The 576,716-nt window shown below is 32.6% G+C and overlaps 1 protein-coding gene and 2 non-coding genes across 3 annotated transcripts; all 3 read left to right on the forward strand.

Annotated features, from left to right (window-relative positions):
* The first annotated feature begins 87,065 nt into the window (after nt 1-87,065).
* On the forward strand, nt 87,066-342,975 carry LOC118203297 (uncharacterized). Its single transcript, XM_085827410.1, has 2 exons — nt 87,066-89,503; nt 341,530-342,975. Exon 1 carries the CDS (start codon nt 87,718-87,720, stop codon nt 89,446-89,448), a length of 1,731 nt encoding a protein of 576 aa, XP_085683536.1. The 5' UTR covers nt 87,066-87,717; the 3' UTR covers nt 89,449-89,503; nt 341,530-342,975.
* Nucleotides 342,976-561,156: 218,181 nt separating this feature from the next.
* Nucleotides 561,157-561,230, forward strand: TRNAI-AAU (transfer RNA isoleucine (anticodon AAU)). The gene has a single exon. It is a non-coding gene; the product is annotated as a tRNA-Ile (tRNA).
* A 1,308-nt stretch (nt 561,231-562,538) lies between these two features.
* Nucleotides 562,539-562,612, forward strand: TRNAI-AAU (transfer RNA isoleucine (anticodon AAU)). Its single transcript has one exon. It is a non-coding gene; the product is annotated as a tRNA-Ile (tRNA).
* The last annotated feature ends 14,104 nt before the right edge of the window (nt 562,613-576,716 follow it).

Below are 576,716 nucleotides of genomic sequence, written 5' to 3' on the forward strand. Positions count from 1 at the left end.
TTCTTTCTTGATGAAATTATATATTGTGTTCTGAAGAAAATTAGCTTATCAGGTTCCTTTGCTGAAGGATTGTCTAAAAGTGATATATAGTATGCATCTGCGAGCTGAGAAAGTTTGTATTCTAATTCGAGAGGTTTACACAATTTATTCGTTTAACATGTTTTGCTTTTCAGAGCAGTTGTATAAGAAGTTGCATAAGAATGAAATTTAATTTAAAATAAACCAAATTTTAACTATATTTTATTTACCTGTGTTATGTGAAATGCAAAGAGCGCTTTCTGAGAGCGCTTTTAAATCGTTGAATTTCTTAATCAAAAACTCATAAATGCTTTGCAAACTATGAAATAGATAGTAAAACAGATTCCAAATTAGGGCTTCCAGATGCTCATATTTGGGTGGAGACGAATGTTATTCAAAATTGGATGGCTCTTTTTAAGTTCTTTAAATATGAAGAAGGGTTGTAATATTTGGTGGCAATAATTTGAAAAGCAAAACGCCCTTTGATAGTGGACGGCGCGAAATGTCGTAACGAATTTAATAGCCCTTCTGGGCAAATTGCCCTTTTGGGATAAGAAATTCCTCTTCTTGTGAATTTTTTTATAATCTAAACTACCGTTATAGAATGCATTTCAGTTATTTTCACTGGGAAACATGCTTATGGAACATACTTTTACCAATTTTTATATAAATATAACTAAAAATCGCACAATTTCTCTACCGTATTTCCTTTCAGAGTTATTCATCATTCCTGAACTGAAGCAATCTGAGCAAAAGTACCAATCACATTTGTGATGTGGCGTAACAAATGCTTTCCGACTAGTCTAATCAGCGACAAAAAGTCATAACTCTTAACAGAAGCGACAAACTTTCTCTTAAGTTTTCAAGAGACGAGGGATGGATTGCGGCAGGGGATGATCTTCTCTTCCGACTTCCAATTTGCTCCGCCTGTGTTCCGCGACTTGACGTCGATTCATCACACTGATAAAAGGGCACCGGTACCACGTGGCGAACCGGTGGGGCCCCCATGAAAGGGAGAGGGGTAGGCCGAAAAGAGCCTAACGCCTTGGAGAATGCGTTAACATCTGCGAAGAGCTTCACAAATCGCGACAAGATGAGGGAGGGGATGAAGTTAATTCTGATTGTAGCGGCATCTCAAGCTTTAGAAGAAAATTGGAACACTTCCCCCTCCATCCCATTTCATGAAGTTCCTCGTTAAGGGAATATCTTTCGGGGAGAGTTTAGAATACTCAGTAGGCGGCAAGCGTTTTGAAGGTTATGTCATGTGATGTTGGGGAAATGAGTGTGGGTGCAGAAGAAGCATAAAGTTACATATATATTGCAGAGCATTGAAACTAGGGCATAATTGGAATTGGGAGCAGCAGCTTTTAATGACAGCATTAGGAAGAAGGGATAAAGACTTTATAAGCAGTTAGATAAGTCTTCCCATATTCTTTTTGTTTTAAAATTCTGAGATATAAATGACCATGGAAAAAAGATTACTGGTAAACAATATTTAATTTTGATATATTTAGAGGAATTATGGAAGAAAAATAAAATTCTTAAGGATTTTTAAGGACTGCGAAAATGCCGGAATATCTGAATCACTGCACATACTTTGGAATTATCTAGCAAATAAGGAATTTTAAAAGTATTACTTTTAGAATTCGTTAAAATGTTAGCTATTTCTACTTGCTAAAAAATAAATTGTTAGGTGCATGAAGTTAAATCTAATTATCTAATTGCTTTTATTTAACTCTTCTTGTTTCAACGCATTGTCATCTTCGTAACTAGCTCTTGCTTTTATCTGTATTATTGAATTTTAACTGAACTACAGACCCAAGAAGTAAACCTGAGCTGAAAGAATTATCAAAACTGTATCTTGTATTACAGCTTATGATTAACAATTGCTATTTATTGTTATTTGCGAAGTTACAAGAACTCGAGTATTTAAAGCAATAAAAGACAAAATCTTACGTATTAAACTCGAATCCGGCACTGTGAATTAAAATCCTAGGCTCTGACGGATGCAAAGTCGCTAACTAATCCAAAAATCTGGATTAGTTAGTCTAAACTTAAAATGCTAGTCCAGCATTTTTTTTTAGCCTTGAATTTATTGTGCAACGATTCTTAAGTTCCACCGCAAGTTGTCGCTGTGAATGTCAAGGAAGAAGTACGTGCCTTTCTATTCACAGTTGATAATAATAAAGGCTTATTTTTACCCTTCTTCTGTATTGGTATCATTAAAGCCAGTGCAAGAAGTCGCCAGGTTCCTTAGTTGGATCTCGTAAAGTTTATGTGGCCAAAGAGAGTACGATCCTATAAATAGCGCCCAACAAAACCCGAACTCATGGCTGAAAACGATGCTGCAGTTAAGCTAGCCCCATCTAGATTGCAAATTCCACTCTGGGTAATATAATGGAAGATTTGGGCTACCTCGTTGAAACAATGCGCGCCTCCATGAAACCCGCAGTGACATTCGACGGAAGGACGTCGGTCACTAGCTTCCTAGAACAATTGGAAAACCATTTTCTACTGTACCCGTCCCTGAAGTTCAAAAGATAACTATAGTGACGACCGCTTTGGGAGGCACTAAGTTGGTTTAAAGGCATCGGGAGCCACCCAACCGTCATAGCGGTTAGCGTAGCTGACTGCCGTGCCGCAGGGCTCTGTTTCGAATCCTGGAGAAGGCATGGATGTTTGTAGATGTATAGTGTCGGTGCGGTAAGGCGGCACTCTAAAATGCAGCGAGCTGAAAGTCCTCACGTGTGGTTTGATGGGAAGAGAGAGGGGGGAGACTCTCGGACCGCCCGCTCCGGGGTGCTCTTCATTAAAATTGGGGGTGGAACTGAGCTAAATCGCACTGTCACCTGAACGTTGCTAAGGCTGTCGCCAACGGCAGGCGCATTCTAGCGCTCCTTGCCACGAGGAATTTCGTGAGCTTGGGCTGACAACGTTAGACAAGTTAGCATAAGCAACAAAAACTACAACGGCACCAGGAAATTTCTTCTGGGTGAAATAGGCAGCCTTACATATAAGTTGGAAAATTTCAAAAATGCGCTCGTAAAAGCGTTCCCCGTGCTCAAAGATAGAGCGAAACTCAAAAATCAGAATAGTAAAGTAAGACCAGTTATTCCAGCGAAGTTGTGACTTAGCATTTACAAGAATTACATGATACACCTGCGACCGGTCATCTAGGCATTCGAAAAACGGTGCAAAGAGTCCCGATTTTCGGTTTGTATTGAATTGTCGTGTGTCGAAATACTATCAGAGCGCTGTCAAGGGAACTTCTGAATGTAAACAAAATAACACCCAATCTGGAGACCGAAGCCTCAGAGCAGTGCTTCACTCGTAGTGCAGGGTTGGTGCAAAGAATATCTAAGGAGAAGAAGTAAAGGTTCCCCGGGGCAAATGTGGCTCCGTCAGACCGAAGAGACACATTATGTATATGCCTGAAGCTTATTTTAAAGGGGCAATCCATCCACCCTCCGTACCTCACTGCGCATGTGCGAAATAACATCCAACATGCATGCCGTCGGCCATATTAGCAATCTTTTACCGCGTTGTTCGAAAAGGTTCTTTGTTGTAGTCAGAGGTACTTGGTTCTACTAGTTATGTGAAATTCTTTAGAAGACTTTTTAAATGTAATGCTGTAAGTGAAATGGTTTTGGCTATTGGGTGCAAACTTAGCTCTTGGTTTTCATAATGGTCATTCCAAATAATTCTTTAAACGTTTTCATGGTAATTTTTTTTAAAGTTATTGTCGGATAATTATAATGTATTTCAGTGTTTTCAATTTATTTTGGGGTGCTTTTGATTGTCTTTAATTATTTTTTCTGTTTAAGTTAGTTATATGCAAATTTTGCTTTTAAAATTTCACTGTAAAATTTTAACTATGGATTCCTAAAAATTTATTACGTATTGTATGGCATGTGTTTTCCCCCCTTTTTAAGTTTACACAATTAAATGTTAAGGGAAAGGAAGGTGAAGGGGGAAAAATAAGGCATATAAAAATATAAAATTTATTCATTTTTTTAATTCATTTTAAAATTGAACTTTAGGATTTCCATGCGAAATAATTAAAGAAAAGAACATAAAAGATCAACTTCACAATTTATTTCATTTAAATTTTGTCTTCGTATGGCTCGCTGTTTAAATTGAAAGTAAAAATTGGATAGGATTCCTATAATTGGCCCAAAATTCCAACTAACAGCATTTTGCTCATAAAACTCAGATATGTATGAAAATAAAACATTTTGAGTTATTTCGAAGTAAAAAATGTACCATCTCCTCGGACGGCGCTATCTAAATTTCACCCTGCGCTGGTGTTTCACTGCATAGCTGTGGCTCTTCGGTATAGCGGCGCAGAGGCGAAACAGGTTTACATTGCGTCTATGGAAGCTTTCATTCTTCTCCTTAGAGATTCTTTGGTTGGTCCCTCCTTTTTTCTGACCTCCATGGGTAAAACCGACTGTGAGAAAATTTTTGGTGTTCCCTTGGGATGTTTCTTGCCTTGAGGCCCTAGGCAACATGCTTATATTGCTTAATGGTTAATACAGCAATGGACTCATTCTGTTTGGTGCTCCGGATGAATTAAAATTTCATGCAAAAGCTGAGAATTACAGAAGCAGAAATAAGCCCTGAAACATTCTAAGAAACCATAAGAAGAAACACGTAAGGAGACTTAGGAAATCATTCTAAGAAAGATTCTAGTTCAGCGGTTCTCAGCCTTTTGACTAGCGCGGACCATCTAAACAAAAACTGAAAAACTTTAGTACCATCACTACATTTTACAATGATTATTTTTTCCTTTTCTCGACAGAAATATTAAAAAAATGTTTTGCCATTTGCGCAACCTATTGGCTATTTGTATTAAATATGCACACGTAAAAGGTTATTAGATTTAAAATTGGTTACCATTTTAATTATCAAAATTTAAATTATAATATTTAAATTCTACAATTTAGTGCGAAATTTGGGCCTGCTTAAGAGAGATCAATTCTTTATTTATGTCTGGTCATATTTCGCTTAGTTTCGAACGGAAATTCGTATTCGCTCTTAATTTTGCTTTGTATTTATGTAGCGAAGCGGTATCTTAACTAAACGAAGCGGTAAATTAATAAATCTAAGAATACATCACTGCGAGTGGACTGTAAAATTTAACCTTTATTCGCGGTTTGAACTTTCGAACACAACACAGCACAAAGTAAAGCGACAGAGTTACAATGATCGGTTTTAAGAATGCAAGAACAAAAATGCGAGCTACGCATACAATCTGCGCATTGAGAAATAATATCTCACAGACAGGCAGAGAGCTCTGGTGGCCGAAACATTCCGCCCGGCGTTGAAACATCGTTTCAAACTAAATAGCTTTTACAAAATGAAATTATCATAACAATATTAAATTATGCAAAAATGTATCATTAAAATATTCACAAGAAAACATAATATGAAATTATGCAATGAAACTAAATTGTTCTCAAAACAGATGCACAGAAGCCTTGATACAATTCAGGAACTTAATTATAGCTAAAGCAAAGTACAAAGTTATAATGCTTTAGGAAAAAAACTTAATCATTGATAGGCAAAACACTAAGTTTGTGAATTGGTCTTTTGAAAACTCCGTTAGCGGTTTTGATCTTCACGATACGCACAATATTATCTGAGCTAGGAAAAACTTCCAGCACTCTTCCTAATTTCCATCGTAGCGGGGGTAAATTGTCTTCCTTTATGATAACTAAATCATTAACCTTTAAATTAGGTTGCACTTTCAACCATTTTGAACGTCGTTGCAAATTAGAAATGTATTCATTGGACCATCTTTTCCAAAAGCTTTGAAACATTTTCTCAACAAGCTTCCAACGTTGCAATATAGGAATTTTTTGATCGTGTAAACTTTCTTCTGGTAAGGCAGTTAGCGGGGTACCAATTAAAAAATGGCCTGGCGTAAGTGCAGAAAATTCTGATGGATCTTCAGACAGCGGACACAAAGGTCGCGAATTTAAACAAGCTTCAATTTGAGCTAGCAATGTCATAAATTCTTCTTGCGTTAGAAGCTGTTCACCTATGGTTCGCTTGAGATGTAACTTTGTAGATTTGACTGCAGCTTCCCATAATCCTCCAAAATGTGGCGCTTCGGGAGGATTAAATATCCACTTAATACCTTCAGTAGAGCAATATTTATTAACCAATTCATTTTCCTTCAAAGAGTTTATTACTCTTTTCAATTCCTTATCTGCAGCAATAAAATTTGTGCCACAATCGCTATGCACTTCTGTTGGTTTTCCTCTTCGAGATACAAAGCGCTTCAAAGCGGCAATAAATGATTCTGATGTAAGATTACCTACTAATTCAATATGTATAGCTCTTGTAGTAAAACACACGAATACACAAATGTAGCATTTCATTGGTTTTACTCCTCGACCTTGCCTGGGCTTCACTTGAAATGGCCCGGCGTAGTCAATTCCAACTTTGGAGAAAACCTTTGACGGAACGACTCTAGACGATGGTAAATCAGACATTATCTGGGTAGATGTTTTAGCTCGTACACGATGACATTTCACACATTTCCAAATCTGTTGTCTTACAACTGACCTAGCGTGAATTATCCAATATTCTCTTCTAATTACTGATAGCAATAGCAGGGGGCCTGCATGAAGATGGGATTCATGAAAATGATTCACTATAATCTGTGCTATGTGATGTTTCTTGGGCAACAAAATAGGATATTTTCTGTCCTGCGCAATGTTGGATTGTCTTAATCTTCCTCCAACGCGTATAAGTCCATTCTTATCGATAAACGGGTTCAAAGAAAGGATCTTACTATTTGAGTTTAACGGTTGATTCTTTTTCAGAAGATTATATTCATCAAAAAACTCATCCATTTGAACTACTCTAACAATTGCATTTCTAGCGTATTGCAATTCTTCGGTTTTAAGGCAACCCTTAATCCTTTTTGCGGTAGATTTAGCTGAATTATTCGCAAACCGAAAACACCATGCGATGATTCTTTTAAGTTTCAAAAATGATGAAACTTCATTAAGGACTGGAATTTGCGAAGCGACTGTTCCAATTGAACAAGAAATATTTTTCCGTTGTTCCCTTAAAGACTCTTCTGAAAATGGTAAGTTGATAGAGAACGGAATATTATTTGAATTAAGCCACTGAGAACTTGTCCACCACAAGTCATGAGTAGAAAGCTCTGAAGGCAAAAGACCTCTTGATGCGCAATCAGCTGGATTTTCCTTTCCTTTTATGTGATTCCAATGCGATGAAGGTAAGACTGATTGAATTTCTGAAACGCGGTTGGCTACAAATGTTTGCCAGCGTGTTGGTTCTGATTGTATCCAGGACAAAACTATCATTGAATCACTCCATGCGTAAATACTGTCAACATGAATTTGCAATGAATTCTGCACAGCTTGAACCAAATGCACTAATAGAACTGCAGAGCAGAGTTCTAAACGAGGAATAGAGATTACTTTCAAGGGAGCTACGCGAGTTTTTGATGTTAGTAGCTGCACCGAAATTGAAGAATGATTTGAAGACTTTAAATAAATCACTGCGGCGTAAGCTTTCTCTGATGCGTCACAGAAACAATGAAGTTCTACATTCGTAGATTTGGGCAATATTACTCTCCTAGGAATATGAATGCATTCAAGATTTGCGATATCTTCACAATAGATTTTCCATCTTTGATTGATTTCATCTGGCAAGGGATCATCCCACGAGATTTGTAATTTCCATATGTCTTGAAGCAAGATTTTTGCTGCAACTATAAAAGGTGCTAACCAACCAAGTGGATCAAAGATTTTCGAAATAGAAGATAAAATTATTCTTTTAGTAGAACACTCTCTGTTTTCGAGATTTCCAAAGTGGCAAGTAAACTCGTCTTGCGTTGGATACCACTCCAAACCCAATAATTTTATTGATTTAGTATCAACTACTGTACATGAAGAATTTGAGTTCCGAGCACTCAAAGCAGTTTCCAAAATCGAGCGATCATTTGTACACCATTTATGCAATTGAAAGCCACCTTTTTGTAAAAGTTCACTCAGTTGTGAAATTAACTCTACTGCGTCTGAACCAAATACGACGTCATCAATATAACAATTGTGTAATATTACTTCAGCTGCCTTTGAGAATTTAGTTCCTTCGTCAATTGTTAGTTGTTTGAGTATGCGAGTAGCCAGATATGAAGCGGAAGTAGTGCCATACATTAACTGTGCACAACCTGTAAGTTTTAATTGGCTTCGATGGATCATCTCTCCAAAATATTTTTTGGAAATCGCGATCTTCATCATGAATTTGAACTTGTCGATACATTTTCAATAAGTCGCTAGTAATGGCTATAGGATAGCATCTAAACCTCAAAAGAATAGTAAATAAGTCGTCTTGTACCTTGGGACCATTCATTAGCGTGTCAATAAGCGATATCCCTGATGTAGTTTTGGCACTAGTATTGAAAACGACGCGTAATTTTGTGGTAAGACTGGATTCTTTTAGCACGTGATGATGAGGTATATAATAAAGAAAATTTACTTTATCTGGATTATCATCGGATAATTCTTCCATGTGTCCAAGTGATAAGTATTCGGACATGAAGTCTTTATACTGTTGATGTACTTCAGGAGTTTTTATTAATTTTTGTTCTAGACTAAGAAAGTTGCGAAAGGCTGATAGTCTGGAATTACCCAACTCATTTCTTTTAGGCTTGAATGGCAGTTTTACTGAGTAACGACCCTTTTCACTACGCACGTGATTTTCCACGAAATGATTTTCACACAATCTTTCCTCTTTAGTTAAAGGTTTCGATGTGGGAATTTGTTCCAAATCCCAAAATGATTTAACTAATTCCTCCGTGTTTACGTTTAGCGTATTGACTGAAACCTGCTTACGGTTTGGGAATTCAAAATGTGTAGTTCCAGCAATTATCCATCCTAACTTAGAACAACATGCAAATGGAAGATTTTTGCCCCTTTTAATTACCTCGCCATTTATTAAAGTAAGGAATACATTAACTCCAAGTAAAATATCAATTTCTCCCGATTCATGAAATGTAGGATCTGCTAAAGTTAAATCCTGGAAATTTTCATATAAATTCAAAGGTAATGTTACACTTGGAATGTTTCCTGTAATTTTGTCTATTATGTAAGCGGGCGTTGAAATTCTGTAATTAGTATTAAAATGAGGTGTAAACAACAAGTCAACTTCTCCAGTAGTAGTTGTATTGAAAGTACCTAAGCATGACACTAATATCTTCGAATCCTTTATGCTCAATCCTAAATTGATAGCTGTTTTCCGACGAATGAATGATTTTTCACTACCTGAATCTAGTAAACATCTACAATTTATGAATTCATTTTTTGAGTTTTGAACCTTAATTAAAGCAGTACACAAGAGTACATGACTACGTTTACCATTAGCATGAGCACCAAAATGTTTATTTTCATAGTTGTTTGCACAAACAGTTGGAGAAACCTCATTCAAATTGTTTTCTGGTTTAATTTGCGATTTCGGAACAAACACTTGTGCTTCCGGTGTAGGGAATCTAGATGCATTTTTTGGTTTGAAATTATTTTCTAAATGCAAAATGCTATGATGATGCTTAAAACAATGCTTGCAGGTGTTTGCACTCTTACACATTTTAACTTTATGGACATTAGACAAGCAATTAAAACAAAGTTTATTAGTCTTAACAAACTCTATTCGCTTTTGCACTGGTAAATTTAAAAAATTAGAACATCTGTATAAAAAATGATCTTCTTTACAAAATAAGCAGGTAGAATTAGAAATCAGAGAAGTAACCCTATTATACACTGGTTTATCTGATTTATGCGTTTTACTAACTAAAGGTTTACTGTTCTGTAATGTTCTAGCGTAATTCTTCAAAAATTCTATCAAGTCATTCAACTTTGGTATTATATCTTTTTTTAATTGACGCTCCCACCACAAGTTTGTCGAAACGTCAAGTTTTTGCAAAATAATATACAACAACAAAGTATCACTAAAATTATCTATCCTTTGATCTAATATTTCCAATGAGCGAGTTATTTCGTTTACGTTATCTACTAAACTTAATATCGAGGATGCAGATTCCGTTTGTAATTGTGAAACGTTAAGAATTCTTTTAATAAAAGCAAATATCTGTTCTCTCTTATTAGAAAATCTCTCTTCTAGTAAATTCCAAGCAATACTGAAATTTTGATCAGCTATGGGAATTGACTGAATAATGCGATAAGCATCATTTTTCAAAGAACTCTTTAAATATTGTAATTTTTGAGCTCCAGAAAGATTTGGATTGTTGCGAACACTAGCGTTAAATAAATCTTTAAATGTTATCCATTCAGTTAAATTTCCGCTAAATGTGGGTAAAGATAATTTTGGTAACTTTAAACTTTCAGAGGTTGATTCAGGTACGACAGGTTTGTCACCATTTGCATTTACTACCTTGTAAATCTTTAACTTACGAATAATTTTTAAGTGAACCTCCTCAATTTTCTCTAAAATCGACTGTTCTTCCTCAACGAAAGTGTCTATTTTTTCATCATCACAATTTGTATAAATTTCTCTAAATAGAGATTTAAAATCTTCCTTAAAGATTTTACATTTTTCTAAGATTAATTCAGCTTCAGCATTATCTAAGTTATCATAATCTATTCTCTCGATGAATTTAGTTAACTGTGTTTTCAAAATTTTCTTTCGCTTTTTTTCTATATCTGACATTTTGAAAATATTCTAAATTCACGATTTTACTAATACTTTAAACACAACAATATTAGCAATAAGGAAATCTCAAATGCAATTAAAATGCGTTAACTATTTCACTCACCTCGAACACTGTATCCATTCCGTAAGTCTTGAGAATTCTAAACCGAAATTGCATTATCAACTCCATTACGGACACGTAGAATTCTTATTCACAAGCGCGGGTTTTTCTCGAAGCTCCGGCTCGACGGACCAAATAATGTAGCGAAGCGGTATCTTAACTTTAAATTAATAAATCTAAGAATACATCACTGCGAGTGGACTGTAAAATTTAACCTTTATTCGCGGTTTGAACTTTCGAACACAACACAGCACAAAGTAAAGCGACAGAGTTACAATGATCGGTTTTAAGAATGCAAGAACAAAAATGCGAGCTACGCATACAATCTGCGCATTGAGAAATAATATCTCACAGACAGGCAGAGAGCTCTGGTGGCCGAAACAATTTATTTTTCAAATATAACATGGGAGAAAATCCTTGTTCACACAAATAGGCTGTGCAAAAAAGGCAAGTAAAATTTAACAGCTTTATTTGAAATGCCTTTAAATTCTTTTTTTCGGTTCAGCCAAAAGTTAAAATGTCTGTTATTTTTGAAATCTTCAGTTAGAGTTCGACCACAGGAAATTTCTATCAGTTGTTCTTTTTCTTCATGAGACAAAATTTTAGCTACATTTGAACAAAATATATTTCTAATCCAATTTTCTATTTCATAATCCTCGAGAAAATACATGCTGAAATTATTTATCAATGAATAACAATGATTTTTTATGTCGAACTCTCAATTCTTCTTTTATGTTCAAAATATTTTCGGTTAGAAAACTTTCTAAAAGTGGTAAAAAGCTTAAAATATTATTATCCAATTCTCTTATTATTAGCTCGAATTTTTTTACCATTGTATTTATTTTAACTTTCCCGATTACAAATTAACACTTTGTCCTAATAATCCTAAATTTAAATCATTTAACTTTCCAAAAAAATCAGCTATAATAGCCAAACACGCCAACCATAATTCACTAAACAAACATTTTTGTAGTTCAAATTTTGAATCACAGAGGAAAATCTGAATTTCTGTTTGAAGTTCACAAAAACGTTCTAAAAATTTTGCCTCTGGATTATCTTACTTCGGAACGTAACAAATGCATTTCATGTTCGTTGCCCATCTTTTGGCGTAAAACCGTAAATGTTCTTGAATTTAAAACTCAGCTTTTATTGAAATTAGCAATTTTCGAAGCTTGATTCGAAACGATTTTCAGGTTTTCGGGAATTGTTTTGACTATCAAAGTTTCACGATAAATGGAACAGTGACTAAATTTAGTTTCAGATGTGATTTTCTTTATTTGAAAAATAATACCGAAATGTTTTCCTGTTAAAGCCCGAGCTCTGTAACTGTATGCGTTAATGCACTTATTCCAAGGAATATCATTCTCAGACATAAAATTGTCAATTACATTGAAATTTTCATTGGCAGTTGCTTTGTTATGAAGAGATTCACAAAATAAATAATCTTCGGCAATTTATTTATCTTATTCTTAAAGTATGTAAATCAATAATTGAAGAAAGTTCGTTATATTAGTACTTTCATCCAATTGCAATGCGAATTACTCACTATGTCTTAGTTTTTTAATAAGTTGCTCTTTTATGGAATTTGCCATTTCATGAATTCGTCCACTTACCGTAACATTTGATAACGAAATATTATTAAGTTTATTAGCCGCTTGCTTGTTCAGTAATGTTAAAACGGTATTTTTAGCTGCTGGTAATATTAAGTATTCTCCAGTAGTGTGAAGTTTAAATAAAGTGCAGGAAAAAATGCGCATAATTTAATATTCCGTGCAAGGAAGTCATGTGGTGTACACATCAGATTTTTTACTTCCTTGTACGAAGTAAAAAGGAAGTATAGTAATCGCGAAAAGTTTCAGGCATCATATTTCAACGCAAATATCCATTTTCACGATTTTTTTATCGAATGCAATTTAACGATGTTTTGCTTGACATTTGTACGTAAGGACAGAATAAAGGACTCTTCTTCCCCAAACGAATTATAAAACTGATTTAAAATGGATCCAGAAGAGATTTTTTTTCGTTACGTTTCATTACGTATGAGGGCCATCGGTTGGGTGCGGTTCTTCCGAATTTCTCTGGACAGCACTCGTCGGTCTCTTTCTCACAGTTTTGTTGGTCTGCCGACTCGCGGCACATTCCGACAATCACCGCTCACCTTCCACTTCTTAATCACATAGGCCACTGTCGATTTTGGGTACTTCAGATCGCTAGATATGTCCCTTAAAGATCGTCCACATTTGTGATACCCGATAATTATACCTTTCTCGAAATCACAGAGCTCCGAACTGCGAGGCATCTTGCATGCGACTAAAGCCGATGATGTTTCCTACACGATATATACCGGCGGAGTCCGTGACGTACCTTAGGACCGCAGATATCGTCATTTGCATAGGTGTCCAAGTACTTATTCGTAGTCAGTGTATAACATGTAGTTGTGCACCTCCTTTTTTGGTTGCAATCTGTGGTGCCAAAATTACATATATATATGTGATGTACCAGCTTTTGTCCGAAATAATTAGTTTGGTGAAGAATCATAAATGCAGTCGTAGCTTAAATTATCAGACGATAAATTTAAAAAACAGGATCCATTTATTATTGGTCAGGAGAAATAGCAGTTACAAAATCAGATATCCGGAGTAAATAAAAAAGAACTACTAATAACATTTTGTATGAAGTTTACTGCAACGTTACATTAAAGAAAAAGCCCCGATATTCTTTTTCGAGTCCTTTTATAGCCTCTGGAAAGGTGTAGCTTTCAAGAAATGACGTCAGCCTCGTCAGCCAATCCAGTTCGCTTTAAATATTTCCAGAACATTCTATAACTGTACGTGTAGAAAATGCGGGAAAAACAACTTGGCTACGGGGCTGTGGATTTAATTCCACGTACTTTCAAATAAGAGAACATCGCCATTAAAAATGAAAAGAACATACAGTTAGAATTTTAAGTGTATTCTTGATTATGGAATTTTATTATTACATATATATACCCACTCTGTTACTCGGCTGATTGAGTTCATCATTTTTTATTCTTATATGCTTGTAAATTGTGCATTTTTTGCTTTAAAAAAGATTGAATTATGTTGTTCTTATTGACCGGTTAAGGCTTTTTATTGCCTTGCCGCGAAGTGAGAACTGAATTAATTGAATGAGAAATATATTTCTTATGAAACTCGAGGAAATAAGTGTTTCGTATTAGAATGGAAATATTCTCGCCAGTGCATCTCGGACAGAGAAGAATGTTTACGAGTAGCGCATGCGCATTAGGTAAGCGGCGCTGAATCGTCTGTGAAAAACTGTTTCTTTTTTATTTCTTTAACTTCTTTTATACATCATTTTAGGTTTATTATAGTATTTGAATAGAACATGTGCAACGATTAAACAATTAATTCTTCAGATGATATAATTTTTGTGCATTCTAAGTTATAAAATGAGTGAGATGTAAAGCAGTTAAGTAAATCTAGCGCCAGAGTGTCGCTATGGTTAATAAATATAGTGGATTTTAAAGAGCGCATTTATTCTGTTGCGGTTTATGTGCTCTCGACGAAGCAGATTTGATTCAATCCAATTAGTTTAAATGAAATGCAGGAAAAAGTGCGTTTAATTTAATATTCTGTACATTGAAGTCATGTGGTGTACACATCAGATTTTTGATCTTATTTTTAATAAATTGTAATTTTCTGTATCTTAAGTTAAATTAAGGTTTTAAGTTTCACTCAGGTTAAATTCTTTTTAAAACCGACTTTCTCGAAGACTGAAAAACTGCATTTAAAAAAAAATATTTTACCATTTCTTTAAAAAAAAGTGACAATTAGTGAGGCTAATGCTTCTAGCAATCCATGCATAAATTCATGCATCCTGAAATATATTATATTAATTTTATGGCATCGAAAATGAAGCCTTTTAATATGTTGCAAATTTAGAAACTTACACCTTTAGGTATCATTATGCATTCTATTTAAGTACACAGAATCGATTTCAGCATACCTTTTCATTAGTTTAAGCATGTTTTTCTGCTAGCGTACCATATATGATGAACTTGAGGTTCTTTTTATGGGGCCCAATATATCAAATGTGATAGGAGAGCGACGTTTCGCTGGTGGTTTGGTGCATCATATTTGATACTCTGAAATGGAATATTTTATTTAAAATTTTAAATGCGATAAATGATGTCAGAATAGAATGAAACTTAAAAAAAACTGAATGGAAAAGCTTGAGTTTCAGCCTTGTTGGTGTGAGTGTTGTTTGTTATTTTATTTTACGAATGTAAAACGTTTTAGACTGCGTCCAGAGTTTAAAAGTGTTTCCCATAAAACAAGCGACTTAAAAATTCGTATTTGGGTACGACAAATGGACATAACAGATACATATTTAAATTCTCAAGTTTACTATTTAATTAACGAATCGAAATAATTTAAATCTGTAAATAGGGTCATCATTATAATTCCATTTATTTTTAATTGTGTGTAACTCATTTTTAATTGTAAATACTAGGTTGGTTGGTACATTTCCTGGCGCATAATCTGAAAGTTTATGATGCGCTATGTATATGGTTACTTCACTCCCTTCTGTTCAAAGTAAGAAAATTGTAAAAACTACTACAAATTACACCGAGGAAAATTAATTAATTTTATGATAAATAATTAAAAAAAATAAATCTCTAAAATCAACTAATGTCACATATTGATTCATACTGAAATGATGCTATGAACTAATGTATAAGATACACAAGATAAATTTAAGTATAAAATTTAGTAAAATTTCAACAAATATAAAATATTAAAATATGTTAATCTACTTTGAAACTTGTATTGTTCCTCACTTTGTAAATGCTATGTTACCGATGACGTGAAGAATCTTAAGAACTAGTTAGCGAATAATCGCTTGAGTCCGTGTACAGGAAACAACAAATACGAAGGGTTAACTATCCCTTTATTATTTCAACTAAGATTTAACAACTCCGTCTTGGAGAAATACAGTGAAGCCGCCACTTGGGCTTGAACTTAAGAGACTAAGAATTAAACTCAAACTAATCTAAACTAAAGAGATATAGCCGAAGCTATCAAGATTCTAAAACAGAGTTGGCCCCTTAACGTTTTATATCCTTAATAAGCCATTAAGGGCCTAAAGTACGGCCGGGCGAAATAAGAGCTTGAGAGAGAGTAGCCTAAAAAGGCGGACGCGTGCTATCTAGAAATCTGGTATCTCTCTCTCTCAGACCTAGTTCCTAGCCGAAATTATCATGCGAACTTGCATGACGTGATCCGGCTCTCTGAACCGAAGAACTTCTCAGTTAAAATACCGCTCTTCCTCATTACTCTAATCAGAGTGATTCTAAAATTACGTTCTGGCCGGAAGTAGTAAGTTGAAGTCAAGAGTTTGATAGGAAAGGAGTTTAAATTAAAATTTTAACTGTTAATAAAATTAACATCATTCTTACAAACTACTTGATATTAACTAATAAGGTTCAGTTTCCTTACATATTAAAATAAATCAAAATTCGCCTAGTTTCCTAGTAAACTATCAGCAGGCAAGTCATTAAAAATACTTTAATGAAATATCTTAAAATATGGATATGAGAAGCACCGATAAATAAAGGAATATTCTAGATTCTGGTACCTACGGCTTCTTAAACTGAAATTTAGACTTAATATTTCAAATGCAATTGAGTTCTGGGTATTTGAAAACATTTCTAGAGCTTGAGTGCACTAAACTACTAGTTAGCGTAAATTATAAGCTTTCTCTTTCAGGTGAAAACATAGCGGAGAAAATAACGCGGGGAGAAAACATCATCCTACGTACACTGTGGTAGAAAAAAAAGTGAATAGAAAAATTCATAGTTCTAAAACATCACAGTAAAAAGATCGTCATAGAAAAAAAGTGGTGACAAAATTTCGCAGTTTGGAAACAGCATCGTACAATAAATAAAAGTTGGTAAAAAAATCCTGCAGCTATAAAATATCAAATGACAAAAACATCGCAAAATATGCATTTATGGCGGCTAATGTTATAAGCTATTTTCTCCCTCTTTTCTGCATACCTTCGTGGTGTAACGGTAGCACACTCGACGTGTATTCGAGAGTGCCCATCTTTTGACAAAGGCTTAAAAGATGGAAGCTCCAAAAGGAACATATTATATATGATAATTCTACTTTTGAGGAAATCATTCTGATGAAAAGACACAACGTTATTCTTTTCCAAGTAATATATTAGGCGGCGGTTTACTATTGTTTCCACCAGCCTGGAGACACAACTCGTAAATACTACAGGCCGATAATTGGAGGGATTCTTTTGATCTTTCCCTGGTTTAGCTATGTGAATGACTGTAGATTTCAGCTCTCTTCAATACACTGCGAAAGGTGTCACGTTTTTTGTGTGCCTAAACTATTTTATACTGTGCTGATTTTTACTTTACAATAGTTTTTAATTGCGTATTTAAATTTTCACGGAACATTTTAAGGCGATTCATGGTGCACTAGTGTTCCGCAGACCGCAAATTAAGAACCACTGGTTTAAACAATAAAGTTTGCTTGCAAAACATTATATTTTACAGAATTATGTAAATAATAATACAAACGTTTGTTCTTTAAATACGTTTATGATTATAGTGTCGCCTTTTAAAATCTAAAGAGTTTCATTTAGCCTCAAAAAAACGATTTTGCTCCGTTAGTTTCAGAGACACTATTGTAGAATTATCTGGTAATGAGAAACTGTTCAGAAGTAATGACTTTGTGTGCTACCTTTTTTTTCCCAAAGTATTTTTTATTTGATGCAGGAAACCGAAGAAATCTGCAATGCCCTCGTCGGGTTTCAAACTCCGGTCCTACCGAATACCCATCGACCATGTTCCTAGTTACATCACGAAGGCATACGGAAAAGAGAGAGAAAATACCTTACATACCCCTCGACTTAAAGTGCGACTGGGGATTAGGGGACCCAGTCGCCATATTCTGGTAGCGGCGAATTATGGTCCAAAACGTTTTAGTTCGGACGACACTTGCAGAGTCATGGTAGAATTTTTCGAAGAAAGAAACTGAAGAAATCCGCAATGCTCTTCCCGGGATTCGAACTCCAGACCTCCTGAGTACGCGGCGAGCGTACTTGCAGTTACACCACGAAGGTATGTGGGAAAGAGTGAGAACATTCCTTATATATCCTTTCTACCTTGCATCTTCTTTTCATGAAACATTACGTAATTTCAAGTACAAAAGGGTCTACCTATTTTAAATGTGGGAAGCTGAAAAACATAGGCGAAGAATTTTCCCATATTTATATGTATTAATATACTTCAATTAAAATAGTCTTCAACAAATTTTTTAATTCGAAAAAAAATGGGTGTTTGTAGAGGAATACAAGCACGCGCGTTTGTAGTTGTTGCGCAAAATACTTATTTTATAACATCTGATCTTCGTCTAAAATTATAATATTGTACAAAGTACCAACGAACAGATATATTATAATATTGTTTGCGATGGCGATTAGAAACAATCTAATTGATTTTGCTGCCGCGGTATAGGTTTGGTGCATGAACGACGTTGAAACTAAAAGCAGTTTATAGCTGAACATCTATAATCCTGGTCGTTAAATGGAAAACTGGCTGTCTTAAAGCCTTTTATTACGAACGAATTATCAATATAAAACAGATGGCAAAATTTATTTCTCCGAAATGTTAGTAATAGTGGGATTAACAAAAGCAAAGTGTTAAGAGTCTTCTGCTGTAATCCATTGATAGGTGTATTAGGGACCGTAAGAGTATGGCGTCTCCCTCGCAGAACTGATGACTGGTGTTGACATTGATTATTCAAGCAAGTACATATTGCCAGAATACACCCCAGATCACACGCGTATTCAGTATCAGACCCCATGAGAAAAAAGATGGCAGACAGCATTGCGAAATCCGTAGACTTCTCGTCACAGGAGATGACTTATTATTTATTGTTCTGATTGCTCAATTACTACACTAGGTTGGATATCATCAGCATCAAAAATATGCTTTTGAAGAGGGCCACAGAATTTTTTATGTGTCAGATAAACCGTATTTTGTACTGCTTCTAGCTGATGAAGTGGACTGTTAGGGTACTGCTTAATGTAGCGGTAGAAATTTTATGATGGACAAGTTTTTGTTAGAGAAGGCATTAAGATGCTTAGTGTGTAAGGAGAGGTCTCTATACTGCGCTCTATCAAATGCCATCAATAATCTAGTTTACCAAAGCTTCTGATGAAATATGTGATTTTTCGGGCCACATCTCTTAGAAATCTTTTTACTCTACAACTTAGAGTCTACATTTCTAGCAAATCCCATATACTAGATGAAAGTCCAGCCTCCTCAGTATTCGTAAAAAGGTTTGAGATCAAAGTTACATAAGTTAACGCATAAAATTAGCTTTCTAATTCACTATCTTCCATTAAAATCTGAAGACAGCGTTTTACGTCGCTTAGAAATTTTATATTGTTCCATAAAGATGTACGGCATAGTGCTAAAGAATGAGAGGATTATAAATATCAAGCAATTATTTTACTGCATGAAAGCAATTTGCTTTCATGCAGTAAAATAATACCATCTACTTTGCTTTTAATTGCTGCAATTCAGTTGACAGCACAATTTGATCTGTTGTATTTTGAGACAAAGTTTTCAAACTGCCAGTTTAAATGTACGTAATTTATTTATTACATTCTTATATTAAATTAATTTAAGAGCACTGATTTTTTTTTAAAGTTTTCATATTAAGACTAAGTTAAAGTTCTTTTAAAAGTTTTCATATAAGAGTTTTTCGTCAAAATTTCAAGAGACAAAAAAAGGAAATTTTATTTCTGTAATATTTCTGTTATGAATTGCTATAAAATGCCGAAGTATAAGTTCTTATATCGGAAAATTCAATTCATGTTTATTTCTTGTAAGCATGCGAAAATTTTAAATACGAAGAAAAAATTCGGTTATCCAAGATTTCTGAACTTTTCATTTGCAGACAAATATTTAAAAAAATATACAAATAAATTTGCCACTGAATAGACATTACTTATTGCGTTCATATTTGGTTTACAAAACGAACTTCATATTCTTGAGAATCAGCTTTCATCAATTCAGATGAGTGCAAAGACTGCAAACTGATGGTTAGTAGACATAATTATAATGGTAAATTTAGATAGAATTTTTTTTTTATTTCAGTAGCAATAATCTAAATCGTTTTCTTGAATAATTCCAATTTGTCTTGCCATTCTTTTCTCAAAGGCTTGAAGAACTGCATTCTGCGCAACGATTTCTGCTAAAGTTCTGAACCTGCTCTTGTTTATAAGCGTGGATTTTCATCGCCTCTTGGCAAAGAAGAAAGAAAAACTACTATATTCCATCTCATCTTTAGCTTCACTGTCACTTTGCAGGGCAAAGTAAAGTAATAGGCACCATTCCTAATGATGTAGTTGAGGACAACTAGCATGATTGATGCTAGACACTTCTCCACCCCCTCTTTCCTTCATAGTGCCGTTCTGCCTCACCCACCCTTAGTTCCACTTTTCTTTCCCTCCTGTACTTTCTTCTTACAATTTTTTCCCCTTCCTTTAAAGCTTGGTGTCAAAATCTTGGGTTAAAAAGGCAGCTGACGCAATGAGGAGGAGTGAGGAGGTAAGACCTTGAAAATGGGTGTTTTGGCGGATTTAAAAGAAGAAAAAAGTTAACTTCATAGGATGCTTGTTATTTGGCATCTTTTAAATGAGGTTTTTTAGAAGTTTTTTCGCGAGATGTTAAATGGGTTAGGGACCTTCTTTAAGTCAACGCAACGAGCCGTATCATTCGGAAACGAATAGATTGATAGTTATCTTAAGACCTGCAGCCTTACTAGTTAAACATGATTTCCAAAGAACGGAAAAACAGTTTTTTTTGGAAGAGAGAAGAGAGGATAAATTAATTTTCAAGAAAAAAATTGAAATTGTGAAGTACAGCATTATATGACCTTTTTGACGATATCTATACAGAGGAGACAGACGATCTTTAAATGTAATCAAGAAAATGTAAATAGAATCCAGGACTAGGATCATACGGCATATCAGGCTTTTGCTGGAAAATATAAATTGCAGTTGGGATCTCCTGTGCGCAGGAGTTAAGAGCGCCCAAATCCCGAGCAGTTACAAATCCATGTGCGATTTTTGCCTTACATTCGATGAAAATGATGGGACTATTAAGCCCACATTGTTAGATCGAGTGCCAAGAGAATATGGGTAATATCATTAGGCCTTTTCAGAAACAATAAAGACAAGATTAAAACAAGAAAGCTGTAGCGTCTTTATTGTTTGAAGCGCAAAGAGTCGTTATAAAAAGTGTTGCCATTATAAGCAAGCAATGTAAAAAAAAAAAAAAAATTAGAACAGAAAATCTTAAAGAAAAATACATCTGTAATACAACAATGTTCATTGACAGTATGTGTTTAGAGAGTTTGTTTACAAGATAAAAAGTCGTGTGCCTGCCATTATCTGTACTAACATTGTTTCATAGGATAAAACCATGTGGATGTTGAAAATATTATTAATACTAGAAACCAAAAATGGAAAAGTAATATGAAAGAAAATTAATTTTTATTTACAGATGTAAGAGTGAATAAACACTGAAAAATGGCAGCTGCAATATGATTGTTTTATAATAACAAGGTAAATGCAATCGATGTGTTTACTTCGAGATTGCATCTCCTATGCAGATTTACTAATCGTCATAATTCGAATATGGCAAAGCCGCTAAAGCTTTTATGACGAGAGTTACCTTCGTGTAGGACTTTCTGAGGAAAACTAGCTCATATTCACGGTACGCATGTTAAGAAAAAAAAAACAAAAAAACATGCAGCCAGCCCTGTCGCCTGTGCTCGAACCCATATTAAGTCAAATTACCAGTCTTAACTACTTAGAAACTGGTGAACCAATCGTCATAATCATGAATTCTTATGGTACAGTAGCATTCATAAAAGAGAATATTGTCAAATTTTAAAATAACCTGCAGACCATATCAAGAGACTTCGTTTTTTTTCGTCTTTCATTTTGTTGTTAGGAGCAGAAATAAAAGGAAAAATATAAAATAACCCAGAGGCATACCGTACAGGATTCATTGTGTTAGTTACATTTTGCTATATTTGCTAAACATGATAAAAATTAATGGGCAATCGCGGAGATACATTTATTGCAATTAATTAAAATTCATGGGGAACATGACCAGCATCATACGGCATTTTAAGCAGATGCTTGCAAAACATGAGCTTACAAAAGTACAAGCAAAAGTAGGTGGTAGCAACTAATGGGCGGTACAATCTATACTACAATTAATTTTATGTTATCATTTATTTTTACGCTTATCTGAATTTCTGTTAAAGGCTCCATGAAGTCAGCAAATATTTGTGTGATAACATCTTGGCAAATTTTGATTTCTTATGAACGATTGGAGCTTTTTTATTGTACTAGGTGATGAAATATTATAATACCTAAACACATTTTATGCGTACAATTACAAATACATTTAATACTCTCATAATACTTTTTTAGGCATCATGAAAACCCACCGGCGCAACTGGAATCCGTTTAAAGAGCCAGCTGAAATTCCAGCTGTGGTTCTCACCGCAAGGTGAAAAAATAGGAAGGTGATTCTAATAATCATATATGATCTGCTAGTATGCTCACAGTATTTGTAATTACTGCAATATAAATTTTTAGCCTTTTGACCGATTACCATGTAAAGTTTTATTTCCACTGTGAGACAATTAATAAAAGTTCCTATATGTATAGCTCTAACAAAAAATAAAAACAACGTCTCATTTAAAAATTAGCAAGACGGACCGCAGAATAGCGTTAGTTGTATAGATGAAATAAACGGGCCCCCCCGAAACAGCTACTAAACACTGTACAGTCATTAAGTTTTTTTGAAGCAGGTGACATGAAAAGTATGCAGCGCCCTCGCCGCCTGGACCTCTTGAATACACGCCGAGTGTACTACCGTTACACCACGAAGGCATGCTGGAAGAAAGGAAAAAATAGCATCAATGTTCAGAAATTCATTTTTAGGATGATCAGCTAACTAAAAATCCAAAATAACATCGAAACTTACTGGTCGTTCAGAAAAAAGTTTACTATAAATGCATTTACAAAGCCCTTCTTCATCCTAGGCAAACAGTTCTTAGAAAAAGATCCAACTGAGAAAGAGCCAAGAGATTCATTGTTGTTTTTTTAGCTTAGTATAAAGCAATTACAATTACTTTTCTTAATACTGCTAAAAATATAAAAAAAATCATTTAATATTTTTAATAAAAGACAAGTTTTGTATATGCTTCCAATAAATGACTGCTTTTGTAACTTTCTGTCTTTCTGACATATATTTGTTAAGAGGATATGAAATATAAAATACAATTTTTTCATATAATTTATTAGCTTTTAATAAAATTATGAGATAACTATGATTTTAATATTCGTATTAGAAGAAGAATTATTGTCCTTTATCAGAAAAATAGGTTGTATATGATGAATTTCAAAGGCGAATCTTCTTCCAGAGTGAGGTCATACATTTTGTTTCACCTATGGGTGCACCTATAAATTACGCTGAATACTGCGAGCTGACCTCTGAACCTAAGAGTCATGCTTCACTTTTACGTACGCAGAAAGCAAAAAATAAGCAAGCAAGAAAGATCTTTTATGCCGTTGAATTTCATTAACTAAGACCACCTATTTCATTTTAAGATTAAATTCATTATTTTGCATTAAAAAAAAACTTTCTTTTCCACGTTTTTTATTTCGCTGCAAGTATGAGCTTATTTATCCGAAAAGTATGGCAACAAAAATAGTCGTTATTTTTAGAATTAATGCTAATACGTAGGAAATTGGGGGAAAAAAACTGCAGAAAGCTGGTGAGCTTTTCCCAATTTCCTATGCAAAGTCTCAATTTTCCTACGTAAAGTCATAAATGTAACACATTAAGTATTATGCTTCCTGCTTAAATTTCTAAAAGTCAAGCTAAACTGCATACGAATCTGTTTATGAAACCTATTCATTAAGGATAATGCCGAAGATAAAAAAAGAAACAGTGAACAAGAAATAAATATATGCAGAATCAAAATTCGCTGTTTATGTGACTGTGCAAAGGGTAGATGATATACTATACGAGTTGCTTGCAGGTTAAAAAATCGTTTATGAATAAAGTGAAACACTTAAGGTTATTTACTTGTGAAAAGAACATTTATTTCAGATTTAAATTAATTCCGTTACTTCTTATGCGGAATTATTTCTCCTGGAAACGTGAAAATATCCACACGACTCGTTAGCCGTTGCAACTAACAACTAACTAAAATCTACGTCTCATTAATACTGTGATTTTACACTTTCGTTTACAGAAACAGTTTTGAATTATAATAAATCATTATTATTTTATAGCCGAAAGGGGCAATTTGCGAGGAAGGGCTATTAACTTCATTTTGACATTTTGCGTTGCTTCACTATAAATGCGACTCACTTTTTAAGTTGTTGCCACCAAATATTAGATGGTGTATTGAGAATACGGCAAAGGATATTCTCAATACACCATCTAATATTTGGTGGCAACAGCTTAAAAAGTGACGCTAGAGCTATCTGCCTAAGGGGAGGGATGCCTTCATGGAGGACTTTCTAAGGGAAACTGGCTCGTATACACGTTACACATGGGGAAAACCACGAAAACGCCCATGCAGTCAGCCCGTTCGCAGGATTCGAACCTCGGATGAACTACCGTGGGCCCAAATATTAGAGCCTTGAATTGTATTTAAAGAAATTAAATAATGAAGAAGCTGCACAAATGTATGTATGTTTTTCGCACTGTGATAAAACAACGGTTTTGAATAACGTACGTCTCCACCCGAATAGGGACATCTAGAAGCCCAAATTTGGAATTTGGAATTAATTTTATTATCTATTTCGTATTTTATAAAGCATTTATGTGTTTTTGATTAAGAAACGCAGCGACTTCAAAGCGAGCAATGGCAACACTGTAGGAAAAAAAAAAAAAAAAAAACTTTTCATCTTCAACGCGCGAGACAGTGTATCGGAAATTCCTGAGATATGTCTTTTAAATATTTTTAAAAGTAATGCTTTATCCAACTCATCCGCAAGAGTTGCGCTAATTTATTACTTTTAGTACTTTCTTCTTACATCGTTGACTGCTTCTTTTCTCTTTTAAATATTTTGTGATATTGCTGTTGAATTGAATTTTATGGTTTAAGTGCGAAGAACATAATATTTCATAAATAAAGGTAACACATAAAACGTTAAAGAAAAGCTCCTTTCGGCGTAAATTAAATCTGAAAGCTTTCAGATATTGTTTCTTTTCCTATTCTATTTTCATCCCATACTGAGCGAAATTTAAATATTATTCACAAATTCCTTTATATACATTATACTGTATAGATTAAGATATTAGGTATCAGTAGATTATATTATATAGAATATGGGCATTTGGAAGGCCAAATTTGAAATTTAGACTTTGTTTTATGGTGGTCCTCTCCCCTTCCACCAAACCATACGAGAGAACTTTCGGCTTGCTGCATATTTAGAGTGCCCCCATGCTGCACAGGCACTATACATTTACAAACATTCATGGCTTCTCCGGGATTCGAAGCCGGGCGCTTAGGTACCGCAGTAGGCTTCCCTAACCACTTAACCAATTCTGCATGGATTTATATCTGTACCTGGGTCGAAAGCCAACTCAGCGGTTTACTCCCCTAACCACTATACCGTCTGGACGACATATTTTGTCCTTAATGGCAAAGATTAAAATACGTTCTATCGCAACCGCTTTTAGAAAACTCTTATGATGTATTTCTATGCTGTTCCGAAATTTCTGAAGAAGTATATTTTCAATACTTTAATCATGGTTCGCAGTCAATTATAAATATGCTAATCATTTAACTAATTGTTATTCATAAAGAATAAACTTCAAAAATCTCACCACAAACTCTACCAGTGTTGATTGAGGTAGATTGCAAAACTAATTTATAGTTACATGCACTCGATAAAACTAATTTCATCTTGGCATATCTCCTCACAAGGAGCGTTTTTGTGTACGCGTGATTAAAAAACTCTTAAATATTATGCCACTTCCTTACAGATTCCAAAACTGAGCAACTAAAATTTTATTATTGTCCCTTCAGCTTATCCTACCATCAATGTTATGTAAAGCCTTGCGTTCAACTTCGACGCCACGTGAATGGTAGCTAGACTGAGCAACACTTTCAATTATTATCTTCAGGCCATCAAAATAGTTAAGTGTCCACACTACAAATTATTCTCACTGAATGAATGTGGTTAAATCTTAACCCCTATCTGCACACGTTTATTTTATTGAGGATGTGGTTTAAATCAATGAAAAGAACTGCCAGCAAAACCATTCACAGCTGTCACTGTTAATAATTTTTTCGGGAAACCGGTTGTAAAGACGTCCATCTCGGTTGAAAATGAATGGTCTCGCTCAGAGGACATTATTTTAAATCTCGACTCGTTCTGTAGCCTCTTTGTCATGAGCGCTGCGTCCATTGGCTGCTACTAATCAATCAAGCGGTTTCGTCGGATTGCGTTGCTATAGCGACGGGAACTGGGTGTGGTTGGGCGAATATGGAATAATGAATCCTCAGTCAGGATGAAATGAATTCCTTTTATTGTAGTAGTTTCAAGTGCCGAGTGACGGCTGAGGAATTAATATTTGTAGTACTCGCGCTCTTTGTCATGTATTTGTTTTATTTCTTTTCGATATAAAGAAAATGACTTGATGCTGGATTATTAATAAAATGACGCCTCCTTTTAAATATTTCCAATTGTTAAACTTTATATCACGTTTCACAGATATTTAAACTAATGAAGTTCAAATTCCATCATTTCACCAGAATTTAGACTGCTATATAATCATGCCATTTCTCTTATGCAAGCCGATTCCAGCTAATGGCATGCAATGAAAGACTAGGGCATGCGAACAACTTTGGAAATGCTTGCAAAATAGAAGTAACTATAATCGTAATAATAACAAGAATGCAAGTTGATCTTCATATTCAAATTCCAGTTTAATATTTGCAGCAACTTTAAGCTAAATAATTATAATTCGCCTAGTAGCTGGAAAAATAATTCCCGTGAATTCAAAATATAGAGCATAATATTATGCATAAGTAATCCTCTCTAGGACGACCACAATCGATTTGGGTTTGCTGCAGAGATAATAAATAACCTTAAGGAGGACATATTCAGTGCGATGTTTATATATATTCATGCACACCGGTGGCGAAATAGATAAGACCTATGAACAATAATAGTTAGTTCTAAGTTAAAATTTCAGCAAATGGATTGGCTCCATGTCATATTCATGTTTTTCTGTGTCTAACATGAAGCGAGGAGTTTCCCTTCAGAAGTCCTCCACGAAGCTATTACTTCCTATAGGCAGATAGCCCAAGTGTGTTCGTTTTCCCATGATCCAATAAATCTAATTCAGTTTATAGTCTCAGCAAAATAATGGTCGCTTTTGTGTTGCTCACTTCTAGAGGTCTCAAGCTGTTCAAAGTAGCAATGTTAAACGGCAGGAAAAACAGTTACTGCGATGTTATTTTAGTATAAATTAACGGTATATGGAGACTTTTGTACTTATTTAACGGGGGAGGGGGAGGGAGATTTAACTATTAAAATTTAACTCTGCACATTTTTTCGCTAAACGGCTTGTACACGGTCTTGTATCAAGTATGTCCTTGAAAGGACAGCAATTTCTATTTTTTCAAGGCGCGAAATTTGTGAGGGGAAAATAATAATATTTAAAGTTCAAGTATTAATTATTAAAAAAATGCATATAAATACATTTTTTGTGTATGTGGTTTATATGTACATTATGGAAAGTAGGCGTAGTAAATGTACATGTAACTTAAGATCTTTAAGCAATTTAAAAAGAAATAATTCAAAAGTTCAAGAAAAGACTAAAACTTTTAGAAAAAGTGTATTAAATTAAAAACAATTAAAAAATCTGAAAGCTTTCATATATTGTATTATAAGGTATTTCTCCCACCTTCTTAGCATACCTTCGTAGAGTAATGGCCAGCACACTCGGCGCGTTATTGGAGAGGTCCGATGTTCGAATCCCATCGACAGCATTGCTCCTTTTTTATGTGTCCCGCATCAAAATAACCTAATGTCTCTACAATATTATGTCCAAAGGGGAGTTTTTTAACGTTTTGTGTGTTACCTTTATTTATTAAATATCATGTTGTTCGCATCTAATACACAAAATTCAGTTCAACAGCAATATCGCAAAATAATTTTAAAATGGGCATATGTTTAGAATTTCCGATACAGAGTCTCGCGCGCTGGAGATAAAAAATTTATCCCCCCCCCCGTACAGTGTTGCTATTGCTTGCTTTGAAATCATTCAGTTTTTTTTTTTTTTTTAAATTTTTTTTTTTATCAAAAACTCATGTTACTCATGTCACTAAATGTTTTACAAAATATGAAATAGATAATAAAACAAATTCCAGATGGCCATATTGGGGTGAGGACGTACGTTATTCAAAATTTGATGGTTCTATGTACCGTTGTTTAAACCAACTTAGCTCTCGATCGTACTACGATCGTTACAAAACGTCGTCAAGGTACTCGCGAGCAATCAGAGTACCTCGCAGCACGACTAATGGTGAAAGGTTGTTCCAGCAGATCGCTCCCCAGACTGTTGCATCAGTTCTCGCTGTGGTGCCGCCCGATAACAAATGGTACATTGGAACACTCACTTCTCCATCTACAGACAAGTAAGCGGCGGTTATTAGCATTGAGTCAAAAGAATGATTCGTCGCTGAAGATCACATTTCTTTAATCGGACTCTGTCCAGCTTCAGCTAACCGTGCAAGACGCGACTATAAGTGCCAACCAGACATGCCACCATAAGCGACACTATTTATGGTGGAAGGCCAATGGCAAGTATCTTAATGGACGTCGAGATCTGAGCTCAGAATCACCTAGTTTTCCTCGAATCGTATTCCTGGACGTCCTGGAATCCCTGTTAGTTGGCAAATAGCGTTGAAATGAATGTTGGCAAGGACGTGGCAGCTATTCTAATTACGCGATCATTTTATGCATTAGTGTCCCGGAGACGTCCCAAGCCACTACGGCGGCTGCTTATGTCTTCGCTAAGCCACTGGTTCCAACAACGAACAATGACCTTATAGCTTCCATCAACATGACGGCCTATCCGTCCGTTCGACCAACCAGACTCTTTAAGCCCTATGATCGACCACTTTGACAGTATGACAACTGTTCATAACGCTGTTGAGTTCATCTTAAAAGCATATTTCGTTATAATGTCGTGTATCCAAACAGTCAGCGTGGTTGTAAATGCTTGTCACTCACCACTCCAGCCCTTTTACATTCTACCAGGTGCGCACATCAGACGTACATTGTATCGCTCCACAATGCTGATTGGTGCTGCAAATTAATTCATGTACACAACTCGCCAAACCATATTTACATGTCAAATTTTGTAATTGTGGCTCAATGTTTTCTCGATTCATATATTTCTTTTGCAACAGAGTGTATTTTTTAACATATCATCATCCAAAATTCTATCACATATCAAATTCTATGTGAACGGGTTTCAACTGATCAGTATATTTTCTGCTAGTGTCTGTGTAATGAAGTCCCTCTTGGCGGCTATTTTCCAAAATGAATAAGGTATTTCTGAGAGCATACAAAAACATTGGTATTAAAAACCATTTCTCTAAGACGATCACTTCCGCTGAAGACCATATATTTTCTCCCTCCTTTCTGCGTGCTTTCGTGGTGTAACGGTTAGCACACTCGGCGCGTATTCGAGAAGTCCAGATTCGAGTCTCGGCGAGGGCTTTGCTCATTTTTCATGTCTCCTGCTTCAAAAACTCCTAATGACTCTACAACCAAACTTGTCTGGAATTACGACTGATCGTCTTGGTAGGGGTTTTCTGTATAAAGTTATTTGAATATCTAAGATTCTATCACGTGCCACAATCTGTGTGAACGATTTGTACTAATCAGTATATTTTCTGATACTAGTATCTCAAATCATTCATTTATATAATTTATATAGCAATCAGCATCATATCTTTCAATTTATCTAGTTATTACCAGTGTCTGTTTGTCTCATTTTTCATAAAGCCGTAAAAGTAAATTTTATAGCGATTTAGCTTTGCATTTTCTGGTAGAATATAATATCCAATTTTTGCTTGAAAACGAGCATTTCCTCGTAAGGACCATGTTACAATATCCAACGAGCTTTTAGAAGTATAATCTCGCTTATATAAACAATTTTATGTGTTTTGGTTAAGACACTCTATATTTTCTTATGCGTGCGCTCACAAAACATAGAAGTTTGTGTAGAATTTAAAAGTGGGTTTAAATGTAGAATATGTAAGAACAAAATCATGCATACGATATTTTAATTTTACTGCAAGTATTTAGAAGACCATCATTTTTATAAAAGTTGTGCGATTATTGAGTTCACGAATCCATTAAAAAACGTGTTAACTGAGGAAACACATGGGTTGTTACGATTGAATAAGCTGAATGATTTCAAGGTTTGTCTGACTTAGTCTGCACATCTTCGCGATACAAAACAACACTACGTCACAAACGCCAACTAGTCTGAGATCATTTCCTGATGGAGTGCGAAGCCACCGCCCCTCAGACAAAATGAATGGACGTCACTTTTCTTTGTTAAATTATTTGTTAGACAATGGCAACAGCAACAACAACTGAATAAATGAAAAGAAAAGATGGGAAAAACTTCTGAACTCGTTATTTATTTTTACAAAAAATAAGATTATGTAGTAAACAGAAATTCAGAAATTTCTTTGCTTGAAAGCAAAACCTAGATTATAGAGACGAGACGTCACGGAATGCACAGGACAATTCCGCATTTCGATGTAATTATTTTGCTTCAGGGTGTATCTTGATAAATTTCTCGTATTTTGTAAATGTTCTCGGATATTTTTTTTATATATACAGCTGACATTAATTTTAATGTTTACGAAGATCATTTTGTAGTATAGTTCGTACTTCCTCAATATGCATTTTAGGAAATTCTGGAGGTCCACAAAAGAGATAGATTTCTGATTGAACTGCAAAAGCATATTTGGAAAGTGAACAGTGAAATTAAATCACTTAACAGTGAAATTTAATCACCAAGTTTAATTCAATCACCTTGAAAATCACAGAGAAATTTAATCACCAAGTTTAAACGGATCACCTTTTCAAAAGGTAATATTTTGCTGAAGAATATTTACCTAATAATAAATTATTAAATAAAATATTTCATTTAGAAAGCTTCCAAACTTTATTTCACAGCTTTCTAAACTAAACAATTATCCAAACTATAAACCTAAAATTGAGTGAAATGAGCAAGAAATTCGAATAATCAGAACAATCATGTTTATTTCAAATTTCCTTTAGAAATAACTGCAGCTAAGCAGTGGATATTTCATTAATAAATGTAATGAAACTTCTCACGGCCGACCGTTTCCGAAAAAGGAGCAACGTTTTTAGAAACGCAGTAAACACTTGTATTTGGTATTACCGGTTGTCATATTCTTTTAAGAGACCACTTTCACAGAAACTATGAAATTCTGTAAGTTCGTAAAACTCACAAAGCTTTGGAACTGTGCGACCTGAGCTGGGTGGTTTCAGTTTAACACATGGACAGTTGGAGGGGGGGGGAGCTCAACTAATTCTTTGTAATAGTAAGACTGTGTTTAAAAAACGTGGCGTTTATTTTTAAACGCCTCAAAGGAAATCTCTTGGAAGTAAAAACTATCTTTCGTTTGCAGATTTCCTGTCCTGCCGAAAGTATTGATGTTAGGCAAGTATTTGCTGCAAGCCTTTTGCGCGAGCGATCCACTCAGATAAACACATCGCTAGTCTTAAATAAATAAGATTTTTCTTTATTAAATAACTATTAAATCTCTTCGTGGCGTTAATTTACGCTGAAATAATATCACAGGAATATTTCCTCCTTTTTATCTCTTTCTTCTCTCCTCCCCCCCTTTTGGTTTTGCAAATTTGAGAAGCTCATTTTGAGTATAAAGTGTGATCTTCTATACCTTTAATATTTGCAGGACTAACTTTTAAACAATAGTAACTAATTAGCTTTATAATTATTTCAGGTGTTAAATGTGAAATTTGCGTATCAATAAAATTTCTTTTTGATCTTATGATTTATAAACTTTTCAGATATGCACATTTTTAACGTTTTGAAACTTGATAATAAATTTTTCGAGAGGCTCGATTGTAATCTGAAGTTTTCAGATAGCATTTTTTTTTTCTTGTCTAGCGTTGCTTTCGGTAAACTCTGATACACTAATTATTCCTTTGCATGAAGTAACATCAATCGTGCGATAATAGTTAAAGAAAACAATAATAGTAAAAGTAAAAAAGATTTTAAAGAATTATTTATGCTTTAAGAAAGCGCCTTTAAAACGGATGTACTCCAATTGCGCGAATGAAAATCCCCCCCCCCCGCTTCCTGCTACAGTCTAACTGCGCGAATCAAAATTTCTTTCCCTCGTTGCCTACAGGGTTACAATTTAACTTTTCGAAGTCAATTGTAGCCAAGAGGAAAATAAAAATAAAGAAATATAATTACATATCACAACCGCAAGAACAACTAAAGAATATCTAACAAGCAAGGCTAATTACTTGAATAACAGTAATAAATGCCAGAGTTAACAAAGAAAATAAAATATATTAGTAAACATACATATTTAGCATTACAAACATCTTTCATTAATTACAATTTTAGAGCGAGTGTTATAATAATGTTATAAATGAAATAGTTATAAAACATACAAATTACGTTTTTTTTTATAAATTACATCACTAATAGTCATGATGTCTGAACTAGATTGGAAAATTTAATATACTTCACTGGAGTGCAAAAGATTATTCCATATTAAAGTGTGTTAAAAATATTTTTATTTTTTGTTAATTAATGTAATCATGTAAATTTACAGAAATTAATAGTTAAATTAAAAAAAAAACTTAGCATGAAATCTATTATAACAACATTACTATGCTTTTGGAACACTGACGTATAAATTTTAAAAAAATTTAAATTATTATGCTAAAATATTTTTCTAAAATTTATCTAAAAGAAAAGAATTAGATAAACAATACTGCAAATTAATATAATCAGTCAGGCCTCTCAATAAATAAAAGCTTATTTTTTAACCAAAAATTAAAAACTGGGATGCAAAAGTTTGTACTATACACTTGGAAATATCTGAATATATAATTAATTAGAAATGTATAATTAAATTAATAACAAGTTAACTAACAGCAGCATTAAGCTTAATTTCATTCAATCTAAAATAAACAATCGATCAGGAGCTCCGCATAACTGAAGTTTGATTGATATTTTACGTAGATTTGCGTATAAAATAAAAGTTCCACTTGTGAAACAAGTGAATAATGTACTGATAGTCAACAGGAATTAAAACACAGTGCTTAAAAATATGGCTACTTGTCAGAAGGTATGCATAGCTGCCATAGCTAGAGAAATTGAAGGATTATAGAAAACTCATAAAGTTAAGCGCTACAGTGTGAAAAGAAAATTCTGGAATAAACATGTTAAGAAAATTAGATGGAGAAATAATCCTTAATTTACTGATATCCATATAAACTCTATGCTTTTGGAAAGCATTACATATAATTTGCACCGAGGTATCAATCACAGAAATCGAGTAAATTTCTTTCCTTATTTTTTCTTATTAAAGGGATTTGTAAAGAGATGTGTTAAGGTAAAGGTGAACATTTTTGCAGTATTTATAAAGAATAAATTAAAAAAGTATTTTTACTTCATGAACCGAAATGTTTAAGATACATTTCTACACAGTAAATAAGTACAAAAAAAGAAAGAGCTGGGTGTTCTCTAGTATTAGAAACTCGGGTCGAGTGACTTTTACGCTTGATCGTAAGACCTTTTGAAATTAGGCTGAGCAATATATTAAAGAAAATAGAAAATACAGCACACGTAAGAACAAAGGTGGGCTGAATTACAGATTTACATGTTTGGTGAATGATTTAAACTTATCTGTATGCCATTATGAAACATTAGGAATGTAGTATAAACCATTAATGGAGAAGGCAATGGCAATCTAAATGTATAACATTATTAGTATCTGCTATTAATTTCAATACTGCTACAAAATTATAAATGAATTATATTATAAATCACATGAAGTCGTTGCATTATAAATTTCAACAGTTAGAAATATTATTAGCGTGATTTAGCAACCATCTTTGTTAACAAATAATTTCAAATAATTAATTTTACAAATACTTCAGCCTGAAACAAGGTTGGAAGATAAGCGACATGCTGAAGATTAAGCTTTACCAAGGTGTTAGAAACATCTTCTGTTAACTAGAGTTATGTTGCAAGAATTTGTAAAAATTATCATTTAAATATAAATTAGCGTAAATACAATACGAAATATATAAATTCTACATACATGAAAACTTGAATACAGTGCAACAATATGTGAAAAAGGATTGGATTAAAAGGGAACTGAAAATCCCAAGATATTAATATAAGGGAGTTACAATTTTTTTTGTTAATTATGAAAATTCTGCAGATGTTTATTTTATCAATTTATTAATTAAATGTGTATTAGAAATTAAACGTATGCTAAAGTACATCAGGTAGAGTAACTGGAAAACAGAATAAATATTTAAACGTTTCTAGTATTAAAATATGGAATTTGTAAAAAAGTTAAATAACCTTAAAATAACTTCTATGACTAAAAATTGAAAGCTTGATACGACATACAATAATATATAATTCACACAATAATATTAGTGTGAATTTAGAACCACTTAGGAAAACCAATTTTTAGATTTAATAAAGAGAATTTTTTAAATTGTATTAGAACTGTTTACCTAAACTGGTAAATTTGAAAGTTAAAAACCATTCTGCTATGTAAGAAGATTTTTTAATATTTATATAGACAAGAAAATTTATTTAAGTTGAGCTACAAATTCGATATTTGATAGATTGATTATGTATCCGTTTTATATATGTCATTAATTTATCAATTTTTTTTATTCAAAACTGATATATATCAGCAGCTAAAATCTACAACTTGAAAAGTTTTGAAGAATAAAAAAGATCTGGCTCATTATTCTTTTAAGTATGATAAAACTTTAAAATGAGTGTAAAAGAAATTCATTTTTACTTTAGCAAACGCCAGATTTTAAATTAGTATTTGTTTTGTATGCACAATTTTTAAAATATTGATAAAATTATATAAGAGCAGGAATATCTTCGATCAAATTTCGCGAAGTTCTTATCCTACCCTTTAAAACAATATGCTTAAAATTAAAAAAAAAAAAAAAAAAAAAAAAAATCTCCTGATACTGATAGTAATAAATAAACTCAATGCTGCAAAAGCGAATTTTGTGTTAGCAAACCAAAGAATGAAAAATAAACGAATAATTTTTTAATTTTAAACTTGTGTTATTAAAACACTTTCCAGGCTAATTTCTAATTATTTTCTTGAAGTTAATACATTTTGACATAATTAAAGAAATTTTTAAAATTATGGAAAAAAAAAATCTGAAAATTTGCATTTAAAATGCAATTTTAATAAATTTGAATCCTATTTTATTGTTCTTAATTTATTGTTATTAAAAGTTTTCCAAGATTTGCTTTACGGGTATCACAACAACAAAAAGACTGAATAAAATGTAGGAAAAATAGTGTCATTTTACGTTTGGTATTTTCAAATTTCTTTGGTAATCCGTAATTTTGGCTAAAAATACCTAAAAACAGCATGCCTTTAGAATTTCCGATAGATAGTCTCGCGCGCTGGAAATAAAGATGTTTTATTCCCTACAGTGTTGCCACTGCTGGCTTTGAAATTGCTAAGTTTTTTAATCAAAAATTTGTTAAAATTTTACAAAATATGAAATCGGCAATAAAACAAATTCTAAATTCTCAATTCGAGCTTCCAGGTGCCCATGTTCGTGTGGCGGACTACGTTATTCAAAATTTGATGACTCTAAGTATCGTTGATGTTTTACAATAAGAGAAACATACATACATTCGTGCAGATTCTTCGTTATTTAATTTCTTAAATATAATACAGGGTCTTAATGTTTGGGGGCAATAGTTTGAAAAGTGATACATCGCATTTAAGTGATTCAACGCAAAATGCCGTTTCCAGACTAATAGCCCTTAACGGCCCTTAGGGCTAAAAGAAAGAACTATTGTTTGAAATTTGCGGTGACGAACCATAAATTAAGCTCAATACAATTTATTTGGAGACTGGTGAGCAGTTGATTAATAATAACCGACTATTTTTTCAAGAACCAGTTCAAATATTGATACTATTTTGTATTAATTTAAAAATAACGAAGATCCTTGAGCGACGGTAAAACATGGATCACATCCAGCCCATCCTCTCATGTTTACGACATTCCCTTTGCATGCCCCTGCAATCAATGAAATTCTGTCTTCCCAAATTCTTCTGGATTTCCAGCGATCTTCGAGATTTCTCGAAAACAAAACAAAATCAATCGAATATAATATATAGCGTGGGAGCATCGCTTAGATGCTCGAAACTGATGACCCTGGATTACTGATTTATTGCCACCTGGTGAAGAGTAAGTGTAAATATTTCGAGACAGCTCACACTGCGAACCAGTAGGGGGTGCGGTAATACACGTAGTCGTCGTGTCCGCCTTTTACCTGCCTTTGACACGCAAGTATTTCTTGCGAGGGTATTTCTTTTCTCTGTCTGTCTTTTCTGTTTCCTGCTCATAATCCAAAGGCGAGAATTGTCTGTAATTTACGGGATATGTAAATTGCATGTGAATGCTTTGCTGGAACATATGAAAGTTCCTTGTCCAGTGTGTTATACTTTTTATTTTTTGTTTTGGAGTCATGTGTTATACTTGATGGGTTTAACATTTTGTTTTCCCTTTTAGCATCGTCACTGTTATAGCCGACCTGTTTAATGATGTTAGATTAATAATTTCGGAGTAAGATTGTTTCTTGACCTCTGTTTTGAAATATGTCTTCCTTTTGTTAATATATATAATCAAATGTCAAAACGATTTTATGCATCTTATTGCTTTATATTTAAATGAAGTCCTACGATGATGTAGATTTTTTACCTCTTTTCTTGAATTTAAATTCTAAAATTTTATCATCAGATGTCACGTTTCAAATTTATTTAAAATAAATTGATTCAATTAAATGTTTATGCTTTTTTTTCTTTTTTTTTTGATCAGTAAAACTGGATGTTATGGCAATAATGTTTAATAATATAAACAACAAAGATCGTTGGATGGTTAATTTATTTTCAGCTAATTTTTTATGACTTTTAAAAAATGGAGCTAGTAATGTATTAAATAATCCAGAATTATTACAGCTAAGTACTACTTAATTTTGAGGTTCTGACGTGTTTTTGGTAAATTACCTACCATTATAGCTCATAACTTAGCTCATAATCCATTATAGCTCATAACTGGAGACAAAAAGAGATAAAAATTATCCATAATTTATAATGAAAGCATTCAAAACATGGATTTATAACTATATTCGATTCCTCTGTTTTTCTATATCGCTATTTTCTATATATTTTCTTCTTTCGCTCATTATACGTAGGATAACAGGCGAAAAACCTTCTTTTCAGTCGCTGAGAATCAAACAATTACTAGCGAGCTAGGTCTGTTTATCTCCTTAATAGTGCGCCTGAAATTCCAATATTTTTAAACTTATTTATTTAAAAGCGTATGTTAAAAAAAAATAGAAAATGGAATTAAGTGTGAATTTTACTTCTTTGTAAAACAATATAATAAAGGTCTTGAAAAGTATAGCCTACATTTAATTACCTTATGCTTTCATTGGATCTAAATATATATTTTTGTTCATCCATGTAGCGATCTGCACTATTTATAATTTACTTTTAGCACATTATGTAATATTACAATTTAAAACTATTTTGAACATTTATGCAGCTGTTATATTTCAAGGTAACTAATTAATATGAAAGTAATTTTTTAAATATAAATTTACAAAAATATGTTTTCTGTAAGCTTTATCAACGATTACACAGGATTTCTTTTCTTTTTAAATTGTCATAATTGAGAAAAACTAATTCTTACATATTCAGTATTTTTAATCATAATATGATAAGCGAAATGATATTTAATGCACTTTTCACAGTTACCTGCGATTTCAAACAACTTGTAAATAAAAAAGTCTTTCTTAAGAGTTTAGGAGCTCCAGGAAGGTTTTAATTCTCATCCCTTGTACTTGTCTCCAAAATTTTCCTTTTAAAAATTTTTCAATTTTTCAATTTTTAAAAATTTTTAAATCCTTTTAAAAATTTGCTCAAAGAATAAAAGTAATCAATTGAATATGGAAGATGAAGAAATATTCAATAGTAAGCTCGTTGCGCAAATAATATCGCATCATCCTTTGAGCAAAACCCCGTTTTTTATTCTTCCTATATAACACGGAAGATATTCCATAGGAATGTGCAAAATTACATGCTCTTTTACTAAATTTATACACGTATTCCTCAGAGAACCTCCATCAATCCTAACAAATGACCGCTATTCAGACTTGAGGCCGTCAGCCCCGCGGGGTGTCTTCAAGGTTCATATCCTCGTATCTATTCTACAAACTATTCTTGCATTCTTCGTTATTTAGGTTCATCTTCACTAAAAGCTCTAGAGCTACCTTTGCAGTCCAATCTCCAAAATACACGCGAAAGCTGGATGTTGAAATAGCGCGTTTGCCATTTTTAAACAAGCGCGTTAAATCGTCCGTTTGGGAAGAATGAACTTATATCTCTGTTATAGACTAACGCAATAAAATATAGAATAGTAATAAAAATATAAAATGCAATATAAAAATACAAAAAAAAAAAAAAATATAGAATTTGAATAGTAGCACGAAATTGTAGAATATGAAGTGTTTCAGAAATTAAACATTTGTTTAAAGTCCCAGAACATTCTATTTACATTTTATCATGGTATAAAACATTCTATTGTTACGAATTTTGCATTTAGTTAGATATTTTTAGTAGAATTACAATTAAAATTATTTTATATTCACGTGCAATGCAGCGCATGACATATTTTAAGAGAAAGCTACGCCGGAAAAGTAAAAATACAAAAAGTATGTGCATTTAACACTGAATAAAAGTTTATCTCTGTAACTGATATTTAATTTGAATAAATGTAATTAACTACTATGTTAGCCGTAACCGTAATTCTACTCTTTTTGATTTAAAAAGCTATAAAAGCCGGAGAGAAACATCTCTGTTCAGTTGCTGTTTTAGTAAGCTGTTGCTGTTGATTGTAGCAAATTCGCATTAAGATCGGATTAGCTTTCTCTGCGCTTTGGATTGCTTTCTATTTAACGTTTTATTAGTTTAAAATATAACTACTGCGTGATATTGTACGAATATCTTTGAGGAAAAATCCAGCGTTTTGTTATATTTCTTGCGATAAGAATACATTTTATTAATATATCAAACTTGTGCATTCAATCTATTACGAACCCGTACGCATGCAACACTATTTACATTACGTATTGAATATCCCTTTCAGCAGAAGAAATTGTTTAAAATTTATACTAATATCTTAAAACAAAGTTTAGGTAAGATTTAAAATGTATTTTACCGATTATACAATACAAGCAATGGAATAACACAATGTTTGTACTTAAAATGCAATGGTTACTATAATCTTACAATGAATTACTTAAGATTCCAAATAACCTCTTAAAAGACTAATTCCTTAGTCTTTTAAGATTTATTAAAAAGATTTAAGCATATGTCCTTTTGCAGCTGTTGATCTTAGACGTTCACCTTATTATCATCAATATTCATGTAATAATATTTAAAAAAAATTCTTAAATTAAAAAATTACTACAGCTAAATTATTTTACTGCCTCCTTGTAGATATATTTAGTGAAAGTTTATATAATTTCTAAAAAATTAAATACAAACGTTTGACTCATGCGTGATAATAATTGATCGAGATATTTAATTTTAAAATGTAGAATATTTATAGATATTTCAGTGCCGGAAAACCGAAAAGTCGACAAAAAAATAAATCAAGAAAATTTCGAAGTGATTTTGTTTTTCTATTTAACGCCATTCAGTGATACCCATTTCTAATTTACTAGCGTGTGATATTCTTTAATTTGTAATTTTGTTACATGTGGTATGCTGAAAATACTTTTACACAATTTACGAATTTTGGAATGCTAAAATATGTTAATAATACATACACGCAGCTTTATTATTTTAAAATTATAATTTGTTACGAAGTGGTTATGAACTAATACTTAACCTGCACCTATTTTCTAGAATACCAGTTCTATGAGTGGTTCTGTGAAAAAGAATTTTTTTTTTTTTTTGAAAAAAATTACATTGATCAAAATTTTCACGAAGATCTCCATATTAATTATGGAGATCTGTTCCATTTAATCTGTTCTTTTTTCTTTGGTATTTCGTTTTTAGTTGCATATAAATTTAATTAGTTCGCTTTTTAATTTGCGTACGACCCCTGAATTTCCACACAACATGATCTCAAACTGTATTAAATTAAGTATTTCGGTCAATATTTGTTGTACGGGCTTCAAAATTTTTGTGTATAATTTCTTAGAATAAGTTTAATTTTTTAATAAATATAATTACTAAATACAAATAAATTTCAAAATTTTCATAAACTGATTTTTTTTTTAATTTAAAAATCCCGGAATATGAAATTAAAACATTTTTGTAAACGAAAATACATGTGCCACGACCAAAAGTTCAAAGTTCGAAAATAAATTCCGCGTAGGTATAGACACTGATGGCCATTAAAATTGTTAGATTATGAAGGAAAGTACATCACAATAATAGCAGTTTCATAAAGCTTGGTACAGAGTTGAACAGATAGGCTGGTAGTTATGAGTGTTAGCTATTTTATAGCTACACTGTTTTCTTAGTAGTATTAATCATCGCAAATAATAATTTTCTAGTAACCAGCATGCGAAACCAAAACTGCTACGAATATGCATTTGTGAATAAATAAAGATATGTTTTTGTCGTTAAAAGCAGCTTTTCTTGCCACTCTTAAATGTAATCGACTTAGCGTTAGCATTATTCTTTTTAGCTATCTCCAACATTTGGTTCAAATGACGGGATATTTGTAAACTTAAAATAACTTAAATCAGACCAATTTTTAATGCATCAGGCAAAGGATTCCGAAAGCTCTTTGATGGAATGATTGTTTAGGAGCTATAATAAATCTAAATAAAATAAATACCTATACTATATGGTAAAATAGGCGTAATATTAGACATAAGAAGAGCATTTTTTGCAGATTTGTGTGAACGAAGGAGAGAATGATACCTCCATTTCCTGTAGTTTGACGCTGAAGGAAAGTTTTAAAGTTCATTATAATCAAGTAGATTATGGCGAATTAGTTCGTTATTTGCAGTAACTTTTCATTATTTTCAGGTCGGCTTGGTCTATTTAATTATGGTAAAGCACGCAAGGGCTAAATGCTTAAGGGGAGTATACCTAAAATCAGACCAATGTTATTTAGACGTGAAGGACTTTCTAAGGCAAAATGGTTCGTATCTAAGGGGAAATCCAGGAAAACGCCTATACAGCCAGCCCGTTCGCCGAGATTTGAACCGGGTCGAACAACCAGTGTTCAGTGACTTTACGGCTCCCCTTTTTTATTAGAAGTCCCTTTTGACTGAGAGCAGTTACTAACCATCAGTTAGAGAAGTAATTTATGCTTATTAAATGTGAAAAATATTTGTCGCATTCTATTTCAGAAGAACCGAAAGACATCATTTTTATGTTGATAATTGCATTACTAATGTGGAAGACAAACTAGAACTTAAAGAAAAAGCAGTATATATACTAAAAGAAGCCCATTTCACTCAAGAAATTCGGAACACAGTTATGTGAATGCTTGTTTACTTACAAGCATTTTAGGATTACAATGGGACAGAATAGCTGATTCTCTGGAGATGAATCAGTATTTAAGGAAGATGAAGAGGAAAATGCTGTAGACTCTCTATCAAATATTAAATCTCGCAGGATTTACATGCTCTCTAACACTACGTTCAAACCATTTATTGCAGTCTACCTGAAAGACAAAGAAAACGAAATATTGAAATGAATAATGATGTAAAAAATATTGTTGCAAAATGCACAGCTGCAGTGACATATCTTTCCCGCAAAGAGGGGTTAGGGTTGGCAGAAAATGGCAGGGAAAGGAAGGGTTGGTGCGAAATCACCCTTTGGAGACAAAACTGACGATATGCCATAGACGGAGCGAGAACTTTCTAAAACGCATTCTTAGCGGTTTTCTTGGGAATACCCTCGAAGGTAGGTTAAATCTATATATACCCTGCCTGTCCTGGGAGAAAGGAGTATCTTGAGTTCAGAGATTAGCTTGAGATCGATCGACCCAGTCGGGAACTGTACTTTAGAACTTTGCCGTGAAGCTCTATTCACCGTTACAGCCTTAAGGTTTTGCTGCTGATTGTTTCAGCGTGTTTATTACAGTTTTTCGACTACTGTAAACGTGTCTTTGGAACTGTCCTGTATAGTACTGGCGAATGAATTGTGTTTTGATTCTTCATGAACTGTTATCATCAATTACTCCAAATCCACGAACCCGTAGAGCGCAACGATATTTTAAATAAATGAAAGACTTACCATACTCGACCAGTGTAAGGATACCTAAATTTTTTGGTGGAAGTGAAATAAACTAAATTTGCATAATTTCTGCAGCACACGTAGATTAGCGTATGCTGCGACAACGCTCGTAAGGTGTGAATCGAAGAACGGAATATCAGCACAATCAGTAGAATCAATGATGCCCCTCTAGGAAGATTACCATATCAAGGTTACCACTGCTCATAACTAAAATTAGAACTAGATTGAATCAGTCAGTAATAGAAGTCCTTAAATTAGAAGACGTGGAATCTTTATTTCGGACTAATTTAATCCGCTTGGATCTGTCGTAATGAATATTGGTCAGTTTTTATCGTTAACAGAATAGCCGAAATAAGACACCTAACTTCTTCGGAGCGGTAGAAACACATACCATGTGATCAGAATCCTGCTGATTTATCATCTCGAGGATACTTAATTCCCGATGGTGGAAAGGTTCACAGCGGTTAAAAGAATGCAAGGAGTCTTGGCCAAAATCTAACAGTCAAACACATAAATAAGAAATATTATAAGAAAAGATAAAATGCATCAAGTTCGCATTGATGAATATTCAACGAAGATGGTGTTTTGCGATTATGAACGAAGATTTCTCATCGAAAGATGCAAAAGTTTTTCGGCATTCAGCAGTTTTGCTGAATCATAACCATTTTGTTGTTTTCGGATTGATTTTCGATACGCATTTCAAATCAAATGATGAGAATGATTTTAAGTGGCTCTTACACTATCTGAGTTCTTCTTAACCAATGTTAAGGTGTAAACGGTACAAAGTATAAATATGGAGGCTTTATCAACTGTCTTGCTTGATGATTGTGTACGTAACGCATTTTTTAAGTAACAGGCGTAGACTCTGCTGATCTTTCATACTTCACAAGTCAAGCAAAAAAACAACTCAGAGAAATGTATGGATATATCTGTGGAGTATACAGAGCGATACATCTTGAACTGATTACTATCACTAATTGCTGTCTTCAAGGATTGCGAAGATTTACTATTCGTACTGGATGGCTTTCTGTAATTTATTAGTGACAATAGGAGTAAATCTGTAGAAGCAGCTGGTGCTTTGGATAGGATTGATTAGATGGAAAATGAAATTTGCAGCACTATAAAAAAAATCTGTCGGTATTTCATTATTCCTTCTGGCATTACAATGGAGCAGATGGTGGGAGAGAATGATAGCTGTTTTGAAGCAGTTGCTAAGAAAAGTTCATGACAAAGCATTGCTGGACTTAAAGAATTCCAAATAATTATTTGTGGGAAGGAGTTATTAACTCACCGAGTAATCTCTTTCCGTTGATTTCTAATGTGTTTCTGCATGGTACTGATGAAGTTAGAGTGCCTGTTCTAGATCCAGTAGAAGCTTAGGATCTCACTAAATGATTCAGGTGCAAAATAAAATTGGAAGAAGTGATATAACAAAGATTTAGAAGCGAGTACTGAAGAATTGCAGTTCAGAGGGGCTTAAATTCTAATAAAGAGTTTCTGTCATACTGGCTGGCAAATATTGTCGTGCCAGTCTCTCTGTAACCACTGACCAAAGGTTTTCAGTTGGTGAGTTCTCTAGAGAACGCAATGGTCAAGGAATCGAGTACTCAGTTTATTGAGAAAATGAAGCGTTAATCAGTGTGAACAGCACACAGGGCCGGCCCAGTGAAATATTTGCAGGTCCTAAATTGTACTGTCCAGTGCTTCCATAAATTTTAAGCATTTCGTCGCCTCTAAACTCTGCTGGCCAGTGCATGCCCTAAATTCAAAAACTTTTGTAATTCCTAAATTTTGTTGCTTAATGCTACCCTTAATTCTAAAATTTTTGCCAGTCCTTTATTCTGACGCTCGGTGCAGTTCACCGTTTGCACCGTTTGCCTGGCAAACATGATCTCGCATTGTCCTTTTTTTTTTTTTGCCCTTTTCAAACTTTTGATTGTCTTTAGCGATGGATGCCCCGAAGACATGGAAAAGCTATTGGCATTAAAACCTCATTGATGTAAGGGTGGCTGGTCAGATATACAGACTAGAGGTGAATGGGAAGAGTACCCAGTGGCACCCCTTAACATGAAAACAGGTGCTTAACCGCATGACGATGAAGAATATAAATTTCCTACATTTGTTCTACTCATACCTTTACACATGATACGGTCTTCATGATGCTGTAAGTAATGGTTGAATTCGGTTTTAAAGATGATATCATGGCACTCATGCGTTGGTGCATGAAGCTGAAAACATCAGTGTAGCACTGACATTTGTGCTGTAGTGTTAAAGGAAGCCAAAGCAATGATCAACTTGCATACAGTCCGTATTGCAGACATCACTGCACTCTTCATGGAGATACTTGGTGCTGAAACATACCCAGCTTCCTTACCTAAGTTACGTGATGTGTCTGTACGATTCCTAAATGCGATGTGGACAAAGTGTTTGCTGTCTTCACTTTTGTTGTGTTAGAAACGTTGAGATCACACATCTATCTCTGTGTGGCTTTCCTAAACCCATCGACTGAAAATTCCCACAACTGTCATTAGATCTCGATGAATGAAACGAGCAACTGCGTGATGTGATAAGTCGCCTGCACCGATAGGCTATGGTCAAATTCTGAGACATGTTGGCATGAGATAATTCTTCTTACACGAGTCTTCTTGTCCCTAAAGAAAAGTCATCATTTTGTCTTGTCAGTTTGTCTTGTCACTACGGCCTAGAATATTTTTTGTAATGTCTTTAAGAAAATATATAAATATCTTGAAATCTGTTCAAGAAATTAAAGCTTGAAAGTACATAAATACATAAATACTTGATAAATCCAGGTATAAAGTACCAGGGCCATTTTGGTATTAAAACCAAGAAATTACCTGTATCTCATGGCAGTTTTGGGAAATTTAAGTTTTCTTAGCTGAACTCTTTACCGACTGGAGAGTTAATGATCATCAGAGTTTAAAGTTTTAAATATTAATAAATAATAACGTGATTTTACTGTTTAAAATGCTGTTCTAATTGAATATCCTCGTTCTTTGACATATTCCTTATACTCCATATAATAAATGAAAATTATAAAAGCATAACAACGCTTAAAATAACAAATTACTTAATATAAATTGCAATTATCCTATTACCACTTATTTGTACATTATTGAGTTTAAAAAGACTGATTATTCATCAATTCAACTTTTAAGAAGGTCTGTCAGTTCAAGACCAGATTACAGCTGAAGTCATGGCCAGCACAGTTCAAACTTTTTCTAGACTGATAGCCATATACTACCGTTAACATTTGTGGAAACTATTTCGGAAGTATTTTTAATGCAATGTGTATTACACTCGGAAATTTTGCAATAACATTTAACTAACATTGCGCATGCTGTTACATGCAGTTTATAAGCAACGGAAGCAATGTCATAGAGTCGAAGCCTTGGAATTTTTTTCTAAAACATAAGCGAATCATCTGACTGATTTTTTTCTCAGTAGACGTTTTATTATGAGGGAAAAAGGAAACATTTTTCTAGCTGTTTTTTTTTCTCAGTAGCCTTTTATATTAGAGTGAAAAAAAAATTTTAGCTTCTATCTTTTTCATAATAATACTCTCCCTTGAAAAGCATTAAAGATAGAAAAACTTTTCTTTTTCCTTCACACTGAGAGAATTACTGAAGTAAGTGGAAATATAATTATGCATATAACTTTAGAACAGCATTCACTGGCAAATTTCTTTATCAGCTCTCTTTAATCATTATAGGAAAACTCCTACACGAATAAAGAATAACGTGATCTTGGGAAGTATTAATGCTTAATATTTTCCTGGCTAGGAATAAAATTATTTTACCTATAAAAGTATACTTATGCTCTAATGCATATATTATCTCTACTCCCACAAATTATCAGTTTAGTGATGATTAAATCAACTATAGTACTTGCATTTCTCTAAACATCAAACGCATTAAATTGTCATAAATTTCTAAGACTAAAGAACGATATGAATTTCGGCATCATTTAAAATTTAAAATTTATTCAAAAATTCAGACCGTTGCATGATGCATTGAGTTGCAAACGGACAAGTAAATATCTTCAGTGAACGCCAGTGGAATTCGATATCCGAGGTAATTAATGTGTATAAAGTGCTGGTTTGTATACATGTTAGGAGTTTTTGTAATCTGTAAAGCAAGATAATTTCCTTAATAAGTTCTCCTCAAACTCACCCATTCTTAAATGGCTGTAATGCTTTATTCATTAATATATTTTACACCCTGGAATGCTGAAAATGATACTGCCAGTATTACAGCTCCAAGACTGATGATAATGAATGGATTACTCCACCTAAATTTGCCAAAACGACACCGTCTTGTCCTGCTATACTTGTGCCGGATAAAATTACTGAAAAGACTTCATTTCCTCGAATATAATATCAAATATTTCGATTAAGAATAGTTTTGAGGCTTCAGTAACAGATACCGTTCCTGAGAACTCTATGGATACAAACGAATTACCCTCTGCTGCAGAGGAAAATCAGCCAGATGTTAGTGTCACCGCCATTTCAGATGTTGTCGTCGCTTCACCTGAGAAATGCAGAGAACGCCTACCTCCAACCGTCTGTCCTCGACCGGAGGTATCCTGGAAGGAAATTAGAAACCAATTTACCAAGCACGGAGTAAATGGATCACAGGAATCCTGACTAAAGACGGAATTTCCATTCTTTTCGATAACTCTGCTTGTCGTGATCTCGCTCTTGAAAGTTTTCTCAAAAATGAGTTTCAGTTTAGTACTTTTCGCCAGAAAAAAGATTCATCTCTTATCTGCGGATTACCTGAAGACTCGGATATTGAAGATATCTGCAAGGAACTGATAAATGATGGTTTCCCGGTTCTTAAGATTACACAATTTGTCCGGAAGTCTAGTGGAACAGAAATGAAGCTGCCTGTATTTTTTGCGTCTCTGACCAGAAATAATACTGGCAGAAGTATCTACAAGAAGAAAACTATCCTGGGTCTCCCTTTTAAATTTCGACGACTCAGGTTGAATAGAAATACAATGATATGCTTCCGATGCCAAAGATTTGGCTACGGACAGCTTTTCTGCAACAATGCACCGAGGTGGTTGAAGTGCGGCTCTAATCACCTAACCTACACTTGTGCTCAGAGAAAAGAAGAAAACCCCACCTGTGTCAGGTGTAAAAAATCGCACATTGCGACTTAAGGTTGCAAATTTTTTCCAAAATTTCGTAATACTAGAAAAGATGATAAGACTGCTCCTGAGCCGCCCAGTGAATTTAAAAAGAAAGCTGAAAAGCCTAGAAAATTGACTCCTGACGTTACTGCTGCTTCAAAAACTGCAGATTCTAAATTAATGACTTCGGACATTACCTTAAAATCTGATTCGCAAGTCACTAATTTATTAAGCAAATTTACTGGATTCTTCTGCAAAAGTTTAGAAATTGCCAAGATTGTTAAAGATTTAAACTCATAGAATGAAAAACTACAGCTTGCCCTTTAGTTTTGGGACTTATGCACCAGACCTCAAATAGCGCCAACTTTAATGCACGACTTTTTTTCACTTTTCATCCTATGCCAGTCATGTTTTTGACCTTTTCCTTTATATTTATGACTGTGTATTTCTAGATTATGTATTTCTTATATTTGCATGTTAATTTTACTCGAATTGAGCCGGAACATAGCTAGTTAATTACACTAGCTGCTTTCGGCATAATAAAGTCATGCCATGCCATCTCAGCTCAGTTGTTTACTTAGCTGCTGTAAATTTTATTGATCGGATTAGCTTTCTCTGCGCTGTGGATTGCGTTCTATTTAGCGTTTTAGTAGTTTAGTATAGCTACTGATTACATTGCGTGATATTGTACGAATATCTTTGAGGAAAAACCAGCGTTTTGCTATTTTTCTTGTGGTAAGAATACATTTTATTAATATTTTATGGGACTTAGCATTCAATCTATTACGAACTCGTACGCACGCAACAGCATTAAAATTTTTAGTTTTAAAAACCGAAATGATTATTCTTTACTTTGTAATCAGGTAAAAATGTTTTTGCTATAATTTATTTTCGATTTATTTTTTTTATGTATTCTTCAAGTGTTCGTTTCATGTCTATGTATTATAATTTATTTTTGCATATTATATTTTATGTTCGGAACTCAAGTGGATCACTTGAAATTATGAAATGGGTCACTCGGCGACCCGCGGGTCATAGGTTATCAAGACCTGATACAGATGCTTATTTATATTGCAAGAAATACTGGTCACTTTCAGAAGCAGGTAGTCGTTTTTAAAGTGGTAGTAGCGATGCGATAATTTACTGTAACTTATCTGTAAATATAATCTGCTTAATCTACGAAGTGCATTTTTATTTCCGAATAATGTATATTTCATAAATGGTAAGCAATTTAATAAGTACACGCTTTTACGATGGTTCATTGTCCTAAATGTCACTTTGTCGCTTTTGTAACACTTTCTTTACTTTATCACTTTGTTACATTCCTTAAATTTCGATTTCAAGCATTTCTTGAATTGGGGTATAGGTCGATCAGCAGAAGAATGTGAATGTCTTTCGATTTCAGCACAGGATCAGAAAACAATAGCATTTTCTACTTCATATTCCTCCCACGGCCATACCCCACGCTTTCCGTCTATTTCGTTAGACACTGCACGCCCTTTTCTTTAACGTAATCTTTGCTGGCAGTGAGAGCTGTTGTAGGAGTTCATCTGCACTCTGGCTTGTTCGCAAGCTACCGTTGGACCCGTCAACAGAGAGGTTAAGAACTGAACATCTCAGTTAAAAGGATTGGAGGATAATAAGTGTTAGTCAGTCTGGATAGCGCTTATTTGAAATAAAATACATAGTTTGGATCATAAAATTATCACAGAGCATTGCTGAATTTGTTCCATGAGTTTCTGTGCCCTGTTATGGGTTTCATTCTTTTATTTCATAAGTAGGTTTTTCATCAAATATGCTAAAGTGAGATCAAATGAAGAATTAAAAAATAATTAGTTGAAATCTTTCTTAAAGATTATAAATTTCCAGTTTCTTGCTAATGGTAGAATCCAGGACATTTAATAGGCAAAAAGTGTATAATACCTTTAGAGGAATTCTTACGATTTAAACATTTGTGGATTATTATTAATAGTCATGTTAACAGCTATGAAATTAAATGTGTCCTCTTTATAAAAAATCATCTCAAAGAAGCGTTTAATGTTTCTAGTAAATGACTTCATGCCCTGGCAAAATAAAAAGTATAGCTCCTTGAGCAGAAATATCTGTCGCAAGCCTCGTGCGCATGCGACCCAGAGAAATAAAAGCACAACTATATCTTTGAGGAAGTGAGATTTTATTTCATTAAATAAATGCGCATTTCTTCGCGTCGTATTATTTTCCACCATTTTGGCCTTGACATTATGAATCAGCTTAATTTAAATACGAGATTTAATAGTCTATACCATTAAGTTCTGGGATACTAATACTTAAGCTAATATGCTTATGATAACTACTTAGCTACTTAGCTGTTCTTTATTTTATTAGTCCAAAGGGGCAATTTGCCCAGAAGGACTATCAATTTCGGTTTGATATTTTGCGTCGATTCACGATAAGCGTTGTTTCATTTTTCAAATTGTTGCCACCAAATGTTACCGCCCTATATTATATTTAAAGAAATTAAATAATGAAGAATCTGCTTAAATGTATATATGTTTCTCGCATTGTGATAAAACAACGGTACCTAGAGAAATCCAATTTGAATAACGCACGTCTCCACCCGAATATGGGCATATGGAGGCCCAAATATGGAATTTGGATTTTTTTTTATTATCTATTTCATATTTTGTAGAACATTAACGAATTTTTGATTAACAAACTCAACAATTTTAATGCTAGCAATGGCAACACTGTATAGGAAAAAAAAAAAACATTTCTATCTCCAGCGCGCGAGACTGTGTATTGAAAATTCTAAAGAGGTGCTCTTTTAAAATTATTTTGTGATATTAGTACTGTTAAACTGAAATTTATGGTTTAAATGCGAAGAACATGATATTTAATAAAGGTAACACACAAAATGTTAAATAAACGCCCCTTTGGACATAATTTAAAATCTGAAACCTTTCTGATATTTTTATATATTTTTTTTTATTTTAATCAATTTTTATATATGTTTATTTATTTTACTTATTTATTATTTAATTATTTTTTTAAATTGTTAGTCAAAAGGGGCATTAGCCCAAAAGAGACAATTAGTCTCAAAATGGCATTTTTCATCGGCGGTATCATTTTTTAAATTATTGTCACCAAATATTATCGCCTTGAACTATATTTAAAGAAATTAAATAATGAAGAATTTGCATGAATGTATGTATGTTTCTCGCATTGTGAAAACAATGATATTTAGAACTATTAATTAAGTAGAATCAAGAATTAAGTAGTCCTCCATTCAAATCCACCAAAGTCCCGCCACACCTGAAAGCTCGAATCTTGAATTTCGAATTTGTTTTATTATCTATTTCATATTTTTTAAATTTTGACTAATTGTTGATTAAAAAACTCAGCGATTTGAAAGCGAGTAGTGCCAACACATTGAACGGAATAAATACACTCATATCCATAAATTAAGGATAATGCAAAATCAGGCAAAGGAAGAGTTAGAAGCAAAACAAATTTGACTTATTTGTAAAGCTTATTTATTAAACAAAAGGTAAAGAGCAAAAAAAAGATGCTATATGTTTGATATTATTAAAAAAATTAGCGATTTTTCTCCCTGGAACAAATTACCAAAAAAATACCTATTTACAAAAAACCAATATTACATGGTTGGAATGATTGTTATTACATTGTATGTCTCCCAGATGATGCAATACAGTCCGTACAACGAGTAGGCATGCTGAGTATCAAATTATCGATCTGATCTTGGGGGATATTACACCACTCATAAAAGCAATGCTCTCCGAAGTTCCGGTAGACATGTAGGAGGAGGTTGACGGGCTGCAAATCGTCAGCGAAGAATGTCCCACACGTGCTCTACTGGATTCAAGTCCGGTGAGAATGCTGGTCAGTCCATACGGGTGATATCCTCCGATTGAAGGCATTCGCTTACGATGTTTGCACGGTAAGGACGGGCGTTGTCATCCATAAACACAAATTGCGCGCAGATTTTGCTTGTCATGGTTCCAATTTCAACATGCAGGACAGTTCTGGAACCCAGAATAATTCCACCCCAAACGAGCACTCCTGCACCACCGTAACGGTGTCGTTCAATGATGTTTTCTTGGTGGTAACGGGTACCTGGAGCTCTCCATATGAAAGTCCGACGAGAATCAGACTACAAGCTAAACCTGGACTCGTCACAAAACATTACACAAGCCCACTGTTGCGGTGTCCACAATGCATGCTCTCTACTCCAGGCTAACCGCAGGCGACAGTGAGTTGCAGTAAGTGGAATGCATCTGACAGGTCTACGAGCATATAGACCAATCTGCCCCAAGCGTCTGTACACGGTCTGTCTTGAAATTGTCGTACCAGTGGCTGAAGAGAGCTGACGAGACAGGTCTGAGGCTGTGCTCCGCCTGTTTCTTTTGGCAGTAACTGCCAAATACTGGTCCTCATTCGGCGTTGTAACTCTGGAGTGACCTGTGCTGTAACGTCTACTCACATTACCATCATCTTGGAATAGTTGCTAAAACCTGGAGATGACACTCTGGGCAATTCCAAGTTCGTCTGATGCTTCCAGTTTGGTACGCCCACATTCCAGACGGACGATAATTCTACCACGTAAAAAATCATCCAAATGCGTCCTTTGTGTCATAACTATTCGGTTATTGCACTGAAATGCTTATAAAGCGCCTGCGGACAATTTTACTTCTTTGCCTGTATTCCTTATATATCACTCTCTTGCACTCTCGTCATTGTGACGTACCATCGGTGTCATCTGGTTACTTCCTGAAATTTGCATATGATTCTTGAAGATGTGTGTAGTGATGTTACAGGTGATATATTTATTTTAGAGTTCGATTTCCCCGTGACTCCGAATTATCCTTAATTTATGGACATGAGTGTATTTTTTATCTGCAGCGCGAAATTGTCTATCGGAAATTTTAAAGGTATGCCGTTTTTAAACATTTTTAGCCCAAACGGGCGTTAACCCAAATGCTCTGGAAAAATATATGTATGTGTGAATAAAAAATATAGCCCTTTGGGCCCAAGATAAAATATGGAAGCTTTTAGATTTTTTTAGTATAAATATTTTTGTTATTATTATTATTATTATTTTATTCCTAAGACGACATCTCTGAAAGCGATTGATGTTCCTGGAACGTTAATATACTTCTATGCTGAATTTCATCTCTTTAAGACGATCACTTCAATGAAAGGCCAAATCATCCGAAATTGTTTGTTATCGTCTTAGAAGAAATTTAATGAGTTTACTTGAAATTATCAATTAAATTGCAATTGTTAATTCGTTTTTCATAGTTACGTATTTTATTATATCATTACTAGAGAGCCCGGCGGTCATACGAAATGACCGCTGTTCTAGATATTATAAATTGTAATTAAAATGATTTGTGCAAAGGTGTCTGCTAATTCAAAATGAATTGCCCACGGCAGGCGGCGAGGATGCTCCTTTGCTTACTGCCCCACGGGGTTTCCCCCTTCTAGTTGCTTAATTGCTTAAAGTAGAGTGCAATGAAGGAAACCACTGGCGGAAGATTTCTTAAGAGCCTCTGCTAGCTCAATAAATAAAGGTGATTTAAATAATGAAATGCTAATTCACATGTCAAAGATCTCCTAGTACGCAACTTGTGTAGATCTTTCCATCATTTTTAAGCTCGCTTTGCAGAGGACCATTAATTATTTTTAATTTTACGTCCGTTCTTTCACAAACTCTTGAACAGGCAACATAAAGTTGACTGTGTCCAAATGCAGGCTCAGGTAAAAAATGCCAACACGCTTAAGCTTTTGGCCCTGAGACTTATTGATCTTCCTAGCAAAGGCAAGTTTTACAATAAATTGTCTACGTCTCAACTGAAACGGCAACCATGTGCCGTGGCAACTTCACCCCATTGGCTAGTACAGTTAGGAAAGCAACCAATAAACTATCGGCGACAAACAGACACTTAACCCACATATATATATATGGGAAGTAACATCATCTCCTCCGAAACGGCTGGCTCCCGGGCTTAGCGAAGCACATCGCTGGATTCTGCAGGTCCGTGGCATGCCATTTTGACCATTCGCGTCTTCTTGGGACTTTAATTAGCCGAGATATTAATTAAAAACTAATTTTCCCTAGGTTTTCCCTACATTTTCCACTTTCTTTCTTGGGTTTTCCCTATTAGAGGGATTTGGCTACGTGCCAAATTCTTTTTTCTCGAATATCTACAGAACGGCATCGAGTTATTTTTCAATTCAACTTAATAAAATCTGTAAATATATTTTCAATGATTGTAACACTAATCATAACTATTGCTGGATCATTCATAATAACACTCCTGTCATTAATACCATTCATACCATTAACATCCAAAACATTAACTGCTATGATTTTGAAAACTTATATACCTCACTTCCTCTAGAAGAAATCTATACCAGTCTACTTGATCTACCAAAACTTTTCCCTAATATACTCAATATCATGACTCTTAACAAATGGAAAACCTACCTAAAATGCACACTTTTTCATAACTACATCAAGTTTCAAAATCAACTTTTTAAACAAGTCAGAGGATTGCCAATGGGCTTACATTCCAGCACCTCGATCTGTAATATCTTTTTATTTGTCAAAGAATTTAACTTCCAAAAAAATCTACAACCACAAGAGTTAAATTACTACAAACACACCTACAGATTTATTGATGACCTTATTACAATTAATAATTTTGGTAAAATTGAAAACTCCGACATTTATCCGAATTGTCTTAAACTTAATAAAACTAATAATTCACAAAATAGCATAGACTTTCTAGATCTTCAAATCATTAACTACAAAAAAATTTTACTTTTTGACAAAACAAGAAACTTCAATTTCAATACTAACAAATTAATAAATTGGAACTCCAACATATCCAAAAAAGTAATTAACAATACTATAATTAATCAAATACAACGAATTAAAACTATATGCACAGATACAATAGATTTACAACGCGAAATTTTGATCCTTATCAAAATTCTCAAAAATAATCTAATTCCCTTTCAATTTATCAACCATTGCCTTAAAAGAGCAGGCGTTAAATACTCACTCTAAATCATTTAACTGATAGGGATATGATAATTTATTCCTAAACCTGAGAAGGCGGTATAAGTTGGATGACTGTCAGTTGAAAGATTTGTATATAGTGTAATTACTCAATAGTATATATTGTAAAAAGCTAATTGTCTTCAGACATATACTGTTACTAAAAAAATGGGCCTATTTCCTGCCTTTAGACTGTCTACTAGCTTTTGGATAGCGAAAATGCCTTTTTCCTTTCTTAAATTCTCATCATTGCGACACGACAATTAGCCAGAAATTAATTAATTTCCATTCACTAGTATTTTTAAAAAAATCTTAACAGACGGTCTCTCTCAGATAAGAACTCCACAAAATACATCCCTCAAGAATTCAAAGTCCCACCCACTACCATAAATTTCTTCAACCAAATCTTACCGACTGATATAATTCAAAGCCCCTACTGCCGCTAAGAATTTTCGGACACCCTACACTTCTGACTCAGACACGAAGAGAACACACTGCCAACTCCCCCACTAGAAAGAATGTAAGTTACTTAATACCTTTCTGGCCTTTATATCTTCATGTACATTCACTGATCTTATTTATATTATTTTCTATTTTATTTTTATATTATTTTTATATTATTTTTATGTTCTCTTTGATTTGTTTTTGCAAAGTTTGCATTATTTATCTTTTTTATAATCTTCTATGTTTATTTCAACTTTACTTTGATTTCGATTTCATAATGACAATTTCCAATGTTTAATTTCTACAAATAATATAGTACTCAAATACATAAAGATGATAGTGTCGGGGACGATTACTCGAGTTTTACAAGATTTCTCTACAGTAATTGATTTTTACTCCAAATTGAATTGACTAAAATGCTTCATGAGAATCAGTTCTTTGAGTAACAACTATTCGCGGAAATATTTGGCCTGACTAGAATTGCCGGTTTGGCTTTAACTTATAACTCGAGTAAAGACGAAACACTTTCATATTTACGTATTTTTATCAATTATTGATCATTGAACGGGAGTTGGTTTGTTCCCCTTGAAAAGTCAACTAATTTCCGATCAATGACAATAATTACATGTTTTAATTTTTACTTTTACAATTGTAATATTATTCCTCGTGATGATTTAACTCCAGTCCCCGTTAAAACATTATTAACATTTTGCTTTCAAATTACTTCAAAACATCTTTCAAAATATAACTTACCAGTATGGATGCACACTTTTAAAATAATTCTACTTTAATTAAACTTAGGAGATAATATAATCAATTAATCAATACTGTTTAGGAAATAAATTATTATATATATATATATATATATAAAGATTTTCTCCTAGGAATCTCCTCCTTTAACAGAGTCTGAGTCGCTATAAATACGAGAGAGTCGCTCAAGGCTACTCGATTAAAACAGGGGTTCTCAACTACGGGAAAATAGTTTCAGGGGGGGATGCAGTCAATCTTTTATTTACCTGTTAAGTATTTAGTTTAGTTTATATATATATATATATATAAACTACTTTTATGTACATTTTGATATTTTTCACCGTTTTCTACTCTTTTCCTTTTTAATATATGAAATATATTAAAAATATTTATTTAAATTTATATTATTTTTAATATATGAAATATATTAAAAATAATATAAATTTAAATAAATGTATATGTATATTTCAAGTTTGGAAGTAAGAAGGTGGAATGATTGTCTAATAATGGAGAAAGGGTTCATGGGGCAAAAAAAAGTTGAAAAGCACTGCTCTTAAAAGCCACTGTTGAAAACTACTGTTCTGACCTGTTCTAAAGATAATATTGGTGATCTAAAAATCACTAATATTTCTGAGAACATAACCGTTCGCTATTGAGCATCACCTCTAGGATGGCCATAGAAAGCCATAATTATACGGTATTCGTCTTAGAGACAGTTTAGCGTATATGGCTAAGCTAAAATATTTGGGAAATAGTGGTTTCAGTTGCTATATTGTTAAGACTGTTTTTCTTGCATTAAGATTTTTCTTATATGTCTTTTAATATTCTTCTAGATTAAATACAATAATTCTTAGATACATAATTCTATATCTTAGTACATGAAAATATCCCTACCTACATATAATTCATTATTGGAAATTTAAGATTTAGATTATTGATTCTTCAAACAAAGATGAATTATTGGTAGAAAAAATTTAAAATGAACGCTACCCAGGTACTGAAACTAAACTCAAAAGATCATTATATGCATTTATATACTTACTAATATATAAATGTAGTAAGACGACATGAATTAGAGAGACCTTACTGGTCAAGTTGCGCATTGAACTGCAAATTGTTTTTTAAATTTTAGAAGTAAGAGGGACATTTAAAAGCTTATGTTAAAAAATACATTTGACTCTATAGTTCCTTAGCAAAAATGTAAAATCATTCAACAACTAGAAACAATAATAAAGTAGTAAAAGCAATCTCGTAAAAACTAAATGTTAAAATTACAAGTCGAGATGACTTCAAAATCAAAAAGAGGTGAGAAAAAATTAATAAATTTTAACGCACGAATAATTTTGAAAGGACTCTTGTAAAAATGAAACATATTTAAAAAATACATAATATGTACAAAAAATTGCAACAAATGGTAAATAGCTCAACTCGAGGTTTGAGCAGGATTTATCAAGGAAAAAGCAGCTCAAAACTCGATCAAGTTAATACCTATAGCGCGTTTCGTCAAACGATAATAATTGAGACTATAAACGCAATTTCACTAATAGAAAATTCCAACTTAATGTATGTACGTAAAATAAAATTAAAAAAATTTAAAAAAAAAGTAAATCAAAATTCTAACTTAAGCTTGCAATAGTCCATCAACTCTTCATTTTAATTTAGGTGTTTCCCCGTTCTGTTTTAAAAATAGTAGTTTGCTTTAAATTTAAATATCCCTGGACTGCGCCATTTATAGATCAGTTTGTGTCATATAACTTTTACATAACGCTGTGACGAAAAGAACTTACATAAGTTTTCAGCCAATAATAATTTTAGAGAGCAATTAATCACCCAATCAGTGTGCCGATATCGATACTAACCCACTGTGTGTGTTAAGATTTCATCCTGAACACAACTCATTTCGCCTTTACTTCTCAACATATCTAGACTGCTGCTTGTTGCTTTTGTTCTTACCGCAAGGATACGAAAAATGGTTTGGACTAGGCGCGATTAGCATGCCTAGTTATTAGTGGTCGCAAATGTTAATTAAAATAAAAATGAATATTCATATCTGCCACGACTGCTTTTTATTAAATCTGCCTCGGCTGCCAATTTTGCTCTCTATTATGCATCAACATCACCGAAATCAACTTTTATACATCATCACATATACACATATATATACACACACTTATGTATAAGTCAAAACTAGAGGAGCAGACTTCTAAGACGGGTACGATACACCTAGACGACTCGGAATCACATCGATATAGAATGCAGGGTCGTAAATGCAATACTAACGAGATAAGGGGTGAATGGTCGGACCTTTGAGCACTTGTTGTGAAACTGAAAGTGTACATGTATTGTAAATCATCACTAAATAAGGAGTTTTTCCACCCATTATTGGCTTGTCATCCCTGTATCTTTGTTTATCCTCCCGCTGATCAGAAGTAGTAGGGAAAAATTTGTTAAAATTCATCGTGATTACAAACTGGTATTTAAAGACCCTAAAAATAAGTCCTGACTTTCTTGATGATGAAGGTCCCCCATATTTCACAACGTGGCGTGAGGCGTGAAATCTCGGACATTTTGAAGCGGCACTGGACGTTTGGAAATGGCACATCTTGGTTACCGCGAACGTCCGACGAAAGTTTGGCGTACGTCTAAAAAGCCGTGATTCTATGCGGTGGCCACGTTCCGAAATTTTGGGCAACTTTTCATTATCAGGAAGGTCATGACGTATTTTAGCTTATGGTATTTAAATGTCAATTTGCGATATTTTCAATCCTAACACCTCTGCGAATGGCTGTCGATGATTTTCCTAATATCCCCCCTGTCTTTGTAGGACTGCATTGCTATACGGTTCGGAGTGTCATCTTCGTGTACCTTAGCTTTTCTAGAAATTTGTTCATACAGTTTTGAATCACCTTGTGTATATGTTTATATAAAATACCTATGCATCAAAGAATTTTTTCATAATACAAGTAATTCTGCAATAAATCGTAAATAACATCCCCAAAATTGCAACATTTATTGCACAGCATTTCCACACATAACAGCCACAGTAATTCCTAGACGTATCATACATCATAGTGCGTACTTACCTATACAGAACTTCACCACCTATGCAGAACTCATTATTACAAAACTTTTTAGATTGAAGAATTAGAGATTGATTCTTCAAGGAAGGGCAAGTTACTGATGAAATTTTACAATCAGTATTACCCAGATATTGACTCCAAACTGAAAAAAGAAAAAGCTTAAATATTAAGTTTTTTAATGCCAAATGCAAGTATTTTTGACAACAAAAAAAGCAAAAGTCTCTCAAAATTATATTAATATTTGTATAGAATTTCCACCTTTAAAAATCATTAGCGATGTTCGTTTAATTTTTTAAAGCTGAAAACGATATGCATTAGATCGCATCATAAATTTTTAGATCTTTATTTTGACAAATTTTGCTTTCACTCACAGATCAGTCACATGATAACAAACCGCGCCTGGATCTTCTGGAGAAGAGAAAAGAAGTTAATTTCCTCCATCAAATACGACTGTCCCAGTTTTAGAGACAGAGATCCATCCTCACCATGTCCTCGCGGCAACCTTTCGTAGCTTCACTCTTCACTCTTCCCCCACCCTTAGAACACCCCCGGCCTTCACCCGTTCTGTGACGGATAGACCGACGGAATGTCGCGACAATCGCTTCGTAGTTTGGACAGATAGCGACGAAAGGTCTTCAGCAAGAAAGCGAATAAAAGCAAATAAAGAATAAAATAAAATGTCGTTTCCAATGAAATAAAAATTTGTAGGTTTCACCGCTGACAGAAGCTGATGCGTAAAAGTGGCACTCAAAACTCCTATGTTAAAATTTTTGAGTTGGAGTAAATATAGTTAGAGAAAACAGGGAATGTGTTTTCCTTCCAAAGTGGCGCTGAAATGATGTTGATGTGCTGAAGTGCTATTTTTGCTGATACCTATAAGCTACCGATCTTCCTTTTAAAATTGTGCCTCAGAATTAAACTCCATTTATCCAAATATTTAGAACTCCAGTTTCCCGGATCGCTTGTTCTTCTCTGTAGGCTTGATTTTTACTTTATTGATTTAACTAATATAACAAATAATGCAGTATAGTGCAATTATTGAGAAGTTATTAAATTATTTTAGGTAATTGTGTAACGACATGCAGATAAGTCTCTAGAATTCGAAAAAATATCAGCCTATAAAAGTTTATGCCAAATAAATTAGATATATTGTTGTAGATCAGAGCTTCTTAAGCTTTTCTCATTCATGACCCCTTTTCATTATCGAGATTTTTTCGCGACCCCAGATATTAAATGTAGAACAAAGATATAAAAATAAATGTTCTCCCAAAAATAATTTATTTCTTTGTATAATATATAAACAAGAAAAGAAGTATTTAGGATCTGTTTCAAGTCTACAAAAATGAACGGAAAAAGTCACGTTTTAATGAGGCAGATGTGCTTGTATTTTGCTGCATTAACAAATTAAATTTGGATGCAATATTTGGCAATGCTGGACGAAAAACATTCAACATTTTTTAGCACTGAAGATTCAGCATAGATATTTAGAGTTGATAAATGTGGTACTGAATGGCAGAAGAATATTTGATGCTATTTCAGAAATTCTAGGAAATTTAGTTCTAGCTTCAATCCAGAATTCCAGGGTGTTGGAACCCAAAATATCTTCAAAAAATTGGGATTTCGTATTTTTGCATTTCCAAATTCTCTACACTTTTATTTTTCTAAAAATACCATTCTTTAATCTCTGTGAAAATTAAAACTATAAAAAATCTAGTTTTAATTTGTCATCGACTGCTTTGATCAAGGATTTTTACATAAAAACGCGTTTTTCTCCAAACGTGATTTTTTTATACTCGATGCACCTTTTCTCAGGAACTACTGATCACAGGTACCTACACTTTTTATGGTTTATTTATTAGGTTTCCTAATATTTACTGAAATAAGCTTTTTGTGATAAACTATGAAATTTTTTTTAAAAATTTTTTTGTGTGAGAAAAGTGCTAAATTTTACTGTGCCTAACAAAATATTCTGTAAATTACTCTAAACTTCAAAGTGTTTCAAAAGCTCATTTCCATATAATCAAATAGATATACTTTAATTACATAAAAAATTCAAGCATGTATCTACAGCAGATTTTGAGAAAAGGTATATCGAAAATTGCCAATTTAACATTGTCAGTATAGGGGTTGCTGATACTCCTTACGGATTTTTTGAGAAACTCAACTTTTAAGTTTCCGTCATTCGATAGCTCAATAGATTCCACCTGGGCTTTATGAAGGATTTATCTCATTAATATCAGGCGAAAATGTTTTTTGAATCTAAGATAACTTTTTAAAATCAAAATTTGGTATAAAGTCCTTGTGAAACTGGGTTTCCACGGTTCTTAAGTGATCTAAAGTAATATATTTTCAGTGAAAATTTTGCAACGTGTTATTTAATTATAAAATTGTCAGATGTCGAAAACATTTCAAATAAATGAATTTCCTGTCTCTCCTTTCAAATATTAATTTCTTTAATAAAACATTTAATTTTATCATTTGAAACAAATATATTGCTATTTTTTTCTTTGAAAAGAGAAGGTAAATCGTTTAATTTCTAAAAAATATCTGACAAACAGCACAACTTTGATAGCCGTAACTCATTTTGAAAAAGAGCAGCAAGATCAAATTTTTGCTGGGTTCAAATTAATAATTAAATTAATTAATAATTTTTTTTCAATGATAGTAATCTTCTTAAACTTCGTTCTCTTGACATTCATCTTACTTCTGTGCGTAATAATAATTTTTGTGTTCGGATTCCGTGTCATTACAGTGATATGAAAATAAATGGCTGTTAAGATCATAACTTTTCATAAAGTGCATAATTTTACAGCATCCTGAAACACATCGTTCGATTTCATTGCTAATGTTTTTGCTGCAAGGGCCTCTCGATTAATTACTTACATGTTCATGTTACAAGTTACCTATTTATTACCAGAACCTTTAACGAATGATTTAACCAATATTTTCGCCCGCCATCGCTTTTGTATTACCTGTTCATACTCCAATGTAATTAATTGATTTTAAACATTCAGTTTTTAAAAAATTCATCAACTTAACTGTATGTGTTTTTTCGTCAAATATGTTCTCGTAAAATTCGACAAAATATAATTTCTTCATCCATGTTTTCTTTATAAATGTATCTGACATATACTAACAATTGAGCTATTTTTGAAGTATTAGTTGTTTCATCCAAATGTAATGTAAATTAAGGCTCTCTTTAAGTTTAGTAATAAGTTATTTGAATTGGTCTTTGCTGATTCCAGAAACACTATCGGCGATAGGGGTCTTCTAACAAGGGAATTTTTCAAATTTCGTTGTATGTTTAGCCTTTCAATAGCAGCAGTAATATTTCGTATGAAGCGAGTAAATAAATGTTTTTCTTAAAATGTTGGTTTCCTTATCTGAAAATTTTCGAACAGTCGTTCGAAATATTCTTCTGGTATATTGATGTACGAACCATGCATGGATTCAAGATGCCTTTCTAATTTTGATGCTATTATACTCTCCAGAGCCAAAATTTTATCGCAAATGAAACAAAGAGGGTTTCCATTGCCATTATATTTGCTGAAAGTAAAGAAAAATTACAGAAATGTCTCATCAGATTTTCTTTTTTGCATATTAGATGCCACTTTCTAGTTACTAGGTATTGCTTGAAAAGACTTAGCAGTATCTAGCAGTAGCTTTGCTATCATTGACTTAGCACTCCATCTGATGCATCATTGCTTTTGTTACTCAAGTTTAACCAGATATTTATCTTTGGGCAAAAATATTTTATCCTTAAATATAAGAAAAATATGTAATATGATTTGTAACATTTATTCAAATAAATACCAACTTTAATCGAATCAAACAGTAAAATACAATAATGTGTTGTTAATTTTGATGGAAACAGGAATGTTGTTGAGGTGAAACAGAAATAAAAGACTATACTAAACACATTATTACCATATTACACGCGCCGATCTTATTCTCGGCACACCTGCGTGGCGCAGGACGTTATGTACTACATGTTTCTGTCGTATTTTGATTCTGAAATAACTCTTATGCCTAAATTGCAAGACCGACTACATAGCTGACAGATAGCGTAACCCAGAAGAAGTATGAATTTATTACAGATGGCTCGGAAGCTTGACAGCCATTTGGGGTGCAGCTTCATCGCCAAGATAACCTCACAGCATGGAGAGGGAACCTGAAAGGAAACAACTCCGTGTCACAGGCAGGAGCAACAGGCCTGAAAGAAGCACTGTCTTATGAAGCCACTAACAGCCAAACTTCTTAACACATTTACCAACATCCAATCGACCATCTATGCAATAAGGAATTTTTATCATTCCAGTCCTCTCATTGCAGAAATCCAAACACTCCCTGAGAGCCAGATCGTCGACATCTTCACTCCACATCTCCTGGATTAAAGCTCATTTTGGGCACCAAGAAAATAGGCAGGCGGACTTACTTGCAAAGGAGGCGGCTCAAAAACTAGACGCTCAGCAAGTAGAAGTCCTGCTCTCCAAAAGCAGCATTAAAAGGACAACGTGGAAATATACTCTAATCCACTGGCAAGAGGACTGGGATCAGACGCACATACTAGGTCTTCCAAACAGACAGGTTAATATCAGACCCGCATATAACGCGCTTCGTAACTGGACACGGGCCATTTCCCAGTTATTTTTATGATAGGCACCTAATAACTACCAACGTCTGTGTATGTGGAGATATGGGCGAGCTTGACCATTATCTGCCATCATGCCCACTTACACGAGACTTCCACCACGTTCTGCCAACTAGAAGTACAGCCACCTACGAAAGATTTATGGTCAAGCAGCCCTTAATGCAGAAGAAAATATGTCTAATGATGCTAAAACTCGAAGCACTAGGTAATGAACTCTGCAATTCAGAACACGATCCAATTTAGCCATAGAGGAGACCTAACTCATACATACATATTAATCTCTTTATACCAGTTAATGCATAAGTTCAACGCTCAATGTAATCGAATAAGAGAATGCACTTTTTATGTTATGTATGTATTAATATAATGTATGTATGCATGTATTATTAATGTATAATGTATAACGAAGTATATAATTATAAGCTGCATAATGTGCACTGGTATAGCTCTGCAATATGTTTGTAGAGTTTAGGAACTTTTATTACTTATTATATGTATTCATATATCGAGTACACTATTAATGCATAATGTATAACGATGTATTACTACTGTCTTAATTCAGCATAGTATTACCTTGACGTAAATATCTTTATATTGTCATATACTGTATAGTAAGCATTGGTATTGTAAGAATCTACAATACGTCTGTCTTTCAGCATCAGCCCCTGTTTCGCAATGTGGTTTTCTGAACAGTTGCGGGATCCGGACGATACCCGAACAGTCAGTGAAAGCCGTCCGGTTGTCCAGACCCTGCTCTTACCTGTTACCTGCCTAAACTGCAAAGCAACATTGTTATTATGATGTGCGGTTGGTGGTATTTTTCAGTATGTAAATATAATTTACAGCTCAGCTTAATCACTATTACAGTATTATACAGAAAATACATGCAGAAAATTTAAGCTAGTGAAACTACCGATTAATGTTATTTTAAATTCATGTAACTCAATTAAATTTTCACAACCCCAACATTTCGCTTTGCGACCTCATTTGGTGTCGCGACGCACAACGCTATCAAAACAGGAAACGTGAAAAATGTGCAATGCTCTCCCTGTGACTCGAATTCTTGATGCTTGTTGGACGGGCTTCCAAGTCCATTATGAAAGCACGGGGTAAGGCGAGAGAAAATACTTTCCATCCTTCCCCACAAAAAGCGACTAGGAAGAGGAGACCCAGTTACTGAACCCTGGTGAATTATTCTCTACCATATTTTATTTTGATGCTGTAAAATTATTAGTTTTTATTTTTTTATTGGAGCAGGAATTGGGAAAAAATGAGCATTGTCCTGGCCGAGACTCATATTCCAAACCTCCCAACTATTAGCCAGACGTACCTCCAATTGCATCATGGCATGGGGTAAGGAGGGAGAAAAATAACTTTCAACATATTATTTACATAGTGTTCTATTTGCTTCCAATTTTCAATACCCACGGAACCACATCTCTCGATTAAGAATACATTATGTATCACTTTGATACTAAAGCATTTTACAGTTTAAAGCATAAACATTTTCACCTATTCTATGAAATGATGAAAATGGGAATTAAAAAAGATTAGACAGAACTTATTTTCAGATGGAATTTCTTTTCTTTTAGAGACATCAGTTCAAAAATTCTTTCATCTTGTAAATTGTTCTGTTACGACAGCTGTCAAGAAAATTAGTTGTAAAATATCGCGTTAGCAGCGTACGGCTGGCGAAAAAAATGAAAAAACTGCCAATACGTCCCCGCGCGGAAGTACCAAAAAGAATATAAGACGCCTTTTCTCCACCCTTTCCGCCAATAAATAGTTCTCTCCGCCAGATTTAGTTTTCCTCATCTCACAAGCCTAAATATAGATTTCATTCAGATTCACGTGCCTGGCACATGAAAACAGTTTCTACAAGCATTCTTAAGTTTATTACTAAGATCCATATTCTTATCGTTTACGATCTACAACCGGAATATTGTAAAAACTGTGATATGACGTGCTGCGCATGTCAAATAAAAAACACTAAACCGACTAAAAAAGATGATTTTTTTTTTTTGTATAAAATCTGTAACACAGCATTATGATTCATATTGAATATATGAAAATTGTGAACGTAATACACGATTTTGTCTCGCAGGATACAATTAACATTAATATTGATAACAAATTGTTATATATGATGTTCTTTCAACGAAAGTTGGTCAAAAAAATAAATCGAGGAAAAAATTTAAAAAAAATCTGAAAGGTTTCAGATTTTAACGGTCGCACAAAAGGATTTGTTAAGGTTTTTTAGTTTCTCGCTGATCTCGCAATCTACCGGTCTGATATTGCATTCACTTTTGCTAACCCCCCTTTTTGTCTTTTTAGCTTTATTAGTAAACATAATTTTCTTCGCACTTACGATATATACAAATCGAGAACAAAAATCCCAAAATGTTTAAAAGCTGCATAGCAATATATGTTTAGAATTCCAAATGCACAGTTAAGTGTTGGCATATCGTTTTATATTTTCTTCTGTCTTTTCTCAGTTTATCATATCAGTATTCAGTTTTCTTAACAGCTAGGAAATTTTTTTTTTGTCTTTTTATTATTCAATTTTTATGTGTTTGGTTTATTTATTAAGTATCATCTTCTACTCACTTACACCCCATAAAATTCAGTTCAGCAGCAAAACTACAAAGTACATAAAAGTAACATATCTTTAGTAATTCCAACAAACTGTTAGAGTTTTCGATACATATTTTTATATTCGCTGTATTATTTCTTTAAAAACTAGCATCTTGCACGACCAGCTGCCTAAAATATTTATGATAAAAAAGATAAAAAATCAGAAACGTCAAGCAGGTTAAAAAGCAAAACAGTAATATTCTTAATTTCAGGACTTTAAATAGCTCAGTTTGTTAATCAGTGTCAAAGAGATTAAATCTGAAAGATAAATATCCTACATTTTGCCTTATACGAGGGAAGTCTGAATTCATTTCTGCATCAGATACTTATGGACTATGAAAAGACTGATAAAGACATTCAGGAAGAGATTGATTAAAAATATTGCGCAATAAATATTCAGATGCCAAATATTAAATTCAAATGGTAATAGAAGCTTTATCAAAAGTAAATTCAACAATGTAAATGTAAACGTAAGGGTATTAAGTGTTTCCTTTTAAACGCTTCGGTTTTCTAAGGTTAATATTATGCACACCTATGAGACATAAATCATAAGGAGCATTCCATCCAAAGCTGAAGCAATAATCGTCAAAGTGGGTCTTACATTTGACGGATTTTTAGATTGGAAGAAATGTGGTAATTATTCTAACATAGCATGCTTATATATTGTATGTATTATAAGAGCACTGTACAATACATACAATAATTACGCGATCTGAATAGGCACATCAAAAAGGGAAAAATTTTATATAAGTATTTTCTCTTTCCTTTCAGCATGCCTTCGGGGCGAGAGAGGTCTAGTTCGAGTCTCGAACAAAGCAATGCACATTTTTCACGTCTTCTGCTTCAACATAACTTAATGACTTTACAGTGGCGCTCGAAGTAAAAGATGGTGAATAATAATTCGTCACCTCCAGGATTTGGAGATAGGATCCCTGTTCCTCACTCGCCCTTTAAAGGAGAGTATATAAGTTATTTTCTTCCTTCTTCCAGCATGTCTTCGTGGTGTAACGGTAGAACACTCGGCGCGTATTCGGAAGGTCCAAGTTCCTGGCGAGGGCGTTCCTAATTTTTCCTGTACTCAAAAAAGCCTAATGACACTAGAAAGTATAATTTATTAATTTATTAAACCATATTTAAAATATATGTGCTATATTCAACTGCAGAGACCTTAGTTTTTTCATGCTGGAGAGCGAAAAATGTGCGATGCCTTCGCCGGGACTCGAACCTGGACCTCTCGAATACCCGCCGAGTGTGCTACCATTACACCACGAATACTTATACTTTGAAGGTATGCTGGAACGAGAGAGAAAATACTTTATAACTTACTTTATCATGATCTGATTGATTTATAACTCTAAGAAAATTATTTTTATGCTTTTAATAAGCTATTGTTAGATATGGATTAGAAAATTTTAATTTAACTTATTAATTACATTTCTGAAGGTAAAATTAAAAAAAAAATCCTGGCATTTAAAAGATTCCAAACATTATAATCCGGGATCTAATTATCGATTCTTTGCTCTTAATAGTACGGTAACAGCAAATTCAGGCATTACGCGAATATTATCCTTTTAATTATGTCATCATATGATCAAAATGTCAGGCATTTAATTAAAAAATTGTATTCTGCTTTCAAAACAAAGTGAGGAAGGGTTACAAACTAAATACACTGATGCAATCTTGCTCCATGGGCCAATAAATAAAAAGCTGAAAAATTCGATTGCCGTACCTGTGGAAAAGAAAACATGTCTTTAAATATTCAAATAATAGCAAAGTAAAATTGAGTGTCAAAATGGACTTTTAGAACTTAAATCCAGCGCTATCGCATCTGAGATTGTGAATCAAAGTAATTAAATAAATAAATTAAAACTTTCCAAGATTACTTTGAGAACATATGTTAAAAATTCTATAAAAGTTAGTATTTTTGTGAGAAAACTAGAAATGATAACTGCTGAAAGTCTATTGCTAAAATTACGCTTGGTAATGGTTTAAAAGGAAACACGTGAAAATGAAAATTATAAAATTTAAAAAAAAATTAAACAGGTTTGGACGTACCCAATTGGACAAATTCAGATTAGACTGATCAGGGCGTGTTCATGTGACATTAACTAACATTAAAGAATCATCCATAAAGCGGTTCTGTCCTTCCGGATAACCAGAAGTCACTCTCTTTCTATTATAATACGTGTGCTTTTCAAAAATGAGAAATTACACACCTGGGGTTTTTAGAAAACCTTATACTTGCAAATATCAAACTGGAAAAAAAAATTAAACTGTTTTCAGAACGAAAGCTAGAGATATAAACTATGTGGGGATTTATTTAAATTATTTAACGGTTATTTTAATTTGAAGCCACCCTTCATATCGCTCTTGCTTTCAACTCACACTTTCTTGCCAGAATGTAAACGAGTTAGCGCGCGTATATTCAAAGGCGGTAGAAAGAAGTTAGTTTTTAACGGAAGATTTTGGAATGGGAATTTACAGCGTGTTCTGCCTGCCTGAAGGTCACCTTGTTATTTTTGATTTACTGGAGATCAGACCTCGGTGGTATCGAGCGCTTCTTGCTATCAGGCTTGTTTATCCCGGCTTTCGAGTCGGAGCCAACCTGCACGATATGTAACCGTTAGGATAAACTTAACTCCATCTGATTTTAAGTTAATCGTTACCTTTTTAAGTTAAGCCGAAAGTGTTGACTTTTATAAGCACGAGTCGGTGTCATCTGTGAACTTTAAATGAGTTAAAAGGTTCTTTACACCCTGCTTGTGACTCTGTCTTACTTAGGGATAATTCTCTCCATAGTCTTCTAACATCGAGCTTAGTTTATGCTAACAAAGTATACGAGAATGTAGTTAGAAAAATTCAAAAGACACGACTATGGTTAAAAAACACGTGAAAATCGTTTGGTAAAAAACGATTTTTACTGATCTTTTACTGTTATCTATGCAGTGATCAAACAGTCTGCAAAATATCCAACGATACTAAAGATTTATGATTTATAAGAACGTTTTAAAATAACTAATCTATAAAGAAAAATTTTCAAAAGTGGAAAGTAAAAGTATGAAATACATAACGGTAAATAAGATTTCCCCTCCATGAAAAGGAGAAGATAAATGCAGAGACCTAGGATAATGGAAAAAAAATTCCCAGAACGATAAAAATAAAAATATATTCGAATTTTAGATGACAAAGTAAGGATAAAATCTTCATTACCAATGTAGAAACAAACTAACTTCAGAATTCCAGTACTAATATTTCAGAATTTCAGTACTAATAAAACATTTATGTAAGACAACTGAAAACTAAACTTGAGCTCGTGAAAACCTTTGTAAATATATAACGACAAAGGAATTCTTGGAATGAGGTTGTAGAGACATTAGGATTTTTTTTCGAAGCCAGAGAGATGAAAAATTAGCAAAGCCTTCGCCGGGACTCGAACCGCGAACCTCTGGAATACGCGCCCAGCATGCAGACCACCACACCAAGAAGGCATGCCAAGAAGGCGGAAGGAATACCTTATAAGTAACCAACATTGTTTCTAAAACATGTAGCATAATTTTTATCCAAATAATGCTATAATAATTAAAAACTGTTCTAAGTGATGAAACGTAACTACTAAGTAGCTTTACAGAAATATACTTTGAAGTATATAAGTTATAGAGGTTAGCCTATTCCAATACAAACTTAAACTAAAACTAAACTACTTATTTGTTTTTACAATTTGTAGATTTACAAACTAAGAAAAGCACGTCATAAGGTTTATTGTGATTTGTTTGGCTACCTTAAGGGTAGCTTACAATGTAGATAGCTTAAGCAGGAATTTAACACTCGAGTAATATTAGCATGTGCTTAAATACACAATAAAATTTCAACTTTCTTATCAGTAGACCTTTAAATTTGACTTATCAAAATGTGACGCAAATGTTCTTCATCAGTTTGGTACCAGAATGCATATCACAGAGGAACTATCATGGTTAGGTGCATTCTGTAAAATCTAACCTCATCTAAACTTATTGAAAAATACGTCAAAGATACAGGAGTAAAACTTTCCCTAAAAATTATCTTGACCCATTCAGCAGTAACAAAAATTTCTGTTAAACATAAATGGTGTGAATAATAAAAATGATAATACTTTTGGAAACGTAGATGGAATGTTTGTTAATGATTAACAATGTATGTATCTAAACAAAGCCCTAAATAAATAAATAATACTATATATACAGCTGAATATTTTAAGTATAACAGTTAGAAGCTCTACTTGGTTATTACCTATCACTTACATGTGTTATCGAAAGGCAAACTATCTTACTGCTCTATAGCATTTAACTAATTAAGTTTTGGCGCAATTTTGCAATCATCTTGCCTTATTTGGTTTTTGTTTCAAAAAATATACTTTTCGGACAAAAAAACAATATTTTAAAATTTAAAAGTGTGTATATGCGCTAATTAAGTATAATGAATAAGCTAATTAAGTATATGCCTAAATGCGCTAATTAAGTATAAATAAGAAAAAAAAATTAAATAAAAAGAGATTTACTAAAAAGTTTTTTTTTATATAAAATTTATCAGTTTAAGAGGGAATATTAAATAGCTTTCCTTAAAGATGCTTAATGTCGTCCAATTTCACTTAGAAGCAGCACATTTAGCAAAATATTTGTGATTTCAGTTAAATTAAAAAGGACGTAAATTTTTGTACTTACAGGAGATTAAAAAAAGAAACAAACATGCGTTATTTCGCATTTTCGGATTGATGGAAATTGAATTATTCCACTGTAGTTTAATTCTACCGCACGCTTACAAACCATGCAGAAAAACTAACATAACACACATTACCTGCTGGTCACTACCTTCGTCTATGCTGTCTTTCTGCCACTTTTAAGTAGAACTAATATTAGAGGTAGAAAGAATTCCAGTTGAAGCTTCCACAGAAGTATAAATGAGCTTAACTTTAGATTATTGCTTTAGAATGGGTATGATCTGCAAAATGCTGGAAGAATCAAAAACCAGAGTTTTGACATAATCATAATTAAATATTATTTTTTAAATTTGTTAAACAAGAAGTAATATAAATGTAACATTGGAATTCGTATATCATTCCAAGTTCTTATGTCTTTATTTTGCTGTCTGAAAATGTTGTATTTGTGGTGACTTATTTCCTCTGCCATTTAAATCTGATGTAAATTGTATTAAACTCATAAAGTAATTTTACTATAAAAATACATACATTAATTAATCATACATATTTACGACGAAGAGCAACATAACAATGAACCTTCTTAAGGCCACCACCTTTCTACTGGGTCTGATTAAGCTAGTCTGGGATCTTAGAAAGGCGCATTTTCAGGGGCCCCTATCGCCCATTTTTCTTGCTTCTGTATGGAAAAACAGGATTTTAGGATCTTCAAACACATGACACTCTAGGCTTTGTGAAATTAGAGATAATCAGGTCTTAATTCTCAACGACGACCATCTCTGAAAGAGACCTATTTGAAAATAATAGAATAAATATCGGTGTTAAACATTACCTCTAATACACGACCATGTTCACAGAACACCAGAATCGTCCGGAACAATCTTTTAATTCAGTAACCTTCCACAGCTGTGCAGGGAAAGAAAGCACTTAAAAAAAAAAGAATTTTTTTTTTGAATTGATAATACAAAAAAAGTTTCATGCATCAATTTCAAAGCAAGAATTTCTATATTCTGCTTAGAAGGAAAAAATATTTCAGGTGTTTGAGAAATAAAATTTCGAATTTTGGTAGATATCCTAAACATAAAGCTACTTACATTTTCAGTTTCTAGCGCACATGCTAATTTGCGCAAAATACGCATTATGAACTCGTTTCTTCAAATAAAGCATTTTTAAAGGGCGGCATGAATGTTAAAAATTTCTTTGAATTGTAGGTTTTAATTAATACGCGTTTTTAAGAAATATATTCTAAGCATGGAAATTATAGAGCTGTGTACTGATCCAATTCGAATTTTTGTAACAAACTTGCGATTGTTATTACTACTGGCAAGATTTTGCCAGTGAGGTGAACATTCTGATTCAAAAAGTACATATCGAAGTAAAATATAAGCTAAATATTTTATTTTGTTCTTTAACTTTGTTAAGTTACAAACTAAGAGTAGTTGCGCAGATTGACCTATTGCAGTAAAACTGAAATTTCGGCATCTATAGAAAAACAAAGAATTCTTTTTTCCTCTTCTTTGCTAAAGTAAAGTGTTATCCCATATTTCTGGAATAGCACTTTCTTCAGTTTTAAAAGATTTTGTTTCAAGCTTCTGGAATTTTGCATTTAATATATTGTTACGAAGTCTGTACATAGATAGAAGATTCCAGTGCAATTATTACGTGTATTTTTCTGTGTAATGTAACACGAAAAATCTAAAGAGAGAAGTTATGCCAGAAAAATAAGAATACAAGGGCAAGTCCATTTAACATTGAGTAAATGGGTATTTCGGTAATTTGGGGAGATATCGCCTAGATGACAGTGGTTTTGGCGTCTTATTTTGTAGGCAAATTTGGTAAGAAAATGCCAAAAGTTACTCAATTTGACGATCATTTTGGTCCGTAATAGTATTGTAATTGAATAAATGTAATTAATCACTATATTAGCTGAAATCGAAATTCGACCCTCATAGTGCTTTCCATTAATTTCGAGAAGCAAAAAGTACTAGAAATATCTCAGCGACCGGTTAAAAAACCATATAAGGCCGGAGAGAGAGCATCTGCGCTCCGTTGTTTAGTTATTATTGTTGGAGTTAATAGTTCAACGTGAGATCGGAGATATTTCCGCGCTAGCTTTTTCTTTTAGATGCGCTTTGCATTGCCTTACGTTAAACGTTCTTAGTAGTTTGAAGCGGAACTACTGATTGCACTGTGTGGTCCTGTGAACACTACGAGTATTTCTGTGAAAAATTCTAGAACCTAGAAGGGTTTCTGTTAATAAGATAAATTTTATTAACCTATCATCAGACTTGTGTGCTTTCAATCTATTACGAACCCCTACACGCGCAACAATACCAAGACACATTAAAACTTCGTGTCGCGATCACACATTTAAGATGAGCGTGTTTGAAAGCGATCAATATTTTTTAAGATAAAATTTGAATTTAAACATCATCTCTCTGAAACAATTGTCTTCATAGTAAATCAAAATCAACTGAAACCATGGATGATTTATCTTAGAGAGTTTCACTGTATTTTTTAAGAATGGCAGGATTAAATAAGTCTTGCACCGTTAGCCGAAGATCCACGATTCAGTGTTAAAAATGAACTGCATAAAATAGTCTTTTCAATTAAAATTTTGAACATGTGACAGCTTTTAATATAAATTTACGAAAAATATACACTCAATACAAACTTTTAAAAGTATCTTTCCCCACATTACACTTTTTTGACATAAGTTTTTCCTTAACCTATTGAAGAAATTTTTACTTAAAAAGAATTCTAATAGGCAAAAGTAATTCTGGAAACAAAGGATTACCAAAATCACACAATTTAAACACTTTGACATGATGGAAAAAATGGCGGAAATAATGTTGTTTAAAAACTGTATCATGTTAGATTAAAAATTTTTAATTATTTCTTAAATAGGAAATCAAAATTTAGGCTTCTTTCATTTTGTTTTGCTGACGTATTCTAAACTTTAGAATACGCCAGCCTACTGTAGAGATCTTATGAATTAGTTTACATCCATAATTCTTTTTAGCAGTATTTGTTCATATTTCTAAAAGGTTATAATTGTTTTGAATAATTTTGACTGTAAGAGAATAACATTTTTTCCACTTTTTTGGCTGTAAAGACTGCTTTTCTAGAAAATAATCTTTTCTATTTGACTTTTATGTCTTTCTTATTTGATGCTAATAAATTTTAGATACTCCTTTTTTCTATAAGGATCTTACAAAGCTTTATCTGTTTTTACAAAAAGATATTATTCGACAAAATTATTACTATTTGAAAGTCTTATATCATTTGATTAGCTTTTTAGTGTTCAGACACAGTGAAGCACGCAAGAAATTTAACTGAACCTGCATTCTGAAACTCTCTGCGCGTAGATACGGCCGCCCAGCCGCCATGGCGTTTATTGACACTGTCTGCTGTGCCAATGGATCCGGGCTCGAATCCTGGAAAAGGAATGGATGTTTGTAAGCGCATAGTCTCTGTGTGGCATGGGAACACTCAAAAAACGCGGAGATACTCAGACCGTCCCCCCCAGGGTGTTATGCCTTAAACCTGGAGAGAAAGTGCACAGTTAAGGCGGTGGAACTGTCGGGACCAATGGTGAAATTCTGGTGTTCCAATGTATGAGACATTAGGTTATTTTTAGGAAGGAAACATGAAAAATGAGCAATGCCCTAGCCGGGACCTGAACCTCGGACCTGTCGAATACGCGCCGAGTGCGCTGACCATTACACCCCGAAGGCACGCTAAGAAAGCATGAGAAATATCTTGTATACTCCCCATTCTAAAGGGCCACTGGGGATCAGGAGACCCGGTCGCCAAATCCTGGTGGTGGTGAATCATCGTCCACCACCTTTTTTAGTTCAGGCGCCACTGTACGGACATTAGGTTATTTCGAAGCAGGAGAGATGAAAAATGAGCAATGTCCTCGCCGGGACTCAAACCACGGACCTCTAGATACGCGCCGAGTGTGCTGGCCATTACACCAGGAAGACATGCCAAGAAGTCGGGAGAAATGTCCTATATACTACCCCTCCCAAAGGGCGAATGGGGAATAAAGGGACCCAATCGCCAAATCGTGGTGGTGGAGAATCATCATCCACCACATTTTTTTAGTTCAGGCGCCACTATAGAATCTATTTCTTTTTTTAAAAAAGCAGGAGACGTGAAATATGTGCCACGAAGGCATGCTAAGAAGGCGGGAGAAATACCTTATACCATCACCTTGTACTTATACATCCAGATACAAATTTAAGGGAAGTTTCTCGGTTAAATGGTTATCAAGTATTATTAATTTTTCCAGATAGAGACTAGGAAATATTTTTTGAAATTTCTCTCATTTGTACTGTGCAGTATTTCGGAGTCTTAATATAAAGCTCACATACGTTTTTAAGGCGCGATTTTGTGGTAAAACATTCAACGTTTTTCGGAGAGAGTTTTCAAGCGCTTATACTTGGAGCTCATTAGTTATAATGCACATGTGGGAACAAGAAGTGCATAATTAGTCCAAAGGAGAAATTGGTCCAGAAGTACTATTAATTTCGTTTTGGCATTTTGCGTTGATTCACTATAAATGTTAATTTATTTTTAAAATTTGCCCACCAAATATTATCGCTCTGTGTTATATTTCAAGAAATTAAACAATGAAGAATCTCCATGAATGTATGTATGTTTCTCGCATTGTGATAAAACGACGGTACTTAGAGCCATCCAGTTTTGAATAACGTGGTCTTCCACCGAATATGGGCATTTGGAAACCCTAATTTGAAATTTGTTTTATTATCGATTTCATATTTTGTAGCACTTTAACACGAACTTTGATTAACAAACTCAACGATTACAAAGCGAGCAATGGCAACACTGCATGGGGGAAAAAACATTTTTATCTCCAGCGCGCGAGACTGTGTATCGGAAATTCTAAAGAAATGCTGATTTAATAATTATTTTGCGAGATTGCTGTTGAATTGAATGTTATGGTTTAAGTTCAAAGAATGTGATATTTAATAATTATTAAGGTAACACACAAAACAATAATAATAAAAAAAAAAGCCCCCTCATGCGTAATGTAAAATTTGAAGGTCTTCAGAACATTTTTTTTTTTTTTTTAATTTTTATTTTACAGATGATTTTCTTGCGGTATCTAAAACAATGCTGCATCTATCTGCTACTACTTCAAAAGGCTCATAGATTGTATATTTGCTTAAAAAATCCATCTCTTTCGCTACCACAGGAGAATTGATTCAAAGAATCATATATTAGTCATCAAAAAATACCCATTTATAATTATGCATTTATATTCAATGTGGAAAATTTAATTAGTTCAATATTTCTTAAAATTTAATAATTTGCAATTAATGATCTTTAAAAGAAAGATTGGCTGATATATTTCATCGCTAAGATGCAAAATATAAAAAACACGATTATTGCTCTATGCGAACAAGCAACCTCTAATTAACTTTCCGCAATTTCAGGATTTTCCCCCTAGACTAGTACTTTCGAGAACATTCGAGCGTATTACGTAACCGCTCCTATAAATAGAGAATTCGCGCCAATTTGCAGGAGAAACCGCTTCCTCCTTCAGCTGTTAAGACCTATGCTGCTGCTCTTCTCATCTGCCTCCCTTTGTTCGAATAATATGAAGCAGTAAACTTAAAGTTAATTTTATCTTGTAAAGTTAATGCATATAATGTAAAGAATAATGATTTGCCATTCGAACTGAATAAACATGTGGAATCAAAACATGTAACTTCTTCTGTGTCATTATTTCATGCCAAGCTTCATTCATGTGCCCGACTGCCAAAATATTACATATATGCATCTACCCTCATCCATAGACCGTGAACTTCTCTACAATATGAATGTCATTTAAATAATAATAAAGTTATAGATATACTTTATTTATACTTGTAAATTAAGGTTTTGTTTTATTTATTTTATTTAACATTATTATTGGTTAAAAGTTTTTTTTTGGGGGGGGGAATTACATAAATACTACATGCCTCATTAGCATTGTATAAAAATCATATGACAAAGATAGATTTTGAATTGTCGTAGTTCAAAAAGATTTATTCTTAGCATATTTATTATTTTTAAGATACAAAAGAAAATAATCAAACTAAAAATGAAATTTAAAGAGCTAGAGCAAATTAAAGCTAGAAATTTATCTTACACATACTTTACCTTACATACATGTATCTTTTTTACTAGGATGCCTTAAATCTTGACTAGGGTGTCCTTCATAGTGAATGGTGAACTTAAAAGTTACGTACTGCTATTTCAAACAGAATGTCATATTTGAATAAACAGTGCTTAATTTTGTTTAAGCATTGGAAAGTAGTAAATGAAGGGTTTGCTTAAAGTTATTTATTTCTTGGTTTTTAACATTTTTTTTAAGAAACACATAAAGATATTGTTTTGCTTAGTCAGAAATCTGAAAGTTCGATTAACTTTATGAAATCTTAACATTAGTTTCATTATAATAGCCGATAGAAAAGCTGATACCAGATCACAGAGGGCAAAACAAAACATTTCGTAGAATGGTGCACTTTAGAAGTTCCTAATAGTGTGTCGTATGAGTTTAGAAAATGAGTTGTCGAAAAGATTAACTGTTTTGTTTAAACGATAGTTGGTGCAATGAGTAAAATGAACCAGAAGAAACAGAAAAAAAGGCAAGAAAAAGGCAATTTTCTCCTCATGTAAATCGATTTTTATTCTACTTTGTATCAAACAAGCAGTGAACGAGCAGTAAAACCGCTAGATACTCGTAGTTCGACTCGGTTTCAAAACCATCAGATTGATGGGCTAGCTGCATGGAAATTTTTGTGCTTTAACATTTGTGCAATGTAAATTTTTGTGCAATGTAAATACGAGCCTTATACTGAGAAATTCCTCCACTAAGACATTAATCCTGTTAGGCAGATAGCTTTTACGGGCTGTGCGAAAATCTAAATAATCCAATCGATTTTCTTTTACCCAGGTTTCGAGCTTGGTATCTTTTCATCCATTCAAGTTTTATCTTTTGCGCCAAACTGCGTTGTTTCATCCTATGGCATCCCTCCTTAACAATAATTCCTACTGTTAATTTCCAGTACCAGACCCTCTTTTTTTTGGGGGGGGGTATCTTTCTCATCTTAATCAAAGTGTTACTACCTCAGTCAAGGAACACTAGCTTTTTATTAGAAAATTCCTAAAATAATTTTAAAATTTATTTTGCATTTATCAAAGCAGGTAAAAACATTGAAGAACCATTCCGCATAATTCTTTAATTTACAACATTAGCAGCTAAGACAAGTAATCATACAAAAGTATTTTTATCTAGTTACTTTTCTGTAACACTTACTCCAGTATCTGACAGACCAACTTCGGAAAAGTTATTTTTAACAAAATTAATGAAACCTGCACATTCTGTTTCTCTTGTTTTGTTTGGTAACAAAGTTTAAAATGGCAGAGCAAACTTACTTCTCCTTCTAGAACAATACGTATTGTGCACAGTAATAGGAACTATAGGAAATGAATATTCTGCTTCCGAAACATAAAGTTCATTTTTCCTAGAGAACTGCTGCTAACTTCATATATATGATAACTGTAATTTGTTGAGAAGTATCATCATCAGTCGGAAAATAAAAGTTATCTGTATTTTCTCAGAAATAAAAGTATATAGTTTTCCTTTTTTCAGATTATACAAGAAAAAATAGATTTATTAGGTTGTTGGTTATAAAAGATTTCATTAGAATTTCTAGAATTTCAACAGCATAATCTCATATCGCTTGCTGAGGAGAAAGTAACCTTATTAATTTTTTGAATTAGAATAAGTTTGCCAAGAAATGTTTCTTTGCAGTTTTGATGTATGAAAAGAAAAGGAGATGTATCACAGTGTTTCAGTTGTACCAGAATTTTTAGTATTAAAACTTATGTAAAATATTTCAAACAAGTGAATGCGGAAAAATTTTTAATTCTTTATAAGTTTTCACATATCGAAATTCAATAAAATATTTACTTTACAAAATTATTAATGAAATTTGTTGACGGTAAAAGCTTTTCCTCTCAAGCAAGGAATTTTGAGTGGATAATGGAATAAAAGATCTCTTCCATAGAAATTACTCATTGGAGGAAAGGGTAGGATGAAATGGCTTTGAGCCGAGGACGATCTGATTGGATGTAGGTAGTGAATGAATAGGGACATCACTAAATTTCAATTGGTAAGAAATAGGAGAGCACACGAATACGATACTAAATGGGGGAAGTATAGAATACGAGAAATCCAAGCAGAGATAGTCAACTTCCTTAAGACCCGTTTAAGATCTGCATTGGTATTGTAGGCTGTTAAATGTTTTGTTTTACCGATAATATGGAAAATGCCGTGATTAGTTTAGGTTAACTGAATACGGAAAAGCTCATGAGGTTTAAGGGATGAGATGACTTCGTGGAGAACTTTCTCAGGAAAACCTCTTGTAATCACGCTACATATGGGGAAAACTACGAAATCTAATCGTGCAACCAGCCTGTTTCCCTGGGATTGTACTCGGCTCCGAACTATCAGTACTCAGGGATCTCAACACCTCAACCATTAGTCGGGCAGCTTGTTCTGGAATGATAAACATTGATTATTTAAAATCAAATCTGTTAATAATTTATATTGTTGCATTCTACGAGTTCGTGGATTTGGAGTAATTGATGATAACACTTGATAAGAATCAAAACACAATTTATTCGCCAGTATTAGGCAGTTCCAAAGATACGTTTATAGTCGTCGAAAACTCCGACAAACACGCTGAAACAATCAGCCACACAGTCTTCAGGCTATAGCTGTGAAGACAGCTTCACGGCAAAGCACTAAAGTACAGCTTCCCATTCGGTCGATCGCTCTGAATTAAAGATACTCCTACTCCGCGTACAGGCAGGGTATATACAGCTTTAGTCTACCTTCGAGAATATTCTCGGGAAAACCGCTAAGAATGTGTTTCAGAATGTTCTCACTCCGTCTATGGCATATCATCAATTTTGCAGTCAAATGTCGACAAATGGGCGATTTCGTGCCAAATCTGGCAACCTCGTCTTTCCTGCCACTTTCTGGAAACTATAACCCCGGTTAATAATTCTGCATATGCAACCACAATCCAATAGATACACCTGACTTTGAAGGTGTATTAAGGAAGCAGATAGAGCAACAGAGAGCAACAAATTTTGAGAATATAAATATGAATATAAATATGAATTTGAGAATATGGTTATAAAAGTCAAAATGCTTTTCAGAATAATTTTTGAATAAAATATCTGTACCAGGGATTCTCAACCGGTGGTACGCAAGAGAAAAATACGTGGTACGCAAAGTATTTTTAACTACTAAATTCAGAAATCTCGTGAAAAAAAAGAATAATTGATAGACATTTCCTAAGATCGAATTCTGACTGAAGATTTCAAAAATAGCATACTTGTTAACTTTTGGCTGAACCGAAAAATAGAACTTAAAAGCATTTCAAATAAAGCTATTCAATTTTTATTGCCTTTTTGCATAACCTATTTGTGTGAACAAGGATTTTCTTCCATGTGATATTTGAAAAATAAATACAGAATAAAATTGAAAGTGGATCCTAATTTACGGTTAAAACTAAATGAAATAAGACTAGACAGACATAAAGAAATTCATCTCTTTAAACAAGCCCGAGTTTCAGACTAAATTTTAGAATTCAATTATTTTAACTTAAATTTTGATAGTAAAAATGGTAATGAATTTTTAATCTAATATTTTTATCTGTTCAAATTTAATATAAATAGCTAATAGCTAATTTTGCAAATGGCAAAATATTTTTTTAATATTTCTATTGAGAAATTAAAAAACAATCATTGTAAAATATAGTGCTGATACTAAAGTTTTTCAATTTTTGTGTAGGTGGTACGTGTTAGTCAAAAGGTTGAGAACCGCTGATCTATACCATTAAATTTTATTGCTTAATATGCAGCAAAGGTGTATGAGAATACTACAAGAGTCTAGATAAAGCAACATATCAATTTGTTCTCAGTTTTAGTATTTTCAACAAGTTCTGGTGCTAAGATGGCCAAAAATATCGAAATATGTAAAAATCAAGAAATTCGTTTATAATAATAACAATATTTCGTTAAATTTTCTTTAGACATTTAGGTTTTTAATTTTTTATTATTATTGCTATCATTATCATCATCTGTTATTTTTAATTATGATTATTAGAATAATTGTCATCTACTAATCTATGCTTGAAACAATCCAGTGAAGAGTTTTTCAGAATAACTTTACAATTCATAGACAAACAGGGAAACCTTCTTCAAGGCCCAGTAGTCTCTTTCTCTGATCTCAGTACTGAAGATGATAATTCAAATTTTTGAAGCAATCAAACAATTTACTCTACCGTATTATTTACTGTAGCCACCAAACATTAAGAAGTTGTTTCATCAAAGCTTGTTTGCAAAGTAAACATTTATTTTTTTGCTGTTATTATATGATTGGGCTGTTGATTTAGATTCTGAGCAAATTGATTTTCAAACCTTCGTTTTATCACAAAAGGAAAAAATAAACTACAGATCATTTATCCATCGCTGAGATGGATAAGAGAAAAATGAAAACGATAGGTGAGGAAATGAAAAGATGGATGCAAGAAATTCCTTCTACTACGACTTATCACCAGGAGCAGGCAGCTGGACAACGAAGATCCATTTTTAGCATAATGCACTCTATAAAAAGAATAAAATTCAAGACTAGAGTATAAAAGTGATCACATTTTGATCTTAAACTAAGTGATTATTATTTAGACAGTAAACGAATAAAATTTAGAATATCTCTAAAACAGAGTCTACCCAATATTAATAAAGTCGATTAACATGAAATTCAAGAATTTCCGAACATGAAGCAAATTTTTTGTTGAAGTTTTTTATGTGCTGGTCAAAGAAGATTTACAAACTGTTGGAAAAATTAAAGAATATGATTTCCTGTAAAAATGCATATATATATATATATATATATATATATATATTGTAATTTTACCTAATAACGCAGTAAAGAGTCTTCAAAACGCTTCGCTCTTTTATTAAATAGAAAAATAAAACAATTATAGTTTATAGTATAATATAGTATATAGATAACATACTGCATTTTTTAATTAAATTTTCAGCCCAAAGAGGCGTTGAATTGAAAGAAAGGCTATTGGTATTGAAATGGCATTTAACGGCCGTTCACTATAAATGTTCCATTTCACTTTTCAGAATGTCGCCACCAATTATCATCGCCCCGTGTTACATTTAAGGAAATTAAATAATGAAGAATCTACATGAATAATGAAATGTGTATGTTTCTCGCATTGTGAAAAAACAAGGGTACCTAGAGCCATCAAATTTTGAATAAAGTAGTCCTCTATCCGAGTATGGACACATGGAAGCTCGAATGTGGAATTTCGAATTTCTTTTACTGTCTATTTCTTATTTAGTAAAACTTTAGAGAACTTTTGATTAAAAAAGTTTTAAGATATTTCTACCGCCTTCTTAGCATGTCTTCGTGGTGTAGTAGTCAGCACACTTGACGTGTATTCGAAAGGTCCGTGGTTCGAGTCCTAGCGATGATATTGTTCATTTTTCTCATCTCCTGCTTCAAAATAACCTAATAGTCTCTACAGTGACGCCCGAACTAAAGAGGTGGTGGATGATGATTCTCCACCACCAGGATTTAGCGATTGGGTCCCCTAATCCCCAGTCGCCCTTTAAAAAGTTTAGTATATAAGGTATTTTTCCTGCCTTCTTAGCCATAGTGGTCAGCAAACTCCGCGCGTATTCGAGAGGTCCGTAGTTCGAGTCCCGGCGAGAGTATTGCTCATTTTTCACATCTCCTGCTTCAAAATAACCTAATATCTCTACAGTGTAAACGATTTCAAAGCAAGCAATTTCAATACTGTACGAAAAAAAAAAAAAAAAAAAAAAAAAAAAACATTTTTATCTTCAGCGCTCTAGACTGTCTATCGGAAATTCTAAAGATAAACTGTTTTTAAATATTTTTATCCCAAAGGGCCTTTAGCTCAAATGCTCTCAAAACGTGTATCTCTGTGTAAAAGGGGTAAAAAACACCCTTTGTGGCGTAATATAAAATCTGAAAATTTCAGACATTTTTAGCCCTAAGGAGCAATTTGCCCGGAAGGGCTGTTAATTTCGTTTTGCATTTTGCGTTGATTCACTATATACGGTGAATGACTTTTCAAAATGTTGCCAGCAACTATTAGAGCCCTGTATTATATTTAAAGAAATTAAATAATGAAGAATCTGCATAAATGTATGCATATTTCGCGCATTGTGATAAAACAACGGTACCTAGAGCCATCAAATTTTGAATAACGTAATCCTCCATTGAAAATGGGCATCTGGAAGCCCAAATTTAGTATTTGGAATTTGTTTTATTATCTATTTCATATTCTGTAAAGCATTTATAAGAAACTCAAGGATTTCAAAGCGAGCAATGGCAACAGTTCTAAAGATACGCTCTTTTAAATATTTTGGGATATTCCTGTTGAATTGAATTTTATGGTTTAAATGCGAAGAATATGATATTTAATACATAAAGGTAATACACAAAAGGTTAAAACAACGCCTTTGGGCGTGAAATAAAATCTGAAAACATTTTTTTTTTTCTTATTTTTCTTTTTCTATCGATGTATCTTTTATATTAATCTTTTTTTCTGAGCAGCTGGCGGATAATAATAATTAACACTTAAAAATAGATACTGATAATAAAGTTTCTACCTTAGATGATTAGCAATACTACATGTGTTAACCTCTAAAATCACTTCATTTATTAGCAATCTGAAAGAGTAAAATAAACGGTGCTTACAAAATGCATTAATGACTCTATGGCAAGTATACAGTAGAGTTTTGTTCAGAGTGTTTCTGAATGACAAAACATAAATTTATAGATATATTTGCATACAAAAATTTCATTTGATATAAAAAAAAAATTAAAATCATGGGCAGTGGCGTAGCTAGGATTCCAGCGCCCGGAGACAACTGCAGATTTTGCGCCCCTTTCTGTGTGCCAAGAATGGAAAACATTTAATTAAAAAATTCCGTAGCATCAAATTGGCGCCGCCTGGATGCTGCGCCCAGGGACATAAGTCCCCCCTTGTCCCACCCTAGCTACACCACTGATCATGGGCAAAGAATTATATGACATTCAATTAATGATGCTGAGTTTGTTTCCCTTATTTGAGGCCCATCAGTAAGTAGAATGAAAATTATGATTGAGTTCCAGTAATTTTATCTATGGCTGTATTTCATAACTATAAACGAGTGCGATTATAAAATTTATCCTCAAAACATCCTCTCTGATGGTGACTTCTTACCAACCACCTGTGAAAATTTTTAAATTGTGAAATTATTTCAGAGATAATTTCAAAAAAGCTTAATATAGCTCTGGTAAAAAAAAAAAAAAAAAAAAAGTGCTATCACATACATCAAAATCATCTGGAACTGTAGATGATCGTCTTAGAGACAGTTCTCTCTAATTTTCTGGTATTTGTGATAATCAAGTAGTTCATCATCACAGCCGGGAATTGCCAGTGATTGTGCAGATAAGATAAGATGATTGTAGTTTGTCTGGTGAAAGGGAGAGGGCGATTTCTACAAACTATGAACAGGAAGGAGACATAGGGTTAGTACTATATTCGTCATTTGCATTCCAAGTAGAGTCAGGTTTGCTTATGAATAAACTTAATGCCTGTATCCTTATTTACATAATTATGTTTTACCAATGATAAAAGAATTTGAAATAACAGTCGTCAGTTATAGTCGTCAGTTTCCTTTTAGCTACTGTTTACAATGGTTTCCTCTAAAATCCGTTAGTGCAAAAGTTTTGATAAATCCTGCCTTTTCTTCTTAACAGATCTGCACAACTAATAAATAATAGCTTCGGAATTTACTTAATGAGGCGCTCAAAGTTTACCGTCACAAGGTAATCTTATAATTACAAGTTTAAATTCAGGTTAAGTTTCAAATTCTTTAAGGCTTGGAGCTTTAAGTTTTATTCTAAATTTCAGCAGATAAAAATTATTTTCAAAATATATTCTAACGTTGTTTTTTGAAAATGCTGTTAAGGTTCAGATCGCAAGAAAAGGAAAGTAGAAAAGCAAAGAATCTAAATGTTTTTACTTACAAAGATGGCAAAGATCGAATTTGAGAAAATTTAACTTATATTAATAATGAAAACTGACCGTAGACACTCGTCAAATCGGAGTAAATTAAGATATTAAAGAAACTCATGAAATAAAATTATAGCAATTTAGAAGAGGAAGTCAGAAAAAATGAAATAAATAAATAAATAAATAAATAAATAAACTCTCTTTTCCCATAACGGAGATATTTCGATTAATTCCTTAATAAGTCGAAAAGAACTGGAATCTAAATATGTGTGTCATAAATCAAGCTTTAATTTAAATTTTATTGAACAATAATGTTTTAAGAAGTTTTCGTCTTCCTTATTGTGTACCTTCATGGTGTAACCGGTAGTATATCCGGCTAGCAGTTAGAAGATCTGGAGCTCGAATCTTGGTCAGAGTACAACAAATTTAGCATGTTAAATACTGTTCTTAATTGCCATGTATAACTCAGTTTCTACTTGTCTGATGGAATTTATTCTGATTACAGTGTCTTACAACTCCTAAAAAATGTATGAATAAAAAACATTTCATACCCAATAACAAGTTAAATATCATGACACATATCCTATCAATATACAGAAGTACCACTTCTTACGAAATGCAACTCTGGGATTTGTATCAGTGTTTCTCATTGTCTGCATTGAGACATATATGTAAATCATAAAACCTTATGAGATGGTACACAAAATTTTAATATTTAAATAAAAATTTAAAAATTTTGTTTTCTCTTCAATATTTTCTTGTATTAAAATCAGTCGACCAAAAAACAAAAACTTGGTCTGGAAAAATTCTGTTAATCTGTCCAAACGTCTAGCAGAGGCCTTAAATTAAAACCTGGAATAGAGAAGTTGGCACAGAGGGTTATCTACCCAAGGCTGAATCCCAGTTTTGACCGAGAACCCACATGAGAATAGATTATGAGGATGTTTTACCCCATTTGTTTCTTCCACCAATCATTCGAAAGAATTTTCGGTGCGAGAGACTTTTAAGTCTCCACATTCCAGGGAGGGGGGGGGATATTGCATTAATAGGGACAACCTTATAAAGGATATTATTAGTATACAACCTTATGATACAAACATTATTACAGATTCTAACAGTCAGTTGGCAGGTCATCAAATTTCTCTAACCACTATATTATTCAGAGCAATTAAATTAATAAGTGCTGTAACTTGTAACTGTAAGTAGTTTGTTGTATTATTAATACAACAAAACTAACCGCTAAAATATTATAAAATGATAGATCAAGTAAAAAGTTTTATAATAGTTTTGTGTTATAGTTTTAATTTGCTACCCATCAAATGATGATCTGGAGAGTGGAAACTCACAATAAAATATAAAATTAGATGAAATTAATTAATTTGCAGAAATTTAAGGACAATTAACTGGCTTTTTAGTCAAAGTCTGAATTACTGTATACTATGAACGAAGACTCACTCAAGCAGGTTGTAAATAATTACATTTTGAAATAATTAGTAATAATCATTTTTAGAAAAGAACTTAAGATGAAATAATGATTAAAAAAATTTAAAAAAAAACTGGTGCGATTATTCTGAATCCGTAACTACTACACTCTTTAACACACCTGTAAGAAAGTAAACGAAACGGATAAAAACGGAACAAACAACACAAACTAGCGAAGAAAAAACAAAATTCGGAAACCGTAGAAAAGAGCAAGTGAGTGAAAGAGAGAGCTTCCATAATCTTCCAGATTGAATTACTGGCTCGAATGTCGGTCTTGGATCTACCTCCTTATCTGCCTCATCCAGCACAGAGGAGGAGAGTCCGGGGGGTCGCCAAACATAGAGGAAAAGGTGCCCCCCATCATCCTCTTCTACCGTCAATTAAATTTCGTGGCTCGTCGCGGAGAAGCCAGAGGGGAAGACAGCGTGTGAAGTGCGTTCGCATCAGGAAACCCCGTACGACTTCTCCGCCCGTGTGAGTTCTCATTGGTCGACCGTGACTGAGGGGGAGGGGTCGGCGAATAACGGCAGCGATGAACACATCGGTATACCGTAAAATTCTAAGCCGGCGAGTAGAGAGCTTTTCCGGAGCTAGGCCTAAAAAGCCGGTCAGGATTTTTCAATTTTGCCAGGGGTTCAAGGAACCCCCACCCCTTTCTCCCCTTTAGGCTTTATGATCTCGAAGAGCGGCGGCTGCTTTCTCTCTCCAACCTCCCCCACCCTGGCAGCCTTCATCCCTCTGGCCGCTACCACTTCCTTTTCTCCGAGGCCCACACTCGTTTTCTGCTAGCATCAACGAGAAGCCGTCAGTCGCGTAGCAAAGCAACGCATGAACGGGCACACATGCGGCGTGCAGTCGAATTCGATTTTGGTTTCGTGCCAACTCGCTTTTCTTCGCCGGCTTTCGGAGAGAAAAAGTTTTTACTCTGAGTTTAACTCATCTCTCTGCACTCGGAGATCTTCCTAGGGAGAGAAAGTTTTTTTTTTTGTAAAAAAGGGATAGAGCGCAGAGCGGAAGAAAAAGTTGCAACTTTTTTATTTTCTTTCATTTCGTGCCTAGCAGCGGGATTTGTTTTTTATCTGCCAGAAGCTATGCACCCACTATACGGAGAGCATCACGCCTATTACCGTTACGACGGATACCCCACCATGGGCATGAATGCAGCGGCCGCAGGGAATGGAGTCATGCCGGCGTATGCGACAGCTCAGCATCAGCAGCAAGCTGTAGAACGGTACGGTGCGACGGCAGTAGTGAGACCATCCCCTTATGCTGCTCCCTATGCTCCCGCAGGAGGCATGCATCAAGCCTCCACGCAGCCATCGAAGGATATGGTGAAGCCACCTTATTCGTATATAGCCCTGATCACAATGGCAATCCAGAATTCACCAGAAAAAAAGATAACTCTAAACGGTATCTATCAGTTTATCATCGACCGATTTCCGTTTTATAGAGAGAATAAGCAAGGATGGCAGAACTCCATACGACATAACCTCAGCTTGAACGATTGCTTTGTCAAAGTGCCGCGAGACGACAAGAAACCTGGAAAAGGAAGTTATTGGACGTTAGATCCGGACAGTGCGAATATGTTCGACAACGGCAGCTACTTGCGGAGGCGACGACGCTTCAAAAAGAAAGATGCCCTCCGAGAAAAGGAAGAGAATCTCTTGAAAAAACAACAGTCTTCCAAGCGAGAGGAACAGGGTAAAGAGAGCGTTCAGGCGGAACAGACCGGCGGTAATCTCGCAATGAAAACAAACTCCGCCGCTGCCGTCCCTAACAACAACATGGAGGCATCATCCGCCGGATCGACTCGGAGTGATCGTCATTCCGTTTCTCCTCCGCAACAACGCAGCAACCACCACTTGCACCTACCATGCACGTTGACCCCTAAAGTTGAACCTATGGACGACGATCTAGTGGACCATCGCCATAATAATTCTCTGTTTAACTCTTCCTGTATGCAGAGGATAGTGATGGCTGGTGATTGCAAGTTTGATAGGATGAAAAGCAGCCCTTCACTTCCAAATAACAATATCAGTCCGGTGACATCTGCTTCGTTTGTGGACGCATCAATGGTAGACGGGACATCCATATCGAGCTTCTCGGTTGACTTACTTGTAAGAGATCCAAGAGTTCACTCCCCTGGGAGTCATATGTCGGACGCTATAAACAGTAGTTTATCTTCCCGTTCTGGAATTAATTCCAGTCTTAGATCTTGTGCAAGCACCAATGGACTCAGTACTTTGTCTTACGGTACAAGAACAGGAGGTTTTACTTGTTCAGCACTGTCATTACCTCAATGTTCTGCTTCTCCAACTTCATCTACACTCAACTATAACTGTTCTGTGTCTCCTAGTTGCGGATATGAACGAGATACAAGTGGCCGAAATAGTGTAGTCTCGCGTTCAGGAGTGCGTGCTAGCTCAAATAACAGCAACAGCAGTAACCTCACTATTGGCATGGCTTCTGGTATAGAAGAAACAGGACAGTACAGTGTAACAGCTGGACATAGTGGTTTGCCTATGCCCGGATCTCCCCAACAAGCGGCCTACATGAATCGTACTGCTACAGCAACTTCCAGTTCAACAAATGCCGCTTGGAATTATCCATTGCAGAATAGCTCATCAGACTGCTCACTGTATGCAGATTCCAATGGGAACTTTGTCGTAAGAGATATGTTTGATGGTCAACGCCTTGTGTCCTCCGCTTCTTCCGGAGTGGTCAATCCAAGTTGTCAGATGAATTTCGGCGTTGGTGCATCATCTGGTTACAGCCACAGGACAGCTTCAACTGTGTATGGTTATGACTACTCAAGGTTTTAACCTGAACTTGTAAAGAAATATTGTTCATACAGAGGCAGAGTGGCATCTTTTATCGGTAAGACATACAATTCCTTTTAAATGAGTATCTTAATTAGAAAACCTGCTTTGTTACGAGACTAAAAATTGACGTTTACATTGAAAGTAAATGTTTCAAGTATTATTTGCGTTATCATAGTAAAATGAACTCTAAATTCTAAGTGAGCAGGTGAAACACACTTTGCTTACGGTATAATTCTTCATTAATTCGTTTCATATTTTTTATGGTTACTCTGTGTATAATTTTAGATTTTTAAATTTCAGCAAGTAACATATTGAAGTGAAAAGAAAGTAATAGAAACTTAAGTGTTTGATTTGAATGTTATGACCCTTCCGTAAAGAATTGTATTTATATTGAAATTTGGATATCTTTCCATACTGATAAAAAACTAAATTGTTTTAACTCTTTATTTATATAACATGTCTTGCAATGAAATTCGTTTATTTAAATGAAAGATACTGTTAAATTAACCCCAAGGTGTATATATGTAAATAAACAGAGCTTAAACTCACAGGTTTTTAAAAATCTGAAAATGTGATAGAATCATATATATTGATTTCGTGTAAATTTTGTAATTTTAACACTCGGTTGCAATAAAATTTTTTGTTTATAGTTGAACACTGGTTATTTTATATATTTTTTTAAAATTTTCTTTACTTTGATTAAGTTACGTGATTTAATAAAAAACGAATGATGATGCAATTGAATTGAAAGCATATGCAAACTTTTGCAATAAAAAAAGAGCAAAAAAATTGATAAGTGATATATATATAAATTCTTCGGTATAGCAGTGTTTTAACTATATTTTGTAGATTTTAATCTCAAATTTTATTTATTTTGTAAAAAGAAAATAATGAAATTTTTGCATACATTAATTAGTAGTGTTTATTAAAACTTAGTTGTTCTTGATAAGAATATTTCTGTATTTCTGCTGGATATAAATTCGTTTTAGCTTCATTTCAAATCATTTCAGCTTATTTTCTTTTAGCTTTTTTAAAAAAATTTTGAATGCGAAAATTTGCAAGAAATATATTTTTTTCTTATGCTGTTACAGAAACACAGAAACAAATCTGTAGTTTTAAAGTGTGAAAATATTCTAAATAGAATGAACTAACGCGAATTTAAATGAAGAACGGAAAAGAGAGAAAAGGGAAATAATAAAGAAAACTGATTTTTTGTTTAGTCAAAATAAAAGCAGGGTGTGTTATAAACAGGAGGATTTTTTAAGTCTGCGCTCTCTACTCGTTGTATATTTTTGAAGGATTGATTTTCCTTTCATTCCGAGTGAAAAAATAGTTGTAAAGTGCATCATTGTTCATCGAAAGATATGATTATCCTTAGTTTATTTATATCAGATCAATCTAAAAAAAATGTATTTTTTTTTTTAATAGATTGCATTTTAGAATAGAGAGGTTGTATGCACATTTTTTAGACGATTTTCATTGTATTTACAGAAATATTTTACCTAAATGTTTTGTGTTTAAAATGTTCCATTTAATAACCCTTATTCTTCACTATCTTTTTACACAGTGATTTCAAAAATAATAAAGCGTTTTTTAGTATCGGAAGAGGTTATTTTATAACATTCCTTTCGGAGATTGATCCATTCCTGCCATCAGTCTACTGATTTATGGCATCGTGGATAATGAGAAGGCGCAATTTTGCATGAAAGTAAAATTGTCTAGTAGCAGACGATAATTTACACTTCAAAAATATAGTTGCGTTAAAAACTTTTTCCAAGCATGCAATTTTTTATAGCAAAGGAAAGTCGTCTAAAATATATGAAAACAGCGTCTGTATAAATTTATGCTGTGTATTTTTTTTTATTTCTTGAATCAAATTATAATTACGAATTAATTAGCAAACATTAGCCCATAATTAGCAAACATTTTTAAAATAGGAAGCAAAAGAATTACATTGAAAGTGCAATGTGATAGAAAAATTAGAATGAAATAAATTTGGCTGCGAAGTGAATTCCTTTTTTTTATTGCATTTTGTGTTAGATTATATTTGCTAACTGCGTTAGTAAATACAATCACCCACACAATAAAGTAAAAAAGAAACTGAGAAAATTTCTTAACGAGTTTTTTTTAATTGCTGTATCAAAATTTTCAATTAAATAATTTTCAGTTAATTAAATTGATTTGCTGCACTATTTATCTGTGCATACAAACAAAATCCTACATTAACATAAAACTGCATGTAAATTGCTTACATGTTCTTTTATGTTAATGAAAGTCATTTCCTGAAAATTATTCCATTAGCTCTTAAAAATCATTTATTAGATCAGGTTAAAGGGTACTATGTATATTGCACAAATATTACATTTACAACCAACTGTTATAATGCCTAGTCTCCAGGACCGTATTTTTTCCTCTTTAAATTACCATGTTTAAATTACCATTTAAATTACCACTTTAGATACTATTGGAAGTAATTTCAAAAGAAAATTTTCTTTGTTATATGAAAGTATTGTCACACGGGACTCTTGCAAACATTGTCATCGACACTTTTTACGAATACAAATTAATAGTCTTAATATAAATTCTGAAAAATTGCGTAAATGCTTTTTTATATTTAAGTATGATGTACGTTAATCAATTCTTCTGTTATAATATCAGTTCAGAAGTGAATTTAAATTTATAAGGGGGCTGATAATTTAATATACTAAAATTTTAATTTATCGTTAGTAAGGTTATTTGTACGTTGTTTTCACCTATTCTATAACTATTTTGAACTCGGTGAATAGCCGATGTGCCGAGTAATCTTTCTTACGTTATCACGATTTCGTACAGTCGAAACTTTATTGCAGAATTGAAAGCTACAGTAATCATGAATTTTTGGGAGCTCTGTCAAGAACAAAGTAATTTTTGATTGTTTTACCCTTCCTGTGTTAGTGGAAGTATCTTTCTCAAGCAGCAGTCTAGCTATATTAAAATGAGTCTGTTTGTTTTAAATGCAGATTATTCAAGATATTTTAGATTTAAAATTAATTAAGGATACTAAGAAAATACTTACGTAGTTTGCTTTTAAATGAGTAGAATGTGATTTCGATACTTCATTGCAATGTTTTAACTGAAGTTGTTTTTATTCGCTAATTTAATTCGGTTGAAAACTTATTTTTATTTTTTACTGAAGTCGTTTTTATTCATTAATTTAATTCAGTTTAAATCTTTTTCCATTTTTATCCCAAAGGAGCGTTATCTCAGAAGGGCTATTAGTCTCAAAGGGGGATTTTCCCCTAATTCACTGTAAAAGTCTGAATCAATTATCAAATTGTTGCCAACAAATATTATCGACCTGTATTATATTTAAAGAAATTAAATAATGAAGAATTTGTATGAACGTATGCATGTTCTTCGTACTGTGAAAAAACGGTACCTAGAGCCATCAAATTTTGAATAACATAGTCCTCCACTCGAACATGGACAACTGGAAGCCCGAATTTGTTTTATTATGTATTTCATATTTTGTAAAACTTTTTGAATTTCGAATTTGTTTTATTGCATATTTTATATTTTATAACACTTTAATAAATTTTTTAATAACAAACTCAATGATTTCAAAGCGAACAACAGTACAGGAAAAACATTTTTATCTCCAGTGCGCAAGACTGTCTATCCGGAATTCTAAAGATATCCTATTTTTAAATATTTTTAACCCAAAGGAACATTAGCCGAAATGCTGTTGAAACGTGTATGTGTGTGCAAATGAAAAAAACGTACTATAAAATCAGAGAGCTTTTAGTTTATTTTTAGTAATGTATGCATTATATATAAAAAAAAATTCGCTTGAGGATTTCTAAGCCATATTTTAGCTGCTAATTTCACATTTCAAATTAAACAGTACCGTAAGTGAAAATACTAGAATACAATATGAATATTTTTGTGGTATTTGTTTATTTACCAGTATTTATTTGTAGAATTTAGAATCAGCAGAATGTTTTATGCAATGCAAATTATAATTGGTTTGTCCTGAAACGGAAATTCCGTAATCGTTGTAAATAGCAAATAGAAATCTTGAACAAATTTTCAGAATTATCTTTGAAACAGTTTTTTTGACTTATTCCATACCTTAATACAGCTTGATACAAATTTCAGTATAAACTCCATAATGCAGAGCTCATAGTTAAGTTCCTGAACGCTGGCAATTCGACCTGAGTTGGATACGAGCTGGCTGCATTTTGGTCGTGTCCCCGTGTGTGGCTTATGCGCGAGCCAAGTCTCCTTAGAAAGGCCTCTATGAAGGCATCCCTCCCTTTAGGCAGATAGCCCAAGCGTGTTTCCCATAATCAAATAAACCTAAATAAACTAAAATGCAGAATTAAATCAGACCATATACTTAAAATATAACAGAGGTAAATGACTCCTCAAGAATTTGGTAATGATCAAATGCAACTGGATTGAATACTGCATTAGGGAAGGTATGCCTTCACGCTTCACGAAGGACTTTCTAAAGAAAATTGGCTTGTATTTATGTTACGTATGGAGAAAACAACAGAAACGCCTGTTTAACCAACCCGTTTGCTGATATTTAATTAATTCAAACTATCACTTTTGAGCGGTTTTTATTTTTGTTGTCTCAATGACTAGAGGACAGCATGGGGGATATTATTAAAAGTGGTCGCTGTCTAATCTCTTAGCAATAACTTCTAATTGAATTTAAAATAGCATGCAAAGCATTGAAGAATCTTTGGTAATATTAACTCTGGAGCACATTTAAAACATTATTTTATCTGTATGAAGTAGCATTTTGTAATAAGCATTATCAGTGTTGATCCTAGATTGTCGGCCGCCCACATGTAAATTAAAATTGGTCGCCCTTTTTATACAAAAATATAATATGTTTGATAATTTATTTCGCCGCCCTTAAGTTTGGCCACTTGCATGCTGTGCACTGTATTGTGCCTTGCTAGGATCGTCACTGATCATTATTTTACACTATGAAGGTGGTGAATAAAATGCGTTTTTTATCCAGTGGTATCCAACCTTAGGCCTATCGCGAACACATTTCCAAAACATCGGCATTTTTGATAAACATATTTCCAATCTTATGTGATACATCTGAAATATTAATTTCAGCAAATGGGTTTGAGATGAATAATAATATTGGTTGAACTTTATGGAAATCAGAGAAGCAGAGTCAAAATTATTTTTCAGTGGATTTAGGTTTTCCGAGTATTTCTCTGTTTCAATTGCCTTGTGGTTATAGATATCGCTTGATAAATTCTGAAAATGGTTGAAATTTCTTTCTTTCATCTGATTTATCCACAAATTTAACTTATATGAAAAGCAGTTACAATCCCAGTTTTTTCTTTTCCCTGGAGATCTTCGTTCAGTTTAGCTGTTATATCCGTGAGAAAACACAGATCGGATAACCAATTATTATCGTCCAATTCTTAATAACTTTCGTTTCCGGATTCCAAAAACTACTTTATTGGTAGAAGTTCTACAAATCGTTGAAGTACTTTTTCCCTGCTGAGCCATCTAACATCGGAACGAAGCAATAAGATTCCATGTTCGCTATCAAGTTCATCAGTCAGCAATCAATTATTTTATAACGTCTTTATGACTATAAATGCTTACCATATTTTAACAACTAAGAAATATAAATGAATGGTTATTTAAAAAATATTTTAGTTAAATATTAAGTTAGACATTGGTTTTTTTAGTGCATTTGATTAAAATTTTAATTTAATAATATTTCTTTAAGGTTTCATTATATTTAGTAATTTGTGAGTTAAAAAATATCGTGTGAGTTTTACAAATTGTATTGGGACATAAATGATTTTCATGTCCCTCTAAATTTTATTTATGTCCCAGTACAAAAGAAATGTACTGGGACATAAATAAAATTTTAAGGAATAGTAGAAGTCATTGCATTGAAATGACGTAGTATGTAAGAAACGATTGCATTTTAATTCGCTGTCAAATTTCTCTTTAGCAATTTTTGATATAAAATTATTTAATTTAAGAGCGCCCAATTTTATTTTTATGTCAAATGCAGGGAAACACATCAGTGTAAAACATAAAACTGGGAAAACGATTCCACATGATTTCTAATTATTTTTATGTATTTTATTTTTGTAGTTTGTAGAAAGCAGAAATGGTGATAAAGAAAAGAAATCATTACCTCTGAAAGTAGGAAAATTATTTCCTTTAATCAGAAAATAAGTGAAATCACTTTTATTTCAATGTCTTCTGATCTAGCCGATGATGTAAGGTTACATTCTATTTATTGAAATTTCTCTTTGATAATTCTCATGCAGAAATTCGTTGATGTTAAAAATCACGACTGTTAGCAGTTGATCGATGTATTATGAAAAAATTCGCCAGTCGTCACTAAGTAACTTTAAAAATTCCAAAGAAACGTATTTTGAAAGATACACCCGACGTTGCAAAGATGAAATTTCTGTGTAAATTTATTTGGTAATTAAGCTAAGATGTATGGGAAAGGTCCATTAAAAATCCGTTCATCACTGGAGAAAAAAAAAAAAAAAAAAAAAAAAACTACAGTCCAAATAAATCACTTTAAAATTATGTATTGTGATCGCAAATATGCTGTCTGTTGCCCAAATTAAAAAAAAAAAAAGCATCCTGTAGCAGTGGGTTAAAAATTAATGCCATTTTTGTGCAGACAAGTAAGCTAACCTAAAAAGAACTGTGTAAAAATATGTTTTTAATACATGATCTTTAAGTGACAATTGACACAAGTAAACAAAATGATGCATATCTTTTTTGAAGGTGCTTCTCTAATGATTATACTGTAAATGTATTCAGAAGAAAGTAATGAGAAGTAAACTCCCCTAACACGCTTGTTTTTCGACATGATATACCATGAAATTTTTTATAAATACACCTTATCATTCGCCATTTTTAAAAAATAATTTCTGCTAGTATGTTTCCCATGTTTTGAAACTTGCATGGAAATAAAAGAATATTATATGGCTACATTTTTGATAGAAACTCAAGTTTTTGATTTGGAATGAAACATATAAAGAATATAGTGATAATGAAATGGTGGTAGTAATAAAAATAATAAATACATTGTAAAGACATTAGAATTTTAATTGGAAGCAGGAAAGATGAAAAATTAGCAACGCCTTCGCCGGGAATCGAACCGCGGACCTCTGAAATACGCGACTAGCGTGCAGACCACCACACCACGAAGACATGCCAAGAAGGTGGGAGAAATACCTTATATCATAAATAAAAATATGAAAGATTTCAGATTATGTAGTACTCCCAAAGGGGCTTTTTTTAACGTTTGGTGTGTTACCTTTATTTATTAAATATATTCTTCGCACTTAAGCCATAAAATTCAATTCAACAGCAATATCACAAAATATTTAAAAAGAGCATGTCTTTAGTATTTCCGATACACAGTCTTGTGTGCTGGAGATAAATTTCCCCCCCCCATACAGTGTTGCTATTGCTCGCTTCGAAATCGTTGAGTTTGTTAATCAAAAATTCTTTAATATTTGATAAAATATGAAATACTTGAAATTTCCGAATTTGAGCTTCCAGATGCCCATTGTCGAATGGTGGACTACATTATTCAAATTTTGAAATCTCTAGGTACCGTTGTTTTTTCACATTGCGAGAAACATACCTACATTCATGCAGATTCTTCATTATTTAATTTCTTTAAATATAATGCAGGACTCTTAATATTTGATGGCAACAATTTTAAAAGTGAAGCGCCGTTTTATAGTGGACAACGCAAAATGCCGAAACGAAATTAATAGCCCTGCTTGACAAATTGCTCCTTTGGGCAAATAAATAAATAGAAAACAGAGACGCAGTTGTTTTATTAAAATTATGGCATATGGAAGAAATGGTATTTTGATCCACCATGGAATACATTTCTCTAATTCAAAGAATCTTCTCCCCATGGAAACGACCTCCTATTAAGTGAGTTCTGCAAAGCTGACAGCTAGTTTCTCATAATTTCCATTTAATGACGTTTGACCTTGAATGATTGACATAACCAAGATCTATCTTTTGAATTTTAAACATATTTTGTGGGAAAGGGGTCACATTTACATTTGACAAGTAATTGAACAATTTCTTACTCTTGTGTTCCATATCAGTTTGAATAAATTAAGCTATATTAAAATTGAAAAACTTATGAATTGCACCGAAGTGTACGTTATCACCCGCGCTGCCAGTGACATGATTATCATTAACTGGTAATCAGCGATATGCGTTTTTACGTTCGCCAACGCAACCCCTGATATCAGAAGTTTTCTTTCCCTACAAATCAGCGTTACGCGTTGACATAACGGAGATTAGATACTTGACGTGTGTGTATATACTATATACCTCTGATGAATTCTGGTAGCATTTTTTTTAGATATGATATCTTTACACAGCTGTTCTTGAGAAAGAAAGATTTAAACGTAAGAAGTCGTAAGTTGAAGCAATCACTCGAACTGATAGTTGTAACTATATTTTTATTAAAATATTATGTTTTCTTTTGATTTCTTTCGCGTAAAATTATATATTAACTTTACCACAACGTAACAGTTATTTACTGTCAAAATATACTTCGCGCGTTCTATTATTATTTCAAAACTCTTCAAAAGCGGTTTTTATAGAAAATGTTTACTAAGCTAATCGATACTACTGCTGATAATATACCAGCAAAATAGTTTTACAAATGATCAATATTTATTGTCAAAATTAAGTACTACTGCTCGTGTTTGTTCCTGATCCTTATAACGCTAAAAGTGTTCGATAAAAAAAAATATATATATCAGTTGTGATAAGGTCACATAAAAGAAGAAGAGACTGAAGATTAATATAGACAAGGATGTCTCGTGAGAATAAGCTGAAAATTATTATTTTTTTTAACTTACAAACACGTTTCAATAGTTGTTAAAATAGTCTTTATTAAAATAACTAAATAGTTGGCAATGTTAAAAACGCAAGCTCGAGAGCCACGAATTGCTCTCGCACGTAAAATGTATAGAATTTGATTTTTGATAGAGATAGGTTTTTCTCTGCAGAATTGTATGTAGCCATTTTTTTTAGCATTCAATAAATTTTATTATGCTGTGTTTTGTTTTCAACCTGATGTCACAACCCAGGGTTTGCATAGCGGTTTCGGCCACTACACCACAGCAGTAAATATTAAAAGTTGGTGACGTGTTTGTAAGTTAAAAAAAATAATAATTTTCAGCTTATTCTCACGAGACATCCTTGTCCATATTAATCTTCAGTCTCTTCTTCTTTTATGTGACCTCTTCTTCTTTCTCTTCTTCTTCTTTTATGTGACTTTTATCTTCTCTTCTTCTTTTATGTGACAAGTTCGATAAATTTTACCCGAAAATTCTGTCCGTTTGGAAAGTGAAAGAAAATACATTTTTCATACTTTTTATAATATTTATTGGGCGATATAATTTCCGTCGTTACTTATGACCTCTTGTCAGTGTGATTTGTAGATACCATGTTTGAAAAATGTCTTGTCCTTAGAAGCGAAGAATCCAAGTAATGCTTGGCTGACATCTGCTTCAGTTTAAATTTTTTCCCTTCAAAAAATATTACAAAGAAAGAAACAAGTGATAATCAGTGGGTGCTAAGTTTGAGAAGTATGGTGGATGCGGTAGAATTCCCTAGCCTAGCTCTGCGATTTTCTGGCGAGTTACCAAAGCAGCATGTGGTTTGACATTACCATGATGCAGTATGATGTGCTTCCTATTGAACATCGTCGGTCTCTTTTCTTCGGTTGCTTTGTTCATATCGTTCATTTTTTGACAATATCTCTTCGAAATGAGCTGCTTTTTAGGTTTCAAAAGCTCGAGATGTATTCGTCCTTATACGTCCCACCATATACACAGCATTCTCTGATCCAAGCTGAAACTCTGTTGAAAGTTGGAGGGGGCAGGTTGTCCGGGCCCACAGTATGCATTTTTCGTAATGATGTCTTTGTAAGTAATCTTTTCTTCATCCCCCAGTTATCATCTGGTTCAAAAAGGGTTGGTTTTTGTTCCAGGCAAGCAGAGATGTGCATATGACAACTTGATCATGAAGCTTTCTTTTACTTGGCTCATGCACCCATCTGGAATATTTATAGATCTATCTTAGTTTCAGAATATGGTTCGAAATGGTTTGTTGAACTGAATTAAGCTTTTCCGCAACAAAAAAAGTATCTTACTTTAACATGGTCTTGACAAGATCTCCATTGATCAAAGATGGTCGCCCAGAGCGTGGCTTATGACTAAGATAGAAATCACCTATTTTCAATTTTTCGAATCATTTTCTGTACGCACTATCCGAAACTGCATCTCCACCAAAAACTGTCATTAAATTTCCACAGGCTTCTGTAGAATATTTTTCTTTGTTGGAATTCGTAAAAAATACAGTTTTGCAAATGAAATTTATCGGTAGCCATGTTTACATCATCGCGTCTCAGTTAATAATGACGTGAGAAGCTTTTATTTCAGTTAATTTAGAAGAGCAGATGTTTATAAATGCAGTGATAAAAAGAGTCATATATGTCATATAAGTCATATATGTCACAAATGAACACCTGCATGCGTGTTAAAACTTGAAATAACATTATTGGACGGAAATTTCCGGTAGACATTATACATATTTGTGTTGTGGTATAAGGCTTTTCGGATGCAATTTCAAAGATATTAATAGTACAGGGTTTTTTATGTCTTATAACAGAAAATCTGTAGCATGATAAAACGGATTAAAAGCCGAAAACATTTTGTACACAAGGATAATTTAATACTGTGTTTTTCTATCAATGAATGTTACACTCAGAAAACTTTTTGTGATACTTTCTACAATCTACAAGCTGTGCAGCTTGCTGGAAAGTAAGCTTTTATGCTTACTCATGTATGTCTTTGCTCTGAGCATTATCTTAGAAACCATGTTTGTGTATTTATTGCTGCTATATTTTATTTTAAGACAAAAATTTCTCAGTACTCACATCAGCTTCCTTTGCCGCTTGTACACAATCACCCGCTTCTCATTTTTTGAGACTTTTAGGCCAAGTGGGGGTGTTAGAGATTTCTTCGTTTATTTCATAAAGGTATTCAAAACAGTAATCATTGTTGAGCTGTGTAAAGCCTTTTCAGATTTTAGAAAAGTCAAACGCATGTTTCTAGATGGCAAATGTATGCAAACTACATCATTTTAGCTTGAAGAACCAAAAATTATTGCAGGAAAGAAATTTTTTCACCCCCTTAAACAGCGAAAATATTGACATGGGTTGACATTTCTTGGGTTGTAAAACTTCACCAAAATCACTGCTTAGTGCCCCAGATGGAAAACATTTCTTTAACACAAGCCAAACAAATCTTCACTACAATAAAAGCTGAAGGGAATCCGATTATTATTTCGGGGATAAAAATTTTTAAAATATACACTGTCGTCTGAACATAAACAAGAAATTATTTAATTTAACGACAAATTTTACAGACCTTATCAAATGATTAATGTCAGTAATAACGTAGTGATATTTCAGAACCGCGGATTTTTGGAAAATATGGACTAGCTAAAACGTAATGCACGAGAGAGGCTATTCCATTTTTGAGAGAAGCCAGAGTTCTGGCAGAGCAGTGCTCGGTGCTTAGGAAAGTGTTTCCCAGAGCTCTAAAATAAAAGGTTGGCTAGATGTGCGCATGTTCGAAAATGTGAGAAACAGGGAGTGCCTACTATGGGTATACATCGGAGGTACGCTAAGTGCGCACGGTCTAAATGTGAGAAACATGAAGTGCCCTTTATATGCGAAGTATACGTCACATATAGATTCATCCAGGTTATTAACAGAAAGATAAAAAAAATCATGACCGTCCACCTATTCCATATTTTAGGTAGCAACGAACTCCCAAATTCCTGTTTCAGTTTGATAACAATTTAAGAAGGTTATTTTTAAAATGTATACTCGTATATGAATGAATTGCATTTTTCTCTCATAAATATAAATTTAAGATTTGTGATTAACATTAAATTTTGCTGTTTCTTTCCGAACAGTAGTTAAAACTTCTCTGCATTTGTTGTTCAATGTGCTTTGATAGAATAAAGAAATTAAAAAAAAAAAAAAAAAAAAAATGAGAGCCTTGGCAGAAGTCTTTTTCTAATGCATTTATAATTTTTTGCTTCTTTTCGAAATTTATAGAAATTTCTCCGGTATTTTTCTTATAGAACTTTTGACTCTGCCAGATAATTATAATATAGAAATTTTTGAAATATTTTAACTAATTGTAACTTAGATATAGAAAAAATTGCATATTTAGCTAGAAAATGAGTCAAAATTTCTTTATTATTTTACAAAATTAATGAGAAATTTTTTAATTGTTTCATTTTCCTCTGAAAATGCTTTAAGATTTCGTATTTACATGAAAAGCATTTTGTGCAAAACTATTAAATTTACTAGATATTAGGTTATTTTGAAGTAGGAGACGTGAAAAATGAGCTATGTCTTGGCCGGGACACGAACCACGGACCTCTCGAATACGCATCGAGCATGCTGACCACTACACCACGAAGGCATGCTATGATGGCAGGAGAAATACCTTATATACTACCCCTTTTTAAAGGGCGACTGGGGTTTAGGGGACCCAATCGGCAAATTCTGGTGGTGAAGAATCATCATTCACTGTCTTTTAGTTCGGGTGCCACTGTAGAGACATTAGGTTATTTCGAAGTAGGAAACGTGAAAAATGAGCAATGACCTCGCCGTGACTCGAACTACGGACCTCTCGAATACGCGTTGAGCATGCTGATCACTGCACTACAAAGGCATACTAAGAAGGCGGGAGAAATACCTTATAAACCAACCAAGCTTATCAAATTTTGCTTTCGGAAACGAAATATGGGGAGAATAATCTCTCATGTTTTGAAGTTCGTTTCTTCAAGGCAACAGAATTTTGTTTCAAAACATTTTAATAAAATGTTTGAAATTAATTAGCATCTGTATTATTTTTCATTTAAGTCTGTTGCCATTCGTAAAAAGTACGATATTATTCTTTTACATGTAATATGTGTGTTTTTTTATTAACAAACTAAACTGTTTAAAAGTGCATATCTTAAAAATTTTATTTTTTTACTTTTTAATCTGATTAAGTAAAAATCCATTCATGATATTTAATTCATGATATATCTAATTAAAAACATTAAATATTTCCAGAAAATTACATTACATATATTTTTCCCTTTTTAAATGTACAGAAGATATATAACGTTCCCACGTTATTCTAAATATATATTCATCTAATATCCCATAATATTTATCTACTAAACCTTGGGCCATCCCTAACGATAACCCTACTGATAAACAATATTAAACTTTAAAAAAAGGCCCTTTTGGACGATCGTTACAATAGGAACTCTTTCAGATTTTATTTAGCAGGATTTCTTATTTATTTATTTCAACATACAAAAGCGGATTTTTTTTTTATATAACACTAAATTTTCATAGATTAAATATACAGAAATAGCATGAATTTGATTAAGACTTTTTTAATAGCAAATTTCGTATACTCTGTTTTTAATGTGCTTATTTTATTGAGTGGCGATGAAAATACGATATAAAAAATTATTAAAGAAGAAATGATAGGTTTAAAATTACATTAAAGTTTTCATTTTTATTTTATACTGTTTTTGCTATCAAACTATTAACTATTTTTGCTTTTCATTTGTACTTTCGGATTTAATATTTTCAACAAATTTCTGAGCATTTAAAAAAAAAAAACTATTTAGTATAAGATATAATACAGAGGGATTTCTTAAAATGTTTTACTTAGTCTGCTATTTCTGTTTGATTGTTCATTAAAAAACTTTGAAAGTATGAATTTGAAACTATAAATTATAAATCTGAAATTTTTGCCTCGTTGTACAGAGTGAGTTTTCTTGAAACTTTGCATCCACAGATTTTTGCGATGATTGCGCCGAGATTTGCATTTCAAAATTCATTATGGACTTTTTTCAGCCAAATTTTGCTCATAAATGCTTTTTAAAGAATCAAACTATCAATGCAAAATATTGATATTTGTACCTTTGGGACAGACTGAAAAATAATATTCTAAATGGAATTTTTCTGGAATTTCTGGAGCCCACCTGTGGCGGAGCGATAAAGTCACTGAACACTGGTAATTCGGTCCGGGGCTCAAATCCCAGCAAACTGGCTGGCTGCACGAGCGATTTTGAGACTTTCCCCCATGTGTTATATAAATACGAGTCTCTTAGAAAGTCCCCTTAAGCAGATAGCCTTCGAGTGCTTTGACATATTCAAATAAACCCTGAATTTCTAAATCTATTCCTCAAATTTTGGCAATTTCTCAGAATTCATTTCCTATTTTAGCTATCGCTTCTATTAACAGATTTTTAAATAAAAAATTTAATCCTGCTCTTCTATTAGGCTGACGATTAAAACGGTGGATTCCCAAATCAAACAGACCTTGGGGATAAAAATAAATAAATAAATAAATAAAACGAATCGAAAGACTTCAAATAATAAATAAATAAATAAAAATCTGAAAGCTTTCAGATTTTATATTACGCCCAAAGGGACTTTTTTAACGTTTTGTGTGTTACCTTTATTTATTTAATATCGTGTTCTTCGCACTTAAACCATAAAAAATTCAGTTCAGCAGCAATATCGCAAAATAATTTTAAAATTAGCATATCTATAGATTTTTCGATACACAGTCTGGAGAGAAAAATGTTTCGCACTCGTACAATGTTGCCATTAATCGCTTTGAAACCGTTGAGTTTGTTAATCAAAAATTCGTTAAAGTGTTACAAAACATGAAACCGATAATAAAACAAATTCCAAATTAAGGCTTCCAGATGCCCATATTCAATGGACGATTACTTTATTCAAAATTTGATGGCTCTAGGTACCGTTGTTTTATCACAATGCGAGAAACATATATACATTTCTGCAGATTCTTCATATTTAATTTCTTTAAATATAACACAGGGCGATAACATTTGGTGGCAACAATTTGGAAAGTGATTCGTCGTTTATAGTGAAACGACGCAAAATGCCAAAACAATATCATTGATTACTATTTTCACAGCTTTCACACAAAGTATATATATTATAGGTATTGCATAGTAACTGCTGAAACATTCAAGCCTTCAAGATAAATAATATAAATGATAAAATAAAATGCTGCCTGATAAAATAAAATAATATAAAATGAGCAAGTTCAGCATTCAGCACATAGGCTGTGTGCACAATAAATCTTACTTGAACTTCACTTAAATCTAAACCAAAAGTATGGGGAAAAAAAAAAGAAAAAAGAATTATTCATTCAGCGAGTTTGAAAAATCAGTTTTTTCCTCTTTGTCTAACACGAACTCGAACTGCCACTACCTCGCATTTATATTTTGAAAAAATATTGTATAATGCGAAAAAAAGAACTCAGTATACGGAAAGACTGCGTGGAAATCTAGGCGAACGGGAAGACTGCATGGGTATTTTCCTGTTTTTTCCTACGTGGAACATAAATACAAGCCAATACAATCTCCTTAAAAATTCCTTCACAAAGGCTTCCCTTAGGTAGACAGCCCTCTTGCATTTTGCCGTGTTCAAATAAAAAGTTATATAAAAAGAATTCTATCGTATTATGAGATTGTTAAAAGTTATTTAATTGCATATTGAATCTTCTTGCGATTTCAAAATTTTAAAAATTTTGCACTCTTAATTAATATCGTTTTTCATTCCCCAATTTTTTTTTCCCGCAGTTCTTACTATAATCTCCTTAAGATAATTTTTAAAAAGGGGCAACATGTGCATTATTTTTCAAAAGAATAACATAGCAAGAAGTTTGCGAAATATTCTTCGTTTTAGAAATATTATAAATCAGTCCAATTTAAACTCAACGTGAGGTCGAATTTTAAGTGGAAATAACAATTCCTGAAATTTGTTATTCGTAAACAAGAAATAGCGCGGTGGTGAAAAGAGACGACAAGCACCATTTCCCTGTCTGAATGATTAATGAGAGAAAAAAAACTTGCATGCACGCTTCCGTAACGTGTCAAATTCGGTAAACCACTTGAGATTAGTCTTGCATTTTCACGGATTCGAAAAAGATTGTGTCATTTAAGCTATCATTTGAAACCCAACATTTCTGTACCGAGAGGATCATTTAACCCGCAGTTTTTGAACGCCGAAATCTTTCTTTAAAAATATTTTACGTCAATATACTGTTCAAAACTAAAAGTAGTTGGAAGAATTGTTTTTCTGATTCCTGTTTTATTGCATTTCCGGACACGTTTTAGTTTAATCGGAATTTTGTGGTAATTGTGCATCAAGTCGGTTGACAGAATTTATTTTTTATTTTTACCAAACACGTTTCCTGGCTTCTATCTCTATATCTCATTCTGATAATTTATGCTAATATGTTTTAACGTTTCTGGTTTATTATGTGGTAGAATTAAAATTATCCGCCGTTTATAAGGTATTATAATTAACTGGCTCAGTTGTTTCTCTTTCTATAATTAACTGGCTAAGCAAAATTCAGCTTTTTGCTAATTTATTCACGCGTTTTTAATTTTTTCGCTGTTGAAATAGAATGTAAAAAAGGATGCATTATTTCATCATTTTCATATTATGAACCACCTGCGGTTCACACAATATTCTCTTCTATGAGTGTCTTAGAAAGGTGATGTTCAACAGCGATGTTTATATTTCTCTTGAGTCGTCTTTGGGAAGTGGTTGCGACTAGAGGGTTCATTATATTTTATTGTTATTATACATTATTTTATGTTGCTTACAGATTATTATTTTTATCAATAAAAAGTAATGTTTTATATTTATTTTAATTCAACACAAATAGATTATGCATTTTGCTTACTTAAACAAAAAATCTTTTTAATTAATTAGAAAAATAAAGACGGAAATAAGACTTTAGTGCTACGACTTTCATACATAAAGCAAATAATCATATGAATTAATTTAACTGAGACAGAAATACATAGTGTATTTAGGCAAATAAAAAGTAATTTTTTTTATTTTCGGCCACAAAAGAATTGTTTTTATATATTTTTTAAAGGAAGAAAAAAATTTTATTCCTTCTGCATTCGATAATCTTTGATAAAATTAAACATAATGAAAGAAAAACAAATTCACTCATTTGCATTACAGTAAATAAGTAATTGGTCACAGACAAATGACAACTCGCGTATCCGGATGCTCAGTTATCCCGTTTAGTCCGCTGCAATGCAGTTAAGTCAAAATTAATCATGCTACAGTTTGTATATGCTCTATGATTTGAGTTCATAAGTAGGAATTACTAAATGATCTGTGATTAAGTCTATTCAAGTAGTCATGTGACTATTATTGCATTATTTATATTAGTAAACGCCATTACCACGGTTTGCCTTTTTTCAAAATATTGTACTATTATTGTAAATTTCATAATTTATCTACTGTTGATGCAGAATAAATTATTACTAATACCTAGAAGTCTACATCTTTTGCGTTAAAGTTACGCGATAGTTAAAGTTACTTAAACAGTTAACCGAGTTATAAATGTATAGGAATTCCTTGGCGGAAATTAAAAGTCCTCCGCCACGAGAAAAAAAAATAATTATAAACTCAAAGAGACTTACTAAATCACAGATTGTGGAATATATAATATAAACTGAATTTATATGCGGCGAAAGAATTCATGTAACTTCTTTGCTTGCAATGTTTATTTTATTATGATGAACCAAACTTTGAGATGTTCTGGTATAACTTTATAACAGAAGCCGTTGACAACAACTCAAGAACTTAGCAGCAAAGAAATGCTTTTTTTTCTTATTGCGCTTTCCTGTACATCGAGTAAAACTACCAATTTAAAGCGATTTTTGCATCAAGATTTAAATAATTACAGATAAAGAAAAATTAGGAAAATTACTTTATAAGGTATTTCTCTCGCCTTCGTGGTGTAGTGGTCAGCATGCTCGAAGCGTATTCGAGAGGTCCGGCCAGAGCATAGCTCATTTTTCATGTGGTCCTACTTCAAAATAACCTAATGTGTCTACAGGTCTAGTAAATTTAATAGTTTTGCATAAAATGCTTTTCATGTAAATACGAAATCTTAAAGCATTCTCAGGGCAAAATGAAACAATTAAAATTTTCTTATTAATTTTGAAAAATAATAAAGAAATTTTGACTCAATTTCTGGCTAAATATGCAATTTTTTTTCCATATCTAACTTACAATTGATCAAAATATTTCAAAAATGTCTATATTATAATTATATGGCAGAGTCAAAAGTTCCATAAGAAAAATACCAGAGAAATTTCTATAAATTTCGAAAAGAAGCTAAAAATTAGAAATGCATTAAAAAAAAGACTTCTGCCAAGGTTCTCATTTTTTAAAATTTCTTTATTATATCAAAGCACATTGAACAAAAAGTGCAGAGAAGTTGTAACTACTGTTCGGAAAGAAACAGCAAAATTTAATGTCCGTGGTTCGAGTCCCATTGCTCATTGCTTGAAAAATGGTCTCCAGCTTCAAAATAACCTAATGTCTCTACAGTGGCGCCCGAACTAATAGGTGGTGAATAATGATTTTTTACCACCAGGATTTGGCGATTGGGTCCGTTAACACGGCAGTCGGCATTTAAAAGGGGGAGTATAAGGTATTTCTTTCACCTTCTTAGCATGCCTTCGTGGTGTAGAGGTCAGCACGCTTGACGCGTATTCCAGAGGTCTGTGGTGCGAGTCCCGTGCAGGGCATTGCTCATTTGTGATTTTTCCTGCTTCCAAAAAAATCCTAATGTCTCTACAACTTATTTAAAATACATATGAAAATCACACGGATGTAAATCGGTATATTTATGTGTTCCACTATCACGCGCTCTCTCGTATCGTTCTTAATGTTATTGCGGTCATTTATACTTAATCAGAACTGTTATACTATTTAGAAACTATAAAATTTCGTGTCTGGTGTAGAAAAACTGTAATGTACTGCATGTAGGAAGTAGCCACAAGGATTTTCGTCTGTAACTTGTCTGAAGTGCAGAAAACATATGAAAAACATGTGTCTAGCTAACTACTTAACTAAGGAAATAACGTCTGGAAAACGAATCTTGCCCTGTATCTTTTTACATAATAAACTGCTCAGGTTTATGGCGCTTAAATTTTAAAGTACGATTTATTTTTCATGCGGATAGAAATACCTTTCTGCTGTGGACAGATATAAGTGATGCATGCATTTCCTTGTTATACATCTCTACTTAAGTTGGAATAGTATGTTCTTTGACTGTAGGTGTTGTGATATGCTAACCTATGTTGTATAAACCGGCACACATTGGGATCTGATCTGATTTTCAAACTATTCCATACAAAACATTAACGACTAGCTATTAAAACGGAAAATTAGAAAATGTCGATAAATAATATGATATAGATAAAAATCTAGTAAGAAAATGATTTCATTTAGTGTATAAGTAACATAATTCTTGATTTTAACCCTTCAGAACCCTTTCTCGTTTTTGATTGGGAGATTTCGTCTTTTTTGCTTATACATTCCAACCTAACTTCGTGTTCATTCTTTACATACCTGATGCCTCTTTTAATTAGTGGCGCCAGTATCTGCCGGTTGATGTTAAACAGATGGCCCCTTGGTAACACGATGCTATGCCGCAAAATGCAAATGATTGAATTTTATCCTATTGAAAATAATATATTTTAACTGTTACTAATAAGGAAAGCTATAACGGAGGAAATTTTTAGAATTTTAACGGGAAGTTTATGAAATTATTATTTTCTTTTAGCTTTCTAAGCTCTTAAACTTGTTAACATACATGAACGTATAGCTACACTTTTGCTTCAATTTCGCTTAAATTCCATATGCATATGTACTATAACTATGTGTAAATAAATACCACAAGTCTGACGTAATGAATGCTAGCATGGTCTACTTTTAAAAGGCACTTAGCTCAACCATCTTGGAAGAGCAGTTTGGCAGATTTAACAGAGAAAAAGAATGCGAGACATACAATTCTAAAAAAAAAAAAAAAAAAAAAAAAAAAAAAATTATTACAATACAAACATATTATTACAGACATAGTTTACGTTCTAACTAGGTATTTATTCAAAAAAACTATTAATAAACCTATCTACACGCAAGTTTTCATTTCTTTTGTTGTGGTGAAAATTTCATGGCGATCACTTTCAGAAGAGACACGACGCAGTTTTTTCTTTTAACGATTTTGCAGCAAAATAATGTATTCTTGCAGAAATATTATTGGAATTCCTTTCAATATAAACAAATCCCATTTATTATAAAACTGAGTTTAAGAAGAATAAAATCCACGGTTTATATATATAAAATGTGACTCTATTGTTTCAAAAGAATAAATTGAATTTAAATAAATTTAATTTAAATACAAATTTAATTAATTCTTTGCGCCATTGCTGCAGGGAATGAAAATTAAATTTAAATAAATTTAAATTTTAACAAACATGTATATACGTAAAAAAGCAAATTTAAAGTTAAAATAATTAAAAAAAGTGCAAACATATAAAAGATTTAATTTTCGAACTAATCTACAGTATCATTTAAATTCAGATAGAGTTAGATTTGGAGGCAACTTCCCCTTAATAAGTCTGTCTCCTGCCTGCTCAACAGTCATTCACTTATGCATTTTTTTAAAAAAAATTAGATTAATTTTAATTTGCTAAATTGGTGAATTTATTTTCATGGTTTGGTTTTGCACTTGATTTACTTATGCTATCTGAATTTAAATGATATTGTAGATTAGTTCGAAAATTAAATCTTTTATATGTTTGCACTTTTTTAAATTATTTTAACTTTAAATTTGCTTTTTTACGTATATACATGTTTGTTAAAATTTAAATTTATCTAAATTAAAAGTGTGATTCTATTTATATATAAAATGTGGCAATGATTACAACCATTTTTTTAACTGAAACTTATTTTAAAGCTGAGTAAAAAATATTTTTAGTGTTTTATGCAATAATTAGAAGTAAATCTTTTCATTCTTAGAATTTTCTTTTGGTTCATTATTATTTTCGAAGGAAACAAAGAATGTATTTATGAATAAATACATTTTACTTCGTTGAAGATTGGACGTTTTGCTTATTTTATTTTTACGAATTGACGTCATGTCAACATATTAAAAATATCAATAAAAATCTTTTTCATTCCCATTCTAAAATTCTAGCTTTCCTTTTTAAACAACTTCGCAGCATATATATTTCATATATGCTCGTTAATATAATGCAGTAAATCCGAAGATTTCTGGAAAACCGATTAACATTACATTGTGTTAAGCAAAGCATGCTAGGCTGTACTCTGAACATTTTAAAAGATTGTTCTTACTGTAAGCCTTACATGAAGTAATAAATATTCTGCCAGTAGAAGCTGAGAAAATAAGCCTACCAGGAAATTGCTTATCTATTAATATTTACTTTGAAAATTCAAAATAGCCATTCAAAACTTTTGAAACTCCAGAATTTTTGACAGAAAAGAATTTGCAGTGTTACTCGTAAGATGAACCATTGTAACATGATCAGTATTAAAATGAGCAAGCTACAAAAGTTTTATGCTGTAATAAAATTAATTTCTTCTTACAGTTTTTACTTACCAGTTTAAAGATAAGAATTACTCCATGTTTTCGATTTAATAAACTGTTCAATATCTATTTCAGAAAATTTGAAGTAGCTTAAGATCAGAGAAGTAAGACAGGAATACAGTGATTTTACTTTGTATTTCATTCTCTGCTAACTGAATCATCTTAGTCAAATCAAAAATCCCATTTTTTAATTCCGACATCAAGCTAAAGGAAATCAGTATGTCTCAAATTAAGGTTTAATTAAACTGCTGAAAAGTCATCTGATAAGCTCAGCAATTTGTTCTGCGATTGATTTGTTTTTGTAAAAGTGAAAAGCTTGCATACAAACCTACTCTCTTGGGCTGTGCACTGACTTCCATGTATCAAATTTCTGCGTAATTTAAACTTTGCTTTGGTTTGTTGACTCAAATAGTTACATGGGTCGGATTTTCTTATCGGAGACTTTCTTTTGACCACTGGTCACTGCTGCCAGTGGTCTATGTACATTTTCCCACGCGAAATATTTCTTATATAAACATAACGGAAGTCTCAAAAGTGACAAGGGCGAAGCGAGGGTCAACCGCACCCTTGGATAAACGTCGGGAGCGTCCCTAATTCTGAATATCATTTTACATAGAGGGAGTATTCCCGTGAGAAAAAAAAAAAAAAAAAGGGTAAAATCCTTGTGTTTTAGAATTTGGTTTCTTTTCAGGACAAAAAGCAGGAAGAAGTTCATTAAGCTAATATTAATATCGAAATTATGAGTAAACTTGTAAAATCATCGATTTAACTCCTAAGCATTGCAATAAATAAATGTGTTTGCAATAGCACTTACTCAACAATATTTATGAGCTTCGGAATTTTTTCTGGGAAACTCGTTACCTTTGTTTTTCGAGTTAGTTAATTAATTTTTCTTAAATTTGATTAAACCTTCTGATTAAAAAATACTTAATGATCCTGAAAAGGTTATGCAAAATAACTGAGCTTAGGAAAGAGAACATGGCTGGCAATTATAAAAAAGTAATTCTTTAGTTGTAATCTGCAATGAGATTTAATACGGCTTATCTGTAGAACTAGGCGATTCGGTCGCCTTAAAATGCCCAATACCGTTTATTCATGTTGTCAGAATGGCTGGGCACTTCCAGGAGTGGCCATATTAAAGCGACGGCCACCACGACAGAATTCACTATATTTGGTAAATATTTAACAAATCACTATGTTTGGTGCAATAATGAAAGAACATGGGTTTTAATATGTCTGTATGATCACTATTGTTTATTTCTAGAAACTCAGATCGTTAATTTAATATGCTATTGTTCTGCCAAAAATAATTGCACTATTTATCATCATTCTGATATGTCAGCTGCGAATAATAGTTTCTAATAAATGATAGTTTGCTTTACGTAATTCAGCATGGATTTTTCAGTCCAAAGGGGCTTTGTCCCTGAAGGACTATTATTTTCGTTTTTTGATTTTGCGTTCAATCACTATAAATGTCCATTTCACTTTTCAAACTATTGCCACCAAATGTTAGAGTCCTGCATTATGTTTGAATTAAATTAAGTTAAATAATGAAAAATCCTCATAAATGTAGGTATATTTCTCGCATTGTGATAAAACAACGGTACATAGAGCCATCGAAGTTTGAATGACGTAATCCTGCTACGAATATGGGCATGCGGAAGACCAGATTTGAAATTTGGAATTTCTTTTATGATCGGATTCATATTTTGTAAAACTTTAACGAATTTTTTAGTAAGAAACTCAAGGATTTCAAAGCGAGCAATGGCAACACTCTACGGGGGAAAAAACCTTTTTATCTCCAGTGCGCGGAATTGTGTAATGGAAATTCTAAAGATATGCTTATTTAAAAATTATTTCGCGACATTGCTACTGAACTGAATTTTATGGTTTAAGTGCAAAGAACATGATATTTGATAAATAAAGGTAATACACAAAACGTTAAAAAAAAGTCCCTTTGAACGTAATTTAAAATATGAAACCTTTCAGATTTTTTTTGGGGGGGGAGGGCACTTGTATTTTATTTTTATATAATTTTGAATATTATTGAACAGTTTGAATATTATTGACATAAAAGCTACAATGTCAGCAAATAAATAAATAAATAAAATAATGACGTTTACGAATATTAGCCATTGATTTAAAGTACACTCATATCCATAAATTAAAGATAATGCAAAATCAGGCAAAGGAAGAGTTAGAAAAAAACAAATTTGACTTATTTGTAAAGCTTATTTATTAAACAAAAGGTAAAGAGCAAAAAGAGATGCTATATGTTTGATATTATTAAAAAAATTAGCGATTTTTCTCCCTGGAGCAAATTATATATATATATATATATATAAAAAAAAAAAAAAACTATTTACAAAAAAACAATATTACATGGTTGGTGTGATTGTTAATACATTGTATGTCTCCCAGACGATGCAATACATTCCGTACAACGCCTAGGCATGCTGAGTATCAAATTATCGATCTGATCTTGGGGGATATTACACCACTCATAAAAGCAATGCTCTCCGAAGTTCCGGTAGACATGTAGGAGGAGGTTGACGGGCTGCAAATCGTCAGCGAAGAATGTCCCACACGTGCTCTACTGGATTCAAGTCCGGTGAGAATGCTGGTCAGTCCATACGGGTGATATCCTCCGATTGAAGGCATTCGCTTACGATGTTTGCACGGTAAGGACGGGCGTTGTCATCCATAAACACAAATTGCGCGCAGATTTTGCTTGTCATGGTTCCAATTTCAACATGCAGGACAGTTCTGGAACCCAGAATAATTCCACCCCAAACGAGCACTCCTGCACCACCGTAACGGTGTCGTTCAATGATGTTTTCTTGGTGGTAACGGGTACCTGGAGCTCTCCATATGAAAGTCCGACGAGAATCAGACTACAAGCTAAACCTGGACTCGTCACAAAACATTACACAAGCCCACTGTTGCGGTGTCCACAATGCATGCTCTCTACTCCAGGCTAACCGCAGGCGACAGTGAGTTGCAGTAAGTGGAATGCATCTGACAGGTCTACGAGCATATAGACCAATCTGCCCCAAGCGTCTGTACACGGTCTGTCTTGAAATTGTCGTACCAGTGGCTGAAGAGAGCTGACGAGACAGGTCTGAGGCTGTGCTCCGCCTGTTTCTTTTGGCAGTAACTGCCAAATACTGGTCCTCATTCGGCGTTGTAACTCTGTGGCGACCTGTGCTGTAACGTCTACTCACATTACCATCATCTTGGAATCGTTGCCAAAGCCTGGAGATGACACTCTGGGCAATTCCAAGTTCGTCTGATACTTCCAGTTATGTACGCAGACATTCCAAACGGCCGATAATTCTACCACGTAAAAAATCATCCAAATGCGTCCTTTGTGTCATAACTATTCGGTTATTGCACTGAAATGCTTATAAAGCGCCTGTGAACAATTTTACTTCTTTGCCTGTATTCCTTATATACCACTCTCTTACACTCTCGTCATTGTGACGTACCATCGGTGTCATCTGGTTACTTCCTGAAATTTGCATATGAATCTTGAAGATGTGTGTAGTGATTTTACAGGTGATATATTTATTTTAGAGTTCGATTTCCGTGTGACTCCGAATTATCCTTAATTTATGGACATGTATGTATTTGAATGCTAATGATAAAAAAACTATTTCATCAACTTATAGTTTATGAAAGGATACAGTCTTTTTTTTTTTTTTTTTTCCAAAAGCTAAAGAAAACTTAATAGGCACTACTTTACATAGATAAATTAGGTAAGAATATGACATGTTTAACATATTGCATTTTAAATATTTTTCTGCCAATGTATGCCTATAGAAAGTATTTGTCAGTAGGGTAGGCAAATGGTTCATTACTTACAAGCTTTTGCCTGTTATGTATAATGTAATTAAGACACAATAACACGCCGAATAAATATTAATTCAGAAGTCAAACAACAAAAATCAGCGTTATATTTACTAAATTTTCACAGGACTAGTTTCGATGGTTTTACCGAATCACCATCCTCAGCTGCAAAACCGCAAATGAACAAGATAGGAAATAATGATTAGTTAAGATAAGAAAGCCTGGACAGGAATAAGCAAGTGGCGCCATCTGTTGGTGAAACCAGCACTAAAACATAATTTCTTTAAATGCCGAAGGCAAAGTTGGATTGGAATTAGGATCTGTTCTAGTTAACGATCCTATCATTTTCAAATTGTTAAATATCTAAAGAAACTAAATAATGAAGAATGTGCGTATTTCTCACATTGTGAAAAGTCCATGGTACCTAGAGTCATAAAATTTTAAATAACATAGTCTTCCACCCGAACATGGGTACCTGGAAGCCCGAATTTGGAATTTGCTTTTTTGTCTATTTCAAATTCTGTAAAACGTTAACAAATTTTTGATTTAAAAAACTCAACAATTTCGAAGCGAACAGTGTTAACACTGTAGAGAATAATAAGGAATTTTTATGTCTAGCTCACGAGACTGTCTGTCGGAAATTCTGAAGGTATGCTATTTTTAAATATTTTTGTCCAAAGTGGAGCTACACCCCACTGCTCTCGAAACATGTATGTGTCTGTTAATAATAACTTTAAAAAAAAAAAAAAAAAAAGGCACAAGGGCGTAATATAAAATCTGAAAGCTTTCAGATTTTGTTTTTTATTTGCTTGCTTTTGATTTACTTACGCTTCTCAATCACTTCTACTGACTTTTCATAACCGATCCGTGAATTTGATAAATGGATTGTTTATAGAATTAAAATAACCAGAACTTTAATGGCATTAAAAGAAAGGAATAAATCAACTGAATATCTTTTTTTTTTTTTTTCTTCCGAAGGGCAAAATTTTGTAAATAAATTTCTTTCTCCTGATGCTATGCGGAAAGGCAATTAAATAATAATAAAAAAAAATGTGACGCGCATAAATAATTCTGGGAGCTTAAAAATCTTGACCCATCATTTTATTGCTAGATGAATACAGAGACCAATTTAAGATAGCACGCTAAAATATTCATGATGAAAAGTATAGCATATTGGTTTTGAATAAAATGTCCCTTCTTTAATCGTTTGAATATAGATGAGAAGGGAAACTTCATTTACAAGAAATCGTGATTATTTGTAATGCTGTGTGAATAACCCAGCATTAAGAGTCATTAGTATTTTAATGTGTTAACTACATTAAGGAGAAGAAAAGTGTCACAAAGTAGACAACATTTAAATTTAGGTGCTCTACCTTTTTTTAATGTAAAAGCGATCTATCAGCCAGAGATGTAACTTTTAAAAGTGCTGGAATAAGTTATAAAACCTAGAAATGAAAACGAACACGCGCATTAATCATGTCGTTTAAAAAAATGTTCATTCTGAAAATCCTTTCAGGTAATACAGGTACAGTTCTGCATGGCAAATGATTTCTTTGACACTATTTCCATCTTCTCAATTTAACAAGTATTTAGTTAGGTTTTCGGTTTCAGTTCTTTATTCTTTGTATATAAGTAAAATTTCTTCTGCTGCAGTTTGTCCCAGTTGACATCCCTTATCTGCTGCAGGCCCTAAATTTCCTCCCACTTTTTGAAACAGTAACCCTTACAATAGCAATAAATTTCGTTGCCCTCTGTTCGAGACAACTGTTTTCTATTCTTACTTATCATCGAACATTGTTTTCGAATCCTTTTTAGTGTCGTGGCCATCTTCATCAGACGCGAAAACAACGGTCCCATCCCCAACAGCAGGTGTTCCAAATTGTCTCTTGCTTACTTAAAGCGGGGAAGATTTTATTTTGTCTTTCCTGTATCCCGCAGCTGTCATTGGCGAGAAGTTTGTAACTTACAGTTGTTGCGACTAAGTGGTAATCATACTGTAACGTTGCCAGCCACAATAAAAGACCACGCCTGCAGTTTTTCAACCCCAAGTTCTTGCACAGAAGACACACTGGTGGAAGAGAGAAAAAAATGTCAAAATGTAAATATTGTGTCTGCCATTTTGGGAGATATCAAAATAAATACAGCTTTTCTGTAGTCTTAGGAAGACGGGAAGTGAAAAGCGTTATTTTTTGTTAATGGATTTGGAAGGGCTTAACCTCTTCATTTGTCAAAGTAGTTCTTAAACACTGTCCGCACCTGCAAAGTAGCTGTCTCTTGTTTGAGGTGATGATTTTTAATTGTTAGGAAGCAATACTTCTGTGTTATTTCGCTATTAAGTACTTATAGTCTTAATATTGCCCATAGATTTCATTAATATTAATAATCGTATTGTTAATATTGCCCATAGATTTCAATCCCTGTAATGAAAAAGAAAGATGTTTATGTTATTAAAAAGTAAAAAGATTATTTCTTATATTTAAACAAATTAAATAATGAAGAATCTGCATGTATGTATCTATGTATTATCCTTGCACTGTGAAAAGACGACGGTACCTAGGGCCATCAAATTCTGAATAACGTAATCCTCCACCCGAACATGTGCACCTGGAAGCTCGAATTTTGAATTTCGAAGCTTATATTTAGTAATGTGTGAAACTTTGATGAATTTTTAGTCCAAAGGAGCTTTGTCCCTGAAGGACTGTCGTTTTACGATTTTGCGTTGAAAACTTTAAAAGGCTGTATCACTTTTCAAATCGTTGCCACCAAATACTATCGCTCTGTATTATATTTGAAGAAATTAAATAATGAAGAATCTGCATAAGTGCATGTATGTTTCACGCATTGTGAATAAACAACGGTACCTTGAGCCCTTCAATTTTGAATGACGTAATCCTACTGCGAATATGGGCATCTGAAAGCCCAAATTTGAAATTTGGAAATTGTTTTATTATCGATTTCATATTTTGTAAAGCTTTAACGAATTTTTGATTAACAAACTCAACGATTTAAAATCGAGCAATGGCAACACACTACACTAAACTGTGTATCGGAAATTCTAAAGATTGGCTCATTTTAAAATTATTTTGCGACATTGCTCTTGAATTGAATTTTATGGTTTAAGTGCAAAGAAGATGATATTTAATAAATAAAGGTAACACACAAAACGTTGAAAAAACGTTCCTTTGGACGTAATTTAAAATCTCAATACTATACGCAATAAAGTATTTTTATCTCTAGCGCGCGGGAATGTCTATCAGAAATTCTATGTTTTTAAAAAGATTTTGTGATTTTGCCGTTAAATTTAATTTTGTGTGGCATAAGTGCGAAGAACATGATATTTAATTAATAAATGTAACATACAAAGCATTAATAATAAAAAGACAATGCAAAGTGTTGCAAGCCGCCTTAGTAAGAAAACTGAATATTGGTATGATAAACTGAGAAAAGACTGAAATTATAGAAAATATATGTGCCAACAATTTAACACTGCATCATGCATTCTAAACATATACTGCTATGCTGCTTGTAAAAGTTTTGTAATTTTGCTGTTAATTTGTATATGGCGTAAGAAATTCACGCTTAATAACAAAGTTAAAAAGACAAAAAGTAAGATAACCAGTTTTGGGCGACCGTTAAAAATCTAAGCCCTTTCATATCTTTTCTATTTTCTCGATTTTTAATTTCTTATGTTATTATAATTCAAAACCGTAGTATCTGTATTGCTAAAGAATACAAATTTGTGCATACGGAAGTTATAGGTTCAGATTGAAAACAGCATTTTTATCTTTATGGTTGGGTTTAGGAAATCTTCTTGACGTATACAATTTAGGAAACATGAAGGAAAGTCAAGAAATTCATTGTATTTGCATTATTACTGTATTAAGAGCCATTATTTATTTTAAAAGATATCTCTTTCATTGTAATGTTAAATATAGCTTTAACGGTAATATTAAATAACTGTCATTATCATACGGAATTATTTATTAATATAAAGAGGTTAGAAATGCATTTTTAATTTCGTTAATGCCAGTTTATTGCTTGCGTGTCATTTAAAACGGTGCCTGCTGACTTCAATATGCTGTAAATAGTTAAAGAAACGTTACGTTCTGTGTTAGAGCACTCAAAGGAAGAATCTTATGCTGTGACGTTCTTAGGAAGGAATGAATCATAATTCAATGCACTGGAAACCTTAACCCCATAAAGAAGCAACAAAAAAAGGGTCAGATGATACTAAGAGATATGCGAGGAAAATTTTTAACGAACTGCAGTTAGTTATTAATGCCATACATTTTGGGTAAACGTTCCCTAACCACAAATTAGCAATTATTACATAAAAGAAATTTATCAAACTTGACGTTAGCGTCCAAGAATGCTGCCAATTAAAAAAGTACACTTCCGATTCTTTAACGAATCCAGTAAGTGAACGTGTGAAACTCGCTATGGTATGAATTCCACGTGAATGATAATTGGTAAGTAGAGAATAAATTTAACTTTAAAGTTGAATGTACATTTTGAGACCTGGCGATAGAATTAACCGAGATTAAATTATAAATAACAAATAAAAAAAATCTGAAAGCTTCCAGAATTTATATTACGCCCAAAGGAGAGCTTTTTTTAATGTTTTGTGTATTACCTTTGTTTGTTAAATATCATGTTCTTTGCACTTAAAACATAAAATTAAATTCAAGAGCAATATCCCAAGATAATTTTAAAATGAGCAAATCTTAAATGAATTTCCAATATACAGAATGAGAATTTCCGATACCTTCTGGGCTAACGCCCTTTGGGCTAATAAATAATATTAAAAATTAAACGCACATTTATTTTATTGTTTTACATAACTCAAAGTTGCAGTAACGTTAACGAAATGATTGAACTCTTAAAATTAATCAAAACTTTGCTGCACACAATGTTCGGTTTAAAATATTGTTAAACATTAATCTATATATGTATAATATTTTACTTCGAAACAGAAAACTCGCTTTTCCTTTAACTAAAATATAATGATAAATTGCTACACAATCAGTGCTAAACAACGGTTACTGCTGATAGGGAACAAATTGTCCATACTTTCACATAGCTGAAGTTTCTTCAAAAAAGGAGATTTCTTTTGAGCTTGATCGCTAATTGCGCCCATGGCACACACAAGCCTTTAATGTATCATGAAAAGACAAAGTAAACTCTTAATTATTAAAGAGGGTTAAGTTAAAAATATATAGTTAAAGATTGCATGGAAAGAGAGAATTAATAAATTAAAAAATCAAAAATGATTCTGGAACGTTATTATGTGCTGTCAAATTTAAGGACAAAGACTACAATGATGAAACAAATTGATTAAATTTGTTTAATATTCCTCAGTAAAGTGTTAGATTATTAATAAATTTTTTTAAATTTCGAAAGCTAAGAGGGTTTACTTAATAATAAAATATTAATATGCTTCCAAATACAAATGAAACAAAAGCGTTGAAATAAGCAAAAACAGTAAACATAAATTGATCTTTAACGACCTTAAATATTTATATTGTATTCCTTTATTGATCTATAATTTCATTTAAAAGATTTAGTTCTATTTATTTATTAATATATAAACATATACGTACGTAACTAGTGTACTGAGCATCACTTTCTTAAGACGACCAGTTCGAAAGAAGGTTAAATCATCTATATTAATACAGATATAGAAGGTAATTATAATTTCAAGTAAGATCATGAATTCTTTCTTGAAATCATTCTGTAGTTTACTTTGCAAACAGAAAGCTCTGAATTTAATTAGATCTAATTCTCTGGATTCGGCTTTGAAGTAATTAAATCTTTATTTATATATTTTAATGTTTTCGTTTTACATGTCCAGAGCCCATTCCTTTTAATTATAAATTAAATGTTTCCTTAGTCCATGTTTTGCATTCAACTTTGCTAAGTGATTCTACTCCTTTCCTTATTTGGCTTGTTTTATGGTGTTTTCTAGACAGCACAATGAATGGCTACCGGTGAAAAGATCGCGGGCAAAAATCAATGTGAGGGAAAACATTGTCATGCAAAACATTCTGTATAAAACAAAGACAGCAACATTGTTGTATAAAACGTTGTGGTAGAAAACTAGATGGTGTTACTTCTGTTAAAAAACTACTTACTGTTAAAAAACAAGGTTTGCAATTTTGAAGCAGTAGTAAAAAATTAAGTACCTTGTCAAAGACATCGTATGAGTATGACATCGCAGACAATGAATTTTCAAATTTGAAAAAAATGCAAATATATGTTACCTGTTGCAATATGCAATGATTTGCGAACGCGAGAATAAATGGGAAAGATATTTACCCATATTATTCTTATTTTTTAAATAGCTTTCGAATAATTTTGAATTGAAAATCAAAGAGGAAACTTAAACATGCAGAACTGTAAAATAGCAGAAATTAAAGCTATGTAAAGCAGTTTATGGAATTTATAACTTATGTAAATAGCTGTTAAGAGTAAATTTTTAATTAATTCCTTTTATAAAAAAGTATTTGTCATTTTCTTCAAAAATACACATTATTAGAAAAAGATTAGTGAAATAAGCTCCTAACGATTTTATGCATTGCAAAAACTCATAAAGTAGGGCCTTTCAGTTAATGGTTATGTGTTTCGTGGCTTTATATAACAGTATATATGTTTGTGTGTGTGTGCACGTAAATACAACAAACCCAATAAACGTAAGAAAATAGATTATAAAAAGTTAAGAAAAGACCCAAAAAATTTTCGAAAAGGTTTTTCAAAGAAATTAAGTAATATTTGTTAAAAATCTTAATGTAAAAACTAAATGGTTTTATTTTATTTCTGAAAAAATGTATGTTTAAATTTCTTGAAATTTGATTATTACGATTATTACTCGTATTTTTTACGATAGTTTCAAAATTCCCAAGATATGCCGCCACTTTGTATTATATCGGAATGTTTTTAAACAGTAATGTTTTTCATTTTTTTTTTGCCTTCTTTTGTTCTGTGATGACGTTAAGAGGCTGATTGTTTAACCATTCACGTTACTTCAATTTACTTATTGTAAACAATTTGGCAAACACGATTGCAACTGCAACTTTTATTTTATATCGTTATCCACGTTTTCTTGTGCTCACTTCTGTTCTGCTAATTTGTGTTTCAAATACATTTTACTTGGTCCATAAGTGTATGCTTGTAGCATGAAGACATGTTACGTGATGAGAGCTTTACTTGTGAATTTACTGATCAGTTTTGATAGCGTGCGAAGAGAAACCAACCAGTCTATGGTATTGGGAGATTAAATTAGGAGCTTTTAAAATACTTATAGCTTAATCGTTAGCGTTCAGTGATTTTGAAATGCGACCTAACTTGGGAAACGAAATTTTTCCGTCATCATAATATCCATAACCAGAATATGTTGCATGTGGAATTCCAACAAATCAAGTATACATAGGCTGTTCTACAAATTGGAATACCACTTGGCTTGCTTTGCATGTGCGAGAGCTTACTTGAAGGAAGGAAACTGCGCCATCTGTACCATCCTTACTGAGGAGATCATTCCTATAATTTCGACTTTTGTTTTCATATTAAAATATAATGGAAAAAGTGCATTATTTACATAGAACATTATGACATTACTGAATGAATTAAAAGCATTACAATCGTTTTTCAAATAATACAAGTCCATTAATTATTGAACTGCTAAGCTTAATATCAGTTTCAAGACTAAAGATTCATCTTTTCTGCTGGCTACCGGGTCTTTTTGGTACGCTCTAAATCGGTAGGAGGAAGCTAACACGTCTAAGAACTGCTCACTCAATGCTGACACATATTAATCCGTTAAAAAGAAAGTGAGTGTACCTATATGTGCTGAGTGCAATACTGCTTTAAATGTAAAATATAATTGAATTTGTTATTATACTTAGTGATTTAATTAAGCAGTTATCTTGATGTTGAACTCTATGGTAATATTTTCAACTTTATTTAAACACCATAATTTTTTAAAAATATATTAGTAAACTGATTTTATTTATATATATTTGTGTACATAAATATTAATAAAATATTACTAATATTTTTATATATAATAAAATATAAATATTATATATATATATACAGAAACTCCTTCTTAAAACGAGAATGTTGCTCGACATGGCATTTCTTGGTTGTATTGAAGAGAAGGAATTGCAGTTTTATGTCGAGAAGGAAAATGTCTTTTTTCATATTCCAGAAATCTAGGAAACTTTCGCTGCACAATGACTTGCCATATTGAATAGTAATTCAAAGTTCTGGTTTACATTAGGTTTAGAAAAACTTTCTGTATTTTTTCGTGTAAATTTTAATAAAGGCAAAGTTAAATTTATTTAAATGTGTATGAATAATTGTAAACAATTTGAAAACAGAGAGAAAAAGTGTGACATTCATAGATTTATTTGATGTTCGCATAGAAATTTAATGCTTGTGGAAGCACTAAATTTTAAAAACTGTATATGTACCCCGCAGATTTTAGAGTAATAATAAAAACTCTGTTATTACTCTAAAATTTGCTGGGGGTGGGGAACCTACGGAAATACTTGTCGCAACTAACTTTTCACCCCATTTATAATGTACTTTTTTAAATGTCTGGAAGCAGTTGTAGGTTATGTTGAAAAGTTATTCTTGTTATAATAAAATGGTGTGTGTGTTGGTGTATTTAATTATGGCAAAGCACACGAGGGCTATCTGCCTAAAGGGAGGGATGCCTTTCGTGGAGGACTTTCTAAGGGAAACTGGCTCGTATACACGTTACACATGGGGAAAACCACGAAAACGCCCATGCAGCCAGCCCGTTCGCGGGATTCGAACCTCAGACCGAACTACCAGTATAATAAAATGATTCTCCTTTTCTTGCGTCCTCATTATATTCTGTCTTACTGTTTATTCATTCAGTTATTTTGTAGCAGTAAATTCAGTGTACGCAAATTCATGATGTACATTCTCACTCATTGTTTGTACAAAATCACATTTATCCCTTTAAAAAAAAATTTCAAAGCAACATTAATCAAAAGTGCTTTTTCGTCCAATTTACTGCATCGAACTTTACGTAATAGCTGCTGATAAAATAACTGCGTGAAAGTGGCATTTGATCGACCATTCTTTAATCTGTATGGAGGGAGAAAGTTCTGATAAATTGGAAGTGAAAGCGAAATCTGCAACCTTGATGTAAATATCAAAAGTTAATATTTTTGTGGGCTTCAAGAAACGTCTAATTTTTCAGGAAGTGTAAAAACTAAGTTCAAGTTGCTTTAACTCTTGGAAATTTATTTGATAATGTCTAAAGAACGAAGTGATTCAAAACTTTTTACAAATAGTCGCTTGAAGTTCATTGGGGCTCCAGGGTGTTATTTATGGCTGTGTCTAGAACAAACTGCCTTACGATTAGAGGGGAGACGACTACTCAATTTTCTAAATCCGAATCCTAAAAGTGTTTTCGAATCCTTCCTACTCCTTCAGTGGAAGAAGAAATATATGAGAAGAAGCACTTTTACTTATCTTTGAAGTTATTAATATTTTAATGAAGACAAAATTTGATATCTGCGTTAAATTGAAACCAAACTGAAAAGTACAGTTTCTTACAAAACGTATACATTTATTAAAAAGTGCAGATGAAACTAATAAATAAAGTATAGAATTAAAACTTTTGACTTTTGGTATGTATTTTCTCAATATAATTTTATAAAAAGTATCTGAAAAAGAGTTTAAAATTTTTGCATTTTTCTATGATAGAATGCAAGTACAGAAGGAAAAGGGTAATTTTAAGAGGTAAAAACGTTAAATATAGTACTCCAAATGCTCATATGAAAATTAAGCGTGTGGTACTCAGGGCTAATATTAGTGACTGAATTGAAATAATCACGTTCGTCATATTTTGTCAATGGGTATGATAGTGAAGGATAATGTTTACACTGTGGACTGGGTCTGAATGCAAAGATAGAGAAACTGTTGTTTCACTGGATCTAGCATCTGACATAGAAGTGGATACCATTGGGTTTTCTGATTATCAATGGAAAGCTGGATTAGCTTTACATAGATTTACAAAACAGGGGCTTTACAGATATGGATGATGAGCACTTTATCTGTTTTACTAGACGTCAATGAAACTAATCTTTTCTAAGATTTAAATTATTTTTTTAATTCTAATTAAAACGTTCAATTTATTTATTGTTTTTTTGGTTAGTGATGTCATGCATTTAACACAGTTAAGGCGTTTGAGTACACTATCAAGCACAGTTTTATTAAATAATCAGAAGTTAAAACAACTATGAAATATTTATTTAACAAGTTAGAGAGTTTGCTTAACTAAGATAGAACACAAATAGAATACAAATCAAAGTTAACAGTCTTTGTAAACATTTCAATCGAATTATTGAAATAAAGAACGTACAAGAGATTTATTTATAAGTTTTAAATAGTTTCAGGCTTACCTATTAGGCAATATTATCAGGAGTATATAAGGTAACATGGCTGAAAGGAATAAAGCACAAATACAGTGCAAGTACAAAATCTGCTTCTAAAAAACATAGATATTTTTCTTTTTATAGGATCCTTTCTCTCCAATATATCATTTGGCCCTTGTTTGTTTTTGACGTTGCCGAGTTCCGTTATGCAGAAGTGACACTAATTTTTATTCTAACAGTTAGAATTTGAAAGGGGCGACTGAAGGGAAAAAATGCAAAGATTCCAATTTCGAATCTCGTATCTTAGATTTGAAATTCCAAGATACGAATGTGTCATCCCTGTTTGTAATCATAAAATAGAGAGGGTTTTCTTACATTACTTGGGTGGCATTTGGAATTAAACGATTCGAGGAAAATAAAAGGACTACAAAAATAAATATATCAGAGTACAAAGACACCCAAAGGTCTGACTAAACCCATAAACTTATTACTAATTTCATCAACATTTATATTTATCTTAAATTCTTTCAGAAAAGGTTTGTTAGTTCATCGCATAAAAATACCAGTGATCATTTAAAACTTTGCTTCTGTTCAATACCTTTACTTCTATTATCATTTCTACTATGAATTATTTACATAAAGAAATTTCACTGTAGTTTACTTCATATATTTCAGATTAATAAATAGAATGAAAATGAAAATTAATTAGAATAAATCATATTTATTATTAAAATGCCATGTGTTTTTGAAAAACTTCTCGTAAATTCAATTAAAATTAGAATCCAACTTTTCTAAATAAATCCTACATAAATCCAAAAACCCGGCATTATAATCAATTTAAAAAAGGGGAATATGTTAAGCTTAAGGAGATAAGTACCATTTACTGCGTAATTAGCTTATAAAAAAATCGAGTTACTGGTAAAGAATTCTTTCAGCTTCTATTCGGGTCTAACACGATCAAAATAATTAAATCTCTTCCGTTCTTCGCGTTGATGTTTTTTTTTATAATTTTTTGCTCTTTTGTGATTAAAAAATAAAAGAGAGGATTTTTTGCCGTTCTATTGTTCCGACTTCGAATTTTGTTGGAGAAAAAGTACACTTGTGTAATGACGTAAGTAATTAAAAAATCTTTTCGAGAGTATTTTGTTAAAAAACTTATCTTAATAATAAGAAAAGGCGGGTCATTATTTTTTCGCTGGCGATTAGTAAAAACCAATCTTTTTTTTCCTGCAAAACGTCTTTTTTATTTTCCTCCTATTAATTAATCCTATTATTCGCAAATCGAGGCGAAAACACGTGTTGAAAGAGTGTAATCTGTTTTTATTTTGTAAGTTTTCTTCATAGAATGGAAACATAAAATCGTTATAAAAAGGAGAACAGAACGTTTTCTAATCAGTTGACACAATAATTAAATTTTTCAATTCAATGGAACATTTTAAATTCATGAAATATGACTGATAAGTTTTATTTCTTGAAAAAACTTTCTACACCTTGATATTTATTCTCACAAAAGCATTTTCTATTGTCTGTAAGGTTATTTAATTTAACTTCATTTAAAACTTAAATGGTATTTTACGCAGAGAGAATAATTTTACTACCTTTGGATATGTTTGTAACATAAATTATACATGATCACAAAGTAATTTCTGATAAACATTGGAAATTAAAATATGTTTAACGTAAGATAATTACTTTTCTGAAAATGCTAGTTATTTAAGCATGGAACAAATATATCAGTGTGTAGAAAACTAAAATTGTGTTATAGTGTAGCGTTATTTTCATAAAATATTTATTTCTTCATAAAAAGAGAGAGAGAAAAAATGTAAAACTCTTTGTAGCTTAGGTTCTATAGCACTTTAAATTGCATGTTGCATATCTACATGCTTCATTGTTTCTTTTTTCTTACTCTCTGCATAAAATTTACTAAATATTCAGTATTTGCAGTTTAGATATTAGTAGCACTTTAAATTGCATGTTGCATATTCACATGCTTCATTGTTTCTTTATTTTGTACTTTTTGCATAAAATGACTAAATATTCATTGTCTTAAAAAACTCTTCTTTTTTTTTTCTTTTTGTCTCCTGTTCTCTTTTTTGATTTATTACACGTATTTGGACTCATACAAGTGGTCTAAAAATGTTGGACCACTTCGGGGATTAGAAACAACAATAATATTCATCGTCTTGCGCATGCACGAATTTTTCGAATCCTAACCTAAAAAACCGTAAGCATATAAACATTTCTATCGGACGTAAGCATTCACGTCCGATAGAAATGTTCATTAAAAAAGATTGCAGTTGTTCAGTTTTGGTGGATCACAATCCTCAGTGACACCTCCTAGCGGACGTGAGCGGTAGGTGCTGATTTTTTAGAGAGAAATTAACGTTTCATTTTTAATGTTCATTTTAAAGAACGAAATAATCTCTCACTTTGACTTAATGAGCGTGGAAAAATGAAAAAAAAAAACAGCAAATGATTAATGGAATATGTTTTGCAAATTATGTTGACAAAATAAACTTCAAGATGTTTTCATTTAAACAGCTTATAAGGTATTTCTCCCGCCTTCGTAGTGTAGTGGTCAGCTCGCTCGAAGTGTATTCGAGAGGTCCGTGATTCGAGTCCCGACGAGGGCACTGCTCATTTTTTACATCTCCTGCTTCGAAGTAACCTAATGACTCTACAAGCTTGGGAAAATTGACAAAAAAGGGAACTATTAATTGAATTTATTTTGCCAAATTATATCGGTAAAATAAATCTCAAGGTTTAAGAGTTTTAATCATGCATCTAATTTACTAAATTTCATTTATCTTCTTAATAAATGTTAACAGTTTTTAGAACTGTTTGATCTTTTAAATCTGTTTTTCTTTAAATGCAGATTCGAAATTTTGCTTGAATTTTAAACTTTTAATATTAAAGGTTTTTTTTCCTTTACTTGCTTATCCTTATATGAATGATTTGAGAGATTCATGATCTTTTTAGGATTCGCATTAGAGAAAATTCAGGATTAAAGATCCTGGATTATTTTTTAAGGGAAACAATATTTGAATGTATTTGTCAAATTATGTTGCAAAAGTAAAGCTCAAGATTCAAGAGTTTAAATTATACATTTCATTTATTATATCTTTTTAAAAACGTAATTCTAGCTTTCGAAAACTCTGTTCTTAATTTTTTTTCTTCAAATGCAGATTCGAAATTTTGCTTTAATTTAAAATTTTTAATGTTAAGCAAAAGTTTTTTTCCCCTTCTTTTCTTATTCGTAAATGAAGGATTCGAGAGATTCAAGAACATTTTAGGATTCACATTCGAGAAATTTAAGAGTCATCCCTCTTTTAATTGAATAAGGAAAAGTACAAAATCTATAAATGCAGACATTACTATTACAGATATCTGATAAGAAGATATATAATCTAGTAACTATTTAAGACAATTAGATTAGTAATTATTAAATTACTAATCTAATTGTCTAATTGTCTAATAACTTAAATCTAGTAATTATTTAAGACAGGATGGCAAAGTTTTGAGTTATGTTATTAGATTCTATGAGTGAAATTATTATCTTAATTTTTGCAAACACCGTACCAGCATAAACAAAAATTTTTCAGTTGGACCAGTTTCTCGGACTTACATTTTAAATTTGGAATTTAGATTCCTTTAAATATATATCCGGATAATAACTGTAATCAATTATGTTGGAAACATGCTCAAAGATACAGTTGGAAATTGAGCTATGCTACTTTCATTTTTACTGTTTACAAATTCTCTTGTTTTTTTTTTTAGCATTTTTTGAAAATTAAAACATTTTTTTTTGTAAAATAATCTTTTATTAATGCTAAAAAAGTCTCCGAGTACCTTGAGACGACTAAACTTTTAAAACGCATCTAATAATGTCTAACATTAAGTAATTTTCAGCCTTCTTGAAAGTACCCAGACCTTAGAATCGTTTAAAATTCCAGATCATAGTCTGGAAATCTGCTTAAATCATGTGCTATGCCGGCGAATTGACTTTAAAAGAAATCTCCGATTTTTACAATTTGCAAGAGAGAATTTGCTAACTCGAGTCGTAGTAGCTTGATATAAAATTATATGTATCAGAATTATTTTAAATATTTCGACCTCTTGATTGTATATGAGTCATCTTAGGCAATATTTGTGTTCTGTTTGCCTTACTGTAGCAGAACGGTCTTCAAAAGGGATCTGAAGCGGACTTGGTTTAACAAATATAGTTTAAATTATCGTGTTGGAAAAGCTTTTATAGTTTATTATAAATTATACACTTGAATTATTTGTAAAATTTTACTTCAAAATATATTTTGAATCCCTGAAATGGGATTTTAAATACATGTTAGACAAGAATCTTTGGATTGTTTTAAGCATATATTGCTTCCAGTCATCATAATTTCACCTGATATACCTACACAACCAACGCTTTAATTACGCTGTCTTCTTGATCCTGGACCATATATTCGCTCTTTTCGTCTATCGAGGTTAATATCTGTGATTTATATATCATATTTATAAGATATACTTTTTAAGAGCATGAGAAGGTTATATAATAAGAAAACTTCTTTTATATGATAAATATTGCAAGCATTTCAAAATTTATTATGGAATATATAGCTTTAATCAATTGAAAAAAAAAAACATTTCTGCAGGAAATATTACGAGGAATTTTAGGAGGAAGTTGTACTTTAATGTATGCATAAATATTTATACAACTATTCTGATTCGTGCAATACCGTTCATTGTACCTGAGAATTGTTTACTATCATGATTTATACTAAAACATTTTTTTCTTCCTCAAGACCTTGCAAACTGAGAAATGTATATGAGAATATTTCTAGAGCACTATTTAGATATTAAGGACTTATATATAAATTTACATGGTAAAATAATCTAGGAGGAATGCTCAATGTGTAGTGATGTGTTCTTCTGAAAAGATCTTATTCGCAGTAAAGAAAATTTCATTAAAATATTTCGGAGGTATATATATCTAATTATTGCTTAATACTATGAGAAAACTGTACACCGTACATCATATTTCATATACTTTTTGAGGATTAAGTTAAGGAAGTTGCTAAGCAGTTTAAGAGACGTAACTTAATCGACTTTGAAAAGTGCTGTTTGTGGTGAAGTAGTTCAGTCTTACTGAACTCCTTTTTATACATTCAACTTATATCAAGTAAATATATTAGTAAGTATCAATAAAAAACTTATATCAAGTGAAATTTTAAAAATATTTCCAAATATTTCCTACGTAATTGTTCTCAATAATAATTATGTAACGTTATAAAGGTTTTAATTCTAAAATTATTTATAAATGTCTGAGAATATGTATTATGTAAGTTTCGAATCGTGTTACTGGAATTAGTCAATCTCGATTATGAATAAACCTTTCCAAAAATTCCATTCACAATATAAACTGTTATTTTCTAGCTAATATTCAGTAATGGTACAAAACTTTAGTAATAACTATTTGCTAAAGGAATTTAAACAAACAGAAGGTTTTTATTGCACTTGAGAACAATTTAATTATTAAAGCAGATTATCTTCGCGCGATTCACGCCGTAAATTGAATTTCCAATAACTTTTCGAACTCAAAGATTTCTTTGGTATGCGATCAAAGTCTTCTGTTGAAAGCAAGTCATAAAAATAATAGAATGCATTGATTTCTAAATTTTTCTTAAAGAAAGCTGTGCTTACCTTCATAGAAAACGTCGTATCAGTAATCTTTTAACGGTTAGCAGGTCATTCTGTTTGATATCAGTTTATTTCTCTGCGTTTATTACTGCTAACTAATGTGAAGACTAGAGGTACTTCGCATTTCGGATTTGGAGATGTTCATATGTATTGGGTCCATATAAAAAAATTCCGTTTTCTTAAATGTCCTTTATTTTTCAAAATTAATATAAACAAGTTTCTTTTCTTAATCTAAAATGTGCTTTCCTTCATCCTCTGCTAGTTCGTAACAGATACGACAGGATTTTGTTCCACCAAGTTTGCAGGACGTCTTCGTCGAATTGTGGAGATCTTCAAGGAAGGGGTTCATCTTCTAGGTTGTAGTTTCCTGCTCGAAATTTCTGGAACCATTGCTCACTGTTTTACGCTTACCGCTTGATCCCTGTGCATTGAATTATTATGCCTATTAATAATTATTTAAATGAATTCATCTAGCAGAATGTGCCGAATATTTGCCTTTGTTACTTCCATTTAGCTTTGAATAAATAATAATTAAAATGAATAAATAATAATTCTTCAAACTTGCTTTAAGAATAAAAATAAGTTAAAATTACAGCTTGCTTTTACAGCAAGTTGATGCAGGTGGTTTATCTCGTCCCCCCTCCATAATCAAGTTCAAACGAAAAAAAAAAAATCACAGTATTTATTAGTGATGGGCAACTTCGGTACATTCTTGTACCCGGTACGAGAGTAACGGGTACAGACAAGTACCCGGTACAAAATACCCGTTACTCAAGTAACCGTTACTTTGAAAAGTACCGAAAACCGATTTCAAGTAACGAGTACCCAAGTAACGATTTGGAGTACCGAAGTAACGAAATACTGGAGTAACGGTTTGCTGTAGTGGAGTACCCTAGTAACGGTTTACTGTACTGGAGTACCTTAGTAACGATTTGGAGTACCAAAGTACCCTAGTAACGATTTGGAGTACCGAAGTGCCCTAGTAACGATTTTGAGTACCGAAATATGCAGCTAACGATTTTGCGCACTGAAGGAACTCTGCCACGTCACCACGTGTTTGATTTTATCTGTACGGAGTAAGATTTTGAATATCAGAAAACATGTCAACTACGGAAGTGTCTGAGGAGCAGACCATTCATGGACACAAGGAGCGCATATCACCATTTCGCAAATACAACCTAATACTACTGTCCTCGTACCAAAACCGAAGTGAGCTGAACCCTCATCGATCCTCCAGTAACGAATACCGAAATACCGAGAAGAGACGCATATTTTTGTTACAAAGTAACAAATACCGAAAAGCACCCGTTTCGGTACAGAAGTAACGAATACCGAAAAGTACCCGTTTCGGTACAGAAGTAACGAATACAGAAAAGTGCCCGTTTCGGTACAGAAGTAACGAATACCGAAAAGTACCCGTTTCCGGTACAGAAGTAACGAATACCGAAAAGTACCGATTTCGGTACTGAAGTAACGGGTACTTGGATGTACCGATTTTCAGTACCCGTTACAACTAAGTACCCGTTACAAAATACCCGGTTCGGTAGTACCGACTCATCACTAGTATTTATGGATTGAGCCGATACAGGCAGCTTGAAGATGAATATTAAATCTTAATTTTAAATTCTTCTGCACTTCATTCATAAAGTGGTAAAGCTTTTTGTTTATAAAATAAAGAAAGAAATGAATTACATTCCTACATATTTTAGTAACTGACCGTTTCTGTAATATATATCAGTGTTTAAAATAACATTATTTCTTGCATTGATCAGTAATAAATAATGTACTAAGGAGGTATTTTCAATAAAAATCCCTAAAAGAGAAATTTTTTATAGCTTATTTCGAGGGAAAAGGCTCTGATTTTTTACTAATTTCAGATTTCAAAATGGTAATAATAAAGTATTGATATTTTTTCAATATTTATTTTGAAAAATAGAAAAATACAGTAGTTTAAAGTCGCACACAGATTTAAATGTAAGTCTAAATTATGGTTGCTAGACGTATATGAAGAAAAATTCTTAAATGATTTGTTCATGTAATGATGAATGTCATCTCTTGCTTTCAAATTAGGATTTTCTAAAAAAAAGTACTTGTAGGAGAAAGAGGAAACTTGAATTTTCGCTCATTTTTTTTCCCAGATTTCGAAGGCTGGAAGAAGAATGTTTTTATTTTATTCCTAACAAATAATTTAAATGAAGAATCTACTGAGTTGCAATTGAAAAATATTGTTCTAGCAGTTTTCTAGATAGCATTGTCTCCAGTTCAAAAACATTATTTTGAGAACAACATGATTAAAGTAGGCTCGGACTTCACTGTAAATCAAATATTTTCACATTTCTTGATGTTTTGAAGAAATTCTTTTGTACACTACTTCTAGGTAGATTGCTCTGGAGATAAAGAAACAGAAAATCTAGAAGAATTATAGAGGACATAGGGAGAGAACTGTTTTTTTAAATCAGTGTAATGTTAAAATTGATTTAACATATTTGATATCAGAACATTTATTAAAATTAGAAGAAAAAGCAACCGTACCTTGGCTTAGATTGTGAATGAAATCAATGGATTTCGAGGCTAATCAGGCAGGTGCCCTTTCTTCAAGAGCAAAATTTTGAGACGATGAGTGACCTATGTCTGATAACTCTCGAAATCGAGGAAATTGTATCAAAATCTGCCCAAATTTAAAAATTACTTTTTGGCATCATTTTAAATTTTACATCACTTCAAATGTGATCATAACACGATTTATAATATCTGAACATTTAGTCATTTTACATATACATCTTTTAAACATGGCTTCAGGGTAATATAATGTAATGGTTTTAAGAATTCGCTCATATATAAGGATATTGAATCATGAGAGAAAAAAAAAAGTATTACCGTCTCTGTCACTAACTTAAGCAGTCTGTAGCTATTTGAAATGCCTAGTGATAACGGAACATATTGGGGTTCAGTGATACAGATCTAGAAATACTAGTATTATGGGACTAAATAACCCATCCCTCAAATACAGTAAAGCTGCGAGGCTAGGGCTCTTTTGCTTCCACGATTTCTGATTGGAAAGAAAGGATGCTTCCAGTCCAATTTATTAAATTGCGGTGCTTAACTATTAAACTCGTACGTTAAATATAAATGTTGTCAACGAGATCATCCTGTACAGACATCTGTAATCTTATCATCATCTGTAATGTTATTTTTTAATAAACATAATCACTTGGAGAAAAAAATTAGTGACATAGTTTTCGTGAAAAAGTAATTTCCACATTAATGATGCCAAACTTAGACATGAGAATATTTCCTTGAATATTATGTACACACTATGAAATCTCTCTGAAACGACTACCTAGCGATTGCAGATTATTTTAGTCTTAAATGCATAGCAGAATACAATATCGTGGCCACCACCTTTCGTTGGTAACCACCTTCGAAAGCGACCTGTGTTCTTGAAATCATAAACAAACATCAATGATAAACGTTACCTCTTTAAGGTGACCAGTTTCACAGAAGACAAAAAGCTCTGGCTGATGAATGCAATAAAAAATGGGAAAAAGTACTTAAAAAAGATTTACATAATTTTAGTTCAATATACTTCCAAGTAATTCCTTTGAAAAGTATCTTAATTTAAGCAGTTATGTTAACGATTTCAAATGAAAATAAGTGTGGAAAACTTCTTGAGATAACTACTAAACGTATACGAAGGCAAATAAACTTAGGTCATAAACGTAATTATAATGAATAAGCAATTCTTGACGCCAAATAATGTTCCATATAAATGTTATTTAAGTGAAAAATATGATGTTAATGATACTGCCAGCTTTTCTTGTTATTTTAAACATACAGTGAACCAACCCTCTCTAAAAACTACCGTGGTCGATTCCAGATGATTGCAGACCCGATGGAGATGATCCTCTGGAGAGGTATTTTCTGTTGTTTATCTGTGTTCTTTGAAATGTTGGTAATTGTCATAGAAGTTTAATTGAGAGAGCAATATTGATAACCTTTTCAGCACTGTTCATTCTAATCTCCCATTTTTGAATTGAATGAAAAGTCAGCCAAAAGCCTTAGCATCAAAGATCCATTACATCGTGTCCTAATTGATTTGATACCCATGTGCCAGACTAGAACTGCTGATAATCCACGAGGACTTCCTGTATAAATGTTTGAAGAAAGGGGAGAGGTCTGCATGAACAGGGTAGCTGTTTACTTTAGCTGGTGAACGTTTAAGTCTGGAGTAGCAGGGGGTGATGAGTATTGGTTCTCAACCACCTGTCAGGTTTGTTTTGTGTTTAATTGGTCTATAATACAATACTGCAGAAATCTATGACCCTTTCTTTTAGTTCAGAATTCTAAGAATTGTTTTATGTAGTTAAAAAAAAGACAGTTACTGAAGCATGGTAATACTGAGTAATTACATTCCAGATCTTTTACTTAAATGAATTGAATATTCTTCAGCTATCCAGCAATTTTATGGAAACGATCACTTCAATAGTTCTTGAAATAAAATGTTGAATAGTATTGAAAAATATAAAATACTGAAATGTAATTTTTAAGTGTTGGATTACATTAAAAATGTTGTGCCGTTAACGGCGGGTTGTATTTTCTTCGAATTTTTCTTTAGAATTAGTGTGAGTTTGTTAATGTAAGAATAAACTTAGTAAAAATTTCAAAATTTATCAGTATATGTTCCATAAAAAATTTTCTCATGACAAGAGAATTTAAATAAACGAAAGGTTGAAGTTTTACTAACTACTTACCATCGCAAAGAACAAATATTTTGCCGGTTCAGAATTTTTCATATTTTAAAGAATCGAATTTCAAATTAAATGCATCTCTCGGGTTTTTGACCAATATATAAAGTTTATTTAATTACTTAAACATCTCTGAACTTATAGTACGAATGGATTTCAGCTAATAAGAATTCTCTCAAAATTTTGCACGAATGGATTTCAGCTAATAAGAATTCTCTCAAAATTTTGCTTCGTAAAAAAATAATATACAAGAAATACCGGTCTTTGTCTCTGAAATTCATTTCATTTATCTGCTTTTATTAATTTATTTATTTGAATAGAGAAAGTAATACAAAATTGTGGGAGAACGAATATTTTTTTTTAAAGTTAGTTTAATTTCCATCTAGCAGCCCAGACTGGAAAGAGGTTAGTGACCCTGACCGCCATACCGAAGGGCCCGGGTTCGAACGACGGAGAAGGCATGCATGTAAATTTTCTGTCCCTTCATTGGAGGTAATGGTGACCGACTATTAGGTGCCTTCATAAAAAAATGGCTGCAGCTTCTGGCCTCAGTAGTGACAAAATGGCTAATTCTTGCCATTTAGAAAAAAATCGATCGATTTAATAATAGAAATGCTTTGTCTTTAAAAAGTACAAAAATGTACCTGTATAGCAATTTACTTCGTCGATTAATGAATGTTTTACGTAATGGAATTATATTCTATATAAATGCATACATGCTATTTTTATGTCTTATCCAGATTGATTTTAAATCATACAGACGATCAGGACCACCTTAGAGACCTTTGAGACTAATCGCTATTTCGGAGAGCATAAATATACATAAGTATGAAATATCATTTTCATAAGACAACCACTTCCACAGAAGACCAAAATCATGTGGAACCGCGTGTAGTCATCTTAGACATACTATCTTTTGTAAAGAATCTTAATTTAATTTAAACCATAATTGATCGTAAATAATCTTAAAATTTTGATCGTAAATAATCTTACATATTTTAAAATTTCAGAGTTTTGATGTATTACAAAATTGTCTGAAGTTAGAACAGAGACAATCATTACTAATACAGAGTTATATAATTTCAAAAGTACATTAAATTCAAAAGTACATTTAAATTTTTCTTCTATCCCATATATTGATGAATTCTTGAACAATTAATAGTGTAAATGCTGTAGAGAAGTTATAAGGTATTTTCTCACCCCCTTCGTGTTGTAATTGGAAGCATACTCGAAGCGCATTCGAGAGGTTCAGGGTTCGAGTCTTGGCGACAACACTGCACATTTTTCACGTCTCCTACTAAAAAAAAAAAAAAAAAAAAAAAAAAACCTAATGACCTTACAAAATAAACAGCATTTAAACTGCTAAATTATTTAAATTTCCCTCAACTTTAAAAAGTCTTTTTGTTTCGATGTCGCCTGTCTCTTCTGACTATAATAGCGATATTATTGGTTAATCAAAAATGCATGTACCTTTTCCTGAGACGATTACCTTTGAAACCAATCAGTGTTCCTAAACACATAATTAAACACTGGTACTGAAGATTCCTTCTTTAAAACGACCATCTCTATAAAAGGCAAATTATGTGGAACCATAAGTGGTAGTCTTAGAGATATTCTACTGTGTTTTTAAAGCTCGTGGAGTAGTGAATAATCATAACATCGTCCAGCATGCGTGAGAAATACAAGCTCTGATTTTGAAAAGTAAGGATATATACATATATTATATGTATTAATATGTATGAGCGTGGCTTTCTTTTTAAAAAATGCTTATATTTTCTTTTCTTTATCTGCTTAATATCTAACGTAAATATGTATTAATAAATAAAGATGCATCCAGTTTTTTACTAGAAAAGTAACAACTGAGCTTAAGTCGATTTATTACACAATCAGTTTAGAAATTGTTGTCTTCAATGGTTAAACAGTTCCATTTGGTAAGAGAACTCTTTTTTTGCTACGCATATTTATTGATATAATCGTATCAATATCTTTAAGTATTTAATTGATAATCCGATAATATATCGAAAAGCAAATGAGAAATGTAGTGGACTGAAATTAAAAAAAAGAATTTAGTAAAAATAATACAATTAACGCTCTTAATCCTGTATAGATAAAAAGTAATAAATTACCAAAAGTAAACAATATATTAAGTAAAGTAGAATATTTTGTTAGCATTTAATTTTTTTTTAAACTTTTCCTTATTCAAATAAAAAATATCAAAGTGATGAAATTGTGTTGGCAAGCGATAAATAAAAAGATATAAAATGGCAAAAGTTAAAACAAAAGCAGATTAATCAATAATATGTAATGTATTAATTAGACTACTTTAATTATTTTGTTGTGGGGTCTAAAATACAAAAGAAATCTAGTTTTTGCCTTTCTTATAATTACATCCTTTCACAACCGAAAATGACGAATATTTTTGAAAGTATTAATAAATGTCCAAGGCGACCACAACCACAAGAGATTAAAAAATGATGGCCACTTTATATTTCATGAAAAGACTAATGAGTACTGCTTTTTAATAATATCGAAACCAGAAATTTAAGTGTTAAAAATTTATAACTCGGAATATAGTTAGAATTCTTCAGCAACAGCTTTAAAGTTAAAAACGTTATGATTTAATTTCGTTTATTTTATTCTTACTAGGGAATAAATATACAACTAAAAGTAGGCCAAAGATATGGGAAAGTACCAAAAGCAAAAAATATTTTCTCTCTTTTTTTCTTTTAAAAGTTGTTAAAGATATCTTAAATAAGAAACATGTTTTATTCAAGCATTTTTAGTCCGTAACAATTAGTTGCTTGTTATTTCGTCAGCCGTTTGCCTCCTAAAATAGTTATTAACGCGACTTTTGCGTCTTTGTGTTTAATATTTATTGCTCTTTCCCCCGACGTGTAACAGAGCTAATCTACTTTACACACTATAATTTCGTATCGGTATATGAAAAGTATACTTATATTTTTGGCAAAAATCATAGGTAAAGCACAAAGCAAGTTGATGACGACGCAATTCTGTAAAAAGTGGCTTTTCGCCAGTTTTGAAATTTATTAGCTTTTTAAAATATACAGTGCCTTGACTCCTTTGTGCGTTTAATAGGAAGCGCAGTAACTGACGCTGTAGTATGTTTCAAAGAATGAGAAAATGTGCGTTATTATTATTATTATTACTTTAAGTTTCTGAGATTTGCGTCTGTATGAGAGGGTACAGGTTCTTGAATGAAGATAGACCAACGCAGATATATTACCTTCCTTCCAAAAATATCAAGCACATTTCTCTGCAAATTATATTTCTTCCCGAAAATGATGATATAAATTAAAAAAGTCGATAATCTACAATTCGATAATGTATAGAGAAAAAAAGAGGACGACCAGAATGCTGTTAACCTTTATTACAGTTACAAGAATTTATTTTTAAAAAAGAAAACAAATTTTATCATATTAGATATACATAGTATCTGTTACAGTTCTAATATTTTTAGGAAAAGAAAAACCTCCTTTCTTGGCAGGTATTGTCCATCTGATGTAATTATTCTTTGTACAAAGTAAGCGAAATCAGAGAAAAGAAAGCAAGGGAGAAAACATCCCAGTTCTAAAAAATCGTAGTAGAAACATCGCGGTTTTAAAATATCGCGGTAAAAAATACAGCAGCTACAAATCATCTCATAACGACGCATCGCAGAAATGTGTTTTTTACTCTTTAAAAGTTCTAAATGTATATTCGCATAAGATTTGTGATTGCGCAAGGCGAGAGGAATACTTTCACTTCTATATTTCATATTTTTGAAGCGTTAGTAATCTTTTTCTAAAGGAGCAAGAAGGAAATTTCAGCAACCAAAAACTGAAAACGAACTATTCAAATAATTTTAATATAGATGACCGTATACAGTTACTCATCTTCCCTTCTGTAATGTTTTTTAGATTATGTTTTTCATGAAAAACTACCTCTACAACTTTATAAAAAGAAATTAATTAAATAATGACTTTAACTACGTAAGTTTAAAATTCCACTGACTGCTATGCGTAGCATTAATTTCCTACTCATTTTCAGTTTTTGAATAAAAATGCTCTCACAAATCATTATGTGAATAATGATTGTGAGATTCTTCTTGCTCTCACAAATTATTGTACGAATATACATTTACAAATTTTAAAGCCTGGAAACAAATATTTAAAGCATCCGTTTTTGTATCGCATGTTAGATTATCATCAGGCGATGATTTGTAGGTGCTTTATTTTATACGACAACGTTTTAAAATCTTTAAAATTTTAAACCGCTTTATTTTCGACGTCAATGTTTTAGAACTCTGATGTTTTTGTCGTGCTTTCTTTTATACTGTGATGCTCTGAACGGCAATGTTTCCCCGCGATGTTTTCGTCGGATAGCCTTAATGCCATCGTCGTCAGTTCTTCAAATTTACAAATGCCAATTTGAATTACCGTATATACCCGCGTATAAGTCGATACCGCGTATAAGTCGACCCCCCCCCCACTTCGACATAAAAAATTCATAGAAAATAAGAAACCCGCATATAAGTCGACCCCCCCACTTCCGAAATCGATCGAGAAACTTCGAAAAAAATTTAAGTACTACATTGATTCAAAATTATCTGAGAAAAAAAAGTAAATATACGATAAAAATACCTTGGTAAATAAACAAAATCAAAATACTTCAACGTCCGATTCATGGTCAGATTCGCCAAACATTTCATAGAACTCTTCTGTCGTCATTGGCTCTGTATTGTTACAATCACTACTAGAGCCTTCGTCGTCATTTTCACTTTCAAAAACAGTATCATCTTCCGTGCCGTCTAGTTCGTTGCTAATACAACATTTTTTAAATGATTTTATAATCATTTCAGAGGGTATTTCGTTCCAAGCATCTTTAACCCACTGAACAATTAATGTAATATCGGGCTTTTTAATGTTGCCTCCCTTTGTAAATGTTGGTCGAGCGGAACTAATCCACTCTGCCCAATATTTTGTAACATTTACTTTGAAGGGCGTATTGAGGCAGACATCTAGGGCTTGAATGACGGATGTCAATCCTCCCGGAATTAATGCCACAGTCGTTTTTAGGTGTTTTGCCACTTCTTCAGAAAAGTGTCCACGAAAAGAATCGCATACTAAAAGAGAAGGTTTTTTGAAAGATGCTCCCGGTCTTTTATCCCACACATTTTTAAGCCAATCGACTGTTCCGTCAGCATCCATCCATCTCTTTTCATGGGCGCGAACCAGCACACCGAATGGAAACACAACGCTTTTCGGTAAAGTTTTTCTTTTAAAAATGATCAACGGACGAAGCTTACTGCTTATAAAGATTTATACGTACGCAAAAACTATCTGCATTTCTCTTTTCTTGGCGTGTTGGCGAAACGTTTTTATTGCTCGATATTGATCGGTTGTTCGGGGGCCGAAAATTCTTTGGTTTAATCGAAACTTACTCTAGTTAAAGTATGAAACTCTGTGATTAGTTCGTCACATAATTTAAATCATGAAATTACTTCAAGTAAGTGACTTATTTGACAAGCCGTCCAATTTGAGTGCGGGAAGAAAACAACTGCATTTATATAAAGAAATTTTGAACTTCCGATTCTTTTAATTTTTTATGGCTCCGCGTATAAGTCGACCCCCACTTTGAAGTCTTTTTTTTTTGTCCAAAATATCTCGACTTATACGCGGGTATATACGGTACTAATTGACTAGCTGTACAAAATCAAAACTTAAGTAGTTGTACAAAACAATTTTCTTCTACATTTGCTTTTAAAGTTTGAATTTTTTTTTCTCCTTTCCCTATGCCATTAAGAAGAAGATTTTTTCGCTTCATTCTCAAAATGTAAGATTATGTGTGTTTTGAAACTAGTGCTGGAAATTTATGAAAATATCGCTGATTCCAGTTACTTGAACTCTCTAATAATTTTATTATAATAATTTATCACTTAAATTGTACACTAAAAGAAATTGTAATTATATAGTTTACGTTTAATTATGATGCTCGGATGATTTAATGTATTTTTTCTAGAACTTTCTCAGTATATCAGATTTGCATTAGTATAGGAAATAAATTATTATTAACTTACTTTGCAGCAATTGCGCAAGTAGTAGTAATTTGTTTTCGCACTAAATTAATTTAAGATCATACAACATATATATATATATATATATATATATATATATATATGTTGTATGATCTTAAACCCATTTAGTGCGAAAACAAGTTATTACTACTTGCGCAATTGCTGCAAAGTTATATATATATATATATATCTGTTTATGTGTGATGAAACAAAACATATTAAAGGCCTGCCAAAAATATTAGAAAGAAATATCCCTACAGTGCCGGCTCATTATTCCCTAACCAGAGGCCCCCATGATATGAAATTATTCTAAAAACATGTTCTTTTATTCTTTTAGAATAATCCTGGCGGATTCGTACTCTATTTTATATTCTATTCATATTGTTTGTTATTCGCTTTTTATTCATGTTATATTTGCTGGATGCATTTTAATTTACCAAACTTACATCAAAAGTCCATGAACATCACCTAATACTAGTATTAATTTTTTTTAGCCGAAAGGGTGTTAGCCCAGAAAGGTAATTTCATTTTGGTATTTTGCGTTGGTTCACTCTAAATGTCGGTTCACTTTTCAAATTTTTTGCCACCAAATATTAAAGCCCAGCGTTATATTTAAAGAAATTAAATAATGAAGAATCTCCATTAATGTATGTATGTTTCTCGCATTGTGATAAAACAACGGTACCTAGAGCCATCCAATTTTGAATAACATAATCGTTCACTGAATACGTGCATCTGGAAGCCCGAATTTGGAATTTGAAAATTGTTTTACTATCGATTTTATATTTTGTAACACTTTAACGAATTTTTGATTAAGAAACTAAAAGATTTCATAGTGAGTACTGTACGGGAGGGGGGAAAAATTATCTCCAGCGCGTGAGACTGTGTATCGGAAATTCTAAAGATATCATTTAAAAATTATATTGTGATATTGCTGTCGAGTTGAATTTTATAGTTTAGGTGGGAAGAACATGATTAATAAAGGTAACACACAAAACGTTAAAAAAAATGACCCTTTGGACGTAATCTGCAAGCTTTCAGATTTTTTAGTTGACATCATATAATCTGGCGAGTTCATAACTCGAATGGTTTTTTTAGTTAACAACATATAAGGACACGAGAACATAACTCGAAATGTTATTATCATGTTAGGTGGCTTTTCAGTCACTGGCGAATGACACTGTAGTTTTCACTCGGACGACATCAGTCACCGGTGACTGATAGTATATTTTACGTTTAAACCGCATCAGTTACTGTTGACTGACTAGGTAATGTTTAAAAATTATTTTGTTGCATCAAATTCTACATAGATCTCAGGCCGCTTGCATATTTGTAAAACCGGATATTCCCGGCTAAACAGAAGGGAAGGAAAAAACTGGCTTGGCACTTAAAATATATTATTATTTTTCGTAACCAACATAAACTCTGATCAGTCAACATAATGTAACCCCCCCACCCCCAAAAAACAGAAAGCTTGAAATTACCTATTATAAATAATTTATATTCAAGATGAAGCTATTTTCCCTGATATTGTTGAACGTGCATAATTTTAGTATAATTGTATAATAATTTTCAGTAACATAGTTGTTGAAAGCGCTCTTGATTGAAAGCGCCACAAGGGCAGTAGTTACTTTTGAGCAGAGTCAGTGACGTCACACAAGAGCAAAACCTCGTTGCATAGTAGCTTTGGTCCTAGGCTTGATTTCCGATGGCATAGATGGCTGCTAATAGCAAATTTTTCCAGAAACCTTTCATATAACGGAAAAACCTCATATTACAATTATTACATAAAACTTAGCTATGAAGAAGCTGTCATAAATATTTAAGGATACCATAAAGAGTTAAAAGGTAAAAGATCACGATTTAAAACCCGACTGAGAACAGTTATCAATCAACCTTAATGAATTGTATGAGTTTTATTTTTCTCTTCGTTGTGTTGAAAGTCGTAAAAGTCCAGAAGTGGAAGTATTTCTTGTATCAAATAAACTGAGTTACATAATTGCGGAAGACACTTTATGAAGGAAACATTTATCGTATTATTTTATGCAATAATAATGAAAATGAATGTAAAATAACTTTACAGTTTTATAGTATTACTAATAACAATAAGGTGTGAAAATGCATAAAAATAAATGTTTTAAATGGTTACAAGTTTTATCTTATTTAATTTACAATTTTTTATGACTGAAGGCATTTTACGTAAACAAGATTAGGCTTGGATAATAATTCTGTGCATTAGATTCAAAAAATTTATAAAAATGTACTATTCTTCTTTTTTCTTCAGAGCTTTGGCATCTCAGATAACTTTCGCGCTACTCAAAAGTTGTTGGAGTTGTCATTGAAGCTTACCACTGGCGGAGTGAATAAGACCGCTGAATATTGGTTTTTCTGCCTGGGTTGCAATCCCGGAGGACGAGCTGGCTGTCTGGGTGTTTTCGTAATTGTCCCTATATATAACGTGAATATGAGTTACTTTCCATTAGAAAGCCCTTTACAAAGGTATCCCTTCCTTTAGATAGATAGCCCTTATGTGCTTTATAGTAATCTAGTAAATACTTATATCTTAAATATCGAGGGATGAAGAATATTTTATCTATGCTATTTATGAAAAAAAATGCATTCAAAATCTGTGCTCCTACTAGTGTCAAAATCTAATTTTATACATATATTGCCAAAATAACATGCAAATTATCCTAATAGGTGAGGCATGTGAATGATGAGTTGACTAGTTCGTATAAATAATGAGAAAAGATATTTTTAGCATTGGACTATTTTCTTCTAACATTTCTTCTGGGCTAAAGCCCAGAAGGGCTATTAATTTCGTTTTGGCATTTTGCATTGAAAACTTAAAATGCTGGTTCACTTTTTAAATTGTTGCCACCAAATATTATCGCCCTGTATTATATTTAAAGAAATTAAATAACGAAGAATCTGATAACTGTATATATGTTTCTCGCATTGTAATAAAACGACGGTACCTAGAGCCATCAAATTTTGAATAACATAAGTTTCCACCCAAGTATGGGCATCTGGAAACCCAAATTTGGAATTTCTTTAATTATCTATTTAATATTTTGTAAATCTTTAACGAAATTTTGATGAGCAAACTCAACGATTTCAAATGCGATTCAAAGCGAGCAATGGAAACACTGTACGGGAAGAAAACATTTTTATCTCCAGCGCGCGAGACTGTGTATCGGAAATTCTAAAGATATGCTCATTTTAAAATTATTTTGCGATATTACTGTTGACCTAAATTTTGTGGTTTAAGTGCGAAAAACATGATATTTAATAAATAAAGGTAACCCACAAAACGCCCCTTTGGGAGTAATGTAAAATCTGACAGCTTTAAGATTTTTTTAAAAAATTTTATTTTAAAAATATTTTTAAATATAATTCTACTATCTTGAAAGCGTATAAATCTTTTCTAACTGTATACTTTAACCTATATATCTGTAAAACTGGAAGTAACTATAATATTAATGACACTATTTTTTTCTCTCGGACACTCTATAAAGGGTATTTGTCTATGGAGTTGAATATATTTCATAAATCCTCAATATTAATTATTTTCTTATAAAATTATAAATATTTCAGGCTTTTCATGCATTTCTCTTTTCGAAACCAATACAATTGAAAATATCCTTTTTATAGAGCAAACCAGAAAATACAGGAAATAAGTGATTAAGTTTGGCTTATTCTCAGTTGCTTTAATCTGTTTTTCTTACCTATAGTAATCCCAAGGCGAGTGCAATTTTTTATTGAATGGAGAACTCTGGCTTGCCCGTTAAGACCCACCGAAAAATCTGTCTCTTATCAACGGCTTCCAGTGCTACCTAGCACGGCACCGTCAGATGCTGAAAGACCGGTAGAAACCTCGATGTCTCAGCGCGCTCCAAGAGAAAAAAAAAAATTATTTTTTTCCTATTACTTTTTCTTTTTTTTCCTTTTCCTAAATTAAAGTTTTTCAAGTTTTCGTTAGAGATAAAATCTTTTCTCTCAGAGCTTTAAGTTTATGAAACATAAACAAAGTTTCGCGATTTTTCGCGCTCTTCTTTGTTGTTATTTCTGGAGAAAAATGAGGGAAGAAGCTATAAAAGGGAAGGATGCAGTATCGAATTTGAGAGAGTACTTTTTTATTGTGCATTTTCTTAAATGGGATTAAAAAAAGGAATTTGAAATTTGGTGAACTTTTGAATGGGTAGTTTTTATCTACCTATAACTTTCGTGACCTTTTTTTATTCTTTGTTTGATTTTTGTTTTGCAAGGGAAAAAAAAAAAAAAAAAAAAAAAAGAAGAGTGATACTAGTCTTTGAAGAAAACTTCAAGCTGCCACTTTCGCTCAGGCTGTAATTAAAAACTTTTTTGAATTTATGAATGATAAGTTTAAAAAATTGTGACTCTTTTGTTCTCTTAGTGCTTCAGGCTATTTTTATTTTAATGTCACTCTTTCAACAGATAATGAAATTTAAACCGTCTGTAGACATTATGCATTTAATTTGGGATATGTTTGACGATGAAATACTGCCTCAAAAAGTACATTTGAAATCCGCATCTTAAATGTGTTTTTACTTGTATTTCTGTTTCAGTTATGGCATATCTAAATATTTAATTTAACGGATAAGTGTATATTTTTCATTTAACATTTGCAAAATGTTAACCCATTAAAATATTCTCTATAGTCATCAGTTTTTAAAACTTTTGCTTCTGTATCAGGACAGATAGATCGTCTTCTTTGAAACCATTGGTGATGATAAGTCGCTGAATACTGGTAGCTCGTTCCGAGGTTCGAATTCCAGCGAGCGGACTGACTGGATGAGCGCTTTCGTGGTTCTTCCCATGTGTAACGTGTGTACTAGCCAGTATTCCATAGATAATTCTGCCACGAAGGCATCCCTGCCCTTAGACAGATAGTTCTCGAATGCTTTGCCATAATTAAATAAGAAATTGCTATTATATTTATTTGCTTATTTTATATATTGTACGCACTATAATGTAGTCTCATCAATAATAATATGACATTTACGAAATTTTTCATGAGACAAAGATCACTATTTTATAAAAAGATTAACAGTACTGAAAAATTTATAATTTGTTCTTGTATAAATAGAAAAATATAAGAAAGTGCGACGAGAAATGCCAAATAATAAAAATTAATAATGTCTATAACTTTTGAACTGAAGTTATTTAACGTGTTCTTATAATATAAATATTAAAATTTAAAGCTTTTAGAATAATTTATTTTATCTGGCAAAAATAAAACATATTGAGAAATCGAGATGTATGTATACATTGATATTTGCTGCATAATTATGCTTCTGTAAATTTCAAAATAAAATTGCAGCGGCTTGTCTTTTTTTTAGATCCCTTATTGTTTGTTATCAGCGCTGAATTGCAGAAATTTTATTACATTTTTGTCAAGTACGAATATTTATTATCAAACACTGAAGGTTAAATTCTTAATCTTCAATTTCTTTTGTAAAATGTATCACAGAAAAATATATCGTGAGGATAGGAACACATGAGAAGCAATTATTTTAAGTTAAGAAGCTTGTAGTTAAAAAGAAAATACAGAGTAGTACTGTTGGTTTAAAATATTTTAATTTGATGCAACATTTCTGTTATAGTCATCAGTTTTTAATACTTTTGCTTCTGTATCAGTTAAACATGCAAGTTTTTGTTTTATTTGGACAAGTGTGTAAGTTAAAAAAAAAAGTGATAAAATGTGCTACAGCGTTAATTTTTTAAGAGATTTTCGCATTTCTCCATGCGTGCTGTCATGGTATGTATAGTTAATACATCTAGCTAGGAAGTGGAAGATTCGTGGCTCAAATCCTGGTAAATGCACAGTTAATTTTTCACATTTCCTGGCTTTGCACTGATTGCTATCTTGGTGTATATAATATATGTAACTAGGAACTGGAAGATTTATGCCTCAAATCCCGGTGAATGCACAGTTGCATTTCCACGTTTCCTGGCTGTGCACTGCGTAGGGTGTATATGATTAATACATGTAACTAGGAATTGGAAGATTCATGGCACAAACCCCAATAAATGCATAGTTGATTTTTCACATTTCCTGGCTTTGCACTGCGTGCTATCTCGGTGTAGGTAATTAATATATGTAACTAGGAAGTGGAAAATTCGTGGCTCAAATCCTGGTAAATGCACAGTTTATTTTTCACATTTCCTGGCTCTGCAGCGCATGTGGTGTATATAATTAATATGTCTTATAAGGTGTTTCTCCCGCCTTCTTAGCGTGCGTTCGTGGTGTGGTGGTCTGCACGCTGGGCGCGTATTCCAGAGGTCCGCGATTCCCGGCGAAGGCGTTGCTCATTTTTCATGTATCCTGCTTTCAGAAAATACCTAATGTCTCTACTATCTAACTGGAACTGTCTATGGAAATGTAAAAAGTTTATTTCGTAGAGTTTTTTTTATACCTCTCCTATGAATACGAAATTTCAAATATGTTTCGCATTATGTGTACGTTATTTTTGGCAAATCTAAGTACGTTATCTTTCGGAAAAATTCTTCGAAGTATACGATTCGTTTTATTCGTTTTTGCATTATGCATTTAATATCTTATACGTATTTCGCAGAAAATTTAAATGCCTCATTGACCAACATGAGATTAAGAGCAAGAAATTTTAATTTTGCTCCAGCAAATAACTAACAAAATTTAAAAAACATTGACATAATTATGCTTTTAATTTATTTTATCTTAATAAACCGGATAAAATTCATTAAAATTAAGAGTATACTATTCTAAGTATTCAATAAATGGACAAGAAACGGTACTTTATGTTTTTTGTTTTCAGAGGAAAATTAATACGAAAAAAATGCAGGGAACAGTTTTTTTAATATGTGTGCAAGTGTTCTGTTATTTAGGTTGTAAATAACAAAAAATAATTAAATATGAATTATAAAAACAGATTGGTGAGTTACTTCACTTTGTAACGATAATGGCAGAAATCATTAAGTATTCTATTTATTTTTCACAGCCTTATAAAGTATTCAGTTTTTGTCTGTCAGAGGCGTGTAAATTACACCAAACCCTTCGGAAATCTTAATACCATACAAGCACTCAAATGAAACCTCACGGACATTTGAGGAAACGCGCATAAATTCACGTAACTGCTCTTAATTTTCATGCCATGTTAGCTCATTTAGGAAGAACACAATGGAAATATCTTTCAACAACTGCGAACTTGCTCAAGAGTTGTCGGAACTTTGAACATTGAGAGGCCGCAGCCATTCACGAAACTCTTGAAAAGCTTCTTAGAGACTCCATTTTGGAAGCTCTTCAGAGAGTTACAAGAATTCAGATGTGAAGGTGTAGGTGTCCTTGTCCCGCTCTACTATTGGAAACTCTTGCTTAGCAATAGATTTTGTTTGCTAATTGAGTTAAGCTATGTTACTCTGTGTCCTTCATTTGGATGATTATGGTCGAAACTTTTATTTAGTCTTGTTTGCATAGGTCACTTCGCATTTGAAATTTGGGCCTTAGAGTCCTCGAACTTAAGATTATATTGTTTCTAAACTTTTGGGAAATAAATACTAATAATAATAAAAAGACTCTCACCCAATTCCCTATTTAAATCTTGTTTGCCATTAATTATCTGTTTGCTAATTTTTATTTCACCATCAAATGTTTTGTTTCTTGTTGCAAATGCCAAAAATACTGTTGCAATGCAAAGAGCAGATTTTAACAGAAGTAAATTTATGTAATCTTTAAGTGATATTTTAATACAGCGTTTCTTAAACTGGGGGTCATAAAAATGTTAGAAGTTTTGATATTTCTTTGACATATTATAATAATTTTACAATTATCAAATATTTTTACACAATGTATACATTTCGACGCATTTTTTTATAATATAAACGTTCATTTTCCTTGCTTTGGACGAGAAGCTGTCATTTCGTATGTTAGTTATTTAAAATTTTCACGTTGTTCTATGTCTTAAAATTAGAAATTAAAGACCTAAAACTGCAAGAGTATATTACAGTACAAGTGAAAAAATTGACAGTTTCACTTACGCACGTGTCGGATTTGCGCAATACTTATGGGGGTTTCACAGATTTTTTGTAAATGTTATGGGTCCCAGGGGTCGCGACTGAAAAATGTTTAAGAAACCCTGTTTTAATATATGAAGGAGGTTTCCTGTTTGCTTCATACGGATTGATATCTCTAGAAAAAGTTTTTATTTGCTTTCATCATTATAAATGTATTCAAAAATGGGTTAAAATTTAACATAAAATTTGGTTACAGAACTGTGCTTTAAACCTTCATAATATCTAGATCAGAACCTTGAATTTCGAAGCCATGTGAATTTGCCAACCACACACATATACATCCGTAAAAGTGTAAAGGAAAGGAATAAGAGAAAAAATTGATACACTGTGTGGAGTCATTAAGGGTTGAAGCAGAAAGAAATACCTTACAATTGTAACGAAAAGTAAGTAAGTATGTAAATAACATAGCCGCTTCTTTAAAATGGGATTTTTAGAAAAGTGAACATTAACGAAACAAGAAAAAAGGAATAAAGATTGATATATTTAAGGCTTGAATTAACAATCCTTATCGGAACATCTAATAAAAAGCGGCTAAAACAAATGAATCTTGAAATGTGTTTGATGTTCACAGTTTAAAAAGACAGAATTTTTTTTTTTTGCGTTCTTTGAAGTTTCTTAGTTAGTAATGTGCTGCACTGAGTTTCGATGAAAATGTTTATAGATTTATTAACAGCAATTTTCATTTATTAAAGTATTACCATGCCAACAGACCTTTAAAACACCTGAGGCAAATATGCAATCTATGGCCTCTAAGTAACTAAATTTCGAATATATTTATATTAACATTCAAGTTTTCATTTATTAAAGTATTACCATGTCAACAAACCTCTAAAACACCTGAAGCAAATATGCAAACTATGCCCTCTAAGTAACTGAATTTCGAATATTAACATTCAATGTCTAGTATTTTAACTAGAAATTTGGTTCGTTACACATTTGCCCATTACACGCACACACACACATAAACGCAATGTGGCCCATCATTACACAAAAAAATATATAGTGAGCTGTTGCAGAAATTTCGTTTATATTTTTATTTTGTTCTTTTATATAATATTCTTGTATATTATGTGCTGATATTTATTCTTATATTATAATAAGATATAAGCAAGGGTGTTTACGTGGTTTTCCTGTGTGATGTGAATATGAACCTCAAGATTTAATTTATAATATTTAAAACATAACTTCCATTTTGTTCTTTTTAACTCCATGATATCTATTAGTGTCTGATCGGATGAAATCACTGAACAGTGGGGATGAATCGACCCTCACAAAAGTCCCGGCGAATTAGATTATTTATATGATCATTTTAATTGTTTTTCTTATGCCTGACATAAATGCGATCCAACTTCGATCAGAAAATTTTTTACGAAGGCATCCCTTCCTCTTAGGTAGATAATTATTATGTGTTTTGCTATGATTTAAATAAATCAGAATCTAAAGTTACATGAAAACATAAATGAATAGCAATTTTAAAAACTCTACGAACGTATTTCTAATAGAACATAGTAGTAGTTCTGAAAAAATAAATAATCAAAAGATAAATTAGGCACACTGTTTATGATAACCAAACTTTCAATAACGATAGACATCGTTCTTAGAAAAATGTTATAAAAACTTCAAATTTGCATTTCAGATAGAGTACTTCGAAAACGTAATCATAAAATATGCATTCTCACCTTTTGTTGCACACTATAATAACAATTACTATGTGCTAGAAATTTTTATTAAAATAAAGTGGGGAAGAGGAGATTAAAATTACTTTTATGTCTAATTTAAAAGCTATTATTATTATTATAAATCTGAAGATAGGTTTTGTAAGAAAGAACAAATAATTCAACAATTCGCTGGATATGTTAATTTTTCTTAAGGAAAAATAAGATTTATTTTTTTGACAATATGAATTTTAAAATTGTGCGCCCTGAGGGTAACGGTTTGATTAGTTCGTCCTTTGCAGCGGCTCTGTAGTTATGCAATACTACGCAGTGACACATCTTGTAACACTACACCATAAAAATTATCTAAATTTTTCGGAAAACATTACTGTTACAGTTTCCTCATGAAACATTTAATTGTGCTGCATTATTTAATATATAGGACACCATTTTTCGTTTCATAATATCTTATCTGAAGTTTATAAAGACTCGTAGGTGTGTTAAAGACTCCCACCAAGAGATAAACATCTTAGAGTACTCATTGACCTCAGCCTGTTGCTGCAGAAAACGCAAAACTGATCCAAGAACCGGATGATATCCATAAAAAAAAGAGCTATTTATCAACTAAGTCTATGTAAGGCGATATCCTTGTCGGTATCACTCTTGCCTCATCTGTCCGTCCGTTTCGCCTTGTCTACTCGCTGTAGCAAACATAAGCGTCCACTTTTTTCCGCACGTGAGTGGAGATACTTCTCAAGAGACACCATTGTTGATTGGATATTCGGCGTGGTTCTAATTTATTAGGCACGATCAGTTAGTTAGAAGAGATTGGGTTTCGAAACATATGTTAAGTTTTTCGATTAGAGGCAGTAGAGAATATGGTACTTTGTGTTTTATTTACTGAACGAATTGTTGTGTTAATGAGACCTGAAAACTTAATTTTTTGAATTTGTTTATTCTTACTTCTCTCTTTATGTGTTTTTCTTCCTCTGCATTTTTTCACGTCTGATGGAATGCTTCATGCTATCTATTTAAAATGCAGAAACATTTTGAAGATGAATTCTTTTTATTACATAGCTGAATTTTTTTTAATGTTTTTAAAGACATGCAGTGTTTAAATTCATGGTTCTGTATCATATGATAAAGATGTCATATACTCCGCAAGGAAAATTTACTATATTTTAATTGAACTGTAGGTAAACGTGTCATGTTAGGAATATGCATTGTTTTTTTAAAGGATTTCTAAAACAAAATTATTTTTAAATTGAAAATTTTATTACGGAGCAATATGACAGTGAAATTAGTTCCATACATCTTGAAAATTTTTCTGAGAAAATTTACCAAGTGAATCTCTTTCTTGTTAAATTTATCTTCGACTCATAATTAAAAATGCATTAATTCCTATGTAAGTAACTATAATTTTCTGTATTTCTTATTAACAGCTTGGCACTTGATTGTGTTTTGATTCCAATAAAGTTTGCAACCTTGAAGAGAAATTATTAAAATATTCATCACTGATTTTAGATGTTCATCAGTTAGTCTGGTTCTTTTCTTATTAATTTTCAGCTGTGAAGAAAAGTTGTTCCCATATAAATGTATTTCCAAGCGAAGCGACTATACTTAGTGCAGAAGTTCATAATGGAGTTTATTTATTTTTTGACAGAAGTACCAATAAAAGTTGATAAAATCTGTATCTTCAAACCTTTGATTAAGATTTATATAACATTGTAAATTAACTAGCTCCATTTGGAGGTTTTTCTAGTGCGTTATCCATGTTAATTTCTGACGGAAATGATAATAATGCACACTCGGACTTCAAATCACAACTAAAATCTCGAAATCTTTACAACAGCATAACTGAAATGTCTTCTGCGGACGCATAAATTTGATCCAGGGGCCGCCAGTTTGGAACCAGTGTCTTATATTATGTATCAGTTTTCAATAATTATGAAAGACATAACTATATTGAATATAGTATTTTGAGCAAGATTTAATGGAAGAAGCAGCGTACTGTATTTTGCTTTTCTTTTAGCCTTTTATTAGCACTGTTCCAAATTTTTTATTTACTGTATTATTATATACAAAACATTTGATGTCGACACCACATGATTTCCTTGTACAGAATATTAAACTCGTTTTTATTCACATTTAATTTAAACTTTTTTCCTCGAATTTCATGAGATATATTTCTCATTCAATTAATTCAGTTCTCACTTTGCGGCAAGGCAAAAATACATAAAATCTCAAATGACCTTTAAAACATCAAATACAGTTAAAACAATTAAAAAAAATTATATACAACTAAAATTAGAGTTTCTACGCAAAAACAAGCGATTCGGCCAGGGAGCAAGAAGGCAGATTTTTCAGTGCACAAAACTGAAAGTTTACTTTTGGCCGCATTCGGCAAAAAGACACTGAAGGTGCAGAAACTGAATTCACTATTCTTGCTGAGTTTTAAGTGTAACTAATATGGCTGCTATGGTAATAAATAAATAAATTAGGCTTACCTGCACTTAAACAACTTTTAAGTTGAAAATTGTACAACTATTGCATGCAAATTAACTAAAAGCATAAAAACCTTAACCGGAAGATAAGAACGACGTAATCATTTTTTAAGCAAAAAATACCAACATATAAGAATAATAAAAAAAACCTGAGATCACGAAGCCGAGTAACAGAGTGGGTATATACTTTTGGTTCGGCTGATTGCAACTAAAAAGGGAGGGGCACAACTACATGTTATAGCAGCCCTATACACAAAATTTCAACATTCTGAGGCTACTCGTTTGTGAGAACTGTGAGATACATACCTACATATGTACGTCTGAATTCATTTTAATACCTTTCTGCAACCCGTTTTGGTAAAAAGAGTCCTTTATTCTGTCCTTGTATACAGATATCACGCGAAAACATCGTTAAATTGCATTCGATAGCGGTCAAAATGAATATTTTCTTTGAAATAGGATACCCGAAAATTTTCGCGATTTCCTTATTTCCATTACTTTGTACAAGAAGTAAAAATGGCAACTTTTGTTAAAGTGTTTGAAAACTAACTAATAATTTAAGTGAATAATATTTTGTAATTATATGTATCACATTCATATTTATTAAGAAAGAAATTTAATGAGTTATAAGTACTTTTATTAGACTATTTTATTACACACATTTTTAATTTTACTTGCCCATGCTGTTACGTTAAATTACTTGACCCTTATTGCAGCATTTCTTTGCACTTCTTATGAATATTTCATATTTTTTAAATGAACTAGTTTTTTTCCACGAAAGTTTTGGTTTCAACAATGTTAACTTCGACTAATTTAGGCAAGATACCTCTGCAGTTATTTTTCGTATTTTTTTAACTTGATAATATTCCGTCGTTTGTTCTCATCATAATGAAAATGATTTTTTAATGAAATTTCTGCTTAAAGTATTTTTGTTTAGCCTCTTAGAATCGTTACCGTTTCGTATCGTTAGTCTGTTTCTCAGGCTTTTTTATGGAATAGTTGTGGTCTGTTTTAGGCTATATTGATTCATGATTGGTAGTAATATTTTACTAAATATAGTTAGTTAAATATCAGTTAAACGCATTATATGGCTAAGTAGACTACTCATTATTTTCCGAAATTTTCATTCCGTCTGGAGTTTGTCAGGTAGATAGTTTCTTCCTTCTCGAGTTTGTCATCTAGATATTTTCTTCCTTCTGAGCCTGAAATTTCCGTTTATTGTGGGAAAAATCCGCTAGAGGATATAGAGAAGTGGGAGGAAGGGAAATTCCTTTGACATGAAAAAATTTTAGACGAAAATGTAAGTAACTTTGCAAACATTTTTTGCAACAAACACCGTATCAACAAAAACCGTCCTTACCCGGCCTTTATTTTCGCAGTCGTTAATTGTAGATGTATATTTACAGTTAAAAATTGTTTTAAATGGTGCAAATATTTGGGCTGCAAAATTTTTTAATTAAAATATTTATAAAAAAATTAACTTTTTGTGTGTTCTTCTGGTTTTTATACATAGAAAAATTTATACTTATTATAAAAACTAAAACTGACTTATTTGATATTAAAATACGAGATCATATTCAGGGGCTCTATAGAAATTAAAGAGCGAAATCCTGCATTTGTACGCAGCTAAAAATAAAATAACAGTTTAGAAGAAAGTTTCTAATTTTAAGGGAATAAATGATGAGCATTTTTGTGCACATTTGAAAAATATTGATCAGTAGATTTTTCCTGAAAAAAGAGATCACCTTCACATAATTGTAATGAAAAAGATTTGTACTTTAAAGAATTTTTTATGTAATTATAGATTATTATTCTATAAGAATAAAACCAAAAATTAATGAGCATATTAAAAAGGTATTTTTAGACTTTGAAGACATAAATATTTCTTGCGGAAAATTCCTTCAGCTTACCAAATGTAACTAAATTATAAAAACACTAATAAATCACAAAAGAATATTATTGAAGGCCATTTTAAGGGAGGAAAAAATCAAGTTCGAATTATTCTAATTTATTTACCTACCGACCCCTCAGTGCAAATTGAAAATGACACCAGGAATTTCAAATTTCGAAATTAAATATCTCGGTCAATTTTTGTGGTACAGAAGTTACTAAAAGTCTCTTTTTTTGGTGTTTTATTTTTTACTAGCCGTTACGAGGCCAGCCTTCGTCTGCCTTATAAATGTACCGAAAAATGCCTAAAAGGAACACCAAACAGAAATTTAAAAACTGCAGAGAATTTTACTCTGCAGAACAACTTTAACCAAGGGGGAAAATAAATTCAATAAAAATGTATTACATATTAAAAAATTACAATGAAATAAGTAATATCCCTTAATACAAATATTAATTATCCGAATAACTAAATTAACCAATTTGCCGTTGTCTTCTCTCTGCAAACGTCCAGTATCCAAGAAAAACATTAAATTTAAAAAATGCACAGAATTATCGCCCTCATTTTTCCGAGTGGCCACAGTGCTAATATCAGCAGCAATGGCAATAGTGATATATCAGCAATAGAGAGAGAATTCTCGATTTGATGCGATTTCATCAAAAAACATAAAATAAAAAAATCTCATTCGAATTTTGAAAAAATCGTTTCGAGGTGCACTGGCTCTTGTCTAAATGCACCTATGTACCAAATTTCGTAGCCCTGAGTCTATTAGCTTACGCGCAGCACGAACGAAAGACACACACAGACAAACTCTTCTTTTTATATATATAGATAACGAACAAAAAAATTTCCAAATATAAGGTATAGGAACCGGAAAGATGTGTAAAAGGTTAGATTTCATAATTTTTACGAAACTGATTTTTTTAATTTAAAAATGACCAATTATGAATTATTTAAAAATTTGCATCATTTAAAATATTTCTGTAAGTGAAAGTATAAGTCTACCACCACTGGTTGCGAAATTAAAGGCCTAACGACAATTTTTGTGGGCACGTTGTAAAGCTAAATTGGACAAAGTAATATTAGCTGTAAGGCAAATTCTACAAGTTTAAAATATTAAATATGGACAATTTCGAATGATTAACTCATTTAAAGAAATAATTTTGGGTTATTTACCAATTTTCATCTTCTCTCCCTTTTAAGCCTCTCTCTCAAAAAAGAGAGGATGCATACAGCATAAAATATATAATTTTAATTTATAACCCTTTAACCCTTTTTTAATTGGGAAGACTTCATCCTTTATGTTTATTTTCATATACCATGATCAGCTTATTTGCGCATATTTTTGTTGCCCTTTTCATTTTTAATTAGTGGCATCCTTCTTTTGAATATATACCGAATGATTTGGAATAATAAACTGTAGATTAAACATTTCATATAATAACATATTTCTTCTTGGATATGTGACATCTGTCTTGCTATTAAGCTGAATGAAGTCATACTTATGACCCCCAACAGAGGGAGGGGGGAGAAATTCTTGTGTATTGGTTTCTCATTAAAAGACACATGTGTAAAATATATCGGTTTGAAATTTAAATTGGCGCAATTTAAGCATCTTTGAGAATGATCACATTATTCGCATTGGGAGACCCTGTACAAGAGAATCATATAACTCTTTAGAAATTTAAGGACTTTAATAATATTTTTCGCATCTTTTTCTATGAACTCAGAGAGCGAACGCGCTGTTCTTAACTTTCCTAAATGAAGCTGACTAGAACCATTTCGAATGAGGACCCATCTTTGTGCAAAAATCCTCTATTGTTAAATATGCATTTGCTTAGAAATTTAAATGGTTATATCAAAACAGAAAAGAAAGCTTTCAGATTTTATATTACGTTCAAAAGAGAGTTTTTTAACGTTCCTTGTGTTACGTTTATTTATTAAATATCATGTTCTTAGCACTTAAATCACATAAAATTCGATTCAATAGCAATGTAAGAAAATATTTAAAAACAACATATCTTTAGAATTTCAGATAAACAATCTCGCGCGCTAGAGGTAAAAATGTTTTTTTAACGCACTGTGCTGCCATTGTTGAGTTTGTCTATCAAAAATTCGTTAAAGTTTTACAAAATATGAAACAGATAATAAAACAAATTGGAAATTCAAAATTCGGGCTTCCAGGTGCCCAAATTCGAGTGCAAGACTATGGTATTCAAAATTTGATATCTATATGTACCGTCGTTTTTTCACAATGCGAGAAACAAACATACATTCGTGCAGATTCTTCGTTATTTAATTTCTTTAAATATAAAACAGGGCGATAATATTTGGTGGCAACAATCTGAAAAGTGATTCAGATTTTCACAGTGATTCAACGCAAAATGCCGTTTTAAGATTAACAGCCCTTCTGGGCTAACGCCCATTTGGGCTAATAAAAATTTTGTTTGTATAGGTAATCTGCTCACTTTAAAAAGTAAATTTACTTTTAAATAGTAAGGCAACGAAAATATGTCATATAAAAAAAATGATTGCATCTGACTAGCTTTAGAGTAAGCCGCATTTCTTTTAACCGGGCTTGTAGTGTATAATGAGAAGGGTTTAAACCAGAGGCAGTAAATTATGGAGCAGATGGAAAAGAATCTTAAGTATTCTTGCAGATATCTGTAATTCTTTAATCGTAGTTCTTTGATTTGATGGAAAAGTTAGTGAACTTTATACTGTTTTAATATTGCAAAGTACTATTCCTCTTTTAAATCTTAACCTTTACGTTAATTTTAAGCCAGTCCCCTCTTAAATGAAGAGAGGGGGAGAATAAAGGCCAAGATGTGGATTTTAACATTTTTCCTGCGACTTTTCTAATTACTTTAAATAAAAATAATGTGTAATGTAGTCTTTCGTAGCGACCATTTCGTATAGATGATCGTTGCTGAAAGCGACTAGTATTTCTCAGAGCACAAATAAAAATCGGTATTCGTCTTTACTTCTACAAACCGCTGCTTCCAGTAAAGACCAAACTCGTCTGAAGTCATGAATGGCCGTCTTAGGGAGATTGAAGTGTGAGTGAATTTTGGTTTCGCAAGGGATATTCAATAATATCACTTAATTATCATTTCAGGAATACGTATCATTTTCAGTTGTGTTTTCTAATGAATTATTTTGAGTTGTTTCATTATATTTTTCAGTTATATTTACTAACAGCAGGAAGATGATATATGTTTTATCTGTAATTACATCTCCTTCCCTCCACATCTGATTTGGATAAAATTTTTCGTTTCATTATTTATTGAATTTCCCTAGTAAATATTATGAAGAATACTTAAATTTACTTTCTTAAAAGAAACACTTTACAGTTCTGGAACTTTTCACTAAATTACTCATGCAGCTGCTCTAAGTATGACAGAGCACAATCAGCAGTTGTCACTTTAAATTACTAAGAAAATTAAACATAAATGTAAAAACACCTCAAATGCGTAAGTTCGCATAGTGATCTCTCAATATTCCGAGCTAACCACTGAACTAAAAACTGAAGAATGCTGTCTATGTTCTTATATAGTTTTTCCCTGTCCACAGAGAAATTTCCAGAACCTTCGGTATCTCGAAATTACTGGAAGGCATACACAGTTACAGTTATATAAAACCGGATACATGGGATGGGGCCTGTTACAGTTGCATAGATATAGGACTAAAATGTCGCCAAACAGTTTGGCGATTTCTCGCCAATGTAGCGAGATAACCATTTATTTTAATGTTAAATAGATTTGTCCCTATAACCTTAACTTTCTGTCGAAGTTTCGCATTCTTGAGGCTTTTCATGTTACCTTATATTATTGTTAAGACTTATCTGTAGTTATGTTATTACATTTTATATACAACAGAATTAAAAACTACTGGATTAACTAGAACCAGAAGAGGTTCGGATATTAAAAAAATATGGATAACTGGGTTTGCTTTATACCCAGTTATCCGACGGCCAAATGCCTATTTGATATTAATATAATTTAAGTGAGGGAATTTTATTTTTTATTTATCTTGTTTTATTTAAACAAAGATTATGCAATTAACAAAGCACTCTCTTTTTTTCTTTTAAACAAAGCCAAAAAAATATCTTTCCTCGAAAAATTAATTAATGAATTTATTTTTTATTTGCCAAAACGCATAAACTCATTCGCATTTAAACGGATTAAAAATTCTAAGCAGATAATAACTTCTAAGTAGATAATCGAAAAATTAAATACATTACCTATTTTTAATCATATCATCGTAAAATTAAATACATCATTTTTTTAAATCATATCACCGTAAAATTAAATACATCACCTTTTTAAATTATATCATCGTATCGTTAAATACGTCACATATTTTTATTCATATCATCGCAAAATTAAATACATCACCTATTTTAATCATATTATCGCAAAATTAAATATATCACATGTTTTTAATCATATCATCGTAAAATACGTCACCTATTTTGAATGACATCATCGTAAAACTAAATATATCACCTGTTTTTAATCAAATCATCGCAATATTAAATACATCACCTATTTTTAAGCTCCAAATAAATTAAAATAAGTTTTCTTTGCATGAAACAAAAAGCATGATCTTAATTTATTCGACTAAAATTATTCTAAAGCGTTACATTTGTTGATGTAAAATAACGCAACTAACTACATAATATATATCATTACATTTTCACATTTTCAGTTCGTATTTGGCGTTTGACCTTACGTATTAAGAAAATCATGAGTTGTATATGAACTGAACAAATTTAACTAGAAAACGATTTAATTTAACTAGAAAACGATCAGCCAAAATCAATCGGTTTTGCTGTGGGAGTGCCTAATATTGCAGATGAAGGTACGTGCCGTACATACTTTAAAAGAATTTTCATATTCCTTTTTAAAAATTGTAGTGCATTGTATTATCTCTTTACACCATCCAGATGAACAAAAAAATTAAAAACACGTAAATAATTTATAATAGCTTACGTGTACTCAAAGAAGAACAAGCAATAATCTGGATAACTGGAATCCGTATAATTAGGACTTAAGTTATCCGAAAATTTGTAGCTGAGGAAAAATTAATTGGGATATTATATTTGCGAACTGCTGTAATAAGTTATTAATTAAAAATTAAAAAAAGAAGATGAATGCACTTTTAATACATATGGTATTGTAAAAATGTTTTAGGTTAGACATAATTCGGTTTTTTTTTCAGAACTTTTTAATTCCTACTGTGAATAAACCCTATTTTTAATATCTTCCAAATTCAAATCCTTTTCGCTGAAGGAAGCGTAAAATTCAGATCCGAACTTCATGAATGCTTGCGTCGATAATAGGAAATTTATTAAGATCTGAAAAAGAAATACAGACAAATGAATATTTTAAGAATAGCGTAGCATAAAAATTTTAGAAACTGCAAAAAGAAGACTCTGCATTTAATTCTGCTTAATAGTGAAGTAAGAGAAAGAAGTTAACGTGCTAATATGCTTAATTTATCATCGTTAGGTACGATTATATATATATATATGTATTTATAATATATAATCGAAACAGAAATTGAAAAGCTAACAAGTAATTAGACGTAAGACCTATTTGGTCTTAAATTTTTTGCGCAAAATGCTGCAAAATTATGAAATAATAAGTAGAAATATTGCAGCGAGCTTGCTAAAAAGTTACCAGGAGCTGTAGCTCCACGAAAAAGTTCAACGCAGCATTACTAAAATATTAACATAGAAGAAATTTTAAAAAAAAATTATTAACATGGAAAAAAGAAAAAACTGCTTATACGCGAAAAAAAACTGTTTAAAATCAATGTTGGAAAACATGTGAATCCACAAAAAAACTAATCTTACCGTTGTGATATGTGAAAAGTTAATACATATAAAAATAGATCGACGGAACAAGTTAAAATAAAATTAAAAAAATAATTAAAACATTATTTATAATATATATATATATATATATAAGTATTTTACTTTGTTTTATAATTTACATTTTATTTCGCATGTAGCCTAATATTTCACCTCATTCAATGTAATTTTTTTTTAAAAAACTGTGTTGAACTTTTTCTTGGAGCCACAGCTCCTGGTAACTTTTTGGCGAGCTAACTACAATTTCTCTTCTCATTTTCTTACTTTTGCAGCATATTGCGCAAAAGATTTTGACCAAAATTGGTCTTTTTAGAATTGTACTTACAACCTAATTTATAATATATATATATATTATAAATATAAAAATATATTTAATTTTTTGTTTGTTATTAAGGAATAAGCATAACGTGGAAAATTTGGAAACTTAACAAACATGTATTACAATTAGTATATTAGATTTTGTGTGTGTGTGAATCAAGATTTAATTTTATCTGCTGCTGTTGACACTAATTTTATCACAGTTTAAATATTACTATTTGCAGCCTTCCTAAGATAATATTTGACAAGATTTTGGATTTGACAATTCTTTGTCAATTAAAATCCGCTGGTGTCCAATAGGAGAGAAATCTCAAACCTCTTCTCTTCTTTCATAATCTGAATTACTGTAATCACTTAATATTTAGCTAAGGCTTGAAAAAATTTTTAGGTATCTCAGGAACTTCTTGATTTTTTTAAAGATTATAATACCATGTTGGAAGAAAAAGCGTAAAATAACGCAAATTAGCATTGAAAATTAAATTCATCACAAGCGCCATTGACTTAAAAAAAGATTACTTTCTAATGACAATTTTAGTTACTTTTTCCCTTTCTTCTTCATATATTATTTAGCATGTCCCATTATAATTGGATATGCTAAATAATATAATATAAGGAGAAAATGGTGGTTGACAGATTAAAAAAAGAATGGTGTTTGACAGATTATATCAAACAAAATTGTATGGTACACTATCCAATACATCAGACCAGGCATCGGCAAATTATGAACCGAGGCAAATTGTGACCCATTTTCATAATTTCAGGTGAGCGACTTCCGAAAATAAATTATAATATATAAAAAGTAAATTATAAAACATAAATATCAAACGAGCATTCAAGGAATACGTAAAACAAATCACCGGAAATAAATAATAACAGTTATATATTTGTTAGCCTACAAAGTTGTAGTAGAGAAAAATGTCTTTTTGACATTATGATGATTTAAAAAAAATTATTATTATTATTAAATGATTTTAAAAAAAATTATTATTATTATTTATTAAAATTATTTTATAAAAATAAAACTACAACACAATTTCAAGGAGAAATCGTCATGTTTGCCAACACCGATCCATAATCCATAATTCCAAAAAACTGGCTTTGGCATTTTTTGCACATTCGGTTCAACTTATAAAGGCAAAAAAAATTTTCACGCGTGAAATTTATGATAATTAAGAACAACAACAGCTTAACTACAGAAAATTGAGATGATTAAATTCGTATAAAGCAGCGATTCTTAACCCTGTGGTACGCAAAGAAACAAAGTATTTTTAGCTATTAAATTCAAAAATCTCGTGAAGAAAAAGAACAATTGATAGGAATTTGCTGTGCTCGAACTCTAACTGAAAATTTCAAAAATAACAGACTTATTAACTTTTGGCTGAACCGAAAAAAACAATTTAAAGGCATTTCAAATAAAGGTATTAAATTTTTCTTGCCTTTTTTGCAAAACCTATTTCTGTGAACAAGGGTTTTCTTCCATGCTGTATTTGAAGAATAAATAGAGAACAAAATTAAAAGTGGATCCTAATTTACGGTTAAAATCTAAGTGAAATAAGACCGGATATAAAGAAATTGATTTATCTTAAACAGGCCCAAATTTCGCACTAAATTTTAGAATTTAAGTTTTATAACTTAAACTTTGATAATTAAATAGGGAACCAATTTTTAATCGAATACATTTTATGTGTGCATATTTAATACAAATATCCAACAGGTTGTGCAAATGGCAATTTTTTTAATATTTGAGAAATTGAAAATAATCATTGTAAAATATTATGGTACTAAAGTTTTTCAACTTTCTTTAGATGGTACGCGGGAATCAAAAGGCTGAGAACCGCTGGTCTAAAGGCAACTAACTATAAGCCAAAACTTGATTAAACTGACGTCATAAGTTCAGCATCAGGGCAACCATTGAAACCGAGGAAAATTAAATTCACTCAATTACATTTGTTTTTATAATAATTAAAATTCAAAAATTAATTTTTATGTTTAAAGTTTAAAGAGTATAATAATTACTCATATTTTCTCAATAAAAATCTATCTTACCATTCACCAAGAAAGACTGTTCTAAAATGAAAATACCGCTAACACGAAACGTCGTCTTAATATACGCAATTTGGTTGATTTTGACTCACAGCCAAAAAAAGTTGCCGACGTCTGCGTTAGACCAATAATTAAACAAAAGTTTATTTTTTTAACCATAGCATTAAGCCACTCTGAGTATAGCGATGCCACTGCCGTATATCATTTCTACTTTCTTCTTCATGTATTTTTATCATTCACGAAATTTCAAATTTCATTTAAGTTTAAATTTTCCTTCCTCTGTTCATAATGCAATGAAAGCTCTAGGCCAGCGGTTCTCAACCTTTTGTCTAACGCGTACCATCTAAAACTGAAAAACCTCAGTACCACCAATACATTTTACAGTAATTATTTTTCAGTTTCTCAATAAAAATATTTAAACAAAATTTCCATTTGCACAACCTATTGGCTATTCGTATTAAATATGAACGCATAAAAATATTAGACTGAAAATTGGTTACCACTTTAATTATCAAAATTTAAGTTAAAATACTTTAATTCTAAAATTTAGTGCGAAATTTGAAACTGTTTAATTTCTAAATCTAAGTCAATTTCTAAATTAAGATGCAAATTAGGATCCACTTTTAATTTTCTTCTGTATTTATGTTTCGAATATAACGTGGAAGAAAATCGTTGTTCATACAAATAAGTTCCGCAAGAAAGTGATAAAAATTTAATATAATTTATTTGAAATGCCTTTAAATTCTTTTTTTTTTTTCGGTTCAGCCAAAAGTTAACAATTGTTATTTTTAAAATTTTCAATTAGAGTTCGATCACGCGAACTTTCTATCAACTGTATTTCCCCCCCCCCGCGAGATTTTTGAATTTAATAGTTAAAAGTAATCTGTTTCTTTGCGTACCACCTGTTTTGCACTTGCGTACCACCAGTGGTTAGTGTACCACCAGGCGACTACTTTCCATAAACAACCACCTCTGGAAGCGACGAGGACTTTTATAACCTAGATTAGCATCGCCATGGAACATCCCCTCTTTAAGGGAACCACCTCTACAGAAAACCAAAATCATGCAGAACCGTAGATAGTAGGAGTTTCACTGTATTTATATTCACTGTTATGCCTTTCAAATTTTTAAGCAAACTGTAAATATTTAATAACATTTTCTTATATATAAGAATTACGTGATAAAAATTCTTCCTTTCTCATCGATTTCTTGAAACATCTCAATATTTCCGTTACGTCTGGAAAAGGTTTGTTTTACATCTATATTATTTCTGGAGCTGTTTTATTCTATTTATAAGACAATGCAATAGAAGGAAGAACTTGAAAGTTTTCTTAGCTTTCTGTCTGGCTTGAAGCTATCAGTTTCTTTCGGTCTAACTCATATTTTTCTGTATAGGGAATATGAATACAGAAAAATACTGCCACACTTTCCTGTCAGCATTGTTACAGCTCTTACTCTTCACATTTTTACGGAAACTTATGATGGCTTTGTCATTTGAATAATACTCGAATAGGAGAAAACTATGGGATTAAACTATTTCCTATAACTACAGGTATTTTATAAGCAAAAATAATTGTCATTTGAATAACACTCGAATAGGAGAAAATTATGAGATTAAACTATTTCCTATACCTACACGTATTTTATAAGCAAAAATAAAATTATACAATGATACATTATTATACACGTAAGATAAAAAAATATGTAAAACAGAATTCTAACTTTAATTTTTAATAGTCACTTAAATTTGATGACATACACTAAGTCAAGATTCTAAGTAGATCTGAGCGACTTATCAGTATGTCTAGATAAGCAAACAGAGTATAAAAAGCATAAAGGCTATAAAAACCTTTTTGTTAAGAATTCAAACAAGGTGCTTACAAACTCTGCCAGAATTTATGGATAGAAATCAAAAGTAAGGAATTCAAATTTAAACTAAACTAAATTTAAATTAGCCAATAGTTAACGCGTAATTTGGCTCTAATCTATACCTGTGTGATAGCACTATTTGCAAGATAAAGCAACGCCGTAGACATACATGCTAATGCAGAATATCAACTAGCAACGTGGCTTGTAACAGGCGGAACACGCTCTGTCTAAAGCAATTTCAAACCCTCACTTAAACACGAGCTAAAATTTGTATTCTGGCAATGAAACAGAAAGGGAGAAGTGACAGTATAGATTCGAAGTGTAAAATAACTGGTTAACCAAAATAAATACCTGACATCTATTTAAATGATGATTTACTCTTTTTTATCCTAAAAACGAAACATGCTGATAATAAATCTCTCTAAACTCTTTTTGAGTTCAAAATTAGTCCTTGTCACATGATTCTTACACACTGTTAATGACGCAGGTATTTGCATAATGCTTCAGATAATGGTAATGTTAAAACTTTCAAACTGAACCTAAGCGAGTAGGAATGATGTCAAACCAAAATTTTATCATTCTTAACCAAACCTTCAGATCTTTGTTTTTCTGGCTTGTTTCTTGTTGCCACAGCTTTTCTTTTTTTACTTTAAAAATGTGAAAAAGTATAAAATTTGTTTAAAATAATAAATCGTCTATGACTGTTGCTACATTTCCAAGCATGAGCTCGATCACTATACTTTCACTTCGTACAATTCAAATTTATTATTGCCTACAAAAATTGTATTACACAATATAATGCTTCATGGTAGACCACAGGTGTTAAAGAAATTTGCTATGTAACATCATTCATGTATTTTCGTGATACAAGAGTGATACCTCACAAGAATACATGAGATATCACAATACATAAGCGATGTCTCATCAAGTGCGGAAAACTGGTGTATATCTTTAACATAAAATTGATAAACTGTAGGAAATAATTAAATTTTAAATTATCGCATGCTGTTTTTGACCTTAATAAGTCATCTTAACATTTAGAAATATTTGCTCCATCTCTTTACTTGATTTGAGTGTGTTTCACTGAAATTTGTTTGGGATCATTGAAAGCTCCAAAGCTAATGTTTTTCCAAATATCTTTATACATTAATGTATATAAATACATAAAGAAACTTAATAAGAGGCTAAAAATAAAAAACAAATTTTTTATATCCGTCCTGCGCTATAGCATAATCGGGGACCACCCAATTCTTGAGTGTTGTTTAAATGACAATTTGGCTTTTGCACTTTATTTGTATTTGCTTTCCTATTTAGGATTGGCATATAATGGTTTTAGACCAGTTTGGCTGTAAAGACATTAGTTTTTTTTTGAAAAGCAGGAAAGATAAAAAATGAGCAACACCTTCGTCGGGAATAGAACCACGGACCTCTGGAATAAGCACCGAGCGTGCAGACCACCACACCACAAAGGCATGCTAGGATGGCCAGAGAAATACCTCATATGGTTTTTATGAATGGTCATTGTACATAATGTAAAGTTTTATGGCTTTTTGAGTAGTTAATTTAGCACAATATTATGTTTTATTCTTTTTTCCAAGTGTTTCGAAAGCATAGGAAGAAATCTGGTACATTTGAGATTAGATTTTTTGGTTTTATATGAATTTGAATGTTTTAAATGAAACTTTAATTGACCTTTTTTCGGATTTTGATCTCAAATGAGCCAGGAGAACGAAACACGTTTTCGAAACATATTAATCGACTTTTATGGAGGTTTAATTCATTTTCGCCTGATGAGTTCTGAATTGGAGTTTTAGTAAAAAGAGATTAATTTTTATATTTTTATCTTGCGTATTTTTCTCCTTTTGCATTTTTATTTTTCGAGTTTGTACTACTATGAATTCTTATTTTAATTTGAATGTGTTTAGATATTTTGTTAAATCTCTTATACACGGCGGCAATTACCAGTATTGTTGGGAATTGCTTTGTTTTAACTCCAATTTACTTATAACTTTATATGCTTTAAGTTTAATATATGGCTATATGGTCGATATGTGCAAAAGAAATATAATATTCTATGAAGTGCATTCGTGATGTTTTTCTGTTGAGAAATAAATTTTGATCTCTATACCAGGATAATTACATCTTACTGCAAAAATAAATAAATAAAAGTGGGCATAAAAATTTTTTTCTTATAAATTAAGTTTAAAATGAAATAAACATTTAATCTGAATAGGAACTGACAAATTTAAGCAATATTATTATCATATCTGCAGGTGATTAATTTAATGCAATAATAAATAAATGAAAGTAGGCGTTTTACTGGAAAAAAAAACAAATGAAAGTAGGCATAAAAATGTTTTTCTTACATAAAATGAACAATTATTTAATTTGAATAGGAACTGACAGTTTTAAGCGATATTATTATCTTATCTGCCGATGATGAATTTATTGCAACAATAAATAAATAAAAGCAGGCATAAAATTTTGCTTCTTATAAATTAAGTTTAAAATAAAACAAATATTTAATCTGAGTAGGAACTGAAAGTTTTAAGATATAGTATTATCTTATCTGCCGTTCATGTATTTACTGAAAAAATAAATAAAATATGTCGGCATTTTATCGCTAAAGTAAATAAATAAAAGTAGGCATTTTACTGCAAAAATAAATAAAAATAGGCATAAGAATTTGTTTCATATAAATTAAGTTTAAAATGAAAAAAGAAAATTTAATCTGAATAGGAACTGATAATTTTAAGCGATATTATCTTATCTGCCGACGATAAATTTGCTGCAAAAATTCATAAATTAAGGTAAGCATAAAAAGTTTTGAATTTTTTTAAGAATTATATTTTTTGTATAGTTTTATAGACAGAAGGAATAATTTTAAAACTTTGATATCTAGGTTTGAGGCAATGAGAAATATTTTTATCATACTTCCACAATATTCCACATCAAGATTATACAGTGTCTACAATAAGTTTACGTCCTTCTCGTGATTAGGTGGAAGAGAATTGTTTAATTAAAGAGATCTAAAATTTTATGATAAAAATCAGTAATTCACCTAATTACTTGACAAATAAAAATTTGTTTGACAACACTCGAAACAGAAAGTTTCAATTTTTTTTCGGAAAACAAGGAAAGAGAGAGAGAGTGAGGAAACAGCTTTTAATTCTATCAATTATATTGTTAAATCTCCAAAAGATGGTTAGTGTTTATTCGCACCGCTTTAGAAAACTTTTATCAGTTAAGAATAAAATAGTACATGTTAATAAAAATTACGAGAGAAATAGTTAAGTATATAGAATTACATTAGAATCAGTTAAAAATAAAGAACTACATGAAAAATAAGAATTTGTTCAATATACGGTTAGTGTTTATCGGCACATTTTTTAAAAGCGTTATCAGTTAAGAATACAGTATTTTGAAAATTACTGTCTAAAATATGGAAAAAAAGAATATTCTGAAAATATCTTTTTCTTCGGGGACGTTTTAAAAATTCTTATAATTAAAGATCTACGATTTCAAATATTTAAATTTAAAATTTTGAATCTTTAAACAAGGAGAATTATTATTATTTAAAGTTGTTGTTAATTTAAGTGAGAAAAATCTTCTTTATTTCACAGCGGCCGAGCGGTAAAGACGCTGAACACTGGTAGTTCGGTCTGAGGTTCGAATCCCGCGAACGGGCTGGCTGCATGAGCGTTTTCGTGGTTTTCCCCATGTGTAACGTGTATACGAGCCAGTTTCCCTTAGAAAGTCCTCCACGAAAGGCATCCCTCCCTGTAGGCAGATAGCCCTCGTGTGCTTTGCCATAATTAAATACACCAAATACTTCTTTATTTCATCATTTTCATCACCTGTTCGTAAATGCGTTTAATGTTTTCAAAGTCAAAAAGTTAAAAAGAAATTTTATGATTTAGAAAAGCACTTTAATTTTAACTTTAAAAACAACAACCAGACACTGCTTTGAGGTTTATAGAAAATCTTCATGCATTTTGAAGGAGCTTGAAACCTTTTCTGCTGTTTAAAGAGAAACTAATATCATTTCATTTAAAAACTTCAGAATAAAATTCATATTGCATTTTTAGTTCTTGTTCTTGTCTTACATATTTGGGTTATTAAGCCATTAAAATTTATCTTAAATATTTATCTTCATTCATAAAAAAACTTCCTTTTCTGTGAAGCATATAATATTGACTCTGAAATCCACATTTTCAGCCCTGACACATCTAAAATATGAACTGTACCAATTTAATTTCATAAGAAATTCACTTCACAAAATCAGATAAAAAAAACCCTTTTATTGCTTTTCCGAAGTTTTTCCTTAATTTGCTAGTTTAAGTTAATGCGTAAAGAGAAATATAAGCTAAAAATAATTAGGGCAAATATAATAAAATGGTTTAATTAAAATGGATTTATGAGAAAAGTCCTATAAAACCTACTTCACTCTAAATCAAAGAGACAGTCAACAATCACAGACTGATAATCAATAAAAAACAGATATCAAACCATTTTTCTTGCATCTTTTTGGCATACTGATTTCTGTATCAGATTAATATACTGTATATAATATGTTTTACATTTTTATTATAAAATAAAAATATATTTAAACATTTAGAAAACAAATCAATATTTGCCCTAATGACTGAAATATGATTTATTTCAAAGCAACTTATTTTTCGCATTAGGTATTCACTCTCCAGTCTTTATTTTTTCATATGTACTGTACTTTTTCTGTATGTTTTTCTTTGCACAGCGTTTTCGGAAACTTACGTAATATAGAGAAACAGAACTGAATATATGCTATATATTCTAGCAGTTGACTGATTTTCACCTGTTTTTAAAATTTATCTTATACAATCCTCCCCCCCCCCTCCTAATAACATACAGTGGCAGTTTTCAACTGAAAAGTTTATGTTGTAGAAAAATATTTGAAACATTTATGTTCATTTAATTCATTTGCAAATATGCTGAATAGAACTTTAACGGTTTGCAACATCCGTTTGTTTGGAACCGTAACCAAGATGTGTATTAAAACTGATTTGAAAACCTTACTATATATAGCTTGTAATTAAAAAAAAGAAATGAATTATTGTAATCTGTCCAGCTGTACATTAAATAAGAAAAATATTAGCATTAAATAATATTATGAATTAAAAACAGTCTTTTACACACTGAAGTTCTCATCACTGATTCCATCCCTTCCAAGAATCGCAGCTGCGTATCGTCATATCAAACACCAAGCCCATCTTCTACTGCTGAAAGACATATTCCCTGAAATATTAAACATATTTAAAATAATTTGAGTTCCGCGAATTCATCTGAACGTTATTCATAACTGCTAAAATATATCTCATAGGAATTTGTTCGATTTTATGCAAATCCACACGCATGTGGTTTGTTTTAACTGAAACAGGTCACTGTATACATCAATCCATTTTAAATATTTGTGCCATGGTAAAGATTTAGTTTGAATATATGTATTCTAATTCCCAAACCTAGATTCACATTCTAATGCTAAGCACGACACACTTAACTAAGCATTTTTTTTAATTTTGCGGTGCAGTGGTGTAAAATTTTTGAATTATTATTATGACGATAATGAGTATTTAATTCAATTCCGATTTCTATATGCAAAGTCCGCGTTAGATGCCAAGTCCAAAGTACTATAGTGATAAACTTATGCAAAAAGTTGATATGAGGGACGTTTGCTGTTAAGTTCTTGAAGAACGATGTTTGTTTTTAAATTTGATTTCTTCATCTAAGGAATGGTATGATTCAGGTAAAACTTAAAAATTTTTGTAAAAAGCTAAAATTTATCTCCTTACACAGTTTTGTAATTTTCTAATGCGATTTTTAAAACTTTATTTTAAGCATAGGTTTTCCAATAAAAATAAATAGAAAGAAAAAAAGAAAGGAAGGAAGTAAGGAATAAATAGAAAGAAAGAAAGAAACTTCCTCAAAGTGGGAATCTTGTTGAAATACAATAATTTATGAAATGATATTATATGAAGGAATAAAAATTCATATTTTTGTTGAAGAATTTAAATTTTGTTAAAATAGCTTATAGTATAATGTATTGCTGTATGAGCCATCGTTTATACTTTCAAGAAGAAATGCAACCATTTAAATATAAAAAATTATATTTCAGCCACTAAAATATATGCGTTAAATATATGAGTCCATAAATCTACGACTATAAATTTTATTCTTTACTTTCGAAAACAGGCAGATGAGGAAATCGGTGGGTTGCCATATTATTAGCCCAAAGGAGCGTTGTCCCAGAAGGGCTATTAATCTCAAAACGGGATTTTGCATCGAATCACTAAAAAAGTCTCGGTCAATTTCCAGATTGTTGCCACCAAATGCTATCGCCCTGAATTATATTTAAAGAAATTGAATAATGAAGAATTTGCATGAATGAATGCATGTTTTTCGCGTTGTGAAAAAACAACGGTACCTAGAACTATCAAATTCTGAATAACCTAGTCCTCCACCCGAATATTGACATCTACAAGCCCGAATTTTGGATTTCGAATTTTTTTATTCAGTATTTCATATTTTGCAAAACTTTAACGTATTTTTGATTAATAAACTCAATGATTTCAAAGCGAGCAATGGCAACAGTGTACGGGAAAAAACATTTTTATCTCCACCAGCGCTCGAAACCGGCTATCGGAAAGTGTAAAGATATGCTGTTTTTAAATATTTAATTGTGATTTCAAATTTCGTAAAATTTTAACGAATTTTTGATTAACAAACTCAACGATTTCAAAACGAGCAAAGGCAACATTGTAAGGTGGTAGAGAAAAAAACATTTTTATCTCTAGCAAGTGAGACTATCTATTGGAAATTCTAAAGATAGGCTGTTTTAAAATATTTTTAGCCCCAAGAACATTAGCCTAAATGCTATCGAAACGAGTATGTGTATGTAAATGAAAAAGACGCCCTTTGGGCGTAATATAAATTCTGAAATCTTTCAAATTTTTTATTATATTTATTTTTAATTTCATTATATTGTCGATTAAATTTTTTCTGTTTAGTGAACGCACACAGTTCCATGAAAATCCCAAACACTGAATTAATCTAGTGAAAATTTACGTTATTTATTTATATTATTACGTTACATATGAAATTCCATAACACAAAGCATGTTTTTGTCTTAACAAAGGGAAAGCTGCTCTGTCTTTTAAAATGCATTTAACTCCTTTATCATTTATACGTTTTGAAAGTAAAATTAACTAAAAGAAACTAATTTTTCTTGTCCATTTTAGCATTCTGAAAGGTTTTAGCTTTTTATGGATTTGAATTAAATTTCCAACCATTTTTAAATAGTTCAACCATATAACATATTGTGAAATTGATTCGGTTTTGGAAGATGTGCAGCTGATGTTCTTTTAAATTCACTTTCAAATATGAAGAGAATTACTTTTTAATGCCTATTCATCATTTAGAGAATTAATAACTATTCATCATTCTGACACTTTATGTAAACCAGTGGGCACATTGTTTCCTTTTCAGTGAAGGCTGTTTTGTCTTTCACTATGATATTAAGCGACACTTTTTTTTTTACTTAATATTTCTGTAACACCTCGTTCTTTTGTTTTCGGCCCTAGAAACTGTTTTCTTTTTCTTAATTCGTTCACGGGGTACATTTGTGACTCATGTGTGTCATCGGAGGAAAAAAAAGTCACCCACGTCTCAAAAACTAAGCGCAGCTTATTTTTTACAAAGATTTTCCGATTTTTTATTATTTTTTTTTCCGCTGCGATATTGGCTACGCGAGCATCCGCCATTGTCACTGTAGATGGGGTACAGCCCTGCGTGGGCGGGCGTCTTCTAGGGGAAAATAGGGTGGGACTCAGTTTTTCTATTTTTTTTAAGTGAAATAATAGCCGTGAATTTCAGTATAGGATAATAAAGAATACATAGTTAGAACCGAAGTATTATGTTTCGAACATTACATCCAGAACGTAGAAGAGTAAGCTGAAAATTTTTAATATAACGGGTATTGTTTTATCCACGAAATATTCAAGTTCCTGGCTATACAATAATACCCCAACGAACATTTAGAACGCGTTCCTGGAGAGGAGAGGATAGCGCAGAATGAAAGAGTTTTAGATAACGTCATTTAAACATATATTAAATAAGATAAAAGCATATGTTACTACGAACAAAGTTGATTTACTTTGCGACGTTTATGTTTAAGTTTTACTAACGAAATGTTATTTAATTTACTTTTTTCTTTCTGCTTCTTTTCGCCACGAAGTTCACTCGTTTCAGAATTTTTGTAGATTTTGAGTGGCAAGCAGTTTTATTACTTAAAATGATACAGAAATTATAAATAGGTGTGTGAGAGTTTTGTCTGTTGTTCGCTGCCTTGCCGATTAAACCAATCTGTTGGCAACGTTAATGCTGGTCTTGTAGGGAATACTTTAGACTGAGGGTAGATCCATTTTTGGTAAGTGCGTGTATGAATTTTTCTTTTAGTCTAGTCAATTGTCTCAGTCAATTGAATTTCTGTAATCTCTGGCCAGGTTAGATCAGTATTGTTGAATTGATAAAAACTGTTTAAAAAAACAGCTTGTACTGAAGCGAGATCCAAGTTAATCTCAATGAACGGGCTGGCTGCATGAGCGTTTTCGTGGTTTTCCCCATGTGTAACGTGCGTACGAGCCAGTTTCCCGTAGAAAATCCTCCACGAATGCATCCCTTCCCTTAGACAGATAGCCCTCGATTGCTTTGCCATGTCGGCTAATAAATTTATGTTCATATATTTTAATTTAAGCACTCACAAGTAGTAAAATAAAATAAATTTGAAATTATTTTAAGGGGACTCATACACCTTAAAAACCTTAAGATCTTCGAATATGTGACTATTGCAAGAATTGGAATATTTTATTTATTTTAAAAGCAATTACTTCCAACTTTTGACAATTGACTACATAATACAGCTGCTTTGGGAACTAGTAACCAGAAAATTTGTGTTGCCACAAATATTTTTGTAATTTAATCTGCTTTGTGACAATTTTTTTTATGCGTTCACGTCATGTTTCCACCTTGCGCGCATGATATTTTAAAAGTGGCTAATGATACATACTTGAAATTTGTTGGAATTCTTTATATGGGCACTATCCTGTAACTGAACCAGAAATATGACTATTTTAATATTAAAAAAATTTATGCACGAAAACATTACGGATTTTTTTAATAAAATACATTTTATAAACTCAATTCCAAATAAAATAAAAATTTAACATGGAAGTTCTTAGGATTTTAGTTTCACAGTAGTTTTCAAATGTTTTAAAACCAATATATTAAATATGGAATTAAATTATGCAATAGAATGTTTTAAACTATGCGAGTGAGGTGGAAACATGACGTGAACGCATAAAAATGTTTGTCACAAAAGAAGATTGAATTATAAAAATATTTGTAGCAACACAAACTTTCTGGTTACTAGTTCAGAAAGCAGCTATATTATGTAATCAGCTGTAAAAAGTTGGAAGTAATTGCTTTTAAAATAAATAAGTTATCCCAATTCTTGCAACAGTAACATATTCGAAGATCTTGAGCGTTTTAAGGTTCAAAAACCCTCAAGATCCCTTAATTCAGTGTCTGTTTGTTTGATGTTTAGATGATCTAGTGGTGATAATTCACCATATAGAACAAACCTAATATCTTATTTTTTATGGTATTTGGCATAGTTAAGCTAGTTTAAAACTGTAACAGGTGTTACAACTTTATTGTTGCTATTTTTGTTTTTAAGTTGGATAATCATAGACGTACGTACTGTTGCGTGCGTACCGGTTTGTAATGAATTGAATGCAGAACCGACGATGATTTCATAAAATTAATTTTTCCAAAAGAAACACAGTTCTGGAACTTTTCACAAAGTATTCGTACAGCTGTTCTCAGTTCCGCAGTGCCCAGTCAGTAGTTACCACTTCAAACTACCAAGAACGTTAAACACAATGCAGTGCAAAGCGCATCTAAAGAGCGAACCTTGCACGGAGATCTCTCAATACTCCGAACTCAACTCTGAACTAAAACTGAGGACTGATGCTTTCTCCGGTCTAACACAGTTTTCCTCCATTCGCCGAGAAATTTCCAAAGCCTTTGATTTCTCGACATTCCTGAAAGACGTATACAGTTACAGTTACATACAGAGCTAGAAACAGTTACATATAGGGATCAGACCAATTAAAGTTATATATCTGTTCTAACTGATTGTACTCTGTGTTACTGTGAACACCTGCACAAGAATTTCTGTGAAAAGTTCAAGAACTCTTAAATGTTTCTCTTGACAAAATAAATTTTATCAACCTATTATCGGACCTGCGTGCATTCAATCTGTTACGAACCAGCACTTACCAATATGTATTTATTACACTAGTAAACGCCACACTGTGGAAAGTGATGATAATTCCTCAATTATATTTGTTAAAATAATGCAAACAAGCTCACCGCAATATGGCAAAAAATACATTTTCTACGTGTAAAGAAAATTATTTGCACATGAATATTTATTTCTCTGTAGCATTTTATTTTTAAAACCGTTTCGAATCATGTTTTGCGTTTTAAATACTCCTATCTTTTCTATACATATAAGAAAAGACACATTTCAAATGATTAAAAGTATGATGATTACAGTAGTTGAAAGTCACAAAACATTTTACGGAAATACAGTTTTCATTTTCTTTTATAATTGACAGATATCCGAATTGCTATCCCTTATATTTAGCCTGTGTAGAAAGAGAAAATTTTACAATTTTGCAAATGTAACAGAATTATTAATTGCAATTAAAATAATTGTGTAATTGTTGCAACTGCATATTAATGTTGCACATGAATGTCAACTGTGTAGTTACTTTTGCAGTGATAGTTACTCACCAACTATATGCATTCATGCAACTTCCTTTAAAATACAATCTGCTTAGCGATATGATTATATTTGGAAGCAGAGACTACTTTAAGTACTCTAAGTGAGATAAATTGTGGCTAAACAGCTTTGCATGTTATCATGTTGGCTGAGCATTATTTACACATTAATTAAAACACCCAGCTCTTATTATGGAAGAATATGCTTTCTTCATGTTGTTTGTGATGAAAATATTAAAATTCTCACCTCTATTCTTACTTATCTTCTTAAGAATTGCTTTAAGAAACTGTAGTCAGTTAGCTGATTGTTTTAAATCTGGCTCAAGATGTGGCCATCGTAGGAGCTGTAGAAAAACAATTGAAAGCCAGATGTTACTGCAATGCAGTTGGTGTCAGATATGAAATCGAGCCAAGAAGCTGTGAGGTCTAATAGCTGATTCGAAAGTCAGCTAAGACATAAATAACAATGGTTGTCTTCAACCCCTTCATAAAAGATATCAGAGCAGACTTAAAGAAAATATTTTTAAAAAAAATATTTATTGCTTAAAAGAAGTTAAAGAGCTTGTTGAAAATAGGGTAAATGTTTAAAAAATATTTTACCGCATGAAAGCAACTAAAGAAGAAGAAAACATTTTTCTTCTCAACAGCTTTTAGAAAGCTTTTTAAAATAATTCACGTTTAAAAGATAGAAATTGTATTCTTGAAATCAGATGGAAATATTATAGATAATTATGGAAGTTTATGTAGTATTCATGCATTGCTGGTTATAGCAGCATATGTCAAGAATTTAGTTAAAATCATTTTACATGTATTCATGTAAAATGGCATTCAGAAGGAATATTTAGTTAAGAAAATATGCTAAATGAACAAAGAGGGAATTTAAATTTTATTAATTCCTAATGATAAAGTACTGTAAAAATTTCAAGATTATATGTTAGTGATCCAGTTTTGTAGTTTGCTCTTTTTGTATGCTATTCTTCAAAAAAAATGTCCAAAGTAAACGTCATCTACGCATGCATAATGAAGCTTTCGCGTTTTGGCAAGGATAAATAAGTCAAAATTAACGGATAAAAATTACAGTTAAATTTCTTAGTAGTTCATCATTTCCCAACAGGTTCAAACAAAAGATGATTTTCCCAGTATGTTTAAATAAAAATGATACTTTATCGGACATTTTAACAAGTCTTTATTTATATTGAAATGAACTTTAATGTAAAGAAACAAGTCTGTAGATTTATTTAAAAATAAGAACCATCACCTATAGATTAAATAAAGTTTACGTTGACTGTCGAACGATGCTGAAATATTGAAAAACGTAGCCAGGAGCATAATGTAAGCAGTTTTGTAACTAACAAGGAAAACATAAATTCTTTCTACCGAAGAAACTTTTATCCAAAGATTTCAAGCAAAAGGGGTATTGTTGAAAAATTAAAAGTAAATTTAAAATTTTAAAAATATAATTTTAGGAAGGAAAAGAGAACATAATTTTAGGAAAAAAAAAAGAGTACAGGGAAATTTGAAGATTTACAAACACTCAGAATGGATCAATAAATTTCAGCATTGTCATTTCTATTCTAGGTATTTTTTTTTTAATTTTAACTTTCTAAATAGAAGTGCGTTAGAGAGTGAAAACGAATTTTTAATGATAACAAATTTATTTTTCATCTTTACTCTCTTTTAAACAAAACTAATGGCAATTTTTTGCCCTCAATCTCTTTTTAATAATGTCTTCGTTATCAAAATTATCAACTGAGCTGTTTAACTAAAATTAAGCCTATTAGGCGGAATAATTCAAGTAAAAAAGCTTCAGTTATTAAGGATTTCAAATTAGTTGAAATTCTCATTTTAGCACTTCCTTGTCGGCGATTTCTGCCACATAAAAAAAAAATTTAATCTTTAATAAAATTTATCATTGTTTTTCTCCGGAGTTTAAGGAGACTTCAGTGTGCATGGTCAACATTTAATACAGTGAATCCTCTCCTTTCAGCCACCTCTAAAAGTGACCACTATATCTGATTGTATCAAAAGACATTAATATTGAATATCATCTCTCTAAGAGAACAGCAAATCATGTAGAATTATTGGATGGTCATTTTAGAGAGGATTTTTTGCATTTGTATTGTTTAAAAATCATTTACTTTGCTTTTCCATTTCTTTTTGTCTATTTTTTCTTTCTATTTTTAGCCAAATTACATTTCTCGAGAACTTTTTCTTATTTGTGTTTTTCTGTCTTTTGTAAGATTCTGCTTTATTACTATTATATACTTTACACAAGTTTTTTTTTTTTTTTTTTTCATTTACAATTTTCTTGTTATGTTTTTCACGGAGATTTCTTCTCTCCTTGCATTATCTTCTGCAATTAAATAACTGATTCAACCTGAGTTATGTTCTCGAAAAAATTAAATGACTTGAAACACTCAAATAAAAGTGTAGGTCCTCGCTATGATCATTAAACTCCATTTTTTCGTTAATCATTCGGGCTATTGTTTTAGTTTTTTACTTCTTCAATTAAAACGAAATAAAAATATCGAATTCATAAAGAAGTTCTGCGATATTTCAAGAAGGCGCAAAGTCAATACATTCAGTGGTTTTAACTGCGGGAGAATTGAAAATAAGATTTAATTTCATTGAACTCTATCCAATACAACTATATCATATATTTAGTAGACAATGAATATTTAATTACGTTTTTACCTCTCGAGATGATTTCGGCTGGCGTGTGTTGAGTGTCCACTTGTTGCTCAGACACAAACATCCATACCTCTCCATGATTCGACCACGGGCCTTTCGGTACGGCAATCACTATCCCTCTGTAACGGGCGGTTGTAACAACAGGCAGGTATAGGTAGAAGCTGGGCCAGCGTCTCCTCTGTAGCACTACAGGTGATTGAGCCATATTGTTGAGCTTAGCTAACTGTTAAGCTTCGCTCCAATTTTGAGGTGGGGGGCTGCGGTCTGAGAGTATCAAATCTCCCCACCAACCTCTGGCGAGGATTTCCTGTTCGTCGTGTGTTTTGAGTGTCCCCTTGCTGCACAGACACTATATGTTTACAAACATACATGTCTTCTCCGGAATTCGAAGCTGTGCATGTACGGCAGTCAGCGGCACTAACCACTATACCGGCTGGGCGGCAGTAAATATTAAGTAAGGTCTCGTGGAAAAAAGCAAAATTTTCGAGGTGGTCGCGGGATATATAATAAAAAGTCACGAAATTTCAGCGGGCTGGGATTTATCTTAGAAATTTCGCAGTAGAGAATTTACATTCACAATTAGGAAGGGTATATCAGAAGGAAAGCATTAAAATAAATAAATAATATGTAATTAAATAAAAATTATGCATTTGATGAATGCAATTTATATTTATAAATCAATCGAATTCTAAAATTCACTACCGTTTCTTTTCAGTTTAAGACTAACATTTAATTGAATGGCGTTTTTATGTATTACATTGGTGCACGTCGGTAGATTTTCTTCATTAAACTAGTTCGTTCTTTAAGATGGCTCACGCGGCTTTTAAATTATCTTTCGGCATTAACGCAGATAAGAAGGCAACTTAGTAAAATTTTGAGAAACTCTTTTTCCGGTATTCTAAAAGTCCAGCAAAGCATAGGATAATTAAAAACCAATCTTTTAGTTTCAATTTTGGAAGAGGATTACTCTGCAGCGTACTTTTGCAAAAATTCGAAAATTGTAAAGGGAAATTATTTAAATATGAACTTAATTTAGAAGTTGTGATCGTAATTAAAAGTCCAAAAATTTCAGCTCGATATTCACGGGAAAGTCTGATATTCGTGAAATTTTATAAAATCCTCTAAAACTCGCAAAAATAATCGCGGATATTCACCTTTTGATGAAGTTACTATCCTAATCATAAAGGGATATCCATTATTTGTAATATATTTTATACTGGAAAACTGTTACTGTTTCTATTAGGATTTCATATGAATCTTTTGCATAAGTTTGATTTTATTGTTATTCGAGAAATTGGCTCTGCTACTAGGTTTAAATCAAATACCCCAACGCAAATTGAAAGAAAAGTACTTGAACAATATAAAGTTAAATCTCCAGATACTATTGTTAGACATTTATTAATACTTATGAGAAAAATAAAGTCATGCATGAAAAGATGACATGCAGTAATGCCAAAACAAACAAATGATCATATTTGTGAAGAGGGAAATGAGGTGGGTTTATGAAATCTTGCGGCCGATTATGTATTTCAAGAGGCAGACAAGGTGTGGTTCTGAAGTCCAAGAAGCTGAAACACTTTTCAAGAGGCTCTAAGGTGTGGTTGTTGAAACCATATATGTCGATGAAGATATATCAGTCTCTGAATTCATTAGCTTAGATCGGCATTGTGTTATCATCAAAGCTTAGATGTATGCAAGAATCTGATGCACTTTATCACCAAATGTCTTTGTTATGTAATATATACTTAGGAACTTTTTCCAAATTTATAAATCACTGAGAAGCTTTATAATTCATTCTTAAATTAACCTAATCTTATCGCATCAAGATCTGGTACCAATCTCATTTTTCACTCCCAAATTAATGACAGCCCACCAGCCATAGTCAGAAATTTACACAATTCATGTGTTCAAGATATATATGCATAGTGAAGATTCTCGTAACGATTATTTCTTATGATAACTTCTGAAAATGATCAGTGTTTTAGAAAGCATTTATAAACAGTGTTATTGAACGTGAGCTCACTATAAGCCTACTGCTGCCACAGGAGATGAAAGTATTAGGAATTATGAATGATGATCTTTATGACCATTCATAGCGACCATCTGCTATAGATGACTGCCTCTGAAATTGGTCAGTATTTTTCAAAAGATAAAACAGACATCGTTATCGAAACTCACCTCTCTAAAAACACCACCTCCGCAAGAAAAAATCGGCTGGAACCATGCTTGGTCATCTAAGAACCGATTTCGTTGTTGTTGTCTTGTCCATATTACATGGAACAATGCTTGCCAGAGCATACTCCAAAGAGAGGTTAGACTTCTATTTTCCAGCCCAATTTTGAGGAAAAGCATCACAGGGGGAGTGTCACCCCTCTCCTCTTCCACCAATCCACACGAGAGGACATTCGGCTCGCCGCATACTTAGAGTGCCACCATGCCGCATCGATACTTATACATTTATAAACATCTATGTTTTCTCCGGCATAACCTATCTGTACTATAATAGGTTCCCCTAACCACTATACCATCCGGATGACAGCTCCGATTCGTTATATATGTTAGGGTGGGCCGAAAAACACTTTTTTTAAAATTATTTTTCGATCACTATGCACAGGAAAATTTGCCTATTATCTACTTAAACAAAATTAAAAAGAAAAAAAAAATCCCATCCCCCCGCAATCAAATTATATTTTTCGCGTTCGCGAATCGCTTTCAACTTTTTTATTTTTATTTTTATTTTTATTTTTATTTATTTATTTTTTTTAAGATGGAGAAATTTTTATGTTTTGTCAATTTTTTGTAGTTACTACACGCTATAATTCCTAATGTGAATTTTGAGTATGAGGAACACGAAAAACGAAAAGAACCTTAAAACCAAATTTTACTGCAAATTACTTATTGTTTGTGGAAAAAGTTCAAAAACCACGATTTTCGTAAAAATGGAAATATTCTGCAATTTTCTCTATAAACCATTTTAGACGATGATTGTGTAATTATCAAAATTATATTGCAACTATATTGTGCAATGATAAATATTTTGTATATTCTAAATATTACGTTATTATGTATATAACTAATTCAGACAATTCTCATAAAACTCGCAATAACAGACATAATTAGCAGGAATGTTTTATTAAGGACTACGTGATTGCTACTTTGATGGAAGAAAAGAAGAATTATAAAATTTAATTCAAAGCGTTTTCGAAGAACTGAGAAAGAGGAGCATCATTCTCTCATACAAGAACCAGAATCAGAATATATCGGCCATGTTTCTTCATCTACAGGACTTGCTAATGATATGGCTTCTACCATAATTTCCCATTTGACTACACGTAAGATTTCCCTTAAAACCCTTGATGTGATAGGAACTGTAATTAATACTGGTTTGAAAAATGATGTTATCTACCAGATAGAATTGCAGGTTGGGAGACCACTGTAGTGGGTTCTATGTCTCTTACACTTCAGTGACCTGCAGTTTCATCACCTATTTCATCACTTAGATGATGTTCCCACAAGGCCCATATCCTTCAGTAGACCGATCGAAAAAAAGACTCTCTTCTGTGAAAATCTTCCACTGGCTAGCTTTGAAGTGTTGAATTCTTCAATCCTCAAGTTGACAGAAAGTGTTGAACAATGATCAGTTATATTTGTTTGATATTTTTGCTGCCATAAAGTCAGATACAAATTTAGACGACTTAGCTGCTCATGATCCTGCTCTGCTTTCACTCTCAAGACGACAGCGAATCGAGTTCTCAGACTTTATGCGAGCTTAGAAAAACGTACTGATGAAATCAGACACTTGTTCTTTTTTTTTTTTTTTTTTTTTTTTTGTATACATTTTACATTTACATTTGATATATTGATGCATTTTATTTTGATCATGCTTCTCTGGTTCAAAACCAAAACCTGCAAAAATTTCACAGATACCTTCTACAGACATTAGGTAATTTCTGGAAGCAGAAGAGATGAAAAATTAGCAATCGCCTTCGCCGGGAATCGAACCATGGACCTCTGTAATACCGACCCAGCGTGCAGAACCACTACACCACGAAGGCACGCTAGGAAGGAGGGAGAAATACCTTACAACCTTCCAAAGATAGTTTTCGAAGTCATATCAGAACATCACGCTACCTAACCCAAAATTTACTTGAATATATTAATTAACCCAGTAATTCAGAGGAATGTTTCCTTCACTCATCTTGAAAATTTTGTTCTTGTGGATGAAAGAAGACATATCAGAGGATTAGATCTGTGTTGATTGATGAATTCTCGATCACTTTCCAAAGGAAAGACTATTTAGAACTTCACCTCTCCAAAAACTCAATTTCGAAGCAATATACGACGTCAACATGATTTGGTGGTATAATTGCAATATCTCTCCTTCTCCACTATTAAAGAACATTACGGATGATGACATCAGAAATCTACTAAAGAAATGCACATCGCTGCAACCGTAAGCTTCTCTTGTCACACCAAGCTGTAAAGGTGTGTCAAACTTGTGACGAAAGTTTCTGAAAAGCTCTGCTGCGCTGAAGCAGAAGACAATTTGATTAAAACGACCCACCTATCAAGATGTATTATATTGTGCCAGAACTTTCAAAAACAAAAAACATTCTAAATGCACTCTTTTTTTTTAATTAAAAATAAATATATCCACTGTTTGTTTACTAGAAAAAAAAGTAAAATCATCAAAAATTACGAATTATTGTTATTTTGGTTAAAAAATTGTATTTTTGAGCTTTTTGCACAAACAAATAATTTGAAATTACAGGTTTTACAATTTTCACGTGCTCCTCATGCCCCAAATTCAAATTAGGAATAATTATATTTCGATAATAGTAAGTTTAGTAATTATAAAAAAATCGACGAAAAACATCAAAATTTGGGTTCCCCCCCCCAAAAAAAAAAAATGTTGAGCGCGATACGCCAACGGAAAATATACATTTTTATGAAAACTTTTTTTTTTTTTTTTTTTTTTCATTTTGCATAGCTAGGCAATAGGCAACTTTTTTGGATATATATAAGATACTAAAATAAAAAAAAGTGTCTTTTCAGCCCACTTTAATGCACAATCGATGTAATATATAATCGATTGGATAGGTTTATTGCATAGATAGAATAATGACACTTGCTGACAGACGTAGCCGTCGATTCAAAATAATTTATCACTGGATAACAGAATTCTTTAGACGCATAATTATACGTCCCACTGTTTCTGGAAGCTTACATCATAAGACATACAATGAATGATAGACACCAAAATGTATCGAAAGGACATTATTGGTAACTTAAACAAGACACAATAAGCAATGCTGGATTTCTTTAATCTAATTCCAATCCAACCGATGAAGAAAAGCTTCTACTTAACCCATTTTTAATACATAGGCTTTCTTCTCTTTAATTTAGGAAGAAAATTTGAATAGTTTGCACTACGATCTACTTGTATATTCAAATTTTTGCAGGTTGATTTTTTTCTTTGAAAGGCTGACTACTCTTACAGTGGCTTACTGCCATTGAGACCGTTTCATTTGATAACTAACAGTTTAATTGCCTTTTCAGTCTTAGGAGGAAGTAATTCTGTTCCGAATTCAAACCGTTCTGTAAATATCCCTTCATTTCATTTATGACCTGTCTACATTTCTGCATCCACTTTTTATAATTAAAGAAAGTAAAGGCAATGCTTTCAACAGCATAACACTTTTTGCCGTGGCTTATTTGGTTGGACAATTATTATATCCGAAAACAATGCTAGATAAATAATTCGGTTTTAATTTTATTTTGTATTATTTTTGGAGGCGTTTAACTGTAATCTATGCATTCGCTAAATATGCCACAAGTCAGCTTTTTATTTTCTCCCAAAAATCTTAGCCATTATTTATGTTTTGTTAAAGTTTTGATGGTAAAATTTGATTTATTTAATTTCATATTTTTCAAAATTAATTTTTTTTTTCAATGACGGGCACTTGCCTATAACGGCATTCAGTACTACTAAGGCCAGAAGTGGTCGCCATTTTATTGTGGAGGCACCTAATTAAAAAAACACTGCAGCCTGTTGTTTTAGAATTGGCGGCCAATGTTACGTCCGATGAAGGGACAGACAATTTTTCTTCTCCGGGATTCAAACCCGGGCCTTTGGTATCGCAGTCAGGCTGCCCTATACCGTCTAGGGAGCAAATTAAAATGTTAAGTTTTAAGAATATTTCCATAGTCTACATTAAGTTTGCTATAAAAGATCACTTAAAAAAACTTTAAATGGAGACACTTAAGAATGTGCTTATATTTTAAAAATAACTGACTACTGTGTATTCACCACAAAAACGGAAAAATCTCAAGTGAGCTATAATTAGGTTTAGAAAACATAAATGTATAATTTAATTTAATTAGCCATTCGTATTGAACTTCCTGTTACTCTTTTATTTTTAAGTATTGTTACGAATTTTGTAAATAGATAGATAATGTTAGTGAAATTGAATGTGAAATTGCTGTATTTTTCTGTATAATGTAACATGAAAAGCTTGAGAGAAACGATGCTGTGCCGGAAAAATAAGAATACAGGGTAAGAAGTAAAAATAATTCAATATTGTCTTAAAAATTCAACAAAATTAATTCTTTTCTAAGATTTATTATATTGAAGATGGTTATTAATTTACTAAAACTTACATAAAACAGTCTAATATCAAAACCCGTCTGTAATATTGAAGTTGATCATTTATATCTTTAAAATGTTATGACATAGCAACGTTTTCCTAATGTCTATTTTCAAGAGGCGAAGATAGGCTAATAAAATTCATGTGACTGTTTTGGTATTATCAACGGAGTATGAAGAGACCGTAAATTTACTTTACGGACTCAGTTCTTTTACGGTTTGTTCATACTCCGTTGATAATACCGTTGATGATACTTTACACTAAGTGTTAGAAAGCGAAGGCTGAAATAGGAACAATGGTTAAGGGATATTTCAGGTTTGGACTGAATTGGGAATAAAACCGTCACGGCTGTTTTGGAAAAGACCATTTAGGACATCAGTTCTCACAATATACTACAGCAAGAGAAGCAAGCAGTTCTTATTTCCATAATGTAACTTTCATTTGAAACAGTTTATCGAACTTTGTTTTATGAAGACTTTTTTATCTGTGACAAAAAAGGAGATATTCTCCATATTCACCAATGTGTTAATCATTATGAAATATAATATTAATATAAAAAATATTGTTAAATCCTGATAAAATCTCTTTACCTCCTTTTTTTAAGCTGGTGCTGATTTTTAGTGGCAATAGTTTCTGACGTGGACGGTTTCGTTAAGTCTGGGATGTAAAACAGTTTTCCAGCTTCGTCAACCCAAACCGTACGAAAAGGTGCTATTTCCTCCCTGTGTGTTTTGCGTAATAAAGACAAGAACTTATAGCGGTAGTGAACAGGGTCGTATTCTAAATCGGGCATCGTATAAACGCGCGAATTTAGGGGGTTTTGTTGTGTATTTAGATTTTGGGAGCACATCTGGTCACGATGGGAAGACTCAGTTCTTTTTTGCAAATGTTTTGCAGTGGCGCTGATGGAAGAAACCCGTATTGCCATTGGCTTGGCTATTGTTAATACCAGGTTGAGGATATAAAATTGCCTTGAGAGATAAGGTGTGGCTCAAAAAATCATTTTAAAAGCTCTCTTTTTATAGCTAGAATTAGTTTGCGCTCTATGGCTTGTCTTTATGAGCCTGAGAAAGAACGTAAAAGATGAAAATTATAAATATGAGTTTCTTGGCTGAGGAAACTGATTTTCGTCTGTTTGTATATGCTGTGTGAGGCAACAATACTCTAAATGTTAACTTAATAATAAAAACTCTAAATGTTTACTAACAATATTTTAAATGTTAACTAAGGGTAATTTCTGCCAATTTCGAAAATTAACTGATTATGATTTTGATATTATTAAGTCTAATAGGTGACTTTTAGACATTAGCTCCCCATCGGTCACCGATAACTGATAATAAAGTTCCTACTCTAGTCTTGTCGGTTATCAGTGATAACAGTATAAAAATAATAAAAAGTACTTTGATATTAAGTAATATAATTGCATTAATTTTAAATTTTAAAATCAAAGTTTAGTTAATTTCTAAGGCAAAGTGCACTAGATACATCTATCTAAAGAACGAATGCTTTCATGAAGGTATCTGTAGGGAACACGGCTCGCATCTATGTGAAATATGGAGAAAACCACTGCAGTCTGTTGTTTTAGAATAGTGCTTCACAGAAGATCAGATGATACTGATATTTTTATAGATGATACTGATAAATATATCAGATGATACTGATATATTTATAGGTATTTTCATCGTCCCTATCTTATGATGGTAACCTTTGTCGTCATCAATGGACAGCACTTATTTTCTGTACGTCATTTGGGAACTAAGTCAACGCTCATTCGTGGGCTTTTTACAAAGCGAAACATGCTAAGCGGAAATGAAGGGGAAAAAATAACAACTAGAAAACTCAATATATCCTGCAGCTGTCGTTACCATAGTTACGAGGCAAGTGGGCCGGCAGAAAATGACCCTGAATTGTGCATTTCAAAATAACAGACCATAAAACTCTAAGCAGGCAGCCCAGTCGCCAAAATTTGAACCTGCTAACATCTGATCTTCTGTAGAAGTGATTGTTTTATTCAGGAGATAGTAAATACGGATGTGTTTTCGTATTTTTAAAAATACTGATCATTTTCAGACGTACTCGTAGCTGTGGTTTAAGAAGTGATTAGAGAGTTCGAAATGAAAAAATGAAATTAAAATGTTAAATTTTAACATATGAAATCTTTCTTATCTTAGCTTCTTCTATTTAGTAAAATATCTGAAAAATAAATAACACTGGAGTCTTGCCTTCTGAAAAATTAGATATTTTTCTCAGCTAGAATTTCGATGAATGAAAGGAGACGGGAAATACATGCAGGATTAATATAATATCGAGTAACTTTTTACTTTAGTTTACAGCAAAGCTGGGAGAAAACAAGATCATAACTACATCAAGTTTCAAAATCAACTTTTTAAACAAGTCAGAGGATTGCCAATGGGCTTACATTCCAGCACCTCGATCTGTAATATCTTTTTATTTGTCAAAGAATTTAACTTCCAAAAAAATCTACAACCACAAGAGTTAAATTACTACAAACACACCTACAGATTTATTGATGACCTTATTACAATTAATAATTTTGGTAAAATTGAAAACTCCGACATTTATCCGAATTGTCTTAAACTTAATAAAACTAATAATTCACAAAATAGCATAGACTTTCTAGATCTTCAAATCATTAACTACAAAAAAATTTTACTTTTTGACAAAACAAGAAACTTCAATTTCAATACTAACAAATTAATAAATTGGAACTCCAACATATCCAAAAAAGTAATTAACAATACTATAATTAATCAAATACAACGAATTAAAACTATATGCACAGATACAATAGATTTACAACGCGAAATTTTGATCCTTACAGAAATTCTCAAAAATAATCTAATTCCCTTTCAATTTATCAACCATTGCCTTAAAAGAGCAGGCGTTAAATACTCACTCTAAATCATTTAACTGATAGGGATATGATAATTTATTCCTAAACCTGAGAAGGCGGTATAAGTTGGATGACTGTCAGTTGAAAGATTTGTATATAGTGTAATTACTCGAATGTATATATTGTAAAAAGCTAATTGTCTTCAGACATATACTGTTACTATACTGTTACTAAAAAAATGGGCCTATTTCCTGCCTTTAGACTGTCTACTAGCTCTTGGATAGCGAAAATGCCTTTTTCCTTTCTTAAATTTTTAATCATTGCGACACGACAATTAGCCAGAAATTAATTAATTTCCATTCACTAGTATTTTTAAAAAAATCTTAACAGACGGTCTCTCTCAGATAAGAACTCCACAAAATACATCCCTCAAGAATTCCAAGTCCCACCCACTACCATAAATTTCTTCACCCAAGTCTTGCCGACTGATATAATTCAAAGCCCCTACTGCCGCTAAGAATTTTCGGACACCCTACACTTCTGAGTCAGACACGAAGAGAACACACTGCCAACTCCCCCACTAGAAAGAATGTAAGTTACTTAATACCTTTCTGGCCTTTATATCTTCATGTACATTCACTGATCTTATTTATATTATTTTCTATTTTATTTTTATATTATTTTTATGTTCTCTTTGATTTGTTTTTGCAAAGTTTGCATTATTTATCTTTTTTATAATCTTCTATGTTTATTTCAACTTTACTTTGATTTCGATTTCATAATGACAATTTCCAATGTTTAATTTCTACAAATAATATAGTACTCAAATACATAAAGATGACAGTGTCGGGGACGATTACTCGAGTTTTACAAGATTTCTCTACAGTAATTGATTTTTACTCCAAATTGAATTGACTAAAATGCTTCATGAGAATCAGTTCTTTGAGTAACAACTATTCGCGGAAATATTTGGCCTGACTAGAATTGCCGGTTTGGCTTTAATTTATAACTCGAGTAAAGACGAAACACTTTCATATTTACGTATTTCTATCAATTATTGATCATTGAACGGGAGTTGGTTTGTTCCCCTTGAAAAGTCAACTAATTTCCGATCAATGACAATAATTACATGTTTTAATTTTTACTTTTACAATTGTAATATTATTCTTCGTGATGATTTAACTCCAGTCCCCGTTAAAACATTATTAACATTTTGCTTTCAAATTACTTCAAAACATCTTTCAAAATATAACTTACCAGTATGGATGCACACTTTTAAAATAATTCTACTTTAATTAAACTTAGGAGATAATATAATCAATTAATCAATACGGTTTAGGAAATAAATTATTATATATATATATATATATATATATATATTTAACTTTCAGTTTTCCCAGTGCATTTCAGTCGGCATAATAAAAACCGTAAAATCAAAAATTCCGATTGAAATATTTGTACTATAATGATTACAGGTTTTTTCTTAATTAATTAGAAGTTTTTCTTGCACTCGAGTAAAATTTTTGCAAACTTGTAACTAACTTTTCTGGAAATTGCGTCGCTTAAATCACTTTCTCCTGTGTATCTGCAGCAGAGATCTTCCCAGTTTTAAACAGCATCACCAAACTTTCAGCCTTTGGTATACCTCCAAAAAATCGTAATCCTCTTTGATGCCATTTCACTGCCCAGAGTAGAAGCAAAAAATTACCCCACTTTCTCAATCCGCCCTACGGTACTATCCCGAATCCCTCAGAAACAGCCGCGTCTTTCTACATTAGCACATCTCCGGGGCTAATTTACACATATGTAATCATATTTATGGATACGGTCCGTGACTTTATTTTCATCTCTCGCCTTTTAAAAAGCGGGCGAAAGCAGCGAAGAGCCCGACTTATAGATAAGAATAGATTTGAACACAGCTGCTTAATTTAGAAGGAAGCCCAAAACGCTCTTCGGAGCCGTCTTTTTAATGACGGAACCTTGTTAAGAGTTTTCTTCCTTCATGGGGTAGTAGAAGTTTTATTCATGTTCCTCTAGAGACCAAAACTCCGTGAATAAGCGTCTGGTAAACAAGTGTAAGTGTGCATTTTTAGACAGGAAATCTTACTGGGAAATGCTTTGACCTTGTTTGTATTTGGAAAGCTTGTCCATGTTTAAGAAACTGGAAAGAAAGAGAAAAAGGATCATATCTGAATTCTATTTCAGTTTTTTTTTTATGTGTCTTATTTGGAATAAAACATTAAGACTTGTCTTTTTATTTTCTTTTAAGCGCTTTAAATATTCGTAATGTTTTGCTATACATGTTGCCTTGTATTTTTAAATATTTAATATATACTTAATAGAAGTCAAATAACAAAAATTAGATGAGAAATACACAGATTTGACTAAATTAAAATACCTTTATTTGACTTTCATTTAAAATTTCGATACGTAATAACTTCTGTTCGACGTGTCTATTGTATTAGATGCTGAGAAAGTATTTTAAATCTAAAAACATTTTTAGTGAGAGATGCTTATATTTTAATCATGTAAATTTGAGAGAATTTGTATTTCCTCTTTTTGATTTAGAAACTTAGGTTAAATGCTGCCCGAGTTAATTTGATTAAAAAATTGATTATAAATATATATAGAGAGAGAGATTGCTCTTCTTTCATTGTTGTGAATCAAACATGCGCAAATAAAACCGTTTGACGTCGTTGGTGGAAGGGGGAGAAAAAGAATTAACCATTCTTGCATATCATGAAGCATTTGTTCGATATAGGCATGAAAGTATTTAATATAGTTACATGTAACTATTCCAGCCTGAATATTTTTTCTGATCCAAGAAACTTATTATTAGTTTTATAAAACGGAATCTTAAATTGGTTTCTTAAATTGAATTAAATTGAATTCTTAAATTGAAATTAAAAACAGAATCAAATGTGTCGTTAAATACCAATGCTTGGAAGAAAATGTTCAAAATGTAGAGAAAATGCGTAGAACTATAAACAGAAGTTTCAGTTATTAACTTCTCTTAGGTAAATACTGCACCTAATATGCAAAAGGAGGAATAAAAAATAAGGATTAATTAAAAAAATCACTTATCTTTCGTTACCCATGGATGTCATGCATGAGAATGTAACCGTGGTTTTGAATTTTATTGTAATTTAATTCATGCTTTGTCGCTTGCTTTAAGTTTGGAGAAATTTTAGAATAATGAAAAAGCAATAATTTATCATACAACGTGATAAGAAAAATTTTTTACGTGGGATTTTATTTTGAGTACACTTTTGTATTTATCGCAAACTGAAAGCAAAATTAGCTTCTACCCTAAACCGTTTTCAAATAATCGAGGGGAGGGGGGGGGAGGAGGAGAAGGAACGTAAAATCAGGTATATAGAAATACTAGTATACATTTATAAATTAAGAAAAAAATGAAAACCCCTCTCCACTCCAACCAATCTACACGAGAGAGCTTTCGGCTCGCAGTTTATTTAGAGTGCCGACATGCCGCACCGACACTCTACATTTACAAATATCCGTGCCTTCTCCGGGATTCGAATCCGAGCCCTTCGGTTGGCTCCCCTAACCACTGTACCGTCTGGCCGACCTTTTAAGAAGTGTCTAACACGTAGGCAGCAGAAACAGTTTTTCTGTAGAAGTAATTGATACATGCAATCCCATAGCAATCTTCACATTGTTATTGGGGCAGTATATTCTCCGTAATCTCATTTTAATAAGTCTAATAACTAAACAAATATGTGATTTCAGTTCTGGAGGTCTAGATAGCAATTCATACTGAAAGTGACTGCTTATTGCTTCATTTTCTCATAAAAAAAAGCATGAGAAAATAAGCATTATGGTTTGATGCCCAACCTGCAGGGCTATCACAAAATCTAATAGTATTTCTTTATTAAATTACAAGTAATATTGTTTCGTAATATTATATCACCATATTTTTGGCTTCCACACTCTACAGCTATATATTCAGAAGGAGGTGTGTGTGTGTGTGTGTATTTAATTATGGCAAAGCACACGAGGGCTATCTGTCTAAAGGGAGGGATGCCTTTCGTGGAGGACTTTCTAAGGGAAACTGGCTCGTATACACGTTACACATGGGGAAAACCACGAAAACGCCCATGCAGCCAGCCCGTTCGCGGGATTCGAACCTCAGACCGAACTACCAGTGTTCAGCGTCTTTACCGCTCGGCCGCTGGTGGGCCTATTCAGAAGGAGGTGCAAAAAGATTTCAAGGTACAAAGCCATCTGGGAGACATAATCTGCAATTAAAAAGATATATGTGATAAATTTTTCCCCTTGAAAGACTCTTTAATTTCATTATTTTTCTGTTAATTGCGTTACTATGTAAATTCTCGGAAATATTATTTTTTAAAATGTTTGATGTCTTTTGTACTATCATGTGTTTAAAATTAATTAGCCATATAAATTAAAATAGTCATTATTTTTATCTGAAACATTTTATTAATTCATTGTTGAAACATAATCAAAACACGATTTATTAAAGCATGCGAAGAATTTCAAAATTTTTCTGCTGTTAAAAAAATAGAAATTCACCTTAACAAACCATTTAGCAAAATTCTTAGTTAGGATATAGTGTGTGCTTTAGTATATGATAATTGATATTTTAAAGTATTTAAATGTTATTTTAAAGTATTATTATTATGCTTTAAATATAATATATAATATATACTTTAAATATAATATATAATATATACTTTAAATATAATATATAATATATACTTTAAATATAATATATAATATATAAAGTATTATTGTATATATAATTATTTTAAAGCATTAAAAGTACTTAATGTACTTCTAGGACATATCACCGATAAATTCAGGACCTCATTTGTTATAATCTTGAAAACAAATTGATGCATGCTTCTGGGACATTCATGACCTTATTTGTTCGTCAGTCTTATAAACAAATTAATAAAATTCATTGCCTGATGAATCAGGAAAAACTCAACAGCATTCAGAACTCGTATGTAAGATAATAGGTCTTCGTTAACAATTCGTTAACAATATTCCTCAGACTGAACGATGTAAACGAATTCAACGGTAGCAGCCGATTCGGCTGAGATAATAATAACAATGAATAAGCTACTTCTGAAAATGAAATAAGATAATTCTCCTCCTTATCATAACAAAATTCCTTTCTGTTTAAGAAGGAACGCTGATTCCAGTTCTGAGTTTATATTTCAATTAATAGCTTTTACAAATTACCTATTTCAAAATTTATATCCTTTTACCTATTTACAATGCTTGGGTTTACCCTTTGTAAATTTAAATGGGAATTAACAAATAGTCAGAGCTTATTTCAACTCTAGAAAAATGTATGGGCTGTTAGACTAAATACAAGCACCAAATTCCTTTATTTTTTAAAAATGTGCTGAAATCATCATGTAGAATCGCTGAAAATGAATCCATTTTCAATGAATTCCCTCCCACACCATCTTCGAGAGAATGACATTGCAGACACGTTCGCCAAGAAGAGCTCTTCTGGTGATTCGAATTCTTATAATCTGTTACTCCAGGAAGTGTTCACCAGAGTTAATATGTAATGATTCAAGACTCTTTCGATCATGATTGGTACTAGAAAGAATTCTTAAGTTTGCCTCAGATTTCAAGTGCGAGAGAAAAACTAAATTCTTTCTTGTCAAGACGGCCCTATTAAACAGCATAAATTCGCTAAATACAAAAGGTTTTTCCGCACTTCCCTTCAGTGCATCAACGTTAACTCAGCCTGGTCATTTACTTTCTCGTTCTGATCTTATATTTTCATAATCTAATACTTACGATGTCTTAAAGATTAGAGAGTTAAGATGTGGTTAAGTATTAGAAATTAGCAATACGGTGTTGGTGTGTGGTGTGGTGTATTTAATTATGGCAAAGCACACTAGGGCTATCTGCCTAAGAGGAGGGATGCCTTTCGTGGAGGACTTTCTAAGGGAAACTGGCTCGTATACACGTTACACATGGGGAAAACCACGAAAACACCCATGCAGCCAGCCCTGAAATTAGCAATACATTTAAGATTGGAGGATTATTGGTCTTAGATAAGTATAGGCTTGACTAGATGGAATTTCAAATAATTGCGTTAATTGTATAAATGTCAATAATATTATTCAAAAGAACAGTATATTCTTTTTATATCATTTAGATTTTGTGCGCGTAATGTTTTGTTATAATTTAAAAGGTTAATTAACTATTTTATGCAGTTAATTTAACTATTTAATAGATGACTGTTTGCTTTAGAATTTCGCAGCAGCGACTGGCGATTGACAATCGCTGCCGAAATTTCGCCAACGGTTGACGGGATAATACGTAAGTATCCCATTTGGTAACAAGATGCTTAATTTCTATATGTTTGGAATTCTACTGTGCTTATATAACATTTGGATGGATTTTTGGATTTGGATTATACAATTACGCCAAAGCACACGAGGGCTATCTGCCTAAAGGGAGGGATGCCTTCGTGGAGGACTTTCTAAGGGAAACTGGCTCGTATACACGTTACACATGGGGAAAACCACAAAACGCCCGTTCGCGGGATTCGAACCTCGGATCGAACTACCAGTGTTCAGCGTCTTTACCGCTCGGCCGCTGGTGGGCTATAACATTTGGATGAAACCTGGAAATAAGAGAAGGCAGTTACTTTGATATAGCTTTTATATAATATGAATAGCTTTTACCTCAGTATTTAGCTTTAAATTATTATAATAAGTATGTAAATAATAATGAAATGCTACGTGTCAGTGCCCTTAAAATACTATATCCAGTTCATTATGGGATAAAGCCGCAACAGCTGAGCATATACAAATAACTTGCGCGAATATTATTTTCTTACAATGCAAAAGGTTTGTATTCGTTACCTCTCACTAGCGTTTTTCCTGCATAAGAAGTTACTCAATGAACTTAGATTAAATGAACAAATGTGTTCCATATTTGAAATTGTTTCTGATGTCGTTTAGCTGGAAAAAAAGAAAAACCATCGCAGTCGTCAAATTACTATTTTGGTATAGCACAAGAAAACAATACTCTGATGGTTTCTAACAAGATGAAAAATATAATTTTCGGTTCATTCGTAAGTTAAATTCTGTAAGTATTACATTTAGGGATTTTTTACTATTTGAATTTTGATAGGTTATTGGTTTTGTTCTTATATGCAGAAATAAAGATGTAAATTCTCAGAAAGAAAAAAAATGAGAGTTCAAATTTAATATTCTTAACTACTTTTATCAAATTAATTTTTATTGTTACACTTATCAATTTCTTTCTCCATTTGAACCGATTTCTAATTCTTGACAGTTTAAGTTATTACATTACCCTAGATACAAGATATATGGAAAAAGCATATTAAAAGTGTGTAGAGACATTAGGTTGATCGGAAGCAAGAGAGGTGAAAAATGAGCACCGCCGCCGGGAATCCATCCGCGGACCTCTGGAATACACGACCAGTGTGCAGACCACTACACCACGAAGGCACGCTAAGAAGGAGGGAGAAATACCTAATAAGTAACTAAAAGTAAAACTTGGACACCTACTTTTTTTTTTACTCTGTATGAAATGATTTATGATAAAAGGAAAATAATTCAGAGAAATTATAAATCATTCTTATTTACCCTTTTAAATTACATATAAATTTAAAAAAAAAAAAAAAAAACAGTAAAATTTTTCCATTAAGTTTTAAAAAATAAAAGTACAACAATTACAAGTACTCTCAAAATTAAACTCAGACGTAATTAGTTGATTAATCTGAGTTATTGAAATGGAATTTAGCATGTGGTTTGTAAGCCTTTATTTGCTGTAACAGTGTTAATCTGTTCGGCAATAAACGAACTAATTTTTCACAATAATCAAAGGTAATTTTTCAGCATTCTTCTTTTAATGCCTTTTCTAAATCTTTTAAATTGGATATGACATAAATTTTTCAATTTTACTTGCCGTTAAGTCTTGAGATTGTGAAGGTGTATCTATAACTAAAAAGCGATCGCAGTCTAATATTTAAAGCTTTATATTTCGGATCGTTGTCTGGATAAAAGTGAAAAACAATCATCTGTACCCAAATTTGTAAACGTTCCTTTTAACATTTTTTCAAAATTTGTAAATATTTATTTTGATTCATTATTCAATAAATTATAAGAAAGTTTACATGGTCCCGTGGCTGAGATTGATCCTGTTATCATTATTTATCTTCCACCATGTTTCAAAAGTAGATCTTTTTATTTTTTCAATTATTATTATTTAGTACTTTTCATTTGCCCTTCTCCAAACTTGCATTTGCTTATCCGACCCAAAGATACTAAATTTGTTTTCGTCCATACTAAATTTGTTTTCGTCCATAAACAGAACTGGCTTTCAAAATGAAACATTTGAAAGAGGTTTTGCAAGTTTCAACCTTTTCAAACGATTGATCTCGCACATGAAGGGTTTTTTTGCGTAGCAGTTCATCCATTAAAATAATTTTTTCATAGAATAATTCTATTTTTCCTCGATTAGCCCTTTCCAAAACGCTCTTCTGCTTTCATAGTCAGTTTGGAAGCACTTAATTTTGATGTTCACTTCAGAATTTGCAAAAATCTTTCGTTTGCTTAATTTTGATTTATTTTCGATGGCATTTGTCTTAAGTCATATTTGTCTTAAGTCTTTTTGTTATGTTATATACTGTTGAATGACTTCGTTTACTATTTTGCAATATCTGTGACTGATAACCTATGTTTAGCAGGCTCTAATTAACACAATTTCCAAAGATGCTTGCCCATATTGCCTTCTGAGACTCAATCAGCTAGCAAAGAACATATTAAATTAATATCTTAATATTTAAAAGCGAAAACTCATCGAAAATCTGAAATTTTTGTATTTAAATAAGCAAAATCACAAAATTATAAAATGCCGACTTTTATTTTTAGACTAGTTTTTATTCTTTGTAAGCTTAAAAATGTTCTAAATTAGTGTGGTTAACTTTTCCTGTTGTTTGGGGTAAATGAAACTGCGATTTTGAGACAAATTTTCACTCTTTGGAAGCTTAAAAATGTTCTAATAGTTAGTGTGGCTAATTTTTCCTTTATGATAAATCATTACATATTGGAAACGTTGATTTATATAGGTTATTTTACGTTTTATTGAAATTATTTTTATATTGAAAATTGCTTTCTAAAATGCAAAAATATAAGTATAAATAAAACCTTTATTCTGAGCCACTGAGCCTGATAAGAACTCGGTAACATTGTTGCCAAACAAAGAATTGAAACAATGAATCTCTGCTATTATATGAAGGAAGTGAAATAAACTGAAGGATGAGAAAAAAGCAGAAGTTCCATGTGATAGTAATTTAAAACGCCGGGTCAAACATTTGTTAGAAAAACCTAATTTCAGAGAGCATTTTGTATTATATGTAAATGGGCCTTTTGCTGTATAGGCTAAAAGTTTTTATAAAAATATCCGGTGGAAAAGATTAATCGTTTCTGAATTTGTCGTTTACAAATGCTGAAATCTGACATCCATGCTATGAGTTCGCGTGCTTTACTTATATATTTTAGAGATACTTAGATGTATCTGTAAAATATATAAGTACACATCAGCACCCATCGAAATATTCAGCCATCATAAATTGACAAGATACACAAAATGCAGTTTGAGAAATATACGATCCAAGTAAAAAGGAATGGGCACCTTAGTCATTTCAGGCAAAACGTCATGCAGTAAGAACCTTTCTGGGATCGTCAGGAATCACAGAAATCTGTCGTGAAGATTCCTGTAAAATTGCTGTAACCATTGCTGTAAAATCTGATATTAGACTCCGCATTTGCTACTGAAATAACTTTGAAACTGAATCTGAAAACTGACAATTATTTTTCCCTAAACGATTATTCAGTAACGTAGCTAGAGTTTTTGCTGCCATGAGCGATCCTTGATTTTGCTGCCCCCTCTTAATATACAAACATATAACTAAAAAAAATGTCAAAATGAAATATAGGGAATAAATTTATTGTTCGCTATATTTCATTTGTCAGAGTGTTTATTTCTGAAGAAAAATTTCAGTTCCAACATTTTAAAATTATAATATCATTTTGTTATTTTTGTTTTGTTATTTTGTTTGCTTGTTGTAAAATCATCGATGACATCGTAGAGGTCTATTTTGATTACTCCAACTGCTGTAATGTAGACAGCATAGAATTATTTTTATTTAGAAAACTCTTCTCCCAAATAGCAGCGCTGAGAGCAATTCCGAAAAAATAGTATTAGAATATTTGGAAATTTGTTCAGAAGATTCTAATTTAGAATAAACTCCAAAAATTCTAGAGGATTGCCCTTCCATGTTCCTGCTTCGTTTTACTTAGCAATAATGGAAATCAAATTCTTGGAATACTTCTCTCTTATAAGGAATTATGTCAATAATTTAATTAGGAAAGTGTCAATGAGGAATTATGTCAATAATTAATAAGGAATAATGTCACTGTTAGTTGATATTCGTAATTCTCATTAAAAGCTTTCGACGGAATTGAAAGGGTATAATTAAAAAGGTAGCAGTTGAAATCTCGGCGTGATTTCTTGAAAATTTAACTTCAAGTGTAAAAACTACTTTTTCCTGAATTTAATTCGGTATACAGTTCACAGTATCTAAATATTGTTTACGTGCTATCACGATACAAGACTAACTTCTATAAAATAATGCTTCATGCGAAAAATGCCGCCCCAGAAACATGCCGCTTGAGGTAGACCGCCCGCTCCCCCCCCTTTAGCTATGCCACTGTGATCATTCCTAGCGTCCGATTAACCGAAATGTCATTAAATACAAAATATATGTAGTTCAAAAGTGCTAAATTCGTAGCTTTACATTCTTTATATCTTTTAAATGACCAGCTTTTCGAGAGTTTTTAATCGTCGTCTTCACTGAGGAGTAGGAGGTCAGAAGTTAGACGGACTGTGCTGATAGATGTTACAACTCTTAACGATTGCAAGAAACTGCGGCGCTTGGAGCTTGTGCAGGATTAATGATTTCGACGATGGCTGAGCGAATTGGAAGTCTTCTGGCAACAGTAGAGGTATGTTGGCAGCACGTCTGGAACGCATAGCGCGCGCGGTTCTTTTGCCTGTTCTCCCTCTTCTCAGCTGACGCATTTTGTCACGGTTGCTTTACAAATGATTTTGAGTTTACTTCCACCACCCTGCCTCGAACCCCCATTCCTATACCTCAGTTGATCTCTTGGCGGAAATAAAGTTCCGAGTCTATGAAGATGAGTGATGTAAAGTTACGAAAGTGACGAGTCACAGTTGCGGTAGCAGTTAATTAATGGATTACTTTCGTTTCTTTAAAAAAGAAAAAGTTGCGTTGAAAATTGAATTACGTAAGTTTACACATGACATTTGAATTTATAACTGCATTCATAAATCAAGTTTCCAAGCCTCGGATGCTGAAAGTTGCCTTATTTGACTAACAGATTTAGTTTCTTCCTATTGCATTGTAACCATCGAAATTTACCGCAATATATTTTATTATTTTTTATATAAAATGGTGATTGCCGCTATTGAAAATATCAAATTCTCGATTTGAATTCTAATTATTGTGTAATTCTCAGTTATTTTAATCGTTAACTTTTAGAATTTGAGTTTTATGATAATAAAACGTTATTAAAAATATGCTTCATAATATTATATCCAAAATCATACTAAGGTCATATTGTACACAATCATTGAAGTACGATTCAAACTCTTTCAATCGTTCTTTCGATGACCGCTAGTGTCATTAATTAACGAAACTGTAATTTTTTATTCAGTATGCTTAACATCTTAGTGTATGTTTGCAGTGCAGTGATCGGGATCTTTTACATAAAACACTAAACTAAATGCTTTCAGTTCGTCAGGGTTTTCTGGTGTTGATTTTTTTTTTTTATTCTTCGCATAAGGGCTTCTTATAAACAATTCCAAATTTGTTCCATATAAATAAATTTTTTTTTCAGTGTTTAAATAAATAAACCACGAGAATTTACATTCTGAAATTTTATTTTAAAGAATTCCCTCGTATATGAAGTTTATTATACGTTCCCCACACAGAAAATACTTTAAAAATAAATGAATTATAAAGTCATATCGATTAAATTCTGACAACACTTACTTTGACGCCTGTATTTACAATCTTATAAAGAAAGTTCTTTTTTAAATTCTTTCGTCTCTAAAATCGTCTGTTATCTCTTAACCAAATACACGGGTATAAAATGCATCTGGCTATATCTAAGTGCCACAAACACATACTTCTTTCTAATCACATCCGTACCACTCCCGCTTTATTATTTAGTAAACGCATATTTACTAAGAATTTTCAGTTCGTCGCCCAATTACCTACTAAACATCTGCTCCTCAAAATCAGCTCTGTTCGTTCAATGGATGCGAAACTGCCTAACAGAATGAACGAAGGGGGAGAAAAAAATGCTCAACAATAATAATGGTAAAAAGAAAGGAAAAAAGAATTTTCCTGAGACTCAGAATCCGATCTGTAGTAGGAACGTTTTAATGCTATGGAATAAAGAAAGAAAAATCATAATAATAAAGGGGGGAAAAGCGAGGGGAGGAAAAAAAAGCGCGGGCTTTAGTCAAAGCCCTGGAGGAACTCAACCAAACCAACCACTGAGCTGTTTTACAGTTTTGTTATCTTTACAGATCAGTAAAGAAAACATTGCTCAAAATACGGAGTTCTCTCTTTCTCTCTCTTTGAATCTGTACGGGGGTTGAGGTTTTGTTGGGGGGGAGGGCGGAAGAACTGCATAGTAAGAGTGTAGGAGATAAAAGATTGTGAGGTGGTGGAGTTTGGGGATAGTCCTGAAGAGTCGCCATGCTGTCTACCCAGATCGCACGTGTGCGGGGCTGAGTGGCTTAATTTTTCTCGCCTATTGTGAAACCTCCCCCCAGGGCAGCGAAAAGGACAAGCCCCGGTATATGACATTTTTATTTTGGTAAGGGAGTGGAGTGGATGATTTTAAATGAAGTGAGAGCAGGTTATGCCTCTAGGGTTGCATTTTTGTGGGGGTAAGATATTCTGGGGAGAGATGTGTGAAGTGGGTGCATGAGTGATTGGAAATTAAAAGAGACGCCTCTATTAGGTACTTCTCAACCCCTTCGATACTTTTATTTCTTTTTCTGACCATTCATGGTCTAAGCTAATAAATAGCATTCATATTAAAATTGTTGATTAAAATAGGCACTCACAAAATTTACTTTCTTCATGCATATTATAAAGTTCTGTATTTTGAATCAAGATGCTCAAGCTTAGTGTTGAAATTAGTTCCTCCTTTTCCAGCTGTAAAACCTAAATGTATGCTCGAATTATTTTAAGGCAGTTATCTGTAGCTGTGGCAAATGTAGAAACTACATGCTATTTCAAGGAATCTTGCAATGGCGTGAATTTGAGGTTTTTCAATAATATCTGCAGAATTGGAAAAGCAATATAGCATATGATATGCTTATAATAACCTATCTGTATAATATTTATACAGTTGGAAATAGATTAAAAAGTTAGGTTTTAGGATTAAAAAAAATTTTTAACCAATATAATTTTAACTAATTAATTATGTTTTCGTTTGTATGCTATTGCTTGTATTTTTTCATAGCAAATTTCTTCATCAAAAATTTTGATTGTTAATTACGTTAATACAAAATTTATTGTACGATTTTTTTTGTAATTTTATCTTAAAATAATCATAGCTTTCATTTCCGTTACCTTTACCTGACTGTTTGTAATAGAAATTATTTTTCTGCGGTGCCGTATTTCTTTCAGCAGATCCATTGTAAAATAAACTGCATCACAAAAACCGTGAAATCATATACACGTTTCAACGGAAATAATCAGTAGAGTTGATATCTGAGACTCCTTGAAAGAAAAATTTTGTTGAATTTTGGTTGGATTTTTATTTCGGTGCAGAGGAGGAATTAAAAATTTCCCTGGAAAAATTATGTAGCCATAATTTTTTTTAATACAGCGGAAGGCAATAATAACTGAGAAAAAAGAATTAAATTAATTACCGCAGTTTGTAACTATATAAGGAATTATCGTATTTCCCATCGCATGTTATCGTGGTGGAAGGGCTAGAATTCAAAGATCCGTGCTGTGAAAGTACAATTGATTTTCCATGTTTCCTAATTCAAAATGTCTACTGGTCTATACATTGGAACCAGAACTAAATTATTATCAAAATATGGTAATTCCTTATACTGAAACTGTGCCAACTCTGGCACAGTTAATTCATAATTCATTGACGAAGCGAAAAGTTATTCATTTGGACTGATCATCTAAACTCCATATAATAGTATTTTTTAAAAATGAAAATGCAGAGAATTTAAGCATGCAAAACATCTTTTCGTTGATTCATTTTTTATTTAAGCATTTTTACCCCCCCCCCGAAAAGACGTTTTTTCAATTAACATGTTGTTATTGTTAAGACTTACATCAATTGTCTTACACAACAGGTCATCCACGAATTTTATCGCACCGAAGAGCGCAGGTTTGTGGCTGACATTGGCATTGGGTCTTGGATACCTTATAGCTAACAATATGATTGTCCATTTCCGCCCCAATTTTGAAGGAGAATCTCCCCAGGTACTCGGGGACGTTTTATAAATAACCTTAGAATTTATCCTTTTTATTTAATGTTATTTATATACATTTATGTATTTTCAAGCAGATTTTTTTTTTCCATGTAAGAAACTTAAAAAGGATTGGGGGGGGGGGGAGCTTAAAGAATTTTTACTGAAATTACTATTAATTTTACTGTTATGGAGATATGGTAAATAAATGCAATTTCATTGTTTGTCAGTTCAGTAAACAAATATTTGAAAAAAAGGGTAGACTTAAAAAAATTAAATTTCTTTCAGCTGTGATAGAAATAATGTCTTTTTATGGGTGTTTCTTTGGTAATTATGTCTTGAGCCCTAAAATTAATTTTGAACTTGCTTAAAAAGATTATGTCATCTAGCTTATGATAAATCATAATCTATTTTATAATTATGTGAAATAATTATAATCCTTAATTTTAAATGAAAAATAGTGCAATTCTTATTTATACTTTATTTCTGTGTAATTAAATAATCATCTGTTCGGATAAAAATGTTTCGCTAAGTTTACTATTCGAATAGAAAAAATTCAATTGGTAAATTTAATTTAATAAATTTTTGACTAGCCTTCACTAAACAATATCCTCCTGTAGCAAGAAAATGAATTAAAGAACGAGGATCTGATTTTTAAGAGTCACAAATAAAAATTTGAAGCTTACCAGTTCATTCTTACTATTGATTTTCTATTTTTAAAAACGTTAAATTGTAAAAATAAATATATATATTTTTTTAACCAACGCCGGGCTCTTCCCTTTCCGGCATTGGCCACTCCTAAGGGAAGTGGTAGCCATTTTATTATGGAGGCACCTAATTAACGGCCACCGTTGCGTTCTGTGCCTTGTCCGGGATTCGAACCCCAGCCTTTCAGTATCGCTGTTAGCTCCGCTAACCACTATGCCATCTGGGCGGCAAAAAAAGAGCAAGCAATCAATCAATAAATAAAATATCACATACTTTAAATACTATAGAGAGAATCGATGGTCCCCTTGAAAGTAGATGCCGGGGCACATGCCCTGTTTGACCCTGTGTAAAGCAGATTCTGATCTTGAGCATTAAATTATCAACTTGGAACCTTTTTACTTCCTTGTACGAAGTAAAAAGGAAGTATTGTAATCGCGAGAAGTTTCAGGCAGCATATTTCAACGAAAATATCCATTTTGACCGCTTTCGAATGCAATTTAACGATGTTTTTGCGTCATATCTATACGTAAGGACAGAATAAAAGACTCTTTTCCTCCAAAAAAATTACAAAACTGCTTTAAAATGAATTCTGAAGAGAATTTTTCGTCTGTACGAACGTATGTACGAACGCATCTCGCATAACTCAAAAACGAGTAGCCTCAGAACGTTGAAATTTTGTATATATACTACTATAACATGTAGATGTGTATCTCGTATTTGGTTGCAATCGGCCGCGCCAAACGTATATAAATATATTTATATGTATATCCACTCTGTTACCCGGCTCAGTGATCTCAGTTTCTTTACTCTTATATGTTTGTCAATTGTACATTTTTTGCTTTAAAAATGATTGAATTATGTTGTTTTTATCTTCCGGTTAAGGTTTTTATCGCCTTTAGTAAATCTCTATGCAATATTTTTAGAATTATCGACAATTTTAAAATTGTTTAAGTGCCGCTAAACCTTATAATTTTCTTCATGGCGGCCATTGGTCTTGTTTACATTTGAAACAGCAGGATAGCGGATTTGTTGCCAATCTAGAGAAACTTAGCTTCGCAACAACAAAGATAACGCCTTCATTTATTATTGCGAATTAAATCATGCTTAATCCTTTCTGGAAATTTTTCAAGGAAATAAGTGTTTAAGATTTTCTTCGTAATTTTTAATACAGATATTTTGAGTTTTTATGTATTTTTGCCTTGTCGCGAAGTGAGAACTGAATTAATTGAATGAGAAATACTCAATCGTCTGTGAAAAACTATTAGTATGTATGTAAAATAAAGTGTAAGTTATATCATTACATATTAGATAAAATATAACAAAAATATCATATTAAAAATTATATATAATTAATTTATTTAGTAATGGATGACTGAGTATATTATCTCTTTTGAGAAATATAGAATTTTAGTTGGGTGAAGTAACTTAAGCATTGAAAAATTAACCTTGAAATTCTTTTTTAAAATGAAACATCAAATAAGAATCATGAATATATATATATATATATATAATATCAATAATAGTTTTTAAGAGAAGAATGAGATACTTGCAAACATGACTAGTAGAATATTTATTTTTTTAATTTCTTCAGAGAACATAAAAGTTTATTTTTGTGGTAGATGAACATTCTTGATCCATCCCTCATAAATTTTAAAAGTTGGCTTTCCTGTTTCTGAAAAAATCATATTTTTAAGATGTTGTAGTAAGAAAAGCACGGACAGCAATCTAACTAGCCTAAGAAGCAGAAAGTAAATGTGACTTGGTGGTTCAGAATAATTTTGCTTTCGTTTAGCTTTTATCCTTATTGGTTGTTAAAAGTTTCGATATCAGAATCTGAAATTATTAATTGGCTGACTATTAATATAAGTCTGTGCGACATTAGCTTTATATAAGAAACATATGATAGCGATTAATTTTGAAATAACGTATTTTAAAGTGATTTATGATAAGAAGTTACTATTATTAGGGAAATAACCAAATTGAAATGAAGAGCTAAGCTTCCTGTCCAAAGATTGTACTGCCCGGGACGTGCAGCCCTTGGGAAGGGGGGAGTGTTACGAATTTGGTATTTAAAAAGCTAATGTTAGTTCAATTATAAATTAAATGGTTTTATTTCCCGCGCAGTGCAGCGCGTGACGAATATTATAAGAAAGCTAAGCCGGAAAATTGAAAATACAAGAGCGCGTGCATTAAACATTTAATAAATATCTCTTTTTGATTTCGAGAAAGTACTGGAAAATTCTCGCACGCGATTTTAAAATCTTATAAAAGGAGGAAAACCTCTCAGTTCAGTGGTAGTTACTTAGTTTGTTGTTGTTTAGAAAACTTCTCTTGTTGACTGTAGCGAATTCGCGGATTAGCTTTCTTTAGCTGTTTTGAATTAAGTTCTTTTGAACGTTTGAGTAATTAGAAGATAACTACTGTGATATATTGTGACGATTATTTGAGGACATTTAATCATATTTGTTGTGATAATAATAAATTTTTGTTCATTTTTCATCGGACTTGTGCATTCATTTCGTAACGAACCCGTACGCTCGCAACAATATAAAAATAACATGTTACCTATTTTCTAAAGCAAAGGAAACTTGGCATTCCATTTTAAATTGCTTTACAAATCATTGCCATCCACGTCTTCAAATCAAAGAATAATTAAATTAAACATTTTGATATTTTCCAGTGTTTTGAGATACTGACTTAGTATTTTTGTGAGTTAAGAGTTCGTATAAACATTGGGAATAAATAGCAAGAAGAAGAAGAAAAAAAAAAAAAAAAAAAAAGCCTTTTTTACACCTACAAACATAACAGTTTTAACAGGTAATACCCGGTAATAATATAATACAGTAATAATACAATAATACTCGGGGAGTATTGTATGGATACTTTCATCAATTTACATCCCAAATAAGAATAGTAAGTATAATATTAAAAAATATATATATAATGTAATATATATGATATTAAAAAAAGTATAAGAATAGTTACCAGAGCTTAAATTGCGCTGGAACCCACCGTAACCCGGCTCCGGTATTTCTTAGTTTTGGGGATAAATCATAATTCTAGTCGGAGCTCACCGAAGCTACAAATCGGAAGGCTCCGGCGCTTCTTTTACGTAACTGAACAGCAATTTCAGTAGAAATTTGATCTCGAAAATTTTATTTTTTGCAATAAAATTATATTACAAATCGCTTATTAAATTTTAATTTATCTCTTTACATTTTATTTAATTTTAATTATTTAATTACTTTAATTCTTAATTATTTAACTATTTTAACAATAATTTATTTATTTTATTTAATTGAATAATAATCGTCTAATATTATTTATTAAAATTAATTAAATAGTAATTAATTTCGTAATAATTTAACTAGTTAATTAAAAAATTTCATTAATTTAAAAGTCAATTTTATTTATTTCTTTACTTTTGTTCCTCTTTGCTGACGGTCTTCCATAGGGCTCCGGCACTTCTAATTTTAGAAATTAAGCCCCGATTTGAACACTTTGTAAATGTGAACATTAATCAGCTGACTGCGTCTAACTCATACACATTTGCCTTTTCTAATATAAGTTATATTATGAAATCGCAGAATTTCTTTTTAATTATTTTTTACCTTAATAGATTATTTTTGATTATATGGACATCAGAATGGCAGTTCGCGCAAACTAAAGCTCCTTTTTATGTACTGAAGTCCATATGTGCAATGGAAGGCTAACTGCCAATTCCTGTCTTATCAGAATTTATCGTATGCTTTTAATCTGTTAGCCGAACAGATCATACTTCTCACCAGTCAGATCCCTAATTTTAGTAACGCACTTACTTTCTGTTAGCTTTGCGTTGATTATTTATTAATATCAGGCATATAAGTTGCTTTCAGGCTTTAAACTTTAAGGTTCAACTTTAAAAGTACAATGACAGATACTTTGCATCCATGTAAACAATGCTGGTTCCATTGAACAGCCAATAACAGTTCTGTAGAATTATATAAAATTATACTATTCTAGAATAGAATGGTTTTTCATGTGTCTTTAGATCTGAATTAGATCTGGTTCTTTTAATATAAAATGTAGAGCTTTTCGAGAAGTTTTAAATGTAGAAAACTCGATTACCTGAAACTCCATTAAAAAAAAAAAGCTTAAACACCTGGGGACAAGGGATATATAGCTTCATGTTCTTCATCATATTCGTTTACCAGTAAATCTGACTGCTTTTAAATAAACCATGATAAATTTTTAAAATTATATTTTCATTTATTTGTATGTGTTAAACACGAAGAAGTTGAAATAAAGGAGGGAAAACTAAGGAAGGAATTAAAAATGAGAATGAAATCAGCAACACTAAAAAGTCCTTTTGTTTGTTATTTTTCAATAAAAGTGGCACATATTTTAATTTTAGTTGCGAACTAACATCAGTTTCTTGCTGTAGAATAAGAATTTATTTATTGAGTAGAAGTAGTTTTAAAGAAAGAGCGTAGAGGCTTTTAAAAATTTTGAATGCATTATTGATACCTACGCATATATTTGATTATCATTGCTTGACTGCATACATGCAACACATAACAATCAAACCTGCTGAATAAGAAAAAAATAAATTGTCGGTAGAATAAATTTTATATTACTATTGCGGTAATTATCGAATTTTTCGTATCATAAAAATAGTGGTGATTTTTTAGCATAATTTTGTTCTGATTATATGAAACTGAAAGATTATCTCATGTTTTACAATGGAAGACTGATACGTATTTCGTGCATTTAACACAGTTAAGACATTTAAGTACACTGTCCTCTATTTAGCAGAGTTTTATAAAAGAATCATAATTTAGAATAAGTATGAAATCTATATCTATATTTAATTAAAGAGTTTGCTTAAGTAGAACACAGAATGAAATTAACAGTCTTCACATACATTTAAATAGAAGTGATGAAAAAAGAACTTACATGAGACTCATTTGTAAGTATTAAATATCTTCAGGCTTACCTATTACCTATTATTAGTAATATCAGGCTTATATTCGAAAAAAAGATGGTAACATGAAAAAGAATGAAGCTCAAGTACCACGCAAATACGAAATCTTTTTAAAACTCCTTTTTTATATAAAAAAACATATAGGTAGATTCCTCTCCTAACCAAGATATCGTTTGGCGCTCGTTTGTTTTTGCCGCTGCCGAGTTTCATTATGCAAACGTGGCACTAATTTGTCTTAACAAAGACATTAGGAAAATTGGTTTGGGTTCGTTGGAGAGAAGAACAACATGGTTTTCCATGCGGTACGTAATACCAGTGCGTCCTGGGACTTTCCTCAGAGCGTTAGGAAAATTAGTGTCATTTTGAGAGTTTTATAATCCAAAACTGATGATTTTTGAAGTATAGTTTTATATTTTTTATGAATTATTTTTTAATCTAATGGCCGGATACTTTCTGGTTAAGCGTTCGTTGGATTGTTGCTTAGCTATTGAGCTTATGACGGAGGAAATTTGCCGAGGGTGTACAGGAGGGGACGACCAATTCTACACTCGCGAAGAGAGAAAAGAGAAAATAACCCATCAACCACTGCCGTACGCTGGAGTCAAACCTACTTATTCTCTTGGGTTAAATTTCACTAATCACTTTTTTTTTTTTTTTTTTGTAAGAAATTAGAAATGTAACTAAATTTTTGCGGTAGAAGACGTAAAAATAGACAGTTCTTTACATTCTAGATGTCATTGTAATTTTTTTCTGTTTTAAAACATTCTTATTATTAGTTAAATATGATTGAAAAAATGTCCTTATTTTTACAGAATAAATATTGTGCAGTCTTTGAATTTTTCTATAAATAAATGGTTATTCTAAATAATGCTATTTATATTGGTGTAATAGTAGCATGGCCTTTTTACATTTTCAACGAAATGCGAGAAATTATTTTCAAGCATTCAGATATAATTTTACATGTAGCTAGTTTACTTTTGCCAAAAGAGCGATAAAATCACAATTCTGAATTCCTCCTATATCTTGACAATTTGTGGTATAGCTTTATAAGTGAATTTCTCATTCTGTGTAGCGATGAAAAGGAGCTTTTTGGAAACGATTATCCAGGAAAAAAGCAAACATGAGGGGTTCCAAATTTTACCATACCCTACCTCTTGACCCTACCCTTGCAGTGGGCTTACATAAAGAGAGGGGGGCTCGGTTATGTTATAATAGCCACAACTGTGCGATGGAAAATAAAAAATAAAAATTAAAAAAAAAAAAAAAACTATGCGTTGTTGGAGGAGATTAAGTGAAGTAGACCTTTTTTTAAAGGAGGCTGGTGGTTAGATTATACATCAAGTGGTGACATGGGAATATTAAACCGAATGATTCCCAAGTAATCATTGCTTCTACGAGCTCGGATAACTTAGGAATAGTCTCTTTAATTTTGAAACTATGCTGTGTTTAATATCATGATTTAAATACAAAATGAAGATTCAGACTTATATAACAATATTTTGCGTTCTTGGGTGATTTTATTACATTTCTCCATTTCTAATTCCTTTCTCAGGCATAGTTATTAAACATTATACTTTTTAATTAATTAAGACGTAGATAGTTTCATTGAGGTTCAAAAATTGTAATATTTAAAACTAACATTTTAGTTATATTTTTAACTAATATCTGTCGGAAAGATTATTCCTAATTTTTTTGAATTATCTTCTAGCATGAATAATGAGTGTCAGACGGTGTACATTTTAATATCTTCTAAAAACTTCTGTGAATGTATAAAACATTTCTATAGATGGGTCATATAGAACTAAGCTCAAAGTTTTTATTATGTGTCATGAATGAAGGGACTGTCGAGAATCTTCAGAAAGTTATCTTCTCTATCGAAATACGCGTACATTGTATCTTCTTCTGGAAGTAACCTCCACCCACAAAGAGGCTCATAATGATGCTGTGTTGCTTGTTTTTGCGATAGAAACATTTATAACTCCGAAGCTCCTTAAATTATGGTCCTAGGCTCAGGTTTGTTGCGATTCCAGATTTATATGAATTAATTCTTATTTCCTCGCATAAAATCATTCATACAGTGAACGCAGCCATAGCAACCACCTGACTAAGATGACCATGCCTCAATATGATCATTACTTTTCAAGAATATAAATTAAGACTGCTATTAAATGACATTTCTCTAATAAAATATCACCTAAATAGAAAACCAAATCATTTAAAATTATGGATAGTCATTTTAGAGAAGGTTCAGTGCAGTTTTAAATAAGACATAAATTTTTAAATAAGACACGCGAATTTAAAAAGCTTCCAAGTCTTACAGAACTTGCTAAAAAAAGAGAAGAGTTCTGAGCTCATGCATTTTTCAAAAACATTCCGCTATGAACAACAAGGCTTTCCGAAAATTTCACTTGTTTTTTTTAACTAAGTATATACTTTGGGTTATAAGTATATATCAATTTTTTTCACTAAATATATACTTTGGCTTTAACTAAGTAATATATTAAGTATAAGTTTTAATTTGTAATTTCAATAAAACTACGAGTGCACTAAACAAAAGTTTGGCTGGCAGAAATCACATTTTCATAAATAAATTCAAAATATTTTGCACCATTTGCACGAACTGATATATCTAGTCATCATAAATCTTTGCAAATACAAAATCGTAAATTCATTAACAACTCCTATTAATTCATATGATGATAAATTTTCATATCATCAAAATTTCTATTTCGTCATAATTATCAAATACAAAATCCAATGAAAAGAAAGCGTATGCATTTTGAAAAGCTCGCTGAGATTATGAGGGGAAACTTCTTACATATTCATCTTTTAAAAAGAAATTTCTTTAGATCAGATACCAAAGGTAAAATTTAGCTCCAAATGAAGTTTTCCCGAATAGGTGCTGTTAAAAAGTGTCATTATTGGTACTTCTGTAAATCTAACAAGGAAGCGAAATCATGTTTTTTTCGAGTTTTATACTGTAAAAAAGAGTTTTCTTTTTTTTCTTTCCCCATTTAATTATGCATTCTGACATCATTTATGCGAAGTGCTAGTGAATGCATTTCTAATTTGGTGACGCCATAAGCAAGTATTACTTTCTGTGAAGAACATGATTCTTGCATTCATGATTTAATTTAGAATATATTCACATAGTATATAGATATTTAAGCTTTACTACAAGTATATTTTCATGAAGTTTTAACACTAATTTAGCTTTTCAGCGTAAATTTAATCCTGACACGAAACTAATAATAGTCAGTGAATTTACTAAAAGGATTAGGCCTAGGACTTTATAACTTCTAAAGTTCATGATAAATACACTGTTTTTTAAAGTATCCGACTACGCTCTAATCTTCAGTTTAGACGAAAATTTTCAAAAAATTGGTATGACTGTATTTTGAAGCTTACATACATTAAGCTATCTCTTAATTTTTTGCTGCAGTCGCTAGAAGCAGAATTATGGCTGTTCTCCTTTTACGCCGTAAACCGGAAGTTTTTATTTAGGAACCCGGAAGTTAATGTCTAAAGATACACAGATTATTCTAAATAACTTTAAATTGAGAATTTTTCCATTTGCATACTTTGGGTGATGTTCATAAGATGATTTTGAAATTTTCTATTTGTCGCTAAGTGCTCGGGAACGAGATTAGTTTCGCATTTAATTTTTATACTTGCCAACATTACCTTTTGCTTCTGTTTGTGTTTGTATTACATTAAACCTACTTTTTGAAAAACTTGATTTTTTTTCAACTTTCTGTTAATAAAAAAACTGTTAAGTTAAAATAGTACTGTAGTTATTTTATGAAACTTCCCAAAAATATTCTGTAAAATACTATAAATTAAATGGACTAAAAATTTCGGTTTATGTACATATCTAAAATTTTCTTGGACAATTTTGTAAATAAAAAGAGAAAGAGAGAAGTTTCTGGAAAAATAGTATATTTAATAGGGGTTTTACTTTATCACTTAGATTTTAGTCGATTTAATTCGTTATAGTTTAATTCGTTATAGTATAGGTGACAAAAATAAAAGCAAAGTATTGAAAAATATTTTTGTTGCAACATATCTAGTAATCCTAAAATGTAACACATTTTTTACCCAAAATATAAGAATAAAACCAACAATTATACTTTGATAATATGTTTAACGTAGTCAGGAACCTTAAAGGTTCAATCCTATCTGCCACGTATTTATCGTAATCTATCTCACTGGCTGAGTGTCTGAAGTAGTGGAATATAGTGTCCACCGCTTATTAAAATTTCTTCCATTCCAAACATATGTCAGTTTAATAAGCGACTGAGTTTGATAGACCGCGATCTGTGTAATGCAGATCATGATATCAGTTTAAAACTTTTCAAGTAAAATAACGACTAACAATTAAATCAATAAATAATCTTAAAATAATAATGAAAAACTAATGCTAAAATTAAACTATTTACACAATTTTCAAGTTCTTTTTTTTTCACATTTTATAAAAATATTTTCATAATTGTGTTCTTGATTAAGTTTTATCTTTTACAAACAACTGTTCTAGCTGTATTTCTTTCATATTGCTCAAGAACAATACTTCTATTGCAATTTTTTGACTTTGTAAAATTTCGGGTAATTTGTTTGATCAGCACCTTATAGTTCAAGAGTTTTTTAAGAATTTACTCTGCGTTTCTAGATTCGATTGATGCTGGCATATCATCACTTTTTTTGTATCACTTCCGCTGTCAGTTTCTGTACGTCTTTCAACTATTTCAGTATTTACATACATTTCCTCAGTATTTTTGACACATTGCAAAAATGAATCTTCATAACTTCTCTCACTGACGCCTCAAACATTAGCTATAGCTTTCAATTCCTGTTAGACTTCTGACTTCTTTTACATTAAAACTGCATTTCCCAAAACAGCTTTTAACTAATTTTAAGAGATTAACTCCATGCATTGATTATAAGATACATGACCTTTAACAGACATATCGACTTATTCATCTCCTTCGAAATACATTTTCACAAAATTCAATTCTATTCATTATATTCTGAACATCTCTTTTGTAATGACATTTGAAATCTTTTATAATACCCTGGTCTAAAGGTTGAATGTTAGAAGTTGAATTTGCAAGGAGCGATTCTAATATTTTTCAGAAAGATATCAGTCAGAGGTGCACATGTTGCACAGTTATATAATTAGTAAAATTTTTTGAGTTTCAGTTCGCTGTTTAATTTCAAAAGAAAATTAGTAAAAACACTAATTTTCATCCATGAGTTGTTATTGTTGTCGTAAGTTAGAGGCAAAATCTTGAGTCCCTTCAAACATCGAAGTTTTCTGCGTTTGTCAAAAATCAACGCAATCTTCTTAATTGTCGAGTCTATACTGCACGTTAATAACATAGTAACTCATTTCTTCTTACTTAAAAAACTATGAACCGTGCAAATAATGTAAGTTACCTGGGGGTTATCGTTAACATAGGATCACATGCACTTGTCATATTAAGTATGTCATAGAAAAAAACCTCTGGCATCACCAACCAACTTTCTGTACTCATCGGAAACTACGCTCATCAAGAAAAGAAGGATTTACCTATCCATTATAAAGCCAATTCTATGCAGTGCACATAGCATATCCGGCTTGGACTTGAGCTTCAGATACGGATTTCTACAACTTTCAGGTAGTACACAATAAGATTCTGAAAAGAATTGTAAGTGCTTACTACCTAGTTAGAAACAAACTGATCTATGCTGATAGAAAATCGACTCTAATAGTGTGGCAGATTTCTGTATGAAATTAAAGAGAGTTTCTTTAACACTGGACTGTAAACTGGACTTTCTACATTAAAGATAATGTTTTTTATATGGGGTGAAAACTAAATCTTTCAATAGAAGCATGCTAGATTGAACGAAATACGTAAGTTCTGACCTAACACATAATTTATAACTGCTGCTGTGTTTTGGGGGCCGACTCAGAATCATTTATTCAAAAAATATAGTTTTTTTTTTCTTAAAACTGATTTGCAGCTTTTTAAATAACAGATTACAGAAGTATCTATAAAATTACATACCCCATCTTAAAGAGCTTTCTCATAACGGATACGTAAGTCATAGTCTTAACTTCCGATCATATACTGCCTATTTATACTAAAGTTGAGGAGTCACAAATGCTGCAGTTTGAAGTACCAGGATTTCCCGAATACCTAGGAGATTTGCGAATTCCAAAATAATATTGTTCGACAACAAGACGTCCATGATGTGATCTTCCACAATAGGAATTAGCCCACATGCTGTGTTCAGTTTCAGTCTCTCTTCTGTATTGAAATGTCTTGGATGTCAGAATATCAGAGGAGCAAGAAGATTCTGTAGCAAAATGATCCAGTTACCGATCGCAAGCTGAAATATCCAGGATACACCAGACTTAGACACCAGGAAACGTAAATCTGGAAATATTCATATTGATTATTAAGTTCCTGCCTGTATGGAAATGCTATGAAATGAAAATTTCAGTTGCATGATAATTTATACTTCTTTGTGAAATATTCTCAATCTATTAAGTATAACAAGTAATTTATACTAAAAAAATAGTCTTTGTTATACAGAAGTAAGCTTTATGGCAACATCATAATTTTGATATTGTTGCGTGCGTACGGGTTCGTTACGAAAAGAATGCACAAGTCCGATGAAAAATGAACAAAAATTTATTACTATCACAACAAAAATGCTTACATTTTCTCAAATTATCATGCAGTATTACAATATCTCACAGTAGTTATCTTTTAACTACTCAAATGTCCAATAGAACGTAATTCAAAACAGCTAAAGAAAGCTAATCCGCGAATTCGCTACAATCAACAAGAGCAGTTTTCTAAACAACAACAAACTAGGCAGCAACTACGAGCTGAGATGTTTTCCTCCGTTTATAAGATTTTAAAATCACGCGCTAGAATTTTCCAGTACTTTCTCGAAATCAAAAAGAGATATTTATTTATTTAATGCACGCGCTCTTGTATTTTCAATTTTCCGGCTTAGCTTTCTTTTAATATTCGTCACGCGCTGCACTGCGCGAGAAATAAAACCATTTAATTTATGATTGAACTAACATTAGCTTTTTAAATACCAAATTCTTAACACTGCCCCCTTCCCAAAGGACTGCACGTCCCGGGCAGTACAATCCCTGGACAGGAAGCCAAACTTACAAGAGGCATAAATGCAACTGAGGCATAAACATTACATTACAATATCAAACAACATAAACAATAAATGCAATAACTAACTTAAACAAATCAAATGCTATCAAATACTAAATACAAAACAAATACTAAATACAAATCAAATCAAATACACATTTAAAAACAAAAAGGACCATGGTCTTACATTATTTACAATTATTTACATTACGCACTATGGCCATAGTAATGAGCTAACCTGTCGTAATGAACGACTTTAGGTTTAGAGTTCGAAGACTTACGGATCCGAACCACGACGTCATTCAGCCGGTTTAGGACTGTGTACGGGCCATCCCAAGGTGACTGTAATTTCGGACAAAGTCCTTTCCGTCGAGTCGGATTCCACAACCACATATTGTCTCCTTCGTGGAATTGATGTTCAGTAGCTCTTGTGTCGTATCGGGTCTTCATCTTCTCCGTCGCCAAGTTGACTTGCTCTCGTGAAAAGTTGTGCATCACTTCAAACCGGGCCTGGAGATCTTGAATATATCCCTCAGACGATGAAGGAGCATCCGGAGGGCGGCCAAACAATAGATCACAAGGCAGACGAAGGTCACGACCGAAGAGCATCTGTGATGGAGAATAGCCGGTAGTCTCGTGGACAGCACTGCGGTAAGCCAGTAAAAAAAGTGGTAATTTCTTGTCCCAGTCCTGTTGGTTTCTGGAAACCACTAATGAGAGGTTATTAAGGATGATTCGATTGAACCTCTCTACCATGCCGTCCGACTGGGGATGCAATGGCGTCGTTTGGGTTTTGTCAATGCCGAGTAGTTTGCATAGTTCTTTGATTACTGCCGAGGCAAAATTCCTTCCCTGATCGGAATGTAACTGAAGAGGCACTCCGAACCTGGAAATCCAGTGCTGTATTATCACCTCAGCTACTGTAACAGCCTCTTGATCAGGAACAGGATACGCTTCAGGCCACTTGGTGAAGTAATCAATGACAACGAGTATGTATTTGTTGCCATCAGCAGTTCGTGGCAGAAGTCCCAAGATGTCAAAGGCGATACGTTCAAACGGCGCACCTACGTTGTAATGTTGCAGCTTGCCTTGGCTGCGTTTCCTCGGTCCTTTCCGACCTGCACAGGCATCGCAAGATCGGCACCACTTTTGCACGTCATCCTTTGCATTATTCCAGTAAAAGCGCTCACGAACTCTCTGTAAGGTCTTCATAATTCCAAAGTGACCTCCTGTAGGGCTGTTATTTAGTTCTTTAAGGACATCAGGAATCCGGTATCTTGGAAGTATCAGTTGCCATCGGAACGTTTTCCCATCATCCGATTCGAATTTTCGGTATAAGACGCCGTTTCGAATGTGAAGTGAATCCCAGAGTGCCCAGTATTATTTTGTTGTAGGACTACAGATAGAAATATCCTGCCATGTAGGTTTTCTGTTTGATGACTCCATTAAATCAATTTGCATTTAGCGGGACTCAGCTTCAGATTGGCTTCTTTCAGTTTCTGAAGCACCTTCCTAAGATTTTCTAAATGTTCTTCAAAACTCTTTCCGACGATGATGATGTCATCCAGGTATATCAGGCAGGCTTCGTAGGAAAGGCCTTTAAAAACAGTCTCCATAAGACGTTCGAATGTTGCCGGCGCATTACACAGTCCAAACGGCATCAAAGCCCTTGTCCCGTAGTAAATGCCGTCTTTTCTCGGTCATCAGGGTGTATTTCTACCTGCCAATACCCACTCTTTAAATCAAGTGTTGAGAACCACTTGCTTCCAGAAAGAGTGTCCAAAATGTCATCAATTCTAGGAAGAGGGTAACTGTCTTTCTTCGTAACCTCATTCAACCGGCGATAGTCGACGCAAAATCTTGTTGAGCCGTCTTTCTTTCTGACTAGGACGATGGGAGATGCCCATGGACTTGCTGATGGCTCGATGACATCGCCTTCTTCCATATCCTTTAAAAGTGTTCGTACCTCTTCCTGGTTAGCAAACGGTAGACGTCTTGGATGTTGCTTGATCGGGGGATGATCGCCGGTATCGATTCTATGTTGTGTTAAACTAGTTCGACCCACGTCAGAAAACGAGCTGGAGAAAACAACTTGAAGATCTTTAATGACGCGATCGGCAGTATTCTTCTCTTCATCGTTTAATTGCGCATTCTGGAGTAACTCTGATGTAATGCTTTCTGAAGACACGGATTCTTGGATGTTACTCTTTCTTTTAATGCTGGTTACTGGAGTACATGCTGCAACCACTTCACCTTTCTTAATAACTCTCGTCTTCTCTGTTACATTGGCGACTCTCACCGGGATAACCGTTCTGGATAGGTCGACGAGTGTTGAGGCTACTAGTACTCCTTTTGGGCTATTACAGTTATTTGGATATTCTATGATGCCGTAGCGGAAATTTCTGTTTTCAGCTATGGATCCAGGAAGTAAAATTTCTGTTCTTTCTGGTATTGTGATATTCTCTTGTGCTATAATTTTATGGACAGATTTAACTTCTTCATCATTAACTCCAAATAACGCTATGTCCTCAGATGCAGAATGCAATTCGTTATTTTTAAAGTCCAAGGAAAAATTGTATTTCCTTAGAAAGCCCAATCCGAGTATGCAAGAATCAGTGATCTCTGCTACATATGCCGTGTGATGGTAAGCGGCACTTCCAAACGTGATGTTAACATTTACTTTTCCGTCGATGTCGATCTTCTCACCGGACACAGTTTGGAGGGTAACGCTGGGTGGCGTCCAGATAAGTTTGCCTCCCAGTTGTTGAGCCAAATCTTTTCCGATGATAGTAACGTTGGCTCCTGTATCTATCGTCATATTGCAGGGAACTCCATTAATATGTCCTATTATGAAAAGACCATTACTGCCGCCTCTCACTGCAGATATCTGAAGCGCTTTAAACTGGGGCTTTTCATTATCTGGCAACCTCCGCCCCGCGAGATGGCCACTAATTAGTTTCCCTGCTGTTTGTTAGGAGCGGTCTTAACATCCGTACCCTGGGGTATTCTGCAGTTTCGTCGTATGTGTCCTTTAGCATCGCAGTTCCAGCATTTTAAGGTCGGTTTCTTCTCACCAATATAACGTCTCAAGGCGTTCAGTTGTCTAGTTAAATCGTCTAGACGAGCGGTGACTTGATCCCTTGGCTCCTGGACTTGAGCAGCTCTGACTAGATGGCGGTCTCGACGGGTGGCTTGCTGGGTTGCCTCAAATTTCATGGAGTACACTAAAGCGCTTTTCAGAGCTTTAACATCCGTCATTCGCAGTGCTTTCTGTATTTCAGGTTCCCGGATGCCATCGATGAAATATTGCAGGGACAGGATTTCCCTTGTTTCTTTCGGGCACTCAGAAAAGGCGTGATGTGACAGCCTTTCAACATCCGTGGCGAGCTTCTGAAGTGTTTCGGTGGGCTTCTGTTGAAGGGATTTTAATCGGAGCCTGCTGTAGTCTTTTAAACATTTCTCGCCAAAGCGCAGCTCCAAAGCGCCGGATAGAGCTTCGAAATCTAGCCTTTGATTTTCGGGAAGCGTCTGCAGGATATTCGCTGCGTCTGCTCTAAGAGAAGCGGCGAGATGACAGGCCTTAGTTTGAGAATCCCATCCATTCGCATCCGCAACGATAGAAAACTGGGTCTTATACACTTGCCAGGATGTCTTCCCATCATATGTGGATAGCTTCAGAGATGGACGAGCAGGCATCGGTAAGAATTTAAAACCATCACTATTGTTCCCTGCCGTCGCTACGAATTTCTATAAAATATCCACTTCTTTGGCTACTGCAGAAACCCTATCATCAATTTGTTGTTGGACGGCACAAACTCTTCCTTCAATTCGTTCCTCCACAGCAGAAACTCTCCCTTCTATATGCTCTTTTACAGAAGAAACTTTTTCTTCTATTTCTTCTTTCACTGAAGAAACTCTTTCTTCAATTTGATCTTTTACGGAAGAAACTTTTTCTTCAATTTGTCCAACTTTATTTTCAACTGTGTCAATTCTGCCTTCTATAGATTCAAATTTATTTTCTATTATGCATTATGCAGGTAATTTCTCTTTTCATTTCTTCTTGACGTGCTTCAATCTTTTCTTGACCAGCTTGAACGGGTTTCATTTCGTCCTTAACGGATTCCTGGCCCAATTTCATTTCTTCCTTAACGGAGTTGACGGCCCCTTTCATCTTTTCTTGGAAAGCAGCAAATGCAGTCATCATTTGCTTGAATTGTTCTTCCATCGCTCTTGTAATTGGCATTCAAAATCCCACTTCTGACACCAAAAATTGTTGCGTGCGTACGGGTTCGTTACGAAAAGAATGCACAAGTCCGATGAAAAATGAACAAAAATTTATTATTATCACAACAAAAATGCTTACATTTTCTCAAATTATCATGCAGTATTACAATATCTCACAGTAGTTATCTTTTAACTACTCAAATGTCCAATAGAACGTAATTCAAAACAGCTAAAGAAAGCTAATCCGCGAATTCGCTACAATCAACAAGAGCAGTTTTCTAAACAACAACAAATTAAGCAGCAACTACGAGCTGAGATGTTTTCCTCCTTTTATAAGATTTTAAAATCACGCGCTAGAATTTTCCAGTACTTTCTCGAAATCAAAAAGAGATATTTATTTATTTAATGCACGCGCTCTTGTATTTTCAATTTTCCGGCTTAGCTTTCTTTTAATATTCGTCACGCGCTGCACTGCGCGAGAAATAAAACCATTTAATTTATAATTGAACTAACATTAGCGTTTTAAATACCAAATTCTTAACAATATATTATATGTCTATTTTAAGACAGATTTAACATTAAAAATTTTGGAATAAGCATGAGAATTTATTCATTAAAATTTATAACCTTAAATCTAACGGATTAAGTATTTTCTTACATCTGTAACCAAATATGGACTTGTGTCACTGTATTGAACTTATTTACGTATCACTGAAATTTATTAATTATGCGAACATCTACGAATCCAGTCTTATTCCTATTCTGAGACAATAACCGCCGTGCATAATATATGATTATATATCCCAGATTATACGAATCATTTAAGGATTACAGTTTTGGAAGGGGGAATAACTTATAAGAAATGGTTTTAGCAAGTAATGATACATGCAACAGATATTTGAATAATATGGGTTCGAGTTACATGGTTAAATTTAAATATGTATTTTTCATGTTTAAATTTAACATGAAAATTAATATACAGTGAACAAACAGTATTAATAATATTCAATAAATATACAGTAAGCTCTCTTACAAAAACAGCTTTCCTAAGTTTATTTCTGACATAAATAAACATTGACATAAATAACCACCTCTTTTAAGGTCCTCATCATAGAAGGAGAAAAATCATATAAATGGTTGGGGGCGCAATCTTATAGAATGTTAACAACACTGAAATATTTTTATTGCAACAATCTAAAAACTCACAAGTGAACTAAAATGGCTAAACCATAAAAATTGGATGTGCTAAGTAAGGTATATCTGTTGCAAAATCTTTAATATATATTTTTAGATAGATATTTGTATATTTTATGTTATTATTGTGCATTTAACTACACAACAACTTAGTATTAAACTAAACAATACTGATATACATACTGGCAAGCACATATTTGACTTCTAGACAGAGGGCATAAATAATTTAGGTGCTAATTTACAAGATTGCCTATGAACAGTACTTCTCAAAAGGGTTTGAACAATAGACATTTTCCCGCTACTTCTTGCTGGCTACTTTTATTTTTGCTTCTTTATTTATAGGCCGAATATTTGCTGCATTTTTACTTCCTTGTACGAAGAAAGGAAGTACTGTAATCACGAAAAATTTCGGGTACCATATTTCAACGAAAATATCCATTTTGACCGCTATCGAATGCAATTTAACGATGTTTTTGCTTGACATCTGTAAGTAAGGACAGAATAAAGGACTCTTTTTCTCCAAACAAATTATAAAACTGATTTTAAATGGTTTCAGAAGAGATTTTTTCGTTACGTCTGTACGTACGTGCGTACGTATGTATGCATGTATGTATCTGGCATAACTCAAAAACGAATAGCCTCAAGAACGTTGAAATTTTCTATGTGAGACTGCTATAACATGTCGAGTAACTAAGCCGAGTAACAGAGTGGATATATATGCATATAACAGAGTGGATATATATTGCATAGTTAAAGTGCATGTTATAATTTTTTTTAGTACAGCAGCCATATTTGTTTACATCTGAAACTTAGCAAAGTAGTGGATTTGTTGCCAATCTAGAGAAACTAAGCTTTGAAACAACAAAGTGACGTCTTATTTCATTATTGCGAATTAAATTATCCTTAATCCATTCTGGAATTATCATTTAAGTTTAAAACTATCCCATATATTGATTCAGCATAGCGTCCCCAATAAATTAAGTCAGTTTATACGCATTCAGTATCTTTTGGCCGTGTGAGACCAAAAGTAAACTTTCAGTTTTGTGCACGAAAAATCTGCCTTTTTTCTTGCTGGCCGAATTACTTGTTTTTGCGTAGAAAATGTAATTTTAATTCTTAAAAAAAATTTTTTATTGTTTTAACTATATTTGGTGTTTTATGTTTTTCTATAGCTTTCAATTTTTAATATAGATATTGAGTTTTTATGTATTTTTGCCTTAATATATCCCAGATTATACGAATCATTTAAGGATTACAGTTTTGGAAGGGAGAATAACTTATAAGAAATGATTTTAGCAAGTAATGATACATGCAACAGATATTTGAATAATATGGGTTGAAGTGAGAACTGAATTAATTGAATGAGAAATATATCTGTAATGAAATTCGAGGAAATAAGTTTAAATGAAATCCAGGAAAATATGCGTATGATTTAATATTCCGTACAAGGAAGTCATGTAGTGTGTACATTAGATTTTTTTCTTAAGCATTTCCAATATCAAATGCACAAAAGTGAAAAAATAAATGTCTGATTTTTATTTTTCTGAGTTACAAATTTGTTATTTTTGCAAACTGTAGATGATTTTGCAGTTCATTTTACTAATAGCGTCGACATTTCATTCAGTTTTTCATTCACGTTTTGTGTTAAGATCAAAGAGACGTCATATTTATTAAATTTTTGCTTTGCCATGTTTTTGCAATAAGACAGATCATTTTTCTTTTCATATATTTTTTGCTAGATTTAAATTATTTGAAAGAATGCAAACAGTTCACCTTTTTTAATAAAAAAAAATTTGATACAGTCAGCTCCCTTGGAGGCTCCAATTTTGATACAGTCATTTGTCCACTGAGCAGAGAAGCATAATAAAAACTTTGATGGATGGTAGTTGGATAATTCCCAAGACTACAACAGATTCAAATTCTGTAAACTACACTCTTGGTAAAGAAAAAGAAAAGACAGTTTTCAGACAATAAAAAGAAGAGGAAACCGAGTTGGCTTATTACTACGGTGTTAGATTTCTTCGATTAAGAATATCAGAAACAGAAAGGGGGGAACCTTTTAAGTTAATGTAAGAGGTCATCAGATGTCTTCATCAGATGAATCTAGATTAGATTTTTAAATAACTGATGATTTTTGCTTGAGACAATGTCTGACGCAACTCATTCAGCGTTTCGCGGTAAGGAGTGCAAAGTTTTTCAATAACTCTCATAAAGTGTCTTTTTTTTTTTTTTTTTTTTTTTTTTTTTTTTTCAATTTGGGTCAAACTCCATTACAAAATCACACAGTTCGTGTAGTTTTTCAACAATTCCTGTAACTTCTTGTACATTAAAGGCGCTTTAGCTTCTTCATTATCGCTGCTTTCTTCATCGCCTGGTGTTATAAGATCATCCAATTCTTTATTTGTCTTTTCACGTTCATGATTCTCGACTCATTCTGTAATTTCTCCTTTTTCCACATCTGAAAATTCTTCACTGCCTATTGCTTTTGTAATTTGTACGATTTCTTTGGATTCATTTTCAATCGATAGGAATCCTTCAAAACTGTTGAAACTCCCGACGAGCGCTGATGACAGCAAGCATTCATTCTTGAATTCACCTGTTCGCATGCGATTTTTAGCATTTTTATGCAGTGTCTTATGTTGAATTATTTTCAAAATTCCATTAAAGTGTCGTGCTTTACTTTGTCTGCTGCTTTTGTACCGATTTAACTAGAACAGGCTTTGGATATTTTTATGATCAATTGGTTGGATTAAGGTAGTAGTGTTCTGTTGAAGGAATAAGACCTCTACATTTGGATGCAATGTTGTGAGGGTACCATCTCCTCGAGCGCCATCGAGATTGGAAGAACTTTAAATCTCAGGTTTTACTTTCCTAAGTAATATTGAATTTTCTAATGAATGAATTTTCAAACCAGTCATTAAAGGGAACTATTTCAATGCGGTCGACGCTCTGCAACATACAGCGTATATTTGAAATTCTCTTGTTAGACAAATTAAGTGGAGACAATAAACCACGTATACTCAAAATCGCGTTCCGCAAGTCCACTTTCGGCAAGGATCCTACTGTATATTTATTTGCTTTTAGCTGAGAAATCTTAATAAATTTCCTTCAATAGAGTAAGCACGTGCTTTTAAAAATCTGAGTTTCAGGAAAGGTATTACTGTTCCTTCTCCATTTTCTTGGTCTTTTTAATTTTGCCCTGGTGATAATTTCTTTTATTTACGCTTTTTTATTATTATTTTTGGTATAAAACAGTGTTTCTTAAACTGTAGGTAGCGACCTCCAGGGGGGTCGCGGGACCTGCAGTAGGGGGTAGCCAAAAATTTAGCAGTTTGAATATTTCTTTAACTTATTACAATAATTTTACAATTACCAAATATTTTTACACAATGTATCTGAAAATAGCTAAAGATAAGATAATACAGACAAAGAAAAAAGGAAAACGTTTCGACGCATTCTTTTCATAATAGAAACGTTCATTTTCCTTGCTTTACATGTGACGCTGTCATTTCGTCTGTTACTTATTTAACATTTTCACACTGTTGTATGCCTTAAAATTAGAAATTAAAGTTAATGACCTAAAGCTCCAATAGTATATTACAGCACAAGTGACAATACAAGTAAAAAAACTGACAGTTTCACACACGCGTGTGTCGGATTTGCGCAATGTTTATGGGGTCCCACAAAATTTTCGCAAATATTATGGGGTCGGTGAGTCGCGAAAGAATCTCAGTGATAAAAAGAGATCGCGACTGAAAAATGTTTAAGAAACCCTGCTCTAAATGGAAATGAAGTGGAAAAATATTATAACAATTACGGACTGAATCATACGCCTCACTTGTTACCATGATTACAAGGCAAGCAGAGCGGGTGGAAAATGGCCTTGAAGCGCTTATTCTAAAGCAGGGTTTCTTAAACTTGTTTCAGTCGCAACCTCCAGCACCCCATAATATTTATAAACATTTTGTGGGACCCCCATAAGTATTGCGCAAATCCGACACACACGTAAGTGAAGCTGTCAATTTTTTTACTTGTACTATAATACACTATTGCAGTTTTAGGTCATTAACTTTAATTTTTAATTTTAAGATATAGAACAATGTTAAAATTTTAAATAAGTAACAGAAGAAATGACAGCGTCACATGCCAAGCAAGGAAAATGAACGTTTATATTATAAAAAGAATGCGTCGAAACGTTTTCGTTTTTTTCTTTGTCTTTTAACTATTTTCAGGTATATTATGTAAAAATATTTGGTAATTGTAAAATTATTATAATAAGTTAAAGAAATATCAAAATTGCTAAAATTTTTGGTGACCCCCCTGCTGCAGGTTCCACTAACCCCTTGGAGGTTGCGACCCACAGTTTAAGAAACCCTGGTTTAGAGTGTTTCGTTTTGTGAAAAGCGCCCGAATGAACACTCATTTGAACGATAATTTCAAATGAGGGGGAGAAAATGAATGGTGAATGATGACATTTGTTACAATCGAAAGTTTTCAATAGCGAGGTTGGTTAATACCCTTAAAATCTACGCTTTTCAAAGACTAGCTGTATAATGTAGCTAAGCAAAAGCTTGCATTGTAATTTATTTACAAATTATAATAGTTCACCCGAAAAATCTGGTCCTTCCCCAAAAGGTTTTTCTAATTATTCTAATTAGAAATTGTTTTGTTTTTTCCTTGCTTTGGAGAAGAGCCAGAATTTCCGGTAAATATTATAATTAAAATACATTGAAATGGTTCATCGGCTAATTCTGGATACAGAAAAGCAAGGACTTTTTATAGAAGAGAGAATTCAGTTGATTTCAATGTCCCTCCCCGATGAAGAAGCATTGAAGTTAACTGAATTCTTCTTCTGGTTTTGTTCATTTTTTTTTTTTTTTTTTTTTAAGTTTCATTAATTTTTTTAAATGGGGGTTTTGCTTGTTTAAAGTGTTTTGGTTTTAACATTTTTAATTTCTTTGTTGCAATTATTTGAAATTTATTAATTATGAATTTCAATTTTTGGCCTTTGTGACATATTAGTTCTAAATTTCTTACTCTATGTCTTTAATAATAAGTATTTCTGCATCCTAATGCGCGAAAATACTAGGTATGTTTATATTTGGTTTTCAAAAGAATTTTGTAATTATATATATATATATCAAATGTTGTATGATCTTAAATTCACTTAGTTCGAAAACAAGTTATTCTAATACTTGCGCAATTGCTGCAAAGTAAGATAATAACAATTTATTTACTAAAGAAATATTGATTATATTATCTCCTAATGTTAATTTTAGTAGAAGCATCTAAAAAGAGTGAACTCATAGGCAGGAAGTTTAATTCCGAAAATTGTTTTAAAGTAACTTGAATGTAAATTGTTAAAAATGTTTTTCGGGGACTTGAAGTAAATCATGAATAACAAAATTTCAAACTTTGAAAAATAAATCAAATTAAAAGCAAGTAATTATTGCTATTGATCGGAAATTAGTTGACTTTTCAAGAGGAACAAACCAACTCCCGTTCAGTGAACAATAATTAATAAATACGAAAGTGTTTCGTCTTTTACTCAAGTAATAATGGTGATGCCAAACTGGCAAATTAAGTTAGGTCAAATAGTTCCGTGAAGTGAAGGTATTTAGAACCAAAGTAGAGTACCAAAGACTCATTCTGAATTAAGCATTTTCGCTGATACAAATTTTGAGTGAAAAGCAATTTATGTAGTAAAATTGATAAAATACTTGAGTAATTGTCCCCCGACACCCTCGCTTTTATGCATGTTAATTCAAAACTATTTGTATAAAAATTAAACATCTTAATTAAAGATTAAACATCTTTATAAAAATTAAACATCTTCATTGGAATTATGAAATAGAACTCAAAGTAATTGAAATAAACATTAGAAAATTAAGAATCATAATGCTATCTTTGCAAAAAGAAATCAAATAATAAAAATTGAAAAAATTATATATAATAAGAAAAAAGGGGAATGTACATGAAGATACAAAAGGCCAGAAAAATCATTAATTACCTTACGTTCTTTCTAGTCGGATGTGGGCAAAGTGTTCTCTTCGGTGTCTTACTCAGAAGGGTTGTGTGTCCGAAATTCCTTATCGGCAGCTGGGGCTTTGAATTATTTCAGGCGGCGAAACTTCTGAGAAGTAATTTATGGGACATGGCAGGGACTAGTAATGCTTGAGGGACGTTGTTGCGGAGTTCTTATGTGAGTGAAAACTTCTGTTAAAATTTTGAATATACTATTGAATGGAAATTAATTAATTTCTGGCTAATTGTCGTGTCGGAACGAGGAAGGAATTAAAAAAAAGAAAAAAGTAATTTTCATTGCCAAAGAGCTATTTGATAGACTAAAGATTATGAAAGAGGTTCATTTTTTTAAGTAACAGCATAAGAAAAGTCTGAAAACAATTAGCTATTTACATTATATACAACTTTGTAATAACACTATGTACAAATCCTCCAACTGATAGTCATCCAATTTATACCGCCTTCTCAGGTTTAGGAACAAATTATCATATCCCTATCAATTAAATGATTTAGAATGAGTATTTAACGCCTGCTCTTTTAGGACAATCGTTAATAAATTGATTAGGTATTAGATTATTTTTGAGAATTTTAATAAGGATTAAAATTTCGCGTTGTAGATTTATCGTATCTATGTGAATATTTTTAATACGTTGTATTTGATTTATTATTGTATTACTAATTACTCTTTTGGAGATGTTGGAAGTCCAGTTTATTAATTTGTTAGTATTGAAACTGAAGTTTCTTGTTTTGTCAAACAGTAAAATTTTTTTGTAGTTAATGATTTGAAGATCAAGATAGTCTATGTTATTTTGCGAATTACTAGTTTTATTAAGTGTAAGGCATTTTTGATAAATCTCGGAGTATTCAATCGTATTAAATTTATTAAATGTAATAAGATCATCTAAATATCTGTATGTGTGCTTGTAGTAATTTAATTCTTGCTGTTGTAAATTTTTTTTGGAAATTAAATTCTTTGATAAATGAAAAGAGATTACAGATCGAGGTACTGGAATGGGAGCCCATTGGCAATCCTCTGACATGTTTAAAAAGTTGATTTTGAAATTTAATGTAATGAAAAAGTGTGCATTTTAGGTAGGTTTTCCATTTACTAAGATTCATAATCGTGAGCATATCAGGGAAGAGTTTAAGCAGATCTAGCAGACTAGTATAAATTTCTTCTAAAGGAAGTGAGGTATATAAGTTTTCAAAGTCATAGCAGTTAATATTTTGTATGTCAATTGTTTGAATGGCATCAATGACAGGAGTGTTATTATGGATGGTCCAGCAATAGTTATGATTAGTGTTACAATCGTTGAAAATAAATTTACAAATTTTTTTAAGTTGAATTGAAAAATAATAGTCTACGTTTTTCTTGTAGTTATTAGTTCCATTTGCTATAATCTGAATTTTAATGGTGTTTTATGGAATTTGGGAAGTGCATAGAGGTTAGTAAATCTGTTGTAGCTTGGATTTAAAGTTATATTTAGTTTTTAATGAAAAGTTTTAATTCTGTTTATTATAGATGTTTCTGTAAGGTTTGCTAATTGATAAGTAGTTGCGTTGAAAAGTTCTTTATGAATAATTTCTGCGTAGAATTGTTTTCATATAATGCTAAAGTTATTATTTGCTTTATCTATTTTTGTAATAGTAAAAAGTTGTTTTAATTTTTTAATAGCTGATGTAAGTTGCGACCAATTCAATGTACTTTTAAACTTGAGGTGACTGATTTCGGTGGATATGCGTTGAAGAATTTTATCTTTCCATTTTAAAAAGGTATCTATGGGAAAATTCAGTTGATAGCTTGCTTTAACTATAAATTCGTTGATGTTGTTTTCGAAAGTCTTGTAACAGTAATTTGTAGTCATGTTTCTGACTGGTCTAAATTTTGTACCATAACTCATTAGTGTTTTTAGTTGATGGTTTTGTATGATATTCAGGTTGCCAGTAATTATGTGCTGGTGATGAGAATCTACGTAATTGCTGTAAATTGGTGTCTTACAATGTCATTCTGCAGTTTCATCTATTTCATGGTGGTTAGTAAGCAAGTTGCTTAACGTGTTTTGATATTTAAATGCAACTATTGGTATGGTGTCCACAGCTGGGAGGTGAATTTTACAATCGTTGAAGATTCTAGAGAATCGAATATTTTGTCAAACTGCGGATGCAGAAAATTGACTTTAAAATAAATTTTGCGTAGAGCCAGACAATTAAAAAATCGAGAACCATGTCTTTAATAATTTGTATTTCGTCGTAGCTTTCCTGAATGAATTTTTTTAGTTTTATAAAGAATTTATTAGTACAAGAGTGTAACATGTTGAGAAGTTTCTTGGGAAAGTTTTCAGAGTCAAAAAAATATTTCAATTGTTTTTTCAATGTAATCGTATCCAAAATGGGTAAAAATCTCGTATTATTTTTTAATTTGCTTCCTCTTTTGCCTCTTTACGTTTTGTTGTTGTAAAGCTTAAATTGGCTGAAAATGGATTTATTGGAAAGATCTCTGTGACTGTGTATATAAGTGTTAAGTCCATAGGGATAAAGTGAACGTTGTTTTAGTATATAGAGTGATTCCTGAAAAATTCGTTCTTTGTGTTTGGTTATTATGTCTAAGATCTGAAGTTGAATAGAGTTGAAGTCATGGTGTTTAAAGTGCTCTAATTCTACTGTATTGATCTGTGAAGGTGTACTTATTGTAGTGCTAGTCCTTTTCCTGTGCGTTGAATTTTTTAATGTGAGCTCTATGGTTATTGATTCGAAAGTTAAGATTTTTTTTAATCTGTCCTATATATTTAATATGTCAGGTGCCGCAGATAATCATCTAAATACAGTTAAATGTTTTTCATAGAAACTGTTGTTTGGTGTTGCCTGTAGTAGGTATGGCGTTAAATTTGCAAGTTTGTCATTTAGTGGAATGACATTTAATGATTTCAATTTGAGAGATACGAGCAAGACTTAAAAGTAAGGAGGCTTCTAACCTTCAATGCAATTTGAAATTCAAGAACATTTATGAGAATGTAACGAGTTTAAATATAGGCTACGTACACGTCGACTATTTATGACGATAAAATTCGATTTATTTCAGCAAAACCCGTTCAAAAGTAGCACACCAAATCTCAGTCATCACAGAACTGACCTTGCGGAATTCCTGGCCCGAATTTCCGTCTAGTAACTCATCTTCCGTAACAAAACAAGCGTAACTCTAAACCCTTCCGCCTCATTTGATAGTACCAACTAAGTTCAATTTCCCTGACTCATTCATTAAGACATTCCCCATACGAATTAATTAACTTCCATGAGATATTCGAGCACGTGTTGAGAGAGAGTGAAGAATCCTCCTGCAATTCGCATTATTGCCGTGGCGTGGTGGCCTTCTTATCAACAAAAAATTTATTAAAAAAAAAAAAAAAAAAAAGAAGACGTAAAATAAAATCCCGGTGTTTATGATTTACGCTCTGATTTCTTTGAATCGCTCGTTTCTTGGAATGGTTGCAGGCGTTATGAGAGAGATTAGATGCTCCAAGAGCAGGAGATTTGGTTCGTAAATATGTGTCACTCTGCGACTCTTGGGTGTTAACAGGGTGGTGATGATTACGTTATAAGCAACGAAAATGTTCTTTTTTTTTTCCCTCTTCTCCTTCCCTAGCTTCTAATTTAAGTGGCTTCCTAGCATTGAATTTTCATCATATTACAGGGAGGTTTTGTTGAATGAATGTTATACACTCAACTCAGCATTAACGATACCTATTTCTGTTGCTCATTTCTAAATTCGATGGCAAGTGCACATTTGAAGCTTAGGCATTTTTGAAGCCTTTTTATCGAATTTTTTTATTTCTATTTATTTATTTTTTAATTCGAGTCAGTTTTTAAATGCCTTTATATCAGCTGTATGTTACATATTGTTACATGTGTACGGGTTTGTAATAGATTAAATGCACACAGAACCGATGGTAACCAGATAAAGTTTATTTTAGCAAAAGAAACACTTTACAGGTCTGAAACTTTCAACAAAAGAACTCATGCAGCTCTTCTTGATATGACACATCACAATCAGTAGTTACCACTTCAGACTACTAGGAACGCCAAACACAACGCAATGCAAAGCGCATTTAAAGAGCGAAGCTCGCCCAGAGATCTCCCAGTATTCCGAAGTCCGCTCTGAACTAAAAGCTGAAAACTGATAATCTCTCCGGTCTCACATAGTTTTCCCCCGGCTGCCGAGAAATTTCCAGTACCTTCCATATACAGATACAGTTAGATCAATTACAGTACCAATTACAGTTTTACAGGGACCAAACCAAAATGACTCGTAAGTTTGGAGACTTCTGGCGAGCTGCCAAAACCATCGCTAGCTAGGCGATATCTTGCCAGTTTAGCGAGAAAGCCATTTACTTCAATGTTTAATTAAATTCCTCCTGTAACCTTATTTTTCCAATGGAGCTTATTCTCTTCAAACTTTCCATGTTACTCTATACAATTTTTGTAACAATATTTTTTTTAAAATTTCTAACGGTAGCTCTTAATACAAGATTATTCATTGGTGTGTAGAAGCACACAACACAAATTAAAACTATACAAAATGGAATTTAAAAGCACACAAAATTGATGCTGTGCCACTGTGTTGGATTTTGCATTATCCAGGGTGCACCACTACGATGCCTACCTCTTCGCACCAAAAATGTATTCAATAACGCACAAACTTAATTTATGATAAATTTGGTTAATTCGTGTTAATTGTCATAATGACAATATATAGCGTTGGAATGGCGTTGAACAACATGGACACACAAAGTTGGGCGTATATTTAAAGAATTCCGAACACTTCTAATTTCCAGGCTGTTTAATACTTGAATAATATTTATCATTTCTCGTTCTGGTGTGACATATTTTGTGGGCAGAAAGCATTTTACGTTTTTAAATCTAATTTAAGTTATTTTCATTACAAGGGCTAATATATTATCACAGCATGCTGATTTGCAAACTCATTATCTCAAAATAAATTTAGGAAAATCTCATTTTAGACAATTCTGGGCATTAATTCTTAAATGCATGTATTGCTAAGATTTATAAAAATAATTTTCGTATGGCAATTTAGGAGAAACTTGTCACGGTGATTAACTTTTTATGATAAGTGGTCTCACACTGAGACTCGATGCATACCGAATAATCTTTAAGCAGCTGACGGGCCAATTTTTTTTTTTTTTTTCAAAGTTCAAATTCGTACATTGTTTAAAGACGATTTCCATTGTATAGGGTAGACCAAATAAGACCTACTAAAGTTAAACACAGATAACTCTTGTAATAATCATTTATTTTGATTAATTTTATACATTAAATATATTTTATGGAAATTATGTAAGAAATATGACATCAGACAAATGTCCACATTTTTCTCGATACGGAGATTTGCTCTTTTTAACACGTTTTCCATTACACCATGTAATGTTTCTGGTTGAAGCCTCAGTATTTCAGCTTCAGCTAAAAGTCTCTGGTTTATTAACATACACTTTGTCTTTTAAATATCCCCATAAAAAACGGAATCTGCTCCGCCATTGGCCGCAAAAAGTTTTCAATCGTTGTATTGTAAGAAGCTCCGAAAATCGTTTCCGGCGTTCCATCCTCATTTTCGAAGAAATACGGGCCGATAACTCTATTGCCATAACACCGCACCAAACAGTACACCTGAATTAAAATATTGCCGATATTTACGCTATTAACAATTGATCGTTGACAAGAATAGAAAAATTCGATAATTTTAACGCGTTGTTTTGTACTGTATGGTTTCATAATAAATTTCTAAAAATTCAATTATAACCTACAGAAAGAAAAAAATAATTATAGCTCAAAATTAAAATGTTATTTGTGTTTAACATTGTTAGGTCTTATTTGGCCGATCCTGTATTTACAGAAATATTTTACATAAATTTTTGTGCTCTAAATGTTCCATTTCATAAACCTTATTCTTCACTATCTTTCTGCACCGCAATTTCTAAGACAATAAAGTTTTTTTTTAGTAGCGGGAAAGGTATGTTGCCCATTCCTCTTGAACGGCTTTCCAAAGTCCAAAGACGGTTGTGAGTCGACTTTTGGACAATCCGCTTTTTAAACACCCCAAAGCGCAAAAACCCATAGGTGGTAAATCAAGAGATTTAGTAGGGATATGAGTGAAGAGTATGGCCTTCATAAACGTTTCTTGTTCCATTTTTTTCCAGGAAACTGACTGTGGATTTTGACGTGCGGCTGCTTGCTTTGTCTTGATGCAGTTCTACTAATTGATGGCACTGTGGGTAAGAGAAGGTATTTCATATTTGAAAATTGGGTATAAAATATGTTTCTGATAATATGGAGTTGAATTTAAAAGTTTTCTGCAGTGTCTTTAATTTTCATTTGTCTTTATATCAAAAACCAGCAATATTCATAAATTCCTTCGGAAAACTTTCTTTAGATTCTTTGAACTACATTCTAAGGTTTTTTCTTATCTTTGATAATAGTAAATGGATCTCTTTTTATTGCGGTCATTTAAATATACCGAGATTCATCTATGATGACAACATTTTTCCATTTTTGCCCGAATAATTGTTTCCAATAGAGAATTCTGCAGCGCTTTCAGGTTTCGGCGATATATCGTGGAGAAAGACGATGCACATTACGTTTTTTTTTCCTTTTTAAAATTCAAATCAGCATTAATTACTTTGTTTACAATTAACACAGATAATTTTAACGACGATGCAACGGTCCTTTGATTTCGAAGGTTTTCTTTTAAGATGATAGTTTTTACCTTTGCAACATTCGAAACATTCCGTTTTCTACTTGGATGTGTTCTTTGAACAATTTTTCTCCTTGAAGCCAAATTTTGACTTTTTTTTTTTTTTCCCTTTCTTATTGACAATAAATATTATTTATCACTGCTTTAGATACCGAAAAGGCATGCCTTTCACAGCACTTTTAATAACTAAATACAAATAAATTTATTCGGAAAGAAGGCAAACATAGCCTTCCGTTCATTGTTTCTTCAAAAACGCCATTTTGTATGAAAACAAGATTCCCAAGTAGCAGACGATAATTTACACTTTCAAAAATATAGTTGCAACTAAAAAATATTTTCCAAGCGGCTGATTTTTTATAGCAAAGTAAAGTCGTCTAAAAAATGTGCAAACAGCCTCTGTACTTCTGACAACCATTAAAGGGCCGAACCAAACAGTATTCATTAAAAAACTATTTGAGAAGCAAAGAAGCTGCTGTTTATAAGCTTACTATTTTTTGTTTAGTTTCTGCACCTTCATGCATAATATTAATGCCACGGTTTTATTTCATTTGAAAAAGAAATGTGTTTTAATAATTTCAATGAATATCAGAAGCGAATATTACTATTTAAAAAGGCCCACTAGCGCCGAGCGGTAAAATAGCTGAACATCGGTAGTTCTGACCTGGGTCGAACTTGGTTCCACTGAAGGCGAACAGCCTGGCTGCATTGCCATTTTGTGGTGTTCCCTACAAGAAATGTGTATACGAGCCAGTTTCCTTTAGAAAGTCCTCCATGAAGGCATCCCTCCCCTTAAGCAGATAGACCGAGTGTGATCTGCCATAATCAGCTAAACCAAACAAACCATTACCTTGTAGATACATTAGGTTATTTGGAAGAAGGGGACATGGAAAATGAGCAATGTTCTTGCCGGGACTCGAATCTACGCATACGCACCGAGTGTGCTAACTGTTACACCAAGAAGGCATGCTGGAAGGAGGAAGAAAATACCTTATATACTTCCCCTTTTAAAGGGCGACTGGGATTACGAGACACAGTCGCAAAATCCTGGTTAAGAATTATCATCCACCACCTTTTTTAGCTTGGGCTCCACTCTAAAGACATTACGTTTTTTAAAGTAGGAAGCACAAAAAATGAGCAATGCCTTCGACAGGACTCGAACCTGGACCTCTCAAATATGCTCCGAGTGCGCTAACCGTTACACCACGAAGGTGTGCTGGAAGGAGGGAACAAAATAATCTTTTAAAGACGACTACATCCGCAGTAAATCATCCAAACTCAAATTCATTCAAAATCATGGATGGTCAACTTAGAAAAAGTTTACCGTATTTTACTCTTTATTTGACGGTGTAATCTTTGTTGAAATATCTGATGGAAAAAAAAAAAAAAAACTCCTGACTATCTCATGTTAAATATTCATTCTGTCAAAGAAAGACGATCATATCACTGAGAGTCTTCGAATACTCGGGTGGCCCGTGGTCCCAGTCAGTCAGGCTGTTTTGATTTCCGTTGTGTTTGAAGCTACAATCTTCTCTGTTGATGATAAAATAGAAACACGGAGAGATAAATCATAAATTAGCAACTTTAAAATTTATGATTATAAACTGCTACTACGAAACCATTTATGATAATAAAAATTGTACTGTGTAAATTTTAATCTTGTATCAAGGAAACTGAAACTTCACGAATTAGCTTATCAAAACATGAAAAGTTTAAACTAGATCTAGATTTCTTAAATGACAGTTTTCTTGGACAACAAATTATGTATTAGAATATATACGCATATACGTATATGTATGCGATAAAACTCTACCTTTATAAGGTATTTCTCCCGCCTTTTTAGCTTGCCTTCGTGGTGTAGTGGTCAGCACGTTCGACGCGAATTCGAGAGGTCCGTGGTTTGAGCCCGACTAGGGCATTGCTCGTTTTTCATCTCTCCTGCTTCCGAAAAGACCTAATGTCTCTACAGCCCGAGCTAAAAGATGGTGAATGGTGATTCTTCACCACCAGGATTTGGCGAATAGGTCCCCTAAAACCCCAGTCGCCCTTTAAAAGGGAGAGTATATAAGGTATTTCTCTCTCCTTCTTAGCATTCCTTCGTAGTGTAGTGGTCAGCACGCTCGACGCGTATTCACGAGATCTGTGATTCGATTCCCGACGAAGATGTTGCTCATTTTCATGTTCGCTGCTAGTAAAATAACCTAATGTCTCTACAACTTTAATTTATAATAGCCCTTAAATCACCCTTCAAGTTGGTTATTTCATCTCTCTGTCCGAAAACTAGTAATATGCTTATAATAAATATGCAAAAGAAGCTGCGTCATTTCAAAATTTTTTCAAGCTGCGTCATTTCAAAATTAGTACTTATCATACGATCTTATATAATGCTCATTTACATTTTCATAACGGAAAAAGCGGAATTTTATGGTAAATTGCAAAATGTGATCTCTTTGCGTTTAACCCATAAATAGAAACAAAACAGAAGCATAACTTTACTACTCTTAATGTACCGTCGATATCATAATCTTCACAATTTTTTCTCGTGCTTCTCTTTCATACTAATATGGTATATTCCACCATTTCTGTTTCACACTCTAATTATAATACTGTAAATATGTTCAAAGCACGCATTAATTACTGAAGAAAAAGGGCGCATCTAACACAAATTAAGCTGCGTGTATGACAGATATATGTATATAAATTCAGTTAATGGTGAGAAATCGTTCAACACTTTTGTTAATGCACTTTCTATAGCATCACAATACGTATGCATCACATTATGTACACGAATAATCACTCAGAACATAGGCTATCATTAACATTTCTAAATTTCTTGAATTATAATCAATAATAATAATCGTTAGGTGGATATCATTTTGTCATTAATATCTCTAACTCATCGGCTCTAAGTCTTTAAGAATTTTGTGATGCTTCAATAAAAATTCTTAACAAGGAAATGAATAAATAAATCCAATCTGAATATTAAATTATCTCGTTATGAAGATGGTGAATGTAATAACCATGAAACTGAAATTCTAATCGGATCAGATTATTTTTTTGAAATAGTTTCAGGTTAAACAAAATGGTTAAGTTCATCGGTGATGTTAATAGATACACCGATGGGATCATCTATTCAAAATCCAGTTGCATATTCCTCTTTTAATATCTAAGCATTATCAGCTAAAGATTTAAACGCTCTACTTATGAAAAGTTTTGATGATGAGCAGTTAACGTCGTCTCTTTTAAAGGCCTTTTGGGAGTTTAAAAGTCCGTCGTGCTTCTGGGAGTCCCAAGGTATCCATATTGATTCCTAAGAGTGTCCACTTCTGATGAAGAAGCTCTTCGAAATTTTGAATCAAGCTTAGCCTTTAAAGAAGACCGTTATGATGTGCAACTTCCTTCGAAGCGTAATTGTGATAATTTAGAAAATAATTACAATACTAAGAAAAGACTTGATATGTTACTTCGGAGATTTTATAAGGATTCATCCTTTTATGTAGACTACAAATCTGTGATAGAAGAATACCGTCAACTGGGAATCGTAGAAACAGCAACTGAATAAAACGATACAGCTCAGAATCTGACATATTATTTACTGTAATGTGAAAGAAGAAGAATACAGCGAAATTAAGGATTGTTTTTGATGCTTCTTTCTTCGCATCCTTTTCATGCTCCTTCATTAAATGAACTGTTGCATTTTAGACCAAACTTAAACCCAGATCTCTTAAACTTATACTTAACGTGTATTTAATTTCGAATCAGCCGAATCTCATTTATTGCTGATACTGAAAAAGCATTTCTTCAAATTAGTCTAATAGCTTGATCATGATGTTGTACGTTTTCTTTAAATAGATAATTTACCAGATAATGTATCTGATATTCAAACAAAAATTCTACCAATGATTAGAGTCTCCTGTTTGGTATTACCCCTAGCCCGTTTCTTTGAGCTGCTGTACTTAAATTCCACGTGAAACATTACTCCAGTGTGTATCTTGATACTTGTTTGATATTAAACGAATGGCTGTATGTCGATGATTTGTTATCAGGAGTTTGGAATGATGAATAAGTTTCAAAAGATCTAAAGAAGTAGACAATATAATCAAAGAAGTAGGTGTTAACTTCGAAAATGGAGAAGTAATTCTGTCTGAAAACCTGTGGGATAATTCTAATTTGGCATCCATGGCATCGACTTCATTGAACCCTTGTTTGCAAAAAAGAATAAACAAAAGCACTAAATTTTATTACGCAGTAACACGAGTCATTCATTTAGAAGTACTTCCTAATCTAAGCACAGAACCATTTTTATTTGCAAAAACTCTTTTGGATACCATCGGACGTGCTATCTCTACTTGTTTACCTCCTCTAGCTGGGTCTTCAAATAACTGAAAACAGTCTTTTTGGCGAAATGGTCATTGTTAGCATTTGAGTTGTTTGAACACCTCAATGAAAGCACGGACAATCACTGTAAAGTTTGCCCGAAGGTCAGGGGGTAATCATACACCTTGTCAAGGTAAGTTAAGTGTTATTTGTTTTTAGCTTTGAGCATCAATTTGCTAATGATCCAATTGGAACGCCATTGGATAATTTACGAAAATTAAATACTGTTTTCATAATACTTATTTTCATTGATACAGAATCGCATTTGCAACCTTCATGTGCACTTTGGTGGTAATCAAAGTTTTAATCTTTTCCATTTTTGTTGATTTTACCGTGGCTTTTGGAAGCCAGTATAAATATTATCTTGCCATAAAAAGCCAAAGCAATGATCCTTTTCAATAAAATTGCTCCCAATGAATGATTTTTTTCAATAAAAATTATGCCAACAATAGTATGATGCACTGACAAGGGTCTGTTTATCCTTGTGACGTTAGTAATATGTGATGTAATCGTCTCCATGGGATAGAAAGTGGGGGGGAGGACAAATCATCCAAATGACAAATTTCCTCGGATCAAACGTTCAAATCTAAGTAAAATACGTGAAATGTTTTGGTGTTAAGTTTGATTTTAATCTTAAATATTTACACAGCACTAAAATATTATTTTAAATTCCAACAGGTCCTCAAACCTGCGACCATTTTGTACCACATATCAACGTATGAGGTACCTTACAGGTATGTTGCCTGTAAGGGAGGTAATGTTTTCGATCTAAAATTTCTATAGTGCGTTTTCAGTGAGTAAGCATGAATTAGGATCCTCCAACATGTTTTTACAAATTTTACAATGATGTTCTGTGTGTCTGCATTTATGTGACTATTTCTTCTTCCACGCTAACTCGTATATGAAACTTCCAAAATTTCTATTTTCACTTTTAAGGCTTAAAATATATAAAGAGTTGACTAGATTTTGAGTAAAACTGCACGATCGGAAGTGATACTTCACAGGAAACTATAGTCTTTAATGGACAACCGGAAAGGGTACTTTACTTGAAGGTCAAAAATTTCAATTTCAGTATCTTAAGACTTATAGCAATGGGACCGACGGATCATATTTTGGCTAAAATTAATAAATTGAAAGTGATACTTTACTTGAAGCTCTGAACATAGAAAATATAGTATAAGATAATCCAAAATTTTTCAAATTTAGTATTTAATATAGGTATGTGATTAAAAACAATATGTTACATTTATAAGCATTAAATGCATTGTAAGGTTGTAATTGAAATGGTACTTGAATTTAAGTCCTAAAACCTTAGCAGACGAATAGCAAGATGTCGCTATGTACGAAATTAATTTGAAAAACACCTGCCAAGATTTTTTTTAAAGTAAACTGGACTTTTAGAAGAAAAAACATGACTTGTGCTACAAATAAACCACTACTTGTGGCGATGCAATTTAATCAATAACAGGTACTTAAATTTAAACTTTGGTAAAAGAAGTCTAAGATTACACAGTCAAATAATTGAATTATATGAATAGTTAGCTCAATTAACTTACTGACGCGTAAGTTTAAAGCTATCAGCTGCGAGGGAATACAAAAGTCGGTAATATCTTTTAGATACAGCTGGCAGAAGTCTAGAGAGCTACGCGAGTGCCAGAAGTTCTTTGAGATTCAAAAACCCTTAGCTTATATACACTAAAATCTAATTTGCATTCTGGTAAGGAATATGGAAAGAAGTATTGGTGTATTTAATTACGGCAAAGCAGACTAGGGATATCTGCTTAAGGGAAGGGATGCCTTCGTGGAGGACTTTCTAAGGGAAACTGGCTCGTATACATGGGGAAAACCACGGAAACGCCCATGCAGCCAGCCCGTTCGCGGGATTCGAACCTCGGACCGAACTACCAGTGTTCAGCGACTTTACCGCTCGGCCGCTGGTGGGCGAATATGGAAAGAAGAAATTAAAGTAAAGATCAAAATCATAATGCCAGGTTAATTAGCATAAGAACCTTTACTGTATTCTTGGAATTATGCAAAATGCAACAAGATTGAGCTCATTATGAAGACGAGCTCTCCTTACGAAGCAATTAAATGTATTAAACTCAATCCTCAATTTTGGGTTCATAAGAAATAGTATAGCAAATATAAAAGAAACTATATGGCAACAATTAACACTCTACCGGAAATTCTATACATAAACTGATTTTGTTGTAGAATTTTATGTGGCGTGAAGAAAAGTAACGCTTAAAAAATAAAGCTAAAATGACAAATAAAAAAGGTTGCACATTTTATTAAGAAACTACTATATACTGATATCATAAATGGAGAAAAGACTGAAAAAGAAATGTGTGATACCACTTACCCTATCGGAGAATTCTAAAGATACTTTAAAGGTTTTAAAATTTTTTGTGATTGGTAAGTCACTGATTTATGAATCCGAATTTCCTGTGTGACCAGAGGGTATACTACCATAGATGGAGTATTTTCAAATCAAAAGATTTGGAACTGGCGGAAATCAAGCGATAGCCACTTCAGATTTTATTCATATCCTTTAAGATCACTGGTGGCTAACTTTTCTACCTTCGAGAACTAAGTTTATTCTAGGTGCCGCGCGCAGCAAAATAAATGATGTTTAGAAATTTGTTACGAAATGTACAGGGGCGGTAAGATCGCTTTCCCACAAAGCAGTCTTAGGGTTGCCCTAAAAATAGCAAGGAGGGCAGGGTTGCCAAATTTGGTGAGAAATCGCCCGTTGTTAGATATACTATGGACGGTTGGAGAACCTTCTGGAACCAATTCTTACCGGTTTAGCACAGAATGTTCTCGAACACTGGCCGAAAGCTATATAAACCCTGATGGTCCGCAGTCACTTAAGATCGAGTGTGTGTGTGCCTCGTATAGCGAGCTGATAGTCAGTCATTGAGCGAGTGTCTCGAAGTCTAGCGCCGAGGTGGTCGTCGAGTGCATCGAGAGAGTCATTTAGTGCATCGCAAATTAGTGCATCGTCGAGTTTTGCTGAGTTGAGAGCTATACTCTTGTGTATCGTCGAGTGCTTCGTGTGGAGAGCCTCGAGAGTACGTGGAGTTCCGAGAACGACGGAGCAGAGTCGGAAGCTGTACTCGGGTGCTTTGCAGTGAAGCTGTCTCCACCGTGATAGCCTGATAACCTGAAGGCTGTGTCGCTGATTGTGTCAGCGTGTTTATAGTAGTTCTTCGACGACTGTAACGTGATTTTGGAGCTGTCCTGATTAGTACTGGCTAAATAAAGTGTGTTTTGATACTTCATAAAGTGTCGTCGTTATTCACTTCAAATCTACGAACCCCGTACGAACGTGCGGGAAGAAAATAACGTAACAACTGGTGTCAGAAGGAAGAGAGAAAAACGTAGCAATATCTTAAAATAATAAATACTGGTACTAGTTATATGGTTCTTGTGGTATTAATTTCAAATAATTCGATATCAGTTCTTGTGGTATTCATTTCAAATTTCTTTGTGTGAAGGTAGTACAGTACAACTCTAATTATCCGAATCGCTTTCAGAATTTAAGAAAAACGGAACGTACTGCGATTTGCAAAATAATGATTATGCAAAATAATTTTAAATGATGATGAACTTATTGAAAGTGTGAGAAAAAACGTTTCGAGAAAGATGACCCTAATGTCGAAGTGGAAGCAGACACTGGACCATAAATCAGCTAGTGGACGCGTTTGCCGGCCTTTTTGAAACTACGTTGAAGTGGATGGAGCGCCCGAATGCGACCACGTCTCATTCTCAAGCGGATGCGCGACTTGGCTGCCCCCAAACGAACGAAGACAGTCAAACAGCTTACTTTGACCAAGATGTTCAGCAAGCGATGACTTTCAGCATTTGTAAGTACTATACGGTACGCTACATAATATGTACGTAAAAGTGTTGCCTTTTCATTGTAATTAATAATTAAAACCTTTTTTTCTTTAAAAATAGTTTTCTTCTCCTTATTTTCAACATACGGTACATACAGTAAATATTTAGTACCTCTGTAACTGATCATTTACCTCAAAGAAAGTGTACGTAGACCCTTTCTTCGGAAAAAATCCAATTATCCGAATGGGGTCCGGTCCCAATTGCTTCGGATAATTAGAGTTTTAAAAATATGGATCAATTCAGAAATAAAGTCAATAATAATAAATTTTGAAAAATTAGACTTCATAGACCGTTATGTAGCCAGCAGGCCACCATTTGGATATCACTGGTTTAAATTAGTGTATTGCTTGAAAAATAAATATGCCATAAAGCCGTTATACACTATGTATTATAATAATAGGTCAGACTCGTTTAAATTTGACTCATTTAAATTTCATTGAGCTGAAGTAAAAACAGCTTCCGAGCCCACGAAAACAAAAGCGAAGTCAAAAGTTATGGAAATAAGCCTTCTAAAATTAAAATAATGAAAAAATACCAGTACTATCGGCAATAATAAAAAGTGCAGAATATTTTAACAACTTTTAAATTGACTGTAATGCAGTAGATAAGTATTCTAAAAAAGTTCGCGTGCCTTACGAGAGAAACGTCATTTCCTTTACGATTTATAAACACAGACATTTGCTGTTTACAAAATCATTATCGCTCTGCTAGGAATGAAACATCCGAAATCTTGGCGCGTCTGTAAACATTCAATCACGTTTTCTCCCTTCTTTTTTTTTTTTATTGACGGGAAAAAAACTTGGAAAAAGAAAGCGCGGAGGCTTTGATAAATGTTTACAATCGTCTGGCGGAAATTCCGCATAAGGGTTTAGAAATTTTTTAAATTGATTTGAAGCGCCTTTCTCAGTGTTATCGACGTTTCAATTATAGTGTGAACTTCCTAACCTTTGCAAAATTTAAATATGATTGCCATGATAATTGGATGCGCAAATAAGCAGGTATCTTTTAACATGCGGAAATTATGAGTAAGTCAAATCAGACTAAAATGTTTACATGAACGCCGGACTTTGATAAGTTGTGTCTTTTTTATCACCGATTCTTTTAGCGTCTGTATTTGGCATTTGATTTGACGGCTGGGAAAAAACAAAGGCCTAGGCATATTTTAGGCCTAGAAGCGCCGTAGTGTGTAATGAATGCATCACATTTAACTAACAAAGAAACACGCCAATGTAAAATTTTAAATTATGCAAAAAAACAACTTTAGAAGTATTTATGTATTAAATAAAAGTAAAATATTTATATGAATAGTGATTTGAAAATAGAATTTTATTCGGAATCTAATGTATTAAAATCTAAATTTGCGTTCTTGCGTAATTTTGAGCATTATTTGTACTGTATTACAAATTAGGGTTCCCAAGCTTTTCAAGGTGTTAACCTTTGTATTAACCTTTGAATTATATTTTTTTACGACTTTCATAACTAAACTGGCTATAAATAGGGGAAGAATTTTGGATTTTTCGTTAAGTAACTCTGGATATGTTGTTCTTCTGACTAAAATACTTGGATAATGCTTTGAAAATATGATGACTGAGAAAAGACTGAAAAAAAGAGAAAAATGTATATTAACGCTTAACACTGTATTGGGAATTCTCTTATATAGTGCTTTTTTTAACATGTTGTGATTTTTTTATTGAATTATATGCCGCTTTAAATGCATAAAAGATAGGGGGGATAAAAGGAAAAGGGAGCAGGAGTGAGTGTAAAAACAGACTGGTAGACTGCAAGCTCAGCGAGAGCGTAAAAAACTTTAGCAAACCCTTTTGGGCGACCCTTAAAATCAAAAATCTTTCAGATTATTTTTTTTTTTTAATTCAAGGATCTAAGTTTGTTGTTTCGCTTTAAAAAGACTCAATACTCTATGTCAGTACATACAAGTATCCTAACGTCTTAACACTTTACATTAATGCTTTCTTAATTTTTTATTTGCTTCTTTAATACTCTAAGGGGCTATTTATTACTTTCGTTTTGGCGTTTTGCATCCTTCACTATAAAACAGCGTTTTACATTTCAAATTGTTGCCGCCAAATATTAGAGCCCTGCATGATATTTAAAGAAATTAAATAATGAAGAATCTGCATGAATGTATGTATGTTTCTCGCATTGTAAAAAAAACAACGGTATCTACAGACATCCAATATTGAGTAACGCTGTCCTCCACTCGAATGTGGGCATCTGGAAGCCCAAATTTAGGATTTGGAATTTGTTTTATTATCTGTTTCATATTTTTTAAAACTTTAACAAATTTTTGATTAACAAACTCAACGATTTCAAAGCGAGCAATGGCAACACTGCACGGGAAAAAAAAATTGATCTCCAGGGCGCGAGACTGTGTATCAGAAATTCTAAAGATATGCTCTTTTCAAATATTTTGTGATATAGCTGTTGAATTGAATTTTATAGTTTAAGTGCGAAGAATATGATATTTAATAAATAAAAGTAACACACAAAATGTAATATTATTTATTTTTAGCCAGAAAGGCGTGTTAGTCTCGAAACACGATTTTGTATTAATTCACTTTATATGTCGTTCCCTGTAAATCACTTTAATGTCATCCCTGTTTTCACTTTTCGTTCCAGTCTGTTGCCATTCGGCGAAAATATAAGATATATATATATATTTTTTCAAATTGAATCTGCTTGTAATTGAACATTTTAAGCTAATTAAAATGCAACAGATGCAGTTCTTAAGAATATCGTTATTATTCTTTTTTTAGTTTTTAATGTGATTCATTTATTTAAAAATGCATTTGATTCATGATACATCTTATTAAAAACATTAAATCCTTTATAGAATTGCCGTATATATTTTTTCTCTTTCCAAAGATATATAACGTTCCCGTGTTACCCTAACTACATAAAGTATCCTATAAAATAGTACGAAACGTAATATAACGAAATGAAACGTATTTCGCTATTCTACTTGGGCTATCTCTATTGATAATCTCTTCTGATAGACCATTATTATTATTATTATTATTATTATTATTTTAAGGGCACAGCACCGATCTTCCTAGTCGTTACAAGTCAGCCGTATGATTAAAAAGTGAGACTCTAAAAGATGGCGACCGTTAAAATCTGAGCCCTTTCAGAATTTTTATTTTCATTTATTCATTTTTCTTTTTAAATAATCGGTATACCAGAATATGATATGAGAAAAAATGTTGACTTGTTTTGAAAATGAGGCGTAAAAGGTTACCAGCGAGGATATTCCTTTTGGCATCGGTTGTACCATTATTGGCGACTTTACCGCCTGCGTCGGCAAAACGGAAAAGTATCGAAAAAGTTTGTCCTTTTCACAAGCATGTCATTTTTATACGCTCTCAAAATAAGCGAAGTCTTTCTCTTTAAGCGCGTTAAATTTTAAAGACAATTATTTTGCGGTTGAACGAAATGAATATATTTTATGATTCGTATGTAATATTGCTAAACTGAGAAAAAATAGCTTTCAAATAAAATACATGACTTTTTAAGTCTAATAATTTCATTCCGTTAGCTAAATCCATTTCATGAAACTCTGTTACTGAATCGAAACTGTAAACTTACTTTGGTAAACATTACTGCTACATAACTGATGCACCTCTGAATAGAACAATAAATTATTGACTAATAAATTATTGACGGACTATTTGCCACCAAATGTTATCCAGGTATCCAAAACAATCAAGGAAAGTTTATGGAAAAGGAAATTAAATATAACATAGACATATCTTTATTTGCGATGAATATTACTGAACTTCAGTAACTGAATAAAATTCATCCCTTATCAAATCACCCAAATCTTTATCGATCCCTAAAACTTCATTGGTTCCATGAAAGCTTTCATCGATCTTGCTAGGAAACCACTATAAACAATAAGTTGCTTTTAAAAAATTTTTAATACCTAGGAGCTAATATAAGATTTAAGAGGGGTGTTATTGTTCCCTCTTAACAACTTCTAATCGACAGAAATAAGAATCAAGAGTTGTTGCCAATCGATAAATTTTAATATCTTTGATTTATCTTGTCCAGACATATTGCTCGTCAGCGTAACTAAGTGAATCATTGAAAATATAGCTTTATCTGCACTTATTAGCAGCATTTTGAAAACAGCGTTATCAGTACCAGCTCTAGCATTTCTGACGCCTTAAGGAAGCATTACATAGTAAAATTTAAATGTATTAATAATTCAAAATGAAATATACATTTATTTATCTATCTTATTGAGAACATACCTGGCACCCTCTGAAAACAGGCATCCTAGGTGGCTGCCTACGTCGCCTGTTCGGTTTAGGTTAGTTGATTATTAGCAAAGCACATTAGAGTTATATGCCTAAGAGAAGGGAAGCCTTCGTGGAAGACTTTCTAAGGAAAACCGGCTCGTATACACGTTACAAACGGGGAAAACCACGAAAATGCCCATGCAGCCTACCCGTTCGCCTGGAATCGAAGCCAGGTCGGAACTACCTGTTTTCAGCGATCACCGCTCGGCCGCTGGTTTATGCGTCGCCTATTCTGGAAGCAGGGAATAAGCGTTGTTTTGTATCATAAGTATATTAAATGCATCTAATATACTTACTGCAAAATTTTTGGCTATGATTTCCAGTTTGCATCAGAATTTAAATTTATGGTAATGATGATATTTTACAGTAACGTGTAGGCTATAAGTATAGAATGGAAGCCATACGTTATATACGAATGCATATATATTTTTATTTCCTTGTACGAAGTAAAAAGGAAGTATTGTAATCGCGAAAAGTTTCAGGCAGCATATTTCGACGAAAATATCCATTTTGACCGCTATCGAATGCAATTTAACGATGTTTTTATGCGATATCTGTACGTAAGAACAGAATAAAAGACTCGTTTCCTCCAAAAAAATTATAAAACTGCTTTAAAATTAATTCTGAAGATAATTTTTCGTGGCGTCTGTACGAACGTATGTACGTACGAACGTATCTCACATAACTCAAAAACGAGTAGCCTCAGAACGTTGAAATTTTGTATATAGGACTGCTATAACCTGTAGATGTGCACCTCCTATTTTGGTTGCAATCGACCTCCTATTTTGGTTGCAAACGTATATAAATATATTTATATATATATCCACTCTGTTACCCGGCTCAGTGATTTCAGTTTCTTTACTCTTATATGTTTGTAAATTGTACATTTTTTGCTTTAAAAATGATTGAATTATATTGTTTTTATCTTCCGGTTAAGGTTTTTATGCTTTTAGTAAATCTGTATGCAATATTTTTAGAATTATCAACAATTTTAAAGTTGTTTAAGTGCCACTAAGCCTTTTTTTATGGCGGCCATTGATTGTTTACATTTGAAACAGCAGACTAGAGGATTTGTTGTCAATCTAGAGAAACTTAGCTTCGCAACAAAAAAAATAACGCCTTCATTTATTATTGCGAATTAAATCATGCTTAATCCTTTCTGGAATTTTTTCGAGGAAATAAGTCTTTAAGATTTACTTCGTAATTTTTAATATAGATATTTTGATTTTTTATGTATTTTTGCCTTCTCGCGAAGTGAGAACTGAATTAATTGAATGAGAAATACTCAATCGTCTGTGAAAAACTGTTTCTGTTTTGTTTTGTTTGCTTAATTTCTTTTATACATCATTCTTGCTTTATTATAGTATTTGAATAGTACATGTGGCAACGATTAGCTAATTCTTTTCTTTAAATGATATAAATTTTGTGAGTTATAATTATGAGTTATAATAGGAACGAAATATAATACTGTTAAGTGAATCTAGCCCCACAGTGTCGCTATGGTAAACAAATACTAGAGTGAATTTTAAAGAATGCATTTATTCTATTGTGGTTTATGCGCTGTCGGCGAAGTAGATTTAATTCAATCCACTAAGTTTAAATGAAATGCAAGAAAAATGCGTATAATTTAATATTCCGTACAAGGAAGTCATGTGGTGTACACATCAGATTTTTTTAAATTATATTCAAACGATAATTTTCTTTTTCAAATGGTAATGTACTTTTTAACATTTTGATGCTTTCCAGTTATATTGATTTATATTCAAAAAAGAAATGCAGAGTCAAATTTGGATATTTTAAAAATTGATTCCCCTCTCCCAGTGCAGCTGAGTTTTCATTTTATTTATTAGTAAACTTTCAGTTTTATCAGGTGGCAGCAATAGATATTACTTTTATTTAATTTATGGTAAATTCCATTCTGAGGTATGACTGCAATATTAGGTTTTTAAGGTTCTTTTTGAGGTTCTTTTTTTTAAAAATAATTATTATTATTTACCTTCGCAAATAGTTTTTAAAAAAAGAACAATATGGTTTACATCTGGAAATCTGATAAAACTATAACATATTAGATTTTCTTACGGAATTTATTATTCCATTTCTCATTTTTCAACTGTGGCTGAAACCAATTCTTTTTAATTAAGACTGAGTCAAATTTTGTTACTAATTCTATAAGATCTAAGAAATAATCGTTGGTCAGCATTATTCTTCCCTTCTAAAAGCCAAACTATGCTTTGACAATTAAAGGTTTACTGCAACTGTTCATTTACACTCACTTTTTAAACACCGAGTTTCGTTTCTAATTTAGTTCTTTGTCAATAACAATTTTCGATTTCAGCCTCTCAGTGAGTTGGAATAATTTGTGCATGGCTTTATGAAAATGATCTGACTTGTTTGGAAAAGGTCATAAGCGTCTTTGGTTATTGAGGAGATTGGATTGTTGTTGATTTTCTTGGATAAGGATTTTCAGTAAAAAAAAAAACCTGCTGTTTGTATCTTTTTGATAAACAGTGGTTTTTTTTTTTTTTTTTTTTATTTGTGCCATGCCAATTTTCACGATTTCTTTATTTTCAGTTATAGTTCCAAGCCAAATACCAGGCTCATTGATAACAAAATTTTCTTCTGTCCTTTAGTTACTAAATAAAACTCATTACAGTTGATTCGTAATCTGCCAGAAACTGCAGTTCTTCAGACAACTTGCTATCTCCTTGCTTTTTATTTGAATAGAAGTTTTTTTTTTTTTTTTTTAACGCATTGATGTTAAGCTGTAATTTCTGTCTGTTATCTTCAAATAGGTAAAGTTCGAATTCATTTTCCATGGCTAGCTTTCGCAATCTTTTCCTCATTAATTAAATGAAAGCTAGATTTATTTAGGATCAGGTTAACTAATGTTGAATGGAATAATCTCATTGATTTCATCATTTATGATGCAGTTATTGTGAATTCTTGCACCATCTGGATTTGTTATAACTTTGCAAAGGTATTTCTGTACTTTTCTGCGCATTCCGTTTTTCTACCATCTCCTGGATGGCATGGTAAACAACACAAGGATCTGAAATGCGTAAGGAACGCTTTTCAGATCCTGGGTAGAATCGATGTTGCCAGACTGCGCGACTTTTTGCAAATTTGTTTCTTTTCTCAAATCTATGCTACTAGTATTTATGTATATGCGATTTTGCGAGTTTTCTGCTAATCCATCATTTCCTTGAGCAACTTTTTGTATCTTTATTTATTTATTTATTTATTTATTTTGTACATATCATAAAATCCTTATATGTATATATATATATATATCAGGACCAATTAAATTATATATATATATATATTTAATTATTGTTGCGAACTAATCTACAGTATCATTTAAATTCTGAGAGCATATGTAAATCAAGTGCAAGTATCAAAATCCATTAATAAATATAAAATTCCCAAAATTATTTAATCCTAAAAAATTATTTATAAAAATGCATGAGTGAATGATTCTTGAGCAGACTTATCAAGCGGAAGTTGCCTCCAAACCTAACTCTTCAATCATTCAATTCGTGTTTCGTCATCCGTCAAACCCAAAAGTAATACCAAATGTGGGGAATTACTAAAAAGAAATTTAAACAAGTGGAATTTTGAAAAATTAGCAATTAAAAGACCAGAATTAAAATAAAAAATAATAAATAAGAGTAGAAAACCAAAGTCATTTAGAAATTCTTGCCTACAGAAACTTCCCCGACACGAATTATGCATATAAATCAAAAAGAAATTAGACATTATCTATAAATAAGAATAAATTATACTTAAATAATACTAAAAAGGCAAGTAAATAGTAAGTTTTAATTTAACTTACCAACTATATTTGTTTTTGGGTAGCGGAGAAGCATTCCCAAACTAAGTGATGTTAAGTAGTGTGTTCTGCAAACTTTAAATAGAGGGCGCTAAAGTAAGGTTAAGTTGAGTGTAAAGCATATCTGTGATCAATTTTAAAAAACCTATTCTGTAAACTTTTAAGTGATGTAAAACGTGTGTGCTGTTGTAAAAATGTGGAAAAAAAATTTTTTAAATGCAAACTGTAACGTTATGTGAAAAAACTTGCAAACTATTAAGGAATGTAAAATATTAAGGATGTAAAAATTTAAAATGTTTTTGAAAAAGTGCGAATAAAATTATTTTGAAGTAAAATTTAATTTTAATTTAGATTTTGAAAAATTTTAAATGTTATATTTAAAGAAAGAAATATATTGTAATATTCTAAATTTATTAAAACTGGATTTCACCTGGTTTAATCAAAACTTTACTAAATACTGGCCGAAAGTAAGGAAAATTAGAAAAAGATAAAAATTACGAATAGAGAATTTATAATTTAATTTAATTTTACGAATTAATTTAGAGAATTTAATTTAATTTAACTTTGCGAATTTAATTTAGAGAATTTAATTTTACGAATAGAGAATGTTTGTTAAATTCAAATTTCTTTCCTTGCAGCAATGGCGCAAGAGAATTATTTAAAATTAAATTTAACTTTACTTTATTCTTTTGAAGCAATATATATATATATATATATATATATATATATATATATGTTGTATGAACTTAAATCCATTTAGTGCGAATACAAGTTATTATTACTTGCGCAATTGCTGCAAAGTTAGTTAATAATAATTTATTTCCTAAACCGTATTGATTAATTGATTATATTATCTCCTAAGTTTAATTAAAGTAGAATTATTTTAAAAGTGTGCATCCATACTGGTAAGTTATATTTTGAAAGATGTTTTGAAGTAATTTGAAAGCAAAATGTTAATAATGTTTTAACGGGGACTGGAGTTAAATCATCACGAAGAATAATATTACAATTGCAAAAGTAAAAATTAAAACATGTAATTATTGTCATTGATCGGAAATTAGTTGACTTTTCAAGGGGAACAAACCAACTCCCGTTCAATGATCAATAATTGATAGAAATACGTAAATATGAAAGTGTTTCGTCTTTACTCGAGTTATAAATTAAAGCCAAACCGGCAATTCTAGTCAGGCCAAATATTTCCGCGAATAGTTGTTACTCAAAGAACTGATTCTCATGAAGCATTTTAGTCAATTCAATTTGGAGTAAAAATCAATTACTGTAGAGAAATCTTGTAAAACTCGAGTAATCGTCCCCGACACTATCATCTTTATGTATTTGAGTACTATATTATTTGTAGAAATTAAACATTGGAAATTGTCATTATGAAATCGAAATCAAAGTAAAGTTGAAATAAACATAGAAGATTATAAAAAAGATAAATAATGCAAACTTTGCAAAAACAAATCAAAGAGAACATAAAAATAATATAAAAATAAAATAGAAAATAATATAAATAAGATCAGTGAATGTACATGAAGATATAAAGGCCAGAAAGGTATTAAGTAACTTACATTCTTTCTAGTGGGGGAGTTGGCAGTGTGTTCTCTTCGTGTCTGACTCAGAAGTGTAGGGTGTCCGAAAATTCTTAGCGGCAGTAGCGGCTTTGAATTATATCAGTCGGCAAGACTTGGGTGAAGAAATTTATGGTAGTGGGTGGGACTTGGAATTCTTGAGGGATGTATTTTGTGGAGTTCTTATCTGAGAGAGACCGTCTGTTAAGATTTTTTTAAAAATACTAGTGAATGGAAATTAATTAATTTCTGGCTAATTGTCGTGTCGCAATGATTAAGAATTTAAGAAAGGAAAAAGGCATTTTCGCTATCCAAGAGCTAGTAGACAGTCTAAAGGCAGGAAATAGGCCCATTTTTTTAGTAACAGTATAGTAACAGTATATGTCTGAAGACAATTAGCTTTTTACAATATATACAATTGAGTAATTACACTATATACAAATCTTTCAACTGACAGTCATCCAACTTATACCGCCTTCTCAGGTTTAGGAATAAATTATCATATCCCTATCAGTTAAATGATTTAGAGTGAGTATTTAACGCCTGCTCTTTTAAGGCAATGGTTGATAAATTGAAAGGGAATTAGATTATTTTTGAGAATTTTGATAAGGATCAAAATTTCGCGTTGTAAATCTATTGTATCTGTGCATATAGTTTTAATTCGTTTTGGCGACTGTAGCGCATGGGCGTATGTGCACTCAGTTTTCAGCTCTTTTCACTGGTCTTTTCGTGTGTTTGATTGATTGCTTTGTTTAATATCCCGTCTGTCAGTAGGCTTGCAGCTTTAAATTCAGATTATAGCTGCTATGCTAACTAAAATGGGAATTATGAGTAACTTGAAAGTAATTCAGGCCTTTTCAAAATGCTTGGCATAAAATACACATGTTTTGGAACTAGCTAGAAAGAATAAAAATGGACAAGACAAAAGCAAGAGCCATATAAAAAGACGTATAAAACTGATTTAATGAAATGCAATCCTTCTTTACAGCATAACCGAAATTCGCAACAAATCCTGCCTCAGAATTGTATAAAGAATGGATTTTAAAAAGTGAGCAGCCTAAATAAAATTTGAATAGAATTTTCTTTGTCCCTCGTGATCCACATGGCCCGTCGACCATCATTAATAATGTCCAAGGACCATTTCTCAAGAATTCCTAAAATAGTCATCATCGGAGATTTTATGTTTACACAGAGCAGCATTAATAAAGAAAATCATTTCACCTGAATTTCTCAAATTAGCTGAAATTAATAAATCCTTTTTTTCTCTAATATTGGATTGAGTCTACAGATGTTTTATGTTGTAAGCATCTATGTTTATGTGTACATTATAATGAAAATGAAAAGGAAATATTAACACAGTTTTTAAGATTGATTGAAGATGTGTAGAGATATTAGGTTATTTCGAAGCAAGAGAAATGAAAAACGAGCAATGCGCTCGCCGGGACTCGAATTACGGACCTCTCGAATACGCGCCGAGCGTGCTGACCACTACACCACGAAGGCATGCTAAGAAGGAGGAGGAAATACCTTAAATAATCCCCTTTTAAAGGGCGACTGGGGATTAGGGGACCCAATCGCCAAATCCTGGTGGTGGAGAATCATCATCCAAGGTTCGGGATGATGATTCTCCACCACCAGAATTCTTCTTTTAGTTCGACCGTCACTGTAGAGACATTAGGTCATTTCCAAGCAGGACACATGAAAAATGAGCAATGCCCTCGCCGGGACTCGGACCTCTCGAAATACGCGCCGAGTGTGCTGACCACTACATCAGGAAGCATGCTAAGAAGGCGGGAGAAATAGTTTACAGATGCAAAGACTTAAAAATTAGTGTAAATCCAGATTTCTAAATAACAATGCAAACAAATTTAACAATGGATGATCTTAGTTTTCATTATTAATCAGAATTTGTTGAAATATGACAGGTATTTATTTTTGTCTGTGTATTATCTGTGCCGCATACGTGAACCTTTTCGTGGCGACCTTTTCCCTGAGATAAGCATCTTTTAAAGTGACCAGTATTTCTAAGAGCATAAATTAGCAGAGTGTATGAACACAATAAGGTGACCACCTCCACGAAAAAATCAAAATTGACTTAAACGAAAAAAGATTATATTATGAAGGGTTCATTTTATTCGTAAGTATTGTTTATGTTTACATTATTATATAATTATTTAACTGGTAATTTTAAACAATTCCTTTCATAAGTTAAATCAATGAAAATCGCTTTAAAACCGTATATTGTGAATTCTAGTTATAAAATAATCACTCCATTAAAATAATGACTGGCTTAGTTTTTGCATGGAAAAGCTTAATTTTACGCAACCAGTGTTATATAGGATACTTTACTGAGAGAATATTATTAAAAAAATCATGAAAATATTTGCTATGTTAAAGGCAATTTTTTAATAACGAATTTGAAATTTAATTTAATTTGTTAGTGAAAACATTAATTTGCAAGATGATAAAAAAATTATAAAAAGATTGCTGATTTTTTCCTTGCTGCGTAATGTTGCATATTTTTATGCCTGATTTTCAAATTCGCTACTCATAGGTTTAATAATTGCTGCATTTGAATACCTACTACTTGAGATCTCGGGCGTTTTTAGCTCCTAACCCTTTGCATCAATGCCAAAGATTAATTACAACAGTAGGTCATTGCAAAACAAGACAGCAGTTTTCTGTGTGTATACAGACATTATCTGTCTGTCTATATTATGCATTTTATCTGTCTGTCTATATTATGCATTTTATCTGTCTGTCTATATTATGCATTTTATCTGTCTGTATATATGTTTTGTACTGTCAACAGTATCTGGTACTGAAAAGCAACGCATTTTATGACAGTGAACACATTTTATAGCACACAGTGAAATATTTTATGACAGTGAATACATTTACAGTTATTTAATATTTTATTTTATAACAGTTAGTTAACAGCTTTTGAATAGTGACAAATCTTCTTAGTATTAGTTAGGAACTTAAGATTTAGGAAATAGGAACTTTTGGGAGGCTACATAATTTCACCAGCTAGTTAGCACTTCCATTGAAAAATTCTTCAGATATATGGAAGAAAAGTATGATGCACAGAACTTTGAATTGCAAGTAATTACAAAATAAAGAGAATATAAAATAATAAATAGAAGACTAAGTAGTAAAATTAAATATTTCGTAGCTAGAAAAATATGCTGCCTAGAGCATGCGAAATTAATTTTCCATTTCAGTTAGAAAGCATAAACTCCAAAAAACTTACTCTCATACGAAATGTATATAATGATTGTATTTATATCATCCATAGAATTTTATTTCAAATTTTCTGATAACAGATGCCACCCCTCTATATTTGTAAGAAAGTTATAAAACTGTGAAATTTTGCAAACTACACAACAAATAAATTGTATTTCAGTAATTTTCGATGCAACCCCTTTCTGAGAATATTAGAAGGACATTCTCTCGATTGTACTTGAGAGAGCATACGAATATTTGAAATTATTTTGCGAAATATTACATTCGTTTAAACTGCCTCGTATTCGTATTTGTATTGCTTTGGATTAAGTCTGGAAATCCATTTTCGGAACACTTTTGCGATTTTTTTTCAGAACTACATATTTGAAATGACAATACAACATTTTGCAGCGAAAATATTTTGGAATTCCGTGTAGCTTTTAATTTTTATGCGATTTTTTACGGATATTTTTGTACCTATCTTTGGTTAGCAATCAAACAATAGTTGCCAAATTTTAATCTTGCCATCATCGACTATACTGGGAAATAAATTTAAACTAAACTTGGAATCAATGGCACGCAGATTATAGAATTTTGGGCAATCTCTTTGAAAATCAATCGGTTGCGAATAGTGACCGAGTTTCAAAAGGAAACTTTTGGTTTATTTGAATTTCAAAATAAACCAAATGTAATCTTACACCATTGGATAGATCAAAAACCATTAAACTATGTTTTTATTATATTCTCCACTATGTTAATACAGCAGAAATATTTGTAAGGAATGAAAAACGCGACCGGATTCTCTGAAAGATTTCGAAGTTTCAGCATGCGCCTTTTATTATATATATTGTGATATAATTACTGAAAAAAAAAATATTTAAGCATTGCAAACTAATATTAATTATAATTCAAATACTTTTTTCCTTGATCTATCGTTCTAGTTACAAACCTGGATTCAAAATCGCAACGTTAAAAATGGTAAATTAAATCTTTTAGAAATGCTATCGTAACGATAAAAAAAGTTCTTAAAGAAATTATAATAACTGTAAAAATTATAGTTTTTTGCAAGACACACACATTATGGTAAATGGTGTGGAAATTTCTTTCTTTCTGGCTCTATCCCTCTCAAATAAATTTCTTTCTTAGCTAATGAAAATTTAATTAGAGATTGTAATTCGAATAAAGATTTTTTTTTTTTTTTGTGTGTGTGTGTGTGTGGCATTACCTTTTCTAAACGAAAAGAATGGGAAAAAAAGAGGACCTTAAGTAAAAGTTTGAGTTTTTTTCTAGAATAAATTGGAAAATAAAACATATAAGAGAATGACTGACATATAATAGCTTTATTATTATCCAGACAAAATATAATCAAACTGATTTTATTTTTAGTGTTGTGCTTGCTGTATATAGTTCTTTAAATAATATACCCAACCAACTAATATTTTACACAAATTACAATATAGAAGATTATCATCAACTCTTAGCCTGCGAAATTTGTTATGAAAATGATAAAAGAGGGCGCTATGCATAGTTATTCGACATGTACAAAAATAATTGATCATTTAGCTTAAAGTGAATGGCAACCATAAAGATTTCAGAGTGATGTGTAACAGAATGCTTAAAAGATCTCTTTTGCCCTTCGCGAAGGAAAAATGAATAACTGATTGTCTTTAGGCACAAAAGAAGTAATGTCTCTCACAAATTCTATGAATTTTTCTGATTCGTTTTTCCTCTATAAATAAAATTCGATTTGTTTTTCAAGTGTAAAATTTTCTGACTGTGACAGAAAAGAAAGATACTTGATAGATAATAATGATTAACCGTTTTTAGACCCATATAAGACATAACCACTCCTATAAGACACGTAGTTTTAAGAATTTACTAACAATGTCTGTACTTAATGGAAATAATACTTAATTAAAAATTTTTCCAATGAATTACAGATTAAAAAAGGGTGAAAAGCTTAAATGTAAAATAAAATTTAAACTTTAAAATAAATCATGCAGGGATACTTGATTTTTTTTAGAATTATTTCGTTCTTAATAAGTCATATAGCGGGAATTCGTATATTTTGATTACACTTAATTTTAACACTGAGTAGCTTATTTGCCTGCCAAACCACTTTTTGTCCCATCTTAAGAAAACTGATAACAACAAACGTACAAAAGCAATTAAGCTGATAGCAGCAAACGTATAAAAGCAATTAAACTGATAACAACAAACCTACAAAAGCAATTAAATTGATAACAACAAACATACAAAAACAATTAAACTGATAACAAAAACGTACAAAAGCAATTAAACTGATAGCAACAAACGTACAAAAGCAATTAAACTGATAGCAACAAACGTATAAAAGAAACTAAAACGTTTATTGTCCTGCAGCACAAACTAATAGCAAGAACGTAAAAAAGCACCTAAAATAAACTAATAATAACAAATATAATGAACGAAACTAAATTGATAAAAACGAACATATAAAAGACAACTAAAATATTTGTTGTCGTGCAACACAAACTGATAATAAAAGACATATAAAAACAATTAAAATATTTATGTACTTCAAACTCGAAACTATAGCTAAGGAGATTAACTATTCAACTATTTAGCTACTGTTGCTTATGATCTGTTAATACAATAATAACTCCATATGTACAAATCAAAAATTAAAAACTAAGAACCTGATTCCTGTGGTAATACAGGGCCTGTATGTCTTTCCGCGTAACTAACTATAAGTGAATCAAAATCTAGTTTAAGCTGCCACGTCTGTCTCTTGACTTAGATTCTCGCTCAGTAAACTTGTAAAAACATTAGGATTTTTTGGAAGCACGAAAGATGAAAAATGAGCAACGCCTTCGCCGGGAGTCGAACCGCGGACCTCTGGAATACGCGCCGAGCTTGCAGACCACCACACCGCCAACGCATGCTAAGAAGGCGGGAGAAATACCTTATATACTCCCCCTTTTAAAGGGCTACTGGGGTTTTTAGAGAATACAATCGCCAAATCCTGGGTGTGGAGAATCATCATCCACCACCCTTTTAGTTCGGGCGCCACTGTAGAGACATTAGGACGTTTTGGAAGCACGAAAGATGAAAAATGAGCAACGCTTTTGCCGGGAATCGAACCGCGGACCTCTGGAATACGCGCCCAGCATGCAGACCTCTACACCACGAAGGCAGGCTAAGAAGACGGGAGAAATACCTAAGAAGTGACTAAAAGTAAAACTTGGACACCTACTTTTTTTATTCTTTATGAAATGATTTATGATAAAAGGAAAATAATTCAGAGAAATTATCAATTATTCTTATTTACCCTTTTAAATTACATATAAATTTAAAAAAAAATAGTAAAGTAATATTTTGCCATTAAGACTCACAGACCACCACACCACGAAGGCAAGAAGGCGGGAGAAATATGTTATAAACTCACTGTATTTGCTAGTTGAATACGAAATATTAAAAGTGCAGCAAAAATTGAAATAACATATTAAGTAGAAAATCTTACAAAATGTACTCACGCGTGATTATTATTATTATTATTATTATTTTTTAATAATATGCAAGCCCATGTGGGCAATTTGTCCAGAAGGTCTATTAATTCTAATTTTATTTTGACATTTTGCTTTGATTTGCGGTGAATGACTTTTTAAATTGTTTCCACCAAATATTATCGCCCTGTATTATATTTAAAGAAATTACATAATGAATATTCTGCATAAATGTATGTATCTTTCTCGCATTGTGATAAAACAGCGTTACCTAGAGCCATCAAATTTTGAATAACGTACGTCTCCACCCGAATATGGGCATCTGGAAGCCCTAATTTGGAATTTGTTTTAATATCCATTTCATATTTTGTAAGGCATTTACGAGTTTTTGATTACAAAACTCAGCGATTTCAAAGTGAGCAATGGCAACACTGTGCGGGGGGGGGATTAATCTCCAGCGCGCGAGACTGTGTATCGAAAATTCTAAAGATATGCTAATTTTAAAATTATTTTGCGATATTGCTGTTGGATTGAATTTTGTGGTTTAAGTGCGAAGAACATGATATTTACTAAGTAAAGGTAACACACAAAACGCTAAAAAATAAGCCCTTTTGGGTGTAATATAAAATCTGAAAGCCTTCAGATTTGTTTGTTTTGTTTTGTGTTAGGTGTGTGTGTTTAATTTAATTTTTTTTTTTTTTGAGAAGAGAAATTCATAATTTTGAGGTTTCCTACGTCATAAACACTTCGACATTTTATGGAAAAATCTGAAGATTTTACAAACAAAACAAAAAAAAAAAAAAAAAAAAAGTCATTGAGTGAAGTTTATACAAATGCAATAACTATTCAGCTTTGAATTTAGATGTATCGAAAACTTTCAGTTCGTCTATAGTGCTCATTAAATTTAAACTGCTATTATTAGCTGTTAATATTTGTGAGAAACTCTTAAAATAATTTTTAAAAAACTAATTTCATTTAAAAGCAAAGATTAGTTTCAGCGACTGGCAGCAACAGGTAGTATTTCTATATATTTAATTATAAAACTCTTCTCTAAGGATTATAATTTGAGGTTTTCAGATTCTACTTGTTTTATTTTATTTTGTGAACTTTAAATTTATCTTTTATTTACTTACTTATAATGCTTAGTAATAATCCGAAAACTCTAAAAATTGCATTATTCTGCTAGGACTTCAGAATGAACTTATTTATTTGAGGGAGAAAAGTAATTGAATAAATTAAAGCTAGACGTGCTAATTACAAAGATAAAAACGATGGTCGTGATATTTATTTAAATAATGACAAATTATTTTGACCACAGACATTAGCAAACCAATAGCACACACAGGAATTGACAATTAAAAAATATGTTCTAATATGTAAATTCCCTAAAATGTTCTAATCGTATTTAAAAATCACTTTTACACTGCACGAGTTGTTGTTCTCAAAGATCTGATAGGTTGTTGGGAAATTATTTTAACTCGCAAAGGAATAACAATTGACTTAGCCACACATCAGTGAGAACTGAATATATCTTTATCTGAATATCTTTATCTGAACTGAAATATCTTTATCTCTCAGATATAAAGATTTTTTTTCTGTATACATTTAAAGATTTTATTAAAACACTGAGCTATTAATTTTTATTACACAGGTTTATTTAGCTGATTACTTCTTTGTTTGTTTAGATAAGAGTTTTAAAAAATAAGCTGATTTTCTAGAAAAGTTTGCTCACATACATGTTTGCAGTGACAATGTAATATTCCACAGATGTGTTTAAAAAAACTTCTATTAAGACATCGGGAAATTCGATTTTAATTTAAAGCGATTGATTTCTTTACGAAATTTTTGCTGATACTCTTGTTATTTTAATGGTAAGCGTAAATCATTACCATGTTTCAGTTTTTGTGCTAGCAGATAGGTCAAATTAATTTTACGATTGGAATTTCCTTCGAAATCTCTTGCATATTTATTTTGCAATTTTGGTCGGTTTTCGAATAATCGACCGATTATTTTAAATGTTGTGCAATTGCTAACAATGACGAACTTCAGAATTTTAACCCCCTCCGTCCTCGTTAGCATCCTCAAAATCTTAAGTGATGTTAAAATCAGCTTGAATCCAATAGAAAGTTAAATGAATTGAATATTATCCTGAATTGGTTGGATCAGAAGAACTTGAACGGAAGTGACGTAATTTGTTGCTATTCTGATGAGAAAGAACAATTTTTCTCAAGTTCAGAGGCAGTATTTTTCCCCGCTTTTTTAGCCCAAAAAGGCAATTGGCCTAGAAGGGCTATTAATTTCGTTTTGACATTTTGTGTTGGTTCACTGTAAACGGTTACAAATTTGCCACCAAATATCAGAGCCCTGCGTTATATTTAAAGAAATTAAATAATGAACAATCTGCATGAGTGTATATGTGTTCCTCGCACTGTGAAAAAACAACAGTACCTAGAGACATCAAATTTTGAATAACGTAGTCCTGCACTCGAATATGGGCATCTGAAAGCCAAAATTTAGAATTTGTTTTATTATTTATTTTATAATTGGTAAAAATTTAATGAACTTTTGATTAACAATCTCAACGATTTAAAAGCGTTCCATTAACTTAGCATCGCGTTAACAATCTCAACGATTTAAAAGCGTTCCATTAACTTAGCATCGCGTGCATCTTCAAGCAGGGATATTTTATGTCCGAAGTTTCTTTATATTTTTTACTGGTATCATGTTGGTAGTATAGCAAAGCAAAAACGTTGCGATGTCTAACGGTATTTTGCGTCGAATGATTTTGAATGACTGTACAATGTTTCAAATCCTATTTTGAATCCTCCAGGAACAAAAAGCCCATTTGGGCATAATATAAAATCTGCAAGTTTTTTTTTTCTTTCTTTGTTTATTTAAAGCCTAAATGGCGTTAGCAAAGAAGGTGTATTAGTCTCAAAACGGGATTCCGCGTTGAAAAGTCTGAATCACTTTTCAAATTGTAGCCACCAAATATTATCGCCCTGTATTATATTTAAAGAAATTAAATAATAAAGAATCTGCATGAACGTATATATGTTTCTCGCATTGTGAATAAACTACAGTACCTAGAGCCATCCGATTTTGAATAACGTAACCCTCCACCCGAATGTAAGCACCTGGAAGCTCGAATTTGGAATTTGTTTTATTATCTATTTCATATTTTGTAAAACTTTAACGAATTTTTAATTAAAAAAACTCAACGATTTCAAAGCGAGCAGTGGTAACACTGTAGAGAATAAAATATTTTTATGCAAAGCGAGCGAGACAGTGTATCGGAAATTCTAAAGATATACTGTGTTTAAGTATTTTGTGATATTGCTGTTGAGTTGAATTTTATGTGGTTTAAGTGCGAAGAACATGATATTTAATAAATAAAGGTAATAGGTAAAACGTTTAGAAAACGTTTTTTTGGACGTAATATAAAAATCTGAAAGCTTTCAGACTGTATTTTTTTTTGTATATTATTCCTTTTTTTTTTAATATATATATAGATCAAGAGGTGTTTAATAAAATGCATGCAAAACAACTTTTACAAGTTACACTTTTTTTTTTTTTTTTTTTCCTTTGAAATTACATTAGAAAGTTTAAAAAAAAATCAGTTTTTTAACAATTGCTATATTTTTGAACATTCAACTGCAATATTCTTGCTAATAATAGGTGTCTTTTCAACCAAAACTTCGAAGAGAAATGTTAGTGAATTTATTCTTATTCTTATATATTTCATTTCTGTGCTAATGCTTCTATCATGCCTTAAAGTTACTGAACTTTAAAAAAAATTGAACTGAACTTTAAAAAAAATTGTATCCGAACATTTACTGAAATGTTCGGAATTTTTTTATGTGAGAGACTCTCGGTTTGTTTTTAATCTCATACAGCCAAAAATATTTTACTGAATTTAAAAAAAAAAAAAAAAAAAAAAAAAAAAAAAAAAAAAAATTATTGCTTTTAACTAACTGAGGGCAAATGTTTTTACATATATTTAAAAAATATTAGTCATTGTACGCTTTTCCGTATAGTATTACTCACTTCGTCCCTAACCACTTCCAAAGACTACATACAACTTTTCAGCGATCGCCTCTGACAGCGAATCTCAAAGTTAAATGTGTCTTGTCAACTGCCTTAATGAGAAATGCAGTCGTTGGCGACATTTAAGCCTACAAAGTGAGAGAAATAAATATCACTCCGCTGTTATAAAAACCAACTGAAAAAAAGGCATTAAAAAGAGTGACGCTCTCAATTGAAACATCCTAGTTAAGGACCTCTTGCTTTAGTACAGATTACTCCAGGAACTTGATTTATACCAACAGAAAAACAATCCTACCGAAAATTTGTCGCCGGGACTCTTTTTTTGCGCGTCTTTCACGGCGTAGTATTGGAGATGGATCTGGACGGGGCGGGAAATCGGCCCCAGAACTGCCGTTTATTATAGCCACAATCCGACACTGTGGGGACCCAGGCCCGGAATTTACGGCAACTGTAAATCTGAACGCGGACTAATTTACGGCTTCAGGGAAAATTTCTCTCCTTTTTATTTCCTTCACTTCTTTCTCATGGTGTGAGTGCAAGTTACAGAAATAGGTTCACTAGGAAAAATCTTTTTTCGGATTGTAAGAAGCAAACCGGGTTTCTCTGCTAGCGCCTACCGCCACATGGAGAACTGTGACGTAGCTAAAATCCGGATAGATTTGGAAAACTTTGAGGATAAAATATACAGAATTGGAGATTTAATGGAGTACAAAATTTTTTTAGAATCCATAGCTATAACGATAACCGCATGCCGTTAGTAGTTTAAAACTTCTTCTAAACTAAAGTCTTCTCTGTCTGTTCAGAGCTTTTGTGTGAAATAATACTGTCCTATTCTACTATGTTAAAAAAATTCACTGAGTCATCTCCATGATGACAAACAAAGGTTCCAAATGTTTTTATTTTTTGTGGAGATCGTCGCCTTGAAAATGTAACATTCAATACTTATATTTATTTTCTCAGAAATAGCGGTCGGTTTCAGAGATGGGTTAGTTGCCACGAGAAGATTCATTTTATTTTAAAATTTCTCAAATAGTTTCATGATATTTAAAAGTCAAGAGATATTTTAAATATTTTATTAAAAATCTCTTTACATATTTTTTAAAAAATCTCGTGTTTTAAACTTTTTACTTCTTATTATAAAATTATTATTAATGTAACTTATTACTTATAACTATTATGTATAAAATTGGTGGGATTTATTTAATTTAACTCAACAGTTAGTTTTCTTTTGAAGCAACTTTTCCTATCGCTCTTGCTTTCAACTCACACTTTCTTAAAATAACGTAAATGAGCTAACATTCGTGTATTCAAATGAGGGAGAAAGAAGTTAGTATTTAAGGGGAGGCTTTTCGAAGATGAATAGAGAGAGCGTGTTCTGCCTGCCTGAAGACCACGTTGCTGTCTTTGATTTATTAGCGATTAGATTTCTGTGGCGTTGAGAGCTTTTTGCCATTAGGCTTGTTTAGGTCGACTTTCGAGTGAGATCGATCCTGCGCGTTATTACACCTGTGAGCTGCTAGGCTAAAATTAACTGCATCTAATTTTAAATTATTCGTTATCTTTTTGAGGTAAGCCAAAGTGAGATAAGCTTTTATTAGTACGAGTCGCTACCACCTGTGAGCTTAAGTTAATAAAGGGTTCTTTACACCCTTCTATGGGCTTCGTCATACTTGGGGATTATTCCCTACACAGTCTTCTAACGTCTAGTTAGTTTACCAAAGTTTACCAGGCGTTATAAAATATTCAATAAAAATTCATTGTATACCATGAGCTCTCTGTAAGACGACGACCATCCATGGTTCTTGATGATTATTGTCTTCCGTGAAGCTGGTCGTCCAAGAGCGATGATTTTTAATACCGATATTTATTTATACTCTCAGAAAGAGTAATCGCTTTTCGAAGTGGTTGCCTGAGGAAAATCATTGAAATGACTATATGTTTATTCAATTATTGATGAATTTAAAGGAAATGAGTAAAGTTAATTGAGAGCTCAAAGAAAAGATACACGGCTGGTTCCTGAAGAACTTAGTTGTTAGGAGTTTTAACCCCCCGCGTACGGTACTGGAGGTGGTCTGCTGCACAGCTAAGAAAATCCTTGTACATCCCTATTGGATCTACAATATGCTTACTTTTTATTAACTAATCGTGAATAAAAAATATTTTACTTTGAACTGTATCTAATATATCAAAGTTACTGACCATTTTATCTTACTTTAAACTATCTTTTATATTGTATTTAAAAAAAAAAAATCTACCTAAGCTTGGGCAAAGCCATTGAACTCGAATTCTTTACTATAAAGAATGTTTCAAATGTTATACTTAATTTAAAGCTGGATGATAAAGGCGACAGTAACATAGTCAATAGTTTTTCTTCTTATGAGGCTGAAAAGTAAATGATAGAAAGGATATTTGGTGACATTTTGGTGATATATTGCTGACTAGAGAGTATTAAATGTGTAATTAATTTTTTTGCATATCCTTAAATATTTCTTTACAATAAGAGAAAGTATCCTACAACCTGTTATGTTAGCACCGTCTTCTTATCTGCCCATACTGTATTCGTTGTTGCCTGGAAAATGATAAAATTTAAAACTTAAATTCAGATTTCTAATGCATGTGCAGCATCACCGCAAAGCTGAAAATTCGTCTTCCGTGAAGGTGGTCGTCGAACATTGTAACTCTGCAGCTGCTTTATATGAAATTACTGCAATACCCCATGTGCGCTTTTGTGGTACATCTAGTACATCTGAAGCTATTAATCTAGTGGTTAGAACCATCTAAATGGCAAATGGAAGATCCAAATTCTAATCCCGGTTCAGACACAGCAGGTTTTCCATATTTTTCATACGAAAAATCAACCTAAGAAACTTTTGGTTCCCTTAAACCTTACACGTAGCAGTCTTTCTTGACTGATAATATAAACAGTAGTAACACAACATAAACAAATTAATTACAATTTTAATCTCTCTCTAGTCAGCAATATGTGTGCTAAGCCATCAAGAAATGTCTATCATGTGTTTGTATATCATATGGACTAGATGCAAAATTTTAGCTATAAATAAGCTAGAAAAGAGAAAGTATTGCTTAAAAGATCACAGGAAAGAGGAAATACATAAATTTGCATGTTTTTTTCTTTATACCTCACAAAATAGCAAATAAAAGTATGAAGTATTTGCATTCGTGCACAGATAAAGAATATTAAGTTTTAAAAATTTCGTTTATGGCGAAGGGAATTCGAAAAGAATTTAGAATATCTCCCAAAAAATGTTTTACTTGAAATGGTGTGAAATTAAGAAATTGTGCAGTATGCTATATGTAGACTATACGCAGTATTATGTTAGATGCTTTGTTATGAATCTCTGTGCCAAATACATTGTTCATTATGAAAACTCAAAATTTAATTAAAAATACTGTCACATTAAAAAGTATTTAAAAATAATATTATTATTTAGGTTTATAACCTTATAATTTGCTTTAAAATTTATTATAGGTCAAATAAATATGTAACTCATGATTTGTATAAGTTATAATTTATTAAAATATAAATACTATTCAATTTTTTTCTGTAATTATCAACACAAATATATCGTTGCATTTAAAACTAACTTTTTCTTCCTAAAAGCGAGGATTTTCTCCTGTGAATGTCTGAATTTTGAACATTGTCGAAATATTTTCTAGGTTTGTTCTTTAAAATGCTAAATAGTTAAAACACATAGCTAATTTAGTTTTAAAAAGAACCTTCTTTCTTACAAAATTTAAGGGTTTCTAACTTAAAGAGAATATGGTGATAATTTTATGTAGTTAAGTTTGAATATATGTGTCGATATATATCTAGATATATTGATGAACAAAACAACATAAGCATGAATATTTTATATCTGCGAAAAACAAATTTTAATCAAACAAAGACACGTTTCCCCCTTCCCAAATTAAGAAACTTTTAATTCTACTAAAGTTATAAAACTTCAATGTTGTTTTAGGTATAAATCTTGGGAATAAAAAAGTAAGGTAAACTATTTCAAAACAAGGTTACGTGCTTTTTTTAACAACGTTTTGCTATTATTCCTTTTGTAGCACTTAAGCCAGTGTAATCTTGGTTTTATTTGAAATTTTTTTCCGCAGTTAAATATGAAATATTTTTGGGTTGTATGTGTGTGCTATTTTCTATATTATTACAGTACTTTGCAATATTTTAGGGAATCATATAATTAATTCCCTTATTACATTAAATAAATTATTGCTGTGATACAAATTAACTAGAGGGATAGCTCCAGAGCAATGGAGAATTCTAACGCTTTTCTGGAGCTGTATTTAAAATGCTGATTTTGTAATGAGAAGTAGACTTACTACGTCCATTAAAAAATTGGGAAATGAGAGCGATTAAAAATATGGTCTGAATTAAATGCATGTATATGTAAGATAAAAACATGTAAATCAAAATTAGAAATTAAATTAGCCCTTAAATTCTATATTTTAAATTGAGTGTTTTCACTCTCTTTTCTAAAAATAGTAATTGCTCATAATAACTTTTTCTAGACTGTATCATTTCTAGATGAATCCATATCATATGACTTTTACATACGTTACGTAAACAGAACTATAATTCAAATAGCCGATAATAATTTTAGAAGTTTATTATTATCCAATCAGAATGTATTGCAATTGAAACTAACTCGCTCTGATTTAAGATTTTGTCTTAAATACAGAACACACTTTGCTTCTGTGTCTCGCTGTAGCTAGACTGTTGCCTCCTGCCCTCTTTCTAATGCAAGCATATAAAAAATATAAATGCTACGTTCTGAAAGCAAATTAATTACAACGGTTTAGAGCCTTACATTGTCGAGAGGAACGAAACATGTTATTCATCACTCATTAATCAATTCAGTTTAATGGTTTAAATACTTATCCCTTGACAAATTCTGTTTGACGAATGAATTTGAGTGGTGATTCATTTTTGTTATATTTACGTTTTCATGTATTTTCATTACTACTTTAATTTTGATGTTTTTACCAAAGTTTTTACCAATATTTGCATCCTGTACCATTGGCCTTTTGACCTATCTAAATTTCAATTTTTGCTCTTAAGACCTCTTAAATATATCCCACCCTACACCTTTTTTCCTTTGATAGAATAATCTTAAATTTTGCTCCTTTTGAACTTAATATTTTGTGCATGCATGAATTTATTGCAGCATACTGAAAAACAAAACGATGAAATTAATGCTGATAAATGAAATGAGTATATAATGCTGCAAGATGACTTGAATGCACAAAGCTGCAAAATGAATTGAGAGCAATATGCTGAAAAGTGCACTGAATATACAGTATTGAAAAATGAACTTACAACATAATGTCGAGATATTAATTGTGTGTATAGTGCTGAAAAAATAAATTGGTGAGTTTAGTACATAATGTTGAAAAACTGATTGAATACGTAACTATTTTTTTCACTTTTTTCAAGAAATCAGTGATTATACAATGCTGAAAAATATCACCTGTGTTCTAATCGGTCGCCATATTTGTTTGCTTGTTTATCCAATTACAAGGAGCAACCTTGCAAAATCTCTTTGCTTAACTAGAAAAACGCCTTTGTGGATGATTTTCCAAAGGAAACTGGCTGGTATTTACTTTACACATGGAGACTAAAGGAGCAAGATTAAGCTTAAATAAGCCACCATAATTCAGTGCAAATGTCAGCTGTGCACAAACATATTGTATCCTGAAGCCATTTTACCAAAAATGACTAAAGCAAACTTTATTTCTATGTTATCATCATATAAGCTCCACTTTTCGGGGGATTTTTTATGCTATGTTAATATTGATCGATTATCTTTTAAACAGCATCTAAAGTTCATCAAGAGCACATTCAATTAAAAAATATTACAGTAGTCTACCTAAAAGTGTCTAATCAAGGACAAAGTGTCTAATCAACTGATTTAGCAAAAATATTTACTCACATTAATAATAAATCTTTATATATATATACATGTATGCTATAATTTAAACAACTTTTATATTTTTTGCCTAGAGAATCAGAATTATTTAATACAATAGCTTTTTAAGAGGAGATTTAATATAAGTGAATATGTAAATACCTTATGCATTTATAATTAAGTAATCTTATGTGAATGTGTAATTTACATTTTCGTTTATATATGACAGCATAATTGAAAATATTTTAGTATATTAGCGTGAAAACATACTTATCAACAGGCCCAACAGCGGCCGAGCGGTAAAGACGCTGAACCCTGGCAGTTCGGTCCGAGGTTCGAATCCCGCGAACGGGCTGGCTACATGGGCGTTTTCGTGATTTTCCCCATGTGTAACATGTATACGAGCCAGTTTCCCTTAGAAAGTCCTCCACGAAGGCATCCCTCCGTTTAGGCAGATAGCCCTCGTGTGCTTCGCCATAATTGAATAATCCTCATACCTATCAACATTATCTTTCGTATTCATATGACCTTAATAATAACAACCATCTGTGTTTTATTAGCAGCTTTTAAGAACTATATTGCTGCAACTTTAAATTATAATTGGTTATTTCGCTATGCTAAAAAGTTATTTTTTCCTTCTCGTAATAAATGCATGTTTTGCTTTTCTAAAGGACCGAGAGAAATGAAACTCCGCGCTATTTTATTACTCCCCAAGAGAATTTTTCCCCTTATCCTTTCAAATATAAATCTTAACTAAGAGAAATTTAAAGCACTGGGGACATCCCAACTGCATAATTCACTACTGAAAAACTCGGAATAATTAAGCCAGTCACCGGAAGGAAAAAAAAAGTTCTTGCTACAAACCCGTAAACACCAGGTCACAGACAAACCCAAAAGATCATTCACTCTTTTAAAAATAATGACTTAAGCCTAAAACTAAGTACCCTGCCCTTCCGACAGGAAAAGTTGTGACATGCACGTCCTTAACTTTACACTTGGCCAAAATACACATGGTAAACTCCACACATAACTCGTGGCGAGGAAACAGCTCCCGCGGCTGCCGCGTCTATTAGGGGAAAAGACGGCAGCCGTAAAGCTGTCGCTACCGGCGATTCTCGCCACGGCGGCTCCGATTCCTGTTGACAGGTATATGCACCGCAAACTAGGTCCGGTAGCCTACCGTAGTTACGGTCGCAGGCACCGCGAGTGTGCGGGTGTATTCTATGGGGGATGAATTTTCAGGGTAAAGGAGATATTTTTAAGTTGAGGGAATCTGGGGATATGTACGGTGGTGAGAAAAACGATCGCCTTAAGAGGTTTCGCTCACTTTTTAGACTCTGATTTCATTCTGTTGTTTTAATAGGCTGGAAATAATTGGAACAATGACAGATCATATTTAAATTTGTTTACATATAGGCTTAAAGCTTCCAAATTATACAATATTCTGTAATATATTAGATATGAATTTAAATTATTGCAAATCGCTACAATCTATTTTTTTTTTTTTAATATACATCATCTAAAGAAATAATCCCTTCTAGGGACCGAGTGGTTAAGATCAATAAATAGTGGTAGTTCGAGTCTATGCGAACGGGCTGGCTGCATGGTTGTTTCCTTAGCTCTTCCCTCATGTGTTACGTAAATGCGAACCAGCTTTCCCACAGAAAATCTTTCATGAAGGCATTGTGCTCTTTTGGCAGATATTCCTTGTATGTTTTGCTATGTTCCAGTATACTGACGTAACAGAAAATAAACCATGGAAATTTAATTTTGAAGTGAGAAATACAATTTCTGGCAATGAATAACGGTGTAAATAGATTGGAAGTGCTCTTTTTAATTCAGTTATTTAAAAAGATTAAATATCTGTATTCTAACTCTAAAAATTCAACTAAAAGAGGGCAAAGAGTTCGTTTTGTAATCTATAAAAATTTTTAAAACTCTGTTATTAAAACATTTTTAGATGCTGAAACTTTAAAAGTCTCAGTTGAAACGAACTGAGTTTTTCATAAATTCACCGTATTAAGATAAAAAATTACGTTAAAAATTTCATACAAATTTTATTTCAAACATTGTTTCCCACTTTATTTGATGACACAAGCAGTAAATTTCTGAGATTTTTAATTTGTTTGGTAAAGGAAAATATAGTAGAAAAATCAATTCACCATTAAATTTTAAAAATCTAAATCGAATTTTGAAAAAAAAAACTCGCTTCATTCTAGTGCCATCCACAAATATTACATGCACAAAATTTGAACACGATAGCTTATCGGCTTGATATTGATTTTTAAATTTTATGAAATTAAAAAATATAAATGATAAGCACCATAAGTGAAATAAGTAAAAGCTTATAAAAAAAGGATAAGAAATATTGCTACTCCAAAAGGGAAACCAGTCCTAAAGAAGAATGTCATTTTAGTATTTTGCTGTGGAAAATCTCTTAACTTCTGTCTAAGGTTATGTAGAAAAATATTTTATGTGAAGTGGCATTTTAACTTCACTAGTAGATTGTAGTGAATTATGATTGACAGGATCTTTAATTCTGCTGTTCCAAATCTGGATTTAAATTTCATCAAATTTGTGTTAAATGGCCCAGCCAAAATCAGATGAAAGCTCTGAAATATAACACTGAGATAATATTTAATGAGAAAAGGTATCACAGAAAGGATAATACGTGTACATGTATGTATTACTTTTCCTTGCGGAGAAAAATCGAGGATTATCAGATTTGCAAGGTTTTTTTTTTTTTTTTTTTTTTTTTTTATTAAACATATCTATATATCCTTGAATTTTTAAATAAAAAAATATTTTTGATTTTATAATAGCCCAAAAATGCGATTTTTAAAGTTTTGTGTGTTACTTTTATTTATTAAATATCATGTTCTTCGCACTTAAACCATAAAATTCAATTCAACAGTAATATCACAAAATAATTTTAAAAGAGCACCTTTTTAGAATTTTCGATACGCAGTCTCGCGCGCTGGCGATAATTTTATTATTATTATTATTATTATACAGTGCTGCCATTGCTGGCTTTAAAATCGTTGAGTTTGTTAATCAAAAATACGTTAAAGTTTCACAAAATATGAAATAGATAATAAGACAAATTCCAAATTTGGGCCTCCAGATGTCCATATTCGGGTGGAAACGTACGTTATTAAAATTTGGGTGGCTCTAGGTACCGTTACTTTATCACAATGCAAGAAACATATACACATTTAAGCAGATTCTTCATTATTTAATTTCTTTAAATATAGTACAGGGCTCTGTATTCGGTGGCAACAATTTAAAAAGTTATTTGCCGTTTATATAGTGAATTAACGCAAAATGCCGAAATGAAATTAATAGTCCTTCTGGGCAAATTGCCCCTTTGGACTATAATAAATGGAATATTTTGCTTCTAATGAATTAAATGGTGATAAATACTTTGATGTCTAGAAAAAATTGTAGGGAACCATACAAAAGTTTTCACTCGGTTTATTTTTACAGGATCTTCCGAGAGTGTTGAAACCATGTCACAAAATTTTCTGTCTTATTTAAGGCAACTTTACACTTTTAAGGTCCATAGTAGATAGGTTGAATATTAAAGTAAATACGGTCTTTAGATATGTTTTTTGAACATTTCTATATGGAAACTATAGCTACTAAACTATAGCTAATTCAGCAAGCTACTGTTTTGATTCATAATCAGACATTAGAGATAAAAAAACTGCTAATAAGTTAAAATGTTTGTAATATAAATATCAACTTAGCAGAATATCCGTAACACTTTTTAGTCTAAAAATATTGCAGGAAAATTTCTTAATTTTCTGCTTTAAAAAAATGGAAATACACCTATAAGAACCTGAAATATGGCAAATATGGCATTTTAACAACATGAAAATGGAAAAAAAAAAAAAAAAAAAAAAATCATATTTTTAAAAATAAAATAGCGCCAAATTGAAAAACTAATCTTTTAATTAATGCAACTCATTAATTAAGTTACAATAATTAGTTACATTTTAACTTTCAATGAAAGGAAAGCTCAATGAATTTAAAAAAAATATTTCGATCGCTTTTTGGAATGCCGGCAGTCATTTTTTTTTTGGGGGGGGGTCTTAATGAGGAGGAAAAAGGAGGAGGGGGGAATCTGTAATACGTTTTATGTTTAAAACATTTTCTTTTTTATATTAGGTAGTTTGTTCTGTAATAAATAAGTTTAATTTATCTAACTTGTTTCATCTGATTAGTTTCTTACGTTAGAAAATCTATTTTCGTAGAACCTTTTCGTTCTAAATTTTAGACCGTTACGTAGCATTGCTTATACAACTATGGCATTTATCATCCACTTGACGTGGCCAGTATTGGCATTTTTCGTGACACCAGATCTTTATTTATCTTCCACCCAATCCGGTAAATGGCCATTTCCCAGATAAAACGCTATTCGATGTACCAGAAGATTTGTAATTATATATCCTCCAAATTATAACTACATTGCTTATGAAACTGAGTGATTTAAAAACAATGAGCTTAATCCTTCGGTTCTTGCATCTGAAGGGTTAATAAATTTACCGTATTTACTCAAAAAAAAATTTTTTTTCTATATTTTCGGTTTTAAAATTTCTTAGGTTTTCATAATTAAGCATTTTGGTAAAAGAAAATGCAAAACGGGAAGGAGAGAAGGTTGAGTAGAATTATCGTACTATATTGTATAACTATAAATACTAAATAAACCACACAGATAATTATCGTACATATAAACTTCATAACTAATGATAATTACGATACCCACGCCCAGTTAAGAGATTTCGGCTTAAACCTACAGTGTAAATAAAATTCTGTAACGTTACTAAAGAAATTCGTGGAAACTGAGATGCCATGAATTTCTTTAGTAACAGCTACAGGTGAATTCTTAGTAATGGTACATGGATAATGCCTGTAAAACATAGATTTTTGCTTGTAATGTTACACGAAGTCTTTGTGTACACAGAACATATTTTTTGCATGTAAAATTCCAAAGAATATATCTGTAAAGATTACAGATATTTTTCTTGCAATGTTACTGCAAGTAATTATGTAAGTAGAATATATATATTTTATGGGAAAAAACAAAAGATATATCTGTGAAAGTTACACTTGTTTTTCTTGTGAGGTTACAGCAAATAATTATGTAAGTAGAACACATTTTATTTAAGTAAATTACGTATAATAAATAATAATAAATAAATAAAATAATACATCTGCAAATAATTACGTATATTGAATTCATGTCATATGTTAAACACCAAATAATATATCTGCAAATATTATAAGATTTTTAGCTTGTAATGTTAATGCAAGTGATTATGTATGTAAAATATATCTACTATAGTTTAACTGTCAAATGATATATGGCAAAAATTACAGATACTTTATCTCTTGCACTATTGGCTGTAATAAGATACACTGAATATCCATTAATCAATTATTTTTGACTAAAGAAAAGGAATATAGATAATCATTATGATGATGTTAATGTGAAAGCCATTTTTACTGAACTGAAGGTAGAAAGGTGACATGCGCAACATCAATTACAGGAAAATATTGCAGTGTACCTAATACTGTAATAATATTACCAAGTCAGTACGCTTGAAGTTACATTGAACAGAATTATTATAAAAGTATTTGTGTGGAAACATACAAAACTGAAATGATGGATTTAGTGGCATTTTGCAGCAATGAATGTAATTCCTGTTTGCTTTCAGATAGTGAAATTATGTTAAGTATGATGCAGTTATTCAATTAAATAATAGATATTTAGAGTCAGGTAGTCATATATTTCAGAACTGTTTGGAAGTGTTAAGTTGAACATTGAAACTTTAGATTTTTTGGCATTGAAAAGATATAAAAATTATAGATGAGAATCATGTCCATGATTCTCATCTATTTAGTCAGGTAGTCATATATTTCAGAACTGTTTGGAAGTGTTAAGTTGAACATTGAAACTTTAGATTTTTTGGCATTGAAAAGATATAAAAATTATAGATGAGAATCATGTCCATGATTCTAAATGACATACTGCTCGTATCTTAACAAAAGCATTAAAATTTTGAAAATGATAACGCAAAAGGAAATCAATATTTAGATGATCATTTTTATAAAGCAGAAGCATCTTAAAGCATAACTTTCAAAACATAAATGTTGTTTTTAATGTGTAATATCCCCCCCCTCCCAAATGCACACACATATATATAAAATCCTTACTGTATTTTGCTTAACCCTTAGGACCCTTAAAAGTAATCCACTAAAGCATCATCCTTTCCTTTACGCAGGTAGCTCTTTTATACTTTAAATAAATAATTTGATTATATTAAATTTTGCGCAACGTTTCATATTTCAATTACGTTGCTGTTACTGTTTACATATTTTTGACCCGTTTTTAGATCGAAAAATTAGAAAAAAAGATCAAAACATCTGTTTCTTCCTTCCAGGTTTTTAACCATCGGCAATATGCATAACGCATGAAAGAAAACAAATTTCAAGTAATTAAAAATTTTCTTTTCGAAGGTTATAGTGACACTTTACATTGTTTGCTTTTTCGCACAGAAGTTCTTGCCTTCGGTTGAAAAATCCCAGCACTTAATATATTTTTTAATCTTTTTAATTATCTTATAAATTAGTTTATGATTATATACAGAAATCATCCAAGAAATAGAAACTTTCCTTAAATACAAAATAGAACTACCAAGTTTTAAAGAATTGTAGAGAATAAAAATAAAAAAAAGGTATTCTTTCTCTCTTCGTAATTTCAGCCCCTCGTGTAAGGCAGCAGTGATCAATAACTCAAGTGTTTTTCTGTAAAAAAAGAAACGAGTTTTTAATAACGAATTACTGAAATCTACCGGATAAATATAATTGATCATCTATTTATAAACGTGTTCAGAACTGAAACTATAAATTTACATTTTGTGTTACAATGAGATTTTTCCTTTATCTCTCATGAAAACGATTAACAGTGTGTTTAAAAAATGATAGATTATTCTAAAACTGAATTTTATATCATTAAACATTCAATTGTACAAATTCAAAATACGTTTTAGGAAGGTGTCATATAAAAATATGGATTAAATTTCACAGCACCCAAAATTTGTTACTATTATTATTGCAATTATAATTACATTATTATTAATATCTTCAGCTTTCTTTTTTCCTTCGTAAAACGTTCGTAAAAATAACGTGCAAAAAATACCACATCCTTTTTTCACCAAAATTTTACATATATTTTTGGAGACATGCTGCTTGAGTATTTATTAATTTAGGCTGGAATATATGTTTCCAAAATATTAAACAGGGATGATTTCAATTTGGATGAGGAATATTTTTATAATTTTCAATGAAATCTAGATTAACAGACTTTTATAACTGAAGAAGATGAAATTCGCTTAATACTTGCAAATAAGCCAAACATTCGGTAAAAAAATTGTTCCATATTGACGATAAGTCAACACTAAACGGTGATCAGTATTTTTTATTGTTTGCCATGTAGCCTGTTCGGTTTTAAATAATCATAAATTACGTGATTAGAGAGATTAATAAGCATTGAACTGTCACGATTCGATTAGTTCCTATTGGTATAATTCATTAAAATTGTGGGTCATTAGTATTTTTCATGATTCATAATCAGTCAAATTTAAGTTTAATAAATGATACGTCAGAGTTTAACAAAATAAGTCACATTTCGTTTATTGTCTCTCAGTCCAGACTGGTAAATAGCAATAAAAATGTAGAGGAAGTGTATTTTTACCCAATACCCAAGTGATTCTATCGCTTTGAAATAATATTCTGTGTTACTGTGTTAAAATGAAAGCAAAATTAAAAATAAATAATAATAAAAAAAAAACTGAAAGCTTTCAGATTTTATAAACGCCCAAAGGGTCTTTTTTTTAACATTTTGTGTGTTACCTTTATTTATTAAATATCATGTTCTTCTCACTTAAACCACATAAAATTCAGTTCAATAAAAATATCGCAAAATATTTAAAAACAGCATATCTTTAGAATTTCCAGTAGATAGTCTCGACCGGAGATAATTTTTTTTTTTTTTTTTTTTTCCCGTACAGTTTTGCCACTGCTCGCTTTGAAATCGTTGAGTCTGTTGATCAAAAATGCTTTAAAGTTGTACAGAATAGGAAATAGATAATAAAACAAATTAAAAATTCAAAAGCTGGGCTTCCAGTGCCCGTGTTCGGGTGGAGGATTAAGTTATTCAAAATTTGATGACTCTAGGTACCGTCGTATTTTCACAATGCGAGAAACATACACACAGTCTGTAGATTCTTTATTATTTAATATCTTTAAATGTAATACAGAGCGATATTATTCGGTGGCAACAATTTCAAAAGTGAACGGACGCAAAATGCCATTTCGAAACTACTAGCTCTTCTGGGCTAACGCTCCTTTGGGCTAATAATTTGAATTACGTATTGAACAAGTCAATGATTGAAAATCTAAAATCTTTCCAAAATTCAGTTGTAAATATCTTCTTTCTCAGTTTTAGAATGGATAGTTTCTTAATTTAATGTAGCTGGTGAGTAAAATGAATGTAAGAAATACTTCTGATGGGATAATAATCTCTAAAGGGAAAAATGATTTTCTACACTTTTTAAGTGAGTCTAAGTATCTTTTTCTTTCTTTTTTTTTCTTTTTTTTTTAAATTTAAGCATAGGAATAAAATGGCGCGATGATATGTCTATTTGTTTATGCACTATCGACTGTAGCTGAATGGACCACTTAAATTTGGTATTTCGTATCAGTTCAAATTCCCGTGAACTGGCTGGCTGAATGGAAGTGGTTTTTATCTTGTATACAAACCTGTTTTCTTTAGAAAGTTGTCCACAAAGGTAGCTTTAGAGTATTTGTCATAATCAAATGATTTCAAAATCCAGTCTGTCTGCCGTAAGGCAACGTCTTAATTTTTTTTTTTTTTTTTTTTTCATCAGACCAGGGATGCGGTGTTACATTGATGAGTAAGTGCTATATAATAACGATCTGAAAAATTCAAAATACAGTCTGAGCAGAATTTACTTTTAATTTATTTTTTTTAAAAAAAGTTTTTCTTTAATTACAAAATTAGAAGATTAAAAAAGAATCTGCAGTATGACCTTGGTATTCAGATTTCTTTTTTAAATCTGAAACAATTTTTAGCTGAAAGTTTATGATGAGAATTAGTTCTCCTAGAAATTAAAACTATAAAATATAAAAATCATATGTTTGAAATCAGCTGTTCAAAATGGCAAAGCCAAATGGGAAAAAAATTGCTGTAATATTATTTATGGGTTTAAATAAATGACTGCAACAACAACAACAAAAATTTCCAAAAACAAAGAGAAAAAAATGTACAGACCTGGTTCCATCAATGCAAAGAAAATTTCAGTAAGGAGTTTATGATTGTCCAGGATTCTCTTACAATGCGAAATTTAAAATAAAATAGTGGGAAAAAATGTTAAAATGAACTCAACGTACCATTAGGAGAAACTTTAAAGGACGATATTATACAGAAGAAATTCCATTTCTTTATCCCAATAGCTTTAAAAGAGTGAAACTTTAAGACAAAGTAATGTACTTTAAAAAGTACCAGCGCAATCCTTGAAAAATTGAAGCCTGATACAGGTATTGCATTATACCCTTTCAACGTATTCCTACAAAGTCCCGTCATGTTTCATCTATGTAATATTGTACTTCTGATCTCTTGATAAGAGCTCTGTTTAAGCGCAAACGCACCAGGATCGATGGACTGTAGAATGTAAAAGAAAAGAAATGGTAATCATTGCGCCTGCAAATTTTACAAAAATACTTTTTACATTTTAAACGTTAATTAAACGGCCTCGAAATCTCTTAAAAAAAGTCTGCCCCATTTAAAGCGTGACTGGGGAGGAACTGAGAAACCGACGAAATCGTTTAAGAACTAGCCGAAATTCAAACTCTGGATATTCGGATTGCTAGTTTAACATGTTATTAATTACACCACATATGCACGCAGTAAGGATGACGAAAATTCCTTATCTACAAACCAGTTAAAACACCTAGTGGATTAATTTAATGAGCTGCAACTAAAACTATTTTTCAGACATGTTTAATCGTCAAAAGATAAATACAAGATAGCGGTAATTTTCATTTTTAGTAATAAAATATTTCGAAATAATAAAATCTCTTAAAGTTTTAAATGAAAACAGAAAGAGTTTTTTTAGTCATAAAATGTAATAAACTTATGCCAATTTTAAAAATAGGTGAATTTCAGCCTTGGATTTAAAGAAAAGAATAACTGAATTTAAAGAAAAAAAAAAAAAAAATAAGTGTAAAGCTCCGGGTGTAGTTCGAACCCAATATTATCTTTCTCACGGTGCTTTCCTAATGAGCTATTGAAGCTGGCAGTGACTAGTTTCTTGTAATTTCTGTGTGAAGTGTTGATTGCCATCTAAGAGAATTTTCCTTTCAATATTTTCTAAGGTGAACTGGCCGGGCATGTTCTTCACATCTCCTTTTCTTTTGAAACTGCGGCTCGTTCTTTTCAAATGCAGCGTCACTGGGCTGCTTTTTCCCAAATCAAAGTTATGAACTATAATCAGACTGGGTTTGTCTGATTTTCCGTACACATTTGTCTAGCTCAGAGTGAGTCTGAACTGGAACTCGAAACCAACGACTTAAACTGAAATTCAAAACCAAAAATTTAATTTTTACTCAGATACGTATTCAACTCGAAGCTGGCAAAAGAATGCATTCCATTTGATATTATATCTATATATGCATTCGATTTGATCAAAAAAAAAGGGGGGATGATTAGTATCCAAGTATTTATTTTTCGAAGAAGATTCGATGGCCTGCGCACTTCATATATTTTTTTTTTTTTTTTTTTTTTTTTTTTTTTAACTGGAGAGAATTTCCGAACTGTATCTCCCTTGAAAAATCAGCTTTTCTGCCTCAAGGAAAAAGAAAAATAATTTAAGTTTGAAACGTGAAAAATTTTAAATAGGAAAATTGTTTTAGGGTGTAATTTTTTGAGAGATTATTCTATGCCTCATAATCCCTATCCCCCAAAAAATAATATTAATCACGTTTGGGCATCCTGTTTAAAATTAATTTGCAAACATCTCGAGAAATATTTCATTGATTTAAGTATCCGGTGCAATATATTGCAATGATTAATATATAAATAAAACAATATATTGCAAGGATTAATATATAAATAAAACAGTATATTGCAAGGATTAGAAATATGCATTTATTACTATGATTTTACATGTAATATTCTGATAATAATAAGCTGAAATTTGGTGAAAAATTTGAACATTTTTCATATTTAAATACTCCAGTGAAAACTACATTCGTTTATCTGCCTTTATTAAGAATAAATATTTAGTACGAACATGCTTTTTTGTTAGTTAAGATGTTTTAACATCCTTAAAGAATCAAATCGATCTTACTTTATAACTTAAAATTAAAATCTAATGTGTGCACCACATGACTTCCTCGTACGGAATATTAAATTATATGCATTTTTTCCTGCATTTCATTCAAACTTATTTCATCGAATTTCATTAGAGATATATTTCTCATTTAAATAATTCAGTTCTCTCTTCTGGACAAGGCAAAAATGCATAAAACCTCAAGCTATATTTATTAAAAATTGAAAATATAGAAAAATATAAAACCTCAAATACAGTTAAAACAATTTTTACAGTCAACATTACAGTTTCTACTCAAAAACAAGCAATTCGACCAGCGGGCAAGAAGGCAAATTTTTCGGTGCACAAAACTGAAAGTTTACTTTTGCTTCCACTCGTCAAAAAATACACTAAAGCTGCAGAAACGAACTTAATTCACTATTCTGCTAAGTTTCAAATGTAAACAAATGTGGCTGCTATAGTAAAAAAATGAGTCTTAGCTGCACTTAAAAAATTTTTTAATTGTTGATAAGTCTACAACTATTGTATGCAGATTAACTAAAGGCATAAAAACCTTAGCCTGAAGATAAGAACAAAAAAATGCAAAATTTACTAACATACAAGAAAAAAAATACTGAGCTCACGGTGCCGAGTAACAGAGTGGGTACGTATATATATATATTTTCTTATAAATCTGTTTTAAAATTTGCAGCTCAACGCGCAGTTTTTGACCAACTAGGTCTCACGTTTTTATGATTTACTACTTTCTACTTATATATATGCGGTCGATTGTAACCAAAAAAGGAGGTGCACAACTACATGTAATAGCAGTCCTATATAAAAAATTTCAACGTTCTGAGGCTACTCGTTTTTGAGCTATGCGAGATATATACCTACGTACGTACAGACATCAGGAAAAAAAATCTCTTCTGAATCCATTTTAAATTTTTTTTGCAAATCGTTTTGGAAAAAAGAATCCTTTATTCTGTCCTTACGTACAGATGTTACGCAAAAACATCGTTAAATTGCATTCGATAGCGGTCAAAATGGTTTTTGTTGAAATATGACGCCCGAAAATTTTCGCGATTACAGTACTTTATTTACTTCGAACAAGGAAGTAACAAGCTAATTTTTTAAATGTAAGTTCATTGACAACAATGCTATGAATCCATTAAAATAAATATTATGCTTTTAAACGAAATTCACAATGCTGCCAAATACGTAGGTAAAAAAAAAACCTATCAGAATTTGAACTACCATGATTCTTTCATAAGTTATTTAAACATTCTTTATAGTGACTTCCTTCCATAACTAACAATACCATATTATTTCTACATGCGTCAATTTATTTTGCGCACAAATTGTCCCTTTTAATAGTTATGCGTAGTGTTACTATAATTGGTACCATCTGTGCAGAGTTTCTAGTAAATAGGGCGTTAGTTATGGGTAAATGGAGCAATAAATAACCTTTTTTTTAAAATCCAAAGTGACACCGCGTGTATTATTAATGTTTCACATTTCATCTCTCCACATTATTTCATTTCTTCAGCAATTTCTTTGAAGTGGTCAATTTTTTCTTTTACAATTCCGCATTCTTCTTCCTTCCTTATCTTGAATATTGTTTCATTTCAATGAATTTGTTATCGTATAGGAAGAACGCGGGATTTCAGTTACTGAATTAACCTTGGTTTTCGACTCCCGCTGAGTTCCAGTGCTTATCACCGCTATTCATGACTGATCATTATTGCTTTCTCATCGCCTGTCATATCCCTATGAGTAGTATGAGAAGTAAGTGACCTTGAAACGCATTTATAGATGAATTTAAATCTCAATAGCCAAATTACTTTTTTTCTTAAATTTTTCCTTTTTTTAACTCCATTTCTACAAAATCTTAACTCCACTAATCATTTATTTTTCAGCATGGAATATATTATTTCCTTTCACAGTTCTTACTCCGACTATAAAACTAAACCAAAATTCCAGAAACGTTTTTCACAGGAGGAACTTTTATTTTTCAAATTTCGTGGAGCCTATGCGTAAAATACCCAATATATCTAACGTCTGGTTAGTAAACTTTATACACACTAAACCAGATTTTCTTAAACCTTTTTACAGGAAAAATTTTTATTTTTCAGATGTCATAGAGCTCTCGTATAAAATTACTAGTTTAGCTTATGCCTGGTTAATAAAATTTCGCACATTAAACTAAATTTTCTGAAACTTTTTCATAGGAGTAATGTTTTTCATATCCCATAAAGAATCATCATCTTTTCTCATAAAGAATAATCATTATGTTCTTTTTTTTCTCTTTTTGAAATTTCAAGTATAGCTAATTCCTAGTTTTAAATTTTATACAGTGATATTTTAAGGAGAGAATTCTTTTCCCCTGCATCTGTTAACTTGGCCGTTTTCACTCACTCGCTGATTTTAGTCTAACGACTAATGAAAGGTTTAAGTACAAGTAAGTATGAATTTTATGGTTTAAATACAAAGATCATGATATTTAATAAATAAAGGTAACACGCAAAACGTTAAAAAAAAATGGTCCCTTTGGACGTAAATTAAAATCTGAAACGTTTCAGATTTTTCTTCTTCATCTTTTTTTTTTGGGGGGGGGGGGTAGCCCCAAAGGAGCTTTTTGTCTCGAATGCGTCGGTTCACTATAAGTGGCGAATCACTTTTCAAATTCTTGCCACCAAATATTATTTTTAAAGCCATCTAATTTTGAATAACATCACGTTTTGATTAGAAGCAGGTACTTTTATCGTTAAGGATTATTCTTTATTCCCCAAAAAATTTATACATGTCACTTTTCCGTGTAACTATGGCCGAGTTAAGGTACATGGAGTTTCATATGGAATTCTTGGTTGTATTTCTGCAGTATAATGTAATTATTGTTAATGGTTATTAGTATTAGTACTTAAATATTATAAATTAGTAGAAGTATGTACAAGAGCAGATTGGTAGACTACGAGCTCAGCGAGAGCGTAAAAAGAACCTAAAAAAATCACTCAAAACTTTTCAATATCTTAAAAACGATGAAATGAGCAATAAATAACATAAAAGATAACAAAAAAAAAAAAAATTCTGAAAAGCAAAGTATAATTAATGATATTTTATCTTATATTTTGAAGAGAAAAAAATTGCAATGAAATAAGCTATATCCCTTAATACAAATATTAATTATCCTAATAAAAATTAACCAACTATCCTTTGAAGAAAAAAAAATCATGCAAAACTTTTCAATATCTTACAAACAGTGAAATAAGCAAAAAATAAAATGAAAGCAACTCAAAGACGTAAAATTCCGCGCAGAATTTTACTCTACAGAACAACTTTATAAAAAAAAATTCAATAAAAATGTATTATATAAATATAAAAATGACAATGAAATATGCCACTCTCTTAAAAACAGTGACATAAGAAATACGATGAAAAATTGTTGCCAAACCCATATTTCTAAAAGAATGGTGTTTGTGTATTTAATTATGGCAAAGCACACTAAGGCTATCTGCCTAAGGGAAGGGATGCCTTCGTGGAGGACTTTCTAAGGGAAACTGGTTCGTATACACGTTACACATGGAGAAAACCATGAAAACACCCATGCAGCCAGCCCGTTCGCCCTAAAAGAATGAAACTATTCAAAATGATGCGATTTCATCAAAAATCTTATCAACAACACTAAGACAGGAAAATTGTTGCCAAAATCATATTTTTAAAGATTGAGATGTGAGAAGTGTACTCGGAAGCTTCATTTAAAAAAATTTTTTTAAATACAAAATATTATCATTTTTCCAAAATTCTTTTGCAAAAGCAGTCGCAAGGATGAAAGTTTAAGGTGTCCAAAAATCAAAGAAAAATAAACTTTTTTAGAAAATATCCCGTTGAAAAGGTGTTAAGCTCCCTTTATTAAATAAATTCGTATTTAATCGATTTATTGAAACACGAAATTTATTTTAAGTTCGTAAAATAGCTAAGTGCCTACGTTTCATGACGATGTGAAAATGGAGTGTGTAGAGTAAAATCTCGCTTCCTACAGCCCAGTATGTCTCAAAATGACGCGATTTCGTCACAAAACATAAAATAAAAAAAAATTCGAATTCGAATTTAGAAAAAATCGCTTCGAGGTGCACTGGCTCTTGTCTAGATGCACCTATGTACCAAATTTCGTAACCAAATTTCGTAGCCGTGGGTCTATTAGCTTACGCGCAGCGCAAACGAAAGACACACACACACACAGACTATTTCTTTTATTATATGTAGAGATTATGGAATGGGTGTATTTATACAAAATTTGATATTTTGAATTATGTTACAATAAATCCTTAAGATAACGAACTCTAAAAGCAACTAATTCATCTTACTCGGAATTTATTTCTAAATAAACATCGATATTCAGCATCACCTCTCTGAAATGACGACCTCTACAGAAGAGCGAAATCTACTGGAACTTTGAGTAATCATCTTAGAGCGAGTTCATAGTAAACTTCCGATATTTTTACATTTGTTTTCATTTACAGTATTAGGAAATTAGATGTTTAAAACACCTAAATAACACATTTTAAAAATGCGTTTTATGTACGCTTGTTATCAATAAACTAAACTTAAATAGGAATCAATAACAATTTTCGAACAGAAAGAACTATACTGATTGTATCGAAAACTTTGACTATAACAAATATACTGTTAAATAAATCGCACTGGGCAAAGAGACACTGAGTAAACTGCAAAATAAGTTGAACGTGATGTAAAATGAATTGAATGTGATATTTGTCTGCATTTATGAAAAATATGTGCAATTATGATACCAAAATAATGAACTGAGAATGACAACTCAAGCTATAACCAATCCGGATCTTCGTACATGGCGATTGCGCTCAAAATGCAGTTTCTCTATTGTTGTTTTTTAATATTAATCATTATGTTGTTATGAAATGCTCAGCCGCGGTAAGATAGCTTCCCCGCAAAGCAGGTCTAGGGTTGCCAGAAAACGGCAAGGGAAGGCGGATTTGCCGTGTTTGGCGAGAAATCGCCCATTTGGCGACAAAATTGGCGATATGCCATAGACGGATGGAGAGCGTTCTGGAATGAATTCTTACCGGTTGGGCCCAGAATGTTCTCGAACTCAAGCCAAAAGCTATATAAACCCTGCTGGTACGCGGAGAGTCAGTGCCTGGTCGAGTCAGTTAATAGTCAGTGAGCGATTGTCTCGTAGTCTAGTGCCGAGTTGATCGTCGAGTGCAAAGAGAGAGTCTCTTAGTGTATCGCGAGTTAGAGTATCATCGAGTTTCATCTTAAAGTGTGTTGAGTTCCAAGAACGACCGAACCGAATATGGAGCTGTACTCTAGTGTACCGTCGAGTGCATCGCGAGTTGTAGCGTAGAGAGTCCGAGAGTATGTAGAGTTCCGAGAACCACCGAACAGAGTCGGGAGCTGTACTCTGGTGCTTTGCCGAGGAGCTGTCTTCACCGTTATAACCTGATAGCCTGAAGGCAGTGTCGCTGATTGTTTCAGCGTGTTTATAATAGTTCTTCGACGACTGTAAACATGATTTTGGATCTGTCCTGAGAATACTGGCTATTGGCTAATAATTTGTGTTTCGATACTTTATCAAGTGTTGTCCTTATTCACTCCAAATCTACGAACCCTTACCGTACCGTACGTAAGAAACACGTAACAATATTCAAAGACATTGAATGGTTCAGAATTAAGTTAGAGTTCACCCGTTCTTATTTCTAAGATTTCTATAGTACTTCAACCTCTCTTATACATTTCTGGAGTTTATTAATAATTCTTTTTATTCACCCAAAGTATATTGTGCACCGCAAAGATGGCTTCTGACCATGGTTACGAACCGAAGTGAAGAATGCCATCTCGGGGTATTTATTATTTCTAAGGCAGTATGTGTTTACAATTGCAAATCAGGCCAGTTGAATTTACAGAGCTTTATATATATACATATATATGTAAGATAAAAGATATGTAAATATAAATTATAATTTAAATTAGCTTGCAGGAGCCCCTTAATGCTTAATTTTAATTTGGTTATTGCCCCTCTCTGTTTTAAAAATAATAATAACTTTTTGGGAACTGTGTCATTTCGAGACTAATCCATATCATATGACTTTCACATAACGCTGCTGATGCAAATGGAACTAAAACAGCCGATAATAATTTTACAGCAATATTAATTATCCAGTCAAATGCGCTGAAACTGAAACTAACTCATTCGAAATTAAAATTTCATCCTGAATACAAGGCACATTTTCGTCTACCTCTGTTTCCGCAAAGACTGCTCTTTGTTGCTTTCTCTTCTGCAAAACAATGTAAAAAATATAATTATTCCAGAACAGGCACGACTAATGTGCTAAGTACTTATGTCAGTCGAAATAAAAAGGAATATTTAATCTGTTTTGGCTGCAAGTTTGCCTTTCCTTGTAGATAAACATCTCCATATCTTCGCAGTCAACATTCCTGCATCATTACATAAGTCTGCTTCGTTATATATAGAGAAAGCTAACTGCTACATATTATTTTTGTTATATAGTTAAAACGTTACAATTACGTAGTTAACACATTAAAATTACGTAGTTAATATAGTACAATATAGTTAGCAAATCCCTTACATAGTTAATACATTGCATACAATAGGTAACGAATTTCTTACATACTTAATAAATTACACTAAATTATCAATGCAGTTGGTTAATATAGTAACTTAGTACGATATGATTAATTTATATGCCCTGCTATAGTTCATAACATTTTCAAAATGCATTGTAATATTAGAAGTATATTTAAACAATAATATAGACCTAAGCTAATAACCTAACTAATAAATAATATTCTATATAAAAAAAAGTAAGGCCTTAGGGAGATTAGCTTTGGAGGGTTTTAGAATTTCTTATTTATGCCTGTAGTTGATTGTTCTTAAGAATATTTATGGATTTGTGAGGTGTTTTCGGTGGTTTTTTTGAGAGGTAATGAATTTGCATGCTGGCATTCAAAGAAATAATGATCTGTGTGCCTTCCTCACCTCACTGACACAATGAAGAATTTCGATGTCCAAATCTATAGAGGGAGGTTTGAAAGGGGTACTCGCTTTGTGTACTTCTTTCATTCTCAGCTGAGCTTTCGTTAAATGCAAGAATTTTAAATTATATGCGTACCGAAAATTTAGGTAGCGTATGACTGTAAATGCCCATGTATTTGTAGTCTCTTTTGAAAACTTCTTTATTAGCAGATATACAAGTATAAGGTATTGTCGCATTCCACCACGTGTGTTTTCTTGGTGTAAGTGGAAGGCAGTAACTGGAAGATCCCTGTTTTGAATCCTAGAGAGAGAGTTGATTTATCATATTTCCTGGTATAAAAAATTCTAAAGATATCCATAGTGGCGTCTAAACGAATGTGCGCAATAATTAGTTATGCACATTTAACTGGTCGACTGGATCATGTGTCTCTCCCCAGTCGTCCTCTTAAATGGAATAGACTGCACGGAATTATTGCACACCTTCCACGTGTGCTTTTCATGGTGTGAGTGAGTAGCATCCACGGCTGGCAATTAGAAGATCCGTGGTTCGAATCTTAGCAAGGGCACGATTGATTTTTCCTGCCTCCTTGTCCGAAATGTCTAATGGCCCTTGCAGATGTTTTAAAAATTGATTTAAAAATTTTTTTTTCAGATAACTCTCAGTAATTTAAATCTAATCTCTTGAAGGTTATTAAGAATACCGAGAGAATTCATTTAAAGTATCAGAGGGTTAAATCTCTTGGAGTTTAATTAAAAAGGTGTTATTTACTTCATTTCACCACAAAACATAAAATTAGCTTAAATTAAAGCCATGAAAATGCAATATCTCTTTCATTTTTTATCGTTTAAATTTTTCTGTTTCTTTCAAAATTTAGATTGATGAAGACGATCAAGGCAGTCAGAATGAAAGAAAAAATAAATAAATAAACTAAAACCAATATAACATAATGATATTATCGGTCCTATATTTCTAGCAAGTAAATCGTGTAATAAAAATGTCATAAATAGTTACTATTTCTCAGGCTATTATTTGCAGTGGGATGTTTTCATTTATCGTTTCATAATAATGTTATGCCTGATAAATGAGTTATTATTTTCTCTTAGAATGATCAAATATGTCATTTATTAGCCTTAAACAAAAGTACTGAAAGTTTTCTGTAATTCATACACTCTCGGCAGGTATTCGTTGTTGCTTCGAAACGTCACCCTTCTGACCCGAATCCACACCGGTGGGCCCGACTAGCAGTGAAAATGAATTTTGCTCTCTCTGCTTAAACCATTCTCTCTGCATCCGTCCATCCCCCTGCTCACCATATGCCGTCATATCAACATGAGGCATGGCACATGACAGGCCGAAATGGCACCGGAATGACTTAGCACATGTCGAGGCAAAAAAATCCAAATAAAAGTCCCTTTTCTTCGCTGCGGCGGCCGTGGGTGGTCCCGGGGTAATGCATCAAACGTCCCCGGCACCCTGCAGCGCCATTTAAAAAAGGTATTGCACCAGCACTACCGAAGAAATTGCTTACTTGGTGTAAAATTGCCCTCACTAAATCATGGCCCATCAGACGCTTCAGCTCTGCAAGTCATACGAATGAACTGAGAGGTTTGGATTCGCGTTTGGGAAGACCGCTAATGAACTGCGCTTTCGGTCTATTATGGGTGTCCTGATGGCTTTCAATCTGTTTACCTGAAGGAAGATGCTAACATAAATGTCAAATTTGAGGATTTTTCCGGGATTTAATTTTAGAGGGAGATATTTTTTTTATTAAGGATTATCCTTTCCCTCCAAATTATACAGGTCACTTCTCCGTGGATTCATGGCCGAGTTAACGTATATGGAGTTTGACTTGAAGTTTCCGGTTATATTTCTGCGGTATAATGTAATTATTATCATAGGTATTAATATTCGCGCTTGAGTGTTAGCACAAGTTGCTAGCATTAGCATTAAAGTTTTTTTTACACCAGAAGGGGCTGTTATTCTCGAAATGAGATTTTGCACCGATTCTGCATACACGGCGCATCACTTTTCAAATTGTTCCCACCGAATATTATCGCCCTTTATTATTTTTAAAGAAATTAGGTAATGAAGAATCTACAGGTGCTTATGTATATTCCTCCCATTATGAAAAACAAAGATACCTAGAGCCATCAAATTTTGAATAACGTAGTCCTCCACCCGAACATGTGCACCTGGAAGTCTGAATTTTGATTTCCTTTTATAATTTTTTTTTATTTTATAATTTTTAAAACAACTTTAATGAACTTTTGATTAACAAACTCAAGGATTTGAAAGCGAGCAGAGACAACACTGTTTGAAATAAAGCATTTTTATCTCCAGCATGCAAGACTGTTCCCATTTGGAAAAATGTAAGCTATTTAGCTTTCAATTTTTAATTGAGAAACTCGGTTCTATGAAAGCAGCGTGTTGCTGCAGCCCGAAATAAAATACTTTTATCTTCCACGCGCCATCGTGTTGCCATTCGCTAAAACCTATGCTACTTTCAAATTTAACCTGGAAGGTTATTGTGTATTAAACAATTTAAAATAAATACACACAGTTCTTAAGAATAATTTTTCCTACTTTTTAATGTGACTGGTTTAAATGAACATGTTTTGAAATCATGAGATATCTAATTAGAAATATTCAATATTTTTATGAAATTACACAAGCTGGGCTCATTAAAATCATTATGCCTTTTCTTTCGTACGATAAATATTTCAGGCGGCTGGCCGTACGAGTGGCAAGTTTTTAAAGGAATAATATAGCGACTATAAAAATAAGTATAGCAACATCTAACACTGTGTGGGGAATTCTAAAGATACGGTGTTTTTAAATATCTTTGTGATTCTGCTATTGAATTTAATCTTATGCAGCGTAAGTGCGAAGAACGTGATATTTGATAAATAAAGTTACCACATAAAAAGACATTTTTTTTTTTTTTTTTTTTTTGTGTGTGTGTGTGTGTTGTTGTTGTTGTTAGCCATTTTACTCAAAGAACTGAATATTTACATGAAGAACAGAGAAAAGATTTAAGAAAGTATAAAACTGTATTCCGGTACTTAACACTGCAATGAAAATTCTAAAGATAGGCTGCTTTTAAAAATTTTGTGATTTTGTTATTGAGTTGTATGTTGCATAAGTGCGAAGAAAACGATGTTTAATAATGAAGCTATTAAGACAAATTTGCCCATCTGTAACGTGTGTACTAGCCATTTCCCTCAAAATGTCCTCCGTGAAGGCATCCCTCCCTTTAGGCATGTAGCTCTCGAGTGCTTTGTCATAATCAAATAAAATCAAAAAAAAAAAAAAAAAAAAACAGACGATCAATTGTGATATATCTCTTTCTTTCTCAAAAAAAAAAAAAAAAAAAAAAAACTATCGAATAAAAAAAAGAATTACTCGTCTGGTTGTCCATCTTATGTATTTGAACTACGGCTATTTCCGTAAAATAATTCCGATTTGTGTATCTTTAGTAACATTGACAGTATTTTCATTATTTTGAGAATTTAATTCTGTTAATGGTTTGGCGTGTTACTGAAATTTTGACTGAGAATTTGTTTTTCTATTAATTAAAATAGGATATTTTTAGCCACTTCCTCGAATACTTAAGCGTTATTGGAAAACAAAAACAAAAAAATTAAAATAAAAAATAAATTAAATAAAATAAAAATAATTATCGTCTGAAATCCAGTAAACTAACTGCCCACATTACCAGAAGGTTTCGGTTTTCTGTGGAGATAGTCATGATAGAGAGTCGATGTTACCACTCCCGATATGTAGGAAAGTTTTCTGAAATATTGGTCACTTTGAGAAGTGGTCATCTACGAGAAATTAGTTGCCACGAAAAGGTTTACTCAGTTGCTTCTAAAAAGTGTTTATATTTAATTTCTCAACATCAGTTTGTGTTACTAACATAAGACTCCAGAAGTTATTAATTTTGATCATATTTAGTGATTTCTTTAAATGGACGAGGAAAATATTATAAACAAGCTTTCAGTTACTAACCATCGATGCTTTTAAAAACTCAGAACTCCAATACATATAAAAATATACATAACACTGAATGCACTGTAAAAGTATTGCTGAGAATTAAACATTTTGTGCTATTAAAATACAAACATTTAAAATAAACAGCATTACAACTCAAATATACTTGTATTATCTATAAAACCGTCCAAGAGTTAACAATGAGATCTAAATATTCAAATGGATATGAATGTGCTATATATATATTAAGGGGCTTTCCATAAAAAAACTTATTTTTAATTATTAGTTATAGATAAATTAAAACTTAAGTATTTTCTCTTGATCCTCCGTTTCTAGGAAATTCTACCTTTTTTCTATTTATTTTTACTGCTATTTACAGTTATTCAGTGACTTGTAATACATTCGGTATGCTGTAAAAAGATTGTTCGTTATTTTTCAGCATTATTTTGCCAAAAATTTGACTAAATAAATTGCACATCCAGCAACCGGATAAACAAATATCCGCTTTGAAATCAAGCCGAATATTCGCTATTCGATACTCGGCTGGCTTGATATCCGTTGCATCTCAATGGGAAAGCTCATCAATGGCTATTACGCTGGGCATTAACTTTTTATTGCTTTTTTATTATTGCAAAATAGATCTTTTTTTATTGTTTTTATTTTCTCTTTGTATGGCATAAATGTAGCACAGTTTCTCTTTTTGAAAAGTAACCTTTCTCATATCTAGTAGAAAAAGTATACTTTATCAAATTAAAAAGAAAAATAGAAAAATTGTCATAGCTTTTCACCGGTATGGATTAAAACTACAATTTGATATTAATTATTTGCGACGCAAAGTTTGTTACCGACAGTCATTATCACTTGAGAATAGGAAGTTCTGAAAATATCCTTTAGCAATTAAATAATTAATAATAACAATATTAATCAGCCTTTATCAATTAAATACAATCTGAATTTGTTAAGAACTTTCAAAAGGAACAAAAACAATAATATGTTCTCTACTATTCCAGTTATTTTAGTTATTGATTGATACATACAGGATAAAATAATCTTAAATAATTTGACTTTATGTTATAGTTTCATTTTGTAATAATAATCATCAAAGCTATCGTAATCGATGTTTTAAGCTTCTGTTCTTTATGTTTTCCATGTTTTTGTTACAGTTTTTTTGTGTAAGAAAGAATTTGAGTTGAAATAATATTAAACAATAAGCTTTCAAACCTTAAATTTAGTTTGCTTAGTGGGAATTTAGCGTATTATTACGTTCGCACAGGTTCGTAATAGATCAAATGCACACAAAACCGATGATAGCTTGATATAATTTATTTTTCCAAAAGGCACACTTTACAGTTCTGAAACTTTCCATAAAAGCACTCATACAGTTCTTCTCGGTGTCACAGAGCACAATCACTAGTTACACTTCAAACTACTAGGAAAGTTAAACACAACGCATTGTAAAGCGCATCTAAAAGGCGAAGCTAGCACGGAAATCTCAATACACCGAAATCATCTCTAAACTAAAATCTGAGAACTGGTGCTCTCATCGGGCTTATCTCCCGGCCGCCGAGAAATCTCTAGTATTCTACATTTCTCCAAATTACTGGGAGGCATATACAGTTAAAGATACATATAAGGGCCGGATGCGGTTACAATTATGTGTAGGGCCAAATACATTATCAATTTCAATTATACATCAACCGGATCAAAACTTCGCCACGTTAGCAACTTTATGAGATTTCTCGCCAAATTTGACGTTAAATTAGTTCTCAGAGCCATCGTCCACTACTTGCCAATTTAGCGAGATAATAATCAATTACCTCTGTGTTAAATAGACTTGACCTGTAATCGTATTTTTTCTGCAGAGCTTCGCACTCCAGATTTTTCATATTACATTCACATACAAGTTCACTAAAATTATTTACATATATACAAAATTCACTTTCTCACGAATCGTAATATTAAAAACAAATTGTTCGTAAAGCTAAATATATCGACTGAAATATTCTAACAGAAAGCCGTTTGTTTTAGCCGAGCCTTGTGATTTAGACTTACACAGAAGGAATGCTTATTAACACTTAGAACATTTAATGTTTACATCTTTCAGCTGTTAGAAGTTAGCCGTGATGGCATGAGGGAATAAAGGGTTCTCCATATAGGACACAAATTTCATTTGCGAAAGAGGATCATATTTGATTGTAATAACTAAATTATAGGTAATGCTGTTCATGAAGTTATTCAGCAATTTTGGTTAGGGTACGTGTTCACATGGTACTTCCTTGTACCGAATATTAAATGATACACATTTTATCCTGCATTTCATTTAAACTTATTTCCTCGAATTTCATAAGAGATATATTTCTCATTCAATTACTTCAATTCTCACTTAGCGACAAAACAAAAATACATAAGAACTCAAAATATCTATAATAAAAATTGAAAGATGTAGAAAAACATAAAACACCAAATACAGCTAAAACAATTTTAAAAATTACAATTAAAATTAGAGTTTCTACGCAAAAACAAGCAATTCGGCCAGCGGGCAAGAAGGCAGATTTTTCGAGCATAAATCTAAAAGATTACTTTTGGCCTCACTCGGCAAAAAGAGACTGAAGGCATAGAAACTGACTTAAATTCTTGTGCACGCTATGCTGTCTCGATATAAGGGATAATTTAATAACTTAAATGATAGTTTCAGAATGGCAACAAATCCAATATTCTGCTAAGTTTTGAATGTGAACAATTGTGGGTGCTATGGTAAAAAAAATTAGGCTTAGCCGCACTTAAACAACTTTTAAATTGTTGATAATTCTACAACTATAACATCCAGATTAACTAAAAGCATAAAAACCTTAACCAGAAGATAAGAACAACATAATTCAATCATTTTTAAAGCAAAATATGCACAATTTGCCAACATATAAGAATTAAAAAAAAAAAAAAAACTGAGCTCGTGAACCCGAGTAACAGAGTGGGTATATACGTAATTGTATATATTTATATAATTTTGGTGCGGCCGGATTGCCACCAAAAAGGATTCACAACTACATGTTATAGCAGGCCTAGATACAAAATTTCAAAGTTCTGAGATTACTCGTTGTTGAGTTGAGTGAGATACATACGTACGTACGTACAGACGCCACGAAAAAAATCTCCTCTGAATCCATTTCAAATCAGTTTTATAATTCGTTTGAAGGAAAAGCGTTCTTTATTCTGTCCTTACGTACAGATGTCGCGCAAAAACATCATTACATTGCATTCGATAGCGGTCAAAATGGATATTTTCGTTGCAATATGGTACCCGGAATTTTTCGTGATTACAATACTTCCTTTACTTCGTACAAGGAAGTAAAAATCTGATGCAGTTTTTGCCAAGGCTTCGATAAAATGATTGGGAAGGAAATCCCCACCCTAGGTTATCTACACTAAAATTTAATAAAAATAAGGTATGCATATATTTCTTTTACTGAGTTTATTCCACTCTTTTCTGCAGAAATGTCATTGATCCTGTCTGTAACTTCCTGTGAATATTTATTTATATTAATTTTTGTCAACTGTATAATATCAGCTGCTCACGTTAGACGATCAAGATAAACTGCGATGAGACGAGACGGACCAAAATCATATTTGTCAAGTGTATAACACAAAAATCATAAATTATGAACAACCCTGCTGGAATCTGAAACTCGGGAGTTGAATAGTCCCCTGGGAAATCTGCAGATTTCCCCGAAGACAGTCAAAAAAAAAAAAAAAAAAAAAAAAAAAAAAAATCTTAAATTACTCTTCAGGGAGAAGATTTGTGGTAGCACAGTTTCCTTTCTAAGTTCATTTCCTGTCATTCTCCGCTGTAAATTCACTTTTAGTCAATAATTATTGTATCATTTAAAACTAACTGATTAACAAGAAATTAATTATAAAACTTTTATCGCCGTTTCTTACAGATATTTTCTTTTGTAATTTTTAACGTACTTCTTTTTGTTTTAATCTAATACATAACTCAAAGAAACTTTTACTATCCTGTTATTAAACACTAGTTAAAGTATCCAGCGTCGCACGAGTTTTACGCAGAGCGGAGAACCTTTATTTCGTGTTTGTTTGGTGCTTTATTTGGTGTTTATTTCGGGGAATAGTCCCCCCCCTTTCCGAAATTTCAGGTAGACAGTGATATCCTTCTTATTTTAGGTGAATTTCATAGAATAGAATTTTACTAAGCTCAAATAAAACTATAGAACAGCACAGAATTAACATGGCACATTATAAAAATCTGTCGTGCTAGTTCTATACTGTTCTATAGTTAATAGTTTATTATATACTGGTGTATAGTTCAAGAACTCGCATTTTATTTCGGAAAATCACCATCCATTTTGTTCAGTTTCGTCATGTTTTTGAAATATTCGCAAAAAGCCTATAAAGATTGCACTTAAATTCTGTTTTAAGAGTTCTACACTGATATGGAAAGTTCTACGCTGTTCTAATGAGTAAACGGAACACGGCACCATCTAACGGTTTTAGTAAGAACTGATAGTGGAAACGCGGCAATCGCGACGTGCACCTAAGATGGGTGACGTGATTTTAAAACTGAATCTATATAGAAATATTAATATTTATATTTTGGGAAAAAATAGTAATTATTATAAATTCCTTGCCTAGCATGCGTTCCATTATTGATAGCAGGAGCGCAACGTTTAATATAAATTCTCGGAGTGTCGACCCTGTATGGCTTTTCGAAATCTTATGTAGGCAGTAGCCTTTCTCTTGTTCTGAAGGTCAAGAGTGCAAAATTTCACCAAAATCGGAATAAACTATCGATTTTTATGAATAACATACCCACAAACAAAGATACACCATTTTTTATTATGTTATACTAGCGGAAGTACCCGATACCAGTTAACTTAGATTAAGAGTAATGCATCTAACAACAGAGAGAACGATACCGCAGTAATCCTTCTCTCATAACGATGCAAAAAAATACGATTCATAGTCATTAATTTTTCAGTGAGACGCGATATAGTACCTACATAATAAATTTCTATAGAAAAATAAACTAATTCTCTCTCATTATATCAGCAACAATGGCACGCAATTTTTAATGATTTTCGTCTTTCTAATCAGTTGGTCGTAAAAGCTCAAGTTCTGTCCAATATTTCACCTATATTCAATTTTAGTGGATTAAATGTGCCAAAAATTCATCATAACTGATCAGACATAAATAACACGAACAAACAACAAACACACAAACAGGCATTCTTCTTTTTATATATATAGAGATAGATTTTGTAAAACTTACAAATTTTTTATTAACAAACTCTACGATTTGAAAGCGAGTAGTAGCAACACTTTTCGAAATAAAGCATTTTTATCTCCAACGCGCGAGACTGTTGCCACTCGGAAAAATGAGTGCGAAAATTAGCCGCTTCCAAAGTTTTTAATTATTATTTCAGCTGATTAAAGTCGTACGAAAATGGGAATAGTCGAAATGGTTTCCCACGAATTTTTGGAAACGGGAATAATTTATTTAATGTTTGGCAATGCTATTTTTATTTCTTCGTAAAACTTCGAAATTTTTTATTAACAAGTTCTAGGATAAAGCGAACAGTGGCAACAACTTTAGAAATAAAGCAGATTTTCATCTCCAGCTTGCGAGACTGTTGCCACTGTAGTTTTTCCGAGTTTTTAATTAATATCTCTGATTTTAACTAATTTTTATTTGGAAAAAAGTGGACGTCGACCTTTTCCAGGACCCAGAAAAAAACTGTAGAAAGTTTGGTGACGATAGCTGTAGTAATGACTGAGTTATTGGAGGAGAACCAAACACACAGACTTTCTTCTTTATATTGCATATGGATAGATGATTCCAGCTGTGTTTAATTTTTCGGGTCAAGTTATTATGCTTTCTTATGAATATCTTATGCTTTGCTTAATGGCAAAACTGTACCTCGTGGAAGATAATAATATATTGATTCGGGCAGTGGCAACACATTTCTTTTAAATCGCTGAGTCTGTTTATTAAATTTGAAAGACCAATATACACTGGTGTGCAAAAATTAAGGAAGTCGAAAAATTAGCATATCAGCTGAACGAAGAGGCAGAGCGGACAGAAAGACCAATCAGGAGAGTAAGTAAGGTGATGTACGGTAGCACATGCGCAGATATGCAGGTAGACGTAATGGGGGAGTGTCTGAGTAGTATAAAGCATGTTGTCGGTGTAAGATCAGTATTTCTGGCAAAGAGATTGCACGCCGTATAGCAGTTAAAATCACACCGAGTTGCTGCCTCAGCGAGAAATGGCGAATAATCAATCTGTTAGACGACATCTGAATGCTTTTACCCGAGGTCGAATCATTGAAAAGTTGGAGGAAGGCCGCAGTGTGGCAAGTGTGACTGCAGAGTTCGGAATTGCTCACAGAATCGTTTCACGACTTTGGAGACAATTTCAAACTACAGGAACAGCTTTCCGGGGGTTTAGTAGTGGTCGTCCACGAGGAACCACACCCGAAGATGACCGGTATATTGCCTTACAGGCCGGAAGAAACAGGCGGCAGACAGCGGGAGAAATCGCTAGACACACGACACAGGCGACTGGACAACCGATATCGCGTTTTACCGTGGCCAGAAGACTGCACGGTGGTGGTCTGTTTGCACGACGCCCTGTACGGTGTGTAGCTCTAACGCCTGCCCATCGGAGAAGACGTTCTCTGTGGAGCCGGAAACACCGAAATTGGAGAGACAATGAATGGGGACGAGTACTCTTCACAGATGGGAGCAGATTCAGTCTGAGTAGCGATTCTCATCGCATACTCATCTGGAGAGAGCGGGGAAGCCGCAATCATCCCTCGAACATCATTGAAAGGGACAGATATGGAGGTGGCGGTGTTCTCGTTTGGCGAGGCATCATGCTTGGTAGTCGTACAGACCTTCACATCTTCGACGCTGGTTCAGTCAACGGGACCCGTTATTGTAACGAGATTCTTCTTCCATATGTGCGTCTTTTTAGAGGCGCTATGGGTCCGCATTTCCTTTTCATGGACGACAATGCACCATGTCATCGCACAGTAGCTGCCGAACAGCTCTTAGAGAGTGAGGATATTGAAGTATGGATAGGCCGGCACGATCTCCGGATCTCAATCCCATCGAGCATGTATGGGATTTTCTAGGCAGACGCTTGGCAGCTCGTACCTTACCACCAGTAACGATTCCGGAGCTTTGATTGGCGCTGCAAGACGAATGGGCAGCAGTGCCTCAACAACTCACTGACACCTTCATTCTCAGCATGGGCAGACGCTGTGAAACCTGCCTAGCAGTCAGGGGAGATCATATCCCCTATTAAAGACCGGATGTTTCTTGCTGGACACCCATCACAGGGATGTTTCGGCCTTCAGTCGCATTGCGCTCCATGCTACTTTTTCAATAAAGCTTCTTTTTATCCCTCTGATTTCTCTTTTAGTAAGTGTTGCTTACATTACTCATGTCCTTACGTATTGGGGATCTTACGGTATTAAATGTGTTGATTTGGAAAGCTTTTGTACAAAGTTATATTGAAAAAACCGTCACGTCCTTAATTTTTGCACACCAGTGTACTTGTGAGTGGCCACTCTTTTATAGCCCCGAGTTTTCTGATAAAATTCTAAACGTAAATATCTTACGCTTTACTCAATATAAAGCTTGATCGATGACTGATGACACACAAAGCTTTACCGATGGCTCGACAAGATTTTCGCTGATAAAATTTATTTTGTATTTATTTAGTTATCCTAAATTTTAAATCAAAATTACTGTTTTAATATTTTGATTTAGATCCAAACAATTGTAAAAAAAGACCCAGAAAAAGTTCTTACAAATTTAAGTTTATTATTCATGTTAACATTGTATTAAAATCTTTATATCTGAGGAATCAATGCCATTAATGCTGAATTTGCAACAATGAATCTTGTTGGATGTAAAATATTTTAATATTTTGTTGTTTCTGATGATAAAAAAAATTCTTACATTATAGTCTGCGAATTGTGAGCTCTCTTCGAACTCTCATAATATTATCAAGAAAATTCAAGTACATATGTCCTACGTTCGAAGAGTTAAGGAGTATATCCACTTATTTCTGTCTTTTTGGTGCATTATGGTTGGTAAAAGCAGTCGTGCAGAACCAAAAATGGTTATATTGCGCCGAAACCAGGTTTTATTAATTCTGCTTTTATTCAAACCACATAAATATAAAAAGTAAAGCATTAAATGATGAATATAACATACTGGTAAGGTAAAGATATGCATAAAATTGCCAATGAATTGAAATGTAAAAACAATTAAACCACAAAAATACACGATATTTATTAAAATATATATTAAATCACAAAAGCGACATTAAGCCAAATCAAACTAAGTAATAATAACCTCTCTCTTTTAGATATATTAATAAATTAAAATTGGCCTCTTTGCAAATTAAACAACCAAGAGGCAAGACATAAGCATTAAAATATTTCATACGAAGTTTCTTAGAATGTGGGCACTCAAATAAAATGTGACGCGCCAAAAACTGAGCGCTGCAGTTTGAGCACAAAAGTTCAGACTCAAATTTCAGAAATATTAATTAGGTAAATCGGCAGTGACCGATTCTAGGCCTTGTTAAAAGTATTTCTTCACATCCTTAACCTTAAGTTAACCTTAAGTGGAATATTGGGAAGCTACTAAAAAGCTTCCCAATATTCCACTTAAGGTTTAAGCTTCTCAATTATTATGTAACTACTTGTCCCAGAGTAACAGCCATTTACTTCGGATTTTGTTCTTGTTACCAGTTTTAATGTAAAAAAGTAGGAGCCGATTGGATATTTTTACTGCAAATTTCACTGTGATGTCTGCTATATCATTTCCTTCATTCCAACATGCCCGAAAACGCAGCAGTAAACAGGTATAGTATGAGAATTCCCTTTAGTATGATGCTCGTTTTTTTTATTCAAATTATTAATATTCATTTGCTTTTATCATATTTATCATAATGGAATGATATAGCTTTAAAATTAAATTGAACACGCTTGCCGTTTAACTCTTTCATTTCCATGTTCCTGGGATATATTTATATATGTGTGTGTGTAAAAAATGTGTAAATTTAAATTATAATTTAAACTAGTGGTAACCCCATAATTTCCCTTCTGTATTCTAAAAATCGTAACTTTTCTGGACTGCGTGTCATTTCTTTGGATCAATCCATTTTGCATGGTTTTGCGTGATGCTGATTGTGGCGACTTGCCTACTACAACTCAACGCTGCCAGTCTGGCGACTTGCCTACTGCAACTCAACGCTGCCAGTCTGGTAACCCATAGCAACAAAAGACAAAATAATATTTATTCTATTCTATTGTTATGATTTATTAACGATCTGTCTCAATTATTGTACTACCATAATAAAAATTGTATTACCACACTGATAACGTAACTAATTTGGAACCTAAACTCACAATTCCGAGAACTGAAACCTTTCTAACCTAAACCAAAACCTCCTCTTGGTGTAATTGCACCTTTTAACTTCAGCTCTCCGGCTATCAAGATGCTACTTCGCTCCGTTTGCTTTGTCGTGCTGCTAACTATGCCATTATCTAAAATGTCATAATACACTGCATAAAACTGTGGGGTACGCATTGCGCCCATGATCATGTGCGATGAAGAATATATTTTTGATAATTAGTTCGTACCCAACGGGTGCACGTATATATACAAGTCTTTCTTTCCAGTCTCATCTTTCTAACTACGCAGTAAAGTCTCCCCAAGATATAACGCTGAGAACTGGTCAATCTGTTGCAGCTTATTGGATTTTGCTGTCATTATTATTTCAAGCAGCTGAAAATTTTAGATGGTAAGGCGTTAACGAACTTGCTAGAGTTTCCTTTTATAGGAAAGAATGATCTTAAACGCACAAATAATTTTTAGAAGGAAGATAATGAGAAAACGTGCTCGAGTTTCCCTTCAGTATAGAAAAAAACCAGGAAATAAATAGCTCCCGAATTTGCTGATACACTCAAACCGTAATAAAAAGCAAGTTTTCTGGAGTTTGGGTTGTGATATGAAAATTATGCCTTTATAAGTAATTATTAAATTGAAAAGAAGCAGTCAACGAGGTAAGAAGAAAGTACGTTTGTACTAAAAGTAATACATTAGCGCAAAGTGCTGCTAAATGCTATTATGAAGCTCCAAACAAGGGAGATTAATTTTTGCAACATTACTTTCTTCTTTATTAATGTCTTAGTATCTTAGATTTTTATTTTTTATGTAGTTCGTGTATTAATTTCCTGGGTAAAATTCATGTCTTCTTGTTGATGAGTTGGATCTAACATTACTTTTAAACTGAATTATTAAATTAATAAATATATTCGCATTTTATTTACGAGTAATTTTATTATACGAGTAAAACAGATTGCATGACGCATGTCAAATATTTGTTTAAAGTACGCAGTAGCAAATTTTATTCTTCCCTTTCATCTACTACTTAAGCTTTTATTTAGTTCCCTAAAATTGTTTAACTGTGAGCGGAAATCTGTCATCGATTATTTACCTACTTCCTGATAAGCTGTCGAGTTCAAATTTTGTGCACACACTGTTTGTCGATGACTATGTAGTGTGATGAAGCAATTTTTTATAAACGATTTTTTGCACATATCTTCGTTTAACGAATAAACTAAGTGTATCAGAATTTTACTGCTGGCAGCATCAAATAGAACGGGGGAGAAAAAAATCTTTTCAATGAAACTTGTATGAAAATTATAACATAATTTCTGAATTTTCGGCGAATTTTTGAAAATTGCTGGATATTTCAGAATATTTGACGTTTATTATTTTAAAATATCAACATTCAAAAATGCATCGAATGTGAAGTTTCGAAATTTTCACAGATTATAAAACAATTTTTTGTCCTCTTTTAAAACAAGAACAATAATAATAATAATATTTATTGACAAGCTCCGTTTAAAGCTTTAAACAGAGAGTTAAAAAAAAAAAAAAAAAAAAGAAACTCTCTCTCTCTCTCTCTCTCTTTTTTTTTTTTTTTTTTTTTCCCTGTTGTAAAAACTTTTTAGTTCATAACATGTCTTATTCTGAAGTATTCCATTTCATTTTTACTACGTGTTTCTGGAAGCAAGATAGGTTACCTTCAAATATTTAAGCGGCTTTTGTTAGGTTTTAAATTCTTTACCTATTTAAATTACTTATATATATATATATATATATTAGTAAGATTGAATTAATTAATTGAAATACATTGAAATCGAAATAAATTTCCTAATAGTTGAGCAATAGCTGAAAAGTAATATAATAATAATTTATTTACTAAAGCAATATTGAGTATGTTAGCTCCTAATAGTATTTTTAAAAGGAATTTGAATTTTAGTCATGAAAATTCATGAAAAATAGAAATGGAACTTTTAAAATGAAAATGAATAAACTAAGTAATTATCGTCATTTTTTTTAAATTCAGTTTTTGATATCAATTAACCCTTTCGCCGTCCTCTCCTATCCGCGAAAATTTCCCCGCAGCGGCAGTCAGTTTTTCCGTAGCGTGTAATGTTGTTTTCTCTGTACATGATAACTTTCCATACATGACTTTCGTAGTGGATGAATGTCAATGAATATTAAGTAAAATTATAAGGAAATAAAGCATAATGGAAAAGTAATGATATCTCTGCTTAGTTCTAACAGCAGGATAATTTGATAACATCTGATCCAGGCGGTCCACTCCTCCCATTTTGTTGTTGTAATCTTTTAGAATTATTGGTTTTTTTACAGTACTTTTCCGTGTTCTAACATCAATCATCGAGTTATTATGGACTGTACTCATCAAACGTATATCCTTCTTGTCTTTCCAATTCACAACCTCATTTTTTTCTCTTTTTCTGCTGAGTAGACGTTGAAGCCATCTCTCACTGTCTTGTATCTTATGTAAAATGGCGCGAATATTCATAAAACCCGGGGAAAATTATATTAGAAATAGAATGCCTGATTAGTGCTACAATCTAGGAGGTATTAGAACAAAAAATAAAAACTCAAGCACGTAAACATTTAGAAAGCGTTTTTTAGAAAGTTTTAAAATGTAGAAGAACGCTTGAGCCGCGTTACGGCTGTTGGAAATGAATTAAGTTATATCGTTTCATATTTATCTTTTTGGAATGGCAACAGAAATTATATTGTTTACTTAGAGTATTCCATCTGTCATTTGAGTTTTAAAATGGTAATAAAGATGCGAGTCTGTTCTAACTAAGTTTTCGTATTCTTTGCGTAAAAATAAACACCGTAGTATTTTAAACCCGGCTAAATGGATTTTTATTTTATCAGGGCCATTTCGCCACATTTTGGCACCCGAAACAGGGACTTTTAAAAATTGAACTACGGTGTTAAGTTTCATTTCTGATTCAAAACTGTGCATTAAGAATATGGATACGACAGAACGAAGAGTTGAAATAAGAAGAGTCATATAGTTTAGTGGGGATAAATGATTAAATAACTCCATTCGCAAAATTCATCTACAATTTTATGCTGTGAATAATATAATCGTGTGACTGAAATAAACTGAAAAAGATAATGGCTTATACACATGATAGTGTACTTAAACAGTACGTTATATAAGGCTTCTAAATACGCATAAAGTATTTAGAAGCCTACACTTTTATTAATCACGATATTGTATATTATATCATATCTATTTTAAATAAAATCCTATTGAATAAAAATTTTATTTAATTATATTTTATTTTACAAAAATTAAACCAATAAATTTAAAGTTAAATAACTTCTGCATACTTCCCAGTTCTATAATAAACCGTTTCATTTCTAAGAAAAATTTGCAAATTTTTACAAAATATTTTTAAATAGTTTTCCAAAATCTTAAATTAATTAAATCTGAATAAAATTTTTTTTAATTAATTAAATATCTCAGATTAGTAAAATCTAAATAAAATTTATAATTAAAAAGTCTTAAATTAGTGAAATCAAAATAAAATTTTCAGAATGGATATTTATTTCATCAAAAATATACATTTGAAATGAAATAAACAAACCATGTTATGTTTCTTATCTGCAGCTTTTCTACCGCAAAAGTACCGGCTTCATTATTTTTAATGATATGTAAACGTATCTCAGTGGACTCTAATGACTAGTTTTGCCGGTTGTAAATAACAGATAATCAAATTATAATTGATGAAAAATATATCGCGCATTGCTCTGCAAAGATGGAGATATAGTATTAAATCAGCAATTAATTTCTTTATCCGCTTTCACAAATCGTTTCGCAACCCTACTCGTTATTGACAGTTTCACCGTAGAATAATATCATTCATAGTCCAAATCAATTCCCTTTACTAGTATACCGCAGACTAAACAACGTCTTCATTAAAAATGTGTACCCTCATCAATACGGATGTTGAAATTTCGACATCCTGTGATTGCGGAGTGCAAGAAAGTGTTTTTTGTGTTTCTCTGGAACTGCAGGTGTTTTATCCGTCAGCAGTCCAAATTCATCACATCGAAATCTTATCGAAGTGGTGAGAAGTAAATGGTCACCGAAGGTCAGGATGCTAAGCTTCATTTGAGCCATCGCTTGGAAAATGAATGTAGAAGTTGTTCTAAAAATGGTTCCTTACATTCGTACATGCATAAATTATTGACAAAACTTCTGCTGTTCTTCCCTCCCCCCTTTATATACAAGAATTTAAACCAGAAACGCAAGTCATTCAACTCAAAACTACCTTTAATTTGACAATAGTTTTTATTCCCCATTTTAAGATTATAGCTGTCTCCGTTTTAAATTGTCAAAAATAATTTTTCTGGACTCTTTCCTTTTTCATGCTTGCTTACGTAATCCTCTTGCATTGCGACAGCTCGTATCCAATCCTAGATCCAGAATTTAAACAAAAAAAATCAACTTTATACCACTGCTACTATTGCGCAACCCTTTCCTCCACTTCCCTTTGCTGATGCTAAGATGTATGGATCTGCTTCGTCCCTTTGTCTGAAAAAAATGTGATATGCTATAAAAAATGTTGCGTTGCTTATCGCACCCACAGTGATGTGTAAACAAAGATATGTGCGCTCAGAATTATTCATCAAAAAATAAAATTGTGCCTTGTTTATCTGCACCAACATCTGCAAGTTTCTTCTATTACGCATTCCATCTGTATGCCAGCCTCACCTGTAACCATCTCGGCCATGACTAGAAAATAATTGATGTCTTCTCTTCATACATCGTAAATGTATTACAATTGTTGCGTTTTTCTTCTGACAACAGTTGTTACGTTCGTTCGTACGGGGTTCGTGTGGATTTGGAGTGAATAACGACGACAGCACTTGATGGAATATCGAAACACACTTTATTGGCCGGTATTAACCAGGACAGGTCCAAAGTCACGTTTTACAGTCGTCGAAGATCTACTATAAACTCGCTGGAACAATCAGCTACACAGCCTTCAGATTATCAGGCGATAAGGTTGGAGACAGCTTCACTGCAAAGCACCAGAGTACATCTCCCGACTCTGCTTGGTCTTTCTCGGAACTCCACGTACTCTCTAGACTGTCCACGCTACAACTCCCGATGCACTTGACGACACAGAGCACAGCTCCCGACTCTTCGGTTCAGTCGTTCTCGGTGCTTAACACACTCTCTCGATGATGCACTAACCGCGATACACTAAGAGACCCTTCGATGCACTCGACGACCCACTCGGCACTCGCTGGCCGGCTGTCAACTCGATCGTCTCCGCATGAACCAAGTAGATGAGACAGACTATCTTGCACTCTAGATGAGGCACACACTCGATACTAACTGCGGACCAGCAGGGTTTATATAGCTTTCGGCTTGTGTTCGAGAACATTCTGGGCTAAACCGGTAAGAATTCGTTCCAGAAGGTTCTCCATCCGTCCATGGTATATTGCCAATTTTGTCGCCAAATGGTCGCCTTTAGTTTGGCCGATATATTTCAAACCGCATTCATAAGATATACTATAAATTCTCGAGAATTAAAGAATTAAGGAATCTTTAAGAATCGAACCATGGATTGTATTGATAGGCGAGAAAATAATTTGAAATTTGAACTTCTGGAGAATCCGTACAATTTTATAACTGAGTGAAGGATGAAATGGAAGCACTACAAAGTTATTAATAATGTTAATTCTAACAGCGGAATGTCTTCTTTGAGGGCAAGATGAAAAATTTTTAAAACGCTTTATCTCCACGGCAGAAAATCCTCACACAACTCTCTATATCGGGTGCCTGCGTGTGAACGCTATCCCAGTATAACATAAAGAATTTTCGAATACATTTGAGCCTAGTAAGTCTAATGGATAACAAGTGAATGATAAGCAAATCCGCTGAATAATAAACAAATATTTGAGATATAGCATAATGTTGAGGAACATTCATATTTATAACTTCAAAGGAGTAATACTGGGGGAAACCGACGGAGGCAATGAGACGCTTAACCTAATGCTGTCAGCCAAATTAGGGGGGGGAAGAGACAGCAGTAAGCTGCAGAGTGAGATGAAGAACAGTTCGAAAATGGTTGAGCAAGTAGAGAAAAGAAATATAACACATAATACCCTAACCAGCAGATTAAACAAACAAGATAGGAGGATAATAGTTAAGACAAAAAGCATACAGTAAAAGTTCCTTTTTCCCCCCTATAAGTAAATACGTAGACTATTCAAAGATCACTGACACATAAATGTACTTTTTTAGTCTAAATGGGCAATTTGCCCAGAAGGACTATTAATTTTGTTTTGGCATTTTGCGTTGATTCACTACAAGTGTTGTTTCACTTCTGAAATTGTTGCCACCGAATATTATTGCTCTGTATTATATTTAAAGAAATTAAATAATGAAGAACCTGGACGAACATGTATGTTTCTCGCATTGTGATAAAATAACGCTACCTAGAGCCATCGAATGTTGAATAACGTAATCCTCCTGCGAATATGGTCATCTGGAAGCCCAAATTTGAAATTTGGAATTTGTTTTATTATCGATTTCATATTTTGTAAATCTTTAACAAACTCAAGGATTTCAAAGCGAGCAATGGCAACGTTATACAGAAAAAACATTTTTGTCTCCAGCGCGCAAGATTGTGTATAGGAAATTCTAAAGATATGCTCATTGTAAAATTATTTTGCGATATTGCTCTTGAACTGCGTTTTATGGTTTAAGTGCGAAGAACATGATATTTAATAAATAAAGGTAACACACAAAATATTTTAAAAAAACGCCCCTTTGGACGTAATTTAAAATCTGAAATCTTTCAGACTTAATTTTTTTTTAAAATAGTAGATGTAGTTCAAAGTAGAAAAACGCCGTGCGCATTCAGTACCTATAAATAAGTAGAATAACGACGTGCGACACGCTCTGCCTAACCTCTTCGCTTCTTCAGTTTAAATATACTCCCATTCACTCTAACTCATTTACATCCTGGCGAGAAATTGCTAAGTAAATAAGGAAAAATAGAAATGACTATCAAATTAAAATAACTGTTAAGCAGTCCTGTTCTGCAACGTAAAAGTAAAACTAAAAATAATACACCTCACCTGTCTTCCGGAACAATCTAATTCTCGTTGTAGTGCAGCCGTATTTAAAGCATCTTTAGAACAGTTTCTACCTAAAGATGCAAACATATTTAAAGCATCTTTAGGTGACATGTCACATTTTGTGTAAAGAAGTGTGGGTTTCATTGATCAGAAACAAATTCCTATCTTGAAGATCCAGCAATAGATCTCCCTTCCTCACCCTAACTCATTTACATCTTGGCAAGGAATTGCGAAGGAAATCGGAAAAGACAGAAAAGGCTAATAAATTGAAATAACTATTAGTAAAAATAATATACCTCGCATGTCTTCCGGGACAATCTAATTCGTGTTGTAGTGTAAACGGATTTAAAGCATCTTTAGACCATTCTGCGTCATGTCTTATTTTGTGTAAAGAAGTTTGGGATTTATTGCTTAGAAACTCATTCCTCTCTTTCCATAGTATCTTCATTTGCCGTATTTCTCATCTCTGACCGTGTTCTCTCTTGGTAATACAAGCTATCCAGAATGACGCGACGATTAGTCTGTGAAATACCAAAAGAGGCTTTCTACTAATGCATCCAAGAACTGTTCTGTGAACATTTGCAGCGAACCTTTCTAACACAGGAATATAAATATAACGAAAAATAAATCCGTATAACTTTTTTAATCTGTTTAGCCATTATCTTATCTTTTCTAATGAAAAGATAAGATAATGTGCTTTTACTCTAATGAGTAAGTGTTTTATTATTATTTACAATAATGTGTTTTTACTCTAATGAGTAAAAACACATTATTGTAAGAAAATATTCTGCGTAATTTCTTTTTTGTCATATTCCATTTTAATAATAATCAGATGTAATTCAAATATATTCTTTACTTTTATTGCATAGTTATCATTATAATCTTCGGAATTTTATTCAGTAATTGCAATGTAATTATTTTAAATTTAATTATTTTTATTTTTAATATAACGGTTTTTAATCTGTGAGGTAAATCTTATGAAATTTATAAGAAATCATTAAGTGAGCTAAAGCTTCCATTCACTATATATAAAGATACATAGAGAATAATATATAAATGAAAATTATGTGCTATGAAATGTGAAGTGAAATTTAAATGGGAAATGTGTACTATTGTGGAATTTAATAGTTGGAAATCATAAAAATTTAAGTGTAAAACTAAAGAACAAAACATTTATTTATTAAATTAATTTAAATTAATTTAAGTGTAAAACTAAAGAACAAAACATTTATTTATTAAATTAATTTAAATTAATTTAAGTGTAAAACTAAAGAACAAAACATTTATTTATTAAATTAATTTAAATTAATTTAAGTGTAAAACTAAAGAACAAAACATTTATTTATTCTTTACATTTTAATTAACAATTCCAGTTTAATTTTCCAAATTCCAATTTTTAAATTCCACGATAGTACACATTTACCATCTAAATTTCACTTCTCGTTTCATAGGAGATAATTTTCGTTCATATATTCTCTAGTAAATTAAATTTTATCTTTGCAGGAATAACGCAGGAGTTTACGTTTTTAGTACTTTTTAAATAAATTTTAAAATACATTAATTTTAAAGTTTTTCTTCGGTATATATATATATTTCTGTGAAACAAATTATTTTTAGTCAGTTCTGCTCGAAGTATTAACTGAAATAATTGAAATATTCATATCAGGTACAACACGAAAAATAATTAGTGTAAGCAGTTTGTTGCAAATACTTCAATATTAGTGTAAGCAGTTTGTTACTACCCTTGAGGGGTAAGCAGTCATGAAAAGGGATGTTTAATTGATTAATCGATTGTCTGCTTCATCTAAATAAGAAAAAAAATAATACTTCAATGCGCTGAGCTATATGTGTTGATTTAGATCAGGCTTGTCAAACTCGCAGCCCTAGACTCATTTTTCTGCGACCTTCAATTAACCCAAGAATATCACAAAAAATATATAATTATAATATGTTAATCAAAATTAAAATTTCATTTTGTGTGTAGTTATTAGGTTATTTCGAAGCAGGAGACATGAAAAATGAGCAGTGCCCGCGCCGAGTGTGCTGACCCTTGCACCACGCAGGTATGCCAAGAAGGCGGGAGAAATACCTTACAAGTGTAAGATCGCGGATGTTGAAATGGAATCATAAGACGGTCTGTTTACAAAAATATTTTCCCAACCGTTATTAAGAATGTGCTAGCTTATTTACAGATGGAGTTAACAGAAATTTAGCGAAGTCGGCACACCTGAATTTTACAAATACTTCTCTGTGCGGTTCTGTATTGTGTATTTAATTATGGCAGAGCACACTAGGGCTATCTGCCTAAGAGGAGGGATGCCTTCGTGGAGGACTTTCTAAGGGGAAATGGCTCGTATACACGTTACACATGGGGAAAACCACGAAAACGCCCATGCAGCCAGCCCGTTCGCGGGATTCGAACCTCGGACCGAACTACCAGTGTTCAGCGACTTTTCTCTTTGGTATTACATACATATCAGTGTAAACAACGTTTCTCACTCATGAAAAGAAACGAGCTTCCAACAAGATCCAGATTAACAGACATTTATATGAGCTCTGTTCTGAAAATCGCTAAGGCGAGCAGAGAGTCTCCAACATTCGAAAGCTGGTTGCAGGAAAAGGATGCCAGATGTCGGAAAGAAACAATAGGTATCGATCTACAATCAGGATTTCCACAGGTTCCTTCTACTTTTAAGGAACTACAGTATTAGATAAGATTTTATGACTTGCTCACTTTTAAATATATCATCAAGTATGGAAATATTTTTTTTTCCCTTTGGCGGCCGACGCTATTGTACACTGATTAAATGTTTGGCCCACTTGAGACAAGTGCCTGATCTAGACAAAAGTATCTCAAAGGCAGAGGTACTTGGTCTTTACGATGCAACTATGTGGTGGAGCTCTTTAAACAAAATAATACTCATACTCGCATACATTGGGCAGGTAGAGTTATATTTTAATGAGCAACAACAATTTTATTTCTGGCCGTTAATTTTGTTTATATATATACAATTGGAAAAGTTATCCCGAAAGGTTATCATGAAGTATTATATATAAAACATACAATACTTCATTATATATTATATATATATATATTGTTCTCATAAAGTATATGAAAATATATTTGTGTTACGTATTCGTGTTAAATCGTTGTAGGTATAAATGCATATAACGATTTATTATTATGTATAACGATTTTTTAGAGTTTATTAGATTAAAAGGTGATAATATTTTTTAAACATAATTTATTGTAAATATCATAATGATTTTAACTAATTAGTAATATATTATAATCTATCAATTATGCAGTAGTTGCATTATTAATATATTCGAAAACTTTAATGTTAATTGAGTGTGATATAATTGCTATTTTTAAATTACTATTACCTTACTAACGTAATTTATCTTTTATTAAAAAAGGTGAAAAAAATTGTGTGCCATGAGCATGCTGAGCTGATCAGCGCTTATTAATGTTTAACAATATTTAATAATGTTAACATTTTTTGAATAATTTCATGAGTCGATTTATTTTGTTCACTTTTCTGTTTATTGTTGTGCAAACTGTGAATTATGTTGTAAACTAAAAAAATAAAATAATTTATTCACTTTCCTTTAATATTTATTTGTTATTCAAGCTCCTTTAATCTATCGCTAAGTCTCAAAATGTATACATAACTTTGATGTAGGATTTATTCTCTACTTTTTAATTCTCCCGTTCTCATTCCCATTCAATTCATACCGTAACGAATTTCACGCGTTCCTTTATTCTATTCATTAAAGAATCGAGGACTTTTTACGAAATGCCTAGCTGCGGTAAGATAGTTCCCCGCAAAGCAGGGTTAGGGTTGCCAGAAAGTGGAAAGGCAGGGTTGCGAAATTGCGCGTGAAATCTCCCATTTGGCGATGTGCCATAGACGGAGCGAGAACATTCTAGAACGAATTCTCACCCGTTTTCCCGAGAATGTTCTCGAAGGCTATGTATACGTTGCCTCTGAGTAAAGCTATATATACTTGCTTGTACGCGGAGTAGAGAGTATGTTGAGTTCAGTAGTAGTATCTTGAGTTCAGAAATCAGCTTGAGAGCGATCGACCGAGCCGGGAGATGTAGTCTAGTGCTTTGCAGTAAAGCTATTTTCAGCCTCATAGCCTGTCGGCTGTGTTGCTGATTGCTTCAGCGAGTTTACCGTAGTTTTTCGACGAGTGTGAACGCGTCTTTGGAACTGTCCAGTGTAATGTTGGCGAATGAATTGTGTTTTGATTCTTCATTAAGTGTTACTGTCAATCACTCCAAATCAACGAACCCGTAGAACGCAACAGACTTAATCCTAAAATGGCATAATTTGATAACACAAACCAAAGAAGAACTTTTCGTATGGTTGCAGTAGTTGCTTTCCATTTGCGTTACAAAATGGTTGAAAAACTGAAAATTTCATGCAAACAGCCATTTTACTATTGACAATGGAACCCGAAATGAAATATTCAAATATTTTAGGCTTTATTCATTTTGCCATTGGTGGGCCGTTTATGCATGAAATCTATTCATGTTAATTTATTTGTGTTGTTTTGTAAATAACAGCTACTTAGTTTTGTGTTACAATGTAACTTGATTATTCAGATTGCAGATACCTGAAGCTTCAATTATCTGGATTTGACTATCTTTCTAGCTAAGTAAAATGAAGCTTACTGCTAATTATTTATTATTTTTTCGTGTTTTTCGCCGATTTAATTAACATACATATACTTTTCTTTACCAACAATTAACATTTTTTAAAAACAGAAATAGGACATACTTGTAAGTTAAAGCAAATAAAAATTATTTTGTAGCATAATTCTATCGAAAAAAATATTTGGTATTTTTATTGGAAATTAACATATTTTATTTTTTAAATAGTAACAATAAACTTCTTCAGATAGTGTATGTAACTCAGCACTAGTTTCAAATAGTATTCTTATCGAAATAAAATAAATGGAAACTATGTAAAATCAGTACCGCACTTGCATTTCCCCAAATTCTCTTACGGCTTACATGACTATCAAATACGAGTATACTGTTGCATGCGTACGAGTTCGTAATAGATTAAATGCACACAGAACAGATGATATCCGGATATAATTTATTTTCCCGAAAGAAACACTTTACAGTTCTGAAACTTTCCAGAAAAGTACTTGTACAGTTCTTTTCAGTTTAACAGAATACAATTAGTAGTTACCACTTCAGACTATTAAGTTAAACACAACGTAATGCAAAACGGAGATCTCTCAATACTTCGAAGTCACTCTGAACTGAAAAACTAAAACTTGATCCTGGATAGTAATGGTGCACAAGCATTTAGCCTCCGTGGGCTTTAACCTGTTTTTGGATTTGCTTCTAGGCAAGTGGCAGTGTATGGAGAATAAACGCTAAGATGCGCTGCCGTTAAACGACAACGGAATGGGGCTGGTTCGAGCTGGTGCGTAACTTAGAAGGTGCAGGCAGAAAGTGGGAGTCAAATGTCTGTGGACCCAACTAGAGCGAATCAGAGAAAATGAACTGTTGACGTGGAAGTAACAGCATAAGGAAGGTGGAAGATACATGGTATGCAAATGCAAGCAAATTGATTGATAAAATTTACAGATGGAAGATACAGGCAATATATAAGTAACGAAAATAAACATATTTACAGAATATGTACAAAGTGGTTGTATATGCAAAGTCGTTTTCCTGATTTGTTCGGGTTTATAAAGCCTTTAATTTAATTCGTTGAACAACTTGGAGCACTAGATTCATTGGATAGACTAGTAAAGAGTAATTTGAGTTTGTGAAAAAGTTGAGACAACTTGTTAGAATATAGTCTTGAGCATGCGATATGAGCAAGATGTGAGCAAACATGCGATATGAGTCTTGAGCAAGATCGATATGAGTGCGTTAAGTCTCTCACAAACCAAGCCGAGTTGGTGACGGAATAGAAAATTTTATTTTGGAAAGTCCAGATTTGTTTCCCTGTAGGTTTTGGGATCTGTGGCCCAAACTGCTTCTCCATAAAACTTGTATCAGGGAAACGTATAGGGCTTTCTTAACTTCTATGTGGAGTTTAGATCTCCGTCTTATCAGGTTGTATATGGCCATGCATGCGGCATTTGATGTGTGTAATGCATATATGGCATGTTCTTTAAAGTTCAGCTGCTCATCCAAGGCGATTTCTAGATATTTGACGGAACTCGCTGTTGAGTATGACGCAGCATTTTCTTGCATTTAGTTTGACTTTCCACAGTTAGAACCAATGTGATACTATAACAACTCCAATCCCGGCCGCCAAGAAGTTTCTAGTAAGTTTCATTTCTTGAATATACGGACGGGATATACGGTTAAAGTTACATATAAGAGCCGGATATGGTTACAGTTACATATAGGGATCAACTGCAGTTACTCAATAGCAGTACCAATTACAGCTATACAGGGACCGGACACTAAGCATTGTCAAGTTTTTTGGCGATTTCTTGCCGAATAATCGCCAAAACCTTCATCAGCTTGCCAATATCTCGCCAGTTTAGCGAGAGTGTTACCATTTACTTCAATGTTAAGTAGGCTTGTCCCTACAACCTTGTTTTTCCAGCAGAACTTTACTCTCTTCAGACTTTTCTTATTACGTTATGCAAAATTCGTAACAGTATTATTCCAGTTATTGATTCCAATTGAATATCAAGATAAGCTGCGGTAGCCGTTAATCCACATGTTTGCAAGTTCTGCTGCACTTCTCTTTTATAGTAAAACTAAGTTGTACTGCAGTTCTATTTTTAACAAATGGATTTTACTTCTCAGTGTTATTTAACATTCAAAGAAGAGAAAGGCTATCTCAAGAATAGAGGGAAACAGACCTTATAAATTAATGACTAATTTAACTTATTCAGTTTGTCTTTTAATCCCAAAAGGGTTTATTAGTCTCGATACGAGATTTTGCGGCGTACCACTATAAATGTCGGTTCACTTTAAATGGCTGATTCACTTTTAAAATCGTTGCCACCAAAGATTATCGCCCTGTATTATTTTCAAAGAATAATGAAGAATATGCATGTAATGTGTACGCCTCACATTGTGCAAAACGGACCGTACCTAGAATTATCAAATTTTGAATAACGTTGTGATCCACCCGAAGATGTGCAGTTAGAAGCCCGAATTTTAAACTAGGAATTCTTTTTATTATTTATTTATTTCTTATTTTGTAAAACATTTTTGAATTTTTGATTAACAAGCTCAATGATTTGAAAGCGCGAGGTGGCAACTCTATTCGAAAAAAAAATTTATATCCAGCGCGCGAGACTGTAGCCATTTAGAAAAATATTAGCTATTTATCGCTCAATTTTAAATAAGAAACTCGACTCTGTGAAAGCAAAGTGCTACCGCTGCAGAAATGAAATACTTTTATCTTCCACATGCAAGCGTGTTGTCATTTAGTAAAGCCTAGGATACATTCGTATATAATCTGGAAGGTTATTGAGTAACAAACTGAGCGATTTAAAAGCAACAAACACAGTTCTTAAGATTTTTTTTCTTTTTTCAAATTTTTAATGTGATTGCCGAAAAAAGACTATTTAAAAATAATTGTACTGTTAAAATGATTTCATATTTTTGTACTAAACTACATTTATATTTTATCACAGTGTTCTTTTACAAGAGGTCTTAAATTGCCCAATAAACCTGTAAATGAAGTGCAGTGAACCCTAAGTAATTGATTCTATCTATAGACATTAAGCTACTCATTTATAAATCCATTCTGCGTCCCATGCTTTGTTATGCCTGTCCAGTCTGGGCTTATTCCTGTAAATCGTATAGAAAAAATTACAAACAGTGCAGAACTGTGTTCTCCACCAAATTACTGGTGTACCATGGTATGTGCGTAATGTTACAGTCCACGAGGAACTTAAAATTGTACAGCTTCGCGCCTTTTATTATCAATTAGCAAAAAATTTTCATATTAAGATGAGGAAGGAGTATTCCCAACTCTGAGATTAGAATCTATAATTAAAATTATTGTAGTAAAAGGCCTACGGCAATATTAAATGCCAGCATTGTGGCAGAAACTTAATTACTTATATTATTTGTATTATTTACTATTCATTGTTTTTTATGTATTTCTATTAATTAAATTATGTTCACTGCGCAAAAAAAAGGGGGTGTTGACAGTTCTATATCCCCCGTTCTACTGGGCCGATTGACGAAATTCAAATTGCACTTTTCATGTCTCGAAAGCATGACTTAAAATATATATTAGATTTATATATAGCATTGTTCCAATATAGGCATTTTAACACAAAATCTGATCTTTTTTCTGAAAAGACATGGCATTTTTTTCCATATTTCAATTATACGACTCAAATTATTAAATTTTGGAAAATTGGGTGCGAAATTTATGGAGAAATTCAAAAATTTATCTTGGCGCATTTTTTTTCAGTTTGAGCCAAGAATAATTTACTTGGCGAACTTCTTAATTTATAGCAACCTATTTTCCTTTCCTTTTTTTTCATTGCACACAGCGGAAAAAAAAGTCATCGTTCATACTTTCAAATAATTTTAACAAAGTGCTTAAACCACATTTGGCGTTATTATCGCTTATAAAAAATATGCCAAAATTCAAAAAAAAATATTAAATTCATGTACATCTTAGAAAATTTTGAATAAAAATTTTTTGCAGGTGTGCCTAGAAATACGTCTACTTTACGATGATGTTAAAAATTTTATAGCTTATGATTCAAAATGTTTTTCGAAAAATTTATGAAAACTATTTAAAAATACAAATTTTAAAAATAAATCATAAAAAATGGGCGAATTTTATTTGGAATGAACCTCAATTTCGAAATGTGAAAGGAAGAATCAAATAAGTTTAATAAATACATACAAATTAACAAATTAAATTAACAAATTAACAAATACATAAATTCAATTAACGTTGAGGAGCTAAAATGTTGAGAGCAAATTTTTTAAAAACGACTACTGTGATTTTTACAAAACTTGACTGTTTGGCATAATTTGAGTCGTAGGATTGAAATATGGGAAAAAAAATGGTATGTCGTTTCAGAAAAAGTCCCGAGTTTGTGTAAAAATGCCTATATTAGAATAATGTTATATATCAGGGGTAACTAGTTTGGGACACTAACCGGCTCCGCCATTAAGATAAGGCACTACCGGGCTTGAAATCATTCCGATCGTTGCGCTAGTAATCAAGGCAGTTAGGCCGCCTGTTACTGCTTTGAGTGGACATACTGTCCTTTATTATATACAAAACATTTAACAATACACATTTACATTACAACATCTAGATTAAGTAAAGAATAAAAGCTATCAACTGTATCTGTTGTTGACTTATTGAATATTACAATTAGAATTAGAATATATACATTGATTGAAGGGCACATGTCTGGAGCAGGTTGAGGGAGCTGACTCATCTAGTCCTCGATGATGATGTCAGGTCTTGAATTAACTTCCGTCATGATCTTGGTGATACCTTTGACCAGGTAGTAGTCTTTGACTAGGGTAGACAATGGAATGTTCCTGATGTGGTTTGGAAAGTGTCTTGCTCGGAGATCATCTAGCAGCTGGCAGTCGAAGATGTAATGAAACGCGTCCGCTTGATGTCCTGGGGTGCCGCAGGCGCATTTGGCTTGACGATTCAAGAACCTTCAATAGTAAGCTGGGAATTTCCCGTGGTTGGTCAGTGCCTGGGATAGATGGTGATCAGATCTTAGTCTCTTGTAGCTGACTTTGTCAAAGATTTGGAAAGTGTGCCGTCCTTTGTCTTCTTCTTCCCAGCGTTCTTGCCAGATCGTGAGGAGGAAGTTGTCTATCAGCTTTTTCGCTGTTATGATAGAAATCGGGATACTGGAGTCTACTTCCAATCGATTTGCTGCCTCTTTAGCAAGAGTATCAGCTGTCTCATTTCCTCTAAGTCCTGTATGGCCGCGGACCCAGTTGATCTTTACTTCGTGATCGGAATTTAGGGTGTGTAGAACTTCTTTCAGGGAGGCTATGTGCTCCGCTACTTTACCTCTTTTGTTTAGTGCCTGGAGAGCGCTCATGGTGTCCGTATAGAATTTAACCTGGTGAGTCAATGGCTGATTTCCTGCCCATAGTGCCGCTTGTCGCAAGGCGTATGACTCAACCTGAAAAACTGTAGCTGTGTCTGGGAGTCTATAGCACTCTGTATGGATGATCTTATTGTCGAGGAAGGCAACGAAGGCCGCTCCTATTTGGTTGTTGATGCCTGAGCCATCTGTGAATATTTCTAAGTGCGAGCCATCCGGTTGCTCTTTTCGCCAGATTATATTTCTGATTTCTGCTGGATGCTTTGTGGCCTCATGTCTATATCTTTCTATTGTCTGAGATTGTACTATTGTGGTACCTTCCAATGACGCATCTTTTTGGTAGTGTTGGAGTCGGTATTGGAGCTTTTCTTTATGGGCTTTAAGATGTAATGGCAGGACTCCTGCCAAGACTTGTAGTGCCGCTGTCGAGGTCGTGGTAAATGCCGCTGTTATTTTAAGCAGGGCGATACGTTGGATCTGTGCCAGCTTGGTCTGGACACGGACGGTGTTCGTCATCCAGACTGGGCTTCCATATAAAATCATGCGTTCTACTGCTCGTAGATAGAGATCTTTAAGTAATCTTCCTTTGAGTTGCCATTTCACACTCATCATTCTATTGAGGCTATTCATAATTTTATTCGTATTGTCTCTTACTGCTGTTAGGTGGGGGACCCACGTAAGTTTCTTATCTAGGACAAAGCCTAGATACTTCATCGTATCTTGTCGTCGTAGGGGAACTCCATTCCATTTGATCCGTGGTGGGTTAGAGTCAATCTTTGAGCCCTTGGGAAATACAATCATTTCGGTTTTGGGGATGCTGAACTTTAATTTGTATTTTTCGCTCCAGTTGGTTAGCTTGGTAAGGGCCATGGCTGCGTTTCTTTCTATTATTGTTCTATTGCTTCCGGCGATGATTAGTATAAAATCGTCAGCGTAGGCTTGGATGCTTGCGGTGCCCTCAAAGTCTATTTGAAGGGCGGTGTCTGCCATTATATTCCAGAGGACCGGACCTATGTTTGATCCTTGCGGTGCTCCTTTCTGGTAGCTCTTTCTTATATTGACCCCGTCTCTGATATAGGTGACGTGCCTATTCGATAGGTAGTTGTCTATAATTCGATAAAGATTTTGCGGGCATCTTAGTTCTTTTAGTCTGGTCTTCAACCCCGGCCACCATAGCTGGTTGAATGCCGAGGCAACATCCAGCGAGATGACGCAGGTGTGTAGGTTGTTCTCTTTATTTCTGAGTATTGTCTTCTGCAATTGGTCGACTGCGTCCACCGTGCTTCGGCCTTGTCTGAACCCGAATTGATTTTCATTTAGTAGTTTATTGTGCTCGAGATGGTAGGTGAGCCGTTGCGTGATTAGCTTGTCTAGCACTTTGCCCCAGGCTGAGAGTAGGCATATCGGCCTGTAAGCGTTGGTTTTCGTCTTATCCTTCCCTTCTTTGAGGAAGAGCACGAGTTCTGCGTTCTTCCATTCAGTCGGGAAGTAGCCTTTGTGAAAGCAGTTATTTAAAAGGTCTTGGAAGCCTACTTCATTTGCTAGGCGTAGTTCTTCTACTGCACCTATGGTTAAATTATCTAAACCTGGGGCTTTCTTTTTCTTGACCGCCGCCATAGTGGCTCTGATTTCAGCTATCGAGAAGGGGAGGTCGTCATCTGTTTCTGGCGGGATTATTGAATCCTGTCTTATCGCTTTGTGAATCTCATTGTCTTCTGTTAAATCGTCTTGCGGGAAGTGATAGGAAATTATTTCCGTTATTGCTTCTTCAAGATTGGTTGTGAAGGAGCCATCTTCTCGTTCTATTCGGCTTATTTTGAGGGGACCTGTTCTCTTGCCTTTAGCAATTTCGAAAAATGTGCCAAACGGCGTGTTCATCGTTATTTGTTCCCAGAAATCGTCCCAGTATTGTCTCTTTGTGCGGTAAATTAGTTTTTTGTACCGCGCCGCGTATATTTTGTATTTCTGTCTATAGTAGGCTCTGTCTTCGCTAGGCGCTCTTTGGAAACGTTTTCTTAGCGCTCTGACTAGTTTTCTTAGTTGGTGAATATCTTCCGTCCACCATGGGGTGTATCTTACCCTTAAGGGGCCGGTACCCTTGCTCTTTCTTGTTTGCTCATATGTATCTTGCAACAATTTCGTGGCTTGAGCGATGTGATTGTCTATGTCTGCATTACATGTTATCTTATTTGGGTGATAACTTTGGAAAATCTTTTGTCTGAATTCTAGCCAGTCTGTGCGCTCTACGTGTATTCTTAGGCTCGTTTTGATATCCTGAGGACCGATACATACCTCAAAGAGGATATTGTTGTGGTCGCTTCCGTTCTCACTGTCGTCTATTCTCCAGTTCGAGATTTGGAAATTTTCATTTCTTTGCTTATGCAAGGTGAGGTCAACCCAGGAGTTGCCTCTCGCTCCTGCGAATGTTGGGATGGTCTTATCGTCATTTATTACTGTGCATCCCGTGGCTGCGAGAAATTCGCAAACCTTTATGCCTCTGGGATCTGCGTGTGAGGGGCTCCATATGGGATGCTTTGCATTAAAGTCCCCACATATGATTGCTGTCAGGTCGCTCTCCATAATTAATTTTTGGAGTATGGTGAGGAGTCCATCCAATTCTTGGGAAGGTGGACCGTAGGCTGATACGATCAGAAACGGATTTGCGGTTTCTATTCTTATAGCTACCACTAATGGGTCGCTATATATCTCACATACTGGTAGTTTGGTGTCTGTCACTATGATTGCTGTTTTTGCATTCTTTGCGTTATGGTATCTTCTGTAGACTGAGGGGAGACCGTACATTTTATCTTTGACTAAGTACGGCTCCTGTACGCATGCTATTTTGAATCTCGTGTTGTCCGCTAAATTAATCTTTAGATTCTCTGTAGCACTCCGAGAGTGCTGTAAGTTAATTTGTATTATATCACAGTCCATAGTTTGTTCGGCTTATTTGTCTGTTCAATTCTCTTATATAGCATAGGCACTTTGAGCTTCGAGCATCGTGAGTGGGACTATAACCCGCATTAAATTTTTTGTTTGCTAATAGACAGTTAACACATTGTCTTTCTTTTTGACTGCATTCTTTTATTTCGTGTTCTTGTTCTCCGCAGCCTGCGCAGACTCGCTGGCTTGTGCAGTTTTTAGCACTGTGATTAAATCCCAGGCACTTTGTGCAACGGGAAACTTTAAGATATTCTTTTACACTATGGCGAGACCATTTTATGTTCAGTTTGGGTTGTTTTGCAGCCTATTGAATGTGGCCGGGTCAACTGAGAGAACCCAGTGTTGGCCATGTTTTGAATTCATTGAGAAAAGTGCTTCTATTTCTGCCTCATCGAAACCGTCGTTTTGTTTCTTTATAAGTTTAACTATGGTATTTTTTTCTATGTCTTTATGTACATTATAGACTATGACTCGCGGGTGTCGCTTTGTCGGTAGTTTTGTTTCCATCATGTTTTTGGTTTTACTGTTCTCTTTTATAACTTCATCTAGAATGGCGAGATCGTCTTGTTTCGCGACTTCTATTAATATTCCTCCTTTTCCTATCTTTTTAACATTTTTAACTCCTATCTTTAATTTTGTAGGGTTAATAGAGTTCACTAATTTAGTTTTTAGCTCCTCTGATGTACACTCCGCGTCTTGTTTGGGATACACTAATAGGACGTGTTCTTGGGCATCGTCTCTTTTTCTGGATATGGGTCGTCTGGACACTGGTCGGTTTCTTTTTGCCGATCTGGATCTGGATCTGACTGCGTCCGCGAAGGTCTTCTTCTCAGAAGCGACGAGTCCCTGTACGTAATCCTCAAGATGTTGTGTCTGCTCCACTTGGCCTTCTAGCTGTGCTATCCTCAAGTTCTGCTTTGTAACTAAGTTAAGAAGCCCTAAGAACTCATCTCTGATTTTGTGTGCGATCTTTTTGGAGACTGGCTCTTTAGCCAAAAGTCCCTCTAGGTTAATTAGGCAATTATGCGCCTCTTTCATCGTGGAGAGATTCGGAGAATCTTCCAATACTTTGTCTTCATGACCTGACTGTGAATCTGTCCTAACTGTTTGTGGAGCTGCTACTGACTGCAATCCGCTGTCAGGACCTTCTGGTCTGCTTAGCTCCGTGTTTGGATCCTTATCCGACTGCACTTCGCTGTCGGGACCTTCCGGTCTGTTTGAATGATTCTCAGAGGGCCCTCCGGCTTCTCTTTTGGAATCTTTGGATCTCGTTTTTCCCGTCATCGTACCTTGTACTTGTACTTCGTACGAGGGGTGTAGAGATTGTGACCTAGCTCTAAGGGACTACCACATGAACCGTTAAGGGCCCAACTTACGTGGTAGCTACTGTTCACAGAACCGATACCCTGGGGTTCTCACCGAAACTGCTACTTAGCGGGTGGAGTTGCTTTACACCCTCTTGCGAGGGAGCCCCCAGACCACGACAAGGTCCAACTCCACACGGGATGTGACCAGCAAATGACCGCTAGTTGACCACGTTTAAACTCAGATAGTACTGGACGGCACCCGACGTTCTTTCTGAGATGGATCAACTAACTCGCTCTGAATTTCACAAGGCTCTCGCGCATGCAAAAGACAAAAGACTACTCTGGTATGAGTCGCATTCCCCCTGGGGGATATATCAGGGGTGACCAAGCTCCTTGATAGTCCGAGCCATTTTTCAAAATTTAAAATTTTTTGCGAGCCGCAATTAAATACGTATTTAAAAGGTATGCAAAAAAAAGGTTTTTTTTTTTTTTTTTTTTTTTTTTTTTTTTTTTTTTTTTTTTGCAGAAATTATATTTATTGAAAACATAAATAAAAGTGCAAAATGTGTGTATTGAATTTAAATATTAAAAATTAAACACATTTATTTTACTTTTCTTGATAATTCTTTAAAATTTGGTGAATAATTGGTGACAGCACTTCTCAGTAATTCTTTGAGATGCTTGTTAGTTAATACTGATCGGTGTTTGGATTTCACGAATTTTAAAGTGGAATAAAATGATTCACATAAGTACGTTGTTCCGAATAATTTGACAAGCAGCCTTTTTTAATTCAGGATACTTCGATCCTGGCACAAATTTCAAAAGTTCAGTAATCGGCGTCGATTTATATTTTAATTGTAGAGCTTGATCTTCTTGCATCTCTATTAATTCTAATTCTCCAGATGCTTTTTGGGTCATAATTTGGAAATGGAAAACTCACCTTGAAATATGTTAATTTCAAATGGATTCAGAAAAAAAAATCAAGAGACGATGGACGGAAATAAAATTTGTTACAACGTTGCTCTTAGTCTTTCATATTTGTTGTCTGTAATTTAAAAGACATTTTGAAACACATACGGAACGATAATAAGTTTTTAAAATATAATAACACAAAAATGAAAAGGTAACTGGGGTACATTTATCGAGAGCCACAAGTAATCCTTCAAAGAGCCGCGTGTGACTCGCGAGCCGAAGGTTAGCCACCTCTGTTATATATAAATCTAATACATATCCTCAGTCGCACTTTCGAGACATTAAAAAAGCAATTTGAATTTCGTCTCTTATAACCTGAAATACAATTAGTTAAAAAAAATGTTAATTATAACTATGAGATCATTCATCTAAGTTAATTTGGAATTCATTCGAAAGTTCAATTATAGATAGGGTCTCGAACCCAGGCACCCTGGTGTCTAACACCGTTCCTCAGTAATTGCTTAAGTAAGTTTAGTCCACATAAATTGGACCGCTACTGTAATACATAATTTTCCTTAATTTTTTTCACCTAATCCTGTCTTCTGATTGCTTGTTTACTAAAACAACAGCCTACGTTTCCAGATGATTTTGGTCTTTTGTAAAGGAGGTCGTTTTCGAAGGTTTCAGTACCGATGTTTAGTTATAATCTCAGATGTTTGTTCGTATCTAAAAATATTTAAAATCCATATAAGTATGTGATGTATGCTTACATTTCTGCAATGAATATTTCTGTTACTTTCTAAACTTTATACATAAAGCTCCCTGAATACAGCTATAAAATAAGATTTTACCAAGTTTTACCACAAGGAAAATCACGAAAACATCCACGCTATATGCCTATTCACCAGGATTTGAATCTGAGTCGAACTACCAGTGTTCAGCGGTTTTACCACTCGTCCACTTGTGGGCTTTGTTGAGTTATAACTAAAAAAAAAAAAAAAAAAAGATGTTGTCTTTTTATTTACGCATACGTTTACCTTATGTGTATAAATTATATAAATAAACAATTTCAAAAACTAATTAAATATTGATTTGCAAATTCTATTCTGGTTGAAGGAAGTACTGCATTTTATTATACTTATTTTTATTGCATTTTAGCCCTTTATTTTAAATGTGATAACAAAACAATAATATTTTTAGTACAATATGGATTGTTTTTGTACTTATTATTCTTCCTTTATTAAGGGTTTCCTACTGCCCATCTAATTAACTCATCAGGTGATGTATAATAGAAACGATGATTAAAAGAGTGACGAATAATTCTTTTCCTCCAATAATTTGGGAAAAGTCTCTGAAATTAAACGAAATACATATCGACAAAAAAGGTTAAAATGTACATTTTACATTTTCAACACTTATAAATAATACTTAGTATACTATGAACTGTCTCTAAGACGACCTTCTAGAGTTCCAGAAACATTTTTCTTTTGTTGAGCTGATTATAAGGTAATAATCTTCAGTACTGACGCTTACTTACGTTCTTAGAAATACTGGTCACTTTCAGAGATTATCTTAGAAAGCCCAAAGGGATTTTTTTTTTTTTCTCATTTACATACACATACACGTTTCGAGACCATTTGGGCTAAAAATGTTTAAAAACAGCATATCTTCAGAATTACAGTTGACAGTCTTGCGCACTGGAGATTAAAGTGTGTGTTGCCACTACTCTCTTGTTGAGGTTCTTAATCAAAAATTCGTTAAAGTTTTACAAAATATGAAATAGGCAATAAAACAAATTTTAAATTCTGGTTTCCAGGTGCCCATATTCAGGTGGTGGACTACGTTATTCAAAATTTGATGGCTCGAGGTACCTTTGTTTTTTCACAACGAGAAAAAAGAGTATAGCGGAAAACATACATACATTCATGCAGAATCTTCATTATCTAATTTCTTTAAATATAATACAGGGCGATAATATTTGATGGCAACAATTTGAAATGTGATTCTACGCAAAATGCCATTTCGAGACCAATAGCCCTTTTGGGCTAAAATATTGTTAATATGTAAATAAATTTCTCTACTTTAAATACGTATTTAGCTTACGAAAAGAAAGATTACTTAGTTATCCAGATGAAACTGAGTTCTTATTTAGTCCACATAAATTGGACCTCTACTGTAATACATAATTTTCCTTGATTTTTTTTAGCTTAATCCTGTTCTCTGTTTTCTTGTTTTATGTATCACAAATATCTTAAACAGGTACATTTTAGAGACTTAAATGATTATGTTTATTATACGAGAGTTACCTTTAAATAATTTTTTTTATTTATTTATTCTCAGTAAATTCGATGTAAATAATGTGCATTGAGGATGTCTTGTCCACAAATGGCATCTCCAGAACTAACCACATTCATCATTTCCAACGTAATTTTTCCACAGTGATCCTTCTTTTCGCTGCGATACCCTTCTGAGGTTCTCTCAACGAACAGAATTTATGGGCCCCTTCATTTCGGCCCATAAATCTGACCTTATGGGTGCCTAAAAATAAAGCGCGGCATTGCGTCTGCCACGGGCCCGTGCCAGATTTCCGCTCACTCCATTCGGGTTCAAAGGGTTAAAGGCGCATCTCATGTCGTCGGGAAAATATTGTAACGAGGTAAAAACATAAAAAAAGCCCAAAAAAACAAATTTAAAAAAGGTCAGGAACTTCGGCTATGAAAAAGGGTAAGAAAATTATATGGAGCGTGGCGCCATCTAGACCATTAAAAGTGTACTATTTCAGATAACGACGCCATGCAATGGGCTCGTTAAGATGGTGACTAAGAAGTAGGAATGACACGCTTATTTGCGGTTAAAACTTAAATAATTTTTTAAGAAAATTGTGCAAGTGACTCATCTTTTTTTGTTTATTTATTTATTACTTTTTAAACTTTATTTAATGAAGGGCTCGAGTGTTTTTTAAGATGCAGTTTTTAACATTTAATTCGTGTTTTTTTTTTTTTTTTTTTTTTTTTTTTTTTTTTTTTTTTAAGTTCTTTGATACTGATATTTTAATGTCTTCTTTCATTCGAATGTTACATGTAGTTAGTCGTAATTTATCCTGTTTATGTTCAGTTTACATGAGAGTCTCTAATATGTTCTCTTGTTACGAGATAAGGAGTCTCCCAAGAATAAATTAATTTGAGTTTATTTATTGGCTATTTAAATTTTTCAAGAAATGATAAGTGCTAAATACAAAAGTGCTGAAAGTTCAGCAAATTTTCTGATTTCAAATGAAAATTATTTTTGTGGTGGGGAAATGAAAGTAATTCTAGAGTAAGTAATTCTTCCATAGGATACAAAATTAAAAAATTACAGTGAACCTCTCTAAGACGACCGCCAACGGTTTCAGATGATTTTCGCCTTCTTTAGAAGTGATGGCTTTGGAAAGATGGTATTCCAAGTTAATTTATATTAAAGAATTTATGAATAAAGTACTAGGTCACTTTCAGAGGTGGTCGTCTGTGGGAGATGATCAAGTTACCATGAAGGATTTAATCTGTGGCACACTTTCATCACGATTTTCAATCAAGATGTTTCTTATAATTAACAATTCATACCCAAATCACGTAAATGCATCTATGTTTTTCTGAATAGCATTTATGTAAATTTATTTTTATATCTTTTGATTAAAAGTGAATTTTAGTTGCAAATGTTAGTTAAAAGTCAAGCGTATTTAATAGTAATTTGCTGTATCTTTATTGATGTTTAATTTATTTCAGATATTTGAATACAATACATCAGTGGTTTTCCTCGAATTTTCCATAATCGACAAATAAATGTTAAATCTATTAATACTGAGAAAAATGAAAAGCTTTATTTTTCACTTTTCATTTTTCTCAATCGCGAAATCTTTAATTATAAATATGACAATAATTATGAATTAACATTTCTTGACCTTCCAACAATCAGAATTGGAAGACAACCCATGGGCAACAGCGAAAATGATAATCTAGTAATTTTAGTGCTAAGTTTTAGGAAAAAATTTCCCATAAATGCTGGTTAGATTGGAAAAAGGAGTGTTTATAACGTGTGAGTTAGCTATGATAACGAATGAAATCAGAGTGAATATCCACAAGAGTAACCATCCTATTGGCTACTTCATGTGAAGTCCTGTCCTGAAGCGATCATCTTGTTTTTCGTGCCATCCTGTTGCCATGGAGCCAACTGCTATATCTTTGGGCAAGATTCAAATCCCGCAGAAGGCATGAAAGTTTATAAGTGTATAGTGTCATTGCAGCATGGAGGCACTTCATGTCGTGCCGAAAGTCCTTTCGAAAGGTTGGTTGAAGAGGAAGAGGAGTGGGAGACTTTCGAATCCTTCCTCTGGGGCGTTCGCCTTGGAAACTGAGATGGTGCTAGGCGAATTAGTACTGTCACCTAAGTGTCCAAAGCCTAAGCCAGCCACAAGTGCAACTTGTCACGTTGAATTCGTGGACTTGATCTAGTGTAATGTCAGATAAATGAGATAAGTCACAACAACAAAATCTTTTCTTCCTGCGAGTTTTTATTGGTTGAGTTATTCTCTTGAAAACAAATTCGAAATCATACCATCATAATTCCGCAACTGGATCCCCTTCTGAAGAAGTCGAAATTCTAATTTTATGAAGTCCTTTGAAGGGATTTGATATATATATATACGAGGTGTGACACAAAAAACACGAGACTGGTCCAATAAATCATTGTACTTAAATGAATCAGTCCTCCTTGACATTATCATCTTCAAAGTAGTCCCCTTCAGCATTCACACACTTCTGTATTCGGTGCTGTCATTGCTGTACCAGTTCTGGAACGAGGTTCTTGGAAGACACTTCAAGAGATTATCCGTTTTTGCCTGAACCTCTTCAACTGAGGTAAAATGGCTTCCCTTTAAGCAAGATTTAACTTTAGAAAATAAAATTTAAAAAAAAGTCGCATGGAGCCAAATCAGGTGAATATGGTGGTTGGCCCCATCACAGTAATGTTTTTGGTGGTCAGAAACTGCTTGACAAATAGTGCCGTGTGAGCAGGTGTAACAGCCATCCATCACTCCACAACTGTGGCCTTTTTTCCCTAATTTTTTTACGAAGTCTTTTTAGTACTTCAGTGTAGTAATGTTGATTAAGAATCTGATCACTGAGAACCCACTCAGTCATTAGAATGCCATTAATGTAGCAGAAGACCATTAATATCGCCTTGAATTTTGATTTTGACATGCGTGCTTTGTCCCTTCGCCTCTGAAAACCGCTTATGCCATTCAAACACACATGCACGAGACAAAGTTTCATTTCCATAAGCCTCAGTTAACATTGGAAATGTTTCCGAGGCTGATATCTTAAGTTTCACAAGAAACTTGACGTTGATTATCTGTACGGTTTTTACGTTAGACATTTTTTTCCGCAGAATGCAGTTGCACATGTTCACTCAATGACGCAGTACCCCCCATGACTTAACCCAATCAGTTTAGTCGAAACTGACCGCGTGGATAGAGGAAATGGGTGGGATGACGTCACCAAAATAGTTGTTGCCAGCTCCACTCGTTTTTACTCTTAGTCTCGGGGTTTGTTTGTTTGTGTGTGTCACACCGTGTATATTTATGTATATAGATAGATAATGAAATTATCTGTTGGGCTCTGTGGACCACCGTTTAAGAAAGAATCACTGATAAATGAGCTTGAACAATAAGCATCCTATTGTCGTGAAACAACAAACAATTATTGTTTTTGTTAAGAATAAGCATGGATAGATAAATAACGATTTAAGTAAACTAGTAAATCACAATAAATTTTCTGCTGGTGTATAGATAGGAAAATAAATTCATAAAAGTAGATATGCCTCATATCTCCAGAACACACAAACGATTCCAGGCAATTTGTAAAGGTCTAGATTCTTTAATTTTGTTAAAATCGTTTATTTATTACTAAACGATTATTTTTTGTTAAAAAATCACCTGAATAGCGATTCTGAAGAGTAAAAAAAAATTACACTTCTCTGATTAAATTAAAAATGATGTGAAATTGAATTGCAATTGATTTGAAATTGAATTACTGAATCGCAATGAGTTCACTGAACGGATCATAAATTCCCGCACAAAGCAGCAGAATAAAAATAATGAAACACGCACAAGTCTTTGGAACTCACACCAACAAACAAACAAAGACCTCTTTGGAATTATTTCTGGTGCTCAACAACTGTTCCCGTCAGGTGTTACGGAAACAGACTGTGAGTCGCCATTTCACATCTTGGGCGAAATCCGTTACTGAAAACTTCTTCTTTGTCAACCGTAGAGAGAGAGAGAAGCGCGAATTTAAAAATAAAATCGCCTTCCAGTTTTGAGACCTGATAACGAAAAAGCAATCCGGAGTGTCAGCTGTTAAGAAGTTTGTTGCTTATCGCAATTCACGGCTGATTTTCTTTTTCACTTCCCGCCCTTCACTCTGTTGTACCGTCAGATGCTGCTTTATGTGACGTATGGAACGTGGGCTTCTCCCCCCCCCAATCTTTTAGAGGAAGAGAACTAAATACGCTTCCTTTAAAAAGTTGTTACTACTTCTGTTTGCTGTTGATGAGACGGGATGAATGAATGTCTTTAAATGAGAAAGATTTATTTAAAAATTACCTCTGATTTTATAATTGTACCCTTTTAAAATGATTTTCTATTCGTGTCATCATTGTGTAAAAAATTGTAGAGTTGTCCAGGATTTCTTTTTAGAAATGTAAGTAAAATAAAGTGTCTACGGCATCCCTTTCCGCATGGGTATCTTTTAAGTAGCTCAGATTAATGAGAGAAATCGGACTTTTACTTTAAAACAGTCAAAATATGGACATAGGCAAGGCCAATTAAACCAATCTGAGGCTGTAGTCGCATCATTCATTTAGGAGCCATACTTTCCTTACTTTCATAAAGAAAGAAAGAAAGAAAAAAAAAAAAGAGGTATGTTGATGTAAAAGGCAAGTTTGAAGGCCTCCGAAACTTCGAGGCTTTGGTCCAAGCTTTAAAGTAATTACGTCCTCCTGCACGTGCATCAGAAAAAAAGCGCAGTTTCACAATAACTTGATTGATTGTAGATATCATAATTTAATCTTCAGGAAACAGAATAAAATCAACAATATCTATCAATGAGCTAATACAAAAATCAGAACTTTTATACTCATTGCATACAGGTCTTATTATTTTTATTCGAGCCATCAAATTTTGAATAAAGTAGTCATTCACCCGAACATGGGTAGCTGGAAGGCCGTATTTTAAATTTCGAATTTGTTTTATTGTCTGTTTCATATTTTGTAAAATTTTAAACGATTTTTGATTAAAAAAACTCAGCGATTTATGTATGGAATAAAATATTTTTATCTCCAGGTCGCGAGACTACTTTCTATTGGAAATTCTAAAGATATGCTGTTTTTAAATATTTTTAGCCCAACAAAGGGGCGTTAGCCCAAATGGTAGCGGTACGTGTATGTGTGTGTAAATGAAAAAAAAAAAAAAAAAAAAAAAAAACACCCCTTTTGGGCATAATGTAAAATCTAAAAGCTTTCAGATTTTTGTCGTTATTTAATTTCATCAAATTTTATCTGCCGTACGATTCCAGATACACTGCTGGGTGTCTTCTTGTTAATTAAAAATTCTGTGAAATGATTTGAACTTCAGTTCTTTTGCTTTATTTCACAATTATTCTATTTAACTTCGAAGAATTATTATATTGAGATCTTTATAGTATGGTCGTCTGTGGTTCTAGAGAATTTCAATGTCCTGTGAAGCTGATCGTATTAGAGAGTGACATTATTTTCAATATTCTTGATAATATTTGTAATCTAAGAATTCCTTACTTTCAGAGGTTGTCGTTAACTGAGGTGGTCGCCATGAGAGGTTTCATTATATGTGTGATCAGTTTAATTGGGAAGAAATAAGGTACTTGAAGAAGGTGAATTCGCGAATTTGCATTCGCGGCTTTTTCTTTATTCAATAATAATATAAATTATATAAACTGAATTATTAGTTCGTACCGAAATTTGCGTGTTATTCCTAGCACTTCACTTTCTCTCTGGTTTTTCAAGGAAGATTTAAAATATTTGGAGTTTCTACAATTATTTGATTTTCAGTTACCGCCCAAGCAGAGGCGAAGTTTGTTAGCGTCGAGTTGGCGCATTGGAAATTTTAAAGAGCTAATAAAGGACCTTCTCCTGTGTAGTTATTGCTACTCCAGTTCTTCATACAGAAATGAACCTGTGAGACTTTACAACGAAATGCCTATTTTTTAAGTTATCTGCTTAGGTTGGAAAATCATTTGCTAGTTGGGAAAGTTATGAAGATTTATTTAATTATTTATCAGAATTATATTCAGTAGCCTCACGTATTTCAATTATCTGTTTTACTGTTTTGCTGAAACAAAGCAAAAAAATAATATTTTTATTACCCTGTAACTAGCCTGTATAACTGTCTTAAAAAGATATTAATTATAAATAAGAGTAATTAGCCTGTATAACTGTCTTCAAAAAAAATTTTAACAAATTTAAATTTAAATTTTAACAAACACGTATAAAAGTAAAAAAGCAAATTTAAAGCCAAAATTAAAAAAGCATATTTAAAGCCAAAAAAATTTTATAAAAAATATTTTAAAAAAATGTGTAAACTTATAAAAGATTTAATTCTCGAACTAATCTACAATATCATTTAAATTCAGAAGCATAAGCAAATCAAGTGCAAAACCAATCCATGAAAATAAATTCACTAATTTAGCAAATTAAAATTAATCCAAACAATTTTTTAAAAATACATAATTGAATGAGCAGGCAGGAGACGGACTTATCAAGGGGAAGTTACCTCCAAACCTAACTCTCCAATCATTCAATTCGTGTTTCGTCATTCATGCAGGCAAAAGTAAAAGTCAAAACCAAAAGTAAAAAGTGAAGAATGTCAAAAAAGAAATACCAATAAAGTGGTACCCTTAGAAATTAGCATTTAAGAATTAAAGTTCTAAAAGGAAAATACTAATGAAGTCTTTTGAGAAATAAGCAGGTAAAGTCAACTATAAATTAAACTTTTTTTAAAAAAATATTTTTTATAAAATTTTGTTTGGCTTTAAATTTGCTTTTTTACTTTTATACTTGTTTGTTAAAATTTAAATTTAAATTTGTTTAAATTTAAATTTCATTCCTTGCAGCAATGGCGCAAAGAATTATTTAATTGAATTTGTATTTAAATTAAATTTAATTAAATTCAATTTATTCTTATTAAACAATGTCTTCAAAAAAAGATATTAATTATCAATAATTGTTTCTGGGTATTTCAAATTCATTTTGAAATTCTTCCTGTGGTTACCACAGAGATTAAAACTAATTGCATTTTAATTAATTAAAATGGCATTCTAAAGAATAGATTTATGATTGTTCAAACTGTGGTATCATAGAAAGACTATGTGTCAGCGCTTGAAATGTCCCCACGTAGAAATGTGACAAACAATTGTGTAAAATCTTTCTCTCTTAGAACACTTATATTTTTCATTAGATGCGTAGAATAGCGAATAATCGTTCTAAAGAAACTGGAGAATTCCAAGTATAGCAGAATTCTGGGAATATGCTGTTAATTCGCTGAGATGAATATTTGAACTGTCTGTCCAATGAGATGTTAAAATGAATATTTTTTGCATCGGTCCAAATATGCACAGATAAGATGCGATCACATATAAGGGAATATATTTCGAAAGGCAGGGAGGGAAGCATTCTTGCATATTAGGCGGTCTTATGTGAGCTTAATATACTGAAAGCTTTCTTAAAGAAAAGTGGCTTTTTATAGTCAATCTTGCATTAAATATTGAGCTCTGAGTGATTAAATTTCAGAGAAGGTACAAATATTCAGTTCCGGAAGATGTAAAAATATTCAATGATATTTCTTTCGAAGTTCTGAACACGGTACTGAAGTTTATTCATAAAAAAGCCTGAACAACATTCCAGATTCCTCTGAGCTAACGACCCTTCTGAGACTGACGACTGATTGAGAAATGTGAATCTGAATCATTTAAAACCGTGTCTGCACATTTTGACTCGCAATGATGTCTTGTTCCTATCCTAATTATAAACACAAAAACCTCGTGTCGAGCAGTTCGCGCCATCACCAAGCATTGGCAGAGTATTCTACCAGACCCCTAATGGGGCCACCTGTGGTGACAGGTCTGCCTTGAAATGAGAAATGGGGAGGTCACGTGATACGAGGAAGGGTGTCGGCCGTCCCCCTTCTCTCTCTCTGTCTGCGCGCATCCCTTCTCAGCGATATTTTTGGGGTGGATGGAACACGGATGGGATTTCCTCCCTGATCCATCTTGTTTCGCATGAACACGCCAAGTTGAATCGTCTACCTTTACTCGTACACTATCGGATGCGTTCTGGATTCATTACTCAGAACACTTTCGTAAATTATTTGAACTTCAGTGTTATGTCAGTGGTACACTACGAATGACATGAAATAATCAAAATGGGATTGTAACAGTTTATTTTTTCTGTCGCATTAACAAATAGTCGGCATATGCTCCAACTTGGCAAGGATTTGACAATTCTGAAAAATGAATTGCTGTGCTGGCCCAACTATGAGATGACATATACTTCACTTTTGAAGGAGCATGATACACAAGTTAGAAATGGATTTATAAACGATGGCTAAATACATCACTTTGGTATTTTGAATCTTCAAAAAAGACAATAAAATAATCTAAACTCATATTAACAGGTAAAACTAAGTAAATATGTTTTCCTTTTAACTTAAAAGTGAAGGAGGAGAAACTTTCGTAACTAAGCTTTTAAATGTTAGGCACCAAATATAAAACAAATATGTTTAGAAGTGCTTGTTAAGGGGAATTGCATTACCTTATATTCGAGCCATTAAAATAGTTTACCCTTTGTTCATAATGATCTATCACTGATACGAAACTCTGAAACTTTATAGTAAGATTTTTTTTTTTTTTTTTTTTTTTTTTTTTTTTAAGATAATGTCTAAATATTGTTACGAATTTTGTGAATTTTGTGATTTTTGTGAATGAAAAGTCTGAAAAGACGAAGCTCTGTTGGAAAAATAAGATTACAGGGACAAGTCTATATAACACTGAGGAAAATGGCTATCGCCAAACTTGCGATGGTTTTGGCTACTAATTTTTGTCTCCAAATTTGGCGAGAAATCCCCCAAATTCACCAACTTGCCGACGTATTTTTCCGGTCCTTGTATAACTGTAATTGATCTGTAATTTAATAACTGTAATTGGTTCCCTATATGTAACTGTAACCGTATCCGGGACCTTACATGTAACTTTAACCGTATATACCTTGCAATAATTTCGAGAATTGGAAGATACTAGAGATTTCTCGGCGGCCATGAGAAAACTGTATAAGCCCGGAGAGAACATCAATTCTCAGTTGTTGAATAAGTTCGGAGTATTGAAAGATCTCCGTGGGAGCTTTGCAATTTTTAGATGCGCTTTGCATTGCGTTGTGTTTAATGTTCTTAGTAGTTTGAAGTGTAACTATTGATTATACTCTGTGATGCTGCGAAGAGCTGTACGAGTATTTTTGTGGAAAGTTCCAAAACTGTAAAGTGTTGTTTTGGTAAAATAAATTTTACCAAGCTATCACCGTTTTCTGCGCATTCAATCTATTACGATCCCGTACGCACGCAACAATGTAAATTATTCATTCATAATAATGGAGTGTGTAAATGCTATATTAATATGAAAATTGGCGCAATATTGTAAAATATTTGATTAGGGAGAGCAGTGTGAAGGTTTTATTTTGTACGTATTAAACATTAAAAATCTGAAGAAAAACCTCGAATTATTCAGTACGCAATAAAAGTCGTGTCCGCAATAAATAAACGCTATTCATTTACCTACAATATTATAATAGTAGGTTAATTAACACAGTGTAAGTTTATCATTTAAAAGTCATATTACACGAAATTCTTAAAAGTAAGGAAATTCTTGTGGGAGCAAGTATTTTATATAAAGAGTCATAAATGAAATATTTTTCTAACACCTTGTAGCCAGACGATTTTAAAGGACCTAAGTCTACTTCTTGTGATTACTTCTTGTGATTGATACTACTTCTTCTTTATTTTCTGTATCTGGAAAAAAAAAAAAATAGAATGCGAATGGTGAAATATTGTAATAACGCAAAAATTGCGTCTGTTTTCAGTTTTGTTCAAATAGTAATAACACATTATTAGTCCAAAAAGTAGTTACCCTGAATACGTTAACGGGATTTGAGGCCGTCTACTATAAACGGATGTATCACTTTTCATATTATTGCCCTCAAATATAATCGCCTTGTAGCTTTAGAGAAATCCTTGTATTGTCTTTAAAGAAATTAAATAATCTGCATGTATGTATGTATGTATGTTCCTCGCATTGTGAAAAAATGACAGTACCTAGAGCCATCTAATTTTGAATAACATAGTCCTCCGTAGAAAATGTGCATCTGGAAAGCCGAATTTTATATTTCATGTTTTAAAAAACTTTAATGAATTTTTGATTAACAAACTCGACGATTTGAAAACGAGAAGTGGCAACACTATACGGTATAAACATTTTTTATCTCCTGTGCGCGAAACTTTATATCGGAAATTCTAAAGATGTGCTGATTTTAAATTGTGATTTGACCTTTGAACTGAATTTTATCCTGCGTAAATGCGAAGAACATGCTATTTAATAAATAAAGTTAAATGAAACTTTAATAATAAAAAGACAAAAAAAATTTTTTATAGAAGCCATTTTTCTAAACATTCATATGATGAAATGAGAAAAGACTGGAGAAATAGAAAATTGTATGCCAACATTTAACATTGCATTGAGAATTCTAAACATATGCTATGCTGCATTTAGTGCTGTTGAATTCTATATGGCGCAAGTGCGAACAAAATGATGCTTAATAAAAAATTGAAATGGGTTAGCTGGAGTAAGTGAGTGCAATACCAGACTGGTAGACTGCAAGCTCAACGAGAGCGTAAAAAACGTTAAACAAATCCTTTTGGCGATCGTTAAAATCTGAACACTTTCAGATTTTTTTTAACGTTTTTCCGTTATTGTTCATTTTGATCTAAAAAAAGGAAATTCTTGAACGAAGAGAGTTTTTTAAAGCAAAAAATATTTTTGCATTATGTTTTAATTTTATGCATTAGCATAGATTTAATTTGAGAGTTGGCAGTAGTAGATATTATTTTTATTTTAAGAAGTAAAGTATTTATGTTTTTCGTTTTCTCTCTCTTCTTTTAAAATTTTGTTAAAAAAAATTAATTCTAAGGTTTTTTTTTTTTTTTTTTTTTTTTTCCATTGAAAATCTAGAAGTAATTCCTTGTACCTTCTAAACCGCAAAACAAAACACAGTTTCTTTAGTTTAGTATACAGAAAAGCAAGTGATTTGAAATCTGTTAAAAAGGCATCAATTTGAGTTATGCTTTGACCACCATTCTGTGTGTTTAAACATTTAAAAAACGCTTTTTCAATTTTATTTTACTTATGTGCTTGTTTAAGTTTAAATCCCTTGTTTCGTTTGGCAAATTTGCCAAAAATAAAGATCTGTCTTCCTGTAATGTTTGCCATTCATTGAATTATCTTTTACACTTTCTTCGGAAAAGAATAACAAACAACCAAAAAAAAAAAAAAAAAAAAAAAAAATGGTGTGCAACAAACTATAAATGTGGTTAATATAAATTTAACTTTTTGCCTGATATTTAAAATATCATATTCTTGTTAATATTATCATTATGTCATAAGTAGCCAACTAAAATGCATATTTCGCTTTTCACAAAAAATATTCATCTCTGTATTTATATATGAATAATATTTATAAAGATAATAAAACAATTCATGTATGTGAGTAACATATGTAAATGTTTTAATAAACTTCTTCCAAACTGTAATTATACAGAACACAAGAATTAGAGCATTAACTCTCTTAAATATAGCCTGACGTGTTCTTATAGAAACACAATGATTCTATTTTATTGAACTCCATCTGAATTTAAAATGTTATTAGGAAGGCAACTCCTCTTAGTTCCTTTCCCCACCCTAAATGGCGGGCACTTGCCTATGCCTGTATCGGCCACCGCTAAGGCCTTTATTATGGAGGCACCTAATAGGTGGGCCACCTTTGCCTCCTATGAAGGGAGAGACAATTTTTACATCCACGCCTTCTCCGTGATTCGAGCCCTGGCCCTTCGCAGTTAGACTCCCCTAACCACTATACCGCCTGGGCGACATCCTTGTAGTGCCAAGTTTAATAATAATTTATCATCTTAATTTTCTAGCAATTAATAAAATAATCTGAACTAGTATTTCATTTCAAGTGTTCAATCCAGTATAGAACTACCATATATTTGTACGTTATCTATATATTTAATTTTTCATCTACATTTTGTTACGGAGACCTGATGAATAACGATGTGATAATGATGATGGAATAACTTTCTGTTAAATAAATATTATTTGTATCATTTACACTTTAACTGTCAAAATATTTTCATAAACGACTGCTAGAACAAATTTTAACTTTATGGCAAGCAATGCTAAAAATAAATCTTTTGTAATGCAAGATAAATATAACAGTCTTATATTAAGATAGAGAAATCACTTGCCATAAATGAAGTATCCATTTATGTACTATTAGCGGAGGATCACAGGAAATAATGTGTGTGTGTGTGAGTATGGCAAAGCCTCGAGGGCTATCTGCCTAAGAGGAGGAATGCCTTCGTGGAGGACTTAAGGGAAACTGGCTCGTATACACGTTACACATGGGGAAAACCACGAAAACGCCCGTGCAGCCAGCCCGTTCGCGGGATTCGAACCTCGGACCGAACTGCCAGTGTTCAGCGACTTTACCGCTCGGCCGCTGGTGGGCCTCACAGGAAATAATGAAATTTTATGATATGAGGTAAAATCATACCCAATAGTTTTCTGTTGCTATTGGGGGTCTATTAAAAACTTATCTCGAACAACAGAACAATTTATGCCTTTGAAGTCAGAAAATTGTTAAATATCAACACAATACGCAGTGAAATCTTTTATAGCGACCACATATCTACGATCGACTGTTTGCTTAGTAATTGTAAGAACATAAATAAAAATAAGTATTGAAAGTCACATCTCTAAGGGGAGCACCTTCACAGAAGGCCAAAATCGTTTAGAATGGCCGTCTCGAATGGCCAAAATCGTTTAGAATGGCGCATGGCCGTCTTGAAGACCTCACTGTAAGAAACCCATTTTATTTGCCATGAGAATGTTTATAAAAATACAAGTAAAATCGCTTTTGAATAGTATTAGTTTGATTTATTAGAAGTTAAAATATATTATTCATAGGAAAAAATTTCATTTCAACTTTTAGGGTTTGGTAAATGCAAAGGAAAGGTAAACATATTTTGTTGAAAAGTGCAAATTGTTTCACAGAGCAAACTGTGGAGATATGGTCTAACTTTTTATGTTGTTACATGGTTAACAACTCGATATTGTTTGATTGTCTATATTATGTATACATTTATTTTATGTAGTTTTTTGCTTCGGTGAACTGCAGAATTTAAATAACTCAAAAACTAGCGGTTGCTCAAAATGAATTTTGTCGTTAATTATTTATCGCGGTTCATTTTTAGTATTCGCAATCGAATAAATATGAAACAGCGCTGAAAATGAATGCTTAAGGCTATAATTTCGAAGGTTAAATAGAATCTTCTTTGTGAGGCGCGGGAATCAAAATGACGTGGGAGGTTAGGAAGATTTCGAGAATGTGCTAGGAAAACGATGGAAATTGAATTCTTCAACGTAATCTGTTGACCGAAAAGCGTGGGAAAGACATTTAAGAAATAAAGTTTTGGAAAGCTGACGATAAAAAGCAAGAAATTTGAATTTTCTTAATCAGAATGGAAAGATTTTTATAGATGTGAAACGACTGCGGCAAGAGATCTAAGACACCAAGGAATACAAATTTTAAATAATTTGGTTTCAGAGAAACGGAAAATGTGTTTTTTTTAAGCAGCAGTGATGAGTGATAGAGGATTTATGATTGACATTTTTTGGAATTTTCTTCTTGTTCGTTTCGAACATAAATCTCAAAGGCATGACATGTGTTTTGAAATGAGACATATATTTGGAAAAAAGAAATTATTAAAATTTTCTGCTGCTTGTCACTATTGTTTAAAAAATAAAGAAACGACCTTTTCCATTCTCTGCAACCAAAAGTTTTCAAAAAACATTTTCTGTTGGCAAACTCTATGTTCTGGACGCATTTCATATCTATGAAAATATTTCGGTTTTGATTAGTAATTCCAATTCTAATCCCTCTATACCATCAGGTTTTTAAGAATTCGTTATTTAGATGTTTTACGTTCATAATTTTGGCTAACAGATGGTGCCAGACTTCGTTTTCTATCATTAAACTATAACAGTGTTTCCTAAACAGTGTTCCACGGAAGCGTCGGTTCCGTTGAGATCACTCAAGGGTTCCGCGAAAGTTACGTGCTTTGTTTTGATAGCATTCAAGAAAGTAAGTTAAAAAAAGCCCATCTACTAAATTGAAAAATAGAGTAAAACTTAGCCTTCGGTTCCACTAACTAATCTGAATAGTCGGTATAAATTTCGACAGTCCGACATCGCGAGTTGTGACTGCACCGTCAGGAGAATTTTTGACATTCTACTGCAGCCACGTTAGGGAATCACCCAGAATCTCGCCATCGGTGATTCTCCGACTCATTTCTTCATTGATGGCTACACATGGGAAATCTCACAGCTCCGGAAATACAGGGAATCCTTTAGTTTTAAAAATGCGGACGTATCCCGTATTTATGAATATAAAAAAGGTGCTGTGAGTAGCCTGGATAATAGTCACTTTTTGACGCATATTTTATAAAATATAAATTTATTTATTTTTTTATTAAGTTTCTTTGTTTATTGATAAACTTCATTGGCTATTATAACATCAGGAAAAGTAAATGAAACCAGGATATAAGGATATCTAACCAGGATAACAGATATATATTTATTTTTAAACATGGATCGTTTGACACTACTCCTGGAAATTTACGAATACGGGTATTATGCTGATTCTTGTTACTTTAAGACGTCTAATAATCCATTTTTTGTCAATACACAACCTTCGACCACGTCCGCAGAAGAATACGAAGCTTTTATTTAAATGACATCTGATTCATCGTCGTAAGAGAAATTTAAATTTATGCCATTAGGGGAATTGTGGTGCAGTTTAAAAAACGAGTATTCTAACTTGTCAAAAAGTTGTATTGGCATTTTTACCGTTTGCAACTACATGAAACAGGCTCTGAGCTGTTATGTAAATAAGTCGCGCAACAGAACTGACGCCAAACATGATATAAGAATTCAATTTTCATTCATAACGCTTATTATTAAGTATATCTATGGTAATAAAAAGCAGTAGCACTTATCTTTTGAAAATTAAAATTTAAAAGTCCAGTTTGAATACGTTATTAAGAGATTTGTGGTAATTTTGAAATTATTCTTTGAAGCAAATAAATATTATTGGAAGCAACTGTCTTTTTATTGCAAATAAACTGTTTATAAAATGTTGCATGAAAACTAAACTATTGAACCAAACCAGGGGCTTCATGATAAAAATGGATAATAAAAAGGGTTCCACTTGTCAAAAAGATTTTTAAAATGCTGAACTAAAGCATTATCTATTTTCTCTCTATTGTTCTCCCCCCTTCCTTCCCTCATTTTTTTGTGTGATTTTCATTTTCGCAGTTGAAAAAGAAGGCTGCAGTTATTTTTCGAAACTGTAGTCCTTCAAATATACTTAGGTTATGCCAGTTTCTGTAACCTATTATTGAAAGCTTTAATATTAGTTTTCCAGACTTTTCTTTTATTGTATTAGAACTGAAAGTAAAGTTTGTGTTTGTTTCTTTTAACAGATTTGTGCCATATGGGGAGAAAACGCACACCAAGAAACGTGACTGCAATATGGATTATGCATTCAACATCTTCTCGAGCATGACTGAAGAACAACTGATGACTTTACTTCAGCAAGAATAGTATGAAGCAGATTCCTCCCGCAAGTTTACAAGCGAATAAACGTTTTGAACTGTTTACGACTGCAGTCCGCACTAGCTGTGAAATAAAAAGGAACACTGTTTATTGAAAATTCGCCAACCTTATTAAAATATTATTATAATTGAATTAATACAATGTAAATATATTTTCATGATGTAGAAACAGTTGCATCAGTAATTAAAATAAGATTTATGTTGAATAATGGCATAAAATATTTTAGCATAATAAACTTTTAAACTCTTCCCCCTGACCCAGAAGTTGTATTGTTTTGAAAGGAAAGGTAATTTTTTACTTAGAAAGAATATTTTCCGAATATAATAATTTGGAATTCTGAAAGAGGAGTTAATAGCAATCTTAAATTCATAACAAGCGATAAGAATTTTTTTTTAGATGTTTTGATAAAATCCATAGCAAAATGCATATATCAAACACTTCCGCAAGCATTCTTTGTTTTTGCTATTTTAATATGTTTGTGTTTTAAATTTATACAATTCCATTTTTAAAGAACATCTGGAATTTCAAAACTAACACCAGATTAATAGCGATTTTCCAAATGTAGTCATAATTATTTTTGAAATTTTCATTCAAAAGTTATAATTATATGTCATAAAGTATTAAAACAATGTGTTTTGAGTAGATCTCAACTAAAATAAGGCAAATGTGCTGTTTAGAAATTTAGCAGTGTTTATATATGATTGTGCTTCATATTTTTTTATATTATCATGCATTGCAATGAAATTACATGAAATTTAACCAGAGATTATGGTTTATAAATAAAATAATAGCAGTATTCTTTAGCTTTTGGTTAAACAAATACAAACTTATTTATTATTAGAATATGGCCGTGGAAATAATTAATTCTACTAAATAATTGTTCAGAACAAATTATCTGCTTTTAGCATAATTTATAAACCCCAAATCTTTTTATGCATAGTTATTAAATCTCACAAGAGGAGAAAAACCAAACAAGAGAAATGCATCAACCTCTTTTTTTTTTTTTTTTTTTTTTTTTTACAATTAGCGGGGAAAATATTCATGTAGACAACAATAAATAACTAAATAATTACGCGATTTGTTACTCTTTAATAGTGTAAAAAGGCTGTGCTATAACAGATTTCGAACAATTTCTCCACTGCGCGGTTTACATCTGTAGTAAAATTTTACAAGACTGTCATTCGTACAATGTAAATAGTTGTTTTTGAATGGTTGGCCCGGAGAGCACAGGGTATTGTAATGTAATAATTTAATGATGTGAATATGTGTACTGCCGGAACTGCTGTGTTATGCAATAAATAATTCCTCAAATACATGTTTTTTGTAATTTTGTTTCATATAAAGTATGCAAACATTTAAATACACACATCTTGTTAAGGAATGGCAATAATTACTAGAGCTTCTTGCAGCGAACGCAAAGTGCGTCTATGGTATGGAATATGGAATTCCATCTCCTCCAGCAACAAACAGGTTTTGATTGAAACTAATATTAATTTCAGTATGTACGCGGGCATGTTACAATTCCCTCACATCGAGCAAATAGAAAACACTAAGTTGTAGATTTTTTTCAACAAAGAGCATCGCCTCACTTTGCAAATTATGCTCGAGACGTGTGGCGTTGCCGATTTCCTAGACGATGGACTGGCAGAAATGGACCTATTCCATCGTCTGCAAGAAATTTTGATCTTAGTTCCTCTAGACTTCTTCTTTCGAAGTTTTATCCAAAAATGAGGTTTACAATGAAAGAACTGGTAATCTTGGCCGCCTCAAAATAGAAACACACAAGCAGTTTCAAGTGTTACACCAGACATTCTTACCTGAACATGAACTGAAAATGAATATTATCACTATTTTCATGCTGTTAATGGCGCATATATTAAAACTTACTAATTCTTTTCGGGATCTTTTTGAATGACTGAACAAAATAAAAGTATTAGCAAACCTGTAGGGTTTACATTTATTTTAACTAACATTTATTTTAAGTTTAAACTATCTTTCCTGTCAAGCCTTACTTTCCCCTGGAACTGCCAATGCCAGAATATGTAAATTTGAGTAGAACGCGCAAGGATTCAAATTATCAGCGGAAGTATTCTGATTTAAATAGAAGCAAACAAGTTCGGTGAGAGAGTTATTCTTACTTAGCGAGCGCGGAGGTAGAAATCGAGAATTGAAGAACCCCGCGTTGCGGCCTATGTGCTTGGCGGGAAGTAGTTGCAATTGTTCCAGTGAGCTTCAAGTCTGCTGAATTAGCTGCGGTATTTGTAAAACGCGGTGAGTTAGTTATTTTAGAGAGCCTCGTAGTTAGAATCTTGTCTTTACTTTCTTTTTCAGGTTATTATTTTTATTTGACTGCCTAGTGGGCACAGTCTGTAAGCGTCAAGAGGACGCCATTGTAATTTATTACGTTGAATAAAAAGGGACTTAAACCCTTTATAAGACCCTGTGGTTTATACAAGCTTTCACAGTCACCTCTTGGTTGCGTGCTAGTTAGAGGCGCGCAACGTTATAAACCATTTCGCTTACTACATAACTTCATTAGAGACCACGTGAAATTTTACTATTCATTCTCAGAGACCTGATATATTTATACATGTGACACTGAAACTACTGCTTTGAACATATCCTCGTTTATTATTCCAGGATGCATTCAAAATTATTAGGAAATTAAAATATTGTGCGGCCTGTGACGCTAAATTTAAGGTAGCATACGAAATATCGTGCTCTTTTTTTTTTTTTTGTTTGTTATACATTTATTTATCATCGAAATATTGGGTATCTGAGCGTAGACAATGAGTTTAGTGCACATTGTCTTCAATTTGCCCAATCACATGTGTCACAAGCCTCTGCCACTTCTGCTCCAAAACTGCACGTCACAACTGCTCAAGAGTTGCTGTATATTTGCAGATTCCTTATGAATACATTATCTTTCAAAAAGTTCCATAGATTAATATCTGGTGGGCCATTGTCTCCCAACTTCGTACGATGCGACATTACAACCACATTAAACATCTTGCACAGAAATCAGTATCAACATTAGCAGTAAGTGGGCGGGTTCAGTCTTGCTTGAACCACTACAGGGAGACTGGTTGCCATTTTCACATCTATGGATAACTGATGGGAGGCTGTCTGTTTTCTCCTACACAGAGTCAGTGGCTTTCAATTGCTAATACAATTTGCGAATTGCCTGTTTTCAATGAGCCCATCTTGTACAAAAAGTGTGCATGAAAGCATATTTGTGTCGCCACACAGGTTTTTGCATTTGCAAAAAATATTACAACTTTTACCTTACATTATCCAACATCTTGCAAACATTTTTTTTTTTCCCCTGCAAATTAGAGTCCGATACCGAATTCTTCTGACAGATGCTGGATGATCTCATAAATCATATCCGTGCTCCATAATCATGTTAGAAGAAGGGAAAATAGCCTTTAATTTGCTCAAAATTTTAATTAATTTCTTTTCAAGTTTTAAAAGCAGGGCCATGCCGACAAGCATTAACGGTTGAGCTGAAAATTCGCCCTTTTGAGCATTTCTTTTATGTCATAAACTTTAATATTTAATATGTTATGTTTTAGTTGCACCTCTTTTTCACAATATACCATCAGCATGGCTGTGATTATAAGTCAGTTTTTCAAAATCTGTGGATTTCATATTAATTTTATTTTTCTTAATAAACGTATTAACATAACTAACTTTATGCTGCTTTCTGAGCTTAATTTTTTAAGTTATACAGTTACAGTTTTTTAAGTATAGTGTTTACTTTCAAGTTTCAGACCGCCTTATAATCGTCTGGTGCTAGTTTAAATTCTAAAACGTTGGACTTGATACTAAAAGTGGAAAGAAAAGAAAGAGTAAATTATGATATTTTCGTAAAATAATTTATGCTTATACTGACTTGAAAAGTTTGGAAATAGCAATTTCAAACAAACTGATATCACAAGAAAAGCGTCTTAATTTTTGAATATTTAGATTTTGACTTCAGTAGTGATAACTAAAATTCCTCTATTTGGTATTACAATTTTTATCGAATTTGACATATTCCAATGATGTAAATTTCCATATTTATTTAGTTTGTGATTAAAAATTTTAAAATTGCCGTATTACTATTTTTAATGAGAGACTGAATAAACAGTAAATAAAAGACAATAAAAATTATAATATTGTCTTCCAAGAAATTTATTATTTCTTAAAAAGCTGTAAAATTATTAAAATACAGAGACTGTTTACAGATCTTTAGAACGAATTCGATAAAAAATATTTAAAAAAATCAAATTATTTGGAATAAAAATTTCTTACAACAGCTTATTATTTAACATGAAAAATATTATCTGCCGCTTTTAAATTTATTTTTCACTCAAAATGTCGCATGTGAACAAGCTGTGGATTGGAGGATATATTTTTGCTCTTTCGGAGGAGAAATATTCGTATTCCATAGTTTAAAAACGTTGTAAAATGCATGATAGTAAAATTTCTAAGCGCAAAATAAACAACATCATTAATCGGAAAGAGAAAAACCATCAATCATTTCTTCTAGACAGAAGAAGATTCCAAACGAATACCCGAAAAAGGTGCGTACTGTTTCTAATATTTCGAAATTTAAATCATTGGTAACAAGAGAAAAATTTGCCGACGCAGAAATCACTTTCGAAATTTTTAAATATATCTATAACAATAAATAGTATAATAAATAAGAACTTAAAATTTTAAAAAGCTTAAAAAAACATACGCAGCTTTTGTCGAGGCATGTGGCTCAGTGCAAGACTTGTAAATCCTTGTCTGAAAACTATTTAAAAGGCGATAAATAGAAATAGATTGTGACCCTCGAGAAGCGACTGCTACAAAAAAGCTCTATTGAGGTATTACCAAAAGCGATGAGGAAAACATGTACAGACTTGGTTCCTTCAATGCAGAGAAAGTTTCCATAAAGGATTTATGATTGTCGAAAGATTCTCTTACAGTGGCGAATTAAAAATATGAAGAGTTGAAAAAAAATTTTAAATTAATTCAAATTTCGCTACCAGGAGAAAGGTTTACGTCCGATATTTACAGAGGAAGTTTGATGTCTTTATCTCAATAGCTTTCAAGGCTTTCGAAGACTGCAACTTCAAGACAAAGCAACATCGTTCAAATAGTACCACTGCATTCCTTGAAAAAAATGGAGACTGATATATGTATTACACATATACTTTTTCAACGTATTCCTGAAATGTCCCTTGACATTTCATGAACGGAATATTGTGCCTTTGATCTTTTAAAAAGAGTTCTTTCTAAGCGCAAACCCACCAGAAGGATGGACTCTAGAAAGTACTAGAAGAGGGAGCGTAATGGCAAACCTCACATTGAGTTAATCAATCTTAAAAATTTCGCTTACTGCGTATACTGAGTGTTGTACCGTTGGCTTGGGAGGAAATACGGGCAACTAAAGCATAAGCAAGCCTACACAAGCCAGTTTGTCGTGTAGGTCTTATCGACTGTTTACAATTGCAATACTAGGGAAATTTGTTTGTGCTTAATGCATTTGCTTCTGTTTCATTTCATTTTGTTCATAAACGTTATATTTAATATCATTTATTTATAATAAGTTCTTTGACTTTAATTCAGTAATTTAAACTGGATTTATCCCTTAATTTGTTAAAGTATATACGAATGGAATGTATGGTAAATACGCAATTGCTTTTATTCCTCAGAAGTATAACGAATAAACATTCAGCTAATTATTGTAATATTTCCTGTTTTTTAATCATTCTTAAACGAAAATTTCTGTAGTTTACAATTCGATATTTACACTCTAAGTAACAAAGCAACTTACAACCAAACAAGTTTTTAAAGCTCCGAACTGTTTACGCCCAGATAACAGAATATCAACTATACACCGTATTTACTCTCTTTTAAAATTGTGCCAAATTCTCTTGCGCAGTATGCGAAATTCGTTTAACATTGATCAACTGAATATGCGGTTAGCCATTACGCGAAGAGCAATGGAAATTTTACAAAACCCCTTCTACTGTGGAAATCACGATGCAGATAGTCCAGGAAAGGATATCAGATTGATCATTTAAGAAAATACCCTTTACATTTTAAACATTAATTAAACGGCCCTGAAATCATTCTAAAAATATGTAAACACCCACTGTATAGTATAGCTTTTTAAGAAACTGAAGGAATAAAAAAGAATAAAATACTGTTTCTGCAATTTTGGAAATAGATTTTAGCTCGTAATTTAACGCATTTTTTTTTTTTTTTTTTCTTTTTTTGGTTTTATTTTACAGTATTTTTGGTTTATAAATGTTGCCTTAGAGTATAAAAATATTATTGAATGAATAATAGATAGGGACTTCACCCCCCCCCAGATATAGATTACGCATTTTCTCTTTCTTTACTGCGTACCTTCGTGGTGTAATTATTTGCGTCAAGCTGACAGTGGGCTGGTCTAGAATTTAAATCCTGGCGAGGGCATCGCAGTTTCTCGCTAGGGGGGAGGGGAAAAAAAGAGAAAAACCTAACTTTACTTACTATGGTTAAAGTTTTAGGTTGGAAATCTTAATGGAAATTTATCGAGTAGAGAAAAACAAATGAAACATTAATATTGTACTTCAGCTGAATGATTATTATTCAATTTCGTTTCAGTGCCTATCCAATTTTTTTATATGCCTGTGAATTTTCTTGGCAAAAAATCAACAAAATGTGATTAATTATCTTTAAATATGCTTTAATGATGAATCAATCTTAGCTATTAATAAAGAGAAGCCATAGTATGTTTGAAGTTGACCATGAGATGTCTTTGAAATAAAATGTATTCAATACATATCCATTGATGTATGTTGAAAATGAAATATGGAAGAAGATTATATATAATAAAAGGAAATATGAAAAAGAACAATATAGCAATATTTTACGAGTACGAGTTTTGCTTCAAACATGAGATTGGTATTCTGTCAAAAGATATTTTGTCATGTAGAATAGTGTATAATGCCATAAAGCGAAAAAAGTTACTGATTTTCTCTGTATCCAAAATATTCAATTTGCAAGAAAATAGTCTGGATATGTATCCAAAGGAAAACTTATACTCCACTGTAGAACCTAAAGCGAAGCAAAACAAAATTACCTACAGAGTGAAGCCCATCTAACATCTTATTCAAATATGTGTCCATATTATGAACTTTAAAAACTGAAAATCCTTAATTGAATTCAAGTCTAAAAGTATCAAAATACTACGGTTAGAAACACTGAAATTTTTGTATAATAATAATTTAAATCTACTAATTTTGGAAACTTTGATTTTGAGTTTTAATAACTTATTCAGGTCTATATTAAATGTCTGATCTAGCGTAAAAAGTTTCAAGAATTTAATGCACTTTCCATATGAATAAAATCTGCTGTCCTCAAACGATTTTATAAAATTTTATTTGTCTGTGAAAGCTAAGACTGAGTACGTTCATTTGACAACGATGCGTCTACAGTTTGTTACATTACCAAAACATGTAAGCCGAACTCCCAGAGAACGTTGGTTTTATGAAAAATCAGGCTGCTTTATGAATGTTTGCTACTATGAAAATGAATGTCCCTTCATCAGAACCGTGCTTATATATTTTTTCACCTGAGGCAAAGAAGTAAATACGCGCAGTTATATGCAGTGCAAGATATCCAGCCATTAAAAAAAAAGGAAAAACAAAATTGAAAATTTTCAAATTTTATATTACGCCCAAATTGAAACAAAATTCAATTCAACAGAAATATCAAAAAATAATTTTAAAAGAACATATCTTTAAAATTTCCGATACACAGTATCGCGCGCTGGAGGTAAAAATGTTTTCTTTTTTCTTAATCCAAAGGGGCAATTTGCCCAGAAGGACTATTAATTTCCTTTTGGCATTTTGCGTTGATTCACTATAAATGTCGGTTTACTTTTCACGTTATTGCCACCAAATATAAGAGCCCTGTATTATATTTAAGAAATTAAATAATGAAGAATCTGCATAAATGTATGTATTTTTCTCGCTTTTTGATAAAACAACGGTACCTAGAGCCATCAAATTTTGTACGCTCTAGGTACCGTTGTACGAATTTTTGATTAACAAACTCAGAGATTTCAAAGCGAACAATGGCAACACTGTGCGGGAGAAAAAAAATTATCTCCAGTGCGTGTATCGGAAATTCTAAAGATATGCTAATTTTGAAATTATTTTGCGATATTGCTGTTGAACTGAATTATATGGTTTAAATGCAAAGAACATGATAAATAAAAGTAACACACAAAACGTTAAAAGAACGCCTCTTTGGACATAATGGAAAATCTGAAAGCTTTCGGTTTTTTTTTTTTTTTTTTTTTTTTTTTTTTTTAATTTAAAAACCTTTGTTTATTTATTTATTTTTCCGTACAGTGTTACTATTCCTTGCTTTGAAATCGTTGAGTTTGACAATCAAAAATTCGTTAGTTTTGCAAAATATGAAGTAGATAGTAAAATAAAACAAATTTCAGATTCCAAATTTGGGCTTCCAGATACCCATATTCGAGTGGAGCACTACGTTATTCGGTCAACTAATCCTAATGAATCCGCCAATTGTTTACGTTTGAAATTTAGTTAATAGTGAATAAAGTAAGTTTCTGCACTAACTTCGGTGTCTTTTTGCCGAGCGGGACCAAAAATAAATTTTCAGTTTTGTGCATCGAAAACGTCTTTCTGCCCGTTGGACTAATTGCTTATTTTTACATAGATAGTCTAATTTTAATGGCGAAATTTTTTTAAAACTTATTTTTGTTTTATTTCGTTTTTTTTTTTTTTTTTTTTTTTTTTTTTCCTTTTATTTATTTATATTTATTTATTTATTTTATTATATATATATATATACCAGTCGCACCAAAAGTATAGAAATATGTACATATATATATGTATAGCCTATTTTTTTTAACCATAGAAGCCATATTTGTTTACATTTGAAACTTAGCAGAATAGTGAATCAAGTCTTTCTGCACCTTCAATGTCTTTTTGCCGAGTGGAACCAAAAGGAAACTCTTAGTTTTGTGCACCGAAAACTCTGCCTTCTTGCCTGCTGACCGAATTGCTTGTTTTTTGCGTAGAAACTCTAATAATTTTAATTGTAAAATCTATGTTTTTAATTGTTTTAACTGTATTTGGTGTTTTATGCTTTTCAATAGCTTTCAATTTTAAATGAAGATGTTTTGAGTTTTTATGTATTTTTGTTTTGCCGCGAAGTGAGAATTGAATTAATGGAATGGTGACGTGGTGTATTTAATTATGGCAAAGCACACTAAAGCTATCTGCCTAAGGGGAGATGCCTTCGTGGAGGACTTTCTAAGGGAAACTGGCTCGTATACACGTTACACATGGGGAAAACCACGAAAACACCCGTGCAGCCTGCCTGTTCGCGGGATTCGAACCTCGGACCGAACTACCAGTGTTCAGCGAATTTACCGCTCGGCCGCTGGTGGTCCGAATTAATGGAATGAGAAATATATTTCTAATGAAATTCAAGGAAATAAGTTTAAACTAAATGCAGGAAAAAATGCGTGTAATTTTTAATATTCCATACAAGGAAGTTATGTGGTGTACACATCAGATTTTTTTTTTTTTTTTTTTTAATTAACAGCTTTATCGCATTCACTTATTTCTTTTTCTTCTCCTTTCCAGTCTTTTCGAAAGTGTATTTTTTAATTTCGTTATATGTTATATTTCCTTTTAGAAAGATATTTTTCTTAATTACACTTTTTATATAGGTTACCTTAGAAACAACAGAACGAACTTTTTAATATGTGCTTTATATCAATATCAGTTATATTAAAATTAACTCAGAACGGTTTGTCTTATATTTTTCACAAACAATTCAAAACGCTAAACCCTCTTTTTATTTCTTTGAAACTAAGCAATTTATAAATTGTATTCGTTCCTTGTAAAATGATCAGTTCATTTACAATTTATTATTAACAATAACTCATTTTACAATGAATCAAATTAATTTCAACAAAAAATTTTAACTATGCGTGCAAAATTTCAAACATTTCCTGAAATTAGGGCCTCTACCATTATAGTATCCATTAAAAAATACTGCATTATTTTATGGATTTGAAAACGGCAGATATGTGTTTATTAAATTTCAAGAATGCAAGAGAAATGTGTCGGCTATGTAAACACCATACGAAATAATATGTACATTGCTGTAAAAAAAACGATAAAAAGCCATTAGTTTCCCTACTTAAAAAGAACTAAATTGTCTGTATTAGAATTCACATTCATGTAGCGTTGTTTTTAATTCAACTTTTTTTCATGAAAATTTTATCTAATCTTGCATGTAAAATATAATACAACTGAGCATTGTTAAGTACTTACTAAAATTTCAGATGGAAAATACATTATACTCAACAGACATTAAAAATCTTAACACTGTAAAGGATATCATAAAAATTATATGAATCCCAATATAGAGCTTTCAGTGCAAAGTTCCTAAGTCATCTAATACAGCGAACAAAATCCTTATATAACATGCTCAATCCTTAAACAAGTTCCTTAGAGAACATACAACTATATGCAGCATACTTATATGAAAACAATTATGAACAATTTTCCTAAACCTGTTTGTTAAAACTTAATTAAATCATCCTAAATTATTAAACCTTCCGTCAAAATGTAATCATACAATCGGTTAGTTTATCGTCTCCGAAAAACACGCGCCCAGCGTGCAGACCATCACACTAGGAAGGCATGCACGAAGGCGGGAGAAACACCTTATAGTTCTATAATAGGAAGTTTGGTATGGATCAACGGTACTAATTTAGTGGTCAGGGATTCGTTAACATTTTTTACATTAAGGGCGAAAAAGATATAATAGCAGAATATTATTAATAATTAATGTTTAATAATTAATGTTTGTATTTATTAAATTAAGCCTATAAATGGAAAAATAGAGAGAGAAGCGATTTTTCTTTTCCTGAAATTTTCTTTTCACTAGATATTTATTACCTGATTCTTTACCAAATGTAGTTCATTTTGATACTGAATATCAAAACCAAAATTTATTGGGCTATTTATACGAGCAAACGTGTAACGATATATTTTAATGCCTGAAAACCCATAGATACAGGTTTCGAACGAATGGTACGAGGGGTATATTTTAAATCACACCATGTTATGTTTGGCAGATGCGAAGGATGTGTTAAATGGTCCTTGAAGGCAATTCTTGAGCAACTTCCTGTCTAATTTGTAAGCTACACCATATTTACCTTGCATCTTTCGAAAGGCATGTCAGATATTATTAGGAACTTTGCATGATTTGGCATTACGAAAATTTCCAGAGTCTCAGACTTCTTTGTCACCCTTTCCTGTAAGTGGTTGTCGTCAGTCTTGATGGATGGAAATGTGATTCCCTTACATGTATTTTCATTTTGTGGCAGTCTTTCTACCCCTTTTGTAACAGCAAAAGTCGTTAAAAAAGAATATTTTAAATAGATCTCACCACGCAGAACATAAAAAGTTGTGGAGAGGAAGAATGCAAGCCACATCAATGAAGAAAAATCCAAACAAGGTTTACACTTGAATAGATTTAAGACAGTTCTATTCAACTCAGTCCTATTATGCGCTATCCTCATCAAATTACAGTTTTTATATACATTTCAAGAAGTTGCATTCATTAGGTCAGCCCTTTCCATTTCTCCACACCAATAAACTTCAGACAGCCGGTCACCAGTGCTGTAAACATCGCATAACTTACTATTCGCTCCCATCTTTAAAAGGTGAGTCATAAATGTATAAGCGGTGCTTTGACAAACTGACACTTTGTGGTGAAGCCGTTTTTTAGGGATATGTCTCTATGTATGCCGAATGACTCTTCTTACATGCTATTAGTTCAAAAGGGATGAAGTGGTATATCTAGAAATTAATTTTTTTTGGGGGGGGGAGGTGCAATAATCGCCACCGTAATGTGAAAATTAACCGTTGCGTATTTTTAGCCCAAAGGGCTATTAATTTCGAAATATAATTTTCTGTTGATTCACTTTAAATGTCGTCCACTGTGAATGCGTTACTTCACTTTTCATTCCTTTCAGTTCCCATTCAGAAAAATGTAAGATATTTATCTTCCAGATTTAATCTGTCGTTTATTGATTAACAATTTAAGCTATTTAAAACCAATAGACGCAGTTCTTAACAATATTATTATTTTTATTATTTTTAATCTGAGTTTAAGAAAAATGTAATTTATGATATATCTAACTAGAAAGCCTGGCGGTCATACGAAATGACCGCTGTTCTAGATATTATAAACTGTAATTAAAATGATTTGTGCAAAGATGTCTGCGAATTCAAACTGAATTACCCAGGGCAGGCGGCGAGGACGCCTCTTTGCTTACTGCCCCACTAGGTTTCCCTCTTCTACTTGCTTAATTGCTTAAAGTAGAGTGCAATGAAGGAAACCACTGGCGGTACATTTCTTAAGAGCCACCGCTATTTCAATCAATAAAGGTGATTTAAATAATAAAATGTTAATTCACATGTCAAAGATCTCTTTGTACACATTTCTTGTGTAGATCTTTCCATCATTTTTAAGCTCGCCTTGCAGATGACCATCCATTATTTTTAATTTTACGTCCGTTCTTTCACAAACTCTTCAACAGGCAACATAAAGTTGATCATGTCCAAATGCAGGCTCAGATAAAAAATGCCAACACGCTTAAGCGTTTGGCCCTGAGACTTATTGATGGTCATAGCAAAGGCAAGTTTTACAGGAAATTGCCTACGTCTCAATTGAAACGGCAACCCTGTGCCGTGGCAACTTTACCTTATTTTCTAGTACAGTTACACAAGCAACTAATAAACTATCGGCAACAAACAGACACTTAAGCCGCATATATATATGGGGTGAAGAAACATCATCTCATCCGAAACGGCTGGCTCCTAGGCTTAGTGAAGCACACTGTTGGATTCCGCAGGTCCTTGGCACGCCATTTTGACCATTCGCGTCTTCGTGGGACTTTAATTAGCCGATATATTATTAAAAACTAATTTTCCCCAACGTTTTCCCTACATTTTGCACTTTCTTTCTTGGGTTTTCCCTAGTGGAGGGATTTGGCTACGTGCGAAATTATTTTTTCTAGAATATCTACGGAACGGCGCCGAGTTGAAATTCGAGACGCGTATCCTCGGATTCCAAAAACTTTTCCGAATCCATCGATACCATTCTAATCTTCGTACGACTTTAATCGGTTGAGATATTAATTAAAAACTTCGGAAACGTTAATTTCAGCACTCATTTTTCCGAGTGGCAACAATAAACTATCGGCGATACACACTTTAGCCGCTTATATATATAGATTAAAAATGTTAAATATGTTTATAGAATTTACCTAATTTTTCACTGTTCAAATATATAGAAGATATATAACTTTCCCAAGATAGTCAATATTTATTCATCTAAGTAGCCTATAAGATAATTCGTTATTTTCCCCTGGGCGATCTCTTTTGATATTCTCTACTGATGAACCATATTAACCTCGATAGTGTCCTTTTACATGACCTTAAAATCAGAATCCTTTCAGATTTTTTATTTTTTAGCCAGGTTCTTATTTATGATTTTGCCATATGACACTCATTCAATTTCATTTGTATTATTATGTTATTAATGATGAAAGTTTAAACTTGAAGGGGTTTTTTTTTTGGCAAAATTTATTTTTTAACTCGATTCACTGAATTTTTTGAATCTGTATGTTATTTCTCACTCGTTTTTTAAATGCTACAAATTTAGCGGTGCTTACTTCCGCCTGCAGGGATTGGACTGATAGAGACGCAGTTTACTGTGATTGTTTTTTTCAGGTTATTGTTTTTCTAAGATTATTTTTAAATTTTAATTTTAGTTTTCATTTGCGTATTTGTCAGTTCAGAAACAGGCTATTTTGTTTATTTGCGTCTTTCATTGCACCAACCCCCTGATGACGTTGTATCGAAAGATGCAAATATCAGTTTTCACTTTTGTTTCAAGAGTTAATATAGGACACGGAACGCATACATGGACATTACATTAAACTTAGTTCTCTCCAGTAAATTAAGAATATGGAATTCAGGGTGGAAATGAGGTGATTTTGTTGACCAGGTGCATTAAAATCACATTAAAAAAAAAAAAAAAAAAAAAAAAAGATTTAATTTTTTGATGCACGCTTCCTATGGAACTTAAGCTTTCCATAGTTTGCCATAGTTTTAAGTTAAAATATTTAATGGTTTTGAAGGTAGAAATCGAAATGTTCATGTGACAGGAAAAAAAGAAAAATATATCGTTTTTCATACCATTCGAGGATTCGAATATCTCAGTAATAGTTCCAATGTTTTAAAACTAAAATAATTACAAAACTAAAATAACATTACTTTAAACAAAACCGTAATTTAAAAAAATGTCCAAATCTCAAAACTGTTGTTTTCCATCAATAAAAGGTCTACGACAAGTTTCTCATCTTGCTAGTCTTTTGTTTTCTTCATCTTGCCTAAGTATTAACGAAACCTACGTTCCACTTACGTTCTACTTTTAGAACCTAGGCTACATTAGAGAAAGAAACGTTTTCTTTGCTATGAATATCACAAGAGAACGAAACCTTTTCTATACTATAAATATCTTTTCTCGCTATCACATCAATTAAGAGAACTGTAAAATATCGCTGAAAAATTTTTTATTGCTTGGTAGGTAGGTAGGTAATTTATAAGGGCAAAGCACTGTTGTAGGTCTTCGAAACTGTCGTTCCTTTTCCTCGAAAAGTTTGTTTTTCGATCTCGAGAAGGTTTCTCATTTTAAAGAAAAACTGTACTACATCGCTTTTAAAAAATTAGAAGTAAACATTTTACTATTAATAAATTGTTCATTTTGAACTATTACGCAAATTAATTTTAAATCTGAACGTCGCCTGGAATTGTTTTAATAGCCTGAGGCAGTGATCTCAAACTGAAATTGCATGCGGGCTGAATTGTATCTGTAAACAGCTGAAGTGCCAGATGTTTTTTTCCGGACAGTGTTGCCACTGCTTGCTTTGAAATCGCTGAGTTTGTTAATCGTTGTCGTGAGTTGCAATTCGTTAAAGTGTTACAAAATGAAATCAGTAATAAAACAAATTCCAAATTAGGGCTTCCAGATGCCCATATTCGGTGGAAGATTACGTTATTTAAAACTGGATGATTCCAGGTACCGGTGTTTTATCACAATGCGAGAAACATATATACATTTATGCAGATTGTTGATTATTTAATTTTTTTAAATATAATACAGAGCTATAATATTTGCTGGCAACAGTTGGAAAAGTGAACCGACATTTAAAGTGAATCAACGCAAAATGCCAAAACGAAATTAATAGCCCTTCTGAGCTAACGCCCTTTGGGCTAATAAACAAATTATAAAATCTTTCTATTTTCAGGGAAAACTTTTGAATTGGAACAAAACTTGAATAAATAATGATAACCTAAACTCTTACTTATTAGATTTTTCTTCACATAAATTTACGTACGTTTGTATGAACATAATTATAAACTTTTTATGTAAATATAAAATTTTCTGTGTACTGTCCGTCTACTGAAGGAAACAAAATCTTTACAATACTGTATTTGCAACAAATGCATAATTGAAATGAATTCAGTTACAGCACTTCATTGCTTTGGAAGCAGCTGTTTTGAAACCACTGGCTTAAGGAAAGCGTATGCTCATCAATACTTTTTTTTTAACATAATAATTGCTTATTTCAAATAAATATAAAAATATACAACTCGAAATTTTGAAATACAATTTGTAAAATAACTCCAAAGAATTATTTATTTACTTATCATTGAAATTTTATGCTACTGCTCTGAAAAAGCTTTGCATTCAGGCAATTTTTCAGCCACATAGACTTCCTGGAGGCCTTTCAACCCATAACAGTCTTTCCGTTCTGGTTATGCTGCGAATTCTAATTCTTCCAAAGGTTAACATATAAATAATTTACTTCTTTTAATTGCGTTTCGTTCACATTTTGGCCAATAGATGGCGCTAAGCGTTTCTTTTCCTATTTTTTAGCTAGAATGTTTTTTAAATTTCTTTCTTTTTTTGTCACGTGGCACATGCATCTTTTTCATCATTTTTACTTTCGCAGCCGAAGAATGTTCGATTTTTAATTCGAAACTATAGTACAGCACGCTAATTCCTATTCCTCATTGTCGATTTCTTTATCCCCCTCCCCCTCCAATCATCTTCAAACAGGAAAGTTCGCGAAACGGTGGCTTGGCAAATGCGGTCAAGAGCAGGAGACTGACGTTAATTACGGAAGGGGAAAGTAAACGGCTGTGTCAGGGATCATAAGGGGAGATATATTTTTTTAAAAAAAGTGTTTTTTGGCTAGTTTATACATTCAAAGGAAAATACAAGTTACTCACTGAACTTCGCACATTAGTCTGAATAACCTTTAAACCCGATGAACAGTACATTTGTGTGACAAGGCGAGCTTTCTGACTGTACAATCTGTTTTACATTTAGCGAGCTTGTGCCGAATAAGTTTATTCGCTATTTTATGTAATTTCTGCAATATTTTGTAATTCTTTTATTTTTTTCATTTAAATTTTATTTTTTTTAAAGATAATTTCTTTTTATTCACAAATATTTATATTTTCTATTTTTCTAATAAGTGAAACATTTAATTAAATTCTGATATTTTGTTTTTATAAGTACGAAACCTTTGTTAAAATTTTCATAGCTCACTGTAGTTCAGTGACCGTATTTTAATGTGCCATTTTATTCGCGAGTCCATTCATCCGATTTGAAACTTGGGAATGAATTAACAAATCGATCTTTCCATTCAATTGGTCCTATCAACTTGAATACAGTGAGCCTGAGTAAACGGGAAGTATCTTTCGTAAATATAAAAACCATTATAAGCGCATTTCTAAATAATAATTTTAAAATATAATTTTCACAGCTGTTTGACGCTGCTTTTAAAAGATTTCTTAATTATAAATATAAATATATGTACTGAAAATTACGAAGAGAATAACACATACGTATCTGTTATTACGAGAATAAGTATTGCTAATGTATGCGATAGGGCTTGAAAACTAATTTTGATTCACCTTTCTTTTCTTTATGAATGACGAATATCTGTTTGCCATACACGTGATCAAATAGGGAATAAGTGTTTAATCCGTAAGATTATAAGTATTGATTAACATTTCATATAACTACTTTTAATTGAGGCTTTCTAAGAGCAACCCCCTTAATTTTGACTCGCAGCTTTTAATTTTAGACTAGGATATGAGCATAAAATCTACTTTTAAACAATGAGATTTTTTTTAACACTGTGGCATGACAGTGCCTAGTAATAATAGTTTTAGAGTCACTAAGAATCATTTTCTGGATTCTCATATTGATTTTTTTCCAAAAGATATTAAAAGCTGCAATTGACGAGTATGAGCAATGCATAATACATACTTATATAACGTAAGCATACCATAAAGAAAAATGAACCCCAACAAAAGCTTATCGACTGCTATGGAACTCTAAAGAGGGGTTTATCAGAGGGAAAATGGCAATTAAAATCAATTAAAATTCCATTTAATTGATTTTAATTATTTATTTACTGTATCGATTTATTACTAATTGTAATGGATTGGAATATTTGAATATGAATTAGCTGAATATTTAAGAAAAATATTATGACTGCGAGAATAGGAAAAAAAAAAAAAAAAAAACATTTTTTGAATATTTACTTTCTTATAGAATGCAGATGAATTCATTTTTACTCAATGAAAATCAAAATTTAGTAGCTAATTAATCTGTCCTGTATCGAGCACTTTAGTTCAGTGATCCGTATTAATGTGCGCTTTTTTTTAAAAAAAAATTAAATGCTTCAAGAATAATTAGAAAAGGGCATGATTCTCTTCTGCATTTTCAGCTATAACCAAGTGAAATAATTTTCTAAATATAATTCAAAGCATGAAAAATAAGGTACATAAACAGCTTGGAAATGGAACTAGCATTGAGATTCTCTTTAAGAAATATGGTGAAGCTTAACAAAAAGTCTACAAAGTGAAGTAATTCCGTAGAATATTTTCTAACTCTTTATGATTCAACTGCACTCAATTATAAACGACATGTAATATACTTTATAAACGACATGTAAATACTATTTAATGTATATTTGTGGATGTGTGTGTGTGTGGTTCACTAGCGGCTGAGCTGTAAAGTCGTTGAACTCTGGCAGGTCGATCCGGGGTTCGAATCCGGATCGACGGGAATGGCTGTATTGGCGTTTTCGAGGTTTTCGCCACGTGTAACGTGCATAAGAGTCAGTTTTGCTTCGAAAGTTCTCCACGAGGCACCCTTACCCTTAGGCAAATAACCGTCGAATGCTTTGCTATAATCAAACAAACAAGACCAAACAATAGATATATATATAAGTAGCTTAAAAAACTGCTATATTTTATGTATACTTATCAAGTAGTATTTAAATATATATAATGATTAAAAGAAAGGAAAAGTCGGATCCTAACTGATTGTATATAATGTAATCCCTATGACGGCCCTAACAATTCTTTCTCACTTAAAGTCGTAACCCAAAAAGAGAACAAGTAAAATTAAACTTCAGATACGTATACAATACTGAATCTAATACAAAAAATACAAAATATAAAAATAAATTATATATGTACGAAACCTAACTAACTATTTATATTGATATTACGTAAATATAGGTATGGTAATGAACATTGTATAATAAAGATATTTTATACACTGTTCTATATTTGGTTATATTTATATATACCTATACCTAGATATATATAATTTAAGGATTCCATTTAAGGATTATAGTAGTAGTTAATACTACTACATATAAAACCCAAAAGTGCATCAATAATGTATTTTTCAGTATTATTTAACTTCCTTCTTAAGAATTTTCTGCAGTCTAGTTTGCGTTATTTTATTCATAAGTCTCAAATAAAAACATTTATTGGTTATATGTCATTAGAAAATTAACCAAAAAGCAGCGACCACAATGTAATTTAGAAACAGTCCTTAGCCGTGAAAAGGTTGAAAGCCATTCGGTTATGACTATTATCTCACATACTCAATTACTTCGCATACATGGAACATAGCATTCGAAATGAAAAACTCAATATTTACTACAAATTCATTCGTGTAACAAATATTTGTCTTTCTACCCCTATGGCTTTAAAAAAAGATGTTATTTATCTTACAGTTTATCGTTAAGTAATACATTTTCATTGTACAAAATTGCATTCATTCGAAGAATTCAATTTTTATTTTCCTCTGTATAAAACTGAATGTAGAGAAGTTAGATGTTTAAACAACCCCCACATTTCAAAAGATCTGAAGCAAGATTGTCCCCTCCTTGTCAGCTCTCCCCCTGAAAAAAGGGATTGTAAATTTACGACCTGACCGCATATGCGGGTATTCCCGCGAAACAAGCAAGGAAAGTACGTATAGCAGCGTCATTAAATAGAAAACTAAAGTGAATTAAAGTTATTTATCATCTAGTAATTTGTGTATTCTGAAGCATAATATAAAAAGTGGTTTGGGTCAGCGACGCAGCTAAAACTTGTATTGTACGGGGCGAATCGTTTGTCACGTCTCTCAATCCACGCCAAGAAGACAAATCGGTAAAAAATGTCAAAACGACATACAAGAAAATAAGTAAAATATCTGTATTTATTTTTGAAATAAAACTTTTATTACAACATAAACAAATAAAACTTTGCTTGTTTTCTTGTTCGTAAAACGCGTTAAACTTGTAGAATTTTGTTTCATTGCTCTTCTGTAGACGGTACATTAAGATTTTCAAAATACAAGATACTCATTTTTAGGCCTTAGAGGCTTCTTCGCCGAATTTTGTTTTAAAACCTTCTCTTAGTAATTCAGAAATCAAATAAAGTAATGTAGATATCACGAGAGAAACTCACGGCAGTATTAGAGTATTTGGAACTTCATTTAGGAGACTGCATTTTAGAATAAATGGTAAGAATTGAAAGAGACTGTCCTTTCGCTTCTCGGTTTCATCTCTCTAAGAGTAACAGAAATAAAAACTCTGAAGCATTTCTCTTTTCGAGAGGAACTCCTTTTTATTTATGTCATTGAAATTATAATGTTATTGACATTTGCACTTTTCTTTCAGAAGTTTCGATGGAGTAAGGAAAGCAGAGCAAGAAAGTGAAGCTAATTAAATCGCTTCTTAATTTCTCTGAATATTCTGTCCAGTGTCGAAATTATCACCTTAGTTCAGTTTCTAATGACAAATTAGCATCTTGTATATCTTCACCTTAGGTTCATAAGATGGCTGAATACTGGCAATTCGACTAGGAGTCAGCTTATAAACAACGGTTTGGTCTGCCTTAATGGGATTTACTTTATGCGTAACGTCGGATATGTAACATTGCATTTACGCCGTCTTGAATATGAACGTAAATATTTTTCAGCCCTTTGCGAAAAATTTTACTTCTCCACGAAGATATCCCTCTACTTAGACAAATAACCGTAATGAGTTTTGTTTTAATTAAGTAAATCATAATTTTTCCTTCTGTTACGAAGATCTACATGAGTAAACCAAATAATGCTTCATGTGAAAAATACCGCTCCGAAAAGTATTCCGCTTGAGTCACCGCCCTTCTTCAGCTACGCTTTTGATCTGATAACACTTTGTCTTGCTTCACCGTCTTAATTGAACACAGCTCTTTGAACGCCATGCGCTTCTAAAAAGGATTTTAAACTTATTTGTGATTTTCTTTTCAATTCATTAATGGTGGCGTGGCAAATGCGGTCAAGAGCAGGAGACTGACGTTAATTACGGAAGGGGAAAGTAAACGGCTGTGTCAGGGATCATAAGGGGAGATATATTTTTTTTAAAAAGTGTTTTTTGGCTAGTTTATACATTCAAAGGAAAATACAAGTTACTCACTGAACTTCGCACATTAGTCTGAATAACCTTTAAACCCGATGAACAGTACATTTGTGTGACAAGGCGAGCTTTCTGACTGTACAATCTGTTTTACATTTAGCGAGCTTGTGCCGAATAAGTTTATTCGCTATTTTATGTAATTTCTGCAATATTTTGTAATTCTTTTATTTTTTTCATTTAAATTTTATTTTTTTTTAAAGATAATTTCTTTTTATTCACAAATATTTATATTTTCTATTTTTCTAATAAGTGAAACATTTAATTAAATTCTGATATTTTGTTTTTATAAGTACGAAACCTTTGTTAAAATTTTCATAGCTCACTGTAGTTCAGTGACCGTATTTTAATGTGCCATTTTATTCGCGAGTCCATTCATCCGATTTGAAACTTGGGAATGAATTAACAAATCGATCTTTCCATTCAATTGGTCCTATCGACTTGAATACAGTGAGCCTGAGTAAACGGGAAGTATCTTTCGTAAATATAAAAACCATTATAAGCGCATTTCTAAATAATAATTTTAAAATATAATTTTCACAGCTGTTTGACGCTGCTTTCATTTCTTAATTATAAATATAAATATATGTACTGAAAATTACGAAGAGAATAACACATACGTATCTGTTATTACGAGAATAAGTATTGCTAATGTATGCGATAGGGCTTGAAAACTAATTTTGATTCACCTTTCTTTTCTTTATGAATGACGAATATCTGTTTGCCATACACGTGATCAAATAGGGAATAAGTGTTTAATCCGTAAGATTATAAGTATTGATTAACATTTCATATAACTACTTTTAATTGAGGCTTTCTAAGAGCAACCCCCTTAATTTTGACTCGCAGCTTTTAATTTTAGACTAGGATATGAGCATAGAATCTACCTTTAAACAATGGGATTTTTTTTTTTAAACACTGTGGCATGACAGTGCCTAGTAATAATAGTTTTAGCGTCACTAAGAATCATTTTCCGGATTCTCATATTGATTTTTTTCCAAAAGATATTAAAAGCTGCGATTGACGAGTATGAGCAATGCATAATACATACATATATAACGTAAGCATACCATAAAGAAAAATGAACCCCAACAAAAGCTGATCGACTGCTATTAAACTCTAAAGAGGGGTTTATCAGAGGGAAAATGCCAATTAAAATCAATTAAATTCCATTTAATTATCATATCAACATATATAGTTATCATATCAACATATAAAACACAAAAGTGCATCAATAATGTATCTTTCAGTATTATTTAACTTCCTTCTTAAGAATTTTCTGCATTATAGTTTGCGTTATTTTATTCTAAGTCTCAAATAAAAACAACTATTGTTTATATGTCATTAGAAAATTAACCAAAAAGCAGCGACCACAATGTAATTGAGAAACAGTCCTTAGCCGTGAAAAGGTTGAAAGCCATTCGGTTATGACTATTATCTCACATACTCAATTACTTCGCATACATGGAACATAGCATTCGAAATGAAAAACTCAATATTTACTACAAATTCATTCGTGTAACAAATATTTGTCTTTCTACCCCTATGGCTTTAAAAAAAGATGTTATTTATCTTACAGTTTATCGTTAAGTAATACATTTTCATTGTACAAAATTGCATTCATTCGAAGAATTCAATTTTTATTTTCCTCTGTATAAAACTGAATGTAGAGAAGTTAGATGTTTAAACAACCCCCACATTTCAAAAGATCTGAAGCAAGATTGTCCCCTCCTTGTCAGCTCTCCCCCTGATAAAAGGGATTGTAAATTTACGACCTGACCGCATATGGGGGTATTCCCGCGAAACAAGCATGGAAAATACGTATAGCAGCGTCATTAAATAGAAAACTAAAGTGAATTAAAGTTATTTATCATCTAGTAATTTGTGTATTCTGAAGCATAATATAAAAAGTGGCTTGGGTCAGCGACGCAGCTAAAACTTGTATTGTACGGGGCGAATCGTTTGTCACGTCTCTCAATCCACGCCAAGAAGACAAATCGGTAAAAAATGTCAAAACGACATACAAGAAAATAAGTAAAATATCTGTATTTATTTTTGAAATAAAACTTTTATTACAACATACACAAATAAAACTTTGCTTGTTTTCTTGTTCGTAAAACGCGTTAAACTTGTAGAATTTTGTTTCATTGCTCTTCTGTAGACGGTACATTAAGATTTTCAAAATACAAGATACTCATTTTTAGGCCTTAGAGGCTTCTTCGCCGAATTTTGTTTTAAAACCTTCTCTTAGTAATTCAGAAATCAAATAAAGTAATGTAGATATCACGAGAGAAACTCGCGGCAGTATTAGAGTATTTGAACTTCATTTAGGAGACTGCATTTTAGAATAAATGGTAAGAATTGAAAGAGACTGTCCTTTCGCTTCTCGGTTTCATCTTTCTAAGAGTAACAGAAATAAAAACTCTGAAGCATTTCTCTTTTCGAGAGGAACTCCTTTTTATTTATGTCATTGAAATTATAATGTTATTGACATTTGCACTTTTCTTTCAGAAGTTTCGATGGAGTAAGGAAAGCAGAGCAAGAAAGTGAAGCTAATTAAATCGCTTCTTAATTTCTCTGAATATTCTGTCCAGTGTCGAAATTATCACCTTAGTTCAGTTTCTAATGACAAGTTAGCATCTTGTATATCTTCACCTTAGGTTCATAAGATGGCTGAATACTGGCAATTCGACTAGGAGTCAGCTTATAAACAACGGTTTGGTCTGCCTTAATGGGATTTACTTTATGCGTAACGTCGGATATGTAACATTGCATTTACGCCGTCTTGAATATGAACGTAAATATTTTTCAGCCCTTTGCGAAAAATTTTACTTCTCCACGAAGATATCCCTCTACTTAGACAAATAACCGTAATGAGTTTTGTTTTAATTAAGTAAATCATAATTTTTCCTTCTGTTACGAAGATCTACATGAGTAAACCAAATAATGCTTCATGTGAAAAATACCGCTCCGAAAAGTATTCCGCTTGAGTCACCGCCCTTCTTCAGCTACGCCATTGATCTGATAACACTTTGTCTTGCCTCACCGTCTTAATTGAACACAGCTCTTTGAACGCCATGCGCTTCTAAAAAGGATTTTAAACTTATTTGTGATTTTCTTTTCAATTCATTAATGGTGGCGTGGCAAATGCGGTCAAGAGCAGGAGACTGACGTTAATTACGGAAGGGGAAAGTAAACGGCTGTGTCAGGGATCATAAGGGGAGATATATTTTTTTTTAAAAAGTGTTTTTTGGCTAGTTTATACATTCAAAGGAAAATACAAGTTACTCACTGAACTTCGCACATTAGTCTGAATAACCTTTAAACCCGATGAACAGTACATTTGTGTGACAAGGCGAGCTTTCTGACTGTACAATCTGTTTTACATTTAGCGAGCTTGTGCCGAATAAGTTTATTCGCTATTTTATGTAATTTCTGCAATATTTTGTAATTCTTTTATTTTTTTCATTTAAATTTTATTTTTTTTAAAGATAATTTCTTTTTATTCACAAATATTTATATTTTCTATTTTTCTAATAAGTGAAACATTTAATTAAATTCTGATATTTTGTTTTTATAAGTACGAAACCTTTGTTAAAATTTTCATAGCTCACTGTAGTTCAGTGACCGTATTTTAATGTGCCATTTTATTCGCGAGTCCATTCATCCGATTTGAAACTTGGGAATGAATTAACAAATCGATCTTTCCATTCAATTGGTCCTATCGACTTGAATACAGTGAGCCTGAGTAAACGGGAAGTATCTTTCGTAAATATAAAAACCATTATAAGCGCATTTCTAAATAATAATTTTAAAATATAATTTTCACAGCTGTTTGACGCTGCTTTCATTTCTTAATTATAAATATAAATATATGTACTGAAAATTACGAAGAGAATAACACATACGTATCTGTTATTACGAGAATAAGTATTGCTAATGTATGCGATAGGGCTTGAAAACTAATTTTGATTCACCTTTCTTTTCTTTATGAATGACGAATATCTGTTTGCCATACACGTGATCAAATAGGGAATAAGTGTTTAATCCGTAAGATTATAAGTATTGATTAACATTTCATATAACTACTTTTAATTGAGGCTTTCTAAGAGCAACCCCCTTAATTTTGACTCGCAGCTTTTAATTTTAGACTAGGATATGAGCATAGAATCTACCTTTAAACAATGGGATTTTTTTTTTTTAAACACTGTGGCATGACAGTGCCTAGTAATAATAGTTTTAGCGTCACTAAGAATCATTTTCCGGATTCTCATATTGATTTTTTTCCAAAAGATATTAAAAGCTGTGATTGACGAGTATGAGCAATGCATAATACATACATATATAACGTAAGCATACCATAAAGAAAAATGAACCCCAACAAAAGCTGATCGACTGCTATTAAACTCTAAAGAGGGGTTTATCAGAGGGAAAATGCCAATTAAAATCAATTAAATTCCATTTAATTATCATATCAACATATATAGTTATCATATCAACATATAAAACACAAAAGTGCATCAATAATGTATCTTTCAGTATTATTTAACTTCCTTCTTAAGAATTTTCTGCATTATAGTTTGCGTTATTTTATTCTAAGTCTCAAATAAAAACAACTATTGTTTATATGTCATTAGAAAATTAACCAAAAAGCAGCGACCACAATGTAATTGAGAAACAGTCCTTAGCCGTGAAAAGGTTGAAAGCCATTCGGTTATGACTATTATCTCACATACTCAATTACTTCGCATACATGGAACATAGCATTCGAAATGAAAAACTCAATATTTACTACAAATTCATTCGTGTAACAAATATTTGTCTTTCTACCCCTATGGCTTTAAAAAAAGATGTTATTTATCTTACAGTTTATCGTTAAGTAATACATTTTCATTGTACAAAATTGCATTCATTCGAAGAATTCAATTTTTATTTTCCTCTGTATAAAACTGAATGTAGAGAAGTTAGATGTTTAAACAACCCCCACATTTCAAAAGATCTGAAGCAAGATTGTCCCCTCCTTGTCAGCTCTCCCCCTGATAAAAGGGATTGTAAATTTACGACCTGACCGCATATGGGGGTATTCCCGCGAAACAAGCAAGGAAAATACGTATAGCAGCGTCATTAAATAGAAAACTAAAGTGAATTAAAGTTATTTATCATCTAGTAATTTGTGTATTCTGAAGCATAATATAAAAAGTGGCTTGGGTCAGCGACGCAGCTAAAACTTGTATTGTACGGGGCGAATCGTTTGTCACGTCTCTCAATCCACGCCAAGAAGACAAATCGGTAAAAAATGTCAAAACGACATACAAGAAAATAAGTAAAATATCTGTATTTATTTTTGAAATAAAACTTTTATTACAACATACACAAATAAAACTTTGCTTGTTTTCTTGTTCGTAAAACGCGTTAAACTTGTAGAATTTTGTTTCATTGCTCTTCTGTAGACGGTACATTAAGATTTTCAAAATACAAGATACTCATTTTTAGGCCTTAGAGGCTTCTTCGCCGAATTTTGTTTTAAAACCTTCTCTTAGTAATTCAGAAATCAAATAAAGTAATGTAGATATCACGAGAGAAACTCGCGGCAGTATTAGAGTATTTGAACTTCATTTAGGAGACTGCATTTTAGAATAAATGGTAAGAATTGAAAGAGACTGTCCTTTCGCTTCTCGGTTTCATCTTTCTAAGAGTAACAGAAATAAAAACTCTGAAGCATTTCTCTTTTCGAGAGGAACTCCTTTTTATTTATGTCATTGAAATTATAATGTTATTGACATTTGCACTTTTCTTTCAGAAGTTTCGATGGAGTAAGGAAAGCAGAGCAAGAAAGTGAAGCTAATTAAATCGCTTCTTAATTTCTCTGAATATTCTGTCCAGTGTCGAAATTATCACCTTAGTTCAGTTTCTAATGACAAGTTAGCATCTTGTATATCTTCACCTTAGGTTCATAAGATGGCTGAATACTGGCAATTCGACTAGGAGTCAGCTTATAAACAACGGTTTGGTCTGCCTTAATGGGATTTACTTTATGCGTAACGTCGGATATGTAACATTGCATTTACGCCGTCTTGAATATGAACGTAAATATTTTTCAGCCCTTTGCGAAAAATTTTACTTCTCCACGAAGATATCCCTCTACTTAGACAAATAACCGTAATGAGTTTTGTTTTAATTAAGTAAATCATAATTTTTCCTTCTGTTACGAAGATCTACATGAGTAAACCAAATAATGCTTCATGTGAAAAATACCGCTCCGAAAAGTATTCCGCTTGAGTCACCGCCCTTCTTCAGCTACGCCATTGATCTGATAACACTTTGTCTTGCCTCACCGTCTTAATTGAACACAGCTCTTTGAACGCCATGCGCTTCTAAAAAGGATTTTAAACTTATTTGTGATTTTCTTTTCAATTCATTAATGGTGGCGTGGCAAATGCGGTCAAGAGCAGGAGACTGACGTTAATTACGGAAGGGGAAAGTAAACGGCTGTGTCAGGGATCATAAGGGGAGATATATTTTTTTTAAAAAAGTGTTTTTTGGCTAGTTTATACATTCAAAGGAAAATACAAGTTACTCACTGAACTTCGCACATTAGTCTGAATAACCTTTAAACCCGATGAACAGTACATTTGTGTGACAAGGCGAGCTTTCTGACTGTACAATCTGTTTTACATTTAGCGAGCTTGTGCCGAATAAGTTTATTCGCTATTTTATGTAATTTCTGCAATATTTTGTAATTCTTTTATTTTTTTCATTTAAATTTTATTTTTTTTTTAAAGATAATTTCTTTTTATTCACAAATATTTATATTTTCTATTTTTCTAATAAGTGAAACATTTAATTAAATTCTGATATTTTGTTTTTATAAGTACGAAACCTTTGTTAAAATTTTCATAGCTCACTGTAGTTCAGTGACCGTATTTTAATGTGCCATTTTATTTGCGAGTCCATTCATCCGATTTGAAACTTGGGAATGAATTAACAAATCGATCTTTCCATTCAATTGGTCCTATCGACTTGAATACAGTGAGCCTGAGTAAACGGGAAGTATCTTTCGTAAATATAAAAACCATTATAAGCGCATTTCTAAATAATAATTTTAAAATATAATTTTCACAGCTGTTTGACGCTGCTTTCATTTCTTAATTATAAATATAAATATATGTACTGAAAATTACGAAGAGAATAACACATACGTATCTGTTATTACGAGAATAAGTATTGCTAATGTATGCGATAGGGCTTGAAAACTAATTTTGATTCACCTTTCTTTTCTTTATGAATGACGAATATCTGTTTGCCATACACGTGATCAAATAGGGAATAAGTGTTTAATCCGTAAGATTATAAGTATTGATTAACATTTCATATAACTACTTTTAATTGAGGCTTTCTAAGAGCAACCCCCTTAATTTTGACTCGCAGCTTTTAATTTTAGACTAGGATATGAGCATAGAATCTACCTTTAAACAATGGGATTTTTTTTTTAAACACTGTGGCATCACAGTGCCTAGTAATAATAGCTTTAGCGTCACTAAGAATCATTTTCCGGATTCTCATATTGATTTTTTTCCAAAAGATATTAAAAGCTGCGATTGACGAGTATGAGCAATGCATAATACATACATATATAACGTAAGCATACCATAAAGAAAAATGAACCCCAACAAAAGCTGATCGACTGCTATTAAACTCTAAAGAGGGGTTTATCAGAGGGAAAATGCCAATTAAAATCAATTAAATTCCATTTAATTATCATATCAATATATATAGTTATCATATCAACATATAAAACACAAAAGTGCATCAATAATGTATCTTTCAGTATTATTTAACTTCCTTCTTAAGAATTTTCTGCATTATAGTTTGCGTTATTTTATTCTAAGTCTCAAATAAAAACAACTATTGTTTATATGTCATTAGAAAATTAACCAAAAAGCAGCGACCACAATGTAATTGAGAAACAGTTCTTAGCCGTGAAAAGGTTGAAAGCCATTCGGTTATGACTATTATCTCACATACTCAATTACTTCGCATACATGGAACATAGCATTCGAAATGAAAAACTCAATATTTACTACAAATTCATTCGTGTAACAAATATTTGTCTTTCTACCCCTATGGCTTTAAAAAAAGATGTTATTTATCTTACAGTTTATCGTTAAGTAATACATTTTCATTGTACAAAATTGCATTCATTCGAAGAATTCAATTTTTATTTTCCTCTGTATAAAACTGAATGTAGAGAAGTTAGATGTTTAAACAACCCCCACATTTCAAAAGATCTGAAGCAAGATTGTCCCCTCCTTGTCAGCTCTCCCCCTGATAAAAGGGATTGTAAATTTACGACCTGACCGCATATGGGGGTATTCCCGCGAAACAAGCAAGGAAAATACGTATAGCAGCGTCATTAAATAGAAAACTAAAGTGAATTAAAGTTATTTATCATCTAGTAATTTGTGTATTCTGAAGCATAATATAAAAAGTGGCTTGGGTCAGCGACGCAGCTAAAACTTGTATTGTACGGGGCGAATCGTTTGTCACGTCTCTCAATCCACGCCAAGAAGACAAATCGGTAAAAAATGTCAAAACGACATACAAGAAAATAAGTAAAATATCTGTATTTATTTTTGAAATAAAACTTTTATTACAACATACACAAATAAAACTTTGCTTGTTTTCTTGTTCGTAAAACGCGTTAAACTTGTAGAATTTTGTTTCATTGCTCTTCTGTAGACGGTACATTAAGATTTTCAAAATACAAGATACTCATTTTTAGGCCTTAGAGGCTTCTTCGCCGAATTTTGTTTTAAAACCTTCTCTTAGTAATTCAGAAATCAAATAAAGTAATGTAGATATCACGAGAGAAACTCGCGGCAGTATTAGAGTATTTGAACTTCATTTAGGAGACTGCATTTTAGAATAAATGGTAAGAATTGAAAGAGACTGTCCTTTCGCTTCTCGGTTTCATCTTTCTAAGAGTAACAGAAATAAAAACTCTGAAGCATTTCTCTTTTCGAGAGGAACTCCTTTTTATTTATGTCATTGAAATTATAATGTTATTGACATTTGCACTTTTCTTTCAGAAGTTTCGATGGAGTAAGGAAAGCAGAGCAAGAAAGTGAAGCTAATTAAATCGCTTCTTAATTTCTCTGAATATTCTGTCCAGTGTCGAAATTATCACCTTAGTTCAGTTTCTAATGACAAGTTAGCATCTTGTATATCTTCACCTTAGGTTCATAAGATGGCTGAATACTGGCAATTCGACTAGGAGTCAGCTTATAAACAACGGTTTGGTCTGCCTTAATGGGATTTACTTTATGCGTAACGTCGGATATGTAACATTGCATTTACGCCGTCTTGAATATGAACGTAAATATTTTTCAGCCCTTTGCGAAAAATTTTACTTCTCCACGAAGATATCCCTCTACTTAGACAAATAACCGTAATGAGTTTTGTTTTAATTAAGTAAATCATAATTTTTCCTTCTGTTACGAAGATCTACATGAGTAAACCAAATAATGCTTCATGTGAAAAATACCGCTCCGAAAAGTATTCCGCTTGAGTCACCGCCCTTCTTCAGCTACGCCATTGATCTGATAACACTTTGTCTTGCCTCACCGTCTTAATTGAACACAGCTCTTTGAACGCCATGCGCTTCTAAAAAGGATTTTAAACTTATTTGTGATTTTCTTTTCAATTCATTAATGGTGGCGTGGCAAATGCGGTCAAGAGCAGGAGACTGACGTTAATTACGGAAGGGGAAAGTAAACGGCTGTGTCAGGGATCATAAGGGGAGATATATTTTTTTTAAAAAAGTGTTTTTTGGCTAGTTTATACATTCAAAGGAAAATACAAGTTACTCACTGAACTTCGCACATTAGTCTGAATAACCTTTAAACCCGATGAACAGTACATTTGTGTGACAAGGCGAGCTTTCTGACTGTACAATCTGTTTTACATTTAGCGAGCTTGTGCCGAATAAGTTTATTCGCTATTTTATGTAATTTCTGCAATATTTTGTAATTCTTTTATTTTTTTCATTTAAATTTTATTTTTTTTTAAAGATAATTTCTTTTTATTCACAAATATTTATATTTTCTATTTTTCTAATAAGTGAAACATTTAATTAAATTCTGATATTTTGTTTTTATAAGTACGAAACCTTTGTTAAAATTTTCATAGCTCACTGTAGTTCAGTGACCGTATTTTAATGTGCCATTTTATTTGCGAGTCCATTCATCCGATTTGAAACTTGGGAATGAATTAACAAATCGATCTTTCCATTCAATTGGTCCTATCGACTTGAATACAGTGAGCCTGAGTAAACGGGAAGTATCTTTCGTAAATATAAAAACCATTATAAGCGCATTTCTAAATAATAATTTTAAAATATAATTTTCACAGCTGTTTGACGCTGCTTTCATTTCTTAATTATAAATATAAATATATGTACTGAAAATTACGAAGAGAATAACACATACGTATCTGTTATTACGAGAATAAGTATTGCTAATGTATGCGATAGGGCTTGAAAACTAATTTTGATTCACCTTTCTTTTCTTTATGAATGACGAATATCTGTTTGCCATACACGTGATCAAATAGGGAATAAGTGTTTAATCCGTAAGATTATAAGTATTGATTAACATTTCATATAACTACTTTTAATTGAGGCTTTCTAAGAGCAACCCCCTTAATTTTGACTCGCAGCTTTTAATTTTAGACTAGGATATGAGCATAGAATCTACCTTTAAACAATGGGATTTTTTTTTTAAACACTGTGGCATGACAGTGCCTAGTAATAATAGTTTTAGCGTCACTAAGAATCATTTTCCGGATTCTCATATTGATTTTTTTCCAAAAGATATTAAAAGCTGCGATTGACGAGTATGAGCAATGCATAATACATACATATATAACGTAAGCATACCATAAAGAAAAATGAACCCCAACAAAAGCTGATCGACTGCTATTAAACTCTAAAGAGGGGTTTATCAGAGGGAAAATGCCAATTAAAATCAATTAAATTCCATTTAATTATCATATCAACATATATAGTTATCATATCAACATATAAAACACAAAAGTGCATCAATAATGTATCTTTCAGTATTATTTAACTTCCTTCTTAAGAATTTTCTGCATTATAGTTTGCGTTATTTTATTCTAAGTCTCAAATAAAAACAACTATTGTTTATATGTCATTAGAAAATTAACCAAAAAGCAGCGACCACAATGTAATTGAGAAACAGTCCTTAGCCGTGAAAAGGTTGAAAGCCATTCGGTTATGACTATTATCTCACATACTCAATTACTTCGCATACATGGAACATAGCATTCGAAATGAAAAACTCAATATTTACTACAAATTCATTCGTGTAACAAATATTTGTCTTTCTACCCCTATGGCTTTAAAAAAAGATGTTATTTATCTTACAGTTTATCGTTAAGTAATACATTTTCATTGTACAAAATTGCATTCATTCGAAGAATTCAATTTTTATTTTCCTCTGTATAAAACTGAATGTAGAGAAGTTAGATGTTTAAACAACCCCCACATTTCAAAAGATCTGAAGCAAGATTGTCCCCTCCTTGTCAGCTCTCCCCCTGATAAAAGGGATTGTAAATTTACGACCTGACCGCATATGGGGGTATTCCCGCGAAACAAGCAAGGAAAATACGTATAGCAGCGTCATTAAATAGAAAACTAAAGTGAATTAAAGTTATTTATCATCTAGTAATTTGTGTATTCTGAAGCATAATATAAAAAGTGGCTTGGGTCAGCGACGCAGCTAAAACTTGTATTGTACGGGGCGAATCGTTTGTCACGTCTCTCAATCCACGCCAAGAAGACAAATCGGTAAAAAATGTCAAAACGACATACAAGAAAATAAGTAAAATATCTGTATTTATTTTTGAAATAAAACTTTTATTACAACATACACAAATAAAACTTTGCTTGTTTTCTTGTTCGTAAAACGCGTTAAACTTGTAGAATTTTGTTTCATTGCTCTTCTGTAGACGGTACATTAAGATTTTCAAAATACAAGATACTCATTTTTAGGCCTTAGAGGCTTCTTCGCCGAATTTTGTTTTAAAACCTTCTCTTAGTAATTCAGAAATCAAATAAAGTAATGTAGATATCACGAGAGAAACTCGCGGCAGTATTAGAGTATTTGAACTTCATTTAGGAGACTGCATTTTAGAATAAATGGTAAGAATTGAAAGAGACTGTCCTTTCGCTTCTCTGTTTCATCTTTCTAAGAGTAACAGAAATAAAAACTCTGAAGCATTTCTCTTTTCGAGAGGAACTCCTTTTTATTTATGTCATTGAAATTATAATGTTATTGACATTTGCACTTTTCTTTCAGAAGTTTCGATGGAGTAAGGAAAGCAGAGCAAGAAAGTGAAGCTAATTAAATCGCTTCTTAATTTCTCTGAATATTCTGTCCAGTGTCGAAATTATCACCTTAGTTCAGTTTCTAATGACAAGTTAGCATCTTGTATATCTTCACCTTAGGTTCATAAGATGGCTGAATACTGGCAATTCGACTAGGAGTCAGCTTATAAACAACGGTTTGGTCTGCCTTAATGGGATTTACTTTATGCGTAACGTCGGATATGTAACATTGCATTTACGCCGTCTTGAATATGAACGTAAATATTTTTCAGCCCTTTGCGAAAAATTTTACTTCTCCACGAAGATATCCCTCTACTTAGACAAATAACCGTAATGAGTTTTGTTTTAATTAAGTAAATCATAATTTTTCCTTCTGTTACGAAGATCTACATGAGTAAACCAAATAATGCTTCATGTGAAAAATACCGCTCCGAAAAGTATTCCGCTTGAGTCACCGCCCTTCTTCAGCTACGCCATTGATCTGATAACACTTTGTCTTGCCTCACCGTCTTAATTGAACACAGCTCTTTGAACGCCATGCGCTTCTAAAAAGGATTTTAAACTTATTTGTGATTTTCTTTTCAATTCATTAATGGTGGCGTGGCAAATGCGGTCAAGAGCAGGAGACTGACGTTAATTACGGAAGGGGAAAGTAAACGGCTGTGTCAGGGATCATAAGGGGAGATATATTTTTTTTAAAAAAGTGTTTTTTGGCTAGTTTATACATTCAAAGGAAAATACAAGTTACTCACTGAACTTCGCACATTAGTCTGAATAACCTTTAAACCCGATGAACAGTACATTTGTGTGACAAGGCGAGCTTTCTGACTGTACAATCTGTTTTACATTTAGCGAGCTTGTGCCGAATAAGTTTATTCGCTATTTTATGTAATTTCTGCAATATTTTGTAATTCTTTTATTTTTTTCATTTAAATTTTATTTTTTTTTAAAGATAATTTCTTTTTATTCACAAATATTTATATTTTCTATTTTTCTAATAAGTGAAACATTTAATTAAATTCTGATATTTTGTTTTTATAAGTACGAAACCTTTGTTAAAATTTTCATAGCTCACTGTAGTTCAGTGACCGTATTTTAATGTGCCATTTTATTCGCGAGTCCATTCATCCGATTTGAAACTTGGGAATGAATTAACAAATCGATCTTTCCATTCAATTGGTCCTATCAACTTGAATACAGTGAGCCTGAGTAAACGGGAAGTATCTTTCGTAAATATAAAAACCATTATAAGCGCATTTCTAAATAATAATTTTAAAATATAATTTTCACAGCTGTTTGACGCTGCTTTCATTTCTTAATTATAAATATAAATATATGTACTGAAAATTACGAAGAGAATAACACATACGTATCTGTTATTACGAGAATAAGTATTGCTAATGTATGCGATAGGGCTTGAAAACTAATTTTGATTCACCTTTCTTTTCTTTATGAATGACGAATATCTGTTTGCCATACACGTGATCAAATAGGGAATAAGTGTTTAATCCGTAAGATTATAAGTATTGATTAACATTTCATATAACTACTTTTAATTGAGGCTTTCTAAGAGCAACCCCCTTAATTTTGACTCGCAGCTTTTAATTTTAGACTAGGATATGAGCATAGAATCTACCTTTAAACAATGGGATTTTTTTTTTAAACACTGTGGCATCACAGTGCCTAGTAATAATAGCTTTAGCGTCACTAAGAATCATTTTCCGGATTCTCATATTGATTTTTTTCCAAAAGATATTAAAAGCTGCGATTGACGAGTATGAGCAATGCATAATACATACATATATAACGTAAGCATACCATAAAGAAAAATGAACCCCAACAAAAGCTGATCGACTGCTATTAAACTCTAAAGAGGGGTTTATCAGAGGGAAAATGCCAATTAAAATCAATTAAATTCCATTTAATTATCATATCAACATATATAGTTATCATATCAACATATAAAACACAAAAGTGCATCAATAATGTATCTTTCAGTATTATTTAACTTCCTTCTTAAGAATTTTCTGCATTATAGTTTGCGTTATTTTATTCTAAGTCTCAAATAAAAACAACTATTGTTTATATGTCATTAGAAAATTAACCAAAAAGCAGCGACCACAATGTAATTGAGAAACAGTTCTTAGCCGTGAAAAGGTTGAAAGCCATTCGGTTATGACTATTATCTCACATACTCAATTACTTCGCATACATGGAACATAGCATTCGAAATGAAAAACTCAATATTTACTACAAATTCATTCGTGTAACAAATATTTGTCTTTCTACCCCTATGGCTTTAAAAAAAGATGTTATTTATCTTACAGTTTATCGTTAAGTAATACATTTTCATTGTACAAAATTGCATTCATTCGAAGAATTCAATTTTTATTTTCCTCTGTATAAAACTGAATGTAGAGAAGTTAGATGTTTAAACAACCCCCACATTTCAAAAGATCTGAAGCAAGATTGTCCCCTCCTTGTCAGCTCTCCCCCTGATAAAAGGGATTGTAAATTTACGACCTGACCGCATATGGGGGTATTCCCGCGAAACAAGCAAGGAAAATACGTATAGCAGCGTCATTAAATAGAAAACTAAAGTGAATTAAAGTTATTTATCATCTAGTAATTTGTGTATTCTGAAGCATAATATAAAAAGTGGCTTGGGTCAGCGACGCAGCTAAAACTTGTATTGTACGGGGCGAATCGTTTGTCACGTCTCTCAATCCACGCCAAGAAGACAAATCGGTAAAAAATGTCAAAACGACATACAAGAAAATAAGTAAAATATCTGTATTTATTTTTGAAATAAAACTTTTATTACAACATACACAAATAAAACTTTGCTTGTTTTCTTGTTCGTAAAACGCGTTAAACTTGTAGAATTTTGTTTCATTGCTCTTCTGTAGACGGTACATTAAGATTTTCAAAATACAAGATACTCATTTTTAGGCCTTAGAGGCTTCTTCGCCGAATTTTGTTTTAAAACCTTCTCTTAGTAATTCAGAAATCAAATAAAGTAATGTAGATATCACGAGAGAAACTCGCGGCAGTATTAGAGTATTTGAACTTCATTTAGGAGACTGCATTTTAGAATAAATGGTAAGAATTGAAAGAGACTGTCCTTTCGCTTCTCGGTTTCATCTTTCTAAGAGTAACAGAAATAAAAACTCTGAAGCATTTCTCTTTTCGAGAGGAACTCCTTTTTATTTATGTCATTGAAATTATAATGTTATTGACATTTGCACTTTTCTTTCAGAAGTTTCGATGGAGTAAGGAAAGCAGAGCAAGAAAGTGAAGCTAATTAAATCGCTTCTTAATTTCTCTGAATATTCTGTCCAGTGTCGAAATTATCACCTTAGTTCAGTTTCTAATGACAAGTTAGCATCTTGTATATCTTCACCTTAGGTTCATAAGATGGCTGAATACTGGCAATTCGACTAGGAGTCAGCTTATAAACAACGGTTTGGTCTGCCTTAATGGGATTTACTTTATGCGTAACGTCGGATATGTAACATTGCATTTACGCCGTCTTGAATATGAACGTAAATATTTTTCAGCCCTTTGCGAAAAATTTTACTTCTCCACGAAGATATCCCTCTACTTAGACAAATAACCGTAATGAGTTTTGTTTTAATTAAGTAAATCATAATTTTTCCTTCTGTTACGAAGATCTACATGAGTAAACCAAATAATGCTTCATGTGAAAAATACCGCTCCGAAAAGTATTCCGCTTGAGTCACCGCCCTTCTTCAGCTACGCCATTGATCTGATAACACTTTGTCTTGCCTCACCGTCTTAATTGAACACAGCTCTTTGAACGCCATGCGCTTCTAAAAAGGATTTTAAACTTATTTGTGATTTTCTTTTCAATTCATTAATGGTGGCGTGGCAAATGCGGTCAAGAGCAGGAGACTGACGTTAATTACGGAAGGGGAAAGTAAACGGCTGTGTCAGGGATCATAAGGGGAGATATATTTTTTTTAAAAAAGTGTTTTTTGGCTAGTTTATACATTCAAAGGAAAATACAAGTTACTCACTGAACTTCGCACATTAGTCTGAATAACCTTTAAACCCGATGAACAGTACATTTGTGTGACAAGGCGAGCTTTCTGACTGTACAATCTGTTTTACATTTAGCGAGCTTGTGCCGAATAAGTTTATTCGCTATTTTATGTAATTTCTGCAATATTTTGTAATTCTTTTATTTTTTTCATTTAAATTTTATTTTTTTTTTAAAGATAATTTCTTTTTATTCACAAATATTTATATTTTCTATTTTTCTAATAAGTGAAACATTTAATTAAATTCTGATATTTTGTTTTTATAAGTACGAAACCTTTGTTAAAATTTTCATAGCTCACTGTAGTTCAGTGACCGTATTTTAATGTGCCATTTTATTTGCGAGTCCATTCATCCGATTTGAAACTTGGGAATGAATTAACAAATCGATCTTTCCATTCAATTGGTCCTATCGACTTGAATACAGTGAGCCTGAGTAAACGGGAAGTATCTTTCGTAAATATAAAAACCATTATAAGCGCATTTCTAAATAATAATTTTAAAATATAATTTTCACAGCTGTTTGACGCTGCTTTCATTTCTTAATTATAAATATAAATATATGTACTGAAAATTACGAAGAGAATAACACATACGTATCTGTTATTACGAGAATAAGTATTGCTAATGTATGCGATAGGGCTTGAAAACTAATTTTGATTCACCTTTCTTTTCTTTATGAATGACGAATATCTGTTTGCCATACACGTGATCAAATAGGGAATAAGTGTTTAATCCGTAAGATTATAAGTATTGATTAACATTTCATATAACTACTTTTAATTGAGGCTTTCTAAGAGCAACCCCCTTAATTTTGACTCGCAGCTTTTAATTTTAGACTAGGATATGAGCATAGAATCTACCTTTAAACAATGGGATTTTTTTTTTAAACACTGTGGCATGACAGTGCCTAGTAATAATAGTTTTAGCGTCACTAAGAATCATTTTCCGGATTCTCATATTGATTTTTTTCCAAAAGATATTAAAAGCTGCGATTGACGAGTATGAGCAATGCATAATACATACATATATAACGTAAGCATACCATAAAGAAAAATGAACCCCAACAAAAGCTGATCGACTGCTATTAAACTCTAAAGAGGGGTTTATCAGAGGGAAAATGCCAATTAAAATCAATTAAATTCCATTTAATTATCATATCAACATATATAGTTATCATATCAACATATAAAACACAAAAGTGCATCAATAATGTATCTTTCAGTATTATTTAACTTCCTTCTTAAGAATTTTCTGCATTATAGTTTGCGTTATTTTATTCTAAGTCTCAAATAAAAACAACTATTGTTTATATGTCATTAGAAAATTAACCAAAAAGCAGCGACCACAATGTAATTGAGAAACAGTCCTTAGCCGTGAAAAGGTTGAAAGCCATTCGGTTATGACTATTATCTCACATACTCAATTACTTCGCATACATGGAACATAGCATTCGAAATGAAAAACTCAATATTTACTACAAATTCATTCGTGTAACAAATATTTGTCTTTCTACCCCTATGGCTTTAAAAAAAGATGTTATTTATCTTACAGTTTATCGTTAAGTAATACATTTTCATTGTACAAAATTGCATTCATTCGAAGAATTCAATTTTTATTTTCCTCTGTATAAAACTGAATGTAGAGAAGTTAGATGTTTAAACAACCCCCACATTTCAAAAGATCTGAAGCAAGATTGTCCCCTCCTTGTCAGCTCTCCCCCTGATAAAAGGGATTGTAAATTTACGACCTGACCGCATATGGGGGTATTCCCGCGAAACAAGCAAGGAAAATACGTATAGCAGCGTCATTAAATAGAAAACTAAAGTGAATTAAAGTTATTTATCATCTAGTAATTTGTGTATTCTGAAGCATAATATAAAAAGTGGCTTGGGTCAGCGACGCAGCTAAAACTTGTATTGTACGGGGCGAATCGTTTGTCACGTCTCTCAATCCACGCCAAGAAGACAAATCGGTAAAAAATGTCAAAACGACATACAAGAAAATAAGTAAAATATCTGTATTTATTTTTGAAATAAAACTTTTATTACAACATACACAAATAAAACTTTGCTTGTTTTCTTGTTCGTAAAACGCGTTAAACTTGTAGAATTTTGTTTCATTGCTCTTCTGTAGACGGTACATTAAGATTTTCAAAATACAAGATACTCATTTTTAGGCCTTAGAGGCTTCTTCGCCGAATTTTGTTTTAAAACCTTCTCTTAGTAATTCAGAAATCAAATAAAGTAATGTAGATATCACGAGAGAAACTCGCGGCAGTATTAGAGTATTTGAACTTCATTTAGGAGACTGCATTTTAGAATAAATGGTAAGAATTGAAAGAGACTGTCCTTTCGCTTCTCGGTTTCATCTTTCTAAGAGTAACAGAAATAAAAACTCTGAAGCATTTCTCTTTTCGAGAGGAACTCCTTTTTATTTATGTCATTGAAATTATAATGTTATTGACATTTGCACTTTTCTTTCAGAAGTTTCGATGGAGTAAGGAAAGCAGAGCAAGAAAGTGAAGCTAATTAAATCGCTTCTTAATTTCTCTGAATATTCTGTCCAGTGTCGAAATTATCACCTTAGTTCAGTTTCTAATGACAAGTTAGCATCTTGTATATCTTCACCTTAGGTTCATAAGATGGCTGAATACTGGCAATTCGACTAGGAGTCAGCTTATAAACAACGGTTTGGTCTGCCTTAATGGGATTTACTTTATGCGTAACGTCGGATATGTAACATTGCATTTACGCCGTCTTGAATATGAACGTAAATATTTTTCAGCCCTTTGCGAAAAATTTTACTTCTCCACGAAGATATCCCTCTACTTAGACAAATAACCGTAATGAGTTTTGTTTTAATTAAGTAAATCATAATTTTTCCTTCTGTTACGAAGATCTACATGAGTAAACCAAATAATGCTTCATGTGAAAAATACCGCTCCGAAAAGTATTCCGCTTGAGTCACCGCCCTTCTTCAGCTACGCCATTGATCTGATAACACTTTGTCTTGCCTCACCGTCTTAATTGAACACAGCTCTTTGAACGCCATGCGCTTCTAAAAAGGATTTTAAACTTATTTGTGATTTTCTTTTCAATTCATTAATGGTGGCGTGGCAAATGCGGTCAAGAGCAGGAGACTGACGTTAATTACGGAAGGGGAAAGTAAACGGCTGTGTCAGGGATCATAAGGGGAGATATATTTTTTTTAAAAAAGTGTTTTTTGGCTAGTTTATACATTCAAAGGAAAATACAAGTTACTCACTGAACTTCGCACATTAGTCTGAATAACCTTTAAACCCGATGAACAGTACATTTGTGTGACAAGGCGAGCTTTCTGACTGTACAATCTGTTTTACATTTAGCGAGCTTGTGCCGAATAAGTTTATTCGCTATTTTATGTAATTTCTGCAATATTTTGTAATTCTTTTATTTTTTTCATTTAAATTTTATTTTTTTTTAAAGATAATTTCTTTTTATTCACAAATATTTATATTTTCTATTTTTCTAATAAGTGAAACATTTAATTAAATTCTGATATTTTGTTTTTATAAGTACGAAACCTTTGTTAAAATTTTCATAGCTCACTGTAGTTCAGTGACCGTATTTTAATGTGCCATTTTATTCGCGAGTCCATTCATCCGATTTGAAACTTGGGAATGAATTAACAAATCGATCTTTCCATTCAATTGGTCCTATCAACTTGAATACAGTGAGCCTGAGTAAACGGGAAGTATCTTTCGTAAATATAAAAACCATTATAAGCGCATTTCTAAATAATAATTTTAAAATATAATTTTCACAGCTGTTTGACGCTGCTTTCATTTCTTAATTATAAATATAAATATATGTACTGAAAATTACGAAGAGAATAACACATACGTATCTGTTATTACGAGAATAAGTATTGCTAATGTATGCGATAGGGCTTGAAAACTAATTTTGATTCACCTTTCTTTTCTTTATGAATGACGAATATCTGTTTGCCATACACGTGATCAAATAGGGAATAAGTGTTTAATCCGTAAGATTATAAGTATTGATTAACATTTCATATAACTACTTTTAATTGAGGCTTTCTAAGAGAAACCCCCTTAATTTTGACTCGCAGCTTTTAATTTTAGACTAGGATATGAGCATAGAATCTACCTTTAAACAATGGGATTTTTTTTTTTAAACACTGTGGCATGACAGTGCCTAGTAATAATAGTTTTAGTGTCACTAAGAATCATTTTCCGGATTCTCATATTGATTTTTTTCCAAAAGATATTAAAAGCTGCGATTGACGAGTATGAGCAATGCATAATACATACATATATAACGTAAGCATACCATAAAGAAAAATGAACCCCAACAAAAGCTGATCGACTGCTATTAAACTCTAAAGAGGGGTTTATCAGAGGGAAAATGCCAATTAAAATCAATTAAATTCCATTTAATTATCATATCAACATATATAGTTATCATATCAACATATAAAACACAAAAGTGCATCAATAATGTATCTTTCAGTATTATTTAACTTCCTTCTTAAGAATTTTCTGCATTATAGTTTGCGTTATTTTATTCTAAGTCTCAAATAAAAACAACTATTGTTTATATGTCATTAGAAAATTAACCAAAAAGCAGCGACCACAATGTAATTGAGAAACAGTCCTTAGCCGTGAAAAGGTTGAAAGCCATTCGGTTATGACTATTATCTCACATACTCAATTACTTCGCATACATGGAACATAGCATTCGAAATGAAAAACTCAATATTTACTACAAATTCATTCGTGTAACAAATATTTGTCTTTCTACCCCTATGGCTTTAAAAAAAGATGTTATTTATCTTACAGTTTATCGTTAAGTAATACATTTTCATTGTACAAAATTGCATTCATTCGAAGAATTCAATTTTTATTTTCCTCTGTATAAAACTGAATGTAGAGAAGTTAGATGTTTAAACAACCCCCACATTTCAAAAGATCTGAAGCAAGATTGTCCCCTCCTTGTCAGCTCTCCCCCTGATAAAAGGGATTGTAAATTTACGACCTGACCGCATATGGGGGTATTCCCGCGAAACAAGCAAGGAAAATACGTATAGCAGCGTCATTAAATAGAAAACTAAAGTGAATTAAAGTTATTTATCATCTAGTAATTTGTGTATTCTGAAGCATAATATAAAAAGTGGCTTGGGTCAGCGACGCAGCTAAAACTTGTATTGTACGGGGCGAATCGTTTGTCACGTCTCTCAATCCACGCCAAGAAGACAAATCGGTAAAAAATGTCAAAACGACATACAAGAAAATAAGTAAAATATCTGTATTTATTTTTGAAATAAAACTTTTATTACAACATACACAAATAAAACTTTGCTTGTTTTCTTGTTCGTAAAACGCGTTAAACTTGTAGAATTTTGTTTCATTGCTCTTCTGTAGACGGTACATTAAGATTTTCAAAATACAAGATACTCATTTTTAGGCCTTAGAGGCTTCTTCGCCGAATTTTGTTTTAAAACCTTCTCTTAGTAATTCAGAAATCAAATAAAGTAATGTAGATATCACGAGAGAAACTCGCGGCAGTATTAGAGTATTTGAACTTCATTTAGGAGACTGCATTTTAGAATAAATGGTAAGAATTGAAAGAGACTGTCCTTTCGCTTCTCTGTTTCATCTTTCTAAGAGTAACAGAAATAAAAACTCTGAAGCATTTCTCTTTTCGAGAGGAACTCCTTTTTATTTATGTCATTGAAATTATAATGTTATTGACATTTGCACTTTTCTTTCAGAAGTTTCGATGGAGTAAGGAAAGCAGAGCAAGAAAGTGAAGCTAATTAAATCGCTTCTTAATTTCTCTGAATATTCTGTCCAGTGTCGAAATTATCACCTTAGTTCAGTTTCTAATGACAAGTTAGCATCTTGTATATCTTCACCTTAGGTTCATAAGATGGCTGAATACTGGCAATTCGACTAGGAGTCAGCTTATAAACAACGGTTTGGTCTGCCTTAATGGGATTTACTTTATGCGTAACGTCGGATATGTAACATTGCATTTACGCCGTCTTGAATATGAACGTAAATATTTTTCAGCCCTTTGCGAAAAATTTTACTTCTCCACGAAGATATCCCTCTACTTAGACAAATAACCGTAATGAGTTTTGTTTTAATTAAGTAAATCATAATTTTTCCTTCTGTTACGAAGATCTACATGAGTAAACCAAATAATGCTTCATGTGAAAAATACCGCTCCGAAAAGTATTCCGCTTGAGTCACCGCCCTTCTTCAGCTACGCCATTGATCTGATAACACTTTGTCTTGCCTCACCGTCTTAATTGAACACAGCTCTTTGAACGCCATGCGCTTCTAAAAAGGATTTTAAACTTATTTGTGATTTTCTTTTCAATTCATTAATGGTGGCGTGGCAAATGCGGTCAAGAGCAGGAGACTGACGTTAATTACGGAAGGGGAAAGTAAACGGCTGTGTCAGGGATCATAAGGGGAGATATATTTTTTTTTAAAAAGTGTTTTTTGGCTAGTTTATACATTCAAAGGAAAATACAAGTTACTCACTGAACTTCGCACATTAGTCTGAATAACCTTTAAACCCGATGAACAGTACATTTGTGTGACAAGGCGAGCTTTCTGACTGTACAATCTGTTTTACATTTAGCGAGCTTGTGCCGAATAAGTTTATTCGCTATTTTATGTAATTTCTGCAATATTTTGTAATTCTTTTATTTTTTTCATTTAAATTTTATTTTTTTTTAAAGATAATTTCTTTTTATTCACAAATATTTATATTTTCTATTTTTCTAATAAGTGAAACATTTAATTAAATTCTGATATTTTGTTTTTATAAGTACGAAACCTTTGTTAAAATTTTCATAGCTCACTGTAGTTCAGTGACCGTATTTTAATGTGCCATTTTATTCGCGAGTCCATTCATCCGATTTGAAACTTGGGAATGAATTAACAAATCGATCTTTCCATTCAATTGGTCCTATCAACTTGAATACAGTGAGCCTGAGTAAACGGGAAGTATCTTTCGTAAATATAAAAACCATTATAAGCGCATTTCTAAATAATAATTTTAAAATATAATTTTCACAGCTGTTTGACGCTGCTTTCATTTCTTAATTATAAATATAAATATATGTACTGAAAATTACGAAGAGAATAACACATACGTATCTGTTATTACGAGAATAAGTATTGCTAATGTATGCGATAGGGCTTGAAAACTAATTTTGATTCACCTTTCTTTTCTTTATGAATGACGAATATCTGTTTGCCATACACGTGATCAAATAGGGAATAAGTGTTTAATCCGTAAGATTATAAGTATTGATTAACATTTCATATAACTACTTTTAATTGAGGCTTTCTAAGAGAAACCCCCTTAATTTTGACTCGCAGCTTTTAATTTTAGACTAGGATATGAGCATAGAATCTACCTTTAAACAATGGGATTTTTTTTTTTAAACACTGTGGCATGACAGTGCCTAGTAATAATAGTTTTAGTGTCACTAAGAATCATTTTCCGGATTCTCATATTGATTTTTTTCCAAAAGATATTAAAAGCTGCGATTGACGAGTATGAGCAATGCATAATACATACATATATAACGTAAGCATACCATAAAGAAAAATGAACCCCAACAAAAGCTGATCGACTGCTATTAAACTCTAAAGAGGGGTTTATCAGAGGGAAAATGCCAATTAAAATCAATTAAATTCCATTTAATTATCATATCAACATATATAGTTATCATATCAACATATAAAACACAAAAGTGCATCAATAATGTATCTTTCAGTATTATTTAACTTCCTTCTTAAGAATTTTCTGCATTATAGTTTGCGTTATTTTATTCTAAGTCTCAAATAAAAACAACTATTGTTTATATGTCATTAGAAAATTAACCAAAAAGCAGCGACCACAATGTAATTGAGAAACAGTCCTTAGCCGTGAAAAGGTTGAAAGCCATTCGGTTATGACTATTATCTCACATACTCAATTACTTCGCATACATGGAACATAGCATTCGAAATGAAAAACTCAATATTTACTACAAATTCATTCGTGTAACAAATATTTGTCTTTCTACCCCTATGGCTTTAAAAAAAGATGTTATTTATCTTACAGTTTATCGTTAAGTAATACATTTTCATTGTACAAAATTGCATTCATTCGAAGAATTCAATTTTTATTTTCCTCTGTATAAAACTGAATGTAGAGAAGTTAGATGTTTAAACAACCCCCACATTTCAAAAGATCTGAAGCAAGATTGTCCCCTCCTTGTCAGCTCTCCCCCTGATAAAAGGGATTGTAAATTTACGACCTGACCGCATATGGGGGTATTCCCGCGAAACAAGCAAGGAAAATACGTATAGCAGCGTCATTAAATAGAAAACTAAAGTGAATTAAAGTTATTTATCATCTAGTAATTTGTGTATTCTGAAGCATAATATAAAAAGTGGCTTGGGTCAGCGACGCAGCTAAAACTTGTATTGTACGGGGCGAATCGTTTGTCACGTCTCTCAATCCACGCCAAGAAGACAAATCGGTAAAAAATGTCAAAACGACATACAAGAAAATAAGTAAAATATCTGTATTTATTTTTGAAATAAAACTTTTATTACAACATACACAAATAAAACTTTGCTTGTTTTCTTGTTCGTAAAACGCGTTAAACTTGTAGAATTTTGTTTCATTGCTCTTCTGTAGACGGTACATTAAGATTTTCAAAATACAAGATACTCATTTTTAGGCCTTAGAGGCTTCTTCGCCGAATTTTGTTTTAAAACCTTCTCTTAGTAATTCAGAAATCAAATAAAGTAATGTAGATATCACGAGAGAAACTCGCGGCAGTATTAGAGTATTTGAACTTCATTTAGGAGACTGCATTTTAGAATAAATGGTAAGAATTGAAAGAGACTGTCCTTTCGCTTCTCGGTTTCATCTTTCTAAGAGTAACAGAAATAAAAACTCTGAAGCATTTCTCTTTTCGAGAGGAACTCCTTTTTATTTATGTCATTGAAATTATAATGTTATTGACATTTGCACTTTTCTTTCAGAAGTTTCGATGGAGTAAGGAAAGCAGAGCAAGAAAGTGAAGCTAATTAAATCGCTTCTTAATTTCTCTGAATATTCTGTCCAGTGTCGAAATTATCACCTTAGTTCAGTTTCTAATGACAAGTTAGCATCTTGTATATCTTCACCTTAGGTTCATAAGATGGCTGAATACTGGCAATTCGACTAGGAGTCAGCTTATAAACAACGGTTTGGTCTGCCTTAATGGGATTTACTTTATGCGTAACGTCGGATATGTAACATTGCATTTACGCCGTCTTGAATATGAACGTAAATATTTTTCAGCCCTTTGCGAAAAATTTTACTTCTCCACGAAGATATCCCTCTACTTAGACAAATAACCGTAATGAGTTTTGTTTTAATTAAGTAAATCATAATTTTTCCTTCTGTTACGAAGATCTACATGAGTAAACCAAATAATGCTTCATGTGAAAAATACCGCTCCGAAAAGTATTCCGCTTGAGTCACCGCCCTTCTTCAGCTACGCCATTGATCTGATAACACTTTGTCTTGCCTCACCGTCTTAATTGAACACAGCTCTTTGAACGCCATGCGCTTCTAAAAAGGATTTTAAACTTATTTGTGATTTTCTTTTCAATTCATTAATGGTGGCGTGGCAAATGCGGTCAAGAGCAGGAGACTGACGTTAATTACGGAAGGGGAAAGTAAACGGCTGTGTCAGGGATCATAAGGGGAGATATATTTTTTTTTAAAAAGTGTTTTTTGGCTAGTTTATACATTCAAAGGAAAATACAAGTTACTCACTGAACTTCGCACATTAGTCTGAATAACCTTTAAACCCGATGAACAGTACATTTGTGTGACAAGGCGAGCTTTCTGACTGTACAATCTGTTTTACATGTAGCGAGCTTGTGCCGAATAAGTTTATTCGCTATTTTATGTAATTTCTGCAATATTTTGTAATTCTTTTATTTTTTTCATTTAAATTTTATTTTTTTTTAAAGATAATTTCTTTTTATTCACAAATATTTATATTTTCTATTTTTCTAATAAGTGAAACATTTAATTAAATTCTGATATTTTGTTTTTATAAGTACGAAACCTTTGTTAAAATTTTCATAGCTCACTGTAGTTCAGTGACCGTATTTTAATGTGCCATTTTATTCGCGAGTCCATTCATCCGATTTGAAACTTGGGAATGAATTAACAAATCGATCTTTCCATTCAATTGGTCCTATCGACTTGAATACAGTGAGCCTGAGTAAACGGGAAGTATCTTTCGTAAATATAAAAACCATTATAAGCGCATTTCTAAATAATAATTTTAAAATATAATTTTCACAGCTGTTTGACGCTGCTTTCATTTCTTAATTATAAATATAAATATATGTACTGAAAATTACGAAGAGAATAACACATACGTATCTGTTATTACGAGAATAAGTATTGCTAATGTATGCGATAGGGCTTGAAAACTAATTTTGATTCACCTTTCTTTTCTTTATGAATGACGAATATCTGTTTGCCATACACGTGATCAAATAGGGAATAAGTGTTTAATCCGTAAGATTATAAGTATTGATTAACATTTCATATAACTACTTTTAATTGAGGCTTTCTAAGAGCAACCCCCTTAATTTTGACTCGCAGCTTTTAATTTTAGACTAGGATATGAGCATAGAATCTACCTTTAAACAATGGGATTTTTTTTTTAAACACTGTGGCATGACAGTGCCTAGTAATAATAGCTTTAGCGTCACTAAGAATCATTTTCCGGATTCTCATATTGATTTTTTTCCAAAAGATATTAAAAGCTGCGATTGACGAGTATGAGCAATGCATAATACATACATATATAACGTAAGCATACCATAAAGAAAAATGAACCCCAACAAAAGCTGATCGACTGCTATTAAACTCTAAAGAGGGGTTTATCAGAGGGAAAATGCCAATTAAAATCAATTAAATTCCATTTAATTATCATATCAACATATATAGTTATCATATCAACATATAAAACACAAAAGTGCATCAATAATGTATCTTTCAGTATTATTTAACTTCCTTCTTAAGAATTTTCTGCATTATAGTTTGCGTTATTTTATTCTAAGTCTCAAATAAAAACAACTATTGTTTATATGTCATTAGAAAATTAACCAAAAAGCAGCGACCACAATGTAATTGAGAAACAGTCCTTAGCCGTGAAAAGGTTGAAAGCCATTCGGTTATGACTATTATCTCACATACTCAATTACTTCGCATACATGGAACATAGCATTCGAAATGAAAAACTCAATATTTACTACAAATTCATTCGTGTAACAAATATTTGTCTTTCTACCCCTATGGCTTTAAAAAAAGATGTTATTTATCTTACAGTTTATCGTTAAGTAATACATTTTCATTGTACAAAATTGCATTCATTCGAAGAATTCAATTTTTATTTTCCTCTGTATAAAACTGAATGTAGAGAAGTTAGATGTTTAAACAACCCCCACATTTCAAAAGATCTGAAGCAAGATTGTCCCCTCCTTGTCAGCTCTCCCCCTGATAAAAGGGATTGTAAATTTACGACCTGACCGCATATGGGGGTATTCCCGCGAAACAAGCAAGGAAAATACGTATAGCAGCGTCATTAAATAGAAAACTAAAGTGAATTAAAGTTATTTATCATCTAGTAATTTGTGTATTCTGAAGCATAATATAAAAAGTGGCTTGGGTCAGCGACGCAGCTAAAACTTGTATTGTACGGGGCGAATCGTTTGTCACGTCTCTCAATCCACGCCAAGAAGACAAATCGGTAAAAAATGTCAAAACGACATACAAGAAAATAAGTAAAATATCTGTATTTATTTTTGAAATAAAACTTTTATTACAACATACACAAATAAAACTTTGCTTGTTTTCTTGTTCGTAAAACGCGTTAAACTTGTAGAATTTTGTTTCATTGCTCTTCTGTAGACGGTACATTAAGATTTTCAAAATACAAGATACTCATTTTTAGGCCTTAGAGGCTTCTTCGCCGAATTTTGTTTTAAAACCTTCTCTTAGTAATTCAGAAATCAAATAAAGTAATGTAGATATCACGAGAGAAACTCGCGGCAGTATTAGAGTATTTGAACTTCATTTAGGAGACTGCATTTTAGAATAAATGGTAAGAATTGAAAGAGACTGTCCTTTCGCTTCTCTGTTTCATCTTTCTAAGAGTAACAGAAATAAAAACTCTGAAGCATTTCTCTTTTCGAGAGGAACTCCTTTTTATTTATGTCATTGAAATTATAATGTTATTGACATTTGCACTTTTCTTTCAGAAGTTTCGATGGAGTAAGGAAAGCAGAGCAAGAAAGTGAAGCTAATTAAATCGCTTCTTAATTTCTCTGAATATTCTGTCCAGTGTCGAAATTATCACCTTAGTTCAGTTTCTAATGACAAGTTAGCATCTTGTATATCTTCACCTTAGGTTCATAAGATGGCTGAATACTGGCAATTCGACTAGGAGTCAGCTTATAAACAACGGTTTGGTCTGCCTTAATGGGATTTACTTTATGCGTAACGTCGGATATGTAACATTGCATTTACGCCGTCTTGAATATGAACGTAAATATTTTTCAGCCCTTTGCGAAAAATTTTACTTCTCCACGAAGATATCCCTCTACTTAGACAAATAACCGTAATGAGTTTTGTTTTAATTAAGTAAATCATAATTTTTCCTTCTGTTACGAAGATCTACATGAGTAAACCAAATAATGCTTCATGTGAAAAATACCGCTCCGAAAAGTATTCCGCTTGAGTCACCGCCCTTCTTCAGCTACGCCATTGATCTGATAACACTTTGTCTTGCCTCACCGTCTTAATTGAACACAGCTCTTTGAACGCCATGCGCTTCTAAAAAGGATTTTAAACTTATTTGTGATTTTCTTTTCAATTCATTAATGGTGGCGTGGCAAATGCGGTCAAGAGCAGGAGACTGACGTTAATTACGGAAGGGGAAAGTAAACGGCTGTGTCAGGGATCATAAGGGGAGATATATTTTTTTTTAAAAAGTGTTTTTTGGCTAGTTTATACATTCAAAGGAAAATACAAGTTACTCACTGAACTTCGCACATTAGTCTGAATAACCTTTAAACCCGATGAACAGTACATTTGTGTGACAAGGCGAGCTTTCTGACTGTACAATCTGTTTTACATTTAGCGAGCTTGTGCCGAATAAGTTTATTCGCTATTTTATGTAATTTCTGCAATATTTTGTAATTCTTTTATTTTTTTCATTTAAATTTTATTTTTTTTTAAAGATAATTTCTTTTTATTCACAAATATTTATATTTTCTATTTTTCTAATAAGTGAAACATTTAATTAAATTCTGATATTTTGTTTTTATAAGTACGAAACCTTTGTTAAAATTTTCATAGCTCACTGTAGTTCAGTGACCGTATTTTAATGTGCCATTTTATTCGCGAGTCCATTCATCCGATTTGAAACTTGGGAATGAATTAACAAATCGATCTTTCCATTCAATTGGTCCTATCGACTTGAATACAGTGAGCCTGAGTAAACGGGAAGTATCTTTCGTAAATATAAAAACCATTATAAGCGCATTTCTAAATAATAATTTTAAAATATAATTTTCACAGCTGTTTGACGCTGCTTTCATTTCTTAATTATAAATATAAATATATGTACTGAAAATTACGAAGAGAATAACACATACGTATCTGTTATTACGAGAATAAGTATTGCTAATGTATGCGATAGGGCTTGAAAACTAATTTTGATTCACCTTTCTTTTCTTTATGAATGACGAATATCTGTTTGCCATACACGTGATCAAATAGGGAATAAGTGTTTAATCCGTAAGATTATAAGTATTGATTAACATTTCATATAACTACTTTTAATTGAGGCTTTCTAAGAGCAACCCCCTTAATTTTGACTCGCAGCTTTTAATTTTAGACTAGGATATGAGCATAGAATCTACCTTTAAACAATGGGATTTTTTTTTTAAACACTGTGGCATGACAGTGCCTAGTAATAATAGCTTTAGCGTCACTAAGAATCATTTTCCGGATTCTCATATTGATTTTTTTCCAAAAGATATTAAAAGCTGCGATTGACGAGTATGAGCAATGCATAATACATACATATATAACGTAAGCATACCATAAAGAAAAATGAACCCCAACAAAAGCTGATCGACTGCTATTAAACTCTAAAGAGGGGTTTATCAGAGGGAAAATGCCAATTAAAATCAATTAAATTCCATTTAATTATCATATCAACATATATAGTTATCATATCAACATATAAAACACAAAAGTGCATCAATAATGTATCTTTCAGTATTATTTAACTTCCTTCTTAAGAATTTTCTGCATTATAGTTTGCGTTATTTTATTCTAAGTCTCAAATAAAAACAACTATTGTTTATATGTCATTAGAAAATTAACCAAAAAGCAGCGACCACAATGTAATTGAGAAACAGTCCTTAGCCGTGAAAAGGTTGAAAGCCATTCGGTTATGACTATTATCTCACATACTCAATTACTTCGCATACATGGAACATAGCATTCGAAATGAAAAACTCAATATTTACTACAAATTCATTCGTGTAACAAATATTTGTCTTTCTACCCCTATGGCTTTAAAAAAAGATGTTATTTATCTTACAGTTTATCGTTAAGTAATACATTTTCATTGTACAAAATTGCATTCATTCGAAGAATTCAATTTTTATTTTCCTCTGTATAAAACTGAATGTAGAGAAGTTAGATGTTTAAACAACCCCCACATTTCAAAAGATCTGAAGCAAGATTGTCCCCTCCTTGTCAGCTCTCCCCCTGATAAAAGGGATTGTAAATTTACGACCTGACCGCATATGGGGGTATTCCCGCGAAACAAGCAAGGAAAATACGTATAGCAGCGTCATTAAATAGAAAACTAAAGTGAATTAAAGTTATTTATCATCTAGTAATTTGTGTATTCTGAAGCATAATATAAAAAGTGGCTTGGGTCAGCGACGCAGCTAAAACTTGTATTGTACGGGGCGAATCGTTTGTCACGTCTCTCAATCCACGCCAAGAAGACAAATCGGTAAAAAATGTCAAAACGACATACAAGAAAATAAGTAAAATATCTGTATTTATTTTTGAAATAAAACTTTTATTACAACATACACAAATAAAACTTTGCTTGTTTTCTTGTTCGTAAAACGCGTTAAACTTGTAGAATTTTGTTTCATTGCTCTTCTGTAGACGGTACATTAAGATTTTCAAAATACAAGATACTCATTTTTAGGCCTTAGAGGCTTCTTCGCCGAATTTTGTTTTAAAACCTTCTCTTAGTAATTCAGAAATCAAATAAAGTAATGTAGATATCACGAGAGAAACTCGCGGCAGTATTAGAGTATTTGAACTTCATTTAGGAGACTGCATTTTAGAATAAATGGTAAGAATTGAAAGAGACTGTCCTTTCGCTTCTCTGTTTCATCTTTCTAAGAGTAACAGAAATAAAAACTCTGAAGCATTTCTCTTTTCGAGAGGAACTCCTTTTTATTTATGTCATTGAAATTATAATGTTATTGACATTTGCACTTTTCTTTCAGAAGTTTCGATGGAGTAAGGAAAGCAGAGCAAGAAAGTGAAGCTAATTAAATCGCTTCTTAATTTCTCTGAATATTCTGTCCAGTGTCGAAATTATCACCTTAGTTCAGTTTCTAATGACAAGTTAGCATCTTGTATATCTTCACCTTAGGTTCATAAGATGGCTGAATACTGGCAATTCGACTAGGAGTCAGCTTATAAACAACGGTTTGGTCTGCCTTAATGGGATTTACTTTATGCGTAACGTCGGATATGTAACATTGCATTTACGCCGTCTTGAATATGAACGTAAATATTTTTCAGCCCTTTGCGAAAAATTTTACTTCTCCACGAAGATATCCCTCTACTTAGACAAATAACCGTAATGAGTTTTGTTTTAATTAAGTAAATCATAATTTTTCCTTCTGTTACGAAGATCTACATGAGTAAACCAAATAATGCTTCATGTGAAAAATACCGCTCCGAAAAGTATTCCGCTTGAGTCACTGCCCTTCTTCAGCTACGCCATTGATCTGATAACACTTTGTCTTGCCTCACCGTCTTAATTGAACACAGCTCTTTGAACGCCATGCGCTTCTAAAAAGGATTTTAAACTTATTTGTGATTTTCTTTTCAATTCATTAATGGTGGCGTGGCAAATGCGGTCAAGAGCAGGAGACTGACGTTAATTACGGAAGGGGAAAGTAAACGGCTGTGTCAGGGATCATAAGGGGAGATATATTTTTTTTTAAAAGTGTTTTTTGGCTAGTTTATACATTCAAAGGAAAATACAAGTTACTCACTGAACTTCGCACATTAGTCTGAATAACCTTTAAACCCGATGAACAGTACATTTGTGTGACAAGGCGAGCTTTCTGACTGTACAATCTGTTTTACATTTAGCGAGCTTGTGCCGAATAAGTTTATTCGCTATTTTATGTAATTTCTGCAATATTTTGTAATTCTTTTATTTTTTTCATTTAAATTTTATTTTTTTTAAAGATAATTTCTTTTTATTCACAAATATTTATATTTTCTATTTTTCTAATAAGTGAAACATTTAATTAAATTCTGATATTTTGTTTTTATAAGTACGAAACCTTTGTTAAAATTTTCATAGCTCACTGTAGTTCAGTGACCGTATTTTAATGTGCCATTTTATTCGCGAGTCTATTCATCCGATTTGAAACTTGGGAATGAATTAACAAATCGATCTTTCCATTCAATTGGTCCTATCGACTTGAATACAGTGAGCCTGAGTAAACGGGAAGTATCTTTCGTAAATATAAAAACCATTATAAGCGCATTTCTAAATAATAATTTTAAAATATAATTTTCACAGCTGTTTGACGCTGCTTTCATTTCTTAATTATAAATATAAATATATGTACTGAAAATTACGAAGAGAATAACACATACGTATCTGTTATTACGAGAATAAGTATTGCTAATGTATGCGATAGGGCTTGAAAACTAATTTTGATTCACCTTTCTTTTCTTTATGAATGACGAATATCTGTTTGCCATACACGTGATCAAATAGGGAATAAGTGTTTAATCCGTAAGATTATAAGTATTGATTAACATTTCATATAACTACTTTTAATTGAGGCTTTCTAAGAGCAACCCCCTTAATTTTGACTCGCAGCTTTTAATTTTAGACTAGGATATGAGCATAGAATCTACCTTTAAACAATGGGATTTTTTTTTTAAACACTGTGGCATGACAGTGCCTAGTAATAATAGCTTTAGCGTCACTAAGAATCATTTTCCGGATTCTCATATTGATTTTTTTCCAAAAGATATTAAAAGCTGCGATTGACGAGTATGAGCAATGCATAATACATACATATATAACGTAAGCATACCATAAAGAAAAATGAACCCCAACAAAAGCTGATCGACTGCTATTAAACTCTAAAGAGGGGTTTATCAGAGGGAAAATGCCAATTAAAATCAATTAAATTCCATTTAATTATCATATCAACATATATAGTTATCATATCAACATATAAAACACAAAAGTGCATCAATAATGTATCTTTCAGTATTATTTAACTTCCTTCTTAAGAATTTTCTGCATTATAGTTTGCGTTATTTTATTCTAAGTCTCAAATAAAAACAACTATTGTTTATATGTCATTAGAAAATTAACCAAAAAGCAGCGACCACAATGTAATTGAGAAACAGTCCTTAGCCGTGAAAAGGTTGAAAGCCATTCGGTTATGACTATTATCTCACATACTCAATTACTTCGCATACATGGAACATAGCATTCGAAATGAAAAACTCAATATTTACTACAAATTCATTCGTGTAACAAATATTTGTCTTTCTACCCCTATGGCTTTAAAAAAAGATGTTATTTATCTTACAGTTTATCGTTAAGTAATACATTTTCATTGTACAAAATTGCATTCATTCGAAGAATTCAATTTTTATTTTCCTCTGTATAAAACTGAATGTAGAGAAGTTAGATGTTTAAACAACCCCCACATTTCAAAAGATCTGAAGCAAGATTGTCCCCTCCTTGTCAGCTCTCCCCCTGATAAAAGGGATTGTAAATTTACGACCTGACCGCATATGGGGGTATTCCCGCGAAACAAGCAAGGAAAATACGTATAGCAGCGTCATTAAATAGAAAACTAAAGTGAATTAAAGTTATTTATCATCTAGTAATTTGTGTATTCTGAAGCATAATATAAAAAGTGGCTTGGGTCAGCGACGCAGCTAAAACTTGTATTGTACGGGGCGAATCGTTTGTCACGTCTCTCAATCCACGCCAAGAAGACAAATCGGTAAAAAATGTCAAAACGACATACAAGAAAATAAGTAAAATATCTGTATTTATTTTTGAAATAAAACTTTTATTACAACATACACAAATAAAACTTTGCTTGTTTTCTTGTTCGTAAAACGCGTTAAACTTGTAGAATTTTGTTTCATTGCTCTTCTGTAGACGGTACATTAAGATTTTCAAAATACAAGATACTCATTTTTAGGCCTTAGAGGCTTCTTCGCCGAATTTTGTTTTAAAACCTTCTCTTAGTAATTCAGAAATCAAATAAAGTAATGTAGATATCACGAGAGAAACTCGCGGCAGTATTAGAGTATTTGAACTTCATTTAGGAGACTGCATTTTAGAATAAATGGTAAGAATTGAAAGAGACTGTCCTTTCGCTTCTCGGTTTCATCTTTCTAAGAGTAACAGAAATAAAAACTCTGAAGCATTTCTCTTTTCGAGAGGAACTCCTTTTTATTTATGTCATTGAAATTATAATGTTATTGACATTTGCACTTTTCTTTCAGAAGTTTCGATGGAGTAAGGAAAGCAGAGCAAGAAAGTGAAGCTAATTAAATCGCTTCTTAATTTCTCTGAATATTCTGTCCAGTGTCGAAATTATCACCTTAGTTCAGTTTCTAATGACAAGTTAGCATCTTGTATATCTTCACCTTAGGTTCATAAGATGGCTGAATACTGGCAATTCGACTAGGAGTCAGCTTATAAACAACGGTTTGGTCTGCCTTAATGGGATTTACTTTATGCGTAACGTCGGATATGTAACATTGCATTTACGCCGTCTTGAATATGAACGTAAATATTTTTCAGCCCTTTGCGAAAAATTTTACTTCTCCACGAAGATATCCCTCTACTTAGACAAATAACCGTAATGAGTTTTGTTTTAATTAAGTAAATCATAATTTTTCCTTCTGTTACGAAGATCTACATGAGTAAACCAAATAATGCTTCATGTGAAAAATACCGCTCCGAAAAGTATTCCGCTTGAGTCACCGCCCTTCTTCAGCTACGCCATTGATCTGATAACACTTTGTCTTGCCTCACCGTCTTAATTGAACACAGCTCTTTGAACGCCATGCGCTTCTAAAAAGGATTTTAAACTTATTTGTGATTTTCTTTTCAATTCATTAATGGTGGCGTGGCAAATGCGGTCAAGAGCAGGAGACTGACGTTAATTACGGAAGGGGAAAGTAAACGGCTGTGTCAGGGATCATAAGGGGAGATATATTTTTTTTAAAAAAGTGTTTTTTGGCTAGTTTATACATTCAAAGGAAAATACAAGTTACTCACTGAACTTCGCACATTAGTCTGAATAACCTTTAAACCCGATGAACAGTACATTTGTGTGACAAGGCGAGCTTTCTGACTGTACAATCTGTTTTACATTTAGCGAGCTTGTGCCGAATAAGTTTATTCGCTATTTTATGTAATTTCTGCAATATTTTGTAATTCTTTTATTTTTTTCATTTAAATTTTATTTTTTTTTAAAGATAATTTCTTTTTATTCACAAATATTTATATTTTCTATTTTTCTAATAAGTGAAACATTTAATTAAATTCTGATATTTTGTTTTTATAAGTACGAAACCTTTGTTAAAATTTTCATAGCTCACTGTAGTTCAGTGACCGTATTTTAATGTGCCATTTTATTCGCGAGTCCATTCATCCGATTTGAAACTTGGGAATGAATTAACAAATCGATCTTTCCATTCAATTGGTCCTATCGACTTGAATACAGTGAGCCTGAGTAAACGGGAAGTATCTTTCGTAAATATAAAAACCATTATAAGCGCATTTCTAAATAATAATTTTAAAATATAATTTTCACAGCTGTTTGACGCTGCTTTCATTTCTTAATTATAAATATAAATATATGTACTGAAAATTACGAAGAGAATAACACATACGTATCTGTTATTACGAGAATAAGTATTGCTAATGTATGCGATAGGGCTTGAAAACTAATTTTGATTCACCTTTCTTTTCTTTATGAATGACGAATATCTGTTTGCCATACACGTGATCAAATAGGGAATAAGTGTTTAATCCGTAAGATTATAAGTATTGATTAACATTTCATATAACTACTTTTAATTGAGGCTTTCTAAGAGCAACCCCCTTAATTTTGACTCGCAGCTTTTAATTTTAGACTAGGATATGAGCATAGAATCTACCTTTAAACAATGGGATTTTTTTTTTTAAACACTGTGGCATGACAGTGCCTAGTAATAATAGTTTTAGCGTCACTAAGAATCATTTTCCGGATTCTCATATTGATTTTTTTCCAAAAGATATTAAAAGCTGTGATTGACGAGTATGAGCAATGCATAATACATACATATATAACGTAAGCATACCATAAAGAAAAATGAACCCCAACAAAAGCTGATCGACTGCTATTAAACTCTAAAGAGGGGTTTATCAGAGGGAAAATGCCAATTAAAATCAATTAAATTCCATTTAATTATCATATCAACATATATAGTTATCATATCAACATATAAAACACAAAAGTGCATCAATAATGTATCTTTCAGTATTATTTAACTTCCTTCTTAAGAATTTTCTGCATTATAGTTTGCGTTATTTTATTCTAAGTCTCAAATAAAAACAACTATTGTTTATATGTCATTAGAAAATTAACCAAAAAGCAGCGACCACAATGTAATTGAGAAACAGTCCTTAGCCGTGAAAAGGTTGAAAGCCATTCGGTTATGACTATTATCTCACATACTCAATTACTTCGCATACATGAACATAGCATTCGAAATGAAAAACTCAATATTTACTACAAATTCATTCGTGTAACAAATATTTGTCTTTCTACCCCTATGGCTTTAAAAAAAGATGTTATTTATCTTACAGTTTATCGTTAAGTAATACATTTTCATTGTACAAAATTGCATTCATTCGAAGAATTCAATTTTTATTTTCCTCTGTATAAAACTGAATGTAGAGAAGTTAGATGTTTAAACAACCCCCACATTTCAAAAGATCTGAAGCAAGATTGTCCCCTCCTTGTCAGCTCTCCCCCTGATAAAAGGGATTGTAAATTTACGACCTGACCGCATATGGGGGTATTCCCGCGAAACAAGCAAGGAAAATACGTATAGCAGCGTCATTAAATAGAAAACTAAAGTGAATTAAAGTTATTTATCATCTAGTAATTTGTGTATTCTGAAGCATAATATAAAAAGTGGCTTGGGTCAGCGACGCAGCTAAAACTTGTATTGTACGGGGCGAATCGTTTGTCACGTCTCTCAATCCACGCCAAGAAGACAAATCGGTAAAAAATGTCAAAACGACATACAAGAAAATAAGTAAAATATCTGTATTTATTTTTGAAATAAAACTTTTATTACAACATACACAAATAAAACTTTGCTTGTTTTCTTGTTCGTAAAACGCGTTAAACTTGTAGAATTTTGTTTCATTGCTCTTCTGTAGACGGTACATTAAGATTTTCAAAATACAAGATACTCATTTTTAGGCCTTAGAGGCTTCTTCGCCGAATTTTGTTTTAAAACCTTCTCTTAGTAATTCAGAAATCAAATAAAGTAATGTAGATATCACGAGAGAAACTCGCGGCAGTATTAGAGTATTTGAACTTCATTTAGGAGACTGCATTTTAGAATAAATGGTAAGAATTGAAAGAGACTGTCCTTTCGCTTCTCGGTTTCATCTTTCTAAGAGTAACAGAAATAAAAACTCTGAAGCATTTCTCTTTTCGAGAGGAACTCCTTTTTATTTATGTCATTGAAATTATAATGTTATTGACATTTGCACTTTTCTTTCAGAAGTTTCGATGGAGTAAGGAAAGCAGAGCAAGAAAGTGAAGCTAATTAAATCGCTTCTTAATTTCTCTGAATATTCTGTCCAGTGTCGAAATTATCACCTTAGTTCAGTTTCTAATGACAAGTTAGCATCTTGTATATCTTCACCTTAGGTTCATAAGATGGCTGAATACTGGCAATTCGACTAGGAGTCAGCTTATAAACAACGGTTTGGTCTGCCTTAATGGGATTTACTTTATGCGTAACGTCGGATATGTAACATTGCATTTACGCCGTCTTGAATATGAACGTAAATATTTTTCAGCCCTTTGCGAAAAATTTTACTTCTCCACGAAGATATCCCTCTACTTAGACAAATAACCGTAATGAGTTTTGTTTTAATTAAGTAAATCATAATTTTTCCTTCTGTTACGAAGATCTACATGAGTAAACCAAATAATGCTTCATGTGAAAAATACCGCTCCGAAAAGTATTCCGCTTGAGTCACCGCCCTTCTTCAGCTACGCCATTGATCTGATAACACTTTGTCTTGCCTCACCGTCTTAATTGAACACAGCTCTTTGAACGCCATGCGCTTCTAAAAAGGATTTTAAACTTATTTGTGATTTTCTTTTCAATTCATTAATGGTGGCGTGGCAAATGCGGTCAAGAGCAGGAGACTGACGTTAATTACGGAAGGGGAAAGTAAACGGCTGTGTCAGGGATCATAAGGGGAGATATATTTTTTTTAAAAAAGTGTTTTTTGGCTAGTTTATACATTCAAAGGAAAATACAAGTTACTCACTGAACTTCGCACATTAGTCTGAATAACCTTTAAACCCGATGAACAGTACATTTGTGTGACAAGGCGAGCTTTCTGACTGTACAATCTGTTTTACATTTAGCGAGCTTGTGCCGAATAAGTTTATTCGCTATTTTATGTAATTTCTGCAATATTTTGTAATTCTTTTATTTTTTTCATTTAAATTTTATTTTTTTTTAAAGATAATTTCTTTTTATTCACAAATATTTATATTTTCTATTTTTCTAATAAGTGAAACATTTAATTAAATTCTGATATTTTGTTTTTATAAGTACGAAACCTTTGTTAAAATTTTCATAGCTCACTGTAGTTCAGTGACCGTATTTTAATGTGCCATTTTATTCGCGAGTCCATTCATCCGATTTGAAACTTGGGAATGAATTAACAAATCGATCTTTCCATTCAATTGGTCCTATCGACTTGAATACAGTGAGCCTGAGTAAACGGGAAGTATCTTTCGTAAATATAAAAACCATTATAAGCGCATTTCTAAATAATAATTTTAAAATATAATTTTCACAGCTGTTTGACGCTGCTTTCATTTCTTAATTATAAATATAAATATATGTACTGAAAATTACGAAGAGAATAACACATACGTATCTGTTATTACGAGAATAAGTATTGCTAATGTATGCGATAGGGCTTGAAAACTAATTTTGATTCACCTTTCTTTTCTTTATGAATGACGAATATCTGTTTGCCATACACGTGATCAAATAGGGAATAAGTGTTTAATCCGTAAGATTATAAGTATTGATTAACATTTCATATAACTACTTTTAATTGAGGCTTTCTAAGAGCAACCCCCTTAATTTTGACTCGCAGCTTTTAATTTTAGACTAGGATATGAGCATAGAATCTACCTTTAAACAATGGGATTTTTTTTTTAAACACTGTGGCATGACAGTGCCTAGTAATAATAGCTTTAGCGTCACTAAGAATCATTTTCCGGATTCTCATATTGATTTTTTTCCAAAAGATATTAAAAGCTGCGATTGACGAGTATGAGCAATGCATAATACATACATATATAACGTAAGCATACCATAAAGAAAAATGAACCCCAACAAAAGCTGATCGACTGCTATTAAACTCTAAAGAGGGGTTTATCAGAGGGAAAATGCCAATTAAAATCAATTAAATTCCATTTAATTATCATATCAACATATATAGTTATCATATCAACATATAAAACACAAAAGTGCATCAATAATGTATCTTTCAGTATTATTTAACTTCCTTCTTAAGAATTTTCTGCATTATAGTTTGCGTTATTTTATTCTAAGTCTCAAATAAAAACAACTATTGTTTATATGTCATTAGAAAATTAACCAAAAAGCAGCGACCACAATGTAATTGAGAAACAGTCCTTAGCCGTGAAAAGGTTGAAAGCCATTCGGTTATGACTATTATCTCACATACTCAATTACTTCGCATACATGGAACATAGCATTCGAAATGAAAAACTCAATATTTACTACAAATTCATTCGTGTAACAAATATTTGTCTTTCTACCCCTATGGCTTTAAAAAAAGATGTTATTTATCTTACAGTTTATCGTTAAGTAATACATTTTCATTGTACAAAATTGCATTCATTCGAAGAATTCAATTTTTATTTTCCTCTGTATAAAACTGAATGTAGAGAAGTTAGATGTTTAAACAACCCCCACATTTCAAAAGATCTGAAGCAAGATTGTCCCCTCCTTGTCAGCTCTCCCCCTGATAAAAGGGATTGTAAATTTACGACCTGACCGCATATGGGGGTATTCCCGCGAAACAAGCAAGGAAAATACGTATAGCAGCGTCATTAAATAGAAAACTAAAGTGAATTAAAGTTATTTATCATCTAGTAATTTGTGTATTCTGAAGCATAATATAAAAAGTGGCTTGGGTCAGCGACGCAGCTAAAACTTGTATTGTACGGGGCGAATCGTTTGTCACGTCTCTCAATCCACGCCAAGAAGACAAATCGGTAAAAAATGTCAAAACGACATACAAGAAAATAAGTAAAATATCTGTATTTATTTTTGAAATAAAACTTTTATTACAACATACACAAATAAAACTTTGCTTGTTTTCTTGTTCGTAAAACGCGTTAAACTTGTAGAATTTTGTTTCATTGCTCTTCTGTAGACGGTACATTAAGATTTTCAAAATACAAGATACTCATTTTTAGGCCTTAGAGGCTTCTTCGCCGAATTTTGTTTTAAAACCTTCTCTTAGTAATTCAGAAATCAAATAAAGTAATGTAGATATCACGAGAGAAACTCGCGGCAGTATTAGAGTATTTGAACTTCATTTAGGAGACTGCATTTTAGAATAAATGGTAAGAATTGAAAGAGACTGTCCTTTCGCTTCTCGGTTTCATCTTTCTAAGAGTAACAGAAATAAAAACTCTGAAGCATTTCTCTTTTCGAGAGGAACTCCTTTTTATTTATGTCATTGAAATTATAATGTTATTGACATTTGCACTTTTCTTTCAGAAGTTTCGATGGAGTAAGGAAAGCAGAGCAAGAAAGTGAAGCTAATTAAATCGCTTCTTAATTTCTCTGAATATTCTGTCCAGTGTCGAAATTATCACCTTAGTTCAGTTTCTAATGACAAGTTAGCATCTTGTATATCTTCACCTTAGGTTCATAAGATGGCTGAATACTGGCAATTCGACTAGGAGTCAGCTTATAAACAACGGTTTGGTCTGCCTTAATGGGATTTACTTTATGCGTAACGTCGGATATGTAACATTGCATTTACGCCGTCTTGAATATGAACGTAAATATTTTTCAGCCCTTTGCGAAAAATTTTACTTCTCCACGAAGATATCCCTCTACTTAGACAAATAACCGTAATGAGTTTTGTTTTAATTAAGTAAATCATAATTTTTCCTTCTGTTACGAAGATCTACATGAGTAAACCAAATAATGCTTCATGTGAAAAATACCGCTCCGAAAAGTATTCCGCTTGAGTCACCGCCCTTCTTCAGCTACGCCATTGATCTGATAACACTTTGTCTTGCCTCACCGTCTTAATTGAACACAGCTCTTTGAACGCCATGCGCTTCTAAAAAGGATTTTAAACTTATTTGTGATTTTCTTTTCAATTCATTAATGGTGGCGTGGCAAATGCGGTCAAGAGCAGGAGACTGACGTTAATTACGGAAGGGGAAAGTAAACGGCTGTGTCAGGGATCATAAGGGGAGATATATTTTTTTTTAAAAAGTGTTTTTTGGCTAGTTTATACATTCAAAGGAAAATACAAGTTACTCACTGAACTTCGCACATTAGTCTGAATAACCTTTAAACCCGATGAACAGTACATTTGTGTGACAAGGCGAGCTTTCTGACTGTACAATCTGTTTTACATTTAGCGAGCTTGTGCCGAATAAGTTTATTCGCTAGTTTATGTAATTTCTGCAATATTTTGTAATTCTTTTATTTTTTTCATTTAAATTTTTTTTTTTTTAAAGATAATTTCTTTTTATTCACAAATATTTATATTTTCTATTTTTCTAATAAGTGAAACATTTAATTAAATTCTGATATTTTGTTTTTATAAGTACGAAACCTTTGTTAAAATTTTCATAGCTCACTGTAGTTCAGTGACCGTATTTTAATGTGCCATTTTATTCGCGAGTCCATTCATCCGATTTGAAACTTGGGAATGAATTAACAAATCGATCTTTCCATTCAATTGGTCCTATCGACTTGAATACAGTGAGCCTGAGTAAACGGGAAGTATCTTTCGTAAATATAAAAACCATTATAAGCGCATTTCTAAATAATAATTTTAAAATATAATTTTCACAGCTGTTTGACGCTGCTTTCATTTCTTAATTATAAATATAAATATATGTACTGAAAATTACGAAGAGAATAACACATACGTATCTGTTATTACGAGAATAAGTATTGCTAATGTATGCGATAGGGCTTGAAAACTAATTTTGATTCACCTTTCTTTTCTTTATGAATGACGAATATCTGTTTGCCATACACGTGATCAAATAGGGAATAAGTGTTTAATCCGTAAGATTATAAGTATTGATTAACATTTCATATAACTACTTTTAATTGAGGCTTTCTAAGAGCAACCCCCTTAATTTTGACTCGCAGCTTTTAATTTTAGACTAGGATATGAGCATAGAATCTACCTTTAAACAATGGGATTTTTTTTTTAAACACTGTGGCATGACAGTGCCTAGTAATAATAGTTTTAGCGTCACTAAGAATCATTTTCCGGATTCTCATATTGATTTTTTTCCAAAAGATATTAAAAGCTGTGATTGACGAGTATGAGCAATGCATAATACATACATATATAACGTAAGCATACCATAAAGAAAAATGAACCCCAACAAAAGCTGATCGACTGCTATTAAACTCTAAAGAGGGGTTTATCAGAGGGAAAATGCCAATTAAAATCAATTAAATTCCATTTAATTATCATATCAACATATATAGTTATCATATCAACATATAAAACACAAAAGTGCATCAATAATGTATCTTTCAGTATTATTTAACTTCCTTCTTAAGAATTTTCTGCATTATAGTTTGCGTTATTTTATTCTAAGTCTCAAATAAAAACAACTATTGTTTATATGTCATTAGAAAATTAACCAAAAAGCAGCGACCACAATGTAATTGAGAAACAGTCCTTAGCCGTGAAAAGGTTGAAAGCCATTCGGTTATGACTATTATCTCACATACTCAATTACTTCGCATACATGGAACATAGCATTCGAAATGAAAAACTCAATATTTACTACAAATTCATTCGTGTAACAAATATTTGTCTTTCTACCCCTATGGCTTTAAAAAAAGATGTTATTTATCTTACAGTTTATCGTTAAGTAATACATTTTCATTGTACAAAATTGCATTCATTCGAAGAATTCAATTTTTATTTTCCTCTGTATAAAACTGAATGTAGAGAAGTTAGATGTTTAAACAACCCCCACATTTCAAAAGATCTGAAGCAAGATTGTCCCCTCCTTGTCAGCTCTCCCCCTGATAAAAGGGATTGTAAATTTACGACCTGACCGCATATGGGGGTATTCCCGCGAAACAAGCAAGGAAAATACGTATAGCAGCGTCATTAAATAGAAAACTAAAGTGAATTAAAGTTATTTATCATCTAGTAATTTGTGTATTCTGAAGCATAATATAAAAAGTGGCTTGGGTCAGCGACGCAGCTAAAACTTGTATTGTACGGGGCGAATCGTTTGTCACGTCTCTCAATCCACGCCAAGAAGACAAATCGGTAAAAAATGTCAAAACGACATACAAGAAAATAAGTAAAATATCTGTATTTATTTTTGAAATAAAACTTTTATTACAACATACACAAATAAAACTTTGCTTGTTTTCTTGTTCGTAAAACGCGTTAAACTTGTAGAATTTTGTTTCATTGCTCTTCTGTAGACGGTACATTAAGATTTTCAAAATACAAGATACTCATTTTTAGGCCTTAGAGGCTTCTTCGCCGAATTTTGTTTTAAAACCTTCTCTTAGTAATTCAGAAATCAAATAAAGTAATGTAGATATCACGAGAGAAACTCGCGGCAGTATTAGAGTATTTGAACTTCATTTAGGAGACTGCATTTTAGAATAAATGGTAAGAATTGAAAGAGACTGTCCTTTCGCTTCTCTGTTTCATCTTTCTAAGAGTAACAGAAATAAAAACTCTGAAGCATTTCTCTTTTCGAGAGGAACTCCTTTTTATTTATGTCATTGAAATTATAATGTTATTGACATTTGCACTTTTCTTTCAGAAGTTTCGATGGAGTAAGGAAAGCAGAGCAAGAAAGTGAAGCTAATTAAATCGCTTCTTAATTTCTCTGAATATTCTGTCCAGTGTCGAAATTATCACCTTAGTTCAGTTTCTAATGACAAGTTAGCATCTTGTATATCTTCACCTTAGGTTCATAAGATGGCTGAATACTGGCAATTCGACTAGGAGTCAGCTTATAAACAACGGTTTGGTCTGCCTTAATGGGATTTACTTTATGCGTAACGTCGGATATGTAACATTGCATTTACGCCGTCTTGAATATGAACGTAAATATTTTTCAGCCCTTTGCGAAAAATTTTACTTCTCCACGAAGATATCCCTCTACTTAGACAAATAACCGTAATGAGTTTTGTTTTAATTAAGTAAATCATAATTTTTCCTTCTGTTACGAAGATCTACATGAGTAAACCAAATAATGCTTCATGTGAAAAATACCGCTCCGAAAAGTATTCCGCTTGAGTCACCGCCCTTCTTCAGCTACGCCATTGATCTGATAACACTTTGTCTTGCCTCACCGTCTTAATTGAACACAGCTCTTTGAACGCCATGCGCTTCTAAAAAGGATTTTAAACTTATTTGTGATTTTCTTTTCAATTCATTAATGGTGGCGTGGCAAATGCGGTCAAGAGCAGGAGACTGACGTTAATTACGGAAGGGGAAAGTAAACGGCTGTGTCAGGGATCATAAGGGGAGATATATTTTTTTTTAAAAAGTGTTTTTTGGCTAGTTTATACATTCAAAGGAAAATACAAGTTACTCACTGAACTTCGCACATTAGTCTGAATAACCTTTAAACCCGATGAACAGTACATTTGTGTGACAAGGCGAGCTTTCTGACTGTACAATCTGTTTTACATTTAGCGAGCTTGTGCCGAATAAGTTTATTCGCTAGTTTATGTAATTTCTGCAATATTTTGTAATTCTTTTATTTTTTTCATTTAAATTTTATTTTTTTTTAAAGATAATTTCTTTTTATTCACAAATATTTATATTTTCTATTTTTCTAATAAGTGAAACATTTAATTAAATTCTGATATTTTGTTTTTATAAGTACGAAACCTTTGTTAAAATTTTCATAGCTCACTGTAGTTCAGTGACCGTATTTTAATGTGCCATTTTATTCGCGAGTCCATTCATCCGATTTGAAACTTGGGAATGAATTAACAAATCGATCTTTCCATTCAATTTGTCCTATCGACTTGAATACAGTGAGCCTGAGTAAACGGGAAGTATCTTTCGTAAATATAAAAACCATTATAAGCGCATTTCTAAATAATAATTTTAAAATATAATTTTCACAGCTGTTTGACGCTGCTTTCATTTCTTAATTATAAATATAAATATATGTACTGAAAATTACGAAGAGAATAACACATACGTATCTGTTATTACGAGAATAAGTATTGCTAATGTATGCGATAGGGCTTGAAAACTAATTTTGATTCACCTTTCTTTTCTTTATGAATGACGAATATCTGTTTGCCATACACGTGATCAAATAGGGAATAAGTGTTTAATCCGTAAGATTATAAGTATTGATTAACATTTCATATAACTACTTTTAATTGAGGCTTTCTAAGAGCAACCCCCTTAATTTTGACTCGCAGCTTTTAATTTTAGACTAGGATATGAGCATAGAATCTACCTTTAAACAATGGGATTTTTTTTTTTAAACACTGTGGCATGACAGTGCCTAGTAATAATAGTTTTAGCGTCACTAAGAATCATTTTCCGGATTCTCATATTGATTTTTTTCCAAAAGATATTAAAAGCTGTGATTGACGAGTATGAGCAATGCATAATACATACATATATAACGTAAGCATACCATAAAGAAAAATGAACCCCAACAAAAGCTGATCGACTGCTATTAAACTCTAAAGAGGGGTTTATCAGAGGGAAAATGCCAATTAAAATCAATTAAATTCCATTTAATTATCATATCAACATATATAGTTATCATATCAACATATAAAACACAAAAGTGCATCAATAATGTATCTTTCAGTATTATTTAACTTCCTTCTTAAGAATTTTCTGCATTATAGTTTGCGTTATTTTATTCTAAGTCTCAAATAAAAACAACTATTGTTTATATGTCATTAGAAAATTAACCAAAAAGCAGCGACCACAATGTAATTGAGAAACAGTCCTTAGCCGTGAAAAGGTTGAAAGCCATTCGGTTATGACTATTATCTCACATACTCAATTACTTCGCATACATGGAACATAGCATTCGAAATGAAAAACTCAATATTTACTACAAATTCATTCGTGTAACAAATATTTGTCTTTCTACCCCTATGGCTTTAAAAAAAGATGTTATTTATCTTACAGTTTATCGTTAAGTAATACATTTTCATTGTACAAAATTGCATTCATTCGAAGAATTCAATTTTTATTTTCCTCTGTATAAAACTGAATGTAGAGAAGTTAGATGTTTAAACAACCCCCACATTTCAAAAGATCTGAAGCAAGATTGTCCCCTCCTTGTCAGCTCTCCCCCTGATAAAAGGGATTGTAAATTTACGACCTGACCGCATATGGGGGTATTCCCGCGAAACAAGCAAGGAAAATACGTATAGCAGCGTCATTAAATAGAAAACTAAAGTGAATTAAAGTTATTTATCATCTAGTAATTTGTGTATTCTGAAGCATAATATAAAAAGTGGCTTGGGTCAGCGACGCAGCTAAAACTTGTATTGTACGGGGCGAATCGTTTGTCACGTCTCTCAATCCACGCCAAGAAGACAAATCGGTAAAAAATGTCAAAACGACATACAAGAAAATAAGTAAAATATCTGTATTTATTTTTGAAATAAAACTTTTATTACAACATACACAAATAAAACTTTGCTTGTTTTCTTGTTCGTAAAACGCGTTAAACTTGTAGAATTTTGTTTCATTGCTCTTCTGTAGACGGTACATTAAGATTTTCAAAATACAAGATACTCATTTTTAGGCCTTAGAGGCTTCTTCGCCGAATTTTGTTTTAAAACCTTCTCTTAGTAATTCAGAAATCAAATAAAGTAATGTAGATATCACGAGAGAAACTCGCGGCAGTATTAGAGTATTTGAACTTCATTTAGGAGACTGCATTTTAGAATAAATGGTAAGAATTGAAAGAGACTGTCCTTTCGCTTCTCGGTTTCATCTTTCTAAGAGTAACAGAAATAAAAACTCTGAAGCATTTCTCTTTTCGAGAGGAACTCCTTTTTATTTATGTCATTGAAATTATAATGTTATTGACATTTGCACTTTTCTTTCAGAAGTTTCGATGGAGTAAGGAAAGCAGAGCAAGAAAGTGAAGCTAATTAAATCGCTTCTTAATTTCTCTGAATATTCTGTCCAGTGTCGAAATTATCGCCTTAGTTCAGTTTCTAATGACAAGTTAGCATCTTGTATATCTTCACCTTAGGTTCATAAGATGGCTGAATACTGGCAATTCGACTAGGAGTCAGCTTATAAACAACGGTTTGGTCTGCCTTAATGGGATTTACTTTATGCGTAACGTCGGATATGTAACATTGCATTTACGCCGTCTTGAATATGAACGTAAATATTTTTCAGCCCTTTGCGAAAAATTTTACTTCTCCACGAAGATATCCCTCTACTTAGACAAATAACCGTAATGAGTTTTGTTTTAATTAAGTAAATCATAATTTTTCCTTCTGTTACGAAGATCTACATGAGTAAACCAAATAATGCTTCATGTGAAAAATACCGCTCCGAAAAGTATTCCGCTTGAGTCACCGCCCTTCTTCAGCTACGCCATTGATCTGATAACACTTTGTCTTGCCTCACCGTCTTAATTGAACACAGCTCTTTGAACGCCATGCGCTTCTAAAAAGGATTTTAAACTTATTTGTGATTTTCTTTTCAATTCATTAATGGTGGCGTGGCAAATGCGGTCAAGAGCAGGAGACTGACGTTAATTACGGAAGGGGAAAGTAAACGGCTGTGTCAGGGATCATAAGGGGAGATATATTTTTTTTAAAAAAGTGTTTTTTGGCTAGTTTATACATTCAAAGGAAAATACAAGTTACTCACTGAACTTCGCACATTAGTCTGAATAACCTTTAAACCCGATGAACAGTACATTTGTGTGACAAGGCGAGCTTTCTGACTGTACAATCTGTTTTACATTTAGCGAGCTTGTGCCGAATAAGTTTATTCGCTAGTTTATGTAATTTCTGCAATATTTTGTAATTCTTTTATTTTTTTCATTTAAATTTTATTTTTTTTAAAGATAATTTCTTTTTATTCACAAATATTTATATTTTCTATTTTTCTAATAAGTGAAACATTTAATTAAATTCTGATATTTTGTTTTTATAAGTACGAAACCTTTGTTAAAATTTTCATAGCTCACTGTAGTTCAGTGACCGTATTTTAATGTGCCATTTTATTCGCGAGTCCATTCATCCGATTTGAAACTTGGGAATGAATTAACAAATCGATCTTTCCATTCAATTGGTCCTATCGACTTGAATACAGTGAGCCTGAGTAAACGGGAAGTATCTTTCGTAAATATAAAAACCATTATAAGCGCATTTCTAAATAATAATTTTAAAATATAATTTTCACAGCTGTTTGACGCTGCTTTCATTTCTTAATTATAAATATAAATATATGTACTGAAAATTACGAAGAGAATAACACATACGTATCTGTTATTACGAGAATAAGTATTGCTAATGTATGCGATAGGGCTTGAAAACTAATTTTGATTCACCTTTCTTTTCTTTATGAATGACGAATATCTGTTTGCCATACACGTGATCAAATAGGGAATAAGTGTTTAATCCGTAAGATTATAAGTATTGATTAACATTTCATATAACTACTTTTAATTGAGGCTTTCTAAGAGCAACCCCCTTAATTTTGACTCGCAGCTTTTAATTTTAGACTAGGATATGAGCATAGAATCTACCTTTAGACAATGGGATTTTTTTTTTTTAAACACTGTGGCATGACAGTGCCTAGTAATAATAGTTTTAGCGTCACTAAGAATCATTTTCCGGATTCTCATATTGATTTTTTTCCAAAAGATATTAAAAGCTGTGATTGACGAGTAAGAGCAATGCATAATACATACATATATAACGTAAGCATACCATAAAGAAAAATGAACCCCAACAAAAGCTGATCGACTGCTATTAAACTCTAAAGAGGGGTTTATCAGAGGGAAAATGCCAATTAAAATCAATTAAATTCCATTTAATTATCATATCAACATATATAGTTATCATATCAACATATAAAACACAAAAGTGCATCAATAATGTATCTTTCAGTATTATTTAACTTCCTTCTTAAGAATTTTCTGCATTATAGTTTGCGTTATTTTATTCTAAGTCTCAAATAAAAACAACTATTGTTTATATGTCATTAGAAAATTAACCAAAAAGCAGCGACCACAATGTAATTGAGAAACAGTCCTTAGCCGTGAAAAGGTTGAAAGCCATTCGGTTATGACTATTATCTCACATACTCAATTACTTCGCATACATGGAACATAGCATTCGAAATGAAAAACTCAATATTTACTACAAATTCATTCGTGTAACAAATATTTGTCTTTCTACCCCTATGGCTTTAAAAAAAGATGTTATTTATCTTACAGTTTATCGTTAAGTAATACATTTTCATTGTACAAAATTGCATTCATTCGAAGAATTCAATTTTTATTTTCCTCTGTATAAAACTGAATGTAGAGAAGTTAGATGTTTAAACAACCCCCACATTTCAAAAGATCTGAAGCAAGATTGTCCCCTCCTTGTCAGCTCTCCCCCTGATAAAAGGGATTGTAAATTTACGACCTGACCGCATATGGGGGTATTCCCGCGAAACAAGCAAGGAAAATACGTATAGCAGCGTCATTAAATAGAAAACTAAAGTGAATTAAAGTTATTTATCATCTAGTAATTTGTGTATTCTGAAGCATAATATAAAAAGTGGCTTGGGTCAGCGACGCAGCTAAAACTTGTATTGTACGGGGCGAATCGTTTGTCACGTCTCTCAATCCACGCCAAGAAGACAAATCGGTAAAAAATGTCAAAACGACATACAAGAAAATAAGTAAAATATCTGTATTTATTTTTGAAATAAAACTTTTATTACAACATACACAAATAAAACTTTGCTTGTTTTCTTGTTCGTAAAACGCGTTAAACTTGTAGAATTTTGTTTCATTGCTCTTCTGTAGACGGTACATTAAGATTTTCAAAATACAAGATACTCATTTTTAGGCCTTAGAGGCTTCTTCGCCGAATTTTGTTTTAAAACCTTCTCTTAGTAATTCAGAAATCAAATAAAGTAATGTAGATATCACGAGAGAAACTCGCGGCAGTATTAGAGTATTTGAACTTCATTTAGGAGACTGCATTTTAGAATAAATGGTAAGAATTGAAAGAGACTGTCCTTTCGCTTCTCGGTTTCATCTTTCTAAGAGTAACAGAAATAAAAACTCTGAAGCATTTCTCTTTTCGAGAGGAACTCCTTTTTATTTATGTCATTGAAATTATAATGTTATTGACATTTGCACTTTTCTTTCAGAAGTTTCGATGGAGTAAGGAAAGCAGAGCAAGAAAGTGAAGCTAATTAAATCGCTTCTTAATTTCTCTGAATATTCTGTCCAGTGTCGAAATTATCGCCTTAGTTCAGTTTCTAATGACAAGTTAGCATCTTGTATATCTTCACCTTAGGTTCATAAGATGGCTGAATACTGGCAATTCGACTAGGAGTCAGCTTATAAACAACGGTTTGGTCTGCCTTAATGGGATTTACTTTATGCGTAACGTCGGATATGTAACATTGCATTTACGCCGTCTTGAATATGAACGTAAATATTTTTCAGCCCTTTGCGAAAAATTTTACTTCTCCACGAAGATATCCCTCTACTTAGACAAATAACCGTAATGAGTTTTGTTTTAATTAAGTAAATCATAATTTTTCCTTCTGTTACGAAGATCTACATGAGTAAACCAAATAATGCTTCATGTGAAAAATACCGCTCCGAAAAGTATTCCGCTTGAGTCACCGCCCTTCTTCAGCTACGCCATTGATCTGATAACACTTTGTCTTGCCTCACCGTCTTAATTGAACACAGCTCTTTGAACGCCATGCGCTTCTAAAAAGGATTTTAAACTTATTTGTGATTTTCTTTTCAATTCATTAATGGTGGCGTGGCAAATGCGGTCAAGAGCAGGAGACTGACGTTAATTACGGAAGGGGAAAGTAAACGGCTGTGTCAGGGATCATAAGGGGAGATATATTTTTTTTTAAAAAGTGTTTTTTGGCTAGTTTATACATTCAAAGGAAAATACAAGTTACTCACTGAACTTCGCACATTAGTCTGAATAACCTTTAAACCCGATGAACAGTACATTTGTGTGACAAGGCGAGCTTTCTGACTGTACAATCTGTTTTACATTTAGCGAGCTTGTGCCGAATAAGTTTATTCGCTATTTTATGTAATTTCTGCAATATTTTGTAATTCTTTTATTTTTTTCATTTAAATTTTATTTTTTTTAAAGATAATTTCTTTTTATTCACAAATATTTATATTTTCTATTTTTCTAATAAGTGAAACATTTAATTAAATTCTGATATTTTGTTTTTATAAATACGAAACCTTTGTTAAAATTTTCATAGCTCACTGTAGTTCAGTGACCGTATTTTAATGTGCCATTTTATTCGCGAGTCCATTCATCCGATTTGAAACTTGGGAATGAATTAACAAATCGATCTTTCCATTCAATTGGTCCTATCGACTTGAATACAGTGAGCCTGAGTAAACGGGAAGTATCTTTCGTAAATATAAAAACCATTATAAGCGCATTTCTAAATAATAATTTTAAAATATAATTTTCACAGCTGTTTGACGCTGCTTTCATTTCTTAATTATAAATATAAATATATGTACTGAAAATTACGAAGAGAATAACACATACGTATCTGTTATTACGAGAATAAGTATTGCTAATGTATGCGATAGGGCTTGAAAACTAATTTTGATTCACCTTTCTTTTCTTTATGAATGACGAATATCTGTTTGCCATACACGTGATCAAATAGGGAATAAGTGTTTAATCCGTAAGATTATAAGTATTGATTAACATTTCATATAACTACTTTTAATTGAGGCTTTCTAAGAGCAACCCCCTTAATTTTGACTCGCAGCTTTTAATTTTAGACTAGGATATGAGCATAGAATCTACCTTTAAACAATGGGATTTTTTTTTTTAAACACTGTGGCATGACAGTGCCTAGTAATAATAGTTTTAGCGTCACTAAGAATCATTTTCCGGATTCTCATATTGATTTTTTTCCAAAAGATATTAAAAGCTGTGATTGACGAGTATGAGCAATGCATAATACATACATATATAACGTAAGCATACCATAAAGAAAAATGAACCCCAACAAAAGCTGATCGACTGCTATTAAACTCTAAAGAGGGGTTTATCAGAGGGAAAATGCCAATTAAAATCAATTAAATTCCATTTAATTATCATATCAACATATATAGTTATCATATCAACATATAAAACACAAAAGTGCATCAATAATGTATCTTTCAGTATTATTTAACTTCCTTCTTAAGAATTTTCTGCATTATAGTTTGCGTTATTTTATTCTAAGTCTCAAATAAAAACAACTATTGTTTATATGTCATTAGAAAATTAACCAAAAAGCAGCGACCACAATGTAATTGAGAAACAGTCCTTAGCCGTGAAAAGGTTGAAAGCCATTCGGTTATGACTATTATCTCACATACTCAATTACTTCGCATACATGGAACATAGCATTCGAAATGAAAAACTCAATATTTACTACAAATTCATTCGTGTAACAAATATTTGTCTTTCTACCCCTATGGCTTTAAAAAAAGATGTTATTTATCTTACAGTTTATCGTTAAGTAATACATTTTCATTGTACAAAATTGCATTCATTCGAAGAATTCAATTTTTATTTTCCTCTGTATAAAACTAAATGTAGAGAAGTTAGATGTTTAAACAACCCCCACATTTCAAAAGATCTGAAGCAAGATTGTCCCCTCCTTGTCAGCTCTCCCCCTGATAAAAGGGATTGTAAATTTACGACCTGACCGCATATGGGGGTATTCCCGCGAAACAAGCAAGGAAAATACGTATAGCAGCGTCATTAAATAGAAAACTAAAGTGAATTAAAGTTATTTATCATCTAGTAATTTGTGTATTCTGAAGCATAATATAAAAAGTGGCTTGGGTCAGCGACGCAGCTAAAACTTGTATTGTACGGGGCGAATCGTTTGTCACGTCTCTCAATCCACGCCAAGAAGACAAATCGGTAAAAAATGTCAAAACGACATACAAGAAAATAAGTAAAATATCTGTATTTATTTTTGAAATAAAACTTTTATTACAACATACACAAATAAAACTTTGCTTGTTTTCTTGTTCGTAAAACGCGTTAAACTTGTAGAATTTTGTTTCATTGCTCTTCTGTAGACGGTACATTAAGATTTTCAAAATACAAGATACTCATTTTTAGGCCTTAGAGGCTTCTTCGCCGAATTTTGTTTTAAAACCTTCTCTTAGTAATTCAGAAATCAAATAAAGTAATGTAGATATCACGAGAGAAACTCGCGGCAGTATTAGAGTATTTGAACTTCATTTAGGAGACTGCATTTTAGAATAAATGGTAAGAATTGAAAGAGACTGTCCTTTCGCTTCTCGGTTTCATCTTTCTAAGAGTAACAGAAATAAAAACTCTGAAGCATTTCTCTTTTCGAGAGGAACTCCTTTTTATTTATGTCATTGAAATTATAATGTTATTGACATTTGCACTTTTCTTTCAGAAGTTTCGATGGAGTAAGGAAAGCAGAGCAAGAAAGTGAAGCTAATTAAATCGCTTCTTAATTTCTCTGAATATTCTGTCCAGTGTCGAAATTATCACCTTAGTTCAGTTTCTAATGACAAGTTAGCATCTTGTATATCTTCACCTTAGGTTCATAAGATGGCTGAATACTGGCAATTCGACTAGGAGTCAGCTTATAAACAACGGTTTGGTCTGCCTTAATGGGATTTACTTTATGCGTAACGTCGGATATGTAACATTGCATTTACGCCGTCTTGAATATGAACGTAAATATTTTTCAGCCCTTTGCGAAAAATTTTACTTCTCCACGAAGATATCCCTCTACTTAGACAAATAACCGTAATGAGTTTTGTTTTAATTAAGTAAATCATAATTTTTCCTTCTGTTACGAAGATCTACATGAGTAAACCAAATAATGCTTCATGTGAAAAATACCGCTCCGAAAAGTATTCCGCTTGAGTCACCGCCCTTCTTCAGCTACGCCATTGATCTGATAACACTTTGTCTTGCCTCACCGTCTTAATTGAACACAGCTCTTTGAACGCCATGCGCTTCTAAAAAGGATTTTAAACTTATTTGTGATTTTCTTTTCAATTCATTAATGGTGGCGTGGCAAATGCGGTCAAGAGCAGGAGACTGACGTTAATTACGGAAGGGGAAAGTAAACGGCTGTGTCAGGGATCATAAGGGGAGATATATTTTTTTTTAAAAAGTGTTTTTTGGCTAGTTTATACATTCAAAGGAAAATACAAGTTACTCACTGAACTTCGCACATTAGTCTGAATAACCTTTAAACCCGATGAACAGTACATTTGTGTGACAAGGCGAGCTTTCTGACTGTACAATCTGTTTTACATTTAGCGAGCTTGTGCCGAATAAGTTTATTCGCTATTTTATGTAATTTCTGCAATATTTTGTAATTCTTTTATTTTTTTCATTTAAATTTTATTTTTTTTAAAGATAATTTCTTTTTATTCACAAATATTTATATTTTCTATTTTTCTAATAAGTGAAACATTTAATTAAATTCTGATATTTTGTTTTTATAAGTACGAAACCTTTGTTAAAATTTTCATAGCTCACTGTAGTTCAGTGACCGTATTTTAATGTGCCATTTTATTCGCGAGTCCATTCATCCGATTTGAAACTTGGGAATGAATTAACAAATCGATCTTTCCATTCAATTGGTCCTATCGACTTGAATACAGTGAGCCTGAGTAAACGGGAAGTATCTTTCGTAAATATAAAAACCATTATAAGCGCATTTCTAAATAATAATTTTAAAATATAATTTTCACAGCTGTTTGACGCTGCTTTCATTTCTTAATTATAAATATAAATATATGTACTGAAAATTACGAAGAGAATAACACATACGTATCTGTTATTACGAGAATAAGTATTGCTAATGTATGCGATAGGGCTTGAAAACTAATTTTGATTCACCTTTCTTTTCTTTATGAATGACGAATATCTGTTTGCCATACACGTGATCAAATAGGGAATAAGTGTTTAATCCGTAAGATTATAAGTATTGATTAACATTTCATATAACTACTTTTAATTGAGGCTTTCTAAGAGCAACCCCCTTAATTTTGACTCGCAGCTTTTAATTTTAGACTAGGATATGAGCATAGAATCTACCTTTAAACAATGGGATTTTTTTTTTTAAACACTGTGGCATGACAGTGCCTAGTAATAATAGTTTTAGCGTCACTAAGAATCATTTTCCGGATTCTCATATTGATTTTTTTCCAAAAGATATTAAAAGCTGTGATTGACGAGTATGAGCAATGCATAATACATACATATATAACGTAAGCATACCATAAAGAAAAATGAACCCCAACAAAAGCTGATCGACTGCTATTAAACTCTAAAGAGGGGTTTATCAGAGGGAAAATGCCAATTAAAATCAATTAAATTCCATTTAATTATCATATCAACATATATAGTTATCATATCAACATATAAAACACAAAAGTGCATCAATAATGTATCTTTCAGTATTATTTAACTTCCTTCTTAAGAATTTTCTGCATTATAGTTTGCGTTATTTTATTCTAAGTCTCAAATAAAAACAACTATTGTTTATATGTCATTAGAAAATTAACCAAAAAGCAGCGACCACAATGTAATTGAGAAACAGTCCTTAGCCGTGAAAAGGTTGAAAGCCATTCGGTTATGACTATTATCTCACATACTCAATTACTTCGCATACATGGAACATAGCATTCGAAATGAAAAACTCAATATTTACTACAAATTCATTCGTGTAACAAATATTTGTCTTTCTACCCCTATGGCTTTAAAAAAAGATGTTATTTATCTTACAGTTTATCGTTAAGTAATACATTTTCATTGTACAAAATTGCATTCATTCGAAGAATTCAATTTTTATTTTCCTCTGTATAAAACTGAATGTAGAGAAGTTAGATGTTTAAACAACCCCCACATTTCAAAAGATCTGAAGCAAGATTGTCCCCTCCTTGTCAGCTCTCCCCCTGATAAAAGGGATTGTAAATTTACGACCTGACCGCATATGGGGGTATTCCCGCGAAACAAGCAAGGAAAATACGTATAGCAGCGTCATTAAATAGAAAACTAAAGTGAATTAAAGTTATTTATCATCTAGTAATTTGTGTATTCTGAAGCATAATATAAAAAGTGGCTTGGGTCAGCGACGCAGCTAAAACTTGTATTGTACGGGGCGAATCGTTTGTCACGTCTCTCAATCCACGCCAAGAAGACAAATCGGTAAAAAATGTCAAAACGACATACAAGAAAATAAGTAAAATATCTGTATTTATTTTTGAAATAAAACTTTTATTACAACATACACAAATAAAACTTTGCTTGTTTTCTTGTTCGTAAAACGCGTTAAACTTGTAGAATTTTGTTTCATTGCTCTTCTGTAGACGGTACATTAAGATTTTCAAAATACAAGATACTCATTTTTAGGCCTTAGAGGCTTCTTCGCCGAATTTTGTTTTAAAACCTTCTCTTAGTAATTCAGAAATCAAATAAAGTAATGTAGATATCACGAGAGAAACTCGCGGCAGTATTAGAGTATTTGAACTTCATTTAGGAGACTGCATTTTAGAATAAATGGTAAGAATTGAAAGAGACTGTCCTTTCGCTTCTCGGTTTCATCTTTCTAAGAGTAACAGAAATAAAAACTCTGAAGCATTTCTCTTTTCGAGAGGAACTCCTTTTTATTTATGTCATTGAAATTATAATGTTATTGACATTTGCACTTTTCTTTCAGAAGTTTCGATGGAGTAAGGAAAGCAGAGCAAGAAAGTGAAGCTAATTAAATCGCTTCTTAATTTCTCTGAATATTCTGTCCAGTGTCGAAATTATCACCTTAGTTCAGTTTCTAATGACAAGTTAGCATCTTGTATATCTTCACCTTAGGTTCATAAGATGGCTGAATACTGGCAATTCGACTAGGAGTCAGCTTATAAACAACGGTTTGGTCTGCCTTAATGGGATTTACTTTATGCGTAACGTCGGATATGTAACATTGCATTTACGCCGTCTTGAATATGAACGTAAATATTTTTCAGCCCTTTGCGAAAAATTTTACTTCTCCACGAAGATATCCCTCTACTTAGACAAATAACCGTAATGAGTTTTGTTTTAATTAAGTAAATCATAATTTTTCCTTCTGTTACGAAGATCTACATGAGTAAACCAAATAATGCTTCATGTGAAAAATACCGCTCCGAAAAGTATTCCGCTTGAGTCACCGCCCTTCTTCAGCTACGCCATTGATCTGATAACACTTTGTCTTGCCTCACCGTCTTAATTGAACACAGCTCTTTGAACGCCATGCGCTTCTAAAAAGGATTTTAAACTTATTTGTGATTTTCTTTTCAATTCATTAATGGTGGCGTGGCAAATGCGGTCAAGAGCAGGAGACTGACGTTAATTACGGAAGGGGAAAGTAAACGGCTGTGTCAGGGATCATAAGGGGAGATATATTTTTTTTTAAAAAGTGTTTTTTGGCTAGTTTATACATTCAAAGGAAAATACAAGTTACTCACTGAACTTCGCACATTAGTCTGAATAACCTTTAAACCCGATGAACAGTACATTTGTGTGACAAGGCGAGCTTTCTGACTGTACAATCTGTTTTACATTTAGCGAGCTTGTGCCGAATAAGTTTATTCGCTATTTTATGTAATTTCTGCAATATTTTGTAATTCTTTTATTTTTTTCATTTAAATTTTATTTTTTTTAAAGATAATTTCTTTTTATTCACAAATATTTATATTTTCTATTTTTCTAATAAGTGAAACATTTAATTAAATTCTGATATTTTGTTTTTATAAATACGAAACCTTTGTTAAAATTTTCATAGCTCACTGTAGTTCAGTGACCGTATTTTAATGTGCCATTTTATTCGCGAGTCCATTCATCCGATTTGAAACTTGGGAATGAATTAACAAATCGATCTTTCCATTCAATTGGTCCTATCGACTTGAATACAGTGAGCCTGAGTAAACGGGAAGTATCTTTCGTAAATATAAAAACCATTATAAGCGCATTTCTAAATAATAATTTTAAAATATAATTTTCACAGCTGTTTGACGCTGCTTTCATTTCTTAATTATAAATATAAATATATGTACTGAAAATTACGAAGAGAATAACACATACGTATCTGTTATTACGAGAATAAGTATTGCTAATGTATGCGATAGGGCTTGAAAACTAATTTTGATTCACCTTTCTTTTCTTTATGAATGACGAATATCTGTTTGCCATACACGTGATCAAATAGGGAATAAGTGTTTAATCCGTAAGATTATAAGTATTGATTAACATTTCATATAACTACTTTTAATTGAGGCTTTCTAAGAGCAACCCCCTTAATTTTGACTCGCAGCTTTTAATTTTAGACTAGGATATGAGCATAGAATCTACCTTTAAACAATGGGATTTTTTTTTTTAAACACTGTGGCATGACAGTGCCTAGTAATAATAGTTTTAGCGTCACTAAGAATCATTTTCCGGATTCTCATATTGATTTTTTTCCAAAAGATATTAAAAGCTGTGATTGACGAGTATGAGCAATGCATAATACATACATATATAACGTAAGCATACCATAAAGAAAAATGAACCCCAACAAAAGCTGATCGACTGCTATTAAACTCTAAAGAGGGGTTTATCAGAGGGAAAATGCCAATTAAAATCAATTAAATTCCATTTAATTATCATATCAACATATATAGTTATCATATCAACATATAAAACACAAAAGTGCATCAATAATGTATCTTTCAGTATTATTTAACTTCCTTCTTAAGAATTTTCTGCATTATAGTTTGCGTTATTTTATTCTAAGTCTCAAATAAAAACAACTATTGTTTATATGTCATTAGAAAATTAACCAAAAAGCAGCGACCACAATGTAATTGAGAAACAGTCCTTAGCCGTGAAAAGGTTGAAAGCCATTCGGTTATGACTATTATCTCACATACTCAATTACTTCGCATACATGGAACATAGCATTCGAAATGAAAAACTCAATATTTACTACAAATTCATTCGTGTAACAAATATTTGTCTTTCTACCCCTATGGCTTTAAAAAAAGATGTTATTTATCTTACAGTTTATCGTTAAGTAATACATTTTCATTGTACAAAATTGCATTCATTCGAAGAATTCAATTTTTATTTTCCTCTGTATAAAACTGAATGTAGAGAAGTTAGATGTTTAAACAACCCCCACATTTCAAAAGATCTGAAGCAAGATTGTCCCCTCCTTGTCAGCTCTCCCCCTGATAAAAGGGATTGTAAATTTACGACCTGACCGCATATGGGGGTATTCCCGCGAAACAAGCAAGGAAAATACGTATAGCAGCGTCATTAAATAGAAAACTAAAGTGAATTAAAGTTATTTATCATCTAGTAATTTGTGTATTCTGAAGCATAATATAAAAAGTGGCTTGGGTCAGCGACGCAGCTAAAACTTGTATTGTACGGGGCGAATCGTTTGTCACGTCTCTCAATCCACGCCAAGAAGACAAATCGGTAAAAAATGTCAAAACGACATACAAGAAAATAAGTAAAATATCTGTATTTATTTTTGAAATAAAACTTTTATTACAACATACACAAATAAAACTTTGCTTGTTTTCTTGTTCGTAAAACGCGTTAAACTTGTAGAATTTTGTTTCATTGCTCTTCTGTAGACGGTACATTAAGATTTTCAAAATACAAGATACTCATTTTTAGGCCTTAGAGGCTTCTTCGCCGAATTTTGTTTTAAAACCTTCTCTTAGTAATTCAGAAATCAAATAAAGTAATGTAGATATCACGAGAGAAACTCGCGGCAGTATTAGAGTATTTGAACTTCATTTAGGAGACTGCATTTTAGAATAAATGGTAAGAATTGAAAGAGACTGTCCTTTCGCTTCTCGGTTTCATCTTTCTAAGAGTAACAGAAATAAAAACTCTGAAGCATTTCTCTTTTCGAGAGGAACTCCTTTTTATTTATGTCATTGAAATTATAATGTTATTGACATTTGCACTTTTCTTTCAGAAGTTTCGATGGAGTAAGGAAAGCAGAGCAAGAAAGTGAAGCTAATTAAATCGCTTCTTAATTTCTCTGAATATTCTGTCCAGTGTCGAAATTATCACCTTAGTTCAGTTTCTAATGACAAGTTAGCATCTTGTATATCTTCACCTTAGGTTCATAAGATGGCTGAATACTGGCAATTCGACTAGGAGTCAGCTTATAAACAACGGTTTGGTCTGCCTTAATGGGATTTACTTTATGCGTAACGTCGGATATGTAACATTGCATTTACGCCGTCTTGAATATGAACGTAAATATTTTTCAGCCCTTTGCGAAAAATTTTACTTCTCCACGAAGATATCCCTCTACTTAGACAAATAACCGTAATGAGTTTTGTTTTAATTAAGTAAATCATAATTTTTCCTTCTGTTACGAAGATCTACATGAGTAAACCAAATAATGCTTCATGTGAAAAATACCGCTCCGAAAAGTATTCCGCTTGAGTCACCGCCCTTCTTCAGCTACGCCATTGATCTGATAACACTTTGTCTTGCCTCACCGTCTTAATTGAACACAGCTCTTTGAACGCCATGCGCTTCTAAAAAGGATTTTAAACTTATTTGTGATTTTCTTTTCAATTCATTAATGGTGGCGTGGCAAATGCGGTCAAGAGCAGGAGACTGACGTTAATTACGGAAGGGGAAAGTAAACGGCTGTGTCAGGGATCATAAGGGGAGATATATTTTTTTTTAAAAAGTGTTTTTTGGCTAGTTTATACATTCAAAGGAAAATACAAGTTACTCACTGAACTTCGCACATTAGTCTGAATAACCTTTAAACCCGATGAACAGTACATTTGTGTGACAAGGCGAGCTTTCTGACTGTACAATCTGTTTTACATTTAGCGAGCTTGTGCCGAATAAGTTTATTCGCTATTTTATGTAATTTCTGCAATATTTTGTAATTCTTTTATTTTTTTCATTTAAATTTTATTTTTTTTAAAGATAATTTCTTTTTATTCACAAATATTTATATTTTCTATTTTTCTAATAAGTGAAACATTTAATTAAATTCTGATATTTTGTTTTTATAAGTACGAAACCTTTGTTAAAATTTTCATAGCTCACTGTAGTTCAGTGACCGTATTTTAATGTGCCATTTTATTCGCGAGTCCATTCATCCGATTTGAAACTTGGGAATGAATTAACAAATCGATCTTTCCATTCAATTGGTCCTATCGACTTGAATACAGTGAGCCTGAGTAAACGGGAAGTATCTTTCGTAAATATAAAAACCATTATAAGCGCATTTCTAAATAATAATTTTAAAATATAATTTTCACAGCTGTTTGACGCTGCTTTCATTTCTTAATTATAAATATAAATATATGTACTGAAAATTACGAAGAGAATAACACATACGTATCTGTTATTACGAGAATAAGTATTGCTAATGTATGCGATAGGGCTTGAAAACTAATTTTGATTCACCTTTCTTTTCTTTATGAATGACGAATATCTGTTTGCCATACACGTGATCAAATAGGGAATAAGTGTTTAATCCGTAAGATTATAAGTATTGATTAACATTTCATATAACTACTTTTAATTGAGGCTTTCTAAGAGCAACCCCCTTAATTTTGACTCGCAGCTTTTAATTTTAGACTAGGATATGAGCATAGAATCTACCTTTAAACAATGGGATTTTTTTTTTTTAAACACTGTGGCATGACAGTGCCTAGTAATAATAGTTTTAGCGTCACTAAGAATCATTTTCCGGATTCTCATATTGATTTTTTTCCAAAAGATATTAAAAGCTGTGATTGACGAGTATGAGCAATGCATAATACATACATATATAACGTAAGCATACCATAAAGAAAAATGAACCCCAACAAAAGCTGATCGACTGCTATTAAACTCTAAAGAGGGGTTTATCAGAGGGAAAATGCCAATTAAAATCAATTAAATTCCATTTAATTATCATATCAACATATATAGTTATCATATCAACATATAAAACACAAAAGTGCATCAATAATGTATCTTTCAGTATTATTTAACTTCCTTCTTAAGAATTTTCTGCATTATAGTTTGCGTTATTTTATTCTAAGTCTCAAATAAAAACAACTATTGTTTATATGTCATTAGAAAATTAACCAAAAAGCAGCGACCACAATGTAATTGAGAAACAGTCCTTAGCCGTGAAAAGGTTGAAAGCCATTCGGTTATGACTATTATCTCACATACTCAATTACTTCGCATACATGGAACATAGCATTCGAAATGAAAAACTCAATATTTACTACAAATTCATTCGTGTAACAAATATTTGTCTTTCTACCCCTATGGCTTTAAAAAAAGATGTTATTTATCTTACAGTTTATCGTTAAGTAATACATTTTCATTGTACAAAATTGCATTCATTCGAAGAATTCAATTTTTATTTTCCTCTGTATAAAACTGAATGTAGAGAAGTTAGATGTTTAAACAACCCCCACATTTCAAAAGATCTGAAGCAAGATTGTCCCCTCCTTGTCAGCTCTCCCCCTGATAAAAGGGATTGTAAATTTACGACCTGACCGCATATGGGGGTATTCCCGCGAAACAAGCAAGGAAAATACGTATAGCAGCGTCATTAAATAGAAAACTAAAGTGAATTAAAGTTATTTATCATCTAGTAATTTGTGTATTCTGAAGCATAATATAAAAAGTGGCTTGGGTCAGCGACGCAGCTAAAACTTGTATTGTACGGGGCGAATCGTTTGTCACGTCTCTCAATCCACGCCAAGAAGACAAATCGGTAAAAAATGTCAAAACGACATACAAGAAAATAAGTAAAATATCTGTATTTATTTTTGAAATAAAACTTTTATTACAACATACACAAATAAAACTTTGCTTGTTTTCTTGTTCGTAAAACGCGTTAAACTTGTAGAATTTTGTTTCATTGCTCTTCTGTAGACGGTACATTAAGATTTTCAAAATACAAGATACTCATTTTTAGGCCTTAGAGGCTTCTTCGCCGAATTTTGTTTTAAAACCTTCTCTTAGTAATTCAGAAATCAAATAAAGTAATGTAGATATCACGAGAGAAACTCGCGGCAGTATTAGAGTATTTGAACTTCATTTAGGAGACTGCATTTTAGAATAAATGGTAAGAATTGAAAGAGACTGTCCTTTCGCTTCTCGGTTTCATCTTTCTAAGAGTAACAGAAATAAAAACTCTGAAGCATTTCTCTTTTCGAGAGGAACTCCTTTTTATTTATGTCATTGAAATTATAATGTTATTGACATTTGCACTTTTCTTTCAGAAGTTTCGATGGAGTAAGGAAAGCAGAGCAAGAAAGTGAAGCTAATTAAATCGCTTCTTAATTTCTCTGAATATTCTGTCCAGTGTCGAAATTATCACCTTAGTTCAGTTTCTAATGACAAGTTAGCATCTTGTATATCTTCACCTTAGGTTCATAAGATGGCTGAATACTGGCAATTCGACTAGGAGTCAGCTTATAAACAACGGTTTGGTCTGCCTTAATGGGATTTACTTTATGCGTAACGTCGGATATGTAACATTGCATTTACGCCGTCTTGAATATGAACGTAAATATTTTTCAGCCCTTTGCGAAAAATTTTACTTCTCCACGAAGATATCCCTCTACTTAGACAAATAACCGTAATGAGTTTTGTTTTAATTAAGTAAATCATAATTTTTCCTTCTGTTACGAAGATCTACATGAGTAAACCAAATAATGCTTCATGTGAAAAATACCGCTCCGAAAAGTATTCCGCTTGAGTCACCGCCCTTCTTCAGCTACGCCATTGATCTGATAACACTTTGTCTTGCCTCACCGTCTTAATTGAACACAGCTCTTTGAACGCCATGCGCTTCTAAAAAGGATTTTAAACTTATTTGTGATTTTCTTTTCAATTTATTAATGGTGGCGTGGCAAATGCGGTCAAGAGCAGGAGACTGACGTTAATTACGGAAGGGGAAAGTAAACGGCTGTGTCAGGGATCATAAGGGGAGATATATTTTTTTTTAAAAAGTGTTTTTTGGCTAGTTTATACATTCAAAGGAAAATACAAGTTACTCACTGAACTTCGCACATTAGTCTGAATAACCTTTAAACCCGATGAACAGTACATTTGTGTGACAAGGCGAGCTTTCTGACTGTACAATCTGTTTTACATTTAGCGAGCTTGTGCCGAATAAGTTTATTCGCTATTTTATGTAATTTCTGCAATATTTTGTAATTCTTTTATTTTTTTCATTTAAATTTTATTTTTTTTAAAGATAATTTCTTTTTATTCACAAATATTTATATTTTCTATTTTTCTAATAAGTGAAACATTTAATTAAATTCTGATATTTTGTTTTTATAAGTACGAAACCTTTGTTAAAATTTTCACAGCTCACTGTAGTTCAGTGACCGTATTTTAATGTGCCATTTTATTCGCGAGTCCATTCATCCGATTTGAAACTTGGGAATGAATTAACAAATCGATCTTTCCATTCAATTGGTCCTATCGACTTGAATACAGTGAGCCTGAGTAAACGGGAAGTATCTTTCGTAAATATAAAAACCATTATAAGCGCATTTCTAAATAATAATTTTAAAATATAATTTTCACAGCTGTTTGACGCTGCTTTCATTTCTTAATTATAAATATAAATATATGTACTGAAAATTACGAAGAGAATAACACATACGTATCTGTTATTACGAGAATAAGTATTGCTAATGTATGCGATAGGGCTTGAAAACTAATTTTGATTCACCTTTCTTTTCTTTATGAATGACGAATATCTGTTTGCCATACACGTGATCAAATAGGGAATAAGTGTTTAATCCGTAAGATTATAAGTATTGATTAACATTTCATATAACTACTTTTAATTGAGGCTTTCTAAGAGCAACCCCCTTAATTTTGACTCGCAGCTTTTAATTTTAGACTAGGATATGAGCATAGAATCTACCTTTAAACAATGGGATTTTTTTTTTTAAACACTGTGGCATGACAGTGCCTAGTAATAATAGTTTCAGCGTCACTAAGAATCATTTTCCGGATTCTCATATTGATTTTTTTCCAAAAGATATTAAAAGCTGCGATTGACGAGTATGAGCAATGCATAATACATACATATATAACGTAAGCATACCATAAAGAAAATTGAACCCCAACAAAAGCTGATCGACTGCTATTAAACTCTAAAGAGGGGTTTATCAGAGGGAAAATGCCAATTAAAATCAATTAAATTCCATTTAATTATCATATCAACATATATAGTTATCATATCAACATATAAAACACAAAAGTGCATCAATAATGTATCTTTCAGTATTATTTAACTTCCTTCTTAAGAATTTTCTGCATTATAGTTTGCGTTATTTTATTCTAAGTCTCAAATAAAAACAACTATTGTTTATATGTCATTAGAAAATTAACCAAAAAGCAGCGACCACAATGTAATTGAGAAACAGTCCTTAGCCGTGAAAAGGTTGAAAGCCATTCGGTTATGACTATTATCTCACATACTCAATTACTTCGCATACATGGAACATAGCATTCGAAATGAAAAACTCAATATTTACTACAAATTCATTCGTGTAACAAATATTTGTCTTTCTACCCCTATGGCTTTAAAAAAAGATGTTATTTATCTTACAGTTTATCGTTAAGTAATACATTTTCATTGTACAAAATTGCATTCATTCGAAGAATTCAATTTTTATTTTCCTCTGTATAAAACTGAATGTAGAGAAGTTAGATGTTTAAACAACCCCCACATTTCAAAAGATCTGAAGCAAGATTGTCCCCTCCTTGTCAGCTCTCCCCCTGATAAAAGGGATTGTAAATTTACGACCTGACCGCATATGGGGGTATTCCCGCGAAACAAGCAAGGAAAATACGTATAGCAGCGTCATTAAATAGAAAACTAAAGTGAATTAAAGTTATTTATCATCTAGTAATTTGTGTATTCTGAAGCATAATATAAAAAGTGGCTTGGGTCAGCGACGCAGCTAAAACTTGTATTGTACGGGGCGAATCGTTTGTCACGTCTCTCAATCCACGCCAAGAAGACAAATCGGTAAAAAATGTCAAAACGACATACAAGAAAATAAGTAAAATATCTGTATTTATTTTTGAAATAAAACTTTTATTACAACATACACAAATAAAACTTTGCTTGTTTTCTTGTTCGTAAAACGCGTTAAACTTGTAGAATTTTGTTTCATTGCTCTTCTGTAGACGGTACATTAAGATTTTCAAAATACAAGATACTCATTTTTAGGCCTTAGAGGCTTCTTCGCCGAATTTTGTTTTAAAACCTTCTCTTAGTAATTCAGAAATCAAATAAAGTAATGTAGATATCACGAGAGAAACTCGCGGCAGTATTAGAGTATTTGAACTTCATTTAGGAGACTGCATTTTAGAATAAATGGTAAGAATTGAAAGAGACTGTCCTTTCGCTTCTCGGTTTCATCTTTCTAAGAGTAACAGAAATAAAAACTCTGAAGCATTTCTCTTTTCGAGAGGAACTCCTTTTTATTTATGTCATTGAAATTATAATGTTATTGACATTTGCACTTTTCTTTCAGAAGTTTCGATGGAGTAAGGAAAGCAGAGCAAGAAAGTGAAGCTAATTAAATCGCTTCTTAATTTCTCTGAATATTCTGTCCAGTGTCGAAATTATCACCTTAGTTCAGTTTCTAATGACAAGTTAGCATCTTGTATATCTTCACCTTAGGTTCATAAGATGGCTGAATACTGGCAATTCGACTAGGAGTCAGCTTATAAACAACGGTTTGGTCTGCCTTAATGGGATTTACTTTATGCGTAACGTCGGATATGTAACATTGCATTTACGCCGTCTTGAATATGAACGTAAATATTTTTCAGCCCTTTGCGAAAAATTTTACTTCTCCACGAAGATATCCCTCTACTTAGACAAATAACCGTAATGAGTTTTGTTTTAATTAAGTAAATCATAATTTTTCCTTCTGTTACGAAGATCTACATGAGTAAACCAAATAATGCTTCATGTGAAAAATACCGCTCCGAAAAGTATTCCGCTTGAGTCACCGCCCTTCTTCAGCTACGCCATTGATCTGATAACACTTTGTCTTGCCTCACCGTCTTAATTGAACACAGCTCTTTGAACGCCATGCGCTTCTAAAAAGGATTTTAAACTTATTTGTGATTTTCTTTTCAATTCATTAATGGTGGCGTGGCAAATGCGGTCAAGAGCAGGAGACTGACGTTAATTACGGAAGGGGAAAGTAAACGGCTGTGTCAGGGATCATAAGGGGAGATATATTTTTTTAAAAAAAGTGTTTTTTGGCTAGTTTATACATTCAAAGGAAAATACAAGTTACTCACTGAACTTCGCACATTAGTCTGAATAACCTTTAAACCCGATGAACAGTACATTTGTGTGACAAGGCGAGCTTTCTGACTGTACAATCTGTTTTACATTTAGCGAGCTTGTGCCGAATAAGTTTATTCGCTATTTTATGTAATTTCTGCAATATTTTGTAATTCTTTTATTTTTTTCATTTAAATTTTATTTTTTTTAAAGATAATTTCTTTTTATTCACAAATATTTATATTTTCTATTTTTCTAATAAGTGAAACATTTAATTAAATTCTGATATTTTGTTTTTATAAGTACGAAACCTTTGTTAAAATTTTCATAGCTCACTGTAGTTCAGTGACCGTATTTTAATGTGCCATTTTATTCGCGAGTCCATTCATCCGATTTGAAACTTGGGAATGAATTAACAAATCGATCTTTCCATTCAATTGGTCCTATCGACTTGAATACAGTGAGCCTGAGTAAACGGGAAGTATCTTTCGTAAATATAAAAACCATTATAAGCGCATTTCTAAATAATAATTTTAAAATATAATTTTCACAGCTGTTTGACGCTGCTTTCATTTCTTAATTATAAATATAAATATATGTACTGAAAATTACGAAGAGAATAACACATACGTATCTGTTATTACGAGAATAAGTATTGCTAATGTATGCGATAGGGCTTGAAAACTAATTTTGATTCACCTTTCTTTTCTTTATGAATGACGAATATCTGTTTGCCATACACGTGATCAAATAGGGAATAAGTGTTTAATCCGTAAGATTATAAGTATTGATTAACATTTCATATAACTACTTTTAATTGAGGCTTTCTAAGAGCAACCCCCTTAATTTTGACTCGCAGCTTTTAATTTTAGACTAGGATATGAGCATAGAATCTACCTTTAAACAATGGGATTTTTTTTTTTTAAACACTGTGGCATGACAGTGCCTAGTAATAATAGTTTTAGCGTCACTAAGAATCATTTTCCGGATTCTCATATTGATTTTTTTCCAAAAGATATTAAAAGCTGCGATTGACGAGTATGAGCAATGCATAATACATACATATATAACGTAAGCATACCATAAAGAAAATTGAACCCCAACAAAAGCTGATCGACTGCTATTAAACTCTAAAGAGGGGTTTATCAGAGGGAAAATGCCAATTAAAATCAATTAAATTCCATTTAATTATCATATCAACATATATAGTTATCATATCAACATATAAAACACAAAAGTGCATCAATAATGTATCTTTCAGTATTATTTAACTTCCTTCTTAAGAATTTTCTGCATTATAGTTTGCGTTATTTTATTCTAAGTCTCAAATAAAAACAACTATTGTTTATATGTCATTAGAAAATTAACCAAAAAGCAGCGACCACAATGTAATTGAGAAACAGTCCTTAGCCGTGAAAAGGTTGAAAGCCATTCGGTTATGACTATTATCTCACATACTCAATTACTTCGCATACATGGAACATAGCATTCGAAATGAAAAACTCAATATTTACTACAAATTCATTCGTGTAACAAATATTTGTCTTTCTACCCCTATGGCTTTAAAAAAAGATGTTATTTATCTTACAGTTTATCGTTAAGTAATACATTTTCATTGTACAAAATTGCATTCATTCGAAGAATTCAATTTTTATTTTCCTCTGTATAAAACTGAATGTAGAGAAGTTAGATGTTTAAACAACCCCCACATTTCAAAAGATCTGAAGCAAGATTGTCCCCTCCTTGTCAGCTCTCCCCCTGATAAAAGGGATTGTAAATTTACGACCTGACCGCATATGGGGGTATTCCCGCGAAACAAGCAAGGAAAATACGTATAGCAGCGTCATTAAATAGAAAACTAAAGTGAATTAAAGTTATTTATCATCTAGTAATTTGTGTATTCTGAAGCATAATATAAAAAGTGGCCTGGGTCAGCGACGCAGCTAAAACTTGTATTGTACGGGGCGAATCGTTTGTCACGTCTCTCAATCCACGCCAAGAAGACAAATCGGTAAAAAATGTCAAAACGACATACAAGAAAATAAGTAAAATATCTGTATTTATTTTTGAAATAAAACTTTTATTACAACATACACAAATAAAACTTTGCTTGTTTTCTTGTTCGTAAAACGCGTTAAACTTGTAGAATTTTGTTTCATTGCTCTTCTGTAGACGGTACATTAAGATTTTCAAAATACAAGATACTCATTTTTAGGCCTTAGAGGCTTCTTCGCCGAATTTTGTTTTAAAACCTTCTCTTAGTAATTCAGAAATCAAATAAAGTAATGTAGATATCACGAGAGAAACTCGCGGCAGTATTAGAGTATTTGAACTTCATTTAGGAGACTGCATTTTAGAATAAATGGTAAGAATTGAAAGAGACTGTCCTTTCGCTTCTCGGTTTCATCTTTCTAAGAGTAACAGAAATAAAAACTCTGAAGCATTTCTCTTTTCGAGAGGAACTCCTTTTTATTTATGTCATTGAAATTATAATGTTATTGACATTTGCACTTTTCTTTCAGAAGTTTCGATGGAGTAAGGAAAGCAGAGCAAGAAAGTGAAGCTAATTAAATCGCTTCTTAATTTCTCTGAATATTCTGTCCAGTGTCGAAATTATCACCTTAGTTCAGTTTCTAATGACAAGTTAGCATCTTGTATATCTTCACCTTAGGTTCATAAGATGGCTGAATACTGGCAATTCGACTAGGAGTCAGCTTATAAACAACGGTTTGGTCTGCCTTAACGGGATTTACTTTATGCGTAACGTCGGATATGTAGCGTTGCATTTACGCCGTCTTGAATATGAACGTAAATATTTTTCAGCCCTTTGCGAAAAATTTTACTTCTCCACGAAGATATCCCTCTACTTAGACAAATAACCGTAATGACTTTTGTTTTAATTAAGTAAATCATAATTTTTCCTTCTGTTACGAAGATCTACATGAGTAAACCAAATAATGCTTCATGTGAAAAATACCGCTCCGAAAAGTATTCCGCTTGAGTCACCGCCCTTCTTCAGCTACGCCATTGATCTGATAACACTTTGTCTTGCCTCACCGTCTTAATTGAACACAGCTCTTTGAACGCCATGCGCTTCTAAAAAGGATTTTAAACTTATTTGTGATTTTCTTTTCAATTCATTAATGGTGGCGTGGCAAATGCGGTCAAGAGCAGGAGACTGACGTTAATTACGGAAGGGGAAAGTAAACGGCTGTGTCAGGGATCATAAGGGGAGATATATTTTTTTTTAAAAAGTGTTTTTTGGCTAGTTTATACATTCAAAGGAAAATACAAGTTACTCACTGAACTTCGCACATTAGTCTGAATAACCTTTAAACCCGATGAACAGTACATTTGTGTGACAAGGCGAGCTTTCTGACTGTACAATCTGTTTTACATTTAGCGAGCTTGTGCCGAATAAGTTTATTCGCTATTTTATGTAATTTCTGCAATATTTTGTAATTCTTTTATTTTTTTCATTTAAATTTTATTTTTTTTTAAAGATAATTTCTTTTTATTCACAAATATTTATATTTTCTATTTTTCTAATAAGTGAAACATTTAATTAAATTCTGATATTTTGTTTTTATAAGTACGAAACCTTTGTTAAAATTTTCATAGCTCACTGTAGTTCAGTGACCGTATTTTAATGTGCCATTTTATTCGCGAGTCCATTCATCCGATTTGAAACTTGGGAATGAATTAACAAATCGATCTTTCCATTCAATTGGTCCTATCGACTTGAATACAGTGAGCCTGAGTAAACGGGAAGTATCTTTCGTAAATATAAAAACCATTATAAGCGCATTTCTAAATAATAATTTTAAAATATAATTTTCACAGCTGTTTGACGCTGCTTTCATTTCTTAATTATAAATATAAATATATGTACTGAAAATTACGAAGAGAATAACACATACGTATCTGTTATTACGAGAATAAGTATTGCTAATGTATGCGATAGGGCTTGAAAACTAATTTTGATTCACCTTTCTTTTCTTTATGAATGACGAATATCTGTTTGCCATACACGTGATCAAATAGGGAATAAGTGTTTAATCCGTAAGATTATAAGTATTGATTAACATTTCATATAACTACTTTTAATTGAGGCTTTCTAAGAGCAACCCCCTTAATTTTGACTCGCAGCTTTTAATTTTAGACTAGGATATGAGCATAGAATCTACCTTTAAACAATGGGATTTTTTTTTTTAAACACTGTGGCATGACAGTGCCTAGTAATAATAGTTTCAGCGTCACTAAGAATCATTTTCCGGATTCTCATATTGATTTTTTTCCAAAAGATATTAAAAGCTGCGATTGACGAGTATGAGCAATGCATAATACATACATATATAACGTAAGCATACCATAAAGAAAAATGAACCCCAACAAAAGCTGATCGACTGCTATTAAACTCTAAAGAGGGGTTTATCAGAGGGAAAATGCCAATTAAAATCAATTAAATTCCATTTAATTATCATATCAACATATATAGTTATCATATCAACATATAAAACACAAAAGTGCATCAATAATATATCTTTCAGTATTATTTAACTTCCTTCTTAAGAATTTTCTGCATTATAGTTTGCGTTATTTTATTCTAAGTCTCAAATAAAAACAACTATTGTTTATATGTCATTAGAAAATTAACCAAAAAGCAGCGACCACAATGTAATTGAGTAAACAGTCCTTAGCCGTGAAAAGGTTGAAAGCCATTCGGTTATGACTATTATCTCACATACTCAATTACTTCGCATACATGGAACATAGCATTCGAAATGAAAAACTCAATATTTACTACAAATTCATTCGTGTAACAAATATTTGTCTTTCTACCCCTATGGCTTTAAAAAAAGATGTTATTTATCTTACAGTTTATCGTTAAGTAATACATTTTCATTGTACAAAATTGCATTCATTCGAAGAATTCAATTTTTATTTTCCTCTGTATAAAACTGAATGTAGAGAAGTTAGATGTTTAAACGACCCCCAAGACCCCGAGCAAGATTACTCCCTACTTTTCAGCCCCCCTGTGAAAAAAGGGGTTCTAAATTTACGACTTGACCGCATATAAGGGTATTTCTCATTAATCTGTTTATGATGAAATAGTCAAATTCAGGCATATACTATTGTTGCGAAATGCCCAGCTGCGGTGAGAGAGCTTCCCGGCAAAGCGGTGTTGAGGTTGCCATAAAGGGGTAGGGAAAAGCAGGGTTGCCAGATTTTGCTGGAAATCGCCCATTCGGCGATATATGGCGGCAAAATTGAAGACGTGTCATAGACGGAACTAGAACATTCTAGAATACATTCTTAGATTTTTCTTTCGAGAATATTCTCGAAGGTAGGTTAAAGCTATATATACCCTGCCTGTCCTATTAGAGAGTAGTGGCTTCAGAGATAAGCTTAAGAGCTATAGATCAGGTTGGAAGCTGAACTTTAGTGCTTTGCCGTGAAGGTATCTTCACCGTTTTAGCTTAAAAGCTATGTTGCTGAGTGTTTCAGCGTGTTTATCGTAGTTTTTCGACGACTGTTAAAGTGTCTTTGAAACTGTCCGGTGTAATACTGGAGAATAAATTGTGTTTTGATTCTTCATTAAGTGTTACCATTAATTACTCCAAGTCAGCGCAACCCTAGAATGGAACACTATGTTTTTACAAATTTAATACTTCATACAAATTTTTAAAAGTTACCCTTTGCAAAGCATTTTTCATAATTAAATAATACAAGTGCATAAAATTATAACTTAATTCCGTTATTTTTATACGATGAGGATCTTGATTGATGCAGAAATATGATATGTTTCAGTTTTTGCGATCGTTTGTGACTTTTCAAATACAGAAAATCTTCTTACGAGCAGACCCACAAGTAGCTGAGTGTAAATATTTATTTAGGCAGTATATATTGATTGATTAGTGATTTTAATGATGACCAGTTCTAACATGAAATCCTAATAAGATCACAATAAAATAGAGAAATAACTATTCTTTTTTAAAAAATGTATTAACAAATCGATACCTAAAACCTATAAGAGATGTATAAGACAAAAATTATGAGATAGTTCAAAAGTTAGAAAAAGAAAGAAAATTGATGAATTTTCTTGAATTATTGGAATGACTATATTGAAAAGAACGTCACCTTGTAGTATGCATCTTAAAAACATAACCCTATCCCTGTATAACGCATTTCAAAATTTGAAAAGCTACTTATTTTTAAAATGTATGCTTCCCTAAATGCGAAGAATTGCATGATGATGTTTTTATTATTCCATTTGCATTGAAAGGCAAAGATACCTTTTCTTGATATCTCTGAAATAAAATTTGTTCATTTAAGTTTTCTCGTAGAAAGATTCAATAACTTTGAGAATGAATTCTGACATAAATCTTGATAAAAAGAGAGCAATTTTGTGTTTTACTAAGTTATGCTTATTCACGACGCCAACGTAATTATGGATATAAGCATTTATTGAAAGATAAAAAAAATTAAAATAATATTTCTGTTGTATCAAACAATCATTTGGGACCAGTTCACATTACATTTTAATTGAAGCTTATTATCCGGATCTATTCGGATTATATCTATCTTACAAAATGTGCATTTTAAACCTAAAAATATTTGTCTTTTGCAACAGACTCGCCCTTGTACTGCGCTTATCTTGAGTGCAGAAAGATGATACAGATAGAAAACGGATGATTCTGTACGTGACAAGGTAAAGGAGTCTAGTGTTTTTCCGTGTGATACTTCTTTGACGAAATGAAGCAATTCCAATGATGGAACACAGCAATAACTTTTATTTAACACTCAAAAAAATGGCGACATACAAACAAGAAAGAGAAAACATATTCTAACATTTAAAAATAAATTACATTCTTCGTGCGAGAGTCGCACGTGGCACTCGAGTCTGGTTTCGAATATTGCCATTCACAAATAACTTAATGTTCATCTATTTAAATTATTTAAACTACAAGATTTTAATACTATTTAAAGCTGTTACAACCTCTCCCCCAACGGAGAGACTTTTTCCGAAGGGAAAAGTTCTGTAAAATTTGACAGTTTAATAAGCTCGGCTTGCTCATTTGCTTAAAGAGCAAAGGTTATTTCTCTTATAAATTTCTAAATTTCAGGCCAAAAAATTTTAAGTTTTAAACAATACTTTTACACTACATTTAAAAAGAAAGAAATGGAGAACGTTCAAATACATTACTTGAGCATACATTAAACAATAAAATTAATTCTAAACGTGGTTACATACACTAAGAGTTACATTACTTAATTCTACTCAGAACATCTACGTTCTTGTGCAAAGATCCTTTGCGATGAATGACCTTAAAATTATAAGGTTGTAATGAGAGTGCCCAGCGCATCAATCTAGAGTTACATTTGGCGTTGGATTGTAGCCAGACCAAAGGATTATGATCAGTTTGAATCAAGAATTCTTGCTGACCATCCAGATAAAAATGCAGTTTCTTGATAGCGTAGATGATAGCAGCGCACTCCTTTTCAGTAGTACAATAATTCTTTTCAAACTTAGTAAATTTTTTGCTTATATACAAGATAGGATGTTCACGTTGTTCATCATCTAATTGGCATAGTACTATACCCATGCCATTGTCTGAGGCATCGGTTTGTATAATAAACCTTTTATCAAAATCGGGAGCATACAGAATTGGTTTCTTGCATAGCAACTCTTTTAAATTTTTAAAAGCTCTGTCACATATTTCAGACCATTGTATATTTCCTTTTTTTGTTACCCCCTTCAAAGCGTCCGTGAGGGGTGAAGCAATTTCCGAAAATCTCGGTATGTACTGGCGATAATACCCTACCAGTCCTAAGAAAGCACGTACTTCTGTTTTGGTTTTAGGTGTAGGATACTCCTTTACAGCCAGGATCTTTACTTCATCCGGGGTTCGTTGTCCTTGTCCCACAACATGGCCTAGGTATCTCACTTGATCTTGTGCAAATTTACATTTTGATGGTTTTAGTCGTAAATTTGCTTTCTGTATTCTCTCTAGAACAGAAGTTAAGTTTTTAAGGTGCTCTTCCCAGTTTTTTGAGTAAATGGCAATGTCATCCAGGTATGGTACAGCGAAACCTTCGCATGCAGCCAGGACTTTAGTCATAACTTTGCTAAAAAAATATGGGGCATTTTTTAATCCAAAGGGTAAACGTAGAGGCCTGAAACTTCCAAAACTAGTTACAAATGTTGCATATCTTTGGGCTCTTTCTGTTAACGGAATTTGCCAGTAGCCTCTAGATAAATCTAATAGGGTAATATATTTTGCTTTTGCTACAGTTTCGATACGTTCTTCAATATTAGGCAAAGGATAGTATTCAGTTTTAGTAACAGCATTGAGTTTACGATAATCAATACAAGGCCGAGGATCCTTTGATGAAGATTCTATCAAAATCATGGGAGATGTATAGTCCGATTCTCCCGGCTCTATAATTTTAAGATCGAGCATTTTCTGTATTTCCCCTTTGAGAATTTCAGTCTGTCGGGGTGACAGTCTGTATGGCTTTATTTGTATTGGTTCGTTATTTAATAGCTCAATATCGTGACAAACTAAGTTTGTTAGTCCAGGATTATTTGAAAAACAACCAGAATATTTCCATAAAATCTTTCGTAAATCTTCTATTTGCTCGGATTTCAACCTTTTCTCGAGTTCATTCTCTTCTATGATGTCCGAGAAATTTAATATACTTGGATTGGAAGGTAAACGAGGAATGTCCATTTCTAAGTCTCCTTCCACTTCAGTTATCATATTAATCATTTCTGGTCTTTTGTAATATGGTTTAAGCATGTTAATGTGATATACTTGATTTGGCTCATTTTGTTCCTCGAAACTTACAATATAATTGGTTTCTGAAATTTTCTGCTCTATTTTTCCAGGTCCTTTCCACTGTACTTCTAGTTTATTTTGACGATTCGTTGATAAAACAAGAACTAAATCTCCTCTAGCAAATTCTCTTTTCACTGCGTTTCGATCGTACCATGTTTTCCTCCGTTGTTGAGCTTCTTTCATGTTTTCCACGGCAAGTTCCTGGCATTTCTTCATTCGATTAATAAGTTTGAAAACGTAACTGACAACATTATTACTTTCTTCAATCGGTTCTAGCCACTGCTCATAAAGTAAAGTGACTGGCGTTCGTAGGTTTTTGCCATGAACTAATTCTGCTGGTGTAAAACCAGTGCTTTCGTGTGTGACTGTTCTGAGAGCAAAAAGAACTGATGGTAGATAATTCTCCCAATCCGAAGTCGCTCCTATACATACGACTCTTAACACCCTTTTTAGCGTTCTATGGAATCGCTCAACGGGATTACTCTGCGGATGATACACAGAGCTTCTTACATGTTTAATGCCGAAACGCTCCAAAAATTCCTCTGTCAAAGCACTGACGAAAGAGGTCCCCTGATCTGTTTGGAACACTTTTGGGAAACCCATACGACTGAAAATCTGTAAGAAAGCATCAATCACAGATGGCGAAGAAATGTCTGTCACCGCTACAGCATCTGGATATTTGGACGACATACACAGAGCTGTAATAATATATTTTTTTCCAGTCTTTGAAATAGGTAGCGGACCAACGGCATCGACATTTATTTTAGTGAATATTTCGGAAATTACTGGTACTAATGTCATTGGAGCCTTCTTTTTGTCATTTCCTTTTCCAGCGCGCTGACAAGCATCACAGGTTCTTACAAAATCTTCAGTTTCTTTGTAACACCTCGTCCAGTAAAAATATCTAGCAAGTCTGTCTTTGGTCTTTTTGACACCCAAATGACCAGAAGTTCCTTCGTGGCACATCTTTATAATTGACGGCTTGAGTTTTTCAGGTATAACGACAAGCTGTCTTTCAAAGCCCATTTTATCCGTCGTTTTTTTAACTAAAAGTTCTTTTCCTGTCAGACTATAGTTCTCATTTTTGCATGTACCTTCTTTAACTTCTTGGATGATTTTAGACAGTTCCTTATCAGCAAGCTGAAGTTGTGCAATTTCTTCTGAGTCAATTTTTACCAGTTTCATGAGAGCTTCATCTTCCGTATTTAGTTCCGGTAAATTATCTTCTTCTTCAAAAACATATCTGGATGCTTTATTTTCTTCCTTCATCGGTTCCAAGAGCTTCTCTTCAGCTATTTCTCTTTTCCTTTGAGCTCTAGTAGAGACAGCATTAACCTGGTGAGGACAACTATCAGGCTCCTTTCTTTGTTTATTCAACAGTGCAAAAGTTCGATTGCCTAATAAATACCTTCCTTTGTCGAGTTCATTTCTAATAATGGCAGCCTTAGTTATTACTCGCCCAAGATCGCAATTTAGTTCGATCTCAGCCAATGGTAAACAGGTTGGATTCAAGTCTAATGGCTGTTGCACCCACACATTTTCACCTGTCAGCATTTCCGGCGTGATGTATTTGCGACAAACTATATCAATACTAGCACCTGAATCCCTTAATATAGGAATTTTATGACCATTTACGTAACCCATACTAGTATAAGGTAATAGAAATTTATCCTCTGGTTTTGCACTAATTCTGTTAAGATTAGCAGGAGATTCAGTACTATTCTTAAGTTTTGGACATTGGGGCCTTAAATGTTGATAGGACCCACACTGATAGCATTGTGGCGTCTTTCGTTTTTCATATTTATCATCTGGACGTGGACTTCTAGGTCTATGAAACAAGCTTTGCGTATTAAATCCTGATGACATTTTGTTTTCAGTTTTATTTTTATTATCTGAACTCAATTTACCTTGAGTTAGTGCATTGTATCTTTCTTTCTGCCTATCCACTACAGGCTTTTTTTTAAAGTTTCCGCAAACGTTTTCATAGGCATCAAGTTTTTCAGCTAATTTTTTAGATGAAATCATCTCTACCCACTCATCAAGAAAATGATCTCGAATTTCAGGAGGAACTCGACGCTTAAGTTGGTCAATCACCATCAAATCTAGCAACTGATCAAAAGTCTTAACTCCTAGACCAGTCACCCATTCCTTGCAATAATTTTCTATTTCATAATTGAAATCCACCCATGTGGATTCGGTACTCTTTTGATGTTTCATAAGTTTCTGCCTAAACTTTTCCGGGCTTAGTTTAAACCGTCTTAACAATAAATTCTTTACGTGTTCATAGTCTTTAGCTTTATCGGAGGGTTCTCTAGCTATTAACTGGGTTACTTCGTAAGGAAGTAGTCCTAGTAAATGAGATACAAATTCTTCTTTATCAATTTTAGCCCATTCTGCTTGCCTTTCAAACAATAGCAAATATAGACTGATATCTCCTTTCTTGTCATCGAATTTCTGCATAAGGTGACGCAGCTCCGTTTTCGGCCGGATCTGTCCGGTATTTTGAGACTTTGTCTCTGCTTCAAGTCTTAATCTCTCTAATTCATACTGTTCTTTCCTTCTCCGCTCTTCCGCTTCTTCCTGTCTCCTACGTTCTTCTCTTTCCCTTTCCTCCCTCTCTTTCCGTTCTTCTCTTTCCCTTTCCTCCCTCTCTTTCCGTTCTTCTCTTTCCCTTTCCTCCCTCTCTTTCCGTTCTTCTCTTTCCTCCCTCTCTTTCCGTTCTTCCCTTTCCTCCCTCACTTTCCGTTCTTCTATTATTGTGTCTAAGACTCCTTTGACGAATACTTCATCATAATCTCTACTTTCAACAATTTTCTGTTTTAAATCGACTATTTTCAAATCTGCAGTCACATGAACTCCCAGTTCAGCCGCGAGATTTTGCAAATCTTCCTTACGAGTTCTTCCTAAGTAAGACATTGTTTCTATGTTTAAAATTAACGAACACTGTTTTCTTTATATTTCCTCAAAATAGCTCAATTCAATTACTTTAATTAATTAATGCAGTCAGGAATCACGAAATTAAATGCACTTTGTTAAGTACGTATACCTCAAAAATGAAATATTTAAATTATATGAAGTTCATTCTCTCTACCACATTAATTGTGATTAAAATAAGAATAATAACATAGAGCAATATATATATATGTCTACCGTCTGCACAACTAAAATGAATATTAAATATAATATCAAATACGGTAATAAAATAAGACAATTTAATATTAACAGGAAATAATAATCTGGTATCGCTAATATTGCGTTCAGTGATGAACTAATAAAATAAAGCAATTCTATATGAACAGGAAGTAATAATCTGGTATCACTAATATTATGTTCAGTGATGAACTAATAAAATAAAAATACGCACGATTATTCGATCTTGGTCGGTGCCTCCAAAATAATTATGACTGTGATACTTCTTTGACGAAATGAAGCAATTCCAATGATGGAACACAGCAATAACTTTTATTTAACACTCAAAAAAATGGCGACATACAAACAAGAAAGAGAAAACATATTCTAACATTTAAAAATAAATTACATTCTTCGTGCGAGAGTCGCACGTGGCACTCGAGTCTGGTTTCGAATATTGCCATTCACAAATAACTTAATGTTCATCTATTTAAATTATTTAAACTACAAGATTTTAATACTATTTAAAGCTGTTACATCCGAATTTTGACACGCAGATCTCAAAAGCTTTGCCATCACTACTGTAGAGCACCTTCAACATACTCTACAATAGTGATGGCATACAAAGCTCATACATAGATTTCCTCTATGCAAGTGATTTTTACCTTATGAAACACATTCAAATGTGCAGAATTGTCTGAGAATAGAGGAGTGAGGCCGTATTATAATAAGACCAATTTGTTTTATAGTTAGTCAGATCGTTAATGTATCAAAAAGCAAATATATTTTATTGTTGGATTTCACCGAATACGATAAAAGTTTTTCATATGATATGTAAATTAATTTCTAGAAAATGTAATTTTTTTTAATACCTGAAGTACTATTATTAAGTAAATAATACTTCATACTTCTAGCATCGAAACTAAGTAATTTTGTCATTGTTTGTAAGTAAATATTAATTAAGAGGAAAATGGCTTTTTTAACAATAAAATGATTTAAAAAAATAATTCTCTCTTTCTTTTCTTTTTTTTTTTTTTTTTTTTTTTTTTTTTTTTTTTAATTTTTATCGGTCCTTCATTTTCCCTCATATTACTTTCGAATCGCATCAGCATCAAAATGTCAGAAAGTGTAATTCTTTCCTGACATTCATTATGCAAAAGATCTGTTTAGCATGATACTTAGTGCAGAAAAATTTTGTTCGGATTCCTTGTGTGACGAGCATGTTATTCTACGCAGAATCGCCGTGGAAAACAAGGGATCTCAATGATTGAGATTTTTATTTCCTATTTTTTTCAGAGTCACTGTAAGGCGGGAGGATATAAAGATGAAACGAAACTTGGATTTTGTGAGGTTTTCTTATAAAAGATAAAAAGTCACAAAATTTACATAATCCAGCTGGCTAATAGCATTGACTGATTAACTGATTAAAATTTTCTTTCTTCTCTTTTAAAACAATCTGATGGTAATTCTAGGCTATATTATTCTATTCCCCTTCCATTCGACACAAGTCAAGTCAAGTCCTAACCACCTGTGCTTCGGAGATCGCATGGATTTATCGAAATAACGAGCAACAAATTCTTGACGAGGGTGACTGCCTTTTCGCAGCTGCCTTCGCTTCGGCCTCAACCCCAAAAACAGTGTGTCATGGATGAACACCTGCAGAGTGCAGTTTAGAAACATGATCCGGTAATGCATGACGCGCCGCCTGTCAACACCCGGGAACTCTGGCTGATTCTATCCCTCCTGAAATACCGAAGCAAAGCCATCCCCTTCCTCACACATGATGTGCTACAGGAAACAGAGAACGCATTGTGCTCGACTCTCATTCTCATCTGGAAGATTCTATTTTCCGTTTGAAGAACTGTAATAGATTGGAAAAATAGGAATAATAGCTTACTTATAGTATTATTTTTCTTACATTTTAGCTATTAGATTTAAATAAAGTGGAAGCCACTCGTGGCAATTCAAACCTGTTGCTTCGAATTATTTTTACTTAATAAACTGATCCCTCAAGTTGAAAATGACATCAAAAATTGCAAATATTGAAATTTAATATCCCGGTCAATTTTTGTTGTACAGAAGTCAAACTTCTCGCATTTTTATTTTTTCATAAAGAGTATAAAAATTTCTCAAATATTGGGTTTTGTGATTGCTTAAATATATTAATCTGATTATTTAAATATAATAATCACAAGACCTTATAAGGTATTTCTCCCGCCTTCTTAGCGAGCCTTCGTGGTGTGGTTCTGCACGCTCAGCGCGTAATTGAGAGGTCTGTGGTTCGATTCCTGGCTCCTTCCATAGTAAAAAGACTACCGCTTCCGTCCACAGTAGTGGCCAACGCCTATAAATGGCTAGAGCCCGCAATTGGGGGGGGGGAATGACACAGATGGAGGAGATAACACAGGAGGGGTTCAGACTGAAAAATTAATTTATCTACTCAGGTTAAAAATTTTTCTCTTAAATTACTTGAATGGTTTACTAAAACCACAACGACCATAAATGTTACAATATAAGAATGCAAGTCTTTCCACAATCGTGAAGCATATACAAGCAAAATGCATGAAAAATAGAAACACAAATATAAAGTGGATGAAAAGTGCACTATCTTTTTTATATACACGCTCGAAAGCACCCTATACAGCCTTTGCGCTGCGAAATACGGCTTGTACTATCCACGAGAATAAGGCAAACGGCTGCTAGCCCCTAACCTTTTAACCTGCGATCATGCGAAAAAAAAAAAAAAAAAAAAAAAAAAAAGGAAAAGTATTTGTTTTGGTGCTTTCTGTACTTCCTTTTTCTTTCACTGGTTTTGAGACACTCTGTATAAGGCTGCTTTGTGTGCAAGTTCTCTCTGTCTTTTTTTTTTTTTTTTTTTCTGAAAAACTACTCTAGAAGCGGAGCACATCTTACATGTAAGGTGTGATGTTCTGTTATCAGACCTGGATATCATTAAGCAAAATAAACGTGTGTTTAAGGCATGAGGGAAAAGAGGCCGCTCCAATAAAGGTCTTCAGAAAGATCTTAAAGAAAGAGGGACTACAAAAATCTCTCATTGCCGCTTTTACCATGGAATGTATGCTGCAGAGTGAAAGAATGGGAAAAAAGATTGGTGTAAATATATGTGAGGGTGCTAAAAATCTTTTAAGTTTAAGGCCTCTAAAAGCCTTAATCCGGCCTACCATTTTTATGTTCACAGTACTTTACAATTGCACTTTATTGCAGTAGAGGAGCTGTATTTGTACTATTTGGATGAATATAAAAAGACCCACGGAACAGCATATATCAAAGCTGACAATTACAGAACATTTAAAAACGCATTATTTAAAGACACATTTTAAAGAAATTTTTGAAGCATTTTCTTGACACGAGCCATTTGCAGCAAAAGACAAACGATTCAAAAGAAAACCGCGCAAAAGATAAATCTGAAGAATTCAAGCCACTTGTTTCACTTCAAGTCCGGAGCAATTGCGGATGACGAATGGGCGAGATTCCACACTGTTGGAGAGATGGTTAGTGATCACGGCAGACTTCTTTCGTATCTGTTCAACTCCCCGCTGTAACTGTAACCACAGTCCATTTAGTGTCTTCTCTGCATTCCCGGAGTTTTTGAACTTCTTCCAAATGGCAACTTCTTTTCTAACATCTTCCCCACCTTTACCTTTTATTTTGTTCATTTCCTGTCTTACAAAGCGGTCTGTTAGAGGTTCATTATGGCTGAAAACAGCCATTCTTTTTATCGCTACTGTAATGTACTTTTTCTTATTTTATTGACTGACGGTTTTAGTAGATGAAAGGTCTATTTTTAGAAAAATAAATTTAACAGCTAGCATAATTATCATGAAAAGAGAAAGACATAAATAGATTATTGCTGAGAAAAGAAGAATTTCTTAATATAATTTATTACTGAATAATTTTATCAAATCTACGAATCTGTATTTTGGACTGCCGTCACCTAAACTGCATTTTCTAAGCTGTTTCCCGGTATTTCATACCGTGCCAAAACTGCGATATGCATATTTTCTTGACAGTTATAGAGAAAGATTTCAATGGATTTGAGACGTTTATTTAATTTGTTTAAAACCAGTTATTTTACCTTTGTAATCTTTACTGTCACATCGGTTTTTCCATTTTCCCGCCAGAATGCAAACTAGTTCGCGTGTGTGTAAGTGAGAGTTTGAAATTGTTAACTCAGAGCGTGTTTTGCTGCTTGAATGCCACGATATAGTTCCGATATTTTAGATTAGAGTTCCTGTCTTCAGCGTTGTTACTTGCCGATAGTTGAATTCACTCTGGTAAAATCTATCTTCGCGATTAAATTACCCTGTATAACCTTTGGTTATTAGTATTTAAATTAGATTTACTTTTGAATTTCTACTTTGAGCTCTCGCCATAAATACTGGCAGATTTAAGCACCAAGAAACCCCCCTGTTCATCTATTTGCAGTTAAAATAAAAGGGTCTTTTACACCCTTCTAAAATTTCTGTATTTATTTTCAGACATAGCTATAATTCTCTTTACGTCTACCAAAGTTTAGTCACAGTTCTAATAGCGAAAGACTTTAGACCTTATAAATAAAGTCCCTGTTATCTGGAGGGGGGGGGGTGGATTAGCGTGGTTGAAGATTAACCCGCACCGTAGGGAGAAAGGGGAAAAGAAAGAAAAATAAGAAAAAATGAAAAAGAAAAGAAGAGAAAATTTGAAGGGATTCAGATTTGAATGTTGCACCAGAAAGTTTGTTAAGGTTTATAATGCTCTCGTTAAGCTCAGAATTTATCTACTGCTTTGGACTCACTCTTACTGAGACAACATTTTGTCTTTATTATTTAACATCACTTCTTGGCACTTAACTACACAAAATTCTCAAAAAGTAAAATCACAATATTTTAAAAAATGAGCACATCTTTAGAATTCCCGATGAAGTGTTAAATGTTGCCATACATTTTTTTAGTATTCGATACATTATTTTTTAATAATATATGACGATAAAATTTGGTGACAATATCCTTCTTTTTTACGTTGCCACACATTTTTTATAACTGACAAATTATTTCTTTAAAAATAATAGAGAGGATTCAGATTCCAATTCCGAAACATTCTTGTGAAAAGCATCGAGGAGGGAAAAAGTAAGAACAAAACATTGAAGTTCGCCTTATGAAAAACAAGTTATAAAACTTGGAAAATTTCATTATCATGATATTTTATAGTTGCGATGATTTGTCCTTCACTTTTTATCTTGCTGTGACATTATGAATGATGATGTTTATCATTTTCGAGATTTTGCTCGTGGTACTTATAAGGAGGAGATGCTATACTGTTTTTGGACATACATTTGACGCGGAAATTTTCAAAATTAGGAAATTTATTTTAAATATTTTTGTAATTCACAGCATTTTCAAAGGTTTCAAGAATAAGCTAATTACACAATGCGTCTATAAAATCTTAGGGATAATTGTATTTAACAAATTTCAATAAATCTGCTAAACGATAACTGACATCTTAACTTTTTTCAATAAAAAATCGGCAGTTTAACCACATAATTAATCCAAAGAGCAATTTGCCCAGAAGGACTATTAATTTCGTTTTGGAACTTGCGTTGATTCACGATAAGCGGTGTTTCACTTTTCAAATAGTTGCCCCCAAATATTATTTCCCGTGTAGTTAATCGTTTGCTCTGGTCTAATTAATATCTACTGTCGTAGATTCGAAAGCTGTGACGATTATCCAGATGGCAAGTCATTATCAGTCCTGAGTTTTCATAGAAACTATAACTGAAGATAAAACTTGGTAGTTTGCTTGTGATTCTGAATCAAAACAGCAATCAGCCGCTTGGGATGAAGAAAAGTCACCTCTTCCGGTTCAGAAATCCTGAGTAAAGGCCAAGTTAGCGACTTTTAGTGATTGGAGGAGAATAATTCAAAACAAATTCGTTCTTTGTTTAATAAATAATACATGATGGACAGACTTCTGAAGAAAATTCAGCCCATTAGTTCTCACAAAGTTTAGTCAAATAACTGGTTTCTGCTATTCGAAAATGTGTCCTCACACAGTTCCATTTTGTCCAGCAGATTCTAGCAAAGAAAAATATCACAATTTTCTCCGCTTCCTTATTCACCATACAATTAATCTGCAGACTATTTTCTGTTCTCTAAAGTTAAGTCTCATCTCCAAAGTTAATATGTTAACATCATTGCAGAAATTGAGAGAATCTTAATCAAAAACCTAAACAGCGCTCCCACAGATGAGTTCGATGAAGGAATGAGGTTGCCGCATAAACGCGCCGAGCGTTATATTAATTTACAAAGATTGTAAATTGAAGGCTGAAAAGTAAGAACATGGTTCCTTCAACTTCCGTTTTTATGCAAATGTAGCCCTAAAACATTAAAGTTGATGTAGTGTCCGTAGTTTGGGCATCCACTGTTAAGCAGAATAAGTTGCTTCTTATTTCCGAAAGTAGTTATGTCAATTCGTAATGGATCGCATTTAAAAAGTATTGCTGAAAGTTTCGAGAAATATTAAAGGAAATAAAACAGTATGCAGCACTTTTGCTTATTTTTCTTTGATTTAACATGATATACTAAAAATAAATAGTTGTGCCTTAACATGGATGTGAAAAGTTTTTTAAAATTATTCCATTTTTCAACCGATCCTTAAGCTACCCACGCGTTCTAAACGAAACCTTTCAAAACCAAAAAATAAATTTTTTCCCTGCTCTAAAATACTGCACTTTCCTTTTTGCAAACTTTAAAAAATCTACATGACCCTGCGTAACTTGTTTACTGTCATTCTAAAACTTCTTTTTTCTTTCGCTCTTCCATCCACCTGTTCAATTTTAATGACGTTACTGAAAAAACGAAAAAAAAAAAAAAAAGTCACCTCTCACACTTTTAATTAGGTGCCTAGAAGTATCTTTAACTCTATCGCGAGCATTATGGCTCGGTTATTAAGACTTTTAATGAAAATTAAAGCTCTGTTTACACAAACCCAATTAAACCACAGACTTCGTTTAAAACTTTACCGTTACCATGACAACGCCGCTTCCTCCGCCTCGGGGTTACCACAAAAGCGAGAAGAAATTGGCTTCGACCAAAGTACCGCCAACTTTACAAGCGGTAAAAATTGCGTAACTTTTAATACGCTGAGGCTCGAGCATGTCATTTTCGCATTTTGATAGAATATGACGGAACCCGTCAAACGTATAAGCGAAGAAGGCAACGAATAAAAATTAAAGCAATCGCTTATATACATAGCCTTTAACGACATGTGACAGCAGCTGCTATTCTGAAAATCACCTTTCATGGAGAATTCGCATATTTAGTATCTTACAAATTCCGGTTTAATTTTTCTAGGAGTTTTAAAAAGTATTCTACAAAACCAGAATTTATCAATTTGAAGAAAGAAACTTTTGAACGTATGCGTAACTCATACAATTTAGAAGGTGTTTCGAATAGCAGCAGCAAATTTTACTTGCTTGCAAAAATATTATTCGTATAATACAAAAAACATGTCCTGCATTATCTAATACGGAGAGTTTTCTGTATCATGCCGAGATAAGTTAACGTAACAATCGATTTTGTGCAATCAATTCTAGCAGGCACGCATTAATCATGAAGTGCATCGCTACAACAATTCGTGGCCAAATTTCTTCTAATAATACGCCATAATACAAAAGCACGTACAATTTAAGTGATAGTAGACTGAAGGACAATTTTTACATTTCTTATTTGAAGCCTTTTATACGTTGTTTTATCTCTGCCTTGATTCATTCCTAATTATGTAAAGAGTAGAATATTTCATTTATACAGTGCATATAGCTTTTGTTAAACGTACTTTTTTTATTCATTCACTTTCCCTTTCGCAGCTCAAAAAGTTTCTGCAAAAGTCATTTTTTTCTTCGTGTAACATCTGGAAGTTGTACAAAGAATACGAAAGAAGGAAAATATACGTAGAGTATTTTAGATTCAATAGTGATTCTGGTGAATGGATGGAATCAGTGCTGTTGGTGAATGGATGGAGTGGTCATTTGCAAGAATAAAAGAGACAGTGAGGTCTGTTGACCAGACAGGTTGCTGAAGGAGACGTTTTATCATTTGAAAAGCATGTTAGCCTGTTTTAACTGGTCTGATGCTTTTCGTTTGCACTTTCAGTGCTTTGTTTAAGGCTCAAAATCAAATGGTGCATCAGATGACACCAAAAGATTTATTTATTTATTTTATTTATTTCTGCAAAATTTAAATTTAAAATCTTCCTGAAAAATTGCCATTATTTATTCATGGTTATGAATAAAATAAATGTATAACCGTCCTTATTTTTATGTTGAATTTATGCAATTTGATTGTTTAGATTTCAGAAACAAAAAAGTTTAACTTTTCTAAAATACAGATAGTATGTTAGGAAACTAAAAGCAAAGTGATGAAATTAGACTTTTTTAATAGTAATAGCATAGAAAACATTAAAATTCTATAGATTGAAATTTTGACTATATGTCTTCTTTTGTTTCTGAATGATCCTCTGAAGCACATATAATTGACGCTTCACTGCAATAAGAGAAAGGAAAGCAAAAGTGTCCATGTCCAAAAATCATAGAGCCCGAGCCAGTTCTCTTGTGTAAGAAGGAAAAATTCAATAGTCACATGGCAACACTTCATTTCGCTTCTTTCTTTAAGCAGAATTACAGCACGGAGCACTGACTGAGTGGATAAAGTGGCTAGTACTTGCGATGAGTTTCAAGTCCCGGTGAATAGTCTGGTTAGGTGGACATTTTTATGATTTTCTCCATGTGTAACTTGAATATGGGACATTTCCGTTCAAAAGGCCCTTTAGAGGCATTTCTTCCATCAGGCAGATAGCTCTACAGTAAATAATCAAACTAGTTAAATAGAGTTACAGCAATCCTTCTCTTTAAAACGACCACCTTTCAAAAGAACTAATATTTGCGAGATTATCAGCCTTTCGAGATTATATATCTTTCTGAGATTATACATTATTTTAGAGATATTTTCATTCATTCCGAATAATTTTCATTTCATCCGAGATATTTTCATTCATTCATTCATTACATTCAACCATTTTCATTCATCCGAAGTATTTTCAGTCATTCATCCGAGATATTTTCATTTCATTTCCGAGATATTCATTTCCGATATTATTTTATTTCCGAGATTCTAAATACATATTATTATCGAGCGTTACCTGTTTAAGACCAAAATCATGTGGAACCGCTGCTGATCATATTAGAAACGATTCAATAAATTTTATTATCACAAATGCTTAAATCGTATTTAAAATTAGGAAACCATCTGATTCTTCAAAATCACACGGAAAAAAAAAGAAAGTATCCTGTAGATACATTAGGCTATTTCGAAGCAGGAGACATGAAAAATAAACAATGTTCTCGCCAGGACTCGAATCTCGCATCTCTCGAAGACGCGTCGAGTGTGTTGACTATTACACCACGAAAGCATGCTAAGAAGGCGGGATAAGTACCTTATAAACCTGCTTTCTAATTTTTTGAATAGCTGCACATTGCGCAAATATTGCCGTGTGGACTAGAGTAACATTTTCGCTATTCATTGTTTATGTCAAAATAAGTAGATTTCTGCGCAGATGAATGGTTTCAGACTAACAGCGCACTTTTAAACTGTACTTTTATTTAAAGATCTTGATTTCCGTACAGGTAATAGACTTAATTTATAAGATTTTTTTCTTAAGACTTAATTTATAAGACTCTTAAGAATGTCTTAATTTATAAGATTTTTTTCATTTGATTATATTTTCAAGAATTAGCAAAAGCCCCTACACAAATTCCCCCAAATCATCGCCTTGGTTCAAGAAAATGTTGTAAGTACTTCTTAAGAAGATAAAAATCTGTTCGAATGCAATAAAAATAAAGAATCGAATTTAAGAGCAAAGTTAACTGTAACACTTCCAGTTTAAGCCTAAATGATTTTTATATGAATCTGCATGCACAAGAATTATTCTGCGTCTCAAAATAAGCACAAAAAAAAAAAAAAAAAAATTGGATCACATAAGTGATCTGAAGATTGCAAATCAAATATAACTGTTAAATATCTCTTTTACTCTTTACTCTCACTAACATTTTACGTATAAACTGGCAACCGAATAAGATATCACACTACAGACAAGTACCATAAAGCTGTCTCTGACACATTTCTGCAACAGGACCTTTCCAAAGTGGGCAAAAAAATTCATAATAAGGACGAGAAAAAGTACGAATTAAGCTTGTAGCTATATTCTTCACGACGCAGATCCGGTCGTAAAAAGATCTTATCTATGCAATTTTTTTTCTCACTCTAATCGAGGAATTTTATCCTTTCCCAACAGCTGTCGTTGGGCAAAAGCCACGGATTTACGAATGCTGTGTATCTTGTGCAAACTCTGGGTGAGGACTTAGGCTAATTAGTATATTTTTAGTATCTGTTCTGACTTAGAGTTTCCGGATGGATCCATAGTTTGGAAAAGGCAGAGAGGAAGAAGGGACGGATCACGTGTATGCCACACGACAAGAGGACGTAATTGGGGTGTAGTGAATGTGATACTATGACGCCTGGTGACGGGAGTTATGAAAAATGATTCCTTGAAGACCTGCAGGCCTGTTGTGTGCAAATTTTTTTCCCTCATCAAAGTTTTTAATAAGCGACCTCGAACGAACATTCAAAGACAAAGAGCAATGCATTGAGAAAAAGGATGGTACCTAGGGCCATCAAATTTTAAACAATGTAGTCCTCCACCTGAACATGCGCTCCTGAAAGCCCGAATTTTGAATTTCGACTATTTATTATTTGTTTCATATTTTGATAAACTTTAATGAATTTTTAGTTTATAAACTCGGCGATTTGAAAACGAGAAGCGGCGACATTGTTCGAAATAAAACATTTTTATCTTCAGCGCGCAAGGATGTTGCCATTCGGAAAAATGTAAGATATTTAGCTTTCAATTTTAATTAACAGCATAAAATATGTATGGCAAACTCTAACACTCTATATTGATTTCTTAAGATATGCTGCTTTTAAATATTTTGTGATTTTGCAGTTGTATTTAATTTTTATGTGGCGAGAACACGAAGAAAATGATGCTTATCAATAAAGCTAAAAAGATAACATTAAAAAAAAAATTTTTTTAAAGTGGGGGGGGGGGGAGAGGTTACTAATAGTCTGTGAAGGAACAGATTGGTAGACTGCGAGTTCAGCGAGAGCGTAAAAAACCTTAACAAACAGTTCTGTGTGACCCTTAAAATATAAAACCTTTCAGATTTTCTTATCCTTTTTGTATGTGAAAAAATTATCATTATTAGGCATGAGTATGATGCTTCTGTACAGTGATACGTAACATAACGCGTTAAAACATGTTTTATTGATTAAATTAAAATGTAAATGTTTACAAAAAAGTATCAGTTAGATACGTATATTACAAATCGCATGAATTGATTGTATAAAGAATTATATTAATGCATAATAAAACGAAGTTATAAATTATTAAAAAGTGCATACATACTACATTGCTTTCAAACCACTTAATTATTTAAGCAATACATAATTTTAATTGGAAAATAATTTAAAAGTCTTATGCCACATAGGGAAACAGTAGTACAAGTATGGTAGCCCAATGTAACGTAATGTAACGAAGCACGTGAAATGGAAAGACTCATAGGTGTTACCAACACCTAAATCTCCAGCTTTAGTTATTTATCCATTCTTTCAAAAGCCTTCAGTAATAAAATATAAAGGATCATTTTGGCTGTACATATCAGAATGTTTTTAAGTCTGCTTGACATCCAACTTTCAAATACTGTTAAAACGATTACTTTTGCAGATTACATGTTATTAAATTATTAAGACTTTTAAAGTCTCGCTAATTGAAAATATTTTGAAGATACTTTCAAGGAATGGGATGAAGCATTCTGCTTGTAAAATGTGAGACATTCATTCTCCTCTCCAAACTTTTCGAAAACGTCGTCTTTCATTCCATACATTTGCAAACTTAAAAACAGGATTCATAAATCATATAATTAAGATGACATCCAATAACATTCTCTGGGTATCGTTTCATTTGCAAATCTTCGCTTTCCACTCATTTTGTCATGTTTTGTAAATGTAAAACTGAGTATTTCCCTTTCTATGTATTTTTATATACAAAATATGTTAGTTAATTTCTTGCACATTAGTTAAAAAAAGGGGGGTACAGTTCTATATCTCCCGTTTTACTGGGCCGATTGACGAAATTCAACTTGCGTTTTTCATGTCTCGAAAGTGCGACTTAGGGTATTTATTAGATTCATCTATAGCGTTGTCCTGATATAGGTATTTTGATGCAAAATCGGACTTTTTCTGAAATGGCATGCCATTTATCTTATATTTCGATTCAACGACTCAAATTATGCCAAACTGCCAAGTTTTCTAAAAATCGCACAAGTAGGTTTTAAAAAATTAGCTTTCAAAATTTTAGCTCCTCCACGTTAATTTAGTTTTGATATCTATTTGAATTTAGTTTGAAATCAAACTTATTAATATATCTTTTTTTATTGAATTTACTTGATTCGTTCTTGCACATTTCGAAATTTAGGGTCATTCCAAATTAAATTCGCCCATTTTTTATGATTTATTTTTTAAATTTAAAATTGTAAATAATTTTTATAAATTTTTCGAAAAAAAATTTGAATTATAGCCTATAAAATTTTTACCATCATCTTAAAGTAGATGCATTTCTAAGCATACCTTCAAAAATTGAGAATTTTTTTATTCAAAATTTCCTAAGATATACGTGAATTTACATATTGGCGCTTTTCGAAATTTGGCATATTTGTTGTAAGTGATAATAACGCCAAATGTGGTTGACGCATTTGTTAAAATTATTTGAAAGTAATGAACGATAACCTTTCTCGTGTACAATGAAACAAAGGAAAGGAAAATAGGTTTCTATAAAATAAGAAGTTCGCCATGTGAATTATTCTTGGTGCAAACTGAAAACAAATGCGCCAAGATAAATTTTTTAATTTTTCCAAACATTTATCACCTTACAAAATTTAATATTTAGGCATAATTTTAGTAGAATCAAAGTATGGAAAAATATTGGCATGTCATTTCGGAAAACGTCCAAATTTGTGTCAAAATACCTATATTACAACAATGCTATATATAAATCTGATATATATCCTGAGTTGCGCTTTCGAGATATGAAAAACGCAGTTTGAATTTCGTTCAATTGGCGCAATAGAAAGGGAGATATAGAACTGTCAAAACGGAAGGCGTCACGAAGAACTGTCACACTTTTTTTTTCGTAGTGTACATAGAATGCTCCACTTGCGTTTCAGAAGATGAAAATTTTTTTAAAAAGTCTTCATTCGCATTTTGAATATTTGTGTTTGTTGAAAGCATAAATCCTTAAAGAGGATTCATATAAATTCTCAAAATATAAATAATTTGCTGTTAATAAATCCTTGTGTTTTTCAGAAATCATAACAATGTTCAAAGAATTAAATGAAGGATTTTAAACTCCAGTTACATATTCAATAAGAAAAAAAAATTAATTTCTATTAAGAACATACAAAACTTTATTTATTTTTTAAGTGTTTTAATAAATCATACTTTCGCAGTTGTCATTGCGCTATAAATTGACAGCACACAGCTATATAAAACTAGTTACACAGAGTTACAATTTATACAAATGCGAAAGTATGTTATAAAATATATAAGAACATTAGTAAAGATAATCATATTTTTCGGGGCATAAAATGAGAGACATCAAATGCATCTTCGCCTGGCCTCAAATTACAAATCTTCTAATGCAAGATGGACGTGATAACCTGTGGGGGTCGGTAATTTCTTACAGTTTCCTCCACTTATAGTTTCCTTCACTGGGCTTATACTTACATCCGGACAGCATACATGGGTGAATGGAATAATTCCTTGTACACTGTAATGTAGAAGCATTTCGTATTGCCTATTAAAACAATTGTTCCGCTAATTAAATTATTTGTCTGATGACAGCAACGTTTTTAATTAAACAAAGTCAAAAGTAATCAAAATCAGACAAACTAAAAGTCAGAACGAAAACGGAATAAAATCCTTCCAAATTACCATCATTCAGTTTCGGTTAGCGCCCGAGCTAAAAGGTGGTGGACAATAATTCGTCACCACCCGATTAGCCTACTGCGTCCCCTAATCCTCAGTCGCCGTTTAAAGGTATTTTCTCCCTTCTAGCATGCCTTCTTGATGTAACGGTAGCACAATCGGAGTGTATTCGAAAGATCCTGGTTCGAGTGCCGGCGAGGGCATCGCACATTTTTCACGTCTCCCGCTTCAAAAATAACCTAATGACTCTACAATGAAAAGCTTTGAAAGCTATTATATATGGTCTCCTTTTTCAAAATTCTTTTCTACTTGGTAATTTCAGAGTGATTCAATGTGAATTTCTTATAATTCTAATGAAAAGTTATTATTATTTTTTTAATTACTTTTGTTATTCAGTTTAAAAGATTTCAGAAGAGCTGATTTGAACATATTATTTTATTTCTTAAGTTCTTTCAAACAAATTTTACCTTTTAAAAACTAATTCTGATATTAAAATTTACAACACATTTTAATTAATAAATAAGGAGCTCATTTTAAACATTTTTCTCATTTTCCGCTCAAGAATATTAATCATGTTGGAAGAATAAAAGCGAAATTAATCTAATTCACGAAGACGGAAACTTTTGTTCACAAACGGAAAGAATGAAAATGAAGGATTTTGTTTTCCGTAACTTAAAAAAGTCAAGGACAATTACACTAAGAAAGAGGGAGAAATACGTTATAATTGTCACCATTAGGCCATTTTTAACCATTCAGAAATGCCCATTGGCCATTGGTAAGTCTCTGGAAATAGAAGATTTAGCCATCCTTTACCTTTGGTTTGTATGCCCTTTAACTTTGGTTTGTATGCCTTTTACCTTTGGCCCAAGTTTTAAGAAGTTTCTTAAGTAGTCTCAGTTTCTTTCGGGAATGGTCCTGGAGAAGTGCACAGCATTGCCATCGAGCATAAACATTCACTCTGGCCATCTCATCATATTAGAATGCTATTGCTTACCTGTGCCCTGAGCTTCTTTCCATTTTCTTCTAAACACATTTTCGCTTTAAAGTTAAAGCAGTCTAATTTTCTCTTCTTCAGAATTTCCATTTTCATGAAGCTTTGTGTTCTCCTTTCCAGAATAATCTCCCCTCACGGATTCGTCCTGTGACTGGTCAAAGGAGCCTTGTAGTTCTTCAGTGGGAATGTGTATCAAGAATATGTTTATTTGACTGCTACTCAATTCATTGTCTTTATTTATGTGCACATAATTTTTGTACTAATACGCTATTAAAATAAAAAATATAATTAATCTATCTCTTATTTAATACAGGAAGAAATTTACGGGTGATTCGCAAAACGTGAAAAATTTCATTCATTTTTCGATTCATGCAGTATGGAGTAAGTTATGTGAGATACCATTATGTTTCTACATTTCATCCTTTTTGTGATAAAAAGGAAAATTCTAGCGAGAATATTTCTTGGGAATTAGATGCTAATAAGACAATTTTTCATCGACTTTTAAATCTCATTTCATACTGTTATAGTTTACTCAACAGAAATTAATTTAATTCATGTATTTTATTGTTAACTACAGACAATCACTGTTGTCGCATCCATATAAATTAATTCACAAAATTGTTACACAAATTACATTTAAACTCGGGAAAAAATGCACTCAGAACATAGGAATCCATCACAGGTATGCTGACCGAAAAGAATATTTGCCTTAACATCCCATCAATTGTTTATTTACTTTTAAACAAAAACTATTTGCTTTTTTTTTATACTAGAACAAAGGAAAAAACATAAGAGGGAGTTTTCTGACGTCGAGCAAGCGGTTACCAAAAATACATGTATCCGATTCTATACACACGTTTTTCATTTTTAAATCAGCGTTTTCCTCATAAATGAAAGATGTGATGGACGTGTTTACGTGACAGGAAGAGTCTACCACATCACAGTGTCTCCCCACACCCCTCCGTTCTTGCAAAGTAGACAGGTCGAGACCGTCCTGCCACTCAAAAAAGAGGAGCGAACATCCATCTTTAAGACTTCTCGAGTTCTGTCTCCAAAATTTATATGCCTTGAAAGACACAAATTGAGTAGATTTGAAAAGTTGAAAATCAAAGTTTTGAGATCATACATTCAATGTTCAAACTTTACATTGGAAAAAAGAAGAGCTTTTTCAGAAGCTGTTTGACCGAGGTTTGAAACTTGTTATCAAGGTGAAAAAAGGTATGAAAAATACATTGATTTCGCTAAATGAGAAGATTTTACTGAGAAAAAAGCTCTATCATTGAAACTGTTTTTAGTTTTTGGAAAGAGTAGTTGCACTTTCCAATAAACGTGAGTTTAAACTAAGTAACTCTACTTGCACGAGGGCATTTCCAATAAATGCATCGAAATAATTTCAGAGGTTTGCCGTAATTTCAAAAAGTTGCCGAGGTACTGGATAGTTTAGGAACATTAAAAATAAAATAAAATATTTTTAAAAAAAATCTGAAAGCATTCAGATTTTATATGATGCTCAGACTGGCGTTTTATTTCGCTATGCGAGAAACATACTTACATTCTCCACGAGAGAATGTAAGTATCATTACGAGAAACATACTTACATTCTCCTTCATTTATTTTTTTAAAGTAATACAGGGCGACAATATTTGTTGGCAAAAATTTGAAAAGTGATTTAACGTAAAATCTTCTTTCGAGACCAATAGCCCTTCTGAACTAATGCTCTTTTGGGCTAAAAAAAAAAAAAGTGCCACAAAACATTTTCAAGCAATTATTATTTAGAAAGATACTAATGACAACTCTTTCGCAATAGTATTGCTCATAGATATTTTGGTTTTGCTCTGAAAGTAGCGCAGTTCTTCAACGATAATATTATTGAACTATAGTTCATTTGGAGTTTAAAAAAGATGAATACCATTACCATCTCTGACATTAATAAAATTATAGTAAGTCTTATATGTTTGAATACCATTTCGCGTAGATGGGGATTTTTAATAAGAACAACATGAGAACTTCGATATGTATTTTCTAGGCAATTTTCATCAATACTGAGAAGATATGCAATTTATTTGGGATCATTAAGCGAAATTACCCAAAACCAAAATATGATGTTATGAAGTTGAATTTTATTATGCTTGCTATATTATGAAACATTAGACCGAAATAAAAATAAGTCATTATTTATTTATCTTAAATTAGAGGAATATTTTAAAGGAAAATTGTTTTCATATTATGCAGCAGGAAAGAGCCGGGAGAAGTGAAAATATTATAAAGTGTTTAACTTTATATCTTAAAGTTAAACAAGTTTCTATTCAACTGGCAGGGAGACTAAACTGTTATTACTTCTTTTTATATTTAAATATATTTAAAATGGATGTTAAATAACTAATACAGAATAACCAATAAAAATTCAGTAATAATAACCTGCTTGTTCAGTGCTGCTTTATCGCTAATTTAATATTTATTAAACATATTGCCTAAAAATAAACTTATTTATATAACATAGTTAAAACACTGTTATAAAGAGTTATTTAAGTGTTAAATGATGTATTAATAAATAATACTTATATAACATTAAGAATTAAATGTCAAATTAGTTACTTAATTAACGAAAAATTTGCTACTAAGAATATAAGTAGATATAATCATGCCTGAGGCAAAAGAGATTGTTGGCGCCATTTAATAAAATAACACAAGTAAACTGCTCAATTTGTTTGTACTCTTTACAAATAATGGGGAAAACTAAGGAAAATAAGGTAATAAAAATATGCTTCCAAATTCAATATTTTAGTCAAATTAATTTTTGACTCGTGTTAAATTAAGAACCTCATTAAACATAACACTCCAGGCGATCTTTCGCATAGGCCGAGTCTAAGTTGGATGCTTCCTATTGTTTTTAATGGAATCCTTAAATAAATAAATTGTAAATTGCGTTAATACAGCTGCTCAGTTCAAAACTGAATGGTTCAGTGGAAAAGAGGCGTATTTCGCAAAAACACGATTTTAAAGGAGAAAGGAATATATAAAAGTCTCTTTCTTGTACATATGTAGGGGCCTAACTGGAATTTTTCAAACTTGTACCTAAACAGTACAAGCGAACGCGAGGATTACGTCATTCACTCGTACGGCAAAATCGCTTTCTGCGAAGTTAATTTTCTTTGAAAAAGAGGGTTAAATACAGCTCAGATTAAGAAGGTGTATATAATTTATACAAACTTAAATATTATTCCAATTAAAAGGGGAAATTTAAACAAATGATAATTGAAAGGATTTTTATTACTGCTTCATAAAGAGGTATATAATGTAATTATTTTTTTTAAATACCTGGTGATTTTTGTTTAGGACGATGTCTGACGCAACTCATTAAACGTTTCGTGGTTAATAGTGCATAGTTTGTCACTACAAGTCATAAAGTCCTACTTAAGTTTTATTAATAGTTATTTTAATTTGCGAGCCTTTCCTGAATTCTCTTATTTCCTTGCCATGTTGTAGATGAAATAGGTCAACAAGAGTATTTGAACTGTTGGAACGTAAAGGCTAGACAGAGCGTGATTTCGCTATTGTGAGCTCACGTTTGTTAGTTTCTACCAGCTGTTAATCTTAGTAGCGGCTACGCATTCTGGTCGTCTAGCTAGTATATTGTTGGTGCAGGTTTTCTGAGTCAGCCTGTTAGATAAAATCGAATTGTGTAGTGTAGCACTAGCTCTTTACCTTTTAAATTTTATTCTTACATTATCATTTAAGTTCTCACCGCGAGTGGACGGTGTTTGGGTTGTAAGCCCCTACATCCGTGTCATCTGTTAATTAGTTTTGTGATAAAAAAAAAGGGTCTTTGAGTCTCCGTTGAGATGGTGGTATAAATGTCATGGAGGAATAGTCATTAGGCATAAAATGCGGGAGTTCCGTTCAGATTTTCGAGGCAGGATCATAACCAATTAAAAAAGCTAAATTTGCGCATGCGTGAATGTGTCTGCAGCTTTCCCACTTTGTTTTCCCGGTCAATAGGTTTCACACATTAGCTCTAATGGGTCGACTCTTATACCATTCGGCATAAGACTGAAAACTTGGAACTTTATGCTAAAACCCCTAAACCAGTTTTTGTGACGTAGCAAAGTCTGGTTACCTAGCAACGATGCTCGTTTAAACCAGTTAGGACATTTATACCGATGTCTAAACCGAGCCTTACATCCTTTCCCTGTTGGAGGAGTATCCTCTTCTTTTTTCATGCGGGTCGATCTCCATTACAAAGTCAGACAGTTCGTGTACCATTTTGAACAATTTTTTTTTTTTTACTTTTCGTACGTTAAAAGCTCTTTATCTTCTTCACTGTCTGCTAGCGCTATAAGATAATCCAATCCCCTTTCTCGGTTAATTCTTTGATTTCACTTTCTTGCATACCTGAAAATGCTTCACCGCCTATTGCTTCTGCAATTTGTATGATTTTCTTGGCTTGAATTTCGATCGATGAAAACCCTTTTAAGGCAGTAGTTTTTGGTGGAAATTATAAAACCTCTATATTTGGATGCATTTTTATGAGGGCTGCAGCACCTGGAGCGTCATCGAGAATTAGGAGAACTTTTACTCAAGTTTCGATGTTTTAAGCAATGTTTGACTTTTAATAAATAAATTTTCAAACCAGTGATCAAAAAGGAATATCGCAACGCGGCCGATGCTCTTTAGCGTACCGCGTATAATTTCAATTTTCGCGTAAGACAAATTAAATGCAGGCAATTAAGATAACACTTATACACAAAACCACGAAAATGCCCATGCAGCGAAGTCCGTTTGCGGGATTCGAATCTCGGAACGAACTTCAGCGACTTTATTATTCTTTCGCTGGTGGGCGCCATGGTGGGAATCGTTTAACAACGGTCGAAGCACTAAAAGTTATTTTAACTAAAGTTAGATTTCTTTCTTTTTTAGTGTATTGATTTCCATATTTCTGAAGTGAATAATTCTTTGGGAGGGGGCGAGAACCGAGAGGTATAGGAAAATAATTAGCTTAAGCTCAAAACCTTCTGTTAACCTTTGCAAAACCTTCTACTCTTCTTCTTAACCTTCTGTTATTTGTTTCGAATTAAAATCTGAATTATATTATAAAACATATGTCTAGAATGAATTTATAAATAAGATGTTATGTTTATTAATTTATAACCTGCAAGATTACAGCTGACAACTCACTTGCTAAACTTCTGTGCTTATCGTCGAATCTTCCCACACACCAACTAGAAATAATTTCTAAAGTAGAAAAAAATTGAAATATATTATGTGCTTCTAATAGTTATAGATTTAAGAATATTACGAAAATTTTTTGGAAAAGCTTGAAATCTGCTTGAAATTCAAGGCTGAAAGTTTAACATAAAAGCGCATTTATTTTAAGTGGTCTCCGTTTGACTCGCTCCAAGGAAATTCTTTCGTATTCAGCAACGCAGTTTCTACTATTAAATATCACAGTCCAATTAGCCTTACCACTTTCAGACACTACTCTCTATAAAAACTTTTACTTTCTTTTATCTATGGACAAACACCAGGAAAGAGAACGATAAGATCAAGTAAATGCATTCTAGTTAAGTTTTCTTTAAATTTCACTTTCCACGTTTGACGAAACTTCCTTTACACGATAACAATTTGCAATTTCTACACAGCGTCGAATTTAAATGCAAATTAAAACAAGGAGAAAATGTGATTGAAACTGGTTAAACAAAAATTGTGAAAAGATGTCTATAATAGTTCTTGTAAATGCATTTAATTTCCCGTGACTAAATCATTGCCTGTGTGCATTATCATTCGGATTTTGTAGGTACATTGTTTCTTTCAAATTAATGATTTAATATTATCAAATTAATTATTTTACTTTTTATTAATTATTTCGTTTGTATTTATTTATTTATCTTTATTAATTTTTTTAATTTTTATTTATTTATTTATTTATTTATTTTTTACTTTTAGCCCAAAGAAGCGTTAGCCCAGAAGGGCTCTATTAGTCTCAAAAGGGGATTTGGCGTTGAATCACTCTAAAAGTCTGAATCACTTTTCAGATTGTTCCTACCAAATATTAGCGACTTGTATTATATAAAGAAATTAAATAATGAAGTATTTGCATGAATGTACGCCTATTTTTCTCATTGTGAAAAAACAACGGTACTTTAGAGACGTCAAATTTTGAAGAATGTAATCATCCACCCGAATATGGATATCTGGTAGTAAGAAATTTGAATTCTGAATTTGTTTCACTGTGTATTTCACATTTTGTAAAACTTTAAAACTTTAACTAATTTTTGATTAAATGATTTCAAAGCGAGCAATGGCAACACTGTACGGGAAAAAATATTTTTATCTCCAGCGGCGCGCGCTACTGTCTATCGGAAAGTCTAAAGTTTTTAAATATTTTATGGCGTATTTCAGATTTTGTAAACATTAACACATTTTTGATTGACAAAATCAACGATCTGAAAGCGAGAAATGGCAGCGTGCGAGACTTTCTATCGGAAATTCTTAAAGATAGACTGTTTTTAAATATTTTTATCCCAAAGGAACATTAGCCCAGAGGAGCATGGTCTTGATACGTGTACGTTATGTAAATGAAAATTCAGAATCTAAAGGCTTGTAAGGTATTTCCCCCGTCTTCCTAGCGTACCTTCGTGGTGTAGTGTTTTTGCACGCTGAGCCGGTATATCCAGGGGTCCGTAGTTCGATTCCCGGCAAAGGCGATTGCTCATTTTTCATCTTGCCTGCTTCCAAAATCCTAATGTCTCTACTATTATTTTCATTTTGGCATTTTGCGGTGGTTCAACATAAATGTCCGACTCGCTTTTCAGATTGTTGCCACCAAATATTATCGCCCTGTATTACATTTAAAAGAAATTAAATAATGAAGAATCTGCGTAAATGTATGTACGTTTCTCGCACTGGGATAAAACAACGTACCTAGAGCCATCCAATTTTGAATAACGCACCTTTCCACCCGAATATGAAATTTGTTTTATTATCTATTTCATATTTTGTAAAACTTTAACGAATTTTTGATTAACATACTCGACGATTTAAAAGCGAGCAATAGCAACACTCTCTGGGGGACGAGAACATTTTCATCTCTAGCGCCCAGAACTGTGTAGCGGGAATTCTAAAGATATGCTCATTTAAAAATTATTTTACGGTATTGCTTTACATTGATTATTTTACGGTATTGCTTTACATTGAATTTTATGGCTTAATGCGAAGAACGTGATATTTAATAAATAAAGGTAACACACAAAACATTAAAAAAACGCCCCTTTAGACGTAATTTAAAACCTGAAACCTTTCAGATTTTTTTCTTTTGTTTTATTTTCTATTACTTTTCTTTCCATACTAAAACTTTTTAAGACATTTTTTTTTTTTTTTTTTTTCCTTAGCGCTTCCCTACACAGAGGCTGGGCACACATATTTTTGCTATTATTATTATTATTATTTCAAGGGGGGAGGATAAACACCTATTTGAAAGAAACTGCTTTAGCAATACCCAGTTCCGTATCAAGAGGCAAGTATATAAAAGAAGAACTTTAACGAAACATTGGATTCTTTATGCTCAAATATTATTTGACTGAGTTATTCTTGTAAATGTTTTTATTATATTGCTCTCTTCAGTTTCTGTATGTGTAATTTAAAATAAAATATAATATTTAGTGGTCTTGTTTTTTATGCTTTTTCTGTAAAAGCGTGCTTTAGGCGCCTTCTTCTCAAGACTTGTGTCTTGTGTATCTTCATCAGATCGTGTAAGTGCGTAAGACCCATGATTATAGCATGTGACAGTGGCTTTAATTTTAATTCGAGGCACATTGTAAACTTGTTTACAATTGTTAATTTTAATAGAAAGGAAAGGTTTAGCTACCCTATTTTAACTTTTATTCGACGAAATTTTAGTTCGGTTTTACTTCACATGCACGTCTATTTAATAAATGGCAAATAAATAAAAGGAAATATTAAGATATTTGTCAAGGACGGAAACAGGTAATCCACGACCAGGTGTTGAAAATCAAACAGTCTCCGACTGCCCACCTCTCATCGTTTCCTCTTAATCAAAAGAACGTCAGAAACCGGGGTGTGATTGACAGGAAAAGCGAGAAAAATTTCAAGACCTTTAGAATGCTAAAGCTCAGTGGGGCGCAGTTCTTCACACGATTGGCGAGAACACATTAAGTGGCAATAGAGGCATTCGAATTCCTTGACTGACACCTTCTTTACCCCTGACGCGTTGGAGAGGTCAAAAGGTCTTGTTGATATTGCGTGATATTTTTTATCAGCAGTTCGGTAGACCCACTTGCCTTTTGGATGAGATGAGATATCCCACAGTCTGCCCGCTCTGCGGCCTCTTGACTTGCGATTTGTGTCAGTGACTCCGATATGTAATGATAACTCCACAAACTATTTAAGAAGATTAATTCTGTATCAATTGATGCCAACTATTGCTGCTAAACTGTTAAGAGATGGCTCACATGCCATCTCGTTGGAGGTCATGAATTATGGAAGATTTGACAGGCTACCATCCTCTAAGGTACGGTAGGTTATGCCAGAGGTTTGGATAGGAATATAAGTTATTTGCTGTAGCATTTCTTAAATTTTACTGCACGATATTACTTTGTTTTGAAGATATAACTTATTACTTCACATAAATAACTCATAGTAAAAAATAATAAATGTTTATATGTTGCTGATAAACTTTATCAAAATTAAAAATTTCACCTGCAGCCAAAATCACATTTAATACCTCTAACACAGACCTCACAGTTTAAATTAGCCTACCACATACACTATTGGATTAAATCTAGGGAATGCAGCTGTAAAAACTTCTTTGAAGTCTCCTATTACTATATCATTAGATCGAAATGAACTGTAACCCAATTATTAAAATGCTGAAGAATCCATACATCGCATGATGGCAAAACAGGGAATTCATAATTTTGTCATGTTTATTCATAATGTAAAACTAAAATGTTAAATATGCTCAGTGTGCTACTGAGGACTTCTCTTTAAGGAAAAAATATCACCATGCCTATCTTATAATAATATCTCATGTAACTTATTTTGCATTAAAAGAGAAAATAATGGATGCACTTATCATTTATGTGCCAGCTTGGATTTAAAAGAATGCTTAAATGGAAATTAGTAATTGGTGGGTGGCAGGGATGGTCCTACAAACGAGATCTTACTATATTCTGATGAATCACTTAGGGTTTGATACATGTTGAGGATTTACCAGACCATATAGATATATATTATTCTCTAGGAAGATATAAAGTTTTGACTGCATAGTTTCTTTCTACTTCCCTATATACACGCAGAGGTATTGTTTTCGGTTCAAGAATTCGATAGTGAGTTTCCAGTGAATAAGCCTTAGGTCCCCGCAGCACGTTTTTACTGTCTTTACAATGCTGTCTGTCTGTATGTATGTGTGTGGCGACTTTTTTGTCCACGATGACTCTTATATCAAATTTCCAAAAAGTTCCATTTTCGTGCATAAGCTTTCCGCCTTCACATAAACAGCTGATTTGATTTGGGATAAAACTGGACAACCGGAAGTGACACTTCACTTGAAGCGTATAAAAGCCTGCTTACACTAGCAAGACTTTGAGCCCAAGAAACGCGCATGAACTTGACGGCTTCGTTAAAAGGAAAAAATCTAATGGCCCCCAGCACATGACCTCCCGCCAATTTTCTGTTTTAAATAGCAACGAACTTTAAGTAATGTAAGCAAACAGAAAACATTCACTAAAATTAACCGTAGCACAAAGAAATTTTACGTTCAGATAAACGCTTAAGAATACGGAATAAACAGTAAAATACATTAAGACACAATAACACGCCGAATAAATACTAATTCAGAAGTCAAACAACAAAACTCAGCGTTATACCTACAAAATTTTCACAGGACTAGTTTCGATGGTTTTACCGAACCATCATCTTCAGCTGCAAAACCGCAAATGAACAAGATAGGAAATAATGATTAGATAAGATAAGAAAGCCTGGACAAGAATAAGCAAGTGGCGCCATCTGTTGGCGAAACCAGAACTAAAACATAATTTCTCTAAAAGCCGAAGGCAAATTTGGATTGGAATTGGGATCGCTAACTAGAACAGAAAGATTTTTATGAATGTGAAATGCCTCTAGAAAATCCAGTTCTCCAATGGGAGATGTTTTTTGAATAATTTTGGCAGCAGAAAAATTGAAAGTGTGATTTTCGGACCAACAATGTTGAGCAACAGAAGACTTCTGTGTTTCCTTTTTTCTAACATATGCCTCATGTTCTTTGACGCGAAATTTTAAGGCTCTCTTAGTTTGGCCAATGTAAATTAAACTACACTGGCAAGGAATCCTATAAATACCCCAGGAATTCATATCCGGAATGGGGTCCTTGAGTATAGAAGTTGGAATTTTATTGATGGGAGAATAAACAACCCGAAAGTTAAATTTCTGCAAAATATGTGCAACTTTATAGCTAATTGATGGAAAGAAGGGAATGACAACAGAATTTTTATAATCTCCTAAAATAAGAGTGTGGCTTTTAGTGTGTTCAGATGAGAATTTTTTAACTGCTTGATTAATAATGTTGGGTGAAAAGCCCCTGTCAATAGCTATTGCTTTTAAATAATTTAGTTCTTCATCAAGGGCTAATTTGGAGGAGCAAACTTGAAGAGCACGGAAAACATAGGAATAAAATGAAGCTAACTTTTGTTTAGTCGGATGACATGATTTAAAGTGTGGTGGAAGGCAAACCGATGAAGGTTTACGGTAAACCGTAGTACTGAAATTGGATGTGTTACGTGTGACCAGAATGTCGAGAAACGGAAGAGAATTGCAAGTCTCAAGTTCAAAAGTGAACTGAATAGCAGGATCAATAGAATTCATTGTTGAAAGAACTTTATTTAAATCATCTTTATTATTTTCAAACAGGGTAAAAGTATCGTCTACGTAGCGGAACCATGCCGGGAAGTTTGAAGGTAATAAAGATGATTTAAATAAAGTTCTTTCAACAATGAATTCTATTGATCCTGCTATTCAGTTCACTTTTGAACTTGAGACTTGCAATTCTCTTCCGTTTCTCGACATTCTGGTCACACGTAACACATCCAACTTCAGTACTACAGTTTACCGTAAACCTTCATCGGTTTGCCTTCCACCACACTTTAAATCATGTCATCCGACTAAACAAAAGTTAGCTTCATTTTATTCCTATGTTTTCCGTGCTCTTCAAGTTTGCTCCTCCAAACTATCCCTTGATGAAGAACTAAATTATTTAAAAGCAATAGCTATTGACAGGGGCTTTTCACCCAACATTATTAATCAAGCAGTTAAAAAATTCTCATCACAACACACTAAAAGGCACACTCTTGTTTTAGGAGATTATAAAAATTCTGTTGTCATTCCCTTCTTTCCATCAATTAGCTATAAAGTTGCACATATTTTGCAGAAATTTAACTTTCGGGTTGTTTATTCTCCCATCAATAAAATTCCAACTTCTATACTCAAGGACCCCATTCCGGATATGAATTCCTGGGGTATTTATAGGATTCCTTTTCAGTGTGGTTTAATTTACATTGGCCAAACTAAGAGAGCCTTAAAATTTTGCGTCAAAGAACATGAGGCATATGTTAGAAAAAAGGAAACACAGAGGTCTTCATTTGCTCAACATTGTTGGTCCGAAAATCACACTTTCAATTTTTCTGCTGCCAAAATTATTCAAAAAACATCTCCCATTGGAGAACTGGATTTTCTAGAGGCATTTCACATTCATAAAAATCTTTCTGTTCTAGTTAACGATCCCAATTCCAATCCAAATTTGCCTTCGGCTTTTAGAGAAATTATGTTTTAGTTCTGGTTTCGCCAACAGATGGCGCCACTTGCTTATTCTTGTCCAGGCTTTCTTATCTTATCTAATCATTATTTCCTATCTTGTTCATTTGCGGTTTTGCAGCTGAAGATGATGGTTCGGTAAAACCATCGAAACTAGTCCTGTGAAAATTTTGTAGGTATAACGCTGATTTTTGTTGTTTGACTTCTGAATTAGTAAAATACATATTAAGACAGATTACGGGAAACCCATTTTGTAATCAGACATTGAAGGTTTTGTTTAAGTTAACCTTTGTGGAGGAATTTTTGAAGCAGAAATGCTTTGTTTTCACGTTACAGGTGTGGAAATCTACGAAGATTCTTATACAATCAGCCTGTTAGCCAGTATTTGAATTTGGGTCGAACTACTATTGTTCAGCGATCTTAGTGCTCGTGGGCATCCAAGCACTGAAAACAATCCGCATTGAATCAATATAAGAAGTGCAACAAATACCCATTATGTTGTTCAGCAAACAGGAAATTACGTCATGGACAATGCCGGCTGCAGCATTTGCGGCGCCCTATGCAGTCTGTACATTTCGTGCTCAGTATTAATTAAACGTATTAATAATTCAAGGGCAAAATATAATTTTATTATTCGTTGTTTGCGAGAACTACTTAGATGGCCGCTCTCCGAAAATCGGCGGGCCATGCGGCTCTGTCTATGTCATCTATGCTTAAAACTGGTCCTGTTCATAGATAGGTTTTTGTACACATTAGACATGTGCCATTTTTGATAAGAAATAAAAGAGAAAGAAAATACGATATCAGAAGAATAAATCAAATCATAAAATAAATATATGATATTACATAGATAAACTAATTATAAAACCAATCTATGATGGACTATCAGAAGGTGAATATATCTCAAATATGAGAAAAATTGAACCATATGTACTTAGAAACGTCTGTTTTTTAATAATGATGGCTACTACATTCCATCTCCCAGAGGTATCAAATAAACTCCAAATTTGTTCACTCTGAAAATGACAACATAAAATTCCCTGTTTCTCAGAAGATGTATTTTTTGCTTCAGTTGTATGAATAGATATTACATGCAGACAAAATTCTTAATATGTTCTGTGATAAGCAAAAAATTTCAAGGGCCAAAAGATGCGCCTTTTTAATCAGATATAAAAGAGTCTAGATCAGCTTCAGAATATAAACTCATTTTTAGATATTAATTATCAGCAGAAAGAAGAACTGATATGCAAACATAGTTTCGTTCGTTTCTTTTCCTAAGATCTCTGAACTGAAGCATTTTGAAAATGAACTCAGAGAATCGGGAGTTTTAAGAAAGACTTTATGAAACATAATTTTGGGGTAAAAAAACTGATGTTAAAAAAAACATTTAAAATGTAAAATTATGAAGAAAACCAAGAAAATTTATATTTGAAAGCAAATTTAGAAATATAACATAGATTACATATAAATATCGAATGTATAGATTTAAAATTTTAAAAGAGAAAAATAGCAATAAAATTATTTTTAAAAATTTAATATTAAAATAATCTTACATCTGAAAAAAATTAATTTTAAATGTAAAATAAAAGTGTGAAAAAAATAAAACTGCAACATAACATTTGCCTAAAAACTAAAATCCAAAGCCTTAAATAAGGTTATCTTTTAATGAAAATCTGAGAATTTTTTTTTTAAACAGAAATGTTAGGAAATATCAGAGAAATATATTTAAAAAAAAATGCCATTTAGAAAGAATAATATTTGGCGAAAAAGCATTTATTTAGCTCTAAGCCGGGAAAATACTTAAATCTAAAACCGGTTTTTAATACAGAGAAAACTGCAAAACATCATGTATGTTTGTTTGGTTTAGCTCTTCTATATAGTTTCTTGAATACCACGTGATGCTCTTCTTACCATATGGAAAAATATAACCAGTTTCCTTCAAAAATTCCTCGACGAAAGTATACCGCGCAAAAGATAGATTGCCCTCGTTTTCGTTGATCAAGTTGCAACATCCCAGTTGAAGCTTATCGTAGCGTTCTTTCCATCTCTCCTTCTCATTTCCTACCAAAAAAACGCGTTTACGAAAAACTCTCACAAAGGATGGATTATCCGTTTTCTGCATTGGTTGCACATTTTCGAAAAACATGGAAGGTTGTCTCAGAAGCAACTCAGTTCGTGAAAGTATACTTGTATTATACGAAATTATTCTCATGCTGCAAGAACATAACGCCAGTTTCACTAGATTAGTGACTTACGAAGAGGTAAATGCTTAAAACGATGAATGATTTAATCGATAGTCTATTCAATTTATGAATAATTTAATCGACAGATTCGAAGATAAGATTTACGTATGCATCCGAAGGAGATGTAGCGATCTTCAGTCATTGTTGCAGACATCCAAAAGACTTATCAAACAATCACAAAGAACACCGGGACAAGTCAAGTACTCGACATTCTGTTCATAATCTCGATCTATCTATTAAGACTACCATGCTAAACATTGCATACGGCCGATGACAGAGTAATGCTTAATAATAGTAATAGACTTAATGAGCACCTGCTAACTTTACAATACAAATTTTCCCTCACCTTTTACAGCTGTCTTTTGTTTCACGTCTTGTCCGCATTCTAATATTTTTAGTGTACCTCCATCTCACTGGGATCCTCCCTTTTATCTATTAACTAAGTGTGGAGGAACTTAGTGAACTACTAATCGAATAATCGCTTAAGTCCAGAAACAGAAATATAAAACTCAAGAAGGGTTAATTACCCTTTATTGCTCACAATAAAGATGTACAGGCGGTCCCTTTCTCAGGACATACAACAAAGCCTCCACGTGGACTTAAACTCAAAAATGTAAAAAATAAGAACTTAACTAATGACTAACTAATGAGACTTAGCTGGAGCTAACACAATTTGTAACCTAGTTAGCCCCCAATATTAAATTAGTTAGCGGAGCTATCAAGGGCACGTAATATGGCCGAGCGTAGTAACAGCTTAGAGAGACGTAGCCAAAAGGCAAACGCGCGCTATTCAGGAAATCCAATTCTCTCTCTACCGAAGTCAGTGGAACTTCGATTTAAATACCACTCCTTCTCATTTGCATTTAACGCGTTTCTAAAAACTTATTTTGGTAAGGAATTGTAAGCTGAAATTAGAAGAGATAGGAAAGTGTGACAAACTTAAAATAACTGTTATACACTTAGGATAAACCTTACACTACACAAACCGTTTTATGATCACCCTGTATTACCAACGGAGATAATCTGACACAATTAGACAGGACAGCACGACCTGATTGGCATCCTATTAAACTGTCAGTTTGTTAAAAGGGATTTTGAAAAGAATTAAACTTTATGGCGATCTTTTCACGTGTGATCAGACAAGATTAAGCAGTATTTTTCAGTATAAGTTGATTTTATTTTCCCACCTATAAGTAGAACTAATTTTTTTTTAAACCATACTTTTAGGGACAGTGAAATTGATATAAAGATTTTAATTAGGTAAAATTGCATAACGTTGGTAATCAGGCACTATTTTCTATTCAAAATTTTCTATTCAAATTTTCGTTACATCACCGCAACGAAAATTCTTAAAAGATGTCGTATTTGTGGTATTTGCTGTTATTGTAAAATTTTTTTGACGTTTCTTATGGTTTTGCATCCATAGTTCTATATTTATCTTTCCTCAGAAAGTGGGCTGAAAATTTGTGATGTCAGATGGTCTGCGTCTTAATCTAACTCATTTCCTACTCAAATTTCAAGACGGCAGAGCATTAAATTTGCCATAAATCTGCATAAGCACAACATCCTGGATAAGCAACGTTATAATTACAGCGAATCCTTTTATGGCAGCATCATGGTGACGTTGTTCAAAGTAACTCAATATTTCTAGGACATTAATAAACATCGGCTGAACGTCAACTCTCTCCGAGACGACTAATTCTGCAGAAGACCAAAAGAATCTAAAATGAAAGGTGAACTTAAGAGACAATTCACTGCATTCGCATTAATACTTCGTATCCGAATAATTTTTCTGGATTTTTTTTCAATTAAATCCGCGACCGAAAGATGTTTGCTCATTTCTTAGCGTAAAATTTCGGTAGCGAAAATTCCCCGAAATAAAATAAAATAAAATTATCTGCAAAATGTTCTCGAAATTTAAAGATTTATCCCACGACTATTCCTCGAATTTTACCTTATTTTTGCAATAAAAGTATTCCTCTGTTTGTTATTAATTATTACCACATAAAATATATCGTGTGTCCATCCCAACAATTCTAATCTTCAATTTGCTTTCGGATGTTAAGAAGGTAGCCGCTGGTGCTTCAGAATCTTGTTACAACAGAAGCAGTGCAACATGATATACTTATTGATGGAAGGGACAGCTGTTAACCGGACCATTGATTTACATGTTTGTGCACATGCCGCACCCATTGCAGAAACATTCTTAGCAAGCTTAAAGAATCTCCAGGATGTCCTGCATTCTTATTACAGCTGCAAGCCGTTAATCGTGGTAACACCCAGGGCTAAAGGGCTAGTTCATCAGCTTCTCGCGGCTGAAACCGAAAGAAGAGACTGATGATGTAGTTGGATTCGCTTGCTCAGTTCTGCTGTTCAGTTTCTTAAGCAGTTGCACGAGAGTCAAAACGCTTTGAAGAATAGTTTAATAACCAATATGAGCCGAGATTTTAGCTCATGAAATTGCAATATACACACGCATCTATTTATGAACTAGTAATGTATTTACGTCATACTAAATTAAACTCTAATATGCGTAAAACGTAAGTAAAACATGCATAAACATAACTAATTTTTTAATTAACGCATATGCGTAAACATAACTAATTTTTAGGTCGAGTATACCCTAAATATAGTAACTCTTTTTCGTAATCATATTTTTAAATATATGTAAATAGTAACCCACCGATAACACGTAAATTTCTACATTTACGAAGAATTCTTTTTGCGTTAAAATATCAGTTAGTCTCAAATGAGAATACATGCTAAAGACTTTACACATCTATCTGATTAAAAATTACTTAATGCTAATAATAGATTTCATAACACATTAAAACGAAACAAATTTCACTTCTTTCATTTTTGATTATCAATTAACGTTGATAATGAGAAGTAGAATTTTGTAAGCTTTTGCAATGACTATTATGAAAGCATAATTATGGAACATCAGCATTATTATTTAACGTCAATTACTCAAAAAATAATTTAAATATTTTTAAGTAGTATTTATATATTTTGTAATAATAGCATATATTCTTACATTTTAAAAGTATATGCTCTGATACTAATTTATGTTTATGCAGAATTTCATGGTTTATTTTATATAGTAAAATTTAGCAGTTTAAATTAGCATATATAATAATATATAATATTTTATATAGTAGTCCAAATAATTAGCTGAAACGTGCATAAATTAGGTGACAAATTAAATGAATAATAAACCAAGTAATGATTCAAATTATTATTTTTGATAGAAATAATATGAATCAACTTACATGATTTTGTTTTCCTATATAGTTTAGTTCGATAATCCTCTGTTAGTTTTCATCCATTTATTTGCTTTCTGGTCAGCTTTTCTTGCCGATACACGGGTTGCATTCCTATTCAAGTGCCGAACCCTTATAAATGTTCGTAAACGGCAAAATAAACGAATTGCACTCTTATTCATGGAGGGAAAACGTTTCTCAAGTTCAGAAATAAGATTCTGAATTACACCTCTACCTTTTCAGAAAGAACTGCCATGAAAAGAATGGAAAACATTTTCTATTTTCATCATCGTTTCCATCCAAACTGGTGATGGTACAGTTAATTCTCCTTTAGATAATAAAAATATCCAATTTGAATCGTTAGGAATATCTACGATTTTTTTTGATATTTCACCCAAAGTAAGATGCAATATAACCTGCCACATAAGTGAGCGATTCTTGTTCATATGCGGATATATCTCTCATTGAATCATAAATTTCGGTTTCCCAAGGAAGTGACGTACATTCATCATAGATATCTTCGTAATTAATTAAATAATCTTCGTATAAGGAAGACTCAAACATTTGTGTTTTTTCATTTGAAGAAAAAGCTATTTCTAACAGCTCTTTTGTCAAATATGCTTCAACTTTCTTCACATCTTCACAGTCAATTTAGACAATTTGTTTTCCAATAGCAACCTTTTCAGGCGAATTATTACGTCTGGTGGAGACGGATGGTCATTAAAACGCCCTAGACACCGTATCTGGCTAAACAAGCTTTCTAATACATCTTGAGTCAGTCTTAAAATATCTTAAAATATATTTCACATTTATAGATTTTACTTCATCAAATAAACCGAAAAGCGAATTTATCGATATGATAATACTTTTCTGGAAATTGTCTTCTTTCCGCATACTCTGAGATCAAAAATCATTTGCTTGATCGCATTTACTTTTTCTTTTTGTACTTCATAATAGCTTTCTAGGCAGAAAACAGCTTTTAAAGGCTTATTGCTAGGGGTAATGGCACACTACAATTCATAATGTCAAAAAATACCATCAACTACTGAAAAAAAAATTACTTGTTGCAGCATTACCAGTCAAATGCATAATTGCTTTAGCCGTTGTGGAGGAAAATAATGCTTTTGCTGGTGCTACTTTCTGTCTCTCGTTTCCTTTTACAGATAAAAATTGAGGTTTCAGTTTATAGCACAGTTTAATTTCTCCGATATTTTTATTAGTACTTCATATACAACGTCTTTATTTATAATTGTACCATTTCCGAGAATAAAACCTTTATCAAGAAAATGGTTTCTCAAAAGCTTTATGCAATGCGGCATATCAGCGAAAACCCATATTTTGGTACTGAACTTGGGAATGTAAAAGAAAGATTTAACTGTTGAAATTTGTAATTCTTTCCAAAGGGTCTGACTACCTCCCATGTCAGATACACTTGCTTTGACTCGAAGCCCAGACGATACAAGTGCAAACAAAATGGAAGACAGAAGATTTTCCTTCATTTGACGTTCAAAATCAAAATAAATGGGCTGTTTCCATTGCAAAATGAGTCCTCGAACCAATACAAATTGAGTCTTTTTAAAAGGACCTAATATCTTATCTAATTTTGAATCATAACAGAATCTTGAATCTATATTGTTGCGTGCGTACGGGTTCGTTATGAAATGAATGCACGAGTCCGATGAAAAATGAACAAAAATTTATTATTATCACAACAAAAATGCTTAAATTTTCTCAAATTATCATGCAGTATTACAATATCTCACAGTAGTTATCTTTTAACTACTCAAATGTCCAATAGAACGTAATTCAAAACAGCTAAAGAACGCTAATCCGCGAATTCGCTACAATCAACAACAGTAGTTTTCTAAACAACAACAAACTAAGCAACTACTCACAAACTGAGATGTTTTCCTCCTTTTATAAGATTTTAAAATCACGCGCTAGAATTTTCCAGTACTTTCTCGAAATCAAAAAGAGATATTTATTTATTTAACGCACGCGCTCTTGTATTTTTAATTTTCCGGCTTAGCTTTCTTTTAATATTCGTCACGCGCTGCACTGCGCGAGAAATAAAACCATTTAATTTATAATTGAACTAACATTAGCTTTTTAAATACCAAATTCGTAACACTGCCCCCTTCCCAAGGACTGCACGTCCCGGGCAGTACAATCCCTGGACAGGAAGCTAAACTTACAACTGTGGCATAAATGCAACTGAGGCATAAACATTACATTACAATATCAAACAATATAAACAATAAATGCAATAACTAACTTAAACAAATCAAATGCTATCAAATACTAAATACAAAACAAATACTAAATAGAAATCAAATCAAATACACATTTAAAAACAAAAAGGACCATGGTCTTACATTATTTACAATTATTTACATTACGCACTATGGCCATAGTAATGAGCTAACCTGTCGTAATGAACGACTTTAGGTTTAGAGTTCGAAGACTTACGGATCCGAACCACGACATCATTCAGCCGGTTTAGGACTGTGTACGAGCCATCCCAAGGTGACTGTAATTTCGGACAAAGTCCTTTCCGTCGAGTCGGATTCCACAACCACATATTGTCTCCTTCGTGGAATTGATGTTCAGTAGCTCTTGTGTCGTATCGGGTCTTCATCTTCTCCGTCGCCAAGTTGACTTGCTCTCGTGAAAAGTTGTGCATCACTTCAAACCGGGCCTGGAGATCTTGAATATATTCCTCAGACGATGAAGGAGCATCCGGAGGGCGGCCAAACAATAGATCACAAGGCAGACGAAGGTCACGACCGAAGAGCATTAGTGATGGAGAATAGCCGGTAGTCTCGTGGACAGCACTGCGGTAAGCCAGTAAAAAGAGTGGTAATTTCTTGTCCCAGTCCTGTTGGTTTCTGGAAACCACTAATGAGAGGTTATTAAGGATGGTTCGATTGAACCTCTCTTCCATGCCGTCCGACTGGGGATGCAATGGCGTCGTTTGAGTTTTGTCAATGCCGAGTAGTTTGCATAGTTCTTTGATTACTGCCGAGGCAAAATTCCTTCCCTGATCGGAATGTAACTGAAGAGGCACTCCGAACCTGGAAATCCAGTGCTGTATCATTACCTCAGTTACTGTGACAGCCTCTTGATCAGGAATAGGATAAGCTTCAGGCCACTTGGTGAAGTAATCAATGACAACGAGTATGTATTTGTTGCCATCAGCAGTTCGTGGCAGAGGTCCCAGGATGTCAAAGGCGATACGTTCAAAAGGCGCCCCTACGTTGTAACGTTGCAGCTTGCCTCGGCTGCGTCTCCTCGGTCCTTTCCGACCTGCACAGGCATCGCAAGATCGGCACCACTTTTGCACGTCATCCTTTGCATTATTCCAGTAAAAGCGCTCACGAACTCTCTGCAAGGTCTTCATTATTCCAAAGTGACCTCCAGTAGGGGTGCTATGTAACTCTTTAAGGACATCAGGAATGCGGGATCTTGGAATTATAAGTTGCCATCGGAACGTCTTCCCATCATCCGATTCGAATTTCCTGTATAAGACGCCGTTTCGAATGTGAAATGAATCCCAGAGTGCCCAATATTGTTTGGTTGTAGGACTACAGATAGAAATGTCCTGCCAGGTAGGTTTTCTGTTTGATGACTCCATTAAATCAATTATGGGTTTAATGTCGCGGTCTTCCAGCTGGTCTTTCCTGACTTCATCATCACTCCACGGTTCTCGATCAGCCGATGTTGATGTTGTAATTTGTCTTGCGACCGGAGTCAGCAGCTCGTATTTCGCTTCCACCCTGGAACAATGTCGGCAGCTTTCTTGGCAAGGTCTTCTAGACAGGGCGTCGGCGTTTCCGTGGGATGATCCCTTACGATGACGGATAGTGATGTCATATTCTTGGAGTCTCTGTATCCACCTGGCTATTTGACCCTCAGGATTCTTGAAATTTAAAAGCCAGGTCAATGATGCATGATCGGTGCGGAGCAGGAATTTTCTGCCGTATAGATAGTGATGGAACTGTTCTACAGCTTTGACTATGGCGAGCAACTCTTTCCTGGTGACACAATAATTCCTCTCCGGTTTAGACAGGCACTTGCTCCAGTATGCCACTACACGTTCTTGGCCGTCTATTTCTTGGGACAAAACAGCACCAACACTTTCATTACTCGCGTCGGTGTCGAGAATAAATGGTCGGTCAAGCTGAGGATACGTCAGGATTGGAGCAGATGTTAAAGCCTCCTTTAAGTTGTTAAATGCATCCTCGCATTCTTTTGTCCACAAGAACTTCGGTTGCTCTCTGTCAACTTGTGTAGAGGTGCGATGGAAGAAAAGTCCTTCACGAATTTCCTATAGTAGGTGCAAAGCCCTAGGAAGCTTCTCAGCTGATGGACATTTTCGGGACGTTTCCAGGATTTAACGGCTGATACCTTTTCAGGATCCGTGCGCACACCTTCTGCAGAGATGACATGTCCCAGGTAAGTCACTTCCTTTCGGAACAATTTGCATTTAGCGGGACTCAGCTTCAGATTGGCTTCTTTCAGTTTCTGAAGCACCTTCCTAAGATTTTCTAAATGTTCTTCAAAACTCTTTCCGACGATGATGATGTCGTCCAGGTATATGAGGCAGGCTTCGTAGGAAAGGCCTTTCAAAACAGTTTCCATAAGACGTTCGAATGTTGCCGGCGCATTACACAGTCCAAACGGCATCACCTTGAATTGCCAAAGCCCTTATCCCGTAGTAAATGCCGTCTTTTCTCGGTCTTCAGGCTGTATTTCTACCTGCCAATACCCACTCTTTAAATCAAGTGTTGAGAACCACTTGCTTCCAGAAAGAGTGTCTAGAATGTCGTCAATTCTAGGAAGAGGGTAACTGTCTTTCTTCGTAACCTCATTCAACCGGCGATAGTCGACGCAAAATCTTGTTGAGCCGTCTTTCTTTCTGACTAGGACGATGGGAGATGCCCATGGACTTACTGAAGGTTCGATGACATCGCCTTCTTCCATATCTTTTAACAGTGTTCGCACCTCTTCCTGTTTAGCAAACGGTAGACGTCTTGGATGTTGCTTGATCGGGGGATGATCACCGGTATCTATTCTATGTTGTATCAAACTAGTTCGACCCACGTCAGAATACGATCGGGAGAAAACAACTTGAAGATCTTTAACGACGCGATCGGCAGCATTCTTCTCTTCATCGTTTAATTGCGCATAACTCTGATGTAATGCTTTCTGAAGACACGGATTCTTGGATGTTACTCTTTCTTTCAACGGTGGTTACTGGAGTACATGTTGCAACCACTTCACCTTTCTTAATAACTCTCGCCTTCTCAGTTACATTGGCGACTCTCACCGGGATAACCGTTCTGGATAGGTCGACGAGTGTTGAGGCTACTAGTACTCCTTTTGGGCTATTACAGTTATTGGGATATTCTATGATGCCGTAGCGGAAATTTCTGTTTTCGGCTATGGATCCAGGAAGTAAAATTTCTGTTCTTGCCGGTATTGTGATATTGTCTTGTGCTATGATTTTATGGACAGATTTAACTTCATCATTGACTCCAAATAACGCTATGTCCTCAGATGTAGATAAGTTTGCTTCCCAGTTGTTGAGCCAAATCTTTTCGGATGGTGGTAACGTTGGCTCCTGTATCTATCGTCATATTGCAGGGAACTCCATTAATATGTCCTATTATGAAAAGTCCATTACTGCCGCCTCTCACTGCAGAAATCTGAAGCGCTTTAAACTGGGGCTTTTCATGATCTGGCAACCTCCGCCCGGCGAGATGGCCACTAATTAGTTTCCCTGCTGTTTGTTAGGAGCGGTCTTAGCATCCGTGCCCTGGGGTGTTCTGCAGTTTCGTCGTATGTGTCCTTCAGCACCGCAGTTCCAGCACTTTACGGTCGGTTTCTTGTCACCAATATTCTGTCTCAAGGCGTTCAGTTGTCTAGTTAAATCGTCTAGACGAGCTGTGACTTGATCCCCTGGCTCCTGGACTTGAGCAGCTCTGACTGGATGGCGGTTTCGACGGGTGGCTTGCCTCAAATTTCATGGCATACACTAAAGCGCTTTTCAGATCTTTAACATCCGCCATTCGCAGTGCTTTCTGTAATTCAGGGTCCCGGATGCCATCGATGAAATATTGCAGGGACAGGATTTCCCTTGTTTCTGTCGGGCACTCCGAAAAGGCGTGATGTGACAGCCTTTCAACATCCGTGGCGAGCTCCTGAAGCGTTTCGGTGAGCTTCTGTTGACAAGATTTTAATTGGAGCCTGCTGTAGTCTTTTAAACATTTCTCGCCGAAGCGCAGCTCCAAAGCGCCGGATAGAGCTTCGAAATCTAGCCTTTGATTTTCGGGAAGCGTCTGCAGGATATCCGCTGCGTCTGCTCTCAGAGAAGCGGCGAGATGACAGGCCTTAGCTTGGGAATCCCATCCATTCGCATCCGCAACGATAGAAAATTGTGTCCTATACACCTGCCAGGAGGTCTTCCCATCATATGTAGATAGTTTCAGAACGGAACGAGCAGGCATCGATAAAAATTTGAAACCTTCAGAATTGTTTCCTACCGTCGCTATGCACTTCTTTAGGCTGTCAACTTCTTTGGCGACGGCAGCAGAAACCCTATCATCAATTTGTTGTTCGACTCTTTCTTCAAATTGTTGTTGGAAGGCCGAAACTCTTCCTTCGACTCGTTGCTCCACAGCCGACACTCTATCTTCTATTTCATCTTTGACAGAAGAAACCTTTTCTTCAATTTGCCCGACGTTATTTTCGACAGCTCCTATTCTGTCTTCCATAGCCTCAAATTTACTTTCTATTACGCAGGTTATTTCTCTTTTCATTTCGACTTGACCTGCTTCAATCTTTTCTTGTACAGCTTTTATGTCTTCTTTAAGAGTTACTTGACCAGCTTCCAACTTTTCGTGAACGGCTTCCATTTCCTTTTTAACGGATCTCATCTCTCCTTTAACGGAATCTTGGCCCAATTTCATATCTTCCTTAACGGATTCCTGGCCCAATTTCATTTCTTCCTTAACGGATTCCTGGCCCAATTTCATTTCTTCCTTAACGGAGTTGACGGCCCCTTCCATCTTTTCTTGGAAAGCAGCAAATGCAGTCATCATTTGCCTGAATTGTTCTTCCATCGCTCTTGTTATTGGCATTCAAACCCCACTCCTGACACCAAAAATTGTTGCGTGCGTACGGGTTCGTTATGAAATGAATGCACGAGTCCGATGAAAAATGAACAAAAATTTATTATTATCACAACAAAAATGCTTAAATTTTCTCAAATTATCATGCAGTATTACAATATCTCACAGTAGTTATCTTTTAACTACTCAAATGTCCAATAGAACGTAATTCAAAACAGCTAAAGAACGCTAATCCGCGAATTCGCTACAATCAACAACAGTAGTTTTCTAAACAACAACAAACTAAGCAACTACTCACAAACTGAGATGTTTTCCTCCTTTTATAAGATTTTAAAATCACGCGCTAGAATTTTCCAGTACTTTCTCGAAATCAAAAAGAGATATTTATTTATTTAACGCACGCGCTCTTGTATTTTTAATTTTTCCGGCTTAGCTTTCTTTTAATATTCGTCACGCGCTGCACTGCGCGAGAAATAAAACCATTTAATTTATAACTGAACTAACATTAGCTTTTTAAATACCAAATTCGTAACAATATGAATTTCATCGAAACTTAATACGCATAATCTTTCTTCGTCAGTTGCATTTTGTCAAATTTTTTTATTAATAACAGTACATAATTTAAAATGCCAGGAATGCAATTGAACCTTGAGCACCATCTTTTCAGTGTACTTGCACTTGAAAGCGGAATACCCATTTTTTCTTTCTAGAAGTCATATGACTTTAAGGATAATGACCTGATTGCTATGCTTTTTGAAATGTCGTCTGGAGACCATTTAATTCGCTCATTTTTTCATTAATGCATTTATTTTTGAGTTTCGGTAAATATGTTTTGAACATATGTTTTCATTTTTCTTAGTTTTTCATTTTATTGATTCACTTTTTTAATTTCTTTCCTCAGTTTCTGAACTTTTTCTAATATTAGTTTTCTGTTCCTTTTAAATCTTTTTCTTTGCTGGAAGATAGCTTTTAAATGCTGCTTTCTCTCAGTCTGTAAAATAGTTTTGTGATTAAATTATTCACATTTTTCTGGAGGTTGGAACAGTTGCAACATTGCTGAGTAATATTATTTTCAGTGAGCTTCTCATAGCTATTATTGTTATAGTTTTGAAATTCCAGACATGCCTTTTTAGGACTTAAATTCTTTCTTTCAAATGCACTTTGTAAATTTTTTCTTTTTTGTTGCCTTTGCTGCCTTGGTGTATTCTGATAAATAACCAAGTCAAGAATACAAACAGTTGGAATAGCAGTTGACTTCAGTAACTTTTTTGTCAGCAATCCCAGCTATTGTTCATATCATCCTCATAATCAGATTCAGTGAAGTGATTGCTGCATGTTCGAGCACTCTTTGTGTTGACAATATTCGCTCTTCGACAACTATGCAACCATTCTTTCGTTAACCGAATATTTTTGTACGAAAATCTATGAAATACCACGTTAGTTTCTTTCGTATTATGATATATATTACTACAGGTAGCAACGGCACACGATACTATTTTTTCAATGATTTCTCATTACAAGAACTTTCTAAATACAAAATCCCTTTAAAAGTATCATCAGTTATAACTTTCAAGTAAAAAACAATAATAATAATAATAATAAGTAAAATAAAATAATAAAATAAAAAATAAATAAAAAACCACCTCTTTCTCTGAAACTAACAGGGCTAAAGAAAGAGAATCTAAGAACTAAAGATTCAATCTTTCGCACTTGATGCTCTGGTCAGTCGACGACGGGACGAACCCAGTGACGTCACATAACATCGGGTATGCTCCCCAAGAGGGTTCGTGTCAGCATCGTTATTCTCAAACGGATGACCCAGCCCTTCTCTTTCTTTAGCCCTGGGTAACACCTACCACATTGTTACTGGCCAACTGCAATCTGACTCTTTTTCACTGAAAGACTCAAATAGTAGATGCCTCATTGTGAGACAAACGCAGCGTGAAGTGACCAAACCCAGCTGCTAACTTCCTTTAATAATTTATCAAAAGTAGTGAAGTAACGTAACACAATCATTATATATTATTGAATTAATGAATGTTCAGATGACCAGAGAACAGATAAACAGCTTCGTGCTCAACAATCCAAACTGCTTATAAATGAAATATAAATTTCATTATATTGAATGCAAATTTTTGATATTATATCTCTAAATGCGTGTAACATGTAATACATAATCATTCTGACACTTATAGATGCCTAATAAACAGATGAATAATCTTGGAAATTTATCGAATCGGGGAAACGACAATTTCCTTTCGTGAAACCTTAAAATATAATTTGTTTTTAAGGAACCCTTATCTTCTTTGGAAACTTAAAAAGCATTAAAAATATGTCGATATTGCTTGCGTCTTATGTAAAAATAAATAGACAGTCATTATTTTATCACAATTTTACTCATGAAATCAATTTTCTTTATATTATTTTTAGTAATAACAGAAACAGAAGAATATTACTTACTTAATTATTTTAGAAAGTTGGTTTCCAAGTCCTCGTGCTATTAAAAAATTCTTTCGAATTTTGATTTGAATTTATTAAAATACCCTACAGAAGTTACTTGGAACCCCAAAGTTCCCCGGAACACAGTTTCAAAAACCATTGAAATAGCTGCAGAATTATATACTGTGATTTCATTGTCAAAGTCTGCGTAAGAGAAAGCGAGTTATTACAGATAATGTCAATGACGATCGTTAGGTTAAGGTGAGCCATCGGTTGGCGCTGCAAGTTGCATGAAACTAGAACGTAAAAAACAGGGAACCATATCTTATATGTATCATAGACAGTTTCTCTGTTTGGTGTTATTATCGAAAGTCAATGTTTGTCATCTCTTTTGTCTGATATGAAAGTTTTGAAATAAATTTTTTGGCCTGATACTTTTCTTTCACCCCCTTTCATAATCCTTTCTAAGCTCATAGGTGGCCAAATGTAATTTATGTGTTGTTTTATCATTAAACCCCTGCCATGCATTTAATTTTATTTAATTATATTCCCCCCCAGCCGTGCATTAAAAAAGTCTGATGTGTGCACCACGTAACTTCCTTGTACGAAATATTAAATTACACGCAATTTTCCTGCATTTCATTTAAACATATAACAGTTAACGAATGTTGAATTAAATGCACTTCGCCGATAGCGCATAAACAACAAAAGAAGAAATGCACTCTTTAAAGTTCACTATATTTATTTACCATGAGGACACTTCGGCGGTAGGTTCACTTAACAGCGTTACATCTCAGTCATTTTTTTAATTCAGAGTGCACAAAAATTATATCATCTGAAGAATTACCACAAGTTCTATTCAAATACTATATTAAATATAAAATTATGTATAAAAATGAAACAAATAATAATAATAATAATAATAAAAACAGTTTTTCGCAAACGATTCAGCGCCCTCACTTCGCGACAAGTCAATCTTCACTTCGCGACAAGGCAAAAATACATAAAAATTCAAAATATATTCATTAAAATTTGAAAGATATAGAAAAACATAACACACTAAGTACAGATTAAGTAAAGAATTAAAAAAACAATTTTTACAATTAAGATTACAGTTTGTATGCAAAAGCAAGCTAGTAACTTAAATGATAATTCCAGAAGGAATTGAGCATAATTTAATTCACAATAATAAAAGAAGACGTTACTTTGCTGTTGCCAAGCTTAGCTCTCTAGATTGGCAATAAATTCATTGTTCTGCTAAGTTTCAAATATAAACAAATATGACTGCTATCGTAATAAAAAATTAGGCTTAGCTGCATTTAAAAAAAACTTTTAAAACGTTGATAATTCCACAATTATTGTATGCAGATTAACTAAAAGCATAAGAATCTTAACCGGAAAATAAGAACAACTTCTTATCATCCATCCAATCATTTTAAGCAAAAAAATGCACAAATTACAAACATTTATATGTTATATTTATATGTTATTCTTATGAATAAAGAAACTGAGCTCACTGAGCCGAGTAACATTAAACACATATATTTATATACTTTTGGTGCTACCGATTGCAACCAAAAGGGGAGGTGCACATCTACATGTTATAGCAGTCCCATATTCAAAATTGCAACGTTCTGAGGGTACTCGTTTTTGAGTTATGTGATATACATAAATATATACGTAGGTACAGACGCCACGAAAAAATCGCTTTAGAATTCATTTTAAATCAGTTTTATAATTTTTTGGGAGAAAAAGAATTCTTTATTCTGTTCTTACGTACGGATGTCACGCAAAAACATCGTTAAATTGCATTGGATAGCAGGCAAAATGGATATTTTCTTTTTAATAAAAAAAAAAAAAAAAAATCTGAAATTTTTTAGATTTTAAATTACGTCCAAAGGGGCGTTTTTTTAACGTTTTGAGTGTTACCTTTATTTATTAAATATCATGTTCTTTGCACTTAAACCATAAAATTCAGTTCAAGAGCAATATCGCAAAATAATGTTAAATTAAGCATATCTTTAGAATTTCCGATATACACAGTCTCGCGAGCTGGAGATAAAAGTATTTTTTTTTTTTTATATATAACGTTGCCATTTCTCGCTTTTAAAGCATTGAGTTTAACTTTAACAACACAAATTCGTTAAAGTTTTACAAAATATAAAATCTATAATAAAACAAATTCCAAATTTGGGATTTCAGATGCCCATATTCGCAGTAGGATTTCGTCATTCAAAATTCGATGGCTCTATGTACCATTGTTTTATCACAATGCGAGAAATAGACAATCATTTATGCAGATTTTTCATTATTTAATTTCTTCAAATATAATGCAGGACTCTAACATTTTGTGGCAACAGTTTGAAAAGTGAACCGACGTTTATGAGTCCGACGCAAAATGCCAAAACGAAAGCAATAGTCCTTCGGGACTGAAATCCCTTTGGACTAAAAATATATTTTCTTTTTCAGGTTTGAATATCTTTATTTTTGTAAATATCGTCTGCGCGTGTGGTTAATTTCAGATAATTTCATTTTCCAGTCTAAATATCTGTACTTTTCTAAATATCGTCTGCTTATTAATTGCATTTTTCTCTCTCGTTTTTGGCAACTATTGCAATGTTATGTTTACTTTTGATGTGTTTGTTCTAGTACTTTTGTATGTGATGTTTTATTCGACCGGATATTAAGGAGAATGCCTGCACCACAAGAGAAAGCACAGATTTTATGGTGGTTCATAGAAACGAAATCCATAATGCAAACACAGAGAAATTGCAGAAGAATTTACCAAAAAGATCCTCCATCCAAAAGCAGCATTTTGCGGTGGAAAAAGAATTTTCTAGAAACTGGAAGTATCGCAAACAAGAAACGTTCCGAATGTCCCTGCACAAGGGATTTTGATGTTGAGCGTGTCAGAGAGACATTTTTACACAATCCTAGAAGGTCTGTGAGATCAGCGGCAAGAGAATTGGATATGCCAATTTCGACGGTGTACATGGTTATTAAGAAAAAATTAAGATTGCATGCATACAAAGTTCAAATTGTTCAAGTTTTGGAACCGGACAATAGGCCTAGGAGGATGGATATGCTAAGGAGGATAGAAGATGATGCTGAATTTCTGAAGCGCATAATGTTCTCCGACGAAGCATCCTTTCATCTTTCTGGCACTGTTAATCGCCATAATATGCGCATATGGGGATCTGAAAACCCCCATGAATACCGTGAGACACAAAGGGATTCCCCAAAGGTTAATGTGTGGTGTGGACTAATGCACGACCGAGTCATTGGGCCTTTCTTTTTCACAAAAATGACGGTCTCATCAGTCGTATACTTAGACATGATGGAAAACTTTGTATTTCCACAACTAGAAGAACTTCAGCCACATGTTTTTTTTGCAGCAAGATGGTGCACAACCTCATTGGGGTACCATCGTTCGTAGTTCTTTGAATGACCATTTTACAGGAAGATGGATTGGGCGAGGAGGTCCAATTCCTTGGCCACCCAGATCACCTGATATAACGCCGCTGGACTTTTTTCTTTGGAGATTTGTAAAGGACAACGTTTACAGGAGGAGAGTGTCGAACATTGATGACCTAAAAGCCAGAATTACAACCGCAATAGCCTCTGTGGATGCCGACATGCTTGCCGTGAAATTGAATATCGACTTGATATTCTCCGTGCGACGAAGGGGGCACACGTGGAAATTCATTGACAAGGGTCATGAAACTTTTTGAGTCTATCTAATCATTTATGTTATTAATTTTAATCTATCTTTATTATTTTATAAGTTATTAAACATCAAAATGAGTCCGAGACTACTTTATAAACACCCTGTATGATAGCCGAAATTTTTCGCGATTACAATACTTCCTTTTTATTACGTACAAGGAAGTAAACATGTGTTCGTCGCTTTCGAAATCAATAAGGTTTTCCATATACACCAGATCCCCAACCCCCATCCCGAAGTTTTACATTTTACAGTTTGTTCTATTTATGACTGTAAATATATGAAGTATTTAGCTTTGTTATTGCAACATATCGAAGTTTTTCACTACAGTAGTAAGGAAATCTTGCAATATTTTTAAGAAGCTTTTTTTTAATACTCTTGAAGAAGAGAGACATAAATTAGTTGCTCTCGATATCATTGTTTTATATGAAATTTACGATCTATGATTGTGATTTTGTTTAACTTTAATGCTTCCAATCGCACGAATGCTTAAAATAATTAGCGTTCTTTAAAGTTTCATGGTTTTTCTTCGATTTTTCTGCTTATAAGGCAAATCCGAATATGTTTAACAGGCCTAAAATATGACGCAAAAAGAGACTTTTTAAGATCTTTTACGAGTAAAAGTGTAAGAATTTTCGTAAAAGAGACTAGTCAAAATGAATCTTTTTCTTTTCTGAAGGAGGTTGATTTAAACCACTTCACCCTCCTACTGATTATCTAGAATGTTTCTTAGAATGATTTCTTAGGTCTTCTTAGGTGTTTCTTCTTCTTATGATTTCTTACAATGTTTCAAAGTTTAAACTTATTTCTGCTTCCGTAATTTTCAGCTTTTGCATGAAATTTTAATTCATCCGGAGGACCAAACAGAATGAGTCCATTGCTGGATTAACCATTAAGGCAATATAAATATATGCTTAAGGCATCAAGGCAAGGAGCACCACAAGGGGGAACCAAAAATGTTCTCATTGTCAGTTTTACCATGGAATACATGATGCAGCTAACCAAAAACCGAAAGAAAGAATGACCAAAAAAAGGGGAAAAAAAAAAAAAAAAAAAAAACCCACTGTCGTAAACATACGTGGGTGCACCAAAATCTTTCAAATGCTTTGTGCCTCTAAAATTCTTAATTAAGCTCTGGATGAATCCCATTCTTCTTTGAATCGCAAGGCCGATAGAAGATTCTTTCATTAATGTCACACTCTTACAGCAGCTAGTAAAACTAATATTGATACTAACAAAATAACGCAGTGAACTTTAGTAGTTTTGAAACATACTCTATGCTAAAATATATGAAGGAAGAGGAATAGTTGAGCTTAAATTTGTTCAGTCAACATGCCAAACTAAAGCAGAAATATTATCTGCCACGTTAAAATATTTACTTTCATTTTTTATGTTCGATGACAATTTTTTAATTATTTTATTTCATTTTTACAATACATTATAAGTTATTTATCCACGTAAATCATCTATTTAGATGAATTGATTAAAACTTAATGTTTATTTAATTACTCATTAGTTTTCGTTTTAGTATTATATTATCTGTGCATTAATTTTCCCCCCATTCTACCGAAGTTTCATATTACTTCCACAGGAATTTTAAAAATAAAATTTGATCACCCCAAATCATTTAAGTCTGTTCATAAATAACCTAAGTTAAAAAATGTATTAATCAAAAATAAATTTAAAATAATTAATTAAAAATAACGATTATAATTGGCGGTTCCTAGTGTAGAGAATGTAAACTAGGCAAGAAGCGGTATTAAAGTTTAATACCGCATTTATTAATAATAATAAATGTGGTCTGAATTAATCATTTACTATAAATATCTGCAATGAAAAAAAAAAAAAAAAAAAAAAAGAGGCCTCCCACCTTCCTTGAAGAGCCATCTAAGTGTATGAAACGAAGACCGCGTTGTCCGAACTACGTTTATAAATCACGTAAATGAAGGAAATGACTGACACCAGATCCCATTTCCTTCATCAGCTCAGTATTATTGAGGAGTCGCCACACGGTTATTTTCTTGAAATCCTACAGCTGTTGTCGCCATCTATCGAAGTTAAATTGAACTAGTTTCTCAAAAGCTAAATCAACAATTTTTATACACTGGAAGCAGAGCTTAAATTGCGCCGGAGCCCACCGGAGCCCGGCTCCGGTACTTCTTAGTTTTTAGGATAAATCATAATTCTAGCCGGAGTGCACCGGAGTCCTAAATCAGAAGGCTCTGGCGCTTCTGTTTTGTAACTCAAAAACAATATCAGTAGAAATTTGATCTCGAAAATTTTATTTTTTGCAATAAAATTATATTACAAATCGGTTATTAAATTGCAATTTATCTCTTTACATTTTATTTAATTTTAATTTAATTATTTAGTTACGTTTATCTTTAATTATTTAACTATTTTAATAAAAACAATAAATTAATTTTTAATTACGTAATAATCGTTAATTAGCTAATAATTGACAGATAATAATTATTAAAATTAATTAAATAATAATTAACTATTTAATTTTTAAATTATTAATGATATTTAATAGCCATTTTATTTATTTATTTACTTTTGTGCCTCTTTGCTGACGGTCTTCCATAGGGCTCCGGCACTTCTAATTTTAGAAATTAAGCTCTGACTGGAAGAAGATAGTTTCATTACAAGGAAATTAAAATCGGAAATCTCAAGACTTTTTCTGAAATAAGTATTAAATAATATATTTAGACAGTTTCCTTGTTTTCTAAAGAATCTGAGTAGCATAAAATTGAATAGATAATAACTGCGAATGAAAATTATTAATTCCTAAGCACATGCTGTTTCTACTTGCTAAACGCAGAAAATTTTTAGCCCAAAGGGCCAATTTGCACAGAAAGGCTATTAATTTCGCTTTGGCATAAATTTTTAGCAAACTCAACGATTTTAAAGCGAGCATAATGGCAACACCCTGTACGGGAAGAACATTTTTACCTCCAGCAGTGGACTGTGTATCGGAAATTCTAAAGATATGCTCTTTTTAAATTATTTTGTGATATTGCTGTTGAACTGAATTTTATGGTTTAGGTGCAAAGAATATGATATTTAATAAATAAAGGTAACTCACAAAACGTTATAAAAACGATCCTTTGGGTGTAATATAAAGTATGAAAGCTTTCAGATTTTTTTTTTTTTTTTCCCTGTTTAAATCTTTAATTTTCTGAAATAAAAAAAGACTTAAAATTTACTCATTTCATTTTCTTCTCGAAATAAACTCTTTTATATAGTATTTCTTGAAAATGAATTTTTAAAAATGAATTTAAATTTCAAATACGAAAACAAAAGGTCATATTTGAAAAGATATTTCATATTTTTTAGTCTTACATGTTGGTAAATTGTGCATTTTTTGCTTTAAAGATTGAATTATGTTGTTCCGGTTAGGGTTTTTATGCCTTTAGTTGATACGCATGCAATAGTTGTAGAATTATCAACAAATTAAAAGTTTAAGTGGCGCTAAGCCTAATGAAGCCGCTATTTGTTTACATTTAAAATTTTTAGAGTTTTAGCGGAATAGCGAATTAAGTCATTTGTTGAACAAACTTCAATGTCTTTTTACCCAGTGTGACCAAAAGTTAGTTTTCAGTTTTGTGCACCGAAAATTTTGTCTTCTTGTCCGCTGGCAGAATTGTTCGTTTTTGCGTAGAAACTCTAATTTTAATTGTAAAAATATGTCTTAACTGTATCCAGTCTTTTATGTTTTTCTGTATTTTACAAAATTTTATGAAGCTTTGAGTTTTTATGCGTTTTTGCCTTGCCGCGAAGTGAGAACTGAATTGATTGAATTAAAAATATAGAAATCCTCTATAGAAATTCGAAAAAATAAGTTTAAATAAAGTGCAGCAAAAAATACGTATAATTTAATAGACCGTACGAGGAAGTTATGTGGTGCGCACATCAGATATTTTTTATGAAAACTATCACAAAATTCCACCAATACGTAATGTTATGTCGAAATCCATTAAGGACAAAAAGTATTTTCGCAAATAACTACATGATATGTAATTTAAGATGCGATAATGAAGAAAATTTTTTGACCTCACATAAAAGCAGAAAATATACCTGTTTCATAATATTAAATGCTAATCGTAATGCAGCAAAGGAAACTTTGAAAAACTAACGCTTTTCATTAAAAAATAGATAAATAAATATAAAGCATTAAAAATGACTGCGTTCCTATAATAACGTTGATTGTTTAGAGAAAGACTATGAACTTCAAGGAAGACTAGCCTAGGGCTTCTCTTCTTCAAGGAGTAAAATTTTAGTAGACGTAACATTGACCTGATTATGTTTCATGCATTAGGAGAAAAGTATATTCAAGATAAAAAACATGTGAATGAATAAACTCACTTAAATGACAAGACAATAGAATATATGCCAAGAAACCTAATTTTAAATTAAAATAGAACTAATTATAATTAGTTAAATTCCAACAGTAGTATTACTACACAAATTTGCGAAGAAATTCGACTGTATAAATAATTTTAACAAAACAAAAAATAAATAAATAAATAAATAAAAACTTTTTATAAAACTACCATAAGAAGTTAGCAGTATATCAATGTGAATAATTTAAGCAAACTACTTTTTTGTAAAATTATTGTTAAAGATTAGCAATAGTTTGAAAAGTTATTATTAAAAGCAACTACGGAAACTCCCTCAGATAAGGCTTCTTTCCAATTTTTTGCAAATAATTAGTCCAAAGGGGTTTTGTCCCTGTGGGACTATTGTTTTCGTTTTGCGATTTTGCGTCGAAACACTCTAAATGTCCGTTTCACTTTTCAGGTTGTTGCCACCAAATATTATCACACTGTATTATATTTGAAGAAATTAAATAATGAAGAATCTGCATAAGCGTATGTATGTTTCTCGCATTGTGATAAAACAGTGGTACCTAGAGCCATCCAGTTTTGAATGACCTAATTCTACTGCGAGTATGGGCATCTGAAATTCCAAATTTGAAATTTGTTTTATTATCGATTTCATATTTTGTAAAACTTTAACGAATTTTTGATTTACAAACTCAAAGATTTCAAAGAGCGAACAATGGCAAAGTTGTACAGAAAAAACACTTTTATCTCCAGCGCGAGAGACTGTATATAAGAAATTCTAAAGATATGCTCATTTTAAAATTATTTTGAGACATTGCTGTTGAACTGAATTTTATGGTTTAAGTGCAAAGAACGTGATGTTTAATAAATAAATGTAACGCACAAAATGTTAAAAAAATGTCCCTTTGGACGTAATTTAAAATAATCTGAAAACTTTCAGATCACTTTTTTTTTTTTTTTTTTTTTTTTTTTTGTGCGTGTGTGTGTGAATGACATTCTTTCTTGATCAATACGCCACTTTAAACATTCTGCAAACGGTTTACTTAACAAATAGAAGTTGCGATGGACCTTTCAATATCCTCTCGAGACAGATGACTTCTTCCTCTACTTACTGCCATCCTCTGTTGAGAAGTTACATTATATTTCAGCTTACATCATAAGTGTCTTCCACTAAGACATGTAACGATGCTTTACAAAGGACGTTTCTGGTCAACGTCATTGAGTAATCTCTCGTTGACACACTTTCGAAAATGTTAATCCATTTCTTCCAAGCTGCTAGACTTTCTAATTCTAGATAACGCAGCATATTTTTCCCCCTTCCTTTTCTTCATCCGAGACGTGAAATGATGCATGGTCCTAATTAAAAACTGGATTTGAGTCTTAGCGCTGTTCTCATCCATTATCCGTGTTGTCTGATGAGCTAGAATTCGAGGAATCGCATCATTTGAGGTCCGCAAGAGACGATGATCCGTTAGATGGTACAAGGATCACTTACAAACCTCTTGCCTCTTTAAATGTATCACTTCAAGGCTTTTGATATTCTTTTTTTTATTCCATTAAACTGCGCACGTGATTTTGATGGCCTTAGGAGAATTTGCCATTCTTAAAGAAGTGGACAGTGCAAGACATCAAATTTCTAGTTGTTGTTTCGAAACATGCCACTATATTTTCCGAAGTCTGAAGTGTTTCTATTGATAAACTGTGCTTAGGAGCTGATGATAGAAGCCTTTTTTGTTTAACACATGAAATCAAGTGTACTGCTGTAAAATATTTTAATTTTTCTGACTAGTTAACATAGTCAATATGATATCTTTTCTCTAGTTCGCAATATCATTTAGTCTCGTACTCCAGACAAAAGCTGAAATATGTAAATTACTGTTTAAATATAAAAGGAACAAGGAAGAAGGGCTGATATGAACTGATTGATTTAATTCCCTTGTATTTAATGTTTAGCAGTTAATCCGTTTCTTGATGTTTTTGGCCCGTAAATAACGCATTGAATCGATTTCATGACGAAAAATTAGCGCAGCAGCAGTTAAGATTCTAAAACTCAAAAGACGTAACTTATTCTAGGGAATTTTAGCTTAAGTTTAAAAAATAAATGTGAGCTTGTATTTGTATGTCCAATAACGTTTCAGTTTCAGTTTAATAATATTTTGCAAGCCCAAGGCAGCTTTGTAATAATAAGTTCTTTTGCTTTCACCATTTGAACATTACTTTATTTTAAGTCTACAGCAATAATTTGCTGTACAGAGGAAATTAAAGAAAGCTCCAAGAGAGGAGAAAAAAAACCTAATAATTTTACAATGGCGTCCGAACTAAAAAGTTGGTGAACAATAATTCGACACCACTAGGATTTGGCTATTGGGGTCCCCTAATTCCCATTCGTCCTTTAAAAGTATACAAGGTATTTTCTCCTTCATTAAAGAGAAACCCGGTTCAAGTGTCGGTGAGGGAACTGCATATTTTCCATGTCACCTGCTTCAAAAAAACGTAATGATTTCTCAATACAACTACAAATTTAGAATTCCTTTTATCAGAAGGATTTCATGTTTTGTGACTCGGATCCAAAACCCGAATTTAACACGAAAACCTATGCGAATTCTTTTGGTTAAATACCTCTTGTGCATAAAATATGAGAGTAGGCAGGTCATCCAGTAAGTATGCAACATCTACGTAACCGTAGGGGCAGTGAAATTTTAGGCGTTAAAAGAAAGTGTCATGGAGAAGCTAATTAATGAATAAATGAGGAAATACATTTCCTCCACTGATTTGAAATTATGTTTATGTGCGCAGTCTTAATTTTCTTTAACAGAAAAATTCAAGCAATAAGTCAGGTTGAAGGGTGAACTAACTATACGTTAATAGATTCAGTTTCTTTCTTTCTTTTTTTTTTTTTTAAGTGAGATCAAATTAAAACAATGACACATAAGATATTTTCAGAAAGTTATAAGAAGTTCTAGTTAAATTTCTTCAGTAGCAAACCATGAGCTCGAAATTCTCCAAATAGCGTTTCTTAAAAAAATAAAATAAATAATAAACACTTGTAGGGTTTATATTTATTTTAACTAACATTTATTTTAAGTTTAAACTATCTTTCCTGTCAAGCCTTACTTTCCCCTGGAACTGCCAATGCCAGAATATGTAAATTTTAGTAGAACGCGCAAGGATTCAAATTATCAGCGGAAGTATTATGATTTAAATAGAGAGGAAACGAGTTCGGTGTGTGATATTCTTACTTCACGAGCGCGGAGGTAGTTAGCGAGAAGTTGAAGAACCCCGCGTTTCGGCCTATGTGCTTGGCGGGAAGTAGTGTTAATCGTTCAAGTGAGCTTCAAGTCTGCTGAATTAACAGCGGTGTTGTAAAACGCGGTGAGTTAGTTATTTTAGAGAGCCTCGTAGTTAGAGTCTTGTCTTTAGTTTCTTTTCAGGTTATTATTTTTATTTGACCGCCGAGTTGGCGCAGTCTGTGAGCGTCAAGAGAACGCAATTGTAATTTTTACGTTGAATAAAAAGGGACTTAAACCCTTCACAAGACTCTGTATTTTATCCAGTTTTCACAGTCACCTCTTGGTTGCGTGCAAGTTGGAGGCGCGCAACGTTACATTGGCGCCCGAACACTTATCGAACTGAAATGGCCGAAAATTGGATGGAAGCCGCTGGACAACACCAAGAAATGACAACTCAGTTGGAAGGATTTGGATACCTGGTCCAGACTTTGAGAGCGTCAATCAAGCCAAACGTCCATTTCGACGGAAAAAATTCGGTGGCGGTATTTCTAGAAGGTCTAGAAAACCACTTTCAGCTCTACCCTGTTCCTGAAAGACAAAAAGTTGCCATCGTCACATCAGCACTAAGAGGACAGGCCGCGCTATGGTGGAAAAATATAGGCAAATTTTTATTAGGGGAATTTGGAAGCCAGACACATACATTTGAAAATTTCAAAAAATCGTTAGTAAAGGCCTTCCCCATAGTGAAAGATCGCGCACGGCTGGAAGCCGAACTATATAGTTTCTATCAACGGGATATAGCAGAATTGACGGACTTTATTCTAGAAAAATCAAGCTAACGGATATGCTGTATGGGAAGAAACCCGATGCGGAGATTATTGAAATAATATTACCAAGATTGTTACCCGCTGTTCAAGACTACTTTGAAATTAGAAACCCAAGCACATTGCAGGAACTCTTCGAATTGGCGATGAAGTTTCAAAATCGCAGAATAGCGGAAAAAGCGAGAGGGGAAACATATTCTCAAAGTACCCGAAGGAAGGAGGAAACCAGAAATGGAAATCGCTCTTATGGGGGAAAGAAGTATCAAGCTAACGCATCGAAACTCGAAGGTCAAGGCCCAAAAAGAAAATTTGAAAATAAACACCCGCGTACCCAGAAGGCACAGATTGAAAGGAAAGCTTTAAACGAGTAGAGGGGCCTGTGAAAGGGAGGGTCCAGACCCCGGAAGTTTTAAAAAAACCCTCAAATAGACATTTAAATACGGTCATCGTAAAAAACTCACAGCTACCAATTATACAAGTCCTGGTTGGCGATGTACCAGTAGAAGCCCTCATCGATACAGGAGCAGAAGGAAATTTTATGAGTGAAAATTTCTTCAAAAAGAATTTTTATAGGGTACGATTATTTAAAACCAAAAATACGGAAATTATAGCGGCGCAAGGAAAAACATGTCACTGCATCGGGAAATTATCATTAAACTTACAGGTAAAAGAGGAAAGTCTCAAAGTATTAATTTTTGTGGTGAAAGATCTGCAAAACTCTCTTATTTTAGGTAATGAGTTTTTAAGGGCCGCGAGGGCCAAATTAAATTTTCAAGATAGTTCCGTGGTGTTGGAGATGGACCAGAGGGTGGTGGAACCTGTGGAGACACCTCAAGTGGACCTTAGCCATCTGAATGACCATGAAAGGAAAGCAATACAGCAAGTGGTGAGTAATTTTTCTCATTTGTTTTCAGAAAAACCAGGATACTGCCAAATAGTTACGCACAAGATTCAATTAAATGCCGAAAAACCTTGTAGGACTAAACTTTATCGGTATGACAAACAAAAAGACGTAATCATCGAAGAACATATTCAGGAGATGTTAAAGAATAAAATAATAACGCCCATAAATAGTGAGTACGCGAGTCCAGTCGTACTATGTAGGAAAAAGAACGAGTTTTCTCCTTCGGATAAAAGGGCTTGGAGGTTTGCTACTGATTACAGAAAACTAAATAGTATTACCAAATTTCCAGTTTACCCTTTGCCGGTTATAAACGAGATCATTAGACAGATCAAATCGACAAGATATATGTCTACTTTGGACTTAACGTCTGGCTACTATCAAATAGCTATGAGACCCGAAGATATACATAAAACCGCGTTTATAACAAAATCGGGCACTTATGCATTTTTACGCATGCCTTTTGGGTTGTGTGGGGCCCCATCAACATTCCAGAGAGCTATGGACATTGTTCTAAAGCCTGTCCTAGGAAAATCAACTTTAATTTATCTAGATGATATAATTATAACGAGTAGTACGTTGGAACAACACATTAATGATCTAGAACAAGTTTTTAAATTATTAAAAGAGGCCGGTCTTACAATTAACGCCTCAAAATGCAAGTTCGCAACTAAAGAACTTAAATATCTCGGTTATAAAATTTCGCAAAAGAGTATAGAAACGCAAGATTCAAAAATAAAAGCTATTAAGAATTTCCCACCGCCCAACACCGCCAAGAAACTTTCTTCCTTCCTTGGGTTATGTTCTTACTATCGATCTTTCATAAAAGATTTCGCTAATATTGTTGAACCACTCTAAGTAATCAAAAGAAAAAAGGGTAAATTTATGTGGACAGCGGAAGCTAACACAGCATTTGAAAGATTATAAGAAGCGCTCATTAATGCCCCTGTTTTAAAATTCCCGGAGGGGGACGAAAACCTGGAAATTGCAGCAGATGCGTCAGACTATGCGGTGGGTGCGGTTCTTATGCAAAATAACCATCCTCTGGCATTTTTTAGTAAAACGTTGAATCAGACACAAAGGAATTATACAGCTACAGAAAGAGAAACATTAGCCGTATTAATGGCTGTACACAAATTTCGAGTTTATTTCGGCAAATCGCCAGTAACAGTCTTTTCGGATCATGCGGCTGTTGGTAGACTTTACTCGGGGAAAAACCTAACGCCCAGGTTAATAAGATGGGCTTTAAAACTCCAAGAATATAATATCACAATAAAATATAAACCGGGTAAGGAAAACAATGTAGCTGACGCACTTTCTCGTATAAAACTGGACGATGAAGGAAATGAACTTAAATGCGCTGTGTTGACTTCAAAAATTTTAGATTCTAGAGATACGGTTATTACTGAACTGAAAGCTGATCCTGAATTTGGAAATATCTATGCTTATTTGAAAGACCCCGAAAGCTTTGAGCATACAGATATCGATGCGATAAGAAATAGAGCAAAAAACTATGAAATAATAGATAATTTATTATTCTATACGAAAACAACAAACGAAAATCTTGAGTATAAACCAGTAATCCCAGCCTCGCTTCGATTAAGCATTTTGAAGGAGTTACACGAAGCAAAAACAGCGGGCCATTTAGGGGTCAGAAAGACTTTAAAAAAGGGTACGCGAGGCGGTATATTTCCCTCAATTATACAAAATAGTAACGGCGTATGTCAGGTCCTGCAATCAATGTCAGTTAATAAATGATATTAATTACAGCCCGGCCGGGTACTTAAATAGCATTCGCGCTACATTTCCGAATGAAATTTTAGGCATAGATCTTCTTGGTCCCTTCCCCCAGAGCGAGTTAAATAAAAATCGTTTTCTTTTAGTAATAGTAGATCATTTTTCAAAATGGACAGAAGTTGTTCCACTTAAACGCGCGTCAGCCAAAACAGTCGCAGATGCATTCTTACACAGATACATTTTAAAATACGGTGCACCGATAAAAGTCATTAGCGATAACGGAAAACAATTCATTAGTCAAATATTTGAAAACATATGCAATGGACTTGGCATACGCCATATCAAAATGGTTCCGTATAGACCACAAGCTAACATAGCAGAAAGAGTTAATAAAAACATAGTAAAAATAATTCGCAGTTACGTGAGCACACATCACAAGCGCTGGGATGGCTACATAAATGAATTAGCTTATGCTTTAAGAACGGCACATCATGATACTACGGGAAAAACTCCAGCAGAATTATTCTTAGGCCGAAAATTAATTACGCCTTTAGATAAATTATTCTTTGTGCAACAAAGAGAGCAGGAGTTTAAACAAAAAGATGTGCAAAAGCTGATTGATCAGGCGCTTAAAACCTCGGATACGGCAAGAAATAGGCAGAAAATATATTATGATAGAAAACGCCGTGAAGCAGATTTTAAAGTTGGGGATAAAGTATTGAAGCGGAAATTTTCTTTATCAAGTGCCCCAGACAATTTTACGGCAAAGCTAGCTCCAAAGTTTGAAGGCCCCTATGTAATTCAGGAAATCAAAGGAGTAGTATTATATCTTAAGAACGAGAGAGGGGAAATCTGTAAAGCAAGTCCCGACCAGGTGAAAAAATACTATAATCCAAATGATTTTGAAATCCTTAAAAGTTTCTTGCAGGACTCAAGTCTAAACGAAGTAGAAGGTCCAGAGACGACAACAACTATTCCACCACCCAAGAAACAGAGAACTGAAGAGAGACCTAGCCCTTCTACAACGCGGACGTCGGTATCAAAAAGAAAAAATAATTTTCAAACTCCAGCGTTTAAGAAAAACAAAAATACAGATGCACCGGGTAAAGAAACCGTGGTAAAGAGAAAAACACCACCTACAAAGGATGGCAGGAAAAATTATACATCAAGGAGAACGCGCACACGGCCAGAGTCAGGTGCCAGCAAGGCCGCCGTTCCGGAAACTGAAACGACAACAGGAGGCACAAAAATACGAGGAACAGAAGAAATTCAAGAAGGACACCAGACCGGAGGACGTCCAGACCAGCCGTCCCAGGGAAAAACGGAAATGCCAACAACCAGACGATTACTCCGCCAAGAGGCCAGCATGTAGAGGACGCAAAAGAAAAAGTAATGTGGACGATACTCGGAGGGCAGTAAGGAGAAGATTAACATCCATGAAACCTCTAACTTGGGACCAATTTTGCCAAAAACGAATGACGGAGTTTCAAGCATCGAAAACTCAAAGATAAGTTAAAACCTTCTATAATTTTTTTTTTCTCTTTTGTTCCGAAATGTTATGCATAAGTACGAAGTTCTATGTTTTGACGAAAGTCAATATGTCTCGGTTGAGACTTAGTTTTGTTTTACTTCATTTAGCTAAGGCAAAAGTATTATTTTCTTTAAGTGTAAAAGCTAAAAACAAGCATTTTCTGTTGGTCGAAAGACTAATTCTGTTATGTTAAAGCCAAAATTTGGCCGAAGATAAAAATAACTTCGTATTCTTGTATTAATAAGAATTTTAGTTTCAGTGCCGCCAGCTTGGCGAAGAATGAGTAAAGTAAAAATTTATTTTCTCTTATTCATTTTATGGTAAATTGTAAAAATCATATGTATTAAAATTTTGTAAATGTACGTAAATACTTGAATGTTATGTAAAAGTAGAATTTAGTCTAGAAGCATAAAATTGTAGATGCTAAAAGTGAATGCTTAAAAGCAATGAAGTCAAAATTTAAGTATTAAACTGTAAAGTCATGCTTTAGAGCGAAAGCCTGCATGTTTAAAGATGAATGAGGGGAAGTTAGAATGAATGTGTTTTGTAGGGTTCTCCACCTACATTTGAGTTTTTAAGAATATTAAAGTAGCTCATTGAGTTGTAGAATGTCGAGTAAGGTGTGTCTATTTGGTCGCTGAATTCTAACAAATCATGGTGGTTAGGGGAAGTGTTGTAAGACTAAAACACGAATATTCCCGTTTGACACCACACACGGTGGAGAGCCAGGGTAAAGTTAAATTAATGCTTGAAATATTGAATGAATGTGAAGTAAGCAATAACTAAGAAAAACGAATCGTTTAAAAACAAAAATTTATTGTGTCAAGAAAGTGTAAATTATAATGTATTTAGAAAGATACTGATACTTATTCCTTCCAGATGCTGGAAGGAAAGACCAAGATTGATTGATGAAGTCCAGGAAAAGTTGCTGTAAGAAGAGAGCTTTATAACGAGCAACAGAATTTTAGTATACAATTTGTTACATAAGATTTTTTTTTGTGTAAACGAGGTTATCGCCAGTTAGTTCAGAATTAGAGAAACTTACAACAGGTCGTTTGTAGGACCTGCTTCCAAGTTTTCCAAATTCTGGCAGCGGCAAATGTAGGGTTTATATTTATTTTAACTAACATTTATTTTAAGTTTAAACTATCTTTCCTGTCAAGCCTTACTTTCCCCTGGAACTGCCAATGCCAGAATATGTAAATTTTAGTAGAACGCGCAAGGATTCAAATTATCAGCGGAAGTATTATGATTTAAATAGAGAGGAAACGAGTTCGGTGTGTGATATTCTTACTTCACGAGCGCGGAGGTAGTTAGCGAGAAATTGAAGAACCCCGCGTTTCGGCCTATGTGCTTGGCGGGAAGTAGTGTTAATCGTTCAAGTGAGCTTCAAGTCTGCTGAATTAGCAGCGGTGTTGTAAAACGCGGTGAGTTAGTTATTTTAGAGAGCCTCGTAGTTAGAGTCTTGTCTTTAGTTTCTTTTCAGGTTATTATTTTTATTTGACCGCCGAGTTGGCGCAGTCTGTGAGCGTCAAGAGAACGCAATTGTAATTTTTACGTTGAATAAAAAGGGACTTAAACCCTTCACAAGACTCTGTATTTTATCCAGTTTTCACAGTCACCTCTTGGTTGCGTGCAAGTTGGAGGCGCGCAACGTTACACACTATTTTTTACGTATTTGACAAAGTGCTTTAACAATTTCTGAGATTTCATCAAAATCAAATGTAATCTTAAATCTAATTCGATTCAATCAAAAAAAAAAAAGACATTCGTAATAGTAGGAAAATATATTATCTTTCCCATGGTATTCCTTACTATATAAGTATGAATAAAAAAGATTGCTTTGTCTCATTGCTTTCGAGGATTTATCTATTGTCAAATTGTAAATTGGCTGACGGTTTTATTATCAGTCAATTTATTAGTTGTTTTACTGCGGATTAGGATAATTTGGGTAACAACAAATTTCACGAGGGCTATCTGCCTAAGTGGCAAGATGCCTTCAAGTAGGAACTTTTAAGTATAGAAATATATTCAAGAATTCATTTCACGAAACTCTAATGAGTGCTTTACAGCAGTGATGTCAAACTGGAGACCTACAAATACATTTCAGTCGTGTATTTGTTCCAAATATGATGTTGCAAAGATTTCAAAATGGGAAGTCCGAATGTAAATTATATTCATTACTATTAAAAACGAGCAAGAATAATCCACCAAAAAAATCTATCAATGGAGCTAATTAGTTTAAAATGTGATGTATAATGTATTAAAAGATCTGAAGATACAGATTTAATTAACTTTCTAATAATTACAATACAAACTTTATCAGAATCAAAATGCCATCAAATGTCAAGTTGTAGTAAGAAATGAAAAAATTTCTAATTATTTACATACAAACATATGTATTTTTATTTATGCATCCAAGGAAAAAACTAATAACTAAGAAGAGACACAGACTAGATTGTCACTATTAATTTTCAGTTTTGTGCCACCCGAAAAATTTTCTCTGAAAACTTAAAAGGTTTTCATAACTTGTTTATTTAAGAAGACAGGCGGAAGATAATAGTGAAAGCGAAACTTGGTGAATTAATTTGCCACAGTTTAAAATATTGCAGACTTCAGAGGAATAACAGTTCTGTCTACTTAGAATAATTTAAATTCTTAGCTAAGAATAAAAGATTTTTTGACTAGAATTTTTAGGTCAGTCACGATATATAATTGTATAATTGTAGAGTTGGTAAACCATGGAAAATCCAAAATGATTATGGATTTATCCTGAAACGTAAAAATGCTTGCGAATTTTAGTTAGATAATCTCCGTGGCTACGCAAGTGCTTCATATGTAAATATTGATCGGAGCAGTTTTTGTAAAGAAGTTTATTGACTTCCATAGAAAGCTAAACAATCTTAAGTTTGCCACGTTGGCTTTGTTAACGAGACTATTGTATACAGGAACACTAAGGCAGTTACCATTACAACATTCACGGAAGCAGTGAAAGATATTCAAAGGTCTTGACTGAAAGGTCAAGGTGGATTTAATCTAGAAATCAGCATCGAGTTCTAAACGTAAGATTTTAACTGAGGTGTTTGAAACTAAAATTTGAATTTGGTTCTAACCTTGCACTTGCAGAAATTTTCAATACATGCTTGCACTTTTGTTATTCTGATATTATTAGTAATGATTTATTCCAATTATAAATCTCTACGTTTATTTTTATCTTGCACCCCGCCGGGGGGTCGACATAGAGGACTCTGCGAAGCTACTGGCTAGGATCTGTACCTAGGCAGTCTCAAACAAGCGGGTATACAAATTACGAACCTAGCGGTTTTAAAGGCCACAGAAAGATCACTTATTGGTCGGCCCGGTGGTCTGGCAAGTCCTAGAGCTCAAGACTCTAATAGCCCGGGGTGGTGTTTCGGGTTCTGCCTAGATTTGGCGCCCCGGGTTTTCTAGGTAGTGTCCTTGGGCGACGGGCAGCCCATGTGACTGGTAACAAATTAACGACCATGGTAGGTAACAAATTAAAGACCAGTGTTGCATTAAGGCAAGGATTTCAAACTCGCGGCCCGCGGGCCGCATGCGGCCCACAACAAATATTTTTGCGGCCCGGCCAATATATCGGCAAATAATAATATATAATAATGAAATAACATATCGACGAAAAAAAATTAAATGTTTACTGCTAAGTAATTAACGATAATTTATTCAGTGTTGTTAGATTACTCACAGCGAGCTGACACACACACTACTTAAATTACAAATGCGTGTGAGTAGCTTGCGTTCAGCTACCTTCGGCTTTTGGGGGACACGTGCACTCAGAACTTGTACGCATCCCCCGATAGCCGAATGTGGCCGAACTCATGGTCTCAGTTTTCCAAGCATAGTTTTGTACGATATATTGGTGCATGCATGTGCATGCACTTTGCTTTATTATTAATTATTACTTAATTCATATTGTTACGGATTTCATAGTTCTTTATTCAGTTTTTTTTATTTTATTTTATTTTATTTTTTTTTTATTTTATTTATTTATTTATTTATTTTATTTTATTTTATTTTTTTATTTTATTTTATTTTATTTATTTATTTATTTATTTATTTAGAATTGTAATTAGATTTCCTTCATGTTGCCTTAGCAAAGCAGACGATTTTTGAAAAGACAGCTGCGTTGGAAGGTTAAAAATAGAACAGCGTGTGCATTTAATACCTAATAAATAAATATCTCGTAATTGCTGTTGCCATCCACAAAAGTCCAGATATTTATAGATGTTTCCAGTATATTCGAGAAATTAATTATAAAGCTTATAAAAGCCGAGAACAAACAACTCATCTCAGTAGTAGCTGTAGTTCTAGCGAACTGTTTGTTTACTTAATGCTGTGATTGATTTGTAGCGATTTCGCTGTGAGATAGAATTAGTTTCTCTGTTTTGAATTGATTTTTGCTAAACGTTTGACATTTTGTGATATTGTTAGAATATTTTGGAAGAAATATTTCAGCATTTTGATTTATCTCTTGTGGAAAGAATAAATTTTTGTTAACTTTTTAATGTTAACCGTGTTTATTCCAGCCCTTTGTATTCAGTATGTCTATATCAAAACCAAGTGGTAGTAAAATTAAACGAAAAATCGCTGACGAACATAGAATATTCCAAGTAAAATGGGAATTAGAATATTTTTGCTGTGAAATAAAAGATAAAATAATCTGCTTATATGTAATAATACTATTAATGTACCAAAGTTATATAATATTAAACGTCATTACGAACAACGCAAATCGAAATATAACAATTACGAAGGATTAATGAGAGAAGAAAAGTTGAAAGAGCTCAAGTTAGGAGTGAAAAAGCAACAGTCCATGTTTAGTAAAGTATTGCAAAAAAGTGAAGCGGCGGTACATGCAAGCTACGTCAGCCTTTTACTGACGGTGATTTCATCAAGGAATGCCTAATGAAAGCTGGAGAAATTGTTTGTCCTGGAAATGTGAAGGCTTTTCAATCAATTTCATTGTCTCGAAATACAGTTGCGGAAAGAGTTATTGAATTAGCCACGAATTTAAGTGATCAGATCAAAGCAAAATCATCTAGTTTCGAAAGTTTCTCCATTGCCTGTCACGAGAGCACGGACATTAGTGGCAAAGCTCAATTAGCAGTGTTTCTTCGTTTTTGTGACAAGAATTTTAACATTTTTGAGGAATTACTGGAACTAATACCGATGCCTGGTACTACCACAGGAGAAGATATATTTACTTGTGTTTTTGGACTTCTGCAGAAATACAATCTACCTTTGGTAAAATTAAATTATGTAGCTACAGATGGCGCTCCATCAATGACCGGGAAAAACAAGGGCTTCGTAGCATTACTAAGAAAAAAACTTAGTGAAATTCACGGTTCAAACATTCATCATATGCATTGTAGTATACATCAAGAAGTTCTATGCACGAAAGTAATAAATATGGAGAATGTTTTGTCATATATAAAAAAAGTTATAAATTTTATAAGATCTCGAGGTTTAAATCAGCGTCAATTCACTGCTTTCTTAAGTGAGTTAGATAGTGAATATTCGGGTTTGTCCTACTATACCGAGGTACGTTGGTTATCTTGCTCCAAGATTCTCAAACAATTCTGGGATTTGAAAGAAGAAATATGTCAGTTTTTAAAAACGAAAAATCAAGACGTAAGTTTGTTTTACGATCCAATATGGATACAAGATTTATCTTTCTTAGTTGATATAACCAAACACTTAACCGATTTAAATTTATCGTTACAGGGAAAAGATCATATCATTACGAACATGTTTGACATAATTAAAGCATTCAAATGTCAACTAGTTCTTTGGGAAAAACTTAAAAATGAAGATTTGACGCACTTCCCGACGTGCAGCATGAATAAATCAAGTTTAGATGATACTTGTTCGTATCAAAAATACGCAGAAAAAATTGCAAATTTAACAACTGAATTTGAAACGAGGTTTAATGATTTTAGTTCTCTCGAAGACAATTTTTTTTTTTTTTTTTTTTTTTTTTTTTTTTTGTTTTCTTCGATTTTCTCAATAAGTATTGACTCAGTACCCAGCCATATGCAAATGGAGGTGATTGAGATTCAATGCAACTCAAATTTGAAAGCAAAATTCATTGAAGTGGGCGTGCCTGAATTTTACAAATATTTACCAGCCAGGTTTGAAAATACTCGAAAATTCGCATATGAAATTATTTCCATGTTTGGTAGCACTTATCGGTGCGAGCAGTTATTTTCAGTCATGAAAGGTAATAAGTCTCCTATTAGAAACCGTATTAATGATGCTCACATTGGGTCAGCGTTGAAAGTTATCACTGCAAGCAAAATTTCTCCCGAAATAGGAAAGATAATAGCAGAGAAGAGATATCAAGTATCAGGACGTAAACATTAAATTTTTCTTGTTCTTTTCTATATAAATATATATATATGTTTATTATTGTATTATTCGAAATAAATCTACGTTTCTATGAATATTGAATTTTTTTTTTTTTTTTTTTTTTTTTCCGGCCCGCCTAAAGTTAAACCTTGTTTGTTTGGCCCAAGTGTACCTATGAGTTTGACATCCCTGCATTAAGGTGACGGCGCCGGTCTCTCTAAGGTGAGAGGCAGGAAGTAAGTTGAGGTAGGAAGTAAGTTGGACTAAGAAACCTCCATGGTGCAAGGACAGGGGCTGAACCATCGAGGTAAGAAGTTTCTTACTTCCATGGGTTGAACCCCTGGGCCTGGTTCGGGGGTAGGATTAAGTTGACGGAATGAGGAACGCCCCATAGCTTATCTTTACCTTGCACAGCGTATGATTGACCAAATGCAATGTATATTTTGAAGTAATTTTGCAAAAATTTATGTTTAAATTAAGAACTATTTTTATCCTGCTTTTTTTTATTTCGTTTTTGTCAAGAGGTTGTAATATCCAATAATTTCCTTCTAAATCTTAAAAAAAAAAACAAGTTGGTATTTTAAGTTATTTTCAAGCACACTGTCATTTGGTTTTTCTCAGCTTAACAAACTGACTCAAAAGTGGCCTTTTCTTCAGAGAATTTTAGCATGTTGACAGGAATAATTTTTAATTAAATTCTTTGCTTATTCTGAACAACCTTCTAAATTTGATTTCGTAAAGTCTTGGGAGGTTTTCCTTTATGTATTTTTTTTTTTTTTTTTTTTTTTTTTTTTTTTTTATTCTTCGTAACTCTCGGTAACTTCTTTTAATATAAAGTCGAACAATTTCTGCAGCTTTTGTTTCAAAAAGTTTATCTGATTTTTTCCGATTCAGATAAAACTAAGGCAGTCTAACAAGGCACTAAGGCAGTCTAACTAAGGCACTAGTATAAAGTCGAACAATCTCTGCAGCTTTTGTTTCAAAGTTTATCTGTTTTTTTTTTTTTTTTTTTTTTTTTTTTTTTTAGATTCAGATTAAAGCTAATTTAATACGCATTCGAGCCACCCCTTTATTAGGTTTTTAATACTTGTTTTGGTCAGGGTTTTCCCTAGTTGTATATGATTGTAATTAGTTCGTTCGGCCTTTTTAGGTTACTGCCTAAAAAAAAAATTGCGGTTTTTATTTCAATCTTTTTTTTTTCTTTTTTTTTTTTTGTATTTTTAAATCTTAATTTGTACTTTTAGTGTTTCTTCTTAAGTATTGTAATTTTGCTGTCTCAAGGGTTGGGAATGCAAGTAAGGAAAAGGTCTGAGCATTTGAGAGCCACTGAAGGTTATTTTAAATTGAAATTTTATTTCGAAAATTACAATCTTGAATCTCAAATGTCTCAGAGGAACGAAACTTGTATTTGGGACTCATTGATCAACTTGCTTTAGGGCTTCAAAGCATTTTCCCCTTTAAAAATTCTGTTTGAAGCGTTAAACTGGGAAGATCAATATTTCATTTTTATTTTCTTATTTTATTTTGTAATGCTTTCAGTATTGTATCAATATTTGTTATTTCTACTACTTTTATATACTTTGTTATACTACCTTTGAGTACGACTTTCTTCGAGATACAAAATGCTTAGAACCTTCATATAAACCTGCGTATAGCGCATGTTAAAAAATATTTTCAAATACCTGAAAGTATGTTTATAAAATTTTTAAAAATTTGACTTCATTTAAACGCGTGATACGTTCTTTCAGCTTATTTTTAAAGGGGGAAGGGAACTTTTAAAATTTCATAATGTTTATTCATTAGCGAAAAACTGTTTAATAAAAGAAAGCAATTTCATTCTATTTAATTCTGTATTTTAAAAGGCTCTTTGAAATTTCTTCGACAAAATATTTTATAAATTTTAAATATTTATTTAAAAATATGTTTGCGAGCGTTATTTTGTCTTGTTGCACGATGTGCGTAATGGCGGAGTTATGAAATTAGGAGACCCTCTCCCACCTGAATTTTTGGGGTCGCTAATCTTAAGACATAGAACAGCTTTCATACTTAAATAAAATTAAATGAAAGTACGAGAAAAATACAAACTGCATGTCATCTGAAATCCAATATGCTTTTCCTCGACTGTCGATGATCATATATTATGAATTAATAAAATATTCACAATAAATAAATAAATAAAAAGAAGTATAAGTTATTAATTACAGATTATTGTTCGGAAATATTAATTCCAAAAATCCAAAAAATATCTGAAAGCTTTCAGATTTTACATTACGCACAAAGGGAATTTTTCTAATGTTTTGTGTGTTACCTTTATTTATTAAATATCATGTTCTTCAAACTTAAACCATAAAATTCAATTCAACAGCAAAATCCCAAAATAATTTTAAAATGAGCATATCTTTAGAATTTTCGATACACAGTCTTGCGCGCTGGAGATAATTCCTACCCCCCGTACAGTGTTGTCATCGCTTGCTCAACGATTTCAAAATCGTTGAGTTTGTTAATTAAAAATTCGTTAAAGTGTTACAAAATACGAAATCGATAATAAAACAAATTCCGAATTAGGGTTTCCAGTTGCCCATATTCGGTGGAAGATTACGTTATTCAAAATTTGATGGCTGTAGACACCGTTGTTTTACCACAATGCGAGAAACATACATTTCTGCAGTTCTTCATTATTTAATTTCTTTAAATATAACACAGGGCGTTAATATTTGGTGGCAACAATTTGAAAAGTTATTCGCCGTTTACAGTGATTCGACGGAAAATGTCAAAACAAAATTTCCCTTCTGGCTAACGCCCTTTGGGCTAAGAAAAAAGTAATTAATGATTTGTAGGTATCTTAGAACTTGAGGAACTCTCAGGATTGCAACTTGCTGGACTACATAAATTCGCCTTTGTGCATTTACACCGAGTGCATTTGTACTTGCTTCAGGGAAGTCTGTCATGGCTCATTTGACACAGCGGGGCAAATGCGTCTTTTTGTCCAATGTCTGGAAAGGAAATTGGATCCGCTTTTCATTGTAAATTGTTCGACGGGAGATTTCCGAGATTCATCCATCATTTAGAATGCTTGAATTGGTGGCAAATTAGCTTATCACTGCCCAACTGCGTGCTTTGACAGAAAGGCGCATGCAATTTTACACAAGATAATTACGCATTTCGATATGGTTTTAGCATTTGTATATGTGCTTAAATTCAAACACATGATTACTAAGAAAGATTTTTAAGAAATTGAATGGTTATAAATTAGTTCTTACCGAAAAATATTTGTCTAAACAAAAACGCCAAGTGCGTATAGGTATACATATACGACTTTGTATTTGCATCCTGGCTTTGCTGGCATGAAACTTTATGCAAGCATCCTGTTTTTGGAAACTTATTATTTCTACAAACATCCTTTTGCTCAAGTCTGTTATTGCAATAACCATTTCACATTATTTAACTGTTGTATTTCTCGTTTACAATTCAAACCTACTGGTGCTGCCATTATTCAGAATTAAAATGCTTTCCCGAAATATTTATTTTGGAGAATTTCATGTAGTTCTTCAATAAACCGCTGTAATTTTTAATAGTATATATCAGTTTAATTATTAAGTCTTTTTATATAACTATTTCAACTTGACAAATACAGTTTACTTTCTTCTTCTTACCACCCAGTTCCAGATGATTTTAATCTTCTGTAGAGATGGTCTTCTAAGAGAGATGATGTTTCGGAAATGCTACTTATCTTATTCACATGTGATCGTCCCGAGAGATGTTTCCTTTTTTTACATTCTAAGGTATTTCTCCCTCCTTTCTGCATGCCTTCATGGTGTAATGGTTAGTACACTCGGCGCGTATTTAAGTGGTCCAAGTTCGGGTCCCAGCAAGAGTATTGTACATTTTTCATTTCTCCTGCTTCAAAATAACCTAATAACGCTACAACATATTACATAATCTAATATAGCGTTTTTGAATTAATTTAATAGAGCATTTTCATTGCACTGCCGGCTCACGAGTGGCCGAGAGGTAAAGTCACTAAATACTGGTAGCTCAGCCCGGGGTTCGAGTCCCGGGCTGGCTGCATGGGTATTTTCGTGGTTTTCCACATATGTAAAACGTATATGAGCCGGTTTTCCTTAGGAAGTCTTCCACGAAGGCATTCCTCCTCTTAAACAGATAATCTTCGAGTGCTTTACCGTAATCAAATAAACCAAACCAATGCACTCCATATTTGGTCTAACAGGTGCATTGCAATTTCATTACTTCTCAGAATTTAGATTTTCCGAAACATTTTAATGTAATTCTTACAATTTACAGCAATAAAATATTGTATCTATTGCTCTTCTCATTAATTTTCAAGTTAAGACAGTGAACCCTTTCGTGGGTTCACTGTCTTAACTTGCTTAGAAATCTATAAATAAACATTAGCATTCGATACGACCTTTCTAACATGACCACTTTCACGGATGGCCCAAATAATCTGAGACTGAGAGTGACCGTCCTATAAAAGTGCATTTAATTTTAAATGTCATAAATACAAATTTCTGACATTTATTCAAATGTATTTACAAGCATCTCCTGAAGTAAATTTTCATAATCACAAAGAAGGTTATTTGTCTGTTAAAATGTACCAAGTCTTCGGCATAAAATTATTTAAAGTTTGCGAGCATTTGGTATTTTATGATTATAATTTTTTATTTGATTGTCTATTTGATTCTTGTTTCTTTTTTAGTTATTTTTCTGATTATACTGCCTTTCCAAGTACATTATTTTTAGCAAATTTTAAGAAAAATCTTAAACATTTTGAAATGTTATTTTCATTTTAAATTTAAATTACTAGTTTAAATTTATTGTTAATCATATTTTTATTATATACTAGAGAGTTTTACATTTTCTTTAGCAGATTTGAATAAATATAGCGAAAGAATATCATTCTTATTAAAATTTAACAGCAAGCTTAAAGAAAAATATGAGAAGGAAGGAAGAGGAAAACTTATTTTGAAGTATTTGCTGAAAATTTATTTTGATTTTGATAACTAATGATACTTATTTCTGCATTCATTAGAAATTTAAAACTTGTGTGAAACATTTTGGGGAAATTAACAATTACATTCAATCTCTAACTATCAACATTTTCAAAATTCATAGCCTAGCGGTGATTTTTTTTTTTTTTAATTTGATCAGTAAGTACTGTTTGAGTTTTATTTAATATACATTATAGTACGTAAAAATTTGGATTTCATAGTCTCAATGTGTGCAAAAGTTCGTCGAAAAGCTACAAACAATGATAGTTATTATTTTTAAAACTTCCACGTTTGATACCAAAAAAACCCATTTTTTCAACCTATTATCATTTATTTATAACAATGAGAAAATTTTAAATCCTTTCAACACCCTTAAATTTCACAATAATGTTGTAGCAAGCCATTTTCTAACATTTTGAAGACAAAAAAGCCTGAGACGACTTTCATTCAAACGGCTACAACCCTCCGAAATGGCCGAGATTTCTATGCTATTTTTTGACTTCCCCCTTCCTCCTATTTTTTTCCCTTCTTTGTTAGGAAGTAGAAAGGACGCCATTTGAAATCTTCACACCTCTTTGTAATTTAATTTTCAGGGAGAGGAGGAAATGGAGAGAACGAGTAATGGACGGGGACGGAGTTTCGGTATTTTAAGCCTACAGGTTAGCGAAGGCTTCGATTGTCTAAGGATTAATGTACGAAATTCATAAGTACTCAATTTTTTTATCAAAGTTAATTCTGTTATAAACCTGTAATGTTTATAGGCCTAATTTGGGAGCATTTTGAAGTTACTCTTCCTCACATCAGCCTTTTTATGTATCATAGTATCGCTGGAAATCTGAATAAGCTATATGATTACATTTTTCAGCAGTATGGATGTAGTTCGGAGATGAACTAAGAAATAAAATTTACGGCTTTTGTTATCCGTTGAAAAAGAATCAAATACAAACTTGTCTGGAAATTGTCAATGCTTGGAAGTAATTAATTGTATTTTGTTCTCTTAACGCATTCACGACTCTTTAACAAAAACCAACGAACTGACTTGCTTGACAGATGTATTATCAATTTATATCCAACTTTCAGATATTAGTGTTTCAGTTAAAAATATTGTATTGTCTGCTGTGTTCTTATTAGCTCCAGTGTTTTTCTGGTAGTCAAGGCAAGCCCACTTCTTCTAAATATTCATCAGCATTTAATTTATTTAAAAATTATTTTCTACGCAATAGCGTTTTAATTGTTTCATGATATCTCCATCTTCCTTTAACTGCTGTCCTAAACTATCATACACTTAACTTCACCAAGTTTAACTCGGAAATCTGATTCTAGAACATATTTTGCAAACACTAGATTACCCCACAGGTTTGGGGAAAGTCAAAAAATAATCAATGACAGTGGTGTATTAGAAATCGGGACAGGATTCCATCTAGGGAATTAAAAAATTTATATGAATAAAAAGCACATTTGGGAAATCTATTTAGCAATTTAGAAGCAATCACTTTAAATAAACTGGTGATTTGTCTGGTGACAATAAATAAGATCAATCAGCATGAATAAATTAACTAGATTACACTTTAAATTAAATACAACCTTCTTCAGCAGCGGGATGAAGCCTACATAAGAACATTCCTACATGAGAATAACAGAAAGAAATTCGAGAATATTCTAGTTAAATGACAGAAAGCAAAGCCATTATCTATTGACCGAAAAGTGAATAAAAAGCAACTAAGAAAACAAACTCTTGAAAAACTGGAAAGAAGGGAAGAAAAAAATTTGGAAACAGTAATCAATACCGAAAGACGTTTATGAATGTGAAATTCTAATTTGCCATGAGAAGAAAGACTGTTTTGAATTATTTTCTCAGCAGACGAAAAGAAAATGTGAAATTCTAATCATTTAGAACTTTAAATGATCTGTTATTGAGTTGTTTCACATACAGTTCTAATGTTTCATGACCTGCCTGGTCAAACTTTAAAACCTTTAAGTTAGGCGTATATTGAATTAATCGAGAAATTGACCGAAAACCATGATGGCTTGATCAGGCGCACAACCACTGTACTTTTAAATTATCGATGGTGATGCTCTAAGCCATTAGAGGTTAAATATGGTTTGTTTTTTGTTTTGTTCAGTTATAGCAAAGCACTTGAGGTCTATCTGTCTAAAGGGAGAATGCCTTTGTGTAGGACTTTGTAAGGGAAACTGGCTCGTATATAAGTTACACATGGGGAAAACCATGAAAACGCCCATTCAACCAGCCCATTCGCGAAATAATTGTAGCTGTTCGAGTTGGTAATGTAAATTGGCAGAAGTAAGTGCTAAACTCTACTTTGGCGCCTAAGTGGATCACGTGCAAACAACTTTAAAGCGAAATCTTAAAACGATTATGACCAGCTACATATTTCGAGATTCAAAAAGATTTTTATTCAGTTAAAAAAGCAAACATATCATGTAAATAATCATCGTATTCCCGATGCATCAATTTATATGTTTTTTTTTTTTTTTTTTTTTTCCAACAAATTTTTCTGCTAAGATATCGAGTTGGCAAGAAAGTTGTTTCGGTTCTTTAGTGTGAAATAAAATTCAATATTTTCCATATAAAAAGTTAAACTTATATCAAGTCAAATATCTTCCATTCTGTTCGATGACCTTTTGCCATCTTTCTGGTAACTTTATGACACCGCTCTCCTAGAATTTCTGCTCTTTATCAGAAAAACTTAACCAAGTGCGATTTGAGGTCATCGTTGTTACTGAAATTTTTGCCACTTAACAAGTTTTGCAAACTTCGAATATGTAATATATAATGTATGATATATATTCGAAATAAAAATGATAAGCCCATGGTGAAAGGTCGAGGCTATATGGATGATGTAGCATCACTTCCCAACCAAGCTCCAATAATTTCGTACATGTTGCTAAAGATGTGTGAGGCCTCTCATTGTCGTGGTGGAAGACGACTCCTTTGTCATTTGCCAATTCTGGTTTTCTCTTTGATTGCTTCCTCCAATTTCATAAGCTTTTGACAATAAACATCTAAGTTGATTGTTTGGTGACTTGAAAACAGCTCAAAAAAATTTTAACTCAAAACAAACTGAATTTTATGGTTTAAGTGCAAAGAACATGATATTTAATAAATAAAGGTAACACACAAAACGTTTAAACAACATTCCTTTGGACGAAATTTAAAATATGAAACCTTTCAGAATTTATTTATTTATTTTAACTAAGGATTTAGTATTTTACTTGCTAACAACTGTCTTGTTCTGAAGCTTGCATTTTAATTCTTTTTCAAACCACTACAAAAGAATCTCACACTTTACGGCAGATGGCAGCACCAGACTTAATGAAATAAGGTCTTCGTAGGTATTTCAAACACGTACGTTCCTTTTCCCGAACCACAAACCTAGACATTTTTTATGCTGCTAAAATATCCCAAAACGGGAAAAGATCAGAGAGAAAGTATGTATAATAGTTTGATTAAAGTTATACAACTCATTTTTACACGATGAATGTAATGATTTATGCACGATGAATGTAAAATTGGGTGATAAATGTAAAATGTGGTTAAAGGAATTTGGTTAAAGGAAATATCTTTCTTACATTTTTTGAATTACGATCGCTCGCAAAACACTTTTCATATTGGCCTGATCAAGAATACATATACTTATCTTTTAAAACAAATAGCTGATAGACTATAACAATGCAGTGTACTCCCGATTAGCAAGGATAATATAGAGGAGGGCATCCGCGGTTAATTCTGTGTAAAAAAAACACAGAAAGAACTCGTCTTATAATAAACAGAATATATTATTAACAATTTACATGCATTTTAAGCACTTTAATTTGGAGAATAAATTTATCTGGTATTATAAATTAATTATTATTCAAAGTTCTTTTTCTCTCTCTGTTTTATTTCTTCCCAATTCCTGATGCTTATGCTGTTTATTTTTGTTTACATTATCTACAGTCTACGACTGAAGATTCAAAGCTATAACACTAGGTTTTAAAATTAAGTAATTTATTTCAGTGCATTATTTAATAGTGCGTATACATTCTGAGTTACCTACAATTAAATTACTTAATATTGTATCCTGCTATGACATCATATGCCATCACTGCTGTTAGCCCATGTACATTTTTTTTTTTTTTTTTTTTTTTTTTTTTTTGTCCTTTTTAGATTTTCCTTAGTCAATTTTATATCATGTTGTATTGAGATGTTTTGTGATAATAATTTTTTCATTGTTCAACAATAAACGAACTTCTTTTTAAAACAGGTTCCGGTTAGTCCGGATCTGGTTAAATGGGGTTTGATTGCACTTTTTAGTGCTGATTATTCATATTGTTTTTCTATTATACAACTCGTATTTCACATGTAAGGCTGTAGCATGTATTTTACATATGTTGTCACGTATATTTTACACATACACACATGTATTCACACAGATGTTTTTCACGTGTATTTTACATTTTCACATGTAAAATGGATTATTACTGTTGAATTAGTACAGGAGTTCTCAACCAAGGGGAAATTCATCCCCCCAGTGGAATTTCGTAGTTTCACAGAGGAAAACTCGGTCAGCCCTTTATTTAGCTGTGTAGTATTTTGTTTTAGTTTACGAATCTAGAACTTTAGTTTAGAATTAAACAAACTACTTTTATTTAAGTTTTGGTGTTTATCAATATTTTCTGTGCTTTCTACTTTTTAATTAATAAAACACGTACAAACTGAAACATTAGAGGGCAATGAACTTGGGCAAAAAGGGCTGAGAACCCTTAAATCAGCCCCTTCCACAACCAGCATTAGTAATAAAGAAATCAGTTTTTAGGTTATTACACTGTAAGTCGTACGGATAGTACGTAGCCTTGTATTATTTCTAAAGTACTGATTTTATGAAATTAAGGTAAACGTCTGATAGTGCGAGTGAAATGTGCAATTAAAACAAAAATTATGCTTCTTATTACTTTAATTGCACATTACGTATTCTTCTCTAAACATTATTTATTTTGCTATTAGTTCTGATAAAAGAGACTCAAGCTATTTTGAAAAATTAATAAGAGACAACTTCTTCCAGAAAATATTGTTGATTTACTCATGAAGAATAAAGAATATGCTTATTGTGATAGCTTTCTATCTTCCCTCCTTATCCGAAATATGTTTAGACTTTTCTTTCAAGATCATCTTTGAAGTTTACTAATTTCTAATACAGCTTTTATAATATCTACTAAAATCTCCCGCGGTCAGAAGTATTTTCATTTTAATGAGGCATTACAATTTTTAAGTAAAATTTTATAATAGTTTCTAAAACGGACATACAAGAATAACATTCTATAAATTAAAAGTATTGAATACTTAATTTCTCTCCTCCTTTTATTTTCTGAAATATTTCTCGAAAATGTATAGAGAATAAGAGAAGGGCTTTTGAAGCATTGGACCAGTGGTTTCCAACCTGTATAGTACGCGTATTTCTGGGATTACGCATTGACTTGGTCAGGAGTACAAGAAAAAATTAGCAGTAATGATGGAAAGCAATAAAGTTCTATAATGAACGATAAAAAATATTCTAAAAGTTTAAATTTATCACTGAATTAAAGGGAAAGCAATTGCGAGGAATTCCAAAGTGATCATCACTGGCCAAAATGTTTACGAAAGCAATGTAATTAGTCGCAATTAGCTTTGCCCATATAAATTACTTAGCATCATTCCTTTTCCGCTTTGTCACAGACGAATTGTATAAAATGATAGCAACTAGTAACATTTATAAAATTGAATGAATCATCAGATGAGTTAAACAGTTGGTTTTCTTTACAGTTATATTACAAACTTATCTGAGAGTGCAGCTTTGTTTTATATTAGATTTATTCTTTTACAGCTGTTAAGCATAAGGTTTATTTAACTAAAAATTTATAAGTGATTTTGATTTTCGCACAGAACTAAAACTACATTGGATACTATATCTGAGTTGGCATGGTCATCAAGCATTTTCAGGGAATCATCTGAAGGTCGAACGGGAGTTATAACATTGTAAGTCATATGCTGACTAGTAGTAAGAAAATTCCAAAAAGCGGTCTTTCTATGGCAAAAAGAAAATACTGTGATGAGTGTCGAGTACAAATTTTCATTCGCAAGAGTTCACACCATTAGAGATTAACCCTAATCCCAACTGTGTAATATGTAATGAAGCTTATAACGTCCATATGAAAATAATTAACAGAATTTAATTAATTAGAAGGTCCTCTTCTCAAACTATATAATTTCTTGGAGAATGAAGGATATGTCTGATGATTCTTCAATCTAGAGTCACTGGGAATAAAAAATAAGAATTTTTTCCGCCTCTGCTTGTGATGAGAGCACCAGTGTCTTGAAACTTGCGAGACTGAGTCTTAAAAATTTTTTATTAAATTTAGTATGCAGGAAGTTATATAGTATTAATTCATTTAAAAATAATTATTAATTTAATATTTTATCATGCTACAACAATATTTCAAAAATGTTTAGGTCTTTGAATAAGCTTAGATCTCATCAATAGTCAATAAATTCATCGATTCGCTCATTTTTTAATTTCCGTTTTAGAAAAACTGATGTTCAGAATAATTATGATACATTAATGGCATGTTTTTGTTTACAATATAAGTTACCATTGTATTTATTTGAATAAATTAGGTAATAAACAGGTTTTGTTTTCTTATATTTTTCTTCCTCATTAATAACAATTTATTAATTTTTAAGTATTAAAATAATATAGTAAGATTTATTTCGGGAAGACGGTGAGAGAGGGTTTTTGAAACTGAAAGAGGTGGTTACGGGCTATATTACGGTTAAAGGATACGTAAGAGAGAGGAGGCTGGTAGCCGCAGTATTGGATGAACTACCGACGAAGAAATAAATTTTCTTTATCAACCATTGAAAGAACAAGCCTACTACTGCCATCTATCTGCATTCGAGGAAGTTAAAATTGAAATTCTAGTTCACTGAAATAATATAGTAAAAAATTCGAATTTTCCGGACTGCTCGAATATTGGAACCGGTCAAATTTTCCGCATTAATGGTATTAATTTTAAAAAATAAAATAGTTTAAAAAACGAAGACAAGGAAAAAGTAGACTGCGATATGATAACTGAATTTCGTATTTATATGCGAATTCATTCACCAGGTACCACAGTTTTCCTTTTACAGATGAATAAAAGATATTTTTTCGTAAACTATTTTCTTTTTCAAGTGTATGTAGTGTTTTGTTTTTGGATGATGAAATTATTGTGTCAGCAGGCACTTCTGCATGTTATTTTCTTTTCGGAGAGTATAAATTATTTGTGATATAACCGATTTTCACACAAATACAAGCATCCTAAATAATGTCTCGTCTAACTCCAAACAATTATGATATGCTTTTATATTTTTTCTGAACAATTATAAATTATCTTACAAGATTTATTTAATGAAAACAGAAGAGAAATGCTCCAAGTGAAACATAAAATCAGTAACATAATAACCTTGAGTTTGGCGTAGACTTAGGTCAAGATCTCAATCGATTTCGATGGCAAACGGGTACAGGTCCCACGACCAAAGAAGTCTGTAAAACGCAGATTTCTTTGCATCTGACGAAGGCGGACCTGTACCTGTTTGTCCTCGAAATCGATTGAGATCTTGACCCAAACTCAAGGTTGTTGTGTTACTGATTTTATATTTATTTAATTTTGTGGTCAATTATGAATTTTTTATAATTAAACCATGAATAATTATCATTTTCTTATCCGCCTTCATGGCATGCCTTTGCGGTGTGGTTGCACGCTGGGCGCGTATTCCAGAGGTCCGCGGTTCGATTCCTGGCGAAGGCGTTGCTAATTTTTCAAGTCTCCTGCTTCCAAATAATCTAATGTTTCTACAAACTCTCATCACATTATAAACTCTTATCTCATCACTCTCACCACACACTCTCTTTTATCAAATTAGCCATCTTTATCCAAATAGAACCAGACGTAACTATGCTTGAGAGCAGATGGATGTCTAATGACTCCCGACTCTAATCGTCGGGAGTCATTAGACTTGAGCATGTAGTCGGCTGCTAGGCCGACTAGCATTTGGCATTTGGCAACTAGGCATTTGGCCGCCCGCTGCTATTGCAGGTCCTAAATTCTGCTGTCCGGTACTTCCATAAATTCCAAAAATTTTGCCGATAAAAATTCTGCTGGATAGTACATGCCCTAAATTCTAAAAAAATTGTCATTCGTAAATTTTATTTCTCGATTCTTCACTCAATTCTAAAATTTTTGCCGTCTTTAAATTCTGCCGTCTGGTGCAGTCACACCGGTTGTACCGTTTCTGTCGCCGGCCCTATTTTGAGAATGTAAATAAACATAAGCAGTGAACAAACACTACTCTTCTGAGACAACCATATCTACAAACGATCAAAATTATCTGGAACTGTACATGACTGTCTTAGAGATGACTCACTTATATTTTTGAGTTACTCTCTAGAAGAATGTTATTATTTATGATTGAGTTTCGAACACATAGGTCCGACGTCCCTGTTGACCTTCATGCAAAATTCTTGCATAATATTTAAAAATTAGCGTCGAAGACAATCCAAAAGCTTCTAAATCTTAAATGATATCGTAAAGTCTCCAATGATATTTTGGCCATACCTTATTCTTCTTTATTTATGTACAGCAGTGGAGTTTTTGAAATTATCAAAATTTAACCTTTAAAATCAGTGTATATTCTTAGTCTTTTTAGAAACATACCAATGCGGAATAAATGAATGCGTCAGGATAATGAGAACAGAGTCTAGAAAAAGTTTAGAACTAGTCTATAAAGTTAACTTTAGCTAAACTAACATTATTTATTGTACCTTGATAACTCACTGACTAATATTAATCAACTAGATTAAGAACTAAATAAAAGGTAATGTAAAAAATAATAAATTCAATTAATTATAAACTAATTTGATTGTATGAAATATCAATCAAAAACATTTTCGTCTTTTCTAATTGAATTTATTTTAGAGCTGAGATCTAAGAAGATTTTCTTATTAAATAAAAATCATAATTTTCAGTTAACAGAGTTGCCAGTTCCTTAAAAAATATAGACAAAATAACTGATCCCTCGCCGCCTCCCCAAAAACCTTTATTTTTAAATATATATGTTAAAATTTTACCATTTATCCTTTTGACTTTTTTTTAAAGAATTTTCTTTAAAAAAGTTTGACTATTTGTTATTTGTTCACTGCTTATGTTCACTGCTTAAGTTACAACTGCATAAATTCCAGAGCAATGAATATCTGAGTTTACTTTTATCTGAAGAAGGCATTTAATATTTCGAGATAAAAATCTACCAAAGAACAGTCACTAGAAACAATCACTCTTTCAATTGTCGATATTAATTCCCGCAAATAAAAGACGGAATATGTTAATTTTTTCGAATCTGTGACATTCATAATTGTAATATTTTTGTTTAAAACAAACAGTGATATTTTTATTTAAAACACCTGATCCCGTTCTTCTAGGAATATGTATACATGTTCCTAGAAATCAAGAAAACCTCTGTGTAACTTACACGTAAATAAAAAGTAAATAGTTTGAAACCTTATCTTAAAATTTCGCGTCAAGAAACTTGAGGCATATGTTAGAAAAAAGGAAACACAGTCTTCTGTTGCTCAACATTGTTGGTCCGAAAATCGCACTTTCAATTTTTCTGCTGCCAAAATTATTCAAAAAACATCTTCCATTGGAGAACTGGATTTTCTAGAGGCATTTCACATTCAAAAAAATCTTTCTGTTCTAGTTAACGATCCTAATTCCAATCCATCTTTGCCTTTGGCCTTTAAAGAAATTATGTTTTAGATCTGGTTTCACCAACAGATGGCGCCACTTGCTTATTCTTGTCCAGGCTTTCTTATTTTATCTAATCATTATTTCCTATCTTGTTCATTTGCGGTTTTGCAGCTGAGGATGGTGGTTCGGTAAAACCACCGAAACTAGTCCTGTGAAAATTTTGAAAATTAACGCTGATTTTTGTTGTTTGACTTCTGAATTAGGACTTATTCGGCGTGTTATTGTGTCTTAATAAATAGTTTGGTTATTTATTACATATTGAAAATTCTACATAAAATGAACATTTTCTATAATAATATGAATTTAAATGCTTGTAACGATCATGAAACATAAATCATGGAATTTAAATGGGAATGAACCTAACTGACGGAATTTGAATAGAATGCTCTGAAGTAAATGTGGCCCACCAACAGCCAAGCGGTAAAATCGCTGAACGCTGGTAGTTCAGCCCGAGGCTCGAATCCCACGAACGGGCTGGCTGCTTGGGCGTTTCCGTGTTTTTTCGTATGTATAACGCGTGGACGATCCAATTCTATTAGAAAGTACTTCTCAAAGGCTGTCCCTCAGCTTAGGCAGATAGCTATCGAGTGCTTTGCCATAATCAAATAAATTAAACCTGAAATAAATGATTTTATTACTGTCAGATTCTCAAAGAAAAACAAAATTGTTCATTGTGTAGAATTTTTAGAATGTGAAATTAATTTTTTACAAAGAAAGTTAACCCTATCCATAAATAACCACTATTTTACCTGAAACAAAGCTCTAAAAATGTTTAGGTTTCGATAAAAATGATATGAAGTTCTCCACTCAAGTCATTTGTAAAGAGAAATGTTAAGAATGCCTTCTTTTGTAGCACCTTTTAATGTGACTTTTCAATGTTTGAAAACATCTGTTAACTATTTTAGTTAACAGATTAACATTGTTAACTATTAATATTAGCTTACTATTTTTTACAAATGTGATTTCAGTTTTCAGAGGTTTTTTTTTTATTTCAAAAAATAAAATAATACTTTCAGTTTATGTATTTTATAATTTGAATTTTATGTGTATGAATAAAGTTGTTATCTTAAATTTTATACGATCCAATTTTTTTAATTTTTAAGTAATGTTCTAATTTTCAACTTCGAATGTTCATAAGTCTATTTCTAGATAAGCTAAGGAAAAAATACAATGATCATCATTTATTTTTATTATTATTTATTAAATTAGAAGATACAAAATGATGACCATAAGCCTTACTTTTTAAAATTTTTGGATTAGGAAGAAATATCCTTATTGAAAGGGTTAAATATCCCTTGATACAGAGAAACATAATACATTTTTAAAGACTGAAATTTTCAATTCTATGAAATATATTTATTTATTGTTCATTAAAAAATATCATATTCTGCAAGGAAGAGATATTTCGATAATTTGGTCCAAAAATTCCTTAAAAATATCAGTTTGCAACAAGAAGAAGTATCAAAAGTATGAAAGAGAAACTATTATCCCCATGTTTCCCTGCTTTTACTTATGTAATAGTAAGCAAGGACTAAGATGTTATAATTTGACCGGGTTTATTCTGATAAGACCATAGAAGAGCATAAAATACCAATTTTTCTTGTTAAAGTTAAGTTAAACTAATTTAATTGTTTAATTAATATAATTAACTAATAATTAAGTTAAACTAATTTAATTTTAACTAACTAGATTAACTAAATTAACTAAGTTAATCTTACCGTTGAAAATTATAAACATAAATTTCTCTGATTTAAATACGGTTAGTAAAGAAATAAGGTGAACTCTAATTGTAAGATCTCTGTAGAAATCAAATCTTAGTAGGATTATCGCAAAAATTATCAATAATCCAGATAATCTTTCAATAATAAATAAAAATCAGATATCATCAATACAGCAGTTATTTTATCACAGGAAAAAAAGGGTGAAATTCACGGAACGTTTGCGGGGTAAGTAATAAAAAGTGGTGAAACTGTTATGACCTGGAATTTACATAATTAATTTCGTGAAAAATTTCGTGGTCGAAGATTTATATTAACACTTCGAGAGGGAGGGGGGGGGGAAATGCTAACCAGAAACTAAGCAACAGCACAAATAACAAGCATGTAGCTAAACAAAATTATATTATAATTTGTATATGCTAGAAATCTGCATTTCACCTGCATTTCTGTGACGCTGAAATGATGTCTTGGAAGTTTCACTCACCCACAATCCCGACTAGCTCTGTTAGTCGGCTGAACTCATAGAGGTATCAAAGCGGCATTCTTCCTCTATCCCAGAGCAATGGAGGGAGTACAACTGATGAAGGCTTGCAGTTCTAGAGTAAAAAATTAGGTGGTTGTTATCTGGAGCATTTGCCGAAATGCAAAGGGATCATGATGGTCCCATCGATTCCTAAGTACCAAAAAAAATGTTCATAAGCCAATGCTTACGCTAATGCTCGAGACCATTAAAAAACTTTTCTTCCTCTCCCTCTTCCGTCTCAGTCAGACTGACAAATTCTGCCTTATTGAAGTTATAAACATTATTAATAAAACATGGTAGTTCCAATCTTATTTGAGTTATCATTAGGGTTATCTGCATCTAAGCTTTGAATATTTTTTGAATGACTAAATTTTTACAAAAATAAATTTAAACTATATGTACTTCTAACGTATCAATACTCTAGCTATTCAGCTATCTAAATTGCATAACTATTTCTTCCTGTCAACAGAAGACATAAACCACCCACGGAGAAAATATACTACTTCCGCCGTGTTATTTCTTCAACGTGTGGTTTCTAAAAGTTCGAATTTCTTAAAGCATCTTTGTTTACTAAGCCGTAATGAACTTGACGCCATGTTGTATACTTTCCTAATAATAGCTCAATCTGTCGATGAAAGTTTGCTCAACATTTGGCCCAAAATACACCGTTTGCTTCGTGTATTTATTTTAAAAAGCCAACTTGTTATCAAACACAGTCACTTCAACTAAAAGCAGCAGTTTATTTTTACAGCTAGCGCACAGCAAGTTTTTCTACGCTCGCAAACGAGATGAGTACCCCGCTGTTCCCACCGCTATTCTTTTTTCTGAATGTTGTTTATATCTCTCTCTATTTTTTTTCCCTGAAGGAAGTACACAAGAATGATCTAGACATCCTTAAACAATTAAGAAATTAAAAATGACAGTAAACCTCAATTATTCGAACTATATGGATGATTTCGGATTTGCCACACCTATTTCGGATTTGCCACACCTATTTCGAACAGCTTTCTTTTTTACCCCGGATAAACCATCCGAACCTTTTTTCAGCAATTAAAAGATAGAGATAAGCACTTATATAACAATGCTAAGAAAATACATGTATTGTGCAATGCATTTATATAATTTATTACATATACTTGTGTTCAAAATTAAGATAATTAACACGATTAATTTTTCGGTTTTTCTCAAAAAATACTGGGCTGAATTTAATGAAGTTTTATATAGGCAAATACAGAGTAATTAATGTAAGAGAGCAGCTTATACCATACTACACTGAAAATACACACTGATGATGAGTAGTACTCAGGAGCGCAGAAGTGTTCAAAACTGACGTAGCAAGAACGTACCTAAAATGAATAGAATCGGGGATATAGGTATCTCTAACAGATAAGAGGTCTTAGAGTACATTATACTGTCAAATGAAACAGTTCGTGAGTCCATAGAGCAACCACGCGCGGGTCCACACATGGTTCGCGGAGACGATAGACAGTTGTAATTGCTATTCCAAATAACATCCCGAATATTCAGATTCAACTCTGGAGATTTAGATGGTATATTCATCTGAAAAACTTCCTTACTTTGAGAATTTTCGTTCACCAATTGAGCACCATTTGTACGAAATAGTCCATAAAAAAGTACTAAGAACAGCTACGTCTGTGAAAAGTCACTTGTAGTGTTCTAAGATCTCCTTTCTATACCCCTTAGCAGGGAAGGAGCTTCTATCGAACACATGGTCTGCGGGCATCCAGCTATGATATCTACCTAGACCATAACTCTTATGCCACCGCCATTGGTCACCTTCCATGATGCTGAAGGAATGCTACTAGGTGCCATGTCTTTTCAAGATAAAGATATGTTGTTAATCAGCATGAATCAGTGTCTAGTTAAATTCGTCACCAGAAGAACTTTGCCCAACTGAAGTTGTGTCCAATGCGAGATTTCTATGCATCATGCTCTGTCTTATACGGTAAAGTGAGTGGGGGTGCAAGCAAATGAATTTTCTAGGAAAATGGCCTTTCTCATTAAACCCACCAGAAACAGCAGCCCTTGAAAGTGAGGCATCATTGGTAATAAAAAGCTCATGACATATTATGGGGATGTATTCAACTGTGACACCAAGCCAAAAGTGCCAAATAAAGATTTTCACTGGCTGTCGTCATACTTGAGCATCCCTGAAAGATTTTTTGGATATGGATCTAGTTTCCTGTAAATATTGTTACGAAATGCCCAGGCGCGGTAGGATAGCTTCCCCGCAAGGCGGGTTTAGGGTTACCAGAAAATGGCAAGAGAAGGCAGGATTGCCATATTTGGAGCGAAATCGCTCACTGGCGATATTTGGCGTCAAAACTGGCGATGTGCCATAGACAGAGGATGGAGAACTTTCTTGAATGAATTCTTACCGGCTTAGCTCAGAATATTCTCGAAAGCAGGCTAAAAGCTATGTAAACCATACTGGCAAGCGGAGTAGTGAGTGTTTCGTAGTCTATCGAGTGTCTTGTAGTCTAGTGTCTCGTCAGTGGATCGTAAAGTGCATCGAGATTGTGCACTGCTGAATCTAGTATGTGTGAGTGCATCGTCAGTTTAGCGTGAGTATATCGTCGAGGGCATCGTGAGTTGTAGCATGGGGAGCCTCGAGAGTACATTGAGTTCCGAGAACTACCGAATCGAGTCTGGAGCTGTATTCTAGTGCTTTACTGTGAAGCCATCTTCACCGTTATAGTCTGAAGGCTGTGTTGCTGATTGTTTCAGTGTGTTTGTCGTAGTTTTTTGACGATTGTAAACGTGTTTTTGGAGCTGTCCAGAGTAATACTGGCTAATAAATTATGTTTTCATTCTGCATCAAATATTGTCGTTAATCACTCCAAATTCACGAATCCGTAAGAAAAGAGGTACTATTTTCATAAATTGCTGACGAAACTAGGCATTACATTGAGCTCTTCGGCATTTTAATCTAGATTGCTTTGCCTACGATTCTATATCTCATTCCACTACCTAAACATTGATAGTGTTTCATTATATCTCACTTCTTATGAAACATAATACAATTTTATAACAAACATTACAATTATCACTTATGTATACGAATGAAGTAACAGAGGAATGACCCAAGCCAAATCAAAAAACCAATTAAATTATTTATCGCCGGAGCTACTACACGAAAGCGTAATTTTGCTGGCTCGATGAAGAGCCCTAACGCAAGTTACTTTGACAAACTCTGCGCGTAGTTAAAAAAACGAATACAAGTACCAAAAGGGGAATCAGCCTTATCAGGCTTAAGAAAATTTTCTTGAAAGGATCATCCTCTGTAGAACGAAACCATATCTTGAACTTCTACCTGAACAGTTTGGTTTCCGACAAAAGCTTTCTGCTACTAAACATTTAGTAAAACCTGTTTTGTTGGTGCAGCTCTTTATAATCGTCAAAATGTTGCCTTACCCATGCTAGACGTGGCAAAAGCATCTCATCGCGTCTAGCATGAGGGGATAACTTACAAACTAATAAACCTGAATTTCCATAGGGAAATCACACTTCTAATTACATCCTTCCTGATAAATAGGACATTTACAGTTATTATTGCTAAATCACAATCAGATTTACGAGATATCAGAGCTGGAGTTCCACAGGGTTCTATCTTAGACCCTATTCTCTACCTTTTCTGTGTGATGGACTTTTGGAAACCAGTAAATTACCTAATTTATTTTATGAGTTGTTATGCTGATGATACTGCCTTGGCAATCAAATCAGCAAATGCAAACCATGTGATCCGAATGCTCCAAGAGCTAATGTAAATAATTAAAGACTAGTGTACAAAACGGAGAATATCCATCAATGCCCATAAATCTCAGTTGTTAATTATTTGTAAAAAGCACATGAATATTTTACCTAAGAAAAACCCGACTCTTTTTGATGAAATTATTCCAAAAGTCCGCAAAGCCAAATATCTTGGTATGACTTTCAATAGCCAACTTAATTGGACGGATCACATCGAAAGTCTTAAGAATAAAGCAACAAAAAACATCAACTGCCTTTTTCCAGTTATTGGCAATTATTCTAAATTAGACTTCAGAAAGAAACGTCTCATTTATATCTCAATTGTGCGTCCAGTCCTTACCTATGCTTCACCAGCTTTGGACTACTTTTACCGAAAATGATCCACTCAAACTATACAAGTGGAAAGTAAATATCTGCGCATCATTACTAACTCACTCTTCTACGTGTGCAATGAAAGATTCCACAAGAGCCTCAATATTGAAAATATTGATAAGTTTCTCAACAAAATCAATAGAAATTCCTACAAAAAAGCTACTACTTGCAATCATTTCATGAATTTTAACTTGTTTCAATACGAAATTCTACAAGAGGGCAAAGAATTACATCCTTATGCTTCACATCTCCTAAGAGATTTAAATTTTCCAACGTAAACTCTACACATGTACCCCTTGTATTTGTATTATATAGTTATTTTTCCGTCTCCATTTGAATTTTTGTATTTTGTGTATCTATTTTTATCTTTACCATGACTTTAATCTCATATTTCAAGCCATCAGGGCTCTATAGTTTGATCTTTCAAACCGAACAAAAAATGTTGTCCTCTTTTCCATATTTTTAAAACTTTCTCTTCTGGGAATCTCACTTGATATATTTTTTTAAGTGAAGTGCCTTTGAGGCAATATTTTTATTGAGCCGGACACATTGCGAAATTTGCAATATCGCAGCATAACATTACCGATACCGAGAGTAGTGAAGTATCGCTGATTTATCACTCGAAGCGCGACGTTTTGAAATACTGCGTAATGGTGGATCTTGTTTGCATGTAGTCCATCAGAAACGGGAACGTGCAAGTAAAAAGGGTAAACTTTGTTACCATGCAATGCTATAGCATTTTGAACACATAAAATCCACAGTCTTTTGTGCCACAGCGCCATCTACACCTACCTAAATCGTCTTCACATTACACAACATCGAGAAAACCATCTACGTTATTCAAAATGACTTAAAATAACGAAGGATTTTCTTTTTCGGTCTTTGACTGAAGCACAGACACTACTGTCTTCTACTCGATTTGGTCAGTCTAGCTTTTATAAAATGTAAATACTTCATTTTTAGCAACTTTCTTCAACATACATGAATGTATGTTTCTCGCATTGTGAAAAAACAACGGTTCCTAGAGTCATCAAATTTTGTATAACGTACTACTCCACCCGAATATGGGCACCTGGAAACCCGAATTTGGAATTTGTTTTATTGTCTATGTCATATTTTGTAAAACTTTAACGAATTTTTGATTAAGAACCTCAACAAGAGAGTAGTGGCAACACACGCTTTAATCTCCAGGGCGCGAGACTGTCTACTGAAATTCTAAAGATATCCTTGATATGATGTTTTTAAATATTTTCAACTCAAAGTGGCGTTAGTCCAAATGTTCTAGGAACATGTATGTGTCTGTAAATGGAAAAAAATACGTTTGGGCGTTTATTTATTTATTTACTTTCAGATGAAATGCATGGTTTTTCAGAACCTAATACCATTTTATTCCGCCAGTAAAACTAGAATTATAGAAACTGGAAACAAGAACTAGCAACTGCTATTTGGGCGATCACAGTCAGCTTAATATTTAGCGGAATTATACCGGTAATAGCACAAGAAAAATAATGAATCCATATTAATTTAACACATTAATTTTATTTTCAAACAGTTTGATCTGAAGAAAAAAATGTCGGTTAGAACTTTTATGTTTTATATTGTAAAATGTTTTATATATTCCGGATGATGTACGATTAAATTATGTTGCGGATGAAAATAACTCAAAAATACTATGACATTTTCTGCTGTCCCCGCTGTTTTCCCACACACTTTTACCTTTTTGTATGTTCCGTAGAAAATTTAGTTTTACGCAGGTCATTTTATAACAGTAATTTTTTCATCGTCTGCAAAAAACTTTTTATTTCCTTGTGCGAGGTAAAAGAGGTATTGTAATAACGAAAAATTTCGGTGTCATATTTCAACAGAAATATACATTCTGACCGTTCGCGAATCCATTTGCACGACTTTTTTTGCGTGACGTCTGTACATACGGACAAAATAAAGGGCTGCTTTCACAAAGCTGATTGTGAAATGGATTTAAAGTGGATTCAAAAGGGATTTTTTTTGTGAAATCTATGCGTACACAAGTACGTACATATGTATGTATAAATCTCGCATAAGTCAAAAACGATTAGCCGTAGAACGTTGGAATTTTGTATACAGGACTACTATAACATCTAGTTGTGTACTTCCCTTTTCTTTAAGTGAAATATAATGCCCTATATTACATTTAAAAATGTAATATTATCGCCTATTATTTCGTTTAAAGAAATGCAATAAAATTTTCATTTCTTTAAATGTAAGTAATAAAGAATTTGCATGTATGTATGTATGCTTCTCGAACTGTGAAGAAACGACTATACCTAGAGCCATTGAATTTGAATTACGTAATCCTCAACCCGAACAAGTTCACCTGGAAGTCCTAATTTTGAATTTCCTGTTTCATATTTTGCAAAACTTGAAAGAATTTTTGAATAATAAACTCAACGATTTGAGATCGATCAGCGCTATGCAGAATAAAATATTTTTATCTCCAGCGCGCGAGACTGTCTATCGAAAATTCTAAAGATATGATGTTTTCTAAAATTTTATGCGGCGTAAGTGCGAAGAACATGATATTTAATAACAAAAGTTAACATACAAAACGTTAATAATAAAGGCACAAAAGATTTTGTAAGCCCTCTTTCTAGGAAAGCTGAATATTAATATGATGACTCGAGAAAAGACTGAAAAAAAAAAAAAAAATAGAAAATTGTAAATGCCAACACTTCACACTGCATTGTTAATTCTAAACATATGCTACTACATTGCTTTTAAAAGTTTTGTATCTTTTTCTATTGAATTATATATGGCGTAAGTGCGAAGAAAATTATGCTTAAGAATAAAGCTAAGAAATGGCTTAGCAGGAGTGAAGTCAAGCAACAGCAGATTGGTAGACTGCGAGCTCAACGAGAGCTTCACAAATCCTTTTGGACGATTTTTAAAATCTAAAATCTTTCGGACTTTTTTTAGCCCAAAGGGGCAATTTGCTAAGAAGCGCTATTAATTTTGTTTTGGCATTGGTTCACTATAAACGGTGTTTCACTTTTCAAATTGTTCCACCACATATTAGAGCCCTGTATTATATTAAAAGCAGTTAAATAATAAAGAATCTGCTTGAATGCATGTATGTTTCTCGCACTGTGAAAAAATGAAGGAACCTAGAAACATCCAATTTTTGAATAACATAGTCCTTCACTCGAATATGGGCATATGGAAGTCCGAATTTGAAATCTGCAATTTGCTTTTTTATCTATTTTGATATTTGGTAAAACTTTAACGAATTTTTGATTAACAATTTCCGATTTAACCGATTTTAACCGATTTCAAAAACGTTCCATTAACATTAACATCGCGTGCATCTTTAAGCACGGATAGTTTCTTTTTTTGTACCCGAAGTTCCATTTCTTGCGATAATGCTGCTGAATTGAATTTTATGTTTTAAGTGCGAAGAACATGATATTTAATATAAAAATTTTAGCGAACATTTTCAATGCTGTGGGTAAAAAGATTTTGTAAAAATAAAATCTTTTTTCATAATAAATAAATCTTAAACAATTTCTAATAAAATAATCTTAAGTAATTTTTTAAAGTAAAATCTAACTTTTTGTATAAAAAATGTTAAACTTTATTTTTACAGAATAAAATTATTTACTAAGTTTACTATAAGTAAGAGAGTAAATAAATATTTTGACATTTTGTCTCGGACTCATTACTTTGCATTTAAACATAGTAAAATTTTCACTTTGTGAAATAATCATTATTTCTGAGAAATGCACCATTTTGAAGTGGCTAATTAGAATGGCAGTTGACAATGTGTGGATGTTTTGAAGATGGATGACAAGATTTTACATACATTTAGAAAATATAAACGATTTCCTTATACCACTTTTGTATCAGATCATCAACCAGTAATACCCTAAAAGAGAATCCAAAAAATCAATAACCACCATGTAAATTGTATGAATCATTTGAAATTCATACTTGGATTTGAAGGAACGATGCGTTTCCCCAATCGGTCTGTTTACAGCAAATGAAAATACCGAAACCACTGGTTTTCTTCACTGATAATAGCTTTTTCACCATCAACAACTGCAACTTTCTCAACAATAGATATAAACCCCGCATTTTACCACCTTTTTTTAACATACAGATGTGCTTTTTCATGGTATGATATTTTAATCAGGCTTTAATTTATTTTGTTCTTTATTTTGTTTTGCTTCATTTTTCGTTTAGCACTGATCACAAATTTTTGATTGGAATTTTATGCGGACAATTTCTTTATCAGGTAATATTCTTAACAAAATTTTATAAATAAATTTCACAAATATTTGACTAATATTAAATTTTTCAGCAATTTGATATTCTTCTTAAGATAGAAAAATTGGAAGCGTTTACCGCTTTGCAGTATTCTGCATTATTATGATTGTACTTTTTTTTTAAATCTTTAATTTTTAAAATAGCAATCTAGTATTTAGGGCTAAAATCGTATCTTTAAATCAGTGGAATTTACCTTTATCCGGAGTTCCTTCTGCAATACAGGGCCTTCCTAGACCTCCAATGTTCGTCACTTCTAGAGCATTTACCGGCATTATATGTTTTACAAAATAAGCCCTACTTGAAAGATATGTTCTAGTTTCCTACGGTTAGGCTAGATTGTTTAAGCATTTGAAAATGGGAAAACTCACAAGGGCTATTTGCCAAAGGGGACGAATGCCTTCATGGAAGACTAAGGAGAGTTGACTCATATTCAAGTTACGCACAAGAAAAATTCCGCAGCCAATTTTGACCACTCGGCTACTAGTAGGATTCTAGGATGCAGTTACCCCTACGAACATACTGGGTATTCCTTCATTAATACAATTGATCAGATCATAACTTCAAAATTCCTAAAAGAACTTCAATTCTAATCACATTTATCTAAAATTCTACTAAGAAAAAGTGCAGGTATATTGTGAAATTATATTCTAAATGAATTTAGTAATAAAATCAGCAAAATAAAATTGTATAATGTTCATTCAGGGATAGCAAAATACCAAGGAATATTTGGCATATTTCACTCCGTCGGTTATAACCCATTCTTTAATCGCCTACCAGCAGCCGGGCGGTAAAGTCGCTGAACACTGGTAGTTCGGTCCGAGGTTCGAATCCCTTGAACGGGCTGGCTGCATGGGCGTTTTCGTGGTTTTCCCCATGTGTGACGTGTATACGATCCAGTTTCCCTTAGAAAGTCCTCCACGAAGGCAAACCTCCCCTTAGGCAGATAGCCCTGGTGTGCTTTGCCGTAATTAAATAAACCAAAACAAACCATTCTTTAATCTTTTCGGCTCGAATGTGGATATCACTTTTTATTCATAGCAATTTAATTTTAGGCATTTTCTTGGGCCTATACATTTTCGACCAATTATCGAATCAGGTTTTTCCCAGCTAATGTCTCCAAATCTATAGAAGTTAAATGAATTTTCAAATTCGATGATATTGCCATTTTTATTTAGTTAAGCCCAACAGTTCTATTTAGTTAATCATTAAGTCACTAATTTTCTTGCATACCTTACTGTTAACTTTCCTTTTAAGTAGCATTCTCCTTTCCGAACATAACAGGTCCACGATAGCCGAGCCATACCACAGCCATCATACCATCATATCCCATAATAGCCGAGCGGTAAAGTCGCTGAACACTGGCAATTCCACCCGAGGTTCGAACTCCAACGAACGGGCTTGTTGCATAGTCATTTTAGTAGTTTTTCCTATGTTTCGCGAGCTTATTTTACTGCTGCTAAGCGTATACCAACCAATTTTCCTTAGAAAGTTCTCCACGAAAGCATCCCTTTCCTTAGGGTTAATAATGGGTTAATGGGTTATTAAATTATAACAAAGCACACGAGGGTTATCTGCCTAAAGGGAGGGATGCCTTCGTGGAGGACTTTCTAAGGGAAATTGGCTCGTATACACGTTACACATGGGGAAAACCACGAAAACGCCCATGCAGCCAGCCCGTTCGCGGGATTCGAGCCTCGGACCGAACTACCAGTTTTCAGCGTCTTTACCGCTCGGCCGTTGGTGGACCAGCCTTTGTGTGCTTTGTCGTAATCAAATAAACCAGAAAGAAACATTCCTAACTTAAGTATAATTTATGGTCTTAACGAAGTTTTACAAATAAGGCTTGCAATCTCTTGGATAAAATTTATAAACACGAACTTAATGTGACTTAGACAACAAGTATTTTAAGTCGTACTACTTATTTATAGCTTAAGCTGTACTACGTTTAAAACTGGACAATTATAATGAAACTTTCTCTTCTCAATTAATTACAGCAATGATCACAAAGGTATTATTTTCATTATCTTTTCAGCTTCAGTACATAAGTCGTGTATCCATATTTTGCATTTTAGGCATTGATTCATATTCTCTTCGCAGTCTTTTTCACAAATATTGCAGGGGAACAAACACGATGTGAAACAGTATGGTTGACTAGGGGATAACTCATTTTGATGGAAGAGGCACAGTTGACGTGATATTACGCCTTTAAAAGGTACGATTTGCGCAACCTTTTCCCTATGTTTCTTGCACTGTGAAAAAACGACAGTAACTACAGCCATCAAATTTTGAATAACGGAATCTTTCACCCGAACATGTGCACCTGGAAACCCGAGTTTCGAATTTCGAATTTTATATTTTATAATTTTATTGAATTTTTTTCTAAAAAACTCAACGATTTGAAACCGTGCTGGTGCAACATTGTTCGAAATAAAACAGTTTTATCTCCATCTCACGACACTGTAGCTATTCAGAAAAATATAAGACATTTACCTTTCAATTTAAATGACAAACTCGGCTGTATGAAAGCAATGTGTTGCCGCTGCCCGAAATAAAATAACCTTTATCTTCCACGCGAAAGCATGTTGTCATTCAGCAAAGCCTAAGATACTTTCCAATTTAATCTGAAAGTTTACTGAGTAATACTCTAAGGGATTTAAAAGGAGTAAACACAGTTCTTAAGAATACATTTTTTCAACTTTTTAATGTCATTGATTTAAATAAACATGTGTTAAAATCATGAGATGTCTAATTATAATTATTCAGTACTTTTATGAAATTACACTAACTTGACTCATTAAAATCATTATGTATTAGTTCTCGTTTGTGATAACTATTTCAGGCTAGTTTTTAAAGAAATCATATAGCGAATATATAAATAAGGAAATGATGATTAATAATAGAGCTAAGAAAAAACAAGAAAAGGGGGTTAGCAGAAGGGGTGGTAGACTGCGTGCTCGGCGAAAGGGTATAAAATTTTAACAAACTCTTTTGGGTGACCGTTAAAATCTGAACCCTTTAAGATTTTTCTTTCTGTTTATCCCAAAGGGCATATTAATTTCATTTCGCCATTTTGCGCCGATTCACTTTCTGCGCTGATTCACTTTTCAAACTATTGCCACAAAATATTGCAGCCCTGTATTATATTTAGAGAAATTAAATAATGAAGAATCTGCATAAATGCATGTATGTTTCTCGCATTGTGGTAAAACAACGGTACCTAGAGCCATCAAATTTTGAATAACGTAATCCTACACCGAATATGGACATCTGGAAGACCTAATTTGGAATTTGTTTTATTACCTATTTCATATTTTTTATTAACAAACTCAACGATTTGAAAGCGAGGAATGGCAACACTGTAGGGGAAAAAAAAAACATTTTATCTCCAGAGCGCGAGACTGTGTATCAGAAATTCTAAAGATACGCTCATTTTAAAATTATTTTGCAATATTGCTGTTGAATTGGATTTTATGGTTTAAGTTCGAGGAACATGATATTTAATAAATAAAGGCAGCGCATAAAACGTTAAAAAGACCCCCCATTGGGCGTAATGTAAAATTTGAAAGCTTTCAGATCCTTTCCTCTCTTTTTTTTTTTAAAGTCTAATACTAATTTGTGCTTGTTTGTATATTCCTAACTGTATGAACGGCTGCATAGGAAACCACTATTTTCCTTTAACAAACTACAGGCTATATATAAACCAAATGACCTCTTATGATTTTTTAGCCTAGAAATTTTTCACGCATATTTCCATCTTTGGTTATTTTAAGCGATTTAAAAAGAAAGGGGGGGTCTCACCTTATTAGCAATCATCTTGCCGTTCCATATTTTCGCAGTTGATTCTACAAGAATTTTGCCTCATGGGTAACAAGTAACAGCGGCTGTTGAGGAACAATCAAAGGAGGTTTAGCCCACCAGCGATCAATGGATGAGTTAGCTTAATGGTATTTTCATTCTCGTTCAAATTCTGCTGAGTGGGTTGGCAGCAAGAGATTTTTCTTGGTTTTCTCTAAGTGTAACATGAATATGAGTCAGTTTCCCTTAAAAACTTTTCACAAAGGCATACGTATCTTGGCAAATAATTCTCGCATACTTTCTCTTAATTAAATCAACCAGCCAATTTCATAAATCGTTTTATTCTTATAAAATGTTATTCTCATTTTATGAGAGTTATATAATTCATTTTCATAAAAATCTTTGAGTTTATTTTAAGAAACTTTATAAATGGGAAGGCATGTTTATGACGAATATTTATATTTGATGAAGGCATTTTTATATGAATTGAAGGGTGTAAAGCCAGTCACGAATTCTTTCGAATAACCTCTACAGTAGGAACCAATTGTGTAAGAAACCTGTATGACATAACATTCTTCTGCATCATATGTTTGGCATTGTTTAAAATAACTTAACCTATTTGCTATGCCAATACCAACTTGCAGAAAGTTTTTTTTTTAAAAAAAAAGAGTATCTTTTACAACTTCCGTTCTTTAAAAAAAATACTTGCCAGGATTTCGAAAGTAGACTATCGTCAGTTTAACGTAAAATAAAGATTGTTTAGATCCGACGTTTTCCGCCAAAACCGGCACTTTTGCAGTTTTTTGGCGCAGAAGGCTCTCGAGATTCTGTTTATTTTTGTAATATACTATCTTTGTTATCAAAAGTGCCCTTGTTATGCGCCAAAACGGTGGTTTATTTTTCTAACTGCAGAAACATCCGAAACGAGTTGTTTGGGTTTTTAAATCATTCTCTTAGACGCTCTGCTTAGCTTAAAATCGCTTTATCTTTGAAGCAAAAACTCGTTGTTGAGTTTAAGTGGCTGTGATTTGCGTGAAGCAGTACTTAAAATTTGTAAATTGCAGTCTTATTGGAGCGTTGATAGCAACATAACGTCAAATCATATAATTTAGGTTTGCGTTGGCGTAAAGTAGTTGGTTTCTCATTTTCACAACATGTATTAATATAATATATGTCATTATATGCATATATGTCATTCATAAAAATATTTAACTTACTTTTGTTGACACATTAAAATTTTTTAAATTCGTAGAATCTTTTTACTTTGATGTGAAAGGTTATTTACATTTGATATTATAATAATAATATCAAGACTACTTGAAATTTCTTCTAGTTTTGATTTTTTTTTGAAACAAAAATTTATTGAAAAGCAAAATTAAAAATACATAAACGTACCTACTAATCTGTACCTACTAATAATTAATGAATATGTATAAATTTTTTTCCATGTTACTGCTCTAACTTTATTGAGATAAAATCACTGAATACTAGTGCCGTTAGCATATTTCACAAGTGCACATCAGCGTAGCCACTGAGGGAGGGGTTTCGAAAATGGACCAATGAGCTGATATTGCTCTTGTGACGTTAAATCTTCGTACATGTGAGCGTATGTTGTTTACATTTTAATTTGCATTTGTTTCGCAGTTATAAATATATGGCGTAATAGTAGAAAATCTCGTAGTGCTTTCGTTTTTTGAGTTTGATTAATCGCTGACATTTCACTTTCGCGATTTTTATCACGCATTAATATTCGGATTGATGTTCACGGCATATTATTTGGATTAAGAGAATTCAAGTGTATATTTTTTTTTTTAATTGAAGTGAGAATGACTGAAAGTGTTACAATGAATCTAGTGTTTTCTTATTTCAGTGCTTGCATTCTTTTGATTTTTAAAGTGTAAGATTCAGAACACATATGATCTGATTATATTCACTGCTAACATTAAAAATTATATATGAATAAATTGAATATACTCATTGTGAATACGATAAATTCACTCTGTTTGATGAGTATTTCTTATGTAGACTGTACATTTAAGAGTGATGATTTATTAAATGTGAAATTTAAGACGCTAAATGTATACGAATGCAATAAAGTTCTGCATTGGTTATTATTATAGAAAATCTTTTTCATATAGACTGCAATAAAAAGTGCTGACTTCTATTTACATATATAATTGGTGTAAATATTTTTCTCATTCGCGTAGTTTTATGTAAATATTGCGTTTAGGCTCAGATGTTTATCACATATTTCTTTCTTCATTTTATTTACCACTTATTAAGTAATATTTCCCATCGATAATTTTGCGAAGTATCTATCCAACATGTGTTTGTATTTATTTCAACCAGGTAGTGAAATCTTCATAATTTCCTATATTTGATCTAACTTCGCGCAATGAAAAGTTTCAGAAGCAATCGACGATGCTTTAATCATTTTGTACAGAAAATTGCGTGGCAGAATATTTTCAATCATCTTGCTTAAACCTTAAAGCACGCGAAAGGTCATGTGACATGACAGAATTACTACTGGATGCGCATTGGTTCATCCTAGAAGCCACTCCCTCGGTGGATACACAGATGTGCATTTGTGAAACATGCATCCGGTGCTACTAAATTCTTAGTGACATCATAACTCTAGGTAAGCCGCCCAGACGGTACAGTGGTTAAGGAAGCTGATTGCGATACCGTAGGGCCCGGGTGCGAAACCCGGAGAAGGCATGGATGTAAATTGTCTGTCCCCTCTCACAGGAGGTAGCGGTGGCCGCAAATTAGGTGCATCCACAATAAAATGGCCACCAAACATTTTTGGCGGGAAACTCCACCCTGCCATATTACTATCTAAATTTTTTGTCTATATTTCGAACTTTAAGCCTAAAATGTCTCCAAAAACCATGTTCTGAACACACAATTTAAGCTAAAAATCGAAACAAAAACAAAAAATTTAGATAGCAAAAGCGTAAAGTTTCTAACGAAAAATATTTGACAAGAATCCATGTACACAGCGATATGTTTTAACTTAAAAAAAACATCTACGAATGGAACAATCTAGGCAACGAACGAATCTACGAATTACTCACGCCTCGCTTTAATAAATTAACATAACAATAAATTTCAAAGAATACCATGTACACAGCGTTCTATTTCAACTTTAAAAAACATCTACGAATTGCACAGTCTAGACGCTACGTACTAATCAACAAAATAAACTAATATAATTAAAATAAATTTCAAACAATTCAAAAAAAAAAAAAAAACGACAGAAATTCATACTAAAAGAACAATAACATTCTACAAAATAAGAACAAGAATAAAATAAAATGCACTACTTACCATGAATTAATGCTTTTTCGAACAGCAGAAATACCAACTTCATGCCGCCTTTAGCATGCTGCCACGTAATCAGTATCGTATTTATATGACAGCCAGGCACACTACCCAGAAAATTCATACTATGGTTCACAAATAAATAAAATCTCAAATCCCTACTTCTATCATGCACAGCCACTGAAAATAATCTCCCAGACCCTCTTTCCACACCTCCAAATACCCACTGCCCCTCAACAGGATGGCCACGATGATATTTCCTTTTGCCGAGCTTCAATTCAACAACTTCCACCATTTTACCTTTCCCCCCTATCTCCGCGAACCAACGAGCTCCAGCGAAAGATTTTTCAACGTCAACAGGGTTGCGATACAACACGCAATCGCGCCAAAAACCAGCGCAGAACACATATCTCCACATTTGGTGAAATTAGGGCGTATATCAGAGTTGTACCAAATGCACTTTCTATGAATAAAAATTTTTATTTTTATTTTATCATCATCCTCGACTTAGAGGAGGCTGACTCTATAATCACTATAAAATACAAGCAAAATTAATTATTACCGCTAAATACAATTTTAATATTAGAAATAAATGTATAAAAATTAAGATGTCAAACGTGCTTATCACTATGATATATTAGGAAATATAATTGAAATAATATTTCTTTATAGAAATTGTGCTATACTACTCATCTATAATTTTAAAAAAGCAGCAAAATTTAGAATTTTAAACAAAACTTTCAAAAATTCGTTTTTAAATATTTTAGTATTTTTTACTTATTTACACCAATAAAAAGCATAAAAATTGCAAGAGAAAATTGTTTGTTTGGAATTTTCTGTTAGTTCAGAGTTAAAATAGTTTTTTCTAAAAGAAGTAGTTAAAAATTTCCTTACAGCATAGGAAAAGCTAAAAAACTATCCAGCCCTGAAAGCATGCAATAGCTTTATAATTATTTGGAACGTTAATTATGCTTGATAAATATGCTAAATTTTTAAAATATCAATCTCAATTTCAAAAATAAAAATACGTAGAAATTCTAATTTGTGAAATGAGGCGCTACAACCAGCTTTTTCTTGACAATTATACACACTGCAATGAGCAACCACTGTTAAATTTCTGCAAGTCGTCCCTACTCCTCCGGATGTGATCAACGTGACAGCCGGCAACGCCTTAGACGAAGGAGAAAACCCGTTTGGGTTAGTCTATTTCTTATAAGGTCCATGCTATATATCCCTTCTTCATTTCTTCCTATTGCTAATGCTAACATTCGCTGGCACGACTGTCATTTAGTCCGGCCGCTGTAATTTAGTCTACGCTTGATGTGTGCGTAGGGTTAGGTTACAAATTAATAAATTGCTTTCGTAGGTGCAACATCACAATATTGTGTTGTCAAAGTGTGTTGAGAACAATATGTTAAAATGATTAAATGGTACTCTTCTGTAATTGGGACCGGAGTCGTCGCCAAAACTTTTGTAAGAAAAAATAAAAGAATGCCTTTTCAAAATTGGCAGCAAGAATGCAAATCCCAAAGAAGGAGGAATAATTCAGTCTGAAAAAAAGTGCATGAAAAACCCTAAAATGATTTTATTTTTCATTATTTCTTTAGCAAGTTGTTAAATTTACATTAAAAATTTGTAATTTTTTATGAATATATGTTGTTATATTTTCCCTTGGACTTTTCTTCGAAGTAACCCAAATAGCACACGACGTTGCAAACTGGTCCGAGAGGTTGCAAAGTTGTCGTGGTAACTTTTACGACGTCTTTACAACGTTGCGAAGATGCAAAATATTTGCCGTTGCATCTTGGCAATTTGACGACGTCGCTGAAACGTCATGATATGACCACTTTTAGACGTGGCCGTTTTAGCATTTTTTTTAGTTTATCAGCATTATTTTAAGAATGAAAAGAGACTAAATCTGCCCTTTCAAGAATCTGAAGTCCGCATAAGATTTACTTTGCAATGTTTCATTACTTTATTTCATCTTAATATATTAATCTAAGGTAGATTCATCTAACGAAATGTAAATTTAATATAAATACTTTTGATTTATTAAATTTAATGAGTACTAAAAATACGTGCTAAATTATTGTTTAAAATTTTGTTAAAATAATTAATACTTAAAATTTTTTTTATAAATATTATAGCAAAATAAAAAAAATGAAACTAATCTATAAAGTAAGTTATAAGGTTATGCATTTTATATACTTTAAAAAATCATATTCCGAAATCAATGCAGATCACATGTTAGCAGTTATTTCACTACTGAAATATGACTTTATTTATTATTTTTGAAGTAAGGACGAATTTATTTGAATTAATATGGTAACATTATATAAAACATTTTACCGCATACAGTGCAAAAAGTTCAATTTTCGAGAAGGTATGATTGTGCATTCACGGATAAAAATAAGGTGATTTTAAGAAATCCGAGAAAACGTCCAATGTTAATAGACGATGCTGTCCTATATATATGACGGAAAACTCATTGATAGTCAGGAGAAGCAGACCTGTACATTCTTCACTGGATGCTTATATAAACGAACATCTCGAGATTTGCGCGTTTTGGCTAGCTACCAAATTCGAACAACTGCGCAATTAATTCAGATTCTAGCAGTTCTTTCAAGTGATTTGAAAAGACTTACTTCATGTTTGAAATTTAATTAAGCAATGGCTGATATAAATAATATTGCTTATATTAAAAGTAAATGTAACGCACTGTCAATCAAAGTTGTTCTGTATCTATTTACTTCAACTGCCTTCAGCGAGTGAAATTATCGTCAGAATGCTGAATTTGTGCTTATTTTGTGTGTGAATATCTGCTATCGTGAATCTTGTGTTCGTGAAATAGTATCTTTGTGTTCTACAGTGGTCTTTGGAATATAGTGTTCGTGAAATAGTGTTTCTGTGGTTCGTTAAATAGTGTCTCTGTGGAAATAGTGTCTGTCTGCAATCCCTATGGTTCCAGCAGTGCAATATTTGGATAAACTTACTAGCTTTGTGCTTCGGTTATAACGTTATAATTGCTATATCGCATATCATTCATATTAATCGATTATTGTGCTCATATTAAAAAGTTGGCTTTCAGAATTAATTCATATAAAAACAAAAATAACATACAACGGTAAGCCACTTTCTTGTTTTGCTTAAAATGCAATCAATACAGAAGCAACAAAATTCAAGCTGTTATGGTATGTTCATCATTTTCAAAATACAAAGAAATTATTGGACAAGTACCAATACTTAATATGACTGCTGAAGATGAATTAGATATAAGTAATAGCAAGAAGCAATACATTAAAATTAATAATAATGTACATTCTATAGTATGCTTTTTTGCATAGTAGGCAGAAAAGGTTAATGATTTTAAACAGTGTATAAAATGTATGATCGAAAAATTTGTGTTAAGGAAACATTAGCATTTCTATGAAATATTGTAATCAATAATTATGTGATATTTAATTGTGTAATATTAAAAAACACTAAATACTTTTTATTGATTGCAAATTGCAGTTTTATTACTTTTCGTTTGGTATCTATTCTTCCAAGCACTGTGTAATTCGAGTTTTTTTAAATATTGTCGTTATGCATCTTTATTAGATTACTTCAAAAAATAAATGTTAGAAATTAGGTTTTATTTTTTATTAAATTTAAGTAAATTCAATTTTCTTCGCTTATTTTTTATGTGCTTGTGATTACAAAGAAATTCATAATAAATAGAAACAAAACGTTTCATCGTGTGCTATTTAACGAAGAGCTTACTTTAACGAACTTATCTTACTATCGTATACTATATTATTTCAATTATTTCTGTACAGTAACAAAAAGGAAATTTATTGATTATAAAAAGTGCATGAAATAATCATTGTAAAGAGTCATCAGCATTAATAGTAAATACTACAATCCATAATTATTGCACTTTTAATTGCTTACTATTTAAAAAACACAACTACTTTTTTATTAATTGGAAATTTTAGTTCTGTTACCTTCCTTCTGCTATTTATACTTTCAAACACTACTAGTTCATGTTTTTTCTTAAATAGTGCTGTCATGTATATTGTTTGTTAGGTTATTATTTCATTTTAGATATGAATATGGGAAGTTATTAGGTATATTTTTGATCACATTTATTAAATACTTTATACTGTCTTTCATTTGCATATCTTGGAGATATAGAAGTTAATGGTTAGATTTTTTACTGTGAAACGCGAATAAATTTATACCTTGAGTTCAGGTAAAATACTGATTATGTTACCTTAAGAACTGCTTCCTAATTTATCATGGCATGGGCAATTTTTAATGCCTCAGATTTAACAGAAATAAATGTGATTATGCTGTTATCAGAAACGCTCTTTTTTTTTTTTTTTTTTTTTTTTCCCACATATATATCTTTACTTTTATTTATGCCTAATTGAGTTTTATTTAAAACCTACTATAAATGTTATATATTTATAATAACCACTTTCATAATTACTCTCACTTAAGGAAAACAAATGATGAAATCTTAAAAAATCGTAACTTAGAATTTAAGTTATTTAAAAAATAAGTACTGAAAATAATTAAGGCTATTATTAATTATGCATATTTAGTCTAAAGAGAAAAAATTGTATTATCTTCTGGTTTTAAGGAAATGATAAAATATTTAAATTTTAGAAAAATACAAGGAATACAAAAATTTAAAGAAGAAGAAAAATATATTAATTATTAAGCTTATTTTTCTGCATAAATCAATATGTAACACAAGGACATAATAACGACATTTTCACAACTGTTGCAAAAAGATGGAATTTGGCGAACGTCTTTGCAACGGTTGCAAAACAGTGGATGTTCGCGGACATCTGGGCGTCTTAAAGACAACATATTGCAACGTTTTTGCAACGACATCCGCGACGAGTTTGCAACGTCGTTACGACGTTGCTGTGCTTCTTGGGAACCGTATCGTATTTTATGAAGCATAATCTACATATTTTGGCGATTATTTTTATTCTTCGGATTTTTCGCCAGAATGTTTCCGTAAGAATTCGCCTTTGAATTATTTGTCAGCTTTTGACGATATCTGAATAGCGATCTCGATAACAGAACAGTACCAATTAATTATAAAAATTATAACCTTTAAAAAGTCGCCTGTTTAGTCAATTACGCAAGGTTTTGGTATAACGTGTTTTCTCCCTTTCTTCTGCATACCTTTGTGATGTAATTGGAAGCATACATGACGCCTATTAGAGAGGTCCAGGGTTCGAGTCCTGGCGAGAACACATATTTCTCATTCTTGCTTAAAGCTTAAATATATATATATATATATATATATATATAATATATATATATATTGACTCTATAATGGAATCTGAATACGAATTGTTGTTCCTACAGACGGAAATTAGGTAGTTGTCCAGAGGAGAAGTTTTATTTCTCATGCTTGAATTAAAAACGAGATAAAACTATTTTTTGACCAAGATAATAAAGATTTTGTTGATATGTTGGATGACAAAATGGCGTATATACTAAGCTAGCTTACTTCTCTGATATTTTTTGTTATTTTTAATAATATTGTTGCGTGCGTACCGGTTCGTTGGGAATTGAATGCATAAGTCCGATGAAAAATGAATAAGATTTATTATTATCACAAATAAATAAAAAACAATACTTCAATTTTCTCAGATATTCGTACAGTATTACAATATATCACAGTAGTTATCTTTTAATTGCTCAAACGTTCAACATAACTTAATTCAAAACAGCTACAGAAAGCTAATCCGCGAATTCGCTACGGTCAACAAGAGCAGTTTTCTAAACAAACTCTTAAAACAACAACAAACTAACTAACAACTAACTGAATTGAGAGGTTTTCCTCCTTTTTATAAGATTTTAAATCGCGCGCGAGAATTTTCTGGAACTTTCTCGAAATCAAAAAGGTATATTTATTTATTTATTAAATGTTAAATGCACGTGCTCTTGTATTTTTAATTTTTCTGGCTTAGCTTTCCTTTAATATTCGTCACGTGCTACACTGCACGGGGAATAAAACAGTTTAATTTATAATTCAACTAACATTAGCTATTTAAATACCAAATCTGTAACAATATAAATACCGAAGGACCGAAAGAAAATATTTTAACCTCAACTGATAAATTCATGGGATTAAAAAAAAATCATGGAAGAATAAAGTAGTTGAGAAAAGTTTGAATCAGCTCCAAGTGACTGATATAAAATAATTCACAACATATTTATTGATCATTTGACAATACTAAAGCAGAGAATTGTTCCTTACTTTTAAATTTGAAAATTAAAGATTTTGATTGGGTTGAATATCGATTTATAATAAACGACACTCTGGTGTACGAATTAACTTTGTCAGAAGAAAAAGAACTAATTTTGGTGTGTAATAGCCGAGGTATAATTTCAAAATATTGAGAGGAATCAGTTAATCTGTTTTGGATCAATCTTAAATATGATTATCCGATAATAGCCCAGAAAGCTTAAGTGTGTTATTACAGTTTTCAACATACCATTTATGCGAATTCGGGTTTTCGGCTTTGGCCAACATATAAATGGGGGGGGGGAGAATCCATACTTTTAAATATAGGTCACGAAATGTGAGTAGCATTAACATTGTTATGCCCAAAAAAGGAACTGAGCTTTTTGAAACAGATGCATCAGGCTTTCTCAATCTATTACTTAATCATTCTATAATTTTTATAAATGATTTTAATTAAAGCGTTATATCCATGCTATATTTAGTAATATATTTATTTATGAATGAATTATGTTTTCATGAAAATGATTCTTCAGACAATAATTTAATTTTACAGAATAATATTTGTTTGATATTAATAATTTTTTATGGATTCTCGAAAAAACGATTTCAGTCACATTGAATTACCTAAATCAAGTATTTTCAAGTAACTAAAAGCAGTATAAATATGATGATTTAATTCGAGGAAACTGTCATTTTCATTTAAGTAATTAATAAAAGCCTAATAATGAATTTTTCATTAATTAGATCAGACTAGAAATTACATGTGTACAATATGTCATTCATTACAAGACTTTATTTTAACTCTCTAATTACCTCTAAATTTTTACAGACGTATTACAGAAACTTTTAGATTAATATGATTCTGAAACAGAAAATTCTCAGTTAATTTAATGATATAACGCGATATAAAAAAGAGTAATGAATTTAAAAAATAAATAAGTAATTACAGCTGGCCATAAACCATTCACAGCAAAAAATAAGAAATTCAAATTATGATTAGGAAAATACAATGAGCCCTTTCTAAGATGAACGTACATGGTTCCAAACAGATTTTGATCTTAGGTGCAAATGGTCGCTTGATGTTGAACACCGATATTTATTTATGTTCTCAGAAATAAGAGTAAATTTTATAAATGGTCGCCTTCGGGAGTTGATAATTATAGATAAGTTCACTGTATGTCTTTCCTTCAATTACTGAATTTGATAACTATCGTAGAAACTAGATGATTTTTGCCGATTGATAACAAGAATAATAAAATAATCGGCTTTAACGTCATATTTAGATGTATTTGTCATCATCCAGTTAAGCAACGGGTTTCACTTCAAGTTCGTGTTCGAAGTTTCCATCTCAAAAGTGTGAGCAAACATTATTTTATCTGGTATCAAAAAGATGTTATGTGTGGCGCAATCATCAAGAGCTTGTGCAGTTGAAATTCAACTTCTTCCCATTCACCTTTGCCCCACCCAAACCGTATCTTTAAGAATCCCGCACTGAAATAAAAATATCAATAAAATATAACCAAAAAAAAAAAAAACTACCCCGCAAAATCAAAAAGGCATTCCGCGATACCGTGATGCATAAAGAAGAGTTTCATCTGAAGAGGTCTCGCCCTAACACATACAATACAATATCGAAATGTTTACCAAATATCGCTATCTCTCGAAGACATTTACTTGTTTTCAGAAGGATTTAAAAAATAAAATTTCCCGTTGAATCCGAGAGGCCGATATCAATACAATAGAGCGATAAAATGTGTATATTAAGAGGCTAGAAGAGCGATGTTATGTGTTGCAATTGGTTTCTAACAACAAATTCATTATCTTCTTCTCCCGATTTGATAAGAAAGGAGTCCCTTGTTTGCGCCGCGTGAGAAGTTTATAACACTGGCATCGACTAAATAAATATTATAAGGAATCGTATTTGCAGGGTTTGACCCATGCGCTGTCATCGCTATCATAACGGATGCGGAGATTAGAGCTCGTAATTTATCCAAACAGAAGTTAGGATGTTGAAAGGTGCACCGACCACGCCTTGGAAGAGGGATCAGTCGCGAATTGCGTTTGGGCATCTTCAGTAAAGCGAAGTTTGGGTCATTCACAGTGCAGGATTTACGTATAAGCAACACAAGCTATAGCTTCAGGGCTCCCACTTTCTTGCCCCCCCCAAAAGAATTAAAATATAGTATAAATATAATATTAAAATATAGTATAACAGACTTATAAAGGGCAGCATATCTCAAATAGCTTAGGGTCTTATCAAGTCTAAATCCAGCTCTGGTCATTCATGCCTCACTAGAATACGTGATGGTCAGAAAGAGTTCACAAGTTCATTGAGACACGAGAAAGTCCAACTTAAAATCATGGTACGCCTGTTCTTTGTTAAAAGCAGGTTTTGAAATATTTCCTAAAATTTACTTCGCTCGAACCCTTCATACTAAAATAAAGCTTTTATGAATTTAATGGTACTTTTATAAGGAATTATCGTATTCTCCACTCATTGCAATTAGTACTTCCAACTAGCAATGGGAAGATCCGTGGTTTGTGTTGCAGCGCAGCTTTTTTTTTTTTTTTTTTTTTTTTTTTTCCCGTTTCCAGTTCTCCAAAGACTAAAAGTTCTGTTAATGAAGCCAGAACCAAAATACAATACAGATTAACTCTCTGGTTCGAATTCCATCGACGGAACAACTGAGTTTTCACAATTAATGCTCCGAAAATTCTACAGTTCAGTTCATTACATTCTACAGCAGAATGTTTCTACAGTTTCATTAAACAAAAATGATTTGAAATAAAATGTAAAATATTTGTATAACAGCACTAAAACACTAAATGCATACGTAAACTGTGCATCAAGATCGAGCATCAAGATTGAACAACATAGGCTGAATTTTAAGAACCTAATGTTGAAAAAGGAGGAACTGATATTACACTGGATACCATTTCATTGTGAATTCCAGGAAGGGATCATCAGTTTTGCCCAAAATGGTAGCAGACAGCAATGATAGTAAAATTCTTTTTATATCAGCATTTAAAATTACAAACAGGAAGCAGATAGTAGCATGTGCAATGATAAATAAAATTCTTTTTATATCAGCAACCAAAATTACAAAGAGAAAATTGAATAAACAGTATGAAAAGAGAACTTTAGGTCAAATATAAGGAGTGAAAGAAACACCGTAGTATATATTCCTCCTATTTCAAGAAAAAAATAAATAAACGATTTATGTGTCACACTGAACATCGATCATACCTTGAAATTCCAACTTAAGCTTAGTTAATGATTTTAAAAATTCAAACTGTAACCTCTTGTAAAGAACGAGTTTCATTGAATGCATATCATACTCTGCACTTTTCATGCAAAAAAATATTTTTGACAAGTATTGAGATGCTTGGAAACTGATTAGGAAAAGTGCTTATGTAAAGTAAATTATGCTTACATACACTATCTGTAAATTTCTATACATCGTGTTTTATTTTATTCAATTTTAGGTTGTTTCATGCCTACTAAAACTTACAAAATAAGCATCTCAGAATACACGAAGAAATTCCGATTGACACAGATATGTGTTTCCGATAATATGAATCTACTGATTCTAAGTCGACTGCAATTAATGCACATTAGTACACATCGAAGACCTTAATATTTTGTTCTGTCAGGACCCCTAATGAGATTTGGGAAAGGATCGTTTTATAGTTTCCTTAAGAAGTTTCTTAAGAAACGGACTGAAATACACTGCTAGTCAATAAAATTGCTACACCATGAAGCAAACAGTTAGCAGAATCTAATTACAAATACATTTTAATGCAAGGAGGAAAGGATTCAAATTTCAAATACTTTTGAGTATAGAAATGTAGAAATCAATATTCTGAAATAGCCGCCCAGACGGTATAGTGTTTAGAGAAGGTAAACCGCTGAGTTGCCTTCCGACTTAGGTATATTTGATATATCCATGCAGAACTGGTTACCAACCCAGCGGGAGTTAACCACCAGCTGCTAGGTCGCAGCCCTGGGCCGCCCTGGCAGAGCAGACGACATTTATTAAATACAAAAAAGAAATATACATGTGCATACAAGGCACTTAAAGAAGAGTTCATAGGAGGTGCCTCCATAATAAATTGGCTACCACTTCTGGATTTAGTAGTGGCCATTGCCGTTATAGGCAAGTGCACGTCATTAAAAAAAATATTCCGAAGCATTCACCTCTAACAACAGTGGAAGCTTCTTGCTTGATAGGCATGGAATCAAGCAGATTTTGCATAGCAGTTAAAAGTATTATAGTCCATGCAGCTTCAGTTCTGGACCAGAATTCACTGTTGTACTAACTGGCGATGTTATCATGCCAATCTACCTGCAACTATTACCCAGACGTTTCAGTTGATGAGTGATTTGGAAGACGTGCCAGCCAAAGAAAGAATAGAACATCATGTGTACAGAAAAAAAATGTATGGCCTATACATTATCTTATTCAAAGACAGGAGGCGGAGACCCAGAAGATATAGCACAACTGCAGCCGCATTTAAACCTCAGTAATGAAATTATGTCTGATCAAAACTAGAAATGATTTGAAAGACCAAAGGCATTTTATACCATCAAATACTCTATACCACTGGCACTCCATACCCTCAAAGAAGGTGCTGGATCGATATGACGATAAAGATTGCAAGATTCCAAACTTCGTTTCCGTCGCTGCCTCCGTACGAGCATTGTTATGGTATAAACAAAAGCAAAATGTGACAAAAAGAAGTGTTGTCTCTGATTTTTATACTCTCTGTTTCTCTCTCTCTCTCTATATATATATATATAATTTAATTATTGGAACTGAAAGAAAGCAGTTTTTCTGTTAAAGAAATAATTAATAAATGATTTCGCAGAAACTAGCCACCGTAACATAGTGAAAAGACAAACGGTGAAGCAATTCATGAGAAAGTATTATGTAGCTTGAGGCTTGTAGATTGATGGTTTGGTCCAAGCCAGAAAGATCAAAATTGTGGCTCAGAGTGCAGATATGACCTTAAGAGTGGATCATAAAAACTTTATGACCTTAAGGTATGACCTTAAAAGGGGATAAAGTAATGCACGGTTAATAACATAAGAGTATCTTAGCCAAAATGTCTTTTTGTAAAGTTTTTTTTTGTCCCTCCTCCGCCTCCATATTCTACAAAAATGATTAGTTAACTAGAAGTATGATGTTAACTAGATTAGTTAACTAGATGTATGATCCTGACGACATGTTGAAGAAATCTTTTTCATGAAAATGATGACAATAGCAATTTTTATTTTACCCACACTCATGACTCAGATTTTTATTTTATGCAGATTTACGATAATTAATCCCTTTTAAATAGCAAAAGCGGATAATTAGCGCAAATCATAAGTTGGCTTGAAATAAAATAAAATCTTTTTACTTAGATATTGAAAATACCAAATGCCCATTGCAAGTGTGGAAGTAAAAAAAAAAAAAAAAGGAAGAGAAAGAGATTATTCTTTTATTGACATTTTTTCTTAAAGATTTGCTCCCAATAAATAATTGTCCAAATTAAATGGGGGACGGATTGATTATCTTAATTTCACAAGAATTGATAATTTTATATTGGGAGGAAGAGGGCTAATTCCTTATCCATTATTAACGTATCTCATTAAGAATAAGCCATTTAGAAATAGCGCGCTTACGTTCTGTTTCAATAATTTTAATGAAATTACGTATCTTATTAACCACATACATAAAATAACATATTCATTAAGTATGCATTTGGGACTAGCTACTGTGCATTGTATTCTGGTGTTTTTTATATAGCAGATGAATGACCGGAGTAGCATATAACTGTCTGAAAGAGTGATCCGAAGCACACTATGCCTGTAAGCTTATATCGGCTTACCTTATTAGCATTAAGTAACTTAAAAAATGAATTATATTAAATTTCAAGAACCTATACTGAAACTTTTGCATATAATCATTTCTAAAAGCCATCATCTCCTTTAATTAATTTCTTGGACAATAGGAATATGTAAGTTAAATTAAATCCGTTAATATTTATTTTTGTATTTTTAATTAAATATGCATTAAAGTTAGTAAATTTAACACTGTAAATAAGTATTTTGAAGCAAGACCTCCTTCTTCGTGGCAGTAAACCATAAAATTTTCAACATGTGATCCGGTGCTTGATTTTATATACAACAGTACTGATATTACACTGCAGGGAAACTGTGGAACATCTTGGATCACTTTTTTTTTTAAACGAAAACGGATTATATATTGACCACATATATGTCATTTTCGGTTATGTGTCATATTCTTCAAACTAAGTTATTAAATGTTAGAAAATTAAAAATATTTCTCCAGTGTCCTTTAGTTTACTGTTTTCGGAAAATTTCCTGTAGAACTTTTCATTCTACAGAAATTGTACATCATGTAATAAATTGCAGCCACAGTAAGGTATTATGTAGTGATAGCATTGCGATAAGTGGAATTAATGATGCTAAAAGTCAGAGCCATGGCCTGATATCTGTTTTTTCTAGATTACTGAGCTCCGGGGTGCTTATGCATTTTAGCTTGTCGCAGGACCCTCCAGTAATTAGTCCCCAAGAGATCTTGGTAATCATTTTATCGACCAACTCAAAGGATGGAAGGCTGAGTCAGCTTTGCCCAAACAGGAGATCGAACCGCAGACCTGTGGTGCTGCTACGCGACGCGCTATCCACTGCGCCACCGGGCCTCCTCAAAGGAATAAAGTCTATTAAAATGAATATTCAGCAACATAATCTTAGCAAAGCCTGCAGTGCTATAACGATATAAATCATGAGACTGCATCGGGGAAAACACACGGTCACCGCACTATTGTCTGAAGTGCATCGGCCTTCTTTGCCCTTTAGTGGTAGAATCGGCGAACATTGGTAGTTCGACTTGGGTTCAAATCCCTGTGAACAGGCTGGCTTTATGGGAATGTCTGAGGTTTCTCCGTATGTAAATCATAAACGAGACATCAAATAAGATAAAAGTCGCGAGCAATTACGTTGACTTACAATACTTAAGAAATTTCAACATTACTATTTTCAGGGTGAAAAATTGAAATTTGCAGCCAAACAAATTTACGCATCTTTAAAAGAAGGTCAATCAGGATTGCTACCGATTTCATTACAGATGGTGACTGAAATATCAGGTACTAATGGCGATTATTTCATCTCAACTGATGGAGTGTGAATGATGAGCGGTTTCTTATATTAAGGGCATTCTTTAATTTCGTAGCTGTTATTGTATGTAAACGTTAATTATTTTTTTATTTACTTATAACATGGCGTTGCTCTAAACCATGTTATCAGTTTACGTCCTGACTGAAAAAACGCAGTGGTGAAAATGAAGAAGATTACAGGATTAGAAACCCTTTCTGCTAAATCTTATTCAATTTCATTACTGCTTTCTCTAAGATAAATCTTCTGCATAATTTTTGAGTCAATACAGTGATAAACAGAAGGTTCAGCTCCAACCTTACTTTATCCATTCTAGATGCTTGATCTTTGGAAAACGGGATAAGGTAAATCATTGTCCTGGGGTTGAATTAATGACATCTGTTAGGTGATGGACAGATACCAAAAATATTAATCTTTATAAGATATTCTGCTTTTGGATGAGCATAAAAGTTGTCTAAAATAAGAGTTATGTTATAACTGTGTTCCAGGTTAAAAGAAAGTAGTCTACTGCAGTTTCGGGAATAAAATAAGTTTTAAACCGATCCAATGTAATGTCAGTTGATATCCAGTCTTTTCAGTTACCACTATAAATCACAAGAAAGCATGTTATAACTTTAAAAGCCTTGGAAAGTAAACTTTTCCTAATGATCGACAACTTAATCTCTGTGTTTCTGCGATATCAGAGCAAGAAACCACACTCGTTTAGTTCGTTTAGTTCTTGATAACCTAATGAGGATTCCATGCTTTCATCAGTCAGAGCTCCAAGTGAGCATTTCCAGCCCAAATCAATTTCATCTGCATTTAAAACCTGGCCTGAAGTTAATTTCTCATTTGACAGCAACCTGGTGAACTCATCAGAAGCTTTAACCTTCTTTCTGCTGAATCGTTTTCAACATATGTTTCTCAAAACTAAGTCATAGCAATGTTTCTATCGGTATAACTTAACTTGTTATCCAGCCTCATCTTCATAAAGCCTTTTGCTTTGTCCTTTAAACCAGGTTCTTAGATAGCCCCAGAAGGCTCGGAGGAGGCCCTATTTGGCTTAAACTTGAAACACTCCATTTGGATGCATTCTTCCTCAATTAAAGAAAAACAAGAGTGGTATACGAGATACTGTCGACCAAATTTGGGTGATGATGAAGTAAAGTTGACTATATTTTAGTTCGAGTGCCACTGCAGATAATAGTACGTTTTCTGATACAGGAATATGAAAATTAACTGCGCTGCCTTTAAGATGATTGCCCATGTTTTTAGACAATTTTAGTCTTCTCTGGAAGCAGTCGCCTTATAGAAATGACATTCAATACAACTGCTTGTTCGTTCTGAAAAACAGTGTTCGCTTCCAGAGACAGTTATTAACCTTAAGAAAGCAACTGATCCGAGAGGGTTCACTGAGTATTACAATGCATTTTAAAAACTTCATTATGAAGGAGCTCTAGCTATCGAATAACTGGATTGTCTCTCCCCCCCCGATGAAACATATGTGTATTTGTACTTATTTATAGTAAAAATGAGGAAAGTGTATTTTTTCTATTATCTTCTTTTATTTCATTAATGATTACAGTGGAAATAAAATGCGTTATTGGTTATGCGTTAAAGAAAATAAAAGCTTTTTTTATGTTCTTTAAACAAAATACAGATCATATTTCAGTTGTCAACTATTAATTAACACACTTAAATTATTTTTATTTGATTTAAAGGACAAAACATCGTTTAATTTAATAAATTAAACAAGAAAAACAGTCAGTGTTTATTTTTATTTGTCTGAAACGCATAACAATTTCTGCTTAACTAAAACCTTACTAAACCGGATGCTGATCACATTTGTTTAGACTGTTTTTAGAAAAGAAGTTCTTGTTACGGCTAAGCAATTTCCCATTGGTTAGCTAAAGAACAGTGAAAATATGAACTTATGTGTTTTTCTGCTAATAATTTACTTGCTGTGACATGATACTGCAAATCTATATATTTGCCAAATGATATGTGGTGGTACATAATTCATACATGATGATATATTATTGATTAAAATGATATGATATGTATGATTGTCTAATATTATTCAAGCCAATGAACATTTCATTTACATCTTATAAATTAATTTAATAATTATTAAAAAATATATTTTACAAATTGAATTTTTTTTAAGATACCTAAAATCGAAGAAAAGGTTAGCAGCTAACTTAAATTTATGTGGCTACGAAACATGAATGAGTGATTCGGATAGTAAAATATCTGACTAACTGAAGTCCGGATAATTGAAATTTTGCTATACAAAGCAACGTAATACCGCGTCTGTCAATCAATTGATAATAATTATCATTATTCTCGTGCCACTTAACTTCCTCAGAATAAAAGAGCTAAAATTAGTCCCTTTGCAGTTTACTGGAGTGGGAAATGAGGTTTTGTCTAAAAATACAGACATAAATTTTCGAATAACGGATATTTAAGAAGTGCCCAAAGTGGATGCTGAGGATGAGACCATGTAAAGATGGTATGCAAACCATCCCCCAAATTTGATAGGTGCGTACGTGACTAAGAATCCGTGATTAGACACACTCAAGTGCTGCCGGTATTTGTAAACACGTGTTCCGCCGCTATCGTCGAAAAGAATTCCCTACCGATGACACGCCCTGGGCGCGTTATCTCCTTCCACTTTTTTATGACGTACATTATTGCCTCAATTGTTTATACAAAACCTAATCTTAACAGCAGCATGAGTGGACTCCGGAGTGTACTTTAAATGGAAACGGATTCACCTGGTATATCGTTTTTCGCGGCGAAAAGAAAACCAGACGTCTGTACTGAAATATCGCTTGACTCACTGTACTGTAGTTGCTTCCGGTTGATTTTCATTTCTGCTGCATTATTACGGTTTGATAAACCTGTAGTAGGAAATACGACCGAGTGAAGGATTTGTGATAAGGGGAGAAGTTCTGTTAATAAATCCGCGATGTTCAAATTTCGTCGACCTAAGGAACTTTTCTCGACTTGAGACAAAAGTATATTTTTCTTAAGCAGAACCCATGAAACTGTTACAAACAAATCCAATTTGGACGCTACATGACATTCTTGTACGGCCTATTACCTTATATGCATTTTTGCTTTAATTACAAGTTTTACATTTGTTACATTTTATTACATATTTTAAATTATTTACATGCTCTTCATTTCAACTTATTTTCTCGAATGAATTATTCTAACTTGAATAACCGATCCCTCAAGGCAAGTTGAAAATGACATCAAAAATTGCAAATTTTGAAATTAAATATCCCGATAAATTTTTTGTCATGTGGAAATCAAACTTCTTATAATTTTATTGTTTCATAAAGAGTATGAAACTTTTCCAAATATATATATAGGAACACGGAGACCGCATTAAAAACTAAATTTCATTATAGTTGTCGTTTTTTTTTTTTTTTTTTTTTTTTTTTTTTTTTTTTTTTACGTTGCCGAAACATGAATATTTTAGTCATTTAAAACATTTCTTTAATCGGAAGTATGTGAATTGTTACATATATATGTGTGTATATATGTAAGAAAATAAAGAAAGAATATGTAAAAGATTAAATTAGCAGCTTAAATTCCCTTCCTGTATTGGAAAAATAGTAACCCTTATTTGCACTGCGTTATTTAGACACTAATCTATGTTATCCGTATGACAAAATCAAAATTCGAATTTGCCGAAACTCTAGATTTCAAAGAACTCCCAAAGATCCGCAGAACGAACATTGTGAAATCTCCGATCCACTCTAATTATATTGCAAACCGATATCGAATTAGGCATTCTTTTGTAATAAACTTATTACATCTTTTCAATTGGTAGGCATTTTTTTTTGTAATAAGTCAAAGTTTTTAATTTTATTTACCGTTAATATGCACTTTGAAATACTAACTTTTAATTATTTGGATCTGAAGCCAATATCTATAACCAAAAAGAGTGCTCATCAACACAAATTGCAGGCGGGCCGAATGCATATTCTGAAAATAGCTGACAGGCCAGAAATTTTTATTTTATTTTATTTAACAAGATGTAAAATTTGTATTAATAAAATAAATAAAAAATCCTAAAAGCCTTCAGATTCTGTATTACGCCCAAGGAGCGTTTTTTTTTTTTTTTTTTTTTTTTTAACGTCTTGCGTGTTACCTTTATTTATTAAATAGCCTGTTTTTTGCACTTAAATAGAATTCAATTCAACAGCAATATCATAAAATAATTTAAAAAGAACTTATCTTTAGAATTTCCTATATACAGTATCACGCGGCTGGAGATAAAAGTGTTTTGTTTTTGTGTGCGTTGCCATTGCTCGCTTTGAAATTATTGAGTTTGTTAATCAAAACTTCGTTAAAGTTTTGCAAAATTTTAAATAGATAATAAAACAAATGCCAAATTCCAAACTCGGGCTTCCAAGTGCCCATGTTCGGTTGGAAGACTACATTATTCAAAATTTGATGACTCTAGGTACCGTTGTTTCTTCACAATGCAAGAGATATTCATGTGTTCATGCAAATTCTTCATTATTTAGTTTCTTTAAATATAATGCATACCGATAGTAATTCGTGGCAACTGGTTGAGAAGTGAATCGACGCAAAATGCCGTTTTGAAATTACTAGCCCTTCTGGGATATTAATTTTAGTCTTTTGGGCTAAAAATATATATAAGGTCTTTTCTCCGACTTTACAGCGCTCCTTCACGGTGTAACTGGCTAGCATGTCCGGCTAACATTCGGGAGGTCCTGTGTTTGCTTCCTGGCGAGGGCACTGCACAGTTTTCATGTCCTCTGCGTTGATAAACCTAATGACAAATACTTTACATAAATTTCAAATTTAGCTTACTAACTATTTTTAAAAACATATGTAAACTATAAATAATAATATCGCAAAGGAGGAAAAATATTTGTTTTCTATCTGAAATCTAAAGTTATGCAAAACATTTTTGTTGGGTATACTTTGTTATTCAAATATACTGATAACTAAATATTAAATTTTCAGACTGATATTTGTTTAAAATATTTCTGCCCACCAGCGGCCTAGCGGTAAAGACGCTGAACACTGGTAGTTCGGTCCGAGGTTCGAATCCCGCGAACGGGCAGGCTGCATGGGCGTCTTTGTGGTTTTCTCCATGTGTAATGTGTATACGAGCCAGTTTCCCTTAGAAAGTCCTCCACGAAGGTATTCCTCCCTTTAGGCAGATAGCCTTCGTGTGTTTTGCCATAATTAAATAATCCAAAATAATCTTAAAATATTTCTAACGTGTTTAATTAATGATTAAATAATTTACCTTAATTTAAACTAAAAATAAACAAATTATGAAAACTTTCTAAGTTTTCAGAGAAAATATTTCAAGTGGGAAAAATCTTCAAAATAAAGAATGACAACGTAGTCTCTTTCTCTTATTTATTAAATTTTTCTCCGACACATAAATGAAAATGCATATGTTTGTAAGCAAATAATTATATACTTCTTTTATAGTTATTTGCTTATAATTATTTGCTTACAATTTTGCTTGCTTCTTCTTTAATTATTTGCTTTCATTTCTTCTACAGCTTGGTATTTGATGGCGTTTGGATTCTGTTAAAGTTTGTAACCTAAGAAAAAAATTATTCAATTTATCTTCACTAAGGATTGTAGATCCTAATCAGTCAAATTTTATTTGTAATCTGTTTACAGCTGTGAGAGAAACCTGTCCACATATAAATGAATTGTCAAACAAAGTGCAAAAATTCGTAATTGAAGGTTTAACCTTTTAATGAATAAAAGTTAATAAAATCTGCATTTTCAAATCGTCGAAGATGATTTACACCACACTGTAAATTAATCAATTTATGGATTTTCTGGTGGGTTATTCATTTTCGTTTTTAATGGTGGATTCAAATAATTAAAATCTTGAAATCTTTGCAGCACCGTACTTGTAACAAATACATAGCTGAAATGTATTCGCCGGCCGCATAAAATTGCTTTGGGAGCCCGCCATTTTGGAACCACTGATTTAGAATGTATCCGTATTTGTTTTCTTTTCCATTTCCAACTAAACTTCCAGTTAAACATCAGATAGTTTTGACGTCAGAAAGGCTAGTGACTTTAAAGAATAAATTATACAGAGAACCTTTATAAGACGGCTACCAACGGTTGCAGATGATTTAGTTCTGAGAGCATACTCAGATAAGGAAGAATCATCTAAGAATACAGGTTCTCGGAAGTACTGATAGTCATTTTCACAGATGGTCGTCACAACAGAGTTCACTGTATAAATTTAAATGTTGGATTGCAAATATAATTTATAAGGTAGTTTCTCTCTGAAAATCCTTCACGAATACCTACTTCCGTTAGGCAAATAAGAGTTGTAGAGTATGTGCGCTTTGCCCCATAATCAAACAATCCAGTCCTGCGCGTAAGAGTATCTGTTTCAGAAAGGTATACAAGAGGGGAAGAAAATATTCGACGATACGATACCTTTTAAATTATAACACTGCATTGCGTGCAACAGAATGAGCGATTTATACACATAATAACATTATCCCTGAATGGAAAAATTCCCTGAGTTGGTTGCAGGGTTGTAAACGCATGTCAGGGTTACCATAATCTGGAGCATATGCACTCTCTTCCGATATCGCCAAGAGCAACAAATTGCCAAGAGCCGGTTATCTGAAAACTGCTGTGATATCAATAACGCAATTAAATTTAAAAGATGTTTTTACGTTTGTTTATTATGCACCTCTGCTACATTTTTTTTTTTTTTTTTTTTTCTTTTTACGAAAGAAACAATTACCAGAATCACTCATGAAGGAAGCACTCGTGCATATGAATGGTATTAAAAGAAAGGCGAGAGTCGGCCCATTAGCTCAGTTGGTTAGAGCGTCGTGCTAATAACGCGAAGGTCGTGGGTTCGATCCCCCCATGGGCCATTTTTTTTTTTTTTTTAAATATCAGAACGTTATTGAAATGCCTTAAATTATAAAAGATGTGTCGCTGAATTATAACATACAGAAGAAAATTATGATTTTTTATTTTTTAAAAATAATTTGAGAAAGATTTTTAAGATTTTTTTTTTTTTTTTTTTTTTTTTTTTTTTTTTTTAAGTGTCGACTAATAAACAGTAGTTTTAATTAAATCTTACGTTAAAAGCACCTGGTACTATTTTTGGAATCATTTTCAATTAAAGACAACACGCATCTGAATTTTAAATTGAGGCAAAATTTAATTTTAGATCAGTGCTTGTTTCACTGAAAAATTTTATGCGTGTCAGGGGCAATAGACATGAAATCCCTATTCATCAGAAAAGAAAAAATATCTTTAAATTTTTGTTTTTACGCATATCCTTTTTATTATTATTATTACTATTATTATTTAATTCGAATGCTAAGCTGTATATTATTATTCAGAGAGAGACATGACATGAGTAGTTTAAATCATTTCAATAGCTTAAATAAAATAAATTGAGAAAAAATAAATTGCATAAAAAATAAATTGAGAAAAACATAGCTTAAGAGAAGATCGAAGCCACAACTTTCGCATTATTAGCACGACGCTTTAACCAAATGAGATAAATGAGCCCTATGAAAGCCATAACTGAGGCCTTAAATGAGCCTGTAAACGAGCCAATGAGCTAAAATGAGGTCTGCAAATTTTTGGTGCGATTCAGTTGCGTAATGTTTAAACTTCCAATATGAATGATGAATTGAAATAAATAAATAAATTTTAAAAAGTTTCTTTTTTGTAGCAGATATTATAAAGCGTTATTGTGCATAATATAAAGCGTAGAAACGTTTCTTATAATCTAATTGTGTTACTGATAGTTATAAATGATAATGTTATTACGAATTATGTGCATTGTTTATAAATCCTTCTTTTTATTAAAAGCCATGAAGGGTTATAATTTAAAGGGTACTGGATTGGCAACATATTCTCCCCTTCCCCCCGTCTTCTTACCAAAAATAGTATAGGAGTGTTTGATTATGACAAAATACACGTACTTTATAGTACTCGCGACAGAATGAGCGATTTTTATACAATGCACATGATAACATTATCAGTTATAACTATAAATAATGCAATTAATAAAACACGTTTCTACGTTTTTTATTATGTTCCTCTGCTACATTCTTTTTTCCGGATTGTTTGTGGCATGCTAGATAATCAATTATCAGAAGCATACGTGATGGAAATCTTCGCGCTTATCGAATTTAAATCGTATCAAAAGAGAGGCGAACGTTGGCCCATTAGCTCAGTTAGTTAGAGCGTCGTGCTAATAACGCGAAGGTCGTGGGTTCGATCCCCCCATGGGCCATTTTCCCTTTTTTTAATTAATAGAAAGTTAGTGAAATGTAAATTATATCGCTAGATTGTAATATTCAAGTTTTTTATTTTATCATTCTTGACTAAAGAATTTGAAATTTTTAAAAATAACAAAAGTTTATTAAAAATAATAAAAGATTTAATTAAAGAGCAGTTTTACTTAAATTCTACGTTAAAAAATATTTATTGTTTTCTTTTAATCATTCTTAATTAGACAATCCGAATCTAAGTTTTAAATTGAGACAAAATTTAATTTTAGATCAGTGTTTTACTGAAAAACATTATGAATGTCGGGGACAACAGATATAAAACCACATTCATCAGAAAAGAATTCTTTTTTAAATTAAATGTTTGCTTTTATGCATATCTTTTAATTATTATTACTATTATGAATTACTTAGAATGCTAAGCTGTATATTATAATTCAGCGGCCGACATGACATTTGAAATTTAAAGCATTTCAATAACTTTCTGTTAAATGAAAAGTAAACGGCCTATTAAGGGCTCGAACCCACAACCCTCGCATTATTGGCACGACGCTTTAACCAAATGAGGTAAATCAGCCCTATGAAAGCTACAAATGTGCCAACGAGCCATAAATGGGGATACTAATGAACCTGCAAATGAACTAAATGAGATCTGCGAATTTTTGGTACGATTCAGTTACGTAAGCGCTTAAAACTTCCAGCATGAATGATTCTGGTACGTACGTAATAAACAATCCAAAAATGAATATTTTTTTTTTTTTTTTTAAATCTGAAAACTTTCAGATTTTATATTAAACCCAAAGAAACGTTTTTTTTTTTTTTTTTTTTTTTTTTTTTAAAGTTTTGCGCGTTACCTTCAAATATGAAGTTCTTCGTACTTTAGCCCTAAAATTCAATTCAACAACAATATCACAAAATAATTTAAAAAGGATATCTTAGAATTTCCGTCTCGAGCGCTGGAGGTATTTTTTTTTTTTCCCTCTCCCCTGTACAATGCTGTTATTGCTCGCTTAGAAATCGATGAGTTTGTTAATCAAAAATTCGTTAATGTTTTACATAATGTGAAATAGATAATAAGACTAATTCCGAATTAAAAATTTGGGCTTCCAGACGCCCATATTCAAGTGAAGGACTACGTTATTCAAAATTTGATGTCTGTAGGTACTGTTGTTTTTTCACACTGCTAGAAACATACATACATTGATGCAGATTCTTCATTATTGAATTTCTTTAAATATAATGCAGAGCTCTAATATTTGGCGGCAACAATTTGAAAAATGAAACGCCGTTTTATAGTGGACGACGCAAAATGACAAAACGAAATCCCATCTGAGGAAATTGCGATCTTGGGCTAAAAACTGAAAGCTTTCAGATTTTACATTACGTCCAAAGGAGCGTTTCTATAACGTTTTGTGTATTACTTTTATTTAATAAATATCGTGTTTTTCACACTTAAACTACATAATTCAACAGCAATATTACAAAGTATTTAAAAACAACATATCATTATAATTCCGATAGGCAGTCTCGCAAGCTGGAGATAAAAATGTTTTTTTCTGTACAGTGTTGCCATTGCTCGCTTTGAAATCGTCAAGTTTGTTAAATGAAAAATTCGTTAAAATTTTACAAAATATGAAGTAGATAAAAAAAAATCTGAAATTCAAAATTCGGGATTTCAGGTGCCCATGTTCGGATGGAGGATTGCGTTATTGAAAATTTGAGGGCTCTAAGTAGCATTGTTTTTCCGCAATGCGAGGAACATACCTACATCCATGCATATTCTCTTTTATTTAATTTCTTTTAAAGTAATGCAGGGCGATAATATTTGGCGGCAACAATTTAAAAACTGATACACTGTTTATAATTAACCACCCCAAAATACCGTTACGAAGCTAATAGCCTTTCTGGGTTACCGCTCCTTTGGGCTAAAAATTAACTTTTTATAGCAGAGGTGCATAATATAAAGAGTAGAAACGTCTTTTATTATCTAATTATGTTATTGATAGTTATAACTGATAATGTTATTAAGAATTATGTGCATTGTTTATAAATTGTTTATTTGTTGGAAACAATGAAGCGTTTTAATTTAAAAGGTACTACATTGGCCACATATTCTCCCTTCAAATCCTCCCTCTTATATATCTTCCAGAAATAGGTACTCCCCGCGAGCAGCATCCAGGGGACGCCAATTTGATATTACGAAATTTTAGAAGGAAATGTTTTCCATTCTTGGTACTCAGGCGCAAAATCTTCAGTTGTCCTTCTTCTTCAGTTTCAGTTGTTGTGGGCGCTGGAAACGGCTCTTTCTATACCTGTAATACAATACTGTTTTGATGTTTTTTTCTGAAAACGTGATTGAACTTTGCAATCGAAAAACTTACAAGTGATATAAAGAGTGATAAGATTAAGAGACCAAGACAGGCAATGTTAGTGTGCACTTTAAAGCCTATAAGGCACTTAATAAATGACAGTTTTTTATAGAGAAAGAAAGTACTAAGTTGTGACTGCTATCTAGAAAGTACTTATTTTTAATAATTTATAAATAATGATTGATTCTTTAAACGAAACCCTTGACAAAACCTTACAGAAAGTACTGCAAATCATCTAGATGAAAAAATTAATGAATTGGATTATTTGGAAACTGGCTGTAATAATTTCCAACATGGGAATGAATAAATAAGCTCTCAAAATGTTGGGATCAGATAGCTGGAAGAGAGCAGAATATTTTTATTTCACGCAAAGTAGCTAAAGAACGTTACCTATATTTAATGAAAGTTTCAATTAGGAAATTAATAGAATTGATTTTCGAAGTTTCTTGGAACGAAGCCGTATATGTTTTGAACAATTATCGTTTTGAAATACTGATTTGTTCTCATCCGCTAGTGGCAGCTGGTGTATGCAGTATCATGCAGTAGGTCCACCCGTGTTGCAACTTATGATCTTTTTTCTTATTCTTATTATTTACATTTAATAACATCGATAAGTGAAAGTTTGCTTACCTTTCTTAATAAATATCCACAGGAACGCTTGGAATTCTTTTTCATTTTTATCACACAGAAGCTTTATTTACAGCTATGTACAAGAATTGTATGCTTACATTAGAACATTCATCATGCTCTTTTGGTTGCCACTACATCTATCTCAAAAATCCGCAATGCGGTAAGAAAAATATAACAAGCTAAAAGTAAAAAACGCTGCGCCCTCTCGTGGCCAACTACATAAACTGTAACATCCTCCCCCTCGATGAACTCTTGGTTCATCAAAGGATTGGATTCTGAAGTTATCTTAAACACTAAATGTTTTTAATGTTCTACAAGTTTAAATGTTCATAGATGCAGTGTTCGCAATTTAAGTTCATTGTATTCAGTTCAAAGAGTTCAAGTCATTTCTAATGGGTACAATAACTGCACAGGACGACGAAGATGAGTTCCATTAGCTAAACGGACAGTGCAAGCCCTTATTTTCCCATCTCGTCCTGGATGACACTCCTCTACAACTCCCATCTTCCATAATAATCTTGGTAATTTTTCTTCATGTACTAGAACTACAGAGCCTTTCAAAAGATCTGTTACGGATCTGTTACCTCTCTGAATTTGTTTTACGTTTCTAATTTCAAGTAAGTATTCTCTTTTCCATCTTTTCCAAAACTCTTCTAATAACCTTAGCCGGTATTTATATCGCCTTGTTAAATTTTCTTTAGTTGAATCAGGTTCAAGAATTTTGCCAGATGGTAAGGATGTCAGTCTTCGTCCAACTAGAAAATGAGCTGGCGTCAGCGGTTCTGGTTCTCCAACTTCACTATAAACATACGTCAGTGGACGCGAATTCAATATCGCCTCAATTTCAATTAAAACTGTTTCCAGCTCTTCAAATTTAAGTGAAGCCTTCATGAGTATTTTCTTCAAACATGACTTGATAGATCTAATAAGCCTTTCCCAAAAACCGCCCCACCAAACCGCCTTCTCGACATTGAATTTCCACTCAATACCTTTATTACCAAAATAATTTTGAACTTCTGTGTCCTTGATGGTATTCCATAGTTTTTGTAAATCCTTGTCTGCTCTTTTGAAGGCTTTTGCATTGTCTGAATATATTATTCGACATACTCCTCTTCTTGAAATAAATCTTCTAAAGGATAGAAGAAAATTGTTTGCTGTTTGGCTAGACACAAGTTCCAGATGCACTGCTCTGGTTACAGCGCATGTATACAGAGCAATATAAGCTTTCCCAGTTTCATCCTTTAGGACCAGCAAAATCAAGTCCTACAACTTCGAAGGGATTTACCTCTGTTATTCTTTTGATTGATAAAGGAGCGATATCCTGACTTAGTGGCTTAGCTTTAAATCTGTAGCAAATCACACACTTGTTAATATTACTCTTTACACGCTGTCGACCCTTAAGTATCCAAAATTTTTCCCTAATTTGAGTTAAAGTTTCAGCTACACCAGCGTGTGCTTGCATTTCGTGACAATCTTTAATGATATGATCTGTGAAATGAGACTTCTCAGGTAGTATTGCTGGGTATGTTTGATTATAGCTTAACCCAGCATTTTGAAGCCTTCCTCCTACTCTGAGTATTCCATTTGAGTCTACAATTGGATTTAATGTAAATATTTTCGAACTATGTATGCTTTGTTTCATCTTTAATTTCCTTATTTCTTCTTTAAAATTTTCTTCCTGAGTTTTCTTGATCCAGAAATTCTCTGCTTCATTCATCTCTTCAGCCTTAACAGGTCCAATTCTTCTTAGTTTTGGGTTTTTCAAATTATTGATAAATCTGAAAACATGAGATGTTATTCTACATACCTTTTTTATGTCACTAAAGTTCTCGATAGGAATGATATTTTCAACAATACAGTTTGCTGTTAAAATTTCTTGCTTCTTTCCTTTTCGTTTCTCAGAATTTGTTATTTTATCATCTTCCTTAAAATTTCTCGAAGATCTGGGCCAAACGTTGTTATCTTTGACAAGCCAAGGTGGGCCATACCACCACAGCTCATTTTTTGAAAGGGTTTCTACCTTCTGTCCTCTCGTCAATAAGTCCGAAGGATTCTCATGGCTGGGACAATAATTCCACCAATCTGGATCAGTTTTCTCTTGGATTTCTAGACACCTATTTCGAACAAATTGTTTCCATTTTGTCGGATCAGCCTTAACCCAATGTAATACAATTTCTGAATCTGTCCACATATAAATCTTCATTTCTATGTTTTTCAACGAATGTCGGATGTATGTGATGAGTCGAGCTCCTATGACTGCTCCTAAAAGCTCCAGTCGAGGTAACGTAACCCTTTTTATGGGAGCAACTCTTGTTTTGGACATAACAAATGATGTTTTTGTTAACTCATTTTCATTGTATCTCAAATATACAACGGCACCATATCCCTTTTGGCTACTATCTGTAAAACAGTGCAATTGAATATTCGACAGATTTCCTTTTGACAGATTGTTGAAATAATGTCTTGGAATTTCAATATTTTTTAATTTAGGAATTTCATTATACCAGGTTTTAAATCGATTCTGCAATTCTTGATCAAGTGGTGCATCCCATTGGTAACCTCTTTGCCAACATTCTTGCATCATCATTTTAGCTGCAACAACAAAGGGAGATATGAAACCGATAGGATCGTATAGTTCGCCCGCAACTTGAAGAATCTTCCGTTTTGTTATTTCCTCAGTCGGATCCTTGAGTAATTCATCTTTGATTCGAAATTTCAGTTTATCTGCTTCATGATTCCAAATATACCCTAACAAAGTGCTATTCATTCCGTCTCCATTAAACTTCGTATTTTCAGCTGCATTCCAAATCGCATGTAATTGGGCGTTATTGCTCCTCCACTTTCTCATATTGAAACTAGCAAGTATCATAATTCTTTTCACATCTTCATAAATTTCTGCAGCAGCTTCTTCATCATCTGTACCATGAATCAAATCATCTACGTAAAAATTTTCTTCAAGAAGCTGACAGATCTTCGAATATTGTGCTTTCAACTTTCTTGCGTGATGCTTTATAGTTGCTGCTAGTAAAAAGGGGCTACGGATTGCTCCGAATATTACACGCGTCATTCTTAAAATCGTCGGTTGCTCCTTTTCCTTTGAAGTCCAAAGAAATCTTACTGCATTTCTGTCCTCAGGCTTCAACAGAATTTGTAGAAAAGCAGCTTCGATATCTGCAGCAAATGCTATTTTGTGTTGACGAAACTTAATTAGCAAATCTAATAATTCAGGGTTTAAATTTGGTCCTGAATGTAAGCAATCATTTAAAGATAGACTGTCATGAGTATGCGAGGAAGCATCAAATACGACCCTTAATTTCGTAGAATCGTGATCTTCTCTGATTACACAATGGTGTGGCAAATAATAGATGTTTTCTTCAGAATTCTTCGGAGCCTTTTCAGCTATTCCTTTATTTAAATAATCTTCAATTACCCTTGAATACTTGTCATAAATTTCAGGATTTTTCTTAAACCTTCTAAGTAAACTGTTCCATCTGTTTAAGGCGATGTTATAATTACTACCCATTTTGTTCATATTGTCCTTCCAAGGTAATGAAACTTCATAACGATTGGTTTTATATTCAATAGTTTCTTCAAATCTATGCATAACTTCAGTGTCATTTTCATTTGCTGAATAGTCATGTATTCCAATTGCATCTAAATCCCATAGCCTTTTTAGAGCTGCACTAATTTCCAAATCATGTGGATGTGAAGTATTCTCAACAATATTCATTACCGTAATTCCGGAATGAAGTGTAGAAACATTACTTAATGCTTCAGTTCCGCTTATAGTGTAACCAAATAAGGTTTCAGAGGCAACAAGACCCTTTGATAATCTTTTAACTTTTCCAGTGACTATTTTCCAGTAATAATCATTACCAATTAATACTGATATTTGAGAGTTATGGACACCTGTATCTGTAGCATCAGCAAGTCTTATCGAATTTTCCTTACAATAATTAAGTATTTCCTTTCCTGGCATACCAATAACAGCTTGATTAATTTCTGGAGTTTCAAGAGCTTCAATTATTATTTTCCCAGGTCCACATATATCTTTAAGAATAACCTTAAACTTTTTTAGCCTTTTAACTGTAGGCTCAGTAGAGCCGAAGGTGTAAATCTGAAGTTCTTCTTCCCCCACAACACTTAATTTTAATTGTTTTGATACTTCTGTCAGGATGACAGAAACTATTGAAGACCTAAAGCTATTGCATTTGCAGTTTTTAAATAAACCCAAATTTTGTTATCTCTTTCCGAAATTGACGCCACCACTGTGTCTGTTTTAAGCTCACCTTTACTTTCCCGTTTATTTTCAAATTTATTATCATGTAAAATAGTATTATGCCTTAATGAACATAAATCACAGCGTATATTCGAGCTGCAACGGGTAGATGTATGAGACCTACGAAAGCATAAATAGCATCTGTTAGCCAATTTTAGATTTTTTCTTTTTTCCTCAATTGGAATTGCGCAATTTGAAGTAGAATGTTTCAAAGATTCATTTTCTATCTTCCCACAAAATATACAATCGGCTGTTGATGTATTCGTATTCAACGACGCAACTGCTGGAACAAAATGTTTGTTTTTGAAGGCAGTATGATATTTCTCACTTTTAATAAGGTCTCGCGATTGATGTTTATGTTGTTCGGTTCTAATGTTAAACTCGGAATAGTTTGGCGATGTTTGGAAAAACGTACGCTCTCTGCTTTCAACTTCCTTCTTCAGAAATTCCAAAATGTTAGTCACTGTGGTTTCTGTGTCAGGGGTTAAAGATCGATTAAACTCTAAAACCAATTCGCTAGGAAGTATCCTCATTAACAGTGGGCATAACAAATAGCTGTAAGAATTCGAAGTAACGTTAAGAGAATCAAGGCTTCTAATTTCAATTTCTAAGCTATCATATAAGTTACGTAATGTTTTAATATCATCTATTTTTTTAACTGGCTTTAAATTCAGCAGACGATTCATATGTGCATTTATTAAAATGTCCTTTCTACCAAACCTTTCTTTCAGAATATTTATTGCCTTAGCATAATTTTCGGCAACTAACGGTAACCCTTTATTGACGTTAAAGCTGCGTCCGTTAGTAAAGATGTGAGGTAATTAAATTTGTCTACATCCTTTAAAGCAGAGTTATTATGTATAGCAGATTCGTATTGAGCCCAAAAACTTTGAAATTCACATATTTCGCCTTTAAATTTATTTATGGTTAGTTTCGGAAGTTTAGCGCCATTTGTATTTGTGTTCTCTACCATATCTATAGTAGCAGAATTAGATGGCAACTCATTTAATTTAACACATTTTCTATTTCTAAATATTCTACTGATCTTCGATTTACACAAGGTAATTTTATTTTTATATTCCAAGCTATCCTGTATTTCAGTTTCGTACTCTTTTTCATCTGTTAGGATAGATTCGATTTCAGTGTTCAATATTAGTATATCGTTTTCATTTTCATTTAAGATGGATAAATCATCTTCTAATAAATCAAATTTAACATTATCCGATTCTATTTCCTTTTCCATTTTAGCTATCAGTCTTGTTACTGATGCTCTTAACATTCCTCGCTTCTTTTTTAGTGCGTTTAACTTATCCATCTTAATAATCAATATTCAATCACTAATCGAACAATAATAAATACTTAAATCACAATATATCTAAAGATCACTGTTATCTCGGAATTTCGGCACCATGTTGCAACTTATGATTTATTTATGGTTAGTTTCTTATTCTTATTATTTACATTTAATAACATCGATAAGTGAAAGTTTGCTTACCTTTCTTAATAAATATCCACAGGAACGCTTGGAATTCCTTTTCATTTTTATCACACAGAAGCTTTATTTACAGCTATGTACAAGAATTGTATGCTTACATTAGAACATTCATCATGCTCTTTTGGTTGCCACTACATCTATCTCAAAAATCCTGCTTGCACTACATCTATCTCAAAAATCCGCAATGCGGTAAGAAAAATATAACAAGCTAAAAGTAAAAAACGCTGCGCCCTCTCGTGGCCAGCTACATAAACTGTAACAACCCGTCAATGACATTCTTTTGCAAGTAAAATTTGATTCCGATTTTACGGAAGAAATGTATATTTCTAAGATTATTCTTCCTATATAAATGCTAAGTTTTTTCTTTATTGTTTACTGGAAACAATAAAGAAAACTTGGAAACGTTGTAACCGTTTTTTGCTTTTTTTGGTTGCTTATGTACAATGTAGTTATTAAATTGTTATTTAAGTTAACCAGTTATTTTTAATTTAAGCCTTTATTGTAACTTCTCCTTTTCGTTTCCTCAGAAATTTAAGTGAGTTAGAGAGTGTTTAAGCTGAGGTTTTGGGATTGTAAGACTGAGCACGTTTATGCCTCTCGATGCCACGTTACTTTAAATCTGCTATCTCTGAGACTGCTATGACATGTAGTTGTGCACCTTTCTTTTTGGTTGCAATCGGCTGCACCCAAATATATATATATATATATATTGCCCGACTTGGTGAGCTCAGTTTTTTTATTCTTGTACGTTGGTAAATTGTGCATTTTTTGTTTTAAAAGTTGTTGAATTATGTTGTCCTTTTTTCCGATTAAAGAGTTATGCCTTTAGTTAATCTACATGCAATAGTTGTAGAATAATCAACCATTTAAAAATTGTTTAAGTGCTACTGAGCCTAACAAAGCCGCCATTTGTTTACATTTTAAACTTAGCAGAATAATGAATTAAGTCAGTTTCTTCACCTTCAGTGCCTTTTTCCCGAGTGGGACCAAGAGTAAACTTTCAGTTTGTGCACCGAAAAATCTGCTTTCTTGTCCAAATTGCTTGTTTTTGCGCAGAAACTCTAATTTTAACTGTAATTTTTTTTAATTACTGTTTTGACTGTATTTGGTGATTTATGTTTTTCTATATTTTACAATTTTTAATGGAGATATTTTGAGTTTTATGTATTTCTGCCTTGTCGCGAAGTGAGAATAGAATGAATTGAATGAAAAACATATCTCAATTGAAATTCGAGGAAATAAGTTTAAATGAAATGAAGCAAAAAATGTGTGTAATTTAACAGGCAGTACATGGAAGTCATGAGGTTCAGTAGGTGCTTTGAAATAAAATAATATCAAAAGAATGTATTTAACCTTAAATTCAAATCTGAAATATATTATAACCTCAAATATACCTCAATAAACAATATTATATATATATATATATATATAATATTTGAGGTTACTTATAACCTCAAATACCTTGTCTTGATGTGTGACACGCCTGGCAGCTTTGACAAGGAATATACGCGTGAAATAATCGTGCATTACCACACTTCAGACAGGCAGATACGATAAATGATATTCATTAGACACTGATGACAGTTAAACTTCCTTCCTAAAACATAACAAGATTGTTTAAAAGAGTTAGCTCGAAAATAATCCGCAAAATCTACTCAAAACCTCACCAGAATAAGAGGAGCATTTGAGAAGTGGTGAAGATAAATTTGCCGACTGAGATGAAGCTGACACTTCATTTATCCACGCCAGAGTAAATCAGCTTCACCAGCCGAACCAAAAACATGTCTTCGCTATGCGCCGTTATCTGCCGCACACATGACGCTTATTTTTAGATGAAATTTTATTTCCTTAGCTCATTTATACACTCAGCTACGCTAGAGTTTTAAAAGAAGAATGAAAGAAGTTTCTGCTAGGAGAAAAAGTGTAGAATTGTAAACATATATATATGAATTTTGATATTTTCATCCGAGAGATTTGTCGAAATTTAAGATGAATAAAAATAACAAATAATTTAGCTATTACTGTTCCTTGCTATATTTTATTAATTTCAGAATTGTATCATGAAATCTCATCGTTTTGAAATTCTTTTCGAGTAACAACAACACTACATTTGGTAAAAATGCTATTCATAGAATATTGTGTTTGAGATTCTGATATAATAATTGATTAATTTGTTAATTTATTTCATTTTGCGTCGCCAGACTGTGAAATTAAATATTTCTATTATAATTATCATAATATCTGCTGAACATGTAATAAAACTTAAACTCAGATTAATTCATGACCTTTCAATTAATATGTGAGAATTTCAAATCACAGTTTTATGCCTTTAAAAAATTAATTCTTTATCTATAGCGATAAAACATAAAAGTTAGCATTAAAAGAAATGCCATCTGCATTTTTTACAGCTCTTCCCTAAAACTTTCGCACACACGTTAGTGCACGTTTGCTTATTCAACACAGAAAATTCGTATTTTTTTTAGGCAAAATTAGAATTTCTAGTATTTTAATTAATTAAATATTTTTAAGGCAAAATTAGAATTTCTAAATTTCTAGAAAATTGACAAAAATAAGCAAATTCTCTTAATTTTGAACACCAGTGTAGTACAAATATAAAAGTTTTGAATTGAAAACATTGTGGCTTATGCTAATAAAAAAAAAATTTATACAGTTTTGTTAAATAAATATATTTTAAATAACCTGATTTTGTTAAAGGAATTGAGATACAATATAACTTTACAACAGTTTACCGCGTTTTTCTTACTATTTCATTTTCTGACGAAACGAGGGGAAAAGAGCTATAAGCAAGAATCACTTAGGTTAGAAAATATTGAAAGTTAGCTATTTTTTGTTTACTCATTGACATGTTAAGTTAACATGTTAACTCATTGACATGTTTGTTTACTCATTGAAAGTTAGCTTCATGTTGCTACAGCCATTATTTATAATAAAAAATTCAAGCAGCCTTATAGTTTCATTTGATAAATTCAATATGAATTTGTAATTTATTCCTTACCCTTTCCTAACCACCTGCCTTTTGTATAAACTGGAACCAACTGAGACACCTGTCTCTTGTATAAACTTAAAGTATCCATAAAATATATTTAGGTAACCATAAATAACCTTTATAGTTCTATGTTCCCTTTATCAAAGGAGTTTGTGTCAGCATTTTGAACTGAAGAATTTTTAGATAGCATTCTAACGTCCTTGCTCCTTTCACTAATTTTTTGTGAAGTTTCACGGAGGACTTTTATTCTGTACGTGCATAGTGGACTAAAGGACATTATTTTAGTATTTCATTAAAACAATTAAATTTGGGACAAGTATTCTTTTATTTTATTAAAAAATATATTTAAGATAAGCCTATTTCTATCCTTCTCGGCTCTTGTCACAATACTCGTGTAGATGAGAAAGTTATGCAAACTTAATGACGAGTAGCACAGTTAAAAAATAGAAGCAGGTGTAACCTTATTAGGGCTTTGACCTTGTCATCGATGTGTCAAGCTGATCATTATCATAATCATTTCTACAAACAGAATAGCGCGAAGATCAAATGTATAATGACATATAAAGAGAAATTCAAAACGCCGATTTGAATATAATTTTCGGTAATTTATTTATTTCTTTAAAATTTAAGGGTTGAAATATAATGAAAGTTAAGGAAAATACCATGAAAAACTACAAGCTCATAACAGTGAATTTGCAGCTGCGCATTGTTAGAAATTTTTAGTTGTACTGCACGGCTGTGCATTACACATCATTGAAAAACATTCTGAAATGTACACGTATCATAATAAGGCCAATTTAATGGAATAATGGGCTTCGTACCTTTATGGTGCTGTGATGATCTTATGTACACCATTGTTCTCAAGAACAGTAATACGTATATTTACCATAAGATGGGCCCTTCTGCGTTTGCGGGATTCGTAGATCTCTATTTGAAAATAGTACTGCATTAAGATGTCCGTAATAATAATAATAATAATAATAATAATAATTTCTCAAAGAAAGGTCCGGGCAGGCCGCATGTAGCCCCCAAATTCCCAGTTGAACACCGCTGCCTTATATAGCACAGATAAAGTTGTAAAAATATGATTGTACCACTGTTATATATTACCATATTTTAAAAATTCATAATATTTTAATGTCTCAACCATTTAAATACATTTTTGTATCGGAATTCTTTATGAAATACGAAGAAAAAAATCTGGCAATAGATCTAATTTTTCAAATGCAGTCATCAATATGTGGAAAGACAGTGATAAATTTAAATAGTTCATATGAAGTTGTGGAATTGTGATAAAGAAATATAATGTAAGCATTTGCTGAATTTCAGTACAATGTCGCAGTTAACGCTCAGGCACAATAATTACTATTTTGACGTAAGTAAATTAAAAAAGAAAAAGGTCTGAAAGTTTTCAGATCTGAACGGTCGCCGAAAAGGGTTTGTTAAGGTTTCTTTATACTTTCGTTGAGCTCGCAGTCTACCAATCTGCTATTACACTCACTCCTACTAAGCCCCCCTTTTTTTTGTCTTTTTATCTAAAGAAAATGAGGCTTAATAATAAAGCATCATTTTCTTCACACTTAGACCATATACAATTCAACAGCAAAATTACAAAAAATTTAAAAGCAAAGTAGCAGTTTACATTTAGAATTTTCGATACAGCGCTAAGTCTTGGCGTACGATTTTCGTTTGCTTTCCCCAGTCTCTTCTCAGTTCATCATATCAATGATCACTTTTCTTACTAAGATGGCTTTTCAAAACTTTTTTTTGTCTTTTTAATTATTAACGTTTTGTGTCTTTATTTGTTAAATGTCACGTTCTTTGCGCTTACGCCACATAAAATTCGATTCAACAGCAAAATCACAAAATATTTAAAAACAGCATTTCTTTAGAATTTTCGATAGACAGTCTCGCTTGCTGAAGATAAAAATGTTTTCACTCGTATTGTATTGCCACATGTATTGTATTGCCACTGCTCGCTTTGAACTCGTTGAGTTTGTTAACCAAAAATTCCTTAAAGTTTGATAAAATATGAAATAGATAGTGAAAAATTCTTGATTCCAAATTCGGGCTTCCAGGTGCTCATACTCGGATGGAGGACTAAGTTATTCAAAATTTGATGGCTGTACGTAGCGTTGTAAGTGATAACAAAGCATTTAAGTGTTTCGATGCAAAATGCCATTTCGAGACTAATATCGCATTCGTTTCATCATACCACCCCTTTTGGGCTAATAATTAGACTTTCTATTAGCCAAAGATAAATGAAGACAAAAAAGGCTATTTTATGATTAACAGGAGTCTTTATTAGGAAATCAAGCACAAGCTTCAG

Source organism: Stegodyphus dumicola, chromosome 1, assembly GCF_044657685.1.
Source record: "Stegodyphus dumicola isolate Sdum_Otavi_A_Nest chromosome 1, ASM4465768v1".
Lineage (NCBI taxonomy): Eukaryota > Metazoa > Arthropoda > Arachnida > Araneae > Eresidae > Stegodyphus > Stegodyphus dumicola.

Bases quoted from the DNA above. Each gene is read 5' to 3' on its own strand.
- LOC118203297 (XM_085827410.1), top strand. From the start codon at position 87,718: ATGCACCCACTATACGGAGAGCATCACGCCTATTACCGTTACGACGGA.